Genomic DNA, 559,603 nt, shown 5'->3' with positions numbered 1-559,603 from the left:
CGGACCCAGGCCACGATGACGGGGCTCCGACTGTGCAGGGCACACGTGTCCAAAACCTTTCTCCTCCAGCCATGTGCCCTCTCCTCCCAGGTTCCTTCATGCACCTGGGCTGCTAAAGTCACTGCACAGCTTGGGCTGACAAGCACACACCTTAACTGCAAGTTAAGCAAAACCCGCTGCTGGCAGGCTCTTCTGCAGCTCTTCTAACCGACACAGACAGGAGAGGAAGAGGAATGGGTCTCCTTCCCACTTTTCGGGGCGAGGGGGGCACCCCTCTGACTTCGCTGCCCAAAGAAATGTGCCTCCAACCCAGGTTTCTTTTTCCATGCGAGTCGCTCAGCGGATGGAAGTTTTTGGGGAGCCGTGCCTGGAGAGTCTCAGGTCAAGGACCTGGGAAGACCAGACGTGACTTGCTCAGTGTGGACCCATGTCTTGTAGACACACAGGATCTAAAACCACGGGGGCGTAAAGCTGCTTGTATTTAGATGCTGAGAAGTCAGTCTGGGCTCCTCGGAGTGGTCCTTCCATCCCAAGGGCCTTCTCTGGGCCAGCTCAGGTCAAGAGCAGCTTGTCGCATGGCCTCTCTGCTTTCTGAGGGGCACAGGCGAGGTCATTCTCAACGCAGCTGCTGTGGGCTCTGAGCGGGACCTCAGTGTCACTGGCGTGGGTGAGACCCCAAGATCTGAGGAGGAGGCAGGCCGGGCTTTTGCTCCAGGAAAACCGGGACAGGCCGGGACCTGCCGGCCGCCACTCGGCTCAGGGCGTGTCCAGAGGTTTGCACGTTAGCTGGAAGCCCTCACTTGCTCGAGACTCTTTAATTCGGGCACAAAGGCCACTGGTTTACGTCACTGTGTGAGAGCCAGGCACGCCCCCCTCGTTGCCTGCCTCAGGCTGGTCTCGTGCAAAAGTCCATCTTCTTTGTTTTGCATGTGTGTTTTGCGCCAGCAGTTGGTTTGACTCTGGGACTGTCCAGGGATGGCCCACACCCTCAGAAATGGAAGCTTTTAGTGATGGTTTAGGGGATATGGGATGGGGCCAGGCTTCACGACAGTAGTAAACGCACTTGGTTTTTCACTCCCCAAGTCCTCCCAGCAAATAACCTCGGGAGGTGCCCGGGGGGCCCACGAGAAAGGCGGCCCGGGGGCTCTGCTGTAGTCCAGCTCCATCAAGACCCCAGGGCGCTTCCCAACCAGGAGCCAGCTCTGTGGTCCCCACATGCGGCCTTTTCTGGTCTCTCTTGGGATTGGGATAATCACTGCATTTCCCAAATAAAAGTTATTCAGTGACACCTCTAGAGCAGAGGTGAGAAAGTTAACAGCTCCTCACCCTCCTACCTAATTCTCATGGGGGGGGGTCTTCTAGAAGGAAGGGGCAGGGGGAGAGCCACTTTTTTGTGCCCTTAGTTTCCAGAAACACATCCGTTTAAAGACTCAGTAGTTCTCTGACTGGGGTTTTTTTTTTTTCTTCAAACTGAAGTGGGAGAGACACTGAGAAAGTATTTATATAGTTGTAATTAAATGACATTATCTTGAGAAATATTTTCTTGTATTTAATAATCTTTCTATTCCTGTAAATCTCTACACAGACCAGTGCCCAGGACTGCATGAGCTGGCGTGTACCAATTAGTCAGGGTTTCTGGCCTCTCTGCAGGTGAGCTGACCTCTAACCCTACGATGAAGTCTTCATCCGTCAAAGCAATGCACGGGTCCAGGAAAGGGGCCTTGTACGTTCTGAGTCCTAACCTTTTTTTAAAATATAGACCCCGAAGTGCAGTGAGCAGGGCTGTATCGCTCGTGGACATTTGTAAGTGTGCAGACGCCTGTGTTGCACGAGCAGCCAGTCCCCTAAAAGCAGGCGCCTGCCCGCCTTCCGAGAAGACAGGCGCCCTCAGGCAGCGCCCTCACACTGCTCTTTCATAAAAAGCACTTGAACCTAGAAAAGCATGTTTTTCAGCAATGTGTTTGGTAAACATTCAGGATGCTCCTCTGTGTGGTTCCCTGGAGTCTCTATTTCTGTCCTTTGAAGCAGCAAAACATCACGTGATTCGACTGATCTAACCACACATAAGACAGGATGTAGAGAAAATCTGAAGATACACGGAAAGACCCTGTGGCCTTGCCCTTTTAAAGGCTGTATGTCTAAAATTACCCAAATGTGCACAATGAGGGATATGTTATTACATAAGCAAAATAGCCCAAACCCCACCCCAAAGTCAGAAAAGTACGTGTAACGAATTATAGCGTTTACCGAATTATAGCGTTTACCGTCTGATCTCAAAAGGGAAAACAATGAAGAGGAGATGGTGAGAGCTTAAGATTTCGCTTTCTCCGCCAGAGGGGAGGTTTAGAGCTATTAGCTACTGCACTCTGTGCAAAGAAGAGCACCAAAGATGGGCCTCCAAAGTCTTTTCTTAAATCATTCTTGCCAAGTCCAAGTGGTTCCAGAAGAATTTTTTTCTCTGCTTCATTTGCAATCAACCAGGGTCTCTGAAAGACTGTGTAAGATCCACGCGCTTTTATAGATTGCTGTCAGCGGCCCACGGCTTCAGCACACGTTTCTATATGGCACCCTTTTTTAAGTTAGATGTAACCCAAAGTGCACTTCACTAACAAGATTTGGCTTCTCCAATCCGCACATGCAAACAGAAGTGCACAAGAGCCAGGAAGCCGTTCTCTCTCCAGCAGTATACGTGGTCTCCTTAGGTTCAAGAAGTGGGGAGATGGGGCAGACCAGCTAAAGATGCTTGTACCATTCGTTCACCATCCAGCTGCGTGGGAATTCGGTGACGTACGGAGACGGGTCGTTACTATAAGATTTATGAGGCAGAGATGTTCTCCAGCCATGGACCGGGGACGAGAAACGGTGTCTTGGGGGTGGGAAACACTACGGCCAGATGGACTCTGGCTCCCTGAAGTGCGGGGCTGCAGACACGGGGGACCCACGGTTTGGATGAACCGGACACTGAAGGAGAAGTTCAAGCCACTCTGGTGGAACAAAGGCGGTACAGGGTTCACATGGCCACCAGCCACCCAGCGGCCGAAGCACGGAGCAGTCACTGGGAAGCAGGCCACGCCCTCAGGGGTACCACATTCGCGGGGCTTCTGGGCAAATACGCTGCTCCCTGGGTCCATGCTCTATTTGGTTTGCTTAGTGACATAGTGAGAGGGCAAATATCTAAAGCTCATAGAGCTCCAGGAGTCCTGACAGAGCCGCGAACGGGATTCTGTCCAGGCTGCTCACCTGAACAACGAGAAGCTCAGGCCGTTATTGCGAAGGCTCCTACCTGGTCTAACAGTCTATGCAGGATCTGGGCTTTAGGACATGGTGTGGGATCCTGCAACGGAAAAATAAAATTACCTCGTTCTCTGTTTCAGATCTGAATATTAGCAGTGATCCAAAATTTTTTTTTTTTAACAAAAGTAAATCTTCTGGGAGTCATTTTTTCTCTGTGTGGCTGTCAGCTTACAGGCTTTTCAGTTTTTCATCAAAACTGTGGGTTTAATTTAAACTGTCGAAACCAATCACATTAAAATATTTGTGGAGCCTTGATTAAAACTGACTGCAGAGGTCGGTATAAAATATATGTTGCATTTAAACCAGTGCTGTGGATGTATTAAATAGATGTAAGTTTTTGCACTGTTAAGAGCATTTATATGTGCTTTTCTTCTGCAGATTGTTTTTGGAGGGGAGGAAATTTGTGCTCATATATTGTCAAATAGCTTTCATTCTCTAATTTTAAGTAAAGCTGAAACGGTCAGCATACTGATTGAGATTGCTTTTAGTTTCTTGATTTTCATATTCTAACCATTAGTCTGTTTACACACCCCAAATTACGTGGTTACCTAATTCTGACTACACTTTCCCTTTTTTTGTCAAACGTACATGGATATTAAAATTTCGCCCTTTGCGCCTTGGTAAAGAGCTGAAACCTCTACCCACTGGGATATTTCCCCAAACTCTGTCTCTTACTTAAATATGACCTATTTCTTCAAATTTTATTCTGTACTAAAATGAATTTTTACTTCCCATAACTGCAATATTGAAAGTTCTCTGAGGCCCGGCTTCTCCCCCACCCCTTCTAGAATGGGGATACCAGATAGCCCGGCTTTAGGAAAGTGAGAGGAACAGAAGATGAAAACCCGTCCTGCCCACGTCTAAGGGACTCTTGCTCTTATCAGTCTTTATGTGAAAAGCATTTCTCTTTTTAAACCCTAACGTCTTAACCTCAGAGAATGATGGCTCTCATTTTTTTAACCTCCTATGTGTTTTATTACCTGCTTGTAATCAACAAGGATGTTAACATGCTACTGACTTGCTTGAGATTGCATATTTCCTTTACTGTTTCATGATGTTTTTGAGTTAAATCAAAGATCTCAGCACTACCTCTACCATGCTTCCCTATTACTGCCTCTAATATTACAGGTTTTTGAAGTCTAAGAGGTCATCGTTCTTTCCACCCACGGCACTTGGAATATGGCATATCTTCCTGCTTGGATGTGATGCCAGGATGTGGAGCTGTGCTGGCCCAAGCATTGTCAGTTTTCCCCATGGGGGGCAGTCCTACCACAAGGGGCAAACCTTCACCCCTCCCACACTTTCTCCTGATGTCCCAGATGAATCACATTATCATCCTCCCAAAAACCTACTCCACGACACCCCCATCCCCCGCCAGTGGGGGCCCCACTAACCCCAATCGACTTCCCTCCTAGTTTCTCGCACATTCCTCCCTCCCTCTGCATCTTAAGCCCCACTGGCTTAGCTCAGGGTCTCCTGGTCACCTAAGGCCCGGATGCTAAAGAAGCCTCCAAAACAGTTTCCTTCTCCAGGCTCGTGCATCCCCCTGGACAGCGATGCAAATGGCACCTCCTAGAGTTTTGCAGTGCACAACCTGCACAACCATTCCCAGCCGCCAGCCCACCTCACCCCCACCCTGTCTCCCATTGCAGAAGACCTTTAGTGTTCATACCTGTCTTCGTTTATGAGGGCTGAGGGCTTCCAATCAGGAGGATGTCAAAGTAACCGTCATGAGCCAGTTCTTGGTTTTGAGACACCTGCCTCTCCCCTCTTTACCTCTTTACCTATCTGTGAATTATCCCAAGCCACCACATCCACACCTGGATGTTTGGTAGCAAACTTCCAGAATGTCTCCCCTTATGATAACTAGTTTGGATACATTCACAGATACAATCTAACCAGTGTTTCGGTTAATATCAGGGAGCAAACTATGCCCTCTTCTAAGTTTTCCTTTTCAACACTGTTAAAGGCAATGCTGGGACAAAAGGTATCCTGGCATTGCTAATATTCTTCCTTGCTGCCCCCAACAAGCTCCAGGCTTCTTACTGGACAATGCGAGCCAGTACATACCGTGCTAATTTCACAGTTCAACACACTGGTCTTTGTGCAAAAGGAACAAAAGAAATCAGGAGCCGCGAGGCCTAATTCTATCTCTGTGGCTTATTAGCTGTGAGTCAGGCAAGTTATTGGATGCCTCTGGTTCCGCCTCCTCTGCTCCAGAACGAGGTCTTTTCTAGTCCTCATCCACTGCGACATCAGGATTTGCAGAGCCATCGATGGCAGTGCGTGAAGACGGGCGTGCATGTCTGCTAACCTTCCAAGTGGTTTGGAAGTGCCCCAGCCAACAAATCTATGCACATTACCGCCGGCCTGCTTTCAACAAAGAAAAACTACTAGAGCTGTTAACAGAACAAAACAAAGACTAATCGTATCTTAGGTTCAGAACCTTTGAATCCAAAGACCAAAACAGAATGAACAAATAGAATTATTATTATCAAACTTTACATGATGCTACACACCTAACATTCTTTCATCTGCTTCACGTATCAGGCTCTCTTGCTCTAATGGCAAGTGGCTGAGGAAAGCTGGCTGTGGTCGGCTCCAGTCTCCCCCAGCCCCGGGGCCCTGTTAGGACAGAGGCTCCCAAGTTCACACACGATGGAGTCAAAAAGCAATTCCTTCCCCGTGCCTGGCAACGCCACGTCCTATTTCAGCTCTGTTCTTCTGCCTTCCCCCTAAATGCTGCTGCTGCGCAGACTTCAGCAGCCTTCCTCACCCTCCAACTGTGTTTCTCAATGCTATTTAATTCCACTCTCTTTAAGAAAGACTCAAAGCGGGCCCCTACACCCCAGGCCCCAGGCCTGCTCCCACCTCAGCTGGGAATCCAGCTCTACACGCTCCTGGGGGACCTAACCTGGGCCTGTTTCCAGTCCCAAAGACACGCTGGGGACCCCCAGGGCTGTTTTTCCAGCCCTGACCTGTTCAAGAGCTGCGGTCCAGTCACCACCCAACATCTCCTCAGAGGGTCCCAGAGGGGCCTTAGCACCCTTCCCGCCCCGACCCCCCATGCCGTCTCCTGACTAGATGAATCACGTGAGCACCCACCCAGAAACCAACCCACACCGTGTCCCACCTCTCCCTCAGTCGAGTCACTAACCCTGTCGGTTCTCTCCCACTATCTCTCACTTCTGTCCCTTCCTCTGCATTGTCTTAAGTCCCACTGCTTAGTTCAGGGGCTCCGGGTCACCTAAGGCCTGGATGCTAAAAGCCTCCAAGCTGGTTCTTATTTCTCCAAGCTCACATGTCCTCCTGGACCATCATGTGAATGACTAGATATCTAGAGTTTTGCAGTGCACAACCTGCACAACCACTCCCAGCAGCCTGCCCACCTCACCCTGCTCCTCCAGGCTGGCCCTTCCTGTCTCGCTAGGCACGGGGGTGCTGACAGGAGGGCCCTGTGCTCACATGAGTGGGCGCCAGGCTGAGTCTGGGCTACATGCAGTAAGCAAGGGCTCGGCCAGAAAGGAGGATGCTAACACCCAAAGAGAAGCAGCAGTACAAAACGGGGACTCCTGATGGCGCCCCAGCCTCCTGCTCCAAGCTTCTTAACGTCACACCCCCTTCCAGAACCTGTTTCCGCTTTCATCCCTCACTCACCATGAGGGCATTCAAGGACCAAGAAGAGGTATCTTAAAAAGCGAATCTGGAGAGATGGTCTTCTCGAGGCGCTACGCTGAGCCCCGCCCCTCCTCAGGGGTGTGTGTGCACGCGCGTGTGGCGGGGTAGGGGGCAGGGGGTCCCTTGACACTTTGACCCAGGAGACACTCAGAGACCTTGAGATGGGCCCCTACCGTGGTGGGCGCTCGGTGGACGGGTGTCCCACTCGCCCATCCGATCTGACGGTAGAGTGAGCCGCAGGAGAGGGGGCAGGGGGGGTGGTGGCACGTGCCACGTTCACCAGGGCAGAAGGTGCCGAGGTCTTCCCCGTGAAGCAGGCCTGGGCGACACAGATCAACCAGCTGACCTGCGGGTCATCTCAGGTCCTGAGGGGGTGAACGGGGCTCAGAAGAAGGAAGCTAGGGGTAACGCTGGCCCCTTGGCACTGCAAGGGTGGGCCAGGGGAGGGACCACCAGCCTCCTCAGGAGGGGCAGGGGGGTCTCCAAAGGCCCCTGGCAGCACCCCGTGTGAGGACGAGAGGACGAGAGCGCAGCCCCGGGCGGGCTGGCCTGAGACAGCGACTGCCGAGAGTAAAGCCTCTCACCCTGCGCCCTTCCTCCTTCCTCCTGCTCCAACTCCAGACCGGGCGGCAAGTGATCAGCGATTCTACCCCGGGTCCAGCCCATCGGTTGCAAATGCACGGGGAGGGGCGAGGGGCCTCAGAGGGGCCGGGAGGGGCCAGCTCTCCTCGCATCCCACTTTGCCATGTGCCTGCCCAGAGCAGACCTTCTTCGGTGAATGAATGAAGTCATCCACACGTGCCTCCCCTGAACACACTGATTCTAGGCCACCTGCGTAACAGCCCTCTTCCTTGCAGCCTTCTCATCTCCAACCCCCTCTTCTTGCCGCTAAGGTCAAGCTCTCCAGGAACTCGGACAACTTGAGCCAGTTCCCCCAAGAGGGCTCGACACGGATCCCCGACAGCCCCTCTGCTGGCCTTCCCTTCTGGAAGCTCCCAGTCCGACGGGAAAACCCAAAGTATTCTCACGTACAACTGCCTAGTTAGGGACGGTTACCAGCCGGGCAAAGGGAAAGATCAGACGGCCCCAGAAACTGACCCGCGAGTGGCTTCTACGAAGGCAAACAGGCTCAGCCTCGCTCGAGGAAAGGAACGCAGACCGGAAGTCCAACTATCAACTCAGCAAAGAGCGAAGTCTGACAGAGCTCGGCGCTGGCAAGGGCCGAAGGGAACTGGCCCTCCTGCTCTGCAGAGGAGTGTCAATCAGTGGTACCTCTTCAGAGGACAATTCGGTGACATGTTTGAAGCTCACGCCCAACTAGGGAAAGAGGTTAATGTCATGGGCAAAGGACATAAAAAAGCAACGCAGGGAAGAAATACCACTGACCCATAAATATCTAGCAAAAATGTTCACCATTACGAGAATCGAAAGCCATTTAAAGCTGAACGCCTTCCTCTCTCTTTTCATTTTTTTTTTTTTTTTTCCTGCCAGGTGGTCAAAGTTTAAAATTAAATCGCCCCTAGTGTCACCCAGGGGACAATGAAGCAGGCTCCGCAGTACCTGCCGGTGAGGGTGAAATTCCTGCAACTCTTTTAAGGGAAGGTTGGAAATACGTTCCGAGAGCCTTAAACAGGGTCAATTTAAGGATGCATAAAAAGATCGATGAAAGAGAAGGCTCATTATAGCACTACTTATAATTGAGAACACTGGAAATAGTCAATGATGTTCATTATATAATTGTTCTAAAGACTTTTTTTTAAACCTTAGTGTATCACAGTTCCTCACCATCTAGCACAATTAGGATGTGATCTCCAAGAACGTAAAAGACAACTTCCATGGCATGTTTGCTCTTTATGTTCTCAACATTCTCTCCGACATGCTGAGGAGTGGGTCTCCTAAGGGACAGCATAGCATGGCGGTGTTTTTATCTGCCATAAACTGCATCCCAGTTCTTGATTTCGGGAGACGGCACTAGGCGGGTATTTGGAAGACAGTGTCCTTAGCTTAAATGAATATTCCAAATTGTAACAGAGAACGAAAACCCACCATCACCAGACCTCTCAGCCATCTTGCTAGGGTCTTGCAAGGGTGCGTGCAGGGCTGGGCTGCAGGGTCGTGGAAAAATCCGCACTCAGCCCTAGGGAGCTGACTGGGAGAGTGTCACCCTGGGCTTTTCCGCCCCAGGGCCAAACCGGTTTTGCCTCTGGAGCTGTGCTGGGGGCTGGAACTCTGGAATGAACCCTCGAGACCAAGCAAGTCAGAAGGTCATTACCAGGCCACTCACGCGGAGCCCAGACAAGAGGCAGGGGCCGGAGGAGTGGGAAGGGAAGACAATTTAGAGAACCTGCAGAAAGAATGCCCAGATTTCGAGAAAGGGAGACATGGTAAGTGGGAATGTACTCTATATACACATAAGTACTCTCGTTTTACACACGTATGACAGTTGGTATTTTCTTGATCATTTGATGGTCATAATTCCTAAGGGCCTCCCTAGGAGCCATAGCCCGGATCCCTGTTTTTCTCCACACTTCCTCCCGTGGGGGGAGGCGATGGAGGAGAAATGCCAGAAACACTGCCCTCGTAATTGAGGACAGCACCGCAACTCAGACAAGAGGAGGGGGCAAGGGGAGAGTGTGTTTACAGCATTTAGTTTCTTAACCCAGCCGAATGGGGCAGTGAAGGAAGAAGAGCTTGCTGTTGCTGTTTAGCACAGGAGATCTTTTTGCTGCCATCAGCAACCTGCCCCTGCTGCTCTCTGGACGCCAGACCCCAAAGCAGTGGGTTCTTCAGAAGGCCAGCACCATTTTGCAAAGACTCAGTTCTTTGATTCACAGGAAGGTAGGGCACCGGTGGCCGAAACTTCATTCTCTAACCCCAAGAATACCTTTGAAAGCCCGCTGTCTTCCCCCTTCTTCAGATGATTAACCTCTTTCGGTGGCGGTCCGACGCCTACGCAGCGCACACAAGTTCCTGCCGTCACACTTCTGGGTGCGTTCCCATCCGTCCGGATGGTTCTTGAACACCTTAGGATGCTGCACCTGCTGAGGGCCTCTCCTCGGCAAACACACGGCCAGGCTGGCTCTGGACGGTGACTGCAGCCCCGCTTTGCAGGCCTAGGGGATCTTCCTGGAAGCCTCTGTTGAGTGCTTGCACCTTGCTTCCCCCCACCCGCAGGGGAGACAAACCGTGGTGGAGGTGAGGACTGAGGCCACAGAGGCGGGGTAACTGGGCCCAGCTCCCCCGAGAGTGGGTGATGGGACTGGTCTTGAATCCAGACTCAAGAAGCCCAGAAGTGTGCATCTAATTTGGGGGGGATCACTTCCTACAGGTTCAGCACTGTAAAGGCATCAGGCATAACAGGCCCGTCTTGGAGGTGCTGGAGAGTTTAAAGCACTGAACCCAAATCTCCCAGGTCCTCAAAGTCACGCATTTAACCAGAGCAACACAGCCAGGCTTCTGAGTTTTTATTTTCTAAGTTTGTTTTTTATTTTTACAATCCTTAGTGGCCAGGTTTGCTACGGGGGATCAGCAGCAAAACCTGAGCAGGCTCTGCCTCTGACAGTGAAGACGAAGACTCAGCACGTCACGGAGGAGGAAACTCCTGCCACGGATGCAGGTAGGACCACGGCCCCAAGCTGACAGGAGCCTCGAGGGCACAGTTTTCTGAGCAGGCGCGGTTTCTGACAGGTGTTGACACTTTACAGGGTAAACAGGACACTCTGCTAAACAAGCCAAGACGAACGGGGCCAGGTTCACGCCACGTGCCCGGCAGCCCTCCCTCTGCAGCCTGCAGCCCGGCTGACAGGGAAGGAAAACCACCGCCAGAGACAGAAGCTGGGTCGTTACCCTCTCCGAATTCACAACACAGAGTCGGAAGCGGCTAAAATGCGAGTAACAATACCAAAACGTTTTTATAAAGACAATGGAAACGAGAAGGGAGCTCATTAAATACATTCACTTTGGCTTTCTTCCCACAACGAAATACTCAAGGTGACCAACGTCACTGTGGATTGGTCTGGTTCCTGTAGGAGCAGCACATTTTAGCACCATTTATGAGAATACAGATCGAGGCACTTTTCACTTTACAAAAGGTCTTGAGTACAAAAAAATTATTGTAAAGTTCAGAATTAAGCTCAACCACCCCAAAAGACTGCCGAGACTGTGGTTATCTCCAGCCCCGTATCCTTTCCTTGGATTACCCATGTTTTGGCGATTTCACCCCTGACCCACAACTACACCCAAGAAATCAACAAGAATGCGATAAAGCTCTGGTCAGTGTTCTCCCTATTAATGAGCATTCAAAATATGGAAATATACAGATGGCCATAAAGGCCTGGGAACAGAGATATACATAATAAATGGCTTGTTGATATGACTTCCCACTACAATTATCTATTATCTCCAGACTTAACGACCACTCTGTATAGTTCAGTTATGCCTACTAAACCATTATACCATTCCCAACAATAAATATCAATTTACCATTAAAAAAAAAATGCAAACAGGACAGCTCACCTTCACCCTCCCAAATGTGGCCGGGTCTCAGGCCGTGGGCCTCGCATACTAAGAACGTCCCAATGCGACTGCAGCCCAGCAAGCAGGTGCATCCATACACGCGCACGCGTCCATACAGGCGCACGCGTCCATACACGCGCACGCATCCATACACACGCGCACGCATCCATACACACGCGCACGCGTCCATACACACGCGCACGCGTCCATACAGGCGCACACGTCCATACACGCGCACGCGTCCATACAGGCGCACGCGTCCATACACGCGCACGCGTCCATACACGCGCACGCGTCCCTTCTGGCCACGGACGAGCCTGCCTCGCTCCTACTGCCACTGCTACCGAGGGTGGGAGCGGCCAAACCAGTTTAGTTTTGTGCTTCTCATGGCTCCAAGTTATTAACTGGATCACACCGGTATTAATCATCAGCTGCCCATGTCTTAATTCACTGCATAACTCAGCAACGGCTCCCTGATCTCTCCAGCCGCTCAGAAGACATCACCAAGAAGTTTTTCCGAAAGAGTTAAGCATTACATAGTCTCCTTCTGTTAAGTGGGGGACTTAAACTTTAGAAAAAGGGATTTGCAGAATCCACGCACAGAAGTCTTCCACTGGTTCAAATTTTTATCCTTGTATAACATAAGCCATGGAGGTCTGTCAGGCGTCTGTTGTTTTGTTTTCAAAAGGCATTTTTAATCTAAAATCAGTTCCTCCTTCTTCAGTTCACTTCTTACAGTTCCTTGGGCCATTTTAAAATTACTTGACACTGTGCCCTGCCTTTGCTCAACTATTTGGGGATTCTATACCTTTCACACACATTTCGGATTCAGATTCACTCCACACACATTCAGGGCTTCCTTTTTATTGTTTTTTAGTAGATACAGATCTTTTTAAAAAGGCACCTATATATTTTCGTGTATGCCTACAAGTAACATTCCCCGGAGGTTTACACTTCTGAAAACACCTTCTGGCTTTCAAAGGGGGAGTACCTGCAAAGTCTTGCTTTAGAAAGAGAGAGGAAAACAATCAAACTTTAACACCAAAAAGGAGAAAAAGCCAGGAAGTCTACTTGAGTCCTACTTCTGCGCTGTGATGTAAGAATGCTAGATTGTTAAAGAGGAGACAGCACCTAACAGTCACCATCTGGAAGCTCTTCAAAAAGCAGACTACAGGGCTTCCCTGGTGGCGCAGTGGTTGAGAGTCCGCCTGCCGATGCAGGGGACACGGGTTCGAGCCCCGGTCCGGGAAGATCCCACATGCCGTGGAGGGGCTGGGCCGGTGAGCCATGGCCGCTGAGCCTGCGCGTCCGGAGCCTGTGCTCCGCAACGGGAGAGGCCACAATAGTGAGAGGCCCGCCTAGCACAGAAAAAAAAAAAAGCAGACTACAAACTCTTAAGTGAAAGAGCACCTTGGAGTGAAGACGGCAGGAGGAATAACACAGCCTGTTAAAAAACAAAGGAAAACACAAGCACACAAACCAACAAGGGTGCTTCTTCCGACAGAGGTGTGAGATTCACGTGGCCTGAGATTTTACTTGATAAGCTCTAGAATTGCAGGAAAAAAAGAATAATAAAAGAAAACAAAGGCAATGTCTGTTTTCCACAATCAAAGAAAAACATCAGTATTTATCAGATATTAACCGAATGTATAGCAGAATAACAAAAGTGTAAATGGCTCTACCTAGACAGCAGGGTCAATTCTGTTCTGTGCCTTTAAAGCATTTTTGGATATGCTGGATTCTAAGGAAGAGGAACTGATCATTTCAGATCAAATCCCCCCCAACGCTGAGATCAAAAGTGAAAGATTTGAGGGCACACTGGCAGCTTGTTCTCAACTGCCACCATCACTGTTCCGTGTGTTATGAGTGAAATCAATGGATGCTGTAAATGCAGGAGCTCAGCAGGTGAGGAGGGGAAGCAGGAAAAGTTCTGAGGGAGCAGCGTTAATTCCATGGATCTTGTTACAGGGAAATTCTTTTAGGTTTAATGCACCTTAAATGAGCTCAAAGGTATAAGTCACGCCTGTTTAAGGTAGACATTATCCTTCTGACAAGACCATAGGGTCCAAAACCACTGAACTCTTGCAATAAACTCTGGTATAGAAAGTAAGCACAGTATCGTTCCTACTACCTTCCTTTTTCTGGAACACTATCATTTTAGAAGTTCCCTCTAAGTAGATTATCCTCCCGAATCCATTTTGGTCTCAGTTCAATTTCAATTCTGCTGATGTCACCCGACCAGGCCAAGACAAGAAATGAAAAATGGAATTAAAACTTGGGGCAACCGTAGTTGCATGTTGCAACAAAAAAAAACATTTTTAAAGTTGGCCAATTATCTATATTTCCTGAAGTACTGTTTCTCTGAAAGCTCTACTTCTCTTATGCTGTGATCCCTCTAAGCCTGGAGGGCAGTCTGAGAGCAGAGTGTAATAGGCCTTGGGACAGAGAGCAACTTAAATGCACCCTTTTGAATTTTTATCAGTGGGGTGGTTAAGACCACAATTTCTGCACACACTCTAACAATATCACACACAGGAACAAGAAAAAAGTATGAAACGTAAACAAGCTGCCCAGAAGCCCAGCTCAACTCAAGTTAACTAAGATTAGAACATTCTCAAAATGCAAAGACAGGTGATCACGAGTATTATTAAATTCAGCAGCGCCTATGAAGCAACGGTTAGATGGACACAGACCCCTACTGCCTTATACAACCTAAGTGTTTGAAGTTGTGCTTTTAAAAATGTTCAAGAACGGGGCTTCCCTGGTGGCGCAGCGGTTGAGAGTCCGCCTGCCGATGCAGGGGACACGGGTTCGCGCCCCGGTCCGGGAAGATCCCACGTGCCACGGAGCGGCTGGGCCCGTGAGCCATGGCCGCTGAGCCTGCGCGTCCGGAGCCTGTGCTCCGCAACGGGAGAGGCCACAACAGTGAGAGGCCCGCGTAATGCAAATAAAATAAAATAAAATAAAAATGTTCAAGAACGAACGGTAAGCATTTCCTGTTGTAAGTTACATGAAAATTAAGTTACATAAAATGAAGCATCAAAACCAACAAGAATTCATCATTTTTACTTTCATTTGGCTTCTAGGTACCTCCTTATTTGAGGCACCATTGCATTTCACAGTGAAAAACAAAGCCTCTCCAACATATTCACACACATTTAGAGCAGAATTTAATTCAAACACTCCAATGAATAAGTAGCTACCAAAACGTGGTGAATATTATTGATGAGGTAATGGGAAAAATATCAATATTAATGTAACAGTCTGCATAGTTTTATGTGTCCTCTGAGTTTTCTCAACCAAGAATTTTAATTTTTAAGTGAAAGCAAAACTAATACTATCACAAAAGGTTTGCCCCTCTGAGGAAAAAAAAAAAAACACAACAGATTAGATAGCTTATAAACTATAAGCTTAAACTGGACCAAATAAAGATCTTACTTGCTATAAAATTAAGCTCAGTGCTTCAGGGTAATACCACGTCCACAAATACGGAGCCAATTCAGATGCCGCTGACACAGTCCTAAAGAGTGACACGTCCCATCCCTTGCGCCGTGGCCACAGTACACGCCCCACGTGGATGATTCGGGCCCTAATGCAGACCAGGCTCAGCTGGGCTGCCCCGTCCAGCCCCCAGGCACCACCCTAGCCTGTGACATGCAATCACTCGTGGCCAGAACGCTGCCTCCCCCAGGCATAGGCAAATCAAGGGCAGATGCAGCTCGGCCAAGCTTCTGCAGTCAGTTTTAAGCACATGCTCCGTTTAAACTTACCCATGAAAAACCTGAGACACTTTGCTGTTATTCATCCAACAGAGGAGCCACATGGATTTGGCAACAGAAGCATTCTCCAAAAAAATAATCATTTGGCCTTGGTCTCCTCTAAAAAAGCAGGTGGATCTAAGCCTTGTTCTGACTGCAACGTGGTAGATCCACGGAAGTGGAGACTAAGGAGGAGCCTCAATCCTAGAGAGCGACAAGCCACGCGCACCCGCCAACTACCCAGCGCCTGCACCCAGCACCAGAGCCGCTGTGGTCCCAACCGCAGGCGCCCGGCACGTTCTCCAGAGCCAGGACGTCCTGCTGCCTCTTCCTGCAGCGCCTTCTCCAGCCCGTAAATAACTCACTATTGGGGACCCAGTTCTTAACCTTCCATTAGACAATCCGCTTAGAACAGCTTTAATTAACATGTAAATCCAAACCAGTGCTTGATGAGACTATCAGAGGATGTTACGGCTGGGCCACTGCCAGGCTCTGTCCCGGAACTCTACCACGTAAGCAGACTGCATAGGTGCACAGGAAGGGCCCTGCAGAGACCCATCACCACCAAAACAAAACAATTACCATCTTTAAAAAAAACGGAAAGCCAGTTTACTATTAGAGAGAGCTTTGAACATATTCCTCTCCAAAATAAGTCTCCTCTGATACAAACGTGTTTGTTTTACGGAGATGTAGTTTGCACCTTTCAACAGGTGTGCTCTGAAGGCCCCGAGTGAAACATAATGCATCATAGGTGAGGGAAAAAACTTGATTAATTCTGATTATCAAAAGCTGGTCCTCAGAACATTCCAGTCCAGCTTGGCTCACAGGGGCCAAGAGTCGTCAGCGGTCACTCCAAGGGACCCGCAGGCCCGAGGACGGAGCCGAGGCGCCAGGCTGTCCGCGTGTCTCGCGCGCCCGCCCCCCGCGCGCCCGCCCCCCCGCGCGCCCGCCCCCTCACACGCTCGTCTCCTCACACACTCTGACGGGGACGTTGTAGTGCCGATCGTCCTCGGCGATCAGGGTCACCACTGGCCAGTCCCTGGGGGGGTCGGTGGGATAGACGGTGAGGAACTCTTCAGTGCTGTACTTGGAGAGCCGGTACACCTGAATGGTGTGGCGCACGGCGTAGGCGAGGAGGAACATTTCAACCTGGGGGAAGAGCAAACACTGAAGGATGTGGCGGGAAGCCACGGTGAAGGACAGGCCTCACCACCCGCTCCCGCCCTGGTGTCCCCGAGGTGCACGGCATGGCTCAGCCACGACCTTCCTTCCTCCCGGTGGGCCCAGCCCCAGTCCTTTTGTACATATGGGTCGTTATAAACAAGCACATCATCGAGAAGAGATCCTATGTCTGATCAGGGACTCGTGTACAGAATATGCAAAGGACACCCTACAACTCGACAATAAAAAAGCAAATAACCAGTTTAAAAACTGGGCAAAAGACTTGAATAGAACAGCTGTTTCTCCAAAGAAGATATGCAAATACCAGTAAGTACATGAAAAGTCATCAGGGAAATGCAAACCGAACCCACAGTGAGGTACCACTTCCCACCCACTTGAATGGCTACAATCACACAGGTAATCACTGGGAGCGACCGCTTAACAGGCACCAGGTTTTCTCTCAGGGGAAGGAAACAGTTTTGGAACTTGACACAGGTGACGGTCACACAACACCGCAGATGTACCGAAAGTGACCGAGTTGTACACTTTAACGTGGTTAATTTTCTGTTATATGAACTTCACCTCAATTAAAAAAAGAAGTGTGGTAAGGATATAAAGAAATGGGACTCTGAAACATTGCTGGAGGGGATGTAAAACAGTGTAGCTGCTTTTGAAAAGTTTGGCAGTTCCTCAAAATTTTAAACACAGAATTACCATGTGTCCCAGCAATTCCACTCCTGGGTAAATACCCAAGAGAACTGAAAGCATAGCTCCACACAAAAAACTTGTGAAAAATGTTCACAGCAGGATTATTTATAATTGCTAAAAGTGGAAACAACCCAAATGGATGAACAAAATGTGATATATCCACACAATGGAATATTATTTGTCAATAAAAAGGAATGAAGTACTGATACATGCTGCAATATGGGTGAAACTGGAAGACATCAGGCTCAGTGAAAGAAGCCGGTCATAAAAGACCACATATTATAAGATTCCATTTATATGAAATGCCCAGAATAGGCACATCTATAACAACAGAAAGTAAATTAGCGGCTGCCTAGGGCTGGAGAAAAGGGAATGAGGGCGTGGGGTTTCCTGCAGGGGTGAGAAAATGGTCTAAAATTAGGCTGCTGTGATAGCTGCAGAACTCTATAAACATACTAAAAACCACTGACTTACACACGTCAAAGGGGTAAACTTTATGATATGTAAATCATATTTCAGTAAAACCATTATTTAAAAAATGTTACAGCAGACCCTGTAGGGACTCAGAAAGGACTAACTTCAGTCTAATATGCAAACCATGCTCTACCAGGCTTGTTACTACAAGGTATCTGTAATGGTTCAGGAGACCTAAGTAACGTACATTCGGAGTATGGATAATTTTTAAAAATAGTTTTATCGGGCTTCCCTGGTGGCGCAGTGGTTGAGCGTCCGCCTGCCGATGCAGAGGACACGGGTTCGTGCCCCGGTCCGGGAAGATCCCACGTGCCGCGGAGCGGCTGGGCCCGTGAGCCGTGGCCGCTGAGCCTGCGCGTCCGGAGCCTATGCTCTGCAACGGGAGAGGCCACAACAGTGAGAGGCCCGCGTACCGCAAAAAAAAAAAAAAAAAAAAAGTTTTATCTTCAATCCTGCCTGACCCAGCAGTGACCACCGTCTCTGCTCTTTCCTCTCTACCAGGAAAAGGAAAGCACCAGAGTCAGCCGTGCAAGCAGGAAAGCAGCACTCTGGAGAGAGACTTAATGCTATTCTAGTGGTTGGCTACTCCACTAAAACAACACTTCAGCTGTTCAGGGCAACGTAATGAACACAGCAAAAGTAGGCAGTGCAGGGTGCGGTGAGTCAACTGTTGACCCACAGGACAGTACTGGGTCTCTGTGTGAAACTGCAAACTTAGCAGATCTGTGAAAGCTCTAAGAGCAGGCTGGGCTCTACTGGCTAAAGTGACTCCATTTCTATTTCTAAAGGACGTTACCTAATACAGCTACAGCTTCCAAGATTAAACAACGCCCCTCAGGGACTTCCCTGGCAGTCCAGTGGTTATGACTCTGCACTTGCACTGCAAGGGGCACGGGTTCAACCCCTGGTCAGTGAACTAAGATTCCCACACGCCATGCAACGCAGCAAAAAAACAAAAAAACAAACAAACAAAAAAAACAAGACCCTTCAGAGGCCTCTTCCAAGAGCTTGGTTTATTTGTTTCCTGGAGCCGAGGGTACTGATCCCATCCACCCCGCTACAGAAGCAAGCCCAGCCTGAGATAAGCATGGCGGTTATAAAATAGGTTCACCATTCTCCGGCACTCCTCACTTGAACGTGGGAAGGATTAATTGACTTGCTTCTAACCAACAGAATATAGTGTAACTGACCGTGCGTGAGTCACAAGACTAGATCACAGAAGGCGCTGGAGCTTCCTCCTTGCTCTCTTCTTGGATCACTTTCTGAGAGAAGCCAGCGCCACGTCGCAAGGACACCCAAGCAGCCCTACGCAAAGTCCCACAGGGTGAGGACCAGAACCCTCCCACTGACTACCGGTGAGGGACTGAGGCCTCCTGCCAACAGCCAGGTGAGTGTGCCACGCTGGAAGTGGGCCCTCCCGCCCCAGTCTCGCCCTCAGATGCTCGCAGCCTCCTGAGACCCTGAGCCAGAGCCATACGGCCAAGCCGCTCCTCAACTCCTGACCCACAAAAACCGAGATGAGGTTTGGCGGCTGAAGCTGCTGTTTGGGCTAACATCCTCCCAGAGGTACAGCTCACCTGTTCAAGGCCACCGGCGTGCCCCACCTGGTTCAGATGGTTCCTCAGCAGCTGCCCGGGGTCACCTGACGTGTCCCGAGCAAACAGAAGCACAGAGAAGAACGGCACTTCCCTTCCCTTCTCTTTATCATCATACAGTTCGATGGCTCTGCTTAGCATGAGAAATTTCACAGCTTCATAGAGGCTGTACTCCTCTTCTTCATTCGTGAACAGTTCATCACAAGCTATCTGCCTCGCTTCAGCAGTTCTCAGTTCAGCCAAGCCTGTCCACTGTAATAAGAAAGTTACATAACAATTAAATTATTGCTCTAAAAGTCCCTGGTAAAATTCCATATGATGAGCACAAAATTATTTTCAAAATAGGCAGGCAACCATGGGTCACGTACCAACGCTCAACGCTCAAGCTTCCGGCTCAAACAATGGCACTCTTTAGACCTCGAAAATTCCTTATTCAGTTCTTCCCTCACTAACTTGAAACACAAGTCAAATGCACTAAGGAGAACTCTAGCGCCACGGAATGGGAATTTCAACTCCCCTATCTTCCCAGGCAGAGAGGTCAAACCGGTCAATCAGAAACACTTACAGGAGCGCTAACACGCATGTGTGAGGCCTGTGTGAGCCGCTGTGAAGGGAAGCTGAAACTGCTCCTCCCCTTAAGGGGTTTACGGCAGCCGTTACCACCCAGAAACACCGAGCCAACCCTCAAACGTGGAGATGTGCCAGGAAGACTGTGGAGTATCCAGAATATCTGTTTACTAAACTTACCCTTCTACCCTCTTAAATATACACCTGAGTTTCAAATGAATAAATCCACTCCAGAAACTCGTACCGACTTCTGATTAAGAGTAAAGCAGAGCACCAGGTATTCAGCTAACATAAGCAAACTCTTTAAGAGAAAAAGAAAACCCTATAAACATATGTGCTTTTAAGTTAAACTGAATGAGGATAGAAGATGCCAACATAAAACTAATCCTTATGAATAACCAGTAACTACGGCTCCTCCCCAAAACCATTAAAATTTTAAATACAAGAGTAAGTGTTAATAGTAATGACTGTGCCACCGGACTCGTTCCAATATTTGGGCTGCAAGCTGGAACACCTCATATTTTCCAGAAGGGGACCAAGCGGGCAAGCAAGAATGCAGCTCTGGAGTCAGACAGTCGGGGTGGAATACAGGCCTTGCCACCGAGCAGGTGGTGGCTCCTGCAGGGCCTCCGTCTCCTCATCTGCAAAGTGAGGATAACCACAGCAACGATACCCAGGTAGTCGTGAGAATTAAACAATATATCAAACTTTTAGCGTGCAGCCTGGCACATACAAAGTGCTAGCGATGCCGGCTCAGAGGCTTTTTTTTTTTTTTGGCTCAGAGTATTAATGTATAATTTTAATGTCATTATAAATTGGAATCACTTAAACATTCCCCCAAATGAGGATCTAGTTACAGTAGGCACAGCTAATAAAGCAACCTCACAAGAACTTAAAAGAGTTAAAAAGGAAACTGTCACCAGTGGCTGAGCTGAAGAGCCTTCCTGTTCACTCCCACAGGGCTAGAGCCCTAGGCTCAACCCCCCGTTAACCCAGGGCCTGGGCCGGCGCAGGTCCCCCCGCCCCCTTGAAGCCTGTGCTCTGCTCCAACAGGCAACAAGAACAGGCCCCCTCGCCCCTTCTTGCTCCCATTTCTTCATCACTAGTCTTCCTTCGACAGTGTAGTTTCCAGTACACATTTCTCATATTTGTACATAAAAACTAGGCTCCAGGAACTCAGGGCCCTGCACTCATTCAACAAAATAGTTACCAAACGCCTATTATGTGTCAGGCTCAGTGCCCGGCACTGGCTGTAAAGGAATCGACAGGACAGTCTCTGGTGAAGCTGGAAGCCTCACGGGGGCAGAGCACAGTCAAGTGAACAGATCAACAAACGGGGTATGTGCTGGGGGGATCTTGAAAGCCGATGCCTGACACCTCCTTACCGGCCTCCCTCCTCCACCTACAAAGCCTGGAGCCATCAACAGGCCCTCAATCCAGGGTCCCTGGTGAGGAGAGCTTTCAGGCTGTTCAAAGGCCAGCGACCTGGAGGTCTGTGTGGGCCAGTGTGTAAGCAGGGTGTCGACCCACACGAGGCAGCGGAAAGCCACAGAAGAGGGAGCGTTTAACAACCAAATCACTGGGAACCAGCAGACCAAGTTCCTCCTCACGACTCTGTCGCGGAAAAACCTGCACGACAGTTGTCAAAAGACACGTTACTAAACCTGCTCCACTGGAAAATCATCGTGAAAGAAAACAAGTCCAATAAATATGGACAGAGTCTTAAAACATGAACATAACTGGGAAGAATTTAATAAGCGTGACTTCGCTATCACTGATAATCCCGCGAGAGATGTGGACTAAATGACATCCCTGAAACCTGTCAGAACTTAGAAGAAAAGACGACATTTGTGCGGTCTCCTTGAAACAGAGTTAAGCGTTTCGTTAAACACATCATCTCCTCCGAGAATACACGACGTTGATATTTCTTCATTTTACCGAACACGCCACAGGAAGTGTTTGTGTTCGTTGAGAATTATTTTGCCTAAAAACCGGCCAGGAGCGCGTGGTAATCCACGCAGTGAAGACTAAGAAGCGGTGCGCTGGGGGGCTCGGGAGTGAGAGCTCGGCGCTTATCACAGACAGGAGGCTACGCGTTCCAAACCTTCTTCCTCAGTAAAGCGAGGGACTCCTTCATTTTATCAACCAGGTCCTCCTCGCTCTTCCCCTCCAACTTCAGCCCAAGCTTCCACTGCTTGATCCAGCTGTATCTGCTTATGAGTTTCTCTGGTAACTAGAGTATCAAGAAACAGAGAGAGAGAGAATGTTAACATTCCAGAAAGGCCATCACACGATCCAAGCTATAAGACACAATGAAGCCTACAAGACCTACCTTCGTTTCCAGAATTAATTCCTGCACATCTGTCTGGGTTTAGGATGGCGGACCTAAATCTGGAAGTCAGGAACTCGGAAAGACCCACCCTGAGGAGGGCTTCTACAGTGAAATGGCAGTTTTGGTTGAGACCCAAAGGCACAATGTACCTGGCTGGGTTCCAGCCCCGGGCAGGAACGTTCCACAGCACTTCGTAAGGGTACGTGAAGGCAGGGTCCACACCAGGTCTTTGCATAAACCACCCAAGGAGCTGCTGGGCTCACTGGTGCCTCCCTACCACACCCTAATGCCTGACTCAGGAAGGCACTTTGGGCCTGTGAGATGGTCCAGGACGGGGTAAAAACCTGCTCCTTTCCTGACTAGGAAAATAAAACCTAACTTCTGATACTTACACTATCATGCAAGTTTTAATACTAGAAAGAAACAATATGGTATCTCGTTTAACTAATCAGTGTAGTAAGATAAAAAATACAACCGAGAATAAGCAGCAGGGGTTAAGGGAGTGGTGATGGGCTAGCTCGTTAAAGAACTGACAGCCGAACTATTATTTTGCCTGTTTCCTTTTCTTTCCTGGAGCGTTTGCTATTTTGTTTTCCCCTCATCATCAATAGAATTTGGAGTCTGAGAAGCAAGCTGGGACATAACTGGATCGATGTCAGCACGGGGACTCAGACTTTCCCAACAGTCTTGGAGAAACCTACAAAATTAGGCCGGGCACTGGCATGTCCCTTCAGTGCTATAAAATGCAGAAAGGGAAAAAAGAGTTCACCTCCACGTCAAAAGATCATTAGAGAATAATTAATTCCTCCCTAGAACCTGAGTCTGTTTAACAGTTATAATAGTTTTAAACGAGGCCATGTGTTCAGTTCTCCTGGAATCTGAGGCTCTGAAGACCCTTTCATGAATGGGAACTCCAGTTTTACCTTCTCTTTACAGCAGTCATGTGAAACTAAGGTGGTTTCATCTCTACAGAAAAACAAAACCACGATAGGGACGTAAATTCCTCTTCAGGTGGTTACCACAGTGATGGCGTTAATGGGGGAGGGGTTGTGTTCTCATCTTATTGTGATGACAAACGACCACCCGCCCAAGAGCAGCCCACACGGCCCTACACTTCAGCAACACGTGGGCAGTTCTGCTGCAAACTCTCTACCAGGTTCTCTGGTTTTTCAGCAGACTCTAAAACGCCCTCAAGTGGCAGTAAGCTGAAATCACAGCTGGGCGCAGAGACGTGCAATGAGCAGAAAACACTGGCTACGCAGATGTGAGCTGGGAAACGGGGTGGAAGGAAGCCCAGAAACATGAGCATCACGTGACACTGTGCATGTACCTAAAAAGCGGGCACGATACTCAATGACCCAAGAGATCCCAAAGATCTAACTACACAGAGCAAAACCCAAATACAAGTCCGTTTCCTCATTCCTTCCATGCATGGCCAAAGTATTGCTGGAATAATTATCAAGGGCTGTATATGCTGGGAGCTGTGGAGATCCTGGAGAAAGCCCAAAACTGAGGTGTGAAAAGAAACTATGAGCAAAGAATAATGGAGCTGAAATTCTTTACTCAGATGAAAAAAATGAGTATAGCTTTCAATGCTTTGGGGGGTCATGACACATGCAACACACACACAGAGACATTCTTTTACACTACACACACACAGACTGGACTTCTGTCAGGGTAAAGGAGACACAAAGAAGAAACAAAATTAGAAACAAGAAACAATGATGGGAAACACTTAATAAAGCAGGCAGTTAACTTAGGTATAATTTCATTTGTGACTGAAATATAAAAACAGCCTGTTTTCTCTAGCAAATGTCCACAATTCTCGAAATCAGCACCATGGTTAAAGGGATAGCAAGTAACAAAAGCGTGTCATCCCCAAACTGTCTCCTGAGCTCTGACATACAGTCTCTCCCACCCTATGCAAGCACACACTGTCACAGGTCCCACCCACTCAGAGACATTCTAAAACTATGGAACCAAAGGACCCCTGCCCCGAAGGATACCACCTCTTGGGGACCCGGCTGCTGCCCAAGTTTAAGAACAGCCAGACCAAGCCATGTCCAAGGTCTGGGTCACAGTCAGATCATCCGACTACAGTCACACACAGAGACTAGGATCTGGAAGCAGGAACGACAGACAGGGAGCCAAGACATGATGACAGGGGGTGAGGGGCGGCCGGTCTGTCAGAAGGACCATGAACGAGCAAGGCCATGAACGAGGGGCTGAGCAGCACGGGACGGTCAGCCTGGGCTCTCCCCCACTGAGCTCACATTAAGGGGAGGGTCTCGGTCTAGCGCTATTTCCCATGAATCTCCTGAAACCAAGCGTGTTCTAGGAGAGAGGGAAAATGGCAAAACGCTACAGAGAACATCTCTCCAAATGTAAATGGAAGCAGATACAGCCAGCTACAGGGCGTGTAGCTTCTCTGCGCTCACCGAATTCTTGACGAAATGCAAGCTGAGGTCAAGGGATGTTTAGCACAGCATGCAGCCTGCAGGCTGGGCCGGGGCTGGTTCTGAGTCTACAGACTCACACACAAACTCAGGTGTCCCGGGACCTGCCTGATGCCCGGTGCTGAAGAGGCGGGCTACTACAGAGCCTGGGCAGTTCAGGAGACCCTAATAACGCTGAAACTAGGTTCCCTGCAACCTGCCTGCTGAGAGCAGCCTTTTTATGTCCCCAGAAGTGGTCAGTGCTCCAGGCCTTCTAAAAGCCCCGTGGACACCAGGACATATGACCGTCAGTGGATGCAGGGTAGTGGTCAGAAGAGGCCCTTGGCAATTCAGAAAGATCAAGGATCAGGGTAAACTAAGACAGACTTCGTCAGATAGTTATTGTGTTTATAACAGCGAGCCTACCCCATTTTAAACCCCATAATTTATACCAAGTTGTAACAGCAAGCATGGCTTCATTAACGTGACGGGATACAAGTTATTCTGATTTAGTAGGAAGATGGGTAGGAAATGGGCACAGAGACTTTCATGAAACTCCTGTAGGACCTTCCTGTTTTGTAGAATGAAGTATCACCTGATCTGCCTGTCTTAATCACGAGCGTTAACAAATATTAAGACGCTTCCTTATTACAGTGACACAGTGGTCTCCGGTCACGGAGAGGCCCCACTTGCGGGGCGAGGCGGTCCGGGTACCCCCCCACCACGGCGTGCCGCCGGCTCCTGCAGGCCTCGCCACCCGGCGGTACCCGTACTTGCTTCCACGCCGACCTCCTCCAGTCACGCTGCACCGCCCTCTCGCCCTCTCGCCGAGACCCCTGTCGGTGTGCACCTTCCGACAGGAGACCAGGCGGAAGGGCCAGCGTGGGAACAGGGATGGAATGCCATCCACAGGAGGCCGCCTGAGACACCCGGGAGGTGCTTAAAAACTAGTCTGGTCAAGCGTGACAACCGCGTCTGTGGAGCCCTTCCTGCACCGGCACTTCAAACGAGAAGCGTGTGCTCCATCTGTCACCCGCCCAAGACACACAGCAAAAAACAGACCCTGTCAGGAAAAGTGCTCAAATCGAGGGAATCTGCTGGGCGCTAAAAAGTCAGCACGGGGACAAGTCTTCTAGCTGGATGAGAGCAAGAAAAGTTTCATAAACTTTCATACTAAGCTCACGGACAGGTGTGATGTGCTTTTTCTCTCTGACGTGGGCCTCCTGGCATTCGAGAAAGGTTAGATGACAAAAATAATACCACCGTGACCAACTAATTATGCTCCCAAGAGAAAAACTCTACTTGTTGACTGATACATACAGAAAAGGGAAGAAATCAGAAAGAGTCCTTGAGAGTTTCCGCAGGACTCAAACGAAGTCAGGAAAAGCACCGTAAAGGCCTGACTGCTCATACGCGCAACGTGCTCTCACACCGATCGGAAACCAAGCACGACCTACGTAGACTGTTCTTAATTTGGCAGATAACCTTACTCAAATGTATCCTGTTAGTAAAATAAAAATTATGCCTTACTTTCGTAGAGCGTATTTTGTATGTTTAATTATGTAGAACACTACTTGCACCAGAGTTCCTTGGAAAAGTTAAAAACTCAAATTCATTACATCAATTAAGTCCATACATCTAAGCAGTCCCTCACAGTAAAAGGCTCAAAGGAAAACAGCCTAACATTGAGGAGGATTGTGTCACAATCAATAAATAAAGCTATGGTTGGCAAACAAAAGTTAAAGCGAAATACAGTGAGATCACCCATGTCTGCTTCCCAAGCAGTGTCTCATGTCCACAAGCATGCTTTTGACTGACCAACGATTCTGAAATATTTCAGTCCTAATATATGTCTAATTTGCAAAGCTAAAAATAGCCTAGTGTATCAATTTCTTTTGCTCCTTTCTCAAAAAAAAAAAAAAAAAAAAAAAAACAAGCTAATACTGAGAAAATCTGCTTAAGGTGACATATCTTTGGGACTTCCCTGGTGGTGCAGTGGTTAAGAATCTGCCTGCCAATGCAGGGGACACGGGTTTGAGCCCTGGTCTGGGAAGATCCCACGTGCTGCAGAGCAACTAAGCCCGTGCGCCACACCTACTGAGCCTGTGAGCCACAACTACTGAAGCCAGTGCGCCTAGAGCCCATGCTCAACAAGAGAAGCCACCGCAACAAGAAGCCCGCGCACCACAGCGAAGAGTAGCCCCCGCTCGCCACGACTAGAGAAAAGCCCACGCGTAGCAACGAAGACCCGATGCCACCAAAAATAGATAAGTAAAATAAATATAAATTTATATTTTAAAAGATGGTGTATCTTTGATTAGAAGAAAGTACCCTTCACAGATATCATTTAAATAGTTTATGCACACGTGATTTTATACGTTTATAAAGTAGATAATCACCTGAGAGACAGGTGGTACCCTCCACCCACTGAACCTGGTTTTGCTCTTTGAGGGTATGTGATACCCCATCCACCTAACAGGCCTCTAAGTAGCTTAACTGCCAACCAGTATCCTCTAAAAGTCTTTATTCTAAGCAAATACCCCAGCTCCTTCAACTGTTCCCCAAAGCAGACGAACCCTGTCAGGCACACTCCCACCTGCACTGAGGGTACAGGCACAGAGCTGCACTCGGTCCCCAAGATGGGATCTGACCAGCCCCGTTCAAGACAGGCCTGTCACTGCCTGTGTCTTAGAAGCATTCCTTTTAAGACAGGGCTTCCTTATCACTGCAGGCGTCACACGTCAGTGGGCTCGTACTGGGCCTGCAATCCATTAAAATCCTGACTCTTTCTTCCCCCCTCATAAGTTGCTGGTAAGGCAGATCTCCCACAGCGGGCACTTTGAGTTCTCGTTTGGGGTTTTGTTTTAATACAGGCACAAGATTTCCCATTTTCTTCCAAGTAATGTCATATTGTGAGTTCTGCTCAATCGTGCCTGCCCACCAAACTCTTTTGGGATACTCTATCATCCAACCTATCATGACCTCAAGCTGATGTGTGTCGTGGATACACGACACACTGATAACGTGACTTCTTGGGGTGTCACGGCCAGGCTGCAGATTTAAACCCTTAAAGAGGGCCAGGCGTGGGACGCAGCCCCTGACCCTCACCTCCCCAGGGAGCCTCTCCCAGGCTGACAGCAAGCATCTCTCTTCTACTGTTGCTGCTCTGCCGCCTGCCAAGCCAGTTCTCCTAACACTCTGCAGAGGATGCGGATTCCTTGAATTGGAGCTAGAATCACAGAAATCTGCCTCCTAAAACTCCAGCAGGTTCTCAGATAGTAAAATATACAGCCCGCTTGGTAGAGACTCTTAACACTGAAGTCAAACTGCCTTAAGCGCTTTGAACAAACCCTAAACACCTGCTCTCTAATTCAGCTGAAGCACTGAAGAAATTTTATCATCTTCCTCTTCTGGGGAAGTATCAATCATTTTTGGTCGCTTTGCTATGCAAAATCATCTCAGCCACACAAAACTGAATAAACTCACACACTGACATCACACTGCAGACAGTACTAGCACACAGCACAGGGCACAGAAGGGGAAGTCTTTCTCACAAAAGCGACTGGAAACATTGCAGACTCAAACCTGCAGCAGCAGCCTACCAGCGTGAGCTCCGGGTCCTGCAGCCAGGAGGGCAGCGCGGCCGGCTGGCTCATGGCCTGGAAGAGCGTGGCCCGCAGCGCACAGTAATTATCTCCACGGACTCTCCTGATGGAGGTGAATTTCTGAGACACCTCCTCGTAGCCCTGGACAAAAGCATCAGAGAATTCAAAATGGTCATTACTGACTTCAGAGAGTGGGGAGAATTGTATTCCTGTGGAAAAAATGTGCCCCCAGTCACTAGAAGAACGGAAACAAGACTGGCTGAGTCTTTCATGTAAGATATTTGAATTCTTTTTTTAATTAATCAAAGGAAATGAATAAATGTTAGTACTGTACATAGTATCAGCATATGTAGCAGATGCAACATACTAGAACATATAAAATAATACACCAAGAATTATTAAAACACTAGTCACTCCCAAAGTTGGAGTTATATGCCCCTTAGCAACCGTTGTAACATTCACTTATTAACAACCAACATTCTGAAGGCTTTAATCTGTGTTTAGATTGACCCTAAACTCTTTAATGAAGAGACAGGAAAGAAAAGAGAGATGTACCCAGCTCGCATCTCCATATTAAAAATAATACCCCCCAATCCCAAATTTCCGTGAAATACATAAAAAAACTACGTGCTAGGAGATGCCTGGATAAATTATGTTAGACTTTTTCAAAAAGTGGATTTAAGTGTCATTCTTGTTCAGCCTGGAAGTGAAACAGGGAAATGAAAATGCTCAGTGACACGCTCAGTCAACTCAAATACAGCCGTCCAAGTGGACCATTTTGAGCGCGCCCCCCAAAAAGGACACCGTAAAATCCCAGCGACCTGGCCCAGGGACCCAGATGACTGAGCTCTCCACGGGACCCTGCTCAGGCGTCGGCACCGACTTTGCGGCCTCCCCAGCTCACCCGCCCCCGACCTGGAGGACCTTTGCGCTAGCCCCGCCCTTCCGCAACACTCACTCGGAACCCCGCTTCCTACCCACACTTACACAAAAGGAGAAGGGTCGCCCTCATGGGGTGGGCACCGTGTAGACAGTCATCCTGTGTCCAGGCACTGGACCGTGTTATTAGTTGTTTTCAAGGTTCAAGTCACAGGATGATGTTCTAAGTGGATATGGAAGTACGTCCTTCCAATAATAAAATTTTAAGAGTTGCATTTTTTTTCAGTGGCCCAACCGCTGCAATGTGGGGGCCCGTCAAGCAGATTCATGCCTGCTAATATGCACCTCTTCCCTATGGTGAACCCCTAGTTACCCCGAATACTCACGATGGCTAGTTCAACAGCAACTGTATCTTTCCAAGTGCGTAAATGAATATCCAAAACAAAACAATTAGACAAATAAGGACTAAAAGATAAGTGAGAACCAAGCTGTTATCAGGCCCAGAAATGCTCTGATGACTGCCACGGGTCCCGATGGGATGCTTTTCTAACTGCTGTGCCTTTGATTATTTGGTCACCGGAGGGTCCAACTACAGGGTCATATCTTTACCTCAAACTGAAATCATAGAGGAATGACTTCAGCGTGAGTTCCAAAATATGGAACACTTGGATAACTTAGTAAACAGCTTCAATTACAGGCTTTAAGGTGCCAACTGTTAGAAGAGATCCTTTAAAGAGACTGAGGTCAAAAAATAAGGTTGCAAGTCAGTGTAAGCATTTCTGGGGAAGATGAGAAAATACAGTTTAGATACCTGGCCTCTGGTTATCTACTTTGATACAGAGCTGGAGGTTTTTAGAAAATCTACGAGTAGCCAACATGCACATTCAGCAGACGGCCACACGAATCTAAACGTTCTAAAGCTCCGGCAGGAACGGAGAGTCCCAGGTATGTCGTGATTGAGCTCCCTGACGAGGGCCTGAGACACAAGAAGTCTACAGTCCAGACTTGCGGGAAACGGGGTTGACACCGGCTCTCAGAGCTTCAAAAGTGGCAGTGACATTCGAGTATGGCCAGCCCATTTCAGGGCAGGCATGGGCAGCTGAGGTGCCTGACGAAAGGGGCACAACATTCTCTACAAAATGAAGCTCTGAGGACAAGAACAAATATATTCAAATACTTAACAATTTTAAATCCTAAACAGCACAGTTCTAAACAAACAAACAAAAATTTTAAAGGTATTTCTATCAAACATGACAGGTCAATATCTCTAACGTGCCAGAAATGCATTCAAACTTCTAACGTAAACAATCCCAAGAGAAAAATAAGTAAAGGGTATAATCCATAAGTTACAAGAGGTGGTAGAAGCTTTAGGGTGAAACTGCCATTTCCTTAGCTCGAAGTCAGACGTGGCCACGCCTCGAACAGCCCGTGGTGCTGGGGTACGTGTGTGGGGCGCAGTTGGACCGCCGGCCCCCAACTCTGTCAAAAACCCGCATGTAACGTTACAGGCAGCCCTCTGCATCCATGCGGCATGCAGTGCTGCAGTCCATATTTAGTGGAAAAATCTGCATAGAAGTGGGCCCAAGCAGCTCAAACCTTTGTTTCTCAAGCGTCAACTGGAGTAGCACCTTCAATCTACGAAGGAATGCTGGATTCAGGATGCATTTGAGGGGGAACCAGTAGGGTGCGCTGCTCGACCTGCTGTGCAGTGGGAGTGGGTCAAGGGGCCTGGCTCGAGCAATGACCCAACCCAGTCAGAGCCACAGCGGGACCGTGTCATGGGCATCCCTGATGTCCCACAGCCTGGGAAGGACTGCCTTAGGGTCACCAATCTACGCAATGGGACTGAGACGGGGACAGCTCCTGGGATGCCCTAAATCAGGGGTCCTCAACCCCTGGGCCACGGACCGGGCCGCACAGCAGGAGGTGAGCGCCGGGCGAGCGAGCGAAGCTGCATCTGTATTTCCAGCCGCTCCCCGTTGCTCGCGTTACCGCCTGAGCTCCGCCTCCCGTCAGCGTGAGGGTGAGTTGTATGATCATGTCGTTATGTGTCACGATGTAATAATCATAGAAATAAAGTGCACAATAAATGGAACACGCTTGAACCATCCCGAAAGCATCCCCCGCCCGAGTCTGTGGAAATATCGTCTCCCACGAAACCTGTCCCTGGTGCCAAAAAGGTTGGGGGCCGCTGCCCTAAACAAAGGAAGTAGTTCCAGGTCCCTCTGCTTAGAAGGTACCGGAGAGTCCAGGCCCTTAGAACTGGAGGACATGGAAGGAAACCTGAGTGGGGATAGCAGACGTACGACGTCTGTGCCTTTTACCTCACCAGGCCAGAAGGGCAGTGTTCCCAGACGACCCCAAGAGGACAACCAAAGGCTGGCCCAACCGTGAACAGCACAGAGCCGTTGATGTGTTTTCCAAAGAAATCAAGTCACTGAATATCTGATTATGATTCTATGTTAATACTGTGACTCCAGACAAGTCCCTTATCTTTGGAGCCTGTTTCCTCATCTCTAACATTAGAACACCAATAACTACATAGTCTAGTGGCAGTTGTCATAACATCTAAAAACACAAAAGGACATGTTAAATAATAACTTAGGAGAGACCATTGGAAAGACTCAAAATGCATGCATCCAGGCATCATACCTTTTTCATACATGTTGCTTTTTGCGTATTTCCCCTCCATTCTTTTTTGCAATAGTCCATGATATCCATTTCAGGAGCTACACTTAATCTGGGTTCTGTTAAAGAATTAAAAAACAAGGGGGGTGGGGTGGGGAGGGGCAACAATGAAACAGAGCATCATCAGGATAATGGCAGTGCTTTCCCTGAGATTTCCCTTCCCGCTCACTGCCGTCCCCCCAAATCCAGAATCCCACCACTGCCTACCACCTCGTCCAGACCTCCAGCACCTCGGTCCTCGATGACCACCGAGGTCTCCCAGGGGGCCTCCCTGTCACCATACCCTACCAACCATTCTCCACACGGCAGCCAGAGGGGTGCATTTAAAACGTAAGTCAGACGCTACCCACCACTGCTGGGCTCCAAGGCCTCCAGTCACACTCGATTCTACTCCCTTACTACCTACGAGGGCCTCCTGCCCTGGCCGCCACTGCCTTTCTGGCCTCAGCTCCCACCACTCCCCACACGGACGGTTGCTGCCCCACCTGCGTGGTACCCGCTCCTCACTGCCTGAAGGTCTCTGCTCACCTCTTGACACTGATGCCTGATATCAAAATGCCACACACGTCCCTTCACTCTATTCCCCTTACATGGTTTTGTTTTGCTTATTGGCACTGATCAACACCTGACCTATTTCTTTTTCTGCACTCCGTCTTCCCCACCCCTACACAGACACACAGACACACCACACACACACAACGGCAAAACATGGGCTCCCCGAGGGCAGGAGCTTTGTTTTGTTTCTCAGCTGTGCCCTCAGCACCTGTAACCACACGGACCCAGGTGCCCACGAATAATGTTCAAATACGCAGCAGTCTAAGCTCTGAGAAAATACATCTAATGATTTGTAATTTGTTTTTTACATCCATTATACAAAGAGATAACACCTTGATCACAAAAGTATATTTAATTATCTTTATTTAGTTATATCCTGCCTTGATCCCCAAAGGCTATAAACTGTTGATAATCAGCCAAAAATTAACGGAGCTCTCGACATTAGTTGAACCACAGACCTTGTCTGACTCTAAGAACACATCCCCTCAAATTAAAAAATACAACTTATGATCAAATGATATAGTAAAAAAATTGCCTTTAAACTTTCCTTGTTTAACATATGAGGTTTGATATTTGATTTTGTGGCATACGCATGTGCCCGCACATGTGTATGTCTGTGTGGATGCTCTAGGAAGAAAGAGAGGTAAATTCCCAGGCATCTCTTAACTTCCTTTTGAAAATACTGAAGAAGTAAATGTTAGCAAAGAAATCAGGATATAAACACAGAAGTACCTTCCAACATATCTACTCAGGAGGAAGCTGAACACAAAATAAAGATGTTATATTCAGCTCAATTCAATAAACACTAACTGCGTGTCTAGTATGTGCCAAGCTTTGAGCTAGGAACTGGGGCTATGAAGACGTTAAAGCCCCAGATTCTGTCCTGAATGTGTTTAGAGACAACTGAAGGAGAAAGGACCACAGGTGCTCACCACGCAGGGTGTGACAGACGAGGGACGGCTGATGCAGGAGTCCAGGGGGAGCCCCTAATCCCCGTGTGCAGTTCAAGTAAACCAATTTTTTTTTTTAAACACAAAATGTAAGAACCGCCTGTTTTAAAAATCTCATGGTAAATCCTTTCACAAGGAAAACAAACCTTTGATACAAAAGGGAAAATAACACATATACAGATAACAGATACGTTTATCTGTGGCATAAGTCAGGACTGGCTTAAAGGTGAAACAGACCCATGGAGCATAATACACGGAGACCACAAATACCACCACTGCAGAGGCAACCCTCAAACACAAACCAGTCACTGTTTGGTGTCAATAAACACCGTTGGAATGCCTATTTAGTGGAGGGAAGATTTCCCTTTTATCGCCTTCCTACTCACCTCCCCACAAAGCTTGAGGAACTACAAATGTCCAGAGCTGAGGACACGTATCAGGGCACGTTCTGCCACGAGGCAGACATGCTTCCAGCTCAGGAAGGGCCTCGTGGGAGGAAGGTCCAGCCTTGCCACTCTCCTCACTTGCAGTCCTCTTCCTGTGCGCACCAACACAGGACCCGGGCCCCGGGCAGGGAGGCAGGCCCCACCTCAGGACTGAGGGGAGAAGGCAGGAGGCTCAGCAGGCTCAAAGGCCAAGCCGCAAGCCACAGCCCTGTGCTGGATCAGAGGACCGCGTGACACAGCTGAGGGTGGAAAATGGGTGCTCGCAAAGCGCGAGCATCAAAATTATAGTTTCAGTCCCATCCTGCCGCCATTCTTTGGGAGGGGGACTCCAACAGCCACTGCATGCCATCCTCCAGGCTAGACGCTGGAGACACAGGACAGGCAGTGCCTGACCTTAAGCGGTTTAAGTATACAACGGTTCCTTGCTTTGTTTAACTGCATCCAACACAGACTGATTACTGTTCCCAGGAAAGAACATTTCCAGTGGCAAGAAAACCCCACAAAGACAAACACAAAAATGACACCAAGGGGGAAGATGAAAATCAGAGCGGCGACCAGAATCCAAAATAACCAAGAAGTGTGCTCCTTAACCACAATATGGTGACAAAGACAAGGATTCAGACTCTCAGAGGATGGGACGTTATAACTGAACCCCTCCAGAACGCTGGGACTCTCAATTGAGAGGCCAGGGCAAGAATCGCAAACTTTTTCTCTGGTGGGCCAGAGAGTAAGTAACGTAAGCTTTGAGGGTATAAGGTTTTCTCTCACAACTACTCAACTTTACTATGCATGAAAATCACCGTGGGTGATATGTAAACCAAGAAGTTCCAATAAAACTTTATTTACAAAACCAGGTGCCATGTCAAATTTGGCCAGAGAGCTATAGTTTGCTGACCCCTGGACTAGGTGAAAAAAACCTTTTCACTAACAAAGAGAGAGCACAAAAAAAACTCTCTGCCTTGGCCTGGGTTCTGACTCGGGGAGAGAGGAAGCCTCCCCTGAGAATTCATAACCATGGGCCGGCTCTCACACAGGGACAGGGTGTGACTTCACACTAGCTGCAAGACCCTGCCTGGTAGCTCAAACCCAGAAATTAACCTAATGTGGCCCAAGGCAGGTGACTCCCTGGGTGCCTGGCAGAAACAAGGCCAAATCCTCTCACACTCAAGACAGGCTGCATAAACTCTACACAGATACACAAAAGCTGACCTTAGAATTCAACTCTGAAGAAACAAGAAATAAGGAAAAATAGCAACTGGCATAATTAGGTCTGCCAGGATTTTCAGATAATGGGATTATCAGGACTGAAAGAGTATGTTCAAAATGCTTCAAGGAATAAAAGAAGGAATAAAAACATGAGCAAAGAGCAATATACTATCAAAAAAAGACCAAGCAGGGCTTCCCTGGTGGCGCAGTGGTTGAGAATCCGCCTGCCGATGCAGGGGACACAGGTTCGTGCCCCGGTCCGGGAAGATCCCACATGCCGCGGAGCGGTTGGGCCCGTGAGCCATGGCCGCTGAGCCTGCGCGTCCGGAGCCTGTGCTTCGCAACGGGATAGGCCACAACAGTGAGAGGCCCGCATATCACAAAAAAAAAAAAAAAAAAAAAAAAAAAAAAAAAAAGACCAAGCAAATTCAGAGGGAAAATAAAACTTTTCCAAAAAAGAAAGAAAAAGAAAATATTTCTGAAGGAACTGTCCTGAATGCAACAGAGGCTGAAAGTCAGAAAAAATTTGAAAGCGTGTGTAACAGAGGGAACTGGATGACTGAATGAAAGCTAGCAAACATCTCATTAGAGCTATGAAAGGAGTAAGTAGAGAGAATAGGAAAAAGGCAATATTCAGAAAGATAGTGGCTGAGAATTCTCCTGAACTGATGAAAGCCAGCCGTCCTCAGATTCAAAAAGTAAAAAAAAAAAAAAAAAAAAAATCCCAAGCAAAATGTTTAAAAGAAAAAAAAAAAATCCATACTTAAGAAACCTCAAGGAGAAACTGTAGGACACCGAAGACAAAGAGAAGACAGAGAAAGACAGATTTCCAAGGATCGGACTGACTGCGGTACTTTCAACTACAACAGAAACCAGAAGACAATGCAATAAAATCATCAAGAAAATTAGAAAAAAACATATATTCATCTGGGGTTATTCAAGAAAGAAAGTAAAATAAAGAAATTTTTATACGGACAGAGCTTCCCACCAGAGGCACTTCCATAGGATGTTACTGCGGGAAGGGCCATGAACCCAGGAGGACTGAGATTCAGGGTATAAAGGGATCCATTCTGACCTCAGACTAAAGCTGGACAAGGCCTCAGACAAGGCCCCCTGAAAAGCTAGAGCACCTGCACAGGCCTTCCCTGGGGGGCAGAGGAGAATTCCAACGGAGAGCCTGCAGAGTGAGCGAGAAAGCAAGTGGGCCCCGCACACACAGCAGGAATAAACCATGGCTGAAGAAGCGCTTTCTCCTCCGGAATATGCCTGCTAAGGACTGAATCTGAGGTGAAGTGTGTGCAACTGCAGCAGAAGATATGCGCATCCTCTGAAGGTTATGGGGGACCAGACCCTGACAAATAACACCTCCCCTGGCTACCACAGTGAAGAGTTCCACCAACTCCTTGTGAGGAAGACTCAAAAATTATCATCAAAGACCCCACTTTGTATCTTTTGTTCCTAATTACACATATAACGCTTTGCTAACCATACGACAAACAGGAGCTAGTTCTTAGACCAGAACACACACATCACACAAGTGGTGCACGAGACAACGCCACCTGCGAATCGTCTGTGGCGTACCCCCAAATCGGAGCTTCTTCACTGGGCTCCCGCACGAGGCTAGCAGGGAAGGAAGGAGGCACCTCTCCACACACAGCCCTGCGGCCGTGCCCCCAGCAGAGGCCCACCCTAGCAGCCGTGGGCCCGTGGGTCCTGGGGGGTGAGCAGAGCAGGCACAACTGAGCAGAAACATAGACACACAATCGTGAAATGACGGGAGACTCAGTGCTCTCAGTCCCATGACCGTCCTTCCGTATCAGTTCATCAGATTCGCATGGCCTTCTGCACGCAAAGACCCGGAGGGCCGGCTTCTCAATAAGTCCTTCCACTTGAAACAAAAATATGCCCTTCAAACCCAAACTCTCGCTCTAAGAATATCAGGAAGTCAAGAACTGAAAGAGAGTGGTGTCGAGAGATTAAACAAAGCCTCACGGGTGCAAAAACCATATGACTGTAAAGAACGCAGGGGAAGTATTTGTATTAAAACTGTAAAACCTCAGGAAACAGTATTCCCCAAACATACCTCAGCAAAATGAATAATCCAATACAGATAAGCCCACACGCGTACGCATGTTTCCTAGGAAGCACATCTCAATATTTCATGGAAATGGATATACCGATGTAACTGCATTTTCTACTATAAACAGTAGGAACTCTATAAAGTAAACATTCCAAACATACCTGATGACCCTCTTTCATGTATAAGTAATTCTTTCTCCTTTTCTATTTCATCCGCCGCACGATACATGTCCTCCTCGCTGAAATCATACCAAGTTAGACATTTCAAAAACTTGTTGCACTGACATGTTCCCTCTTATCACAACATTCAACTGCTGAAAATGTTTATAAGACACGCAAAGTTTAACTTTTTCACATTACATGATGACAGTCTGATAAAATATGGGTCTTTTATCTTAGACTCGATGTTTCTAGCGTTCCAATTCAGTTTTTTACTTTAAATGAGCCCTTTTACACCACTCCACTGGCTGCACGGCTCTGAGGCCATTTTAAATGTAACGTCTTTAATGCCTCACGTACGTAAGCATCTTAGCATGCATCTTATCAGTGAAGCCATGCCATGCTGGAGACGGTGCTAATAAAAGTATACAGGAGTGCAGGCCAAGTGCCAACTCTAGTATGTCACAAGCACATTTTACAAGAGCTACCCTAAAAACAAGGATAGGAGATTTACAAGCCCCCAAAGCTACAAAACCTCCCTCAGGTCCCTCCTGATCCCCGAGGCCCACACACAAGCAGTCACCCGCCTTCCGCACAGCACATCCCTGGCACCCCGCATACTTTCACTGGGACTCAGCACAACAGCTCCGAAAAGAGTCTCTAGGCTCGTTCGGTGAGCTAACAAGAACCTACTAACTCCGGGAAAGGGAGAAGACCCCCCGGGTGCCAGACAAGGATGAAAAACAGGACTTCTGAGTTTTAAGATGCCTCCTTTTCCCCTCAAGATACACCACAACGTGACAGGGATGGGAAAGAGAACTGCCAACTCTATCTTTGCTGAAACCACAAGACATGTGAAAGCCCAAACCGTCCAAAAGTGGAAGAAGGGGTTGGAAGGGACGGAGGACAGGGGAAGCCTCAAGGCCAGTGGAGGGGCATCTGCTGGAAGGGAGACAAGTACACCCCGCAGGGCCCCAGTAAGGCTCAGGAACTGGAGGTGCCAAGTGCTTCAGAGGGTATAGGAGACACAAGGAAACTGGCAGCACACCCCAACGCCCCACACAAGACGGGAGGCTCCAGGCACACTGGACATTGGACACAGAAAGGAGGAGTTAAGAAGGAACTGAGCGAATGACTCGAGAGACGGACTCACATCCTGGACTCCCTCAGCTCCCCAGCTCCGCGTGCATGAGCCCAGCCAGAGGAAAGAGGACCAAGTGAGAGGGAACGAGAGACAGAAGAAGGGCCGCTGAGACAGACAGACCGAGCTGGGCACTAACATACCCTCCACCCCTCTGAAAGCCTTCAAAGGCTCCCATATAAGCAAGGAGGTCTAAATCTGGACCCAGCCCACCACTCTAGCTTGTACTCTGTGATTGCCCTACACACACCCACGCTTCTGTGCAAACACCTGACCGGCCCTGGCCTGTGACTGGTCCATCCATGCCCCGGCACGAATGGCTTAGCACCTACCACCTCAGGGCACATGCCGTGCGGGTGGCCTCGCTGGGGGTGCCGTGGCTGGAGTCACCCAGGGTTCAACCCCTCCTCACTAGCCATACGTATAACCGTGCAACTCAAGTGACCACACTTCTCACCACCTAAATGTATCCACCTGTAAAAAGGCCAGTAAAAGCGCTCACCTCAAGAGACTGCTGTGAAAACAGACGCATAAATACTCAGCACTCAAAAACGTTAGCTAGCCTTCTTAATTTTCATGCTACATCCATGAGTGTAGAGTAGTGGTAAGATCATTTCTTACTCCTTTCCTCCTTTTCTTCTCTCCACGTGAAGGTGATGGGGAGTGTGTGCCTGTCTTTTTTAACGTTGTGAGGTTGAGGGGACATACTAGGGAAAAGGTACTTTCCATGTGCTCTACCCCAGTGAGATTTCAAGTAACAGGTGTGATGTCAGCCATGGAGCCCGTGCCAGTGTTAAAAGCAAACAGAAACCAGACTCGCAGGGACTATACATCAAATGCTTAAAATAAAAAGTGACTAAATGTGTTAAGGTCTTTTTTCAATAGTTGAATGTTATCTTTTGGCCTCCTTCCTAGCTTTATCAAATAGAAGAGAAATTCTGATCCTATAAAACAGGCATTTAAGTGAATCATTTTCGCAGTATCATTATCAGAAGCATGTCTGTGGGGAAGCGACTTCCCTAATCTTGGCCTCAGTTTTCTCATCTTCAAAACAAGAAGACTAGACAAGACCTAAACGATCTTCATGGTTCCTCTTCCCGTTCTTAGTTCTAACAGACTATGAATCTGTTCGCACTTCAAGTGAATTCTGTGGCTACGGGCAGGCATATTCACCTGCACTCTTGTCTCCTTCCTTTCTAATCTACAAAATAACCAAAGTGCAATGGCAACACCAGCGCCCGGAGGAGGTTCTCTAAACAAGCATCCCTCTGCACAGCCGCAGATACAAATTCCGCCAAAGACCAACAGGAAAGGGATGCAAAGAGGTCAACAGGAGAACTAAATGCAAAAGGAAGACAGAGCAAAAAGGGAGATTACTGGTAATAGAAATGCGGTGACTCAAGAGATACAAAAGAAGTAAAGCAGAAATTGAGGAATGGGAGGCCCGGAGTATATTCAAATTACTTTAGCCACACTAGATTTCATTCAGATTCCCTGCACAAATGTTTGCCAACTTCCATGGCCACCAAGGACATGTGGCCAAGGACATTTGCTAACTTGCCAAGGCCACCAGGGAAACTATAATATGGCTTTTAAAAGCCACTGTATCTCCTTGGAGAGAAGATAAGTTAGAAGTTCAAGCGATAAAGCTCAATCAATATGATCAGAAAATAAGACATTTAACAGCCAAAATGAAATATTCATCCAACATAAGGACCATCAACTGGAAAGTGAGAGAGATGTGTGAAAGCAAGAAAAATTAAAATAATTTTATTTAAGAAAACACTTCACTCAATAAACTTCTGCTTTAACTTTTTTAAGTATCAAAATATTAAAGCTGAAAATAACAACAAAAAGAAATTATATTTAAAGTTGGGAATCTGAACTAGCTAGAAGTTTAACGTTTTGTCATGGGAAGGGAAGACAGTCAAACAATGCAAGGAAAGGGGATATTATATAAGAGAAAATCCTTGATGCTGACCAGTTTCAGAAATCGGGCAATATTTTGTGTACGTCCAGTCGGGGTGGGGATGAGGAGTGCCCGCCATTTAGCACAAAGAGGCCACTGAAGTCCACAGGCTCAAATGATCAATACAGCAAAAAGTTTCCTTCTAGAAAACATACCAATCACTAGAAAAGTAGTAAAGAAAAGTAAAAGTCTTAAATCTGACTTGATTTCTTGGGGACCCTGGCATGTGAGTCATACTCAAGTACACAGTCGAGTTCAATTTTAAAACCAAAATGCTAATAATTCCTACTTAGAAAATTATTAGTTTAGTACCATAATGTTAAAGTATTTTCAAGCTCCCATGGTCTCTCAGAGATGAATTCTTTTACTCTCAATATTAAGGCAATATACACCATTGAGTAGGTTACATGACATTGTCTACTAAATTATAACCTTCCTCTTGCTCTTTTCAAAGACCTGGATAACAATAAATGTTTGAAAACTTAATTTTAAAATGCTTACTACATGTAGACAAAATTACACTACTCCCCAAAGCAAAAGCTATAAGCTAAAAACACAGGGCTCAGTGAAGCAGAAGACATTTCTGTGAAGCCAATTTTTCAATTTCTGATACAAGTAAACACATGATATGAAAAAGTGAATTCTAACATATGCAAAGCTAACAAGACAGCACTTTAATCACTCACCATTATGAACATCTGCACCAAGCTTCCCTTAGTTATCTAGAAAAGCTAAACTGAGTATGACTGCTCAGCTCTCTGGACTTTAACGCGGCAGTTCATGCTTAACTTGGTCTGTCCTAGAAGACTAATGGCCCAGGCAGTGTTGCTGAAAGTGTCAACCACTGTGACACCACGCGCCATCCCACACAGGCACAGGAAAAGCAAAGACCACTCAACCCAGCCTTTCTCCACCTCTTAGCAGTTGTAGAGATGCACGCACAGCCCATCAAATGCAGGGAAGTACCGGCACCCAGGCTGAAATCCCACCTGCAATCTGCAAGCGGACTTGCCATGGCTGCCTCGGGCTACTCCACGTGACTTCCAGAGGTGTCTGGGGACGACCCAGACACCCTCAACAAGGAGGTTTCTCAGAGGCATCCCAGCTCTGAAGCAGGTTCTACACCCAGGAGGGGGAAGGGGCAGGAGGGAGTCGCTGTTACCCCATTAAAGACAGCCACCCCCCTCCCCGGGGCTGCTAAGGTGGGTGGGAAAACACATGCGCACAATAGCACATTTAGCAACGCCCGAGGACAATGGCTTCACAGTTTGTTGTTCACAGCCCTTCTGAGAATCCACAGCTTTCCTCAGAACCTCAGTCCAGAAAAACATAAACACACGCATAATTCGGCCTTCCACTTCAGAGGGGTACACAGACACATCATGCTCCCCCTACACACAGCCAGCCTGTGGACCCCAGATTCAAACCTTGTCCCACCGTCAGGCAGACAGAGAAGGACCATGGAGTAGTCTCACTTCTCAATTCCCTAAGCATGTCTAGCCTGGACACCAACCATGTCCCAGAGCCATCCTGGTCCTCAAGGACTGTAGTATTAGCTTAGCTAAGAGGAAGAGTGACACAGCATAAGTTTCAACCGTATGGGTCAGGTGAGCGGGGGATGGAGTACAGGAGACCTGCTGATAGGAGGAGTGAGGAAATTTCCAAAAAAGCCAACTGAATCTGGTCTGACCTAATACTTCCTCAAAAGGGACCCTGAATCATCTTGTGAGCCATCCTTAGGGCTTGTCCAAGGGGTGTCAGCCAACCACAGCTCTCAAGTGAACTAAGAAAAAAAGAAAGGAAAGGAAGGAAAAAGATTTAGGAAGCAGCTTATCCATATGATTTTTATGTGTTTCTTCCCCACTATTTCTCTCCCTTGCAAAACACAGTGAGCTTAGTCACAAGGAACTTGTGTCCTACAGTACAGCCTGTAGGAAATGAGCCATCCCTTCCCTTACCCTTCACTGCACCTCTCAGAGTCACAGCCCGAATGTACAATATAATGGCTACAAAAGTTGGGCTGTGATTTGTATTCATAATTTCTACCTACTGAATGAATTAAAATGACTCTGCCGGGTATCACAAAACATCTGCATTTTATGGTGTTTCATATTTCCAGATGCAAATATTTTACTCAATTCCTGTGCAGGTCAAACCTAACTCTCTGGGTGGGAAGAAGGGATTTGGCTCCAATGACAGAAGAGCACAAGATTCAAGAACTATTTTAGGACCTAGTTCAGGCATTACACTATTTATTTATATCTACACTCAACTATTAGGCTGCATATATCATGTAGGAACTGCTGTGCACACATTATACGGCAAACTATACAATGGCAATGTTTATATGCTGCAGTACATTTTCTCTAGCCCTTAAGAAAATATCAGAGTGCAATGAGAAGTAACCGCACTGCCCATATAATAAACAAGGAAGCCCAGAACGTAAGATATGATGTTCATAAGCTGATATTTGAAGTCATCTTCACCTCCTTTCCCAAGGTTCCCCCTTGCTCTCTTATAAGTTAAAAGAGAATGAGATCATCAAAGACAACAAAAATAGGAAGAAAAAGAAATTAAGCTAGTAAATAAGCAGCAAATTGGAATATCTATTCCAGAAAAAAAAAAGTGAAGTCTGCATGATTATATGTCATGTCCTTCTACCTAGTTTTGCTGAGAAAGCCAGAAAGACATGGGGGGAGGCCCTCCACCAGGCATCAGGGAACCTGGCCCTGAAACCTACCTACTCCCTGTGCCTCCCTGGCCAAGCTGCACCTATCAAATCTGCAACTCAGTTTCCTAACAGATAAAACGACAAACCTAGGCTGGGTTGTCTACATTCCCTTCAGCTCCACGCCCATAATTCTACTGACAGTAGAGAGGAGAGGCACCTGCGCCACAAATCCTTTCCGTCAGGGAAGGGTGTTCCTTTTGCACCATGACCCATTTCCCCAGGTGCTCAGACTCTGGGAACCACGTCCAGCAGAAAAGCTTGCCAAATAACTCTGTGTATTTGGGGGACCGTGATTTGGACTTCAAAGTTTCTGCATCTCCCAGGAGGGCACGACACAGCTGAGGATGAGAAGCAGCATCTGAGGGCCAGGGCCGCTAGGTGGGGAGCACAGCTGAGACCACCGGGGCCTAAGTGCGGCAGCAGCAGTCAGCCTGGAAGCCGCAGGCAGGAACCAGCGCGGTCTGGGAAGGGGCAGAGACAAAGACCACCCCCATGTGCACCCCAGCTTCCCCCGCTGCACAGTCTTAGGTAGGGCTCAAAGCCAGGGAGCAAAACGGCAGCCACATCTGCACACACATGGGCCTGCACAGTGGTTTCGATTTAAAAAATAAAATAAAAGGCTACTATTTAAAAATCAGGGGAATTCCCTCCAAGTCCAGTGGGCCGATCTCTGGCGGGGGGAACTAAGATCCCGCAAGCCGTGTGGCACGGACAAAAAATTTAAAAAAATAAAAGTGAAACACCTGGATGTAATTTAAAAATAAAATAAAAATTAGGACATTTCAAACAAAAGTCAGAATACCTGGAATCTTCTACAGGCTGGAACTTGGTGGACCCTGTCCCCATAGGACTCAGCTCTCCAGGAACCCATGGGACACCTGCCTAGCTCCTGGGGGCAGGAGTTTGAGACCTCCTGCTCTAAATCTTTTAAATCTGTTGATAATACCATCCCAAGGGGCTTGGGTGCTCAAGGAGAAAGTCAAAGCCCACAATAAAGAGCCATGCAAGCGAGAATTATTGTAATACATTATCTGTAATAACAGCTCCCCCAGAACCCCTTTTTAGGAAATGGGGGGCGGCACACTTTCCGGCCTATTAAGATCTCTGTCAAACTGGTTACCCGAGTGCTTTTGTCAATTTTGGAATTCCAAAGGCATTTATATGTGACTAGAACTTGAAAATGCATTAAAGTTTCAGCCTTCAAGTTTATATTCTGCTTCCACCCTTGCCCCCAAATCCCTGCAGAAACTATAAACTCTTCCAATGTACGCAGCCGCCTTTACAGTTCAATAAAGAACTGATCTAAGCAGCACTGCCTTTCGCATTTAAAAATCAAGCCGGTTGAGGACATCTAGTTAAGCAGCTAACGGGCAAAAGAACTGGGGCAGACTCCGTCCAAAGTCTGTCCAACAGGTGGGACGCTCATCAAGCGCAGACTTGCCTTCCAAGAACAAACAGGTCGCGTGGCTCAGCTTTCCTGGGGTTGTGACAACGACAACCTTAGTCCCTTGCCACAACAGGTTGGGGGGAACCGCTAATGGAGTGGGTTATAAGATAGTATGCTTCTGGAGTCTGTTTCCCAAGTTGCTGGAGCTTTCTTTAGCTTTAGAGCTATGGAAATGTAAAAAAGCGGGGACGGGTACTGGATAACCAGAATTTTAAAACGCGCCTTCCGGAAAAACTTTTCTCATCGGACACACTGGATACAAAAGTGTCTTCACCGACGACCTTACTTAAATGCAAGGGGGCGAAGGGCCCTCCGCCGGCTCCTCCCCCGCCCCCTCACTCCACTCCACGCCCGCCCGTGGGTGCCGAGCCCGGGGCCCCACGCCGCCCCCGTCGTCCCCGCCCCGCGCCCCGCACTCACTGCTCGGCCGGGCACCGCACCGCGGCTCGCGCCTGGCCCCCGGCCACCACTTTCTCGCCCTCCAGCGCCGCGGCCCCCGCCTCCCGCGCCGGCTTCTCTGCACAGCTCTCCCCCGGCCACGCTCCGGGCTGAAGCATCGTCCCCCGACTCATGGGGCCTCCGCCGGCGGCGGCGCCGCAGGGGTTCGGCCGCCTCCCAGCGATCCGGAGCCCCTCCCGTCGGGGGGCCCGGCCGTGGCCGCCGCTGCAGCTCTGCTGCCCGCCGGCTACCGACGGTTCACAGGACACTTCCGCGCGCGTCACCACCGCCCGCCCCGTGGCCTCTGACCCGCGGCGAGGGGGCGCGGCCCGCGGCTGCCCAGAGTCCTGTGACGCGGAGCCTGCGCATGCGCCTGCGCGGGCCGAGCCGCCCGAGAAGACCGCCCACGCGAAGCGCAACTGCGCGTGCTCCACCCAGGTGCGCCGCCGGCCAGCCCCAGAGTTCCCCGCGCGCGGTCGTTGACCTAGGAGTCGCGGTGGCTCCTGGTCCTCGTGTCCCCAGGCGTGAAGGAGAGAAATCGCTGGACGACCGGTGGGACTCGGCCTCGGTGAGGAGGAGGAGGGCCGGCCTGGGGCGTGAAGGGTGCTAATATGTTTGGGAGCCTTACAGTGTCGCTCTGGGCTTCGGAGCCTCGCCCTCCGCCGGAGGAGTTTCCTCGGCCGTAGAGCGAGGGATGTGGTCCTTGTGGGTGATGTGCTGCTTCCCCGGCCTCCCAGGGGCGATGCCGTCACCACCAGCCCCGAGCCTGGAGCCCGGCGGGCTCTGGCCTTCGGCGTGGTGCTGGGCTTGTCGCTCCAGAGCTGAGTTAACAGCCATTCCCTCCTTGAGAAGGGGGACTCGGTCCTACCCAACCGGTGAGCCAGCGCAGCAGCGCGCGCGCGTGTGTGTGTGTGTGTGTGTGTGTGTGTGTGTGTGTGTTGTTGGACTACGTTCTTTCAAATAGGAAATTGGGGGGAGGGGCTTCCCTGGTGGTGCAGTGGTTAGGAATCCGCCTGCCAATGCAAGAGACACAGGTTAGAGCCCTGGTCTGGGAAGATCCCACATGCTGCTGAGCAACTAAGCCCGTGCGCCACAACTACTGAGCCGCGTGCCACAACTGCTGAGCCTGCACTCTAGAGCCCACGAGCCACAACTGCTGAGCCTGCACTCTAGAGCCCACGAGCCACAACTGCTGAGCCTGCACTCTAGAGCCCATGAGCCACAACTACTGAGCCTGCACTCAAGAGGCTGCAAGCCACAACTACTGAGCCCATGTGCCACAACTGCTGAGCCTGTGCTCTAGAGCCCACGAGCCACAACTACTGAGCCGCATGCCACAACTGCTGAGACTGCGCTCTACAGCCCACAAGCCACAACTACTGAGCCCACGTGCCACAACTGCTGAGGCTGCACTCTAGAGCCTGCGAGCCACAACTACTGAGCCCTCGTGCCATAACTACTGAAGCCCAGAGCCCATGCTGCGCAACAACAGAGGCTGCTGCAGTGAGAAGTCCATGCACCACAATGAAGAGTGGCCCCGTTCACCGCAACTAGGGAAAGCCTGCAGCAGCGAAGACCCAATGCAGCCAAAAATAAATAAATAAATAAAATTTGTTTTTTAAAAAAACAATAGGAAATTTGATTTAGGAGGAGCAAGAGCAAAGGGAAAATATTAACAGACTTCAAAGATGAGAAGACAAAAATGCTTCCTGTCCAGGGAGGGAATAGCGGAGTAGCTGCTAAAGATGAGCAGCAGTCATGGGTACAACGGGCAAAGAGCGCAGGGCCAAAGTATGGAGGAAGGGAATGGCTTGGGCCGTTCGGAAACCTACAAGGGGTTCTGGGGTAAAATGGGTTCATAATGGGGTTTTATTGAAAGTTGAACCTGGAAGAAGGGTACTGGAGACCAGATCTTGAAAAGCCTCCTTCAGCTGATGAGGAACCTTGTGTTTGATCCTCCTTGAAAGATCAGAAGGAGATTATTTTAAAAGGTCATTTTGTCTTCAGTTAGAGAAAAGGTTGGAGAAGGGCAAGACAGGGAAGCCAGTATAGGGAGACTATGTAGTAATGGGCATCAAAGGGAGAAACTGGCTGAAAAGAATACTTGCATTTTATGGCAAAGAACTGTGGCGGGTTTTCTGCTTTAATTTTATTTGAAAAAGTAAAATACACATGCTAAAAAATGTCAGAGCATACAAAAGAATATGCAGTCAAATTTTGTATGGATGTTAAGGGTGTGGGATTATAGTGGGATGACTAGTGTCCCCTAAAATTCATTCTCCAACTGGAAATGCAATGTGACCTTGTTTGGAAATAGGTTCTTTGAAGATGTAATCAGGTAAAATGAGGTCCTGCTGGATTAGAGTGGGTCTTAAATCTAATGTGTGGTATCCTTGTATAAAGAGGATGCAGACATATATAGACACAGAAGGAATTAGGACATGCGAAGATGGAGGCAGAGATTGGGGTAATGTAGCTAGAAGCCAAGAAATGCCAGGAGCTGCTGGTAGCTAGGGAAAGACAAAGGTTATTCCAAAGACCCTGCAGGAGAACCACGGCCCTGCTGACAACTTGAGTTCAGATATCTACTCTCAAGAACTGTGAGAATAAATTGCTGTTGTTTTAAGCCTCTTGGTTTGTGGTAATTTGCAGTAACAGCCCTAGGAAACGAATACAGGGATAAAGATGAAGGCTTGTAAAATACTATCAGGCTGAATTTATTGATAAGAGCCTACAAAGCAGATACATTTTACCTCAAAGGGTTAGAAAAAGATTGATTGTTTGCTGAGTATGTCTCTTCCATTTGTACCCGTGGAACTAAGAAAATAACAACAAGATGGCTTTCAGAGCCCAATGGACCCATTATGAGAAGAAACTGAGCAAAAACACCATTGATCACTTGACTTCCTTCCACCCAAAAGTGCCTACACTAAATGACGTTGAAGTGCCAGAACTGCCTAGGATACTGTAGAGGAAGATCTGCAAGGTCTTGGGAAGATGGGAATCTTACAGTTGATTTATCATGTAAGACTTTCTCACCCACCTTGGAGAGTCCAGAGGACAGTACCCTTCAACATGACTATGAGAAGTAATTTGTGAAGTGAGACCCAGCACCCTTGAAGAGATCTGCAATTGTTCCTCTCTGTATTCAGATGTATCTTACAATGGAACCTATTATCATCAAACTGAGATTCTTAAATCCAGTGGTGATGATGGGATCTCAGGGTGGCAGGTAGGTACCAGTGTGGTTGCTGTAATGGACAGCTGAGCCAAAGCAGTAATCAGAATTGTCTGACTCACAGAGACCTGTGGTATTGGCTAGTTGATCATGGTGTCCCTAGAAAAGAAATAGATGGATAATTACTAAATTCTTACCTGGTCTTTATAAGCAGAAGAGTTCTGGGAACTCCCTGGTGGTACAGTGGTTAGGACTCAGTGCTCTCACTGCTGAGGGACCAGGTTTAATCCTTAGGGAACTAAAATCCCACAAGCAGCACAGCGCAGCCAAAAAATAGATAAGCAGAAGAGTTCTGGGTCTATGAACAGAAACCCTAACTTGTGTCACCAAAACAGAAAGTCACAGCCCCTCAATCAGTTCCCAGGCTTGACCCAGTTTACATACCCAGAACTCTGAATGAAGGGGAGGCCAGGTCTTTTTAAGGAAGGACCCTACGTCAGTGCCAAAAATGTATAGTTAATTTTTTCCCCAGCCTTCCCCATAGGGTCCTATAGCCATCAACAAGAGTGACTGTTCATTGGGGGAAATGAAATAACCAGACTTTGGGGGCTTATTAGACAGTGGCTTTGACCTAATTCATGGGAACACAAAATATCACTGTAGTATCTACCTATCAGAGTAGGGGCTGTGAAGATCAAATTATCAGTGGAATTTTAGCTCAGGTTCATCGTACATTAGGCCCAGTTGGTCTCTGAACACATCCTGTGGTTATTTCCCCAGTTCTGGAATGCATAAAAAATGAACATGCTCAGCAGCTGGCAGGATCCCCACAATGGTCCCCTGACCTGTAGAGTGAAGGCTGTTACTGTAGGAAAGGACAAATGGAAGCCACTGGAACTGTTGCTACCTATAAAAATGTAAACCAAAACAATACCACATTTTTAGAGGGATTGCAAAGGTTAGTACCACTATCAAGAACTTGAAAGTTGGAAAGGTTGTGATACGCATCACATCCTTTTTCAGCTCACCTATTTGGCATGTGCAGAAGACAGATGGATCTTGGAGCATGACTGGATTTTTGTAAATCCGATTATGTGATGATCCCTGTTGCTCTGCTATTCCAGATGTGGTTTCATTGTTGAGCAAATCAGCACATTTCCCAGTACCTGGTGTGCAGCTATTGATCTGGCAAATGCTTTTTCCTTTATATGTGTTGAAAAAGACCACTGGAAGGAATCAACTGGCAAGGTCAGCAGCACACCTTCACTGTCCCACCACAGGTTATATCAAGCCTTCAGCCCTATGTCATGATTTAGTCTGCAGGGACTAAATCCCCTTCCCCTTCCACAGAACATCACACTGGTCTATTACGTTGATGATGATATGCTGATTAGTCCTGGTAGACAGGAAGTACCAATTACTGTACACATATTGGTAAGATATTTGCATGTCAGAGGATGGGAAATAAATCCACCCCAATTCAGAGGCCTTCTACCTCAGTGAAATTTCTGGGGGTCCAGTGGAGTTGAGTATATCAAGATATCACTTCTAAGTGAAAGATAAGTTGTTACATCTGGCCTTTCCTACTGTTAAAAAAAAGAGGCATAACACCAAGTGAGAGAAGAGAAGTCTCTGCAACGGTCCAGGCTGCTGTGCAACTTACTTTGCCACTTGGGTCATATGATTCAGTTGATCCAATGATGCTTGAAACGGCAGATAGAGATGATATTTGGAGTCTTTGGCAAGTACATATAAGTGAATCACAATGCAAACCTTTAGGATTTTGTAGCAAAGCCCTGCCATCCTATGAAGATAGTTACTCTCCTTGTGAGAAACAAGTTTTGGCTTGCTGATGGACCTTAGCAGAAATGAATACTTACCCATGGGCCAAGTTACAATGCGACCTGAGCTCAGTGATAAATCATATTGATGGTATGTAACCTTGATATGATTGGATGCAAAGGGCACCGCACCTCTGTGATCTTCCAAACCCATAACCCCAGTCTAATGAGAGGAACCGGACAAATTACAAACTCCATTAGAGGGGCATCCTAAAAATTACTTCACCGGTTCATTTCAAAACTGTCAAGGCCACCAAAAACAAGAAAAGTCTGAGAAACTATCACTCAAGAGGAGCCTAAGGAGACATGACAACTAAATGTGGTATTCTGGATGGGGTCCTGGAACAGAAAAAGACATTAGGTTAAACAAAAGAAGTATATGAATAATATTATATGTGAATATATAATATTATATATTATATATATTATATATAATAATATTTTATATGAATAAATTATGAATAAACTATGGACTTCAGTTAACGATAATGGATCAAAATTGGCTCATTAAGTAATAAATATACCATACTAATGTAAGATGTTAGTAATAGGAGAAATTGGGTAAAGGGTATATAGGAGCTCTGTACTATCATATCCATTTTTCTATACATATAAAACTATTCCCTCCCAAAGTCTATTAGAAAAAAATCAAACTCAAATCACCATATCACAAAATGATAAACCAAGACTTTCCAAAGTAAGGAAGAATGTCAAATCATGTTCTTATTTTGTACTTCCATAGAGGGATTTAAAATTTAAAATTTAATTATTTCATCTTTAATCCTTTAAAATTGCTATTGTGTATGTGTTTTATAGTATACATAATACATAAACACAGAGGTACACGTGTATTTTTAATGTATATGTGCATATTGGGAATGTCCAAAATTTTTTTAACCAGCATTACAGAACTAAATTATTAGAGAGCAAGTGTGTAAACTAATTAAGTCAAAAACTAAATCAGAGTTTCTAAGGAGAAGTTGTGAAATGTAAGCCCATGAACTGTGATATAATTACAATTAGCCTATTGTTATGTCAAGATGAATAAAAAATAGCAGAAAAATCTATAAGCCTAAGTAAAAGCCTGTATAATAACATTGCTAGAGACAATTCCAGTTAGTTTCCAGCTTCCTCTTAAAATCAAACATTCCTAAATTAGATAACTAAAAGGAAAATGGTGACATAATAATGTGTAAGTCCTTAGACTTGGTAACATATTTTGAACCATCTCAAACTGATATTACTTCTTCATTGGCCTTGCCTAGAATAGTTAATGCATGAAAGATTCTGAGCTTTTCTTTGAATACTTCAGCCCTTATTTACAGTAACTGTTCATGAAGAATACTACTGAGCCATTACAGTTTTTGTTTGTTTGTTGGAATGATTGATTTTTTAAGTTCTCTATAAGGAACTTAGTACAAGTTGGATGCATATCTCCCTCTTCAATACCAAAATAACACCCTATATTTTTACTCTATGGAATTTCCCAATGTCACAGCTATTAAAAAATAGACTACAAGTGTATTCCGTACATCAGTTTCTAAAGTAGTCACAGGTACTTTTTAGTTTATTCTAGTTTCACAGGTTCATGTACTATACTCAAGCTTGGCAGGAAGTATCACTAGTTTCACTTAAAAATTAACTACTCTAGGAATACCTGTGTATTTATTTGAAAGACCCCCCCCCCCTTTTCATCATGTCTCTTAATTGTAGAATGCTCATTGTTTTTAAATAGGACTTTGTGGGTGGGAGCTACTATGTCTTTGCAATTCTGAGACTAGAAGAAATAACTTTATAGGGAAAAAATTAGGAGAAATAGTTCATTAAATTATATCTTGCACTAGTAATAGTTTACTTGAAAACCCCCAAAATTGTCCAGAAGAGTTTTTCTTGGGAGAAGTGTGTCATAATGAAATTTTATCATGAAATTCAAACCATTTCATACATAAGGAGATAACAGAGGATGATGTTATAAAAAGACTTGGAATTCTGGAAAATATTAAATGAGTCTTTTGCCTCCAGCTAAACAGAATTTCATCCTAAACAAATAATTCAGGCAGCTGATTATCTTAAATTATTTGAAGAGCTTCTAAAATGGAATTCCATACCCTTAGTACCTTAATATCTGCTATGGACTGAATCATGGCCCCTCCAAATTCATATGTTGAAACCCTAACCGCCAATGTAACTATATTTGGTGATATGAGCTGAATATTTGTGTCCTCCCAAAATTCATGTGTTGAAACCCTATACTCAGATGCGATGGTATTAGGAGGTGGGACCATTTGGGAGGTAATTAGGATCAAATGAGGTCAAGAGGGTAAAGTCGTCATGAATGATATTAGTGCCTTATAAGAGTCACAAGAGTATCTGGTCTTGCATTTAGGCCTTTAATCTATTTTGAGTTATTTTTGTACATGGTGTTAGAGAATGTTTTGATTTCATTCTTTTACATGTAGCTGTCCAGTTTTCCCAGCACCACTTATTGAACAGACTGTCTTTCCTCCATTGTATATTCTTGCCTCTATTGTCATAGATTGACCATAAGTATATGGGTTTATTTCTGGGCTTTCTATCCTGTTCCATTGATCTATGTGTCTGGTGGGTTTTTTTGTACCATACTGTTTTGATTACTGTAGCTTTGTAGTATAGTCTGAAGTCAGGGCATGTGATTCCTCCAGCTCTGTTCTTCTTTCTCAAGATTGTTTTGGCTATTTAGTTTCTTTTCTGTTTCCACACACAATTAAAAATTTTTTGTTCCAGTCCTGTGAAAAACACCATTGGTAATTTGATAGGGTTTGCTTTGAATCTGTAGATTCCTTTGGGTAGTATGGTCATCTCAACAATATTGGTTCTTCCAATCCAAGAACACGGTATATCTTTCCATCTGTTTGTGTCCTCTTCATCATATAGTTTTTGGAGTACAGGAACTGCTAGAGGAAAATATAAGCATAACACTCTTTGACATAAATCGCAGCAATATATTTTTGGGTCTGTCTCCTAGAATAATGGAAACAAAACCAAAAATAAACAAATGGGTCCTAATTAAACTTAAAAGCTTTTTCACAGCAAAGGAAATCATAAACAAAATGAAAAGACAACCTACAGACTGGGAGAAAACATTTGCAAACAATGCAACCAACAAGTGATTGATCTCCAAAATATACAAACAGCTCATACAGCTCAATATCAAAAAACAAACAACCCAATCAAAAAATGGGAAGAACGGACTTCCCTTGTGAAGCAGTGGTTAAGAATCTGCCTGCCAGTGCAGGGGACATGGGTTTAAGCCCTGGTCCAGGAAGAGCCCACATGCTGTGGAGCAACTAAGCCCATGTACCACAACTACTGAACCTGCGCTCTAGAGCCTGTGAGCCACAACTACTGAGCCTGAATGCCACAAATACTGAAGCCTGCACACCTAGAGCCTGTGCTCTGCAACAAGAGAAGCCACCACAATGAGAAGCACATTCACTGCAACGAAGAGTAGCCCCGACTCACCTCAACTAGAGAAAGCCCACACATGGCAACGAAGACCCAACACAGCCAAAACTAAATAAATAAAAATAAATAAATCTATTTTTAAAAATGGGCAGAAGACCTAAACAGACATTTCTCCAAAGAAGACATACAGATGGCCAACAGGCACATGAAAAGATGCTCAACATTGCTAATAATTAGAGGAATGCAAATCAAAACTGCAGTGAGGTATTACCTCACACCAGTCAGAATGGCCATCATCAAAAAGTCTACAAATAATAAATGCTGGAGAGGGTGTGGACAAAAGGGAACCCTCGTGCACTGTTGGTAGGAATGTAAATTGCTGCAGCCACTGTGGAGAAGAGTATGAAAGTTTCTTAACTAAAAATAGAGTTACCATGTGATCCAGCAATCCCACTCCTGGGCATATACCTGGAAAAGATGAAAACTCTAAATCAAAAAAATACATTCACTCCAATGTTTGTAGCAGCACTATTTACAATAGCCAAGACATGGAAGCAACCTAAATGTCCAATGACAGATGAATGGATGAAGAAGAGGTAGTATATTTATACAGTGGAATACTACTCAGCCATAAAAAAGAATGAAATAATGCCATTTGTAGCAACACAGATCGACCTACAGATTATCATACTAGGTGAAGTAAGTCAGAGAGAGAAAGACAAATATCATATGATATCATTTATATATGGAATCTAAAAAATGATACAGATGAACTTATTTACAAAACAGAAATGGATTCACAGACACAGAGAACAGACTTACACTTACCAAAGGGGAAAGGAGGAGGGATGGATAAATTAAGAATTTGGGATAAAAAGATACACACTACTATATAGAGAATACATAAACAACAAGGACCTACTGTATAGCACAGGGAACTATATTCAATATCTTGTAGTAACCTATAATGGAAAAGAATCTGAAAAAGAATATGTGTATATATATATATATATATAACTTAATCACTGCTGTATACCTGAAACATTGTAAGTTGATTATATTTCAGTAAAAAATTATAAGTACCAAAAATAAATTACATTTATTAATTTTTTTAAAAACAGTCACAAGAAAGTTTGCTCTTCCTCTCTGCTCTCTGCCAGGTGCAGATACAAGGAGAAGTCAGCAGTCTACAAATCAGAAAACTTTCCTTACCAGAACTCAGCCGTACTGGCACCCTGCTGTTGAACTTCCAGTCTCCAGAACTGTAAGAAATAAATTTCTGTTGTTTAAGCTATCCAGTGTATGGTAATTTGTTACAGCAGCTTGAATTCACTAAGACATTTAGAGATAGGACCTGTGAGGAGGTGATGAAGGTGAAATGAGGTCATAAGGGTGGGGCCCTAACCTGACAGGGTTGGTGTCCTTATAAGAAAAGGAAGAGACACCAGACTGCTCTCTCTACCATGGAGGACACAGAAGGCAGCCATCTGAAAGCCAGGAAGAAAGCTCTCACCAGAAACCAAATCAGCTAGCACCTTGATCTTATACTTCCCAACCTCTGGAAATGTGAGAAAATAAATTTCTGTTGTTTAAGCCACCCAGTCTATGGCATTTTGTCATGGCAGCCCAAGCCAACTAAGAGTATCATAGAGTACTTCTTTATACTTACCTTTTAGGACAAGCATCTGGGTTCCTTTGGAAAGGAAGCCCAACATTCATACTGTACACTGGAATTTAGAAAGAGCTAGAGGGACAAATTGTAGAAGTTTCCTAAGAAACTAAAGGTAAGGAAGAGATTCCTAGTCATTTCTGTGTCCTAACATAGGAAATCTTCACCTCCTAGAGTGTGGCGAGCATTGCCCTCTGAGGAAGGTGCCACTAAGACCCTCATAAGCCTCAGGGCCCGATTGTACTCTCCTTGGTCTGCATCCTGGACTTTATGGTATGAACGTAAAAAAGGAGATGGCCTTTGGCCAAATCGCTCCAGGGACCTGCTCAGTTACTGGGAGTCCCTGGTTGTTCCCTAAAGCTAGGAAAAGCAACCCTGGAGGGGAAATTGGTGCCTTTGAGGGAGAAACCGAGAAGCCAATCAACCAGCTGATGCCGATAAGAGGATGACTAAGCAAATTCCCTGCTTTAGGGGTATATATACGGCTATGCTTTGTTATTAAACTTGCCTTGCAACCATCAGTTGCTTGTGCCCTTCTGATCCCATACCTTGGTGCTTTCCGTTCCCTACCCCCTCTCGTCAATTGTTGCTGCACTTTGAGGACCCGCTGCGGCTGGCGGCAAGTGGCACCCGAACAGGGACTTGACAAGAGGGACATCTGAATCTCAGTAGGTGAATCCCCAGAGTGAAGAGTGAAAGTGTGGCCACATAGTAAAGTTGATAGTAACTCGGGGCAATAGTCAGAAGTAAAAAAATATGGGACAGAAAGTATCCAAGAACCGACCTGAGATCACTGATCAAGAGAAGGAGTTGTCCACCAGTGCTTTCCAGGCTTTCACAGCTGGAAATTATGATGTCTGTCTGCAACATCTTGCCTGCCTACAAGATATAAACAAAGACGATTATAAAATAATTTTGAATACGGCAGTAGCTGAGTTTTTCAAAAGTAACCAGACAACAACAGATAGTTTAAGACAGACACTTAACCAGTTGAAGAATCAGGTGCACTCGGCTGTTGAAGAAATGGATGGACTAGATGATGTTGAAAACAGTATGTTGTATTACAATCAAGCAGTCATCCTGTATCATGTCCGACAGTATACAGAAGCCATATCCGTTGGTGAAAAACTTTATCAGTTCATAGAACCTTTTGAAGAAAAATTTGCCCAGGCAGTGTGTTTTCTGCTCGTAGACCTGTATATATTAACCTACCAAGCTGAGAAAGCTTTACATCTTCTTGCTGTTCTAGAAAAAATGATTTCACAGGGCAACAATAACAAAAATGGAAAGAATGAGACTGGTAATTACAGCAACAAAGATGGGTCTAATCATAAGGCTGAAAGTGGAGCTCTAATAGAAGCTGCAAAGTCAAAGATACTATGTTTGTGTTGAAGTATATGTAGGAGGACAAGGGACTTTACTGGCCGGCCATAGTTTAAAGGCAGTTAAAGCTGTTATAAGTTTGAAGTTTCCCTCCTTTTTTCCTTCTGATTTTCCCCAATCTGATTTTGAATTCTCAAATCTGGTGCACCTTAAATTATAATAATGGTACCATTTTAATTTCTTCAGTTTCTGTTACTAATAATAGTTTGGTTTTTTATAAGCATTGGAATTTTGGGAAGTTTGCATTGTCTTATTCTTATCAACCGGTTATTACTTGTGTTACACCCTCATATGCCTTGCTAATAGGAGATTTACAGATTGAGTTTATTTCTGGTTCCTTAGGATAGAATATAACTTGTCAGAATTGTATTCTTAGTACTTGCATTCTGCCTATGAAAGGAACTTTTTCGGTTATGATGTTAAAACAACCTTCCTATGTAATGCTGCCTGTAAATATTTCTGAACCATGGTATCATAGTACTAGCATGCAAGCTAGGCTAGAATTATCTGAAGCTTTAAAAAGACCTAAACGATTCATTGGAATATTAATATGTAGCATATTAGCCTTAGCCGCTTTAACAGCCACAGCTGCTACCGCCGGTTTAGCATTAAGTAAAACTGTACAACAAGCATGTTATGTTAATCAGTTGTCTAAAAATACCAGTATTGCATTATCATTACAAAGTCATATTGATACTCAACTAAAAACTGAGGTTGATGAGTTAAATGCTCTCATAGGTTTAGGAGACCAAATTATGGCTTTGAAATTGAAAATGGGTTTGATTTGCCATGCTAAATATACTTGGATTTGTGTGACTCAACACGCTTATAATGAAACTGACTGGGATTGGAACCAAGTAAAAATGCACTTTTTAAGTGTATGGACTGATGGACACATTAGTTTGGACATACAAAAACTTAATGCAGAAATACAAGCAATTCAAGAAGCTCATCTACAAGAAGACGGGCCCCAACAATTAATTCAAGGACTCTTGGATCAGCTTCAATGGTTAAACCCAATGCATTGGTTTCAAAATGGACTCACAGGATTGATTACCGTGGGGTCATGTGTATTGTTGATGTTAATTGCCTTACCTTGTTTATTACGCTTTGTTGTTGGCCGTCTCGCTGCTCTTCGTCAGGAGGTGTATGGGTTGAAATTGCATTATCAAGCTTTAAAAAATAAAAGAGGGGGAAATGTGGCGAGCATTGCCCTCTGAGGAAGGCGCCATTAAGACCCTCATAAGCCTCAGGGCCCGATTGTACTCTCCTTGGTCTGCATCCTGGACTTTATGGTATGAACGTAAAAGAGGAGATGGCCTTTGGCCAAATCGCTCCAGGGACCTGCTCAGTTACTGGGAGTCCCTGGTTGTTCCCTAAAGCTAGGAAAAGCAACCCTGGAGGGGAAATTGGTGCCTTTGAGGGAGAAGCCGAGAAGCCAATCAACCAGCTGATGCCGATAAGGCGTGACTAAGCCGAGAAGCCAATTAACCAGCTGATGCCGATAAGAGGATGACTAAGCAAATTCCCTGCTTTAGGGGTGTATAGACGGCTATGCTTTGTTATTAAACTTGCCTTGCAACCATCAGTTGCTTGTGCCCTTCTGATCCCATACCTTGGTGCGTTCAGTTCCCTACCCCCTCTCGTCGATTGTTGCTGCACTTTGAGGACCCGCCGCGGCTGGCGGCACTAGAGTAATCTGATGTTAGGTTGATGATTTTCACATAACCTCATCTTACCTTCATCGAAGTCAGAGGGGAAAACATCACCCTACTATTACCAAAAACTCTCTACTTGCAATAAGGTAGGTTGTCAACCATACCTTTAAAAAGTCATACCAGGATATTGCTGACGAAGTAACAAGGGCTTTCTGGATCTTTTGCTAATCATTTTATCATGAATTTTTTATTTTTACTGCAGAATTTTAGAGGATAGTTGACTAGGTCTTCTCCAGAAGATAACACTGCATAAATTCATTATCATTGCATTATTTTCCAAAGACCCTGGCAGCTAGAATTCACCTTAAAATAATGATCTTCAAAGTGGGGTATCTCTATCTCTTGAGGTACACCAGGGCCACTTCATACAGCTGTGCAGCATAGGCCCTGGGGTGAAAGATACCTTTCACAGCTGTACGAAGGCATGGATAGGACTATTTTCCTTTCTGACCACTTCTCTTATGTTCACCATATTCTTTACAAAAACAAAAGACTGCTCTCATCCATCCCAGATCTTTACTACAGTGTGTCACTCAAGGGCTGTGTTGTCCAATACAATACTCACTAGTCACATGTGGATATTGAGCACCTGAAATGTAGCTGGTATGAATTAAGATTTGCTGCTTGTATAAAATACTACAAGGAATAGTACCAAAAAAACAAAAAGTAAAACTACCTCATTTTTAACTTTTTATATTGACTAAATGTTGAAATTATTATATTTTGGAAATATTGCATTACGTATAACAGTAATTTCACCTGCTTTTTGCTTTTTAAACAATTTTTTTTTAAAATGTTTATTTATTTGGTTGAGCCAGGTCTTAGTTGCGGCAGGCAGGCTCCTCTTAATTGTGGCATGCGAAGTCTTAGTTGCTGCACGCATGTGGGATCTAGTTCCCTGGCCAGGGATCGAACCCAGGCCCCCTGAATTGGGAGCACGGAGTTTTAACCACTGCGCCACCAGGGAAGTCCCTAAACAAATTTTAAATTACATATGTGGCTCACATTATATTTCTATTGGATGGCACTTCTGCTTTCGGAGAAGTCTCCAATATAAGGCATCAAAAATTTGCATTCAGGCTTTGTGTCTTTCCTTTTCTTCTCTTTAAGAGTGGGTATTTTGGTATTCAGTGGAGCAGTTTGGCCAATATGTTCATTCAGATATAATGTAGAGTGTGGTTATAAGGGTGATGATAATTTTACTCAAAGAAAGCATTGCTCGTGAGTGAGAGTGTTGAGAGAACCAAGCAGAGTATAGGTAAGAAACATTGGTAGCATCTTAGGTCATCCAGGTGACATGCTTATTGCAAGGCTCTCTTCCTTACTTAGCACTGTTCCTTAGAATTAGTGTTTATAAGTGAGATGATTGTCCTCTAGTAGTCCCAGATTGACTGTAAAGACTGGATAATCAGTCCTTTTGTAATTCAGGGGGTTTCTGATTCTTTGCTTTCAACAAATTTGATGGAGAACCTAAAGTTGATGATTTAAAATAACATTTAAATGAGAGATTACTGTGATACTTTTGGCATGCAATTCAGAAGTTGAATAATTGAATGACTTTACTATAATAAAATTATTTTCATCTATTTTGAGAACTGTCTCTGAGTGCTTATATCTGTAATACCCCAAAATAGAAATTGAATCTAGATTAAATTCTATCTCTTTCTAATAATAAATAACATTCATTAATAGATTTTGAGAGATGTATCCAATAAAATTTTACCAATTATGTGTAATTATTATCAAAATTTATAATATATTGTTTCAAATTTTAACTACTGATAATTATAATAATAAAACTTTCAGGTAATTTTAATTTTAAAAGACTTTGAACCATAAAAATATACTGCATTACATAAAATTCTGGGAATGGAGAATGGAGTGAAAATATTTCATTGAGAAAAAGGAATGATGTGAAATGCAGTCTTTTTTATGAATGATAGTGAATTTGTAATAAATATGTTATTTTGATGGTATTGGAAACATAAGAGTCATGTGATGATTTTATTTTAAAATGTCAATATTTATAGTATAATGGAAATTACATTCTTTAAAACTACATTTCTAATGGAAAATTTTAGATGTCAACTTGCAAAATTTATAATATTTTGAAACAGTTTCACAGTTTTTCAAAACTCTTTTAGGGACAGAGTGAGCAAAAATATTCAGATGACTGCCTCAGATGGCAGCTAGTCAAAACCGTCTCATTTTATAGATGTAGCAGCTGAGGACCACAAGTTCTGTTTTTGAATCAGAACCCAAAGCCACATTCAGTCACTGGCTCTGCAACTCCATTCCATCTCCTACGCAAAGAGGGCACACGGGGTTCTGAGAGAAAGTCCATGTTTATTAATGACAGGTACCTCTAAGTAAGAGATCATCTCTTAAATATATTTGAGTTTAGAGCTGTCTGACATCTGTGGTAGCTGTCACTACCAGTCTCATCAGGATTCTTTCTAAGGCAATCATTTAGAAATATGAGGTGTCCATACATCTATCTCAGCAAGTTGGGTTGTGATTTATCTAACAGCTGACTTCCCTAACAAAGCTGGAAGCAGCTTAGGGGGAGTAGATATTCATTGTTTTAGTTGGCTTGGTCTGGGCTGCCATAACAAAATACCATACACTGGGTGGTTTAAACAACAGAAATTAATTTTCTCCCATTTGTGGAGCTGAAAGTGAGATCAAGGTGCCTGCATGGTTGGGTTCTGTTGAGAGTTCTGTTCCTGGCTTGCAGACAGCTGCCTTCTTGCTGCATTTGCCTGCTGAGAGAAAGCAAGATCCGGATCTGGTCTCTCTTCCTATCCTTAAGTACATAATCCTATTGGATCAAGACCCTACCCTTATGACCTCATTTAACTTTACTTCCACAAAGTCCCTACCTCCAAATATGTCACATTAGGGGCTAGGGCTTCAACATACGAATTTTAGTTGGACACAAACATTCAGTTCCCAACACTCATAAATCTTTATATACCTTGTTCCTAACCCAACAGATGGCACTAGTGAGCATTAATAAATTTCTGCCGAATAAACTCATATTAATTCCTTATATCAGTGTCATAGTGGCAATGTAGTATAACAAAGAGAAAACTAGCTCTATGGCCTTGGGCAAGTCATATAACATCTCTGAGCCTCAGCTTCTTCAGATGTAAAGTCTAGATAGCAACTCTTACCTTATAAATATGTTATGAGGCTTAGAAGGGAGGTGTGTCAAGGGTATGGAATCGTATGTGTGAAATAATAGCTCTGTATAATACTTTTGCTTAACATTTTATAGTTTATGAAGCACTGCTGTATACATCATTCTACTGAATGAAGACCTGAATGCCTCAGACACTTCTAGCACCAAGCCTCATGATCTTTAAGGTCTTGGATCAACTGGTATAGTGAAAAGAAAATAAGGTAACCTTGGACTTCACTAGGTCATAATTTCTGTGTTATGCAATGAAGTAATTCACTGCATTGGTCTATCTCTCGGGGTGATCAAGAGGCCAGGTTAATAAATCTTCCCGGCAGGGAGAGGAAAATATTAGGTGGGTTTTTGTTGTTGTTGTTGTTGTTTTAACATCTTTATTGGAGTACAATTGCTTTACAATGGTGTGTGTGTTTCTGCTTTACAACAAAGTGAATCAGTTATACATATACATATGTCCCCATATCTCTTCCCTCTTGCGTCTCCCTCCCTCCCTCCAACCCTCCCTATGTTAGGTGTTTTAATGTCTATTCTTTTGCAAAATTAATCAGTTACTTGCTATTTCCTTAAATAAATTATTTTTCAGAATACTTATAGCCAAAGTTTTGTAAGTCCAATCACGGACACTAGATGGCACCATAAGAACCTCACCTGCACCAATTCCTGACAGTCCAACAGCTCTTTCTCACAATTTACAGCCTGAAGATTTGTTAACATAGAGTTTCTTCACATAGGGTGAAGAAAACTTAGAGAAAAGTTCTCTCATTTCTGTGTAGAGTCTATCAGTTTTCTTTCTAAGAGGCTGGTCTCCCGTGAACAGTGCGCAGAGGATCAAGACTCTCATGGGAGCCTGCAGACAGCGTGGGTCAAGTCAGGAGGCTTGGTCTGGGTCCCAGTGCGGATGCTTAGCAGCTGCTTTTTGCGGAGAAAGTCTATTTCCTGCCCTGTATGCATCTCGTAGAATTGCTGGGAGGACCATACAGAGTCATGTATGAGAACTGCCGCACGCTACAATTAAAAACAAGGTTCTTGCCACCTCTGCAGCCCCTCTTCCTGGGAGGCTCCTGCCTCGTACCAGCTCGGGCCTCGGCTACTCTGGCCCCTGCCTACGCTGTTTTCAACCACAAGCTCACTCCTCAGACATTTGTAAAAGACTCTGACATCAGATCCGTTTCTCCACGTTCACTCCAACAGCTGAAACTCATGCTTCTTCGTGTCCTCCACACCGGTGCTCAGCTCTTCTTCAGTAATCCTGTGGCTGCTCGCCGCCATCCGGAAGCGAACCCCTCCAGATCGTCAGCTTCACGTCCCACCGTTCCAGAAGTCACCCTCCTTCCCTCCCCGTTTGCCATCCCTTTCTCTGGGACTCCAGCTCCTCCACGCCCTCCTTTTCTCATCAGCCCCCGCTTCTCTGCGCACAGAGCCCCTCTTTCTCTTCCTGCCTAGGCTCTGTTCTCTCTCCCCAGCACCTGCGACTCCCTCGCCCCAGTCCTGCGATGCCTCCAGCCCTCAGGCCCCCGCGGGGCCAGTGCAGCCCTTTGTGTGAGGCAGTGCAGAGCACCGGCTGGAAGAACACAGGCGTGGGATTCTTTCACTACGCTGACAATACACAGCGGAGTACGTAGCCCTGCCCGCATCATTGAGTGCTCTGAGCATCAGCATCGGGTGTGTTAGGGGGACGAAAACACCCGCCCCCAGGAGGATTAAGAGAGTCAGGAGGGGGCTTCCCTGGTGACGCAGTGGTTGAGAGTCCGCCTGCCGATGCAGGGGACACGGGTTCGTGCCCTGGTCCGGGAAGATCCCACGTGCCGCGGAGCGGCTGGGCCCGTGAGCCATGGCCGCTGGGCCTGCGCGTCCGGAGCCTGCGCCCCGCAGCGGGAGAGGCCACAGCAGTGAGAGGCCCGCGTACCGCAAAAAAAAAAAAAAAAAAAAAGAGAGTCAGGAGGCATGAAGAGGTTTTCTAAAACATATTTTTATGCTTTTATCTTTTGCCTCTTCCACACGTGTGACCTCTCCCTGCGATCTGGAGGTACTTCTCTGGAGGGCAAGTGGGTGAATAGGTAGACTACGATTATTAGAGTAACACGCAAATAAGAGGCAGGGTGTAGTTTACTTCTAGAACCGGTAATTGAGATATGAAACTAAAGGCCTGAAGAAGGTAGGGCCTAGAGGTTATGCCAAAATACACTTTGGACACAAAACCGGGGAGAACCAGGTATACCTGCCTCGTGTTCCCCACCGCAACCAGAAAGGGTCATGCGGACCGCGGAGGAGAAGCCTCAAAGGAAACAGGCAGGGAGGGCAGAGGCGCGGGGCCGTCCCAGTCAGGTCAGGCCCCCCACGATGGCTGTTCCCCTGCTCTCTATGCGTCCCCTGACCGACCAGTCCCTGCCTCACCTACACCTACTCACCTGACTGACCTTCCCTCCTCAGAAAATGGCTACATACCCGCCCCGGGCCCCAACTAGTGATTGCTCATTAGATCAGAACATCCGCACCTTGCTGGCTCATCAAAGGGGCGGTGAGGGGCATGCTGGGATCCTCGGCTGGTTTCCCTGGTAACCGAGGAGCCAATCGGACATCAATTCCCCCCGTAACTGGTAACCTCCCTCTGCCCGTGGCAGTGAAGACGGCCGCTGCCTGCTCCACAGGCTGGGGAGTCACGCCGGACCTCGCTTCACCCAGGTAAGAGCCTCCTATCCGTTAACACCATGGATGTTTCCGTCACTGATTCTGGGGTCCTTCTGCGGCCTTCAAGCTGGGCAAATACTGGGCTTCCAGGCCTGCGGGGTGCCGCCCAACAGTCCCTTTTCAAGAGTCCTACATTCACCTCATGGTGAAACCATGAAACCTAGGTGGGTCCCTGAACCCCCAGAAGCAGGGATGTGGAAAGAAAATCCACAGCATATATTTAGTCACTTAGCCCTCAAAACAACTCCGCAAAACCACTGTTACCCACATAAAACACCACAAGACCATTAACGGCCCCATTTTACTGAATAGGAAAGTGGCAGGATTTTAACTCAGGCCAGCTGACCTCAAAGGCCGCGCTGTGAACCATCACCCTGCACAGCCTTTATCACTTCCCTGCACTCACCCCGACCCCACCTCTATTCAGTGCCAGCGTGAAGAAGCCGAGTTAGGGAAGGTGGGCTACCGCGTGCCTCGTGCTGTTACTATTAAGGTCTAAGCTCAGCTGGGCCTTTGGTTCTGCTCAATCTCTTGTTGTTTGTGCTCCGTCGGGCCCCTTCAGCAGTCCCTGCAGTGGGCCTAGACCTTCACCATTCCCTGCCCTGCTCTCCCTCAGCCATAAACTTGCCTGTGATTCATAGAGAAAATCAGTGCCATTAGGGGTGGGCTCTCAGCTTCTCTCCTTCCCTCAACTCACTCATCTTCAAGAGCACCCCCTCCTCCTAGCCAACCAATGTTCCAAGGAGAGGTTTCTCTCTGTATCCTCCCGTTTCACACCTTTCCCTCCTTTGCTCTTTCACCTCCTCCAGGGGTTCTCTCAGGTGTCTCTTTTTCCAGCATTTTCAATCTTCCGCCTCTCTGCTGGGTCCTTTCAGCATATAAACAAGGTAAGCTCTTTCCTCTCCTTCATGTCATTTCCATCCATAATGGTCCCAGGTGTCAGAACTTTCCAAGCACCAGTCCCTGAATTCTTCCTAAGTAGTGATGAAATCTCACTAATTCATGACAAAGAATTGAGCAAATAAGGATAATATAGGGAGTTTCTCATTAAGCTAAAGTAATTCAATTTTCATGATTTTCTTTTGTTCTGAAATTATGACTTTTTTTTTTTTTTTTTTTTTTTTTTTTTGCGGTACGCGGGCCTCTCACTGTTGTGGCCTCTCCCGTTGCGGAGCACAGGCTCCGGACGCGCAGGTTCAGCGGCCATGGCTCACGGGCCCAGCCGCTCCGCGGCATGTGGGATCTTCCCAGACCGGGGCACGAACCCATGTCCCCTGCATCGGCAGGCGGACTCTCAACCACTGCGCCAGCAGGGAAGCCCCATGAAATTATGACTTTTTAAAACATGTTCTGATATTCTTTGTATAGGAGGCCCTCTGTATCTGTGGGTTCCACATCCTCGGATACAGAAGGCCGACTGTACCACACCATTTAATACAAGGGACTTGAGCACCCGTAGAGTTTGATATCCTTTGGGGGTCCCGGAACAAATCCCCCAAGGATCCCCAGGGGTGACTGTATGCACCTATCAGAAGTGTGAAGACTTCACTTGAGCAACGAACAACCCTCTTTGCTGTAAGACGTTGAGATTTGGGGCATCTTTTTTACTGTGCATAACCTAGCCAAGAAGTCCTCAAACTCTTTGGTCTCTGAACATGTCTACACACTTTACACTCTTAAAACCTATCAAGGACCTGTATTGACTATGTTTCCTTACTTTCTGTCTTCTTAATGCTCTGGCACCTGGGACCTTGCTAGCGCAGGGGAGACTTCTCCTTTGAGGACTAGCTAATTCCTAGAGGTAACAAACTCCCCCCTTGCGAGTATACCTTCCATGTGCAAGCTAACCAATCCAAAACCATACCCCCTCCGCCCCCATAAGCACCCCCTTTTCTCAGCTCTCACAGGGCTCTGATACTTTGGACCAATACAGCGATACGTCATTTTACTGCACTTCACAGATACTGTATTTTTTACAAATTGAAGGCTTATGACAAACCTGCATTGAGCAAGTCTATTGGTGCCATTTTTCCAGTAGCATTCGTTTTTAATTAAGGTATGTACATTGATAATGCTATTGCACACTTAATAGACTACAGCATAGTGTAAACATAATGTTTACATGTACTGGAAACCAAAAAATTCGTGTGACTTGCCTTATTGCCCCATTTGCTTTATTGCAATAGTCTGGAACCAAACCAGCAGTATCTCCGAGGTATGCCTGTATTCACCTGTCCTAGGCACCTCAGGGCCAGATCCAGGAAACCCTAGGACATCCCCTACACCTAAGAGCCTGCTGAAATTATTCAAACTAGCCAATCCTAAACCTGCTTGCCCTGCCTTGCCTGTTCCTTTCTGCAAAAACCACAATAAGGCTCTCACCCATGCTTTCCCCTCACTCCTTCAACCTTCTGACTGACTAGTGCTTCCCAGGTGGCCCTGTGTGACATGGCAGGCCTCCTGCTCTTGGGAACAGACTTCCCTTTCAGTGACAGTCATCTCCTGGTCTATTGACCTAACCATACCGGAGTAATAATAAAGCCTACATTTTAAAATAGGACCTCAGTGGGCTTTTGTTTATGTGGGTTCTATATATGGATATTTACTGTTTTAGATATTAAAACTGAGAAATTTTAAAAATATGTAAATGAATCCATTATACATTAGCATAGTAATATCTTAATGAAAAATATATTTTCTAAAACAAAAAAATAACTGTGAGAAGAGTAGCACTGTTTCGATTTTTGCAAATCTCTTTAATGTCTGGCTAAGCAGAATAAAGCTGGATTTTGGGGTCTGCTTCTGCATTCAAAGAGTTGCAGTATCACATTCTGGAAAACTCCACAATACACTCAGGAGAGATTGAGAATGAAAAAGGCAAATAACATTTTAGCATTTAATCACTGATTTTGAAATTGACCTCATAGACCCATGGAAAATGTCCCCCGACCACACTTGGAGAATGCTAACCTACACAATATTGACTAATACAAACAAGTGTTTTAGAATTTAATTTTTTTCCAGTTGTATTGAGGTATAAATGACATACAGTACTGTATAAACTTAGGTGTCCAGCATAGTGATTTGACTTATATACATCATGAAATGATTATCATGCTAAGTTTAGTGAGCATCCATCATCTCATATCAACACAAAATTAAAGAAATAGGGAAAAAAAACACCTTTTTTCCTTATGATGAGAACTCTTAGGATTACTCTCTTAACAACTTTCATATTTATAGTACAGCAGTGTTAATTATCTTTATCAAGTTGTACATTACATCTCTAGTACTTATTTATTATGACTGGAAGTTTTGTACCTTTTGACTGCCTTCACCCAATATCCCACCCACACCCGTGCCTCTAGTAACCACAAATCTGATCTCTTTTTCCATGAGTCTTGTTTGTTTGCTTTTGACGTATAATTGACCTACAACACTATGTTAATTCCTGACATATAACACAGTGAATCAATATTTCTATACATTTCAAATTGATCACCATGATAAGTCTAGTTACCATCTGTCACCATACAAAGATATTACCTAATTGTTTATTATTTTCCCCACACTGTACATTTCATACCCATGACTCATTTATTTTTTAACTAGAAATGTGTGCCTCAGTCTCCCTCACCTATGTCTTATCTCCCCCTCAACTCCTAACCTTGGCAACATGTTTGTTCTCTGTATCTGTGACTCTGTTATGTTTGTTCATTTGTTTTGTTTTTTAGATTCCACATGTAAGTGATATCATAATTTGTCTTTCTCTGACTTATTTCACTTAGAGTAATACCCTCTAGGCCATCCATGTTGTCACAAATGGCAAAGTTTCATTCTTTTTATGGCTGAGTAATATTCCACTCTGTGTGTGTGTGTGTGTGTGTGTGTGTGTGTGTGTGTGTGTGTGTGTGTATCAATTCATCTGTTGATGGGCACTTAGGTTGCTTCCATATCTTAGCTATTGTAAATGATGCTGCTATGAACATAGGGTTGCATATATCTTTTCTAATTACTGGTTTTATTTTCTTTGGATAAATATCCAGAAGTGGAATTACTGGATCATATGGTAGTTCTATTTTTAATTTTTTGAGCAATTTCCATAATGTTTTCCATAGTGGCTACACCAATTTACATTCCTACCAACAGTGCACAAGGGTTTTTTTTCCAATCCTTGCCAATACTTGTTACTTGTTGTCTTTTTGATAATAGTCATTCTGACAGATATAAAGGGGATATTTCATTGCGATTTTGGTTTCCATTTCCCTGATGATTAGTGCTGTTGAGCATCTTTTCATGTGTCTGTTGGCCATCTGCATATTTTCTTTGGAAAAATGTCTACTCAGATCCTCTGTCCATTTTTTAATTGCGTTTTTTTGATGTTGAGTTGTATGAATTCTTTGTATATTTTGGATATCAACCCCTTATCAGCTACAGTAAGTCCCCTTCTTACAAACAAGTTCCTTTCTGAGAGTGCATTCGTAAGCCCAATTTGTTCGTAAGTCCAGCAAAATTAGCCTAGGTACCCAACTAATACAATCGGCTATATAGTACTGTACTATAATAGGTTTATAGTACCTTTCACACAAATAATACATAAAAAAACGAACACAAAAAATAAAACTTTTAAAATCTTACAGTATGGTTCCTTGAAAAGTACAGTAGTACAGTACAACAGCTGGCATCGAGGGAACAGACAAGAAGAGTTACTGACTGGAGGAGGGAGGGCAGGTGGGAGAGGGTAGAGCTGAAGGATCGTCAGTAGTAGAAGACTGAGGGCAAGCTGCGATTTCACTCATGCCTGACGTTGATGGAACGTACATTCACACCTTTGAAAGTTCAAAACTTGAAGGTCTGTATGTAGGGGACTTACTGTATGTCATTTACAAATATCTTCTTCCATTTAGTAGGCGGCCTTTTTCATTTAGTTGATAGTTTCCGTATGTGCAAATTTTTAAATTTGATGTCCCATTTGTTTATTTTTGCTTTTGTTTCCCTTGCCTGTGGAGACATATTCAAAAAAAATATTACTAAGACCAATGTCAAAAAGTATACTTCTTATGTTTTCTTTTAGAAGTTTTATGCTTACAGGTCTTACATTTATATCTTTAAGGCATTTGAGTTTATTTTTGTGCATGGTGTGAGTTGTCCAGTTTGCTTCTTTTGCATGTAACTGACTAGTTTTCCCAACACCATTTACTGAAGAGACTGTCTTTTCCCCATTGTATATTCATTACTCCTTTGTTGTAGGTTAATTGCCCATATAACTGTGGGTTCATTTCTGGGCTGTCTTTTCCACTAATCTATATGTCTGTTTTGGGGCCAGTACCATGCTGTTTGGATTACTGTAGCTTTGTAGTATAGTTTGAAATCAGGGCTTGTGATCTCTCCAGCTTTGTTCTTTCTCAATATTGTTTTGGCTATTTGGAGTCTTTTGTGTTTCCAGACAAATTTTAAAATTATTTGTTCTAGTTCTGTGAAAAATGCCATTAGTATTTTGATAGGGATTGCATTGAATCTGTAGATTGCCTTGGGTAGTATGATCATTTTTAACAATATTAATTCTCCCAATCCATGAGCATGATATATCTTTCCATCATTTTGTGTCATCTTCACTTTCTTCAGTGACAAGTTGGTTGTTTAGTAGCGTATTATTTAGCCTCCGCATGTTCATGTCTTTTACAGTCTTTTTGTGTGTGTGTGTGTGTGTGGTATGCGGGCCTCTCACTGTTGTGGCCTCTCCTGTTGTGGAGCACAGGCTCCGGACGCACAGGCTCAGCGGCCATGGCTCACGGGCCCAGCCACTCCGCGGCATGTGGGATCTTCCCGGACCGGGGCACAAACCCGTGTCCCCTGTATTGGCAGGCAGACTCTCAACCACTGCACCACCAGGGAAGCCCACAGTCTTTTTTCTTGTAGTTGATTTCTAGTCTTACAGTGTTGTGGTCAGAAAAGTTGCTTGATAGGATGTCAGTCTTTTTAAACTTAACTGAGACTTGTTCTGTGGCCTACAATATGACCTATCCTGGAGAACATTACATGGACACTTGAAAAGAATGTGTATTCTGCTGCTTTTGGATGGAATGTTCTATGTATACTTGTTAAGTTCACTTTGTCTAATGTGCTGTTTTAGGTCAGTGTTTCCTTATTGATTTTCTATCTAGGTGATATGTCCATTGATGTAAGCAGGGTTTTAAATTCCCCCACTATTACTGTGTTATTGTCAATTTCTCTTTTTATGTCTGTTAATATTTGGTTTATGTATTTAGGTACTCTTATGTTGGGTGCATATATATTTTAAATTATCATATTTTCTTCTTGGATTGATCCCTTTATCATTCTGTAATGCCCTTCTTTGTCTCTTGTTACAATCTATTTTGTCTGATATAAGTATTACTACACCCCAGCTTCCTTTTTTTTCCCATTTGCATGAAATAGCTTTTTTCATTCCTTCACTTTCAGTTCGTGTGTGTCTTTAGATCTCTTGTAGAGAGCATATATTTGCGTCTTGTTTTGTATCTATTCAGCCACTCTGTCTTTTGATTGGAGCATTTAGTTCATTTACATACAAAGTGATTATTGATAGGTATGTACTTACTGCAATTTTGTTAATTGTATGAGGGTTATTTTTGTAGTTCTTTTTTGTTCCTTTCTTCTTCTTTTGCTCTCTTTCCTTGTGATTTGATGACTATCTTTAGAGTTATGTTTGGATTTCTTTCCTGTTTTTTGGTGTGTGTATTATTATAGATTTTTGATTTGTGGTTACCATGAGGTTTATATATAGCAATCTATCTATCTATCTATGTGTATATATATATATATATATATAAATATATATATATATATATTTTTTTTTTTTGCGTTACACGGGCCTCTCATTGTTGTGGCCTCTCCCATTGCAGAGCACAGGCTCCAGATGCGCAGGGTCAGTGGCCATGGTTTACGGGCCCAGCCGCTCCGCGGCATGTGGGATCTTCCCAGACTGGGGCACGAACCCGTGTCCCCTGCATCAGCAGGCAGACTCTCAACCACTGTGCCACCAGGGAAGCCCAGCAATCTATATATTTACCTGATCGTTTTAAGTTGCCAATCTCTCAAGTTCAAACACATTTTAAAACCTGGGATTTTTACTCCCAGTCCTCATGTTTACTGTTTTTGACATCATGTTTTACATCCTTTTGTTTTGTGTATTCCTTAACTACTTATTGTGGATATAGATAATTTTACTACTTTTGTCTTTTAACATTCCTACTAGCTTTTTAAGTAATTGATTTACTACCACTACTGTATATTTGCCATTACCAATGAGATTTTTCCTTTCATAATTTTCATGTTTCTAGTTGTGGCCTTTTCTTTCCTGCTTAGAGAAGTCCCTTTAACATTTCTTGTAAGGCTGTTTCAAGGTGATGGACTCTTTTAGCTTTTGCTTGTCTGTAAAACTTTTGATCTCTCTTTTAAATCTGAATGATAGCCTTGAGGGGTAGAGTATTCTTGGTCATAGGTTTTTTGTTTCATCACTTTAAACATATCATATCGCTCTCTTCTGGCCTGCAGAGTTTCTGCTGAAAAGTCAGTTGATAGTCTTAGGGGAATTCCCTTGTATGTAATTTGTTGTTTTTCTCTTGCTATTTTTAATATTCTCTCTTTAATTTATGCCATTTTAATTACAATGTATCTTAGTATGGTCCTCTTTCAGTTGATCCTGTGTGGGACTCTGTGATTTCTGGACCTGAACGTCTGTTTCCTTTCCCAGGTTAGGGAAGTTTTCAGCTGTTATGTCTTCAAATATGTTATCTGCCCATTTCTCTCTCTTCTCCTTCTGGGACCCCTATAATGTGAATGTTAGTATGCCTGATGTTGTACCAGAGGTCTCTTAAGCTGTCCTCATCTCTTTTTATTCATTTTTCTTTTTTTCTGTTCAGTTTGAGTGATTTCAACTACTCTCTCTTTTAGTTGGTTGATCCATTCCTCTGTGTCATTTAATCTACTGTTTATTCTTTCTAGTGTATTTTTTATTTCACTTATTGTATTCTTAAGCTCCATTTCATCTTTCTTTATTTTTCCTTTTTGTTAAACTTCTCACTGTATTTGTTTATTCTTCTCCCAAGTTCTTTGAGCATCTTTTTTTTTTTTTTTTTTTTTTTGCCTATGCCATGCAGCATGTGGGATCTTAGGACCTTAGTTCCCCGACTAGGGATCAAACCTGCGCACTCTGCAGTGGAAGTGTGGAGTTTTAACCACTGGACCACCAGGGAAGTCCTTCAAACATCTTTATGATCAGTACTTTTGAACTTTTTATTGTGTTGATTACCTAGCTCCATTTCTCTCAGTTCTTCTTCTGGGGTTTTATCTTACTCCTTTATTTGGAACATATTTCTCTGTTGCCTCATTTTGCCTAATTCTCTGTTTTTATTTCTGGTAGGTTGGTTACTTTTCCCAATCTTTGATGAGTGGCCATTTGTAGGAGATGTCCCATGCATTTCAGCAGTTCACTCCCCTCTGGTCACCAGAGCTATATGCTCTAGGAGTGCTCCCTATGTAGGCTCTGTGGGCCCCTTACTCTGAACTCTTTCTTGGGTAGATTGCCTGTCTCCACTTCACTTGGTTCTTCTTCTGAGGTTTTATCTTATTCCTTTGTCTGCAACATATTCCTCTGTCACCTCATTTTTTCTAAGTTGCTATTTGTATTTTATATATGTGGTAGGTTAGTCACGTTTCTCAACCTTGGAGAAGTGGCCTTTTATAGGAGATGTCCTATGCATCCCAGCAGTGCACTCCCATCTCATTACCCAAGCTATATGCTTGGTGGTTCCCCCTAAGAGGGCTGCATGGGTCCTTCTGTTGTGTTAGGCTTGACTATGTGGGCAGTCTGGTAGGTTTGGTTGGCCCCTAGTCCAGTTGGTTGCCAGGCCCTGCCTTCTGTAGATGCTGTTGGCTGCTATTTAGTGGTGCCTGGTTACAAGGCAGCTGGTTGAAGAACCCTAGGGGGTCCCAGGGCTAGTGTTTGCTCAGTGGTGGGCAGAGTCAGGGTCCAAAAGACTGTGGTGGTTGCTCACCCACTTTCAGGTGAAGCCAGACCCTGCAGTTAGTGCCAAACGACTTGCAGGCCTATCTGGTTCCTGGAGTCTGGCTGCAGGCCTAGGGATCCCAGAGCTTCTTTCAGATTGTTGGGAGGGGGAAGGTTCCTGACACAGTTGTGTATGGGATCCAGGATGTTCCAAAGATTGCACTGACCTGCTGATGGGCAGGGCCGGGGTTCAGCTAGTTCCAGGGTAGCCTCTGGCTTGCTGCTGATAGGCTCAGTCTGCAGGCTGCAGGATCATAGTTTTCTGCTTCTGGTGTCTGCCCTCTGAGTGAAGCTGGTCTAGAGGCTAGTGCAGGCTTGCTGGTAGGAAGGCTGGTGCCTGCCCACTGGTGGGTGGAGTTGGATCTTGGCCTACTGGTCGGCAGGGTCTAGGAAGGGTATTTCTAGAGATGGCTGTGGGCTGAGGAAGTCTTTAGGCAACCTATCTGCTGATGGTTAGTGCCGTGTCCCCACCCAGTTATTTATTTGGCCTGAGGTGTCCCAGCACTTGTGCCTGTAGGCTGTTGGGTGGGGCCAGGTCTTGGCATTAATGAACTAAGATGGTAGCCACCAACAGCAGTGTTCAGATGTTTGACTGTCCCCCAGTATGTCTGCCACCAGTGTCTATGTCCCCAGGGTGAGCCATAGCTGCTCCCTGCCTCTCTAGAAAACTCTCCAAGACCAGCAGGTAGGTCTGGCCCAGGCTTCTATCAAATTACCTAGCCCTGGGTCCCAGTGCATATGGGATTTTGCATGCCCCCTTTAAGAGTGAAGTCTCTATTTCCCCCAGTCCTGTGGGGCTCCTGCAGTTAAGCCCCCCTGGCCTTCAAAGCCAAATGCTCTGGGGGCTCCTCTTCCTGGTGCTGGACCTGACATGGGGAGCTTGACATGAGGCTCAGAACTCTCACTCCCATTGAAGAACCCCTGCAATATTATTATTCTCCAGTTTGTGAGTTGCCCACACAGGGGGAATGAGATTTAATTATATCCTGAGTCCACCCCTCCTACCTGTGTCGTTGTGGTTCCTTCATTTTTAAAAAAAATTTATTTGTTTTATTTATGTATTTTTGGCTGTGTTGGGTCTTCGTTGCTGTGCGTGGGCTTTCTCTAGTCACAGCAAGCAGGGGCTACTCTTCATTGCAGCACGCAGGCTTCTCATTGCAGTGGCTTCTCTTGTTGTGAAGCACAGGCTCTAGGTGTGCAGGCTTCAGTAGTTGTGGCTCGTGGGCTCTAGAGCGCAGGCTCAGTAGTTGTGTTGCACGGGCTTTGTTTCTCCATGGCACGTGGGATCTTCCTGGACCAGGGCTTGGACCTGTGTCCCCTGCATTGGCAGGTGGATTCTTAACCACTGCACCACCAGGGAAGTCCCATGGTTCCTTCTTTATGTCTTTAATTGTAGAAGATCTTTTCTGGTGGGCTTTTGCATCGATGATTGTTCTGCAGATAGTTGTGATTTTTGTGTGCTTGTGAGAGGAAGTAAGCTCAGGGTCTTTCTATTTTGCCATCTTGGCTGCTCTGTTCTTCCTCATCATAAAAGGCCTCCAACCATATTGGATTAGGGACCCACCCTTATAACCTCATTTAACCTTACTTACCTTCCTAAAGGCTCTGTTTCTAAATACAGTCACATTGGTCATAGGGCTTCAACCTATGAATTTTGGACTGGGGCAGGGGACACAATTCAGTGCATAACAGGTGGTGAAAATTAAAAACAGTGAGTGTGAGGGGAAAAATAACCAAGGCAAAGTGATATAATGTGTTACCACGCTGGCTACACTTCATACAAGACTTCAAAAAAAGAAAAAAAAAAAAGGCTGGTCATTGCTTGGCACATTGGACTCTTCCAGAAGGGCTGCAAGAAAGAATTCCATCTCAGACTATTCCATGATAGGAAGATGCTACCTGCCTGACTTCCCACCCCCCACCCCCATCTCCTATTTCCTATAAGTCAAGGTTCACCTCCACAGAAAGCTAACTCACCACGTTACTGTGTGGTGTCATCAAGCCTTTCAGTGGCCGCTCAGGAGGCTAGATTCCATTCTGCATGATGTAGCATTTCATCCAAACCCAGAAGTTAGGGAGGGAAACAGCATGTGAGACTCCAAGCCTGGACCTTTAACTCAGACTTCAGCCAGTCTGACAGATGCAGCAAAAGTGGTGCTGGAGGGGGCACAGTCTAGGAGTTAAGCCATGTCTTTTGAGGGAAGAAGTCAGTCAGAGATGTCTGATTCAGAACAACTACTGTTCTGTCTAAGTACGGAGGTGGCTATCCTAACGTCGCAACATTCCCTGAAAGGAGCACAACCCTGCATGACGGTCATTGGGGAAAGTATATTTTGATGGTCATAGAAACAGTAATTACATTTTCAATGAGGTGTAATGAAAGTATTTAATAACTGGATAATACAACTCATCCAACTTGAACCTTGACAGATGAGTCTTAGCCTATAACAAATATTATGTTTGATACGCTCTGTATCCAACTGTTAATGCTGGTTACTACACTGTATCCTTCAGACTTGCTTAAAAACCAATGGAGTAAGTTATACTATAGTTTATTTTGCTCATGAAACATGTGAAACATCAAATTTCTGTGAACAGTGTGAGGACTCAAGATACATGCAGAGGGCTTCCCTGGTGGCGCAGTGGTTGAGAATCCGCCTGCCGATGCAGGGGACGCGGGTTCGTGCCCCGGTCCGGGAAGATCCCACGTGCCGCGGAGCGGCTGGGCCCGTGAGCCGTGGCCGCTGAGCCTGCGCGTCCGGAGCCTGTGCTCCGCAACGGGAGAGGCCACAACAGTGAGAGGCCCGCGTACCACAAAAAAACAAAACAAACAAACAAAAGATACATGCAGAATGGCAGTCCAATTGAGAGCTGTCTTATCGCATCCAGGTAATTTTTCATTAAAGTGACATTGGGAAATGAGAAGGGAGATGACATGGGTTATACTTATTACAGGCCATTATGCCCTTGCTATTTTAAGGAACAAAAATACATGACGTCTAATAGTTGACACTCAATAATAAGGAATGTCATGACTGCCTGGCAAATAGTCTTAAATACTGAGCTGTAGAATATCCTCATTGCCATTACATCTTTTATGAGTTTTCAAATTACTTATTCCTGTTGTATCCATTGTTAGTTTCTAGGTTTATCACATGTGTGTTTAGGGAGTGGAGCGGTTATTTCAAGTGGCTTATGGGAAGAGAGCAGACATGCTCAACCAACAATATGAAAACTGTCCAAAGAATTGAAAATGTATATATAAGTTGTCACCTCCAAAGTAAACTGGAGTCAATGACAGAGTAGACAGGGATAGCCAGGCAGGTATGTGTTAGGTGTGGCCACAGGGACAGCATTCCCAATGGCTTTAACATCTGTAAAGCATACCTACAAATTCTGTGAACCAGAGGCAGATAATTAAGGTGATAGTTCTGATGGCCAGAAGTCACACAAAACTCTGAGATCCACACACAGTAAGTCACGTCTCCTCAGTTAGAAATGTGTTCTTTTACTGATATCCGAGCACCCATGACCTCCCAATGTCAATCTGTAGCCCCATCTTCTCTGTCAGGTTCCAGACCGTATATTCCACCTCGAAGTTCCACCTCGAAATCATCATGCCTCAAACTCAATCTGTCACAAGGCTCACAAACCTGCCATTCCTTCTATATTTGCTATCCTAGTTGATGATATTGCAAGTCACTTATTCTCTTAAGTTAGCCATTTAATTCATCCTTTCATAAGTAGTTTTTGGTGGTTGGCACTGGGGATATAACAGTAAACACAGCAAAATCCCTTTCCTTATGAATCTTATATTGTACTGGTGAAATGGGCAGTAGCTAAAACACAGGGGTGTGTGTGTGTGTGCGTGCTTGTGCGTGTGTGTGTTAGTGTCAAGCTCTACGGGGAAAAAATAAAGCAGAGTAAAGGGATAGTGAATGGCAAAATATGCTATTTTATATAAGTTATCAGAAAAGTCCCAGTTTTATTAAATTTCTCTCTCTTCTTCGCCTCCTGTATCCAATTGGTCATTAAGCCCTGTCACTGATCTCCCTGCCTGGGGTGTCTCTCCTCCATCTCACTCTATTTTTCATGCTTCCATCCAAGTCATTCTTTTAAAATTCAAATGACTGTTCCTATTGACTATTATTGATGTGACATTCCACTTTCTTCACAATTTGGTCCATCCTACCTTCTAAACTACAACATCTACACTCTTCAGTTGCCTGTGAGAATTAATTTCTCCACGTATATTGTTTCCAAATATAGATAGGAATAAAACAGCTTTATCAATATTTGTTTTCCATTAGTCTCAATTATAATGTGATCTCCTTTGGGTAAAGACTATACCATCATTCTTTATGTCCCCACACCTGGCCCAGTTCCTGGCACAGAGTTAGTAATAAGTAAATATTTGCTTGGTTCGTTTGAAGTACAAAAAAAAAATTTCTATTGAAATTAAATTTTCTTCTTCTTCCAGTAGAAGCTAGCTCTGGCAGAATTTCAGTGTCTAATTGTTACCTGATTATCCAAAGCTTTATAACTGTTGTCCTTGGAGACATCCCAGCAGAGTGATATTACCTAGACCGCCAGGTGATAGGAAATTTTGTTCCCCAGGTGTCATAATAATTCCTAGTGAGTCCTTCCCAGAATTTAGCTTTGTGAACTCCAGGTGAGCTTTGTCAGTTCTGCACCCGCTCTGAAATTTTTGACAAAGGAGAGGGTGGAGGTTGACAGAGCCCATGTTTCTGTAAAGCTCTCATCTTTCTGACATTATGTAGGGCAGGGTAATGACTGAAGTGGTGACTTGACTGAGAAGACTCTTACATGAGGATTTTTGTTGTAGACTGTGTCTTCTCCATAACCCAGTAGTGAACAGTGGTTAAAGACAAAAACCAAAATCAAAAAAACCCAAAGCAAAATAAAACAAAAAAATTCTTGCTTTACTGTAATTCTGGTGACACCAGCAGAGAAAAGTTCAAAGCCAATTTTAATCATTCATATAGCATCCTCAAAAGATGGAAAATTAAACCTGCAGTTTACTATCTTCTGGAGATCACAGTGACATCAAAAATAGAGCTCAGGTCTTCTGACTTCCACTATATATTTTTTAAAGTAAATGTACAGAGGAATTATTTGGATAAAATATAAAAAGTATTTCAGATGGCCCTGTAATGACTTTAAGATACTAGGGGAAAACACTTTGAAAGCTAAATAAATTAATAGTGAATTTCAGATGTTTGTAAATTAAACTATTAGATAACTCTCATTTTCTGTCCAACAAAATAAGCATTTAAAAATAAATATTAGGGCTTCCCTGGTGGCCCAGTGGTTGAGAGTCCGCCTGCCAATTCAGAGGACACGGGTTCGTGCCCCGGTTCGGGAAGATCCCACATGCCGTGGAGCAGCTAGGCCCGTAAGCCATGGCCGCTGAGCCTGCGCGTCCGGAGCCTGTGCTCCGCAACGGGAGAGGCCACAGCAGTGAGAGGCCCGCGTACCGCAAAAATAAATAAATATTAATAAATATCATTTACCCTTATGAACAAATTAAACTTTGAATGATTCTTCAATTATATTGATAGCAATTAATGATTTTTAGCAGGAGGAAGAACATTCCCTTAACTGAAACAAATAATGGAAACTGCCCATGTAGGGAAAATACATTTTTAGCTCAGGGATATGAGAGTTAGGAGATATTTTTCAACTCAGTGAAGGTTTTGGATAAATGCTATATTTGAAAGTCTTTTAAATTTAATTAATTTTATTTTTAATGATGTATAGTTGATTTACAATGTTGCATTAGTTTCTGGTGTGTAACAAAGTGATTCAGTTATATATATATGTATATATATATCTGAATATATATTCTTTGTCATATTCTTTTCCATTATAGGTGATTACAAGATATAGATTATAGTTCCCTGTGCTATACAATAAATCCTTGTTTATCTGTTTTATATATAGTAGTTTGTATCTGCTAATCTCAAATCCTACTTTATCCCTCTTCCACCCCCTTTCCCCTTTGTAACCATACGTTTGTTTTCTATGTCAGTGAGTCCATTTCTGTTTTGAAAATAAGTTCATCTGTATCATATTTTAGAGTCCACATATAAGTGATATCATATGATATTTGTATTTCTCTGTTGGGCTTACTTCACTTAGTATGATCATTTCTAGGTCCATCCATGTTGCTACAAATGGCATTATTTCATTCCTTTTAATGGCTGAGTAATATTCCATTGTTTGTGTATGTGTATGTATGTATATATATATATATATATACCACATCTTCTTTATCCATTCATCCATCAATGGACACTTCGGTTTCCTCCATTTCTTGGCTGTTGTAAATAGTGCTTCTATGATCATTGGGGTGAATGTATCTTTCTGCATTAGTGTTTTCATCTTTTCTGGATATATACCTAGTAGTGGGATTGCTGGATCATATGGTAAATCTATTTTTAGTTTTTTGAGGAACCTCCATACTGTTCTCCATAGTGGCTGCATCAATTTACATTCCCACCAAAAGTGTAGGAAGGTTCCCTTTTCTCCACACCCTCTCCAGCATTTGTTATTTTTAGACTTTTAAGATGATGGCCATTCTGACTGGTGTGAGGAAAGATCTCATTGTAATTTTGATTTGCATTTCTCTAATAATTAGTGATGTTGAGCAGCTTTTCATGTGCTGTTGGCCATCTATATGTCTTCTTTGGAGAAATGTCTGTTTAGGTCTTCTGTCCATTTTTTGATTGCATTGTTTGTTTTTTTGTTGAGTTGTATGATCTGTTTGTATAGTTTGGAAATTAATCCCTTGTCAGTCACATCATTTGCATATATTTTCTGCCAGTGTGTAGGTCGTCTTTTCATTTTGTTTATGGTTCCCTTCGCTGTGCAAAGCTTATAAGTTTGATTAGGTCCCATTTGTTTAATTTTGCTTTTACTTCTATTGCCTTGGGAGACTGACCAAAGAAAACATTGCTATGATTTATGTCAGAGAATGTTTTGCCTATGTTCTCTTCTAGGAGTTTTATAGTGCCGTGTCTTATATTTAAGTCTTTAAGTCATTTTGAGTTTATTTTTGTTATGGTGTGAGGATGTGTTCTAACTTCATTGATTTACATGCTGCTGTCCAGCTTTCCCAGCATGACTTACTGAAGAGACTCTTTTCTCCACTGTATATTCTTGCCTTCTTTATTGAAGATTAACTGACCATAGGTGTGTGGGTTTATTTCTGGGCTCTCTATTCTGTTCCATTGACCCATATGTCTGTTTTTGTGCCAGTAACATGGTGTTTTGATTACTGTAGCTTTGTAGTATTGTCTGAAGTCTGGGAGGGTTATGCCTCCTACTTCATTCTTTTTCCTCAGGACTGCTTTGGCAATTCTGGGTCTTTTATGATTCCATATAAATTTTAGGATTATTTGTTCTAGTTCTGTGAAAAATGTCATGGGTAATTTGATAGGGATTGCATTAAATCTGTAGATTGCTTTGGGTAGTATGGTCATTTTAACTATTTTAATTCTTCCAGTCCAAGAGCATGGGATGTCTTTCCATTTCTTTAAATCATCTGCAGTTTCCTCTATTAATGTTTTATAGTTCTCAGCATATAAATTTTCACCTCCTCCATCAGGCTTATTCATAAGTATTTTATTTTTTTGGATGCGAATTTTAAAGGGATTGTTTTTTTACATTCCCCTTCTTTTAGTTTTTGCTTGTCTGAGAAATTCTTTATCTCTCCTTCTATTCTAAATGATAATCTTGCTGGGCAGAGTATCCTATGTTGCAGGTTTTTCCCTTTCAGGACTTTGAATATATCTTGCCACTTATCTCTTGCAATGGTTCTGTAGAGAAATCAGCTTATAGCCTTATGGGGATTCCCTTGTGACTAACTCTTTGTTTTTCTCTTGCTACCTTTAGAATCTTCTCTTTATCTTCAACTTTTGCCATTTTAATTATAATATGTCTTGGTGTAGGTTTGTTTGGATTCATCTTGTTTTGGACCCTCTGTGCTTCCTGTACCTAGATATCTGTTCCCTTCTTTAGGTTTGGGAAGTTTTCAGCCATAATTTTTTCAAATACATTTTTGATCCCCTTTTCTCTTTCTTCTCCTTCTGGGATCCCTATTATACGTAGATTGGCTTGCTTTATATTGTCCCATAGGTCTCACAATGCTTTCATTTTTTTTTTTCATTTGTCTTTTGTCTGCTGTTCTCATTGGGTGATTTCCATTATTTAATCTTCCAGATCACGTATTCATTGTTCTTTATTATCTAGTTTGCTATTTATTGCATTTAGCTTGGCTTTTGTCTCAGCAGATGAATTTTCTAATTTTTCTTGACTCCTCTTTATAGTTTCTAGCTCCTTGTTACAGTGATCTGCATTTCTATCGCTAGCCTTTCTTAATTCCTTCAGTATTTTTATTACCTCCATTTTGAACTTGTGATCTAGTAGGCTGGAGAGGTCTGTTTCATTGTTTGTTTTTTCAGGAGATTTCTCTTGTTCTTTTAATTGAGACTGGTTCCTCTGCTTCTTTATTTTTCTTATATTTCTCTGACTCTATGAATTTACCTACTGTGTTCTTAAGGGTGTGAGAGCATCCCTGTGTAACCTGCATGAGTCTTATATTTTTGGTGTGAAGACTGTTTTTAGTATGGATGCCTTCCACATCTTTCCTCAGTGTGTGCTGAGTGTTGTCTCCTTATAGGGGGCTTGATTCCTGTTGTGGTGACCACAGCCTGTACTGGATGTTGAGTGGGACCTCCTCTTTGCTCTGTGGTTGTCACAGCCCTATTGGGGGCAGGGTCTGCTCCTTATTTGTTGAAATATTAGCTCCCAGACCTGTTTCTGAGCTGCAGTTTGAGGCCGATGGTACTGGAGTACTTCCACTGCAAGAGGAGCCACTGAGTATTCCTTCATAAGAGCTTTCCACATGGAAGTGTGCTCTCTGGGGTTGCCTGTCACCCATGCATGCTCACAAAGTATACTGCTCTTGGTCCCACCTCAGCTGTGGGAATTCTGGCAACCAGCCTGGATGTCCCTTAGGCTCCGTGCTCACAAAGCCACCAGCACAGATATGTTGGTCAGGCACTGTGACCCACCATAGTTCTACCCCTGGGTGCTATGCAATCAGCCCAGACCCCAGCTGCACCTCTGCATGCTTACACTTGCAAAGCCTGCAGCTGCTAACATCTGACCCACCCTAGCCATGGGAGCACCAGTAATCCACTTGGATGTCCCATAGATGCTAAGTTTACAAAGGCCCTGGTGGTGTAAATCACCAATGTCATACAGCTGTAGGCATATGGCTCTGCAGATTTTAGCCCTGCTTCAAAGTCACATGGACCCAGGGATCAGCTCAGAGTTCAGCCCTGCCTCTGCATGTCAGCAACCCACTGGCACTTGCATGCTCCCAGAGCTTGTAGAGGCAGAGCCATGCCTGCTGAAGGCACACATAAAGTGAGGCTGCTCTGTCAGGGCCCTACCCCTCACTTCCTGCACATGTTAACAATGGGGCTGCTATGGCAGATCTGGGCTCTGTCCTGAGCACACCTCCAGTTGCGACCTGGACCACACTCCAGCTCCTTCGGGCTGTCTCCCTGCAGCCAACCCCAGTCCTCTCCCCAGGTCTGTCCACTGAAGCCTGAGTTTCAGCACCAAGACCCTGCACACACCAGCATATGCACATCTTGGGCTGGGGAGTGCAGTGAGGTGTCCAGGACTGTCTGTCCTGGTCTGTCTCTGTTCTGCCTGCCATAAGTCAGTTGCTACACTCTCCTGTGAGCCTCTGAAGCTCCCTATTTGTCCCAAATGATCTCCCAACTGGTGAAGGGAGTTCCCAGGGTGAGGAAAGCCTTCTTTCACAGCTCCCTCCCAGGGGCGCAGGTCCCATCCTGATTCCTTTTTTTTTTTTCTTTCTTTCACCCTATCTGGTTAAATAGTTATCTTTCTTGTAGTTTTATGCGATCTTCTGCCAGCATTCAGTAGGTACTCTGTGAGAACTGTTCCACATGCAGATGTATTTTTGATGTGTCTATGGGAGGAGGTGTGCTCTACATCCTTCTATTACACCGTCTTGATCTCTCAACCTTGCAACTTTTTAAAGGAATAAAATTGATCTCAGTTAACTCACTAGACTCTTTTTAAAATTCTGCTTTCCAATAAGGGGGAAAAGCTCTTGCCGATGTAAATATTTTCCAATTAAAAAATAGTTTAATCTTTCTCTGATTGTGTGAGAGGAATATATTTTATTGCCAAACAATAAAATTTGAAAACAGGACTTTAATACTTATTAGTATATAAAAACAGTTCTATGCTTCCATTACTTTTTCCTTGGCTATCATTTTCAAGCAGAGTTTGTTTTATTGAGAGGAGAGTAGGTTCCACACAATGAGAAAAGTACAGTGTTATAGTGAGGCATACCTCTTCTCCTGCAGGGGACAGATGCCACACATTGTGCATTGTCCAGTTTTATAAGCAAGCCTTTTACCAGAGAACCACTAAAATTTTTCTTTCATGTAATATTTGCCAACAATTATGTTGTAAATGAGTTCCTTCCTTCATAATGAGCTACTTGAAGCATAGACACTGGAATTCTTTTTTTTTCTTTTTTATTTCTGTTGTTCTTTTTCTACAATTTTTAAATTGAAGTATAGTTGATTTATAATATTGTATTAGTTTCAGGTGTACCTCAAAGTGATTTGATTATACATATGTGTGTATATATATATCCTTTTTAAAAAATTCTCTTCCATTATAGGTTATTACAAGATATTGTATACAGTTCCCTGTCCTGTATATAGTAAATCCTTGTTGTTTACCAATTTTATATGTGGTAGTGTGCATCTGTAAATCCCATACTTGCAATTTATCCCTCTCCCCTTCCCCTTTGGTAACCATAGGTTTGTTTTCTATGTCAGTGAGTCCATTTCTGTTTTGTAAATAAGTTTGTTTGCACTATTTTTTAGATTCCACATATAAGTGACATCATATGATATTTGTCTTTCTCTGACTTGTTTCACTTAGTATGATAATCTCTAGGTCCATCTATATTGCTACAAATGGCATTATTTTATTCTTTTTTATGGCTGACTAATATTCCATCAGAGAAGGATCACTGTGTTGAAAACAGTCATTTACACTATCAAGAAAGTGAAAAGACAACCCACAGTGTGAGAGAAAATATTTCTAAATGATATATTTGATAAAGGATTTGTATCCAGAATATATAAAAAACTCTTTCACCTTAACGATAAAAGGAAAAACCACCCAAATTTTTAAAAATGTGCAAAAGATTTGAATGGCCATTTCTCCAAAGAAGATGACAGGTGTCCAATAAGTACATGAAAAGATGCTCAACGTCATTAGTCATTACAGAAATGCAAGTCAACCACAATGAGATACAATTTCACACCCACTAGGATGACTAATATTTTTAAAAAGACAATAACAATTGTTGATAAGGATGTGGAAAAATTGGAATACTCATACATTGCTGGTGGCAACTGCTTTGGGGAAAGTGTTTCACAGATCCTCAAAATATTAAAAAGAGCATATAACCCAGCAATTCCATCCCTGGGTATACACACAAGAGAACTGAAAACATATATCGACACAAAAAAACTTGTACATAGATGTTCACAGCAGCATAGCCCAAAAGGAGAAGCAATTTAAATGTTCATTAACTGATGAATAGAATGTGGTATATTCATACAATGGATTGTTGTTTGTCAACAAACTTAATGAAGTATTGATACATATCAAAACATGGATAGTCCTCAAAAACAGTATGCTATGTGAAAGAAGTAAGTTACAAATGGCCACATATTGTATGATTCCATTTATATGAAATGTCCAGAATAGGCAAATCTATAGAGACAGGAAGTAGATTCCTGGTTCCAGAGGCTGAGAGGGGTTTCTGTGGGTTTGTGGTTTTTTTTGGCAGTAATAAAAATATTCTAAAATTACATAGTGGTGATAATTCCATAACTTTGTGACTATACTAAAATCTAGTGAATTATAGCATTAAATTTACCTTTTAAAATAAAAAGGTATAATTAAAAATATTATAAAGTCCTTAAAATATTTAGAAAGGAAAACTTTTTATAAATTTACTTTTTATTGATAGTATTGTCATTGGTAATAGAAGCCCAGAAGAAAATATGTAGGAAAACTGGTTAAGGCCATCCTCTGACCTGTTCGCCTCATGGAAGGTTCAGCACCGAGGACAGCTCCCCTGCCTGCCATCTTTTCGAAACTAGCTTACAAAAGGCTACCAAAGACCTGCAAAAGTTTTCTAAAAGTGACATTTCTATTATGCTTTTCTTCTTTTCAACACTGCTGTATATTATGGCAGCTATGCTTGCCTCCATTTGTACATTTTGTAAGCAGTTGACCAGAAGACAAAGGATCTGCTACAACATTAATCCACTTAGCAAAAAAATATATCGTGTGCCAGGCACTCAGCATGAGTTCTTAGACAAGTCACTTGCCTCTATTAGCTTCATTTTCTTATCTAAACCTTGTGAATAATTATACATGTATGATAAACTAAGACAATATTTGTGAAATAAGTCATATGACTTGTATTCATGAAAGGTATTTTTATTACTGAATTGTTGAGCAAATCATCCCATTGCATTATTAAGCAATTTATTTTATTCTGGGCACACGTACTATCCTGTGACACTAGAAGCCCAGACTAGTGTCTGGGTCATACTCAGGCTGCCTTCATGGTAAGAATCATCTTCTTAAGCATGCTTCACATGGGCGCAAATTTCTAAGACATAATCCTGGCCCTGGCCTGGAAATGGGCCCATTTTCTAAAGATGAGGAAAGGATTAAAAGCTATGTATCCAATCCTTCACCTTTCTAAATTTAGTCCAAAGATGAACTTCAGCACATAATTGCAGCTACATGTCCTACACATATTTCCATGTGATCAGTCCTGTCATAACAGACTTTATGTGTATGGTAGATGTTAATTCTAACCTCATACAACACTGTTATAAAAGAATTGTGTAAAAAATAGCACTTCAAAATAAGAAATTATATAGAAAGTTCCCACAAATGTTTGAACAGAAAAATTGTGTCAAGTCACGTGACGTCATGTTTTCATCTGTGTTACTGTGGATGGGAGAGGAAAAAGATGACCTACAAAGACCTAACTAAAAATGTATGGTTCAGTCTCACTGGCTTTCATTATCCTCATTCTTACTCAGATGGTTCAACTTTTGTTGCCATTTACCAATCTTATTTGTATTTAAAAATCAACATAACTAGAACAGAATGCTTAACTCTGCCAAATTCCATGAAGCCAGATGCTGCTTCCTTAAGAGGAAAAAGAAGTACATAAAAATTATTGATTTTTAAAGGGAACAGAGTGGAAGGCAGCCATTTGATCTCTCAACGTCCATTATTTCCTCTGCTCTGGCTTAAGTAAAAATGTTGTGTAAGGGGTCAGAGTACATTTCCGTAGGAACCCTGGAGTTTCTTAACACAAACGTCGTAAATAGTACTTCTCCTTCTGAGGAAAGGAAAAGTGCATCACTGAGCAGGCACACACAGCAGCCCCATCATTCTGAGAAGCTGGGAATGGACCATGAGGCCAAAGGTTTTCAGAAGCAAACGCTTCCCATTTCCATTTCATTTATTCTTTCTTTAACCCTTACTTTCTCCTTCAGTGATTATTTATTGCTTTCTTCAACTATAAGCCCATCTGCAAGATGGCTGTTCTTTTGTGGGGCACAGAATTTCAACAGTTTGCTTCGTTTCCTTAATGATTTTCCTGACTTGCCCACCTGCCTATACTCTTCTTCAAGGTTTAATTTAAACGTGCCATATCACTTCATATCACCCAGAAGCATTTATTATATTTAGAATATCTGTTTCCCAAATGTATTAATGTGGTTTCTTTCTGGTCAGTTTTAGAGCCCCATCAGAAAAAAAAACCCCAACCCATAATAATTAATACATACTTAAGGGAGCACTTGAGATGAGACACTGAAACTGAAATTTGTATTGAAAAAATTCATATAATATTTATAAATAAGCGACCAACACAAACCACTATATCAAATTCCTTCAGGCTAAAGGCAAGCCTTATCATGTCTATTATATTGGGCTTTGGACCATAAATTCAATTCCCACAGATTCATAGCACAAAAGCATTTGCAAACCTTGCCCTCCTCAGTTTGGACCCCAGACTCGGGAATGCAGTGGGATCTTGTGTTGCAGGTAGACTCCACATTCTTGGTATGACGCTCAACCCTGTGAAAATTTCCCCATGATTCCTCTTCCTTTTTCCAGTACCAAGAAAGGTATGTTTTGGTCACCCAGTGTCCATGAGCCCTTCCTTAGAACACCCTGAATTCTTTTGGGGAAACAGCCTTCCCTCTCTATGTGCATGTGATTTTGGTAGAACTGTGATTACAGGAAGCAGCCCACCTGCTGCCAAGACCCTAAGGGGTCCTGAGCACCTCCTAGTAGGTCCTAGTGTATCTAGAGAGTGAGCACATGATGAGCCCAGTGGTTTTTTCTGGGACTTTGACACTTGAGCCAGTGATGTAAGTTTGAAGTGAGACTGGAATTCACTGGTTCCAGTGGAAGCAACCCAACCAGACTGCTGCTGCTATGGACCATCCCTAGAATTCCTGCTTCCTCCTGGAGCTGCCTCAATTCCAAGACTAATTTTCTGGTCTTCCCAATGATTTTCTTTCTTTTAAGTCAGCCAAAGTCAGTTCCTGCTACCTGCAACCAAAGAACTCTGACTGACTCTCACTTCAGGTGGAGTTTCTTGCCATGTTTAATGACTACCGACAACAACAGCCAGTGCCCTGTGCTAATACCAGATGAGATGCTAAAGCATTTACAGGGCTGGAACTGTCTTGGGAGAATTATTGCACAAAAGGTCTCCATTTTCCTTCCACGAAACTAGAGAGTCAAAGAACCACTCAATATAAAAGGAATTTGGGTCATCATTTTCTGTATCTTCAAACCTCATACATTTATTTTTAAATTTTAATATTTTGTTGTAAAAGCTATACGCAAGGTCAAGAATCTAAGAATAAAATTAACCACAATCACATCCTAGGTCAATTCAATGTTTTCACATGTTCATGTCATCTTCTAATCCTGGTCTATGTTCAGAACACATTTTTATTATCAACAACACTGTCATAGATTATATTTAACACTTCTCGTTATTTTATCATGCATATGTTTCCATTTTGTCAGTCTCCTTTTGTTTTTCCCTCACCTCTCCCTCCTACTACCCATAGATAAACAAATACTAACAGCAACTCTGTATGTTGCTTTTTCCACTTCACAGGGCATCAGGAATTCCCTCCAGTCGGCTGGATCTAATTCATTCTTTTTATTTCGAGTGTTTGTAACCATTTACATGTAATGGTTGTGATTAAATCTACCATCTGGATGTTTGTTCCCTATTTATCCCATCTGTTCTCTGTTCATTTTTTACCCTTATTTCCTGCTATTGGTTTCTTAGCTATACCTCTACCTTTTAGCTTTTCGTGGTTGTGCTAATGTTTATAATATATATCCTCAACTTACCAAATCTACTTTAATTAATAATATTTGAATATTGTGTAATAACCTTATAACAATATACTTCCATTTTCCCCTTCCATCCTTTGTGCTATTGTTGTCGTACATTTTATTTCTGCATAAGTTATGAACACATGTTTATTTTTGCTTTATATAGTAAATTAGTCATCGAAGAAATTTTAAAATGAAAAAGTACTTTCATATTTACCCACATATTTACCATTTCTTGTACTCCTCATTCCTTTGTTAGATCCAAGTTTCCATCAGGTTTTATTTTTCTTCTATCTAAAGAACTTCCTCTAATAATACTTATAGTGATGTTAAATGGCAAAGCCTCTCAGCTTTTGTTTGTCTTAATAAGTCTTTATTTCACCTTAAAATTTTTAAAGAAGATTTTTGCTGCATATAGAATTCTATGTTGACATTATTATTTTTTTTTCATTCTACAATTTAAAGATGTCCATTGTCTTCTGACTTGCATCATTTCTGAAATCTGCTCTCATCCTTATTCCTCTGTACACCATGTGCCTTTTTCCTCTGGCTGATTTTAAGATTTTCTCTTTATTACTACTGTCAGAAATTTGATTTTGATGTGCTTTGATGTTGTTGTGTGTGTGTGTGTGTGTGTGTGTGTGTGTGTGTGTGTGTTTATGCTACTTCAGGTTCCTTAAGGTTCTTAGATCTGTGGGTTCATAGTTTTTATTAAATGTGGAAGTTTTTCAGCCATTATTTCTTCAAATATCTTTCTCTCTCCCTCTCCTCTCCTCCTGCCAACACACACTTTTCTGGGACTCCAATCAAACATATAATGAACCATTCTATATTATCCCCAGGTCATTGAGGCCTGATTTAGTTATTTTATTAGTTAGTTAATGTTTCCGATTGAATAGTTTGTACTGCTACATCTTCAGGTTCACTGGTCTTTTTCCATGTCTAAGCTGCAGTTAGTCCCACCCAGTGTATTTTTTCACTTCAGATATCTTAATTTTCATCTCTAGAAGTTCCAATTGGTTCTTTATGTCTTCAGTGTCTCTCCTGATTATATTCATATTATTTAAAGATCCTTAAACATGTCGAGCATGTTTGTAATAGCTATTTCATTGTCTTTGAATACTAATTCCACTATCTCTGTCATTGGTGGGTCTTTTTCTATTGACTCTTTTTCTCCTCCTGGTTATGGGTCATATTTCCTGATTCTTGGCATGTCTAGTAATTTTTTTTGGATCCTGAACATTGAGTTGTTAGGTCATTGAGTATCTGAACTTAGCTATCCTCCTTTAAAGAATGTTGGTTTTGTTCTGGAAGCTAGTTAAAGTCCTGGAAGATCAGATTGGTTTGATCCTGTCATGGCTTCTTTTTAAGTGTTTAAGGGTATATCTGGAGTAGTCTCTATTCTGGGCTAGCTCTACTACTAAGGTGTGACCCTCTGGGTCTCTTGCACAGTCACTTTGGATGCTGGTCTCTTGAAGGCATAATGTGAAAGATCCATGGCTTGACCTTGACCTGAAAGATCCTTGGCAAGAGATTCATAAAATCCTCTCTCCGCATGGTACAGCGTGAGACCAAAGAGTTGCTGTGAGGGAACATGGAACTGAGGTTGCCTGCAGTTGCATAGAGGGACCAAACATATGGTTGGTTGCTGAGAAACAGTTAGAATGCTCCTGTGAAGAAAAGTGGCTGGCGGATAGTGGATCATTAATTACCAGGTCAGTAATTCAGTGTGATACTTGATTCTCTCTGTATACAAGGACTTGGCAGCTTTTTGGCCTGCTACATAGATAATGCTAAACTTCCTGGCCCCTGTTAGGATTAAATGGCACTGAAGATTGCATTAATCTACGAGGTCCTAATGCATCTCCTTAGGACCATCAGCCTACAAATAGGAACTTTGAGGCATTGCTACAATTTTGAAGCAGTTGTCCTTTACCACATGTCTTTGCTTCATTCCTTAACTTCATAAAAGTTGTTAAGTCATTTTATGTTGAGAGATTTCTTCATATTTGAAGAAGCATATCTTGTTTCACTCATTTGAAAATGCCTTTGGTTACTATTTTTCATCACTGTCCTTTGTTCAACACAATAACTGACTTTGAAAATCTCATTATCTGGGGGTGGCTTAAGAGTAAAGTAAGGGAGATGGCTTGGAACCATTTGAAATCATTTCACCATATCTATTTACTTCTTTTTCCCTGAGCTGGGATAAGTATAGGTTTAGCACCAACAATATCTGTTTTATAAGGTGTTTGCTTCTTCCCACATGGATATTCAACTTGGTGTCTGAGGGTATTAAAATGAAGCTTTAAGTCTGACTGCTTTTGTTATTGTGATTTTTACAGCATTGTTCAACACATTTACTCATTCCATTAGGTCTTGCGGACCATTAGCTTGTGGGAAGTAGTTCCTCTTCTCTGTATGTTTAAGCCTCAACTGACATTGGCTTAGTTTAGTTGCATTGTTAACCTTTGAAATTTAGGTAATTTTAATGTCCCCAACACAGGTGGGCCCAGAAATAGATTTAGTGAATATTCATTTACAACACCAAACTATCTTTTCTGATATCCACCATGAGGCTCTCCAAAGATTTCCTGTTGTTTTTATGTACTTAGTGTCTAGAAAGCCACAAATGTAATCTGACGGACGAGAGCAACCGGCAGGTTTACCCTTCTAAGGGTCTGGGTCCTCCGCTGTGTTCCCTGGCTCCAGGCTGTATCTTAACAAATGTAATATGCTGTAGAAGGAATAGAGGCATAGGGAAAACAATACCTCATTGCAGTAAACATTAAACTAACCTGTGATAGAGCTGTTGGGAATTCTGTGCATAAGGTTCCAGACAACCTTGGTGCTTAGGCTTAAGAGTGCAGGAGCTAATCTCCACTGTAGGTAAGAATTTACTACCCAGGGCACGAAGAGAACAACAAACTAAGGAAGTCGTCATGGAACTTGGAGGAGGCAGACGATGCCAAATTTACCCTTTGCAACATGAAGCTCAAATACTGGAGCCAGAGCACTTTGCAGAGCTAACCAACCGCAGGCCAAAAATGGGGCTGAAAACACACGTGGTTGAGGTTTAGAGGACAGAACTGTAAATCCGCTTTCCATCAGAAAGCTGCAGGAAAGCTCGCAGGACTTCGGTCTGCATTTTAGAAACAGAACGTCTGTCTTTTAGGCTATTTAAGCAGATCAACAGCAACAAACCTGCGCACGAAGGGAATTACTCCGGACACCTGTAACTCTTTTTTCTTCCTATCTTCCCTCCGACCACTAAGAAAACTGCCTCATGAGGGCAACCTTGTGTGACTCTTACCCTAAAGCTTTGATGTCACCTGCATTTGTCTTTGTTCTTCTCTGATGAACTCGTTAACATTTCTGTCGGTGAGGATGCTAATTGCATGATTACCAACCTTAATTACGAGGTGCTCTGAACTACGCTGATTCTTCTTCCTTCGCTGAAGGTCACTCATGTGTGCACCTGAGCTGTGAAAACTCCACGTGTATTTGATATGGTTTGAGGCACGCCCTGAACACACCTGCTTCCCAGAAACTTTGAATCTGTGCTGCAGGCGCCCGGGCCCCATGCCCTGGCCACAGATGATTGGATAGAGTTGTGCACGTGGTTTAAGGACCGTAGGTCGGCTGAGCCAATCAGATTCTACTTCTCAGGATTTTGGACCGGTGAACTAAGATGCAGCTTCCTTCAGTGGCAGGAGCCCCCTTGTGTGCCCAGAGGATGAAGAGTGGGAGATGGAAGTAGAGAGAGACAAAGAGAGGAAAGGAAAGAGAGAGAGATCATGTGCAGAGTGAGGCGGGGAGATCTTGAGCGATGAGACCATCTCTCCGTGGATTGTGAGCGATGCTGCTGGAAGCTTTACTTCTTGGCTCTCTAGGTCCCAGGTGCCTTCCAGGAGGACTGGCTGTACTTCCTGCACTGTCGGTCTGTGGGATTCTCCTTATGGAACTGACTTAAGTGGTTTTCTATCCTCACAACCTAACTGCTTGCACAGAACCCAAAATATGTTAGAAACATACTTCTTGCGTTTCTGGCAAGACTGGCTTTTAGGCTCCAGCAGTATTTCATATTAATCATAAAACAGCAACTTAGGCTCATAAACATTTGTCATTCAGACTAAAATCCCACACAGGATTGGAATTCATGGATTTGCTCAAAGCCCTTCCTTATTACAGACACTGAGCCCGCGCCCCCTCTTCAGGCCACCGTCGACGAGGCCTGTGGGGGTCAAACACAGTGTGTCCTTCAGACGCGTGAAGACCCTCAGGAACCAAGGCGTGATGGGTGTGTCTGGTGGAGAAGAGACCATTACAAGCCACCTGTTGTTTAAGAACTCTCTCCTGTCCCATTTGCCACCAAAAGTTACTTCCTCTGCGTTGGTGGTAAGCTTCCAGGCCTTCATTTTTCCTCATGTCAGTAGCGCACGCCAAGGGGTGTGTCCTGCTTCTGACTTGGATGCATACCTGAGGGGGCCTCAGGCCGCTGCGCCCGTGCTTCCCTGTCTGCCCCACCGGCCTCCCCCTACACCGCTGCCCCCCACCTGCGACCGGCCAGGAGGCTCCGCGGAGTCCAGGCTGGGTTCAGGCCTCTGCCACCAGCAGTGCAACATGGCACGTGTGTTCCCCAGACATTTTAAGGTTCTGTTCATTCTTAGGAGTCCGTGACCCCAATTAGCAATGTTTTTGCATGAGCTATATTTGTTTAAGAACCTGTTTCTCGGTGAACTCAATGTCCTTGGTTAATTTTAACCTCACTAAAGATAAAATGTTAACAATACTTGGTTTGACCTCTTATGTCTCTTGCGGCCTCCTCAGGTCTCTCTGACTGGATGATGAGTATGTCGGGGTATCATTAACTTCAGGAAGCTTCTCTCCCCAGGACTACACCTAAAAGCTTGGTCTCTTCAAGTCCTGGATCAATAAAAAAGGAAGGAAAAAAAATCATCACACTGTGATATTCTTTGCTTCTTCAGGACGGTTAACAGCTGAGTGTGGCTTTCACTATGAACCTGCGACTCGGAATTCACTCGATGTTAGGGTGAGCAGTGCTCTAGCCACAACAGTATAAGACCCACTCTCCTTCCCACAGGAGCTTGAAATCCAGTAAAGAAAGAAATGTGATGAAGATTTTTCTTAACCATAACAAACTGAAATCAAAAGGAGGTTCTTGCTGATTTCCGCTAAGAGAATGTAGAAACCTATGGAAGGCTTCTCCAAAAAGTAGCAGATGTAACTGGGACTATCTGAAGGCTGATCCAAGGACCTCCGCCAAGCAGAGGAGAGATCCCAGCCCCCATGCACCCACCTCCTCAGTCAGGGGCCCTGAGCAAGGCGCGCACTGGACAACTCTACACAAAAGTTGGACCAACAGCAAAGCAACAAAACAAAAGCACTGCCCTCCCGTTCTGGGCAAAATCCCGAACTCCCAGATAAATAACATCAGAAGCTATTGATCCTTGCCGGAAACTCATGTTTCACTGCTACTAAAGGGTGCTCTGCAGACCAGTGCCACATAGCAGACTTTCTGCCCATCTGCAAGAACGTGTACAGAAACTGAGAGCCAAGTGTTTAGAAACTTTTATAGCAATTTGATCTCAGTGCAACACTTTAATTTAATTTTACAAAAGTGCCAGTCTGCAAAGAATTGGAAATTTTAAGAACGGGTCCATCACCACAGATTCATCACGGATAGTTTTTGTTGGTTTTTTTTTTTTTTTTCGGTACATGGGTCTCTCACTATCGCGGCCTCTCCCGTTGCGGAGCACAGGCTCCGGACGCGCAGGCTCAGCGGCCACGGCTCACGGGCCCAGCCGCTCCGCAGCACGTGGGATCTTCCCGGACCGGGGCACGAACCCGTGTCCCCTGCATCGGCAGGCGGACTCTCACCCACTGCGCCACCAGGGAAGCCCACCACGGATAGTTTTAGAAGCAGTGTTCTGTCACAATTTTCAAAGGGAAAAAGCCACTTTACTTCCTGCTTTAAAAAGAGAATCGTGATATTTCCTTTTCCTGTACAGTACATGGAGTGTCTTCCAGTCTGCTAGCACCTAGGAAGACACACACGAGGGTCAGCTGAAAATGCAACCAGTAATACAACTGGCCTCACAAGCAGACTGAAGTGTCCACTCTTATCTTGTGAAATATAAACCAAGTGGAAAAATTAATTTCTCATTTACCACTTTCTGTTTTTGTTTTTTTGCGGTACGTGGGCCTCTCACTGTCGTGGCCTCTCCCTTTGCAGAGCACAGGCTCCGGACGCGCAGGCTCAGCGGCCACGGCTCACGGGCCCAGCCGCTCCGCGGCACGTGGGATCTTCCCGGACCGGGGCACGAACCCGTGTCCCCTGCATCAGCAGGCGGACTCTCAACCACTGTGCCACCAGGGAAGCCCTCACGTACCACTTTCTGACTAATGAATTTAAACATAGATCAAATATACACCAGTGTGGAGTTTTTCTTTTAATCTATCCAGCATGCTTAATTACAGCTAAGGGTAGCTTCTGATAAGAGAGATATAAACATATATTTATCTTTCCTATTTAGCTATAATGATACGAATATTTTATAATAAACATCATTTTCACCACGTATCACCTCATCGCTGCTCCTTTTTTATTTAAGGGAGTCATAAATGTGTCTACTTGGAATCACGGAAAGTTCCAGAACATTCACGCAGCTTTTCAGGTCTTCACCCCCACTGTCAGCTTGCACCAGCTGCTTCTCATCACCTGGCCCTGGGGTCCTTCTCATGAAGCTCAGTCCAGCTGAGAAGGCAGCACCCAAAGGAAGTCGGTGCAGACACTGAGCAGTGACAAAAGCCGAGACTTGAAGGTACATGAAGTAGATCCCCAGTTGTCTCCCAGATTCTGTCTTTGGGGATGGCAGTGATAAAAAGACATGGGGCCAGGAAAGTCTCAGGCCTTCATGTGTGTCCCTGTGAAGGGGCTGATGTACGGTAAGGAGCAATGGAGTAAAGTTATACGTTGTCCATGAAGCCTTCTAGCGTTACTGATTTGACCTTCACCCCACCTTTTCAAACTCGAGGATGAGTAAAACAGAATAGTAAAATGTAGTAAAATGCTATGCTGATAGTTTTAACTATCATCCTCTATATGGTTCTGTCCAGATGTTCCGTCTGAGGTTTTATAGGTTAGAAATAAGAAAACAAAGAATATTCGTAATATCCTTAAAAACATTCGTAAACAGGGAATATTATTTCAATGGAAAAGCTATTTCTGTACCTCAGGAATGCGCTCTTCTTAGAGCGCGTTCCTTGTTGAAATAAACTGCTGGTACCGAAATGGGGTGTACAGCCCTCCTAGACTAAGTTGGAAATACTTGAAGCGAGCATTTAAAAATAATTGTAGGCAATTGTCTTGACTAAACTTTCCAAGTGACTGAGTGACACTGGTGGCAGCACAGTGACTTAAATAATCTGAGAGCTGATGACGCTGACTCTGAGGACCAGTGGATCAATTATATTCAGAACTTCGGTGTTTCTTTTTTTCAGCAGAGGGTGGTATTTTCTCCAGAGACACCGGATAGGAATAAACTTGAACGCCCCACATGTGCTCCACCCCTCCACGCTGAGCTCGTTTCCTAAAGCGCATTCTGCGGTCTTCCAGCGCAGACAGACGGCCTGCACTTCTGGCTGTTCTACAAGCCTTCTGGCCCAGGGCTGGACTGACTATGTGAGTAGCGTTTCTATCCCTTATAAACCATGTTGCTGTTCAGCATAAATGCAGTCCAGATAAGCTTTCATTCTCTTAGCCTAGAGGAGTATGACAGGATTAAAACCAAAGTGAACTGAGGGACGACGCGACTGTTTTCAGCAAATAATATAGAAGTGACCGTACCATTTGGACCCACGTAATTTTGTGTCTGACTGTAAAACGAACATTGTGACAAACAGGATTTGAAGGAAACTGAGTGACTATAGACAAGAGTGTAGTCTATGTACTTTTATACTATATACTTTATACTATACTGTGTAGTATAAAAGTATAGAAACCTAAGTATAGTCAATACTAAGGTAATGAAACAGTATTCAACGTATGACAAGCAACCCAATAGACCGTTAGTTTTAGATCTATAAAAATATATATATTTTTAAATTTACACAGTAACAATTTACACAGTCTTAACCAGTGTGAAACACATTCTTATAAAAAGAATCACACAGCTTTAGAAACGTGCTATTTAAGAGAACTACTTCTGAATTAGTCATTCCTTTATTCCTATTTGTATAGGTTTTCACCTATCAAGTCAGTTCTCAGTTACAAAACATACACCTTCTTTAATGTGGATTCCCCGCGTTTCCAGCGTACTCATGAATTCGATCTTTCTTTCTCCTCCCCAAGGCCTGCTTGGACAGAGTTAAAATGGTCTTTCTTAGATCTCATTAAAATATGAGAAAATCATCTGATATATAACAAAAACAAATATTTCCATCCAAAATTCATTTGCAGAAAGTCCCTGGAAAATTAACAGGAACGTCCCTGATCCGGGCTGCTCTTCTCTCCTGGAGGCCGGGCTGAACCTATGCTAGCTCTGTCTTGGGCTCTCCCGTACACCAGAGAAGGCCCTGGGGCTTTCCCCTGGCTCCCCCGTGCGTGGAAATGACTTTGGTTCAGGGCTGTGAAGGCCCACATCCAAGAAATTCAAGTCACTAAGGTGGCCCTGAACTAATAGTTTCTTGGGTACCTTTCAAATGATAGTGTTCCTAGGATGAAACCAGAAGCCATCTGTAGTTATTTCTTTACTTTGGAGACAAAGCAAAACATAATTGGCATGACTCATTGGGTCACCCAGACCTCCCTCACATTGGACTTTACACTGAGGGTCTTTTAAGGCTGGAGGAAATACTGAGATTCGAAGGGCACGATAGAAAGATAATGTGAAAAGGAAAAGAAATCCAGGTACCAGGCAGGGGAATCAAACTTCCTTACCAAAAAAGTCAGTCTTGAAGATAAAAGTTCTAAGGCTGGATGGTGATAATAGTTGCACAATGTGAATGTACTTAATGCCATTGAACTAAACATTTAAAAATGGTTAAAAGGGTAAATTTTATATTATGTATATTTTACCACAATAAACAAGTCAGTCTTGTACTAATATTCCTACAACCCCTCAGTGTGGACACACATGGCCAAAATTTAAGAGAGAAACTTATTCTAAAATCAAGAAAGGACAAGGGCATACGTTTTCATTTTTGCTAAAATTCCTCTCATCATTTGAACCCTATAATGTTAGAGAGACATTGAATGTTGGCATCACACAGGAAATTCACTTCCAATTTATTGTTGGCATTTAAAAGTGGTGCTAATTTATATGCAGTTCCTTTTAATTGGTTTGTTACATTCAATTATACAACTGAATTAAAAATATAAAAACACCCAGTACCTCTTCCCTTAAAATCTTCTGTTTTGATGCTTTCCCAAAACACAGCAACTACCGAGAAGTCGTCTTTATTTCTTACTTTCATTGTATCGAAATGTTTTCCACAATCTGGTCTTGCCCCTCTCTTTTTAAAGAATTCTTTTCCCACCCTGCCCCATCCCCCCAACACAGTTAAGGAGAAGCATCATGAGTTGACGTGTCACGGAGTTATAGGCTGCCCGTCCCTGTGAAAAAGTTCTTCCTTTCAGTCCCGGATTGATGTGGAAATCATTGCACTGGATAAGGAGATGCAAGGCCAGTGGGAACACACACGTGCCAGGTACATAACTGGACAGACGCAGGTGGAGCCGGGAGTCCGGAGCAGCAATTCTACGCGTATCAGTCTCAGCAGAACTGCCGCAGGCTCTCATCCTATCCGCTTGTGAACACAGCGGGGAGAGTTCATTTTTTCTTGGTCACAGTAACACGTCAAGGGGATCACTTGCAACGGTGCCAATTAAATGACAGGGGTGATGCAAAACCATAGATGCCTCCAAGCAGGAAAGGGCCGTAGGGACCTCGTGAGAACTCCTGCTTCGCGTGCCTGTCAAGGTAACGCACAGCCCCTGCATCTAACTAAGCTCATTACTCTCCAACCCTTCACCCAGAAAACAAAATGACGGCAGGCACAGCACTGGCTTTTGTGGTACGTACAGGTGATCGTTCCCCATTACAGAAGAACCTGAATGCTGCTTTCATACACCACAGCATTTAACATACCTCTTTTTTATTTACAGTAAAATACAGAAATGTGAGAAAACGTAAGCGTCAAACACGTTAAGACGTTCTTAGAAGGGATGTGTAACTTTGAAGTGGTAGATCATGAGCCAAGATTTTAAAGGTTATTTTGTGTTCAATATTCGTTGAAATTCAAAACAGACGAGCAAAGTACCTCCAAAATAAAGCTTGCCAAAATAAACGGAAAAAGTATTTCCAAAATAAAGATGACCAAAAGCTAGTTAGCCTGAGTATATCAGTTGTCTACTGCTGCTGTAACACATTGCCAGAAACTCAGCGACTTAAACAGCATATCTATTGTCTTACAGGTCTGACACGGGCTCCACTGGGCTAAAATCAAAGTGTCGGCAGGGCCGCGTTCCCCTCTGGAGGCTCTAGGGGAGAATCTGTTCCCCCGCCTTTCTAGCTTCCAGAGGCTGCCCACGTTCTTTGGCTTGTGGCTCCTTCCGAACCTGCAGGAGCTCTCTTCCCGTCTCTGCTGTGAGTAACCAACGCCAGCAATGTCGCATCTGTCACGGGTTGTCCTTCCGTACCCCACATTTCCCTCTGACGCCCTCCCAGTGCCTCCTCCACTTTAGGACCCTTGTGCTTATGCTGGGCCTGCCTGCAGAACCCAGACGACTCTCCCTATTTCAAGGTCAGTGGATTAGTCCCTTAAGTCCACCTGCAACCTTATTCTCCTTTGCCATTTAACCCAACATAGATACAGGTTCTGGGGATCAGGATGCAGAATTCTCCCTACACACATTAGATACACATGTAAATACACATTAAATACACCGTTTAATATTTCTGGGACAGTACAATAATTGTCATTCAGTTGCCTTAATCTACAGAATTTATCTTTTTGATCTATATAAAACATATTAAACTGGCCAGATGCAACAGTAAAAAAAAAAAAAGAGATATAAAACAAATTGTACAACATTACAAAGTAGTGGCTATGTGTACGTATGTGTTTAGATATGTATATATAAAATTATACATGTTTATGTGTGTGAGAGTGTAAATACACACACACACACACACACACACACACAGCTTTAAAGTTAATCGAATGGTTCTGGAAGATCAATGTACCATAGAGATTCCTGGGAAGTTAATGCTTATAAAATAAGGCCACGTTTATGAAGATCCAAAATCAGTCAAAGACAAGACTCTTAACAAAGAACAGAAAGATTATAGACAAATTCTTTCCCTTTAGTCCTTTTCCCTACTTGTTTTCTTCTCGCTTTCTTCCTGTTGCTGTTCTTCCCAATCTAAATGTCCCTGTGCTCTGTTGGGTGTGAAATGACCTTTACAAACAAGGTCAGACCACCAACCCACAAATACATTCGTGCAGGGGATCTGGAGGAAATCACTGGAAACAGAGGGAAGGCATGTGCGTCTCCGTCCAGCGTACCTGTAATCCTGGAGAGGGAGGTCCCGATTCCTCCAATGGCAGCAATACTAGCTTTGCTTCTATAGAAACATTACTTGCAAGTGTGACCACTGTCACCGGCGAGAGCCGGTGCCCAGTCCAGGCCGACTTAAAAGACAGGAATGTGATAGTGGCGGTCATTCTCGGTCAGCAGGGAGACCTCCGGCCACTCCCTGAGCGACTCCTCTGGGTAGCAGACTTCAAAGTCTCTGGAGTTAAACCTGAGCAGTCTGAACACTTGTATCTTTACCTCCAGGGAGTATCCAAGTACACGCATGTCAACCTGGGGAAGAGACGAAAGAGAGGTCACCGATACTTATTTCCAAGTTCCCGCCGCTCGCCAGCGGAGCGCGCATATCCTTCCGCAGCTCGTGAGATGAGGGTGTACTTGCTGACCCACTCATGAACCAGGGAGCGGGCACGGAGCTGGGAACGAACGTCCGCTGCGCGGAGGGCAGGGGACAAGCGGAGAAACGTCTCCGGGGAGTGGCGTGAAGAAACCACAGGGAAAGCTGCCTGGAAAAAAAACTAACAAAGGAACGCTTACAGTAAAAAAAAGGTACACTGTTTTTCCAACGGTTTTTTTTTTCATCATTTTAAATCAATTTTTATTACAATGTCAGATGATTTTGAGTACCTCCTAGGAAAGGAAAGCAAAGCAAAGCAAAACGAAAGCCCTTTTCTATGGGGAGAGAAAAGCATTGTCTGGACTTCTTTTAAAATGTCAATAACTTCTATTTGTCTGCACTAAGTAGCCAAATGCTCTCCCAGATGTTGCCTCAGTTTGCAGCTGGGCTTCCTCCTGGGCAGCCTCTGCTGTGGGAAAGCCTGTTACTGCCTGAGAGGCAGCGAGGAGGTCAGGAACGCTGCCAGGACCGCCTCTCGCCAGCCCCAGGGCTGCAAGGAGGCAGCGGCCAGCACCGGGCAGGAAGCTTTATCGCCCTTCTTTTCCTCATGTGAGGGCAGTCATACCCACCCACCACCTCCTTGCAGCTGGATTTATCATGGCTGAAAGCAAACTACAAACAGACACACACCTATGTGCTCAAGTGCTGCCAGCACCGTCCTTCATCATATATATACACACACGAGTCTCCTGCCCCATTTACCTGCTCTAGTCCACACGTGTCACCTACAGGATTCAGGTGATTCATCATGAAGCTCAACGGGTCGGAAGAGGTTTCCCGGGTAAACAGGAGTCGAAAAAGACTGGGAATGACCTTTTCGGTCTTCATTTGTTCATAAGCCTCAGTGACTTGATAGAGCATGATGAACTTCAGAGCTTCGTACAGTTTATATTCCAGGGTAGCATCAGAGAAAAGGGTGTTGCACAGACTCCCTCTCTTGTGATCATCTTTAATCCCACTAAATTCAGTCCACTAAAAACACAGGAGTAAAGTGAAACTTAAACGGGAAAGGTGACTACATACGCCGTTGCATAATTTTTGAAGTACTTATAAAACAAACCAGAGATTAACAGAGGGGAGTCGAACTTTAACTTTTCATTTTATATCACTTGACACTGATTTTCTTAACCCTAAGTACTTATTACTTTTACAATAACAAAATATTTCACTTAAACTAGTTTTTCAAAAAAGCACCGCCTACTAGGTAAAATACTAACAAACAAGTCAGTTTCCTGAAGCTGCCTGTAAGGGCGCTGGGTCGCACAAAGGACGTTCCAGTGAGCAGCACAGCACTCACTGTGCGCCAGGGCGGAGGACAAAGCAATCTCCGTGCGTTCTCTCATTCAGTCCTCACAATAACCAACTGTACAGCGTTGAGACTATTCATATTTTAGTTTTACAGATCAGAAAACCACGGCCCAGAAATGGTATTTCCCAAGGAGGATTCATTTCAACCATCTAAGATCTGTGTTTATTAAGAGCAGGAAAAAAAATCTTAGTCAAATTATACCATCTGTCCTGTCCTGTCCTGTCCCCAAGATACTAATAGGCACATTTCAGAAGGGCATTTCCCAGAGCCTTGTCCGGACCTTGCGGCACATTTTTCTGGGGAAACAACAAAGGTACGTGATTGTTAAGGTGTCCTGGCCAGTCCACAAAAGCCCTCTTAGCCCATAATAGGTGTAATCATCACGTAGAACAACATTGCTCTCATTCATTACTTGGAAGGAGAAAGAAGAGCAGGAAAGGAAACGGTCAGTTACTAGGAGACTATTTCTGCCCGCACTTCCTACTTGCGGGACAAAAAGTGACACGCCTGACATGAGAGAAAAGGGGCTGCGTGTGGGGTGCATGCTTTCATTCCTAGTTTTCCCCCCTAAAGACTCACCTGTGTTTTCAATAATTCCACACATTTACGTAGTTTTCCAAACACATTCGAACCTGTGTACTTCTCAGGACCAAAGCTGTATTGCTGGACCCAATTGCAACCTTGTGAAAAGAGCAGTTTTTCAGGAAGCTTGAAAAGGAAGTAGATGCCAACAGTAATCAGTATCTCAACACGTCTGACACACGATTGGGAACATGTCACAGGAGATAATCTCATCTCATTCAGAAATCTTCATTTTAAAAGACTATAACGACAGTTAAGTAAAAACATACAGTCTTGTTTTAGATTTGTGGACTAAGTGATTTGGATCATCTTCTTTTTTTTTTTTTTTTTTTTTTTAAATTTTTGTGTGGTACGCGGGCCTCACTGTCGTGGCCTCTCCCGTTGCAGAGCACAGGCTCTGGACGCGCAGGCTCAGAGGCCATGGCTCACGGGCCCAGCCGCTCCGCGGCGTGTGGGATCTTCCCGGACCGGGGCACGAACCCGTGTCCCCTGCATCGGCAGGCGGACTCTCAACCACTCCGCCACCAGGGAAGCCCGGATCATCTTCTTAATTCACAGTTTCACAACTGATGGGAACCTAAAAGAAGATTACGTCTACAGAAAAAATCTTTTTGGATAAAACGTTTCCCGAACTTCCTAGGTATCCCCCTTTAGAAATTATTTTTAACCAAGCACCGTCAGAGTAACATAGTAAGTACATCAGGGGAACGTAGACTGTACAGGGATGCACTTTGGGGTTCAAACCTAGCTCTGTCACTCGCCTGCTGAGAGGTTACCCAGCACTGTTTATGTAACCTCTTATGTACCCTCATCCTCCACTGTAATGGAGACAATGACAATTGTCAAAAATCAGTGGCAGTACTATCCATTTTGCAGGACTCTCGTTGGGACTAAATAAGATCACAGAATACGTAAGAATCTGATCCACTGTGGGTATCTGATACGTTTTCCCACCCAGCCGAGCTTGTGGAGCCCAGGGCCTCAGCCAAGTTCTCTGTCCTCAGCCACTAGCAGCAGGGCTGGCACACAGCATACACTTAACCGCTAGATGCAATTAAACTACCAATAAAAACAGCTCTAAACAAAAGATGTTAAGGAAATAGACCATGTGTAGTTATATATATGCAAATACTTTATATTTCTTTGCTCCTCCATCCTTAAATGTACATCTGTGGTTAGGCGTACTACATTCAAATAAAAATTAAGGTTATTCATAAGACTGCGCTGCTTTACACTGCTAAGAAAATGAAGAAAAACAAGGTACTGACTGGGAGAAAATATTTGCAAATGACATAGCGGATGAAGCACTCGTATTCAGAATATATAAAGAATTCTCAAAACTCAATATTGAAAAAAAACCAAACAACCCAATGAAGAATGGGCAGAAGACCTGAACAGAGACTTCTCCAAGGAGGTAATGTGGATGGCAAATAAGCACGTGCAAAGATGCTCAATATCGTTACCCATTAGGGGAATGCAAACAAAAAGCAGTGACACAAAGGCACCCCTATCAGAATGGCTAAAAAACAAAACAATAAACCTGAGAATGTGCAGCAACTGGAACTCATACGTTATTGGTGGCAAAATGGCAGAGCCAGTTTGGAAAAGGGTCGGCAGGTTCTTTTAAAGTTAAACATAAACCTATCCTGCGACCCAGCTGTCTCACTCCTAGGTATTTACCGAACAGGAATGAAAACTCAGGTTCATACAAAATCCTGCGTGGGAATATTTGTAGCAGCCTTACTCACAACTGTGAGTAAGTCAACGACTGGAAGCAATGGGGACTCGCCGGCGGCGCAGTGGCTCGGACTCCGCGCTCCCGGTGCAGGGCGCCCGGGTTCGATCCCTGCTCCGGGAACTAGATGCCACATGCGTGCCGCAACTCAGAGTTCACATGCCACAACTGAGGAGCCTGCGAGCTGCAACTACGGAGCCTGCCTGCCGCAGCTAAGACCCAGGGCAACCAAATGAATAAATAAATAAAACTGGAAGCAATCCAGACGTCCTTCAACTCGTGAATGGATAAACAAAATATGTGATATTCATATCAAGGAACACCATTCAACAATAAAAGGAGTGAACTACAAATCCATGGAACAATGTGGGTGGACTGCAAATGCCTTACGCTAAGTGAAAGAGGCAGATTCAAAAGGCTACGCACCGAATAATTCCATTTACGTGACATTCTGGAAAAGGCAAAACTAAAGGGACAGAAGACATATCAGTGGTTGCCCGGGGTTGGGGGTGAGAGAAGGATTGACAAAAAGGGATACGAGGGATTCCCTGGGGTGGAGGTTGCACACTGTGCTTGTCAACACTCAAATAACCACCGAGTAGAAAAGTGAATTGCAGCAGACCACCTAACTTAGAAAGGACAGATGCCCTGCTCAAGAAAAGATGCCGGCATTAGAAACACACAAAATTGAGTGTGACTGTCCTTCTGAGATGATTTGTTTGCAAACTGACACGAGAGACAGAGGACTGGGCTAAAGGACCTTGAGTCCCCTGACGCCCTGCGTACAAAGGCGCCCACAGAAGACCCCGAGCATCTGTGTCGCAGCCGCCATCAGGGCGACCTTTCCTGAACTTCCGGTGTGAGAACGTACCTTCGCGATATCTTTTTCTTTCATCCAGGACGGGAAGGAGAGGCCCCGGCTGAAGACTTGGAAGAGCACCGACCTCAGTGCGTCGTAGTTGTCTCTCCTCACTTGTCGGACACACTTAATGTGCCGCCGCCAGAACAGCTCCTCGTAAGCCTGTGAGCGCGAGAGGAGAGGCTCTCTTTAATTCCACTGGATGAGAGAATAAAGAAAGCAAACCCACTGTATCTTCAGCGAGGTGTTACTCCCAAATAAAGTGGACAACAGAAACAGAACAATTATACGTTATGAATGCGAACACGTGTAATTTTCAAGTGACTTTTGTGTGTACGGAGTCCACGTCACGCTATTTTAGTTGGTAACTTCCTGGAAGCCCAGAGCCGGGAAATGTCATTCTGGGGAGATGATGTCTACAACTTGAACACGGTGAAAAATACTATATATACTTTTAAGCCCATGCTAAGGTGTCATTTAAATGTACTTCTCTTTTTCTTTCTCTCTCTCACTCTTTTTTTTTTTTTTTGGCTTTAACTAGTGACAAGGTTGGACAGCACTGCTGGGAAAATTTACCAAGATTGAGCTGATGGAAAGTTCTAAAAGTCCTCAAAATGTTTTATGTCAAGGTGCCTGAATCCCTTCAAGGACAGAAGTCTCCACTGCACGTGCAGATGTGTTCATAGGCCTGGCCAGGAGGGAGTTGAAAAGGGTACCATGCTCAAGTGTCCTGAAATTACGGGCCTAATTTACCTAAGTCCTCAAAGGCACTAGCTCTAGGTGAAAGGCCCGAAGGCAATGTCTAGCAGCTGTTTGGCTTTTAATTAGAGCCACAGTTGTTCGTGGCGCCACATTTGGTAAAGCAGAATGGAAGGCGTGTTTCCCGATTTTTACACACAAATTCTCCACCCACCATGAGCTGTATAAACAGACACACCTTCCTCATCAGCTTGGCATGGGGTGTCTCTCCTTTCCATTCTCTTGCACAGTAACTGAGTAAATCAACTTCTGCCTCCACACTGAGGTTCCCTGGACCAAATCAAAGATACAAGGCGGTGAATTTTCCCTTTCCTTTCCCTTCTTGAACTCTCTCTGCACTTTAAAAATAAGGAAACATATGCATGAAAATATTTACTTTTGAATCTCCTCTGCAGATATCCAATCCACCTAAAAGATAAGGGAACGATAATATCAAAACTCTATTTTAAACAGCACGGGCATTTTTGAAAATTAAAGACGACATAGCCACATACCTTTCCAGCCGGTGCCCTAAATATAAATGCAGCCTTCTGAAGTAGCAGAGGGTGCCCACCAGAAATGAAACTGCCAACGTCACTGACCCCTTGGCTACTCTCCACGCAGTGTCTAAGGCCTGGCTGGTGACAAGTGTCCAGGAGTGAACTTGGCCAATTCCTACAAAAATTTAATAATAATAATACTGTATAGCATGGGGAACTATATTTAATATACTCGATAAACCATAATGGAAAAGAATATAAAAAGGAATGCATATATGTGTCTGAGTCACTTTGCTGTACAGCAGAAATTAACATTGTAAATCAACTATACTTCAATAAAAAATAAATATACATCACAATTACACAAGCCTGCTTTGTTTAAGGGGAAAAGAAAGATACACTGGATAATTTTACCTGTAAAGAGTCTATCATTGATTTATATAAACATTTTTTAAAGCACTTGAAAACTCAGTCTAAAAATTAAAGAAACACCTAGTTCTCCTACAATCAGTGTCATATATAAAGACATCCTTGTTGTACAGAATTCAAGAGGAATAGGGAACATCAAGAGCACGGGTTTCGGAATCCCTCCGACCTGAATTCAAAACCCGTTTCTCCTACGTATTCATCGTCTGACTGTGCGACACCTCATTGCTCTTACCCTGAATTTTCTTGACTGTAAAATGGGAGTAAAAATACCTCATTGGAGAAAGATGGAATGAAATCATTTAAGAGCTAGCACAGTGCGCCTTGCACTGTGTAGAATATCCGTAAATCCAAGAATGATCAAGGGAGTCTGCTCAGCACCGAGCCCACAGGAGTCACTCACACCAGGGGGGTCTCCTGCCGTGTGGCCACCACCCACTTTTGCCCACGGCGATACTCCTAGGTCATTATGGGCCATAACACATGCCATCATCTGAACGCACAGAACGAGACTCAGACAGCAGGCACAGAGACATCGTTTCCAGAAAGTGGGCCACTTAGAATAGTCGCGGATGGAGCTAGGTGTGCAGCTTACAGGGTACACTACGATTCCTGATGTGACAGGAGAGAAAATTCACAGGCCTGGAGAGCCCAAACTACGTACTTGCAATATTTTACTATGTGCAGCAGATTCCTAATTATATTATGTTTGAACATGTAAAATGCTGAAGTACAAATGAGGAAGAGAACTTTTGAATGGTGGCCAAACCTCCTGGGGTTCATTGTGAAACAGTACCCTCCCTGGCACACTGGTTTAGTAAAATTCCAATGATTAACTGCAGTAAAAGCCTCCTGGATTTGGAATCTACAATTTTAGCATTTTTGATCATATGGATATTTGATATGCATATCTCAGTAAAGATGCTATACATTCTCAATAAAGAAATATATATACTCTCAATAAAGAAAGAATTTACCAGCAAATAAAGAAATAAAGTTACCAGCAAATAAAAATATGCATGTTTATAATTATTTTAAAGTACATTTTAAAATTATTCAATTAAACTATTTATTTTTAGATCGTTGTACATTCATACGCAGCTCTAAGAAATAAGCTTACAAGAGACAGAGAGACATCATGTACCCTTTACTGGAAAAGTACATTTTCAAAAGCAGGTACTTACCTGTTTAGAACAATTGATTAGCTGTTAATTATGTATTTACTTCTACCTAGATATTTAGTACAAAGTTTTTAATGAATTGTTTAAAAATGTAAGCTATAATGCCTTTGCATCTATAATTCAGACTTTTATTTAAAAGTCTACATTATTCTTCTTAAAGAATGTATAATATTTTAGTATAAAGAGAGAGCATCATATGTATGCATAATCACTGCCTTGTTGACGAGCATTTGGATTGTTTCCCAGTGTTTCACTTTTACAAACGTTTTCCCCCAACAGTCCTCGCGGACTCACGGTATCTTTTAGGATAATTTCTAGAAGAGGAAACTCTGGGTCAAAGGGGGTGCACATTTCCAGATGTTACAGATGTTGCCGAAGTGCCCCCTCAAACAGTTGACACTCCACTCGCGCCACATGTACGAGCCTCCATTTCCCTAAACCCCAGGACCGCTTATGATTTCTCACTGCAGTGACACGTTCATAGTTCTTCCTCTGTGAAGGGCCTTTAAGAGCACCTGCCTGCTTCCCACCGGTCGTCCTGGTTTTTGTGTGGACTTGGAGGGCTTGCAGTCGGTGGACTGGGGGCTGGCTGCCGCCCTCTCCACGGGGCGCTGCTCTCATCTGGCACACACAGACTCCAGTCCACGTGCTGCATCCTTAAAAGATACTGCCTGGCCCCGCGGGGCATTTGACTTGAGACCCCTGAAATGGGGGCTTCTCCTGAGCGTGAGGCCTCTCGACAGCTGCCAGGGCCTCCGTGGGGACCCACCGCGGATTACGGTCTCCTCACACCTACACACACGCGCGTGCGCATACAAACACACACACACACACACACACACGCACGCACTTCCCTAGCCTACTGCCCTAATCCTTGAAATTAAACCCACCTCCAACCCAAGAGAGGGCGATACGATCAACTCAGCATAGCACAGGGAGATCACCTCTGTGCTCTGTGACCACCTAGAGGGGTGGGACAGGGAGCGTGGGAGGAAGGGAGACGCAAGAGGGAAGAGATATGGGAACCTATGTATATGTATAACTGATTCACTTTGTTGTAAAGCAGAAACTAACACACCATTGTAAAACAGTTATACTCCAATAACGATGTTTAAAAATAAATAAATAAATTTTTTAAAAAAGAAAAAAACATGTGAGGGCTCAACACCCCCTTCACACGCAAACCAAGAATACGAGCCTAAACTCCTTGTATCCACTCTACCCAGTGCAGCCACAGGTACTGGTCAAGTGACTCAAGCCAAGCAGGGCCAAGGAGTGTATCATGGGGGCTGGTGTGGGTACCAGGGAGCGGCCTGCAGGCAGGACTCAGGTCACAAGAGAGTGGGCTGCAGCTCAGAGAGAAACCCGACGTGTTCACATAACTTCATATGAAAATATTATCAGCAGTGGGGCTTTGGCAGTTTAAAAGAGCTACCGTTTGAGCCTTTGCTATGTGCCAGACCCTGTGGCAAGAGTTGTACAGGAATTGTCTCATTTGCTCCTAGTAGCACAGCGGCTGGCGTAAGGAGGCCCTGGTCCTGCAGTCACGGCGTGGGTGACTGCATGCCCCCAAGTGCCTGTTCCTTAACCCCGGGAGGGAGGGCAGCAGGACAGCCCTGCACCGGGGACGCAGACGCTCGGGCGCTCCTCTGCTCCCGTTACCCTGGTAACACGGAGGCCCCCTTGGAGCTGCGGGACGGACGCTCCAAGGACATGCTGGGAAAAGCACCGAGCTCATGGCCGGGCACACGGCAAGTACCCAAAACATGTTCGTTATTATTTTATCACCTGAGGACACTGCGAGGGAGAGAAAGATGAAACAAGCCGCAGAGCTAGAATTCAAACGCACGGGGCATTGCGATGCAGAAGCTGGACGCTGTCCCGCTTGCCTAACCTGCCTCTGAATGATGGAGCTGAGTGAATCCCGACCCAGCTCTGCTACAGCAAGTGGAATCCAGACTCTTTAAAAAGAGGGTTTAAAACATTTCTCCTGGGCTTCCCTGGTAGCGCAGTGGTTGAGAGTCCGCCTGCCGATGCGGGGGACGCGCGGGTTCGTGCCCCGGTCCGGGAGGATCCCACGTGCCGCGGAGCGGCTGAGCCCATGAGCCATGGCCACTGAGCCTGCGCGTCCGGAGCCTGTGCTCCGCAACGGGAGAGGCCGCAACAGTGAGAGGCCCGTGTACCGCAACAACAACAACAACAAAAAACCAACCCACCAAACAAAAAACATTTCTCCTGCATGTGTCAATAACTGGGTTACAACTCAAAACAACAGACACGGAGGGGAACACCATAAATGAGGTACCCAGCAAAATACTACCAGGATCACAGCTTTGATGATCTCCTGAGTCAAATCTCATTTCCCCCAAAGCAGTCAGAATCTTCCCGGGGTCCCCCCTCGGCCAACCGGCCAGGGAGAAGTCAGCACCCGCCCGCCCCACTTCCCCTCCCCTGCCCGGTGCCCTGCCTAACAGGGAGCTGGCCGTGGGGGCCGCCCCTGGACTGACGGAAAAGAGAGAAGTTCCACCACCATGGAGCCAGTCTTTCAACATAATAAACAGAGCGAGAACAAGGGCCAGAAACGGGGGGAGGAGGGGACGAGGGGTGGCTTTGGCAACGAAGAGGCGGAAAACAAGCGTTGCCAGGAATTCTGCATTTGATCCTTTTTAATGCTCATCAAGAGATAAAAATGACATTTCTTTTTCACCCTTTTGGGCTGGACCGCTTGGGTGGTGGCTGAGATGAGGTGATACATGAGGCACCAGGCATTCCTCTGACAGCGGCAAGTGGATGAGCTAGGTCTCACACGTCCCCGGTCACCAGCATTACCACCTGCTGAGACCTCAACCCACACAATCCGAGGTAACAGTGAGGTGGTTGCGACGTCCTTTGGGTAATGCCGCCAGAGGCTCCTGGAGCCGGCAGTGCGGCCATGACGCCAGACTCCGATCTGTGATCACTCAGACTACATGTGGCACGTGAGACCACTGACTAGAACTGAAAAAATAAAAAGCCACTGTTCTTTTGTGGTAAAATTCGCCTTAGCCATTTTTTTTCCCCTTCTCTAAACTGTACCAAAACTGAAATAATTCAAACACTCAAACAGGAAACCAAAAAGAAAAAAAACAAACCTGAAAACAAAACTTAAAAGAGCCAGAGGAGCCGGAAAGCGAGGGGTCGCCCTGAGAGCGCTGGGCCCAGCGTCAGGCGCGCTCTCAGCGAGCGGCCCAGGGCCTGGCTCCCCTCCCCACGTGCGGCGGTGCCCGGCCCGGAGCCCGGCCCCTGCCCCGTCCGCCTCCCCGCCGCCGCCCCTGCGGCTGCAGCAGCACAGGGAGCTCGCTCGGCCCTCGGCTCCTCGGCCCCGGTCCGGCCCACCGACCCACGGACGTCTCCCGAAGCAGAGGAGGGGACCCGGGCTCCGGGGCAGAGGCAGGCCTGCGCTAAAGGGCGGAAAAAGAGATCGAATTTCGACGGTGGAGACAGCAGGGCCGCGAGACATACCACATGGGAAAACCACCTTGTTGAAAACTTTAAGGTGAAAAATACTAAATTTAAGATAATAAACACAACAGATATTTCTATCAGCTTCAATGCCATGTTCTGGCTGATTAACAGGAGGTGGTAGGAAGAGAGGCCAAGAGAGATGGACGGCAGGAAGGGAACAGGGCCCGGGACGGCCGTGGCCCTTCTTGTGGCAGGAGTGGTGAAGGGATGGCGGTGCCCCGGAGAGGAGTACACACGGGCCACGTGGTCCAGTGGACCGGGAGCGGCCGGGAAGCCCCCTCCCTCCTGCCCCTCGCCCTTTGGCTATGCTACTTCCTCCTACCCTGGGCTGGGCGCCAGGCTGGCAGGCAGTGAACTGAAGAGACACATGCTCTGGGCCCAGGGAGCTCCTGGTGTGGTGGCGCGATGCCCTGCTGTCAGGAAAGGCTACTGGTCCGCTTGCCCAGGCCCACAGCTTAGCACGTCCTGCTGTCAGCGTCCTGCGGTCGGGGTCCAGCCGGGACACAGAAGAACACGGGGCCCTCGTGCTGGATGCCCAGGTGCACCGTCTCTCTCCGAGGGGAGCTCTGAGAACCTCAGAGGCTCGAGAATAAAGCAAACTATGGTACATTCGTCCACACATGTAAACTAAGCAATATGCAAACAGAGCGATGAACGTACAGAACAAATCCTGTTAGGTCGTCAAGGCTTCTGGATAACTTAGAGCAAATGGGAGACTCCTAGAGGAAAGTCAGCACAGTGGAGTGAAAGGCTGCATTTAAATACTCTTGGCTCACGCAAAACCATAGGTTAGTTGGGGGTTTTTTGTACCAGCTATGTGGGAAAGAGAACAAATATCCTCTTAATAAATCGTTGAAACGGTGAGGTCAAAAGACTTTCTACACTTTTGAATTTCAGGTATGAATCCTGCTCGGTTAAGAAACAATGGTCTCCCACTTCGTAGAGTTCTATTACCAACAACTACAAGATCAGTATCACCAAAGAAGAGAACCAACAACATGGAAGTTTTAACTCGAAAGTCATGACCAGCAAGACACACAGGGGTGGCCCTGTCATGCAAGCACCTTAACAAGGCTATGCGTGCACTCCCACACCCCATAGGACTGGGCGTGCTTCACCCGAGGCTCCTGCCCGCCAAGTCATCAAACACAACAGGAAACGCTCCTGGCCAAACACGGAGGGGACTGTGTGCGCGTTTTCAGTGACATCATAGCTCTGAGTATTTTCATGTACTGGGCACGGCGTTAGGTGTGTTAAATTCCACCCGTCACTTTAATTTTCTCACCATGTGGCAGAGGTTTAAAACCCACCCAACTACAAAAGCACAAAAGCAGTAGGTGGGATAGGCTCCGGGGACCCCAGAACTCCAGGCCACTGTACGCAGCCAGACAGACTCCCTGTCCCTGGTCTGGTGGAGACAACAAGGCTGGCAGAACAGTCTTTATTCTGCCTTTTTCTAGCTGCAGGACCTCAGATGAGTCACTGTGTCTCAGCAAAGAGGCAGGAGATTGGTGTGACCAGATCTGTCACCACAACTTGAATCGTTACTGCTTGGGGTCGCGAGGAATGGGTCTGATTCTTCCTCCACACGACAGCCTTTTAGATCTTTGACAGAAACACGGGATGCTTGGGCCGAAGGGGCCGGAATCCCACTGGTTCTCCAAGGCCTGAGTCACACCAGGCCCTCAAGCAGAATGAATCTCTCCCCCGGTTCCCCCTACACACACACACACACACACACACACACACACACACACACGCACACGCTGTCCACACTGCAGGTGGGTTCCAGTTCAGTAGATTCATGACTGTGTCCCCCACTGGCTGGAAAGCACTTCTGAGGTGAAAGCTGCAGCTTAATGCACTGTGGACCTGGCCACCTGATGAGCTGTCACACGCACACTTCATCTTTGAAGCCCAGAGAAGGCAAGCAGAAGCCTGAACTTGAACCCACATGTTCTGACCCAAGATCAGTGCCCTTTGAATTAACCACACAACTGCCCTTCCTGAGTAATTCTCTCCCAAGAATTCAAAACAATGAACAAGCATGAGCTCAGAAGGCCCCTGTCATTCCCACTGTGCCTTTTCTCTTCTAGATCAGACACTCCCCCTTCTCTCCACCAGGCCTCACTTGACATGATTTGGTGGCGAGGGGCGGGGGGGAGTCTCTTCATCAACCCCGTCACTCTTCTCGGGACCCACACCACACCCAGAGTGAGACCGCAGGTCAGAACACACTGTCCTGAGCGTGACCCAAGCGGGAGAGAATTCAACCACGTGACCGCTTCCTCATGCTCCATCGGGAGTCGGCAAGTTTTCTGTGTAGGGTCAGAGAGTAGTTTAGCCCTGCCAGCCATCTGGTCTCCGTCCCATCCACTCAGACCGTCCCCGACAGAGGGGAAGCAGCCACCAGACAGTACACAGCAGGCTGGTGTGCCAAGAAGACTTTTTTACAGATGCTGAAATTTGAATTTCATATAAGTTTCACATGTCAGGAAATGGTATTCTTCTTTTGATCTTTTTTCCAACCATTAAAAAATGTAACAACCATTCATAGGTCACAGGCCATATAAAAACTGAGCGGGACAGATCTGGCCCATGGGCCGTGGTTGGCCAGACTCCGTCTAGATGATACATTCACACTAATGCAGCCGGAGACTTACTAGTATTCAGCCTGCCATCAACCTAAAGCCGTTTAGACCTGTTGCTGGCACACATCTCCCCATCTGCTGAAGGGAGAGAGAGAAAAGGTGCTTTCATCCCACTGTCCTCAAACCTCCAGGTGGAAGGGCTGTCCTGGAGATCCGGTGCTGGCCTCCACCCCCTACCCTCTCCTCTTCCTCTTTCTTGAGGGAGGGAGACTTACCTGAAGGCAGGGCTCAGCTCAGCCCCCTCCTCTCCACTGGGATCTGCCTGCCTGCCTGCCTGCCGAGAGGTGCCCTTGGGGCTGCTGTCTCTCTGGGAGAGAGGCCTGACCTTTGAGGGGAGAGTAAAGCTCAGGCACTGCCTGCAAGCCCATGTGGCCATACGACTAAGACACAGGGATTTTATCACCGAGCCGATACTTTAAACATCCCTGACTTCCGTGTCCACCTTTTAACTAGTTCAGAACCTGGGAAGGGAAGCACGGGGTTAGCCAGATCGCGTGCGCAAGCTCTGTGCTTTTCGGACCCCGGAGCTGACACACCCCTGCTAAACTTCACGTTACTGGGCTTGGCGCACCGCTCTGACCTGTCATGGCTTCCGCGGGGCTCCGTCCCTCTCTCAACTCTTAGACCTTTGAAAATTAAGCTTGTCTTCCACATCCCAAAATAGATCATTTATGAACATGTGACCAAGAGAGAAATAAAGTACACCCTGAGACAAGCCGCTTCCGCAGCACGGTGATTCTTCCATTAATCAGAACCATTTGGCCTCTGTCGCTAGTGGTTACTCATCCTTCTAACTGGCTTCCCTGCTCCAACGCCATTTTCCACTCCGAAGCCAATGGTGTGTGTGTTTTGTTGGCTTGTTTTTCTATCTTTTTTTACATTCAATGGATGTGTCATCTCCTATTCAAAAATTTTTCTGGGGCTTCCCTGGTGGCGCAGTGGTTGGGAGTCCGCCTGCCGATGCAGGGGACGCGGGTTCGTGCCCCGGTCCGGGAAGATCCCACGTGCCGCGGAGTGGCTGGGCCCGTGAGCCATGGCCGCTGGGCCTGTGCGTCCGGAGCCTGTGCTCCACAACGGAAGAGGCCACAACAGTGAGAGGCCCGCGTACCGCAAAAAAAAAAAAAAAAAAAATCTTTCTGGCTTTTCTTACTTATAGGAAAGACCCACATCCTGGCAGCCAGTGGAGTCATCTGGAAAGGCCTCTAAACAAGTGAGAGTGATGGGGCATCGCCTATTGCACCATCTCAGCCACAGGCCTCGGAGAGCTGATTTTCCCGTAACCAGGAACCGGCCTCACCACGTAACCCCAGCCACTGGTGGAACCAACCGAGAAGTCGGGCTGGGCCCACCACTGATGGGAGCCCAGGGCGGAGGCCCCCTTGTCCTCCTCCCCTAGTCTCTACCCCTGGTGGACCCGTCTACCTTTACGTGGTCCTTCGGATCTGCTCTCCTGAAAAGAAACCAGAGGCTTCAAAGCAAACTCGCCAAACATCATAGAGCACTGTACTCCAAAAGTCTGTGGGTCAGCAACATCCTTACCAGCTGGGCGCTTAGAAAGACAATCCTCGGGCCCCATGGAAGCAGAATCTGTGTTCTACAAGATCCCCCGAGATTCAAGCGTAACCAAAGCCTGGGAGGCGCTGCCGCCGAGAGGGAGCCATCCTTGCCTTGGCTCCACCTGCGGAGAATCTATTTATTGGCCGGGCGCCGGTCTTTTCTTTAGTTCCCAGGTGATTCCAATGCATCGCTGGTGATGAGACACACTGCTCTGGCTTCAGGGCCTCCTCCATCCTCCGCTGTTTCTGTTAGCTCAAAGATACTATCACAGGCCAACTGATTTCCAAAATTACCCTCAGGGGAAATCGTGCCAGATAAAGAAAAGTCTCACTGGTCATGTAATCCAACTATAAGTAAGTGCTGCCTGTGTTTTGTGTCTCTTTCCCTTTGGCCAAGGTGGGGCTACTTTTTCTAGTCAGTTGCTATTTTTCCAAGGCTGGGAGCTATGCCTACCTAAGAAAGAGCTTTGCTGAAATTAATAATAAAGGAACCCAACTGCTAATGTGACCTCCGGGGAGGCTGACCAACTCCTCCTGGCTTGCCTGGGACTCGCCCAGTTTGAGTGCTGACAAGCTCCTCGTCCGTCCGTCCAAGGGCATCCTTGGTCTCCGGCAAACCAGGACGGGTGCTCACCCTGCCTCCAGGGCCCCCCTGGGTCTGACCCGACCCTGACTCTTCCCTATTCTCTCACCTCTTCCTCTTGCCCCAGGGCGACTGGCGGCCCTCAGTTCCTTCATCAGGGCTCACTCTTGCCTCCAGTCTGCCTCTGCCCACGCCCTTCCCTCACCTAGAATACGCTTCACTTTACTCATTCTCCAGCTCTCAGCGCCAGTGTCACTTCCTGGGGCCAAGCTTCTCTGCCCCGATCCCAACCCCCAGGCTTGGTCCAGTCCCCGCTGCGCGCTCTCACAGCACACGGCGTCCTTTCCCTTCACAGCGCTCATCACAGTTTATACAACTGTGTTTGTGTTTCATTAGTGTCTATCTCCCTGTGTAGGTAAATGTCTTAAGGACTGCGACTGTGTCTGTTTTCTCTCTGCTTTCTTGGGCCCTAGAAACATCGTAGATAGTTAATAAATATTTGTTGAATAAATAAAATGAATCGATGTAGTCAGAATCCAGTCCACATGTCTCCACGACAGAGACTGCCGGCCAACCCCAGTATCTGTTCTCTCTTCTCCCACAGGAGTAGAATCCTGACTTTGGCTGGATACCTAGCTACTCAGAATAAAGGCTACATTCCGCCTTCCCTACGTGCTGGGTATAGCCATGTAAGTGAATTCTGGCCAAGAAGCGTTATGTGCGGTTTTCAAAAGGTTCTGTTGAGAGGGGTGTGTGCTCCTTGCCCTCCCTCCTCCCTACCGGCTGGAATGTAGGTGTGATAACTGACATTCAGTAGCCATCTTGGATCAGGAAGTCGCTGTGGGCGTGACTCCCATGCAGGGTGGAAAACAAAGTGGCAGGAGCCTGGGCCTCTGACACTATGGAGCCCATTCCAGCCCTAGGGAGCCATGTCCGAGCTTTGCCATAAAAGAAATAAACTTAATTCACTTATTTGGGGTTGTTCTGTTATTCCACCATACCTAATCCTGCCTAGCAGCCTCTCTCTTGCTGGTCCTTTCTGACTTCTAACACGCATGTCAGAAACGGTGTGGGAATTTGCTGGCGGTCCAGTGGTTAGGACTCCGCACTCCCACTGCAGGGGGCACGGGTTCAATCCCTGGTTGGGGAACTAAGATCCCACGAGCCGTGCGGCATAGCCAAAAAACAAAAAAGAAAAGAAAAAAGAAAAAAAAGAAATGGTGAGCCATCACTCTGTTTTCCCTTCCCTTAAATACTCATGTAAACATAAAGCAGGAAGTGAGGCTGTGAAGCGGTCACCTAGTGGGACGGCTTCAGGGTAGTGGGGTGAGCGGGCCCCAGGGAGTCAGGAGCTCAACTCCAGCTCTGGTCCGAGACAGTCGAGCAACCTGGACCTCAGCTTCCTCCCCTATAAACAAACACAAGGAGGCCAGGCCACTCACCGCCACTCTCCTCCAAATGCCTCTTTATGTTAACATGTTTCAGAGTTATGTTAGTGGAATAGTCACGCTGTGGTACAGGCACAGGATTTTAAGAAGTTGTGAAACAACTGAGGTTCAACTAAGCTCAAAACATTACTCAAAACTTGCACTACAGGAAAGTTGCCTGAGCATGTACAGAAGACATGAGACCTTGACAAATGCCAGCAAATGCTCCACCCCTGAGACATGCGCGCTTAGGTCTGCAGGTCTATTACACCGGCTGCCCTGAAAGCAGAATTTTGATAAAGAGCCTCTTCCGCAGGGGCTTGCGTGGAACCCCAGTTTCCAAATGACAGCAAGAAATAAAAGAGGAAGGTTGAGGCGCCTGGGGAGGCGGCGAGGGAAAGGAGAATTGTACCTTCACATGTTAGAGGCTCCCAACTTTGAATGAATCAATGAGGTAGATGTGGGAGAAGATGCTGGAACATCCAAGCATGAGGAACAGCGCAGTACAAGGTAGGTCTCTAAGCAGCGGCCGTACCAGTCCTCTGTCATGACAGTCAGCTGAGTACCCCAAACTGAGTTTAACAAATGTTTAAGAAACAGAAGAGAGGGATACACCGTGGATAAAACTGATCTAATAAACTCTCAGTTTGAGTGATTTTTCTCTTTATTTCCGTTTTCAGAGGAAGGAATCGACGCACCCGAGTCTTGCACTGCTTCAGGTTCAAAACTGAGGGACCCAACATTTATATTAATAATTCCGTTGGCTACGTTTGCATTTCACGGTGCGAGGCCAGCCTTAGCTACGAACTGAACTCCCAGTTCACTTGTTAAATACCAAGTAAAAAGACACAGAGCTGATCGGGTCTGCTGACTTCAGTGCCACCCAGCCCTTCACATCTGGACGGTGACTGCTGTCCTTGCCCACGCCGGCCTGGCTGGCCATCTCTTCCACTTCCCCTGTCCTCTCAGCCATTCTGCTTCTTCCACAGCATTTCGACCTATCCTGGCAGGCGATTTGGAAGACACAGAGCACTCAGTTCTCCTGTCACCTCAGAGATCTCACAGCAAAGTCGAGGCCTTCTTGTTGCAGATCAACAAATATACCCACGATGTGCCTGATGTCACTCTAAGACCCAGGGAAAGGTTCTCTCTTTACAGGGAAGAAGTTCAGTCCACTTCTCTTCAACTTGGGAGACAAGACGCTCTGGGGAACCCTCTCTGCCCCGGCTTAGGGGAGAGACACACAAGGTTCAAAGCCCACGCCCCTGCCCACCTCCGCTCCTGAGCCGCTTGGGAACTGGCCTGTACCCACGAGGTCCTCCAAGCCTGGGGGGGGGCAGGAGCTCAGGTCCACTGTAAGGGGCACACGAGAAGGCAGGATACTTTTTTTTTTTTTTTTCCAGTGAAAAAGACAGCTGTATTTGATTTACATTTAACAGGATTTACAGAAAAGGGTAGGGGCGGTCCTGGGCTCCTGGCCCCCCCAGATGTGGGCAGTGCCTCCAGGACAGCCTGTCTGACAGGCCAAGACCGGGACCCCAAGGCCTTCTGGGTCCCTTCTGGCCGCCTGGGCCTCAGCGTCTGATGTCCAGCTTGACCTCTGAGGTGGGCCCACAGCATGGAGCCCCCCCCCCCGGAGTGGGGCACCCCCCATGTCAGGCCAGGTTGGAAAGGCATCCTGTGGCCCCGGAGGCCGCCGGCACTCAGACCCCACCCAAGAGGCCACACCCAGGTATCTGCGCAGCTGCTGGCGCTCAGGGAAGCGGGCTGGGATTCTGCTTCTGAGTTGGGAGAGGGCTCCTGAGAAGCTAACTTCCGTTATCGATACGCTATTACTCTCTCTGCCAGAAGACTAACCCTAACTAATAGTCAATAAAAATCAGTAACACTGGCAAGCAGAGAAAGAGCTAATAAGGTGTTTTAAATTACTATGTATCCGGGTTTCCCTGGTGGCGCAGTGGCTGAGAGTCCGCCTGCCGATGCAGGGGACACGGGTTCGTGCCTCAGTCCGGGAAGATCCCACATGCCGTGGAGCGGCTGGGCCCGTGAGCCATGACCGCTGAGCCTGTGCGTCCGGAGCCTGTGCTCCGCAACGGGAGAGGCCACAACAGTGAGAGGCCCGCGTACCGCAAAAATAAATAAATAAATAAATAAATAAATTACTATGTATCTAACATCCAACAGTTCCACAAAAACTCAAGGTCAGAGTCACCTGGTTAAATCAACAATAAAAGACTTACTATTAAATTCTTAATTCAGAGGTTTATTGAGCATAGCATCTTACGTGCTACAGTTTCTGGGATTGTTGTTCATTACCTGGGAATCCCAGCAACACTACTAACAGACAAGGGTCCTTAGTCTCCTAGAAATGAACATAAACATTTTATTATCCTCTTATTTTAAACATGATGGCACCTGTCTATTCTGGCTCAATTAAATGAAAAAGTAGAAAAATAGAGTACGACTAGAACAAAAGATCACTGGAAAAATGAGTGTATAAACAAAAACTTTTCCCTGTTGACTTATTGTAAAGTGACATTTAAGTGTTCTTCCATTCAATTAATTACAAATCAATAAATGTGTATCTAACCTCCATCTTGAGAACAGATTGTCCTAAGTAACTGAACATGGACCAGAGGATTCAAGTGGGCAGGAGAGAAATGTCAGATACACTAGTCCATTAACTCCTTTAAATGGTACACAGACTTCAGAGTCACGTATAAAGAAACACACGTGTAGGAAGTTTCAGCTCGATAATGATGACCTTTTCTCCCACACTCAGACCTGTGAGTTCCCTTGAGCAACAACAATGGTATTAAGTTGATAAGCCAACTTTACGTTAGAACAGGGTAACTGTGATGAGGTACCCTGGGAACCTAGAGTGCTCCCAGGTATAAGCCTGACTGTTTTAGGAGACAGAAGCGGGCGATGGTTAAGAACATGCTGCGGGAGGAGCCAGGCTGCCAGGGCTTGAGCCCCGGCACCACTTACTAGCTGGAAACTCTGAGGAAATTCTGTGACCATTCCAAGCATCACGGGACGGTGGTTGTAGAGATCACATAAGACTATGTATGGGCAGTGCCTCCGCGTCCAGCACCGTGAAGAAAATTCCAATACCCACTGTTACTGTGGCAGGGACAAGGCTGGCGGCTGCAGACACATAGGACACCACCCACCCGCTCCCGGGAGCCAGGTGAAAGGTCACTTTCAAATTCAGTCATTGTGCCAATCAAAAATTCTACTTAGCTAAAACACACAGTGCCAAAACTTCCATTTTATTTGCTATTTAATCCGTCTCACAGAAACGTAAGAGTAGAAGTATAAAAGTGACAAACAGGCTGGCAAAAAAATAGCAACGGTGGACCACTTGCTTGTAAGCATTCTCTTGCAGGCTCTGTTGCCGGCATGTGTTTTCAATTGCAGTGTTGGTTTTCCCTTTCCTAAGCCCTCAAACTATTTTTTAAGGAAGGAAATGTTTCCCTTTAGGCTGGAGCTGAGGAAAGAATCCTCTCTGCGCTCACAGAGCCAGCACACCTTGAACTTGGTGCACTGGAAGGGAAAATTCCTGACAATTACATTAAGCCCAGAGTAGATACCCTTCCGCGCCCCCCAGCCAGCTTTTCCCAGCTGTGCCCCACCTCCACTTCCAGCTTTGCTCGGCCGAAACAACACAGGGAGAAGGGAAGAAAATCACATATGAAAAAGTTCAGATGGATACACCCCCAGGAAATATTTGGCTAATTCTGTAAGAATCCAAGGTGCAGAAAGGTTGAAAATGAGTTCATTCTCCAACCTTTTGAGAGTGCGAGATACGTCAATCACAGAATTTCAGACTGGGAGGGGCTTTATGGATCAGCTAGCCCAGTGCCCTCATTTTATGCACCAGGACCCAGAAGCTTCGAGGCCCGCAGTCCTGGGCAAAAGGATGTCTAGAACTCATGTCTTGTCTCCTAGAACCGGGCTGTTTTCACCACACCCGACACTTGGCTGTGTGAATCAAAAGCTCCCGCTGGGACCAAGAATCCGGACTCAGAAGCAGTCCCAGTAACTTCCTATTGATACTGCGGCACCTGGAACAGGCGCGCTCCCCACATTCACCAGTGGGCTCTCACCCCTGGGGTGGCCTCCAGGGAAATACACAATCGGGAATGTGCTCCAAGCTGAGAAGCAGCTCATCTTCCTCAGACCTGGGGCTGAAAGCATGGGAAGGAAAGCACCCTTCGCTCGTCCGGTGAGGGCCCAGCTACGCACGCAGAGGGCAGAGACGCCGCGACACAGGTGGCGCGCGGCGACCTCGGCCACCTGTGCCATACTGTGCTGCCGCTCCTGTCCCTGGTGACATGTTTGTTTCAAAAGCTAGAGTTTTCTCTGCTGCTCATCGAGTCTCGACTGCTGCGAAGGTGTGGGCCACATCCTCTGCCAGCAAAGCGCGAAACCCGTCAACTTCCCTCTGACAACAATCAAGGGCTCGGAGGGGACACCGGCGCTCGTGGGCGCCAGGGCCCGACCCCAGCCGCTGCCGGGGCACCTCACCCCGCCGCAACGCATCCTAGCCCGCAGGACCCGCTTTCTCTTTCCAGGAACCCGCCTGCTCTGCCTCGGAGGGTCGCTCGCTGCCTCGGCCCGAGGGCGCAGTTCCTCACTGAGGGGCGACCCCCGTCCCCGACGGCCCCCCCAAACCCTGCAGCCCGTCCCCCTCCCCGCCCCGGGCAGAGGCGCCCCGGACCTCCCACTCCTGGGATGGCGGGCCCCGAACCTTCCAACCCAGGGCTACGCCGACGGCCGGCGGGGGAGAGTGCGTCCCGGGCGCCCGCCCCGTCCCGCCCCACCGGGCCCCGGGCCCACCTGCGGCGGGGTCGCGAGGTCGTTGCCGCTCCCGCTCCTGCGGGGGGCTCCTCCGCGCCGCCATGGCGGCCGCGTGCTGCTGGTGGGCGCGGAGCCTCGACCGGTGGGTCTGTCAGACGCGGCGGCAGCCGGCCGGCGTCCGGTCTCGCTTCCCGGCGGCTGGCGTGCGATAGAGTCGCCGGGTGGGGACCGCAGCCTGCGCTCCCGCCCCGGGAGCCCGCTGGCGACTGACACACCGGGCCACCAATGGGAGGCCGCGGAGGGGGGCGGGGCCTGGCAGGCGTGGCCTGGAGGGGTGGGCGGGGTCTCTGCGCCTTCTGGGTCGCCAACCGGGGCTGCGCAGAGCCGCTGGTGCTCCGCGGGGCGGGGGTGGGAAAGCTACTGCTGGGATGCAAACGCCGCTTCTCGGGAAACGTCCTGGGAATTCCACATGGACGGGTCCTACGACCTCCCTGGCACTTTATATCGAAGGCCCATTGAGTGGGAAGGAAGGAAGACTGGTGGGTGGGATGGTGTGGGAGAGGGACTGGTCCCATTTTCCTCTCACGGCAAGGTTACAGCATTCCCTTCCCTGGCCCATACGTTAAACCGCTGGTCGGTCAAGGTTATGGGTGGGCGAGACTGGAATCCAGCTGTTGACCCAGGGCCTGTTCCACTAGACTTGGCAGATTTCCTGATCTTGATTTCCCTCCGGCTCAGCAGAACGGGGTTGTGCTTACTTAGAACTCAGTTTACATTAGGAGCGGTTATTGACAAAGCTGATCATCTGTTAAAGTGGTTTATCAAAAGGAAAAAACAAGGCAGTAGCGAATAGTAAAAATAATCAGTCCAGCAATAAAAAGGCACTCATAACAAGGTTCTTTCACCCCTGATTTCCTTGTCAGATGACCTTTTTTTTTTCACGAGAAAAAAGAAGAAACTTAAAATCTTGGTGAACACTTCCTCCTTCTCCAATATACACAACTCCAGAGACAAACAGACTTGCATGTGACATGGTTTGGTACCTTCTGAAAAATTCCATAACTAAAGAAAGATGTGGGAAACACCCTGGAATTTTAGGTGGCTCCAGTATACTTAGGGCAACGTCTGCAAGTAACCACTTCCCCTCTCAGAGTCTCAGAGCAAATTATTAGAGGATCCCACAGGTCTTTGGCAACTTCAGGAAAATTCTGAATCAGAGCAACAGCAATTAATATAATGCTGGACATTTACTGAGAGCTGACATCAGGCCAGGCACTTTGGTCCTTTTATGTATTATTTTACGTATTATTTCACCTAATCTTCACACTGGCCCAGGAGGTAGGTACTATTGGTTGTTTTGTTGTTGCACTGGGTTCTCACTGCAGCACGTGGGCGCTTCATTGCAGGCTTCTCTCTAGTTGCGGCCGGGGTTAGTTGCCCGGGGCATGTGGGATCTTAGTTCCCACACCAGGGATCGAATCCACATCCCCTGCATTAAGGGCGGATTCTCAACCACTGGACCACCAGGGAAGTCCCAAGGTAGGTACTATTGTTATCTCCAGTTTACAGATGAGGAAACTGAGGCTCAGTAAATGCTGGTGCAGAGTTTGAACCTAGGACTGATCTCTCAACCACCCCACCATTCTGCAACCCATGATTCACAAAAGATAATAAGAAACGTTCCCGAACTCTGCTGCATGTTTAGAAAAAAAAAAAATCCCTTCTATCCAAGTCAGATTTTAACCTAGAGGGGTAGTTTTCCACAGCCATAAACCATGATTTGAGTGTATAGAGCCATGTTATACAAAATAAATGACTTAAAATTGCTGTGTATAATTAAACCTAAACAAAGTTATGAGCTGTGATGAGTATAAATTGTCTATTTTAGAAGCTGAAAGTACCAGGACTAATTTCTTGTGATATAATAAAATAAAATTTTCTTGAGTCCTTTAACCACAAAACAAATGAGCCAGTAAATTTCCCCTCCTCCCACAAGAGAAAATTTATGAACACAGCTGTTTGGACTCAGCCTAAAATCCTTTCAATTAATTCACAGTCAGGGTTCCGTGGTTGGCTGTAACATTCACTGTTATTCTGAAAGCTGAGTGGAAGGCCTCTTTGTGTGGTACTTACAGACCTAGACCTTGGAACCACACTGCCTGGCCGGGCTGCATACTAGCCATATGGACTTGCTCAATTATTTAAACTTTTTGTGCCTCAGTTTCCTCATCTGTAAAATGGAGCTCAAATGAGTATCTTCCTCATGGGATTGTTATGGGGATGAAGTAATTAAATATATCCCAAACCCTTAGAGTAATGCTTGGCACATAATAAACACCACATAACTATTCGTCAAGTAGAGGATCTGACTACACCTAGAGATTTCTGATTGGCTTTCTGGTCTACCCAAGTGTGACTTACTACCTGACTTAACAGTTACGAGGCTATCGATCTTTTTTTATCAACATGGATTGCGAGCTTTTTAAGGATAAGAATTCTGATCTAGAATCCTTAGTGTCTAGCTCAGTGATTGAATTTTTTTTTTTGTATATAGACTGTGACAACCCTTTATTGCCTTTACTAACACACATTCTTGCCTTCTACATTATATCACATCTTGAAAACATAGGCTTAAAAAAAAAAAACTATCTGGCTGGTGCTGCACTAGAAAAATAACTATCATTGAGCCCAGTATAGTAAAATCGTATTTCATGGACCTATTATGTAGAGCTTGAATTTTTTTGAATGGGTGACGCCATACTTGCATAAAGGTTGCACTGAGCAAAGATGCCTGTAGCAATTGTCTCAGCTGAAATGTTGACACATATTATTATACTCCCAGAAATATTGACCTTAGAACAACTGAAGACAAAGTCAGCGCCTAGCACTGTACCTAGAAGCACATCACTTGATTGTGATGCTGGAGAGTTTGGACTGAGTGGCCAGGGGCAACAGCTACTCCAGTTAATCGCATGGACGATCCTGATATGGTCCACATCAGAAGAAAGAAAGGGGGGGAAGAGGGGGGAGGCTCACTGGTTAATAAAGCATAGCAAATATTTTCTGAGAATTTTTGTTTTCATAAAGTTTTCTTGACATTTTGAACTCTGAGAATGGAATGTGAATATCCAGAACCACTGAAGACATTGCAAAAACGTATTCTCCATTGCTATGCCAAACTTTTCATGTTACTCAAGGGTCACTCATTCATATCTGGATCAGCCTCAGGCTAGGACAAGTTGACGTTTGATCTGAGAACAGTGGGACTCGTTACACCTTTGGGCAATAATTGCAATCTTCATTTCTATTGAGAGTTTGCTTCGTTGAGGGGCTTCTAGTTAAATATCCTCCTCTACCTGGGAGGTCGCAAAGCGAGTTGCTGGTCGGTTGCTGTAATTCCTGCCCCAAGAATTGTGCCTGGCACATGGAAGGTACTTATTCAGTATTCATTGAATGAGAACCAGTGAATGTGTGAGTGAAGGCAATGATTGGACTTACTACTAAGAATCAGTGGAATTTTCCCAACTGTACTCACTTCCAACTGTCCTTATCCAAATTCATGGTCTTTCTTTTTGGTGGTAAAATATACATAACATAAAATTTACCCTTTAACTCTTTTTAAGTGTATAGTTGAGTGGCATTAAGTGCATTCACATTGTTGTGCAAATATCACCAACCGCCCATCTCCAACATTTTTTCATCTTCCCAAACTGAAACTCTGTACCCATTAAACTGTTACTCCCCATTCCTCCCCCTCCCCTAACCCCTGCCCCTAGCAATCATCATTCTACTTCCTGCCTTTGACTACTTTCTCAACGTGACTACTCTAACAGCCTCTAAGTGGAATCATACGGCATTTGTCCTTTGGTGACGGGCTCATGTTACTTAGTATAATAATGTCTTCAAGATGCATTGCTATTGTAACACACGTCAGAATGGCCTTCCTTTCCAAGGCTGAAAAATATTCCACTGTATGTGTATATCACATATTGCTGCTTCTCCAGTCATCTGTCAATGGACACTTAGGCTGTTTCCACTTTTTGGCTATTGTAAATAATGCTGCCATGAACCTAAGTGTACAAATAACTGTTTGAGTCTCTGCTTTCAATTCTTTTGAATATAAAGCCAGAAGCGGAATTGTTGGATCATGTGGTAATTCTGTGTTTAACTTTTTGAGGAGTAGCCATACTTTTTTCCACAGCAGAAAACACTCCCACCAATAATGCATAAAGATTATATTTTCTCCACATCCTCACCAGCACATTTTCAATTTTTGGAGTAGCCATACTTTTTTCCATAGCAGAAAACACTCCCACCAATAATGCATAAAGATTATATTTTCTCCACATCCTCACCAGCACATTTTCAATTTTTAAAATAATATCCATCCTAATGGGTGTGAAGTGATATCTTACTGTGGTTTTGACTTGCATTCTCCTAATGATTAGGGATGCTGAGCATCTTTTTAGGTGCTTATTAGACATTTGTACATCTTCTTTGGAGAAATGTCATTTAAGTCCCTTGACTATTTATTGTCTTTGAAAACATTATGCCATCACTGTTGATATCTGTAAAAATTAAAATTTGAGAGACCCTTATCTTTACTTCGGTTCTGCATTGTATCAGGTAGGGTCAGTTTTTCTAACAGAGGGCAGTGCGTAGAGGTTAACAGGTACTGGTGACGATGATGATGGTAGAGCTTAATCGAGCACTCATGAAGTACTACATGTATTAATTAATTCAACCCCCCACTTGAGATATGTACTATTATTATTCCCAATATACAGACAAAGAAACTGAGGAACTAGGTCATTCCGCTAGTAAATGGTAGCTGAGAGTTGAAACCAGCTTCTGGGGCCTTATGGAAAGTATCTCCTAAAAAAAAAAAAAAAAAAATCACTTCTCGGGAAGATTCCCTGAAAGCCACGTCTGTTCTTTGTCCTGAATGAGCTGAGGCTCAGAGAACCCTGGTCCACCTGCAACATGTCAGTCCAGGGCCTGGCTGAGATGCACATGTCCACCATCACAGCATGAGGCAGAGCAAAGGTGTGAGGCCAAGATCCAAGCTGGCAAAGCTGAGAAACGCAGAGGGTCAAAGCAGGAATGGGGAAGCCAAGGTGTGAAGCCTAAACCGGCAGGGAAACCAGGAGAGTCCTCGAGAGAGGGGCCAACATGGCAGGAGTAGAAGCAGGTCTAAAGAGCCCTGAAGCTGTCCAGAGGGCACTGACAGACGCTTCTGTGACTCCCGACACTGAGGCCTTAAGCTGTCCCAGCTGGGGCCTCATGCGATGGTTTAAACTGTGTTCCTTGGTCTGGGATTTTGTCTACTGTAAAAATAGTATCAGTCAACTCAATTACAGCACTATCCTATCAGTCATTCACACCTTAGTGTCAACAAGCCTTGGTTCCCACTAAGAGCAGAGGTTGGTAAGGAGAGTGCAAAGAGAGCCTAAGAGCTGGCGAGAGGGATAAAGGAGATCAGCTGAGAGCCATAAAGGGAACTGAAGGATGTGAGGGTGGTGTGTGTGGAGAAGAACTTCACAATTTTGTGTACGTCCAGACCAGAACTTACCAGAACTTAGTGTTTCCTTTCTTTTTTCCAGCAAATTAGATGGCTTCGCTTGTTTCCCAAATTGCTGCCATCTGCCCTGCCTGCACTTTGCATAGAGCGGGCCTTGCTCACCGTCTCCGGCCTTAGACCCTGGTGCTTGCACCCCCTGGCTGTGCTTTCACCGGTCTCATTGCAGTGGTCCTTGCAGATTCGGCTCAAGCCTGCTGCAACCCCCAGGATGAGTTCGCAGTCTGGCCCAACCGCCCTCTCACATGTTCCCGCTGCACCCAGTCCTCATCTCCCCACACGTGACCATGAGTTCCCCAGGCCAGGGACAAGATCTCAGTCTCCCCTGGGTCTCCTGCTCAACGTCTGGTGGACACCGCATGGGCCCTTGCAGAATGCAGAATGTAGGAATCAGGCCTCTCGTCGGGGGCTTGCCACCCACTTGCCTCCTCTTGGCTGGGCTCAGCGAGTCTGCAAATCGATTCCTTCTCTTTCTCTGCAAATGGGCTCTGAGTACGCAGATGTCCTTGTCAACGAATTCGTCTCCTGAAGGTTGGCACTTCCTCTTTCATGCCTGGTAAGCTCTTTGAGATTACAGAGACAGCAGGAGCCTCACCACATGAAATATACAAATGAAAAAACAATTTTGCTGGGCTTCCCTGGTGGCACAGTGGTTGAGAGTCCGCCTGCCGATGCAGGGGACGAGGGTTCGTGCCCCGGTCGGGGAGGATCCCACATGCCGTGGAGCGGCTGGGCCCGTGAGCCATGGCCGCTGCGCCTGCGCGTCCGGAGCCTGTGCTCCTCAACGGGAGAGGCCACAGCAGTGAGAGGCCCGCGTACCGCAAAAAAACCCCAAAATGAACAAACAAAAAAAACCAATTTTGCTGTTTAATTTGACGATTGATTAAGTGAAAATACATGAAGAGGCACGATCTCTAAAACTTTTAGATGTGTTACTGGGCTTTCAGCTCTGACTAGCCAACAAAGCATATTTTTATATTTAGTTAAAGAGGAACAGACAAACAGCAGCCTTGTGGCTTTGTCTACCCCCATGCCACCCTCACTTTTATAAGTAAATCCAGGAGCAGGGAAGAAAACTATATTTCTCTTTTTCTCTGAATCATTTATTTTTCAGGCTCCCTGGGCACGCACACTCCGTTAGTTGACTGCTTTTCCAGCCTGACATTTTGCTTCAGGGTTGACATTTAAGAGAAAGCCGCTGGGGCTTCCCTGGTGGCGCAGTGGTTGAGAGTCCGCCTGCCGATGCAGGGGACGAGGGTTCGTGCCCCGGTCCGGGAGGATCCCACGTGCCACGGAGCGGCTGGGCCCGTGAGCCATGGCCGCTGAGCCTGCGCGTCCGGAGCCTGTGCTCCGCAACGGGAGAGGCCACAACAGTGAGAGGCCTGCGTACCGCAAAAAAAAAAAAAAAAAAGAGAGAGAGAAAGCCGCTGGAAAAGAGTGAACCTTGGAAACGTTTAGATCTGGCTCTCCATCATCAGTTACTTGAAAGATAATGGGAAATCGCTTACCCATTCTAGGTCTCAATTTCCTTTACTGTAAAAGGAATAGAATGTGCTGGATATGATTTCTCAGATCCCATCTAATCCTATAATCATGATTCTCAGATGAAGATTTCCTCCAACAGATTGTTTTCACAACTTGTGGTACATTTTGGGACTTCCCTGGTGGTCCATTGGTTAAGAATCTGCCTTCCAATGCAGGAGACACGGGTTCGATCCCTGGTCGGGGAATTAAGATCCCACATGCTGTGGGGCAACTAAGCCCGTACGCCTACTGAGCCTGCGCGTTCTAGGGCCCCCGAGCCACAACTGGAGAGCTTGCACCGCAACTACTGAGCCCACGCACTCTGGAGCCTGTGCAGCACAGCTGGAGAGAAGCCCTCGCGCTGCAACTAGAGAAGCCCGCGCACCGCAACAAAGAGCCCGAGCACCTATCCCGCGTGCCGCCAAATTAAAAAAAAAAAAAAAAAAGTTAAAAACTTGTGGTGCATCTAAATGATTACATATCAGAAAGCAAATAAAACTCATGGTGTCGAAGATATTGATTGACACTGGAAAGACATATTTGTTTCTTTTGGGGGAAGAAACGCTCTTTCTTCCCTTCTGGAAGGATTGTTACTATGTGGGTTAAAGGTGCAATGGGGACTTTTTCAGCCCTTTGTCACTATAAGGAAAAACCCTGCAGGATATTAACATGTATATGGAGGAAGTGGAACCAAGAGGTGGAGAAAGAACCCTAGTGCCTTGTTTGAGCTACTCAATTCAGCCATACCCGTAACAGTAATACTCCTGTGTCTTGCAGTTACATGAGCCAAAAAACTCCCCTTACTCCCAATTTTTTTTTAATAGCTCCAGCCTATTTAAGATAGGTTTCCTATCGGTCACGACTGAAATAATACTAAGACAGTGTATGCAGCCAAATTTTGTAGAAAAAAATATTTACGCACAGAATAATATTGGAAGAGTAAACACCAAAATATTAACAGTTGTTACCATGGATGATAAGATTAAAGGCTATTTTTTATTTTTTTCTGCTTACTTCTCAGTATTTTTCAAATGTTCCAAAATTATACATTACTGGTATAATTTTTAGTGTTATTTTAACACATGATCCCCTAAGAAACTGGGGGGACTTTTTTGTGTTACAGAGAATCTTGCCTCCTTGTTTTGGCCCTTTTATCTGAGGTTGGTTCCATACACTATTGATGCTTCTTGTGGAACAGTCACTGCTCAGGCCCTAGGTGGGCAAACTTCCTGTAAAGGGCCAGATAGCAAATAGTTAAGGCTTTGTAAGCCACCAACTCTTCATGGTAACCACTCACCTCTGCCATTATGTCATGAAAGCAGGCCTAGATAATTTATAAATGAATGAGCATGGCTGTGTTCCAATAAAGCTTTATTTAGGAACACTGAAACTCAGGTTTTATGTAATGCTCACATGTCACAAGATATTCTTCTTTTTTAAATTCCTTTCGACCATTTAGAAATGTAAAAACCAATCTCAGCTCATAAAAATTACAAGGCATGTGCTGGGCCCTAGTAGGCCTGCAGGATGTGTTTTGCTGACCCCCTGCTCTGTAATAGGATTTCTGTCATCACACTAGCTTTTGCTTCAACTTGAATGTCTGTGGCATTCTGGGTTGAGTTTCCATTAGGAACGATAGTCCTACCACGTCTGGTATAGTTTTTTAGCAAATCTCAGGGGCTTGGGAGTCGTCGAGGATGTTTGTGTCTCTGCAGGCATTAGTGTTCTTTCCCTTTGTTGAGATGCACGTAGGAATCTTCCTGCTTTTCCACCCTTTATGTTAGAGTCAGAATGCTCACGCCTCTGCTCGAGAGAGCAGCCATGTGGCACTTCTCGGGGTGGTCAAGCCCCACTTTGGAATCTGAGCTTGAAGCTGATGGAACTTTGAAGGATTTTTTGTTCATGGATGCCAGACTGACTTTCTACTCTGTGATGATCCCTAAGTGGAAGAAGTTTATTGCTCAGTCAAAAATATTAGGTAAAGGGGCTTCCCTGGTGGCGCAGTGGTTGAGAGTCCGCCTGCCGATGCAGGGGACACAGGTTCACGCCCCGGTCCGGGAAGATCCCACGTGCCGCGGAGCGGCTGGGCCCGTGAGCCGTGGCCGCTGAGCCTGCGCGTCCGGAGCCTGTGCTCCACAACGGGAGAGGCCACAACAGTGAGAGGCCCGCGTACCGCAACAACAACAAAAAATTAAATGATCGGCCAATGGCAATTTAAATTTTTAAAAGAATATTCGAGTTGGGAACATTTTTGAAGTTTCATTTTAAGAAGGAAAAGACAAGTAAAGGGGTTTACATTGATTGCCGTCTTGGTGTGTTGAGAATGTTTCCAGCTATAACTAACAACAAATCTAAATTATGGTGAATAAAATGAGTAAGAGTCCCAGGTCACGGGAAGTCCAGAGGCAGGCATTGTTGGTGTTGAAGCCACTGCTCAATCCTGTGACTCTCTTGGTCCTTCTAACAGGAAGGCTGTCGATGCTTTAAGCATCGTGTTCAAATTCAGGGAAGCGAGAAGGGGAAGAGACAGCACCAGCTATAGGTATCCTTCCCAGAAGCCGCCAGCAGACAACCACTTAAGTGACATTCTACAGAATGGTGTCATGTGACTGCCCTGACTTCAGTGGAAGCTGGGAGAGAAAGCGTTAGCTTTTTCAGCCTCTAAGGTGGAGGTAGCAATAGAGACAGGAATTAGGAGGAGCTGGTGGTTGGCATACATTTATGTGGTACTGAATAAAATTCCTGAGAGCAAGCAAAGCTATTTCACCCTACACCGTGGATCAGACCAGTCAAGGAAGCACAGACTTCATCTGTCCGTGCATTGGGTATCCCCAGCTCCTAGCACACCGAAATCACTTAAGTATTTGCAGAATGAAAGGATAAATGAGCCAATGACAAGACCTCCTGGAAACTCACTGCCGGCATGATCTAGCCTTTTCTGGATAACACACCAACAAAGAACCCTTTGGTTCACTCGTGCCCGTCCAATCTTCAAGCACGGTTGAAAGCTGCACTTTGTGACAGAAAGCCCTTACACACAGCTCGCCAGCTGTGTCTGCTCATCATTTAAACCCTGCTGAAATCCTACCTGTTCACGGACATCTTCCTTGACTGAGGAGAGGAGAGGCACTGCTTCCACCAGCTTGCCCAGTTCAGAATGAAGCTTGTTGAGGGGCTCCCTAGAGCTGGAAATCAGGAGACGTATTACCACAAGGAGGACAGAGACGGGGCTTGCGGAGGGCATCACAAATCTTCATTCAGCCCTTCCAGATACTACAGGGGGTTACATACGATTATTCACACTCCGTCACTGAGGAAGAGAAAGCTCACATAATTAGGTGTGAGCCTTTGAGAAGTGCCACGGGTTAAATAAAACAAGATAAAAAAAGAAAAAATTTAAATTACCAAAAGTTGAAAATTGGTAGACGGTGGTTAACAGTGGCAGGTTCCCTGAAGGCACTGTCTCTTCTAACCTAACATGACCAGAGGAAAAGAAAACAAGGAAATGGAAAATTAAAGAAGAAACACCAGTAGGTTAAAAAAAAAAATTGCATCACATTTTTAGATGAGGGAAGGTAGATAGAGCAGGGATAACTGAACAGAGAGAGAAAGCTTCCCCCTTCAATGCCCACTATGAAGAAACCAAGAAGAAGAATAGCTAAAAATAATCTTGATAATATATACTGAATGATTATTATATGCCTGGTACTTCCAGGTGTTTTACATGCATCATCTCATTTAATCCTTAACAAGTAGGTAAGATTATTGTCCCTATTTTACAGTTGAGGAAACAGAGGCACAGAGATGTAACAAGATGCTTAGAAGCTGGATTAATCAGAGAACAAGAAAGAATTTTTGGAAGTTAAAAATGTGATAATCCAAATAAAACATTCAACACTGCCTGGCCCGGAGTATAAGTTTAATCAAGGAACACTTAGTTTCCCGTTTCACTTTTCTTTTCCATTATTGTTTTATGATCTACACCTGCATCCAAGACCAAGCACCCTTTATATTATTACAAGCTCTTATTGGACAGAGGATAAGATTTTAGTATCTTGGATAATAGCACAAACTCAACTCTAGATCCCTCCTTGGAAAGGAACTGACTGAGATGAAAAGAAGCCCATCAATTTTCCTAAGGTCGTGCAACTACTTAGTAGGTACAACCAAGAATACAGCCCTGGTTCCCGGGCTCCCAACTGAATGCCCCTCCATCGGTCTTTTCTTGGTTCAGCACTGCAGTGGACATGCGGGGTGGGTCAGCTAGGCCCCTTCTTTCAGGGCCTGCCCACCCTCCCTGGTTCTATGATGTCTTAAAGGGAATGCAAATCACAGGGGCCATTAGATCACCTCATTGTTCTGGTCAAGAAGGGGTCGAGGACCCACCGAAGAGCCAACTGGAGCCTTCCCTGGGTTTGGAATATGGAATATTAGAATAAAGAAGTCACTTTTCACTAGTGTTGCTAGTAGCGGGGAAGGAAAAAAGATCTTTTTCCTATACTCATCTTAGGTACCCCGGCGGGGATCCTATAAATTAGGCAGGCAAAAGACAGATTAAAAGAGAAAAACAAACAGAAGTTTTTTCTCATGTGCATGGCACATTATATGGGGCACCCAGTGATGGGTAGCCCAAAGAGGAGGCTAGAATTTGGGCTTATATGCCATCTGAGGCTAAACAAAGAAGAGGGCTTTGGGGCTTTTGGACAAGCGAGGTACTATGAGAAGGTGACCAGGAAAGCTGTGCTAAACCAGGGGTGTTTAGTAAGGTTTGTTATGCAGATTTAAATCGGTGCCTTCTCCACTGAGAAGAGTCAAAAGTCCTTCTCTTCCTACTACAGGAGAGGGAGACCTCTTGACAAATGGAAATTTACTTCAAAAATATAAATTTCCTTTACCAAAAAAGCCAACTTGTACCCTGTTTTTGGCGTTTTTCCTGTGTCTGCTGATTCTCAAAAGTCTTTATTATTTTTTTTCAATTCTTATTGGAGTATGGTTGATTTACAATGTTGTGTTAGTTTCTTCTGTATGGCGAAGTGAATCAGTTAACATATACATATATCCACTCTTTTTTAGATTCTTTTCCCATATAGGACATTACAGAGTATTGAGTAGAGTTCCCTGTGCTCTACGGTAGGTCCTTATTAGTTATCTGTTTTATATATATTAGTGTGTACATGTCAATCCCAGTCTCCCAGTTTATCCCTCCCATCCCCTACCCTTCCCCCTTGGTACCTATAAATGTGTTTTCTACATCTGTAACTCTATTTCTGTTTTGTAGATAAGTTCATTTGTACCTCAAAAGTCTTTAGCTCAAAATAATTTGGGTGTGGCATGTTCTGGTACCCTTTCTTTGCTGGGGAGGATCTGCAGCCAGAGATGGCCACAGCCATCTTACTGTATCAAGTGTGATGGCAGGCCATCCCCGGAGATGGAGACAGAGATAGACGGCCTTGGTAATGCCCCTGAGTGTGGCCAAGGGAAGTACCTAGATGACAGCTGTGTGTGGCAGCTGGTCTAGAGATCAATCAGTCCGGTTGAGACAGGAAGCTGGAGGATTCCAGAAGGGAGGCCTCCAGGGAGAAAAGTGGAATTGGTTTTGTATTAATGCATTTGAGCTTTTGAAAAGTAATATGGTAGGTACCTGGTGGAGCTGATGGCACACTTGGAAAAAAATAAAATATGAGTACATAGGAAACCAAGCAAGCGGACAAAGTGAGGCAATGAACTCCAGGAAGGACAAACAGTTGTACAAGAAGGGAAACATATATTACATCATAATTCTTGGCTCATCGATGGGCAATATTGACATCGTTATAATAAGGTTAGAAAATTGTGACATACCGCGCTAGTGGGACGGGAGGAGGTTAAAAATGTGGGAAAGAGTAACAGAAATGTTCATCTCTTGTAGCAGGAAGTCAAAAGATAATGTCTAAAATGATAAACAGTACAAAGGGTATATTATTTAGAAATAGGAAAAGAAATACCAGAAGAACTAGGAAAAGAGTTGAAGTTATAGAGCACAAAGTTTGGGAGTTTTGCTGTTGTTACAAGCTTTTAAAAGCTATGTGGTTTTTAAATTCATGGTTACTGGGGGGAAGGGTGGGGGAAGGATAAATTGGGAGATCGGGTGTGACATATATACACTATTATATATAAAACAGATAACTAATAAGGACCTGCTGTAGAGCACAGCGAACTCTGCTCAATGCTCTGTAATGACCTATATGGGAAAAGAATCTAAAAAAGAGTGGATAGGGGAATTCCCTGGCGGTCCAGTGGTTAGGAGTCTGCACTTCCATTGCCGAGGGCATGAGTTCGACCCCTGGTTGGGGAACTAAGATCCCACAAGCCGCATGGCCACACAGCACAGCCAAAAAAAAAAAAAGAAAAGAAAAAGAAAAAAAAAGAAATGGAAAATTTAAAAAAATTAAAAAGAGTGGATATATGTATAACTGATTCACTTTGCTCTACACCTGAAAATAACACATTGTAAATCAGCTATACTCCAATAAAAGTTATTTTTAAAAAGCTACGTGTGGGGCTTCCCTGGTGGTGCAGTGGTTGAGAATCTGCCTGCCGATGCAGGGGACACGGGTTCGTGCCCCGGTCCGGGAAGATCCCACGTGCCGCGGAGCAGCTGGGCCCGTGAGCCGTGGCCGCTGAGCCTGTGTGTCCGGAGCCTGTGCTCCGCAACGGGAGAGGCCACAACAGCGAGAGGCCCGCATACCACACACACAAAAATATAATAAATAAATAAATAAATAAATAAAAAGCTATGTGGTTTTTAAAGTTATACATACTATTTATACATATTATGAATAGAAAATAGAAAATACTTGTACAGTAAATATGTGTATTTATATATAACCGTATATACGACTATGTTTTATATATAGTAAATGTATATATTCTTACTAAATACATATAAATTTCCAAAAAGTATTCATTTTGGAAAAATATAACATAATCAGTAGTCCCTCAGAAGCCATAAATGCGAGTGGGGTCACTATCTTCCTCTATTATATGTCGGCAAATAAGCACAAGAAATAAAGTCCTATGCCTCCCTCGAACACAAGTCTCTGTGAATACAGTAAAACGTAATGATATAGAGGGAAGAAAAGGAAAGGAAAACAAGTTTTCATTAAAATCAACATCTTGGCAACAAAACAATGCAAAAAGAGGTCTTTATCTCCATGATGGCTCTGGAGCTCCACCTAATAGAGAGGTGGCCAGGAGCTGGCCCCGTACCCATTAGCACACCACGGTCAAGGGCAGGGCTGAGATCTCAGTCCATAAAAATGTCAACGTCTTAAAAATAACAGCTATGAAGTGTGTGCATGTATCTGCGCCAGAGAAAAATGAAGCAAGTTTCCATTTTCGAGGCGCTCGGTGTTCTCAAGACTCTTTTCTTGCTGCAGTTCTTGGGACTAACTCCCTGCAACCCTTTCCCTTTGATCCCAGCCCTCCAGCGTCCTGCCAGCGATGCACGGGACGTTTGTGATGCTCTCAGTTCTGCCCTGAAGGCCAAGAGAATATTCCGGAGTTGTGTGAACCACGAGAGAGGTTGCTAGTTGCCTTTCTGCCCCGGCTGAGCTCCAGAATCACGCGGGGTAGGATTTGGGAGCTCCTGGTCTGAAGCACCATCTCTAACTACACCAGGAGGGGCTTCCCTGGTGGCGCAGTGGTTGAGAATCCGCCTGCCGATGCAGGAGACACGGGTTCGTGCCCTGGTCCGGGAAGATCCCACATGCCGCGGAGCGCCTGGGCCCGTGAGCCATGGCCGCTGAGCCTGCGCGTCCGGAGCCTGTGCTCCGCAACGGGAGAGGCCACAACAGTGAGAGGCCCGCATACCGCAAAATAAATAAATAAATAAAATAAAAATAACTACACCAGGAGGACCTCTTCCATGCACGGGATCACAGGAGAGCAAAAGATCTGAATAAGAAGTGGGATCCGCCCTGTGGAGTGTCCCTTATATGATGTATAAGGGAGGACCTCGTGGTTTTGAGTGACTGAATCCTAATTGGAGTTATCACTCAATGAATGTTACCTAGTTTTAGTATAAACAAATCCAGTGTTTTATATTTGGAAGCCTTTCTTGACTCACAACAGCTCGGATATTGCTGCTAGGTCTAAAGGAACTGGCTTAAATTTAAGGCCAAAGAGGACGGCAGTGAGGGTATGAGGACACGAGGCTCCAGAAATACTTAATCTCCTCCCAGATACGGTCTCTCGAATCTGCATGTCACTGGTCTCATGCTTGGCCCCTCTGGGAGCATTGTCAGTGACTCAGTAATTACACATACTATCTTGAAATTATTATCTTGAAAAATAAAAACAGTTACGCATAAATAATCACAATATTTAAATTGGTTCAACGTACTACAAAGCAAGGCTCAAAGACACCCAGATCCCTGATCCTTCAGGGAGGCGAAGTCTCCCACTCGGCCATCTCCCTGCCCCCATAACCCTCTTCCTGTCTCCCCCTTTTTTTTCAGCATTATTGAGATATAATTGACACATACCATTGTGTAAGTGTAAGGTGTACAGCATGTTGATCTGATACATTTATACATTGCAGTGGATCACCACCATAGCATCAGCTAACACGTCGATCCACTCACATAATCGCCACTTCTTTTTCGTGGTGGAGAACGCCATCTGCCCGCTTTGCTCACTTAATTGAATCTCTCATCCTACTTCCTTCCCACCTTCCGCATGTCCTCTTCATCCCTGTGAAGAACTAAAGAGAAATTTTAAACTAGGTCATTGCTTTCCTGCCCATTTACAGGTCAGGGTACTTCTCAGCAGCTCACATTTCAGACACGTTTAGGATGCAAGCGACTATGGTCCCGGGCAGAGACCGAGAATGGTCGGCAGCTGTCTCCTGAATGCATTCCGAATGAAGACGGTGTAGAACCCAAGTTTCATGTGGTTTTTACTCTATGGCTGGCAGCTTGAACTTCTGGTAAGCACGTCCGTGCCCATTCCGGCTCCGACACGGCAGCAAGTTCACTTTCACCTGCTCTGCAGCCACGATGCTCCTGGTTCCACCCTGACCATTTGCTGCTTGCCCCGGGTGCAGCTTGGGCAAACAGAGGAGATGGGTAGGTGGGGCAGGAAAGGGCACTAATCACCCCCGACTAAAAACACAGGGTAAAGATGGTTTTATAGCAGGTAGCGGTGCCAGCGACAGTCTCACCCTGCAGGGCCCACAGGAAACCAGAGATGAACTGAGTTCACCACACTGGGTAGTCACTGCCTCTAACTGGTTTGCTTTGAAGCAAAGTCTCATAAAACACTTCAGCAGCCACTCGGACAGAAGCAACAGAAATCATGGACTAAGCGTCATCCTGTCCTGTTGCTCGGTACCCTTGGAGTCAAGCATGGAAAAATTTTTATTTTCTTCTTTCTTTGCTTCCTTAAAAAAAAAAAAAATAAATAACAGACAGCTGTCAGTGACCATGGAAATTCAGCTTTGCTTTTCTGGGTTGATTTGAGGCTTGTTATTGCAAACTGGGCTCGTTCCCTGGAGGCATTCTTCTGCCCCCAGTTCCTAAGGCTGCCCTCTGTGTATACAAAGGCAAAACTCGGGCTTCCCTGGTGGCGCAGTGGTTGAGAGTCCGCCTGGGTCACGGGTTCGTGCCCCGGTCCGGGAAGATCCCACGTGCCGCGGAGCGGCTGGGCCCGTGAGCCGTGGCCGCTGAGCCTGCGCGTCCGGAGCCTGTGCTCCGCAACAGGAGAGGCCGCGACAGTGAGAGGCCCGCGTACCGCAAAAAAAAAAAAAAAAAAAAGAGTGGATATGTATCACTGGTTCACTTTGCCCTACACCTGAAAATAACACAACATTGTAAATGTTGGTCCTCTCCAGACCACCAGCCCCAGAGAGTCTAAGATGGAGGTTGGAATATGGGCAAATTCTCTGTTTAGAAAGTGGGCTAAAGCTTGGATATAGTTTATTTTCCTATGGGTTATTTTTCAGGCATTACTAGGTTAGTAGCCAGAAGTGGGTAACTTCTATTAAGCTGGCCAATATTTATGAGATGATCGGATAAACTGATTAACAAAGATGAGCGCACACACTTGGAGTGTAAAGGAGGGTGAACAGACCAGGGAAATCCAGTCTCACTGCATCGCTTGGCTGTCATTCCCTCCAGGGGTTAGAATCTACTCTTCAGTACAACAGTGAACATCACAAATAAAAATCATAGATTTTGTTGGTGGTGGTTAGACGTTACAGGCATAACATACAATAAATAAGAGTATCTTCAAAAAGATGTTATTAAGATTTATAAGTTGGGGTATGGCATTTGGATGTAAGTTTGTTCTCATAAATAAAAAGCATTTTTGTGTAGAAGATTTAAAATGAATGTTTCAGGGACTGATGGTACCCCTAGGAAGGTGAGAATGCTTGGACGGATGTGTGTTGAGTTTGTCATACAAGCCTGGATGATAACACTTGTTTTTAATAAGCAAAACCCTCCGAGTAAAAAACCATGCTGTGTACCTAACACTAGCTAGTCGTACCTAAAGCTAGGTGTCAGCTTTCCAAAAATTAGAGCTCACCTCAAAAAAAAAAAAAAAAAAAAAAAAGATTTACCATATGATCCCAAAATAGAATTACGATATGATCCAGCCATTTCATTTCTGAGTATATACCCGAAAGAATTGTAAGTGGGGTCTCAAATAGATATTTGTACACTCATGTTCATAGAAGCATTATTCACAATAGCCAAAAGGAAGAAAGAGCCCAAGTGTCCGTCAACAGATGAATGGATAACCAAAATTGTGATATATACACACGACAGAATATTATTCAGTCTGAAAATGCAAGGACATTCTGACACATGCTACAACAGGGTTGAACCTCGAAGACATTACGCTAAGCGAAAGAAGCCGGTCACAAGAGCACACGTGCTGTGGGATTCCACTTCCATGAGGTACCAAGAGCGGTCAAATTCACAGAGATAGAAAATAGTCTGCAGGGACTGGGGAGAGGGAAGAATGGGGGTTGTCTAATGGGTACAGAATTTCAGTTTTGCAAGATGAAAAGGATTCAGGAAATGGATAATGGTGACGGTTGCACAACAAGATGAATGTATTTAGTACCACCGAATGGTATACTCAAAAATGGTTAAAATGGTCAATTTGATGTTACGTACATTTTACCACAATTTTAAAAAATTAGAACAAAATCAATATAATTTTATTAGTTATGCTTGGGGGGGGGTGTTAAAGAAAAGAGACCCAGTCTCCTTCCCTACTGTGCAGAGAAGCGTGGACCACCACAGTGGCCAATTTTAAGACAAGGATGAATTAGGACAAGCGAGTTCCTTTCTAACGGAAGCTTATGTTTGATTGTTTGTTTAGGAATGTCTCTCGCCTGAATATTCACATTATCTAAGCGAGTTTTCAAAAAACGTACCTACAAATGTAAATATTCCAGTGTGCCCCCAACCCAGGCAGGTATTGCCCCTTCCAAGCCCACTCTAACAGCGTGTGTCTTTTTCGACTTCACAGGGGCCGCTTCCTGGCGGCAGCATCGCAGGAGGGTGGGGCTGGGAGACCAGGCTGGGGCGATACCGCCCTCCTTCTCCGGCTTCTCTCAGTCGCCACCTCCAGCCAGCGCAGCAGAAGCCCTTGTCCGTGACTCGCGAGCGGGGTAAGCAGCTGCTCCGGGGGCTCTGCGCCCGCGCCGGGCCCTCCACCCCGGAGAACAGCCCCCAGCACTTCTGCCCCCATCGGCTGAGTCGAGCTACACGTTTCCCAAGAGTCAGTGTTGTCTGTTTCCCACGAATCGCAACTGATGATCACAAATGTATAATGAGAAATGTACATAGCCCTCCGAAGATGTGATTACGAGAAGAGAGTTGCTTCTGTGAAGGCTAAGTTGAAGGCTATTGGCTAAAAAAAACCTAATTAATCAAAAGGCTGGTAATTAGGGATGAACAAGATAATGATGGAAGAAGATGGGGGTGGGGAGGGAGAGTCCAACACATCTATTCAGATACCACTTAAAGGAGAAAGAGCCTGAAAAATCACAGCCTGAAAAAGCTGTGCATTTCAGGTGTGGTTATTTAAGAATAGTGACGTAGGGCTTCCCTGGTGGCGCAGTGGTTGAGAATCCGCCTGCCGATGCAGGGGACACGGGTTCGTGCCCCGGTCCGGGAAGATCCCACGTGCCGCGGAGCGGCTGGGCCCGTGAGCCGTGGCCGCTGAGCCTGCGCATCCGGAGCCTGTGCTCCGCAACGGGAGAGGCCACAGCAGTGAGAGGCCCGCGTACCGCAAAAAAAAAAAAAAAAAAAAAAAAAAAAAAAAATAAGAATAGTGACGTAACAGTCCCACAGGCAGACCCCGTGGGCAGAGCAAAGGCCTTGGTCGCACAGCGAGAGACGGGGAATGAATGGACGCGTACATCCTTTAGTGAAGGTAAGACGTGGAAGCCACGCGTGTATCATTTTTTCAGTTCCCTGCACTAACCAGCTTTCCCAATAGCTGGCTACTCTTGTGGCTCTGGGACACTTGTCCTGCCTTGTTCTCTCCAGACCTATAGTTTGGTTTTTCTCACGACTAACTGTTGGGTTAACAAAGCCAACCAGCTATTGGGTTGAAGGGGGGCAGATGGTAGGAGTAGCTGCCCTTCCACAGCCAGACGGAGGGGCATCCGTCCAGGTGCGGCTCCTCCCAGCAGCCGGGCTGTGGGCAGTTCTCTCCCCCACGTCTCGGTTTCCTCATCGGTGGAATGGGGCAGTAGCGGCCCTCACTTCACAGTGTCCTTGGGAAAATAAATGAGAGGGTGTAAGTGAGGTGTTTCGTGGTGTCTGGCACGCAGTGACGGAACCGACAGCGATGTATTTTCCACAGCTCTGGAGGCCAGAAGTTCAAGATCAGGGGTCGGCAGCCTTGGTTTCTGCTGAGGCTTCTGTCCCTAGTTTGCAGGCGCCGCCTTCTTGCTGTGTCCTTACACGGTCTTTCCTCCGGTGCCCACCCCTGGTGTCTCTCTGTGGGTCCAAATTTCCTCTTCTTATAAGGTTACTGACTGGTAGCCTTGGATTAGGGCTCGCCCCATGGCCTCATTTTCACTTAACCACCTCTTTAAGTGCTCTGTCTCCAAATACAGTCAAATACTCCAAATACTTGGGGTTAGAACATCAACAGTGAATTTGGGGGGTGGGGGTGGAACCCAATTCGGCCCATAGCACTCTTCTCTCACCCTCCCAAATATATTTCCATCTCTCCCACAAGGATGTGAGTCCCGCAGGGGCGGGGACTTGGTCTCTCCTTGCTGAACCTCAAGTGCCTGGGATAGGGCTTGGCACCCACACGGTAGGCGTGCAGTACGTATCTGTTGAGCGGCTAAATTTAGGATTAATAAAAGGGACCCGGGGTCTTCTCATAAGAAGTCCTCTCTTTGAGGTTAACTCACTCCCCTTAGAGGTAAAGTACTAAGTTGAAGTCCTAGTTTCTACCGGGGCTGTTTCTCCCTCCTTGAGGGCATGCTCTCTCTCTTCTCCCTTTCAGGATGGCGGGTTCGGGGATGCTCCAGGAGCCCAGGGGTGTCTGTGCCCTTTTGCTCCATGTTCTCACGGTCTCCTCGGCAGGCAGACGGGTTGGTGTCCTGATGCCAGAGCCCCCCAGCCCCTCACGTCCAGCCCTGCCTGGAGCTGGGGAGCGGGGCCGGTGTCTATCACCCCCGGGCCTGGTCCCCGCCTCTTCGCTCTCCTGTCCTGCTCGTCCGCTGACCCACTGCCCCAGTGCTCCCGTGCCCTCCCACCATGGGTACGTCTCAGGGTTTGGGGCACTGTTACCCCTCCATCTGGATGCTTCCTTCACCCTCCCGCTGGGAAGTGGGGTCCTCGGGGCGCACGAGTGCCTCAGGCCCAGAGAGGCAGCACGCTCAGCCATTTCTACTTCGGCCGATGGAGGGTGGCTGTGGCCTGATGCCCACGTGAGGCCTCCTCTGAGCAGCATTCGTCTTTGTCCCCAGGCTGTCCCCCGGGGCAGCCAGGAACCAGCTTCCTGCTCGGGGACTTCCTGCCCCACTTCTCTCCCCTAACTTGCTGTTTCTAACTCGTCCACATCCACATGGGATTCTGATCCCAAGAAGCAGAAAAGTCTCTCTCCTTCCTCTTCTGGTCTGTTGGGACTTCTCTTACCTACCATCTGCCTTCTTCCCTATTGTGGCCTCAGGGCTACTCTTTTTTTTTTCTCCTGGAGGCAAGGCTGCCAGGGGAAGGAGAAGGAAAAGGAGAAAATTCGTCAGTCGGTATTTCAAAAACAGCTTCCTCATTACACCATAATGATAGAAAATTTTCCTCTCCTAGCTGCTGAAGGAGAAGTCAGCAAGCCAGGGGGGACGGGAGCCCTGCCTCTGTCTGGAATGCCCTGGGTCTTTCTCTTTGCACCCTGGAAAGCGCTGTGGGCAGCTGGGCCAGGAGACCAGGCACCGACAGCCATTCTGACTACCCGAGTGTAACTATGGGGGAACCATGGACACCCCCCTACTCCCCACACCTGGAAGGGTCGGCCACTGACCACCCTGACCCTCAGTAACAGAAGCCCAGGATGAGGAGTGGAATTCCAACACGGACCATCGTGCGCTTAACCGAGGAGGGGGACGTCATCTGACCCAGGTCTTGCCCTTTCAGCCAACGATCGAAAGTAGATTCTGTGTGAAGCTTCAAAAACTGTGGACAGTAAAGCGCCGTCACGGACCCCATCCTGCTCTAGACTCCTCTCCCCACCGCCATCCCCGTTAGAAGCTGCTGGTTTATTCCTGTGGTCAGGACAAGCTGCCTCTCCAGATTTTCTAGGGCATTCCCCGCCCCCAGCCTTCTGGCAAGTGTCCCACTGAAAGAAAACTGAGAAGTGATTCTCTAAGGTCGTCTGTAGAATTTCCTCTTTGAGGGCTGACTGCTGGTAAAAAGCAGTTACAATGCCAGGAGGGGCTCTGGGCACTGTTCGGAGCTTCTCAAGTGTTCCAACCTAACTTCTGGAGCCTGGAAAGGCTGGTGGGAGTTGTGTTGGCTGGCATTTCCGGATGGGCATTGCCATTATGCCATAAGATGTCTGCAAAACAGGGCAGGACATACAGTAACCAGCTATGAGAAAGCACCCCTAGGGGCATCAGCTATAGTTTAAGTATGGCTTAATGGTTCTCTTGTGATGGCAGAATGCATTTGTAAATTTCGGTAGTACTGCAGCCCACAAAATACTGGGCATGTGGCAATGAAAGCTGATGTCCTTGGCCACACCTCGTGCCCTCGCTGTTGAGAGGATGCTTATTGGTGTTACCCGGGGTGTGACACAGAATTTCCAAACAAGTGTTAAGAGAGAAGAGGTCCTGCCAACCCAGGTGGTCTGGAGCATAGAGAAGAAAGTACAGACGAGACCGAAATAGAGTCTGTCTTCTTCTGGGCACGCTGGTTGCCATCAGACCTTCAGTTTGATTTATAACAGAACCCCACTGAATAACCTGTGCAAATTATTGTTTATTTAAGTATGCAAACTGTTCAGGACTCTTGCAGCTGGGAGTGAAGGAGTCATAACTAAAACTGCCATTAACAAAAAAGGGAATTCATGGCTTACGTTACGAACACATCTGGGTTGTTTCTGGTTTTAGACATGGCTGAGTCTGGTGTTTAAATCATGTCATCACCATCCTTTCTTTTTTATCTAATGATTTTTTTCTGTTCTCAATGTTACAGATTTCGTCTCTTATCTTTATTATATCCTATACTACAAATTTGGAAAACGATCAGTGTCACCTGGTTTGGAGGACCTCTTTCATTAGATAAAAGTCAATGAAGCCAGCACCCAGATCTTTGTTTCTTTTTTTTTCCTTTTTTTTTTTTTTTTCAGATCTTTGTTTCTAAATAAACCTTCTCCAGTAAAAGGAACCAGGATGCCTTAGAGGAATGGCAGGGGTGGGGAAAATACAAGATGAATCTGAAGCATCTTTAGTACCAGAAAGTAAGGAAGTACCAAAAAAAAGATAGGGGTATGTCAAAGGGACACAGGAGCCAACCAGAAAGAGCTCTCAAGGACCAGACTGGGACAATCTGGACCACAGATTAGGGCATGTTACGCAGGCAATACAATAAGCAGTCACTATAATTATAAATATTAACATTTTAAAGCACATGGAAGCAACTTAGACTTTAGAAAACAAGACATCAAACTGTAAATCCATCTATATAAAATTTGCATAGGATAAATAGTGAAAGGTCATAAAACATCCAAAATGTCAAGAGGGGTGATGTTGGTGATGGAATCCCTTCTTAGTTTCCACAACACTGTATTACTTTTACGTAATTCTCAGGAAGATTAAATTCATAATGCAAATAATCACTCTGTAATTGCTTTTAAGACTACAGATGTTCTTGCCTGAGATTTGCTTCAATACCTGCTTATCTATAATCAGTCTGTGCTGTGGACTTTGAAATATACATTTATGTTGTGTCTGATGACATGTCAAGAAACTCCAGAAAGAAAAGGGAACCCTTCTACACTGTTGGTGGGAATATGAGATGGTGCAGCCACTACAGAAAACAGTACGGAGGTTCCTCAAAAAACCAATAATAGAGTTGCCATGTGATATAGCAATCCCACTCCTGGGCATATATCTGGACAAAACTGTAATTCGAAAAGATACATGTACCCAAATGTTCATTGCAGCACTATTCACAATAGCCAAGACATGGAAACAACCTAAATGTCCATCAACAGATGAATGGGGATAGAGAAGATGTGGTACATGCACACAATGGAATATTACCCAGCTATAAAAAAGAATGAAACAACGCCATTAGCAGCAACATGGATGGACCTAGAGATTATTATACTAAGTGAAGTAAGTCAGAAAGAGAAAGACAAATACCATATGATATCACTTATATGTGGAATCTGAAATACGACACAAGGGAATTCCCTGGCCGTCCAATGGTTAAGACTGTGCTTCCACTGTAGGGGGCGTGGGTTTGATCCCTGGTCGGGGAACTAAGATCCTGCATGTCACATGGTGTGGCCAAAAAAATATATACATGACACAAATGAACTTATCTACGAAACAGACTCACAGACATAGAGAAGAGACTTGTGGTTGCCAGTGGGGAGGGGGGTTCGGGGGGTGTGGACTGAGAGTTTGGGATTAGCAGGTGCAAACTATTATATATAAAATGGATAAACAACAAGGTCCTACTGTATAGCACAGGGAGTTACATTCAATATCCTATAATAAACCATAATGGAAAAGAATATGAAAAAGAATACACACACACACACTCACACACACATATGTATAACTGAATCACTGCTGTATACCAGAAACTAACACCGCATTGTAAATTGACTCTACCTTAATGAAATGAATTAAAAAAAGAAAATTCCAGAAGGATTTAGTATCGCCTCTGCAACCCGACGGCCATCTTTGTCGTTGGACAGATGGACACTCCTTGACTTTGAGGGTGTAGTTTCTCATCATAAGTCATCTTTGGGACTGAAGGCAAACATGCGACAGCAGTAAGGAGGGCGGCTGAACTGAACCAGGCTCCAGAAGCGTCGGGTCGCGGTAGGGGATGTGAGCTGAGACCGTCTCCCACGTGAGACAAGCACGGTTAGGGCTTGCCAGGCACGGGAGGGAGCGTTCCTTCCACATTCCCCAGGGAGAAGCATGACGCAGAGGGCTTCCCTTTTCTGTCAAATGCCAACAAATAAATCCCACATGAAGTATCTTGTTGACGTCAGTACCTGAGGGGAAATCGAGTTCAGCCCACGATGTGAACGGGAACGCACCATAAATAACACACAACTTAGGGACTTCGGGGCGTGGCCAGCCGGAGTTTTCCCCTGCGTTGTAACTGTGAGAGAGCCTGGCTTCAGCACACCACAGGACGTGCAGACAGACACTGAGAAAATCTACTGGGACGAAGGAGATCCCTAACCTATGCACTGCCCAAGGCTGGAAATCTGGTATTCCAGGCACATCTTACCAGAGAAATCACGTGAGCGGCCATCGGGCCCTGGGCTGCCCACAGGAGGCTACTTGACCTGCCGGAAGCTGAGCCCAGGGCAGGGGGGTCCTTGTCGTAGAGCAGAACGAACCCGGGGTGATCTTGGTTTCTCCCTCTAGAACCCACGTGTTTGAAGAACAGTGCCTTGAATTGATAGAGAATGAGGAAGCAGATGGTGAAACGGCTTCTTTCTTATACAACTTGCAAGGGAACTGTGTGCCCTTGCAAAGACTTTAGTAACCAAAACACTGATTCTTTGCAAGGTCTACTCTGCCTTGAAGGTGTGCGTGTGTGTCTCCCTGTATGGATACGCATGTAGACACAGGGCATATACCCGGCTGTCCCATCACACCCAGCTGCAGTAAATGCCACCTTCATTTTTTAAATCACATAACTAACTTGGTCCACTCCTACCAGAGAAATGACCAGAAAATCTATCTCCCATATGTGGGCGGGGGAAGCCCCTCTCTGCTCCCACCGTGTTCTGTTGAAATTCCTTGAACGAGTGCCTTCTAAGAATGAGGGGGCAGGGCTTCTGCTGTCCCCTGCAAGTAATAATAGTAGAGCTACTGTGTGCCGGGCAGCGTCCTAGAGACTTTCTCTGTGACGATTCCTTTCATTCCCACAATAGCCCTGTGAGGTAAGCACTAGCATTACCCCAGTTTTACAGATGGGGGACCGGGTGGAGCTTGGGCTCTTACCCACCACGTGGGACTGCCTCCCGGCCCGTGGCCACCAATGTGGCTGAAGCTTGGGACTCCCCTGTGGCCTGGGGTCGCGCACGGCCAGGACAGGTGAGGAGCCTGAAGAGGCAGCTTTCTGAAACTGCCTTGTGGGGGACGGAAGAGCCACCACCTGTAGGGACGTCAGGACCTGTGCGTGGGCGTGAGGGGCGATGGATGCAAAGCCGGCTCCCCGGCAAACACCCCGTGTGTGCAGGATCCCTGTGCGCAGGATCGGGCCCAGGACGGAGGAGAAAGGGGATCCCCTGGATGGGCGCTGAGCCGGGCCTGGCTCTGCTCTCCACCCCGGGGACTCAGCTATGTGTGAAGGGTAAGGTGGACAAGCTGGGATGAGGGCCAGAGCGGAGTGACAGCTGGCCCCTGGCTGTGAGCGAGACCCGGTCACTAGAATATAGGAATATGGTGATCGTCAGCTGCATTTATTTCATCTACCTTTAGGAGCCGAGAATGAACAATAGCTTCATTGAACTAATGCAGAAATGGCACTAGATGAAGGAACAGAAGTCATACGATGAAACTCGAATGAAAGAGTTGAAATTTACAAACAAACTAAGAGAAAAACATTCTAGGTTAGTAATATTCAGTTCCACAAATGGTAACATATTTAGCGCTAGAGCCTATTAACTAAGCAGTTATTTAGAAGAAATAAACTTGAGTTTCTTCATTTAAAAAAAAAAAGTCACTCACTGGCTGGAGTAGTTACTTTGGCCAGAATGACCACATTTAAAAGCATGAAGTTTTAAAATGGATTTCAATATTATAAAAGCCAAGACACACGTAAAGAACACAGAGCTGAGAGTCCTCCCCCCGCCCTGTCACTCAGCCACTGTGTTCCTTCCCCAACGTTTTGCATAACGTTTTGTGACGTTATATATTCCACCAGAGAGGCTTCACATACATAAATGTGTATAGTCTCCCTTTTCCTTCTCTTTTTCATACAAACAGGAGCTCTTTATACCCCATTCTACATCTTGCTTTAAAAAACTACCTATCTATCTACCTATCTATCTATCTAATCTATCTACCTATCTATCTTATATATCATTCCATATCATTTATAACACATTTCCTGGGGGAACGAGATTGCTATAACAGATGCAAACTCTGGGGAGAACATGTCAAGAGATACTTTATTTTCAAAGGCCATACGTATATAAGTCAATGTATTTATTGTGTATGAAAAACCCAGGACGGCACAGCAACTCCTCCCAGACTCAGTGCTGTTAAACTGGACAGAATAAAACGTGTTGGGATAATTATTTATCAATTTATAAACAGTGACTTCATAAATCCATGGGGGAATGTGTGGCTAGAGAGCCAAGCTTTAAGATGGAAGATGTTCAAAAGTCTTGACACGTGAAACCCAGAGCCAGCCTGACCCTAGTGGAAGGCAAATAGTGTCAGAATTGAATTGAATCGTAGCTGGTGTCTGAGAACTGCTTGGTGCTGTAGGAGAAACCCCACACCTTGGAACTGGGTGCAGAATCTTAGTGTCACCGAAAGTGGGGTCTGGCTGTTCACCGCTCAAAAGCCAGTAAAGAGGCCGAGTTGGTGGAAAGGAAAGTTTGCTTTAGTTTGGATGCTGGCAACAGGGGGGGAGGGCAGACGCCTGTCCAAAGGCCACCTCCCCGCTAACCGCCACCCCCCGACAATCAGGGGGCAAGAACTTTTATAGACAGAGGGAGGGGGCTCCATGCAGAAACAGCACAGTCAGCTCTGACAGTCACCTTGAAATTGGTCATCGGAGGTCTGGCCAGAGACATCTTGATTGTTTTAGGTACAGTTAATCTTCAGCTCCACCGTCAGTTTGTTTCTGTTTCTTTGAGGCCGGTTCTCGGAACTGTGGCAGCTTATGTCATGGCTACCCCTGGTCATCATGTAGTTAACTTCTTCCACCTGGTGGAGGTCTCAGTATCTATAAGACAGCTCACCGGAGATGGCTTGGAATATCATCTGTAGCCCTTAAGGAGGAACTAAAGTCCTTGACTCTGCTTAATGACTAAACTATTATTATTTGGTCTCCTTTGACTGTTCCTCTGTTTCTGCATTTTCTCACTTCTCTGATTAAACTTATTCTTTGGCCAAAGTTCTTCCACAGACAAAAGGCAGGCTGAGGACATGGTGGGGGGCAAGGACCATAGGGTCCTGCTACCATTTCATTAGGTCACGTCCACGGCTGCCGTTTCATTAGGTCACGTCCACGGCTGCCGTTTCATTAGGTCACCTCCATGGCTGCCGTTTCATTAGGTCACCTCCACGGCTGCCGTTTCATTAGGTCACCTCCACGGCTGCCGTTTCATTAGGTCACCTCCACGGCTGCCGAGGCGCCGGAGGCTGGGTGGTTCAGACTCCCAGGCATGTGCTCCCTTTGCCTAAGGCCCCCGTGGCTTGAGGACACTTGAGGAAGCCCTGCGTCCTCAAGAGCCCATGTGGTGCCTTTGCTGAGGCTAGGAGGGACCCGGGTCATGCCGTTCTGCCAGCGAGCCTGCAGCTTAGGAAACAGGCTGACCTCATCCTACCCTTCGGGGAAGGGCCTCAAACTGAACTCGTGGATACCCCCTGTGCAGGGGTTGAGGTTTTGGTTTTGAGTTAAGTTCTGATGTGGTGTGAGGAGAAAGAATAAAATCTCAATGAAAAGGGCACTAGGAAAGCCCATGGAAATGTTCCAGACTTCCCTGGTGGCGCAGTGGTTAAGAATCCGCCTGCCGATGCAGGGGACATGGGTCCGAGCCCTGGTCCGGAAAGATCCCACACGCCGCGGAGCCACTAAGCCCGTGCACCACAACTACCGAGCCTGCGCTCTAGAGCCCACGAGCCACAAGTACCGAGCCCGCGCGCCATGACTCCTGAAGCCCGCGCGCCTACAGCCCGTGCTCCGCAACAAGAGAAGCCACCACAATGAGAACCCCGCTCGCCGCAACTAGAGAAAGCCCACACGCAGCAACAAAGACCCAATGCAGCCAAAAAAAATAAATAAATATATATTTAAAAAAAAAACAGGAAGCATTTTCAAGGAGACTTCTCCAAATAAAAGCGGAGTTTTACAAACAACACCCTGCTTGGAAGAGTTTCCATTGGGGATGAGTGGGCCTATGTTTGGGAAATGACCCCCACCCCTTCCCCCTCCCCTTTTCTCTTCCAAAGCATGTGCTGCAGACAGCGGAGGGCCCAGCACTGCTGACTCACAGACTTAGACCCAACTGGTGCTTGGACAGGGCCACTGGATGCCAGGACGCCTGCCGGCGCTCCACTCCCAGATCGATTGTTCCCACTTTCGAGGTTACGAGGGTGACCAGTTGTCCTGGTTCACCCTGGACTGAGGGGGTTCCCGGGGTGCTAAACCCAGCAACAACCCAGGCAAGCCGGTCCTACCCTAATATGAAACCAAGACAGAAAATATGGCCCCGTTTCCCAGGTCCAGCGGTTAAGACTCTGTGCTTCCACTGCAGGGGGCACGGGTTTGATCTCTAGTTGGGAAACTAAGATCCCGCACGCCATGCAGCGTGACCAAAAAAAGAAAAAAAAGAAAAAGGAAATGTCCCGGATCCCTCTGTACGACTTCACCAAAACCACTGATGCCTCTTTTGACACACTGGTCTCTCCATTCTCTGGTTGTCTTAACTAACAAACTTCCTTCGCCAGATTACACCTTGCTGCTAATAGGACTTCCGGCCAAAAGAAGAACATAAAACTCAAATTCTAATTTTGTTCTTAAAACATTTTCTTGTACAACTCAAACTGATGCGTGGGATATTCAAACCTTAAGTGTTTTAAGTTACTGGGCACTGGGCTTTCATTATTAAACATTTAATTACAATTTTATCACCAATTCAGCAAAGAAGGGATACAGAAAGAGATGATGTGAAAGCACCTTGTTTCTTACTCCCAAGGCCCTGGCTGTCTGTATATTCTGGAAACATACTTCTTAAGAGTCTCGTGCCTGGCCAAGGACCTCGATTTCCTTCCAAGTTGTTGCTGTAATTGATGGATTAAAAACTTTCCTCTTGGGCTTCCCTGGTGGCCTAGTGGTTGAGAGTCCGCCTGCCGATGCAGGGGACACGGGTCCGTGCCCTGGTCGGGGAAGATTCCACGTGCCGGGCCCGTGAGCCATGGCCGCTGAGCCTGCGCGTCCGGAGCCTGCGCAACTTTCCTTTTGCAGGACGTTGTTCGATGCTCCTTGTACAAGGGCGATGCTCTGTCTTGTTTATCATGCAAGACTAATAGAGCCCGGCATGTTTACTCACTGGGAGAAACGGGGCTGGACCGTGAAGGGACAAAGGCAGCGAGACGCAGAGGCCCGTCTGACTCACCGCTGCCACCGCTCTCTGACTTTGTTCTCTTCCTCACCCCTGCTCCAAAATAACCCCAACTCTTTATATCAGGATATAGAGGCTGGAGATGCATCGTGTCATTCCCAGGTAACTTTCCACCCTTATCTTCGTCATTTTTAAAACTCTGCATTGACGGGTGAAAAGATTTCATCTCTGTGTCTGTGGTTTTGATGCTGAGGAACTGACCCTCAGAGGCTTATACAATAAGAGCGGAGCAAAGCTTTTCATCCCCACGTATGCCGCACAGACTTTAACGAGTGTCCACAGCACTAGGGATCTTGCTAAAATGCCGATTCTGATTCAGTGGGACTGAGATGGGGCCTGACATTCTGCATTTTTTTAGGCTGAAATAGATTTAATTCTTTTCAGTTTAATTTATTGATTTTTTTGGGCTGTGTTGGGTCTTCATTGCTGCACGCAGGCTTTCTCTAGTTGTGGCGAGCGGGGGGGGGGGTTACTCTTCATTGCGGTGTGCAGGCTTCTCATTGTGGTGGTTTCTCTTGTTGTGCAGCACAGGCTCTAGGCGCACGGGCTTCAGTAGTTGTGGCTTGTGGGCTCAGAAGTTGTGGCTCGCGGGCTCAGTAGTTGTGGCTCGCGGGCTCTAGAGCGCAGGCTCAGTAGTTGTGGCGCAGGGACTTAGTTGCTCCGCGACATGTGGGATCTTCCCGGACCAGGGCTCGAACCCGTGTCCCCTGCATCGGCAGGAGGATTCTTAACCACTGCGCCACCAGGGAAGTCCCAGATTTAATTCTTTATTCCTCATAGATATGCATGGACAGAAATACTAGGTCATGAATGAAGTAATGAGAAGTCATGAGGTAATGAGAAGGCTTAAGATCAGTCCTCTCTTTGTCTATGGATTTCTCTCATTACTTTTGTTACCATAGGTTTACATGCTTTCATGCAGCAGCGAATTGCAGGTCTTGAGCAGGATGCAATCGTAAGTTCGTTTCCACCACGTGGAGTTTTACATTGGCCACTAGGCTTATACATGCATTCCACAAGTTAAAACCAGCATGGCACTCTTTACTTTTGGCTGAAAGCAGGGAAGAACGGCTGGGGTTAATAATCCAAGCAGGAAGCGATATTCTGCCTCTCTAAGCAGCTCTTGGGTGCACTGACGCGGCCGGCCCCGGAACCCCATTTGAGTAGTGACGGAGTTGAGCGTGACACATGCCCAGGATGTAGGGGGCCAGGATGAAGTTAACAATCAACTTCTTCATGAGACTCCAGTAGAATTAAACACATATAATTGTTCTGTAGACCACAGATTCTGTACCTTGTGAGCTTCTGTTTCTTCACCAGTTAATAGGATTAATTACACGTGGCGATGAGGATTAAATAAAAACAACATTCCCACACTCAGGACTCCACACACACTGTCTCGCACTGTGCTTTCTTTTTCTAAAATTTATCCCTGTGATTTTTCCAGATCCACAGAGAAATGACCTTATTGACTGAATAAATAGTATAGTATTCCCTTGTATGAAGGTACCTTATTCAATTGATCCAATAAGAGTGATCCTTTAGTTCGGGTTTAGATCTATCTTTGGAGGTTTTCAGAATACCCTGAACATTAGCATTTTCAATGCCCCCCAAATGACCAGTGGAGACCTCGTGTTCATGCTCGCCTGGCAGCCTGTGGAACTCTTGAGTGTTGGCCCGGGGTGAGGGGTCACACAAATTGATGATAATCTAGTCAGTTGGCCTAAACCACACATCTCCCAAGGGGAAGTCAATGAAAGGGAAATTTAGAAAAATATGTTCTTAAAGTAACAGTGATATCACTTTCTGAATGACAGGCCTAATGGCTCCAGCCTCTGTCCCCTCCTTCACTTACCACTTTCTCTGCCTTCTGTTCTTAACAGGAAAGTTTTAATACCTCTGACGTCAACATTCTGATGATTCTCTGACCTGTGGGTCCAGCTCAGGGCTTTCTCATAAGTACCAGCCATTTACTAGGTGGTGTGAATTCCAGGATCTTCTCCCAAGCAATCATGGTCTCTGAACGCTGGCATAGCCTAGAACAACCAAAGAATAAACTGGGCTGTCCCACTTGGTTGTCTGTCCCTGTGTCAATCCCAGTGTCCTGATTACTGGAGTTTCATCCCTCCCCCTCCCCTCCCCCTCCCCTCCCTCTCCCCTCCCTCGCCCTCTCCCCTCCCTCTCCCCTCCTCTCCTCCCTCCCCCCCCCTCCTCCTCCCCCCTCCTGCAAATGGGTTATCACTGGTGTGGAACTGGAAATTCTTGCCTAGAGTGAGGGTTTCAATACCACTTTGCTCAATGTCAAGTCCAGAATCTGTCAATTTTGATTATGGGCCAAAGTTGACAGTTACTATTCCTTGGTGAAGCGAGCAAAGACGTCCCCCTGCAGTGAGACCAGACTAAGCAAAGAGCAGGTGCAGCCAAACTTCCAACAGATGGAAACCTATTTCCAGGTCTCTAATTGAGAGAGCAAAGCTATCTGCTTAAGGCTTTTTTTTTTTTTTTTTTTTTTAATAATTACTTTGCTTATCTTCCAGGCATTGTTTTCCTTTCCGGCTTAGGGAGCAATTTACCCTAAAAGAAACGACTGCCAAGCTCCCTGGCAAAAGACCAAATGCCACCTAAAGTCAATACTAGGACAGATTAGTTCTCCTTAGTGTCATTTAAAAGTGAAGGACAGTGTTATGTATTTAAATGGTATGTGGAACCCAATGAAAGGAAATGGTCTTTTCCATTTAGTGTCACAGATCTTTTTTTTTTTTTTTTAACTAATAAACCGATGTTCTCTTTTTACTGGCATCTGCAAAATGATAAATAGCCTCATGAAAAGATTTTTTTCAAACACAGCAATTTTTTAAGCAAACAGTTAAGAATTTTAGATTAATCGTAGAAGCAAGCAGTCCTATAAACACAAATATAAAAATTTGAAGCTGGCGCCCTCATTAAAAACAACCTGCACTGTGTCCACAGAGCCAACGTATAATATGAGGTAGAAGTCGCCCGGGCTTTTGGCAGATAGTTTAAGGACGTTTACTCACGGGGTTTATGTTAGGATAAGGGTGGCCCCTCACTTCCCACCTTAGCAGATCAGGTCCCAGCTTCTAAGCTGGGCTGTGCTCCAATAGGAAACAGGGGTTATGGATAAAATTTCCTACGCAAGTTACAGCGTATAGGTAGTGGTTAGCTTTCCAGGGCAGCTGGCGGTCTGCCGAAGCCAGAAAGTACCCAGGACCCCCTTCCCAACTAGCCAGAGGGACGCAGATGCCCTCGGGGACCAGCCCATGGAATTTGGCTTCCCCGTCCAGTGAGAAAGTTTTCCTGACTGTGTAGTAATGCGGTTGGGCCGGACTCTGGGGTGTGGAGCCCAAGGGGATTAGGAGCAACGGGGTGCAGCCTGGGGCTGAGACTGGCGTGCGCTGGCTGAGGGAGAAGCCCCTGAGGATGGGCTCCCTCCTTGGCACCCCCATCCTGGCCTTGCACTGGCCTAGCAGGGGAAGAGGTAAGAGGTAGGCAGAAGCCGGCTGGGAGAGGAGGCTGGCGTGGGCTTTGCAGAGAGCCTCCAGGGGACAAGGGGAGGGACTTCCGGCTCCTGAATCGGAGGGAGGGGTATCCTTGGGGTAATCCCTGGTCCCGGCAACTTTGTCTGTGGGATGTTCATGGTTCCAGGAAAGTCTGTCCTAGTGGTCTGGGGAGGAAGTGGGCTGGACTCATGCTAGAACATGAGTCCCGGGCCAGCTCTGCCCCTGCCTGGCTATGAGAAGGACAAGACTTTTCAAGGACTTTTAATTTTGACATAATTATAAGCTCACAGAAAGTTGCAAAAATAGAACAGGGAGGTCCTTTAAACCCTTCAGCCAGTTGGGTTACATTTTAGGTAACTACAGTGCAACGTCACAACCAGCAAACTGACACTGGTACAATGGATGTGCTCAGTTCTATGCCGTTTTGTCACACGTGGAGATCTGTGGAGCAACTACTGCCATCGAGATACAGAACGGTTCCCTCATAAGAGTTCTCTCGCCACCACCCTCAGCCCCTGGTAACCACTAAGCTGTGTTCCCCTCCATCACTTTGTCATTTTGAATGTGTGATGTATATATGGAATCACACAGTATGTACCTTTGAGTTCGGCTTTTTTCACCCAGTGTACTTCCCTTGAGATCCATCCAAGTCATTGTGTGTGCCAGTAGTTTGTTACTTTTCACTGCTAAGTAGTATTCCAGGATGTGGATGGACCACAGTTTGTTTAGCTGTTCACCTACTGTAAGCTAGATACCGTAGGTGTTCCCAGTTTGGGGTTATTAGAAATAAACGCACTGTGAGCCGTCGGGTGCAGCTCTGTGTGTGCACGTCCATTTTCACTGCATCCCTGGGTAAATGCCCAGCAGTGCGATTGCTGAGTTGTATGGTAAGTGTATGTTTAGTTTGTAAAGATACTGCCAAACTGCTTTCCAGAGTGATCATATCATTTTAGGTTCCCACCAGCCATGTGGGAACCAGTGATCCAGTTTCTCCATCTTCGCCAGCACTTGGTGTCATCACTATTTTTAGTTTTTGCTGTTGCAATGGGGGTCCTCGTAGTGATAACTCACCAGTGCCCTAATTTGCTTTTCCCCAATGGCTGGTGACGTTGACTTACCTCTCCAGTGCTACTTGTCATCTGTGTATCCTCTTTGACTTTGGATTGCAGTCCTCTGTCTGCCAATTCTGGGAGCCAATGCCCTTTAAAAAACAGACTGACTTTTCAGAGCGGTTTTAGGTTCACAGCAAAACTGAACAGAACATAGAGATTTCTCATGCGCCCCCTTCTCCAAACACACACAGCCACCCTGGCTAGTGACATCCCGCACCAGAGAGGCGTGTTCGCTGTAACCGAGGAACCTACATCGACACGCCGTCACCACCCCCAAGTCCACAGTTTCATTTCACCCTTGGTGTTGTGTGTCCTGCCGGCTTGCACAAGAGCATGGTGACATATATCCACCGTTATAGGACGAGGCGGAGTAGTTTCACTGCCCTGAAAGTCCTCTGTGCTCTACCTGCTCATGCTTCCCTTACCCCGAACCCCTGGCCACCACTGATCTTTCTACTGTCTCCCGGGTCTTGCTTTTCCAGAATGTTACATAGCTGGAATCATACCACATAGAGCCTCTTCATACTGCCTTCTTTCACTGGGCGTCACGCAGTTAGTGTTCCTCCATTTCATGGCTCGATGGCTCATTTCTTTTCAGCGCTGAAAACTATTCCACCGTATGGATGGACCACAGTTTATTTATTCAGTCACCTACTGAGGGACATCTTGGTGGCTTCCAAGCTTTAGAAATTATGAATAAAGCTGCTCTAAACATCTGTGTGCAGGTTTTTGGGTGGACATGTTCTCAACTCCTTTGGGTAAATATTAAGGAGCAGGATTGCTGGGTTGTATAGTAAAGTGTGTTTAGTTTTGTAAGACACTGCCAAACCGGAGACATAAAGGTAGGAGTTGTTGGCACAGAGGTGGCGTGGTATGCTGAAACATGACGCTTCATTAGTCATCTATGTCCTAATCCCTGGAACATATGAACGTTACCTTTTACGGCAAAGATATGATTCGGTTAAGGGCCTTGAGCTAGGGTGACTCTCCTGGATTATCCCTGTGGGCCTAAGACGCCATCACAAATGTCCTTATAAAACAGAGGCAGAGAAGGTTTTTATATGCACAGAAGAGAAGGCAACGTGAGGATGGGGCAGAGAGAGAGATTTGATGATGCCGGCCTTGAAGACTGGACTGACGTGGCCACAAGCCAAGGAATGCTGGAAACTACCAGATACTGCTTGGACGTGCTGGAAAGGAATAGATCCTTCTGTAGAGCCTCTGGAGAGAGTACAGCCCTGCCTACACCTTGATTTCAGCTCAGTAAGACTGATATTGGCTTCCAGAACTGTGAGATGATGGTCGTTATTTATTTTTTAAATGTTTTATTTATTTTATTTATTTATTTTGGCTGTGCTGGGTCTTGGTTGCTGGGCGTGGGCTTCTCCCAGTTGTGGTGAGTGGGGGCTACTCTTCGTTGCAGTGCATGGGCTTCTCATCGCAGTGGCTTCTCTTGCTGCAGAGCACGGGCTCTAGGCATGTGGGCTTCAGTAGCTGTGGCACGTGGGCTTCAGTAGCTCTGGCACGCGGGCTCAGTAGTTGTGGCCCGTGGGCTTAGTTGCCCTGCGGCATGTGTGATCTTCCTGGACCAGGGCTCGAACCCGTGTCCCCGGCATCGGCAGGTGGATTCTTAACCACTGTGCCACCAGGGAAGTCCCGAGAGGATGAACTTCAGTGTTAAGTCACCGAGCCTGTGGTAATTTGTTAAATGCCACAGGCAACTAACACAGTGTTATACAAAAGGATGAAATCAATTGAGGTCAAAAGAGCCCATGGCATCAGAGAAGGTGGCTCCCAGCTGACGCCTGTTAAGTCCCACAGAGGGGAGATAGCATCAAAGAAAAAAGGAATGGTCCAGGAGAGCGGAGGCAAGTGATTTTAACATCTGCACAGCTGCAACGCCTGCTCTCATTTAAATTCCCGATTTTGCCCACTTGGCCATGAAATTCAAAGAGAAAATAAAGGAACACTGACTTCTTCCCACCTTTGGGGAACATTATAACTCCTGGCGTGGTAGAGCTTAGTGCCATGAGGTAATTTTCATGTTTGCCAAAAAGTGATGCTTTGCATCTTTTCTCTTTTGCTGTGAGCATTTTAAAATAAATAGGGAAACCAGGTCATTTCCATATCTTAACCACCCAGCAGTGTAGGCAGTTCTCAAATTATCGTAGGTGTGTCTCAAAAATCTGTTTAATGTCACCTGTTCTGACCTCTTCTTTCCTGTATAAGCACATTCACATGAGGTAAACTTAGTTATAAAGAAACTGATGGATAGGGTAATATCGAGTGAAAGGTTTTTTAGTCTTCAAAAATGGAGCAGAGATGCATGTTTTCTATAAGTAGTAATTATAAAGGAGGCAATTAGTTTTAAAGGCTCTACTTTTCTTGGCCTTTCACAGGAGGCGTTGCCTTGCAAGCCCTTTACCTTTTATATTCTATGGAAGGAAAATGCTCTGGTAAACTCATCAGTCCTGAGAAGAGGTCTCTGCACTGGGGCTTCAATAGAATGAGAGCCACAGAGTCAAAGACAAACCCCTATAAAAGTTTTGACTTGTAAATGAGAAACAGCCAGTGGAAGCAAGGGATGTCTAAGGAAGCGAATGTTCTGCTGCCGTAAATTACAGCAGAATCATATGCTTCTCTCCCAACCTTGCCATTGCCGGAGCAACCTGATGCCTGGACCCAACCCTAGGCCAGTCTGGAAACCCTGCTCTTTTCTGCTCCTTCAGAACTTCTGTTGGACAATTCATCGAATGCCCCCTTCTGGAAGATACTTGAGGCAATGCTCTTCCCTTCTCCCCCTCCAGATGTTTCTAGACACCAGGGCTGGCCACGCATTCTCTGCAGGCCCTCCGGTCCTGTCCCGGGCCCACCTCTTCCTGTCCAGGCCACTGGCTCTCAGAAGCCTGGCCATTACTTACCATCCTCGTCAGTTATCCTTGCCTAGGTATTCTGTCTGGTTATTGTGGCATAGGAGTAGAATAGCAGTGTTGGTAGTTAAATAAGGCTTCAACAAGAAATGAGTTAAGAAAAGGCACAGACAGTAAAATGTTCAATGAACTTAAATTCTGACCATTACTGGTTGTGTAGTTCCTCCCTTTTATAATTGATAAAATTGGTCGCTTTTGAAAAGAAGATTATGTAGTTGTTTTTGTACCTCTCAGGAGACCAATGTCACATAATCTTAAAATTAACAAATAAAAAGAGAAGCACTGATTCTGGACTTCTGTTTCTGGGAAGCTGGGCTCGATATACTTTTCCTATTCTCACCAACTAAGTACAATGAAAACCCTGGACATTTTACATAAAACAAACTTAAGAAGACTCTGCAGGGTGAAGGGAAGAAAGCAGAGCACTGAGGGAGCTTAAAGCTGAGGACCCAGCTGAGATATCCCAGTCTGAGAGCTGAAGAAGTCTGCAATTTAGAAATGCCAATAGATGCAGTCAGCGAAGGTCCAAACACAGCCCTGCTCTCTCTAGACAAAGGACCAGGGAAGGGGCAGCCTTGCAAGACAAACACTTGCAGGCAATAACTTTTTCACTCAGCCAGACACTACAGAAGACACTGGCCATCACCCCCACCCAGCAGCAAAGACTGAGAGGGGGGAGCCTAGATCCCCACCCTTGTCAGGTTACAAGGGGCACCCCCTGAGCCCAGTCAAGGTGGTGTTAGAGGAGGCCAAATAGGGAGCTGGGACCTACATCCCCTAAGGGCAGTAACGAGATTCCCCCAACCCCTTTTAGCAGTGGGGATTCTGTGGGGAGCCTACCCTTCCACTCCCATCCCACCAAGCAATCACAAGGTCCCTTCCCTTCCCCACTGGGGTGGTGTCAGAGGAGGCCTAGTGCAGGGTCAGGACTTGTATCTTCCCCATGGTGTCTGGGGAGGCCTCATGGAACCCAGAACCCTGTTCACCATTAATGAGGCAGCACCCAGCCTCCTCCTCCTGCTGGAAAGGTGTCAGAGGAAGCCAGCTAAATTAGAAGGTTTAACTGAGATTCAGAGTCTCACAACCTCATAATACCTAAAATGTCTCCATTTCAAGTGCAGATCATTCATGGTACCAACCAGGAAAATCTCAACTTGCATGAAAAAAGATAAGCAATAGACACCAATCATGAGATGCCAGGGATGTTAGAATTATCTGACAAAAGTTTGGAAGCAGCCATGATAAAAACACTTCAGGGAACAATTACGAACGTGCTTGAAATAAATGAAAAGATCAAAAGTCTCAGTGAACAAATAGAAGATATAAAGAAAAACCAAATGAAATTTTAGAACATAGAAATACAACAGCCAAAATAAACTCAGTGTATGGGTTCAACATAGGAGTGTATGGGTGGAGAGAGGAAAGACCCAGTGTACTGGCCGATAGAAAAACAGAAGTTACCCCATTTGAACAACAAAGAGAAAACAGCTTGGGGAGGTGGGGAGGGGAAGAACACTGCCTCAGAGACCTGTGGGACCAAGTCAAAAATGTCTACATATTCATGTCACTGAAGTCTTTGAAGGAGAGATGAAAGAAGGCAGGGCTCTAAAAGTACTGGAAAAAAATGACTGAAATTTGTCAAAAGATATAAACCTACAGATTCCAGAACCTGAATGAATCTCAGACAGAATAAACACAAATAAATCCACACTAAGACACATCATGGGCAAACCTGTGAAAACTAAAAACAAAGAAATCTTGAAAGTGAGAGAAAAACATCTTACTTATAAGAGAAAAAATTTGGATGACAGCAGATTTCTCATCAGAAGTCATGAAGGCCCAAAGGAAGTGGCACATTTTCTAAGTGCTGAAAGAAAAGAACTGTCAGCCCAGAATTCCATGTCCAGGAAAAATATCAGAAACGAAAGTGTAAATCCAGGCATTTTCAGATGAAGGAAAGTTAAGGGAATATGTTGCCAGCATATTTTATGTTACCCTAAAAGAATGGTTTAAGTTAGTTCTCTAAGTAGAAAGGGAAGGATAAAGGAAGCAACCCTGGAATATCTGGTAGGAAGAAAGAACGATGGAAAGAGCAAAAATAGAGTAAATAGAGTACACTTTAGTCCATTTAATTATGTTTGGTGGTTGAAGTAAAGTTCTAACATTGTGTGATGTGTTCTGAATGGAGGAGATTTTATGACAGTTATAAACTGGAGAGGGTAATGTGACAAAAAGAGAGGGAAGTGTCACAAAAGGTGGTAAAATGGTGACACCGGTAGGCTGTGATGAGTTATGGATATATAATACCTAGAGAAACCACTAAAGTGATACAAAGAAATCAGTAGAGATGAATCAAAATGGAATTCTAAAAGTGCTCAAGCAACCCACAGGAAGGCAGGCAAAAGAAAACAGAAATGGAAACCAGAGAAAAGAACAATAAACCAAAAAATAAAAGTGCAGGCATAAGACTTACTTTTACCAATAATTACATTAAATGCAAATAATCTAAATACACCAACTAAAAGAAATGGGCACTGTGGATTAAAAAGCATTATCCAATTGTATGCTGTAAGAAATCTACTCATATATAATGACATAGGTATGTTAACAGTTAAAGGATGGAAAAGATATATGATGCAAACATTAGTTTAAAAAAAGTAGGAGTGACTACATTAATATCAGATGAAGTGGGTATCAGAGCAAAGGAAATTACTAGAGAGAAGAATGGAATATATTACATAGTGATACAAGGGTTAACCTACCAAGGAGACATAGTTATCCCAAGTATGGGTGTGTCAAAGAACAGAGCTGCAAAATATGTATGAGGCAAAACCAGACAGACATGAAACAGAAAAATCCATAATTATAGTTGGAGACTTCAACATTCTTCTATCAATAATTGAATAATTAGACATGACATAGATCAATTTGAAACCACAAACTATCACAATTCACTCAATATGAAATAGATCATTTGAATAACTATAACAATTAAGGAAAGTGAATTCATAAAGCAAAAATTTCACATAAAGAAATCTCTAGGCCGCATGGTTCCACTAGAGAAGTCTCCCAAACATTTAAAGAATTAACACCAATTTTATACAATCTCTTCCAGAAAACAGAAGAGGAGATAACACTTCTCAATTCATTTTATGAAGCTAGTAGTACCTAATACCAAAACCAGACAAAGAAAGTAAAAAAAAAAAAAAAAAAAAAAAAAGAAAATTATGGACCACTATTCCTTATGAATATAGACATAAAAATCCTTAACAAAATATTAGTAAATACAATTCAGAAACATAGAAAGAATGATACACCATGACTTAGTTGGGTTCATTCCAAGGATGCAAGGTCGGCTCAATATTCAAAAATCAATCAGTATAATGCACCATATTAATAGGCTGAAGAAGACAAATTACATTCACATATCTATGATATAGAAAAAATCTGGCAATATTCAACACCCATTCATGACAAAAACTCTCAGAAAAACAGGGATAGAGAAGAACACCCTCAACTTGGTAAAGAGTATATATAAAAATCTATAGCTTACATTGTATTTCATGGTGAAGGATGAAATGCTTTTCCACTTAAGATGAGGAACAAGACAAGGATGTCTGCTCTCACCACTTGTCTTCAACATAATATTAGAAGTTGCAGCTAGTGAAATAAGGAAAGAAAAGGAAATAAAAGGCATATAAATTGGAACAGAAGAAATAAAACTGTTCTCTGTTTGCAGATGACATAATTATGTAGAAAATCCTAAGAAATCTATAAAAACACCTAGAACCAGTAAGTTTAGCAAATATGTAGAATAAAAGATAAACATTAAAAAATTAATTGTATTTCTGAATAGTAGCAATGAATTCATGGACACCAAAAGAAAAAAATACAATATTTATAATTGCTTAAAAAAAGAGAAATATTTTAGGTATAATTCTAACAAAACATATACAAGAAATTTTAAAACTAAAAATGCTGATGACAGAAATCAAAGAAAATCTAAATAAACGGAGAGCTACAGTGTATTCACGGATTGGAAGACTCAACATAGTAAAGATGTCAATTCTTCCCAAATTGATATACAGGTTTAACGCAATTTCTATAAAACCTCCAGCAAGATATTTTGTAGATAAAAACAAGAGTATCCTAAAATTTATATGGAAAGGCAAAGGAACTAGAATAGTTAAAACAATTTTTAAAGAGAAGAATAAAGTGGGGGGAAGAGCAGTACAGTCTACCTGATTTCAAGACTTACTGAATAGCAACAGTCATCAAAACTGTGTGGTTTCAGTGGAGGGACAGGTAATTAGATCAGTGGAACAGAACAGAGAACCCAGAGATAGACCTACATAAATGGGCCCAACTGATTTTTTTTTTTTTTTTTTTTGCGGTACGCGGGCCTCTCACTGTTGTGGCCTCTCCCGTTGCAGAGCACAGGCTCCAGACGTGCAGGCTCAGCGGCCATGGCTCACGGGCCTAGCCGCTCTGTGGCATGTGGGATCTTCCCAGACCGGGGCACGAACCCGCGTCCCCTGCATCGGCAGGTGGACTCTCAACCACTGCGCCACCAGGGAAGCCCCCCAACCGATTTTTAACTAAATCAAAGAAGGGCAGCCTTTTCAACAAAGAGTGCTAGAACAACTCAACATCCATCTGCAAAACAAAAGCAAGAAAACAAACAAAAAACAACAACAAAAATCCCTCAACTTATATTTCATACCTTATATAAAGATTAACTCAAAATGAATCATGGACTTAAATGTAAAACTTAAAAATGTTTAGAAAAAACAAAAAACTTGGGAGAAAAAGCTTCAGTGTAGGGCTAGGTAAAGAGTTCTTAAGACTCAATACCAAGAAGCTTGATCCAGAAAAGAAAGAACTGATGAGTAGGACTTCATCAAATTAAAATCTTTTTCTCTATGAAAGATCCTGTTTGGAAAATTGAAAGACACACTACAGAGTGGGAGAAAATATTTGTGAATCACATCTCTGACAAAGGACTAGTATCTAGAATATATGAAGAACTCTCAAAACTCAACAATAAAAAGCCAAAGACTCCAGTGAGAAAATGGGCAAAGGACACAAAGAGACATTTCACAGAAGAGGATAAACAGATGTCAATTCGGCACATGGAAAATGTTTAACATCACTAGCCATTAGGGAAACGTAAATTAAAACCACAATAACATGTCACTATGCACTTGTCAGAATGCCCCCTCTATCCCTGGCCAAAACAGTGACAACACCAAATGCTGGAAAAGATCTGAAGACACTGGATTACTCATGCATTGCTGGTGAGAATGTAAAATGGTAAAGTCTGGAAAACATTTTAGCCAACCGTCAAAAATGAAACATGCAACTACCATACGATCTGCCAATTGTCTGACATTTATGCCAGAGAAATGATGACATACGTTCACATGAAAATCTGTACACATATGTTCACAGAAGCTTTACTTGTGACAGCCAAAAGCTGGAAAAAATTCAGACGTCCTTCAATGGGTGAATGGTTAAACAAACTATGGTACATCCACACTGTGGAATACCACTTGGTAATAAAAAGGAAAACTCGAAACCCACAACAACCTGGGTGAATTTCCAGAGAATTACGCTCAGTGAGAAAATCCATCTCAGGTTATATAGTATATGACGCCATTTATGTAAGATTATGGAAATGACAAAATTTGGAAATGGAGAATGGATCAGCGGTTGGCAGGGGTTAAAGGAAGAAGGGAGGTGGGTGTGGCTAGAAAAGGGCAACAGGTGGGATCCTGATGGCGATGGGATGCCCTGCGCCTTGATTGTACTGACGTCAAAATCCCGGTTGTGACGTAGTGTTAAGAGTTTTCAAGATGTTATCACTGGGGAAATCTCGGTGAAGGGTACGTTTCATACAACTGCATTGTGACTACAGTGATCTCACAACAAAAAGTTTAGCTTAATTTTGAAAAGCACATACTAGACGATCCTACTTATGTGAAGTTCAAAGGCAAACTAATTCATGGGTGATAGAAATCAGAATAGCCATCAGCTCTGGCAGGTAGGGACCTATTGGGAAGGGGCTGGAGGAATCTTCTGGGGAACGGTGGAAATACTGGACTATTTTGCTTTGGGTGATGATCACAGGTACAAACACATGTATAGAAATGTATTGAGCTATTTACTTATGGTTTGTGTACTTTAATTTTGTAAGTTAAATTACGCACGCACACTCACACACAGAGCAACCTATCAATCCCACGGATTCTTTGTCTCTACAGTTATGTCCCAAAGATGTACAGTTGAAAGGCCTTTCCTTCCAATGGTCTAATATTTGGATATGACTTGCTATAAGATGATACTCATAATTTATTGCACAAAAATACTGGTAATCCTTTTTCCTTTACAGCTAAAGAGAATGCCTCCATTAAAATAAATAAATAAATAAATAAATAAACATATATATATATAGAGAGAGAGAGAGAAAGAGAGTAACATGCAGAATAGTATTTTGCTATTTGAGAAATCTAGGTAGTGATCATGATAGGACACTTTTCACTCGTGGGATGCTTTGCTAATCCACAGGCATAACTACTTCATTCAACAAGTGTCCGATTAAAAAACAGCAGACCCTTGCCTCCCTCCTGCTGCTGAGGAGTGCCACGTGGTGGCCACGAGACTCCCTCTGGGGCCTGACGCCGAGCTGCTGTGGCGTATTAGGACTGACCCTGCATTTCCGTCCCTCCAGGGCCCGCCGAGCATCGCTGTCCTGGCACCCGGGAGCAAGCACACACCTCAGGAGGAGCGAGCTTCCCACGCCCGGACTTGGGGTCTTAGCACAAATGTCATCCTCTCACACTTGTCTTAACTTCAGGATCAAAGAGATGAAAAACATAGCCTTTATAGTGTGCTGAGCAAAGAGTCATGATCCCAGAGGGAACAAGTCAAAAAAGAAAGCAAAAAGGAATCAAAACAAGAGAGATGGGCTTCCGCGGTGGCGCAGTGGTTGAGAATCCGCCTGCCGACGCAGGGGACAAGGGTTCGTGCCCCGATCCGGGAAGATCCCACGTGCCGCGGAGCGGCTGGGCCCGTGAGCCATGGCCGCTGAGCCTGCGCGTCCAGAGCCTGTGCTCCGCAATGGGAGAGGCCGCAATAGTGAGAGGCCCGCGTACCGCAAAAAAAAAAAAAAAACAAGAGAGATGATAGCGTTCCTCAGGAAAGGTGACCTACTGTCAGAAGCAAGCAGGTCTGGGTTCTTGGGAGCGTTCCTAACGCAGGTGCTGGAACCTAGTGTTTCATGTGCTTTAATCCATCTGAACATTAATTTTGCTTTTCTGTGGTCAAGTTGCAACAGCTTTTCCCCTTGCTCTGATTATGTGTTCATCAAGAGCTGGGGGTACCTTAGTTACTCTAACCAGGACCGGTGCAGCCTCTCTGTAAACAGTCAGCTGACGTTCTGGTTTACATGCCAGTGTCTCCTGAGTCTGGGTTGTGCACCAGTCTGCAGGGGTATGACCGACTCCCGTTTCTGGTGGCCTAACAGTGGATTCCCAATCCAGAATATTCTCCTCCCCACGCCCCTCCCCTGACCCGCCGGAGGCCTCTCCTTCAGTCTCTCCCTCATTGATTTCACTTTTTGATTCAAGAGTGACCAACTTGAATAAAAGGCCTAACACAAGAATCAGGCAAATATGTTTAATTTTTTAAAATAACTGATGGCAAAATAAAATATTTACATCACATCATACTGTGTAAACATGTAAGGTCTCTGTACAAAGAAATATACATGCAAAATAATGTAAAAATTTAACTGAAATAATAAAAGAAACAATACACAAATAAAAGTTGTGAGGTTACGAATTCACATCCAGTTTTGAATCCAATTTCTTTTAAAAAGTTTCTGTACAATTTTACAAGAAACAAACAAAAACCCAACAAAAGAATAAATAAAATACATTGGAAGCTGCAAAGCTCAACTATGCCAGTTTATGGCTGAAGACCCAGGTGTCTGGCTGGCTTGGGAAGCGGGCTGGTCTTTTTTTTTTTTTTTTTTTTTTTTTAAGTGTATTTCACACAACGAGGATAAAAAGACATCCAGAAAAATTCAAGCGTGCCCAGAAACGCAGCGTCTTTTATTGAGGGCCTCCCACACCAGCGTGAATTCTGCCACAGTGCCACAGACGTCAATGCCAGCCTCAAGGCGGCTAGTGCTTAATTGGCTTTTATTTCTTACCAAAAGCTCAAAATCCAGCCAATTTTTGTACAGAAAGTTGAATGTCAAAAAGTCTAAAAAGTAGGAAATGTCCAGACTGATTTTGGGAAAAAAAAAATAATACTTTGGCATTCTGAATAATAGCATAATAAAATTTAAAACATTACCCTATTATCCAGTTTTATATTCAGAGTATGAAATCACTTTTTACAGTCCTCAAAACTGACAAATTTCACGAAGAGTTAAGTCTCTCTGAACCGATGGCACAGGGCAAAGACCCCCCCTCCCACCCCCCCGACACACGCACAAAACCATAAAGCTCACCGTACGAAGTATGTGCTTTTTCTATATATTTATTACAGGTACAACAGAGGTCTTCATAAATAGTTGCATAAAATGTTAAAGCCACAACATTGCACATGATATGAAATAAAACCAAAAAAACCCCAATGAGTGCATTTACAGTATTTTCATCTGACTGTATACTGCTCAACAATCTGATTGACGGCTTGGGGGTGGGACATGTGGGGAGGGGCAGAGGGGGCAGGAGCCAACCCGATGTCCCCGGTGGGTGGGCGGACCCCTTGGACCCCCAAAGGAAGCCCCAGGCGGGAGGCGGGGAGCAGGGTGGGGGGGGAAGGTGGCGGGGTGGGGGGTGGGGGGAGGACAGACCGAAGGCAGGACCAGTCTTATATACAAGTAAGGCCTACATTTCATCAGAGCAAAACGATTCATTCTATTTTTATGCAAAAGTTTGAGGTTGAATGCACGTTTCAGAAGCCTAGTCTGGCGTCGGGGCCAGAGGCACACAGACCAGGCAGCTGGAAAAGCTCAGAGCCAGGGGGACCCCGAGCCGCACGAGGCCACGGAGACGGCCGCCGCTGGGGCGGGGGTCTTCCCCAGAGGTGTCCAGTAATCTCTGTTTTGTTCGTTAACACCAGTGGTTGAACATAGGCATTTCGCTTCCTTGAAGAAATCCTGGAAAATGTTAAATTTGCAAAATTCTACTCATGTTCGTTTAAAAAATTTTCTTTTTATTTTTATTTTTTGCAGAAACCTGAATAAAAGACTGTGACACGGCAATGCTGTCTCCGCCCTCGCAGAGTGTTCGAGAAGGTCCTCCACCCCAGCACAGCGTGCAGCCCGAGTCCCAGGCACTGCCGAGCACAGCTCACTCGGAATGCAATTTCACACGATGAACGTACGGCAGCTGATCGGTTATGTCGGTTTGCGTTTCTCTCCAAAATCCAGGTGAACAGCTGATTGGCAGGTGAAAGAGAATGAGAAAGGACTTCAGGACAGGTCAGACTCTAGGCAGAAGCCTGCTCTGTAAGAAGGTTTTAATGCTCCGAATCGGTCGAACGTCGTTCTGGTGTTTCCGCCGCTCAATGAAGGAGGTCAGTCTGGACGTGTCGAGGACGCCCGCGCCTTTGCCGTGGCCATGGCCGTGGCCCGCCTGCAGCCACTGCTCCTGGAGGGCCAGCGCAGCCGAGGGACGCTTGGCAGGGTCCTCGTGCAGGAGGAAACACACGAAGTCCTTGGCCCTCTGGCTCACTCCTTGGAAGTAGTCATCTGGGAAACTGAAGTCCAGCCGGCAAATGTTCAGGCAGGTCTCTTCCACGCTGTCGTCCAGGAAGGGGGACACGCCGCTGAGAAGCACATAGGCCAGCACTCCAACACTCCACGTGTCCGAGGTCAGGGAGACCGGGTTCCCCAGGATGATTTCGGGGGCTGCGAATTCGGGGTTCCCCAGTAACTGGTGGATGTGGTAGGTCGTGTTGAGTTGGACAGCATCTCCAAAGTCAGCTAGTTTGATGGTTGGCTTGGCTAAACTCTGATCCACTAGGATGTTTTCGGGCTAGGAGACAGGACAAGACAACCGTCATCCACTCCAGCAACCCCAATCTCAAGCTGAGGTGCGAGGCTCACCGGGAACCTACGAGGTCGACTGGCACCGACCGTCCACGTGCGAAACAGGACAGAGCCCTCGGGAGGAGGACAGAGAGCCAACACAGAGGAGAAGCCGCCCTGACTTCTCCGGAACTTTCGCGCGCAGCTGCCGTGGTAAACAGTGCCGGTGAGCGAAGCCGGGAATCACCTCCCGCCCGGCGGTGGCAGCAGCGACCCTCCACCTCCCGCCTCCGCCTCCGCCACCCTGGCTCCAGCCCCACCCCGACCCAGCAACACCCACAGGAACCCCGTGGAATCGCAAGAAATGTCTGAAGACCTCATACGTTTACCTGGTACTTTATTGCTTGTGTATATCCAACATTTAAATACCAGAGATTAGAAGTCACTGCCCCCACCTCCCGCCCCTGTGTCGGTCCCCAGTCCCCGCGGGCTCATGGCCTGGCTTCAGAGGACAGGCCAAGCGTGGGCTCTGCATCCCGCGTGGCCGCGCTGGGGTCCCTTGGCTTTCCCGGCCCCGGGTCCCCACTAACCTTTAGGTCCAGGTGTGCTATCCTGCAGTTGTGAAGGTAACGGACGGCTTCCAGAACCTCCCCCAGATACGCCCTGATCTTCCCCTCCGTGAGGTGTCCCCATCGCACCACACATTCCAGGAGCCGTCCCTGGTCAGCCCTGCAGAGGGAGGAATGCGCGTTACGGTGCGGGTCGGTCGCTTGAGACCCGGCTCCTGCCGTATACGCGTCACCTCCGTGCCCCGTTGTCACCGTCCTGTCAGCTTTTGGGGATCATACCTCTACCTGAAGGCAGGATGGGATCAAGAGGGCGGTTTCTTTTTAAGCTCACTGTGGAGGCACAAGGGGGGAACAAGGCATCTGGACCCACAGAGGGAACTGGGAGGTGATGATGGGTGCACCCAGCCTCCCCAACCCCACCCCCAGCAGGCTTGAGTCAAAGCCTGCCCCTTGGATGTGAGCACCAGACCTGGGCGAGCTGCCTGGCAGTGCCTGGCACACAGCAGGTGCTCTGCAGGTAGCTGCCGGAGGAGGCGATAATGTGAGACCACCTCCCCAAGCCTTAGTCTCGTCATCTGGAAAATGGGTCATGTGATGGCTGAACGAGAGAACGTTAAGACAGACACAATACAGTGAGGGCTTCACGTTGGACTCAAAGTCTTCCTACTGTGAAATGACTTTTAACGTTTAAAAAACACCTATACAGAGCTGCCCTGTGCCAGGGACTAAGTGCTTTCTATCAATTCACTTAATCCTCACAACTCTCTGGGAAGAGTCCCATTTTACAGATGAGGAAACGGAGGCACAGAGAAGGTATGTAACTTTCCCAAGGTCACACAGCTCATAAGGGAGGGCTAGACTTGCAGTGAGGTGGTCTGGCCCCGGCCTCCCTGAACCCTGGGCTAGGCTGCCCTCTTTGCAGAACAGATCTTTACGGAAAGATCAGCCACTTGTTTGGTAATGTCGAGTAAGCAAGGGAACTTTGGTAGTAAGTAGCTTGTTATGAAAATTAACCCTATTAACAGCAATGATGAGGCCAAACCATTTAGTTTCCAGTGAAAAGAAATGACAGCTGAATGCACTGAAAATGTAAACCAGAAACCGAGGTCTTGCAGGAGATTTTTGACAAGGACTCTGGGACTCGCTCTCTTGTTGAAACTCCCTGGGGAAGATGAGCAGAGGCTTTTAGTCACCAAGCTTCTAGAGCCAGAAAGCACCTTCCCCGGTGCTGAGGGCCCACAGGGGCCAGGCCTCTGCCTGGACATGGTTTTAGCCCCGTAACGATCCTTCAAGTAGCTGAGAGTCCACGGGAGCTGAGGTCGAGACATGAGCCCCAGGTCCACTGAGCTGTCCTTCGCACACGATGGCCAGCCTTGGGGGCGGCTGGGGAGGGCGGAGCCCCTTCCTGCTCCCTCCACCATCTGGGAGGTTTGCCAGTCCGGAGAGAGGGCTGAACAGGCCCACAGAGATGTTCCGGCGGGAGCCCTGGGCGGGGACACCCTGGAAACATCCCCTCCCCGGGCTCGGCGGGGAGCGAGGCTGAGGCTCGACCTGGCGCCGAGGGCCCTGCAGCAGCTGCACCTGCGGAGGCTGTGACGCGGAGGCACTTCCAGACTCTTTACGGATGTGACCAGTGGGATGGCGGGTGCGGGGCCTCAAGGGAGTCCCCGCGAGCGGGGAGCTCAGGTCCCTGTGACGGCGCCCCGCGCGGCTCCACGGCTGGTCCTCCTGCCAGGCCTGCTCTTCCCAACAACGTGTCAAGCACTAGGAAATGGCACAGAAGACGGTGCTCTGGCCGATGGAAACGAACTCACGAATCCAAGTAAATGTATGAAATGACTCCCCCTGAAAAGGAGGACTAGGAATTTCAACAAAGCTGCATGACGAGGTGTCTCAGAGAGACCAGAATGTTCTAAGGGCAGGGCTTCTCAACCCGGTGTTACTGATACTTTGGGACAACGGTCCTCTGTTGCAGGGCCGCCCTGTGCCCTGCGGGACGGCGAGCTGTGACCAGCAAAACGTCTGCAGACTTTGCCAAATGTCCCCTAGGGGGCAACACGTCCCCAGGCTGAGGCCCCCTGCTCTTGGGTCAGAGGTCTCACACTTTATCTTTAAACGACACAAATGTCCCCTGAGATGGCACACGGGCCCCAGTAAGTACCACGGGGACCACCCCACTCCAGAGGGTGCACCTACGCTCCCACTCTAATCACCCTTGGAGGGGCAGGACGGGCCCCAGGGCAGAGCTGGATGCTGAAGCGCCAGACACAAGCAGGTCTCGGCCGGCCCACTGCAGGCGCCCACCAGCCGGGCTGGCCCCGCTGGGCAGACACATGGGACCAGGTCAGCCTGAGAGCACCAGCAGGGGTGTGGCCTGCAGGGGCCTGGCCTCTCGGGACCTTTGGGAACCAGGGGGCATCTCCAGGTTGGCTCAGACCCCCGAGGGAGCCTGGGTGGGGAGCATTTTAATGCTAGGTTTGTGCTTCCTTGTCAGGCAGCTAATACTTCCCTCTAGCATTGCTGGAAGGCTCTAGAACTGTGCTCTCTGAGAGCAGACGTGTTGTTTTAGAAATTCTGTGAATCCTAAAATCCTGATTTCTATACTTCTTAGAGAATAAGCAGCAAGACCACTTGGAGTTGAGGCCGAGCGCTAGAAAGAGGAGAGGCAGCTGGCGTGTACGCACATTTCCAGAACCAGGACGTAGCTGGTGGAGGTCTCGAAGGTGTCGAGGAGGCCAACGAGCAGCGGGTGCTGGAGGTTCTGCAGGATTCCAAGCTCGTGGGTGACCTGGTCGCGCTTCATCAACTTCTTGTTCACAAACTTAGTGGCCACTGCTCGTTTGGTGCCTTTCTGATCGCATTTCTTAACGACAGAGAATCTGCCCCTGGAAGATAGGTGGAGAAGATCATTTTCAGAGGACTCTGAGCGTGTCATGGAGAAAATACTCTTTTTTGTTGTTGTTGTTGTACGCCGGCCTCTCACCGCTGTGGCCTCTCCCGTTGCGGAGTACGGGCTTCGGACGCGCAGGCCGAGCGGCCACGGCTCACGGGCCCAGCCGCTCCGCGGCACGTGGGATCCTCCCGGACTGGGGCACGAACCCGTGTCCCCTGCATCGGCAGGCGGACTCGCAACCACTGCGCCACCAGGGAAGCCCAGAAAAGACTCTTTTAACCAGGCAGCCTCCCCAGCTGGTGGTCCTGCTCTCCCCGGCCACCAGCGAGGGGGCTGCAGCCACGCGATGGCCCCAAGGAAGCCTGCCTGTGCCTGTGCCTGTCCTGTCTGCTCCCCTCCCCGCGGGGGGCTCCGTCTGGCTAAGGACAGCCACGTGACTGCCTCCTGCCGCTGAATGGGGCAGCAGTGACATCGCGAGATTTCCCAGGTGGCCTCCACCCTGCTCTCATGGAAACCTGGTCACGTGAAGAAGCTTAGAACGGACTACTAGGTGGCTCCTGTGCACCCCATGCTCCCCACCTCGGACGGGAGCGTCTACTGTCATCACCGCGTCTGCCTTGCCGCTGCAGGATGTGAGTCGGGGGGCTGCTAACTCATCTCTAGTTTGTGGTCTCCGGAGCTGCACCCAGCGAACCACATCCAGGAAGCCTCGGCTGCACCTCGACTGGATCCGGATAACAAGATCCTGGACCTCAAGCCTGAGCCGGCTGCCGCGGTGGGATGAGGTTCGGGGGCTGGGGGGTGCAGACCGCGGGGAGGAAGGTGGGCATGCTGCTTTGCCCCTCCTCCCACGGGCGGGCAGAGTGCCTTCCTCCTCCCTCGAATCTGGGCTGGCGGGTGGCTGTTTGCGTCCGTAGAGGTAGAGCGTGGACAAGGTGTGGTTGTTAATTTCTGAAGCTGGGCCCTGAGCGGCTGCAGCCTCCGGTTCTCCTCTCCCGGGCGGCGACTGCCATCACACGAGGAGGCCCAGGGTGAACGTCCATGCGGGGAGAGGCCACAGACACGCGGGTGAGGCACGGGGTGCCAGCTGGCCGAGCCCAGGAGGGACCGAGAGAAAAACTGTCCGGTCAGTGGCACGTTGCACAAAGTGATACATCTCTGCTGCTCCGGACAGCAGGGCTGAGCCTCGTGCAGCGACAGATGACTGACGGGCGCGTCGGGCTGATCCGCACAGGCGTGTGCACGGATCCCTGGAGCCAGCGGACCCAGGAATGGCCACCGGAGTGTACGAGGCTGCTGCTGGGGGTGGGGGGTGGGGGGGCGTCTTGGAAAGCTTTCTAACGGGGACAAGCTCAGCTGTCACGCTTCTGACCTTCTTCCTGCCCTGCGGGACGCGACATGAGGCGTGGCTGAGTGCCATGCCACCTCAGAAGGAGCAGGGCGACCGAGGGCGCCGCCGAGCCACCGCCTGAGCCCTGGCTGCCGTCCGGAGAGGAGCAGCCCCTCTCTGTCGAAGCCCCCCTCCTGGTCTACGCAGGGGGACCCTAAATCTCCAGGCACAGCCGAGACCTGAAGGGCACGCGCAGCCCCTCTCAACTGGGTTCCAGAGGAGAATAATGTCCCAGGAGAAGGGGTGTGAGTGGCTCTCCCCTGGATTCTCCCAAGAATGGGGTGCAGCTAGTGCCGCCCCGGACACAGAGCAGGAGTGAAGTCATCGCATCGCCGGACGGCTCACGGTATTAAGCCTTAATTCTCTCTTGGAACCTGCGCTGGAAATCTCCTCCTCACTTCCTCAGTGTTTAACACCAACAGGCGATTACAGGTTCCGTTTCAGACGTAACACATCTAACTTCCAAGTGCTGGCAGAATCCGCCATTGAACTTTCTCTGTGGGCTCCTACAGGGTTCTGTCTCTCGCTCTGCGACCTCGGGAGGGGCTCCGGGTTTTCCACCGTACCTGCCAAGCTCAGCCACTTCGCTGTAGAAGCAGTCAAAATTGTCTTTCCAGGTCACCATGACGCCGTCACTCCCTGGACCTGCAAGACAGGCGGCATCTCCCTGAGCCTGGTGCACGGGGCGCCTCTCGGGGAAGGAGACCAGAGCCCTGCCCCGTCCAACGCGGCAGCTGCCCGGGCTGCTGAGCGTCTGAACGGAGGCTCGCGGAAGTGGAGACGCGCCAGAAGTATAACATCCAGACTGCGCTGGCACTTAGTGTGAGACAAAGGTGGATTTATGTGACAGAAATAAACACACACTTGCTTTTCCGTTATTTTCCCATTTGCATTGCCGTGAGACCATTCCTACGAACAGCCTTCTGTCTCCCTAAGGTCCCTGGCTTTCACCAGTGATTTGTTAAAAAAAAAAAAAAAAAAAATCACCTCTATACTTTTTGTGACATCTTTTAAAAATTAGAACATTGGTGATTCTCTACTGTCAAATTCAAAATTATCTTCCCTTCCTGAGCTGTGATCCAAAAACCAGAACCCTTTCCTTCTTTGACTTATGAGGTTAAAATATATGGGATTAAGATATACAGCATAAAAACTTCTAAAGACAATTCTGTTTACTGTCTACACACAGGGCACTCCTGGACTCAATTCATCTTTTAGTCCTTTTATTTGTTTACTTACCATAGTTTTAAAACATTGGTTTTATTTAATTTATTTAACTTATTTTAGTTCTCTAACTGTCATTCTAGGAGACCGCATCCTATACCTGGTGCAGCCGGAGGACCCAGGAGAAGTCTCGGCGGCCCTGGACCGCACAGCTGGCACAGCTGGCCTCCTGTGAAATGGTAGCTGGAAATCAGCCAGCATGTGCTGCTCACTAAGCATCTACATACGTCAAGCGCATCTACAGTAAATTCTAAAAGGCCTAAGATATGAGTTCTGCGGGCAGCAGCTCAGGGTTTAGCTGAGGAGAGAGACCAGACCTTGCTGGGCACGGAGAGAGCAAGGGCTTTTGTCCCACCGGGGCTGCCCTGCGCTCACGGAAGGGCTGGGAGGACACGCCCTCTGGAAGGGCTGTTACGGTCTAGGACGGGTACAGGGCCTGCTCGGGGCTCACCCACACTCCCATCTTTCCTTTCTTTTCATTCTATTCTACACGAGACTGACTGAGAATAGCTTCTCTTAGAGCTAAAGCATCAACTGAACAATCGGACAAGTGAGAAGTTGGAGACGAGAATGTGTTTTGTCCCACCTGGAGGTTGGACCAGAGGCTCACATGCTCAGTGGCCGTGGGCAGAAGCCCTCGCCTTGCGCCTCCCCTGCCCGAGGGCACCCACTCGGGTGTCCCAGAGGCTGGCCCGTTCCTTGCAGCCCCCGAGTGACAAGTCACATACCTCAGGCCTCGTCGAGAGTGTGCGGGGCTCGGGGTGCAGCTTACCTAGAACCCTCAGACTGGCTGAAGACGAGGCTGACCCCAGGTCGTTCACGGCGATGCATGTGTAGATGCCGTCGTCCTCGGTGGTCACGCCGACGATCTTCAGAGCGGCCTCTCCCAAGTCACTGCCACAGAGGAGGGCACACGGCGTTCAGAAAGGCTCAGCCCTCCCCGCCGCCAGCCCCCCGACCTCTCTCCTTCGGGGTCGCAGGAAATGAGGAGCTCAAATGCTGATGGGCAATTTCAAGCCTAGCCGCGCACCACGTATGACACCTTCCCTCACGGGAGCCGCCCCGGGGCCAGAGGTCACCCAGGGAATCGGCCGCGTCAGTCCCAGTGGAACGAGGTCGTGCTCACTGCCTGTGAAACTGACCCCCGAGGGGGGCTTCCCTCACCTGTAGGAGATGCTGTAGTGACCATCGCTGTTCAAGGTGTTGTGTTCAGGGCCCTTCCAGGTGACCGAGGCCTTGGGGCGGCCACAGACCCGACATCTAAGAACAACGGTCTCCCCTGTCTCACACGTGACCTCGCTCAAGGGAATGACGAATTCTGGGGGAACTGTGCGAGAAAGGAGTCAGTAATGCTGGTCACCCGGCCCCGCTTCTTGTGCCCACCGACCTCCCCCAACGAATGAACGAGATGCTGGCCAGGCCCAGAGCTCCACAGAAAACCCACGTCCACAGGCTACACCCGGGTGTCCTGAAATGCCCCGCAGACCTACCCTCTGAAGTCTACAAGAAAAAGAACAGAACTCACCGTCATAGATGTAGTTGGGATTGAGAAGCTGAAATGGAAAAAGCACACAGCTATTAACCAGATACGTGGGCTACTCTGCAATATACTGCTTCTATTCTAGGGCTACAGTTGTTGTTAAAAGACGAGAGGAAACAAGGCTTGGTTTGCCTGCGTATCAGTCAAAACTGACCACGTTCCGACTGCCTTTGAGTGCACTGGAAGGCTTCGTGTCACACAGATGTAGGAGAGGTTTTTCTTCCTACCCACAAGTGCACAAACGCTGCTCACACTCAGAGAGGTCCCTTTGACTCGTCCTACGGGCTGAGTCCAGCAGACCCCGAACCAACCCCTTCTGCAGAGTGGCCAGGGCCCTCACTCAGGGGCCTCGACTTCCCCTCAGGAGACGTTTCCTTTCTCCCCAGGCAAAACCTGCACAGGTTTAAGGCAATCTGATTACAGGAGTAAACTGGACTGAAGCACCCGCCGAGGGAATCTGCTGCAGCAGTGAACCTGCGTCTCGGTGTCTGGTCACTTCCCCTGCGGTCCGAGCCATAGCTGCTCTGTGCTCTGTCTGCTTCTGAGGTCCTAGTGTCTGCTCCCTCTGGGAATCCAGCAGCCTTCCTTGTAAGCTACACATGCGCCCGCTCAGGGGTTTACCCTATACCTGGTTCCTCGGAATACATATGCGTACCCGCGCCACACTGCCCATGAGAGCCCCCTGCAGAGCCCCGCGGCTCTGCTCACAGGGCAGACACAGATGGGCTGCTGCCAGGCAAGGCTGGGCGCCAGGTCCGCGACGGCTCCTCTGGGCCGGCACCAGCCCTGCGTGCTCCCCAAGGAGCACAGGTTCCTGGAGACACCCTTGCTCACCTTCACAGATACCTTGTTGCCGAGTCCTTCCCGAGATTTCCGATAACCGTTCTCTAACTTGCCTTCCCGTTTGCCGTCTTTATCTTTTTTCTCAGATTTTTTCCTTAAACGGAGTGCTGTGTGCCAAGATGTTGACTTCCTAGGGGGACCACAACACATTGTTAGTATTACGCCTTCCTGGTGTTCAGCAGACAATTCCTGAAAGCAAAAGAGAAAAGCGGACTGTCCGATTTACACAGATATAGGGTGACTGAGATTCCTTTAGAAACAGTGATCTCTGCGAAGGAAAACTTTTCTGCAATTCTCAATGACCAGAGATAAAAGCCAAGTTTCTTAAATCAAATTTTAAGGATTAAATATCAAGGTGTCTGTGATGGTTAATTTTACGTATAACTTGACTGGACCTAAATATTTGGTCAAACATCATTCTGGGTGTTTCCGGATGAGATGAACATTTTACTTTATTTTATTTTATTTTTTTTTTGCGGTACGCGGGCCTCTCACTGTTGTGGCCTCTCCCGTTGCAGAGCACAGGCTCCGGACGCGCAGGCTCAGCGGCCATGGCTCACGGGCCCAGCCGCTGCACGGCATGTGGGATCCTCCCGGACCGGGGCACAAACCCGCGTCCCCTGCATTGGCAGGCGGATTCTCAACCACTGCGCCACCAGGGAAGCCCGAGATGAACATTTTAATTGGTAGAGTGAGGCAGACTGCCCTCCATAGCGTGGGGGGCCTCATCCAATCAGTTGAAGGCCTGAGTCGAACAAAAAAAGACCAGCCTCCCTGAGCATGAGGGAATTCTCCAGCAGAATACCTTCAGACTTTTCCTGCACCCCTGGCTCTCCCGGGCCCCCAGTGCAGGTCTGGACTCACCAGTCTCCACAACTGTATGGTTACAATAACCACCCCCTGTTTCTCTGCTGAACTCTAATACAGGGCCTAAGAATATTTTTGAGGAAACAAAGTATAAAATGGGATTCTTGAACAATGTACTAGAATAAAATATCTCTGTGTATCAAGGAGAAACAGGACAAGGGGCCGTCATGGAAGATGGGCTCTTTGTAGCCTGAACTCAAGCCTGGACTCCCCATGGGGTGTAGGCGCTTAGCCCAGAGGTTTGGGGCAGTGCTGGAAGGCTCGCCAGTCTGGGCTGCAAACCAGCCAGGGGTGCTGCCATGCTTGGAGAGGAACGTGACCACCACCTGTGCCTTTGAGTCTGGTCTTTTGGGTTGAAGCCTCTGGAGGCTTAAAAATCACAGTTTTGCAGGCTTCCCTGGTGGCCCAGTGGTTGAGAGTCTGCCTGCCAATGCAGGGGACGCGGGTTCGTGCCCCGGTCCGGGAAGATCCCACATGCCGCGCAGGGGCTGGGCCCGTGAGCCGTGGCCGCTGAGCCTGCGTGTCCCGAGCCTGTGCTCCGCAACGGGAGAGGCCACAACAGTGAGAGGCCCGAGTACGGCAAAAAAAAAAACCCCAAAAAACAGTTTTGCAATGCTTCCACTGCCAGAAGCCATCCGGCTGGCGTCTCCTACAGCCAGAGAGATTCAGGGAAGGGCAGAGTTTGAATCCAGCCCCTGAATTCAGTTTTCTTTAAAGTAATGTTTAACGTGGCAAAATTGGTTTCACGTTACTTGACTAAAGTAACCTAGGATACGGAAGGCACGTTGGAGGTGGCACCACACGGATCTGTAACTGAAGCTCACGGAACGAGGATCTTCCAACGACGCGCCCTCAGCACGCCCGATACGAGTCAGGGGCCCTTGGAAAGTCCTCGCCCCTCACCCAAGACCTCTGGGAACTAAAGTATCGCGATGGTCCGTCTAGCGGCTTAAAAAAGCTATGTGTGTGCCAATGCAGGTTAGTAAAAGAACCCATCAGAACAGGTCTGAGAGATGGAACCCGCCCCACGTTCACTGTGGGGTTGGACATTGTGTACAGAGATGAGCTGGTTCAACAGACCGCAGCGCTGCTTTCTCTCAACGGGCTTCACCCTCCCAGGGCCTCTACGCCTCGTCTGTGCTCAGCACCGCCTGCCCCCGCCCCGCCACGGCTGCCCCGCCAGGCACTCACTTGAGAGTCCCGTCGGGGTTCTCCATGATGACTGCGCTGGTATGCCCCAGGACGAAGCCCGGAATCCAGCCCTCGGCTGCGGGGCACTGGTCAGTGGCGGCTCGGAACACCAGAAACATGTTCTGTTGATTGCTGGCCAGAATTTGAACGACCTCTCCTTGATAGACGTTTATCTCATCCTCCTTCACTGCCGTGTAATCGTGTGTCACCAACATGGTGGAGATGTTGCTACTGCTGCTACTTTCACTCTGTAGAGGGAAAGATGGACAGAAAGGCAGAGGAGAACTGAAATGGGATCTGAGGACACGAAGTCGCTTGTCAGCGTGCGCCACGGCGTGACGGCCCAGAGCAGGGCCCCCTGGACGGACGCCTCCACACTCTTTAGCTAACTTGGTGCCTCTTTTTCAGTAACTGACCACCATCAGGATTTCTCTAGAAAGCAATTTAGGAACGATCTTAAAAAAAAAAAAAAAAAAATCACAGTGATGATGACACTTGACTTTGGAAACTTGATCATTTCAGTCCCATCTTCCTTGCACCCTCAGAGGAATGGCTCCTCCTCCTGTTGATACCGTGCTGGGTTCCATGCGTGTCACAGTCCCGTCACTGTGACTGTCACGCTGCCGGCATCCCTAATCATTTCCACCTTTTTTCCCTTCTAAAGGAAGAATGCGGGACACCTGAAAAGCAGACCAACTACTGTCCTACTCTCACGGAGAGAGTTGCTCTGCCTCCTGTGTGTATCCCTGGGTGGGTGGTCCTCCTGTGAGCGTGATGATTCAACTGTCCTGAAGGTGTGGCCGTCACGGGGACGGCATAGCATCGCAGAGCAGCTGTGGACACCACTGGCCTCACAACTCAAGTTTCGGGGACAGCCCCTGGCGTGGGAAAGCCTATCTTCCCCTTATCTTGGAGTCCCAGTGGTACCCAGTGTCTTCAGGTCACTATTGTGTCTTCAGTGTCCATCACAGTGACTGACACGTAGCAGGCGCTCCATACACGTCCAGTAACGCACCCAGTGGGGCAAGATCGCAAAAGTTAAACACAGGTCATTTCTCAAGACCATCTACTCAGGCTCACAAGCTGCGTGGTGTCAGCTGCTGAGTAGAAGAAACACAAATGGTGTTTGTCCCACGCTGTCATTTACCAAGTGACCCCTTTGGTCCAGGGGAGGAGGAGGAAGCTGAGACCTCCAAATCCTGAGCTACATCTTGTTCAATCCCCTCCGTCAACAGCTGGGATGTGGCAATGGTGTCAGGCGCCCCACTAGCTTGTTCCCAGGGGCTCCCGCCGAAGATGCTGTCTGGCTGCTCACGGCTTCCCAGGACTCCGCCGCTTCCCTCGGCTGGTCTCTCGGATGTCTGGGGCAGGTCCTGGGTTGGTGTAGACGCGACTGTCAGAAACCTTGCCATACGCCTGACAGCTCTGGGCTACTGAGACACACCGGAGTAGACGGCTGACCACTGTCGAGGAGCCTGTGTGCTGGGAATTCCGGGGGCCAGGACTCTAGGCCCACAGTGGCTGGTGAAGTTAAATACACCGGAGTGCCAGGTTCTCGGTCCTGTCGCGGCTGAGGAGCCGGGTACGTGTTCCCGTCCCTCGTGGATGTCCACGTCGGGCTTTGGCCTGTGCACACCCCTTCGTGCAATTTTATCCTTTTAGCGTGACTTATATAGCAACACCCAATCGTGCTGAGACTACAAAGCCACATTTGCTAGAAAACGTAAACAAAACCAACTCGTGTGGCACGGCTCTTTTTTTATCGTAGAGCGTACCACCCTCTGTCTCACAATGCGAGTACTTTGCCACGATAATAATAGCTATTAGTAGTTTCTGAAAGCCTCCTATGTACCAATCTAAGTATGAGGCATTTAAACATTGATCTCAATTAATGCCAGCGACCACGCTCACCACCCCCTTACGGAGCAGAGGTCAGGAATTCGCACGGGTCACCCGGCCTCTGAGAGAAAGGCAGGGCTGTACTTCTACTGCTTCCTGGGTGGGCGGATGCAGGGAGGTTGTGCGTCCACGTTTGGGGCCTGGTGCAGTCACTGCCTGGGTTGATCCACATCCACTCCACTCTTGCTCTCAGCCGAACTCTCCAGAAGGTGTGCGTTAAAGGAGGAAGAAGGACCTGGGCCGTGGGTTAGGCACGGCTGCTGGGCTGTGACCGCAGACAGCTTCACGGAAGCAGACAAGGAGGGAGGAGACCGCTGCCGACCTCCAGGGGGATAAGACAGTCTGAATGGATGGGAGCAGGCGGGGCGGTAGTTCTTCTTAACCGAAAAACTTACGAGTCCTAGAGGACACTTCCATGCCCACTCTAAGCCTCTCGTGGTCTTCCCAAGCCTCCAAGGCGCTTCTGTAAGGCACTCGGACTCCCTGGCAGTCTCCCTTTCCAGGTTACCAACCACGTAAGAAACAGTGAGAGGCAGAAATAAAAGGCACCTGTTGTGACCTAAAACCTGCCAGAACGTGTGCCGCATGCGACGGTGCTGGCCTCAGAGTAAGCATCCCGGGGGCAGCCAGGCAGGGCCGGGAACCGAGCACGCTCACAGGGGGCGCAGACACCAGCCCGGGCTCCCACGCTGGGGCGGGTGGCGCTTAGGGGAAAGCGTCCGGGTTAGGATGGGCTGAAGAGCTGCTCCCTTGGCCGATTTTGGAGGGGGTCTCGGCTGCGAGGCCACGCCTGCACCCTGAACCTTCAACCAGGTGCTGGCAGGTGCAGCATCGCTGGGCCTCTGCATCTTCCTCTGGCTGAAAACGTGCTGACGCTCACCTGCACACCTAGCATTTCAGAACTAACTGGAGGTGGGGGTCCAGGCTCCTCTGCAGGACACGGTCAGGCACCACGACCCGGATGCTGGAGACGGCCACTGCAGAGGAGGCCCGCCCTGACCGCTTATTTCTGAGAATAAGACTACAGCGTACATGTACCAAGACCCGTTTTTCAATTTCTCCCTCAATTAAAGACCGAGGTTAACAAAATAGATAACAAAAAAGAGGAGAAACGCATAAGGCCATGTCCACCCAAACAAGGCATTAACGGAAGTCCAGAGGAAAGAGAGAGACGTGCAAAAGCCGGATTGCTTCCTTTCTTATTTTATAAAGAGAGACACAGACCCTTTTAGGGAAATGTATTTAAAAATTTATAAAGCGATCAAACATACACACATTAGAACAGTTCTATTCCCTCACGCGTGCCTTTAGGAAGGTGTTACGGGTCAGACCCCCTGCCGTGTGGGAAGCAGTCCGGTAGGACAGGGAGGAAGCCAGAGGATGGGGGTCAAGTCCCCCAGTAACCCTTCTGCTGAGAACGCGGAGCGACCGGCGACGCCCCGCGGCGCCCGCAGCCCGCACTGCGCCCCCTGCCCGACACAGCACGGGCGCTGGGAATCCAGCCGGCCTGCGCCTCCGCTCCCAGCCGCCGGCCAGAGCCCAACAACCAGGGGCCCTAAAGCAGTCTCTCTCTCTTCCACAGTGAAACTTTTTCTTTCTTTTCTTGGGGGGGGGGCGAGGGGGGGGGAAATATTTCCACTGGAGAGATTCCTTCCCCCCACTGTGTCAGCTTAGCTTGCTTTGAGTTGCTGTTGGACATTTCTTGAGGGATTTTTTTTCCTTTTTTCAGCAGAGGAGTCAAAAACGCTGCAAAGATTAATTTAAGGCATAAAAGGGCACAACCAAGCGACGAGCAGAAAGCTTAAGAGTGTACAGGTTTCAGTTGACGCAGGAGGTAGACAGCAGGGGTACGGACCCCCCTAAAAAAAGTATGCGAGGAAGGCAGGGGCGAGAGAGGAAGTTCCCAGATACGCTGATGCTCGGACAACGTGAGAGGCTTAGAGATGCTGCGTTCGGAAGGTTAATGATCTGCTTTCCCGGATTAAGAAGACACAAACAAAGCAAGGAGCGAGTTAGTAGAGACGAGAGCGCGCCGTCCGCCGGCGGGAGCAGGAGGTTAGAAGGCGTCCCCGCGTGTCCGCGCGGCCAGGACACAGGGCGGACGGAGCTGGTGACCGCAGCGCAGCGGCCGGGAGCCCGGAGTTAGTACGAGGACAGCGGCGGCCACGCGGGAGGTTTAGCAGAAGAGCCGCGGGACAGAGGCAGCGGGGCGGGCGGGCGGAGGCGGCCGGGCGCTCTTACCCCATTGCTCTGGGTGGACTGCACGGACTGCTCGCTGGCCGAGGAGCACGTGCTCATGCGGTCCGTGTCCTTGCTGGGGGCCGCGTGGCGCTGCGCCTGCCGCTGGAGGGAGTCACTGTCCCCCGGGAAGGTGAAGGAGCCGGGCCGACTGGCGGGGGAGGCGGGGATGGAGCTCCAGAAGGAGCCCCCCTTCTGCAGGGGGCTGCTGGGGGGCAAGGGCTCCTTGCCGAACGGAGAGGGGAACGCAGCGGAGAGCGGAGAGTTCAGAGGCGAGATGGCCCCGGGCCTGGGCTTGCCCGGCGGCAGGGAGCCCGGGCCGCCCCGCGCCTCCTTGGCGGATCCGTCCTGATGCACGCCCGCGGCGTTCCCGGCCGCCTTCCGGGGGCTCTCCAGCACCTTCATCTTGGGGATCGGCTCCGCTTCTCGCTCGGGACCTTCGGGCTCTCCGCTGGGGGGCGCCCTGGCGGGCTGGCCGGCCTCCGGGGCGGGGCTGCTGCTGGGAGGAGGCAGTGACGGGCCGGGAGTGGACATACCTGACATCTTGTCTGCCTCTGCCTGGTTCGAGGCTGCAGAGGAGACCAGCACGGGGGAGTGGTGTCTGACAGGCTGGGGGATCCGGGAGGGCCTGCTTCTGCTGGCGCTGGGGAGGCCGCCGCCGCCGCCGGGACCGCCGCTGTGGTTGCTGCCTGCGCCGCCGCCGCCGCCGCCGCCGCCGCCGCCACCGCCGCCACCGCCGCCGGGGGCCCCGCCGCCGCCGCCGCCACCGCTGTGGTTCCGCTGATACTCGATGGGTGATGTCAAGGCTGCAAGACACAGAAGAGACTCAGTCAGGGCACCGAGGAAAGGACGGTCACCGGGGCGGAGGGAAAGGGGGCACGATGCACGGAAAGGGAGCGCCGGCTTAACGGCCCAGGGTCAAGTCACAGGGCGGCCACCGACGGCCAGTCACCGTCATCCGGCACCACCCAGCCACCCTGCGGGCAGCAGGCCGACACCCCCCCATCGGGGAAGGCAAAAGAAAAGCGCTTAAGTTTAACTACTCTGCTGTTCGAGCTAAACTGGCCCCGTCGTCGAAGGGCGTCTGCGTGTGCGAGGCGAAGCACAGGGTGACGGAGGAGGTGCGCTGCCGCGGGGAGAAGTTCACCGCCCAGGCGCAGCCAGCGCAGCCCAAGCATCTCCGCCAAGTGAAAAGGAGTGGAATCGGCCTGGCACATCCCAGGCAGATGGCCAGGGTCAACGGTGAGGCCAGGCCCAGGGCAGCCAGGGGAGATTCAACTGGGACTCCACTGGTACCAGCTGGCTCCCGCGCTGGGAAAGCTTAGCCCAGCTGCCGCAAAGGTCTTCGTTAAACCAGGGAGCAGTTAGGCAAAAAAGAACCTGGCTGGGGGTTACCCCACGCAGAGGTGGTGTTAGAGACCACCCCGGGAAGGGAGGGAGCTCCACAAACCCTTGTGGGTCGTGAAGCTGTCCCATCTCCGGGCTTTAGTGATTCAGTGACAGCATCATCTGCAGGAAAATGCAGGAAACACGCCAAATAAGATATATATGGAAACACTAACACAAATTCTTCAAGAGCTAAAACCTTTGAGACGTACAACGGTCAGATGTAGCCCCTTCCTGCCTGGGAGGCATCAGGCAGATGTGAAGGAGCATTCTGGAGCCATACGATATTTGACAAGCTCTGTGTTGGCTGTGGTCCCTGCTCACAGGACGAACGGGAGAGCAAAGTGGGGAAGGAGGCCTGGAGCCCACTCCATTTCTGACCTCCTTCAACCCTCGGGAACAGTACCATCATCAGCCTCTAGACTGAGTGAGTGCCCAGGAAACGTGAACAGCACGGCCCACTCATGCCTGCACTTCGGGAGGCAGTTCATTTTATTTTAAAGAAGATGGTAAAAGTTCAGAGATTTCCCAGTCGTTACCTGCTATGGACTGGCATTCGGTGCAGCACTTAAGAACTACACTATTTTTTTTAAAGATGTTGGGGGTAGGAGTTTATTAATTTTATTTATTTATTTTTGCTGTGTTGGGTCTTTGTTTCTGTGCGAGGGCTTTCTCTAGTTGTGGCAAGGGGGGGCCACTCTTCATTGTGGTACACGGGCCTCTCACTGTTGCGGGCTCTCTTGTTGGGGAGCACAGGCTCCAGACGCGCAGGCTCAGTAGTTGTGGCTCACGCGCCCAGATGCTCCGCGGCACGTGGGATCTTCCCAGACCTGGGCTCAAACCCATGTCCCCTGCATTGGCAGGCAGATTCTCAACCACTGCGCCACCAGGGAAGCCCAGAACTACACATTTAAAGAGACCTGCATTCGCTCACAGTCATGAGAGCAAAACTATTTTCTCCATACACAGGAGCTGTCCCCGCCGCCGGCCAGCCCCAGCCATCCAGTTCTAACTGCACATGAAGAAATGCTCAGTCTACAGTCTGGACGGGAGCCTGGAGTTAATACCCCGGGCAGCTGATTACCCTTTGGCCAAAAATGCCACGTGGCCTTGACTTTTCACTGACTGCCTGTGTGTTCCTGAATGTCACTCGAGGTATGGGGGTGGTTTTATGCGAGAGAGATTACAGCATCCTACTGGACCAGGGTGTAGGCACAGAACACGGACAGGGAGAAAAGGACAAAGACATGACATTGAGTGAGTATCTAGCTTCTCACTGAATTTGACGCTCTTCACTAATCACCAAATTAAAACCAGAGTCCAGCTCAGTGGCCGCCAAGAGAAGCCAGCAGTTTCAGGTCAGGAATATAAAGAGTCGAACTGTCGGCAACGTAAGGTCAGTGTGGTCACTCTCCCTGTGGAGGAGGCCTTTCCCCTGAGGTGGCTGGCACCTTACTGCTGTCCTGGGTTCTGCTGTATTGCTCCTCTAAAATCACTCATGTCATGCAAGTGGGAAGGAGAAAAGATGTCTTGTTTTTATAATGAGGAGGGTGGCGTAGATGTACAAGGTGGTCAAACACAAATTTTAAAGTTGCATGCGAGAATGCCTCCAACATCTTTGGCCAATTACATCTGCTGCCTTAGTTTTTCTCACGCACTTCTTTCCTAGGACAGGGCTCTGGGCGCATGTGGTACGAGAGCCTGCGGGACAGCGTGAATAGTACGGTGGTGAGGGGCACACAGCTGCTCTGAATCTCGACTTTGCCACCAGCAACTCGTGGGACTTGGAGCGAATTACGAATCCACGTTGTGCCTCAGCTTTGCCATCTATAAAATGGGAATAATATCACTACTTGCCACTTTGGGTCGTTCTGAAGATGAAATGAAGCACTAGAGATGGACAATGCTTAGAACACAGCCTGGTCCACAGTAAGTGCTCAGGAAGTCCTGTCATTCCCAGCCGTGTGTAATAGGGGAGAGACGAGAAATAGGAATGTGTACATTAGGGAAAGAAAACACGTGCCCAGTGACCACACACATTACCATTTAAAAAATTGCGCTGGTTTTCTAAAATTTGGTTGATCTCATGGATCCACGCTTGCCGAACACTTGGACTGGATGAATGCAAGATGAAGGTCTCCACCACGTCACCCGTCCTTGACGTCAGAGCAAATTTGCAGGGATCGTTTTCCACGTTTTCCTCCAGGCAAAGGCAACTCACCTTAAAAAAAATTAAAGCATTAGTCACAATGGCCAAAAGGTAGAAGCAACCCGAGTGTCCATCGCCAGGTGAATGTTTAATCAAAACGCAGTCTGGGGACTTCCCTGGTGGCGCAGTGGTTAGGAATCCACCTGCCAACGCAGGGGACACGGGTTCAAGCCCTGGTCCGGGAAGATCCCACATGCCGCGGAGCAACTAAGCCTCTGCACGACAACTACTGAGCCTGCGCTCAAGAGCCTGCAAGCCACAACTAGTGAGCCCGCGTGCCACAACTACTGAAGCCTGCGTGCCTAGAGCCCGTGCTCCGCAACAAGAGAGGCCACTGCAGTGAGAAGCCCGCGCGCCGCAACGAAGATTGGCCCCCGCTCGCCGCAACTAGAGAAAGCCCGCGCACAGCAACGAAGACCCAAGGCAGCCAAAAATAAAATTACATAAATTTAGAAAATAAAAAAACAAAACAAAACAAAAACAACAAAAAAAACAAAAACGCAGTCTGTATATACAGAGGACTATTATTCAGCCTTAAAAAGGAAAGACACTCTGTCACAGGCTACAGCATGGGTGGGCCTGGAGGACACGAGGCTACGGGAAGTGGGCCAGCCGTAGGCAACACTGTTATGATTCCACTGAGATGAGGCACCTAAGGTAGTCAGATTCCTCGAGGCGGTAAGTAGAAGGGTGGCTGCGGGGCTGGGGCGTGGAATGGGAGCTAGTGTTCAACGAGGATGTTTTACTTTTACAAGACGGAAAGAGTCCTGGAGATGGATGGTGGTGACGGCTGCACGACAGTGTGAATATACTTAATGCCAGTGGGCTGTGCACTGAAAAATGGTTAAGATGGTAAATTTTATGTTACGAGGTACCACGATAAAAAAACTAAAGCACATTTATTTCCACTGGTCAAGTGCAAAGTGAAGTTCATCCTAGGTCAGAACGGAAACCACCCCTTTTTGGTTGAGCTGCCATTTTTACCGCCTCAGAAATCACTGTCTTGCTTTCTAATGACTCCTTTAACTCAGGTACATGCGGACGGCCAGGATTTCCACTGGTCAAGTGCAAAGTGAAGTTCATCCTAGGTCAGAACGGAAACCACCCCTTTTTGGTTGAGCTGCCATTTTTACTGCCTCAGAAATCACTGTCTTGCTTTCTAATGACTCCTTTCACTCAGGTACATGCGGACGGCCAGGGGTTTACCTAGTAGCTTTAACAGTTAACTAGAAAGGTTAACCTGCTGGGACCTCAGGCCTCCTCCGTCTCACCCTCGGTTTGTCCCCTTTACAAGACTCAGGGCCATTTGCAGTCATTTTATTTGTCGTTTTCTTCTATCAGAGAGCAAGCCAACCTACCTTGTCCACCCCTACAGCCCTGCCCAGCTCTGAGGGCAGAGTAGGTCCTTGCTGAATGGGGCAGAGAAGGAGACCCTGGGTAAGCTACCCTCTGAACTGAAATAATTTTACGTGGTCCTAGAGAAGATGGAGCACAAAAACTAACCAAGGTGAGGTCTTCTCATTACGGTAAAAATGGATGCTGCAGCCACATGTTAAGACATCAGCCACTGGGGGATACAGACAGTAGACAGATGGAGTGAATTTAAAGGTTCTGAAACGTATTAGAACATTCTCTAAATATTTAATAAACTAAAGATCAGGACATGTCATAACTGAGAAGGAAACAGTTCATCAGCATGACGGGTACATGCGTTAACACACGAGAAAACAGGCAAACAGACGTTACCTTGATACTGTTCTTGAACAGGAATCCTGGCACGGAGAAGCCCTTTTTTTTATCGAGCGGCTCACTGAAAATGACGATCTGCTCAAAGAGGAACACCCGCCTCTCTTTGCATCGAGGCAGAAGCCCCGTGTCTTGGTCCGTGACCAAGAACGTGTCCTGCAAGAGCAGCTTGCCCTGGGCAACAATTTTCCCCTAGAACACGGAGAAGGGGGCAAAGAAATAGGAGAAGAAAACATTGCATTCGAAGTTAAGACATAGGAAGTTCTGTTTTTTGTTTTTTAGCTTTCCTCCCACAGAATGCTACATTTAAAATATATTTTTCTTGTCTTAATTTATACAGCATAAACATTTCTTTCACTAAAATGAGGTCTTAGCTCCAAACAGAAAAATCGTCTAAATAAAATTCTTGCCAACCTCTGTGTAAATCACTGGCCTCAGCTACAGTCAAAGACTGAAAGTGGATCTAAGGATCTAGTTCACAGTGGAAGAATGCTTCTCAAGGTGCGGTCCGCAGTCCGGTGGCACCAGCACCCCGGCGGCACCCGCTCACAAAAGCACAGGAGCCTGGGTTTTCAGAAGCTCTCCAGGAGAGCCCGTGTGCTTTTTGGAGAACCACGGCACCAGCACGTTAAACCCAAATCTCTAGCAAAACAGTAGGCAAGAAAAGTAAACCCTTCCCATCTTCTTACTCAACAGTCAAATTGAAAAAAAAAAAGAAACGCTTCTGGTTCTGAATATCTTTAGGATACTAATAGGTAAAATGTAATCCGAGTAGACTGTCAACTCATAGAAAAGTCTGTAGACTAACGCTGAGCACAGTGACCCCGGGGTCAAACCCCCAGGGCTGACAGAAGGACAGGCCCCCTGCTTTCCACTACGCCTCATGCCAGGGAGGGAAACTCCGCTCCTGCAGCAGCAGAGGGCCCAAGAGACAAAGCGGAGTCCTGCCTGTTCCCGCCACAAGGCGCTGGGCTTTGAGCAGAGGAAGGTCCCCCCCAAAGCAAATCAAATGCACCAAAGGAAGTTGAAAGAAAATATCAATCAGGTTGAAGGACGGTGAGAGAAGCCAGAAAACCAAGCAAAAAGGATCAGCTTTCTCCAGGTGGAGACAAAGAATCCGAGACCAAAGAAAGCGATGGCAGCCAGAGGCCGAGTTTAAAGAAGAACAGCCGCATTACGTCAAATCCTTGCAGCCGCCCGACGTTCATCATGTCGTTGCAGCGCTTGGGGACGATGCACATGACCTCCACGGCTCTCTGGGGGGGTGGGGTGGGGGGAAAGCAGAGTGAGAGTTCAGTTCCAGAGGGCAAGGCTGGTGCGCTAACCCTCAAATGCCTCTCCTCGATCAGTTCCTCCCCGTCCCCGCCCGCTGGCGTGCAGAGGGGCACATCCGGGGCTGGGTAGGCCCGCCGTCACCCACTGCCCCCACCCCTCCCAGAGACAGGCTGCTTCGGGGACGGGGACGCGCGGGGATTGAGAGGGGAGCCCAGGGCCCGGGGGCGTAAGTACCTCTAGTTCCGACGTATCCAGGCTGGCTTTTTTGGAATACTTGAGGAAGTCCTGCAAGGGAAATGGAGAGAAGGGCATGACAAGGGTGACGGTCGCATAGCGGGTGAGACGCCAGGCGCTGGGCTAATCCTCGTTTTTTCCTCCCAGTAACACAGAGAAAAGGTATCCTTTTGTGGATTTCAAGGCACAGTAGAGCGAAGTCAGACCAGATCTGTCTAAGCAGGTCATGATTCCTGTTTCACTCCAAGACACGCGCTCATCTCTCTTTACATCCAGGTTCTAAGTTTTATACACGAAGGAATCTCAACACCTTTAACAGTCACTTTTATGGTGGAAAATGGTGTGACTCTGCCTTCAGTGGTGCTTAGGAATTTGAATCAATCAAGGGCTACTGCTGAGCCCACAGAGAGGAACAGGCAGGGATTAAATATTTAATTTCATCTGGAGCCCCAAGAAAATTAGAAAATATGTCAGGTGGATAGAGCCCAAGAAAGCTCAATAGTATTCAAGCTCTGTGGTGGGGAAAAAGCTCACTTTCACGGACCTTTTGGTTCAGAACCCGATGTAAATGATAGTGTGTCTTATTAAATTAAAAAAAATTTACTCAAATATTTCAAATCAGAAATGACAAGACTGCTTCATATTTTTTATAGAAAAGATTCCCGTCTCCTGCCAAACCCTTCCATCCCCTCACGAGTCTTGTCCTCCCGCCAAACGGGCTCCTGCCCCCAGCACGGGCACCAGCAAAGCCTCACCTTCAGCAGCAGCTGGTACTTCATGATTCTCTGCACTGGTTTGATCAGCAAATCTGTGAGCTGCAGCCTGTGGCCAAGGCGCTGCTTTAAGTCCTGTGGTTTCAAAGTAGAAAGAAGGATCTTAAGTTTTGTCTTTTAAAGCCCCTGTAACTGTCAGAAATGCTAACCAACTACACTGCAGTAGAAGTAACTGCTTCTAGAAAAGAGTAAAGAAGAGAAAAGATGCCACGCTGCACACCACCACCAAGTGCTGTGCCTTTGCTCAGAATGACCAAGTTTGACACTGGAAGCTTTCTGAGCTGTTTTGCAAAACAGTCTTTAATGCTTGCCTAAAAATGGCCTTCTCTCAATTGCTTTCTTTTATTCATACAAACATCATACAAACAAATATTTTATTTCTAGGCTAAAAGTCTAGATCATGAATTATTCTGAATTTGAAATGAGCCTTACGTTTGAAATTGATTTCAATTGATTTCAAAACCCCTTATTTTAACCATGACCCCAGTCCTCTGAATACTAAGGGCTATGATCACAGCTTGAATTTACACTCATTTCTCTGATATACAGGCAGGAAATACAGGTTCAGAACTCTCATAACTGAGGCTCAATTTCCTGAGGGTTGCTTAACGTCCTGGGAAACAAATGATATTTCAAGTTTTTGAAATCAACTGTAACAAAGGATTCAGAAATACTTTGTTTGTAACTTAGGTCTTACCTCAAAAAAGGTATCGATGTATTCTGAGACAATGTGCTCAGACTTTGGTTTATTTTGACAATAAACTATGTACATGTGCAACCTTCTCTCCTAGGAATGAAAGGCAAGCAGATGGGTTAGAACACAGGCGCACAGGCTAGTGTCAGCTCATTCATAGAGGAACGTTTCTGAAAACCCCATGCTTCACCCGGCAAATACGAGAGGCAGTGAAAGGACACAGTTCTTAATATTAAACGAAGACTCATTCTCCCCCCTTCAAACCTTGCCAGTGGTCCCAGGAAGCCTGGCTCTTTTCAGGAGCTTAGAAAAACCTCTTTAGTCTCAAACACTGAAGACAGCGAGCCCCCGCTTAATGCCCTGGTCCTCAAGTGTGGCGTGCACACCCCTGGGGTTCCTGAGGCCTTTCGGGGACCCATTAGATCAAAACTGTTTTCCAAACAATACTAAGCTGTCATCTGCCCTTTCCGTTGGGCTACCGTTTGCAGTGATGTGCAAAACCAGTGGGGGGAGAAACTGCTGGCATCTTAGCAAATATCTTTCACTGCTACACATGCCAGTTTCACCGAAGGATGTCCTCGATGAAGTGATAAAAATTCGTTGTACTAAAACTCAGGCGTGGGGACTTCACTGGTGGTGCAGTGGTTAAGAATCCGCCTGCCGATGCAGGGGACACGGGTTCGTGCCCCGGTCCGGGAAGATCCCACATGCCGCGGAGCAACTAAACCCGTGTGCCACAACTACTGAGCCTGTGCTCTAGCCCGCGAGCCACAGCTACTGAGCCCACATGCCACAACTACTGAAGCCTGAGCACCTAGAGCCTGTGCTCCACAACAAGAGAAGCCACCGCAATGAGAAACCCGCGCGCAGCAACGAAGAGCAGCCCCGCTCGCCACAACTAGAGAAAGCCCGCGCGCAGCAACGGAGACCCGACGCAGCCATACATACATACACACACATACACACATAAATAAATAAATACCCAAAGAAACCACCATCAACCGTGGACTATACATCTTTTTAACATCCCTGTGACAAAATGGAGATCCGTGGGACACTCGGGCCGTGGGCTAGAGTAGTCAAGGCAAAGCCCTCGTGCGGCTGAGCCGTGAGCTGAACCGACGGCTTGTTTGCATGCACCATTTTTACTTGAAAGAATGAGGGACACAAACTATAATTATTTACACGTGGGTAGCTGGTAGACACTTTCCTGAATAGGAATAAAATAAGCCTGTCGTTTCAAGGCAAACAACCCGCAATGCCTATTAATAATGAAAACGTAAGCTTTCAAGAAAAAAATTATACTTTTGGAAAACATGGATCTGCTACCTGGAACTTGACAATACTTAAAGACTTTTCTGCAAAGATGGGTGGTGATAATGAACAAATCTGATTTTTTGCTATACTGTTTATTGAAATGTTTCAACATCTGGAAGATCTGTCTGAATCAGTGAACCAGAATTTACAATGCAGGATGTCACGAGCCGGTGCAGGGGTAAGAGAGCCTTTAAGTGGGAGACAGTTCAGTGGCTTCTAGTGCAACAGCAAGAGAGAAGTTCACCAACGGGTTTTCAGATTCCGTGTAGCGACTAACCTTTAAGAAAGTCTCACTTGTTGAGTTTTGATGTAGTATCTAAGAAAATTACCTATAATTATCAGAAAAGGCTATTAAAACACTCATCCCTTTCCATCCAAATATCTGTGAGGATGGATTTTCTTCATAAATTTTAACTAAAAAACATACTACAATAGGTTCAATACAGAAATTGGTATAAAAATGCATCTGTCTATTAAGCCAGACATTAAGGAGATTTGCAAAAATACAAAAATCCTGGTCACTAATTTTTTGAAAATATAGTATTTTTCCTAGAAAACCCCCCACATCACCACCTGCACCAGACACCCGTTTGCCTACAGACATCGCCAAATGTTCCTCCCCCTGGCCTGGCTCTGGTCCCCCTCTGACCATCCTGGACTGTTTGTGAACTCAACAGCCAACTGGGGCCAGGGGCCTGGGAAAGCTGATCATCGACATGGAAAATAGCAACGGGAGACTTGGAGTCCAACGCGCTGACCTTGTACAGTTTGATTTTATTCTTTTTTTTTTTTTTTTTTTTTTTTGCGGTACGCGGGCCTCTCACCGCTGTGGCCTCTCCCATTGCGGAGCACAGGCTCCGGACACGCAGGCTCAGCGGCCGTGGCTCACGGGCCCAGCCGCTCCGCGGCACGTGGGATCCTCCCGGACCGGGGCACGAACCCGTGTCTCCTGCATCGGCAGGCGGACTCTCAACCACTGCGCCACCAGGGAAGCCCTGATTTTATTCTTAATGTAAGTACTTTTGTAACCTACACATGTGTTCTCCTTTCATCTGACAAGCCAATTACTAAATATGACAATACAGAACAGAGTATAAATAATGCTACTGTACTTACATGTTTAACAAAAAGGGATCCTAGTTTTTCCGGATCTTCAAGGCACTTCTCCAACTCTCCTAAAAAAAAGCTGAAATGAAAGGAGAAATATTAGAACCACTTCCAATTTGGCCTTGTAATTTTAGATTGAGATTTATATTTTCACAATATTCCGTTTTGACAGAAACAACTGGGAAGTGTAAAGTGTATGCTTAACAAATATAATGCACACTGAAAACATTCTGTTAGGACGGAAAGCAAAAAGAGACACGGTTTTACAAGGCAAGGCAGAGTGAGACACCCCTTGACTGGCAAACTTCCCTTCCTCTGGGAAGGGTAATCAACCTTTTTGTCTCATTTTGTTTTTAAATGACACAAACAATAATATCCCATCTGAGTACGGGGTAAAAAACAAATGTTTCAAAGCAATTGGTCATTTATCTTTTCTAAAAACTTGGTCCTCGTACCTGTGAGTTTCGTATTCTTTCCATCGTAATTTCTAGGAGGCTCAAATTGGATAATAACAGATACAAAATACTGAATGTTACCTGGGCCAGCTTCACAAAGTTTTCTCAGATATTATCAAAATCGACTTCTAGGTTGCAAATATTAGCTTCCATTAAGATCAGAATTAGGTATCCACAGAAACAAAACGGCTGTGGACACTTCTTCTGGGCCACAGTGGTTGGGAAGATGTATGCCCACCTTAATTATCACTTACATATGTTGACATGTATATCTGGTGCAAAGCAGGACACCAATAAATGCTACGCTGAACTGTGCTGCACTCGAGGATTCAACATCCCCTAGCTCCGCGCGGACACCGCGGCAGACAGCACGTCGCCGGGAGCAATTTCTCTGTCTGGTCGTCCCAGGAGCCTTGTGCTGTTTCCCCTGCCCTGTCACAGCTTAAAACCAGCCTTGGGAGCAGATGACTAGATAACAGCACCAAATATCCTTTTTTAAAATAGGTTTCACTGTAGATTGACAGGTGCGGCAAGGCACTGGGATCAAATTTGATTTTCATGGGCAGTCGTGTCTACTTCCCCCGTTAAAGCTGACTTGAAAAAAACCCTCTAACAGTAATTTGCATTAATTAAAGAGGTGGCTGCAATTCTAATTAGAAACACTCATCGAGTCTCACTCCACGCAGATGTTACTCTAAGTGCTTTACGTGTATTAACTCAGTCACTCTCCACAAAAGTCCCACGAGGAGGGTCACAGCGTGACCCACGTTGTGCAGAGGGAAGGATGGAGGCGAAAAGAGGGGACGCAAAGGGCTCGGGGTCAGGACCACGCTGTGAACACAGGCGGTCAGGCTCGGTGCCTGGGCCTCCAGCCTTCCCAGCACGGGCACCTGGATGGATCAGCACAGAGAAGGCAAGAGACTTCCTCGTGCTGCGAAACGCAACCAGAAAAGGCCTCGGAACACCAACATTTCCATTACACCAGCTACCTCCACGGGCCCACATAGGAAAGGAAATGAAATGAATCAACAAATATCCTTTCTCGCTCGCTTGGCCCGATTCAGTTCAGCGGGTGACGATAAGACTGCCCACCAATAAGCATGGGGTGTGTTTTACGTACTCTCTGTGCCAGTCGTAAATCTGATGTATGTTGCCAAACACAATCTTGTCTTTGCCTTTCATGTCATCGGGAACGCCGTCTTCTTTCATAAGTGCCATGTAGCCCTAAAATTAAATATTTAAAGAAAAGATTATTTCATTGAACATGTTTGAATCAAGTAATGGTTTACTGATGGAGAGCCACAAAGGATAAAAGAGACCTACGCACTGTCTTGTAAACTAATTCTTTATTTAAGAACAAAAACCCTTTGTGAAATGTGTCCTTAACTGGCCCCTGAAATACAGTTACATGCATTGACGTGATTTTCTCTCCCTGAACTATTTAGCATTCATAGATCAAAACTCTTCTGAGGAACTGGAAAGTTTAAATAAATGTAGGGCTTCCCTGGTGGCGCAGTGATTGAGAATCCGCCTGCCGATGCAGGGGACGCGGGTTCGTGCCCTGGTCCGGGAAGATCCCACATGCCGCAGAGCGGCTGGGCCCGTGAGCCATGACCGCAGAGCCTGTGCGTCCGGAGCCTGTGCTCCGCAACGGGAGAGGCCGCAACAGTGAGAGGCCCGCGTACAGCAAAAAAAAAAAAAAAAAAAAAAAATGAAGGAAAAAACAAAAAACAAAAAAACAAAAAAAACAATTGAAGCTTAAATAAATGTAAATGGTTTCATAAAACAAATCATCTTGTCAGCTTATAAAGATTAAATATTTGGCCAGAAGCATATTTCCTCTGTTCTCAGTACTGATCTGATATAAACAGATTTTCTTTTCTTTTTGGATTATTTACATAATTTGTTAAATAAGGATTTAACAACATACTTTTCACAAATTGATTTTTAACAACAGTTGATTAACTATGTTGCTAAAATGTGGTTTAAAACTTCTATATAACTTGAATGTGATTCAGCCTATACAAGAAGCTCTGAAGTTTTCAAGTTATTGTTAGTAATGATTACAGACATGTCAAGCATGTTTAATCCTTTATGTTACTTGAAAGAATAAGTGATAAAGTTTTATATTATAAAAATAGCTTTTTGATAAGTTGAGTTTATTAATATGATTATGCCCTAAAGTTAATGGCAGGGACAAGCCTACAGAGAGCCCTTGATTTAGTATGAAAGGCAGTGGTTTTGCTATGGGTACAAAGTATGTATCAACTTCTGGTCAGCGACAGTGGTGACATATTTGTTCTGTGAAAACTACAAGCAAATGGCCTAGGGTGGTAGCCACAGACCAAGCTCTGAACCCAGGTGGATTCAGGATGTAACTGAATCCATAGCTGGTCACACTGACTTTTCAACCAATGATGTCCTCATTTCTGTGGTGATACCCACTCTTGTAAAATAATTAAAGGCCAGATTTCCATATAAGAAATTCAATGGTTGGCGATAATATTTACAAACCTAATTATAAAAAGAAGAGACTATGTCAAGATGCACCATGCAAAAAAGAAGCCTTTAAAAAGTGAATACCGATTGTTGAGACAATTGGCTAAATTTTATTTTTCAGAAATATTTTGTTGGTTGTTGTTACTGTGTTTTGTTTTAGTCAAAAATATTTTTAAAGCTTTTGAGAAGGTATCGGCTTTAAATTGTCCAGTACACCCCCACCCCCACCCCGTGGCAACCCTCAGGGCGGATGGATACAGGTTATTACATCTCTGAAACACACACCTCCACCACACAGCCGAGGTCCCGCACATAGTCACGTTCCGTCTCCACTAATTCTTGCAAAACGTAGCTGAAAAAGAGAGAAAAAAAACAGTGTTTACCACCCACAATCCAAGGAATTTTCTGAATGAATTCATCCGCCCTTTTGCTTTTGTCAGGTCAGATTCTGCAGGGGCGGCTATGAAGTGACCTCTCAAACTTGCACAACTGGATCTCCAATTCTTGTGTGTCCCCAGTCACTTACGGGTTCATGTGGGTGACCCACGGGTGCTGCAGAGGTCACAAGACACCTCGCATTCCGGGTGAATTCACACCACCGGACTCTGATCACACGTACGAGGACCAAAAGCAGCACAGACATAACTTTGTTATAAAGGCATGATGTTAAAGGAAGCAGGGTTTCTGCTTGTTTGTGTTTTCATGATAAAGGCATTTTAAGCTTCGTTGGACATACAAAAGAAATTTAACTCAGGTGTTTAAAGCCTTGGGTCTGATCACATCGTTCAGAAGTATTTCTTTTCGTAAGGTTCAGTAACCGTTTAAGGCCACTCAGATAACAGAAGACAATTCCTTGATCGGTTACAGCAAACAACCTCAGTTGACCTAAAAAGGGTGGCTGGCTGGTTGGTTGGTTGGTTCATTCATTCACTCAGCCAACACTGTCCAGGCACCTCCTATGCCCCTGACACCGCTCTAGGTGCTGGCATACAGCACTCAATAAAACCAAGTCTCTGTACGCATGCAGCTGCTAAGTTTTTTCCTCTTCTCCAAATGCAATTTTAAACCTTTTGTAATATTCTTCAAGACTTTTTAACTGAAACTGAAAAGCTCTACCACTAAGGTATGTTTCAAGTTTGGGGGACTGCATTTAATTTTATGTTACCTTCTTTTTTCTTCACAACTATGTATATAACAGAAAGTACGGCAGTTTCTCACCAGAAGTGACAAAAAATATTCTTGTATCATTCTTATTTATAAATGAAGTGTAACATACAAATAAAACAATAAAAGCTGCAGCTATGGCTTACTGCGCCCTCTGGAGGTTCTGAGTACTTTGCAAACGTACAATCGCTCGGCAAGAGACCCTGGGTCTCCTGCTCGTGTGACTCAGAGATGAATCCCGTCATAGCTTTGTAGGTGACAAAGCCAGGAGGGAGGCCACCAAACAATGACAATGAGAACATTTCTTACTGCCGTCTCTTTAAAGAGCTGGATTTCCTCTCTTCCATCTCATCAATGGGCGAGGAGGAGGACAGAAGGGAGTTGTCTGAAGGGTTGAAGGAGGGGCTGCTACTGTCTCCCTGGTCGACAAGGAGTGAGCTAGGACGATCCTCCAGCGCCTAGAAGAAACCAGATCGCCAGTCAGGCCTCCTGCCTACACCGTGCGTGAGGCTGAAATCAGGACCGGAAAATCTCATACGTCAGAAAATACAGAAGGCCCGATGACGACACTGTAGCGTCTATGTGTGTGAAGTCACATCGTATTTAACAACAAAAACCCCCAGCATTAATTCTGAAACTGAGTAACAGGAGTCGCACAAAAGAGGAAAGTTAGAATGAAAAGAACGGCGAATTTATATCCGTTAATACAGTCTGTTCCTGGTTACCAAACAATTAGAAACAATACCACAGACTGTACCCATTTCAAATCTAGCCATTTTCTTTCCAGTTATATTCCTGTCGCGTGAAAGCACGACCATTTCAGAAGTGTGTGCAGTTGCCTTGTTCAGGCCGGTGCGCCCAGACACGCTGCCCACATTCCCGGCCGGGGGGCCACGCAGCAGCATTAGCAAACCTCTGTTTCAATTAAACAGACGCATACTTCAATGCACAGAGATCATGCAGCTAAAATTAACCTCTATCTCTGTGACACTCGCAACACTTTCTTCTTCCTTAGGAAGTGGTTGCCATGCCAATCTGGAACACAGCTTTTCTGGTGACCAATAAATCTGTGAGCTGAATATTGATGACTTTTCTCCCTGGGTTAGTGTGGCAATGATCAGCAACTGATTACTTTCTAATTGGTACACATTAATTTTCTCTCTTAACCTGAATTCACAAAACTACTAGGGGTATAGGTGATAGCGCCTTTTTAAAAAAATGAAACATAGTTGATTTACGATGCCGTGTTAGTTTCAGGTATCCAGCCAGGTGATTCAGCTATATGTTTTTTTTCAGACTCTTTTCCATTATAGGTTATTACAAGATATTGAATAACTCCCTGTGCGCTACACTAAATCCTTGTTGCTTATCTATTTCATGTATGATAGTGTGCATCTGTTAATCCCAAACTCCTAATTTATCCCTCCCCGCTACCTTTCCCCTTTGGTAACCCTAAGTTTGTTTTCTATGTCTCTGAGTCTATTTGTTTTGTAAATAAGTTCATTTGTATAATTTTTTAAGATTCCATATATAAGTGATATCACATTTGTCTTTCTCTCTCTGACTTACTTCACTTAGTATGATAATCTCTAGTTGCATCCATGTTGCTGCAAATGGCATTATTTCATTCTTTTTTTTTTTAATGTCTCAGTAATACTCCATTGTGTATATGTACCACATCTTCTTTATCCATTCCTCTGCCGATGGATATTTAGGTTGCTTCCGTGTCTTGGCTATTGTAAATAGAGCTGCAGTGAATGTTGTGATGCGTGTATCTTTTCGAATTATGGTTTTCATCTTTTCTGGGTATATGCCTGGGAGTGGGATTGCTGGATCATACGGTAGCTCCATTTTTAGGTTTGGAACCTCCATACTGTTCTCCATACTGGCTGTACCAGTTTACATTCCCACCAACAGTGTAGGAGGGTTCCCTTTTCTCCACACCCTTTGATGACGGCCACTCTGACCAGTGTGAGGTGATACCTCATTGTAGTTTTGATTTGCATTCTCCGATAATAAGCGATGTTGAGCAGCTTCTCACATGCCTGTTGGCCACCTGTATGCTTTCTTTGGAGAAATCTTAGGTCTTCTGCCCATTTTTTTTTTGATATTGAGCTGCATGAGCTGTTTGTATATTTTGGAGATTAATCCTTTGTCAGTCACATCATTTGCAAATAGGTGATAGTTCTTTTAAATTTTTCAAAGCACCCTGGCTGGACAGAGATGATCAAAAGGTATTTCAGCAACTTAACTGGGAAAATGTGATTTACTTCTCTTCAGACAAAAGCCCAATACAAACTACAAGAACACTTAACATTTCCTATGGTATTAAAACCTCTAATGCTTGTCCTATTTCCCCCCTAAGAGTAACCGGCTGAAGCTGATGTCATCACGGAGCACAGCTTTGAGAACACCAAGTCTGTTTCTGCCATCTCGTTCACCAAACCCATGGAGCTGTGCAAACACACCAACTGCTGCTCTTAGTTATGAAAAACAGTTAAGGATGGGGCTTGATGGGAAAGTAGCATTCTTATTTTTAAATAAATAGCTCTTGACCTCTAGTGGAAGCACACGTTTCGTGGTAGCAGCAGGGCCTGGTCCATGCGCGTGGGTCCTGGAGGCCTTGGACAGGAGACTCAGGAGACTGGAGGCTGGAGGAGGGGAGGGAGCAGCCCAGATGTGCAAGGAAACAGCTGAAGCTCGTTAGCTTTAATTACTTGAACCGTGAGCAGACAGAGACAAGAAAGGTTCCAGGTGGCGGCTCATGCGGGTGGGGAGGCCCCGTCTGGACCTGCCCCAGGGGCATCCAGGCTCCTTCCACCGCCTCTCCTGGACGTGCTGGTGTGGACCCCGGTGGGTGGCCAGGGAGGGTGCAGGCGTGCCCCCAGGCTGCAGCCACGCTTGTGCTCTACTCCTGGCCACCCAGCGGCTCTCCCCCTCTCCCCCCAACTATGTGTGAGTGAAAAGGCTCTAAGCTGCCCCAGAGCTGGAATCACTGGGACTTTACAGGCTCCGATGAATTATCTGTGAAACCTTCTGCGTTGGGTGGGTTTTTGTGGGTAGGTTCTTGTCAACTCTCCCTGTTTCTTAAATGAAGAGAGACTATCTGTGCAGACCTGGCCCTTCTGAGGTTAGTTTTGGTAAACTGTATTTTCTTAAGAAACTGCCCATTTCATCCAGGTTTTCAAATTTGCTTTCAAAGAGCTGAACAAAGTAACGTGTCATGATTGTTTCAATTCCCTCAGTTTATCTTTCCTTGGTAATTTCTTATTTTGTGAATTTGGGCTATTTTCTCCCGAAGGTTACCTGAAGTCCACATGTTTTGAAAGAACAGATTTTGGGTTTTATTTCTTATTCCATTTTTCTGTTTTCCAACTCATTCATTTCTGCTTTTATCTCTGTGAATTCATTCCTTCTGCTTTTTTATAAAAAACATTTGTTGTTCTTCTAATATCTTGAGCTACGTGTTTATTTCATTTATTTTCATTCTTTCTTGTATCTCCCTTCATCTTCAGATCAACAGAGAGAAGAAAACTGCAAAGTCAAAGTCAGTCCCTGCAGCTGCCATTGGCCCACCTTCCAACACTGATCAGGAACGTGCAGGCGGAGAGGGAGGCGAATTGCAAGGAAAGGTGCGCAGGGTGGGTTTTTCCTTTTCAGACGGAATCGTCAGGTTCAGGGCGAGGAGAGTCAGTTCCCTGAACACACACTGCACGACAGCAGGACACCTTCTCCCCTCGCCTTCCCGGTCCACTGCACACACAGCTTTGCAGGGATTAACAATTCAGCGTTCAAGTCCGATCACAAAGTCACGAGAGCCTAGGAGACGGCCCTCAGGAAAACGAACAGGAAGACCAAGGAGCCACAGCACACGGTGAGATATGCAGGCGTAACTCAGAGTCGTGGGGAGCATGACAGGGTGAAGGATATTTAAATGGTTCACTACAGGTTTTAGTGACAAAAAGTACTTCCTGTTTGAGGATTAGTGACCAGAAACCAAGGGAGAGTTACGTTTCCCCTGAACCAGAAAAAGAGGGCAGAATTTAGATTACATTCCCTGTAGAATGAAGAAGAGGTGAGCTCACCATAAAAAGCCTAACTGTGGTTCTCCAACGGGGAGGGAAGGCACGAGTGAGCGCACAGGTGGAGGGAACCCGGCTGGGAGCTTAACAAACAGCGGTGGGTTTACTACCATCCATCCCCTGTTTCCAGCGGAGAGACGGGCTCAGAGAGGCGGAAGCAGTCAGTAGGAGAGTCTGAACCCACATCTATCTGATTCCCAAACCTAGGCCCTTTCCACTCTACCAACAGCTGTATGCCCATTAACTTCAGAAGAGACATAAGTGAGTAGAAATAAGTCAGTTTCAATGGATAAAGTTTAATTATTCAGAACTTAAAAGGGGGAGTAAACCAGTAAGAGCTGAGAGACCAGCCATAGAACTCCTTTCCATCTGAAGTCCATCTGAATTAATTACACATGAATCTCAGCCCACTTCCAACGTAATCCATTCAAATACCTGCACAATAATGACCAGCAGGTTGACAAGTTGTTGTCTCACAACATCCCTCGGGAAAAGTACTTAAATTACTAGACAAAAATGATTTTAATGATCATATAACTGATGTGTATGAACGGCTGTTTTTAAAATGTTGAAGGATGTTTAAGAATGCTTGAAAACTCATTAGATATAATTTAAGCATCTTTTTAGACCGTTAATCAACTTGTCTCTCAAAAAGATAGCCAGGATATGGTTTAGCTCAGTTCCTACTGACGTGGTCCCCAATTTTTGGCCCATGGAGTCAAGTTCTTGACTTATTTACCAAGTCCTAGCAGCCCTCCTGCCTAATGTGTTGTCTAAGCTCGAAGCCCACTGCGTCCTTCTCAGATCACAGCACAGAACACCAAGCAGGGGGAATTCCAGCTACGGCAGGGCAATACCTGTCAGTCTGAATTCTGGATACAATTCCCCATTTGACCTAGTCAACCAGCCTCATTAGAAGCTGCTTAGGGGTGGGTGGGAGAAGAAACTGGAGTTATATACATGGTACCTAGTTAATACCGACTTTGGAAGATAAATTCCTAACTTTAAAGAAGTACAGTTAACTCTTGAACAATGCAGGGGTCGGGACGCTGACTCTCTGTATACGTGGTTCCTCGGTATCTGTGGTTCTGATTCTGTGGATTCATCCCAGGGCAGACTGTGTTGTACTAGAATCTAGAATACTAGGGTATTCACTATTGAAAAAAATCTGCATATAAGTGGACCCATGAAATTCAAACCCACGTTGTTTAAGGCTCAACTGTATACCCTTTGATCTAGCAATTCCAGTGCTGGAAATTTACCCTACAGGTTTAATCACATATATAAATGAACAATGGATGTTTTTACAATAGTGAAAATTGAAAACAACTGATAGATATTATTATGAATTTATTTAAATAAATTATAGTAGATTTCTATCTCTGCCCCTTACCAGCTGGTCAACACTTTAAGCATTCTGTGTGCCTCAGTTTTCTCATCTGTAAAATGAGAATATGATGGTACATGCCTACCTCGTAGGGCTGCTGTGGGGAGTATATACAAAGACACGGTCTGGAGGGAAACACATCAAACTCTTACGGAGAATGGAATGTGGGAGAGGCCGAGGGCTTTTACTTTAGGAGGTGTGACTTTTAAAAGATGTTGTAGGGTAGCAGGATATACTACTCTAAAATGTTGTTACCATGACTGGTGTTTCTATTTCACAGGAAAACTAAAGAAACACAGAAATTTACTGATTTGAATCAGTTAGAGACAATGCAAAGCTGTCTAACTTCAATAAATCAACATGTGATTTGGGGCTTTTATTAAATGAATCCATGCTGACCAGCTGGCAACAGAGAGGTCACAAAAAGAATAAAGCCCTTATACAGCAACGCAAACCCTTCTCTCTCATACACTGCAAGCCCAAGTGAAAGATCTCAGAGACAGAAAGAGAGACTCCCAGTGGTACCTGTGAGTCCAGTGACCCTGTGCACAGCTTCGGACAAGACTGGAGTTGACCACATTGGCTATGACGGTGCCAGCACTTCAGACAATGTGGGTGCAGGAAAGGACTGACCTTGGCTCCTGGGAGGTCCCTCTAAGCCCGTCGAATGTCCTGCCTGACGAAGTCTCTGTTTACCTGGGGTTTTTGGGCTAAGACAGTCTATGCTAACAGTGTGACTCTGGGTGAGGGCTTTGGCCCACGTCCTATCTCAATCCCCGGAGAGGCAGGGGACAAGGCCGGGCCGTGTGAGCTCGCCCTCGTGTACGTGACTGAGCCCAAATGAAAACTCTGAGCGCCAGGGCTCGGCGGGGCGGGGGGCGTCCTGGCTGGCGACGCCCTGCACGTGTCACCACACACTGTGCGAGGCGGGGAGAGTCAGTGCCGTGCGCGTGACTCCACTGGCAGGGAACAATGGCGGCTTGAACCTGACCCTCCTGGACCTGCTCCTGCACCCCTTCCCTGGCTGACCTTCACCTGTGCCTTTTCACGGCAACGAAGCGCAGCTGCGGCTTCCCTAACTTCTGTAAGTCCTTCGAGCCAACTACCGAACCTGAGGGTGGTCCTGGGCTTCCCGAACTCCGTCCTGCAGACCAGAGCCACACCTGGACCAGGGCCCGCCCGCCTACAAGCAGCACCCTGGAGCAGCTTCCAGCCCTCAGCCTGAGTCTCTGGGAAGCCTTACCATCTTGCTTTTCACGAGTTCCTCGATCGCACTGACAAGCTCGGCTGCGCTCGGCGTTTCGGAGCTGGTGGGGCGGACTAATAACCGAGAAGAGGCCTATGGAGGAAGTCGAGAAAAAGAGAGGGGGAGGGAAATGCCTCGTGTTAGTCACTGGGCAGACGGAATTCTCCTGCAAGCTCAATCTCCTTCTAAAAGTAATTCCAGACAAAAAGACCACAAGTTTGTCTTTGTTTGCATTTATTTAAAGCCATCTTTTAAAATTTACAATATTCTGACATGAAATACTAAATAAGACCTGTCTGGGATACATGTGGAAAGCAGACAAAGTCTGTTTTTAATCCGCAGTCATGTACCATCAGAATGTTTCTCAAAGAGGTGACTGGGCACGGGAAAATTCTAACTTTTGCAACTGCCGCCTAGGCTACTGGCTAAGGAGGAAAAGGCAGAGAATCTGCTCAAGGGAAGAGTGAGAGGCTTAAGCGCTAATGAGTGAACCCTTTAAAAAATCAGGAAACAAAACTGGATACTAAAAATGGCTTTACTGTGTGGATGGGGTTAAAAAGAAAGAAACGAGAAAAGGAAAGGAACCGGGACACTGGCCAGACAGGGAAGAGGGGGACAAGCTCACCATTTTCTGTGCCATCCACTTCCCCAGTGATTAGTGCAGAGGACAGGAGATCTGTGGCCTCACAAGCTATCAGATGCCATTTACGGCTAGAGTCGGGGTGTACAGGGGTGTACAGGTAAGGAATCTGGGGGAGGGGCTACTGAGTTCGCGTTTCAGTAATTAGCAAACACGCTGTGTTTGCGGATTACTTGCACCGTTAATTTACTGGAAACTAGAAGAGGGGTGTAATATGAACCTTGCTTCATATTAAGGACAGCAGAGATGCATGTGACACACGGCTAGCTGTCCTAACGATGCATGTCTCACAGCAGACAGATACGGATTCATACATTTACAACGAGGCTGTTACAATGCGGATCCAGATATGCACTTGGCAAAACAAATGTTGGCTTGGTCTAATGAAATCTGGAAGATGAGGTGAAGAAAACAAGGAAAAAATTCAAATGGAGAGGTAAGGAAACTGAGCCAACACAGACACAGAACACAAATCAACATAATGCTGCAGTGAAAGTTTACAAAAAGAGAAAACAGAACAAAACAAAACATTAGTCACAAGGTAATATACTCTCTGGGAACATCACTACAGACTTTTGTAAAAAGAAGAATTTCTATGGGTAATACCCAGTGAGGTAACACAGTAACCAATAAATGATTTTGGCAAACAGAAGAATATAGTGCAATCCACTCTTTCAATGGAGAAAAATACCCTCTTATTCGGTGAATAAGTCAACCAGGCCTGGCACCTCACTTTCGGCTAACCATCCAGATTTACACAATTCCAGTTTTCTGCTTTTAAAAAGCTATGGCTTAGAACGCTACAAAATACCCGAGGAGCTGTCAGAGCCTGGCTTCCTGGCGGGTCTGCTCTGGGCAGTGGGGTGCGAGCTTCTCTCCCATCTCAGGCCACCCTGCTCCCCCCACCCCATGGCACGGGGTCTGCACCTCCAATGCCCTCCAAACCCCAGACTCGAACCCAAGCTCCCTCCTTCTGCCAAGCCCACTGCACCCCTGCTGTGCACCGAAGGCCCCGGAGGAGGAGTGCTACAGAGAAGGCGCCTTAGGTTAAGACTAACGCGTGATGGGCCTTGGCCTCGTGGCCGTCGATCACTGACCCAGGGCGACCCCAGGTCATCACGCACGGGCCCGTCCAGTGAGTGACTGTGTCAGCACTGAGGGAAGTCAGGGAAAGAAAAAGGGGAAGAAGGGGGAAAACTGACGAAAACATCTGTTTTATTCAGAAACCTTAGTTTCTGCCAAAAAAAAAAAAAAAAAAATCACCAGTAATGACTCCATAGGATGGTTTTCAACACCTGCCAATTTGGAGAAGCAGGATGGGCCAGAATGCGAGAGGACGTGTAAGCCACAGTTACCAGCTTTCCTTCTTGATATTGTAGGGTCGTACAGAGTAATTTTAGATTATGTAAGAACGCAAAAAAACCCAGAAAACAAAAAATAAGATTTACTTGGCTTGAAGCCTCTGCATACATCCAAAGAGGAAATTCATGGCTTTGAACTGATTCCTGCACTTTGACAAACTCCAGTTTGACCCAGATGTTTGCCATGTTGGAAAAAGGAACTGGACAGCAGTACCATCCCGTCTGAAAAACCACGCCTGTGTGCAGACACCTAACAGAGAGAACCAGACGGGCTCGTGTGCGTTTAGGACGCAATGACGCAGGTGGCGGGCGACTCCTCTGCCCTCTCAGGGACCCTGGTTAGTACAGTGAGAAAAATTAAAATGACCTGAAAAGTAGCCATGAGGAGAGCATCCGTTAAAAACGCACTGAACGTATTTATACAAGCACACGTGTACGAGAGACCGCACGTGTTCCTACAGCTTAGTCTAAATGGCCTTTGCTATCTACACTTTTGGGGTGAAAGGCATCTTTCAGGTGCCTTTTCACAGCCCGGGTCGCTCTCTGTGTCCTGCAAGGAGGCCGGGGCACAGTTGCCTGGCGAGGCTTGGTGTGGGCGCGGGCCCCCCCTTACCTTGTCGTCCTGCGAATCCGGCTGGAGCAGGCTGTGCTGCTGGATGGCCATGGGCGGGGGCAGGGGCACGGCGTCAGCCCCCTCCTCCCCTTCCTCCTCTCCGCAGCTCTGCATGCCCGAGGACGAGGACTTGGAGAGCGTGCCGCTGCTAAGGCCCTCGTTCCGGCCTCTCTGAAACCAGACAGACATTCGCCCGTTGGAACCCGGCCCTGACTGTCAGCGTCAGTTCACAGAAACTGAGCCCTCAGGGGTTAACTGGAAAAGCAGAAATCCAGCACAAGCTCCTTCCAACCCCGACGGGAGCTTCCACGCCCTCCAGCGACCCAGCTGCCTCGCTTTTGCCAACTTGGACGAGGGAAGGGCCCCTGAGAGCGTCTTTGGAAGGCACGGCCAACGTTAACCGTTAGGCTCTGAACACATCTGATCTTCAAGAAGCCAACTTAAAAAGGAGGTTCAAAACTCTGAACCGTAACCCTTAGTTTCTCTAGTCTCGTATTTCACTTTTTGTTACTTTGCTCAAATAAAACTCACTGACATCAGGAGGGTATAAAGAAAAATACAATTCAGGGTGTATTTTAAGAATCTGAATTACGTACCCCATTCATTTCCCCCTATTCTTACTTTTAGAAAAGAATTTCAGTTTTTCATTCCTATCACGAGGAAACAGTATATAAAACAGAGAGATGAGGATATAAATGAACCATATGCTCCAGTGAAAACCCACGGCAAAAACAGGCCCGGGAAAAAGGCAGCAGAAACCCCACATCTGCAAAATAAATCGAACGATACAAATCCTGTCTCCTCTCTCTCCGTCTGCCTTTTTTTGAGCCTGTGAGGGAACTGGGGGGTAGGGGTCCAAGTTAAAAGCTCTGAGGGCCCCTCACTGACACCACACTGCTGCAGGCCCATCTTGGGGGTCATGAAGGAATTCGGTTCCTTGCAGTATAATTTTAAGCTCCCACCTCCTCCAAAAAGGGGGAAATTAAAAACAATTCCTCGCTGACCTACATACACTTATCTGCGATGACATGGGAATAACCCAGTGTTTACTGCTGGGTTAGCAAAGTATATTAACTGTGCGCTTTCTACTCAGGACAAGACCCGAGCACGAATATGTATGGCTACGGGGGCAGGGGTGGCGGTGGAGAGGACTGGAGGATGCAAACATTCCCTTAGTGCTTCCAAGTCTAAAACCTGAGCGTTCCTTGCCAAATGCCGCCCCCGTGGTGGAGTGCTAACGTCAGGGGCCACTTAAACCTTCCGCCTCCCGGGAGGCGCCCCTGGCTTTGCCTGGGATGGAGGTGAGAGGGGGCTAAGGTGGCCGGGCACCACGCTCCCCTGCAGCAGGCGGGGTTGCCCACGGTCCTCTGACTTCTTGACCCCCTGACTCTAGACGCCGCTAGAGGAGCTGAGCGGGGCTCCGACCCTGGTCCTTTCCCGAACTTAGGGAAAGCCGCCAAACGAGCGCATTCGCCGTTCCCACAACCCGGAGGAGGACGCCGGCGGCCCTGACCTCTTCCACCGTCTCGTCCTGCGGGGTGGCCGCGCTGTCGTCCGAGTCCTTCTGCGAGCCGGCGTCGGCGCTCTTGCGCGCCTCGCGGCCCTTCTTGTGCTTGTGGGCGAGCTTCTTCACGTGCCCGTCAGCCTTGCCGCTGCTCAGCCGCCGCACCGGGCTCGTCAGCCACTTGCGCAGCGTGTTGCCCGGGCGCTTGGGGCCCGGGGAGCTCTGCGCCCCCATCACGTGCGGCTGCAGGGAGGCCACGGAGGCAGGCGGGCTGGCGTCGTTGCTGGAGACGGACAGCGAGTCTGCGGGGCGAGAGAGAGCAACAAGCGTGACTGGCGGCCCCCAGAGCCCTGGCTGGTGCCGCTGTGCCGATGGGCGCGTCACCACCCAGGTGAACACCGAGTTCAGGGGCCGCCGGCAGCCGCGTCTGGTGGCTCCGCCCTGCGGGGAACGTCCCGGAGATCCGACCCACATGCTCACCCATCAAACGGCTCCGCAACCGGAGCGCTGCTAGACGTGATTTTTCTCCAGCTGTACTGCCCCCTCCGAAAACCCCCAAGGCACCCACCCCGGAGACCAGCATCGTTACCGCACAGGCTCAAAACGTCACTGTCGCTTAAAATATCACAGACATTGGAGGACGCGCTGTTTGAATTATTTTCACCCATTTCCTTGATAGACAAGAACCAAGAAAGAATGGCCTAAAGAGGAATTTAAAGGAAATTAAAAACTAATCCTCGTGGATAAATGTGCAGTGTCACTCACTCCCAGTGAATAAAAGTACCACTCAATAAATAAACACGGGCTTCCCTGGTGGCACAGTGGTTAAGAATCCGCCTGCCAATGCAGGGGACATGGGTTTGAGACCCGGTCCGGGAAGATCCCACGTGCCGCGGAGCAGCTAAGCCCGTGCGCCACAACTACTGAGCCTGCGCTCTAGAGCCTACGAGCCACAACTACTGAGCCCACAAGCCCCAACTACTGAGCCTGTGCTCTAGAGCCCATGAGCCACAGCTACCGAAGCCCGCGTGCCTAGAGCCCGCGCACCGCAACGAAGAGTAGCCCCCGCTCGCCGCAACCAGAGAAAACCCACGCGCAGCAACGAAGACCCAATGCAGCCAAAAAAAAATAAATAAAAAATAAAATAAAATGTTTTTAAAAATAAATAAACAAACACAAGTACAGGCACACCTTGGGGATGTTGTGGATTCGGTTCCAGACCACTGCCATAGAGCCAATATCGCCATAAAGTGAGTCACAAAGTTTTTGGTTTCCCAGGGCATATAAAGTTACCTTTCCACTTACTGTAGTCTATTCAGTGCCCGATAGCATTGTCTAAAAAAACGTACATAACTTTAATTTAAAAATACTTTATTGTTAAAAAATGCTAACCATCACCTGCACCTTCAGCGAGCTGTAATCTTTTTGCTGGTGGAGGGTTTGAAAAATTGCAAGACTCAACAAAATGTGACAGAGACATGAAGCGAGCAAACGCCATTGGAAAAATGGCTCCAATAGACTTGCTCGATGCAGCGATGCCACAAACCTTCAATTAGCTAAAAATGCAGCATCTGTGAAGCACAGAAAAACAAAGTGCAATAAAACGAGGTATACCTGTATGTACATGTGCGTGCGTGGGTGTATAAATCGGTATAGACGTGAGCTGGTCAGGCACTGTGACAAACGGCACCCTTCCAGAAAGTTCAGCGTGGAAGGGTAAAGCTGGCTGGTTCACTGGGAAATCCAGCTCATGGCCCCTTGTTTCCCAGCTGTTCTCTGGAACCACACAGGCATCTGCAGCCTCTGCTCTCAGCCTCAGCAAAGTTACTTCATGTGTTGGAGAAAATACCAGTAACACTTAACAAAACAACAACACATTTTAAAAAGGAATGTGAGTAGGAGAAACCTTCCTCAAGTAACCAAAATGTTACTTGAAAATATATCCAAATGAATCTTCTCACTGGATTTGAAAAATTAAATATAGTCGACCCTGAGTTGTTAGTTTTTCAGGAGGAAAAAGGAGATATAAACACTTCGGTAACAGCTGACACTCCACAGATCTGTGGAATTACGCGAGACGTTACTTTACAAACAGAAGACCACTGACCCGGGACACTTCTTGGCCCCTCCCCGAGCACTGGACTCTGGAGGACTCCTCCCACAGAAAAATGGAATAAACCGCTTCCCTTCAGGAAAGGGAAGGAGCAAGAGCATTCACTATGCTCGTTATTTTCTTAAATCTTGTGAAGTCTTGAAAATTAAAATTAATCGTTAAAAAGATGATTTTATACAGCTACCTGTATTAGCTGTATTTACCTCGGCGGCACTGGAGACCCTTACGTGCTGCAGTTAAAAAGCAAGACAGTTAATTCCTCCCAGTCCTGTGATTACACGTCCCAGAGAGCTGACAGCAGTTTCCCACTCATGCCCAGATGCCCGGGCGAGACAGCGGAGCGCCGTCTGACCGCCGCCTGTTCCCTCCTCGGCTGAGCCTCGCAGGGGAGAGGGTATGATCTTCCATAAACAGATGACGCGTTTCAAGCTGGATCACTCCTTCTTAAAAGTCCAGATTTTCTCAGAGGCAGGCTCAGGCTCAATACAGCATTTCCCCCCTCCTTGTGTATATGTGTGTGTGTGTGAGCATATATTCTTATTTTATTTCTTTTCATTGAAGAGTGACTAAGATGTGCCCACGCCAGCCTCGTTTTCCTCAGGTACCATGGGGAAGAGGTAGTAGAACGAAGCCATGAAGTTAACAGCATGCCTGCTCTAAAGAGCTTGCTGGGGACTTTCTCAGGTGCTGACTTAGGGTAAAGGGCAAACGAGGCAGGCGCGGCCGCTACCCTCGGGCACTCCTGCTGCAGGGACAACAGAAAGGACGGAGGAAGAGGAGGGGCTGGATAATCCACATGGAGATGATACTTTACTCAGCTGCAGTTTTTCTAAGTACCAACTACCAGTGTCAGCAAGGCACTGTGCTGGCCCCAGCAGGGGACATATTTCATAGTCGTTTACTGTGCTGGGATGCAGAGCCAAGCCCTGTACTTGCCACCGGACAGAGATGAATAAACCTACATCCTTTACGCAGGGGACGCACCTGCAGGGCTTTCGGTGATCACATACCCACCATTCAGGCAGGACTGTGACACCTCACGCTGTAAGCGAGTACAAACCCTGGGAGAGGTTGAGAAGGAGGGGAATCGGGCGGAGGCATCACGGAGGCCTTCCCAAAGGGGGTGACGCTGAAGCTGGCCTTGGAAGGAGCTGGGCCTGAATAACCCATTAGGAGGAGCTCACAAGGACATAAGCTCCAGGAGGGCGGGGGCCCCGTCCGACGTGTCTCCGGAGGTGTGCCCAGGGCCTGGCGCGGTGCCTGGCGTACAGCAGGCACCTATGAAGTATCGACTGGAAAGAGCAGAAATCCCAGCCCAGAGAAACAGAGCAAGCTGGTCCACAGCCCCGTTCTCGGGACGGGCGTTTCTTCGAGGGTTGGTCACTCAGACGAGCAACCACACAAGACAGAGAACCACGAAGGTGGCGCCTGGGTGGAGGAGGGAGGGCATCCCCGACAGGTGACGAGCGTCCGCGACGGAGCTCCGTGGTAGGAAAACGACAGGGGCAGACTCGCTTTCAGGAAACCAAATCAACGGCAGGCCTTAACGTCACCAGCAGAACCCTCGCACGTCACAAGTGACGGGGACTCCGCCTAAGCCAACAAACGAACCTGCCACGTGTCTGGGTGCCGAAAAGCGAGCATCTGGGGGGACGCAGCACGGGAGCCCCGCGGCACGTGATATGAACCTTCAGTGAAGAGGCCGCCCCCCGGGAGGCCTGACACGGTCTCTGTGTCCCCCAAACGTGCGGGGTTACGGAGAAGCGAGAGCTCTGGGCCGGGTGGCCAGCTGCAGGCCGTCGCCCGGACATGCAGACCTCGCGCCCGGTCAGCAGCCCCAGCGGCCTCAGGCGGCGCGAGGTGATGAACTGCGGTCCATCGCCAAGGCCTCACGGGACCCGGCTGGCTTCGCAAGTGTGATTCTCAGGGCATCCCTGCCTTGCTTAGGAAAGGAGATGGTAATGGTCAAAATGGTTCAAAAAGAAAAAGAAATTAGAGATGACATTCATTGCCTAGCTTCTCTCTGTGTGCTCAGCTGCATAGGAGTTGGTTCTCCGCACTTTGAGAAGTAGGTTCAAAAGAGATTTTTTCGCTCAGTTGGCAGGTTGAGCATTATAAACATGGCCGTGGTCTGACCGGTCCGGCCTAGACCCAGAAGGGAGGCAAAGCTGTCCAAGGTCAGGGCTCACCAGGGCTGCAGACGAATCGCTGTTCTCAGGGAATAGCGGTTCTCTTCTTGAGCTGCTATTTATCGTCACTTAAGTGACAGTATTTCACTTTACTGGAATATTCATGACTTAGAAATATGCTAGCAGCGATTACAATATGCTAGCAGCAATTACAAACTGAGAAGAAAATTCTGTCGTTTCTTAAATTTTACCTTGAAAAACTATTTCGTTTCAGAAGTCTGAAAATGCAGAGGGAAAATTTCTTCACCTGTCTCTAAGATTAACGGATATTTCTGATTGTGCGGATCTGATACATTAGTCAGAATCCGGGGAATTCGCAATGAAAACAATAACCACAAACTAAGGCAAACAGATACATTCCTTCCCTCTCCAGTTTGTTTTTAACAATAATACTTAATTCTTCATGCTGTTTGACACTTTCCAAAAAAAAAAAACTTATTCTTTTCTTTTCAACATAGAAACTCATTTTGCCCAAATCAATAGATTTTTAACAGTCCATTTACATGCTCTGTGACATAATGCATAAATCAGATTTTAAAACACTTAAAAATTACTTAAAGTTAAGTCAATTATTAATAGAATGAAATAAAGGACCCGCTATAATTTTTCATTATCTTAAGAACAGACTGACCACTAGACCCACGGCTCTGATGAAAATTTTAGATTAAACAACATGTCCTAATGACATCCAGCAGAACCAAGGTCTCCAGCGTTACCGGGCAAAAGGTAAGCGTGACTCGCACGATAAACGAGCTTTCGGGGGTCTCCTTGGGAAGATCCTACGTTACCGGCCTGCGCTCGGTGCACACAGGTGCCTCGCGCAGCTGAGCTCCCGGTGGCCATGACACGCTGCGTCTGAAGGGTCACAGTCGGGCACAGACGCTGCTGGGAAGGTCCCCTTCCTCCCTCTAAGACACCCTCCTCTCCATTCAGGTGGATTGTGGGCGGCTCAGGCCAATGACAACAGTAGTCCTATGGCGGAGGCCCATAGCCAGGCTCTGCATCTCCCTTTCATGACTGCAGTTCCAGCTGGGTAACTGTCAGCACAGGAAGCCACCATGACGCAGACTCAAGGCGACACGTGGGCAGGCGCTGGGTCTGGTTTGTTTACAGCTACGTGCTCGGCTGGCCCATCCTTGGAGCTTAAAAAGTTTATGTTGAATATGTAACGAATGGATCGGGACTTCCCTGGCGGTCCAGTGGCTGAGTCTCTGAGCTTCCACTGCAGGAGGCACAGGTTCGATCACTGCTTGGGGAACTAAGATCCTGCATGCAGCCAAAAAAAAAAAAAAAAACCCAACAACCGAATGGGTGAGTCAGTGAATCGACTGCCAGCTACAGGCTATTTTCCAGCCTGAGCTCACGAGCCTGATAGCTTACGTTGACCCTGTGAACGGTGACGTCCTGACTTGGTGCTATACCCCACCAGTTTGGAGACGAGCTACAGGTCACATCTGATTTCAGTCCGGTTTGTGAGTCTGTGAACCACGTACTCACAAGATGCTAACTCAGAGTAGATGAGAGCCGTCCCTGTACCGGCCTGCAGCATGCGATGCCTTCTCGCAGGCGAGAGCCGGGCCCAGGAGCCCTTGCTGAGGGTGGGGAGCACGTGAACACCCCCCAGCACGTGTGGTATGGGCAAGGCGGCAAAAAGAGGGGTCGGGACCGAACTCACCTGAGAAAGATGATGGAAAACTCATTTGCCTCTCAAGGCACTTGTACTGTCCCTGTTCCCATCTCCAGTTACCATCTCTTGCCTTCCCCTCAACTCCTACTTTCTTGGAAGACAAGAGAGACTCATCACTCAGTACATTCAGTACTGCTGCCTTTGCACCCTGTCACCAACCGTCCACGTCTATGAGGGTGCCGGCACCCACAACACGCCTTGCTGGGAGGTGTCTTCCTCTTTCCAGCCTGGGCAAACTCCGCTGATGCGAGGTCCAGGTGGGAGATCAGCTGAGGACGTCGGAAGGACTCTGGACTTGTCACAGGGTCTGAGTTTGAGACTGGCTCTTCCACTCCACAGCCCTGACCCAGGCCAACATCCTGGCACCTGAATTCCCTCATCTCCCAGGGCTGCGGTAGGATTACATGAAGTCACGAGAAGGAACGAGCTTTGCCAATTGTAAACTGCTATTTGCAAACGTACGATGGCTGCCGCAAGCTTCCCCCGGACTCCCTGGTAACACAGAGCTTGCTACACTGCATATGCATGCAGACCGTGAGTACCCGGACAACGGCGATTTGGATGAATGCTTTTCTAATCACAGGCCTGGCGTGGTAATCAGCTACATACTCAAAATCATTTTTAGACGTATGAAAGATGAGTGAGGCACCTTAGATGAATTACTTCATTCTCTTTCCATTAAAAAAAAAAATAACTTGTCCCTTATTAAGAGGACAGGGTAAACTGTAGCATAAAGATACTGTCAGCACGCCCCCCACTCATTTCAAAAGACGCCCATGTGTGTCTCAGAGAAAGTCAGTTGTGAGCTGCCTGAAGCCCTAAGAGGGGAAATCAAAGTTTCTCTTATTTTGAAGGGAAAAACAACTCCACAAAGATGGTTCTTTGCTGAAGTCAGAGTTCATGCAAAGTCCATGCTGGATTTCTTCTTAAAATTAAGAACTAAAAAAAAAAAAAAAAAAGGAGGGGGAAGCAGGAGCCCTGCCCCTGCGGCCTCCACAGGAGAGTTCCACCATGGGAACACACACAGCCCCAAACTGCTGGGAGAAGGGAAACTGCCCTCTAGTCCCAGTCTCGACAGTTGAGACATCTGTGATTAATAAAGCCTTTTTTTTAAAAATGCAAGAAAAAAAGGAAAAGGGACCTTTATCCTGCTAGCTGCGCACTGAGAAAAGGATCACGTTTCATTTTAACCCTCTCCTGGTTTTCACGATGGTAAGAAGGCGTGAAGATGTCCCTAAGGGTCCCCGGGTACAGACCGGATTGCGGAGGATGCCGTCCCTGAATTCCAAACGCCAGCCCCCGAGTTTGAACACGCTTCACCAACACGCCCTCTTGCTTGCCTTCATTTCATCCCTAGCAGCACACGGGCTCCGGGAGGACAGAGATCGCTGATGCTTTGTTCAGACTGTATCTCTAGGGTATAAGGTTTGCCTTTCCCTTCAAGCGAGCGCCTCAAAGATTAATGGCCATTCAAAGCAATGGGGCAGCGGTTCCAGCCTCTCCCTGGCAGGTACTGGGCGTGGGTATCTGACAAGTCCTCCAGTTAACTAACGGTGAACAGGTGAAATGACTGCGATTCTTTACCAGGCTGCTGCAGGGAAAAGGAACAGAAGTGGTCTTTGTAAACATATAGCCTAATACAAACACGAGGCAGTACTCACATTTTTACACAGAAAAAGGAACTGCGAAAGACAAGCCATAAAACAGGATGCAGTGGGGTGGTGAGATGTGTAAGGATCCGTCTGAAAGACAGGCACCCCGGGCTGAGAGGAGGAAGAAAGAGCAGTTGGAGAGCAGAGCCTGATCTCTCTGACGGCTGGGGCTGCCGTCTTCGCTGTGTCACCGAGCGTCTGCTGTGACAGGCACCCTGCGCTCTGCAGCTTCAGCCAAACGTGTACACATGGGACCAAGGCCAATGGCCTGTCGTGTCTGAGGCGCGACCACCACGCAGAGGCGGACGCTCAACACCGGGACGCTTTCCAACCAACAGCTGACTCACATTTCAATTGCTCCTCCACGGAGGCTCCCAGGACAGTTTTGGCTGATTAGTTTTAAAAAAAGGTATTCCCATCTTTCTGTCCATTGTAGGTGTTCAAAAATATCTGTCAAATGAACCTTGCAGGACTGTCTTGATGCAAACTCTAAACAGGGTAAGCTGAACTCAGAGCCTGGCACCCTCCCAAAGCAAAGTGCTAATTTACAGTTCTGGTTGTAAGGACTTAAAGAAATGCTTATTTAGCCGTTATTGCTATGGGCTAGAAAAAGATAATTCAAGGACACTTTGGGGCTGTAAACAATTCCATCAGACCATTTTAGAACAGACTGGCAGGGTTTAATCACGTATGCCCGGCCTCTGGCAGTTTCTCAAACCACCGTTTTGTCACCAATTCAGTGCAGCAGATCACCTTTTATTTAGGGAACTCTTCCACTGTATCAGGAAGGTGGTAATGTACATGTGGAAGTCGTGTCTACAGATTACTCATAAATCAAAGAGAGAGTAAGTTGTTAGCTTACGATTGCTGACTAGGTTGGTTAACGTATTTTAGAGCAAAATTTTCTAAGTAAACGATGGTCATTGGTCTCTACATTTTTCAAACTGGATTTTAATTCCCTGATTTTATTTATTTATTTATTTATTTTGCGGTACGCGGGCCTCTCACTGTTGTGGCCTCTCCCGCTGCGGAGCACAGGCTCTGGACGCGCAGGCTCAGCGGCCACGGCTCACGGGCCCAGCCGCTCCGCGGCACGTGGGATCTTCCCGGACCTGGGCACGAACCCGCGTCCCCTGCCTCGGCAGGCGGACGCTCAACCACTGCGCCACCAGGGAAGCCCTAATTCCCTGCTTTTAGAATCAAGGTAACTTTTTTGGGGGGAGTAATAATTGAAAACGATCACACGCTAGAAATTCTCCTGAAGATCACATTAAAAAGTGAGGTCATCCTAAATCATTCCTCCGGATGCATTTCTCGGGATCACATCTTCTCTTTGATTTACAGAGTGATTACAATTGCCTGGGCAGGCTAGGTGTCTTAATTCACAACAATGAGGAGGGAGACGAAGCTGGGGTATTACCTGGAGAACTTTAAGTAACTAAGAAGAAGTAACTGACTGCCTGGTGATACGGTTACACTTTTGGTGGGTCAGAATATAAGAGCAAGTATTTTATAATACTTCCCCCAATTTAAATCCTTTTTCTATTTGTGAATAGGTATCTGAAAACTTTTCTTGCTAGACTCCTAATTTTCCATTCTGGTCACCTCACTCATCTTCCGTCTACGAGAGTCCTTGGTTCTTAATTTGTTCCTCAGCACAATAAAGATGCACCAGGGGCTGAGACACAGGCTTGGAGAGGACACTGCATCCTCAGTGGGTTATCTGCTCCTCTGCACACCCCTAGGTTCAGGTGGTCCAGGGCTTCACTCCGGGCTGCCACTGTCATGGCAAATGCATGTTCACATGGTGTTTCCTTTTTTAAAAAGTTAGAAGCTGTACAGAGGCACCGAGCACGGATGTGGGATGCTAAGGACTGAAAATGTGGCATAAGAGTATTAAAAACCAGTTTTACATACTTTGCAATTTGGTGCAGTGGGTCCTCAATGCAAAAATGGGAACTCTGTCTTTGCTTCAAATATGCAGTGAACACAGAAAACATGAAGGAGCAAGATAAATTCCCCAGCTTTTTTTTTTTTTTTTTTTTAATAATCCCTAGATTTAACCAGAGGTCCAGCATAGCACGGCCATGGATCACGCAGTAATGGAGAACACATGGTCTCTGCTGCCTGAGAAAACGCCCATGAATGACCAACACATTCACTGTTCCCTGTGCGGCCCCGTCCCACGAACTCACACCGCGGGAGCACCCACTCTCAGGCCACCTCCCAGGAGCCCTGAATGGAAGAACACAACGTAGCTACTGGCATTAATTAAAACACTCAACCAGAAACAACTGGACTCAACTGGAAGCAACTGCTCCACCTTTTTCTTTGTGAAGGCTGAAAAGCAAGGGCGTGTGTGCACACAGAGCAGCTGACCCCTTTAGTGCGCGAGTCTTCGGGGGTCGTGTCATAAAAAGAGAGCGTCCTCTCACCAACGTAAGGAGGAGCAGGGATACGAGGCTTGCAGCCTCCACCCGAACGGAGCAGGCCAACAGAAGCTGCACGTGCAATTCACTCTGTGAATCTTCGGGAACCTCCAAAGGCTACTGATTCTTAGTGTGGTTTCTGAAAACACCTAAAACATTACATAGTCTTTGGAAAACGTGGCTATGTCACCAACACACAACTTCAAGCGTTGTTCTTCCTCCTCAAATTCATTCTTGTGAGAAATGCTAACCTGTCAGGATGTCTAGTCAAAACCCATCTCATTTTAAAAGTTTCTCCTCCATCCGAATTTCAATGCTTGAACCTCCAAAAACGAAACGTGAAGAAATTAAATAAAGATAAAAGCAGATGGCATAAACCTTTGCTTGGCTAATCCGATGAACAGGGTATCACATACTGCCAAAGTGGAAAGCTGAAACACCCCAGAAATGAAATGATGAGGAAGGAGTCATTATTGACAGTGGATAATGGAAAGGACGGGTTAGTCTGCATCAATGTAAGGAATTTAATACAAATCTAATGAACTGAGTTATGAAGCCCTCAACAAAGCTGGACCTGGCTCATGTGTGGGATCAGGAACATTCCAGGTATCGGTGGGTCTGCGGCTGGTGACTGTTTATCACCAGGCTGTTGGCTTCCAGGAGAAGATGAGATTGGGAGCTGCCATGCCCGGTGACCAGGACGCTGGGAGAGGGCAGCCGCGTGCCAAGGGGCAAAAGGGGCCGCGGCAGAGACAGAGGGCCTGACGAAGTCCCCTGGCACGGCTGTGCTGTGACCTGCCTGCCGGACCGCCTCCCAGGGCTGGGACGGGGAGGGGCAGGGGCACCTGTGTCACCTGCCGGCCCCGAGCAGACGTCGCACGGTTAAAACCACACCGTCGTAAAACGACGACGCTGTCAGAAAGCTCTCTTCCTCTGAAGGCCGGTGCTATGCCGGGGCTGACTTCTGAGGGGCTCTTTCTCTGCTCTGCACAAACACTGGCTTTGTCTGAGGAGCGTTTCTAGCCCATCCTCCTGTCTCCTTGGAATGACAGGGCCACTTTCTGTTTTTTGGTTTTCTTTTGTTTTGGTTTCTAATGTGGACTAGCCCTTGAAATACATATTTTTGGGGAGATGGACAGCAGGCTTTTCCTGCAACCCGAACTCTATGCTGCCACAAAAGGGAAACGAAATTCCTCAAGGGCTATCTTGCCAGGGACGGCTGGGAGGGGGTTGGGGCTCATTCCTGACTTATACGAGGACAAAAGCAGATGTTTCAAGATATCCTTGCTGGATGAAAGAAAGACACTTTTCCAGAAAAAAATTACATAAAAGTGAGACCAGAAACACACACACACACCACACACACACATACATACACACACCACACACACAGATACACACACACACACACACCCCACACACAGATACACACACAGACACACACACACCACACACACACACACCACACACACACACAGACACCACACACACAGATACACACACACCACACACACACACAGACACACACACAGACACACCACACACACACACCACACACACAGATATACACACACACACCACACACACACAGACACAGACACACCACACACACACACCACACACAGACACACACACACAGACACACACACACACACCACACACACACACAGATACACACACACAGAGACACACACAGACACACACACCACACACACAGATACACACACACACACACACACCACACACACCACACAGATACACACACACACACACACCCCACCCCACCCCCCCCCCACACACAGATACACACACACACCACACACACCTTGCAAGCTGCAGACGTTTCCATCCCCATCCCCATCCTGACGCTCTCCCAACCCAGCCCCCGTACTCCGAATGAGTGGGTCCCCCCACCCCCCACCCCCGGGGATGTCTGAAGGGTGAAAGGCCGGTTAGCAGCAGCAGCCCCACATGGAAAGCTCTCCAGCCAGCGAGCGGCCCTGTTGCCACCCCGCGCCCCACGCGGCGCTGGCTGCAGGTGAAGTCCTGGGCCTTGGAAGTGACTGATGACACCAGCCCTGACACCCAGTGAGGGCAGAGGTGGGCCAAGGGGGCCCTGGGACACCTCACCCGGCTCCACGGCCCCCTCCTACGTGATTAAACGAAAGGTGTCAGCCCGAGACCAGGCTGCTTCTGTGGAGGTTCTGCAGGAGAGGGTGCTGCCCCTGACTGCCGTGACCACACCGCCACACTGGCCATGAATGCCATCCTGCGGCCTGCTGCTCCCGTCCAGGGCTGCTTCAACGCTTAGAAACCAGAAAAGCTCCGAAAGGGCCTCTGTTTGTTCGGCTTTTTCAGAGGCTGAGATCCTCTGTGTTCCCCCCCAAAAGTCAAGTGGCTGTTCTTTTCTTTATGCAAAGAAAACATAATTAAAAAAAAAATTTCTGCATCTTTCTCAGATTGCTTAGTAATTGGTATACTGCTGACTTAGGGATGATGAGGTTTTCTCTGTGATAAAATGGTGGGCTGTTGATTCTTCACTTGATCTTAGCCAAAAGGCCGAGGAGCGATGGGTTGTTGATTCTTAATTTCTTGATTTGGGAAGCTATCTCCAAGGCAATACAGTATTTATCATTGCCCTGAATGGATAATCATCTTTTAAGGGAACAGAAAGTTAATTTGCTGGGGAAAAAGGAATCACATGGTGCTCAAATATTCCCTCCATCTCATCCTGGCTTTCAGAGGTTCTTACACTGCTAATTAGAAACATGCATGTTTAACCCATGGGCAAAATTGTCCCTGCCGTCAAACACAAAGTGTTAGTCGGTGGAAGATCTAATCTTATTTGAAGGAGGCTGACATTTGGATGATGGATGCTTTTGATTAATGTCTTCATATTGTTGAAAAAGATAAAATAACTTGGGCTACCTTCTTAAAGAGGAAACCGAAGAATTTTCTTAGGGGGCAATTTGTAGATTTTTTTAAGTTGGACGTGGCTCTAGGTGAAGCCAGGGACATGCAAAGACACTCCCCTGCAAAATGGTTGAAGAGAACATTATGCAGTTAGTGATTTAAACTACGTGACTGATTTATTTCAGGTGCTGACAGATTTCTCTTCATTCGTATATAAATTTATTATTATTTTAAATTTAGACCAGATTCAGAATGCCAACATGTGAGTCTCTTTCCTACATTCCAGAAAATGCATGAATGACATAAGAACACTTCTAACCAAAATATGCTATAAACTACACAAACTCATAAATGTTTTTTTTAGAGCCACGTAACTCATTCATAGAGCCCTATACTCATTTTTATGGAGCACCAGGAAACAAACACTGGCCTTGGAATGTTCTGCAATCAGCTTGCCAAAAGCACTATCACTCTTCACGTCATCCACCCAGCAGGTTAGCTGAAGTTTCGGTCTCAAGGGACGGAATATTAGTTTAGAAAGAGTTACAGCTGTGGAGAATGAGGAAATGGACGATTCCATCCCCCCACCCCCCAAAACCACAAAGCAAGCAAGTATCTAGTACATTATATCCTAGGGTCCCTGGTTGTTTGGTTCAAAATCAGAGAACCAAAAAGCCCTAACCAATTAGGAATTCCTTTTACAATTGTATTTTAGGAACACCTTTACCAAAAGCAAAATGCTGCTCTAATTACAACTAAGCACTTGAAAACGGGATTAAAACGTTAACCACACAATTGTGGCTTTTTGCCCAACTGCGTGTGTGCATCCTGCATCCGCAGCCCGCTTCCAAGCACACAGAGGGTTAAGGGTTGCGACCCCATAACCTTATCTCGTTTGATTTTATGACGTCTTGCCCCCTCACTCCCCTGTAAGAACTGAAGGGCACTGAACTTTATTTTTCAAATTATTATTTCATACTTTCTTGAGGACTGCCCACGCCCTCTCCAGGATATCACAAACTAACACAACAACAACAAATGCCAAAATACAAAAGGCAAAGACGATTGGGGCAACCACTTCTAGAGTTCTTCACATCTGCAGCACCGGAGGTGAAATCTCCATCTACGAGGTGTCTCAGGAGGAGTGCGCAAGGCCAGGGCGGCCTTCTAGCATCGCCCGCACTCCTTACGCACGTACAGGCTGTCCCGTCAGCATCTTCCCCACGTCGGTGTTACTCAAGCAGCTGAGCAACTACAGTGGGAAGGAAGGAAGGGAGGCCTGGAGTTATTCCAGGAAGGAACAAAGCTGCCTCAGAGACAAAGGGAATGAAAAGAACGCCTCTGCTCTGGACACCAATTAACGGCACAAATCCTGTTCTTGGCTTTAATGAGTGCCCCGTGTGATAGAACGGCACGGCTGCGGACCGGGGCCGGCGGGGGGAGCAACGGCAGGAAACAACCGAACAGCCTCCGCACAGGGCAGGGGCGGGCAGGGCTGGGTAAGCGCCGTGTGCCCCAGAGAGACAAAGGGAAAACCCTTCAATTTCCAGTTCTACGTCATAATGAGCACGGTCCCTTCTTGCTACTAAAGACCACTCTTCTTCTTCAACCTCACAGGTGCTTCTGGCCACTGGGCCATTTCTTAAAATAATCCATCAGCTTATTTAAGAGAGAAAAGAGGAAGGGGGGGGTTGCCTGGAGGCGATGTCCTTTGTCTCAGATGTTTCTCAGTGGCTCCATCCTTAGAAGGAAGAAAAACTCTAGACTTTTTGCAAAAGGTCCATTTTCATGACGGTGTGAACTGTTACTACTATTAACAAGATGAGACAGTAGAAACTTGCTTTAACCGTGCATTTGAGAAAATGGACGGTGGAAAGCACTGAGAGATGATGTCTTCCAGTCAAATTTTAAAAGTATAAATAAAAGAGACATCATTTTTTCACATAAAAGCCTAAAAATCTGTCTGAACATTGTCACTGGTTGTCCATGGGCGTTCTCGCCTCCCCTCTGTGCTCCATATGTCTGTGAATTTTCCTTTTTGTTTCCCTTAAACCCCTGGCATACCGTTTCAGAGAGACACCAACTATGCGTCGGGCTGGTACACTGCGTGCACGTTTGTGTGGTTTTATGTGAGAACTGTCACAACTGACGAGGAGCATCTGGGCCGCGGCCCCGCAGCCCAGCCTCTCCCGCCCGTCCTCAGAGGCAGGAAGGGGAAGCAGGCGCCTTGGACCACGAACTCCCGGGCGTGGGCGCTTCACCCGCTCCCAGGCAGACTGCGCTGAGTCCTGGGACTTACCACCCCGAGGCCAACTGGAGCACCTGGAGGAAATGCTTCAGAATAAAACGCCATAACCTGGGGTCCCCACCAAGCCTAGCCGAAGGGATATAAAGAGCACACACCGAAGGGGGCTGACAGCTGAGGAGGAGGGGGCCTGGTCCTTGTCCGCGGAGAGGAAAGGATTCCAGAACAAGGCAAGGTCGCTTGGTCTGGAGGCTCCTAACCTGGGACCTTCGGGGGCACTTGGAGGGAACTTCTCAGCCTGTTTTCCACATGAACTTCAAAAAGCTTTACTATTTCAAAATCTGTGTATTCACCTTCAATAAGGCCCAATCACTTAACGTTTCTTTGCATTTTGGCTGGAAATATACACGGATACACATTCGGCACATAACATTTCCTTCCCCCACCGAACCTGTCATCAGAAGCTCCGAGGGACAAATACATCTTTGATTAGTGAAAAGTGAGAAAACTAATTAAAATGATTTTATAATTGTGGTTTGCCTAAAATAAAAAAAAATAACCTTTAATGTAGTTTTTGAAGAGCGTAATAACCATAACAGCAGCAAGCTTCCTTTTTAAAAAAATTGTCCAGGCGAGGAAACTGCAGTTGAGCAAGACTGGCAAGGATCTGGCTCTCACTCTGGCAGGGGGGAGCCCAGACACGAGCACCGGTGGTCTCTGCTATGCACAGTCACACACTACTCCCATTGTCTTACCATGCACACCATGCCTTAAACTGAGACTCATTTAAAAATACTTAAAGAGCAAGAAAGATTTCAGACAGAAGTTAGTGTGCACAGAACTTGCACGCAACAGTCAGTCTTCATCGTGGGAACAAGACAATACTGTGCCGAGTGCTTCTGTGGTTTCGCTAATTCATAGGAGACTGATGGCCTGTGCACTGGCTCCTTGATGTGAAGTGGGCACTGCAGCTAACCACCTGCACACTTGTAGAACTAGTTTCACATTCCTATATTTAGTCTTCGAAAGGTTTGTCCTTTGATTTACAAAAACAAAAACTGCACTGGTGAGAATCCACACCCCTCATGGAAAAAGAACAGAGACGACTTGAAGAGAGTTCTAGAAGAATGTTGAGGCACACAGCTCCCTGTGTACAGGGGTCTGTTTAACGTTACGGAGGATCACTACTCTATGTTTTTCCAGCGCTGGAATAGATTCCACGTGTCCTATAAACGGGAATGCTGACTTCAGAATGAGAACCAACTCTGCAGTCCCACTGTCTTATCAGTATAAACGGGCTCTCCCACTGGAACCCTCTTACAAGATAATTTATCGTTCTTCCCGACCTCACCTTCTCTTAAGTCCTTTTCCTAACAACAGCTTGGCAGTAAAACTCTCAGGGCTTATGGCTGTGTGAGTGACTGGAAATGGCAACATCTGCAAATAAAATTCCCAGCAAGACTGATTCATACTGGACAAGGAGAATGCCCCACTGCATATGTCAGAAAGCAGAAAAACTGCCTTTTCCCAACGTACTCCAACAAATGAACTCCCAGATTGCTGGTGGGTATAAAGGAAGGCTTTGCAATCACTCTCGGCGATTTGCTGGGTATTTTAAAGCTACCTTGGGATTCATTTCTTGCATATTACTCAGAATCATCATTTTTCATTTCCCAATCGGATGCATATATATGTCCCCATAATCAACTGAATGAGAATGTGTTAAAATATCACTCTGATATAACATGGCATTCAGGAAATTGTCTAGGAATTACTATGAAGGTTTAGAAAGAGATGGACAGTCATATTTCTCTAGGGGAAAAAAAAAATCAAAGTGGAGTTTTGCTTTCCTTTTCTAGTCTTTACTGTGAAGGGATTAGTTTTTTTTTCCCCCATGAAAATTCTAGTGGACATCTGTTTCTTTCCAAATTTGTGTCAGCTTAAAAATTTTGTGTGACAGCTTGGATAACATCACCTGGAGTTTCCATTATAGTCTGAGAACTACCAGGACAGAAATATATCCAGGGGAAACCCAAACTGCAACAGCATAACGATCCTCCTGTATGTAAAAAGTTAGTTTAATAATGGCTCTTCGGAAGAATTCCTAAGGACCTAAAATGCTGCTAGGATTCAAAATCCCCTCTATAAGAATGTCATGTCTTCTTAAAATCTTAGCAAAATTGCTTATTAAAATATTTTGGTCTATACTTTGGGGATGCTTATGATCTACTGAGAGGGGTGCTCTATTGCTTTTCCCATTTTGCACACAAAGAAGTGAAGTTCAGAGAGAGAAGGTCATTCACTCGAGTCCCAGAGTTACTGGGTGACTGAGGCTTTAAATCTGACTTTTGACATTATCGGTTGTTCTTTTCACTGCACAGACGTTATTATTTTCAATAAAGAGATCTTACAGATCATCTACTTCCACCCCCAGTGCAGATTCCCAGTGCACAGCATCACCAATGGACCTGCCCAGCTTGGACCCCTCCAGAAAGGGAGGCCATTCTTGAAAAATTTAATTAACATAAATATGACAAAAGTTATGGTCAGCGACTTAAAAATGCTCTGACAGCTTTGTGAACAAAAAAAATACGAGAAATATTGTCCAAACCCACGTTCACACCAACAAAATCAATATTCACACAGCCTACACCTCCTCCGGGGCCCGTTCATCAAAGAAATTTGGTTGTTTTCCTCTGGCATTTCATGCACAAACATGTAACCAGTGCCATGTGCCCTTCAGATGCTCAAAGCCCACTTCTGCGCCTCCCTCTTCCTCGGATCCCCCCTTCTCGGCTGGGTCCCTCCGCCGCCACCCTGTCCATTGAGCTCACAGTAGACTGAGGTGCCCCCAAAGGCCTTGCCAGGTCCCCTGGGCCCTCCCCTGTTTGCTGCCCGCTTCTAAGTGCACATGTGAATAACAGCGGGTGGGAGAGAGAAGGCAAGCATTAAAGGCACACCAGGCCAGCACCTTCTGGCAGAAGCCGTCCCAGCTGGTATGCAGGAGACAGCCTGTGAGAAATGCCTTTCCATGGCTGTACAGTCTGGACAGATGTCAAAGGCTACGGCTGGAAAGTTAGTCTCCTCTGGAGCGTTGCAGGGCAGGGGTTCTCTGCGACCCACAGACCTAACTTCTTCCCTAGCTTCATTCTTTTGAACCCTCTGCCTTTTCCTCAAAGTGGAATTTATCTACTTCTCAAATGACCTTTGCAGGAATCATGTTTTGTTGTCTCGACCCCAGTTCTGTGTATAAACCGCAGCCTGGCCCACACACTCCCCTGAAATAGACTGGTGGTTATTGGGAGACCCGCTCCCCTCATATAACTTTATATTATCTTATTATATGGCTGCAGTTCTCGAGAGAAGGGAACAGAGAATCTAAATATACGTGCACGACACCTGAACAGTTTGAAAAACCCTCAACAAAATTAAACCTGAAACAGACATACGACCACAAGAAGGCAATTTGTAGCATAGGTTACTTTAGACTGTCTTATGCCATTTACAAGAAAAAAGGGATAATCAAAGCAATCCCCAGATATGAAGAATAACTTACAACAAAGCAACCAATCAACACGTCACTGCCCAGAGCCCAGTCCCCGTTTCTCATGCCCTTGCCAGAGGTCCCCAGCAAAACCTCCCCGCGCAGCTCCTCTTACAAGGGGGGTGGGCAGATAACGCAGCCCAGCGGTCAAGCACAGACCCTTGCTGTTTGCAAGCCCACCACCACCGCTGCGGCAGCTGCCTGGAAGAACACAGCCCGGGGGGAGCAGCTGGGGCTGCAGGGAGGTGTGTACCTAGGTCCAGGATCCAGTACTTGCAGGTGCCGGGCTGCCCGCCGCTGCGGTAGGCTGTGCTGACGGCCGAAAGCGAGTCCAGAGGATCAACTGGCTTAATTCCGTTTGGCATGGTGCGGCCGGGCTGACCCGAGCCTAAAGGCTCAGCACCCTGACCCTCCCTATGCCTCCAGGCAGCCAGAGCGAGCCTGGGGGCAGCGAACCAGGCGCCCGTGCCCCGGGCGCAGGCGGGAGGGACCACAGCACCGCCTTGCAGTGGGCTTCACATGTGGGAAGAGCCAGACGCCGCCCGGGGATTGCTCTCTACCACAGTCACTCTAATTGGAGCTCAAGGAAATTCTGCAGGCGCGCTGGGAGCCAGATGTTTCTCCTCTCCTACACGAGCCAGAGCTGCGACTTCCTGACTCAGGGAGATGTCAAGTGCCAGCTGCCCTCCCCTCACTGGGCTCTCTGACTTGGGCTTTGTGTGCCTTTGGATGGAGGGCTTCTCTGAGACACACAACAAACAGTGCCTCCTGATGTGACTTGATATCAAAAAGAAACGTAATTCGGTCTATAGCCAACTGGTTACATCACTGAGCTGCAATGCCGCTCCTTGCTTATTAAAAACATATCTTCATCCTTCCTCACAAAGAGCAGCCGTACGAGTGAAAATAAATAGCCTTACTTGTGATCTGTAAAGGCGTTTTTAGTAGAGCATCTTAAAAGCTTATTTTTGTCCTTTTCAGAAACTGGGTATTTAGCCTACAGAAATCCTCTCTCTGTCTATGAAAGTTTACATGTGTTTTCTCCCCGTCTCACCCAGCACAATGGCTTCTTAGGGGAATAGCCATTGTTTAACAATCACCAAGTCTGACTTTTCAGCTTCTATGCTAAGTGGACGCACTCCCTCTCCTGTTTCTCATTAATTCGAGAAGCACTCACAGCGCTCTCCAACCTCTGCTTTTCACGGCCCAGCTCCTGCTGTGAGGCAGTCACCTGGAATATTCTTTACATATCTGAAACTGTAATATGGTCCTCAGTTACCTAAACATTTTCCGAGGGGGGATCACTGAATAGTTTCCTTCTCATTTTAGGACAATTAAGAACTATTTAGAATAGGTAAAGAAGAGAATAAATCCAGGGCGCCCAAAGAAACCTGTCCCCGGCACTGTAATACCTCCCTAAAACAAACTGCTACAAAGCGGGGTCTGTCATTTATAGGCCCACACTGGGGCTCATATTCTTCTTAAAAGACCAGAAACAAAGCATAAGGTTGTTTTTCCTTATAAATGGTCCCCTGATAGATCCAGATGGCATACTTATGCCAGGACCACGCAAGAGGCGGAATTCTGCACAGAGCACTTTTTATGCAAGAAAAGAAAACTTTATTACCGAATAAATAACCCTCTCTCTTGTTGGCAAAAAAAGCAGTAAAAATTATGTCCTAAAGGAAATCAAGTTAACTGACATTCTAGGGTTTCATTTGCTACAACCTTTATTAAATATTTTACTTTGTCCCTTTCCAAAAATACAGACTGCCAAGCGAGGGCCGTTAATTAAAAAACAAACAAAAAAGAGCTGTCAGGGAAATTAATTACTTTATGTGTAATATATGTTCTCTACTCAAGAGGCAGGGAATGATGCTTAAAAATGAATAAAATAATTTTGGCTAAGATATATGAGAAATTTCCTCAGTGACTGCTCTCTTCAAATTTCAAGTTCGCATCTGTCAGAGAAATGCAGCACAGCAGGAAGGAAGGAAGGAAGGAAGAAAGGAAGGAAGGAAGGAAGGAAGGAAGGAAGGAAGGAAGGAAGCTTTTTCCATCTCCTCCTTCCTTGTATTCATGGAAGTGTGAGATTACAGAGTGTTTACTATGTAATTTTGAACAAAAGTAGTAAAGATAAATTATGTCAACTAACGGTACACCATGGCCCTCACCTGGAAGTGGTGATAATCTAACCGCTGCACAGACAGACATGGAACCAACACAAGTGCCGATGTGAATAAGTGAAAGGGATGGGAGAGGAGTGAGGAAAAGGAAGAAAGTCCAAACAATCGGCAAATGCTTCCTGGAAATAAGTTCTGCCTCTAAGGCGCGTTTCTACCTCGGTGGTAGGACCGGGACTCTAAGAGTCTGAACCCAGTTCAGGTGCGAAAGACCCATGGGTGACCTCAGCTGACCTGGAGGGCAAAGCCTGCGGGACCCGTGGCCCTGAGGGTGGGAAGGAGCAGGCGGTGGGAGGAGAGGCTGGGGACCAGGCGAGTGGCTGTAGAAGAGGCGACGCTGTGCCGCGACCAGAAAGGAAGGCACTGGGAAGCTCCAGGATGGGTGGAGGGAGGCTAAGACCCCAGCACAAGATGAGCCCGTCTGCAGTGTAAGTGTGAGCCAGCAGGTAGCAAAGGGGGTCAGGAAACCATGACAGCACGGGACAGTGAGCTCAGTGTAGGACACAGGGAGGTGTGAGCTTTGCAAAGAAGGCAGACAGACATGAAAACTGACTAAATGAGGTGGGTTAAAAAAGAACATTCTAGGCATGTGGCAAAAGAGGAGGTACGCAACGTAGAAATTAAAAAGTGGACTTTGTGAAGGAAAACAAGAAATTCTGGGTTTTTTTTTTTGGTATTTTTGCTGCTTTCATTTGATGGCTAGACACATAATTAACAGCGTCACAAAGGAAATAGAAGATGCACTGCCGAAGTCAGTGCTTTTAAACGCATTAACCCAGTGTTTCTCTGTAAGGCTCGACAGCAAGGGGTGCTGGGAAGAAAAAATAAGACGTATCTGTATGTCAGAAAACCGGGGATCTTTTTTTTGTTTGTTTGTTTGTTTTTCTAACAAAGTATCCCATATAATTTCTTTTTTTTAAAACATCTTTATTGGAGTATAATTGCTTTACAATGGTGTGTTAGTTTCTGCTTTACAACAAAGTGAATCAGTTATACATATACATATGTCCCCATATCTCCTCCCTCTTGCATCTCCCTCCCTCCCACCCTCCCTATCCTACCCCTCTAGGTGGTCACACAGCACCGAGCTGATCTCCCTGTGCCATGCGGCTGCTTCCCACTAGCTATCCACCCTACGTTTGCTAGTGTCTATACGTCCATGCCACTCTCTCACTTTGTCTCTTGGAACCATGGTTATGTTTCACACACCCCCAAAGAAGTAATCAAGGTCAATGAGGACTGGGGTGTGTCCTCCAAATGCAAGGTAAACACAGTAGCAAATAAACCTAGTTGTATTGCCAGGGAAAAACATAACCACACTGCAGAGGGTGGGGAAGAAAAGAGCTTACTAAGCGACTTTGAAAAACAGTATTTTGATTGTATACTGTAAAACCAAAGACAACAAGAATCGTAAGTTCCTGTCATGGGTTGGCAGTGAGAAAAGGTAGAGTTGAGTCTTTCAAAGCCAAGTCATTTCAGGTAAAGAAAATATTTAATTTCCAAAGAGGAAAAAAAATGGGCTTCTGGACTAGGATTGAAGAAATAAGTAAACATATTTTGGATAATGAGATGCAGGTCTCTCACTGTCAGAGAAAATGGTTCCAAGTAAGGAAAGGCGGAGGAGAGGCAGAATGAATGCTGTGTTGTTCGACAGAGGTCAGAGGTTTCAGCGTGATGTGAAGGTATGTTTCTTTATGTCCACACACACACACACACACACACACACACACATATGGAGAGAGAGGGAGACAGAACATGGCTGTAGACATGGGTGCACACATGGGTAGGTGCACATACATGTCTGCTGAGAAGACCTACAAGAAACAGTGGATCCAGCACTGCAGCAAGGAAAACACAAGATGATCCAGGAGCAACGTGCACTTGCCAGAAAGCAAGGAAGTGCTCCAAAAATGATGCGATGTGTCCAGGGTACACAGAAACCAACCTGAAGGAGCTCCTAACGGCCAAAGCTGGAATAATGTGAGCAACAAAATAAATAATGACAGTATTGGATAATGACTCATAGAATAAAATAAGTATCCATGACTCTGTACCAATATAAATAATTGGATACATAAATGAGGCAGGAGGAGCACTCTTCCGGACAGAATTCTAATGAACAAAGTAAACAGGAATGAGGAAAACAGAAAATCACCAGTAGGCAAACTCCACAGTAATTACTGTTGTAGGCAAGACCCACTGATGGATGGAAACACGTGGGTAAAGGCAAGAGGAGAAACAGAACATTCTCAGTTTCAAAACACCTCCCACAAGGTATCTGTTAACTACAAAGAGAAAGACTGTGACCTCATAGTGGAGAAATGTGCAGATATCACTTTATCCAGGTGACCGAGGTCGCTGCCACCAGCAAGGAGACACGTCGGGGTCCCCCTGCCCCCTCAGTATGACGCACCGAGTGGGGCACAGCATCATTTTTGTGGTGTTCTTGCCAAAAATGCGTAAGCTCCATTTAATCATGAGAAAACATCCGATAAACCCTAACTGGGGGACATCTTACAAAATAAGGGACGTCTAATACCTCAAAAGTGTCAAGTTCATGGAAAACCAAAGAAGGTGGAGGAACTACCACAGACTGGAGAAAACTAAATACGACATGGGTCCTGGATCCTGAGCCAAAGAGAGACATTAAAGCAAAATCCAAAATCAGCTCTGTGGCCCGCTTAACTAGGCTGGATTCCTAGTTTTGGTCATTGAACCAGGGTCATGTGACATGTCACAGCAGGGGAGCCAGGTAAAGGGGTACAGGAACTCTCAATACTAGTTCTGCAACTTTTCCCCAAGTCTAAAATGACCTCAGGACTTCCCTGGTGGTCCAGTGGTTCAGAATCCGCCTTCCAATGCAGGGGACGCGGGTTCGATCCCTGGTGGGGGAACTAAGATCCCACAGGCAGCGGGGCAACTGAGCCCACTGGCCACAATTACCGAGGTCGCGCGCCTCAACTAGAGAGCCCACACGCTGCACACTACAGAGCCCATGCGCCCTGGAGCCGGCACATCACAAATAGAGAGAGAAAACCCGCATGCCACCACTAGAAAGAAGCCCACGCACCACAATGAAACATCCTGCACGCCTCCACGAAGACCCTGCGTGCCGCAACTAAGATGGGCCGCAGCCAAAAAATAAATAAATAAATAAAAACTAAGGGGAAAAAAATCTCAAAATGAAAAGTTTTTAAAAATAAAAAAATGAATGTTGTTATAGATACGTAAACAGCTAAAGAAATTGAGAGTGTGAAGAAAGTTACCAGAGAAATAGGCGAAATCAGAGAACTTCTGTAGGGGGAAAAATCCCCTATTAGGCGGCCTTCCCTGGTGGCGCAGTGGTTAAGAATCCACCTGCCAATGAAGGGGACACGGGTTCGAGCCCTGGTCAGGGAAGATCCCACATGCGGAGCAACTAAGCCCGTGTGCCACGACTACCGAGCCTGCGCTGTAGAGCCCGCGAGCCACAACTCCTGAAGCCCACGTGACACGACTACTGAAGCCCACGCGCCTAGAGCCCGTGCTCCACAACAAGAGAAGCCACCGCAAAAAGAAGCCCGCGCACCACAAGGAAGACCCAGCACAGCCAAAAATAAATGAATATAAATAAATAAATAAATATATATATATTTTTTTAAAAAACCCTGTTAGGCAAATTGATCACCTGTGAACAAAGGGATCTCTGATTTATTGAAAAAAATCTACTGAAGAAATATAAAATCATCCTTTGCACAACTGTGCATAAAATTAGAATAGCCAATCTCATTCTCATGAAAATAAAGGTATTTTTATTTAAGTTGGTTGACAAGAAATTCTTTTGGTCAAAATCAATGCCCCCACCACCCAAATCACTTTTCATGTCGGCTCCTCTTGTGATAATTAATCCTCAAATATTTAAAACGAGAACTTCAAATTTCAAGTGCCTATTATTAATGTGTTCAGAAAAAACTGAGACAAGGTCATTTTTGTCAAAGGTCATCTCAACAAAACAAAACAAAACTCACACCAATAAAATAGGTCCATATATAAACGGTGCTTTATTAAATCAGAAGTAAAAATATACTTAAAGCTTTTTTTTTTTTTTTTTGGTGGTATGCGGGCCTCTCACTGTCGTGGCCTCTCCCGTTGCGGAGCACAGGCTCCGGACGCGCAGGCTCAGCGGCCATGGCTCACGGGCCCAGCCGCTCCGCGGCACGTGGGATCCTCCCGGACCGGGGCACGAACCCGCGTCCCCTGCGTCGGCAGGCGGACTCTCAACCACTGCGCCACCAGGGAAGCCCTACTTAAAGCTATTTGTAAAACTAAAATTCAGATGAACCAAAGGACCTAAAGTCTTTCTATTAAGATTATAGCACTTTTTGAAGAGGGAACAAACATTAATAATTAGGCAGTTAATGTAGGATGAAAAGGTCCTCGAAATCTTAAAAGCCAAAGATGGGATCCTTAAAACAACAGCAGCTACATTTTGATGTAGATGGAAACTCAAATAATGAAACTATGAGGAATATTACTTATAACTTCCTCTAAAAATTAAGAGCGTTTTCTTGAGACCTGAAACAGTGTCGACAATTCTGCTAAGCTTTCAGTAGTCTCATCTCCTATCCAGCCCTGAAACTGCAACTATTAGTAGAAGCAGCGCTGCAGCTGGGGCGTCCGAGCGTCGCACTGCTTCATGCGGCTGCTTCCCGTCCCGCCTCCCCGGCCCTGGTTTCCTCCCTTCCCGGCATTTCCTTTCTGTCCAGCGAGTCCACAGCGCTGGCCTCTGCACAGCTGCACGGCCGGGATCGAGTTTCTCAGGTTCCACGCACAAAGATATTCCTGTTCAGAGGACGTTTTGTCCCGTTTCTCACCCCGCAGATAACACCTCCCGCTCTGGAGGGAGGGGACAGGACGACTGAATCCTGCATCTGAGCGCCCCATTCAGCACATTATTTCCTGCCGCTTTCCAGCGCAGTTGCCAATCCACAAAAGCACCTTTATTGAGGCATTCAGACTCTTCATCTGGGTGCCAAAAATCCGATAGGCTCCTTTTCACTGCTTTACTTACTATCTTTTCACAAACGGTGGGAGTTTTTCTCTTGCTTGAACAAAACCAACATTCAAGGACGCCTCTTTCCCACTTTAACTCACTATGTGACCTTCTCTGTTTGCATCAGCATGTGGATTATTTGCAGAATGGCAATATGAGATGGTAACCCCACAAGAACGTTCCCTAAAAAACTAACAAAAACAATAGTGTTCAAAAAATTAGAGCAATGTCGCCAACTCCTGGCAGCCAATACGCGCCTTTCATGTCCCAACTCTGGGAAGCATCAGAGAGCGAGGACACAGGCCACAGAAGCACCCAGGGAGGGGTCAGGGTGAATGGGAAGCCCCGACAGGAAGCTTATCTCTCCAGCTCTTCCAAGGAAGGCCAAGTGGCAGACTTTTAGTTTTTTAGGCAGGGAGGGAGCAGAAAAATTTTACTCCTGGATGCGAATGGATAAAAAAAGAAAAATTCATTTTCACTCTTGATGCTGGTTCTTCCATTCACTGACTCACAACAAGTCCCCTGAGCCCTGAGGGTCAAGTTCTGTGCTTGACTCACAGAGGAGGGAGAGGAGGGAAGGGACCTAAAGAGAAGAAAAAGGGACAGATTTCCATCAAGGTGGCTTCTTTGGGTGGTGGCAAGCAATTAGAATTATCGTATCGTAAGTGAAACCAGAAGGTTGAACGTGGATCCTTCTCAGAGAAAATCGACTGCTGGGGGGGGCGGTGGGGTAGTCTTGGGAATGCCCACAGCCCCCGGAAGGCAAATGGCCTCGAGTGCAGCGGGCCTGGGAGACCCGCTTCCGGAATCAGCTCTTCCACAATTACTGCCTGGCCTTGGGCAACTGAGTTTGTCTCTGGAGGCTGCAGCTTCCCTCCGGGACCAAAGGCTCCTTCCAGCTTGTACGGAGAGCAGGACGCACAGGGGTTAAGAACTTGAGCCCTGAAGGGTGACTGCTGCTTTTAAAACCCCATTTTCCATCACCTACTAAGCTTGGCCAAATTAATTTCTCTGTGCCTCCATTTCCCTATCATAACACAGGGATGATAATAGTATACACACTGCCATCGAGGTATCCTGAGGATTAAATGTACAGAAAGGCAGCACAGTGCCTGGCACAGGGCAAGAAGCCCTCAACATATCCCACCTGTTATTACTGTTACTCTACTGATGCTCCAACAGTCCCTCTGCTGTAGGCTGATTACGACCCCCCAAAATTCCTAAGTTCAAGTCCTAACCCCCAGTACCTCAGAATGTAACCAAATTTGGAGACAGGGTTTTTAAAAAGGTGACCAGGTTAAAATGAAGCTGTAAGGGTGGGTCTTAATCTAATATGACTGGTGTCCTCATAAGGACAGGAAATCTGGACACCCAGAGACACCAGGGGTGTACACACAGGGAGGATCATGTGAGGACAAGCAAGAAGGTGGCCGTCTGCAAGCCAACGAGAGAGGCCTCCGAAGAAACCAACCTTGTCCACACCTTCACCCTGGTCCTCGAGCATCCACGACTATGAAAAAGTAAGTGTCTGCTGTTTAAGCCACGCACTCTGTGGTTTTTGTTATGGCACCCCGGGATGACTAATGCAGCCTCTGCCCCCCTCTGATAAAAATCTGCTCCATAATCTGGGACTGACATGGTCCCATTATTTTTGAGATGGAAGCTAATCTATCTCTAAGAACAGAACGTAATAATATTCTTTCCTTCGAGTAAATTCAAAGTTCTACAGACTCAGGAGAAGGGGTGGGGGAGGAAAAGGATACAACTGAATACACAGGGAAAAGAATACAGAATTCCAGAGCCGCCTTGCAACGCAGCCAAGGTGAATGAGCCTCTTTACTGTCTTCTCGAATGTCTGAAAGGGCCCTCAGGCAACAAACACGCTGGGTCCCCTGTCCCGAGCTTGGTCGGAAGGCTTTTGGGAAAATGACAACCCCGACCAAGCTGTCCAAAGCAGCCCAGCCACCGCTGGCCAGAGACGCTACAATGCGCCTTGAAGGCCCAAGCACCAAAGCATGTCAGAAGATTCCAGGGCAGCCCCGCTCTGTCCAGAGAGCACCAGGAGGGGGGCTGGACCCTTCTTCTAGACAGAGCTGGCTTGGGGGTGAGAGTTCAAAGGTCAACCTCTTGAACCCTCTGACTGACCCCCAGCCTCCCGCACTCTTCTCTTCCCTCCAAAATCTTTTCAGAGTGTCAGTAGAGAAAGAAAAAGTTACACCGGGGAGGGTTTTAAAAACAGCATGTCTCAAAATTCACGGTGAAATGTTCGTGATTGGAAAGTGAAGCCTTCAGAGAGTAGAGACTACATGGAGACCTCCAAGCGCATGACGACCGCGGACAGCACCGTCTCCTGAATGTGCTTCTCACAGGTGACGCGCGGCCTGGATTCGGAGGCAGCCTGGCACGGGTGGAGAGCAAAACAGGAGCGCCAGAAAAAGCTACTTTCAGACACACACTACGGGAGGTTACCCACTCTTTGGAAACTATGACCAATCTACATTTAGTGTCAAACTCCTAATTTGCACCTCTTTGACTGAATCTGCAGTTAAATGCAGACACTGGTGAAATATGATTTGCATTAATATTGCACGCTCCTGTGCAGAGTTCTGTGGGAAAACGTCCACCAAAATCTCATCTCGCAGGAGTCACACGGAAAACTTTTGACGTCATTTACATGAATGATTTTAAAGAGTACTCTTAATCAAAGGGGATCATTTTGTTTTCTTTTTTTTCCTAGGTGGGTAAGATGAAATTAGAGAGCTCAAGGGGTTCAGGGTACAGTGCAAATATCACGACTCTGATCAAGAATAAAAAATACGTAAAAGCAAATGTCATTAAATAGCATGTTTACTGTGATTTTTTTTTCTGATGGGATTAATTTATGATTCAGGTGACTCTTCTTCAAAAGTTTGTTTTCCATGAATGCATTTACCCTTCAACCCACCAATCCCACTTGTAGAATTCTGTTGTATAGACAAGCTTGCATATGAAGGAAAAGACACATATGCACAGTGATCCTCTGTGACCCTCTTTACAACAGCAGCAGACCAGAAGCGACCTGGGGTGCTCAGCCTTGTACTAGTTACTAACCTAAGCCACGTGCACATGGCAAGCTCTCCTGTCCATGAGAAAGGATGAGGCATGCACCTCTTCATGCACTAAAGTCATTCCTAAAAGGTATGGCTGAGTGACAAAGCCAGGGGCAAAATACGCTACCTTTTACGTAGGAAAACGGAAGGAGGAATGAACACCCGCTTATCTGTGCCTAACCCAGTACCAGATGTAGAAGTTGGGAATGAATAAAAACGGTGATCTATCCATGGCCAGTGGGACTGTGGGAACCAGACTTCTCAGTTTATACCTTTTTCATTTTATTTTTTTTTGTGGTACGCGGGCCTCTCACTGCTGTGGCCTCTCCCATTGCGGAGCACAGGCTCCGGACGCACAGGCCCAGCGGCCACGGCTCACGGGCCCAGCCGCTCCGCGGCACGCGGGATCCTCCCGGACTGGGGCACGAACCCGTGTCCCCCGCATCGGCAGGCGGGCCCCCAACCACTGCGCCACCAGGGAAGCCCTCATTTTATTTTTGAACCACGCGAAACATCTAAAAATAAGTTTTAAAATTTGGTATTTCTTCCCTTCTTTAGAAAAGAAGTTCTGAATGTGGTGTCGCTGAAGTTGTATGTAAAAGTTTTGTACCGATGTTCGTTTTTCTGGGACTAGGTACCACAGCTTCCATCAGATTCGATCAGGGACACATGATTCTAAAGCTTTCCGGGTGTGCTGCTTCAGAATCAGCCAGGATCTCTGAAGGTATTTTCCCTTCTCCTTGCCGTTTGCAGCTCAGCTATTAGGATCTACAGTCAAATCTTTCAAAATTCTGACTGCTGATGGGAAAGTAAGCTCTAGGCACACAAAATAATCACAAAATCATCTCACGTTTCTCAGAACAGAGACAGGAACGCAGAAGCCAAAGCCAAGCACACTTCAGTTTTTCTGGCACACACTTGCCCATGGGTGCTTAGGTGCTGTTTTATCAGGTGTCCTCAGAACCATGATCCAGTAAATACTATCAGGAAACAGGTGCCAGCTGACTCTGACTGAAACCTACATGAACATCCCCTCCAGGTACAGCAGTTATTCATTTTCAAAATACTTAAGAAAACCAGTGCACTGTACTCCTGAACAACCTCTTACCAAACACATCATCTCCCTGTAATTTTTCACAGCTTCTGCAGGCGCTAATTAGAGTAAATTTAAAAGAGAAACCCCAGTTTGTCTAATAAATAGTGAAGCCTGGTATGCGTACGTGTCAGAAAGGAGACAGTGAAAACCGTCGAGCCCACAGAGAGGCAGGAAGCAGACACCCTGCCCGGCCCCAAATTACCCCGAACAAGACATGTTTCAATTCTCCGTGGGGATCACCTCTCCCCCGATTACGTACCTTTCCCTGAACACTGTGTCATGACCGGCCGTGGGAAGACGGTGTTCGCCTTCATTGTTTATGGCTTTGCTATATATATAATTTTTTGTGATCAGCTAATATGGATGGCGTCAATACCTGCTCATGGCTTTTTCCTGTTTTAATAAACACTTTCGCGTAAAGTTGGAGCATGAAAATACCTGCAACGTGAAGCACTCAAGAGAGTCACGGCCCACTTGTGAGGCTCCGTAATTACACGCTGCACGGAAAATGCTCCTTAATCATAGGTCTCAGGCTGATCCCAGAGCCCGGGATCCACAGGGCTCAGGGGAGAGACCAAGCCTTTCTTCTTGGTGCAACCGCCTGTTCTTTGGTTTTTCTTCCCACAGGGATTTACACTAGCAGCTGTTCAAACAGATGAAAAAGTGCTCTTTTCCAAGCTAATTAAAAAAATAAAAATACAGACCTTCCATGATATATATTCTTAAAGAACGTGTGGGCAGACACAGGTTCGAACGTCCGTGCTTGGTGTGTCTGGGGTGGATGTGTTTTCGGATTAACGGGGACAAGCTGGCACTAAGCAGTTGTCTAAATACAGCAGAAGCACAAAATATTCAACTAAAAATTTTAACATTATTAAAAGCCTTCTTAATGCCTTACGTTGTCCAAAAACATACATGCCATTTAAAAAGTCACAAGCAGTCATCAGTGGTAGAAGACTTCGATTCATCCCCGGCGAGGAGGGTTTCATGGCTTGGGAAAGTGCAAGAGGCCTGGGACCGGGAGCTCCATTTCTGGTTGCACAGATCTCTCTCGAAGGTAGAGAAGCACCAGAGCATCTGCAGAGCTGCCGCTTTTCCGGGTGGCAGGGGGCTGGGGGAGCACAGGATGAGGCCTTGGCCCCGTGCCCAGAGGCCAGGCTTCCTCTCCCAGGATGGGGAGTTCTTCTGCCTGCACTGCATGGAGCGGACGCTGCCCCAGGAGCGGGGAAGGTGGTCTGGATGGGGGTGAGGCATCTTAGTAACTGCTTGTATTCCGAGCAGGGAAACCGCTTTAAAGTGCCCCTGAGCTGGGGGTCAGCCAAAACCAGATGTCGGGCACAGGCTGGGGACGCAGGTGGTGGTGAGGCCAGGGCCTGGGACTCCTGCGGGGCGACGCACCAGTGGCCATCTGAGTCCTACTTTTCCACGATCTGCAAACCTCTGCTAAGTCCTGTCACCTGGTCTCACCCGTACGGCACGGGACCGAGGGGCACGGGAGCTGAGGGGCGGGCAGTGGGGGGCGCCACCCAGCAAGCAGGCAGGGCCACGACCGCACAGGGCCCCGACGTGGACAGGGAGCTGAAGGCGCTAGGCGAGGAGGACGGCCCTGGAGGGGGGGCAACGGGGCTCCGACGCACCGCAACTTGGTGCCTGTATTTCTCCCTCACCTAGTGGCCGTGCCAGCGGTGCCAGTGAGAATCAGATGTGGAGTTTATAACCTCCAGATCTGGAACCGGGGCACTTCATCCATTCTTTCATTCTAAGAAACTGCATGTGGTATAAATGGTATGTCCATTTTTCACAACTTTGAGCAGTGGCCCCACGGATTCATCTATGTAAGGTGTGTACCTTTTAAGTAAAAAACACAGAACAGAACTGGACAGAGCGGATTACGATGAACCGTACTCATTTGCCTGTGAGCACTGCTGAGACCCCTTTCCCCCCAAGTTACAGGCCTCGGTTTTTCCTTTTTGGCTGTGCTGGGGCTCAGTTGTGGCACTCGGGATCTTTAGTTGCGCCCCGCGGACTTTTCTTAGTTGCGGCAGGCGGACTCTTAGTTGCGGCATGCGTGCGGGCTCTAGTTCCCCGACCAGGGATCGAACCCGGGCCCCCTGTGTTGGGAGTGCCGAGTCTTACCCACTGGACTGCCAGGGAAGTCCCGGTCCCCAGGCCTCCATTTAAAGCCCTCACGCCCGCCGTTCAGGGTCCCTTCTCTCCACGACGGCTGTGGGTGGAGGCTCTCTGCTCCTCATCGACCCTGCTGTTTAAAGCCTGCGTTGCTTGTACTTCCTCCGTCACATTTGTAAGTTCAGCACTATTACTGCACCCGTCGCTCCTACTAAAACGTTTTAAAGTTCCTTCAGTGAGTTCCTGTGAGGTTCCTTGCATGTCTTTAGTGGTCCCTGGAGTTCATCACCTCATGGGGCCTTTCTCAGGTTACCCTGATGTTAGCCTTTGTGTTGACATACTTGTTAACTGCACCCTCACCCCCCCGAGACTCACTGGATACATTCATTTTCTTCCTGTAGGGTTTTTTGTTTGCTGAGAAGGGACACGAGTGTCTGGCAGGGGCAAGGGAGTAAAAGCCCCCGCTCCCCGTTACTTTATGACCACACCAGGGGGAGAAAGAGGGGATGTGGGCACTCATCGTGTGTGTACCTGTGCACACGAGCGTGAGGGACGACGCCTTGTGGCACATGTTAGGAAACTGGATTTTATCCTGTGACCAACAGCAAGACACTGAAGAAATTTAAGCAGGAGTACAGTATGACCTGATTCATGTTTTAGCTGCAAGAAGAGGGTGAGAAGTGAGGCTGGAGACTTAGCAGGAAGGAGGCAACGGTGGCGACGGAGAGAAGAGAACATGCCTGAAATATACTCTTTAGATGAAGGTAACAAAATGTGGTAGGCATGCTCAAAAATTGAAAACAACAGTGTCACGATCCAGCAACTCCATGTCTGGGTGTCCCCCCCCGTGCACGGAAAGCAGAGACTTGAAGACAGCACTACTCACAGCAGGCCCCCGTGTCCATCAACAGACGAATGGAGAGCAAACGGTCCTCCATCCACACAATGGAGTAAGAGCCAGCCTTAAATGCAAGGACATTGTGACACGGGCTACAACACGGATGAACCCTGAAGACATTACGCCAAGTGAAACACACCAGTCACAAAAACTTGGGAGGACAGCCTAGTGACTGAATATTTGAGAGTCAAATATTCAGGCAGAGAGAAGGACGGATAGGAAAGCCCTGGCAGAGAGTCCTGAGGGCCGAGGAGGCAGCCCAAGGTGGAACCCAGAGAAAAACCTACATTTCAGGTCGTTTCTCATGAAAAATCTCACTTTCCTAGTTTTCACTTGGATTAAAGAAACTGTCCCATTTCATTGATATCAATCATGTATCACTGCATTTATGAAAGATAATTCCTGGGTCTTCTCTTTCGCCTGATTTTGATGGCACCCACTTTTCTGTAGGTGACGTGGTAAACCGGAAACCACAGGAGATTATTTCCGGAACGTCGTTTTCAGTAAGTGTGGGTGCTGAGTCAAAGCCCCAGGGTGTAGAGGCCCAAGTGGTTAGCAAGCAACACATTTTATTTCTCATGTTTTTGTTCCTCTGTTTTCCTAATGAAGAATGCAGAGCGAAAAAAAATCATGTTTTTAACTTCTTCAAAGTGAAATGCAAGTACTGACCTATACACTATCCCAGAGAGAAAAACTTTATAAACAACTTTAAGAGAGGTTAAGGCTAAGGTTCCTAAGTGGGTATTTTCTCCTAAATATATCAACAGACTAGCAAAAACACCACCCGGCCACCTCATTAGGGGTCAGCATAAGGAAAAGGGGGAGGTTTGGAATCGGCCTTCACTCAGAAAGGCCTCATGAGAAATACAACCTGAGGACGTCAGAGCTGGGGAGGGCCTCAGGGACCACCCATTTCCACCCACCTCAGGCCCCGGGTTGCAACGGCACCAAAGACAGAGACGGAATCGGAACTCGGGTCCTCCTGACACAAAGCACAGACCTTGCGAGTTCAACACATCACCTCTTCTAAAGGCTCCACCATAGACGTCACTCTCACCCCTGAAATGTCTTCCCTTAAAGCTGAATTTTAGCGAGAAACAATTCGGTGGTGGCTAAAAGCGCAACTCCAACTGGGCCGGGCCAGCCAGTGGAAGACCTCAGTTGACAAGCGGCGCCATGACAGTCACATGGGCAGTCCTTCAGATGCAATAATCTGGGTGTGGGGACAGTGGAAGGACCACCTTAAGACTGATGACAGATCACTGCGGTCCAAGGGCTGCCACGACGCAGGTCAGGCACGCGTCCCGCAGCAAGCTCGGGGCGCGACTCTGCCCGGTGACTGACCCGAGACCACCCTACTTGTACGGAGTATCTTCCACCCTCTCACCAGCAGCTCTGGGCACTGCCGCCCATCCAGGGCCCCTGCGCTGCTCCAGGGGTGCTTGCCGGCCTACCCCCGACCCCTGGGGCTAAGCTCTCGAACGCTATCACGTATGCTGGTTCTGGCTGTGAAGAAAGAGAACAGCTGACCTACTCAGTCTAGGGCAGCGCCCAGAAGGGGGTGCGGAGAATGGGCCTCGGCGGGAATATAAACGCTTCTCATATTCCTGTTTACTTTCTGGGACCAAGACTACGTAAATAAACAGAGAACAGTGACAGCTTTCCACGCTGAGACAGCAGGACAGAAAAATCCCTTGGATTTTCTAAGAGACTAGAGATAATTCCGTGACCCTGCAGCAGCGGCCAGTCAAGGAGCACACACGGGAGTGTGGGGGCCGCTGCTTCGCAACCTGGCTGCTCGGCGGACTCGCCGCGCCCCAGGCCGGGAGACGGCCCGCGGCGGGAGGCGGTGTGAAGCACACACTCGCGCTGCAGGGAAGCGGGCACTGGCTGGGCCCCGTTCTGCTGACTGTGGCTGCCGCCTGGCTGCCGCCTGTGACTGAGGGGCTGCGACAGGGGAGAAGGGCGGCCAGGGCAGGCCGAGAGCCAGATGCCGGGCGCCAAGGCCGCCCGTCGACAGACACCGCTCCACGGCAGCCCTCCCGTACGGACCTTTCCCCTGAATCACAGCCACACCGGAGTCTAGCCTCAGACCCCAAGATATCTTCCTGAAGGACAAACTGTCCAATTATACTTCTTGTTCACTTAAGTCAGTGATGTCCTGCCCTCCGCCGACACCCCCCAGGGAGACGCGGCAGGATCCAAGGAGCCGGGGCTCGTCGGTCCTGAGCCCGCGCGTTGTCCGGCACACTCCCAGCTCCAGCCACGCCTGAGCGCGCCCGCGTGGGCCCCTCTGCGCTGACCTGAGTATTTATCCTCACAGCCACGCTGCAATCCTTAAATACCACACACGACCGAACACACAGGCATGTGTTTCACACTGGAAGCTTAAGGTGTTTGGGCTGGGGAGTTGTGAACTAATTGAGGCGCTAAAGGCGGAGAAAACTGTGCGACTAGAGATTAGCGAACGTGCTTGTTCCTCCACCTGGAAGGTCAGAGCAGCAAGAATCACAGACGTTTAAGGGACCAGAGGTCAACAGCCGGTGACCAGGGCCGAGACATCACGACAACCCCCCCCCCCCCCCCGGGCGCTCCGGAGCTCTGAAGCGTGTGAAAGGCAGGACGGCCTGCGCGTGCAACTCTGCGAAGCAGGCCCAGGGGGCGCGGGGCTCCCAGCTCTGCGGGAGGAGGGGCCGCGCTGGACGCCCCCCCTCCCCGCGGTGGCCCTGCGGCCCAGCCCGGCTCTCAGCACGGAGAGGACTCAGGATGAGCCGCAGACGCCGGTCGCGCAGCAGCCCTGCCGGCCCAGCGCACGTGCTTCGTGAACGGCCCGCAGTCCTCTGCGCCCGAGAGCCAGCAGGGGAGCTGTGGCGCCGAGCAGAGGCCTTGGGGACCTCCCGCTCCCCGGGGGGGCGGCGGCCTCTTTCCCGCAGTCCCCGGGGCTCCTTCCGGACCCTCACCCCTTGCCGCCCCGGCTACCCGATGAAGACTCCTCCCTCCTAGACGGAGCCGCTGGTCACTGCCCGATTCCCTGGGCTTGACCGCGCACACGAGGCTCTGGCAGAGGCTTGTCCAAGAGCCCAAGGAGGATCCTTCCTCCCCCATCTGCCGCCCAAGCCCCAACACCGCCGGGAACAGACCGCCTCCAGGGCTTCCCTGCACCACAGGGAAAACAAACGTTCGGAAAAGCAGGAAGACGATGCGTGAGGCTCCGAGCCCCAACCTGTGAGCTGACTGTTACTTCACAACAGGTCGCACTCAACGAAGAGACACCTTCTCAGTACGGAAGGGGGTTTGGGAGGCGCGGGAGTGACGTCTCAGGTGCCGGAAAGTCACAGGATGCCAGAGAGCAAAGGCTCAGGGGACAGAATGGTAGCTAAGCCAAAAGACAAGCACAAACCCAACCCCTGTAGGAAGTTTTCAGGACAAAGCAAGTGTGATAAACCCACGGTTCTTTCTGCTTGGCTGGCCTGCAACTGCGAACACCAGGAAGTAGAGAACACACCACAGGAAAGGCACATGTGAAAAGAAATCTTTCAGAACAAACGTTATTTGTAGCTTAAGTTCACCGGCGCTCCTCTGCATATGATAGACGAACTTGAAAAAAACGCTGTAGTTCATTTCCAACTCAGACTCAAGGACTTGAATACATTATGCAACTCTGGGAAGACCCAGGTGATGGGCCAGCGGGCAGCCCAGCACAAGCCGCTATGTGAGCTCAGAACTCGGCACCCCAGCAGGGCAGGTCCAGGGCCGCCGGCGCCAAGGGGCAGCTTCCCCGGACACGCGAGCGGATGCCTCAGCTTCGGGGCAAAATCGGGAAATTCCCGGCCTCTCTCTTTGGATCCCTGGAGACACCATAGCCTCATCCTTCCAGCTGCTTACTGAGGTGACGATACAGTCACCTTTAGGCCCCGAGGGATCCGGAACATGGTTGGGCCTGTAATTCCGGAGGGGGTTAGTCACCGGCTGTTTCCTGTGCAGCTTCACTTAGCTCAGCGCCATGACTAACCCCCCAGCAGCCAGAGTTTGGGCCGCAGGACGCGTCAGGACGAATGTAAAGAGGGCACGGCCGACCAACTGTGAGTGGAGCAACTGGAATTTTCCAAAATTAAAAGAACTGGAATATGCAGAATATAGCGGAGTTCTCTCAGGAAATGTAAACCAACCGCAGACCCCCAGGTCTGGAAGAATCGGCCATCTGCCAGCAATGGCAGAAAAACGAAGACTGACCCAATGCGGTCTGAAGCCTATAAACTCTACCCACTCTGCATTCTTCTAGAAGCTATAGCTCAGTGTTTCTGAAAAGGTCTTAAAGGCTCAAATTAGCTCCTCACTAAGATGAGAGATTAAACCAGCACTGTCCAACAGACACAGTGCCAGCTGCGTACGTAATTTAAAATTTTCTAGCAGCCATCATTTAAGTAGTAAAAAGAAACAGGTGAAATTAATTTTAATCATACATTTTATTTAACCCGCCCTATAAAGTATGTTATCATACCAGTGTGCAATGACTATAAAATAATTACACATTCTTCTTTCACGGTAAGTCTTGCAATCCAGTGTGTATTTTGCACCTGCAGAGCAGCTCAATTCAGACAGGTCCCGTTTCAAGCCACATCAGTCCAGCAGCAACCATGCTGGACGTTCAGGATACACAGACTCTCATACTCTTGCGGGGAGCCCGTTACTGACCCACCCAGACACATGTGGAAAAGCGGCCTTGCTACAGTTGCCTGCCTCTAAAGGAGTCTCCGGTGCCAAAGCCGTTTTGTTCAAATACCCTGTTATTTCAGTTGAAAAGCATTTTTTTCAAAAGCCACCTCTCTTGTCGCAGCTGCAGACCCCTGACACTGAGCCCTACCTGACTCGGCCAGCCTCCCCACCGGGGTTGGGGGAGGGGTCCAGCTGCGTTCCCTCCCCAGGCAGGGAACCCGGGGGGTTTGGGAAGCCCCGAGACACTTTACCGAGCTATAAAGACAAACTCTCAGGACGTGCACGCTTGACTGTCTAGCACTGAACACTAACAGAATAAAGAATCCACAGTGTGAAAACCTGGTGAGGAAGACGCTGAGTCTGGTTCCGCCTCCCTTACCTGTTTTCAACATCACCTGGAGGAGGACGGTGTCTTCTCCGTCTTCTCCGTTTATGAATGACACTGGCCCCCAAAACAACAGCCCCCTTGTCCTTCGCTAACCCGCTATCTTATTACACGGCCTTGGGGAATGGGGCGATGCTTCGTCATTTCTGAGTGACAGGTGACATCCTTACTCCATCTCAGCGCCAGATGGATTAAGAAGGCCCGCAGACACAGGGATAACGGACTGGGGCACACGTGACCCGGAGGGCTCGTACCTATTATGAGGCTGCAGGAAGCGGGGACAGAAGCACCGGTGTCATTTCCAGGAGGACCGTCATTGCCAGCCACGCCCGCGAACTCCTACCTTTGTGGTTGAAGATGCCCTCCATCTCCATGCTACTTCTGGAGTGGGCGATGCACAGGGAGCCGCAGGGGACCAGGCCTTCCGCCGCGGGGGACCGGTCGGTGGTCCGCACCAGACACCAGTCGGGCTTGTCATGGGGCCGCTCCAAGACTTCCACGGTCTGGCCACGGCGGATGGTCAGCTCGGTGCTGTTACAGGCCGTGAAGTCGTGGATCACCACTGTCAGCTCACAGCCGCCGGACAGCTGCGGAGGGAGGGGACAGGTCAGCGAGCCCAAGCCACCGGCCCTCAGCAGGCGAGGCTGGCGCCTGGGCCGGGAGCCCAGCTCCCATTCCACGGCCGGGTCAGAGCACCGGGCGCCAGCCGAACGAGGGCTCTCCCGTTCCCCCGTCCCTTAGTTTACGTCCCTTTCGAAACACTCGAATATTTACCTTCTCACATTCTAATGTATACTAATGATTTTCTGTGTGTTACACTGTCAGAGTCTGATGGTTTTCCATGAGAGTGTCCAACTACTTTTGTGCCTGAGACACATGTCCCTTCTCAAGGAGCGCCACATACCGGTGACCCTTGAACAACGTCGGGGGTGAGGGGCGCCGACCCCCCTGCACGGTCAAAAATCTGCGTCTAACTTTCGACTCCCCCCAAACATAACGACTGGTAGCCTGCCGTCGACCAGAAGCCTTACCAATGACATGAACCGCTGACTAACACGTATTTTGTATGTCACATGTTTTACACACTGTATTCTGACAATAAAGTATGCTAGAAAAAAACGTTACTAAGAAAATCACGAGGAAGGGAAAATACATTTACAGCACATATATGTGCTTACTGAAAAACAACGCACGTATGAGCGGACCAGGGCACTGCGTCTGTTTAAAGGTCAACTGTACTCATTTTTAAACCTGGGGCAAACTAGTAAGAGCTCTGCTTGTAGGCCTTTGGGGGGGGGGGACTGTCGCGAAACACGGTGATAAGATCAGACGGAAGTCGGTTCCGGCCTGGCGAGAGCGGTGCGGCCGGGGCAGTGCAGGGTCCTCAGCGCCGGTGCCCCCCGGATCGGGAGGAGGGCCGCAGAGCAGGGAGTGCAGCACCCGAAAGCACGGGCGGAGCACGCCCTTCTCTCTCCAAAACCCTCCGAGAGCCCTCGCCAGCCCCCAGGATACTCCCTAGCGCGAGCTGCCCGCCCCTCTGCCACCCACCCCAGCCCCGCCGGGCTCCCTCCCCGCCCCAAGCCTCAACACTTCCCTCCACATGCTGCGTGGACACCAGCTGACCCCTCACGGGCCACGTGGCTTCTGGCCTGAAGGGCCTTTCCCTCCTTCCCTCCTCTCAGCTCACTCCCATGTTCTGTCCGAGCTCTTCTAAGTCTTGGGCCCTTTGAAGCACACCCAGGAGAGCTCTGTAAAGAGCATCAACTCCATGATCTCTGCTTGGAAAACAGGTGCAGGGCCTTCTCACGACCGCCCGCTGTCCATCTTCCCTGAGACCGCACACTCCTTGGGGACAGCTCACAGGCATGCTCATGATTGCCCCTCTGTGGGAGAATCTTGTGACCAACTCCCCGTCCCCGGCGGCCCACCCCTCTGGCCCTCCCCTCCGGGCAGCCCCAGGCTCAGGCTGCACACCGGACCCTCCGTGCTGGGCACTTCCGAGCAGGCACCCGGGCCTGCTGCTTCCCCATCCTTTCAAAGCAGGGAGTCTGGGACGGGACTCGTTACTCGCCCTTACGTCTGCTTCTCTTGCAGCGCTGCCTTTTGGGGAGCGGTATCACAGTCACCTGCACTCCTTCGCACCCCTGAAACGTGGTCAAACGGACTCTAGAATGTGTTTCTGACTCCTCCCTCCCTCAGCACGCCCACACCAATCACTTCCTTTGGATTTCTGCACCACCGGTCTCCCGAGTGCCCTGCCCAATCCAGGCTTTCCTTCCAAACCACGTGAACACTGCCGCCAGAGTTACCTTCTTAAAATGTTCACACACGCCATCCTCCTATTCAAGAACCTTAGACGCACGTTCCTCCGTGTAAGACGCGAAGTTCCCGTAAGCGGGTCCTAGCCCGCCTCCGCGGGCAGAGGCTCGGCCGCTTCTCCCGTGCTGCACAGCGCGGAGTGGCCACGCCCTCCTCCTGAGGTGGGCCCCGCGTGCCCCGTGCCCATGAGCCCTTCTGCTCGGAGCCCCCCCCCCCCCGCCAGCTGGCCTCGTCTCAGCCCCTGTCAAATCCCTCTGAGAAGCTGCTCCTGTCTACCGTCCTCAGCACTCTGTCCTTAAACAAATTACGTCACAAGTCTGACACGAGCCAGGCTTTGGGTTGTGTGTGTGTGTGCGTCTGTCCTCGGCACCAGAAAGCAGGTTTGTGTCATTCTCCTGCGACCCTTCCATGCCCAGTGCGTGAGCCCCCAGGTGCCAAGGGCCGGCGCACGGCTTTGTAAGAGGAAGCTAGCAGCAGGCTTCTCCCAAAGCCGCCTCGGGCGGTGCTTTGTACCCAGCAAGTGGTCACACGTTTGCTGAAGTGAAAAAGGTAAGATAGGTCTGCTGTAAAAATGAGCTGTCTGAAAACCAGAACAAAACACGGGCTCTTCCTCTGTGACTTCGGAAGTGAACTCTGCCTGTGTGTTTCCTGTCCCCGCTTTGGGCATCAGCACGGAGACCACAGAGGAAGAGAAGACCGTCTCTGGGCTGAGCTGCGATGTGCAGGAGGAAGGGGCGGCCGGCCAGGCCTGCTGCCGGGAAACGTCCTGTTCCAGAGAGGCCGCCCAGCCCCACCCCCAGCAGAGCACCGACTCCTACCCGGGCTCGCAGCCCTGCAGTGCCCTCGGCTGCCTGCCGGCCCTCTGTCACGCTCCATGCTCTCCACTGCCCTCCTGTCTTTCCAGAGAAAGTTCAGATATTTAGAATAAGAAACACATGTCCACTTGACAACCACAGAAAGCAAAACAAAACAAAACGCTTCCAAAATACAGCATAAATATCGAGGAAAGGCATTGTCTTTGCTGGGCCGCAAAGGACATTTTCCCCAAGTGACTAACCCCCTTGTAAATTTTACAAACTCCTCTTTGGAAAAACTACGCTGAATCTCACACACTTCTCTGTGAACCACCGAAGATGCTAATGTTAAAAGGTTAACGGCAGAGGCCCAGCCCGGAGAAGAATTTTCCTCGTAAAACCCCACGTTATGGAAGTGGTTAATCCCTGTAACGAAAAGCAGGAATGTTTCCCATCCCAGGGAAAACGTGACCCGTGACCCGTGACCCGTGACCGAGTCCCACGGGGAGCCCAGCCTGCCGAGGCCCCTCAGGCCTGCGCTCCCCACGGAGCCTTCCCTCGGCCAGAGCCGCCCGTCTGCTGGGCCTGCTGGTGCACGTGGTCCCCGCGCGTCACCACCCCCGGCCCTGGGAAGCTCCACTTCAGACGCGCTCCCTCATCACCAGCCTGCGCTGGCCTCCCTCTCCAGAGTTGAAGGAACCTTTCAGACTGCTCAAAGCCACGTGGTGTGTTCTGTGGGTGGGGGAAGGGTGGGAAGGGAGAAGGCGGCTGCCAAGAGGAATGAAGCTAGACTTTCTTTCTGGCGCTGAGTTTTCAGCCCCTCACAGAGTAATTAGAACTATTGGAAACATCTGTGCACTTGACAGAGCCTGAGAAATGAAAATCAAGCCTGTTCTGACAAAGAATCACATACTGAGTCAAAATTCTTTTTCAAAGCCTTTAGAGAGTTAGTAACAAAATCTAGTACCAGAAGAATGTCTTCAAACAGTGCTAGAATTATCATTAAAAAAACCATATCTTCTTGGCTCTACCCCTAAGAATAAACTGACTTTTCCCATAAGAATCTCCTGCACAAATCTATAAGGGGAGGATTAAATGGGCGTTTTCTAGTCCAGAGAGGAGACACCCCACGGATTTCTGCCTCAGTGTTCGCATTTGAATATTTTACACTTATTCCAAAGCTTGTCTTTAAAACCAGCCTTGTTAATTAAAAAGACTTTTTTTTTTTTGTATAAAAGACTTAAAATAACTATTCTGGAGTATCAGTGCAAGTCATTACAGCCTTTTACGTAGAATTAAACTCCTAATTAGAAAAAGTTTGGGTTACCCTTATTTATTGTCAGTGAAATTTCTAGCCCTAGTGACGCAATTTCATCATCACTATGTTGAAAGTGTTACCATTCCGTTTATCTAGTTTAAAAATTCACTTTTCTGGGCTTCCCTGGTGGCGCAGTGGTTGAGAGTCCGCCTGCCGATGCAGGGGACACGGGTTCGTGCCCCAGTCCGGGAAGATCCCACATGCCGCGGAGCGGCTGGGCCCGTGGGCCATGGCCACTGAGCCTGCGCGTCCGGAGCCTGTGCTCCGCAACAGGAGAGGCCACGACCGTGAGAGAGGCCCGCGTACCGCAAAAAAAAAAAAAAAAAAAATTCATTTTTCCTTTCCAACCATACTTTGTGAAAGTTTTCACATTATCTTTTTCATATCTATATATTTTATGGACTTGTATCACAGCCTCCTTACCACAAGCATTTGGTTTAGCTTCGCAATTTATGAAAATCTCAATTTCCATGACTCACATGAACTCTTGTGACATTCTCATCAGAAGATATTTTTTTCCCAATCTTTCTGCTTTTCACCTTAAAAAAAATTAAATGTGGTGACTAAAAAGCATGACAGTAAAATGGCCTTAATTGGAGCAAGGACCATGGATGCTAGGATGAAATGCCTCCTCCAGGACCAGCCATGTCCCTCGGAAAGGGCTGCCGGGGGAACTCCAGTGATGCCTGATGCACGGACGATTAGCAGAACCAGACCCGGGTCCCCCTGCCTGAGTTCTCTCAATGACTGAAAATGAACAAGTTGCTGTGTTTCACCCAAAAGAATGAAATACTCACCTGGTCGCAGGCACGTGAACCTTCAAAAACCATCACACAGAACAGAACCTTACTTTTTACATTTTCTGGAGAAACCACGGTATATTGTTTTGCTTTGCCTGAACCCAGTTAAAGACAGTAACTGAAGCAGAGCCGTGGCTGGGCGCTTCTCACCCACCGCTCGGGCTCTGGCATGCCCCCACCCCCCCTTCTCCGGAGCTCTGCAGTGAGGCATGTCTACTTTACAAGAACGTACAGCTCTTGAGAGACAGCAGCAAACACCTGATTTGAATGACTGGCTCGCTGGTGAGTTCTGGGCCGGGTTCCGCCAGAGGAACAGGGGCTCTTTACGACTGACACGTGGATGGTGTGGTGTAGTCCTCCCTGTAAATGAATCTGCTTCGAGAAGCTAAGATCAGCTAAGATCAGCAGGTGGGGGTCTGGCCAACTTTCCGAGAGCGCTTCAAAAGGAGAGGGGGAAGCGGTCTGCTAAAAGCCACCTTCCCCAATGGAATGGAGTGTACCAGCCGACAGTCACATGCTACAGCCCAGCACGGCGCAGGCACTAGAAACCTCACAAAAGGGCCTTGCGGTTTTGGGCAGGCTTCACACAGAGCAGACTCAAGAGTGGTTCCTCGGTTAAAGGGGACTAGAAAGTACAGCTCCGTTAATTACCAGCTCCGTGGTTACAAGAGAAAGGCCACCACCGGCAGCCAGAACAATTCCCCAGGGAAACGCATTACCCCAGCTTCTAGAACCTGGGCAACTTCGCGGAGGCCGGAGGCTCGGGCTTCTCAGCGGCTCTCCTAACCACGGGACCATCAGGCCCCTTGCTTACCCCAAACCCAAGGCCAAGTTCACTGGAGAAGCTGTCACAGAGTCTTGCTGCTGGGTTTTCAAGAGGACCACTGTGACTCTCTCACAGATTGGGGTGCAAAAAGAAATCTGTCAGAACTGAAAAATGGTTAAGATGGCAAAAATGTTGTTTCTTACCACCCTTCCCCCGAGAAAAAGAAGAAAAGAACGAAACAAAAGGAAACAGAAAAAGAAAAGAAAAGAAAAAGAAAATCTGTGAGAAAAAACTTTTTCCAAAGCAGCAGCTTACCCTACCCAACATTTTTACCCAGAAAAGAAATACTGAGTATAATATTCAGGGAGGTTAATCCTTTTACTCTTTGCTAATATGACCACACGCTGGTTTTGACATGCAAATATCCCTTGGAAGCCTTCCTTGACTGTGATACACATGAGGTGCAACGGAGAGTTAGATGTCAAGAAGCTAAATTTAAAAGATATATTTGAAAAGGCAAACTTTGAAGTGTAAAAAGCCCGGCAGGTCAGAGAGAGGACAGCTCCCAGGTGCCAGGCCTCCAGGCGCAGCAGCAGCTGGCCTGGGCCAATGCCACACTTGCCCTCACTCTGAACGTTTTCGAACGAGACGCGCGCGCGCGCGGGGCATGAATGAAAAGCTTCGCGGGCTGAAAAGCGGAAAAACCAACGAGGCTTGGGAGGCAGTCAGCTGGACCCCACCTGTACTACTTTCAATCACAGGCCCTGGAAAGCAAGACCCCTCTTGGGACAACTGAGCCCAAAGGAGCCTGTTTGCTGTGTTTCCTGAGTAAGCAGCACTTATCCAGAAAAGTTCATTTGAAAGGCCTCTTTTTTTTTCCCCCTGAAAATCTAAGGTGTGACAGCCAGGTAACCAGCCGACTGGGTCCCTCCCCCATAGGAAGAACAACCAGAGTAAACCACCAGCCTCGAGTCTGAATCAAAGATGGGCCGTCACTGTCAACAGTGACTGTAAAATTTACACTGAAAAGTACTTCTCGATGCACCACTCTTTTTAGAAACACTTTTGTTACAGTTATACCTAAAGTTGCAGAAAAATCTGCCTTTTCTTAGAACTGAGGCTCTCCTCTGCTCTGGGGGCTTTTGTTTTTCCGATTGAGTAACGAAAGTTAGCAAAGACTGAATTCATTCTGGGGCTCTATGAGAGCACTGAAGAAACTTGCTAAAAACTACAAAAAGCCACAGTCACTTAGAAAGATAGAGGGAACCAATGCCAGGGGCCACCCTCGCCAGGCTGCCAGCGGGGAGGGCTTTCTCTGCTTGTCCCTGTGGCCCCCGTCCCGGGCTGCACAGGGGTCGACGCCCTGGCCCCTGGGAAGGCACGAACCGACCCGGTGGAGGGCACGGACTCGTCCTACGGCTGATGAGGTAGGGTTACAGGGCAGTGGCTGGGGAAGCGTTTCAAGCAAGAGTCTCCCGCTTCCTCAGAGGCCGCCCAGCCAACACGTGATCAGTATCCTGCTGTTGAGCCACCAAGACGTGCAAGTTCAGGAACCGAGTCTGAGCAATCCACCCTTGGCACAGCTTCTAGCTCCTAACGAACACACTTAGCTACTAAACCCACTGCAGTCAAGAGTGCTCACCAAGGGGCTGAGGTGCAGCGGTCTGCGACAGCCAGTAATGAGCGAGGGAGAAGGAGGCAATTTTTGAAATGAAGACACAGTGACCGTCGACATCCAGGCCGTGCTCAGGGCACGTAAGGCCCTGTTCCAAACGCACATTTTTAATGCTCACAGCCCTGGAGTGGGGAGTCGCACTGTCCCCTGTTACAGATGAGGAAACTGAGGCACAGAGAGGCTGCTGAGAAGCAGAGCTCAGAGGCCTGGCTGGGGAGCACCTCCTTGTTCTCAAGCATCTGCTGTTGGATGCCGAATACTTTGCTTGCTCCACTCTGTTACGCTCCGGGCAGAGTCAGGACCCTTAACTCACGTCCGGGGATTAAAACTATGTGCTGTGTCCCCCAGAAGGGCTTCTGGACGAAGCGACTCAACTTCACGCCCACGCGGGCAAACCTACGCGAGGCCCTGGGACAGCCCGGCAAGGGCGGCAGGCCGGGCAGCTCCTTGAGCCGAGGCAGGTGGCTCGCAGCGCCAGGTACGTGAGGAACGGGGCTGAATGCAGGCTTCCTTTCTCCAAAACTTGAATCCGGCCTCATTTTAAAACGTACTGGCATTAATTACTTTATACGCTACCTCAGTGCTGCAATTCATGTAAATCCACCCAAGTTCCTACGGTGCCAGACTGTCGCTTCACAGAGGTTTATTGACTTTTTCAACTACATAAATTTCATATCCCCAACACAGTGCTATATATACTTCATGAAAAGAAACTGAAACCATTTATTTTTTTAAAATGTGTGAATTCATATACTCACATCACAAGCTTAGGGGCAATTCGTGCCAAGTATCAGTCTCAGCTGAGTTTCTCGTTCATCGCAAATAAGCACGGCGCGGCTTCAGACCTGAAGAAGGCTCACACCTGGCCCCCTGCTGCCTTGGGCCGCTTTTCCACAGCCTGCCCTGTCTGGCCTTGGTTACTTTTTTCATCCTGACCTCCGGATGGTTTGTTCTATAGCAGTAGCCTATATCTGATTCGCGTATTTTCTATTTTCCTTATAATATAAGTTTTTGTTATATGAAGCAAACCACAGACTAATAATGCATACAGAAAGAAAAAATATTAAAAACGTTTCTTTAACATGCCAAAGTATTTAGCTCCTCCTCAGCGCTAGTGTGAAATAACAGGGTCTAGACCCCGCCAGGTAATTGGATCCACATTCCGTCTCTGGCTTCCGCTCTCTATTCTGGGTGGCCCTGCGAGGGTCACCTGGCCTCCCTCGTCCCCGCAGTGACCTGCAGCCGTCCCCTCCCAACATCAGGGAGACAAGCTCAGGACAAATGAGACAAGAATCTGGCAAGCATTTGATTTCTTTGGAACCCAAATAATATTTTCATGAGATCGCTTTATCAGCACAAGCACCATTAATAGGGGCAAGAATCAGTGCTACACTCACATCTGGAACAAAGAGATGGCAGATTTTAAAACCGACGTTTTCGAAGAAGGAAAGGTGCTCGGGGGGGCCTGTGGTCTGTATCTGCTAACAGTGTCCCTGGAGAGAGGGTGTCTCCAGGCCCCCCCCTTAACTGACTCTTCTAAAACCCTGTGCCTCATCTGAGAGTTACTACAGCACTGGGCAGACCACTTTTCCTCAAGAGTTCTCCAAGAGGCCAAGCCGAAAACATCCCCCCGCCCAGTTTCTGAAATGGAACCAAACTCCATGATAACAGCTAACTCATAACAGACATCATAAATTAAGTCAAACAGGCAGAATATGGTTAAGTAATTTCCCTTGCCAGATCTATCTGCCCATGTCATCAGAGGCTATTTAAACTTGAAATATGTAGGGTGGAAAGAACCTTGGGACATATGAAAAGTTACTGCCATCAGAGATAACAGGGTTTTCTGGTTAAGCCTAGTTCACAGTAACAGTACATTTTACAAACTGACTCCATAAAGGATGCAGTTTCTTAAATGTATTCTCCTGAATCATCTACTGACCCTGAAATGTTCTACCAGAGAAGCACATAAAAGGAGATGGCTACAGGAAAACCTCCCCAAAGCAGAGGACAGACATGTGTAGGCATATGTGTGGCCGCAAACACGGGCCTTCTTTCGTATAAGGCCTCATGGGGTACGGCCCCTCCAAACTCCACATTCTGACTCATCCATATTAAGTCTCACACGCTGCTTATTTTCCTCCCAAATACAGAACACAAGAACGGAAGAAGTCAACCCGTTGCAATTCTACGGTCTCGGGAAGACATTTCATCCTTTTTGTGTACTTCCTATTAAGGACCTATGGCCTCCATGAGGGGTATTAAATACATGCCACGTCCACTTAAGAAAACAGTTTTGGCACGTCACTGCGCGAGATGGTTAAGAGTCATGAGAACATCGGGTAGGCTGAGAGCGTTCACCCGGGAGCACAGGCAAGGCGGCGTCTGCAGGAGGGGCCCTGGCGGGATTTCCGAGCTACGGAGTGAAGTTCGGTGGTGAGGTATGAGATGAGGTACACAGAAACTGGTGAGTTACCTTCACAGATAAAATATTTAAGAGGCAGTTCTTTAATAATTCTAATACCCCAGTCGATGCCCAGTGTAAAATGATTAATGTCCACAAACCTATACTGTCGTTAGCGATGTATCCCTTCTCTCTCACTGGGTACACGATGTGTTGTCTTAACAGCAACAGTTCCTAGGATAATGCCTTACTTTTCTACAGGAGTTGCACAGACTCAAATCCAAGTTCACATAAGCCTATTTTGCTATACTAGATTCGAAGTAGAACCGGTTGCCTCTTCCTAACTCCAGGGCAGAGCCCTATCTCGGGGGCAAACCTCCTGTGAACCCCGGTGGGCGCCCCACAGCTGCCAGCCTCCGGTGTCAGGGGACAGGGAGCCCAGGGGACACAGCCTGGCACCAGGCAGCTCCACCTCAGAGCCGGGGGCTGGGGAGCCAGGAGCCCCTTCCCAGGTGCAGGGGGCGTTTGCAGACTCCCAACAGCACCCATTTATACACGAACCACCCGAGAAGCAAAGCTACCCCTTCTTCTTGGGCCGACTACCAGAAAAATCTTAACACCCCTTCCAAAAGACAGAACTGTTTACATTTATTTTTCTCTGGCAATTTCATTCAAATAACCTGCTTTTTAAATAAACTTTTAAACTCAGGCAAACCCGGACCAGATCCAGGAGAGGACCTCGGGTAAGACTGTGCGTTGGGGGCTTGGTGGGCCTCCAGCTGGGCGGCGAGTCTGTGAACCGGTCCCCTCCGCAGGAGCCACAATTACTTTGGATTTTCCCTTCAGGTGGAAGCCTTGTGTAACTATTCAGATAACCCGGTCACCTCAATTACTACTGTTTCAAAAGAAAATACCTGGGATTACTCTAATGAAATGTTTCCAAGTTCAAACTTTATTTTCTTCACTGAATGACTACGGGGCGGGGGGGGGCGGGCTTGGGGAAAGCGGCTATTAGGGACCGAATGACCGAACATGTCATTTCTCTTATTCCTCATCATTGCTACTGGAGAGAAATATCTGCTGAACGTAATACACTGAGCTCCGAACCAAATCAAATGAGACATCGTTTTTGTTCTCCCAGTCCTGTCACTCTAAGCATTGTAAGTTCTAGGACTTATTATTTAGTGAAGTCAAAAAGGAGGTTGAGAAAGAGCTAATTACTCAAACTAGAAGGATTCTGAAAATGAAATCAATGTAGGAAACCAATATTTTTAAACCTACTTACTTCTGTCCTGGAAACAACATTCAACACCATGAATTCTGCAAAAGCAAGTGAGAAAAGACCGAAGCCTGGGACTCAGACTTGCCCTCTGAAGCAAACCCCGACACCGGGCTCTCTCCTCTGACAGCGGCCGTCTCCAAATGACGGGAGGTCGGGAGAGCAAGTGGGCTGTGGAGACATCGTGCAAAGGCAGACTCCTCCGTCCCCCTCGGCACGAGGTCTCTCGTGGGAAAGTCCAGCCCGTGTCAGGCACTGAGAAACCCAGGAATTCTGAACCAACGGCAAGCTCAATGAAACCCCTACTTGCTGTCAAAAACTTGTTTTAAGAACTTGGTCTAGCCTTCTAGAAAAAGAACAGAATAGGTGCTTATCTCAGTAGGAACTGAGGACTCTGTGGACATCGGTGCCTCCACCGGCTTTTACAGGGGACTCTGGTCACCTGTGCGTCACGTAAGCCCAGGGTTCCAACTTCTCCCACCAGTTTATTTCACAGGTTTGTTGATTCTGTCAAGACAGAATCACAGGACACTCTAGGCCACTGCTGCAGAAGGTAAACCTACAGACTTCTTGGCTGCAGGTCAGACCCTCCTTCCCGGTGGTTACTCGACGGGCACCTCAGGGCCCACCGGCAGATGCCGCTGCCCCCCGCTTCCGTCAGAGCACCCCGCTTTTACACACCAGGGCTCTGCGTAAGATGTCATTTAAAATAATAGGGTCTTCTGCTTAACATAAAGTAAAAAAGCTTAAACACACCGCCTTAGAACACTCGGATAGAAAACCACGTAACGGCTCTGGGAAGGGCGAGTGATTTTTTTCCTGAATCTTCAGGGTTCAAGTCTGCTAGCCCTGACACTGCAAATCTTTGCTCCTGGTACCATGTCCGGGAACCTCTTTTAACTCACGGCAGCTGTTTGAAATGCTGACGACAAACTGTCATTTGTCGACCGACCGGAGACTGGCCGCATGCGCCTCCCCAAAGAAAGGGCTAGTTCTGGCTCACCTTATCACTGTCCAGCGTGTTCTGAGACGTCCGGGATGCGATTGAAATCGTATCAGGCTGGCTGCTGCCATCTCCTTGGCTATCCAGATCCTCTCCATCCCTGGAGACACAGAGGAATTCCTGACATTGCTGGATTTGCTTTTCAAGAATGGTAAAGATGGGCTATCAGCCATTGGAGGAAGAACAGATTTGTTTAAAGAGGTGCAAATCGGTCTCTGATTACGGCTGCCACCACGGTATTAAGGACGACAGACGACTCTTCACCGAGAACAGACTTTTTGCTGGGCCCTGGGCTGAGAGTCTAACATCTACCACTGCACTCAGTTCTCACAGTAATAAAATCCAGTTGATAGGGTCACCGCCATTTTAGAAATGAGAAGCAAAAACGTCTAGACGCTACATAACTTGCCCACGGTCACATGTACAACTTACACACGAGCACAGATGAACACTTGGGGTGGAAAAGGAAAAGAACTAGGGATTTGTGTATAGACTTTCATTTAGTTTAAGCTGAAGGAGGTAGTTGTCTTGACAAAGGAATTTCATTACTAAGAATGATGTTATATATAAATTGTATTCTTTAAAAAATTACCCAATATTTCTCAAAAATATTTGAGAAAAATGATTTTTGAAAAACAGTAAGTTAACACTGCCTTGTTCCTTTCCTTCAATAAAAGCAAACTTACAAAAGAACCCCCAGGCACTGACCTCCTTCCCTTCTGTCTCGTTGCCGGAGCTGTTTTGGGGATGTGAATGGGCTCCTTCAGGGCGCCTTTCAGGTGAATGGTCCTTTCTTGGATCACTTCCCGGATGTGCTTGATCCAGTCCTGCTTGTTTTCTATACTGGAGGCCTTGACAAAGTGTTAGAATCAATCAGGATACAGAAGGGGCCTTTTCCAGAACCTGCACTAACCACACGCAGGTCCCCGCATTCCTGAAATAACTGCCCATTTAAAAAAATAACTTTTCAGCAGAAAAGCAACCATCTCCTGTGTTTAATTTCCCACCAAATAAATGACCCTAATTTTGAAGATTTTGTCATCAAGACCGTTTTTATTCTTCAGCGTTCATGTTATTCCAGGTCTCTGAATATTCTAGTAATCAATCATTCTCCAGCCCTAAGACCTGTTAAGCAGCCCTGGGTAAATATGAAAACACAACCAGCCCCAAACCCAAGTGCCCCGAGGCCCTTCAGGCAGACAAGCGGGCACCAGCAGGAACCTGAACCAGTGCCCCAGAGCTGGCCGCCGCGCCCCCTTGGACTCACGATCAACAGGTGCGGCTGCACCGTTTCCCCACCTGCGCCCGCTCCCCATTCCCACTTGCACTCTACGGGGTTGGGGCCTCCCTAATCCTCCTGTTATAAACGAGGACCTGCAGTGTGGACACGCTGGAAATGTGTCTAAGGCCACACTGCCAGCAGGTGAAGAAGCTGGGATTCCCGGGGGGTGGGCACCCCAGCCCATCCCCCCAATCTCCGACTGTCTCCACCTCCGTTAGACCACTGGGATAAACCAGGGTAACCTACTGCCAGTTACATATGACGGATTTCCCTCAACTCCACTGCAACACTGGAGAAAGGCCCTCTGGAAACGACACATCGTAGATACTCAACAAGCATCGGTTGAATGAACACATATGGCATCACTTTTTCCAGATTTTTTTCTTTCACTGTGCCTCAAAGGAGGTGGGTTTTTTTTTTTTTTTTTTTTTCCTTTTTACATGTTCTGGGCCTTAGTAACAGTTTTTAATTTCCTTACGGAAAACATCAACCTCCTATGATATAAGCATAATTCCCTGTGAATGATTAAAACAATCATCAGTGGGGTTATGGATGAGATCACGCAGGGAGGGGAACCCAGCATTTTTTCATGGTGGACCTTGTTTTTGAAAATACAAAGTCAAAGCCCCTGCTGGGAAAGGAAATTAAAATTGAGAACTCTCTTTCTAAATAAAATGTTTTCACTGGAGGATGTGTCTTCAAAGTTAATGAGAGGTAGTAACAGAGAAATAAGTGAAGGATAAAAGGAGCCTCTGCTCCTCTCCCCAGATCTGATGCCAGGAGAGCAGTAAAACCGATTTCTCCTGGGGTAGGAGGCAGGGTGACTAGGGAACAGGGGAGTCTGTGCGTGAAATAAGCGTCTCAGGATGGAAAACTGTGAACAACACAGAACTACTGGAATTTAAATGCCTGATACAAATGAGAAAGGACATTTGGCAAAGTTTGGAGATCTGTACCATGTTCAGAAATAAAAGTCTCATAAGTTAAGTAGAGCAAACTGACCATTACATTTATGGAAAGCAATTCTCCTAACCTTAAATAAATTAAACAAGGAAAAAAGGCACCAATTTTTCAGAGACAGTAAAAGAAAGGTAACCCAGCTAGAGTACTAAGCAAAGGTCCCACTTGGCTAAGAGAAGGGAATAATTTGTTTCATACTCTCAGTAGTCTCAATCTGTTCAAGAAAGGATTTAGAAATAAAATTTTCCTTTCCAGACTATAAAAGTAAAAAAAGTCACAATTTTGTTCTACAAGTACTAGGCCACCACCATCACTGTCATTACCACCATTACTGTCACCACCTCCACCACCACCACTGTCTACACCATCTACACCATCACCACTGCTAAAATATCCACCACCTCCACCTCCATCTACACCCTCACCATCTCTACCCTCACCATCTCTACCGCCAACTACACCTTCACCATCTCTACCGCCAACTACACCCTCACCATCTCTACCGCCATCTACACCCTCACCATCTCTACCACCATCTCCACCCTCACCATCTCTACCACCAACGACACCCTCACCACCATCTATACCATAACCACCATCACCACTGCTAAAATATCCACCACCTCCACCTCCACCACCATCTATGCCATCAACACCACCACCACCACCCCACTAAGCAGTCTCTGAAATTAATAAGGACATCATTTCCTTTAGCCTCTCATTAGAAGTCAGAAAAATATTATCACAAATTCCCTAGAAAACTTTCATTTGGTAAAGCCTGCAAGGAAATCTGATTCTTCAATTGCATCATGAGCATTTTATTATGTCCTAAATGAAAGTAGTCCATATCTGGCTAAAATATCTGGCACTATTTCTCAGATGTACCCTTTGGCATGTGTCACTGCAGCTAATCTGGATAAATACTCATAAGTTGGAAGTTTTAAGGTCTTGAGTATACTTTAAAACTTTATCCCTTAGAAAAGTTCAGCTATCTAATATCGAGCTATTAGTGCAATTTATATTTTACAGGGCTTTACGCCAGTACTAACGAGAATACACTGGGTTGGTAGTCATATATTCATTGCAAAACAATCCATCATTTCCATGTGAATAAAGACCTTAGGAACACAATGGCTTCCAGAGTCAGCAGTCAGTAAAGTACAGGCTCTACAAGAGCGCCGTACTGTTAAATAACTCACAGTTGCTGGAAATACCGTAGGGAGATTCAAAAGGAATGTAAGGGACAAAATTGCTGACATGCAAGTCCACACACCAGAGGCCCATTAAGCTTTTGGCTGGTCTCCCAATATCCTACAAATCTTCAGCTACATCTGAAGTCGCTTATGGTCTTTCCAGATAGCTCAGAAAGACAGTTCCATCTGCATTTTCTCAAACACAGGAGGAGGGAAGTCCACAAGACACCCTTAGAGTCCTCCAACCTTCCTAGGAGAGGTTAGTATACTCAAAACAGCACTCAAATTAAATATTCAAAGATATATTCCTCCCTCAAAGACTACATACTCCAAAGCACCCTTAGTGTTTTTGAACACTTTAAATGATAACATTACCAAACCCTATACCTGATCATAACCGCCCCCCCCCCATTTTTCTCTGCCTCCAAACTGGACAGCCAAAGAGTCTAGGACCCCACGAAGATTCCTGGCACGTTCAGCCTTGAAACTGTCAAAGGCCCTCACAGATTCATCAGGTGCCTATTTTCCTTTGGAAACCAGAGGTCAAGTGTACAATGGGAGCTACTGGTCCACATCTCCCTCCCTCCTGTGCCTCAACTTCTTGCATCTCTTATGGAATCACCCAATTCTCTGCAAGACTGGAAGAATGGAGAAGTTTAGAAAGACCCTTCTCCAAGTGACCTTTTGTAGGCAAGCAAAAATTTAGCTCAAGTGATTTCACCACTAGAACACCAAACTGAATTTATTCTACTGTTCTCTTTGTGGTAATCACCAATCTCTAGAGAGCACAAAGGGAACAGTACAAGGACATGAAAACCAATGTGGTTCAACAACAGGAAAAAGCACTCACAGACACGGTAATCTTGTCACAAAGCACATTCTCAAGCTTCGGATGGACGTACCTTAAGGACGATTTTATTATCTGAAGTTGGCGTCCTCCCCACCCACAGTGCAAATTTGCAAGGATCTCCTTCAACGTGTTCTGTGACACCCAACTCTGAGGTCTGGATAAAAAGACAATTACATAATTAGGCAACGGTAAAATTCTGGCAGGATATAGAACAGAGACAAAGGAAACCGTTTCTGGTGACTCGTGCTCAGGCCAGGTTGTAATGACACAGTTTTGTTTACACTGATACATACTCCTTAGACCTCACTTTACTTAAAATGAGGAAATTTTGTTCTGAGGCTACACAATTGGCTTCTTCTCTTTCGCCTCCTCTGATCACCTCCACTGGAAATCCTGATGCAGGTCAACAAGCAAATCCAGAAGAAGAAAACCAAGATATCTGGAAAGTCCTATTTCCTATTATCTGGAAAATCAAGAGTTGACTATTTTCAACCTTATAAACAATAAAATGAGTCTGTCCTAGTTGCAAAGGATCTGCTACCATGAACCTTCATTAACGAACTAGCTCCACAGGAGAAGCTAAGTGATATTTTAAAGCGCAGTTCGTTTCCAATGTGTTTATCAATAGCATTAATGTTTACTATTTCGCCAATGATGTTAAGGGTTAAGAGACAAACTTTCTCTCTATAATACATGCATTTGCAGGAGATGCAGAACAAGGAGGAGTGTAGATGAAGGTCAACATCTTCATCCTCCCCCGCAATCAGGTTCACCCCAATGCATTCTCTCCTTTCCAGCAAAGGAAGTGATTCATAATTGTGGCCTCTGAGGGAACCTTAACTTTTAAAAGATAAATTAAGCGAAGATGTATCAGCTTCTAAAACAGACTAGCTTGGTCCCTAGGGACTGATTAAGGCCAGCTAGCGAAATTATTAGCCAGCAATGCTTCATGTGTTCTTCCCAGTTATAATATGATCTAAAATGATGTAAGGGGGGCTGTGATCCAAAAGACAATCTCAAACAGGAAACAAGCCGAAGAAAATGGTATGCCTATCATTAGCTTGAACTTGCAAACTCCAGATTATTATTAAGATGATTTCTACACTTGGTAGTATTCTATTACTTTGGGAATTTGACTAATACGTGGATATCGTAAAAACGTATAACGTGTAAGTTGTCCAAAGTCCAAACATCTACCACTATTTATAAGTGATCTGCCGTATCTTGTGAAGAAACCAAATTCTACCGCATTTTCTATTCTCTGATTGTGATTTCTTCCCTCTCCCTGCCCGGCAATTTTGTGTTGAAAGCCCTCTGAGACATCGCCCACAAAGGGAAGGCGAGGATGACAGCTGCCCGAGACTTTTCGGAGCGTCGACCTGTGGTTTATAGATACTTGTGTGGGGCTGCCACCCGTGGAAAAGAGCACCAGGTGTGTTTCTCTCGCCCGGAAGTATGCCGACAAGTTAAAGAAGAATTCAGATGCATCACTCTATCTACCAAGCGCTCAAGGGAGGCTCTCTCTAGGCAGGAGGGGCTGTGTATCTTTAAAACGATTTCTGCTTATAACATACATTTTCTCTAATAATGGTATTCTGCTGCTGTTTTTCATAAATGTATTTTTAATGAAGAAATCAAACTTCATCATTAAGAGCCCACAGTGAGCCACCCAGTAGGCTGCTTCAATAAATTCCAATGTTGGTGAATGAAATATTAATGATAATGATATGAGAACTTACTTAATCCTAGTCTAACATGATTGATGTATTTATAAAGCTAGTTAAGGCACACAGGAGATAAATAATTTAAGTTCACTTACAAAGTGTCTTCTTATCCTGCAGTTGGATTCTACGGAATTTAGAAAAAGCAAGTTTCCTAAGTCTAGGGACACTCAAACTCACAAGCGCCCTCTAGTGGACTCAAGGCTGTCAGAATTTCACTGAAGAAGCTGCTTCAGAGTCAACAATGTAGGAGTTTGGGAGGTTAAAGTGAAGGCCACAAACAGTCATTTTTCTCTGACCACAAGAAGCTGCAACTGTGTCACCTTTAAACTTACAATTCTGAAGGCCTATACTTACAAACAATTTGCTTTTATAAAGGTACTTGCTTCTGCCACTGGAATCTTTCACTTCTTTACTAAACACTAAGGACATTTCAAAAAGGAAGAGGTGCCGTTCTCGACCCTTTCGAATTAAGGTTTTGGGGTCCCACACTTGGAAGGATTCCTGCAGGATGAGTTCTCCCTGAGACTCAATGTTTTCATCAAACCCTAGAACATGAAAAAAAGAAGGCACGGTCAATTTGAAAGAAAATGAAAAATGATGCAGTAGTAAACATCATGGCTACTTAAACATCTGCAAAACGCCCATCCATTAAATCTCCGATTAAAGTTTCCCATCTGGGCCTCTGGCTACCCTTCCTTGGGGGGTTTTCTCTCCTCTGGACACGAAGCTCTTCAAGCCAGTTGGTCGGGCTCTGGTCTCTGGCTGCTGTTTACTGTGGCTGTCTCTTCCTGAAGTGGCCGACGCCCGGGCAGAGGCTGCTAGTTATGTGCCAGCCTCCAGGGGCCCCCTCGTCTACAAGGAGAAGCCCCGCCCGTGGCCACTCAAGCCAGCACTACATTTCCCAGCCCCCCCCCCGCGGCCAGGAGCAGCCACACGCCGCACGCTCCCCTACACCCGGGCCGCACAGGGAGACTCGGGCACAACTTCTGGTTTCTGCCCTTCGAGCTGTCCCCTCCCCGCTCTTCCCCCACATCCTGCTAGAGGGAGAGCCAGCGTGGCCTTGACACACCCTGCAGCTGGCCAGCCAGCAAAACGTCCAAGGAGCGGAGCGAGACCAGCTGGACAGAGCCCGAGTCCCTGGTGACGCCCTGAGGGCTACCCACCAGCTCGGGATTTTACATCAGAGGGGGAAACGGTGCTCTGGCTTGGCCTCTGATTTGGAGGGGGGGTGTCTCTGTAACTAACAAATAGCGGTACCTCTGCCCTAACCAGGAAACTGTTCAACGTGACCAATGGTGACCACACAGGCTGGCTAAAGCGTTTGGGGCAGGATGACTCCTTAAAATAACTCTGATAATGAGAGTTGAGCTGTAACACACAAACAGCTTTCTTAAACCGAAGCATTCAAGGAAATTATACTGGCGATGATCATTTTTAGGCGTATTTATCTGATTCTCTTTTTACCACGTTCCACACGCTGTTTGGCTGCACGGGCAGGGATGTGGAACCTGCTTGGTTCAAGGCTCTGGCAAGTGATGCAGTGGGTGCGGAGACGGGGAAGATTCGAGCGCTGTTAGGGATTTTACCAACCTGGGGGGATGGATCTACCTATCCTTCCACCTGTCCTTCTAACACAGAGAGACCAGGTAGCCGAAGGCAAGCGACACAAGGTGCTCCCGGGGTTCAGAGTGTGGAGCGGCTGCTCCCCAGTGAGGGGACAAGGACAGGCTTGTGATGAGGTCGAAGCATGTCATGTACTCCTTAAGGGAAGCCATGAGACCAATTATTGAAAAAGGAAGGCACCTGCACCTGCACTGATGACTCCTAACTAAACACAGAGGCACAAGGACGTGGGGGGGGGGGTGGACAGGTGGCGTCCGCGGGAGACGGGAGGACGTACCTTCCAGCATGCTCAGGTGCATGGCGTCGTTGGCCCGCTTTGGCACGCTGAGCATAACCTCCAGGCCGTCCTTAATCTCCCCCTTCCCCTCCTCGCAGCACGTGAGCAGCTCCTGTGGGAAACCGACACCGTGAACGAGCCCGAGAGAGCAAAATGCTCCGCTACGGAGGTCTTTGCAGAAATGAAAGAGTTTGTGAAAATCCATGACGTTCGAGATAAAAGCAAACCGTGGTCAACTGGGCAGAGATTCGCATAAAGAACGAATGATAAACCTGAACTGCCTCTTAACCCAGTCGACGCGAGGGTTCGTCCTGCTCAAATCAGGACGTTTCTTCGGTTCGGAGGAAACCAAATGCAGTCAGAGATGAACATGAAGTTAGTGTACACGCCAACTACTGAGCCTCAAAAATGACAAATACGATATGTAATCAGTGTAGCAAAGCACAGTCAGCTAGCGGTTACATCCGAAGGTCAAGCCAGAGTCCAACTAGCACTGCTCTGCTCGCACGGGATCCCAGGACGATTCCGAGCCCTCCGGTGCCGTGAACACGACGTCCCCCCTGCCCTGGAGCTGCCCTGTCTCACAGCGGGAACAGCATCGCTGCGCGGTTACCTACAGGGAAGCGCTTCTTCCCTGTGCTGGGACATTCAGAAAGCTCTAATGATTGCAGCACACCTCCCCGGGCATAATTACATTTCAGATCCACGTAGGGGTACACCTGTCACGAGATGAGTGACAGCAGGACAACAGATTCACATTCTGGTGGGCTGCAAGATATTTTCGCACCAGCGCATATGTGATTTTTATTCGGGCAGTAACAGTAACAACAGCTTTCTGTGTCCTGGTACTCAACAAGAGGGACGCGGCCCTGCAGTCAGCTCTGGCCACACCCTGGATGGTTTCGGGCAATGCAGCTGCCTGACAGGCCCCTCTTCTCATGGCCAGATGGTGTGCACCTATTATTCTGAGCAGCTTGGCAAAAAGTGCTTTAAAACGGCAATGCTCTGAGACTAACGTCACTGTCAGAAAACCCTCCTCCCTGGGGAGCTCAGCATAGCTCGTGACTGCTCTCTTGAAGAACCCCTGGGCAGAATAAAGTCAGGTTTATAAATTAAAGCAGAGGTTTGACAGTGAATGACTAGATGGGAGGTCACCGAGGAAGAGATCTTTACTAGAACCACGTGCTAAAAACAAAACCCATCAATCCCGAGGACACTAAGAGGTAAATTGCCTTTGCAGAATTAGAAAGCAAAGGGCAAACGTGAATATAAACGACTTAGCCTCCTGACTTTTATTTCATGGTTTATAGCAACCACGTATTTCTGCCGTGGTGGTCATAAAATCACTTCATGGGGTTCTGATAGGGAAGTGCAGGAGAGCTTTTCCAATGTAAGAATGCCATGATGGCATCCCTTCACAAAAGAATGTAGCCACTTTTTACTGTTTCTAGACTTTTTTGTATTAACACAAAGGGTAAAAATAAGGGTTTCAGGCATTCATAACTCCATCTTCTGTATTTCTTTTATATCTAGAAAAATTACATGATCGTCTCCTATTGCTGTGTCAGGACCGAACTGGGGACTTAGCTGGGTTCATGCAACGTTCTTACTGGGATGAATGGATGTGGGTACGTTCTAATGTTTAATAACACTCACCAGCCAAGGAGACGGTGGGGTAAACACCATGAAATAGCGTTTGTAAATTATTTTTCTTGTAGTCAAGAAAATGTGAGTCAATTATATATAATGAATTCTCTAACAACTCTTATCACAAATTCTACGTTTTCTTCACCATTCTACTGTCAGAACTAATCATCATTTGATTTTTACAAGTGTGATTTTCACTATAATCATTCATAATCAAGAAACAGCAGAGGTCAGTCTGATACAAGTCATGCTGGGAACAGTGGCAATAAATCATGCAGGACTGACAATTTTTCCTTCCTTTCTCATTTTATGTCAGGGACTAGGGTCAGTCAACAGAGTTCAGGTGCGTAATCGAGAAATATACTATGATTTACCAGATGCACTGACAAATCGGTCAGGGCAATAAATGGCAATGAGTTATAAAATCACATTAATTGGCTAAGGTGTTATTTCAAAATCTCAGGGTACTTTACATACAGAAAACAAACAATGTCAAAATGATAATGCACAGTGCATAAAATTTTTCAGGCTGAAGAGGCTTCATACATACTTTTAAAAGGAGCTGATACTTCGTTATTCGCTGAACAGGTTTAATAAGGTAGGAAGAGATGGAATTGGCTAATCCGTGCCGCTGTTGTATCTCCTGAATTTAAAAAGAGCATACACACACACACACACCACTGTGTAAGTCAGATAACAGGCACTAAAAATTTGCATGCATTTACCCCCATGACGAATACACACAAACCACGTTTTCTGAAGTAGAAATCACTATTGCTTCTTTTAATAAGCTCAGTATAAAAATAACAAATCTCGGTCATCACTTTGAATACTGAAGACACAGTGTTTCCCCTGTATTACAGGCCTCCTCGTGCAGAGGTCAAGCAGGGGAGCCAACCACTCCCGGCGCCGTCATCACTTGCGCCTGCCCGGCAGTCACACCCCCCCAGTGCGGCTCCTGAAGCTGCGGCCACATGCACACCCTTGTCACAGACCACGTCGCAACCCTCCCTACTGGAGGCTTCCTTCGTCCTCGCTATCAGGAAGTCCTCTCTCCTGCTTGCTCTCATGTTCACACCAACCTACTGTATTTGCAGTATCTTAGCTCTTGGCATCCTCCTTAGGGCATGGGGTTTTTTTAGATGGCACATGTGCCATATGCTCAATAAGGCCTTCAATAATCCTAACTGCACGGAGTCACAGCGTTGGGCTCCACATAATGGCAAAGACCCAGGGTCGTGTGAAATATCGGAAACAAAAGGCCTCACTGGGCTGGGAGCGGGCTGGCTTCATATTCACCCAGGCAGCGATGTGTAAGTACTGGTCATGAGAATGGCGACTAAAACAGGGGCATCTACAGGCAGGGCTCCACCTCAGAAGACAGGAGCTAAGATGTATCCTAATTTCCCAGACTTTCGGAAAAGAGCAGATGATCGCACTCGGCCATGTACAAACAGAAAGACGCGAGTCTAATACCCTCGTGGCCTCATGCACCAAATTATACATAAAATCTGAAAGTACCTTATCTTTTAATCAAAATTTATTTGGCACACATTTGACTGTGTTCTGGAAACCCCAAATCACTCGATATATTATATCACGAGGCTCCATCACCTTTCATACTAAATAACCTCCCCGCAACACAGTCCCCAAAAAGATAACTATGTTTACACCAGTGAGGATATGGCGAATGAACCTCCCAATGGCTGAGCTGGTAGAGTGCCATTTGTAAAATTTCACTGGTAGGCCACTTTTGGAAGTTAATAACATCGTGAAATTGAAATGGGAAAAATAAATGATCGAAAAAGATTCAAAGTTATTTTCTTATAGAGGGGAAAAGAAGCTCAATTTAATAGTTAATACTCATACTTTTTACATGATATTATATGTAAAAAATTAATGACTATATATAAATTGTAAGTAATGACATATATACACACGTATATATTAAAATCTGAATTTTTTACAGATATACAGCTTGCAGTATTTGAGAAGCATCTTTTAAAAACAGAATATATTGGGCTTCCCTGGTGGCGCAGTGGTTGAGAGTCCGCCTGCCGATGCAGGGGACGCGGGTTCGTGCCCCGGTCGGGGAAGATCCCACGTGCCGCGGAGCGGCTGGGCCCGTGAGCCGTGGCCGCTGGGCCTGCGTGTCCGGAGCCTGTGCTCCGCAATGGGAGAGGCCACAACAGTGAGAGGCCCGCGTACCACAAAAAAAATAAAAATATAAAAACAGAATATAAGAATATCCCATTATAAATGTGATAGATAAAAATGGTATCATGCCATCCATTAGGTGAAAGTTATGAGTCATGCTGCATTTTCTGTACACGAAATGCAACTTAGAAAATATCACAGCTTCTTTAGTAATCTATTACTTACATCAAAGTAGGATCCTGCATGCTCTAGTATCAGCTGAGTAGAATCAGGCTTATTTTTGCAATATGTGACATACATCTGAAACTTGTCTGCCTATATAAACAAAAAGAAAATTAGACTATCTCTTTCAAATGGCAATAAATCAAATTATAAGAAACTTTTATGTAGAAAAGAAGCCGTGTGTATAAATGAAATTCAAGCCCGCAACTTAAGAAACTCTACTTTATAAGGAAAGCTATTAAAATAAGAAACACATCCTGCTAATAGGACACACGTCCTCCCCTGGCCTGGAGAGCGGGGGCTGGATGCCGGCCCCTCTTCCCATGGTGCTATATGCAAACGTGAGTGTCACACTTGGACAGCAGGGCCTGATCACCAGGTCACTTGCCTCCTTCCCTCCCTCCTGACCGGACAATCCTCCCAGGCAGGGCTGGGCGCTCACGATTACCTGTGAATCCCCAGGGCCTGGCACCCTAACTGACATTCTATTTCAAACCATCACTGCTATCAATAAAAAGCTTATTCCACATTAATAACTAGCCGGAGAACGTCATTCTTTGAGGTAGTCTATTTCTCTCTCTGTAGACACCAGGAGAAAATGGCGACACTTGAGAAATGAACAGTGTTCCTTCCCACTTCCCTCAAAGCAACTGTGACAGAACAAGCAGCTGAGGTTTCATTACCCAAGTTACAAAGCAATGTCCAACGTCCTCTGGCAACTGTTCGTATTTTTCCAGCTCTTTTAGGAATATGCTGCAGAGAGAGAAAACGGTACTAAATGATTACGGTGTTCTAAAACATTTTACTAGTGAGATATGCCGGGAATTAGACCAAGCATACCGTGAATTCAGACAATGTCTGAACTTCATCATTTTAATCAAATGCAGTGAAAACTGTAACTTCTAGATTTTAATTTAACAAAAGGTAGAGCAAGTGCTCTGAACCAGGGTAAGTTATTGCGACTTTCAAAGAGTTAACCAGTTTAGCCTTTGAACACATTCAACAGTAGCTTACTTCTGGGAAAGTGGTATGTTTAGTAGCCAAGGACATCATTTAGGGAGGTGAACACTCAACCTAGAGAACCCACTTAGATTCTAGCATCTTTGCTGGGGTGGGGGCAAGGGAAGAGAGGAAGACACCGCCAGCTCTGGCCCAGTATCATCTTTCCACAGGCTATCTGGGCTGCACAGACGCCACCTGGAGGAGCTTCTGCTGCCTTTTTTTGGATCTTGAAAAAATAAAAAACCATGTGTGCCTCCTATGGCCCGTGGAAAGTACACTTTATTTTGGTCACACTACACATCTGTTCAGCCCTCAGTTCCTTCCTCCTTCTTGTTAGAAAAGCCCAAACACCAGCCAGCAGCCCACAGAGGGCAATTCTTTCTTTTAACCCTAACAAGTAACTGAGGTAGCAGCTGATGACAAAGGCTTGAGAGAAGTTAGGGTTCCTACAAAAACAGCTTTCAGTTTTCCTAATCTCATTTCTATAAAAAGTAAATACAAAGTTGAGTCTCTGCTAAAATAGTCTCTAGAATGTCTGTCCTTGTGAAGCAAGTCTGGAAGGCTTCCTTCAAATGTCAACAAAATCACTGGAATCTATGCTTATTTATTGGAAACTTTCATCTGTCATGAAACCTCAGCACAGATTTCCAGAGTAGCTAATGAGGTCCCCAAAGATAAAGCCACTCACTTATTGTGAAACTCATAGATCTCCTGCATGTTCCCGAAGATAATGAGCTCTTTGTTCACAATGCCAGGCGGGATCTCCTCCACACCACTGGTCATTTCCCACAGGTAGGTCTGGCCGGGAGGGAAACAGAGAGGGTCAGACGAAAACCCACACCTCATCTTCAAGAAACAGGTACTCCTGACCTCTGTAAATACGTACCCAGAGTTCCTGTATAATTGAAAATATATCTTAACAATACAACCTTTTGCAAAAAAACCATGAGGGACTATTTTTGAAAAATCTCAGTTGTTATCAATACTCGAGAATAGTTTCCATACTTTTCAGCTCTAAATGTATTCCCAGCTTCAAACTTTGGGATAAACCTACTCCACAAGGTACAGCAAATATTCGTTCAACTACTGAGCATCAGCTGCCAATCATAATCGGTTGGCACATTTCTCTGAAGCTGCTGTAAAATTCTACACAGAGAGAACGTCAGCCAGGCCATCATGTGGTAAATGGAATGAGAGGATTAGTGCTGTATCATCTCTGTAATGAGCAAAAACACGCCTAGAACCTCACAGAAGTGCAGAAACATGCAGAGAAGGCTGCTCGTGCACACGTCAAATCTCAAAAATAACAACAAACCATGTGATTATGTTAAGAACTGCCAACAGGTAAGAAGAAACAGCAGCACTACACTCCATCTAAATAAATAAGCAGAAAAACTTACTTACATCCATACACTCCCGGAGGTCTCTTACGTAAGCCTTTTCAGTTTGAATTAGCTCAGCCATTATGAACCTTAAAGCAGAGGAAAAGACAGCAACTCGTTTAGTTCACAGTCAGGATACATGCTTATTATTTTAACTATTTACTTTTAGGGTCTATGATATAATAAGGTGGTTGAAGAAGCATTAGTCAGTGATATGTTCTGGAGAATTAAAGCAAGAACAGATAGAAGAATTAACAGTATTCAGTCACCAATTCAAAGGAAAAAAACGTTCTGGAAAAAAGTTTTGTTAAGGTACCTACTGGTCATGGTTTCTCAACTCGGCAGTATTGACGTTTGGGGCTGGAGGATGCTCTGCTGTAGGACTGTCCTGTGCATTATAAAACGTTTCGCAGCATCCCTGGTTCCGCCCACTAGATGCCAGTAGCCCTCCCCCCTCCCCACTGGGTGACAACCAAAAGTGTCTCCACATATTGCCAGATGCCCCTCCGGGGGGACAAAGCTGGCCCCGACTGAGAACCACTGGTTTAGGGCAACCTTCTGTCTTCGTTAGTATCTAGTACAGTTTACTACTTAGCAACTTCCAAGCAGCTGCACCTGTGTTATTAATTTCTTCTCCTGAGTATCATTACTCATGACCTACTGATGACAAAGGCACTAAAACAACCTGTCGACCACATATGAAACGGGGGCGCACGGACAAAAACAACAGGACACGGTTTCTGCATCAGGTGATAAGGGGACAGTGGACACAGCGGCATTTCTGCTGTAAAAACTAAGCACATTCAGAGCAATGAAAAGCATTAACACTGCTTGACTTCAAAGCACACACAGAAGTAAGCATCTTTGTCCAAGTGACAGTTTCTTCACTTTTTCAATGAATCCTGGCAAGTTCTCAAAGACAAGCTTACTCTTTCCTGCGGGCAGATTTCCGTTTTTCTTCGTTCAGTTCATGAGCGGCATCGCGGAGTTTCACCTCTGACCCGGGGATACTGGCCGGAATGATATCTAGCTGAAGACTTTTACTCTGTGGAATAAGGGAGGCAATGAACTTCGGTTAATTAAATCGACAAACAGTACACGAAGAAGAAAACAGTCATTTACTCAGTTTGCACAAAGCAATTTACCGATTTGTTGGAATCTGAAGAAATCCCCAGGGCTTTCTCCAAAGAGGTCCTGTACTTCTCCATCCGCAGAGAGAAATCTCTGTACCTCTTATCCACTGCGGTGACACATTTTTTTATCTCTGCCGCATGGGCATGCCCCTTTTCACAAAAGCCATCAGCCAGCTGTATCAATAGCTTCACTCTCTCTTTGGTTTGCTGCAAAAAAACAACAGGAAAGTATTGTGAAGCAAATGAACCCAACTGCCAGAAACCAGAAACACAGTGGCAACCTGCCTACAACTCTGAGCTCTGGACAGGAAAATAATTGCTGGTGACAGAAACTCAGACTGAAACCCTAAGTCCACCCAATTCATCTCCTCGATCCTAGCCTGGCTCCGTTTCCTCAGCTCTTCTGCAATGAATGGCATTTTTATGACCTCGAGGAAAAAGTCTGGACTGTCTTTGGACGGTGTCTTCACCTGGTAGATGCTGATACTTAACCAAATCCCTGATGCCGCGGCATCACAGCACGCGCTCGTTCCTTCTTTAATTCTCAGTAGACCCGGAGGAAAAGTCACGACTAGGGAAGCTGCCTTCATAGAGGTATTTTAAACTTAGTCCCTGTTTTAAAACTCTCTCTCAGATATACACTTATTTCATTTTATATGCACATAGAAAGATCTTTAAGTATGACTTTCCTACTTTTATAGCTAAGGATAACCATAAAACACTGGTGCGGCAGATAGATGGATAGATACGTACATACGGCAGTGACTGCACTCAAATCTGATTCCTCGACAGATTTTTCGTCACATCCATTTCATTTATTATTTCACTCATTATGACTTATGGCTTATATCATTCGTTGTTACCATTTCATTTAGTCCTTAGGCTCCCTTCAGCATTCCCATTGGCACTTCGTATGAGTACAGTTACTCTTCTGCTATGGAACCTGCTTTTCTCACTTAGGCTTTAACTAGAAAATCTTTATGACCAACACTCAGGAAATTGACTTTAAAAATCCCCCAAAGGAAGGAGGTCAGGGTTCAAAACCTGGATAAACTATCTTACTTTGAACAATAAACGCTGTGAGCAGAGTTCGCTAGGCAGCCTGCAGGGCCAGTCGTGAACATCCCCAGACTCTACACGAACGGCCCCCGGGCTCCTCCACGGGGTCCAGCTTGCCGACCACCCCTCCGGGCTTGATGGCCTCCGCCTCTGTGCACGGTGCCCCTTCCGCCCGGAATGCCGGGACGTCTCCATGGCTCCTTGACGCTTCGCTCGAACAAAGGCCACTCCTCAGCGGCCTCCCCCACCCTCACGACCGCCACGCGCCCCCCCTCCCCCCGTCTGCTCCGCTCTGCCCCGCAGCACGCCTCGCCCTCCAAAGAGGTGTAACTCACTTGCTAAGATCACTGCCTGCCTCGCACCTGGTTAGAGCGTCCCTGCCAGCAGCCAGGGACACTTGCTTGCTCTGCTTGCTAGCATCTCACACACCTTCTACGGGTCTGGCACATGGTGGCCATCTACCAGATATTTGTTGAGACAATAAATTAACATTAGGTCCTTTATGCAAGTGTGAATGCACCTGCAACTTTAATGGCAGTGGTAGTTACTTTTTTTTTTTTTTTTTTTTTTTCGGTATGCGGGCCTCTCACCGTTGTGGCCTCTCCCATTGCGGAGCGCAGGCTCCGGACGCGCAGGCGCAGCGGCCACGGCTCACGGGCCCAGCCGCTCCGCGGCACGTGGGATCTTCCCGGACCGGGGCGCGAATCCGCGTCCCCTGCATCGGCAGGCGGACTCTCAACCACTGCGCCACCAGGGAAGCCCGGCAGTTACTTTTAACTGGCATGAGTACATACTTACCAAAAAACTCCAGGAGGCATTAACACCTCCGTGAAAAAAACTGCTACGGCAAATTGTATAAAAGCTGTTTATTGGAGAAAGTCAGCCAAACAAAACACTCTGAAAGTTTTTAGGGCCTTCATCTTGTGTGGAAATGAACTCAAGTCGAGTGAACTAAAAGGAAAATATCTGTCAAACAAATGTTCTGACTTGTGATCAACACGATACCTTCCTGGTTAAGACAAGCCTAATTATATATCAGTCAAGGAAGTAAGAAATCAAAGCTTCAGACTTGGAAGCATAAATTCCAAAAGGGATGTAAGTTAGAAACATTATTAAATTTTAGTATCAAAGAGAATTAACATGGCTGATACAGGATGTTTAAAAAATCAGGTCGCCTAAAGAAGGTTTTGCTGTTTACCAAGATATTAATCTTCTGAAAAGCACAGGGAAGTTGTGTTTTACCACCATTTAGGCATTTCTTTTCCACTGTCATGAATGACATCAGTGGAGGGCACTGCAAACAGCTGACCCTTGAACAACTCAGGGGTTGGGGTGCTGAGCCCTGCACCGCACATCTCACCCCGCCCCCATGCGGTCCACATCCGAGGATCAGGCGGTGCTATAGTACGTACTTGTGGACAGAAATCTGAGTATAAGTGGACCCACACAGTTCAACCCCGTGTTGACCAAGGGCCCCTTAATCTTTAACGGGTTAAGAAAGTTATTTCATGCTTTAAGCAGTGGGAACACAGAAGTGCAGATAAAAAAGATAATGCATCTTACCTACATTAAAACAGAAAACAAAAGCCGCCAAGGAACTAAAGGAAGATTTTCATATATGTCAAAAACACATCACAAAACAGACTAGTTGCAAGCATGTGAAACCAATAGGCTGATTCTACAAAATCAGATACAGAACAGAAGGTTTCCTATAGGCAAAGCCTGGTAGATCTATCAATCTTCCATTTGTAAACTTCATTTAAACAAAAATGCTCATCAGACAGTCAAAGGCTTCCTGAGGAGACCTGCCGTAGCCTCTCTATCAAAGATGGCGACCCTCCCATCCCCCGTGGCTTTTTCCCTTATTATTTAACATATATGTATATATATTTACCCATTTATCATGTTATTGCTCGTTTCTCTAACTAGAATGTGCAGTCCATGAGCTCTGCACCCATGAGTGGTTCCTGGGACACTGTGGAGGCCAATAAATAATTGTTGCGTGAATGAATGGTGTGATCAAAATTACGTAGGACGAACCCGCTAATCCATGAACCCTGTATAACGGTGTATTTTAATCTTAACTGGTATTTTAAAAATGCATTCACAGAATTCAAAATTCAAAAGGTACAAAAGGACACAAAGTGAAAAGCTTTCTCACTCCACATTCACCTGTTACCTGTATCAGCTTCTTGTGTATCACCCCCGAGATGTTTTATTATATACAAGCAAGTGCGTGTACGGATAATATACGTGTATTTTTCTCCCTTTCCTTTTTTGCATCAATGCCTATGATAAGCACTGCTTGGCACCTAGTATTTTCATTTAACAACTCTTGCTCATCCTTCACTATCAGGACACAGTTGCCTCCTTGTTTGTATAAGAGACTGTTATGAAAGCAGATTTTTTTTTTTTTTTTTTTTGTGGTACGCGGGCCTCTCACTGCTGTGGTCTCTCCCGTTGCGGAGCACAGGCTCCGGACGCGCAGGCTCAGCGGCCATGGCTCACGGGCCCAGCCGCTCCGCGGCACGTGGGATCTTCCCGGACCGGGGCACGAACCCGCGTCCCCTGCATCGGCAGGCGGACTCTCAACCACTGCGCCACCAGGGAAGCCCCAGATTTTTATTTTTGAAGAGTACAAATATAATTTGAACAACCTCATCTTTAGGCATGGCCAAGGGACTGGAGAAAAATAAAGGCAGACCGAACGTTTAAGTCCACAAGCCCACAAGAGCTTTACTCATCGTGTTCTCAGGTAATCAGAAACCCAGAAAGGATGCACAGTCAATGGTCTCAGACACTTTTTAGCAAAGTAAGGCATTTGACATGGGGGACAAAGTTGTGAAGGTCTTAGTAAGGCAGTGGGTTTCAAACTTGAGTGTGCATAAAAACCACCTGGTGAGCGTGTTAGAAATGCTCCTTTTCAAGCCTTGCTCCCAGAGAGTCCAAGTCAGTACGGGCCTGGTGAGGACAGAAATCTGCTTTTTTTTTTTTTTTTTTTTTTTTTGCGGTATTCGGGCCTCTCACTGTTGTGGCCTCTCCCATTGCGGAGCACAGGCTCCGGATGCGCAGGCGCAGCGGCCATGGCTCACGAGCTTAGTTGCTCCGCGGCATGTGGGATCTTCCCGGACCGGGGCACGAACCCGTGTCTCCTGCATCGGCAGGCGGATTCTCAACCACTGCGCCACCAGGGAAGCCCAGAAATCTGCTTTTAAGTAAACACCCACCGCCTGGATGCGGGTGGTGCTTCAAAGCATTTTGAGAAATTACTGCCTTGAGTTGCAAAGGAATCAAGCTGAGTCTTAATCAGATAGTGAGGACAGGTTTCATTTCCATTAACCCTAAAAATGTTACAATACTAATTATGTAACTACTGAATCGGAAGATGTCATGTCAGAACTCTAAGCGTAACAAGAGAAAAATGACTTCTTAGAAGACACTAAGACAGAAGGAAAGCAAAGCATAATTTCAACACGAAAAAAGAAACGATGTCTCCAAGCACCAAAGCAGGTGCTTTCTGATTAAAAGGAGCCAGAAACCAAAGAAAAGATGCTAAGAAAAAAACCCGAGAGGTGCTCTTTTCAAAACCTATCAGTTCCTCTTAGCAAAACTAATTCAATATACCCAACAAAAGAAACAGCTCTTTTTGGGAAATAGAAAGATCAGATGTCACCTATGATTTTAGATGCTTATTTTTTTAATAAGATACAGGCAAAAATATATGCCTGTTACTGCTCATTCTTCCAAAAACCACAACCCAAGTCTGAGGAAAAGGGAAAACTAGAAATAATGGAAAAATCCCTTTGCACGTGCTCCACTGGTGGCACAAAGCTGCCACGCTACTCAGCTCTGGATGACGACCTTCCCACCACAACCTGTGTGCATGGCATGGCGTCCCCTGCAGTTGGGCAGTGAATAGCTGTCTGGCTGTGCACATGGCTTGCAGAGTGGAGCATCCATGCACATTGAAGTCAGTGCAAAGGAGCAGAGCTTAAATCTACCTGAGTGGTATCTTAGGCATTTTCTTACTATCTATAACCAAAGGACATTCAATGAAACAAATATAAATCATATAAGGCACATAATAACTGTATTTATTATCCAATTATTAACAAAAAATAAGAATTATACGGCCAAACATGTGCTGCAGCTAGAGGAAGGAAGAGATATGATCCTTACCTGCGGAGCTACGACAGGTCAGCTCCCCTCAACCCAGCGGGCAGGGGCCCCTCGGAGCGTTCATGGCCCCTCTGGGTGTGGCTCGCCCTCTACCCAAATGCTCCTGCTACCAGGCCTCCCCACTGAGCCCTGCCAGACTGTGTGTCCTCCAGAACAGAGACCAGGGGTTCTCACGGCCTGGCACTGAGAGCCCGAATGGAGAAAGTACACTTACAGCTTGGGGTGGAGGGGAGCTGAGAAGAGAGCCCCAGGAAGACAGAACAGCAGGAGTCAGAAGTTGTTACAGAATGTATCAAAAAGTAAAAATAAACATAATACAAAGTAGCTGTTGTCATTCTAAACGATTTAAAAATTCCCCATGGATATGTTTTCAAAGCCAAGTTAAGGGCCACACGAGAAATTCAATCTTTTTACTTTATAGGAACACTTTTTTTTAAGTTTTAATTTTATATTGGAGTATAGCCAATTAACAATGTTGTGACAGTTTCAGGTGCACAGCAAAGCGACTCAGCCATACGTATACATGAGCCCATTTGCCCCAGACTCCCCTCCCATCCAGGCTGCCACATAACACTGAGCAGAGTTCCCTGTGCTGTGCAGTAGGTCCTTGCTGGTTATCCTTTTTAAATATAGTAGTACATATACACCACTTCTTTTTTTGTTGTTTTTTTCAATATAACCTTTTATTTTATTTTATTTTTTTAACATCTTTATTGGAGGATAATTGCTTTACATTGTTGTGTTAGTTTCTGCTGTATAACAAAGTGAATCAGCTGTACATATACATATATCCCCATATCTCCTCCCTCTTGCGTCTCCCTATCCCGCCCCTCGAGGTGCTCAGACAGCACCGAGCTGATCTCCCTGTGCTATGCGGCTGCTTCCCTCTAGCTATTTTACATTTGGTAGTGTACATATGTCAATGCCGCTCTCTCACTTGGTCCCAGCTTACCCTTCCCCCTCCCCGTATCCTCAAGTCCATTCTCTACGTCTGCGCCTTTATTCCTGTCCTGCCCTGCCCCTAGGTTCTTCAGAACCTTTTTTTGGTTTTTCTTAGATTCCATATATATGTGTTAGCATACAGTGTTTGTTTTTCTCTTTCTCACTTCATTCTGTATGACAGACTCTAGGTCCATCCACCTCACTACAAATAACTCAATTTCGTTTCTTTTTATGGCAGAATAATATTCCATTGTATATATGTGCCACATCTTCTTTATCTATTCATCTGTTGATGGACACTTAGGTTGCTTCCATGTCCTGGCTATTGTAAATAGAGCTGCAATGAACACTGTGGTACATGACTCTTTCTGAATTATGGTTTTCTCAGGGTATATGCCCAGTAGTGAGATTCCTGGGTCATATGGTAGGTCTGTTCTTAGTTTTTTAAGGACCCTCCATACTGTTCTCCATAGTGGCCGTATCAATTTACATTCCCACCAATGGTGCAAGACGGTTCCCTTTTCTCCAAACCCTCTCCAGCATTTATTGTTTGTAGATTTTTTGATGATGGCCATTCTGACCAATGTGAGGTGACACCTCATGGCAGATTTAATTTGCATTTCTCTCATGATTAGTGACGTTGAGCATCCTTTCACACGTTTGTTGGCAGTCTGTATATCTACTTTGGAGAAATGTCTATTTAGGTCTTCTGCCCATTTTTTTTTTTTTTTTTTGTGGTATACGGGCCTCTCACCATTGCGGCCTCTCCCGTTGCGGAGCACAGGCTCCGGACGCGCAGGCTCAGCGGCCACGGCTCACGGGCCCAGCCGCTCCGCGGCATGTGGGATCTTCCCGGACCAGGGCATGAACCCGTGTCCCCTGCATCGGCAGGCGGACTCAACCACTGCGCCACCAGGGAAGCCCTTCTGCCCAGTTTTGGATTGGGATGTTTGTTTTTTTGAAATTGAGCTATATGTGCTGTTTGTGTATTCTGCAGATTAATCCTTTGTCCATTGCTTCGTTCTCAAATACTTTCTCCCATTCTGAGGGTTGTCTTTTCGTCTTGTGGTTTTCTTTGCTATGCAAAAGCTTTTAAGTTTCATTAGGTCCCATTTGTTTATTTTTGTTTTCATATCCATTTCTCCAAGAGGTGGGTCAAAAAGGATCTTGCTGTGATTTATGTCATAGAGTGTTCTGCCTATGTTTTCCCCCAATAGTTTTATAGTGTCTGGCCTTAAATTTAGGTCTTTAATCCATTTGGAGTTTATTTTTGTGTATGGTGTTAGTGAGTGTTCTAATTTCATTCTTTTACATGTAGCTGTCCAGTTTGCCCAGTACCACTTACTGAAGAGGCTGTCTTTTCTCCATTGTATATTCTTGCCTCATTTATCAAAGATAAGGTGACCATATATGAACATATATCTCTGGGCTTTCTACCCTGTAACACTGATCAGTATTTCTGTTTCTGTGCCAGTACCACACTGTCTTGATTACTGTAGCTTTGTAGTATAGTCTGAAGTCAGAGAATCTGACTGCCCCAGCTCCATTTTTCTTTCTCAAGATTGTTTTGGCTATTTGGGGGTCTTCTGTGTTTCCACACAAACTATGATATCTTTTGTTCGAGTTCTGTGAAAAATGCCATTGGTAGTTTGATAGGGATTGCACTGAATCTGTAGATTGCTTTGGGTAGTATAGTCATTTTCACAATGTTGATTCTTCCAATCCAAGAACATGGTGTATCTCTCCATGTGTTTATATCATGTTTAATTTCTTTCATCAGTGTCTTATAATTTTCTGCATACAGGTCTTTTGTCTCCTTAGGTAAGTTTATTCCTAGGTATTTTATTCTTTTTGTTGCAATGGTAAATGGAAGCGTTTCCTTAATTTCTCTTTCCGATTTTTCATCATTAGTGTATAGAAATGCAAGAGATTTCTGTGCATTAATTTTGTATCCTGCAACCTTACCAAATTCATTGATTAGTTCTAGTAGTTTTCTGGTGGCATCTTTAGGATTCTCTATGTATAGTATCATGTCTTCGGCAAACAGTGACAGTTTTACTGCTTCTTTTCCAATTTGTATTCCTTTTATTTATTTTTCTTCTCTGACTGCTGTGGCTAAAACTTCCAAAACTATGTTGAATAATAGTGGTGAAAGTGGGCAACCTTGTCTTGTCCCTCATCTTACTGGAAATGGTTTCAGTTTTTCACCATTGAGAACGATGCTGGCTGTGGGTTTGTCACATATGGCCTTTATTATGTTGAGGTAAGTTCCCGTTATGCCTACTTTCTGGAGAGTTTTTTTTAATCATAAATGGGTGTTGAATTTTGTTGAAAGCTTTCTCTGCATCTATTGAGATTATCATATGGTTTTTCTCCTTCAATTTGTTAATATGGTGTATCATATTGATTTGCATATACTGAAGAATCCTTGCATTCCTAGGATAAAGCCCACTTGATCATGGTGTATGATTATTTTAATGTGCTGTTGGATTCTGTTTGCTAGTATTTTGTTGAGGATTTTTGCATCTATGTTCATCAGTGATATTGGCCTGCAGTTTTCTTTTTTTGTAACATCTTTGTCTGGTTTTGGTATCAGGGTGATGGTGGTCATGGTGGTAGAATGAGTTTGGGAGTGTTCCTCCCTCTGCTATATTTTGGAAGAGTTTGAGAAGGATAGGTGTTAGCTCTTCACTAAATGTTTGACAGAATTCGCCTGTGAAGCCATCTGGTCCTGGAGTTTTGTTTGTTGGAAGATTTTTTTTTTTTTTTTTTTTTTTTTGCGGTATGCGGGCCTCTCACTGTTGTGGCTTCTCCCGTTGCAGAGCACAGGCTCCGGACGCGCAGGCCTGGCGGCCATGGCTCACGGGCCTAGCTGCTCCGCGGCATGTGGGATCTTCCCGGACCAGGGCACGAACCCGTTTCTCCTGCATCAGCAGGCGGACTCTCAACCACTGCGCCACCAGGGAAGCCCCATGATGGAAGATTTTTAATCACAGTTTCAATTTCAGTGCTTGAGAGTGGTCTGTTTATATTTTCTATTTCTTCCTGGTTCAGTCTCAGAAGGTTGTGCTTTTCTAAGGATTTGTCCATTTCTTCTCGGCTGTCCATTTTATTGGCATATAGTTGCTTGTAGTAATCTCTCATGATCCTCTGTATTTCTGCAGTGTCATTTGTTACTTCTCCTTTTTCATTTCTAATCTGTTGATTTGAGTCTTCTTCCTTTTTTTCCTGATGAGTCTGGCTAATGGTTTATCAATTTTGTGTATCTTCTCAAAGAATCAGCTTTTAGATTTATTGATCCTTGCTACTGTTTCCTTCATTTCTTTTTCATTTATTTCTGATTTGATCTTTATGATTTCTTTCCTTCTGCTAACTTTGGGGGTTTTTTTGTTCTTCTCTCTTAATTGCTTTAGGTGTGAGGTTAGGTTGTTTATTTGAGATATTTCTTGTTTCTTGAGGTAGGACTGTATTGGTATAGACTTCCCTCTTAAAACTGCTTTTGCTGCATCCCATAGGTTTGGGGTCGTTGTGTTTTCATTGTCATTTATTTCCCGGTATTTTTTGATTGCCTCACTGATTTCTTCCGTGATCTCTTAGTTATTTAGTAGCATATTGTTTAGTCTCCATGTGTTTGTATTTTTTACAGTTTTCTTCCTGTAATTGATATCTAGTCTCATAGTGTTGTGGTCAGAAAAGATAATTGATATGATTTCAATTTTCTTAAAATTACCAAGGTGTGATTTGTGACCCAAGATATGATCTATCCTGGAGAATGTTCCATAAGCACTTGTGAAGAAAGTGTATTTTGTTGTTTTGGGATGGAATGTCCTATAAATATCAATTAAGTCCATCTTGTTTAATGTATCACTTAAAGCTTGTGTTTCCTTATTTATTTTCATTTTGGTTGATCTCTCCATTAGTGAAAAGTGGGGTGTTAAAGTCCACTACTATTACTGTGTTACTGTCGATTTTCCCTTGTATGTCTGTTAGCATTTGCCTTAGCATTTGCCTTATGTATTGAGGTGCTCCTATGTTGGGTGCACAAATATTTACAATTGTTATATCATCTTCTTGGGTTGATCCCTTGATCATTATGTACTGTCCTTCTTTGTCTCTTGTAATAGTCTTTTAAAGTCTATTTTGTCTGATATGAGAATTGCTACTCCAGCTTTCTTTTGATTCCCGTTTGCATGGAATATCTTTTTCCATCCCCTCACTTTCAGTCTGTATGTGTTGCTAGGTCTGAAGTGGGTCTCTTGTAGACATGATATATACAGGTGTTGTTTCTGTATCCATTCAGGCAGTCTGTGTCTTTTAGTTGGAGCATTTAATCCATTTACATTTAAGGTAATTATTGATATGTATGTTCTTATTACCATTTTCTTAATTGTCTTGGGTTTGTTATTGTAGGTCTTTTCCTTCTCGTGTTTCCTGCCTAGAGAAGTTCCTTTAGCATTTGTTGTAAAGCTGGTTTGGGGGTGATAAATTCTATTAGCTTTTGCTTGTCTGTAAAGGTTTTAATTTCTCTGTCAAATCTGAATGAGATCCTTGCTGGGTAGAGTAATCCTGGTTGTAGTTTTTTCCCTTTCATCACTTTAAATATGTCCTGCCACTCCCTTCTGGCTTGCAGTTTCTGCTGAAAAATCAGCTCTTAACCTTATGGGGATTCCCTTGTATGTTATTTGTTGCTTTTCCTATGCTGCTTTTAAATATTTTTTCTTTGTATTTAATTTTTGATAATTTGATTAATATGTGTCTTGGCATGTTTCTCCTTGGATTTATCCTGTATGGGACTCTGTGCTTCCTGGACTATTTCCTTTCCCGTATTATGGAAGTTTTCAACTGTAATCTCTTCAAATATTTTCTCACACTATTTTCTTTTTCTCTTCTTCTTCTGGTACCCCTATAATTCGAACGCTGGTGCATTTAATGTTGTCCCAGAAGTGTCTGAGACTGTCCTCAATTCTTTTCATTCTTTTTTCTTTAGTCTGCTCTGTGGTAGTTATTTCAACTATTTTATCTTCCAGGTCACTTATCTATTCTTTTGCCTCAGTTATTCTGCTACTGATTCCTTCTAGAGAATTTTTAATTTCATTTATTGTGTTGTTCATCATTGTTTGTTTGCTCTTTTGTTCTTTTAGGTCCTTGTTAAACATTTCTTGTATTTTATCCACTCTATTTTCCTGATTTTGGATCATCTTTACTGTCATTACTCTGGATTCTTTTTCAGGTAGACTGCCTATTTCCTCTTCATTTGTTTGGTCTGGTGGGTTTTTACCTTGCTCCTTCATCTGCTGCTTATTTCTCTGTCTTCTCATTTTGCTTAACTTACTGTGTTTGGGGTCTCCTTTTCACCGGCTGCAGGTTCGTAGTTCCCATTGTTTTCGGAGTCTGCCCCCAGTGGCTAAGGTTGGTTCAGTGGGCTGTGTAGGCTTCCTGGTGGAGGGGACTGGTGCCTGTGTTCTGGTAGATGAGGCTGGATCTTGTCTTTCTGGTGGGCAGGACCACGTCCAGGGGTGTGTTTTGGGGTGTCTGTGACCTTATTATGATTTTAGGCAGCCTTCTCTGTTAGTGGGTGGGGTTGTGTTCCTGTCTTGCTAGTTGTTTGGCATGGGGTGTCCAGCACTGGAGCTTGCTGGTTGTTGAGTGGAGCTGGGTCTTAGTGTTGAGACGGAGATCTCTGGGAGAGCTCTTGCCGAATGATGTTATGTGGGTCTGGGAGGTCTGTGGTGGTCCAATGTCCTGAACTCAGCTCTCCCACCTCAGAGGCTCAGGCCTGACACCCAGCTGGAGCACCAAGACCCTGTCAGACACACGGCCAGGTACATGGGGAGTTTCTTGCCTTTTGGGAAGTCTGAGGTCTTCTGCCAGCATTCAGTAGGTGTTCTGTTGGAGTTGTTCCACATGTAGATGTACTTCTGATGTATCTGTGGGGAGGACGGTGATCTCCACATCTTAGTCCTTCACTATCTTGAAGGTGTCTCCTCAGGAACACTTCTTTTTACCCAAAAATTATTATGCAGCTTCACCAGTTATTTTCTACTCTTAAATGTGAATTAATTTCCAGTTTTTTCTAAAACCTTAACTCTATCATCAAAACCAGAGGTGCTCCTGAAAACAGTACATAGAATGTATATTCAAAACTTTGAAAAACAGAAACACCACAGTTTGAGAAGGGAAGCCTAGAAGCCTCAAAATTGTTTTGAGGTAAAAGAAGGAATTAGCCCCTGCAAATATTTTAATTGAGAAAACATTCGTATCAGTGTGTGAATTCTTACGCACACTGTGTAAGAATTAAATGTGAATCTGCTTAAAAATTCACTGTCACATGTACTGCATATGCCATAAAGATGTATTTAATTCAGCAGAAAAGTGAAAATGCCTCCAGTTTTATAAGCCTATGAACAGCCACTGACATAAGCTCTGCCAACTATAAAACCCAGACAGCTCCGTGACCGGACAACTGGGCATGATTCTACTGCAGCAGTGTTCACTGTTCCAGACGAGGAAAGGAAACGCGCACGGGATCCGTCTAAGTCAGGCTGGGAACACCAGCATTCCATAAAAATAGCAAGTACTCAGGAAATACTTGGAAAGTAGAATGAAAGCAAGAGAAGAATGAAAAGGACAAAGAAGAAAGAAAAAATAAAGGAAGGAGGTGGGAGGCATTTCCAGAAATCAGAGGAGCAAAAGGAAACAGATAAACGAAGGGACAAGTGAGGACCGTGTGAAAGGCCTTAGAATTACCAGTAAATTAGGGTCTAACGGTCCATCTGGTTCACCCCGTTCGTCCAATTGCATAAGGTATTTCTTCAATGATATTTTTAAGAAAGACCTCTTTCACACAAAGTATCCCGTTCGAGGTTATGTTGGAAACGCCCAGGCAGGCACACAGGCACTGACCCGGTGCAAGCTCACCTTTGCCGTGATCTGGAACTCCTCGTGCTCCTTCAGCAGCTCCTGGGTGTGCTGGATGCTCGAGCCCGTGGAGGTGTGTGTGGACAGGTAGAATTCCCCGCTGTCGTGGATCCACTCCAACGCCTAGAGACGGAAGCAATGGAAACATGTTCACGGCTGAACGTCGGTGAAGTGAGTCCCAGCGCCTCAGTATCTCATTTAAACGCAAAGTCACAAGCCCAGGCGCATCAAGAAACACTCCCTCAAAGAGAGATGAGCTTCTGAAACATGTATCTTAATTCCAAAATTAGAAGCTGGCATTCTAGAAAACTGTAATCATGTCACTTAGGCATCAACGATAACACGCTCAAGAGTTTCTTACAAGCATGAACCTGAAGGACAGTAAGAGTCCAGTGAATAGCCTCCCTCAAGAATACTGAGAAAGTGTGGGGAAGGGGAAGTCTGAGACCCTCGCATTGCTGAACACGGAGACAGTCACGTCACAGGGACTTGACGCCCTTCCTGGGGTGTCTAACTTAAAAAAGGAAAAGAGAGCAGATGCACGTTCCCAGCTTTCAAATGTACAACGTTGGCAGTTTCCTCCTATTCCTGCCTCCAGTGAGTACTCAGGTGTGCACCCACTTCACTTGCCTTCTGGGGGCTCCTACAGAGCATCACTATGCATAAAGATGCTCTGGGGAGACGCTGGCAGAAGTGGCTTAACCTCCCAGATGTAGGAGAGAGATGACCCCACCTGGGAAGAAGGGGGCCGGCAAGGTCCAGATTACAACAGAAGGACACATTCCGACTCCTATTCTTTCATGTGTTTAGATGGAAGCCATTTTTTCCCTTCTATGTGCATATATCTGAAGTGAAATCTTTCTTAAACATACACATCTGAAAAAGCAACACTATGGAAAAGAAACATAAAAACATGGAAGCTTTCCTATCTGCCTTTCACAGTATCTCAGTCGCCCGCTGTGATCTGCTGGTCTTGGAACAGAGACATCACCGTCTCTATTAGATACTTCACAGCATTTATGGCATTTTAGAAGAAAAAAATGAAAAGGAAACCACGACCCAGATTACTTACCATGGAGCTTCCTGGCTGGGAATTTACTTTCGTTTTGCCCAAGCATGGCTATCCCATCTCTGAAACAATGCTGACACTGACAGTGCATCGGGGCAGAAAGCCATTTTGATCAATTTATTCAAAGGTCCCTACCGCCTCCGTTCACACAGCGAATCGTGCCCAAGCGCCCTCTATGCAGGCAGGTGCTGAGGGGGGCGCTGTGGTGGGAGAGGCTTGGCCCCCGCCCTTGTGACCATGAGGGACCCGCAGGCTGAGAAGGGATGGGCTCGGGAGGAAAAGGGCCCTGCACAGGGGGAGGCTGGAGGCGAGGCTGGAGGGTGACAGGGGGTCCTTGGAGGCCGCAGGCCTTTGGACTTTGGTCTGGAAGTGAATGGGGCTGCCACGTGGAATAGGGACTGGAGTGGAGAGTGAGCGAGAGAAGCAACACCGGTTAGCGAACAGGTCCAGGGGCTCAGGTGAGACACGGCTAGGCTGGTACCCGTGATGGCTCTGGGGGGCGGAGGAGAGGGCAGATGGGCTGCATCAGGCCCCGATGAAGGGGTGAAGCTGGGAAGATGAGGGCAAAGGCAGGAATCAGGGAAGATGAGGGCGGGGACACGGCGGACGGGGAGTCCCGGGTCCACTTCTGCTTTGGTTAAGGCCAAAGTGGAGAGACGCAAGGAGGGAGCTGGGGTTTCTACATCTGGAGACCAGAAATGGAGGTCAGGGCTGGGAGACACCAACAGTGAGAGCTAAGGAGAGAGGAAAGAGAAACAAGAACAAGCCCTGAACTGAAAGCCAACTTTCAGAGGCAGAGGTAAGGGAGAGGGGGCACAGACAGCCCGGGGGGAGCAGCCCAGAGGCAGGAGGTGCCCACAGCAGAGCAGGGGCTGGAAGCCACCTGCCACATCCCACCTATAACTCGGTATTTACTGTGGGATCGTTGTTACTGTACAGCACAGAAGCCAACCCTACAGGTCCGTGGGGCTGACGGGCCATCATCTGTAATGGCAGAAACTGAATGATTGTATTTCTGGCATGTGAACTGACTTCAGGAAAAAGCAACAACATATTCCATTATTTCTCTCTGTCCAGGGAATTATCTACAATTTTCTTCTCTGTAGCTGAATGACTCCTTGTCTTTCAACAGAGAGATAAACAAAGACGTGAGAAAAGATTATGAAATAGTCTCTAATTAGAAATAAAATCAGGCCCCCATAAAGCTGAAATATGGTTAGATTATCCTTAAATGTTAAGAAAATGGAATTGAAACATTAAAAAATACTACTGCTTGCCACCCCTGCTGGGAATATGATAACAGCATCTGGGAAAGCCAGTCAAGACAAGGGAGAGGCCGGGTCGGGGCGCCAGGTCCGGGGACCATGAACTCCTGCTCGGGCCCTGCGACCCCGAGCTGCTCTGGGCAGCAGGCTGCCCAGTGAGAGACTGACATTTACCAAATTAAACAAAATACGTTCCCCAGGTGAGAAACCCGGGCCGAGGAGAATGTAATCTTTCTTGAGCCCAAAGGATTTTATCAAATGCCTATGCTGCGTCAGGCACGTGTCAGGTTTCCAGGTGGATGCAGAAGACAGAGCAGGTCACACGTGGTCACCAGGTGGCGGCAGCGCTGGGGAGGCCCCGGGGATGCGGAGGATGTGAGGTGACTCGCGGGGGCTTCTGAGAACAAGACCTTCTCCCCCCGACTCCCTCCTGGCCCTGCGAATTCTGGACTAACGGGCACAGATTCTCAGGCTACCGTTAAGGCCAGAGAGAAGAGACGGCTATGTTCCTGTTTGAGTTACAGTCAGACAGACTTTACCCTAAAATGATCTCCACGACTGGCCGTCGATCCCAAAATGACTTCTGGGGGGGGGGGGACGCTGCCAACGTACCCTCTTGAGGTCTCTGCCTTAGCCAAATGCGTGACCTTTTTTTTTTGAGTATACTGAATTCTGAGAAACTCTGCCACATTTCTTACTTAATTGTAGCTCAGTTTATCCGAAGAACAAAATTTTGTCCTGAAAACATAAGTACGCCCACATGGAAGCCTGCCCACCATATTATCTTACAGTGACTTAAATCACCGTGACCACGACCGCTCGCTCTTTGCTGTCTTAACCGTGGGGTGACGGCAGCTCGGCAGAGCTGAATGGCACACCTGTCGAGGCCCAAACCACCGAGGAGCACACTTTTACGAGGCTGGGGGGTTTTCTCGCAACAAACTGTTCAGTAAAAGGCAAGGTGGTTTCGATCATCAGGGGGTGGTCTTCCACCTGCTGCCATGTCAGAAGCTGCCCATCTGACGCTGGAGGCCTGAGCGCGGGGAGGGCTGTGTGATGGCTGACCTGCTTGGCGCTTCGCTCGAAGACCACGTACTGCTGGCACTGGTCCAGCCGCCGCTTCCTCATGGTCCAGTAATGCAACACCCTGTTCTCCCGCTGGAAGAGTTCATTCAAGATATCTGAGGGGATGAAGAGAAAGCCCCAGGTTGGCGGGTCGCCATCAAGCCAAACACCCACGGAATCCCATTCGTTTTTATCTGGAGACATTTTAATGCAAACGCCACCGGGAGCCAGAGTATCAGTCACCGAGCCACACGGCCTGCCTGCCTGGCCTTCCTGACACGCCTGTCCAGACCCCTCGCCGTCCTCTCACTCCAGTTTACTCGCAGGAGCGGCGTCACTGGACATCGAGCTGGCCCCTAATCTCCCAGGTCGGCTGGGTCAGTGGGATACGCTACCGAGCCCCCCTGCTGGGCCAATGTGACAATGGCTGGAAAAACACCCGTATTACATGTTTGGTGCCAGACCATGAGAACCTTCCTGCGGAAGGAACCGAGTACACATCAAAAGACGTCGGATGAAACAGAGGAGTACTAGAAGAAAACGACAGGCTCTAAAAACAAAACCAAAAACATGAACCCTCAGGAGAGGGAAGGAAATGAAGTTGAGAAGCATGAAGCTAGAAAGGAAAAGTTAAAACAGCAATCTGATTACATGAGAATTAAAAATCTCATAACCAAATAATAACTGCCATAAAGATATTACCCAAATAAAAAGCCAGGAAAAACCACTGGCAACATAGAAGATGGATCTAACTTACTTAAGAGTCAACAGGAAAATAGGAAGAATCTGTTAGCAAAGCGAGCAAAGCATATAAACGTGGAGGTCATGACTGTATGAAATGAAATACGGCCACTACAAATGCAGAAACGTTTCGTCTCACTCGAACAATGAGACCAGTTTACGCCACGTCCTGGCGGGGACGATGCTGCCCGGGGCTAGACGGGACAGAGGAGACCTGTGTGCCTGTATTATCGAGGGAGGAAAACGGAGCACAACCCCTGCAGAGGTCATGTGGTGACAGGTAACGACACTGAGTGGTGCGCACCCTTGAACCAGGAATTTACCTTTCAGATATGGTGCTGACACAAGCTCTCAACACAATTTGTACACAGATGTACACACGCTGAGGTACTGTTCGGGAAAACTGGCAGCAACGTATGAGCCCGTCGATTAGGGGCCAGATTAAATCAATTACAAAGTCACCATACTGGACGTTAAAAGTAACAGAGCAGATCTCCAAACTCTGACATAGAATAAGATTATTACTAAGTGTAAGAAGAAAATTGCAGGGGAATATAGTCCCACTTCAAAAAAAATAATTAAAAAGCCAGATGGGTGAGTCGAAGCTACACGTTTGTATCTCTCTGCATATTTCCATTTATGTGCATAGAAGGATGCATAAAAAGGTCTTCACAGTGGTTAGCACTGGCAAAGGGATTTAGGTAATTTATATACATTTGTACACTTTAAACATTCTTTACAGTGAGTCTGTTTTACTCTAGAAGTTTACAAAGTAAACAGATAGAAAAACTTCAGAAAAAGATTCCCTGACTGAAATTGCAAATCAAATAAGTGGTACCTGGAATATAACTTTATGGGAAAACTTTAAAAGTAATAACCTCTCCACAAATATTTACCGAGTTCCTCATAGGCTGAGTACTTCGTGAGAGAAACAGGAGCCTGTGAGCAGCATGTACCCGCTAGATTGAAAAGTGAACTAGTTTAGTGAAGCAAATTAGCACTGAAATTTGAAGCCTGTCCAAAAATCAGCTACCACATAAATGAAATGAAAATGAGCTTAAGTCTTTTCTAGTCTCTTATTTCTGTAGCCTCTGCCTGGGGCAGGACTGAAGCTCAGGTAAGGATTAAAGCTGACAGAATAGGGCCTGAATATTGAGACTGTTTTAAACAACTCTCATCATTTTCTGAGGACCCACTTCCATGTCAATTCAATTAAACTTGTAAAAAAACTTATGATTAAGTTTAAAATGATATATCACCTGGATGCATTTTTACTGCAAAATATTCAAATCAGAATTCTACAGCATAAAAATCATCAGTACCCTTAACTTCCACCCATAACAACCCTACTTACAGTTTAGTATAATTGTTCCCAGGTCTTTTTCTATGCATTTATGTGTGTGTGTGTGTGTGTGTGTGTGTGTGTGTACAGTTTTGTACATTTTTAAACTCAAATGATACCCATCTATCTATGTAACATTCTTTGGCAATTTGCTTTTATTAATAATGCTTTAAGTATATAAAACTGCTACATTATAGCAATGAAATGGGTATAAAGTTTTTGTGATTTAAACTTTTAAAAGTATTTTGCCTGTAGATAATTCTGGCTTTCATTTTTTCCCAATTTATCTTTTCACTTACTTTCAACAAAACAGTCGATGCCAATAAACATCCTGAACGTGCTGCATTTTCTCCCTGTTTATATTCTTCAACTTTATTCAATAAATTATCAACCTATATATTCGTTTAATATTGTATTATTAAAATAAGATAACGTAGGAGAACTTGAATGATATGAGAAGGACATTGCAAATGGAGCCCTGGACCAAGATTTTAGAACATGTCTTGTCAAGCTCAGCAGTCAGCTGACTCCTAGGTGTACTCACTTTTCACTTGCTGTTCCGGGGCTTTGATATGTGTCACCATTCCAGGCATGTTCACGCTGTTCCTGTGCAGGTATTTCAGGAAGACATCTGCATTCCTCCTGGCAAGCGTGCAAGCCTAAGAAATAATGCAGAGCAACGTGTTAATGTGACTCACACAGACATGCATCTTCAGTGCATATGGATGACATCACGTGGCTCTAACATAGGTCTTAATCCAAAGCGTTCATCTGGCCGATCTGTGTCTGGAGAATACACAGGCTGAATCCTATTTCAACTTAAAACAAACATCTCTGTCTTGGAGCCTTTGCTCTGCTGAACCCCGCGGCTATGTTGAGAGCTGCCCCATGGTAAGGTCCAGGTGGCCAGGGACTGAGGGTGACCCGTGGCCTGCAGCCCGGGGGGAAGTAAAGCCCTTCCCCGGTCGAGCCTTGAGGTGACCACATCCCTGACCAACGACTTGATCACAGTCTTGGGAGAAACCCTGAGTCAGAGGACCTGGCTAAGCTGCACCGGGATGTCTATAAATTAGGGCAGACGGTAAATAGTTTCAGCTCTCCGAGTCACGTGGTCTCCATCTCTCTGTTGCAACTACTCAACCTTCCCATTGTAGATGAAAGCGGCCTCGACGGATACTTAAGTGAATGGGAGTGGCCAGATTCAGCCCTCAGGGCTCAGCTTGCTAACCCTTGGTTTAAGCCATTGAGTTGTGGGGTGGTTTGTTATTGTGGTAATAGAGAACTGATATTCCATGTTTGTAAATCGAGTAAGTAATTTCATTCATGTATTTAAAAAAGAGTTTTATTTAAGAAAAAAGAGATATAAACATAAAATCAAAATGGTTTGGGAGAAAAATCCCTTAACTATAATAGAATTGGAAATATCTTCCACATTTCCTAGCCCAGATCTGGAATCAATCTTTTTTTCAAGGAGCTCCGTCTCCTTCTTGTGGTAAATGGTACTGAAAGCCCACAATGTGGGCACTAGGGATGCTCGTTACCATTGGGCTGGTCATTGTTCCTAGGCCTTTTCAGTAGATGGAGCTGCAATACCTTTTTTTTTTTTAATTAAGAGAAAAATACATCGTGAATCTCTACTGATAAGACTGAAGTAAGTTGTCATACCAAACAGCAAGGAAGCCGTAAAGACTGCTAGGGTTACATCAAAAGGACATCTGAGCCAACCTGACCTGAAGGGGCTCCCACTAGTGGGACAAGCTGAATATAGAAAGATAAATGACTGTGACTGATTGAAACACACCAAATGTTAAAATCCATGACGATGCTAAAAGAACAAATTAATCATACGCAGAGGTTGCGCTAGGGCAACAGATCATTATTCTGAAAATCATAAACAAAGGGAAGGAATCAAGCATCCACCTCCCCCTCCCACCGTTTTCTTGGACAAACTCTATTTTAGCATAACCAAATAGCTGAGGAGGGAATAACTGCAGCTAATCAAGGCAGAGAGAATGATAGAATGCCACCATTTTGCAACTCCTAAGGAAACAATATCACCGCTGGCTACTAAACCCAGTGGGTGAAAGGCTGGTGGGAAGTACACGATGGATGACGTGGACTTACGACGCGTCTGAGGCACTGAAAAGCCCTCATGTCACAGAGACAGCAGGAGAAGCAGACCTGTGTGTGTCCTGGAGCAACGCCCGTTGGAAGTACCCAACACCACCCATCAGGTACCCTAAGTGCACCCCACACACTCACTTAAACCTGAACCGGATCCAGGCTCAACACAACTAACAGAAATGGAGAGGATCCGGGATGGTGCTAAATGACTCCACAGGATGCAATTACCAAATCCAGAATGAGGGGAATTCCACAGTGTGAATAACTTATTTCTTCAATTAACAAATGCTAATAAAAGGGAGGGTGGGATTTACACTAAAAGAGACTCAAGAGACATACCAATCAGATCAATGCATGGTCTTGTTTGGGTTTTGATTAAGACCACGTATAAAAACACATTTAAGGGACAGTCAGAGAAATGTGAACACCATTGGATTTTATATAAAATAAGAGTTACTGTTCATTTTTCAGGTCCAATAATGGTATTGTGGTTGTAGAATGGTTTTAGAAAGGTAGAATTTAATGCCTAGATACACACAGAGGTATTTATAAATAAAATGGTGTAATATCTAGAATTTAAAATAATCCAGTAAAGGTGGGCGTATGCCCATATGTTGGTAATGACTGAAGCTGGGTGAGAAGTACATGGGGGTTCATTATCCATTCTCTTAATTTCCATTTGCATTTTTAAACTTCCGTAATAAGAAGTTTAAAGATATCTAACACACCAAAGACATGATCCTAGTTGAATGAAAGAATCTGACCAGGTCTGTGATTATTTTTGTTTTGTAATTATACCTAAATATCTTTCTTAACTATATTAACTAAGTAGTATGTAATTTTGTTTTATACTAAATGGATTCCAGAGAAAGAGAAGCGATTGTAACGATTCCGCCTCAAAACATCCCAGTGGTGGTGGACTTTTCAGTAAACTTAAACGCATGGACAAGCAGGGTTGGGGCTTTCAGGTCCTGTTTAGAATAGTTACAACTAAGGACCCTGGGAAGCTCCAACTGTTTTCCCACCTTGACTGGCTTAAAAAGAAAATCTCTGTGGTGGAAGCTCATAATAAATTACCAGGTAAGAATTTTCAAAGAGTTACAATTTGTTCTCCCAGACTAAACAATAACTCTCTGTCAGCTCAGAGGATCACCTTCAGAAACGAAACAGAAACAGAAATGATTAAATGTGACGGGAAATGGTGTCAGAGAGGTCAGGATGCTAGAGCGATGAGGAAAACTAAACCAAGCCACATGGAAAGTAAACACCACACCTATTTTTCATAGGTCTGAGTGGCCACCAGCAGAACCTCGGAGATCTTTTTCACAAGTGAAAGAATGCAACACGGAAACATTCAAAGTCAATGCATCTAAACATTTTGACCACTTTTTAAAATTTAATTGTTGCAAAGCACACCAGTAACTCAGGTTATGACTATATATACAAATGACAAAGCAGGCTTGATAAGTGCCTCATTTAAAGCTTCTCAGAGTTAAAACCTCCAGCCAGGCCTTGAATGGGACTAAATTTCTCTTGCAGGAAACATTTCCTGAATAAGTACAGTATTAGTAACTGGTCCTGTGAACCACAAGGGGTGTTCCCGCTTTGTGTCCACTCTACACCAGGCTCACACGTGTTCTCAGACAGTCTTTATTCCTAAAAAGGCTGAATTTCCAAAGGTAGATTATTTTAAGCTCTAGGGATTTTTGTCCCCCCAAATCCATCTCTCTGCGTGTTGTCTGTTCAGGCTCACTTGGTATTGTGACTTCTACCCATTCTTTATCCACACAGGTTTCTATCTAGCTCTTTCTCTGTGAAAACTAGACGGAGAGTACAAATCACAACTGAAAAAAGATTCTAAGAACTTCTCCGATCAGCTGACTTCTGGCTGAGGCAGGGTCACCCCGATCTCTCTCCAGGGCAGGGGCGCCGCGAGGACGCCCCACCGGCTCAGGTGGGTGCCGTCACTGAGGCACCAGACCCGAAGGCCGGCTCCGTACCTTCAGGAACGCCTCCTTCTGTTCAAGGTGCTTGCTGATCATTGGGGTGACGTGGTCCGTCTCGGAATTGGGGCCCAGCTTGTCGGCGCCCCCACACCAGTCCTCTTCTCGCTTGTACTCCTGCTCCAGGCTCTCGAGGACACTGCAGACCTGCGGCAGGAGACAATCCCGGGCTCAGAGGGACCGCTCGGCACCGGTGGGATGGCCAGTGCTGGCCCCGAGGACCGAGACCATCGCCTGCCGTGCGGCCGTGCGGGCCTTTCAGCACAAGGACAAGGGAAAAGGTGAGCGTCCCGCCTCCCTCTGCCCTGTGTCAGGCCACACATTTAAATGAGAGGGAAAGGGACGTCTCCTCAGATCCTTTCCAACCTGTTATCCTTTGATACGTAAGGGAAGCAAGCATCATCTTGATTCTACCACGCCCGCTCTCCTCCGCTCGGCTGGCCCAGGAATGAGGGGTGCGGGGTAAGGGCCGAGCGGCCCCGCGCAGCCAGGCCCAGCGGGCGGCACCGGCGGGGAGCCCCACCTGCTCCGACGTCTTGTAGAAGGCCACGGACGCGTTCACCAGCTTCAGCCGGTCCTCCATCTTGAGCATGAGCTGCTGCCAGTGCGAGGCCACCTTCTCGGCACAGTCCCGGATCATGTCCATGTCGTAGTGGTTGGCCTGCAGCATGGCTTCCGCCTTCTGCTGCACCTGCAGCGCGCTCTGGTGGGTCTTCTAAGGGGTAGGGGGGAGAAAGCAGAAACCTCTTCAACGGGGGGCTCGCGCACTCACCGGGAAGGAGCGGGAAGGCCGCAGCCCTTTCGTCTGCTGGCTTTTACGGGAACGACTTCGGTTAATACTCACTAGGATGCTTTGAAAACCACAGTTGACAGGTTACTTAAAAAAAAAAAAAAAAAAAAGAAGGTTTTATGCCTAACAACAACTATTTATATTTACCCAGGGAGGGATGAAATGCCTTAGGACCTTCCAGAATGGCTCTTGGTTGTGGCATTTCCAGCTTTTGAGAAATAGCAGGAAAAACCCTTAGCAGCCAATATTCTAAAAAAGCTGTTGAAATGTTCCAAGTTTATTATTCCTATTGATTCTTCTTATAATAGCGGCCAGGGGCTAATGAACAAGTGGAGAAAAAGGTGGCCTAAGTGAATGCTCTTTATTTCACTTTTACTTTAAACTCTGGACTCGAGTAAAAGGTTTTCAAAAACTACTGATTTAAAAAAAGAGAAAGAGAGAAACATAGTTAAAAGCTGAAAATGAACCAGCTGTGTTCCCTGGAGGTCCATGCCAGACGATGAATCTATGAAAACAAACTGGCAAATCCGGTAACAACTCCTGCTCTCGTATCCTCACGAGAAGCTTCTGTGAGGGGCTGAGGTCAGGTTCCTCGGGGAAAGCAGAGGGCCCGGCAGGGCAGCCGTCAGGGGGAAGCACACGGGTCTCTGTGGACACAGAGTTTCCTCTTTTTTTAAACAATGGCAAAATTTTGCGTTTCACCTGAAGTGGTACTAACGACCCCATAAACCACTGCACCCAGCGTAATCCTGTCCGTTGCCCGGACGGCGAGGTGCGTCAGGGATTTAATTACTAGAAGGCACTTGGCACAGGGTACGGTTTTCAAAGGATTCACCCAGAGTCTGGGCTTCAGGGAGAAGTGTTAGTGTCTGTCCACTGGCGCTGAACAGCTGAGAGTAAATTAACCTAGGGAAGAAGTTAATGGTAATTTCTTTGGTTTTCATCTCTGGCTGAGAATATGTATATAACTAGAGCAGGAAACAAGTTTTCTATAATGAAATGCTCTTTTTCCCTTGACTGCACCTTGCGACCACCCATCACAATCATTCACTCCCCCACCCTCCAAAAGTACTCTAAAATGAATTAATCCGTATGCTGGGAGAGTGACTGGCCGAGCCGTTCTGCTCAAGTCCCGACACAGTACCGACCCCGTCGAGGCGCAAAACCCTCTGGTGAGGGACGCTGCTTATTCCCAGGCTCACAGGAGCTCTGTGCACAGCACCGTCTATGGGGGACAGGGAACTGGTGATTGGCACCCGGTCCTGAAGAGCCACCCCGAGTGCCCTGATTTTTCAAGACCGGTCACACAGCAGCAACTGTGCCTATTAGATCAGCAAAATGTAAAAAAACCTCAGCCGAGACCCCAGCTTGGGCTCCCTGGCGCCGAGATGTCCCTGACAGGTGACGGGCATCCTGCCAGGGCCCCGACTGCAAGGGCACAGCAAGAGCCACCCCGGCCTCTGGAGCCCCTGCGGTGAGGTCGCCCTGGTGGCTGCGGACAGCCTCCCATCACTGCGGTCGCCAGACGGCTTCTCCCTCTTGTAACAGACTGCAGGTGCGTAAGCGCAGCCGTTTGGGGTCCCGCTGAAGCCCCTTCGGCTCCCAGGGTCAGCGCCGTGTGAGGGGACTGAGCAGGTCGGTCCCGAGGCCGGGGAGGCCGGGCGCCCCCACCTCGATGGCGTGCTGGAACTGTTCGTGTTCCCTCTGCAGCTGTTCCGCCTCCTGCAACGAGCTGGCCGTGATGAGACCGGCGTTCAGCATCGACTCTCCGTTGCGGATCCAGCCCAGCACCTGAAACACGACATAGGCAACGCCATGCAGCAGCCCCTCGGGGGCACCCGGGCCGTGGACCGGCAGTGACACGGGCCGGGTGCGCAGCGGTCGAGCTGCTCACTTAGCTACGAAGCAGTGAGCCCACTGGCAACAGCCTGCTACCCTTCCATGGTATCTGATCGTAAGTGCTGCACTTTAAAATTAATTGTGCCCTGTTTAGTTTCAAGTGGGAGCTGGAAAAGGTGGAGGGTCCGGAGGATTGATCACTGGTCCACAGGTCAAAAGAGACTGAGGATCACGTACTAGAAAACCTACAATTGCAAAGAATTCCCTGACACTCAAAAATATACACCTTTTGCTCCTCTGAGGCCTCACGAACATGCAGAATTAGCAAACTGCTTGATAAGGGAACTGCTTTATCTCACTACCGTATTTTCCACTTTCGAGTCGGTGTTGAGACAGCACACTACTCCAAGGATGAACCGAGCTGTCCGCTAATGCTCAGGGCCACACCACCGGATTGTTAGCATCACAGAATGAGAAGTCGGCTCTGACCATGGAAGCCACGGGGGTGTGTGGAAGGTCCTTCTGGGTAATCATTTGTGGCAGAAACTGCTGGTTATCTAACCAGCACCTAGTCTCCTCATGTCCTTTACTCGGAGAATTCCAGCTTGGGAAAGAGCTTAAACTAAAGCCAGTTCTCAGCTCCTGTGACAGCTTGGTTGCAGATATGACACTATTCTAGCCACTGAGATCAAAGCAGGGGCTTCTGGGCCACTTGGGGAACACATTTCTTTTCCGATCCAGGTGCTGCCTCTTTCCTGATATGCCTTCCCCTGCCTGATACCTGGAATGTGGAGGTGATAGTTGGGGCTACAACAGCCATTTGGCAACCATTAAGTCCCCTCCAATCAAACAAACATGCTTTTCTACACATCTACAAGAATCCCAGAAAGCCATACTTCCACGGTTTCCCTGCTCACGTGATGAAATGTCATGGACTTGCTAAACACACATATGCATGGAATCCCATTGGCACTGAACCAAAAGCAATCTCTTCCAAATGTCCCATTTTTATTTTGCCATGCTATCTGGCAGATGGCAGTATCGTATGCTGATGCCACAAGAAGACCCCAGCCGTACACAGCCTGTGATCCCGGCCAGACTGCTAACAGTCTATTTGGGGGAAAAAAATAAATCATACAGCTATTCAGCCCGGGAAGCAACGTGCTCAGGGTTTCAGGCAAGAGACGACCAATAACGAAACAGGCTAAGGAGGTGAGTCTCAAGCGACCCGCTGCTGGGTGACGAAGGCTTTTCCACCACAGAGCAAACACAGAGCTGCCCGGGCGCGGGCTCAATTCTACACACGAGCTGTGGTGTGCCGGGGGGGTGTTGTGTTCTACAGCAGGACAGCGGTGTTCTGATGAGGACAACGTGCCCCAAGGCTTACACGTCCGAGGTGCCGGGAGAGCGCCCATCGAGCACTTGCTCGTGGGCCGGGCCCCCTTCACTCCGGCCACCTGTCTACCTGCTTCACCTCCGCCTGCAGGTGGCGGAGCTGCACGCACTGCTCCAGGCGCTTCCGGTGTTGCTCGGCCGCTGAATCCAGCTCCTGCTGCTTCTCGTGCAGGAACTCCAGCAAGTCCTGGACCCGGGTGGCCATGTCTACGTCTCTGTCGCAAAGCAGCTCCACGCCTGCGGACATTGAAGGGAGGCCGGAGTCCAAATAGCACTTCAACCTGTTCTTTGCTTTTTTTTTTTTTTTTTTTTAAAAAACATCTTTATTGGAGTATAAAGTGGTGTGTTAGTGTGTTAGTTTTTACAGTGGTGTGTTAGTTTCTGCTTTACAACAAAGTGAATCAGCCGTACATATACATATGTTCCCATATCTCTTCCCTCTTGCGTCTCCCTCCCTATCCCAGCCCTCCAGGTGGTCACAAAGCACCGAGCTGATCTCCCTGTGCTATGCGGCTGCTTCCCACTAGCTATCCATTTTACGTTTGGTAGTGTCTATATGTCCCTGCCACTCTCTCACTTTGTCCCAGCTTACCCTTCCCCCACCCTGTGTCCTCAAGTCCATTCTCTAGTAGGTCTGCGTCTTTATTCCTGTTTTGCCCCTAGGTTCTTCATGACCTTTTTTTTTTCAAGATTCCACATATATGTGTTAGCACACAGTATTTGTTTTTCTCTTTCTGACTTGCTTCACTCGGTATGACAGACTCTAGGTCCATCCACCTCACTACAAATAACTCAATTTCGTTTCTTTTTATGGCTGAGTAATATTCCATTGTATGTATGTGCCACATCTTCTTTATCCATTCATGGACACTTAGGTTGCTTCCACGTCTTGGCTATTGTAAATAGGGCTGCAATGAACACTGTGGTACATGTCTCTTTTTGAATTATGCTTTTCTCCAAAGAAGATATACAGATTGCCAACAAACACATGAAAGGATGCTCAACATCACTAATCATTAGAGAAATGCAAATCAAAACTACAATGAGGTATCACCTCACACCAGTCAGAATGGCCATCGTCAAAAAATCTACAAACAATAAATGCTGGAGAAGGTGTGGAGAAAAGGGAACCCTCTTGCACTGCTGGTGGGAATGTAAACTGATACAGCCGCTACGGAGAACAGTATGGAGGTTCCTTAAAACACTACAAACAGAATTACTGTACAACCCAGCAATCCCACTACCGGGCATATACCCTGAGAAAACCGTAACTCAACCTGTTCTTAAGGGGGCATGACGTACATGCTGCATCTGTGAACTACCTGCCCGGCGCCGGGCCAAGCCATTTTACTGTGAAGGTCAAGTCTAAGGAGAGCAGAGGCAGCAGAGGAGGTTTATGCCTGCCTCCGAGCATGTCTCAGAGGAAAAGTTCGATGTGGTCCAAAGCCAGATATAACGTACAGCTAATCAAAGCAAACCCATTTCCTATCAATCTACTTCTGCTGCCACACTGATATCTGGTGAGAGTGAGTCCTTTTTAAATGCACAAACTTCGGTTTGTTTCCCTTGTTATCCACTGTATACCCGTTCACTCTTGAGGAAGCATTTAATTTGACTTGTGGAAAATGAGTAACGTAGGATACAGGTTGTGGCTAAGTTTCTAACACTACAGTTCTCTCTACGTTTTTGAGCCTATAGTGACATCTGCTGGTAAAATATAAACTAAGAAAAAAAATAAAGGACATGAAAGTATTTTCTTGGGGTTTACATTTCATTCATGGAGATCCAACAATATATAATTTGTAAAACTAAAGTTCGTGCCCCTTGAAGTAACATGCAGGAATATTACGGGTAAGTACACTAGCCAATGTTCAATGGGATCATATCATGTGGGTGAAAGAAAGCAAAACGTTTCCTTTCAGAGAGCAGGTATTTATAACCTCAATCACAGGGGTAAGTGACCGGTGCAGCCATCACCCTGAAAGGAACCGGATGCGTTCCTGCGGGGGGTGGGGGGGGAGGGGCACGAAACCCGCCCCAGGGCAGAACGCGCTGCTCACCGGAGGCCTGCACCTCGTTGACATACTGCAGGAGGTCCTGCCCTTGGTGGATGACGTCGAAGGTCAGGTTATTCATGGTCAGAGCCTTGTCCGCGTGGTGCTGCAGGCGCTGCTCTGCTATTGTGAGGTCCTCCGTGTCAAAGTCGTTCATTTGCTGAGAAAGCTCGTCGTTCCAAGACTCAAGGTCTGAGATGATCTGACAGAGGAAAGTATCTGCTTTTAGGACCAAGACTTAAAAAATAAATGTCTGCCGTCACATCTCACTGTGCCAGGTAGGGAAGGAAGAGAATAAGGCGACTGTGTCAAAAGGACACGGGAGTCAGGCGACCGGGACCATTAGACCCTAAAAAAATGTACCACAATTGAATAAAATACACTGAATATACAAAAGTCCATTAATTCCTAATGATGTTAAAAAAAGAAGAGCTAAAAAGCCAAAAATTCAATGAAAAGCTCTTTGGTTTTGATGAAAGGGAACCAACCTTTATCCACAAAATTGGTTCTTAAAGGAGAAAATTAATTATTTAAGCACACAACGATGAAAGAAAGTTCCTCTTTACGGTTAAATCTAGCCATTAAATGTAGAAATAATAAAATTAGAAAACTTCTTTGTAACCAAAAAAAAAAAAAACCAACAAACTACTACTACAACACCTGTTCAGGTAAAAGTCATCAGCGCCCAGTCAACTATCACGAGAGGCTGACGGGGACCAGGCTGCACCTCCTGCCCCAAAGACCGCCCGCCCGCAGAATCCCTGAAGATGCGGGACCAGACAGCACACGCCTCCTAACAGGAGGAACCAGGCTGAGCCACCGGCGCAGCTTCTGGTACCAAAATGAACCCGAACCTAACTGGGTCTTCCCATCTGCCTTCTCAGGTTACAGGAAATGCCCAGGAAAGAAAAGCAGTTCAACAGCCTACCAGAGATCAAGTGAGAAAATGCAAAATGTGGGACCTGGTTCCTTTGACGACTGAACTTTATTTCAACAAGTCACAACATGGGAAAAAGAGAAGGGCGGATGGGGGGAGGGTTCTAGATGAAAAGACGAACCACCAAACGCAGGAGCAGACCCCACGTGCCTCTCCTCTGCAGAAATCTTGCAGAAATCTGAACAGAGGCTGGGTATTAGCAGACAACAAAGCATCACTCTTACCCGCAAGGTGCTTAGGATGTGGTTACGCAAGAAAATGGCCTATTTTTTAGAGATATTTACAAAGCCTTTAGGACTGAAACATGATCAGCTGGCAAAGATTTCCTCTGAAACACTACAGCACAGCAACAGCAAGAGGATACTTGACGTAAGAGGGGAAAACTCATGTTGAATTTACAGGACAGGCATCTGGAAGGTCACTGTACTATTCTCGCTACATCTGTGTAGTTTGAAAAAACTTTCACACTATACTTTTTAAAAACTAAGACCAAAAATTATGAAATCCAGAAAGGAGAAAAACTTTTTGTGAAAGAATATTATACTCTACACTTCAATGAAATAGCATTTCCCATGGATCCTAATTTACTTTGTCCACAGGAGCTGTAAGGAAATTAGTTTGAGAATTTGAGAATGTGAGAGAGTTTACACAGAATCCAGCTGGGAGATGGGAAGTAATAAACATCTTAAGGCTTCTCCAAATTCCTATGGCCCAAATTTTCCTGATTTCTTCCTTTTATTACTTGGTCTCCATAATATATGTGCACATTGTATTAAATTACATCAATTTATAAAGTAATCATTTTAAACGCCAAATTAGACACAAACCAAGAGGCTACAAGAAAAATATTTTTTAAAAGGAAGAAAATTACCATAACTTTAATTTTTATTTCTATTCTAAGGGGAATTTTTATGTTTTTGTTTTGTTTTTTTGTGTGTGCGTTACGTGGGCCTCTCACTGTCGTGGCCTCTCCCGCTGCGGAGCACAGGCTCCGGACGCTCAGGCTCAGCGGCCATGGCTCACGGGCCCAGCCGCTCCGCGGCATGTGGGATCATCCCGGACCGGGGCACGAACCCGTGTCCCCTGCATCGGCAGGCGGACTCTCAACCACTGCGCCACCAGGGAAGCCCTAAGGGGAATTTTTAAAATTAATTAATTAATTTTATTTATTTTTGGCTGCATTGGGTCTTTTGTTGCTGTGCGTGGGATTTCTCTAGTTGTGGTGAGTGGGGGCTACTTTTCATTGGGGTGCGCGGGCTTCTCTTGTTGCAGAGCACGGGCTCTACGTGCACGGGCTTCAGTAGTTGTGGCTCGTGGGCACAGTAGTTGTGGGTCACGGGCTCTAGAGCACAGGCTCAGTAGCTGTGGCACACGGGCTTAGTTGCTCCACGGCATGTAGGATCTTCCTGGTCCAGGGCTTGAACCCGTGTCCCCTGCATTGGCAGGCGGATTCTTAACCACTGTGCCACCAGGGAAGTCTGGGAATTTTCTTTCTTTTTTTTTTTTTCTGATTTATTTATTTATTTTTAATTTTGGCTGTTGGGTCTTCGTTGCTGTGTGCAGGCTTTCTCTAGTTGCAGCGAGTGGGGGCTACTCTTCGTTGCGGAGCACAGGCTCTAGGTGCATGGGCTGTTTTAGTTGTGGCACGTGGGCTCAGTAGCTGTGGCTCATGGGCTCTGGAGTGTAGGCTCCATAGCTGTGGCGCCTGGGCTTAGTTGCTCCGCAGCATGTGAGATCTTCCCGGACCAGGGCTCGAACCCGCGTCCCTGCATTGGCAGGCGGATTCTTAACCACTGTGCCACCAGGGAAGTCCGGGAATTTTCTTTCTTAATGTTTGTTTGTTTTCTGACACTGAGGGAGAAGAGAGTTAGGTGTGGTGGTGAGTTACAGACTCAGTGACAGTGCCTCACGGAGACAACGTTAGGCTCAAAAGACACTCAAGAAATGGACAATAAATAAAGGTCAATGTGCTAAAAGCAGCAGGATTCAAAAACACTCACTGAGCACAAAGAAACGCTGGGACGGTCAGGATCCAGGATCATCAGGAAAAATCCTGCCCTCACATTCAGCATTGTTAATAACCACACAAGCCAAGAAAAGAAATCTGTGGCACAAACAAAGCTCCAGAAAGTGGAAGGCTTTTTTGAACAGGGATTCTTTGAAGAAATAACTTTGACACAATTTTTTTTAATGTAGCACCGAATTTTCAGGAAGTCTGTTTTTCTTTCTAAATGCACAGTTATGACTGTTCTCCATAACTAAACTGTCACAAGATGCTAGTGTAAGGCTTTTGTTGTTCTTTTTAGACCAACACAGCAGATTTTATATGGAATATTTGGAGACTCAAATAGCAATACTCTAAGCCATAGGAAACCCTGCTCCACTTCTGAGAGATGGAAATGCTATTTCAATTGAAATGCAAGTGATGAGGGGGATTTTTCGAACTGACCAGGTAACAGATGAATTTCTACCCCAAAGATACCTCCACGCCTCCTATGGGCAGTCAGAGGGGGCATCTTCCCAGACAGGAGAGGAAACCCCTGCAGAGCCTAAACTGCTCAGGTTTCCACATTTTCAGGATTACTCCAGAGGACAGGGGCTCTCAGGCGGTGACATTTAAAAGTGTTTAAACTACATTTTAGCTGGCCTGTGACCAAACTGCAGGGTTATGTTCCCAGCTTAGGAAAGCGCTTATCCCTGGCTGAGAGCGGTGGCTTTATTGAGGCCATGTGGAACTCTGGGGCTATCATGTGGGGAAAATGTATGCTTTTGGTTCCTCATCTACGTTTTAAAACAGTAGTTTTATGAAAGTAGAAATACAATAAAAAAATTTTTTTCCCCTTTGCGATAACATTAATACAAGTAAAGCCAATATTTTATTTCAAATATCAAAATGTCCTGGAAGGAAAAATTCCAATAATACTTCTGATTGCTCTGTGTTTCTTGACCGAAACTATTCAGTAAGCAGCTAAGTCACCAGGAGCAATTCCTATGAAGTGGAGGTCAGAGAGGAGGGCAGCCACGCTGGCTCTTCTGTTCCTGCAGCACTGCACCCTGACCCTTGCTGACCACCAATAATGCACTCTGACCCTGGTTGCCCCCCGATGATGCGCCCTGACCCTGGTCACCCCCCGATGATGCGCCCTGACCCTGGTCGCCCCCCTGATGATGAGCCCTGACCCTGGTCGCCCCCGGACGATGCCCCCTGACCCTGGTCGCCCCCCGACGATGCGCCCTGACCCTGGTCGCCCCCCGACGATGCGCCCTGACCCTGGTCGCCCCCCGACGATGCGCCCTGACCCTGGTCGCCCCCCGACGATGCGCCCTGACCCTGGTCGCCCCCCGATGATGAGCCCTGACCCTGGTCGCCCCCCGATGATGCTCCCTGACCCTGGCTGCCCCCCGATGATGCTCCCTGACCCTGGCTGCCCCCCGACGATGCGCCCTGACCCTGGTCGCCCCCCGACGATGCGCCTTGACCCTGGTCGCCCCCCGACGATGAGCCCTGACCCTGGCTACCCCCCGATGATGCGCCCTGACCCTGGCTACCCCCCGATGATGAACCCTGACTCTGGTCACCCCCAACCGCTGCAACCTGGCAGCTGCAGCGCGGCACCGTGAGTTGAGACCAGTGCATCTCTTCTTCATGTGTCTCCACGTGGATGGGAAGGTTAAGACCAGAACCCTTGAGTAGCTGTTACCAGGCAACATGTGCAGGGTTTAACTCCTTTCTTGTCATCAACCAGTGACGACAATGAAACAGCCAAGACAGCCTTTCTTTAATGAAAACATTGATGGAAGTTTAGACCAGCAGGCAACCAAAGGCCCCTGTGAGAGGCGCACACACCAGACCACCACTCGGGGCGGGGCCGAGGGTCTAGCACCAAGGCCCACTTCGGGAAGATGGTCCCCTCGGCCGGGGCAGCCCCGCCCTCCCTCTGCCTTCGGTGGCACCTCAGTCTGGACCCCACTGCCCTCACGGCCCTGTTCCAAACACAGGACAAGTGATAGATATGGAGACAGCAGGCTCTACAGGTTCTGGCCGCCGGGCACGGGCCACCCGTGATGCCTGGAGGTACCTGCACAGGCAGCAGGTCCCTGCCAGCCGCGGTATGAAGCCCACCGGCTCCAGGAAGCCAGGCTCACCCAGGGGGTTTGGGTTCCTTTGACCATATTTCACACACAGATGCAGCATCATCCAATTATACTTACTTCTGCTTGTACTTCACCAAGTTCAAAAATAAAAGATCTTGCCTGGCAGAGAATTAAGAACCGCTCTCTTAAGAAACCTGTCCTCCTTTCTCCCAGTCACATATAAGGTGCAAAAGTCAATTTTTTAGGTAGGAATTACAGATCGCCTGAGAACATTTCTGTGGGGAAAAAATGGGGTTTCCTGGGACGTAAAACCTTATGACCACAGGCTCGGGGAACACTCACTCTTGAAGGGAGAGGAAGGGCGGTGCGGGGGGCCGGGGGGGGGGGGCGGGGAGGAGGAAGGAGAGCATCACTGCCTTGAGCTTGTGCTTCTGCTTCCAGAACAAAGGGGACTGCCGTGAAAGGTCCAATCAAGGATGAACAAGCCAAGGTGACAAGGTGGCCCCGTTTGTAGAAGCCCTGCCTGGATCCACGCTCGAAGCTTGCTCGCTTTGCTGTCCTGCTGTGTGGTGTCTGTCCTGCTGTCCACCTGCCTGCCCCAGAGCCAGGCCCCGTCTCCCAGGGCCGAGCTGGGAGGAGCTGCTCTTTCCCTCCCCCTCCCCCACCCCTCCCAGCGTGGAGGCGAGGGGCAGAGGAGGGGCGCCGGAGCTCTGGGAGCAGGCCCGGGTGGAGGGGCGGGGGGGACACTCACGTCGATGGCGTCCCTCTCAAAGATGCGCAGCTGCAGGAAGAGCTCAAGCTTGATCTTGCGCTCCTGGAACAGCTCCTCCATCTGGGCCTGGGCCTCGTCCAGCTGCTGCAGCACCGTCTCGATGTGGCTGATGGAGCTGTTGTGTGGGGTCTTGTTGCTGGAGATGGCGGAGTCCCTGAGAAGGGGCGGAGAGGGACAAACCGGAGCTGGACGGGAGAGCCTCACCCTGCCGGGGGCCAGAACCGGGGCGGCGGGAAGCAGGACTGCCGCGCTCGGGACACGGAATGAGCCGCCCCTCCCGCCAGACAAGCCGGGCCTTCCCCCCTGGATCTCAGGATACGCTGAGGCACTGCTTCCGCACTCTTTCACAGCCCCTCTCTTAGAAGAAAGCTAACGGTCACGTGACTCCTGTCGCAGAGCTTCACCTTCAGCCACTTTTCTCCATAAGTAGAGAACAGATGGCACCCGTTCGCTACAAATGGCGGGGCCACGTCCGCTGTGGGGTTAATAAGCTGCAATGCGGCCAACTGAGCCTTCATCGAGGAAGTCTGCCGGACCCTCAGAAAAGTGAGCATCACGGGAAGTTGTCAGGGGCGATGAGATAAGCTACCCCGAGGGATCCAGCAGGGGCACTGCACTGACGTGACCGTTCCCTGTGACCCAAGTGCAGGGGTATGCTCTCTGCCCCAGCCTGCCTCCCCGCTTCCTGCCACTAGGAGCACCTGAGCGTCACCTGGTGCTACTACCCGAGGCCAGGCCTGCCGAGCCTGGACTCTGAGAGGAGGGGCGCCCCCCACACCGGAGAAAAGCAGATCGCTCAGGGCCTGAAGGATGCGGCCCTGGGAGGTGTACATCCATCTGGTTTGTAAAGAAATTTCAGTAATTTCTAGGTAGGTGTGAAAAGGAAATATTAATAAGACCTGAATCCTGGGGAGGCGTATTAGTCGACGCCATAATGAGAAAAATCATAAGAGTGAAAAAAACTGTGAGAGAGGAAAAGAGAAAAAAGAAAAGAGAGAGAGTGATGTTAGTCTCCTTTGCATGCATGGATGTTATTCGTTCTCTGCCTGGTTGGACAGAGAATTATAGCTAATTGTTCCCAAAAGTGAGGGGGAGGGGAAGCCCCCCGCAGATCTCAGAGCGTCCGCGTGGGGACGGGGGGTGGGGCGGGGAGGGGCCAGGGACGGGGCGTGGCCCACCTCAGCTGCTGGATGAGGTCCTCCCCTTCCTTGATCACGTTCACGGTCACCTGCAGGGTGGTCTGCTGCTGCTGCCCGAAGCGCTTGATGAGGTCCTGCACGGCCTCCACAGACTCGGCGTACACGTCGTCCAGCAGCTCCTTCTGCAGCTCCTCCAGCCATGTCCACAGCTGCGGGGACAGCGCTGTGAGCCCGGCCCTTCCCGCTTCCCCGGGGCTGGGGGGGTCCGGGCCGGGAGGGGCTCGGCGGCCAGCGGGGCACAGAGCAGGACGCGAGGTGAAAGAACAACCAGGCAGAGAGCCCAAGGGGACTGTCACAAAGGAGAGAAAGGAAAGGGGAGGGCAGTGACTCTTCCCAGTGCTTCCCAGACCCAACCCAAGTGCGACAGGAAACAGAAAAAACCCTCCAACGGCTGGAACGTCTGCAGACGTAACGGGCATTCTTCTGCGCTTCTTTCGACTCTTACTCAGCAGATGGATAGTTTTATTGTTAGCAAGAGCATGACAGTCCATTATTAATTATTAAACTGCTGCTCAGACAGGGGGGCTTTACATCCCTCACAAAGAAGGAAACATATCACGTGGTAAAATCAACCCGTCACCACGCCCGGCAGGAGATTCGGACGCGGCTCTCTACCAGGTCCCCACTCCCGACACAGGCCACGGTCAGCCCGGACACAGGTCAGTCCTTCGACGGCAGGAGAACATACTGGAAACACGTGATCACCTGCACTGCCGTGAGCATTAACAAGGTGTTCGCACACACGGTTAGGCAAAGACAACTTGGGGCGGGGACTGCTTCCAGCCTGGCGGCTGGACGGGGCACCTCGCCCGCTTCTGGGAAGCCCACCGCCTCTTCCAGGTCCCCGGGGAGCCAATCAGCGAACTGAAAGGACAATTAATTAAACTGAAAGGGCCCTGGTGGCTTGGGAGCGGTTTGTGCGTGGAGAAAAGGCTTCCTGCTTCCCCGGGGCCGTAACGTATGTGTACATTACAGACGGCTGCCCCAGCTGCCGGGAGAGAGGGGGCCCCGACATGGCCGGCCACGCGGCCTTGTGGCTGACACAGCACCACTGCTTTACTGAGGCCTGACGGACGCAGAAGAAACGGCACAAGTTTAAAATACACAATTTGATAAGTTTGGACACATGTAAACCCATGAGAAGATCAACGCTATCCAGACAGTGACTGGCTCCGTCACCCCAAGAGTCTTCCCGTGCCCCTGGTAACCCCTCCCTGTCTTCCTTCCAGGTGGTCACCAGCCTGCTTTCTGCCACTACAGATTAGCTTGCATTTTCTAAAAAAAAAAGAATTACATTCACCGAATCATACAGTAGGTCCTCTTTTTTTCTTTTTTTTTTTTTTTTTGGTCTGGCTTCTTTCCGCATAATTATTTTGAGATTTCACCCATACTACTGTGTATCAACAGTTCTTTCCTCTTTGTTACTGAGTAATATTCCATTCTGTGTCGATGCCACAATTTATCCACTCAGATGTTGACGACATCTGGGTTGTTTTCAGTTTGGGGCCATTACAAACACAGCCACTATGCACACTGGTGTATAGTCTCCGTACGCACCTGTGCTTTCCTTTCTTGTAGGTACACATCTAGGTTCAGAGCGGTTGGATCATATGGTAGGTGTATGTTTAACTTTTTTTTTTTTTTTTTTGCGGTACGCGGGCCTCTCACTGTTGTGGCCTCTCCCGTTGCGGAGCACAGGCTCCGGACGCGCAGGCCTAGCGGCCATGGCTCATGGACTTAGTTGCTCCGCGACATGTGGGATCTTCCCGGACCGGGGCACGAACCCGTGTCTCCTGCATCGGCAGGCGGATTCTCAACCACTGCGCCACCAGGGAAGCCCTGTTTAACTTTTTAACAAAATGCCAAACTGTTTTCCAAAGTGGCTCGTTTCACATTCCCTGCCCCCGCTGCCCCGGGCAGTGTCTGACAGCTCCAATCCGTCAGCACCGTTATGGATACCAACCTGGTCGGTCTTTTAAATTGTAGCCATTCAAAATGAGGGGTATCTCATTATGCTTTTAATTAGCAATTCCCTAATGACTAATGATGGCAAATCCAAGCTAACTTTTGGAGAGTTCTTTTGTTGTTAAACATGTATTCAGTTGAAAACAAAGTATTGCCAGCTGGCTCTTGTCAGGTCAATAAGTATTTTAAATAGGGCAGGTAAATTTAAAAATAAGGGAAGTGCTGGCAAAGAACTTACTTTTAGTCAAGTACTTGGGGTCCTAAGAGTTAATTTTACTAAAAATGTTAAAATGTCAACTTGTATCATATTATTTACCCATCTCTGTAAGATATCAAATTTCATACAATCCAAGGATTTTAATTATAGGCATTTTAGACAGAGGCTGGTTCACCTCTGTGATCTTACAGATTAAGGAAGAGAGGCCATAGGTGATGAAGTGACCTCAACGACATGGGCAAACCTATTAGCAGCGCCAACCTATGAGCAAAACCAGTACAGTATCAGAAAGGAGGCCTCCAGGCCTGGTCACACTTCACATTGATGCTGCATTTCAACATGATAAAACGCCATTCAGCGACAGACCAAATATGGACTGATACTTTGCACGTCTATTAAGGGTCCAATCAATAACATACTCTTGTTTTTCATTTTGTTTTGTTTTGTTCTCTAAATTCCCATGAAGCTGGTTGCTGCAGTTATAAATAACAGGAAGGATGAAAGCATTATGACCATAAAGAATCTCCCAATTTGCTCTAATATTTCCCATGAAAAACCTTCCATGGGAAGGTGAGCATTTCACAATATATAGGAGTACTGAATCACTATGCTGTAAACCTGAAACTAATAATATGCCAATTATATCTCAATTAAAAGGTGTTTTATCCACAAATAATTAAAAAACACTTTTCTCGTAATATGGAATAACGATTACGAGGCATGGGTTCTGAAGCCAGGCTGCCCGAGTTGAAATCCTGAATTATCATTTCCTAGGGTGTGACCTAGAGCAACTTACCTGGATCCATGTCTCGGCGTTCTCACCTATAAAGTGGACATGGTAATAATGCATACTCCAGGGAGTTCCTGAGAAGATTCAACAAGACGATACACATTTCTTCAAAATAACATATGTTAGCCACTACTATAGTTTTGTTCTTGTAAGAGAAATTTTGATAATAAGAATCACAAAGTTTTTAGAAGTGTTCTTTCTCTGGGTATTTTTCAAAACACATCCAAGTTCCAACCAATTGTTCAAAAATATGTCACTTAGTCTGGTAAACTTAATACCGTGCCGCATTTAAATCGTTTTACACCTAAAAACAGTGCAGTACAAGGGAAAAAGTGCTGGAATTAGTCCAGATGCTACAGAACTCTCTTCCCATTGGTTCTGGGGAAAGTGCCACGAGTATGTGTGGGTCAAACCCTTTGCTTTCTTGCTGGTAAGTTCTGAAAGAACTAGCTAATTCCTTCAAGAGCCTGGACGTCTCGACACGCATCCACAGTGGAGGGTGCACACCGCCCAGCCGGCTGCGGAGCCAGGGAAGGGCCCAGCTATGGAGGCGTTCACGCAGTTGAAAAGGGAAAAATCACTGAGGAAGAAGGAGCGAGACTACATTGAAATCCATGATTAAAACGCCCAAGATTCCTCTGCCCCTTTAGAGTTTCTCTGTCGGGTCCTACAGGAAATATTCTCATTCATTTTGGAGGAAAAAGTCTCAGAGAAAGGTCATTTCCAATGCCAACCGATGATGAACTGATGGATATCATAATACAATATGAGTCAGACAAAGTCTATTTTTAAGCTTTCGAAGTGGTACCTGTGACGCCCAAAATAACGTCTGAATAAAGGAATGAGAGAAATAGTCTCTAGGATGCCTGTGAAATTTTTACCAGAGACTTCCTGAGGGTGAACAAAATTGCACTTCTGTGCATGCTGTTAATTTACAATGAAAAGATAAATCTTTGCCCGACAATGAGAGAGGAGTGTATTTTATCCAAGTTCTCAGCAGCATGGAATCCACTTCTAAGAGAACCGTGCCCACAGCCAGGTGAGGGCCAGGCAGCTGGAGTTAGGCAATGCTGTCCCCTAGAGGCCATCCGAGCTGTGGCCAGGAGCGTTCCATGTAGGAGAACTTGAACCCAGCCCAGAATGGGGTGCAGGTGCGTACAGACTTGGGTCACAGTCCAGGATCCAGAGAGAAGGCTGGTTTAGAAAGACCCACGGAGTTCCTGGAAGAAAACTCCTGTGATAAGCTGTGGGAGAGCCTGGTCCTGGATCGAGCATCTGCTGGGTCTGACCCCTGTGCGTCCCCTATCCCAGTCCCTTCCCCCACACCGCCTGTGCTGGGTGGAGCCTAAAGAAGGAGCCAAAGCTCTGCTGGGATAAAGCCCCTGAAAAAGCCCCTTCCTTGCTAGAGAGGGCTCCGAAAGGAACCCACTGGGGTGGGAGATCGCAGGAAAGCACTAAGTCTCCAGCTGGTTCGGTGGGTGGTCAGATGGGAGCCCCGAGATTTGGGGACTGCTCTAGCTGCAACCACTCCCAAGTTGCACAGTCTGAATGCAGGCTACCAGCCTGGTCTGTCTGGAGGTAGGAGAGCAACACACCAGCTGGGGGTCCTTTTCCCCCATGTGACCTTGGGAAAGGTCCTTGGAGTTCTCTGCCTTCAGTTTTCTCATCTGTGAAATGGGATCATTTTACCATGAGTTTGAGAATCAAGTGAGATGACCACAAACGTGTGCCAGTGCTCAGTTACCACAAGCACTTTGTAAACAGAAGCTACCGCCATCGGTATCCATTTCCCCACTCTTGTCTTTGACAGTCATTCAGGTTCCAGTGGGGATGGGTGAGCCGCAGGACCAGCGTGGGAAGTGTAAAAGCCGGGAGCAGGGCCTTCCCTGGTGGTCCAGTGGTAAAGAATCCGCCTTACAACGCAGGGGACGCGGGTTAGATCCCTGGCCAGGTGAACTAAGATCCCACATGCCGTGCGGCAACTAAGCCCGTGTGCTGCAAACCACAGAGCCCACGTGCTCTGAAGCCTGCACGCCACAGCTACAGAGCCCACGAGCCCCGGAGCCTGTGCGACACGCTAGAGAGAGGAAAACCCGCAGGCCACAACTAGAGAGAAGCCCGAGCACCGCAGCGAAAGATCCCGCCTGCCGCAACTAAGACCTGACGCAGCCCCCCAGATAAAAAGCAGGCGGCAACTTGCAGGGGGCATATTTCAGAGGGCACGTGCTATGAGCGCAGAACGTGATTCCGTTTCAGGCAGAGGAAGCAGGGATCAAAGGGGAACTGCTCCAGCCACAGACAGCATGTTCTTTAGCCTGAAATGACCGACTGTGATTTTGGGGCACACGCCTGTCACCTGACTGGGGAGTAAGGGTTTCAGGAGTACCGGTTATTCTTGGGTGGGTGATAAAAGATCCCTTAGCATGATGAAATGAAATGTACGAAGGATGTATGGAGGGAGGGGCAAAGGGCAAATCAAGTCGGTATCATGAAGTAATACCAAGGCAAATATGTGTAAGGGGGGACGGAAAAGGAGGAAACCCCAGGAGCGTGGCAAGGGCAGCCCACACATCAAGCAGGGACACCACCACGGGGGGCAGCGGGCTCTCTGGTGGAAGCGAGGACAAGGCGAGGTGCAGGCGACACGGCTGGGCCCGTGGCCGACTCGGAGGTCGGGGCAGCGCCAGAACCCCAACCTCCCAGATAGTTACAGGAAGTCTAATTTGCTAAAAACAGGTTTTGAGACTTCGAATTTTAAATTTTCGTTTGACTCCACCCCACCCCCAGCGGGTACGACACTCCCTCCAGCAGCTGTCGCTCCCCGAGGCGTCAAGTCGGGGGAACGTGGCTGTGGCCACCCGGGGTCGTTCTGAGCGCGGCCCTGTCTCCCCGAAACAGTGCGCAGCTGGTCCAGGAGCACTTCCTCTTGAGCTCTCCAAACCTCTGGAGACGGCGCCTGTTCCTGCAGCCTGGCTTCCCTCTCCGGAGACTAACACGTGATCCCCTGGACTCGGTCAGCTCTGGCAGCACCAGCTCTCTCTCCTCTGAACCCCCCGCCCCCCAGTTTAGGGACTGAAGGCAGCACCGGACGTGACCCAAGCAGCAGCGAGCCGGCGGGCGGGCGGGAGGGATGACGGGCCCCCCCATCGCGACTCTGCCTTCCCTCGTTACAGCCAAACACGTCACCCTGGGGGAGGAATTATCGTGGACACTGTCCATCAACACAGGTAGGAACAGTCCTTGTTGAACACATACCGCTGCCACCCATGTGGCTTATGCTACCTCTGTAGCCCGCCTACTTCTGATTCAAAACAGACTCATGAGTTAAAACCCATGAATGAATGGAATTTCTGTCATAGATTTGGACTTATTCTTGCCGGGACCTCTTCTGATTCTATTTTATTATCGGATATATCTGGCAGCCCCTGTCCTAGACTTTGATCAACTTGCCCTCCGCGCCGATCCACGCACTCACTGGCCTCGTGCTTAGAGACAGAGGTTTGCAGTGCAAACAAGCTCCAGCCCCGCTGAGGTCATCCGCCAACCAACAAGCACACTACCAGCCTCAGCTGCAAGGTTTTGAACGCAGCCATGATTATCTCTGCTTCAGCACCGAGTCTGTCCTGGCCGTGTGGCCACGTGACCACTTTCCAGATAAAACGCTCTCAACACAACAAAGGCAAGTTTACAGGGTGCCTGGACTAGATGTACAATCTCTCCAGATGTCCCAGACGGACGCAAGAGTTCTGAGTAGGTGGGTGGAGGCAGTTCAGAGACATGGCGAGTGCACAGGCTGCTCCCCTACAGCAGGTGACACCAGGGACTAAAACCATCTGTCTGTGGGGCCTCAGGTCCACCTGGGACGACTGGTCTACCACCTCCCATCACCCCCTTCATCAGAAAGCTGATCCAACTGTGGGTCTGGGCCGGAAATGACTTCCGCATCCACAGGCGGGGTATGAGCAATGCCTTCCCATCACAAACACTTTCTTCCTGGCATGCTCTACTCAGAGATCAGATGGGAGGATAAGGACAGTCTTGGTCTTGTGTTAACTGACACCCTCAACTGATTCTTTTTCACAGTGACTCAGCCCATATTTTTCTGTCTGTGTACAAATTAAATGTCAAATGCTTGGTTAAATGCTCACTAATTCCACTGCATACTCTTCATCAAATCAGAAACCTAGTAAAGAATGAAATAAAGTTCACATGGCATAACTTGTTCATTCGCTTCTTCCCTTTTAAAAGGCAGTTTATAAACTGTCTTTCCTAGAACTCTGCTTAGGAGTGACCTCAACCTGAGTAATATGTGAAATCTACCTTCTTAAGAATGCACAAGTGCACTTTTGGCCTTCTGGCATCTCTTCCTTTTCTCACAGTTCCTTAGAGAGCAATACACCAAATTTGGTGAACTAACTATCAAGTTCTTTCACGACCCCGGGATCTAATTTGTCTTGGAATACAGACTTGAAATCATTTAGGAGAAATAAGTTCGTTCTTATAAAAATCTTCACCCATTTTGGTCATCAACTTGTATCTATCAACATCCTGGGCCCCAGGCAGAAAGCCCAACCCTTCCTTGATCTCGTGGTTCTGCATTTTGTGCTTTATAAAAAGGAAGAGAAAACAAACAACAACAAAACCAAAAAAGCCTTTTCAGTCTCTATAGGCCCAGCTTACCCAGAACTTTTAAGCTTTCTGACAAAACATTGCTGGTGATCAATCTTTCTACCACTTATTCAATAAGAACAATAAACGGTAACAAACAGTACATGACAGAAATACACATGGATAGTTTACTTCTCTCAATTAACCGAAGCCCTATCACATTTAGTTTATGAAGCTGAGTATCGAAATATTAAAATGTCCTCTAAAGAGAAGTCTAACAAGTAAACAAGATTACACGTACATCCATTTTCAGCGGAGCATTTTGAAACTTAATGTTGTATTCCCTGAACTTCTGTACAAGTGCCTCACCTCCTCGTTACGCTAACTGAGGCCAATCTACAAACAACTAATTAAAGCAGACGTTTGCAACTCTCCGTTTAGAAGCAGACATTTAGACTCTCCCTTCAAAAAGAAATGATAAAATCTGGAGTTAGTGCACAGGGATATATGTTTAGTCCCCACTGTAACAGTGAGTTACAAATAAAGGTAAGATAGTATATCATTCATTCATTCATTTAATAATCATCTACTAAGTGACTATTCTCTGTCAGGTATATCAGAGTTCCTTACAGTTTTACACACGAACTTCTAATTTCTCTCCTGATCTAAAAATTTTCTCTGCCTCAAAATATTGGGTCGATAAGAAGAAACAGAAACTTCATGAATTTAAACCAGTTTTAAATCATTCTCTAGGGGAAAAAAAAAAAGCTTTACATGAATTAAACTAAACTGACAAAATGATTTTCCTTTTAGATAATAACATCCCTCTTTCCCACTGGCCAACCCAAATGTTTGACACATATTTACTTGGTGGAAAAATTCATTTATTTTGCAGCTTTGGCTGGGAACAAAAGTAGTTAGTGATATGAACAAAGCAATGTATGCCCCTGGGACGGAACCAGGAGCAAAGATTCTCTGTAACAGCCTCCTCTGCCCTGAGCTGGATGCAGCGCTGGAGCTGTGCCCCCAGCAAGGCTCTGACTGCTGATCTGAAGGGTCAGAGTGAGGCGCTCACCCTGAGAAAAGGCAACAGAAGCAGTTCCTGTTGCTCAAAGGTGAGTAAGGGAGGTATCAGGATTATACCCAAGTATTCATACCCAGGTATTTATACCTCTGTGTCTTATATTTAAATCATTTGTCGAGTAACAAGGCAGGTGAGGAGGAAAAACAAAGACATTTATTGGCAGCTAGGATGGTGAGTGTGTACTTGCATCCAATTGGTCCACAGCCCTCAGAGACGCTGTTATTCCCAATTCTGCAGAGAGAAAGCTGAGGCACCACAGAGCAGCCTGTCCCAGATCACTCAGCCAGTTAAGTAAGGGCATGTGCTACACTATAGTATACTTTCTTAATTATTTTAATAAAGTTTATATTTTTATAGAAAGAAAACATAAATGATTAGATCTATTTTGGGGATATTCTCACCAATGGGAAGACCACCTATTTTTTTTTTAATACCAGATACCACAATCTATGTGAAGGCATAGTTGCCAAAGCAGTAGGTAGCAACTGAATGTTGACTTTGAAACCAAAGTCAAATCCAATGCTCAGTCTTGCAAGGAGCGATGATGTAGTGGATGGTTCTAGGCCCTGAGTTTCCTCTTGCTTTCTCTGGCTTGTGGCCAGTTCATTGCTCGTTTCTGTCTACATCAGATAAACAAGCTAAAGAAATCAAACATTTAAGAGTGTCTTTAGAGAGTTCATCTAAGGAATTGAATATTAACATAAAAATTATCGAGATTTGATCATAGAAGGTAAACTTTACTTCCTAAAATATTATGCATTTGATCTTAACCTTGCCCACTGGATTTCTGAGATGTTAAAGAGCTAGAGGTCACTCATACATTGCTACGGGGAGTGTAAAATGGTACAGGCATTCTGGAAAAGTACGGCAGTTTCTTTTAAAACAATGCATTTACCAAAGGACCTGGCAGTTGTACTCTTGGGCATTTATTTATCCCAGAGACATGAAAACTTAAGTTCATGCAAAAACCTGTACATGAAGGTCCACAGCTTCTCTTTTTGGAAAAACCAAAACTTGACAATATCCCAACTGTCTTTTAAAGGATAAACAGTTAAGAAACTGTGATACATCCAAACCATGAAATGCTACTCAGCAATAAAGTACTGACACACGCAGCAACAGGCATGGGTCTCAGGGGAATTCTGCTGAGTAGAAAAAGCCAATCTCAACAAGGTACATGTGGTATGACTCCATTCATGGAACATTTCTGAAGTACAATTATAGAGATGGAGAACAACAGGCTAGCGGTTGCCAGGGGTTGGAGGTCAGGGGGCAGGGGTCAGGCATGGGTATAAGGAGGCGGCAGAAGGGAGCCCGCTGGTGATGCGGTCATCCTGCATGAGTCTGTACGTTCAAAGTGGGGGTGGTTACACGAATCTACACACGATAAAATCTCACGAAGCTAAGCGTGCATGCGCACGCGAACACACACGCACACACGTGAGTGCATGCGCCGCACACGTGGGGAAAGTAGAATCTACGAATAAGCTCTGGGGAGTGTGGCAAAGCCACTTTCCTGCTTTGACAGTGCACGTGGTTATGTGAGACGTGACCCCTGGGGGGAGGCTGGGAGAAGGGTGCAGGGACCTCCTTGTCTGTTTCTGTTTTTTCCCAACTTTCAGGGATTATAAATATTTCAAAATAAAAAGTTTTTCTAAAAAAGGCTGGGAAGTATGTTTAAAGGTATCACCCATACACAGGAACGCGTGAAAAAAAACAAATCATTTTACAGAATATAGAGAGATGAGTCATCGGTAAAATCCAGCTGAGAAGGTCAAAATAAAAGGCTTGAAAGTTGGAAACCAAATTTTAGAGATCTTTGCACAGGAGACAGAAGGGACCTGGAAGAAGCCGATGCCGAGAGGCTGGGCTCTCCCCGAGGAGGACTATGACCCCTCCCCTGCCGAGAGCGGTGCTGTGCAGAGCAGCAACAGGGCTTCCCTGGAAAGCTAGGGGTCCTGGACAGGAGGCACCACGACTGCCAATGATCGCGAGATCCGTCGGGGGCAGCTGGTCTACACAAGGAGCGCCAGCTACCCGCAGTCAAGTTTCCTGAATGCGTTTACCCGGCAGATGTCTGACTGGTTGGATCCCCAGCTCTACAGGGGAAGACGAGAAAAGGAATCCGGGCCCTCTGAGTGGTGGCTGGTTGAAAAGGCACGGGGTCTGTTTTGCGACTCAGTGAGGGTGGCAGGAGACGCCGCTGGGAAGCTCCACCGCCGGAGGGGAGGGGCGCTGAGCTCGCGCTCCTCGTAACCGTCCAGCCACTAGAGGGCAACATCCGGATGGCGCTCCCCCCTGCTCCCCGGGTAGAGCTGGGCGCTGGCCCGAGGGCAAAGGAGGAGGTCTGCCTGCCTAACCGTCAGGCGTAAGAGTGAAGCCAGGCTGGTATGCTGTGACCAAAAAATCTCCAGGTGGTTGGGACGCCTTTATTTTTGACTTCTGAATAAGATGAAAGGTTCCTCTTTTCCCAGGCATTACCCCAAACAAAAATTTGTCCCAGTTCAGTGCGTAAGTTTGCAGAAGCAGAACCAAAAGGCTTCTTTACTTAACCCAGCAAGAATCACAGCCCCATTCAAATGGGAATGATCTTCCCTGGGAAACCATGGTTTCTGGGAATCAAGTGAAGAAAAACCAGCTCAAGGCCACTGAATCGATTCCAGAAATAAACTCTGGCTGAGAACGCAATGTCACCACCTGGTTGCCTCAAATAACCCACACATGTCAAAGGTAATTGTCAATTAACTCGGGACCTAATTTTGAGAATGAAGTTGAAGAGAACGAATGGATGAAAATAATTATGCCTTTGCTATATTTGAAAATGGAACTATGTCCCTCTGTCATTACGTCTCAGAATGATGGGCTAGAAATAGACATCATTTGTTCCACAAGCTGACTGAGTCTTCGCTAAGTCTGGGAGGCAGGCTACAAAGACAAGTGAGACAGGGTTCCAGCCTTCAAGGAGCTTAACCTCTATCAAGAGAAACCAACAGATGTCTAAAATACGTGATGCGCACAGAAGCAGAGGTATGTTCTTCCACTGGTCATTCATTTTTATACCCCTTCCCCCCCCACCCCCGTATGTTACAGGTGGCTTTGGGAGACACTTTGAAAGGAGTAAGTGAAAGAGTAAATGAACGAATTAACAAACAGTGCAAAGAGCATTCAAAAGGAAAAGAGGACAGGTAACAAAGGCCTAATAATGGGAGAATTATAATCAGAATGGAGGTGAATAAAATGCTAGAAACACTGAAGGGAAGAGAGGGATACAGGAGGACAAAAACTACAGGAGGACAAAAACTCTCCTAAAATAAAATCAACATTCCTTCTAAATACTACAATACTGCTTCAAAGACATTAAAAAAAAAAAAAAGAGGACAGATTATCGGTCTTCAGGTCTTCTGAGAGGAGATTAAACATCTCATGGATTCTTTCAGAGAAAAAGAAAAAAGAGGAAAGGGTCCCAGGATGCTTCCAAATCTGGGCTTAAGGGTGAAATTGGGCTGACACCTCTATCAACGACCTTCTGTATTCAACCTCAAGGTATAAGATATTTGCCACCCATGTGAAAATTCAGATGACCCTTGAACAAAGTGGGGGTTAGGGGCGCCGACTCTCCGCACAGTCAAAAATCCATGTAGGATTTACGGTCAGACCTCCATGTCCGAGGTTCCTCCACACCTGCGATTCTATACCCGCAGATCGTGTAGCACTGCAGAGTTTACTACTGAAAAGCATCCACGTGTATGTGGACCTGTGCAGATCAAACCCATGTTGTTCAAGAGTCAGCTGGGGGTTCCTCTTTTCTCTCTTCCCGGGAACAAGCATCTGTGTTCTGTCCTCTGGGGTAAGAGAGTAGAGCCCAAGGTCTCCACGCTGAACCTAAGTGCTTGGTCTGCAACGAGACTTAAAACCACCAACCTTCTCCCTGGTGTGATTCTTAAAAACAATTTCTGAGTCAACACTGAGCAGATATCACCTTGACCTGGCACCTTTTCAAAGTTGGTTGGTAATGAGATCACCTTTGTATTACTTGCTCATCAGAGAGCCAGAAATTTACTGCAAAAAAGAGAGGGCTAGAGGGCTACTCTCCGGATAAAGTGAGACTTAAAGCCACTGCCGAACATCTGGGAGTGAGAAAGGTTAACCTCCTCTCAGGAGAGCCTTTGACAGTTAACTTCTAAAAAGCTTCACGTATTTGCCTGAATGAAAAAGGCCACTTGCTTTTTTTTTCTCCCTCCAAGTAATTTGAAATTGTATGATCTGCTTGAGAAAATCAATTCTGATAACTTAAATCTTCTAGCACTTTTTCATTCATCTGATATGCTAACATACTTAGTGACTTGATGCAAACACGCATTTAATTAGCATGATTTCCTCCTCCTGGCCCTTCTCTCACATTTAATTTTGTTTAGGAACTCCCTGGCAGTCCAGTGGTTAGGACTCCGCACTTCCACTCCAAGGGGCTCGGGTCCGATCCCTGGCTGGGGAGCGAAGATCCCGCAGCCTGCACAGTCCAGCCCAAAAATAAAGAAATAATAATAATAAAATACTTTTTTTTAAAAAAAGGAGTTAATTTGGTTTCAAAACACATAATGAAATTTGTTCTAAATGAAGTTTTCTTTCAATAACAAGCTTCAAAACACAGCAACTGGGGCTTCCCTGGTGGCGCAGTGGTTGAGAGTCCGCCTGCCGATGCAGGAGACACGGGTTCGTGCCCTGGTCCGGGAGGATCCCACATGCCGCGGAGCAACTAAGCCCGTGAGCCATGGCCGCTAGGCCTGCGCGTCCAGAGCCTGCGCTCCGCAACGGGAGAGGCCACAACAGTGAGAGGCCCGCATACCGCAAAAAAAAAAAAACAAAAAAAAAAACACAGCAACTGAAGAAGCCATCGCTTCCTGCATAAAACCTACCGAGTATCCTGGGGGGTCTGAGGGCATCTGTGCAGCCCAGAGAAAGGAGAGCGAAGAAGATGCTGGGGCTGGTCGGGAAAAAATAAACCTACCGAGAAAATGGCTGAGGCTAAAAGTGGAGTCCAAGCACGTCGAGGGGAAGAATCAGACAACACCCCAGGCCCGTGCGTGGCCAGCTCCCCTCGAGTTCTGCCCTCCCAGTCGCCTGGGCGTGCTTGTGTTCGTGTCCCGCTAGGTACCCCGCCTCCGACTGTCACCGAATCCTTCCCTGACCCGGGTCACTTCGGGGTCACATGAGATTACGAGGAACCAAATCACAGCAAAATACCAGTTTCTCTGCTACTGTGATGGTCTTTTATATAAAACGGAAAGAATGAATGGACTCACAATTCTCCAACTGTGAAGGTGAACCACTTAACCTTTAAAGCAGCTTTACGTTCTCCTCAGTCTACAAACTTCTTATGTACTAGAAGTTCCTACGGCGTAAGTCGAGAAAACGAAATGTATTTTCACTTTTCAATAAATTTCCAAGCCCTAGTGACAAAACAGACTCCACAGTTTACTAACTGGGATGCTTCTACCGTAAGATTTTTCCTTAAAAATGCTGCTGCTGTTACAAAAACCAGTGAACCCAAACGTAGTCTCCGGAGAGCAGCTTTCGTAAAAGGCTTTCCTTCTAGTTTCCTTTAACGCCTGCTTTTTGAGAACCATAACAAAGTTGAGAAGTCATAAATAATGCTTCATGGAAAGAGCCTCTCTTTGTCCTAACTGCGAGTTGAATCTTCGTGAATCCTGCTAAAGAATATTCCCAAGGCCTGTGACGCAGACCAGCATCCGGATACGAGCACTGGCTCTGGACCTCCAGACCCCAGGCCTGCGGCCACCGCCGCTCTTCCCCTCTGCTCAGTCTGCGAACGCTGCCCAGCGGCCTGTCCTTCCTCTCGGGCCCGTGCGGGCCCGCGGCGCTCCCTGCGGCCCCAATAAGGAACGCCAGCCCCCGCACCCGCCCACCGCGCCTCCCCCGGGAGGGTCTGGGCTGCCTAGAGCCGCGCGCCTGCTTTCCGTCTGTCAGAGCTCAATGAACAAAGGTACGGCCTGCTTCCTCACAGGCATCATCTTCTCTCCCTCTCGGCTAGGGTGTAAAAGTGCGTAAGAGAAAGAGGAGGTGGCGTACGAGTGCTGGTGGGAAAGAGAGGGAAACACACAGCTATACCAGACAGGTGCTGTAACGGGTGTGTGTAAAGAAAGTTCTAGAGTGCAGGGGGGACAGCTGACCCCGCCTGGGGAAGTGAAGGGAAGCAGTACATAACTGCAGGGGCCAGATCATGAGGATGAGGAGATTCAGGCTGGTGCTCTAGATACACACAGAATCTCTGATGGTTCAAAAGCAAGGCTACGACCTACTCAAATTCATATGCCTTGGTGGCAGGGCTGCAGAGCCAGGGAGACTAGTTAGTGGTTGCGGCTCGATTCGAGCTGAGTGGGGAACTGGTGACACGTGCACCCGTAATCAGAAACTGCCACGGACCGAGGTCCACTTAACACGTCTCCTTGGAGAAAACAGTCTCTTTGTAAACACCGTGAAGTCTTTTTCAGTGGTGGCATTATTAAACCAGGAAAAGAAGCCACTCCTGTCAGTTTTCTATTCTGACAACTGTCCAGGGTCCACAAAGCGCCAGCCCCTTTGCAGAAAGGGCTGCTCAGGGTCCCGGCCATACGCCAAATATGCCCCCTACACTATCTTCCTGGGCTCACGAACTTTGAGCTGGAAGTGAGGATGGCTGTCCTGAAGTCAAACATTCAATCAAACAAACGGCCTGGTGGAGGACTGCCTGCCCGAGAGCCCGGACCCGGCAGTGGAGTTCTTTTCCTTTAAAAGTTTCATTGATTCCTGACCTTGGATGCCTTGAACCAAGGCAAGCCGGGCCTAGCCCCTTCCAAGTGTCTCTCACCAGCTTACTCCTTCCAGATCCTTCTTCCTAGCCTGTTACTACAGCCTTCACGTACTCAATCTCAAATTACCTAAAAGGGCCCCTCATTTCCAACTTATAAAGAGCTGTGAAGTGGAGAATTTTTTTCACCTTAGAAAGAAGATGTAGTAAGTTGACATCTTAATTTGTAGTCCTACTGAAAACTTTAGTTTTTATTACAAATCCTTCTATCTCAAAAGCTATGTAATAGTTTCTTCAATTGTAACTTTATATGATTTTCTTTTTTTTAATTTTTATTTTATATTGGACCATTTTCACAAGAATAACATACATGCAAGGTATAATTAACACCAACGTGTTTTCCGTTTACCAAATAACACATTACCTCTTATCCTGAGACAAGTTTATCAGAACAGCGTACCTATGACAGTAACGTGAATATTATTAAGGCCATGCTGGCTTTGCTATGTTTAAATTCAACATTATGTAAAATGCACTTCCGCAAGTATCTGAGAGCAGCCACACAGCCTGATAAAATCAGAAGGCATTCGGACTTCAGCCACATGACAGGCTAACAGGCAGAAAGGAGGTCCCACAGCTCTGAGCCCAAAAGGCAGGTCGTCTATTTCTGCTACAATGGCAGTGCCCTGCCTCTCGCCAAGGACCCCCTTCAGCTCCTGTCTTCCCCGCTCCCCTCCTGGTCCTCAGCTCCCAGCCACGCCCTGCCTCACAGGTCTGCTCCTGGCAGATGCCACCCCCTGCAGTGGCACGCGTGTGCCCGTGTGGCGAGGACGGCCAGCAAGGAGGCCAGCCCCGTCCCCACCGGTGCAAACGGCCACCCCTGGTCCACGTTCTCACGTCACTCCCATCCGCGTTCCTCCCCCGGAGGCCAAAGGCCCTTCCAGACGGGGCTCTGTCTCTGCCTCCGGACGCCTCACCTCTTTCACGTGGGTGTGAAAGGACACCGACATGTCCAGGAGGACCTTCCGCTGCTCGACTCGCCGAACAAAATCCTGTATCCGGTCCTCGAGCTGATGGGCGGCCTGGTAGATCTCTTCCGGGTCACATTCCCCGGTCTGAGCCAGCTGCTCTGCTGCTTCCAGTAATTTATCCGCATTGGTGTACGTGTTCTGAGCGAGAGAACATTCAGAGACACAGAAGGTGAATAAAAGACAAACTGGCCAGGCTGGGAGCCACAATACACTGGAACAGAGTCAGCGTGTGATGTTCCTTTCTGTAAATCAAACAGAAAGAAGAGGAGGGGAAGAGATGATCTTAGGAGTTCAGAACATCTCCATGAGCAGCCTTTTCCATTCTCGTGTGAGGCTGCTAAACTCTGAACCCCACGGCAAAGCCCTTCCGTCTGAGGCGGTGATGGGGTGTCTGTAGGCAGCTGCTGGCCGTCTCGTGACTCATAAAGGGCTTTGGGCCTTTTGCTGCCATGCGGCCAGAAGACGGCGCGTAGCCACAAATGCCTACTTCACTTTTTCTCCTGGTTTTATGACAGAGTGCAGAGTTCCAGTCTTGTGTCTTTCAGTATGATATATCGCTTTAGCATAATTCCCCAAGATCAAGTGAAAAAGTTACGGTGCAAACAAACATAAGCTGCTGCCTCTTTTCACATGTTTCTACTTATCAGTAATTCTGCGTTTATCTTTTCTCTACTTCGGGGGATATGGGTTTTTTTTACAGAAAAAGGAAATAATAACTACAACGGCTATAAAGTAGCCAGAGTTTTAAAGGGCTGAGAGTTGAGTGTCAATGGGTGTCTAAAATACTCTGAAAATTACTCTGTTTTAATTCTTGAAAAACGAGGCTGCAGATGGCTTCCTCAAATCAACAGGTCCGTTAGAGACCCGACAGTGTCCGAGGGACCTGCTAGGGAGAGGGCTGCCCAGGGGGGTGGGGAGCAGTCCCGCCAGGTGGGGGCCCTGAGTGCGGGAAAGAACAGAACCCGGGGCCCCCGAGAAGCCCGGAAGAGGCGTGCGGCTCCCCGTGAGACACTGGCTGAGCCCTTCGCCCCTCCCCTTCCCCAGCATTCGGTCCCACAGCCGAGCAGGGTCGGCACCTCGTGGGTGAGACGGGGGGCGGAGGGGGCGCAGGTGTGCAGAGGGCGCCCCCTGTGGGGTGTCCAAGCCTGATGGGGCACGGGGTGCCCCTGCAGCGGGAAGCCTCCCACTGGTGGAAACTGGTGACCTCCAGGGGTATTAACCTACTAAGCCAATGCACCACGGATGATGAGAGGCGGGTTCCTCATTTTGGAGAAGGGAGTGACAAATATGAAGAAGGAGAATACCTGAGTCAACCCTGCAGCACTGGACGGGAACTGGAGGATCCACGCAAGTTCACGGTTTTCTAGAGACGCGTGTGTAAACGTGCACGTACCCTCCTGTCCCTCTCCCGCCCCCCCATCCGCCCAGAGGGCCTGGGAACAGTGACGGCCCAGCGGCACTGAGCACGGTAGTACCCAGATCTCCACTCGTAAGCACCATTCTGCTCTGGAGGGAACCAGGGCTCCGTGGAGCAATGGCGGACTCCAGGGTTGGGGTGAGACAGAGTACGAGACGAGCCTGCGACATCCTACCGTGCCCCAGAGCGAGGAGAAGCCCAAGAAGGACGTGGACAGGAGAGAGAAGCCCGCTTGAGGAGACGTGTGCCAGCCAAACGAGGGACAACCTGAGCGTCAGAGGAAACGGCGACAGCGACGGAGGGTAACCCACCCGCTCAAGAGGAGACCGGGGTCCCGACTGACACAAAAAGTAAAACTGGGTGGTGGACAGCACAGTTACAGAATCCCGAAGTAGCTCCCCACAGAGTACTTGATAATTACAAAGGGGGAACGACTCACTCTACAATGGGGGCACCTGGCAGACAGCACCTTATCCCAGGGATCACAGTGGACGCCGCAGGTAACGGGACAGATTAAACTGTGCACCCCTCGAGGGGACGGAGCTAGAAGGACACGGCGGCGCTCCCGGATACGCCTGCCGAAGACGTATAACCACAGTACGGCCACGAGGAAGCATCGGACAAGCCCAAAGTGAGGGGAAGTCTGCAAAATAAGGGGCCTCAGATTTTCCAAAACGTCACGTCACAGAAGCTAAGGAAGGACCACGGAGCGACTCTAGAGGCTGAAGGGCGCTAAGAGATGTGACGACCGGACGTCACAGGTGGATCTACACTGGATCCGTTATCTACAAAGGACATCGTGGTCTGAGGCTTAGAAGGCAGTCATGTGTCAGCGTTCACTTCCTGATCTTGACGCCGGTGTTACGGCTGTTAGCAGAATGTCCTCTTTGGCAGGAGACACACACTCAAGTCAACGGTTTAGCGTGGGGGGTAGGTTTCTGTGCTGTATTTCCAACTTTTCTGCAAGTTTAGAAAAATTTTACAACAGAGTAACATTCAGCGGGACAAGTAGGCGGTGATGTCCAAAACGATGTGGACGCACGCTGACAGCGCACGCGAGGCCCGAGCGCCGGGGCGGGGGTGGGGGCGGTGGAGCGGGCCATCCCGGGCAGGCTCTAAGGGGGTGCAGCGTCGGCAGGGGATCTAAACGTGTCGATAAGGACCGGCTGGAGGGCGGTCTGCTCTTCGGCACCAGCACGGGCTGACGGCTCCCTGCCCCAAGCGTGCCCCTGGCGTGAGCACTTACTGGGCGTGGGTCTCAGGGCCTCCCCCGCGCTGAGCTGTCTGATCCTAAGCGCAGCCCCTTTTACAGGTCAGAGACTGGGGCCAGGAGGGCACTCTCAGGACTCAGAGGCCAAGGCTGGCGGGTGGTGAAGCGGGACGCATCCACGTCTGACTCAGGGGCCCGGGCTTTCAACAGCCCGGTGTATTGTTCAGCTCGCCCCTCACAACGGTGGTTCACGCGGCCCCGCTTCACACACCGCAGGGCCGACCGTCACCCCCGTCTCCCTGTCCCTCTGCAAAACCATCTTCAGGGGACTTTTCTTTCTTGGTGCTATCCAAGTCTCACGAGAATGTCCTGCACTATTAACAAAGGATCCTTCAGAGCTCCTAGAAATGATGGGAGGGACGTCAGGGAACCCCGTAAGATTGACCGACACGGCCCGACTCGGAAAACGTCTATGTGCACTCTTTACATCGTCTTTGAGATCAATTATGTGGCATCATCGGAAAAGCACGGTCACTCCCAATCTGACTGCAGAGCTTCAAAGCACAGTTCAAGGGTTTTGTGTATATTCACCGCGACCCACCGGGAAGCTAAGCTGTCCTGATTCCTGCGCAGAGCAGACAGTGAACCTGCCCATTTCCAAAGAGCTCTGGAACAACAAAAGCACTTTTCAGGAAAGTCCACTCTCCGTCCTGTGCGACTCTGGGCCTCCGCATCCCCTGCGGGGCGGTCTGGCGACCTGCCAGCGGTAACTCTGTGACGAGAAGCCCTTCTCGCAGATTAGCAAACCACCTGGGAGACTCCGAGGGACGGGACGGAGAGAGTGTCACGTCAGTACCCGGGTGTCGCTGACGCGGTGACCCGCAGCCTCAGGCTGGAGAGGGTCACCCCCCCCTCGGGGCTGGACGGACGAGGGAGGAGTTAAACTACGAACGAGCGTCACAGCGAAGCAGTAAGGGCGAGGGAGGGATGCGGAAGCCATCGACGACGACCCAAAAAAGGGCAACGGAAAATGTCGGGGCCGAGAGGAGCCTCGGGAGGCCTCACAGCCACATGCAGCGCGGATCCTGGACGGGGCTCCGCACAGGGAGAGACGAAGGAAACCTGAACAGAGTACGGACTTCAGTTCATCAGTGTTAGTTATTAATCCTAACAGTATCGGTTCAATATTACATTCGTATAATATTATACATTATTAGTATGATATTAGACGAACCTTAGCTTATTAATAACCAATGTACCACACTAATGAACAGTGTGAGTTTTGGTAACAGGGGAAACTGGGCGCAGGGTACGAGAATTCTCTGTACCATCTTCACCATTTTTCTGTACATCTAAAAGTTGTCTAAGAAAGTCTATTAAAACGATATATGTGTATATATGTACACAGAGAGAGAGCAGATTTTTAAAACACAGCCTTCCCCTAGGGAACAGGTCCTGAGCACTGTCCACAGATCCTGTCACCTAGGCCAGCGGTCTCCAACCTTTGTGGCACCAGGGACCGGTTTCGTGGAAGACACGTCTTCCGCGGACGGACGGGGAGGGGGGATGGAGGGAGGGCGGTCGGGTGGTCGTGCGAGTGATGGGGGCGGCCGAGAAAGCTTCGCTCGCCCGCCTGCCGCCCACCTCCCGTTCCTAACAGGCCGCAGACCAGTACCGCTTGCGGACCCCTGACCTAGTCCTTCCCTCCGGGGAGGCTGGCCTCTGGCCCCTCAGCGCAGCCCCTGGGCACAGAGAAAGGTCTCCTCGCGACGCGCAGCTACCAGCCTCGAGGTTCCCGCTGGGCAGGCTCTGCGTACACGCTGCCCCCAGAGGCCTTGCTCATCAGAGGCCGCACAGTGAGGTGCCACTCCCGGGGATGGTGGCTTCCTGGGGATCCACGCTTCCCTGCGGGCCTCCCAGGACCGTGCTCTGCAGCTCTGAGCAGAGGTGCGAGGGAGCCTCGGGGCTGGACGGCGCAGGCAGCGCAGCACGCTGGACGCTGCACGCACACGTCGGTTAAGAGCAGAGCCCTGTTTTCGCATCTGTTGTCACTACAGCCGTGAACCGCTTCCCTCTGGAGTTTAGTAAGTGGATCTGCAGGTGACAGAGCCTCCCAACGCCTGCCAATTCTGAAGGCGTTCCGCCTCTTCGCCAGCAGCTAAAGACAGTTACTACCATCAACGTCCCAAAGGAAGAGGCGCATTTCTGAATGATCTGGGACACGAAACAGCACTCATTTCGTCTCAGCTCCCATTTTACGCTTGAAGACCCTGAGCCAGTAGGAAGGTCTCCGTGGCTCTCCCTCGGCACAGCAGTAGGTGTTGGTGGAGCTAGGGTCAGCCCACGGCCTCTCTGAAACCCAAGGCCAAGGCCTTGCTGTGCACAGAACCTACCCTGGATCCTCTGGCCATGGAAAAAACGGGTCTCCGTGCGTTCGTAAACATACAGATGAGAAACGCTAGCTTTGGAGCACTTGCTCTGTGCCCCGAAGCAGCCCTGTGACAAGGACATGATTTCACTTCTACTCCATAAGCCAGAACACGGACACAAAGAGGTGCAAAAACTCAGCCAGCAGTCAGGAGAGCTGGGACTGTCCCCAAAACAACGGCCTCGGCCAGGGGTCCTCTCGGAAGGGACCGTTGAGGCACTCGATCTTAGACTCACAGCAGGGAGGGGGTGTCAGGTAAAGGAGGCTGTTTTTGAGTCTGAAGAGACTGGACTCCCCTCTTCCGCCTACTGCCCTGTCCCCAGGGCATCTCCCCCGGGGCCCAGTTCCTGGTCCATGGGGTGGGGTACCAATCCCTGCAGCCGAGGACTGAAGGAGATATTGTAGGGCCAGGCCGGGGTGCACCCAAAGAGTTTCCTTTTTTCTTGAGAAATAAATTAAAATTGCATAATGTCCTAGGTCTCAAGAAACTCAAGAGCCTTTCAAAGGCGGATCAGACTTTCTCCTCCCTACAATCCATAGCAGCTACAGCCTGGGTCTTAGGCAAGATGACCAGAGTCTATATTTAGAAACTAAAAAAAAAAAAAAAAAAAGATGGGTTTTCTTGATCTTAGGAAAGATAGGAAAGGAGGAAAACACAAGCATGTCACGCCTGAATTTCAGGTGGGCCGAAAGTGCCCACGTGCTGTGCTCAGAGCATCCTCCCTGCAAAAGATGAATGAGTTCAGGAGAGACCCCGGGGGTTAGAGAATTGGCCCGATTAGTTTCTGAAAATCCAGAATGAATGTTCAAGGTCTCCTGCTTTCCTGAATGCCACACTTCTTTACCCTGGAAGACAAGTTAATTATATCGCACACGAAAAAAGTTACTGAAATGACTTCCTGGAGAACAACTTCAAGATGTTTATGTCTTTGGAAGGTGATTTGAATCCCAGGGGACAAGCAGACATGAGAGAAGGCACCTACGGGAAGATGCTATGCCAGAGATGTATTGACTCCTATTAGAGAAATCTTCTGTGCTCTCCAAACCAGCTTCTTCCTTGAACCAGAATTTTCTCAGCTTTCCTGGCTGCTGTACTCATAGCTTTTTAAATCTAAAAAGGGACATTAAACTTGGACAATTATTTAGAAGGTAGAAGAGCAGGTGACTGTCAAAGAGCACCTTCCTTTCCCAGAGTCATTTGCAAAAATCTTCCCGTAGAAAGCATTGTTAATTTCTTTTTTAAAGCTCCTGTGTGAACATGCAACGTGGCTGCGTCTGTCACGCTCTAGAAATTCATTAGCATGGAGTCACTGGGTAGGATCTATCTACTCAACAATCACCGTACAACATAAAGAAGGAATGGATCTTCAGATTAGTCACAAGGAGGTTCTCGGGGCTGCCGAACTGTGTGCAAAAATGGCCCAACGCTTCCTGATGTGGCTCTAGCAGTGTCTGAAAACAGCCTGAGACCAGGGGCCTCGCAGCGAAGTCGAGGGCCTGCAGAAGTCACACCGGCTGCACAGCTCGCTGCCACCAAGGACACAAGAGGCTCTTTTCGGGTTCCCCCTTCTCAGAACACTAGAACTGCTCTACAGAATAATCTGTATTTAGTAGGTCTTAAATGAATTCAACCATAAGACTTTTGACACTTCCTTTCTGAATCTCTGTCATGTTACTTTATCATGTCATGTTTTCGAGAAGTTGACTTGAAGAAAAATTCATTAAATAAACTGCTAATTCAATATCGTGAAACTAAAGATTGTCTAGAGACAATTTAGAATTCATTTTACAAAGGACTCTTCAAAACACAACCCCAAGACACACACTAATTCACCTTAAACTTAAGTATGAAAAAGAAATTTCTTTTCCCTGAACCCAAAATGTGTTTTACCTTTGTATGTTTCAGAAAATGAGAAATGGCTCTTTATTAAGCACTAACGATGCCTCTGTTCCTATTTTTAAGGTGCCTCCAAAGGCCATTCTGTCCAAAAAATACATACATCTAAAGCATGACCGTAGATCTCCCTCTACCTTAGGACTTGTATTATACTTTGTTTGACAGAAAGCAATTGAAGACAGGAGGGTGGAGAAGGAAAGGTAGGGAAGGCATTCCCTCCAGCGGCCTCGCCCCCTGCACCAGAGCAAGACTGATGTCATCTTCTTCTCTGGGAAGAGGCAGACAGCTTTCCACGAATGAAGCTACAAACACAGAGCGTAATCTGGCTCGATACCCAGGCCACTGTCTGTCTAGCCCAAATCTGCTGCACGTGGTCTTAATACAGCCCAGCTCCTTGTGGAGCGGCTGCACAGGACAGACCTCTCCTCCTGGCTTAAAATGCTCCCCTCCTCCCTCTTACCCCCCTCGGAGAATCTTCATTAAACCAGCTGGCGGGGCTAGAGAGAGAAGCCCACTCTATTTCTTCAGGTCTACAGCCCCCTCCCAGCTTACTACGTTTAATCTGTTCTTATCGTAGAGGGGTCCAGGGCGGCCCCCCGGTGTACTCTGAGGCAGGGTACGTTCCTTTCAGAACCAGCCTGAAGTGGGTCTGTGATGTGCGGTATCTGCAGGTATGCGGGCGGCGGGCACCGGATTCCAGAGCCCCATCAGGGGCCACTCGGGACCTGTCACTGACACACACTGAGCCGGACGCGTGTCTGTGGACAGAAAGGATCAGAGACTTTCACCCTGAGGCAAGTGGAGGGGATTGATCGTACACGAGCGACAGACTGCTGAATATGCCCGCTCTGGGCCACGGCACGGCCCTGTGTGCCTCCGGGCTCCAGTTTCATCAGCCAGAGACGCAGAAACCGGACGGCCGGCACCAGGGGATACGCGGAGGTAAAGCGCTCCACACTCCCTCTGAACCAACAGTCTCTAAAACGTGCAGCAGCATCAAGCGACATTCTCCAAGAGACGGGAGGGCCTATAAACATTTCATGCCAGAAGGAAAGGAACTAAGAGGAGAAGCTGGAGATGCTGGGCCAAGAGGCCAGAAGTGAGGGGCCAGGTCCCGGCCGGGGGTGGAAATGAGCGCACGGCCAGGTCCAGGGCGGAGCGCTCAGAGCCTTCGCCCCGGCGGGTTTGCAAAGGACGGAGGCCCACAGACAGGGGAGGCTGGGCTCCCGTGGCTCCCCAGGCCCTGGCAGAATGAACCCCTGGCACACGGCTGGTGATTATATGAAAACCAGGGGGAGGGAAAGTGGGTGCAGATGTTTGCAAAGTGAGCAAAAGGTGTTTACGGGTAAGGTTTTTGTTTTTTCATGCACAGTTCAGACTTGGGCGTAAGGACTTTCAATTTAAGGAAAAGAGGGTCGGGTACCCCTTAGAGTCCCAGGGTCAGTGTGCCAAAGATGATAAGAAAGCAGTGAGACTCGGCCGGGGCGCAGCGGGGGCTGACAGGCCCCTGCCTTTCTCTGAACCGGGGTAAAGGCAGTCTCCCCTCTGCTCTGGGGCTCGCCCTAGAAACCTCAAGACGCAAACGTGTCCTACAAAGAAAGTGCCTCCCTCTTGCTGCCCCCTGAGCCCCTGTGTTGACGGCTTTGAGTGTCATCTTAGATCTGAAGAAGTAAGAGCCCCACGAAAAGACAGGGCGAGGGTCGCCACAGAAGGCACCCCAGGAATTAGAGGGAGGGGTCAACGGGTGCTGGACGCACACGAGGACATTCGGCGGCCCAGCGCCTTCACGCTGGAACCGAGCCCACGGCCACGGATGAACTTGTACCTGGGGCAGGAGCCTCCTCTGGGTTCGGCTGTTGGCAGTCCCCCCTCTTAGGTTCTCTGGTGCCTGAAGTCTTTGCTCAGAGGATCCAAATCTCACATCCATCCTCAAACCTACATGGCTACAGCAGTAGCTTATCTTAGGGAAAAATCAAGGGGAGATGGAACACATGTTCCACATTTCTTCTGCTACGAGAGGAAGGCAAAATATTTTCCAGAAACCGTAAGTAGGGACGTCACACAGACGTCTAACGTAGAAAAGGAAAATCCAGAGACCCATCCCGGTACGCCAAGGCTGCTGAACACAGAGCCTCTTCCATCCCGCTTCTAAGATCAAGAATGCAGAAGGCTGGGTTGTCACTTTAGCTTTACATACAGAGACTTTTACAGTGTAAAGGAGGTAACTTTTTTAAAGGCATTTTCCCTGAACAGGACTGAAGCGCAGTTTGCTTTCTTATCTCACGACTCTATCTCACATCAGTTTCCTGACAAACCCAGGGTACAACTGAACCCTCTGTCGTGTAAAACCCATGGACGCACCCGCTCCTGCTGATTTTGGTGTTACAGATTTTGAGACTAAATCATTAGATGTATATTGATACTCTTCCTTTTTAAATTGAAGGCTCTCTTTACTTCTAATAATGTTTTTATGCTTTCAAGTCTATTTGCTTAATACCAGTATTCCTATACCAGTTTTTATTTGCTTAATATTTGCCTGGTGGATCTTCTAACACTTTACATACTTTCAAAATTCCTAGGTATTTATGTTTTAGGTTTGCCCTTTGAAAACAATACACAGTATGATTTTTTAAAAACAATTCAATCAGAGAATCTTTCTTTTAACAAGTATAATCTATTTTGCATTTATTGTAATTGCTACTATTGGGGGACAAATTGCTACACCTTATTTTCTGATTTCCGACATGATTTTTGTTGTTCTCCTTTTGCTTCCACTAGACCCATTTTCCTGAGTTTTTACTCATCTGGTTCTCTGTATTTCTTTTCTCTTTTTACTTATGGGAAGCGGTGCTTTCTATCCCTGCATTCATTAGTCGTTCAAAAACGCTCACACGCACCCGTCTTTACAAATCTAAGATAAACAACACCTCCTTCCATCCTCCTCAGGACACCTCTCCACTTTCTGTGTTCAAGTGCTCCAGGGCTTTGCTCCGTCTTGTCTTGAACTACTGCCCAACTCTACTGTCTAAATGGTCAATCCTTTGATTTACAAACATATTTACCAATTTCTGTGCTCATTACTGACCTCAAGCCTTTCTTCTCATATTTCCTTTTCATTCATTAAATGAACTCATTCAACAAACACTGCTGGATGCTTAGCTGCACCACGCCAGCCTTGTTCTAGGCGCTAGTGCCAGAGAAGTGAACAACACAAAAACCCTGCACTTGTGGAGTTTAAATTACAGTGGGTGCTTCCATTATTCTGACTAAACTACGCACTTCAGTTCTCCTGTAAGTAAGTGATTGGGAAACTTTCTTGGTCTTGGTCTATATTTTATTCTCACTGCTGAATGATTCCACTGGGTGTGGAATTCCGGGTTCAGAGTTCCTTTCCCTCAGGACTCCATCCGACTGTCTTCCAGAATCTGCAGTTACTGGTGAGAAGTCAGCTAAGAGTCATTCTCACAGTTGTGATTTTGTTACTTCTCTCTTCTTGTTGTTGAGACTCTGCCTTTGGTGTTCCTCCGTTTTACCATAATGTGTCTCAGTTTGGATTCATCCTACAATTTCTTTTTAAAACAACTTTTACCCTCGCTCCTATAGCTTCCACATACATATCATGGCAGGGTAATCTCTCCCTCCTTCACTCCTCTTTCTTTCAAAACACAAAACAAAATGAAAGGTACATTTACCAATGTGGGAAAGACCTGGGCGAGATGCCATACGTGACACTATCACACACACCTTACTTCCTCTCCAGCAGCCCTCACTGTGCCTACTTTTCAGGTAAAAAGGTGAACCTCAGAAAGGTTAAGAGACTTTTCCAAAGCCACACAGCTGGTGAGCATTACAGCCAACATTCCAACACCACAGATCTCATGCTCTTAACATACCACACCCCTGCCTCCTGTTTCTGAAGCACATGACTTTAAAAGAAATAGAAAAGGGAAAAGAAATGCTGGCCCGTCATTACAGAAATTCAAGGACGGTTACTCCCTGATTATGACCTGGAATTTTACAAACTAGTCAACAGACACTTGTACAATAAATATGGCAAGAATATCCAAGACATTTTTCTGTTTCAAGAACTTTGCATTTACAAAAGGGTCAACTGTCTAAATCATCCTTCTGCCCAGGCAAGGACAGCTTCATCTGAAATCTGAGCATTATCTCTGAATCACCTTCAAACATACATCATTAAAGCTAACTCAACAGAGATGGGGTTAAAACTGTAATTCAAAACCAACCACATAGGTATTTATGGCAGAAAATAGTAAAAACCATTGTTTTACCTGTGCTACTTCTTCAAAATCTTCATGACGTTTCTGCAAAGCTCTGGCCCGATGGAGAGATTTCCCCACACCTGTATGTTTGCTCAGAAATGCTTCTCCATGGTTCTCAATCCAGTCCAGCACCTACAATGAAATACAGATATATATGCCATAAAAACCATGCCTGCCTCCATCAGTTTTAGGGCTATCCATTAACGATACAGTCTCTTATCTAAACTCTATAAGAAACAAGAAACAAAGGAGAAAAAAAATTGGGAGCAACCAGACAGTAATCTAACACGTTGAGAAGTACATCTTCTGTCAGTTTTCCCACCACGATTTTAATCAGCTCTTACTTTAATAGTGCAAGTCTGTCTATGTATAAATATTACATGCAATAATGATTAAATTAAATCTCACCTCAGTTTATGAATGACTGAGCCAACAAAACTGCCTGGGTTTTGTGGAGATAGTGGTCATCGAGTCACAGAGGAGTAATTTTTTTTTTTTTTTTTTTTTTTTCCCGGTACGCAGGCCTCTTACTGTTGCGGCCTCTCCCGTTGCGGAGCACAGGCTCCGGACGCGCAGGCTCAGCGGCCATGGCTCACGGGCCCAGCCGCTCCACGGCATGTGGGATCCTCCCGGACCGGGGCACGAACCCATGTCCCCTGCATCAGCAGGCGGACTCCCAACCACTGCGCCACCAGGGAAGCCCTCAGAGGAGCAATTTAACTTAACATTTTTATAAGGCTCAAAGCTTCACAACCTACAACAACTGAAGTTTAACTACAGAGTTCACGTTTTTCTGTCTCTTATGAAAGACTTGAAACATGAATGTAAAACCCAAGAAAACAAAACAGTTAAATGCCTCTGTCCTGGTCTTTGAGGATGAGGATAATTTATTCTATAAACTAAGCTGTTGTGAAAGCTAAACATTCCATGAATTTAAATACATAAGAGTTCTTGCTAGTTGAAATCCACCACACTAAAGAAAAAGAGTAAAAGTAAAGCAGGGCAACCTAATGTTTCTAAGTCACAGCAGGGACTGAGTAGTTCAATGGCTACTGCACTTGAGAAGCTGCAAAATGCCGACCTCATCATCAAACAACATATTTAAGACTACATCAAATACACATTCGTCTCTTTCTGATGGAGAGGGAATAACCAGCAAAAAACTAAGTCAGTGACGGCTTTAGCCAGAAACTTTCGTTAAAAGATATTTAAATATTTGAAGACATTTGTTCATGTGTTACAAAGTACTGAAGGCCACCTCGGATTCTGCAATTAGTAACCGTGGTAACTAGGGATGCAGATCAAAGCGATCTTGGACTAAAGATCTGCCTGGAGCCGCACAGCCAGGACAGTGGTCTAGAGGGCAACCTGGGAGGGGACCAGTCACAGACCTCCACTAACTGCAAAACCGAGGGGGCCTTAGGGCGGGGAATGCAATGCACAGCTTGGGGGAGACAGCGGGTAAGACTGCAGTAACTTTATGCGGACAGGGGGACACTAAATGTATCCGGTGACTGTTTCACAGTGTATGCAAATGCCAAGTCACTACAGAGTACACCTGTAGTGTACTAACCTAACCTAACGCTGCACGTCAACTATATTTCAGTTAAAATAAATAAATAAAAGGGGCGTTAATTTGAGGTTCATTGCTACAAAGGGGATCCCTTGCCCTTTGTTACCTCCGCCACTGAGAGATCAGTTGTGCTGACAGACTTCTAGATAAAAAGAGGCAGCTGCTAAGGTCTGTCCAGGGACAAGCGGACTTGTCCTCTTCTCCTCCACACCAGTGACCTCTGGTCTCACTGAGGGTCCTTTCTGCACAGGGCTTAGCAAAGTTAGTAGTGCGTGTAAATAAAATGGCTCACGAACCTGAATAAATCAATCCCTGGTGGTCCTCTGTAAAGAGCCTTGCAGAATGGGCAGGGGTGTCTGTGTGTGTGTGTGTGTGTGTGTGTGTGTGTGTGTGTGTGTGTGTGTGTGTGTGTGTGTGTGTGTGTGTGTGTGTGTGTGTGTGTGTGTGTGTGTGTGTGCGCGCGCGCGCACGCGCGCGCACGCGTACAGGGTGGGGCACGGAGGTCAGGCCTCGCAGCGGCTGCTCAGGCTAAAGGTACCCATAGTTCATTTCTGAACCTCTCTGTCAACACCACGCTCTGACAGTCACCCGGGGTCACACTATCGAAGTGATTCCTACTGGATCCATTTGCATTCTGTCTGTCCACCTCCCAGTCCTTCTGAAAGCTCCCTCTTTACCTTTCATTTCTAGCCCCCTGCCCCACAGACACGGGGTAGCCTTTCTGAGCCGCAGCTTCCCGCCCGCTCAGTGGGGATAATAATGGGGGCCTGTGGGTTGTCAAGCACCTTAATATCCTGGTTGGCAGGTACACAGCACACAAGCCATCCCCACCCACAAACTGTCACCAGAAACAGCTTCCATCTAATGTCAAGCTCTTTGGTAGCACAGGCTATGAATACTCCATTGCTTTTTAACCAGTGCGCTCAGTACATTATTTTTCTTTCTTCAGATTAAAAAGAGAGAGAGAGACCTTTGGTATCACCATTAGTAGGTAATACCACATTCACCACCTGATATCAAGCTGCTGTTTATATGACAGTCTCTTAGTACATATTACAGAACACAGGTCCTGTCTCACTCCTAAAGAAACACCCAATGATAATTTCAAGATGTCTCAACTTCAAAGAATGAATACAGTTAATGGATTGCGCCTTTGGGTATGAGGCCAGCACCAGGCAGAAGACCAGGATCAACTATATTAAGCTTGAAAAGAGCTGAGAGATATGTAAGTAACACCTATGCCACTGTCCACTTGCCTATCAGATCTGCATGAAAGACCAGGAGTCTCTTTTTTTAAACTACAGCTATAGCATCTGCTGTATCTTCCTCACCACAGCGTAAAAAGAAAAATCGAGGTTTCGTAAACAGCAAACCTGATGAGTACTGATGACTCAATACAGACTTGAAGTAAGGGCACAATTTCAAAAAGTAAAAGACAAACACTATTTGGTAGAAAGAGCTGGAGGGAGCAAAACACAGCCTTTTTTAAAAAATAAGAATTTGTTTTTTTCAAGCCCAAGAAAAGTTGCTTCAGAAAGCGTAAGTTGGAAATAAAAGCTATTATGAACCAACCACTCAGGGTTACAAATGGGTTACAATTTTTCTTTTATTAGTGTTTCCTTTTCACAGAATTGTGAATACCAAGTGAAATTATATTTCCAACGAACATGAAAGTAATTCAAAGAAGACTGTATAAATTCCAAGCACTTTTTAAAAACAGTCGCAGACAATTATGAAATCTAGCTCATATTCAAAACCAAACTTCCCCACGAGGCTTTTTGCTTCTCATTAAGTCTGAGAATGCTTCCCAGATTGCCAAGGAATCCTGAATGAATGTACCTGCCCAAGGAGCATGTGAAAGACAAGCTTGTGGAACCTTTCCATTTAAAACATAAAACTATTTGCAAGTCAGGGGCTCCATCAAGCTAGTCCAGCCGGCCCCCCTGCCTGACTCAGCCGTGGTGGCAGCTGCCCTCTCCCTGCCTTGTGACCTTCACCTGAAGAACAACTTGCTTTCTGCAGCCGGCTCGAGGAAAAGGGGCAAAAGCCGGTCCTTCCCACGGGCACCTGGTTCACAGGCAGCAGCAGAAGGCTGCGAGGCCGACACCGGCCCCTCCTGTTCAGGGAATGTGGGCCAAGCTCGTCCCTCTGTTCACCAGTGTCCTCCAACAGGCACCAGGATAGCCCCAAGGCCAAGGTCGCTCCAAAGTGAGCCACCAAGACTTAAAACACAGATAACTCTTAGCATCGAAGTCAAATTGTCAGCTGTGCAGAAAATCTCACAGATTGTTCAGCACCCCGTCGGTAATGTCGTTATAAGACTGAGCGTGACGACGGCAGCCTGACGATGCTCATCTCTTAACGAATAATTGCACTGCTGGCTGAGCACCTGCTGCTGAAGCCGGCCCTGACGTCACTGCACCACCAGTCCTCACGGAGAGCTGGATGGGGGCACCCCGCGACTCTGTGTCACACATGAAGGCACAGGACCCACGGCTGCCACGTGGAAGAGCCAGTCTGTGGACCTGGACCCAGGAAGCAGGGTCCATTCGCTTTTTCTTTTCTGCGGTCTGCGGGCCTCTCACTGCCGTGGCCTCTCCCGTTGCGGAGCACAGGCTCCGGACGCGCAGGCGCAGCGCCCACGGCTCACGGGCCCAGCCGCTCCGCGGCACGTGGGACCCTCCCGCACCGGGGCACGAACCCGCGTCCCCTGCATCGGCAGGCGGATTCTCAGCCACTGCGCCACCAGGGAAGCCCAGGGTGCATTCTCTTAACCTCTAGTCTCCACTGCCTCTTCAAGTCGGCACAGCGGGCACACAGGTGGCAAACTGAGGAAGGAAAGAGCTGCTTTGCTTCAGAACAGTTCAGGCTGTTGGGTAAATGACCTCTGATGAAGTGACACTATTATAATAGACAGCAAAATGGGGGGAGGTGAACCAGCAAACACCACCACGCCTGGATCACACACCTCGGGAACTGGGCACTGTTGTCTTTTGTACCCTCACTCATGTGGTCGGGTCTGGCCATCCTGTACAATCTATCTCTAAAGTAATTTTCCGCCATAAGCCCCTACACTACCTAATATTCACTATGTTTTGTGGATTGATATTTCTAAGTAATTACTATTTAAGAACTTACAACTAAATACTAAACCCTTGTCAGAGAGGAGACATTCTCAAGGGCCTATGTGTCAACAACATGCAATATAAAGACCAATGTAATGACATTTCCCCTTGAAAATGCAGAGGTGTTTATTTCAAATACTTACTAGAACAGCCTTCTATCATCACCATGCACCACGCCATTGTCTCTGGCATCATTTATTGAGAGATTATTCTGTGCTGTGCTTGGGAAGGCATTATAGGTCCATAACCCCTTATCCACAAAAAGCTAAAAACAGCTCTGAAATTCCAAATATTTTTTCAAGACTTGGTCACAAAAAGTAATTGGCGATAAGACCTGACCAGAGGCTACTAATAGTCTTTATTGATCCCTTTGGTGTGAGTCCTTGAACGTTTGGCTGAAGAAATCTCCACGTGTTTGATTACGGGGGGCTGCCCAGACCTCACCAGAGTGTGTATCACAGTGGATACACACTGTTCTCTTTTTCAACTCTGAGAGATTCTTAATTCCAAAACGTATCTGTCCCAAGGGCTACAAATAAGACAGTAGACTTTTATTATTATCTCTATTTTTTTTTTTTTTGCAGTACGCGGGCCTCTCACTGTTGTGGCCTCTCCCGTTGCGGAGCACAGGCTCCGGACGCGCAGGCCCAGTGGCCATGGCTCACGGGCCCAGCTGCTCCGCGGCATGTGGGATTTTCCGGGACCGGGGCACGAACCCGCGTCCCCTGCATAGGCAGGCGGACTCCCAACCACTGCGCCACCAGGGAAGCCCTATTATCTCTATTAGGCAAGAACTGGATGCTCAGGAAAGTTAAGAGCCCGGGAAAGAACACCTAATAAAAAAGAGAAACAAACCCAGGACTTCAAGACTCCAAACATAGGCTCCTACCCCTTATTATATCGTGTTACTTTATGAAATGTAAATACTATATGAAAACCTTTAAAATATTTCTAACATTAGAGTTCCAGCACTAAGATTTACTGTTTGTAAAAACAGTAAACCTCTGTTTACTGTAAACCAGACCTCTGACATAAAATCACCAAGAGCACATTACGCTTATCTATTTTTACTGGGAACTTGGGATGCAAACAGTATTCAGGGAAAGCATACAAACATCTGTCAATTTCAGCTACTGTTTTAAAGAGACAAGGCCTAATGAATCAGTGTTTTCTGTCACAATAATGAGAGTTCCCTCTAAGTCAGGGGTCCTGAACCCTGTCAAGACCCAGGCTGCACAGCAGGAGGTGAGCCGCGGGCAAGCGAGCGCAGCTTCATCCGCTGCCCCCACGGCTCGCATTGCCGCCTGACCATCCCCCCCCACTCCAGTCTGTGGAAGAAAACTGTCTTCCACGAAACCGGTCCCTGGTACCCAAAAGGTTGGGGACTCCTGCTCTAAGTCACATGTTAAGCACACAAAAATGAAGCCATTAACTCTGCCGATTCTATATTCAGTTTTAAAAACTACGGTTACATGAAACAAATGAGAAACAATGGTAATTCTAGAATATAAAATCAGATTTTCTAGCGGCAAAATATGAATCTCCTCCCAGCCCTACCCTAGATTCCCTATAAAACCAAAACTAACCCAGTTTCACTTACTTTAGTTACTTCCTTGTTCAACAGGCTGGCTGTTATTTAAATCATCAGCGTACCAATCTAGAAATGGATATACTATGTTTCTAGTTCTGCTTTTAAATAAGTGCTCCTGACAGAAGCATTTAGATAAGAGCTTTCTTGATGATCAAATCAATGCTATTTTAGTGATTATAACAAAGGATGACCCAACAACTAAGCCACATCATTTGAAATTTGCTAAACTCAAATGGGGGACCCAAAAGGAGGCCTGCTCTTCGATAACATAACTTTTATTCAAGGCCAGTGTTTCAGCCGCTGCCGCAAGGAGGACGGACATCCAGTATTACGCTGTTAATGACACTTAATCACCAAGTTAAAAATCGTAAGTGAGGGAACCCACACGGCCCTGCCATCTTAGCCTGCCTGACACCGTCTTCGCTAACGCTCACAGCGCGCTCTACTCCTGAAGCCGGCCTCCCAGCCACGCGCCTCCGACTCCCCTCATCCGCTCCTCAGGTGAATGCAAACAGCGAGTGAGAAAGTAAAATGTGAAGAAATGTAAACTGTCTCCTGCAGTAGCGATTATCATTTGCAGTGACGGGCAAGTGCAGCTTCTATGAAAGCCCCTTCCCGGAGCCTGAGAAGCTCCACTTAAATATTCCTTCTTAAGTAAGATGTCAATGTGACTCTTTGATTAGCTCAGAGTGACGCATTCTCCCCAGGTCAAGAGCAGTGAAGCAGTTAAAAACGCACTAGGCTTCCTGCAGCTTCGGCCAAGACGCTCCACTTTTCTGAGTCTGGGGTTTTTTTAACCTGGAAACTGAGGGGCTTGGCCTGACGTGATCACAAGGGCCTCTGGCTCTAAATTCTGTAAAGTGCGTGGCGTAACGTTTACGGTGAAATGAAACAGACACAAAATCCCACATGCCCCTGTGGGCCCTCGGGGACTGAGTGAAGAAAGAGTAACGTTCTAGGTCCAGCATTCACCGCTGCCGTAACGACTATCTCCAGCCACACATTTCTTTACTTCTCTCCAGTGGAGCCAAGAACTCTCCATTTCTTCAATCATTGTATTTCAAAATTAGAATTAAGTTTGTTCTAAAAATATAATCACTCTTTTTAAAAAATTTATTTTACTTGTTTTTGGCTGCGTTGGGTCTTCGTTGCTGTGCGCGGGCTTTCTCTAGTTGCGGCGAGCAGAGAAAGAAAGAGAAAGAAAGAAATTCTTCTCTTGTTGCGGAGCACGGGCTCTAGGCGCGCGGGCTTCAGGAGTTGTGGCGCACGGGCTTAGTTGCTCCGCGGCATGTGAGAATCTTCCCAGACCAGGGCTCAAACCCTGTCCCCTGCATTGGCAGGAGGATTCTTAACTACTGCGCCACCAGGGAAGCCCCTACTCTTTTTTTAACTTTTATTTTATAGTGGACTATAGTTGATTAACGACGTTGTGACAGTTTCAGGTGTCCAGCAAAGTGATTCAGTTATACATATACATGTCTCTATTCTTTTTCAAATTCTTTTCCCATTTAGGTTGGTACATAATATTGAGCAGAGTTCCCTATGCTATATGGCAGGTCCTTGTCGGTTATCCATTTTAAATGTAGTAGTGTGTACATGTCAATCCCAAGGTCCCTATCTCCTCTCCCACCCCCATAACCAGAAGTTCTTTCTCTAAGTCTGAGTCTGTTTCTGTTTTGTAAGTAAGTTCATTTGTATCATTTCTTTTCAGATTCCACATAGAAGCAATAGATATTCTTTCTCTGTCTAGCTTCCTTCACTCAGTATGATAGTCTGTAGGTCCATCCCCATGTTACTGCAAATGGCATTATTTCATTCTTTTTAATGGCTGAGTAATATTCCATTGTATTATGTACCACATTTTCTAACTACTCATAATATGAAATTTTAAAAAATGGTTTCTAGAACATTTCAAAGTACACTAAGCCTAATGCTCACTTGGAAAAAGATGCTATTTAAAAAACCTCAGTCAAGTTACACACAGAAAACATGATACAGAACACCAAATGCCCTGCGTTGCAAGAGCTACTTCTGCTTAACTCCCATGAGAGCACAGGAAAGGCCAGAAGTGCGTGCTCCACACGCACTTTCTTGTGTGGAAGGGAGCCTGGGCGAAATCAGGGAAGAAGGGCTCAGAAAGAGGCTGGCAGGCTTCTAAACTTTTACATCATCCATCCATCCATCCATCCATCTTCTAAAAAAATTTAAATCACTTCTCCTGGTATTAACCGTAGTTTTAATTACATAAGTACATTAAATTTCTTAAGGAAAACAAAGGACCTTAGGATGGGAGGGAGGGAGGGAGGAAAGAAGGTAAGTAGGTTACTATTCATATAGCCTCACCTTGGATACTCCCATCACACCCCAACCAAACCATCACTCTACCAACACGGGTTAATACCTTTAGCAATTTTCTAAACTTTTAAAAATTATTTTTCTCATTCTGAATTTGGAAATAAGTATAAAATAGTCCAAAGCTGTCCAAGAAAAATCTTAATACGGCTAGATGTTATCTAAGAAACGCGTCCAGATGTTATGTATACCTTAAGTCTAGTTACTGAACTACAGAAATACACACACACACGCATGCACGCGGGCTTCCCTGTCAGCGAATCCCCGGGCACTTTCCTCTCAGGGGACCCTGGCAATCCGGCTGACGCTCAACAGTGGGGAGACCAAGCCGCCTTGGCTCTGGCCGCCCCTGGTCATCCTGACCCCTGAGTGCATGTGTCCTCGACTCCGCGTCCCACCGGCTCGCAGCGCCAGCCCCCGCACCCTGCATTCCTGGATCGTGTCCACGGTGGGGAAGAGGCTCGTCCCTTCTCCCGCCCTTTTAACCCCACCTTTGAACTGTCGGCTCCTTCCCAGCTGCGGTTACCAAGATTACGCTGACGGTCAAGTCTCTTCTCTGTTTCTATGGCAAGAGGTAATGAAAGCTGGCTCCAGATCCACCAGAGAGATCAGCAGTTAGCCTCTACCTGCTCCCGGCAGGTTCCCAATCCCTAATCAAACACTCGCCCTCCAGGACTCCCTAATCCGAACTGAGAAACTCTCAGAAAAGATGGCCATTTTCGAACCATTCTCATCAGGAGGCACAGTTCAGCACTGTGAACCTGGGAATGTAAACAGAAGCGAGTGTTAAATCATTACACAGCGAGGGTTGGATAAGGACCCTGATGAGAAAACCCCATCCTTCTGACTTAAATTCATGAGCAAAGGACAAATGAGGCTCTGGAACCTTCCCTCAAGAGCTGGGTCCAGTGTAGGTGGAACCTCTGGGTCGGGCATCACCGAGGGATGACTTCTACTGGCAAATGGCTAGCAGCCTAGGACCCAAGGCAGAACTGTGAAATAGCTTCTCCGTGGACCTGAAGCCCATTTCTTTACGTTCAAGTGGCCAAAATCTTGAATATTTTAAAGATCTCACACACTGGCAAAATCCCCAGGCAATGAAATTACCCCTTCCTTCCTCAGCCACCTCTAACTCCCCAACCTTAATCAAACCTCCTGGTCCCTTCACGAAGATCTCCCAGTTAGATGGCTTGATTCCAACGTAGGGCCAACCCTCCCCAATTCCAGAATAAACAAAGAGACTAATTCCAAATAATCTTTAACGAGCAAAATTGGGGGATTCCTTAAACTTCTTCATCTACTCATTTATTCATTCATTCACTCAGCAACTACTGAGCATCTACTATCCCAGACGCTTGGGAAACACCAGAGAATGAAACACAGACCACTGCCCCGTGGACCTTAAGTTCCGCACTCCAGGACTCCCCCACCTGACTTGCACGTTGGTCCTCGGTGGGGCCCGAGCCCGTCTCCTTGCCCAGGATCTCGCCCTCATGCCCCACTTGTCACCCTGCAACCAGAGCAATCTTTCCAACACGAGCGCACCCTGTCACCCACTGCCGCAGCATCAAGTCAAATCACACGGCCTACGGGTTTGAACTCAATGTGGTGAAACGGGGAAAACACTAAGCCCTCCACCACGGGCTGGCTGAGGGCACTAAGAGGAAGGAAAGAGCCCAGGTCTGCTCTGTCCCCTCGATGTGTCCCAAAGGTCCCAGAAACAACTCCCAGGCCTTCATCGCGGAGGCCCTCCTTCCAGACCTGCACCAGCTCAGGCTCTACACTCCCAGCTGTCCACTCCGGGCACCTGCTGCTCCGGACGGGCCCCGCCCCTTGTGTCTCCACCGTCCCCGCAAAAGCCCTGTTGCACAATCCTCAGCCTCCTGACCTTCCAGCCACCCGTCGGAGACCAGCGGAAACCTGCATGTCTTGGGAAGGCTTTCCTGGCACCCCGGCAATTGTGACTTGCACCTCTGTTACAGGAGTCTTCATCTGCCTCATAAGCTGCAGCCTTGATGTTTGAGGAGACGGACGAGGCTCCCTGGAACCCCCAACTCTGCACAAGTCATTACAGCACAGACATGTCGCCTTAGATGGCATGTGCAAGGCAGACAGGAAACACCGATGAGGGCGGCTAGTTTTATTCACTCCCTCGTGTGGGCAGCACCTCAAGAGGCATGACTCAGACTCACGCCCGGGCAAAGCCACACCTCACAGCAACCAAGACACACACGCCAACTCCGAGCATGTCACGGGCTAACGTCTGAGGCCGTTAAACCATCCACTCTCACTAGGCTGTGATTCCTTGAGGAAAGGGAGGCTGAGCTAGTCAACATATTTACCTCTGCACCTCTCAGAATACCACACATTCAATTTTAGATATTTTGAAAAAAAAAAAAGAAAAGAATGAAGTGTGGACAAGAAGCATCTAGAGTGGACTAGATTTGCTTGACCATTTTTTTCAGCATATTAGCTAATGGCCCAGCACCAACCTGGAAGGAGTTTTTCCGAGAGATAAAGTCTTAAAGTCTGCAAGGGTGAAGGGCTGTGGGGGGAGCCAGAGGCTTTTTTAGGAGAAGGTCTCCTTGTCTGAGGGGCTTCTTTGGGGGGAGTCAGCCTGCTTCAGGAAAGCAGAATTTCCGGGGCCCGTTCACCTCACACAACATGTTGCAGCAGCTAAATCCCAGCGGCCCGAGAGGCAGGCGGATTGCACCCGTGGGCGGAACGGGTTTGCGGCACCCTGCTGCGGACCGCTTGCAGCACTGTCATCTCATCCGAACGAGGGCAGCACGGAAAAATTACGCCGTTAGAGCAAACTGAAGCATACCCTCAGCTGGAAAACTCTGCTCGCTTAGCAGTAAGACAACTCTTCATTCACTAATTCAACCAAGCATCCACTGGGGGTTGCTCTAACAGTACACCAAAGGCAACGGGAATAGGTATAGTATTTGACCCCCAAGAAATATGACAAATGGTATTCATTTTATTTCTAAGCTAACGGTGACCAAGCTTGAGGCTGTCCAGCGGGCAGGACATGTATTTGGGCAAGTCTTCCTACCGCCCGCAACCCCACCTTTGACTTGGACCCGTGCCCAGTGCTCTGGGACGGTAGCTTCACACCCCCCACCCCACAGCGCCTGACTCCTACCCAAAACACAGTCCATCCAGAAATTACGAAATTGCCTTTGCTTGTTATGAAAAAAACCCACTAACCACTAAACCAAAACTATGTGTTTTAAAAAATGAAGTCCCCCGTGCCATCCCCCGAGCCCTCCCTTCCTCAAGGGCACGCGCTATCAATGGTCTCACATCTTTTCTTTCAAGTATTTTTCCACAGACAAGCATATACTCTTCTTGGAGGGCTGTCTTCACGAGAATGTCATCATCCTTACCTCTTTTGTGGTAAGCTGCTTTTCTTTTTCCTCAGTATTTACAGATGCCTTTTCATGACCCAAAGCAACCAAACAAAAGCCACTTGTGGTATCTCTAATTGGCTTATTATGTTTCTGTGGAGTTTGATTGTTTTTGTCTTTACAAATTTATCTTCTGCTGGCATTTTTCTAAAGTACTATTTTCTTTTCCTCCCCTATCCTCAGCTTACCTTTCCTCCTTTATGCTCAAGATGGCAAAATTCTTCCCTGTGTGTGATTAATTTCTTGAGTTTCAGCAACACCTTTTCAGTTCTGACATCCTAAGGACTGCTCCTAAGCAAAGTGTTTGCTTTGCTTATCTTATCAACTTCGCTCCTGGCTGCACAAGCTGACAGAGCAATTTCCCGTTTGCAGAATGAGTCCAAACCATTCCCGATCATTCAGTCGACAAAATGTTTCCCTTAAACAGCAATGATTATTTCTTCAGAATGCTAATAGGGCCATGGGCTGCAAAACACTCTCTCCTGCCGACATCCAACCCTATTCTAGCTCTTGGGAAAAAAAATTAACAGCTTAAAGAACTGGCCTCGTAATTATCAAAATTACCTTTCTACCCATAAAAATTAATGTTTGCTGTTTGCAAATTCAAGCACAGTAAGTACCTGGCACCGAACTAGATGGTTTTCTCATCGGCTTGTTCCCAGAGGCCTCCTCTTCTGATGTGAGCAGCCCAGTGGCTTATTCTTATGTGACTGGGTGCCCCAAGGAGCCATGAGAGCTGGGGGAGAAAAGGGGGGGCCCAGCTGCTGCTCCAGACACAAGTCCAGAAAAGTGTGCTGGCCCATGGACACGTCATGAACAGCTGATCCAAGACATATGGAGGTGGGGGAGGGAAATCCTTTAATAATTACACTTAAGCTATTAACATTCCACACTTTGTGACAGTTTTTGGACAATTAAGCAAAACTGATATTGGTGCTTTCAACCGCACAATTTCAGTTCTCACAGTAACTTCTAGACCTTGACTCCTCCATCTTCTTTCCCTGGCAATTACCTTCTTCGACGAAAACAACATCGTAAAGACGCATGCACAGTAGCAAAATGATTATCCCTGCGGCGCTTTGTACATGCAACCTTCAGAGAACTCAAAAACCATCAGTAAAATCAAAGCATACTAGGCGAAAATTAAAAATTACACAGCAATTAAAAGGATCTGGAAGTCACCAGATTCCCATTACTAGAAGAATGATGGTCAGTGCATATGGAGGACCTACGTGTCGTCGGGACACGGCGCGACGTCCGCGCCCCCGTCCACGCGGCAGACAACCCCCTCGGCGGCAGGTGAGACTCAGCAGAGCGCAGTCTTAGCCTCTACCCGTCTAAGCAACGCTCCCGGACTCTGGGACACCCAGGGAGGGGACACAGGCTCTGTTCCCGACCCATCACTGTGGCTTCACGCCAACTCCCCCGGACGCCACGGGCTCCCCTGCACCCCCCAGAATTCCTCATCCAGACTGACACCTCATCCACACCCTTGCTTTCTCCTCTGTTTTAGGGCAAAGACACAACTTTTATCTTATTTATTACTAAAGCGATATCATACTTCATAAGCTCCCACAGCGTTAATCCTCCAAACCCTGGTGGCAGGCCAATCTTCCGTATCTCTTAACGAGGAAATAAACGGTATCGGGACTGGGCTTACTCTTATTTTTGTAACAACAACAAAGATGTCAACTGCTTAGAAATGAATGACTGTAAAAGCCCATTTTTCATTAATCAGACGACTATTCATTAAGCCCCCCTGGGCCCCCTCGGACTGCACTATCCACCAAGTGGGCAGAGAAGCATGATTAGCTTATCATTAAATAACTGGAGAGCAGACAAATCTTAAACTGTACCAGCACCTCGGTATAAGCACCAGAGGCATTATTCTCACAAATAAACATAACTAAGGATGACCCGTTTCAAGAACAAAACAGAGGGGCTCCGGGTCAGGCGCTGCACCATCTCCTGTGTTCCAGGCCTATCGGCTCGTGGCAGACAGCAGCCTGAACACACGTCCTCAAAGCGCCGCTTTCACTCATGGTAAGAAAGAAGATGTGCACGTGTGTGTGTGTGTGGGGGGGGTGCGTGCGTGTCTGTGTGTGTTTCTCTCTCCCATCCGGCCTAGCTTATTTTCATCAGCACAGACAGGCCCCCTATGACGATACGTTCACCTACACTGTCAGCTCAGCACACGTCACCCCCACAAGGACAGGGGCTCCGCGAAACTCACCTGCTGAACATCCTGCTGGAAAACGCACAGCTGCAGCCTCTGGTGGAGCCGGACCTTGCGGTGCTGCCAGATGTTTTCGAGCTGCCGCTGGTGATGCAGCACCTCGTGGATGACGTCGAGAACGTGGTGCACGGCCTTGGAGTAGTTGGCGGAGGCCGTGAGGGAGTCGGAGCTGCCGGGAGTCAGGGGCCGCTGGAGCTTGTCAAGGAGTGACTTCCCGTCTTGGCTCACCTGCCGGCAGGACAGACGAGCGACTGTAAACCAGCAACTATTCCAGAGCCGAGGCTTTGCCCAGGCCATGCTGCAGAACCTGTCCTCCAGCGTGTGTGCACGCTTGCACAGACACATGCTTACACACACACACACACACACACACACACACACACACACAGACATAAACCACGGTTTCATTCAAAGGCACGTTATATAAAGAACAAAATAAAACTGAAAACAAATCCATCAGTTATTCAATCACATCACAAAACCAAATATGGTAAAACACGGACTTAAAATAAAAGAACATTCATCATCACGAAACACTGTAGTAGATGCTACTCTTAATAAATAAACATGGTATTTTGCCTTAAATGACACATGGGCTGACATAAAATTTCATTGCTGGGATATCTGCAAATTAAAATTTAAAAGTAATACTTTTCTTGAGTTATGTTAGTGAGAATACAGCAATCACAATGGAGCAAACTTCTAATGCTGAATCTGCAACCTCACTTCAAAAGAAATCAAACATCCAGCACCAGGCAAAGAATATGTACTTTCACTTTCTGACACAGTGGGATAGCAATTTTACCTCACAAAATAAAAAAGAAAATGAAAAAGTGCCATTTTATTTGGTTCATTAACTTAGAAGTAGCAATTTTAATTAAAATGCCATCATTTCTTAAAGGAGATTTCAGTGCTGTATTACAGCAGTTAGCTATCAAAGTACAATTAAATGAAAGCAATCAGACTAACCAAAAAGAGTAAGAAAAGGTGAGGGCAGAATATGGAAAGAAAAGCATTATATATTTTTTACATTTAAACTTATGAATGATTATGCCAGATGTGGTAGGAACTATGTGATCAGATGGGACAGAAAGAAGGATGCGAGCACGTAATGGAGCTGGGCTGTGCGTGTGACTCGGGCGCTTCCTAAGCCAGCCCTCATCACCATGATCCTGCTCAGATCCTTCCGAATCTGAGGGCCTCCTTGGGTTTCTATGGAAAGGAGGAGCAAAACGGAGCCTGGTTTTTTAAAAAATAAATTTATTTATTTATTTTTGGCTGCCTTGGGCCTTCGTTGCTGCGCACGGGCTTTCTCTAGTTGCGGCGAGCGGGGGCTACTCTTCATTGCGGTGAGCAGGCTTCTCATTGCGGCGGCTTCTCTTGTTGCAGAGCACGGGCTCTAGGCGCATGGGCTCGGCAGTTGTGGCTCGCGGGCTCTAGAGCACAGGCTCAGTAGTTGTGGCGCACAGGCTTAGCTGCTCCGCGGCATGTGGGAACTTCCCAGACCAGGGCTCGAACCCGTGTCCCCTGCATTGGCAGGCGGATTCTTAACCACTGTGCCGCCAGGGAAGTCCCAAAAGGGAGGCTTGTTAACAGATGCAGACAGGGTTCAGGGGCAAACCCTTAGGACAGAGGAAAGGGGGGGGGGCACTGGATGACTGGGACAGGCCAAAGGAAGCCTTTAGCAACCAAAAACTGGTGGCAAATGAGAGGTCTGTGGAATTTTCTAATCCCTTCCTTTAATCCTCTTACAACTTTGAATCTTGCTGGAAAGCAACGTGTTTGTTTCCTAATACCTGATTTGGAGACCTTTGTTGGAAGCTGTTGGAAGTGCTGGCTATTCCTTACGAAGGCTGGCTACCAGCCTTTGTAGATTAAAATTGATCTAATACATCAAGTTAGAAAAACTGAAGCAGAAAGAAACCGAGCTGACATAACCAAAGAGAACAGGGGAAAAAGAGGAAACAACTGAAGGGCAACAGTTGTGTCAGGCACGTGTACAAAGAGAAACAGAGGAAATGCGAGTCTTCCAAAGCAGGGAGTTGCCCCCAGGAGTCACTGAAACTTGTGTGGGCACTTTGGTACAATGATTTGGGGGAGGGGAGACAGTGACTGACCCGGGGGGAAGGGATTTATTGTGACAGATTCACAGAGGCAGGAGATTACCCCAAAATCATCCTGCTGTGTGTAATAATCTGAGTTAAGCTCTATGTGACATATAAACATGGAGTTTTTTTTTTTTTTCTTTTTCTCTTTTTCACTCTAATATACACTGATTTTTCCAGGAATGCAGTTAACCACGGTAATCAAAGGAAGGCAGTGCTTGGTCTTCTTTGAAACTTTACAAGAGTTGCTTACCGTTTTAAAATACCAGCACAATGATACCATTCTCAGTATCTGAGTCACAAGTATTAATATAAGACATGTCCAGTCTGCATTTGTAGTTGCCATGTTCACAATGCTTTTGTATGTACGGCAAGCACCTGGAAATCTAATTTTTTTCTCCTCCATTTTGCATGTACTTAGGCATTTATAGACTGAAACACATTTGATCATAAATCACCTTTCTTTTGTCTCTTGTTCACATTGTAGCATGTAAGTAATTTATATGTACAAACATACATTTTTTTCTGAAAATAATTACCCATACATTTTATTTGAGCAGGTACCCTAAAATTTCAGTTAAACAACGGGGGTGCAGCATTTCTTAGGACTGAGGACCAATACTCCAAGCTACACATTTCACATTTGTACAGAGCCTAGAAGGAATTCCTTATAAATATTTCCTCTTGAGTTTTACACCTTATAATATGTGTAAGTCAGGAAACATACACCAGAGCATATGACTTGGTGAACACGTGCCAGAAGGATACAGATCAGAAGGTGTGGCAGAAACTGAGAGCTGCTCCCCCAAAGTCCACTTGCCCCTCCTTGACCCCACAGTCAGGAACAGCAATACTCCAGCTATAAACCTGCATTTCCTAGACTCGCTTCCAAGTAGGAGTGGCTAACGTAACAGAGGTAAAAAATGCTGAATGGGGCTTCCAGGAAAGCTGCCTAGGAGGCTGAGTATGCTCGTTCCCCCCTTGCCTCTTTCTCCTCCCTGCTGCCAATAACTTGGTGAAGATGGCTGGAGCTTCAGCAGCTACTGATGACCTTGAGGCAATCTTAAGGATGGTAGCCCACCTGCTAAAAGAGGCAAAGCAAAAAGACAAAAGGATTCAGAGACCCTCTTACTAACAGAGCTACCATACCAGCCCTGGGACACAAGCCCTGGGACTTTCCCACTGGTAAAAAGTAAACCTCTATCTTAAGCCGTTGTTTTGGATCTTAAACCGCAATACAAAATGACAAATGGGTTCCCAGCCCTTACTAAGTTTCCAAAGGCATCCATGTGACACCATTAATATTCTACTACTGAGAATAAATAAATACTCTGAGAGAGAATATTCCAAGTAATCTTTCTTGGGTGTCTTTACAACTGTCTGACAGAGCTCGAGAGCAGATATTATTACTGGGTTTAGAACAACATGCCTACTCATGGTGGAGGGGCGGGAGGGAATGACTGAGTACGTAAACACACAATCACCTTAATATAAGGGAACACATTAAGCAAAGCTCTGCCTTCTGGGTACCCCTAAGCAGGGATTAAACTGTCTCTGTTGGTGCCCTTGCTGGTACTGTTACTTGTGGGTAGAGAATGTGCCAGCAGAAGTGGCTAGAAAAAAATCCCAGTCAAGAGGACATCTGTTGCACCAAAACTAGACCCCATGGAACTCCAAATGTGTGTTCATACGTAGCAATTCTCCAATAAAGCTTTCGAAATAGTTCTACTCTATTTCAGTGTAGCATTCACAAATTCGTCAATTTAAAAGGAATTATTTAAGCACATGAAGAATACCATATATAAATTTTAGTAAATTTTAGCAAAATGTCTTTGTCTTTATAAGTACAGTAGTACTATATTGGGGAAAATATGCTAGCATTTTATAAAGAGGACTGTTCTATTGTATAAAAATAAGGATTTTTAAATGGCTATTCATATATAATTTAAGTACTAAAACAATTAATATATATATATAAGCTTATGGTATGTGATACAGTTCAGAATTTCTTAACTAAAGAACCAGGTGAATTAATTTACTTAAGTTATATGTTTTGTCTAAAAACATGTTTTTAGCTTCCAGGCAGTCAAACCCTGTCCCACAAAGAGACCACAGCTGTTAAAAAAGGAAATCAACCTTTACTATCAAAAAGCAGGACTTATCTGCTTTAATTTTTGAAAACATCAAATTGGGCCATTTTTTCACATTCTGCTCTTTGCTCCTCTTGGAATACAGCGCTCAGGGACTTGAAAGGCAGTGGAAGTAACATTTTATAAATATATGAACTAATACACTCTAATACCTAAATGAGTTAAGAGAAATGCAAGAAAGGAAAAAAAGGGGTTGAAGTTTAAAACTTTACCATATCATAGGTATGTTCGTTCCTAGTATTTAAGAGGAAACTTAACTGTTTAAAAGCAAGAACAGTGGTCTGGTTCTTGATTATTTACTTGTAATCAAAACGTCACATAAGATCTGTAGTAACTTGGATTCCTGTGCACCACCCTACAAAACGTTGCGCCAAACCTCACAGAGGCTTGCCCGTTCTTATTTCCGGTACTTGGGTGTCTACCTTTCCCACCAGATCAGATGAGAGCTCAGAGCCTCCAGCAGGAATACTCTTCGCTCACACACAGAATGCTGCTCTGACCTACAGAAAGAGACCAGTACCTGGAGACTATCGCTCAAGGTGGCAAAAACCACCACCCTAGGACCACGTATGACCTGTGAAAGGTCAGTTAGATGCAAAGGTGGTGCTGTATCAGATCTAACAGTGCGCGAACAGTACTCCCGAGATATGACCAAGGTGGGCAAGACACACGAACGGCGTAAAGGCGCGGCTAGAAAGGACTACACTCAGCGTGCCGTACAGAAGCGGTGGTCCCTCTTCAAATCTGTCAGGCATTGACTCGGACCAGCATCACCCGCTCCGCTTCCTTCGCAGCCTCATCACGGCCTGCAGGGCACAGCCCTCCACCCGGAGCCTGAGAACGTTTCACAGCCCCACCCCCCTCTCGCCAAGTTATTCTCAAGTCCAGGTTCTAGGGAGGCAGGGGAGAGTGACGCGTGGTAGCGTGTGCGCTTCCAGCTTATTTTGCGGCTGTGATCGACACTCCCCAGGCGAAGAGATGAACGCTTTGTGTTGGAGTCGGGAGCGTGAACCCGTCTTAAGACGGCTTCGCAAAGAGCTGCTGCCACTAACACTGGCTGATGACCGGCTGAAAGGCTGCATGCCGGCTTCCCACCCGAGGGAGGCCACCCAATATCCTTGCCTTTAGAGGCTGGGACTCCCCGCTGAGACGGTTTTCCTCAGGCAAAGCTCTTAGGGTGGAATTCTGAAAGCCTATTTCCATTTCTTTCGGCGATGAGATTCCTTACTCAAAACCAGATCAACCTGATCACGTTTGGCTCGCTGACAGCTCTACCTGGGATCTTCGGAAAGGGAAAACCTAAACAGGACCCAGACAAGGACCTGGCTGGCACAGCCCAGCCGGTTAAGTCAACTGTATGCAGAGAACATGCATGTTCTACGGATTCCACGTGGGCTTGACCTCTGTTGCTTCTACATTTCAAGCCCTTGCAAGGCCTGCAATTTGGGGGTGCAGAGAGAGACCCCCGGATGGTCTGTTGGCTCTGATGCTGTGCCCAACATTGACTGTGGCACCTGCACATGTTCAGAGATGCTGCGATACTTAATGAGGCTTTGAAACAACCGCTCTATAGAAGCTGTTCTATAGCCAGGCAGGCAGGAGAGCTGTCACACATCACAGGCAGGATTTTAGGATGTTTACTACCGAGGTGACTCATTTTTCTGTCTGCTTTTCTTTTAAGCTAATAACCCTCATCGTGCCATCACCCACTCGTACAGCTCTTTAAAAAAGGAGCTCTACCAGCTCTTCAGGCAGCCTACCAGTCACTTCCACGAGGTGCTATGGAAGTGTGCAGTAAGTCAGATTGAGAAACGTGTTGAATTGTTAAACTGACATTTTAGTATTTGTCAAATTGAGAGACTGATGCAGGAACTAAACCCTGAAGTCACACGGGATCAGGGCGGGCCCCGGTGGACGTGGCATTTCGCCTCCTCTGCTGCAAGAATCCCCGCCTGCGGCGGCTGTGGTGAAGAGCACAGGCAGGCGGGCACACAGTCTCACGTCACAGCTCAGAGGGCGGGGCTCAGGGTTACAGACGGCACGGGCACGCTGTACCGAGATCAAAATCACCTCTATGAGTTTAGCTTGTGGAGAAAGTGGTTGGTTAAGTCTGCTGAAGATAAAATGTTGAAAACGACTACTCCCTGTGCTGTTTCTACAACTACAGCTTATCCCAGATGTCTGTGTTGCTTCACTCTCCTGCGATCAACTACATCAGACAGCATTGGCCCCAAACCTGGCAAACTGAAGCAAGCGCGTGTTGACAAGGCACGGGCAGGCTCCTGTTGCTACAACACCAACGGGGACATGGGACAGGTCTAATTAAAGCACAGAAAAGCAGGTGTTTGTGTCCTGGGGGATAAACAAGTGCTGGGAAAGTTTCCACCGCCAACTTTTGTCATCGGAGACTAGAAGCCGTAGGTAACTATTTAAAGAAAAAAACTGCGGAAGGAAGGGAGGAGGAGGGAAGGAAAGGAAAGGAAAAGCAGGTGAAAGAAAAAGGAAGCACAAGCCCTGCTTACCAGTATTCCTCCTCCTAGGCGACCCGTGCCCGTGGCAGGGGCGCCATAAATTTCTGTGGGCTGAGTGCCTCCTGGGCAGGCCGGCAGCTCTTCAGAGCCAGGCAGGGAATATCTCTCAGTGTGTGGGCTGTAAAGCATCTGCATCAGAGTCCCCGGATCACTTGGGAAACCCACTAAAAAGATGGAGACGCACTATCTCTGGGGGTGGAGCAGAAGAAGCCACACATGCTCAGGTTAGAAAACCAGTGATTGAGGAAAAGAAGAAATCACTGACGAGACAAGCGCGATCCTTGCTTTCGCCTCCCCCGCCCCTCCTAGCATGGAGGAACCAGTGCCCAGGGTCTGCGGCAGTGAGGGGCAGGGGTGCCACGGTGACCCCGTGCCGGGCTTCCTAAGGGCGCTGGGGGCGATCGGAGGCCGGGGGAACGGGGGAGACTGGGAAGACGGAGCAAATGCACTTACCGAACAAATAACTTAATACGCCGAGGACAAAGGGAATCAGATTTCTCGCCGTCTGAAAGGGGATTTATAAAACAGAAAGGGAAAGGCTGGTACTGGATTGGAGACGGAAGTGTCAGTAGGAACACGTGCGGTTTTAAAACAGAGACAGACACAGACACAGCAACAGCTGTAGATGTATGTGCATGGATGGATGGGTGGATGGGTGGGTGGACGGGTATCTACATTCACATGCTTCCTGACTCTGCTCAGATGGCCTAGAAGCACTGACACCCCACAAGCAAGGGAGCACTTTTTTTGTGGGGGGGGGGGTACGTGGGCCTCTCACTGTCGTGGCCTCTCCCGTCGCGGAGCACAGGCTCCGGACGCGCAGGCTCAGCGGCCACGGCTCACGGGCCCAGCTGCTCCGCGGCATGTGGGATCTTCCTGGACCAGGGCACGAACCCGCGTCCCCTGCATCGGCAGGCGGACTCCCAACCGCTGCGCCACCAGGGGAGCCCAAGTGAGCACTCTTGAGCAGCCAGATCTTTGTTTCTAAATACCATGCAACACTACAAGGAACCAGAACCTCTTGGTGAGACGCCTGATGTCAGGGATGAGGCGGGAAAAGAACAAGATGAGCCTGGGAACATCCTGTTACGCTAGACAGTGATGCTCAAAGAACGGTAAGGACAGATCAGAAAAACACGGAAACGTGAGGCCTAGGTTGTCCCACTGTCCCAACGTGGACAATTTAGGCATCAAAATAGAGTACTGGGTTTTAACCCGTGGAATATAATAAGATTTCATAGATTCATACTGAAATAATCAATAAATTTAAAAATGGGAAGAAAGGAAATAAAGTCCTTCCTACGGCAGCAGGTCACCTAATGAAAACAGAAGGAACGACGGAAATAGGTCCCCAGCGTCTGACAGCATCACAGTGGCGCTGTCGTGGGCAGGAGTCGGCGGGGACGCTAAGGCCGTGAGAAGTCTGAGGAAGCACAGACAGCGTGTCACGTCACTGCGTCTCTCCACAACACGCTCAGCCAAGACGCCTTTTTACATGGCGATTTTACGTTGGAGAAACCTTAGAGAGGCCACCCACCTCACCAGGTGGTCAAGGCTAACACCGGCGGTCGTGGGAAGAGGGGTCAGCCTCCTGTGCCCCTGCTGTGACACTCGGCCCAGTCAGCTCCCCAAGAAAACTGCGTGGGTGGGAGGCTGAGGGTCTCCTACAGAAGGAAAGGCCTGAACTCTGAGACTGTCAAAGACACAGGCAGAGAAAGACTAATGAATGTCCCAGTGTGAAGGAGGCCGGTGAGACGCGTGCTGCCGGGCCAGAAAAGAGAAAGACACGGAGTGGGGACGGCGGGAAACACGGATGGCCCGTGGGCAGGATGAGTGTCGATGTGAGGGCTGGAGAGAGGACAGCGCAAGCCACCGGGCAGTCCGGTCAAGGCGACGCGGGAGCTCCCTGTTCTAACACTTTTCTGCGGCCTGAAACTACCTCCAAATTTAAATAATTTGCAAGGGAAAAAAAATTTCTCTTCTACTGAATTTCTCTTCAATTCATTCTCTTTTACTGAAAGTCTTTTCTGTTCATCTAGTTCCAACCACTGTCTCCTTGAGTCTACAGCTCAGTTGCAAACATGTTCTTAGGCTAAAAATTGTGGTTTAAGCCTGGGAAGCTGTCTGCTTGCCATCCAATCATTTTAAATTATTAGCACCAGTTTAAAATCTAATGAAACCACACCAGAGGTAAACCTAAGTTCCCATGTTAAGATGCCCCCATTTTAATAGAAGGCGGTGGAAACGGTGAGAGAGTTCTGTTCTTTGATAAAAGCACCGAGGGGCAGCGGGCAGGCTGACCGGCCACCAGGCCAGAGGATGGCACCGGTCAGGTCAGGTTGAGTCCGAGGTAAGTCCTGTGGGTGAAGACTGTATCCCAGTCCTGCCAGTCACCTTGTGTGTGAGCTCTTCAGTCCCATAGCAATCTGGAACCTACCAATGCAATTGAAGAGCTGCTCCCAAGAAAATCATGAATAAGAAGATGGGTGAAGGCCTAGTTATACCAGGGATAACAGGGTCACTCACCCACTTTCTATATTACAGGTCAAAATTAGACGATGCATGGAGATGGTACACTAGGGGGAAGAACTTAATGCTCTTTGCAAGTCACACATTCCTCATGAATCAGCGCGATTAAAAACCTACAGATCTGTTCAACCTTCACTTTCACTATTAAAAAAGCTACCACTTATTTATACAGTTTCTAATAAACTAGATAACCAAATTAGCTTATAAACACCTGATGCAAAATTAAGAAACATAATACAGAGTTAACTATTTTTTAATTACATGACAACATAAAATAGTGTTAAAGAGGGATCATGTTAAGTAAAGAGGTGTCCAGAGAAACAAACACGTAGACATCAACTTTCACAGGCAGGAGACTGGACCACACTGTGAAGCAAATATTGTAGGGCATCACACGTTCATTTAATTCACGCGCGGACATGGTGGGGTCAGGAGACCTGGGCCCAAAGACATGAGAATGACAGCTGTTTGGTGAAGCAGGACCTGTCAGACTGAAAATCAAATGGCCGAACAACTTTGACAGGTGTGGATGTGGCTCAAATCAAGGAAGATCTGGATTTAAATAGTCATCCCTTGGTAACAAGGGGGAATGGTTCTAGGACCCCCCCATGGATACCAAAATCAGTGGATGCTCAAGTCTCTTTTCTACAACCGCGTAGAACAGGTGACCCCGCACATCCAGAATGCAGACCTGCGGCTACAGAGGGCTGACTGTATTTCCTAAACATCTACTCCATGGCTCAGCCCTCTGCCAGGTGGTTTGAAACATTTTCTTACTGGAGTCTCACAGTAATCTTTCCTATGAGCATACAGTATTACAGATGCTGAAAGAAAGCACGCACAGAACTCCTACCCACTCCCCACTCACCTCCAGGAACTTAACCGGTATCATAAAGGCAGACTGGTCGGAAGGGCCAGAGATCACGACGTGGACAAGAGTGACCTGCCCGGACCTACGTGTATCTGTCGTTGTCACTGCATCTAGCACAGTGGTGGCTGGGAACACACAGGCGGCCTGGCTGGGTTCAGTGCCCGCTCCACCTCCTATAAGCTGTTAACCAGGCACAAGTCACCTGACCTCTGTACGGCGCCTTCCTCACTTGTAACAGTGGGTTAGTACGAGTCCCTGCCCCAGAGCTGCAGGCATTAGACGAGTGATTACATAACGTCCTTACAACAAAGGCTGCCACAGAAGGTGGCAGAAAATGAAGCAGGGATATGTTAAATAATTAATTTAAACGAATAAAGAAAACACTCCACTTAAGATTCCTAGAACAGCAAGTGGCTTCACACACTTCAAAAAACTGCGTATGCTTTGAAATCCAGAACATGAGGTACACATCAGGTTTCCCTCTTTCCTAGAAAGTTTCATTCAAGAATAGTAGATTGAGTTTGACTGACTGAATAGCACACAAAATACTATTTCCTAAATACATGCAGTCAAGAAGATTACGATTTATTTTAGCAGATGACAATCTAAGCACTCTAAAGAAAACCCACAAACGTCACAGGGCCATGAAGAGCTTGTCTCTGCTCCGTCCTGTTTTACGCACTAGCCCTCACCCCCAACTCCAGTTCAAAAGTTACAGTGAAACTGCAGTTCAACTCGACACCTGTAAGTCTCTTCTAGACTAGCCCAAAATTTGATTTCTTCAACTTTCAGTGCTCTGACACAAAAACAGTGTTGCTTTACAGCTGGGGTAGATCTGACCACTCACCTCAGAGTAGGCAAGGGTGATGTGCTCATATATCCCCTGGTGGTGGTGAATGGCGTCCTCCAGGTCCTGCAGCTCGGACGGCAGGTCCACCTCGCCGCAGGCTTTGCACCACGAGTCCACGTTGCTCATATACTGGGATGGTATTAAAAAAACAAAAGGATTATGTCTATCAATAGCAAACGATATTGAGAAGCAGCTATTTTTTAATGTGGTTTGGAAATCAGCGTGGTTGAGAGAGTGTCTAAGGACAGAGCACGGTTGAGCCTCCATCTCAAATGGCACTGACACGGGTTCTCAAACCCGATTCCTGGACTCTGCGTCCCCCTCCCCCACCCCACCCCCAGCTTAGGTTCTGGCAGAACCGGAGCTGGGGCAAGGAAGCTGCATTTGAAGTGACAGCCTCGGGTGGCTCTGCGGTCACCCCTGGGAGCACCTCTGCCCTGCATTAGCGGTTTGGGGCATCCTGGTTCATTCTCCCGTCGGACATTTGAATCCACATTCCCAACTGCCCTGCGCTGCTAGCCGTGGAAAGCATAGATGCCTCATCCACCACTCCCCGCAGCCTGCTGCTACTCCTGGAGCTGTAGTCCAGCCTTCCTGCTTTCCTCTTGCATTAAAACGGCAATGGAAGATTCCTGAAATCATCTACCTGTCGTTAGGAAGAGCAGGGGGTCCACTCGTCTACCTTTCCAAAAGCAAATACACAAAGCAATCAAAGGAGACCAAAGGCGAACGGGGCCGAAACTCCTCAGCTGTGCCCACCGAATGGAAGGGAGGCTGCGGAATCACTGGGCTCTTCCCACTTGGCACGTAAACGAGGAGAGTCTGGGCTGCGGGCTGCGGGCTGCAGGCTGCCGTCCTGGGTCGCTGCTGCTACCTACCCTGTCTTCTTCACCGCCACCACCACATCCCAGGACTCATCCATAGCTGAGAAATCACTGCCAAATTTCCCAGGGAGACCCTATCAGCATCCATCGCGGTTAAGCATCACAGGCAAAGCAGCAGGAGGCCCAATTAAAGGCGCTACTTCAATTAAGCCAGACGGACATCGACGTATTTCCCTGGGTTTCACCTCCTCACCGTCTTTCTACTTATCAAGGAATGCAGAGGGTGGCTATTTCAAACAGGGTGACTGACCTGCCAGATAAGAAACGTGCTATAATTCTCTTAAAATATGTATGAGAATAACCTCCCGGGTACTTGTGACATTTTTAGGAGCTTAAAATAGACAAGTCACCTGAATAATAATTGTTTATAAAAATCCCTTTATTATTAATGTATTGGCTCAAAAATACACCTGTATGCAAATCCTAGGGCTCGAAACTAATTCCCAGGGCATTAAGTGTCATCTGATAGCGTGCGGTTTCTGATGGCTTCAGACATGACTAAACTGACGCAGGCCCAGGGGACGGTCCTCAGTGCCCTCCTCTACAGTTCCTCCTCACACCACCAGGGCAATGGAAGTAGTAATAAAATTCTTTATGCCTCTCCCCCTCTGCATGAATACACTTATGACTACGTAGGCATATTTCTAAGTATTTCTTGGATGGAATGTTCTACAATTAGGTCAAGTTGATGATTATAGGCATTCTTGATCTCTATTTCACTCCATCTTCTTCCATTACTGCATTTGACGCCGACTCTGAAATTAATGTAAACCTTTTTCAAATACGAAATTGACTGAGGTTAACCATCAACATTAATAAATCACCAGGTCAAGTCAGCAATTAATTGCTCCTGCACCACTGGCCATTACAAAACACCCAAAACAACGCAGAGGTGGACATATTCTTAAGGAGAGGATAAAATGCTTCTGATGTAACAAGGTGAAAACAAGTTTTGGTTACACAACACTTCACGATAAGCAGAAGGGTCAGACTAATATGTTATTACTGTATCAAAAAGACCACTGAAATATATCCAGCCCCAGTTTTTGAAGCTATCAGTGAAGAGAAACATTTGAGCAGTTTTATGTAGGCCTGTAGTTACTTAACTTCCTTATAATTTCTTGAAGTATCCAGAGAAGTACTGATTATGTTTACCTGCAGAAACATAGCCCAGTTCTAAAAACATAGGGCAGAATAGCTTGTAACACAGAAATCTTGTGGAACAAGGACTCTGCACATCTAAATTCACTCGATTAAAATACCCCAATGACAGAAATAAACCTGGCCATGGTTTTTACAGGGACTTTTGCACAAGCACAATTTTTGTCTTTTATTTATGAGATGGCAACCTTAGACTCCAAAGGGCAAGCTCCAGTCCCTGAATGCTTTCTGAAAGGCTCAACACCCGAAAGAGATTGGAGCCAGAGCAGCAATCCCCATCTGGAGAGCCAAGGAAGAGGATGTTAACAGGCACTCCACAAAGAAAAAGCACCCCAGCATCAAGTTTGGTGTCAAAGGTCAACGGGTACCTATAGAATAGAACCTCCTAGAGCCTATTAATATAATGTGCCCTGTGAATATGGGAGTGGGAGGGGACGCTGGTGTGTTTGCTTAGAAACCTCTCTGACCACTTTACCACATACCCCCTACACACACACGCACACACCTCTCTTACCATCCTGACAAATATGTTTTGGGCTTGGAACACCAGGGGAATGTCCAGCACAGAGCCTGACACCTCCTGAAGGACAAGAGAAAGTGGCTGCTGTACTCTAGTGAGATCAGAGCACCAGTTGAGTCTCTGATGCTTTAAATGCGCAAATGTGGACCAAAATGTGTCTGGCCAGCCTGGGGGTAGAGGCAGGAGAGTGCAAGGAAATTCAATGCTCTTCTGGATTCAAACCAGCAACCAGCTTCAGAGCTGGGGATTCTTTTTTTTTGGGGGGGGGGGGGGGCGGTGCGTGGGCCTCTCACTGTTGTGGCCCAGGGGCTTAGTTGCTCCGCGGCACGTGGGATCCTCCCGGACCGGGGCACGAACCCGTGTCCCCTGCGTCGGCAGGCGGACTCCCAGCCACTGCGCCACCGGGGAAGGCCTGCAGCTGGGGATTCTGATGCTCAGCAGAGGGTCACTTCAGGGCTGCTGAGTAGAAGGTGAGCGGTTTGCAAAAGTGAGGCAGGCAGACAAGGGAAGGGGGATGAATACAAAAGCGTTAAGAGGAGAGCCTGAATAATTAATTAGCAAACTTATTTTCAGAAGCATTTATTCCACTGCTCTCCATCTGCTGAGAGCAGATCCACTTTGCCGGGATCACCCAACCTAGTGAATTTCACGCCCACCAGGATCTCCTGACAGAGCACCCGCTGAGCACAGGTGGTTACACCGATTCGGGAGACAAAGGGACAGAAACTTCCTAGAAGGTAAATGTTTAAAATACTTATTTAGGGGGATTTTCTCCTCTTTGGAAAAATTAAGACTGGTTGAATTTTATACATATAATACATATATGAATTCAAACTTCAGAGTTTCCTTTCTTGTTTCTAATTTCCTCATTTTCTGCTTTCATTTCTAGGAGATATTACCCTACTTTTTCTTTTTCTTTCATCATTTCTACTCCCTGAGTATTAATAAACACACTCAGTCTCCTGGGTCCTTTAAGGGAGATGGGCGCCCTTCTCGCCCCAGCAAAGTCACAGGAGGGATCATGCATTTTCTGCTTGTGAATCCAGGTCTGACAGCTCCAACAGAGTAACGTGGAGAAGACAGGTTCAATCTGAACCAAAATATGCCAATGATCACTCTAAGTACCTTCCACCTGTTTTCATTAGTATCTTTTTCTTTCATATATACAGATATATATTCTAAGCCCTTTCTATTACATGAGGATCTTGTTTTTGTTTTACTACAAGCCAAGAATTAGACCTATGCTTTTAATAAAGTGAAATGACATTAAAATGGGAACAATTACATGTGTACTATTTGCCTTAAAAACTCAAAAGGGAATACTGACGCAGTATTTGTAATATTTTCCTCTAAATTTCAACCCAGACATATGATAAAATTATCCAGATGATAACTATGATACATTCAAAGTAAATGTTACTTCTAAAATTTTTTATGGAACATGAAATTTTATAACAAAATAAATCTAAGTGCTTTGTTTGTGAAACAGTGTGCTGTCATGTCAGGAGCAAAAGACTCTCCTAGACCATGAAGAAAGTCCCAGCTTGGGTAAATCACTCCCCAGACGGAATATAAGGACATTAACACCATCAGTCCCATGTCCTTCACTGGCCTGATTTAGGATGAAATGAGATTTTGTATTAAAGGGCTTTGTAAATTTCAAAGAGCTATACAAGTCCTGGTTACTTTGTTTTTGGCTATTATCTGATTATAGAGGCCCTCAGAGTCATGGATAAAACGAGGTGATCAGATTTATGGCTCACTCTGAAGGTAAACCATTAGCAGCACTAACAGAATTTCTGCAGTGATGGAAAGGCCCATCTGTGCTGCTGAGGCCACCAACCACCAGCCACAAGCTGCTACTGAGCATGTGAAATGTGGATACTGTGACTAAGGAGGTGAAGTTTAATTCTTTTTCTTAAAATAAATTTATTTATTTATGTATTTATTTTTGGCTGTGTTGGGTCTTCGTTACGGTGCATGGGCTTCTCATTGCGGTGGCTTATATTTGTGATGGAGCACGGGCTCTGGGCACGTGGGCTTCAGTAGTTGTAGAATGTGGGCTCAGTAGTTGTGGCTCGCAGGCTCAGTAGTTGCGGTGCACGGGCTTAGTTGCTCTGAGGCATGTGGGATCTTCCTGGACCAGGGCTCAAACCTGTGTCCCCTGCATTGGCAGGCGGATTCTTAACCACTGCACCACCAAGGAAGTCCCTAATTCTATTTTTAAATTATTTTATTAATAAATTTTATTTAACTTTAAGTAATTTCAATAGCTGCATATGGTGACTGGCTAACATACTGGATGGTGCAGCTCTAATAATTTTTTCAAATAGTGAAAACTGGAGATTTTCAGGTGTAGTAAAATCAAATCACTTTAATTCTTTGATTTATAAAAAGGTAATTCTAACAAGTTTGCTATGAAGCTTCTTAATATAAAGGGATATAACACATGACCAAACAAAGTGGAGGCTGGAGCCGTAGACACTGTCTACTGCTGAAACCAGTAACCTTGTGGTCGTGTCTCCATTTCTGCAAACTGACATTCTGATCCTGTGCACACCCTCACTGGTAATGAGGCTGGGAGAGAATGAATCGCCAAGACATCTCTGGAAGCATAGTCTACGAAACAACATTCTCATCTAGTTTTAACCCCAAGATTTATGTTTATAAAACCACAAACGAACATGAGTAAGATGTGAACAGAACACAACTGCTGAAATTGTCCTCTCACTCAAAGCAAATATCTGGAAAGGAAGAAAAAGGAGAAAACACCTCCAAAGGATGAAGAAATTGTAAGGGAATGACTGGATTCTAAAAGGACTGAGCTAATACAAGACTGGGTTTCAGTCTTTATAAGGGCCCTGAACCAAGATGGCAGAGTAGAAGGACGTGCTCTCACTCCCTCTTATAAGAAGACCAGAATCACAACTAGCTGCTGGACAATCATCCAGAGGAAGACACTGGAACTCACCAAAAAAGACACCCCACATCCAAAGACAAAGGAGAAGCCGCAATGAGACGGCAGGAGGGGCACAATGACAGTAAAATCAAATCCCATAACTGCTGGATGCGTGACTCACAGGCTGGAGAACACTTACACCACAGAAGTCCACCCACTGGAGTGAAGGTTCTGAGCCCCACATCAGGCTTCCCAACCTGGGGGTCTGGCAACAGGAGGAGGAATTCCTAGAAAATCAGACTTTGAACGCTAGTGGGATTCGACTGCAGGATTTCGACAGGACTGGGGGAAACAGAGACTCCACTCTTGGAGGATACACACAAAGTAGTGCGTGCATTGGGACCCAGGGGAAGGAGCAGTGACTACAGGAGAGACTGAACCAGACCTACCTGCTGGTGTTGGAGGGTCTCCTGCAGAGGCGGGGGGTGGCTGTGGCTCAACATGGGGACAAGGACACTGGCAGCAGAAGTTCTGGGAAGTACTCCTTGGCGTGAGCTCTCCCAGAGTCCGCCATTAGCCCCACCAAAGAGCCCAGGTAGTCTCCAGTGTTGGGTCACATCAGGCCAAACAACCAACAGCGAGTGAACCCAGCACCACCCATCAGCAGTCAAGCAGATTAAAGTTTTACTGAGCTCTGCCCGCCAGAGCAACAGTCAGCTCTACCCACCACCAGTCCCTCCCATCAGGAAACTTCCACAAGCCTCTTAGATAGCCTCATCCACCAGAAGGCAGACAGCAGAAGCAAGAAGAAATATAATCCTGCAGCCTGTGGAACAAAAACCACATTCACAGAAAGAGACAAGATGAAAAGGCAGAGGGCTATGCACCAGATGAAGGAACAAGATAAAACCCCAGAAAAATAGCTAAATGAGGTGGAGATAGGCAACCTTCCAGAAAAAGAATTCAGAATAATGATAGTGAAGATGATCCAGGACCTCAGAAAAAGAATGGAGGCAAAGGTTGAGAAGATGCAAGAAATGTTTAACAAAGACCTAGAAGAATTAAAGAACAAACAAACAGAGATGAACAATACAATAACTGAAATGAAAACTACACTAGAAAGAATCAATAGCAGAATAAGTGAGGAAGAAGAACAGATAAGTGATGTGGAAGACAGAATGGTGGAATTCACTGCCGCGGAACAGAATAAAGAAAAAAGAATGAAAAGAAATGAAGACAGCCTAAGAGACCTCTGGGACAACATTAAACGCACCAACATTCGCATTATAGGGGTCCCAGAAGGGGAAGAGAGAGAGAAAGGACCCAAGAAAATATTTGAAGAGATTATAGTCGAAAACTTCCCTAACATGGGAAAGGAAATAGCCACCCAAGTCCAGGAAGCGCAGCGAGTCCCAAAGAGGATAAACCCAAGGAGAAACACGCCAAGACACACAGTAATCAAACTGGCAAAAACTAAAGACAAAGAAAAATTACTGAAAGCAGCAAGGGAAAAATGACAAATAACATACAAGGGAACTCCCATAAGGTTAAAAGCTGATTTCTCAGCAGAAACTCTACAACCCAGAAGGCAGTGGCATGATATACTCAAAGTGATGAAAGGGAAGAACCTACAACCAAGATTACTCTACCCGACAAGGATCGCATTCAGATATGATGTAGAAATCAAAAGCTTTACAGACAAGCAAAAGCTAAGAGAATTCAGCACCACCAAACCAGCTCTACAACAAATGCTAAAGGCACTTCTCTAAGTGGGAAACACAAGAGAAGGAAAAGGACCTACAAAAACAAACCCAAAACAATTAAGAAAATGGTCATAGGAACATACATATCAATAATGACCTTAAACGTGAATGGATTAAATGCTCCAATCAAAAGACACAGGCTTGCTGAATGGACGCAAAAACAAGACCAATATATATGCTGTCTTCAAGAGACCCACTTCAGATCCAGGGACACATACAGACTGAAAGTGAGGGGATGGAAAAAGATATTCCGTGCAAATGTAAATCAAAAGAAAGCTGGAGTAGCAATACTCATATCAGATAAAATAGACTTCAAAATAAAGCATGTTACAAGAGACAAGGAAGGACAATACATAATGATCAAGGGAATCAATCTAAGAAGATATAACAATTATAAATATATATGCACCCAACATAGGAGCACCTCAATACATGAGGCAACTGCTAACAGCTATAAAAGAGGTAATCGACAGTAACACAATAATAGTGGGGGACTTTAACACCTCACTTACACCAATGGACAGATCATCCAAAATGAAAATAAATAAGGACACACAAGCTTTAAATGACACAACAGACCAGACAGATTTAGTTGATATTTATAGGACATTGCATCCAAAAACAGCAGATTACACTTTCTTCTCAAGTGCCCACAGAACATTCTCCAGGATAGATCACATCTTGGGTCACAAATTAAGCCTCAGTAAATTTAAGAAAACTGAAATCATATCAAGCATCTTTTCTGACCACAACGCTGTGAGATTAGAATTCAATTACAGGGAAAAAAAAAACCATAAAAAACACAAACACATGGAGGCTATACAATATGTTACTAAATAACCAAGAGATCACTGAAGAAGAGGAAACCAAAAAATACCCAGAGACAAATGACAATGAAAACACGGCTATCCAAAACCTACAGGATGCAGCAAAAGCAGTTCTAAGAGGGAAGTTTATAGCTATACAAGCCTACCTCAAGAAACAAGAAAAATCTCATATAAACAATCTAACCTTAAACCTAAAGGAATTAGAGAAAGAAGAACAAACAAAACCCAAAGGTAGCAGAAGGAAAGAAATCATAAAGATCAGAACAGAAATAAATGAAATAGAAACAAAGAAAACAATAGCAAAGATCAATAAAACTAAAAGCTGCTTCTTTGAGAAGATAAACAAAATTGATAAACCCTTAGCCAGACACATCAAGAAAAAGAGGGAAAGAACTCAAATCAATCGAAGTAGAAATGAAAAGGGAGAAGTTACAATAGACAGCGCAGAAATACACAGCATCCTAAGAGACGACTACAAGCAACTCTATGCCAACAAAATGGACAACCTGGAAGAAACGGACAAATTCTTAGAAAGCTATAACCTTCCAAGACTGAACCAGGAAGAAACAGAAAATATGAACAAACCAATCACAAGCAATGAAATTGAAACTGTGATTAAAAATCTTCCAACAAACAAAAGTACAGAACCAGGTGGCTTTACAGGTGAATTCTATCAAACATTTAGAGAAGAGCTAACATTCATGCTTCTCAAACTCTTCCAAAAAATTGCAGAGGAAGGAACACTCCCAAACTCATTCTACAAGGCCACCATCACCCCAATACCAAAACCAGACAAAGATACTACAAAAAACGAAAATTACAGACCAATATCATTGATGAATATAGATGCAAAAATCCTCAACAAAATACTAGCAAACCGAATCCAACAACACATTAAAAGGATCACACACCATGATCAAGTGGGATTTATCCCAGGGATGCGAGAATTCTTCAGTATTTGAAAATCAATCAATGTGATACACCATATTAACAAACTGAAGAATAAAAACCATACGATCATCTCAACAGATGCAGAAAAAGCTTTTGACAAAATTCAACGCCCATTTAGGATAGAAACTCTCCAGAAAGTGGGCATAGAGGGAACCTACCTCAACATAATAAGGCTATATATGACTAACCCACAGCAAACATCATTCTCAACAGTGAAAAACTGAAAGCATTTTCTCTAAGATCAGGAACAAGACAGGGGTGTCCACTCTCACCACTATCATTCAACAGAGTTTTGGAAGTCCTAGCCACGGCAATCAGAGAACAAAAAGAAATAAAAGGAATACAAATTGGAAAAGAAGAAGTACAACTGTCACTGTGTGCAGATGACATGACACTATACATAGAGAATCCTAAAGATGCCACCAGAAAACTGTTAGAACTAATCAATGAATTTGGAAAAGTTGCAGAATACAAAATTAATGCACAGAAATCTCTTGCATGCCTATATACTAATGATGAAAAATCAGAAAGAGAAATTAAGGAAATACTCCCATTTGCCATTAAAACAGAAAGAATAAAATATCTAGGAATAAACCTACCTAGGGAGACAAAAGATCTGTGTGCAGAAAACTGTAAGACACTGATGAAGGAAATTAAAGATGATACCAACAGATGGAGAGATATACCATGTTCTTGGACTGGAAGAATCACTATTATGAAAATGACTATACTACCCAAAGCAATCTACAGATTCAATGCAATCCTTATCAAATTACCAATGGCATTTTTTACAGAATTAGAACGAAATATCTTAAAATTTGTTTGGAGACACGAAAGACCCCGAATAGCCAAAGCAGTCTTGAGGGAAAAAAACGGAGCTGGAGGACTCAGACTCCCTGACTTCAGAGTATACTACAAAGCTACAGTAAACAAGACAATATGGTACTGGCACAAAAACAGAAATACAGATCAATGGAACAAGATAGAAAGCCCAGAGATAAACCCACACACCTATGGTCAACCAATCTATGACAAAGGAGGTAAGGATACACAATGGAGAATAGACAGTCTCTTCAATAAGTGGTGCTGGGAAAACTGAACAGCTACCCCCAAGCAGCCTATCCCTGTTCAACTTCATTCACATCATCTTAAAGGACCTTTCTAGGGGCTCACAAGCAACTCACACACCTCCACGCCCAGGGGGTGGCTGCAGCCCACACTGTATGTTACCACTGCAGATGGCACACGAGTGGGGGCCACAAAGCTCTCCTCCCACCCACAATAATGTCCAACGAACACCACACCACGATCTGATAATGACAGGCCACAGAGAAGTGTAAACAGCACTGCTTTTGGCTGAAGGGGGCTCCTCTTACTTTAATTCAAACTGTTTCTGGGTGGGGGGCTTTGTTTCTCCTTTATCATCAAACTACCGAAATGCATACAGTTAGCAGAAAAATCTGACCGCTGAAACCTCAAGTCCCTACTCACAGCTTTCACGTGAGACTACGAAGATTTTTTCCTCTTTCTAGCCCACTCTGCTTCCTCAATTGCTTCACACTTTAAAGGTTTCTAGAGTTGAGATCACTCATAATTAGCACCTTGTGCAACATTCCAGCTGTGCTGCCAAGATGCCAGGCAAGCTGGGGCCTCTACCTTCCCCTGTTGCCTTCACTCCTCCACAGAGACTGTTTCTAGATTAAAGGGATACTATTTCCTTCTTAGAAGTGTCCGTGCAAACCCCTAGGAATGTAGGTTTCCTCCCATCACTACGCCTGAGGAAGCTCTAGTAGTGGTCTTCCTTCCAATTCAGGCGACCACTTGTGTCTCCCTAGTGGCCCGAAGTTCCTGAGCTTTCTTCCTCTACATCGTGAAAAGGTGCTTCACCGCCCAGGCTCCCACCGCTAGCACCTGAGTCACGGCAATCCACTTTCCTTTCGCTGTTTCCCGGGCGTGGTCACTGAAGCAGGTTTGCCTGTCGGTGGGCGCGTGGGGAACGTTAAGGGCACACGTCACACGTGACTTCTGAGACAAGGTCCTGTGATCAGCAGATGAAGCTGATGCGCAGCCGAATCCATACACATGACTTAGTAACTGTGGGGGACACTGGAAACCATATCCCAAAGCCACCTTCCCGCCACAGCCCTGGCGGGCAGAGCCTTGCCCCTGCCGGGGAGGCTGAGAACCCAGAACTGCCCTTCCCCGGCCCCCTGAAGCCAGGGTGTGGGCAGGCACCCCCCTCCCGGCCGAGGGGACCGCAGGGAAGCGGGCTGGGCTGGAGGGACCCTCTGAAAACGCTGCCGCCCCGAGAAAGTGAGAGGACACGACACCGCTATCCGGCACGCGTGGGGCACCACAGGAGAGGGGCCGGCATACCTGGCACCCCGAGGGGACGGCCAGGCCCAGCCAGGAGCCCATCCAGCCCTGATACCACCGTGCGGCTGGGACTCCCTATACTTTGCAGTTCCCTGTGCCGTGAGAAAAGAACGCAACAACGGCTGCTGTCTAAGCCTGAGAGTCAGGCTTTCTGTTACTTGCTGCCAAAGCATCCTAAGCGGAACTCTCAAGTGGTGAGGAGGAGGGACAGGAGGGGATAAAGAACAGCAGTTGTCACTTACGAGTCCCGACGGTGTACCAGGCCCTGTGCAAGGCAGCTAACGTGAGTGATCTCATTACACCATGCAACGGTCCCTCAAGTCCGTACTTTTATCTCCACTTCACAAATGAGGAAAGTACGGGACGAGGAGGGGGGACGGCGCGCCCGAGGTCGCACGGCGGGCTGAGGCGCTGGGTGCTGAGCGCAGCCGTGGACTTCGGGGCCCCGGCGTCCTCCCGGGCTCTGCCGTGTGAACACGGGGCTCCGGGGCAGGGGGGCCCCAGGCACTGACCTTCTCGGCCTTCTGGTGGAAGACGGACGACATGTCCAGCAAGGTGCTGCGCTCATCCAGGGCGGCCGCGAACGCCTTCCACTCCTGCTCCAGCTGACTGGCGATCTGCTTGATCTGCTGGGAGGCGTAGTGGCCCGACTCCACCAGGCGGCTGGCCACCGACATGATGCGGTTTATGTTCACGTACACGTTCTGCGAAGGGGGCAGAGAGCGGGGCTGGTCAGGGGAAGGCGCGCGGGCCGCCTTTCCAAGAAATGAGGAGAGCGCTTGCTGAAAAGTTACATTTTAACAGCAGAATCGGCTGGGGGGTAAGAGGACATGTGCTTTGCCATTTGGATCTCCATCAACCATAGGTAGTGGTTTCAGTTTCTCTTTGTAAAACTGCAGAATCACAGATAAACTAGTTGGGCGCAGAGCAGTCACACACACAAGGGGGTGCACACAAACGCACTGTGACGCGCCTCTCTCTCGGCCTCAAATCCTGAAAAGGGTCCAGACGGCTAGCAGTCACCCAGAACTGCAGGACCCCACCGCTGCAGTTTGTAACTAGAAGCCAGAAACGACCAACTATGTACTTAGCAACCAGAGGCTATTTTGCGTGACAACAAGCTCTCCTTTCTACATAAGCCCAAGTCATCTTTCTGGTGCCAGGAGAAAAATCTGTAAATGGATTCACATTCACCAAGGAATATGAACTGGGGTACAAACAGAACAGCGCTGTGTTCAAACTTTAAATCACACTTTTCTACTGTGTTGCAATCTCTGTCTTCAAGTCCACTAGCCTGCCGCAAAATAAGGGTGCAAGGTTTTTTTTTTTTTTTAAAAAAAGCATTTTTCTTGCCAAAGGAGTTCTCACTATGGTACTTCCCTTCCCACCTTCAATCTTCTTTACGGGTCACACTGCAGCAAAGGCCGAGGGAGGAATGCACACCTTCCACAAATTCCAGGCTGCTGCCCTTCACGTACGTATTATTTATTGTTTTCCGTGACACGTCACAATACTGCACCTTGCAATGGGTCTCCCCAAACCGTAGACTGACCTCTGGCTCCTCCGATTCCTGCCCCTAAATCAAATCTAATTATCCAACCTGCCCAAACTCCTGCCATGGTCCTCCAGGCCAATCTCCCATCGGCTCGCACCTGGACCCCTCCACGAGCCCTGGCATCATCACCTAGTCTCCAGCCCACCCAAGTAAGCGTCCTAGAGAGTGCACTTGTCGTTCTGTCTCTGTACCTTCATTTACTCCTTCCTTTCCTCCACTTCTGACCTAAACCTAAACGAGGTGGAGTCGCCTTTATCTGGGTTTAGCAAGCCAGACGCCAGTCTCGGAGGCACTTCTCTGGGCTGCAGGCTCAAATCAGCTACCACACATCCGGGTGTCTGCAGCGGCAGGGAGGGGGTACTTTGCGAGGCTGTGACAGTCAGTCAAGGCCACGGTCCCTGGGGAACTCGCCTCACTGCCTCATGTGACAGTAACGCTCCACCTAGCGTCCTCTAGGTCAAGAGCAGCGCCTGCCCTTCTCACAGGCATTCTCCCTCTCCGGTGACAGGTGGCCACATTCACTAAGTTTTGCCTTCTCGGTATGCTCAAAGAGGAAAATCTACCTCAAAGGTCTGTTGGGAAGTGCATCAGCAGACAGGCCCTCTGTTAGCATCCGGAGAAGAGCTGTCCATTTGGATGGCTCCATCGTGGGTCCCACAGAGGGGAGTCCTTCCCACCTGGACGCCGTTTCAGGGCCCTGGACTACTTTCATCCCCTCAAACAGACTGTGCTCCACACATAGAGTACTGCTCTGTGCTTTATGCCTCGTGCATACCTCTGTCACTTACTGCAGGAGGAAGGAACCACGTGGCACACAGCCCAAATGAGCGTGTACACAAGCACAGCAACGTACAAACGTACAATTCCCTACCTTAGAAGTACCTCCACCTAGACTCTTATAATCATAGCCTTTAAAAATACCTGTGAGAGGAGAATGAGCACGATTGTGGCTGGCCCTTAAAATGCTTTCTTGAAAGATTATCAACTTTGCTTACTGATATCTAGTACTTTCATTTTCTTTGTCAAAACATGTTGAAAACACTGTAGATAGCACAAGAAAGGGCTGAAGGTTAACAGGCCCCGGTTCTGCATAAATAAATGTCCTAGACAGGTACTGAGGACTCAGGGAGGTGTTCGGAACCAGGGGCTGGTAGGCTGGGAAAGCACCTCCAACAGCTGTCACCACGCAGCACACGGGGTTACCACATCCTTTCTGAATTAAAATTTTTACTTAGAGAAGTGATAAAAGTGTATCATAGAAAAACAGAAAATATACTTAAACCTAAAAAAAATCACCCATACTTTTAAGAGTTTCTTACTTACTATAATATACTAAAAATACTAACAGTATTTTTAATTAGATGATAACATCACAGATAATAACTACCATTTATCAAGCACTTACTTTGTGTTCAGCACTCTGCTTAGTGTCTGACACATACAGAGTAAGTAAAATAATGTAACACCGTGTTAGGCAGAGATTATCCCCACTTTAGAGATGAGGAAACTGAGGCTCAAAGGGATTCAACAGACTGCCCGAGGTCATGCGGTAAACAAGAGTCAGAATTAAAAACCTCTACATTCATAACACATGCGCCTCCTCTTCTGCTGATTCCTAAATGTGTCCTAGTAATGCCGGGGGAGGGAGAGGACCCTTTCTGGTCATTTCTAGTTTTTACAAAATATATTTTAACATTTCTAGTTTTTAAAGTATGTGATATGGTGGGCTGAACGTGCCTTTCACCATTAGCAGAAGTTTCAGAATATTTTGAAAAATTGATAGGAATTTTTTTAGGAACAAGTTCTTCCAAGATGCTTCCCCCAAAGGCCCACATTTGCGTTCTCCTCACTTCTCCCCGGGCTGAATCGTTTAACCCCCAAATTCTCTTACCTCAAACTCAAGAACAGTATCAAACTTCTGGGACAGTGTCTATTACAAACATTTTATCGCTGAATCTTATCTTTGAAAATACCTAAAGCGGAGCACTTTGTGGACCGAACTTTAATTAAATGGCCTCTTACTGAACCAATTTAAACGAAGACCCCGTCTGCATATCGTTTCAATGCTCTTTAATGCACGTTACAGGGCTAAGAGGGGGAATTCTCCTAATTCTGGCTCAAAGTCTGCACCAAAACTCTGTCTCTAAGGTGAAAATTTCTAGAATAACTCTCTAGAGAAGTAACCATATACCCTAAAGAACAGCATACAGCTTTACTGCAGTTATATTAACTCCAAAAATGTAATCAGACTGTTATTTAAGACTCATTGTTGGGTTCTTTTGGGGTGTTTGTTTGCACTGTAGCCTCGCATCAGCCCCCGTCGAATCACAACAGGCCCAGGGCATCAAAGGATTCCAGGCACGGCTGACGTCCAGACTCGACTCCTTGCGTTCTTCTTGGGAGGAGCGCTCACGTTTGAGGAGAGCTGAAGGGGGCCCTTCAGGTGAACAGCAGGCTGGCTTATTTCTCCATCGTGAAGGGCAGGCGGCCAGCAAACTGACGCTGAGCCGGTCCGGGAGGCTCACTCGGCCTCTGAAAAGCTCTTCTGGGCCCCGCGGGCTCCCAGGACGTACAGCGCAGGAGCCAGACTCAACACCGTGCACGTGGCACTGGCCAAGTAATTGGTTCGAGTTTCACTGGTTTGTCTGTTCGCTTGTTTTCGCTTTTGTTTGCTTAAAACTTAAAACGGGCTACGTAAACACTGCTCCCACAGAGAACTTCCCGCCCCTGGAGGTCAGCTGCTACCACTGAACTGTCAGCAGCCCCTGCATGGGCTCCCGGCAGTGTGCTGGGAATGATCTGTGTAAATACCTCCCGCTTTATACTTTCACAGGCAGGATACGTCTGTTCCCACAGGACCTTACCATGCAGTTCATGGCAAAGTGGTTGTGCTGTGTCTGGAGCTCCATTGCATGAGGATGGCTGGTCCCAATCTCAGTGTAGCTGTTCAGAAACAGGCCCTTGTTGTGCGTGATCCAGTCAAACATCTACCGGAATGAAGAAAGACAACCTGGAATCACTCCAGAAAAAGAAATGACTGACGCGGCTCGCAGCATGGGACCGAACCTAGAAAGAGTGGCGTCTTTCCTCTGACAACCTCTCAGGCACCAGGGCCCAGAAGATTCTCAACTTCTAACCAGTCAGAAGCTCTGAACTTGCAGGAGTTACAAGAAAATCTTTTCTAGTGTGTTCCTTTAACAGATGAGGGGCTAAGGAGCAGATAAGTAAAGAGAGGTATTCAAATCCCCCAGGCTAATTAAAACTCTAATCTTCTGACTCTCAACCCAGTCTCTCTGCTATACTGAACTATATAATTAGGCACACTGCTCTGCAAAAAAAAACACCCGTCAGGTGAAGTTACAAACTTACAGGTTTCTGAATGAGCTGTGCTTTGACCACAGATTACTGACAGCAATTCCAATGACTGAAAGATTATGCTCTTTAGTGCAAGAATTAAAAAAAAAAAAAAAATCCCTGTGCAAATGCAAACAATAAAATTTACCGTAAAAATAAAAAGAAATGGGGAAAACTTTAACAATGACGTCTCTCTTAAGATTCAATACAGATGCTACGTGGAAAAGCATGTTAATTTCACTGTTCCAAGGAAAAAGAAATGATTGTCAATTAGCACTGCTCCTGTGATGTGAATGTGACTTCCAGGGACAGTCGCCTGTTTGTCTAGTAACTGAAAGTAAGACTTTCTAGTGTCTTTGACAAGGCACTACAGTCGAACCTTGAACAACACGGGTTTACTCATATGCAGATATCTTTCAACAAATGAGAACCTATATATTCATTTTACACATCTTTAAATTAACTAAGTGTGGGGAAGAGCTGTGCTCAACTAGAGATCACAAGACATGGAATCAAAAGAACCAGAGCTGGAGTCCCGCTTCTACCCAAACTGTTTCAGCGTGCTGCCCTCGGGTGAGTCATTTATCAATTCCTTTCTCTTGGAGGCAGAGAGAGAGCAGTCTGGATTTTCAACTGCACAGAGTCAGCATCGCTACCCCCATGTTGTTCAGGGGTCCGCTGTACTTTAAACGTAAAGAGAGGTTAAAAGCTTACCAAATAATATTACTGGAAAATAGTGGTGGATTGTCACCTTTCAAAAGGTCCTTTTATATCAAAGATTTTTAATGTTTTCTCACTTTACAAAAAGTTTTCCTGTCCATGAAAAAAATCCAGTGAGCTCAGATTAAGAGGGATCAATTTACTCAAGTTCGCAGCTTGCAACCTATTCCTCTAAGTAAGTGTCCTGCCTTCACGTTGCTGAGACAGACAAGAGCTCACTTTGGCCTGTTGGTTTGACTGCAGCACAGTAAGGAAACAAGAAACCATAAGTAATTATTGCCTCTATTTCCCAGAAGCTATTATTTTTAATTCATTACTCGCCTTTTATTGTAAAAACATACTCAACAGTAGATCTGAAGGGTGTTTTCTCACTGGCTTTTATGAGTGGAAGAGCAGTTATTAGAAAAATACTCACATGAACAACTACTGCTTTCAATAATATACCCTACAAAGTTTTCACTCTTTTAATGGAAAATATTCTCGTCTATCTTACAGGCATTCTAAGCCAAGCTATTAGTAATGAGCAACTCCAAGTTTCTAGAAGAGCTCCACATTGCACCGTGAGCAGCAGTGGAAAGCAGGGGAGACCTCTGGACCGACACGGCCGGTCTCCCAGCGACGCCAGGCGAGTAGCTTACCCTTCCCCAACCCCTCCATTCTGCCCTTTCTCCTGACCAAACCAGCCCCGGCTGCTGAGACCCAAGGATCCAGGAAGCCTCCCTCCGTGGCGCATGTTAGCGTTCCTCCCCCGTCTTTTACCTTCTCAGCATCCTGTTCAAACAGCCTCAGCTGAAAGCACTGGTCCAGCTTGAGCTTCCTCACGTGCCACATCTGATGCAGGTGCTGGCGCGTTGAGTGCAGCCTGTCCAGCGTGGCGGACACCTTGGGTAAGAGGCTCTGCAGGTCTGCGTTGCCTGACCCCGAGTTCTTCTTGGGAAAGCTGTCACTGCTCTGGATCCTCTGAAGCAGCTTCTGTCCCTCTAAATCCAAGTCCTCTATGGGGGCCTTAATCACCTTCTTCTTCAGCTGGGAATGTTCCTCGATCATATTCCGAGCCCCCTCCAAATCCTGAGGCAACTCCTTCTTAGCTAGGATGTCCTGCAGTTCCTCCAGCCGAGACAGCATGTGGGTGGCATTGCTAATGTAGTCTTCAAAAGCAACTCGGATTTCAATCCATTCTTCATGGTTGTACTCCAGGCAGCCGTCAAATTCGGGCGTTAGCTGAGAAGGGTCAACTACTTTGGTAAGGCCTTCTAAAGAGACCATATTTGTCTTAAGGGGAAAAAAAAATCATGTATGAGAAGATGAACCAATCTTATACGGTCTTATCATAATGCAGTTTGCAATGCTTAGTCACAGATTTTCAAACTTAAAGCAAGTAATCCATGTATAGAAAACGTAACATACCTTGTTCTGGCCCCATAAAAACAAACGTAAATGAAAGAGGCATTAGTACAGTCAGTGAACGACAAATCCATTAGAGCAACACATATATGTTAGTTGCAATACCCAAAATTATAGAATCATATGAATTTCAGGACAGCTAAAGATATTAGATTTCTTTCCAAGAATGCGGAAATTTACCCACTATCTTAGGCACATTAGAATATGAATGGCTTTTTTAAAATGTAGAAAATACACAAGGGTTAGCAAGAAAGCTGGCAGAAGCTCTTCTCTCAAAGTTGGAGAGAGAGGGAATGCTTCATTCACTGCAATAATCAGCAGTGATTCTGAGCAGTACAAGTGTTGTATTCAATACATCATGGACTACATTCCAATCTAACAGAGACAAAGTTTTAGTCAATTACAACCTGAGCAAGAAATCTTCATCTCATCCTATCAGAAGATGAGGCAGACTTAATGTTACTATTATGCCTCAAGGAAAACATAACTGGGGGTGAGGCGGGCAGTGGCGGGGGGTGGGGTGGTGTTAAATATGAAGACAAAGGAAAGGGGAAAAGATGTGCGGCCTAGAACCAAAAGATAAAACAGAGAAAGGCTCGTTTAGCCTCACCTCTGTCACCTCCAGTCTTAGAGAAACCTAGAACTGTATCTCTATGCTGCTTGGCATAAGACATGGCAAAAGGCAGCAGAGCGAGAAAGAGGGGCAGCTCCTCGTCCAGCACTTTTGCCTGAAGTGTGACTGTTGGTTCATCCCTGTCTCGTCTGCCCAGACTTTAATAATGTCCATGGAGACAATCACTTCACAGACAGAAGCTCGTGATAATGTACAGACAAGTTCAATAGAAAAGCCAGTGCAGGAAACTTTTAAAGGCCCAGAGGGAAAGATCACAATTAGACAAGCAAAAACCTGCATACATGACACCACCACATCGTTATTTCTGCTTAAAACGTGTATCATTAAATACAACACACTTCACACTCTGCGTCAAGAGAATAACTAATATAATATCCAACAGACTGTCCTCCAAAATCACTTCTTCTTGTGTGTGAAGATAAAGGCTTACTGGTTTCACCTTTCATCTAAACCTCTTGGGTGTAGTTTCAAATTCAAATTCAAACTAAATTCAGATTTCAGGTTGAAAATCAATACCATGGATTGAGAGATTTTAAAATGCAAGTAATGTACCCATGAAAAGACATTGAAAAGTGTAACATGTAACATAAAGCTTAAGAATTAATACTGTGTGGTACGCTTAATACTATTATTGTTGTTAACCTCGAAATACGTGAATACATTCACTGAAACCTAATGTTTGGGCAAAGTGGCTAGAAGAAGCGATCTATTCAACTAAAAATTATTATAATTTATTGTTAGAAAATACTTAAATTTTGTTACAGAATATGGCATGAACCCAGTTTCCAGCGGCCAGAATACTTTCTCCCCATAATCACCCGACTGCATCAAAGCCTTGTCAGAACCCTGGTAGCTTAAGGAGAGCAGTTTCCCGGGGAAAGGAGAGTAAGTCAGCGGGTTGAGGTCTGTTTTACACACTATCTGAAAGACAAGGACCTTGTGTGCTAATTGAATCCAGAGCCCCACATAGGTTTTCAAGGAACCTCTCCCTTTTCAAAAACGAGAGACCTGATGGGTGAAATATACAAGGCACACCGTCCTCTCCAGGATCCCACACATTTTCCACAGGAAATGTGAAGGTGGGCATTTCTCCCTAACATTCCCTTACTTCCAAGGCTGAGGTAACGATGATGACTCTGAAGCCACCTAAAGCCACTTGCACTGAACAGTAAAGCTATTCTATCCCGTGAAGCAAAAGGAAACAGGCTTCTCTCTCTCTAAGACACACGACTTACACCCCAGCAGCCCCATTACCCAGAAACAAGAGGCCTGGAACCTAAACCCTCCATGGGCAAAACACCCACCGGGAAAAGGCAAGAAACAAGCCCGATTGTGTTATTTTGTACAATGACTAATTCTGCGTGTCATATGTACGTCAGATATGCAGTTCTTGTTGGATACGTGGTTTTTAAAAATCTATAACCAGCCTAAAATGATGACGGAAAAGCTTTTAATAAACCACACCTACTGGTTTAGTTGGTCTGGCTACGCGGGGAAGTTACCTCAAATTCAAATTTAGAACTGCCAAAATTAGTCCTCTGTTTCTGCCAAAAGTTGTCTGGCTTGATTATCAGTGCAACGTGAATGCAGCAGGGGAAGGACTCCTGTAGTATCTTCAGCAGAGGCTTGATGGAGTCCCACTTGGACCCACGCATGTCCACGATCACCGTGAATCCTCGCTTGCAGACTTCTTCACTACAGAGGAAGGAGAGACAGGCTGAAACCACGCAATTCCCACCACGTTTTCTGGTCAGAGTCCCGCTGGGCAAGGCCGACGCCGCTTCCGTCATCCTGCTGCCTGCGGGGCTCCTCCCTCCACCCGCCGCCGGGCTGGCCAGGACCTGCGCCCAGGGAGCTGGCGGACGAGAGGGATCATTACAGAAAGAGCTTAGCTCTCACCCGTGGTCCTCACCCTCCCCGGGACCTTAACAGAGTAGACTGACTATTCACGCACGGGGTTCAACCTCAAAGACCTTCAAACTTTTTCTTTGGTGTCCACGGTTTTGCATCTTGCCTTCTCTTTAGGAGAAGAGCAATGACCGTCCTGCCCATTTCTCTGGTCTTTTGTGCGTTAACTGATCACACATGCTGCCTAGTAACTGCTCGGGCCACTAAACAGCAGGGACAGAACCCCAGCAGCACACGCAGAGCAGTGAAGAGCGGTCACGCGGGACTCCGGGGTCACAGGAGCTGAAACCACCCGCACTGGCGCGCTGGCGATAGCAGGAGCTTTTGAATGTCCCAGTTTATTCCCTTTAACTTGCCCCAGGCCCCTGAGCTACCTCAGAAGTTCTCAGGGGAGGTCCACCCGCCCCCGGGGATCCCTGGCACCCTTCTGGCGGGGTCTGTGGGATAAAAATCTAGTAATACTGAGACTTGTCCATCTTTTTCAGCTGGCTGCGCCGATGGCGCACGGGCCACGGTGGACACTGCTGGCTCTCAGCACAAGTCAAGGCAGTGCTAGGAGTCACGCATTCTTCCTCTCCACGTTCTAGCTGTTAAAACAAAAGAGCCAGTTTCTCTTAAGAATGTCCCTGATGAAGAAATAAAAATTATTAACTTTATTCAATCTCAACCCCTGAGTACACGGGAAATATACAGAGAGCACATCTGCAATAAAGAAGAAAACAAAAGTCAGAGTGCCCATAAACTTGGGTTAAAAATCCATCATCTCCCTTCACACTACATACAAAAATAAACTCAAAATGGTTTAAAGACTTAAATGGAAAACCCGACACCATAAAACTCCTAGAAGAGAACACAGGCAAAACATTCTCTGACACAAGTTGCAGCAATGCTTTCTTAGATCAGCCTCCCAGGCAGAAGAAACAAAAGCAGAGCGGTGGTGGCATGAACCGGGAGGCTGGGATTGACATACATACACTACTATGTATCAAACAGATACCTAGTGAGGATCTACTGTACAGCACAGGAAACTCGGTGCTCCGTGGTGATCTAAATGGGAAGGAAATCTGGGAGGGAGGAGATATGTGTATATTATACATATGGCTGATTCACTTTGCTGTACAGCAGAAACTAACACAACATTGTAAAGTAAGTATACTCCAGTAAAAAAATTTTTAAAAACCCTAAACAAATGGGACCTAATCCAACTGAAAAGCTTTTGCACAGCAAAGAAAACCATCAAGCAACCGAAAAGACAACCTACAGAATGGGAGAAAATATTTGCAAATGATGTGACTGACAGGGGTTAATATCCAAAATATACAAACAGCTCATACCACTCAATATCAAAAAAAACCAAACAACCGAATCAAAAAAAAAAAAAAAAAAAAAAAAAAAAGGACAGAAGACCTAAATAGACATCTCTCCAAAGAAGACATACAGCTGGCAACAAGCAGATGAAAAGATGTTCAACATCACTAATTATTAGAGAAATGCAAATCAAAAGTACAACGAGGTATCACCTCACGCCTGTCAGAATGGTCATCGTCAAAAACTCTACAAATAATAAATGCCTGAGAGGGTGTGGAGAAAAGGGAACCCTCCTACACTGCTGGTGGGAATGTAAACTGGCGCAGCCTCTATGGAGAACGGTATGGAGGTTCCTCTAAAAACTAAAAGTAGAACTACCCTACGACCCAGCAACCCCACTACTGGGCATATATCCAGTAAAATGAAAAAATGAAAACTTTAATTAAAAACTATACATCTCCCCCAATGTTCGTAACAGCACCATTAACAATAGCCAAGACACGGAAACAACTTGCGTGAGCATCAACAGACAAACTGGGTTAGGAAGATGTGGTACACACACGGGGGAGTGTTACTCAGCCATCAACATGAAGGCATGTTGCCCTTTGCAGCAACACTGAGGGACCTAGAGATCATCCTACTGAGTGACGTAAGTCAGATAAAGACAAACGTTACATGATGTCACTTATATGTGGAACCTAAAAAGAATACAAATGAATCTATATACAAAACAGAAACAGACTCACAGACATAGAAAACAAATTTATGGTGACCAAAGGGAAGGGGGCTGGGGGGAGGGATAAATGAGGAGTTTGGGATTAGCAGATACAAACCACTATACAAAAAACAGAACAGCGACAAAGAGTTACTAGCACAAGGAACTACATTCAATATCTTGTAATCATCAACAATGGAAAGTAATCTGAAAAAAATACATAACTGAATCTTGCTGTACACCTGAAACTAACACAATATTGTAAAGCGACTGACTACACTTCAAAATTTTTTAATACAAAATTTCTAAAAATAAAGTGAGACCATTATAGACAGGAAAAAAAAATCCATAGTCTCACCTAAATTTAAGTCGAAATTAAAACCACTTCCTCTCTCGCTCTCGCCCTCTCCCTCTCCCTCCCTCCTTCCCTCCCTCCCTCTCTCCCTCTCTCTCCCTCTCTCTCTCTCTCTTTCTCTTCCCCCCTCCCCCGCCTCCCTGCCCTCCCCGCTCCCTCACACGCCATTCTTCTCCTTATCCTTCGATTCGGACACTCCAAGTTCCTACGACAACTTCAGCAGTGTAAGAGGCATACTCTCAAAAACAGTCCAAACAAGCCCGTGGGGACAGAACCTGAGTGGATGGCGGCCCACAGTCCTAAGAGCCCTAAGGAGCAAACAGACGGATCCAACACACCGGCTTATCGCTCCCGTGTGGAAAGCTGCGAGGAGTGACTTGAATAACTTCTGAATGAATCTGAACCGGAAAACAGTTAACACTTGGCTCAATACTCCTCCGGTCTCAAGTAGGTCCTGGGCCGCGATCCAGGGAGCGTCTCGGGTCACCTTCAGAAATCCCTAGAGGTAGCTGGGCACGCCCAGAAATGTTTCCTAAAATCCCTCAAGTCGCTGACGTTAAGCATTGTGAACTTCCTCGGGTTCTAAAGGAGCTTGCCATCCTGCAGGAGTCCATTCGGTAGAAATTTCTGGGCTCCACGGCTCCTTGGGGCCAGACCTGCCTGAGCGGGGAGGACGTCACACGTCTGCTGCCCAGCTGGGACCTTCTGCTTCAGACTCTTGTGCTCCGCTGCCGTACACCCAAGACAGGGGGCTGTCGAGCAATAGGCTCTGCTGTTGTCTGGGCTGCTGTTGGGTGCCTGCACTTCAAGCATCGGTCTTCCCCTATCGAGGTAAATTCTCTGGCAGCCTTTCTCCTCACATAGCTCTACACAGGGTGTACATAAAACTACAAAGCCCCTCCACTTGGCGGGGCTTAGAAGGAATCCTGAATAACTCCAGGCTTAACAAGAGGAACAAGCTGGAGAGAGACACAAGCAAAAGGTGCCCTGAGCTTACACCGTTTACAGAAGGATTAGCCAGTCACCTGCCCCCGCCATCCAACTGTTCCCACGGGTGACTTCCAAGGAAAGCAAGCAGCACACCAACTGGGCTGGGAGAGCACATCCTTCGCACCCATCTGTCTTTATCAAGTTAAAAGCCACGCATTATTAAGAAAGCAGTGACTTGCAAACATTACCAAAGCCAGCTCTATTTCTGAGCATCTAATGAACAAGCACAGCTGCTACAGAAGGGCTCCGTGCCATGCTTTTCCTTCAAGACACTGCTCGCTGGAAAGCGTGACTCATTAACCAGGTATTTTAGCAGTTTTACCTAAGAGCCTCATTTTAGCTGTGAGATTTTTTTAAATGTAGATAAAACTAAGGTCCCTTTTCAATTCAGGTCTCTAAAAAAGAGCACTCTCTTTCTTCAGTTCCTAGATGAAGAAGGTACCTTTTTATATGAATGTTCATGAATGAATCAACTCAAAAGTTTCACATTATTTCATTGGTGACAAAAGAGAGTCAGAGTGGTTTATCCATTTAGTTGCTATAAATCATTCTAAGGAAGCCAAAACGTTCCAGAACATAATGAGTATAATTCAAAAAGCAATAAACACCTAGAGATGCAGCCAGACTAACGTGATTATCATTTCTGTGCAGGAGTCCCAATTACACCATGAAGAAGTTCTGCTGTGACTTTTCTCCTATACATTTAAGGAAAAGCTCCGGACACACAGGCTCAGCGGCCATGGCTCACGGGCCCAGCCGCTCCGTGGCACGTGGGATCTTCCCGGACCGGGGCACGAACCCGCGTCCCCTGCATCGGCAGGCGGACTCGCAACCACTGCGCCACCAGGGAAGCCCTGTGTTTGTTTTTTTTAAGGAAGGGAGAGGGGAGGGAAGGTGGCCCAAACAACAGTACTCAAAACTAGTCACCACTCTCACATCACATTATGTTTTAGCTCTGGGGGCCACATTTTAAGAGGCAAAGACAATCAGGAGGCCACGCAGAAAAAAACAGACAAGATGATCTGGTTCTAGAACACATGGCAAAAAGGAAAACAACTGAAGGAAAGTCGAAGAGCAAATACAAAAGATGGACATTACTGTACGACTTCTGAGACAGCTACCGTGACTCAGACACCGTGCTGGGCGTGTACATAAATAATCTTACTTAACATAGTGATCCGAGAAGTACAGATAGATCAGAAAACCCATAAAATTAAGTAACCAGGGCAGTCCATCTGACTCTGACCCCCAAGCTTTCCCGGCTGGCACACTTCTCCAAATCCGGGAATGTGTAGCCCTGTAACTGTCTGGCTGAGGGGCAGCCAGAGGCTACCGTCACATCGCAGAAAACACTGACGTGGTGGACAGAGAAAGGAGTCCCACAGGACACCCTCCCCCGCCCCCTCACTGCCCAGGACTGTGTATTTCACTCTGAAACTGTAAAAGCAAATTATAGACTCAGAAATAAAGAACAAGCGAACCCACAAGTCCCCCCAAGTTCACACACCATTAGTCTCCTGAGGATGAACACTGACCCCATTGTTTGGCTAAAACCAGAGAGCTTCCCACCTCTGCAGGCTCCCTGGAGGCCCTGAGGCTCTCTGTCAGCCGCTGTAGGACCTGCGGTGGACCTGGAGAGGCTCTTTCCGTGGCCGCTTCTACTGGGACCACCGTGAAACCTTCCTCCACTATCACTTGGCAAACGCATCATTTACGTACAAATTAATCCCATCTCTCTCATTTGCTCATTAACCAAGAACAAGAAGCTGGCATTGCCTGTCACTTGAAATTGGAAATACAAAAGCAAATCCAGGCAATGAGACCAACTGACTGTGCTCAGCGCTTGGAGGGTCACTCTACACACTGAAGAACTTATGAGAGAAATGAGACAATGTTTGGGATTTGCTACATTTTCTTGGGAAAGTAGACAAGATTGGCAGAATCCAATAATCACTGGAGCTGGATGATGGGCCCATGGGCGTTTGCTTCTCTCTAGTTTTGTTTACACTCACGATGCCCAGGACAAAGTTTTGTGGTTTTTTTTTTAAGTGGGTCATCCAGATGATTCAAAATATACCTGAATCTATTTTTTTATGATATCAATGAAAGGAAAAGTAATTTTTTTATATTTATAATCAATATGGATTTCAAAACCAGAAAGCAAGTTGCCAAAGTTATATACAGAATTCCAACGATGTAAATGTTTTCTAAAAGATCACCTGGGTGAAATTCAACTTGTGTTTCATTAAACTATACACCAAGCATCATTTTGGATGGCAGGGATTTGTTTTTTCGCATCATCGTCTGTATCTATTTCTTTTTCATCATTAGCACAGCACATGGCACATAGTAAGAGCTCAGTAAGCAGTGGCTATAAACTATGTTGTTATTTATAAGTGACAGTGAGTAGTAAATAGCTTCTAAAATTCTTTCCAACTCTGTGATTTCAACAGTTCAACAGGCCAAGAAAATATCAGAGTAAGAGGAAAGGGAAAACTTTTCCACATATTTAAGCAGGGGCCCAATAATATGTTACTGATGATTTGATGCAATAGCTTTCGCACAAAGGACACCCTACAGAAAAACCCAAGAACTCCCTCTGAAGCTCAGACCATCAACACCAAGGCTGACCTTCCTCAGGCACAGTCAGGATGGGTTGCCAGAGGACAGTGCTGTTTCCCTGGCTGATGTCAACCCAAAGAGGTCGGGGGCGGGGGGAGTCACAAGCCCTGCACCGTGGGCGATCTGTTACACTTACCTCAAACTTCAGAATCCATTACGCTGCTGTTGACCATCTTTTATTATTTTCTTGCGTAACATGTTCCTACGGTTGCTCTTTAGTCTATATCATGACCGAGTGTCCTTTTTCATGCGCTCGTTTAGTCTCCTAGGGAATCCCTCTCCACTGTCACACATCAGCCATGCCCTGCTTTTAGCACACACCCCCCTTCTGGGGTGAGAGTACCTCTTCTTCACAGGGGGTCCCGCCCCGACCCCCGGCACACAGCCACCTCTCATGCCAGGCCTCGCTGTATGCTTGGACTATATCAGAGCAGTATCTTGTTTTCCAAAAATTAATCTCAACCATCAAATGGAGATGTTAATGTGGGAGGCGGGGGAGGGTTTCCTCTCCCAGCTGTCAGCTCGCTCTGTAGGTAAAAACCTCAGTAATATGTTTCTAGAGCAGAAGCGAAGATGCTAGACTCCTCAAGTATACACACTGGCCAACTGCTGTTAACTGTCCCTCACTTCAGGGCTCTCCAGAAAGTAAAGCCTGGCCTATGCCTTGTGTTCCCCGGCGTGTACGCTAAAATCCCCCTGCCTGTCACCAGCGGGTCGCAGACGGGACGAGAGCTCCCAAACTCCGTGTCCTGGCACATTAGCTGGCAGGGATTCTGAATGCCCTGCAAAGTTCACGCTACAAATCAACCGAATTCTTCCCAAGAACTGAAGCGCAGCACGGAGCCGCCAGAAAGGCCCTCTCGGAAGCCGCACTCCACTGGTGAGCCTCCGGCCCGCTGGGTCTCGGTTATCAGGGTCCTCTCTGCTTTAACTCCGCCTCGGGCACCACAACCTAAGGTCCGGCCCAGTGGCCAAGCCAGCCCCACCGTCACCACACAAGGCTTCTCACTCAGAACCCTGCCCTCCTCAGCCCCGCCCCCAGGAGGGTCACAAAAGGAAAAGAAGGAGAAAGATCATGATTTTAACTTGACAGCACTTTGCTTAGAATCCAGGCTCCTGTGGGCTGTTTTCTGGGGAGTGTGTGCAGCGTTGCACCTCTGGGACGGGGACCAGCCACGACGACGCGGGACTCACCTGGGGATACAGGCCAGGTAGGAAATGAGCCTCCGGAGGTCCTCCTGCCGTATCCTGTCATGATTGCTGCGGGCCGGGAAGGTTAGGATGGGACCCCCGCGCTTATCTCTGCCACCTGGAAACAAACATGTGGAAGAGGCTCAGACAGAAACAAGAGGAAACCGGGCTCTTTGGGCCACTGGGCGCCCAGCATCGCAGCCCACCCGCCCACTCTCGCGAAGCTGTGCCCCCAGCCCTCCTGGCCCGGCAGGACCCCATGAAAGGCCGGCGCCCCTGGCTCCCCTGAGACAGGCGGCAATGCCATCCCTCCCAGGACGCCAGCGACGAAGTCTGAGTTTGGCACACCACATATGGAAGGTATCACAGATGGCCTTGGCTCTTTCTTCCAGTGTTTGTTCCCTCCTGTATTCAGTTTCACGTTTGGAGAGAAAAAAAGGTTTCATGTATACATGCTTCCATCGCCTTAAACCCCCACCTCCGGGGACTTCCGTGGTGGCGCAGTGGATAAGACTCTGCGCTCCCAATGCAAGGGACCCAGGTTCGATCCCTGGTCAGGGAACTAAATCTCACATACATGCCACAACTAAGGAGCTTGCCAGCCACAACTAAGGTGTCCGCCGGCCACAACTAAGGAGCCCAAGTGCTGCAACTATGAGCCGGCACAAACAAATAAATAAATAAATATTTTTAAAAAACAAAAAAACAAAAAACACCTCCTCACGCCCTCTCTCTCTCCCTTTCTCTGGTCCTCTCTCTCTCTCCTCCACACTGTCCCCTCTCCTTCCCTCCCCAGCACTCTCAGCTCTCTCTCTGCTACCAACCAAATTGGGCTTTAACTCATGAAAGGGAAAAGACAGGAATGTTCTTCAAACTCTGCGCTGATGGCTACTCTATATAATCCAGGATCCAGGGCACCTTCCCCTCTGAAGGGCAGTACCTGACCCCTGTGCTCAAGCTCCCCCACTCTCTCACACAAAGCCACACACACACACACAAAAGAAAAACAGAGAGAGAGGGGGAGAGATTGGCCCACAAGAATTTTCAAATAGAACTAAATTAGCTTAAGAACTTTAGAAATATTACATTACGCACTAAGCACAAATCTCACGTGACTGGCCTTTGACAGGAAGGCAGAAACGCTTCTCATGAACACATATACAATCCTAAGGAAGTCTACTGGGTATCACTGAACATTTCTGGTGAAACTACTGTATTTATTTTATTACTTCTATTAGGGTTTTCAGAAATGAACACAGAGAAAGAAAATTTTGTTTTCCCAAGTGTATGCTTCATTTAGTTTTACAGCTCTGGTCATCTCTTTCTAGAAGTACAGCAATAAGATCTCAAAATTCAAGCCACAACATGAAGCAGTTATTTTCTCATCTTAATTATTTACCTTGTCAGCAGAGGTAAATGAAAAAAGCAAAAAAAAAAAAAAAAAAAGGCAAGCAAGCAAACAACAGAAAACCAAATTCTTTACTTTTAGAACACCAAAAACATATTCAGCAGAAGATGTTGGCATTTTAAAAACACATTTTTACCAACATGGGTCTTTACCATGTCCTAGAATGATTAACAATTCCTCTGAACAGTAATGAAGCTAAATGCTGATTCTGAACACTTAAACTGACCCATAGGTACTGTTAAGTTACAAAGCCCAGGAAGATGTTAAATTATTTATAAATCCAATAAGCCAGGTATTAAATAGGAACAACACTACATCACAGCTGACACATGCTAGGTGTGGCATCGAGTGCCTGACACACGCATTCTGATCTGATCATCACAATGATCCTGTTAGGAGATTTCCTCAAGCAGCCTTTATCATGAAAGATACTGAGGCTCAAAGATCTTACATAAAGACAAAGGGACCATGCCAGCATGTCACAATTGGGCCCTTCGCCCTGATAAGAACTTGCATAATTTTTCAAACTAGTGGCTTTACTTCTTTCTAAATAATAAAAATATCAGAAGGAATGAAAGATACTGTTAAAAGTGAGAAGCAGGGCTTCCCTGGTGGTGCAGTGGTTGAGAGTCCGCCTGCCGATGCAGGGGACACGGGTTCGTGCCCCGGTCCAGGAGGATCCCACATGCCGCGGAGCGGCTGGGCCCGTGAGCCACGGCCGCTGAGCCTGCGCGTCTGGAGCCTGTGCTCCGCAACGGGAGAGGCCACAACAGTGAGAGGCCCACGTACCGCGCCCCCCCCCCCAAAAAAAAAAAAAAAAAGTGAGAAGCAGTAAATTGTTTTTTATTTAGATTTCAAACAGTAATAGATTTGCCATTTTAATATACATCATTGGAGATCTGCTTATTTGTAAATAGCCTATTACTCATTTGTAAAAATAAACCAGTGGACAATATTTTTCTATTGTACTTTTCAGAATCATTTTGTCTCATTACTCCTGTTTTAGCTGAAGAACTGTATTACGTGTGGAGAGTAAAAAAACTTAAACACTGAAAAAACAAAAAGAGTGAGAGCAGTATTGTTGTAAATGGTAGAATGACATTATCAAGTAATCTTCTAAAATACCAAACAGTAATTTTAGGGAAAAATCTTTGGCTCTAGTTTCTTTGGAATACCTCTTGTCCCCCAGATAAGACCAGTAACAACTGCAGTATTTTTTATTTCCCAACATCTTTCATTCCTTTCAAAACAGAATCAATCTCCTTGATCAAAAATATAAGAGAGACCTTCAGGGTGGCAGAGGAGTAAGACATGGAGATCACCGTCCTCCCCACAAATACATCAGAAATATATCTACATGTGGAACATCTCCTACAGAACACCTACTGAATGCTGGCAGAAGACTTCAGACTTACCAAAAGATATATACATTCTTTTCCTTTTTCTCTTTTTGTGAGGGTGTATGTGTATGCTTCTTTGTGTGATTCTGTCTGTATAGCTTTCCTTTTACAATTTGTCAAGGGTTCTGTCTGTCTGGTTTTTTTTTTCTTCTTTCTTTTTACTTGTTTTATTATTTATTTATTTATTTATTTATTTTGCTGTGTGCGGGCCTCTCACTGTTGTGGCCTCTCCCGTTGCAGAGCACAGGCTCCGGACGCTCAGGCTCAGGGGCCCAGCCGCTCCGCGACATGTGGGATCTTCCCGGACCGGGGCACGAACCCATGTCCCCTGCATCGGCACGCAGACTCTCAACCACTGCGCCACAAGGGAAGCCCTTTTTCTTTTTTTTTTTTTTAACGTGTTTTATTTTTAATAATTTTTTTAATTTTTTATCTTAAAAACTTTATTTTATTTTTTTCTTTCTTTCTTTTTTTCTCCCTTTTCTTCTGAGCCATGTGGCTGACAGGGTCTTGGTGCTCCTGCCGGGTGTCAAGCCTAAGCCTCTGAGGTGGGAGAGCTGAGTTCAGGACACTGGTCCACCAGAGACCTCCCTGCTCCACGTAATATCAAACGGCAAAAACTCTCCCAGAGATCTCCATCTCAATGCTAAGATCCAGCTCCACTCAATGACCAGCAAGCTACAGTGCTGGACACCCTATGCCAAACAACTAGCAAGACAGGAACACAACCCCATCCATTAGCAGAGAGGCTGCCTAAAATCATAATAAGGCCACAGACACCCCAAAACACACCACCAGACACGGTCCTGCCCACCAGAAAGACAAGATCCAGCCTCATCCACCAGAACACGGGCACTAGTCCCCTCCACCAGGAAGCCTACACAGCCCACTGAACCAACCTCAGCCACTGGGGACAGACACCAAAAACAACGGGAACTATGAACCTGCAGCCAGTGAAAAGCAGACCCCAAACACACTAAGTTAAGCAACATGAGAAGACAAGGAACTACACAGCAGATGAAGGAGCAAGGTAAAAACCCACCAGACCAAATGAATGAAGAGGAAATAGGCAGTCTACCTGAAAAAGAATCCAGAGTAATGATAGGAAAGATGATCCAAATCTTGGAAATAGAATGGAGATAATACAAGAAACGTTTAACAAGGACCTAGAAGAAGTAAAGAGCAAACAAACAATGATGAACAACACAATAAATGAAATTTAAAATTCTCTAGAAGGAATCAATAGCAGAATAACTGAGACAAAACGGATAAGTGACCTGGAAGATAAAATAGTGGAAATAACTACCACAGAGCAGAATACAGAAAAAAGAATGAGAAGAATTGAGGACAGTCTCAGAGACCTCTGTGACAACACTAAATGCACCAACATTTGAATTATAGGGGTTCCAGAAGAAGAAGAGAAAAAGAAAGGGTCTGAGCAAGTATTTGAAGAGATTATAGTTGAAAACTACCCTAACATGGGAAAGGTAACAGTCACCCAAGTCCAGGAAGCACAGAGAATCCCAAACAGGATAAGCCCTAGGAAAAACACACCAAGACACGTATTAATCAAACTAACAAAAATCAAATACAAAGAAAAAATATTAAAAGCAGCAAGGGAAAAACAAAAAATAACACACAAAGGAATCCCCATAAGGTTATCACCTGATTTTTCAGCAGAAATTCTGCAGGCCAGAAGGGAGTGGCAGGATAAAGTGATGAAAGAGAAAAACCTACAACCAAGATTACTCTGCCCAGCAAGGATCTCATTCAGATTTGATGGAGAAGTCAAAAGCTTTTCATAAAAGCAAAAGCTAAGAGAACTCAGCACCACCAAACCAGCTTTACAACAAATGCTAAAGGAACTTCTCTAGGTGGGAAACACAAGAGAAGGAAAACACCCACAATAACAAACTGAAATCAATTAAGAAAATGTTAATAGGAACACATATTGATAATTACCTTAAATGTAAATAGATTAAATGCTCCAACCAAAAGACATAACCGGCTGAATGGATACAAAAACAAGATGCATATGAATGCTGTCTACAAGAGAGGCAATTCAGTCCTAGGGACACATACAGACTGAAAGTAAGGGGATGAGAAAAGATATTCCATCAAATGGAAATCAAAAGAAAGCAGGAGTGGCAATTCTCATATCAGAAGAAATAGATTTTAAAATAAAGACTATTAAAAGAGACAAAGAAGCACACTACATAATGCTCAAGGGCTCAATCCAAGAAGAAGATATAACAATTGTGAATATTTATGCACCCAACATAGGAGCACCTCAATACATAAGGCAAATGCTAACAGCCATAAAAGGGGAAATCGACAGTAACACAATCATAGTAGGGGACTTCAAGAGCACACTTTCAACAATGGACAGATCATCCAAAATGAAAATAAATAATGAAACACAAGCTTTAAATGCTACATTAAACATGATGGACTTAATTTATATTTATAGGACATTCCATCAGAAAACAACAGAATACACTTTCTTCTCAAGTGCTCATGGAACAATCTCCAGGATAGATCATATCTTGGGTCACAAATCAAGCTTTGGTAAATCTAAGAAAATTTTAATCGTATCAAGTATCTTTTCTGACCACAATGCTATGAGACTAGATATCAATTACAGGAACAAAATCTGTAAAAAATACGAGCACATGGAGGCTAAACAATACACTACTAAATAACCAAGAGATCACTGAAGAAATAAAAAAATACCTAGAAATAAATGACAATGAAAACACGATGACCCAAAACCTATAGGATGGAGCAAAAGCAGTTCTAAGAGGAAAGTTTATAGCAATACAAGCCTACCTCAAGAAACAAGTCAAATAAACAACCTAACCTTACACCTAAAGCAATCAGAGAAAGAAGAAAAAACAAAACCCAAAGTTACCAAGGGAGGAAATCATAAAGATCAGATCAGAAATAAATGAAAAAGAAATAAAGGAAACAATAGCAAAGATCAATAAAACTAAAAGCTGGTTCTTTGAGAAGATAAATAAAATTGATAAACCATTAGCCAGACTCATCAAGAATAAAAGGGAGAAGACTCAAATCGATAGAATTAGAAATGAAAAAGGAGATGTAACAACTGACACTGCAGAAATACAAAAGATTATTAGAGATTACTACAAGCAGCTCTATGCCAATAAAATGGACAACCTGGAAGAAATGGACAAATTCTTAGAAATGCACAAGCTGCCGAGACTGAACCAGGAAGAAATAGAAAATATGAACAGACCAATCACAAGCACTGAAATTGAAACTGTGATTAAAAATCTTCCAACAAACAAAAGCCCAAGACCAGATGGCTTCACAGGAAAATTCTATGAAACATTTAGAGAAGAGCTAACACCTATCCTTCTCAAACTCTTCCAAAAGATAGCAGAGGGAGGAACACTCCCAAACTCATTCTATGAGGCCACCATCACCCTGATACCAAAACCAGACAAAGACGTCACAAAGAAAGAAAACTACAGGCCAATATCACTGATGAACATAGATGCAAAAATCCTCAACAAAATACTAGCAAACAGAATCCAACAGCACATTAAAAGGATCATACATCATGATCAAGTGGGGTTTATTCCAGGAATGCAAGGATTCTTCAATATACACAAATCAATCAACGTGATACACCATATCAACAAACTGAAGGAGAAAAACCATATGATCATCTCAATAGATGCAGAGAAAGCTTTTGACAAAATTCAACACCCATTTATGATAAAAACCCTGCAGAAAGTAGGCACAGAGGGAACAACATAATAAAGGCCATATATGACAAACCCACAGCCAGCATCGTTCTCAATGGTGAAAAACTGAAACCATTTCCACTAAGATCAGGAACAAGACAAGGTTGCCCACTCTCACCACTATTATTCAACATAGTTTTGGAAGTTTTAGCCACAGATATCAGAGAAGAAAAAGAAATAACAGGAATCCCAACTGGCAAAGAAGAAGTAAAACTGTAACTGTTTACAGATGACATGATACTATACAAAGAGGATCCGAAAGATGCTACCAGAAAACTACTAGAGCTAATCAATGAATTTGGTAAAGTAGCAGGATACAAAATTAATGCACAGCATCTCTTGCATTCCTATACACTAATGATGAAAAATCGGAAAGAGAAATTAAGGAAACATTCCCATTTACCACTGCAACAAAAAGAAAAAAAATACCTAAGAATAAACCTACCTAAAGAGACAATAGACCTATATACAGAAAACTATAAGACACTGATGAAAGAAATTAAAGATGATACAAACAGATGGAGAGATATACCATGTTCCTGGATTGGAAAAATCAACATTGTGAAAATGAGTATACTACCCAAAGCAATCTACAGATTCAGTGCGATCTCTATCAAACTACCAATGGCATTTTTCACAGAACGAAAACAACAAATTTCACAATTTGTATGGAAACACAAAAGACCCTGAATAGCCAAAGCAATCTTGAGAAAGAAAAATGGAGCTGGAGCAATCAGATTCTCCGACTTCAGAGCTGGAGGTATCAGGCTCCTGGGCTTTAGACTATACTACAAAGCTACAGTAATCAAGACAGTATGGTACTGGCACAAAAACAGAAATATCAATCAAGGGAACAGGATAGAAAGCCCAGAGATAAACCCACACACATATGGTCAGCTTATCTTTGATAAAGGAGGCAAGAATATACAATGGAAAAAAGACAGCCTCTTTAATAAGTGGTGCTGGGAAAACTGGACAGCTACATGAAAAACAACGAAATTAGAACACTCCCTAACACCATATGCAAAAAAACTCAAAATGGATTAAAGGCCTAAATGTAAGGCCAGACACTATCAAACTCTTAGAGGAAAACATAGGCAGAACACTCTATGACATAAATCACAGCAAGATCCTTTTTGACCCACCTCTTAGAGAGATGGAAATAAAAACAAAAATAAACAAATGGGACCTAATGAAACTTAAAAGCTTTTGCACAGCAAAGGAAACCATAAACAAGACCAAAAGACAACCCTCAGAATGGGAGAAAATATTTGGAAATGAAGCAACTGACAAAGGATTAATCTCCAAAATTTACAAGCAGCTCATGCAGCTGAATAACAAAAAAACAACGAACTCAATCCAAAAATGGGCAGAAGACCTAAACAGACCTTTATCCAAAGGAGATATACAGATTGCCATGAAAGGATGCTCAACATCACCAATCATTAAAGAAATGCAAATCAAAACTACAATGAGGTATCACCTCACACCAGTCAGAATGGCCATAATCAAAAATCTACAAACAATAAATGCTGAAGAGGGTGTGGAGAAAAGGGAACCCTCCTGCACTGTTGGTGGGAATGTAAATTGATACAGCCACTATGGAGAACAGTATGGAGGTTCCTTAACAAACTAAAAACAGAATTATCATATGACCCAGCAATCCCACTACTCGGCATATACCCTGAGAAAACCATAATTCAAAAAGAGTCATGTACCACAATGTTCACTGCAGCTCTATTTACAATAGCCAGGACACGGAAGTAACCTAAGTGTCCATCAACAAATGAATGGATAAAGAAGATGTGGCACATATATACAATGGAATATTACTCAGCTATAAAAAGAAACGAAATTGAGTCATTTGTAGTGAGGTGGATGGACCTAGAGTCTGTCATACAGAGTGAAGTAAGTCAGAAAGAGAAAAGTAAATACCGTATGCTAAAACATATATATGGAATCTAAAAAAAAAAAAAAAAGGTTCTGAGGAACCCACGGGCAGGACAGGAATAAAGATGCAGATGTAGAGAATGGACTTGAGGACATGGGGAGGGGGAAGGGTAAGCTGGGACAAAGTGAGAGAGCGGCATGGACATATATACACTACCAAATGTAAAACAGATAGCTAGTGGGAAGCAGCCGCATAGCACAGGGAGATCTGCTCAGTGCTTTGTGACCACCTAGAGGGGTGGGATAGGGAGGCTGGGAGGGAGACGCCAGAGGGAGGAGAAATGGAGATATATGTAAATGTATAGCTGATTCACTTTGTTATAAAGCAGAAACTAACACACCATTGTAAAGCAATTATACTCAAAGATTAAAAAAATATTAGACATCAACATATTACAGAAAGGTGAGTTTTAAAAAATACAGTATGATATTTATATTAAAACATTCACCTCATTTTGGTAAAAAGAACAGCATCTCACATTTTTCTGGACCACCATTCTGAATATTTTAAATGCAACATAATGTGTGGTTCATTAGGGAGACTAAATGCCCATGACCCCTGCTCGACTGTCCTCCCTCTGGGGTCATCGTATCTCACAACGTAAGCAAGGTGGGCTCCAGCAGGGCTGTGAAAAGTAGAATCCAAAATCCGCCCGCCTCAGACAGTCACGAGGGAGTCGACAGGGGCGCACGCGGCCATTCTGTTCACTCCAGGAGTGAGGACAAGCTGCAGGTGCGTGCCGAAGCGCCGGCTGCCTCTGTGGCTGCTCCCCTGGCAATGAGAGACGCCCCCGAGCTGGTGGTGCTGATGAGGAGCCCCCGGGGAACTGCCGGCAAGCTCGTCCACCAAACCGGCCGTCGTTCATGACCTAAAAAAAGCTGACCTAAACCTGAACTTGAATTTTAAGACAGAGGGGCAAAAAATCATTTTGTCTTTTTCCCATTCCCAGAAGAGTTTCAGAAAACTCACCATGATAATTTTAGAACTTCATCAAAAATCACCTATGAGGGACTTGCCTGGTGGCACAGTGGTTGAGAATCCGCCTGCCAATGCAGGGGACACGGGTTCAACCCCTGGCCGGGGAAGATCCCACATGCCACAGAGCAACTAAGCCCATGTGCCACAACTACTGAGCCTGCGCTCTAGAGCCCGCGAGCCACAACTAATGAGCCTGCGCTCTAGAGCCCGCGAGCCACAACTACCGAAGCCCGTGCGCCTACAGCCCACGTTCCGCAACAAGACAAGGCACTGCAATGAGAAGCCTGCGCACCACAACGAGTGGCCCCCGCTCGCCACGACTAGAGAAAACCCGCGCACAGCAGCGAAGACCCAAAGCAGCCAAATAAATAAATAAATTAGATAATTTTATGAAAAAATCACTTACGAAGTAAAGATGGCCTACTCTCCATTAAATAATTTAATGATTTCTTTTCACTCGCAAACCTCCCTGCATGGGGGTGCATCTTCCAATCTGTGGTGTGTCACAGTCAGCGACAGGCAGGTGCCAACCATCCATATGAGGACCCCTCCCAGTGAGGTTTAAAAAAAAAAAAAAATCTTAGCACCATTAGTATTAGTTCAGAAGAATATAGTCTCTGATCCTTAAGGAGCTTAAATATCAACTCCACGGGCTTCCCTGGTGGCGCAGTGGTTGAGAGTCTGCCTGCCGATGCAGGGGACGCGGGTTCGTGCCCCGGTCCGGGAGGATCCCACGTGCCGCGGAGCGGCTGGGCCCGTGAGCCGTGGCCGCTGCGCTTGCGCGTCCGGAGCCTGTGCCCCGCAACGGGAGAGGCCACAACAGTGAGAGGCCCGCGCACCACAAAAAAAAAAAAAAAAAAAAAATCAACTCCACAGATGTTTGTTTATATTATATTCCCCAAGACTTAACTGGGTTGCCAATGTCACAGAAGGTACACAAATGAAAACACTGACCTAGTTAGGAAGCAGAAAAGCCACAAGGTTCACAGTTTCAGTTCCTGAACTAATAAAAACTGTGATGCTGCAGCTCATAAAAGCTTCGTCTACCAGATGCACACTCCTATGTGTCTGATGTCCACCCCCAGCCTCACGGTGAGACGGGAGCGACAGATGTCAGTCCCACTTTATAGACGGGAAACTCAGCGCCTCAGTTCCTACGATGAAAAGAAAAGGGCAGGAAATCCATTTCCTGCACCTACCAACGTCACAGGATAACTGCGTACGAGAGCTTTACAGCCTCAGGACCTGTATGTGTCTGGAACGAGAAACCAACAGCCCGTTAAGGATTACCTGCCTATCCAAATGGTGGGTTAGTCGAAAAACAAGGCAAAAAACGTGAAGTTTTTGTTCATAACGACACTATTCTCAATTCTTATGAAAACGGCATCCTCTCTGCCATTCCTCCCCACCCCACTACATTTTACCTCTGTGAGGCACCTATCACCTTCTAGTAAACTATACACATCACACATTCTTTCTGTTTCTCTGTCTCCCCACTAGAACGGAAGCCCCCAGAGGCAGGCATCTCTGTTCACTCACTGACATCTTACACGCTCTCAGGCTGGCACACAGGAGGTACTCAGTAAATATTCACTGAATGAACGGATTCTTCTTTTATATTCCAAACAGAGTTAATTAAAAATACCTACTGTCAGGTATCAGGAAGTTAAAAACGGAAATGCCTGATGAACACTCCTATAGAAACGCAGATGCCAAATGAACTGAGGTTTATTTTAATATCAGAAGGAGGCTGGAAAAGGTCTGCGTAATAGCTTCTATGTCTGTGTGACACTTCTTTTCCTAATAAACCCAGTGATCCTCAATTCCCTCTTATGAAAGGTGACTTCAGGGGACTTCGTCTCTTGAGCAGCGTGGCCCAGGATGACCACAGAAGCAGCCAGTTTCAGAGTCACCCTTTTTTCTTTAAATGAACTGATAAAAACTCACCTCTTACCCAAGTAAAAGAAACTTATTTTTCTTTCTTTTTTTTAAATTGAACCATAGTGATTGACAATATTGAGAATAAACTTCTTTTGTAAGAAAGGCATTCTTACTCTGCGAAGTATAATGTAAATTTCAGTGAGCCAACTGTATTGTTCTCTGCATGGTCCCCACCTGAATTTCCGGTTTTGAAAACACCATTGAAAACGGTTCTTCACTCCCCCTGAGGAACAGCAACTCACTAACCATGAAAAGCAAACTTTTCCAAAGCAAAGCTCCGAGAAAGTGCAGTTCGTGAAAGAGAAATTACGGCTACTATCTATGAAGTCTGCTGCGGACCAACAAAACTCTGGTAAGAGGGCGCCCACTGGGTCCCTGCTCGAGGCCAACAGAAGGCCAGCCCTGACGGTCACACGCTCACCTCCCGTACCTTGTCGCTGCCTAATCCTGGGAATCAGAAACTCGCTTACACACCATCCCAGATGAACACTCTAAGGAGACTCTGCACTCTGTGAGGAAGGAAGGTCTCTAGGGCACCCGGCCTTCCAGTCAGTCACTGCAGCCCCGGACTGCGCCAGATGCTAACGGGAATACACAAAATGAACGCGAGGCCCCCGTCCCTTCTCAAGAAACGTGGACTTTTCCGCAAAACTGAAACAAAAGCTAGAGTCAGTGGTCTCAACACTAACAGCAAACCTCTGGGCAATGAGATCCTATATTCCTGTCAATTCCCCCATTTACAAAGGTCAGTGTTCACCTTGCCCCAGAAAAGCTATTCTCGAAGAGTAACCCCAGTGCTTGTCAACGGACAGCTGGCCGAGTAAGCTATGGTGCATATGCAGCACAGTTACACACAACTGTAAAAGGGACGGCGAATCTCCGTTTGACCTGCTATACACCGCTCTCTCTAGAATACTGTTGAAGGGGGAAAGCAGAAAGGCAGAGAAAATGGTGCAGAGTACATCACCGTCTGGTCTGGGGGCGGCGGCGGGGAGGTGAGAATAGGTGGACGGACAGAGACAGAGAGTGCTTGCGTTTTAAAGGTATAAGAAATAAACCAAGACTAAAGACAACCAAAGCAAAAAAGTTTACCTACTGGGGAGGGAAGGTACAGAGCGGATAAGGCAAGGAGAGAAACTAGGTTTCTTTGAGTACACCTTATCTTTTAACTTCTTTTTAGTTTTTAAACCTCAAATGATGTACACATCTTACTTAATATTGAAGCAAGATTAAGTGGTTGTTTTTTGAAGCCTTAAAAATGTAAAGGAAAATAAGACACATGATCCTGAGTTTCAGGTTGGGAAGAACTTGATCTACGTGGAGAGGAACTATTTTTTGTGACTTTCAAACACAGTAATAGGGCTGTACGTCCTTAGTGGCGTGTACGCTAAGGACAACAAAACAACAGAGTATTAAGTTACATTTGGTAGTCATACTGTGGTGATAACATCAGTACAACAATGTAAATAAGTAATTAGGTTGATGAGGGTAGGCACTTAGATTTTTAGCATACGGAAAAGAAAAGGAGATGCAAATACATAATCAAAGAAAAATAAAATATCTGTAATTCTATGTTTGAATCGGAAATCTTAGTATGAAGCCATGATATCTTTTCTCACTTAGAAAATGTATATATACAGATTTCCTAAACGTGTCCACTGAAGAGGCACAGAAGCGGTGACCCACCCAGAACAGCAAGCTTCCCCAGTACCCTGAACCACTCCCCACGCAAAAGAACCAGGGCGCTTTACAGAAATGGCTGATTGCAGACATGCAGCAGGAAACAGACAAGATGGGCCTGAAATATCTTGTAACATCAGCAGAGAGAGAGAAGCTGTAATACTGTGGTACTTGGATTCAGGAGCCCATCTGAAGAGGCTCCCACTGGCCAAAGCTTGGGAACATTTTAACTTCGCAAGAGAAAAAGAAATGTACAGAGGGGGAATTCCCTGGCGGTCCAGTGGTTAGGACTCAGCACTTTTACTGCCTGGGTTCAATCCCTGGTCGGGGAACTAAGATCCCACAAGCCGTGCGGTGTGGCTGAAAAAAAAAAAAAAAAATGTACAATTGAAACACATCAAATATATTTAAAATCATGAGCTCAAAATGACACTTAAAAAAAACTCAGTGGTTTTTTTATTAGTCTGAAAACTAATAAAGGACAAGGATCAATCATTTTTCCTCCTTTCCCATATGAACTGTGTTCTCAGGAAAACCAAGAAGCTGACTGGGACGTTTCTCTTCATGGAATACCCAAGTTGACAGATGAAGAAAAAAAGGATATAATTAGAATATCACTATTTTGTAACCTTAAGAAAATATTACATCGAAGCAATAATTATCATGACATCATAAAAGAGAGACAACCAGACTCTCCCAATAAAACTCCCAGTAGAACTACCCAACGCTACCCATTAACATTTCCTGCCTATTTCCCTGCAAAATCAGGCGTCAAGATCCAGCTCCTAGTTCGCGGGGAACATGTAACATGGCCCCCGAGGGACGCAAGCAGCAAAATGTATGGAAATCTACAGGAAAACACCGTGTCCTCATTTAATAAACATACAGGAGTAACAAAAAGAATGAGGAGGAGGAGGAGGAAGCTGAAGATTAAAAGATACACCAGACACATCAACCAACTGTACTGTATACATCCTGTAAAAACAAACTACGAGACAAACAAATATGAATACTGGTTAGCATTTTATATATCAAAGTTATTATTCATTTTTATGTCTATTAATAGTATTTTGAGGTTTTTTTTTAAAGCTTTTCAAGGAATATAGATGAAACAAGATTATTGAGGTCACCCATGGATTCACAGCAGTTTTCTATACTATTCTCTCTCCTTTTGGATGTTGAAATGTTCCATGATAAAAAGTTAAGGGAAAAAAGGTGTTCTTAATTCTGGTGGCTGTCTGTGAGTTCTTTCATGGCCCAGACCAAACCCTAGTGGCACAGGAGCCACATGAAGTGGTTGACATTATATACATACACATACATACATACATATATATATATATATATAAAATGTGCACACACGTACAATATTAAATATGTAATACACTGACTATGCATATCATAAATATACCTACTTTTACAGATACAACAGTACACATAAACTACAGGACACTTCTTTTACTGCCCCTCCTCTGACATCATGCATGAAGTTAGATACGTCACTCACCTCATTCAAAAGGACTACTTTTTAGGGTCCCCGGAGAGACTGAGGACCAGGAATAAAGTTCAAAGAGTCCACACTGTTCCTTAGAGATCTTGAGCTAATAGGTATCCCACAGAATCGCCGATCCTTTGGCCTGCTTTTTCAAAGCCCTGGCTATTCCACTTAGACTTAATTTACTAAAAGCCACTCACATGGAGAGCTTTTAGAAAGTCACCATAATAAATACCCCTGATGTTTATTAAAATGGGGTCAGGGCAAAAAACTAGATTGGCCATTGCCAGAGCTGAGGAGCGGAGGGGATCAGGGACTGGGTATGGGGCTCTCTGGGGGCCGATCAAAGTGTTCTGGGATCAGGACAGTCAGTGGTGATGCTTCCACAACCTCGCGAATACACTAAAACCTACTAGGTTGTACACTTTTAAAAGGTGGATTTTAAAAATAAATAAATTTTAAAAATAAATAAAAGGTGGATTTATGGTATGTGAATTATATCTCAAGAAAAAACAGGATCAGAGGTAAAAATGTTTCAAAAGTTTACTCCTTCACTGAAATTTAAAAAAAAAATTTACCAAATAAGTAATCAATTTGTTTTTAAATTAATGATTTTTTTTTTTTTCCTTTTCCCTTCCTAAACAAGATAACAACAGCAAGCCTAAGGCAATCAGCAAGGACCTCGTGCTACTTTAACTGGCCAATTCTGGTCACAGATTAGGAAATACCATGAAACTGTGGTGGCCCCTACTAACTGCATTTTGCTAATAACACAGCTGGTAGAAGTCCTACCATCTCTAAAAATGGTTCTGGACTGATTTGTTGCAATGCAAAACTTCCCTCCCCACTAAAGACATCCAACTTTAATTAAACCTGCACAATTTAAGGTTTTAGCGAAGATTCATGATAAACTCTGAAAGATTGATTTTACTGGATTAGTTGAAAGAGAAATAGTTTAGTTTTGACAGTAACTTAGATAGAAACGCCATCTATTAATATATTCTGTATTAAATGCTTAAGAACAGAGTGAATATGTACATGTACACACTGCTATATTTAAAATAACCAACAAGGACCTACTGTAGCGCACAGGGAACGCTGCTCAATATTCTGTAACAACCTAAATAGGAAAAGAATTTGAAAAAGAAGAGATACATGTATATGTATAACTGAATGACTCTGCTGTATGCCTGAAACCAACTCAACACTGTTAATCAACTATGCTCCACTATTTTTTTTTAAAAAGAGTGAGTACATAGAACAATCATCACTCAATCTTCTACTGTTCTTCACCTACCCATCACCACAAGCATAAAAGGAGAAGAAAGTGCAGTGACGAGGTTTAGGAACAAAAGAAGGGACCGAGAAGGAGCAGGTGCCCTCATCACAGAGCCAAACTTTAAAACAGAACACTGATTAATGTGAGAAATCAGCTTTCTTTAAGCCTTTCTTACGAAAGAAAGCCTGTAATATTTTAGAGTCTTTAAAATCCACCTGTAAACTAATCAGGAGGTCCACGAAACTGGCGTGAGTCCGTATTTTGCAGTTTGTCAGTAAATGACAAGAAAGGAGCAAATGCTAATTTGAAAACAGTGTATTAGAAGCCAGGAGGGCCTTTTTTCCCCTTTCATTTCTTTACCATGTTTTCCCAACAATCTAAAGCACCTTCTCTCCTTTTCATGAATTTAGTCTTCTATTAACCTCTCAAAGTCACTCTGAATTAGATTTACTTCAGCAAAATCATCTAACAGTGTTGAACAGGAACCAAGAAACACTATGGGACACAAAGCAAGATAAGACTAGTGAAAAGGCCACAGGAAGCTGCATCCTAAATATATACCCGTCCCACATGCTTAAAGGACACACAGAACACATAAAAGCAGCTAGCAGTGTCACAAATTTAAAATAAAATGTGTTCAAGAGGAGACATGAGATCAGCATAGCATGCCTGTTTGTGAAAGATAAAAATTTATCAAGGGAAACACATCCAGGAAGACTGTCTAAAAGCACGTGACAGTCTACAGATTTACTTCCTGCTATAACACAGCAGAAAACTCCTGCAAACCTTTGTTCTGTAACAAGTGAACTGGTGCTAAAAAGGTATGATACCCAATGGCCGTTCTGTTCACGTAGGAAGGAGCCCCCGAGGAGACAGCCAGAAAAGCTCCAAAGCTGACCCTCTGTGTGCAGAGGAGAGGGCAAGTGAGTGCCCCAGAGCCTGGGAGACAGGTCCAGTCTGTCCCCACGCCGCAGAAGGGCCAGGAGTTAAGTGCAGGACCAGCTGGCAGAGACCACCAGGGCTTTCCAGGTCCATGACATGGGTTCTAGGAATTCCAGGACCAGAGCACCAGAAAGAGAGGCAAGGAATTCAGGACACATCTACATATGGTCTCATTCCCACCACTTCTGCTGAGATGGTGGGCATATACCCTGAGAAAACCGCAATTCAAAAAGACACATGTACCCCAGTGTTCACTGCAGCACTATTTACAATAGCCAGGACAGGGAAGCAACCTAAATGTCCCTCGACAGATGAACAGATAACGAAGATGTGGTACATATATATAATGGAATATTACTCGGCCATAAAAAGAAACGAAATGGGGTCATTTGTAGAGATATGGATGGACCCAGAGTCTGTCATACAGAGTGAAGTAAGTCAGAAAGAGAAAAACAAATATCGTATATTAACACATATATGTGGAATCTAGAAAAATGGTACAGTTGAACCTATTTCCAGGGCAGGAATAGACCTACAGACGTAGAGAACAGATGTGTGGACACGGGGGAAAGGGGAGGGTGGGATGAACTGAGATTAGGTTTGACATAAATACACGGCCGTGTGCAAAACAGATGGCTAGTGGGAACCTGCGGCACAGCACAGGGAGCTCAGCTCGGTGCTCTGTGAGGACCTAGACGGGTGGGATGCGGGGGGGTGGGGGTGGGGGGATATATGTGTACATAGAGCTGATTCACTTCACTGTACAGCAGAAATTAGCACAACACCGTAAAGCAATTATATTCCAATTTAAAAAATCAGTTTTTTTACTTAACTGGGACAAAACAGCCAAATGTTTGCTGAATGACAGACACATTTTAATCACCGATGCTATCTGACCTATGATGTACCTGCCAGCTAGAAGAAAACTCTTTGGGCACTGATCTCTCAGGACAGCACTACAAGAATAAAGCAGTTAAAAATCCATCGAAATGCCAATGCTTTTATGTTGTGACAGGTGAGCTAGTTTATAGTTTAGTATTTCAGACTCTGACATTGTATCAAAGCACTCAGAAGGAACAATAGAGCAGATTAGAAAGTTAAACTTTACCTGAAAGGTACGCAACTTTTTCCTTTAAAATTGGCAAAACATCCATAGCTTTCATTTCATCGTTTTTTCGAAACCCTGAAATACATAAGGAGAAAATAAAATTACCGGGTTGCTTGAGTGTCATTTAATTTCCTAACCACCCTACCTCAATGCCAACACAGCTGCTTTCTTCACACCCATTCAATCAACTTGAGAGATATCATCATTTGAAAACATCTGAATTCTATGAAGGAAAGTCTCTCATCACAGGATTACCTTCTATTTCAATGTGGAAGAATGATTTGCAGACCCAGACCCAGAGGCTCCCATACCAAGCAGGCTCTCGATCATTTCTGGTTTTAAAGAAAGGTTTGGTCCCGAAAAGACGGGATATGAAATCAGTCCAGATTGTTTCAAAAATCATTTTAATTCCACAGATTTAACATAACCACTGGCAAATAAAGCGGCAACATGGTTGTTTAAAAACTGCGATTCGTGGCACAGTCAAACCTCTAGGGGGAGCTCAGAGCCTCATCCTACCTCCGAATCCAGTTAAACATAAACCGTGTCAGGGAGGAGAGCAGGATTATAAACAGCTGGGGACTGGCCACAGCTCCCACTTGGCGCTGTCCTTCCAGGCTTTCTGGGTCATGCGCCCCTGGAGGAATGTCACTGGCGGACGTGCTAAGATGGCCTGGTGTCACCCGCTTCACTGGGTGGCCCAGGTCCCCCTCCCCACATCAAACTAACTCTCCCCGCGCCCCAAACACCGTCGAAGGCCCGGTGGAAACAGTGTGGCAAGGAAGTACGCAGCGGGCACTCTAGGCCAGGCCAGTGCCCGTCTCCGCAGAGGGAGCTCTGGCAGCCCCAGCACGACCGGCCCAGCGCTCCGGGGCGAATGCCCACGTGGGACTTTGGGGTCAGAAATGTCCATACTGGTAATAATGCCTCGGCAGTTTTCTCTTGGAGGTCTCTACCAGGGGAAATCCAGGTTCAGGATGTTGGCCATACTCATCAGAACAAGTAACTATCATTCACGGCAGAGCAATCTCTAGAAAGAATTAAAGAGAGCTGCCCCATCCCTATTTTCCTGTTTGTTTTTGCCAAAATAGTACAAGGAAAGGATCCAAAGATGTGAGTTTGGTAATAAATAACCAATGCAAGGCACAGACCTGGAATTAGCAGCAAAAAAAAGTGCTCTAGGTACGTGATCCGAGATCCCACTTCTCCTGAGCCTGGGCAGTTCCTGCGGACCAGCCCTGCCACAGATTAAACCTACAAAACCCGACTGCCTCAAGGCACAGGAGAGGGACCAAAAGCAGGGAGAGACACCAGGAAAAAGGAAGTGACTTTATAACGGCTTTCAGCCTGAGGGCAGGGCCCAGCCTAAGCCACCTGGAGCTGCTAAAACAAGTCCGGACACAGCTCAGGGCAACCTCAGCAGCTGTAATCAAGAGAAGAAATCGTGCTAAAGAGAAGGGGAGCCCCAAATTCTGTACATAAACTTGGCCCAAACCTCTGGCTGTCCCCCGAGCTTGCACGTTCAGGGCAAACTCCAAGCAGCCCCGGCTCCCAGCTAAGGCTAGGAACCTGACCCGAGGCTGGAGTGGCTGCCCACTGCAGGGTCCAGCCTGCCGAAACAAGCACCCAAACAGCAACAAAACCAGCACATTTTGGAGGAATCCAACAGAATCTAGTCTCTGCAATGTATCATTCACAGAAACAAAGAATGAGTAGATTAATAACAATCCTGCCCACAGAATACCTACACACCTACGAAGAACCCCGTTTAATGGGATCCAACCCTGATACTGATGATCCCCCGAGGCTTCTGTGCAAAGACCTCAGCAAACACATCCTGACGAGGACGCTGAGGTGCAAGGGCTTAGCGGCACTACCCAGCTGCTTGTGAAATGGCTCAACACAGAACGCAGGCCTCCAGATCACCAGGCCATTTTGCTTTCCAATACAACATGCCTCGTGCGGGCAACCCACCAAGCTTTCAGAACAGTGGCTATTTATAAAAGGCAAAACAAGAGCCAAGCGTTCTGCAATTTCATCCTTAAGGTTCCTTCAAAACTCCTGAATGGATGCAATGTTGTCTTGGCAATTCATTGCCTGTCATTGGGTAATTCACTGCACGTGTCTGCAGAGATGGATGACATCCCAGTTCCAGCTGAGGCGGGCATGGCTAGCGGGGCCAATGCAAAGAGGAATCAGGCGCCACGGCGGCCTTTGCAGAGACAAGCTCATACACACCTAGAGAGCAAGGCACAGCATGGAAAGTTCTGTAAGCAGCACGAGCGGACCCAGGCAATGAGGAGGCAGATCAAATAACAGAACACTAGGAAGGAGGACGCCATAGCTGTGGACCCCCATCTACCGGGATCTGAAAAGAGGATCCCCTTCCACTGCCACCAGATAAGAAAACACACACTTCCTACCGTCGTCCCCCCCCCCGCCCCCATAGCCCGTGCGCACACGTGCCCCGGCCGGGACACAGCAGAGCCCTCAGAGAGCTGCCACTACCACCGCGGTCCTGGATTCCCACACTGCAGAAGCAGGAGCTGCCTCTCACACAACCCTCGACAAGGAGAATGTCCCCATTCCAGGTCGGGGACCTCAAGAGAGGCCTGTGTGACTTATGGAATTCCAAAGCGTTCTTGACAATTCCCACCGACTCTGAACTACATCTGTTTATTAATAACCTTGATGGAGTGAATGATGCTACTTAGAGCTGCCACGTTCCAGGTCACCCCACAGGAGAATATCATACTGATATGAAAACAAAGTAACTAACAATGACAATCTCCCCTAAATTAAGTAAGACTCAACAGTTTTTCCAGAAGAAAGGCACATGAATCAATGGCTAAATTCGTGTGAAAACGTGCTTAACTTCTATTATGATATATGTACATGTCTGAACATAGACTAGAATATAAATTCTAAATAGTTTTACGGTAATATTTTTGTTGAATATGGCACAGAAAAAAAGAGATGCTGATTTTATTAAAACTGACAATGAAAACGTCTAAAACATAAAAGAATACAGAGAAACAAATGAACAAAGAAAGAAACATAAAACTAACCACACAAAGAAACTGAGTTTGTGGCTATTATTAGGGGCTCACCTAAGTACTGTTTAACCTCGTTTCCATTTTTAAAAGACACACCCAAGAGGCAAAGGAGTGAGGAAGCCTGTACACATACTAAAGCTAGATTAAATATATCACGTAACTTTCAATAAAAAGCAAGAAGAACTCAGCCATGAAATGTCCTCAGATCAAAGGGCAGATTCTGTTCCATGCCCTGAAGAGCTATTTATGAAAACAGAGTGCATGACTACAAAAAAATTACAAATAAATGGCTTCTGTGCTATTCCAGTGATTCTAGATTACATGACAGATAGGACATCAACTACTGTGCTGCTTCCTCATACATTAAAGGATCTAGCTGTGGGTCCTACACTTTGGGAACAAAAGGATACACTCAGCAACTACCCTTGAAACATACACCGGTCCTCCCACACTCATGGAGAGGGGAAGGACTGTCAGAGGCAATCTCGGCGTGACACTTGTGAGACCCCCGACCTCACCAGTGCCACAGCCAGGAAGTCATCAGCACTTTACTTCTAAGTGCCACCAAACTTAATAGATGGCACAGAGAGAATTTCAGTGAAACTAGGAGAGAAGGGGCAAAAAAAGAAGAGCAATGTGAAAGGCAATAACTATATAACAGAGGTAAATGGCCAAAGTCAGAGGTCATGTATTTGTACCCATTTTGTCAATGATCTACTTTTTAAAAATACACAGGCCTATACTGAAGTGCGCAGAGGGACTGGATACTTGTTATGATTTAAAGTACATTTTGCTGAGACAAAGAAGCCACTGTGAATTTTAATGAAATGCTAGCTTCAGGGGACAGTGAACAGTGCATGGGACGCAGTCAGCCGAGGCTCACCCAGGGGAGTCCTAAAAGGAAGTCAACAACTGCTCTCTTAAACCAAATCTGAAAAAATGTTCACATAACATTTGCCATTACTCTAGATCTTGATGTTCATATTTGTTGAACGCTCCTGAGGGAAAAGGGTTTGGGTTAAAAATCTGATTTTATCATTGTTAACATAACCATGCAGTTAGTGGCTGATTTTCCTTCCTCCTTCCTGGTTTCAGTCAACACAAAGAACCCCTTTTCCTAAAGCAATCACATTTGAATATTTAGAGGTTTTAACATATTCATTTAAAAATATCTCAAACTCCCAGGTTCAGCATGATATGACTTGCCAAAATTGATTCTGTTACCACTTTTCAAATTGCTATTTGGTTCAGTAACCTGTCAAGCTGAGGTACATTTCAACCCCCTGCTCCCAAATCATTCACATTTCCTAAAGTGACTCACATTACGTTGCCCATTAAGAGGACAGTTTTTCTCTCTTCCTCTAAATCCACCTGCTAGCCAGAGGACGGGTCTGTTTTGTTCCCTGATGTGTCCCAGCTGCCTAGGACAGGGCTGGCACAGGGTGGTCAATAAACATGGGTTGGCTGAATGAATGAATGAATGAACGAACGAACAAAGCCATGCACATACTTCTCCAGCTTCTTGCCCGAAACCCCCATGCAAGCACCTCAACTTTCCTTAGCGCTTCCTGTTTCCTGTTTAACCTGTAAGCTCAGTATTGCTCAGATGGCCTACAGTATGACATATTTATAACGAGGAAAATTAACCTCTCTGCCCTAAGAGAAAACATTCCACTAGTTATTCAACAATGTAAAATCTTTTAGTTGAATCAATGGTCTGAAACTTCAACTATCTAATACCCCACTGGTCAGATCAATCTCTCGTTTTTCACCCCTCGACCCGACAAGGAGGTGCTGTATTGTTACTGCTGACAAATACCTTTTGAAGCAAGTCACTGCTGACCAGAACGCTCCCGCACTTGGTCATTTCCTTGGTATCAGATTTTTTAAAAACAACAAACAGATAAGGAACAACCACCCCCAAGTTTTTTTAATTAAGAAGTAAAAAAGCACCACAGAAATATTTTTACAATGAGCAAAAAGCTTTTATGCAGCACATTATCCCAGCAGTCATTTTTCCATAGCTGGTTTCAAAAGAAATTAAGATGAAACAAATCAAATGAGTTTTTAAATGAACCAAATTTTTAAAATTCTAAACCAAAACACAGGTTAATTTTTCCCCCATATTTCCCTCAGGACTACCTGCAGATACTAGCCATTTGAAACTTTACATAATCCTCAAATTAAACCAGTCAAATTTTTTTTAAGTATTGAATAAAAACAGTGTTTGTTAGAAGAAGAAAAAAGTCATTTCTTCACCATTTGAGCTGAACCAAATGAGCTGGCACCTTGTTCTGAGCAGTCCCCGCCTCACCTCCTGCACTGGGATTTGTCCTTAAAAGACAATCCACAAGGCAAACTGTGCAGCTCATCCGTTTTCAGAGGTCTCCTTTGCCGGTCAGCTATCTTACGTTAGTATTTACTAAATGGGAAGGCTGAACGTGAGAGAGACTCAAATTCCCATCCTTCTAAAGACACAGGTTGTAGCAGTAACAGACAAGGTGGTAATAAAGAAAGCAGCGTTCTGAAAGAACAAAGAAAAGCAACATTAAGTAGTAAGCTGGAGGGTCACTATTAGTACGGAGTCTTGGTGGTAATTACCGAATTTTGCTCATTAGTTTATTTAGGGGAAACGCGCGCGCGCGCACCCCACGGCACAAAGAGCAGGGGGTAAGCCTCCCCGTCACGGCAGCGCGCACGCGCAGATGGAGGTGACGTCACCCTTTCCAGGCAGGCCGTCCGCAGTGCCGACTCCCGGACCTTTCTCTGCAGTGCCTGCGGGATTAGTCACGGATCACTGGGAGCGGGGGCGCGCGCGCAGCACACTGTGTGCGCTATCAAGGCTTTCAGCTGGGCGAGCATTGAGACCAGCGCTGCGTAGGAAGGAAGCATTTTCTCTAGCCTGGATCCTCGCTGAAAATGCTTTTTTTGGGGGGGAGATAAGGTTATAAATCAAATGGTGTGCTGTCTTCTTTACTAATACATGAAAAAAATCAAAACAATGCAATGCTTATATTATTTTTACATAAATATGTAACTACAGTCCATACTTATAAAATGCATATAAAGTGAATTAAGTATTTATATCAAGAAGATAAACATGTTCACAGGCCACCACACAGGAATATGGATGGGGTTTCATAGCGCAGCAGTATAATTTCTACTTATTTCCTTTACGTTATAGTAACTGTCAGACTGGTTGATTTATCCCTTCACATAATTTTAGAAGCAATAGCCTGTAACATCATACCTTGCAGAAAGAAAAAGCAACAGAAGTTGACTGATTCAAGGCAGTTTAAGGGCATTTCAACTTGAAATAGCTCTGGTTTTTAATGTCTTGAGTGCAAAACACAGAAGACAAACCAAAATAACCAAAAACAAAACAAAAACAAAAACAAAACCATAGCAAGAATATTTTTAACTATTGCATATATTTTGCTGTAATGAAACAATCTGTAGAATTTTTAACATTTGATGATTTAATTACATAGTAACTGTGTTAGAGGTTAATTAAAAAGCATAAGGAATAGACCAATGAAAGGAAATATTCCAATAGTCAAAAAAGGAGCAATATTATAAAAGGGAGTTCTATAATCTCATAAATCTAAAAAGAACCATGTGCCCAGATGTGCGGTTCACCTTTGCATCCTCAGGGACCAGCGCAGGGCCAAGCATAGAGAAACCTTATCCTCGTGTTTGTCTAATGCCAAGAGAAAGAAGACATCTGTCTGTGCTTGTGTCTGTACTGCCTGTCAGGAGATGCCTCTCTGGGGAAAGCTCACCCAGGCTGTACCCTGAGACCTATCACTCACCCTAGACTACACACACACACACACACACACACACACACTTTGATACATATGGTTCTGTGTGCTGACAGACTCCAAATAAGGTTTGCTTTACATAAGGAAGTAGCCTCTCAGGAAATCTGTTTAAAAACTTAGTTTGTGGGACTTCCCTTGTGGCACAGTGGTTAAGAATCTGCCTGCCAAATGCAGGGGACACAGGTTCGATCCCTGGTCTGAGAAGATCCCACATGCCGCAGAGCAGCTAAGCCTGTGAACCACAACTACTGAGCCCACGTGCCCCAACTACTGAAGCCCACGCACCTAGAGCGCCCGTGCTCCGCAACAAGAGAAGCCACCGTGATGAGAAGCCCACGCACCGCAATGAAGAGTAGCCCCTGCTCGCTGCAACTAGAGAAAGCCCGCGCACAGCAATGAAGACCCAATGCAGCCAAAAACAAAACCAAAAAAAGCTTATTTGTAGCAAATGAATAACAGTGATACAACTGTACAGCAGTCCACCCAAATTGACGCTAAAAGAAAACTTGTTTAATCATTACACCAAACAGTCCATAAATGGTAGTACCCTTACCCTCTACGAAATAAGAAAAGAAAATATTCTAATACCCATGTCTATTTTTTTTAATGTACATTACAATCAAACTCTATAAAAGGCTTTGGAAGATAAAGCTATAATTATAACTCTACTCTTTCCCTTTATATAAATATCTTTTTGATTATTACACACAGAAAGGCTTTCAATTACAGAGAAGTGGTATAAATTGACGGTATTAAAACTTCTCTCAGTGCACACTGATTTGCTCTGATTTGGGGGTGATATGAACATCAAGTGCAACCTAGGGTCCTTGTTGAACCCCGTGTGTTTGGCAAAGCAGCAGGAGTGGTCAGTTCCGTACAGTGCAGACACACAGCATGGAAAAACCAGGGCCAGAGGGGTCAAAGTAAGAGGTGTCCTGTAAGACGTAGGATTCTTGCCGGGGGGCGGGGGGCGGTTGATATGGTTGGTCTTGGCTGCCGAGCGGGAGACTGACTGTGATCACTGGACCCATGAGGGGTCGCGAACTGGGCACCTGCGTGCCTACAGTACAGGCTTCTCTACCAAACGTCCAACCCTGAACTCACCGCATCCCCCCAGCCCTGCCCCCCACTGTGTGGGTCCCAGCGCAGCACCTGGTCCCACAAACCACCCACCCGCAGCCGAACCAGGAACCCAGGCTGCCCCCCCCGCCCCCCAGCGTCCTCCCTTGCGCTCCTGCAGATTCCAGGGGCACCGGGCCCACTGGCAGGCACTCCCTCAGTGCGTGACCCCACAGTCTCCGAACGGGCATTCGTGATTCCCTCTGACCCCCTCCGCCGCTCTCTCCTAAACATACATCTCACAGCTCCGCCCCCCTAAAATTCACCACTGCCTTCCCGGTGCCCTCCAATAAAGCCCGAACTCCCTGGCGTGGAACAAAGCCCCTCAAGACCTGACGCCCACTTACCCCGGTGGCCTCACTAGTTCCCCCCGACTCAGTAGCCTCTCCCCACACCCACTCCAGGAATTCTAATCACCTGCAAGGAACACACGTCCTCGCTCACGGCTGAACTTCCACATACACTGTTCCCTACCAGCCGGAAACAGCCCCCGCACCTCCCAACATGCACATACACGCGTGAACACGCATGCGCACGCGCTCTTCACCCTCCCAGCTCCTCCGGTAACACTCGGGCCACACCCAGCCCGTCTGTGAAGCCATGCGGAGCCCCCCAGTGCTGGATCAGATGCCCCATCCTGCACTCCCACAGCACCCTGAACCCTTATCACACCGCACGGTTACAGTTACCCAAACACCCACCAGTGCGCCCCACGATAAGGGAAGCCCCTCGAGGGATGGGACGGTCCTGCATCTCACTGCCTAGCAGAGTGCTATGGTCGCAGTAAGGGCTCCACCCCCAGCCAGGTAACCCCCCGAGGCTCAGAGCGCTCCAAGCAGTCGGAAATTTTAAGTGGCAGCTGACAACCTGCAGCTCTGAGCCGAGTATCCCTCTCGTCCCAGACAGTCAGCAACAGCTCCAAAGCGGTCAACTTCCTCCAAACACTCGTTCTGAGGAGGACGCGGTGACGAGTGAGTCCTTCACCTAGTACGTAAAATTACATTTACATCTTCTTCGTTCAGACTTTTCAGTAGGAAAAGTCAGACTTGGGGATTTTCGCAAATGTAATTAAAAAGTTATTTGCCGCCCGGCCACACACACACAAATTATTTATGAAAAGCTGCTGTGATGGGAAAACCAGTGAGCAGCTTTGAGTTCCACCAACCATACACGGGCCCCTAGATAGTTAAGAGGCGAACCTAAGGAAAATGTCAGCGAGCCCGGATTCCTGCATCTCCCCACACATAGAAAAACAGTGCAATCATTGACTTCAGATGTCCGTTCTTTGTAATTAGCAGTGATCTTTTTATGCTTGACCACATGTTTTTCCAGCAAAAAAGTTCAGCTGTATCCTGGCTCCCCCCTTATCTCTTCGGAGCAGATCCTCAGAGGCAGCTGAGGGGCTGTCTCCTGGGCTGCAGTCCTCAGCGAGGTCACCGAATAAAACAAACTCACTGCCCTCGCTCCGTGCTCTTTTTCAGTCAACACCACGTCCTCAACCACCGAGAGGAATGCAAGACCCGAGGGAAGTGGTTTCTAAGTAGGAAACACGGGTCTTGCGGCCCCGCCCCTTTGTACTCAGGAGCGTCTTCACCCAAGAATTCCGAGTTACACCAAAGTGCTTTAACTAGGAGATTCTGTAAACAGAGTAGATGTGAGGGAAACAGCAAGCCAAGTGAACCCCACGCAACTCAAAACAACCCGAAGGACTGAAAAGTTATTTCCATTTGGATTTAATTTCAACATAAACGCACTAGAAAGGTATGGAAGAACTTTCTACCAGCCAGTCCCTCTGATGAAGCTTAGAACTGTGTTTTTCATCACCTGGCATTCATAAAGGACGTATTTACACATGGTGTTCTCTTAAGCCCTAGAAATGTTCCCCCTGAATGACGTGTTCCTGATTTTAAGAAGCTTATAATCTAAAACAAAATAAAACAAACATTAGACCAAATAGTGGCCTTAACCATGTGCACGTAACAAGCAAAGTCTGATGGACAAATAAATATGCCTTACAAATACAGGTACTGTTATTTATAAAAAAAAGATGTAGATGCTATTGTGATTAATTACACAAAGCCATCTAAAAGTATTACTTTTGTCACTGAAGTTTCTTATCAATCACTGGCACTAAAACTAAGTCCTTGACGTAGAAAAGGATGCTCCAGACCATTCTGAAAAGGTTGGAAACCCTTGCTATTGGGATTAAAACCACAAAGCACAGAAGTGAATAATACTGTAACGTGTTCAAAGAGCAATACTGTGATTGCTTTAATCATGAGAAGGGGGGCGGAGTCAAGAGGAGGGTGTGGGAAGACTCAGAGTTGGTGTCTCCCACAACTAGGGTACCTGCCAGATGTGGGTGGGGGACCCTGACACCCAAGGAGATGGCAAGAACCCCCAAGAGAACCAGTAGGATGTGGGGGAACTGAGGAGGGAGGAGAAGTGGAGGCCGGACAGGACCAGCACCCCCGAGGGGTGGCTGAGAAGAGGGGAGGGATGCCTTCCCATGCCTGGAGGGACCCTTGGGGGCTGGGATCAGGGGGGAACGGGCCCAGCATTTCCCCTGCCCGATTGGCCGGGGAAGTCCGCCTTGCTCTCAGGTCGGATCCTATTCAGAGGTCCCCTCCAGACTGCGGTGGTCCTGGGGGAGATGAAGAGAGGCAGGTGGGAGGGGCCCTTGGGGACTGGAGGAGCAGGACGGGAACAAAGGACGTTTGCTCTGCCCACCCGGGTCTGGGGAGCCTGATGAGCTCCCAGGCCGATCCCACACCCTCCAAAGCCCCCTGCAGGGAGCATGGGCCCTGGGGAAGAAGCAGGGAGGCCAGCAAGATCAGGAGAGGCTGCTGGGAGGGGACTGGAGGAGCAGGAGAGGATCAGAGGGTGTTTGTCCCACCCGCCTGAGCCCAGGAAGCCTGCTGGGCTCCCAGGTGGGGAGGCACACCTGGACCCCTTCTATTCTGTACAGCCTAAGCCCCGCCAACCCCCACTGCCTTTCCCGGCCCTGTGGGTCCTAAGCATAGGCCCCGCCCACCAGCCAAACCTCACCCCTGCTTAGATGCCACCCTCCAGGGTCAAGACCTTTTCTACCTTTCTTTTTTTTTCCTCCTCCTCTTTGTTACTACTGTAGGTCTGTTCTACCTTCTGGCTGTTGTTTCATCTACATTTGTTTTTTTCTAACATAGCTGTTACTTTCCTAGTCTAATTTTATTGTTTACTTTGTTACTGTTCTCCCCCCCCACCCCCCCCGCTCCCCAGGTGGCTTCCGGGATCTTGGTTCACGAACCTGGGGTCGGGCTGAAGCTCCTGCGGTGGGAGCTCCGAGTCCGAACCACTGGACTAACAGAGAACCTCAGACCCCAGGGAATATTCATCGGAGTGAAGTCTCCCGGAGTTCCTCATCTCAGCACCAAGACCCAGCTCTACCCAAAAGCCCACAAACTCCAGTGTTGGAAGCCTCAGGCCAAACAACCAGTAAGACAGGAACACAATTCCACTCGTAAAAAAAAGGAAAAAAAAAATGAGACGGCAACAAAGTATGTCACAGATGAAGGAGCAAGGTAAAAACTTACAAGACCAAATAAATGAAGAGGAAATAGGCAGTCTACCTGTAAAAGAATTCAGAGTAATGATAGTAAAGATGATCCAGAATCTCGAAAACAGAATGGAGGCACGGGCTGAGAAAATACAAGAAAGGTTTAACAAACACCTAGAAGAATTAAAGAACAAACAAACAGAGATGAACAACACGACAACTAAAATGAAAAACACACTAGAAGGAATCAATAACAGAATAACTGAGGCAAAAGAATGAATAAGTGAGCTGGAAAACAAAATAGTGAAAATAACTGCCAAGGAGCAGAATAAAGAAAATAGAATGAAAAGAATTGAAGACAATCTCAGAGACCTCTGGGACTACACTAAACACACCAACAATCGAATTATAGGGGTCCCAGAAGAAGAAGAGAAAAAGAAAGGGTCTGAGAAAATATTTGAAGGATTATAGTTGAAAACTTCCCTCATATGGGAAAGGAAATAGTCACCCAAGTCCAGGAGGCACAGAGAGTCCCATACTGGATAAACCCTAGGAGAACACACCAAGACACCTATTAATCAAACTAACAAAAATTACATTCTAAGAAACAATATTAAAAGCAGCGAAGTAAAAACAAAAAATAACACACAAAGGAATCTCCATAAGGTTATCAGCTGATCTTTCAGCACAAACTCTGCAAGCCAGAAGAGAGTGGCAGGATATACTTAAAGTGATGAAAGAGAAAAACCTACAACCAAGATTACTCTACCTGGCAAGGATCTCACTCAGATTCAATGGAGAAATCAAAAGGTTTTCATACAAGCAAAAGCTAAGAGAATTCAGCACCACCAAACTAGCTTTACAACAAATGCTAAAGAAACTTCTCTAGGTGGGAAACACAAGGGAAGAAAAAGACCCAGAAAAACAACCCCAAAACAATTAAGAAAATGGTAAGAGGAACATACATATCAATAATAACTTTGAATGTAAATGGATTAAATGCCCCAACCAAAAGACACAGACTGGCTGAATGGATACAAAAACAAGACACATATATATGCTGTCTACAAGAGACCCACATACAGACTGAAAGTGAGGGGATGAAAGAAGATATTCCATGCAAATGGAAATCAAAAGACAATTGGAGTAGCAATACTGACACTGGAGTAGCAATACTCCAGTATCAGAAAAAATAGACTTTAAAATAAAGACTATTATAAGAGATGAGGAGAGACACTACATAACGGTCAAGGGATGAATCCAAGAAGAAGATATAACAATTACAAATGTTTATGCAGCCAACATAGGAGCACCTCATTACTTCAGGCAAATGCTAACAACCATGAAAGGGAAAATCGACAGTAACACAATAATAGTGGGGGGCTTTAATACCCCACTGACACCAATGGACAGATCATCCAAAATGAAAATAAATAAGGAAACACAAGCTTTAAATGACACAACAGCCCAGTTAAGATTTAACTGATATTTATAGAACACTCCACCCAAAAGTGGCAGAATACACTTTCTTCTCAAGTGCGCACGGAACATTCTCCAGGATAGATCACATCTTGCGTCACAAATCAAGACTTGGAAAATTTAAGAAAACTGAAATCATATCAAGCATCTTTTCTGACCACAACATTATGAGACTGGAAATCAATTACAGGAAAAAAACTGTAAAAACCACAAATATGTGGAGGCTAAACAGTGCACTACTAAATAACCAAGAGATCACTGAAGAAATCAAAGGGAAGTAAAAAAATACATAGAAACAAATGATAACGAAAATCCAAAGAGCCAAAACCTATGGGATGCAGCAAAAGCAGTTCTAACAAGGAAGTTTACAGCAATTCAATCTCAACTCAAGAACCAAGAAAAACCTCAAATAAACAACCTAACACTACACGTAAAACAACAAGAGAAAGAAGAACAAAGAAAACCCAAAGTCAGTAGAAGGAAAGAAATCATAAAGATCAGAGCAGAAATAAATGAAATAGAAACGAAGAAAACAATGGCAAAGATCAATAAAACTAAAAGCTGGTTCTTAGAGAAGATTAAAAAAAAACTGACAAACCCTTAGCCAGACTCATCAAGTAAAAAAGGGAGAGGACCCAAATCAATAAAATTAGAAATGAAAAAGGAGAAATCACAACTGAAACCGCAGAAATACAAAGAGTTATAAGAGACTACTACAAACAACTATATGCCAATAAAATGGACAACCACAAAGAAATGGACAAATTCTTGAAAAGGTGAAATTTTCCAAGACTGAACCAGGAAGAATTAGAAAATATAAACAGACCTATCACAAGTAATGAAATTGAGGGCTTCCCTGGTGGCGCAGTGGTTGAGAGTCCGCCTGCCGATGCAGGGGACACGGGTTCGTGCCCCGGTCCAGGAAGATCCCACATGCTGCGGAGCAGCTGGGCCCGTGAGCCATGGCCGCTGAGCCTGCGCGTCTGGAGCCTGTGCTACGCAACGGGAGAGGCCACGGCAGTGAGAGGCCCGCGTACCACAAAAAAAAAAAAAATCTAATGAAATTGAAACCGTAATTAAAATCTTCCAACAAACAGAAGTCCAGGACCAGTTGGCTTCACAAGCGAATCTGATCAAACATTTAGAAAAAAGAGCTAACACCCATCCTTCTCAAACTCCTGCAAAAAACTGCAGAGGGAGGAACACTACCAAACTCATTCTACAAAGCCACCATCACCCTGATACCAAAACCAGAAAAAGATAACACACACAAATAAAAATTATAGACCAGTATCACTGATGAACATAGATGCAAAAATCCTGAACAAATACTAGCAAACAGAATCCAACAACATATTAAGAGGATCATACACCATGATCAAGTGGGATTTATCCCAGGGATGCAAGGATTATTTAATATACACAAATCAATCAATGTGATACACCATATTAACAAATTAAGGAATAAAAACCATATGATCATCTCAATAGATGCAAAAAAAGCTTTTGACAAAATTGAACACCAATTTATGATTAAAAAAACTCCCCAGAAAATGAACATAGAGGGAACCTACCCCAACATAATAAGGCCATATATGACAAACCCACAGCAAACATCATACTAAATCATAAAAAACTGAAAGCATTTCCACTAAGATCAGGAACAAGATAAGGATGTCCACTCTCGCCACCCTTCTTCAACATAGTTTTGGAAGTCCTAGTCACGGCAATCAGAAAAGAAAAAGAAATAAAAGGAATACAAATTGGAAAAGAATAAGTAAAACTGTCACTGTTTGCAGATGACGTGATACTATACATAGAAAATCCTAATGATGCCACCAGAAAACTACTAGAAGTAATCAGTGAATTTGGTAAGGCTGCAGGATAGAAAATTAATGCACAGAAATCTCTGGCATTCCTATACACCAACAATGAAAAATCAGAAAGAGAAATTAAGGAAACACTCCCATTTACCACTGCAACAGAAAGAATAAAATACCTAGGAATAAACCTGCCTAAGGAGGTGAAAGACTTGTACTCAGAAAACTATAAAACACTGACGACAGAAGTCAAAGATGACATAATCAGATGGAGAGATATACCATGTTCTTGGATTGGAAGAATCAATATTGTGCAAATGACTATACTACCCACAGCAAACTACAGATTCGATGCAATCCCTATCAAATTACCAAAGGCATTCTTCACAGAATTAGAACAAAAAATTTTACAATTCGTATGGAAACACAAAAGACCCCGAAGAGAAGCAATCTTAAGAAAGAAAAACGGAGCTGGAGGAATCAGGCTCCCTGACTTCAAACTATACTACAAATCTATAGTAATCAACCCAGTATGGTACTGGTACAAAAACAGAAATATAGATCAATGGTACAGGACAGAAAGCCCAGAGATAAACCCATGCACATATGGTCACCTAATTTATGACAAAGGAGGCAAGAACATACACTGGTGAAAAGACAGCCTCTTCAATAAGTGGTGCTGGGAAAATTGGACAGCTACATGTAAAAGAATGAAATTAGAACACTACCTAACACCATACAAAAAAATTAACTCAAAATGGATGAAAGACCTAAATGCAGGCCAAGACACTATAAAACTCTTAGAGGAAAACATAGGAAAAACACTCTTTGACATAAACCACAGCAAGATCTTTTTGACCCACCTACTTAGAGAAATGGAAATAAAAACAAAAATAAACAAACAGGACCTAATTAAACTTCAAAGCTTTTGCACAGCAAAGGAAACCATAAATAAGATGAAAAGACAACCCTCAGAATGGGAGAAAATATTTGCAAATGAAACAACAAAGGATTAATCTCCAAAATATACAAACAGCTCATGGAGCTCATTATCAAGAAAACAAACAATTCAATTAAAAAGTGGGTGGAAGACCTAAATGAACATTTCACCAAAGAAGACATACAGATGGCCAAGAAGCACATGAAAAGATGCTCAACATCACTAATTGTTAGAGAAATGCAAATCAAAACTACAATGAGGTATCACCTCACATTGGTCAGAATGGCCATTATCAAAAAATCTAGAAACAATAAATGCTGGAGAAGGTATGGAGAAAAGGGAACCCTCTTGCACTGTTGGTGGGAATGTAAATTGATACAGCCACTATGGAGAACAGTATGGAGGTTCCTTAAAACACTAAAAATAGAACTACCATATGACCCAGCAATACCACTACTGGGCACGTACCCTGAGAAAACCATAATTCAAAAGGAGTCCATGTACCACAATGTTCATTGCAGCACTATTTACAATAGCCAGGAGATGGAAGCAACCTAAGTGTCCATCATCGGATGAATGGATAAAGAAGATGTGGCCCATATATATAGTGGAATATTACTCAGCCATACAAAAAAATGAAATTGAGTTATTTGTAGTGAGGTGGATGGACCTAGATACAGAGTGAAGTAAGTCAGAAAGAGAAAAACAAATACCGTATGCTAGCACATATATATGGAATCTTTAAAAAAAATGATACTGATGAACCTAGTGGCAGGGCAGGAATAAAGACGCAGACGTAGAGAATGGACTTGAGGACACAGTGGGAAGGAGGGGGAAGCTGGGGCAAAGTGAGAGTAGCATTGACATATATACAGTACTGAATATAAAATAGATTGCTAGTGGGAAGGAGCTGCATAGCACAGGGAGGTCAGCTCGGTGCTCTGTGACCACCTAGTGGGGTGGGACAGGGAGGGTGGGAGGGAGACCCAAGAGGGAGGAGATATGGGGACATGTGTATATGTATAGCTGATTCACTTTGTTATACAGCAGAAAGTAACACAGTATTGTGGCGCAATTATACTCCAACAAAGATCTATGAAAAGAAAATCATTAGAAGCCCACTTGATAGGTTACATATAGCTGCTGTGCCTCAGTTATTCAACTAACCTACTCTGCTTTGACAACTTTTTTCATTTGTTTCTGAATGTTATCAGAAATACATCTGAAACACATGGTGACACATCTGATGTTTGAGGACACAAACAGGAGCAAGCTAGGTCCTGTCCTTTAGATGTTTACTGACCAGACCAGTGGAGGACAGAGAGCCTGGAACAGGATTAGAAACCCAGGAGGAGCAATTCCCTCCCGCTAAGTAAGGACATCTCAAAAATAAATAAATAAATCGATTTTTTAAAGTGGTGTTTGTAACTTGTTTGTTTTAAGGCTGAATTCCAAATGCAACCTATGGTTAAGTTGGAAGTTTTCTTCCTGACTCTTCTATTTAGCATAACAAGATTTGGTGGCTCAACAGGTGTGCTACAGCCCCGCAGGAGAAAGGCCTGTCTGACTCTGGTCACAGATAATGGGACCTGTATCGAGATTACACCAGGAGGGCAGCCAAAGCCTTTAGGACTCACTGGCTTTTAAGGTTAAAGGAACTTTTTCATTCATGTTCACTCAGGTACTGCTGTCCTGCCTTACCCTCATTTCCAAGCAGGGAAAAGAAATTCTAATAAATAGGTCCCTATTATCAGCCTTCCTACTGAATTCCTAATAAGAAATTTAAGAAACTACAAAGGAAGCTGAGAAAACTAATGCATCTGCTAATGTAAAAAAAAAAAAAAGAGAGATTCATTTCAATTCTCTAACCACCTCTCCTGCTACCTCTTCACATCAAATTCCCTTTGGCATACCTACAAAAGTATGTTTTTAAAATTCTTGTTAAAATATGTTTATTAAGCCAAATAATTTCAGAGATACTGATGGGAAAACAAATTTTGACATAAAATGGATTTAATGTGGATCGACTCTCTCACTTGGGATTCTTTTTTATTTTTTTATTTTATTTTATTTTTTTATTTTTTTTTGTGTGTGTGGTACGCGGGCCTCTCACTGTCGTGGCCTCTCCCGTTGCGGAGCACAGGCTCCGGACGCGCAGCCTCAGCGGCCATGGCTCACGGGCCCAGCCGCTCCGCGGCATGTGGGATCCTCCCGGACCGGGGCACGAACCGGTGTCCCCTGCATCAGCAGGCGGATTCTCAACCACTGCGCCACCAGGGAAGCCCTCACTTGGGATTCTTATGCATATCCATTGATGATGAGAAAAAGATGCAATTCCCAAGGTACAGAGGACCGAAGTGCCAGCAAGGGGCTAAGCCCTCTGGAAGGGAGCGCAGGGAAGCTTGCTCAGAGGGAATCACGGCTGGAGACCCCGTGAACTTGAGGAGGTAGCAGCCCACGTGTAGCGGCATCTCCCCTTTGACTCACTCTGAGCTCAGTGAGTGGGTGCCAGCGCTGGCTCAGAAGTGCTCCGGCAGGGCTGAGACCCTCACAAAAAGGGAAGAAGTTCAAACTGCGTGACCATAAACCTCATCATCCCACCTGGGAAACTGCTGCCACGTAAGGGCCTGAGAAGACAGGTACCCTGGGCCGGGGCCGCGCAACCTGGAGCCACGGGGCCTCTTCCTGCTTGCTGGGGGGTCCGCGATAAATAACTGCGGGAGGGGTGGGGGGAGGCAAGCTCTCCGGAAAGATGACTTCCTTAGTCGTGCCCGGCAGTACCCCATCCAAGCGGGCTGAGACTCAAAAGCTGTAGGCCATGCGGGCTGGGCAATCTGTTTTCCTTTCTCCAAGCCTCTAACGGCTAAGTCCCTGACAGCGGGGAAACAAGTCGGTGTCTCTCTACTGGGAAGCCCAGAGAACAATTTTTCACATTTAGTTAAAAAATGCAAATGGATGTATAGAAATGCACAGAGCAATGCAGCAAGGACAGTTGAATGAAGGGGTGCAGTACTCACTCGCTCCCCAACCCGCACCTGCAGGACCTGCCCAGGACGGCACCAGGCCCTCAGCGCACCTGCTGCCCAGGTGCTCCGGACCAGCACAGGGTTCCACGGTAGAGACGGCGCAGACCCGACAGGTGCGGAGGAGAGTTCAGGAGCCTCGAGGGTGTGAAAGCTACCCTTCACCACCCCTCGCCCCCGCGTCACGCTGATGGATGTCAGCTGAAAGCCGCGGTGCCACGGCTCAACACGGAACCTTCTGTCGAGGGACTAATGTGTTTAGTGAGGGGTCGGGGCTGGAACCTGGCTGCCCGGTCTGCACTTCCCAGCAGCGAGAGCACGGAGGCCACCGAGTCCTTCTGCACCCGTGACTCCGCATCTGTGAAATGGGTCAGATGAGGGTCCCAACGATACCACTCTCAGAACGAACAGCACCTAGAACGCTAACTACTATTACCACTGACCTCTGAGAAAGCAGCTTATTCTCAGACATACACATTTGCAAAGTGCTTTTAGGTAAATGGGGAAATTTTGCTCATTTACCTGAAATTACTGCATTCGATAAGGAGATGCATCACATGCAGTTATTGTCAAAAGCCACACACACACACAAAAACTTATTTTTTAAAATCAACAATTAACTTTGGCAATCTCCTTCCCCTGGGACGGACTACAAATAATTTAAGGAATTATAAGGCAGTTCAGAAGTCAGAACATTCTTCTGCCTAAGAGGCTGCAGCTTATCCTGACCCCTTGGTCACACCCTCCCAACCCAGGGGCACCCCGCTTGCCCCCGGGCCTCCTCAGGGTCCTGCTCAGCCTGTCCTACTGTAGAAAGGGGCAAATCAGAATATAATAAGAAATAAAAACAGATGAGCCCGCACAAAAATAAACTCAAAATGGGTTAAAGACCTAAATGTAAGGCCAGACACTATCAAACTCTTAGAGGAAAACACAGGCAGAACACTCTATGACATCAATCACAGCAAGATCCTTTTTGACCCATCTCCTAGAGAAATGGAAATAAAAACAAAAATAAACAAATGGGATCTAATGAAACTTAAAAGCTTTTGCACAGCAAAGGATACCATAAACAAGACCAAAAGACAACCCTCAGAATGGGAGAAAATATTTGCAAATGAAGCAACTGACAAAGGATTAATATCCAAAATTTATAAGCAACTCATGCAGCTCAATAACAAAAAAACAAACAGCCCAATCCAAAAATGGGCAGAAGAACTAGATAGACATTTCTCCAAAGAAGATATACAGATAGACAACAAACACATGAAAGAATGCTCAACATCATTAATCATTAGAGAAATGCAAATCAAAACTACAATGAGATACCATCTCACACCGGCCAGATTGGCCATCATCAAAAACTCTAGAAACAATAAATGCTGGAGAGGGTGTGGAGAAAAGGGAACACTCTTGCACTGCTGGTGGGAATGTAAAATGATACAGCCACTATGGAGAACAGTATGGAGGTTCCTTAAAAAACTACAAATAGAACTACCATATGACCCAGCAATCCCACTACTGGGCATATACCCTGAGAAAACCATAATTCAAAAAGAGTCATGTACCAAAATGTTTATTGCAGCTCTATTTACGATAGCCAGGACATGGAAGCAACCTAAGTGTCCATCAACAGATGAATGGATAAGGAAGATGTGGCACATATATACAATGGAATATTACTCAGCCATAAAAAGAAATGAAACTGAGTTATTTGTAATGAGGTGGATAGACCTGGAATCTGTCATACAGAGTGAAGTAAGTCAGAAGGACAAAAACAAATACCGTATGCTAACACATATATATGGAATCTAAAAAAAAAAAATGTCATGAAGAGATTAGTGGTAGGAGGGAATAAAACACAGACCTACTAGAGCATGGACTTGAGGATATGGGGAGGGGGAAGGGTAAGCTGTGACGATGTGAGAGAGTGGCAGGGACATATACACACTACCAAATGTAAATTAGATAGCTAGTGGGTAGCTACAGCATAGCACAGGGAGTTCACCTCTGTACTTAGTGACCACCTAGAGGGGTGGGATAGGGAGGGTGGGAGGGAGGGTGACAAAAGAGGGAAGAGTTATGGGAACATATGTATATGTATAACTGATTCACTTTGTTGTAAAGGAGAAACTAACCCACTATTGTAAAACAGTTATACTCAAATAAAGATGTTAAAAAAAAAAAAAAAAAAAAAAAACAGATGAGCCCGAAAGTCACATGAAATGAACAAATTTGGGGGGGGAGCTATCACCTCCTCTGACCAAAATGGTGACAATAAACACTTCAATAACTAAAAAAGCGCTCCCTTTCCAACATCTTTCCACTTCACATCCCTCTACTGTCAGAAGCCTGTCCCCTGGAGTTAAGAATCCAGTCGCTTTCTACCCCTGCGAAGCGCTCGCAGCCAGAAGACACAGACCACACTCCAACCTCACCTTCCACCTCCGGTCTCTCTTCTTAATACACAATCATCTCTCGTTTTAATAGACGGTCAAGAAAAAACAGGATTTTCCCACTCTGCCCAGACACATGATAAGCACCGCAATGAACAGCTAACTGTGCCCCCCAAAGATGCTGGCCTTCACGTGTCCACTGTCCGAGGCTGCCACCCCCTCGGCCCATTCTGGTGAAGGCAAACTCATTCGAAAATAAGTTTTTATTTATTTATGTGTTTTTTTTTTTTGCGGTACGCGGGCCTCTCACTGCTGTGGCCTCTCCCGTTGCGGAGCACAGGCTCCGGACGCACGGGCTCAGCGGCCACGGCTCACGGGCCCAGCCGCTCCGCAGCACGTGGGATCCTCCCGGACCGGGGCACGAACCCGCGTGCCCCGCAGCGGCAGGCGGACTCTCAACCACTGCGCCACCAGGGAAGCCCGAAAATAAGTTTTGAAAGTGATGAAAACCCACACTAAGTTTCCCTTCTTCATTCTTTGCAAAAGCAAGCCCAGATGGCTCTATGGAAGCTCACAGCAGGACATCAGTCAACTCCTCAATGGTACCACCTCGACACCTCCAAGAGCCCTGATGGCTTTAAATATTCAATTATTCACTGCAAGGTAAAACAAAAAAGGGTTTCTAATCAATTTTTCTAATTCTTTCAGCTACTGAAATGAAAAGCCCAGGCAAAAATAGGCCCCAGACTTAGACGAGGATGTCAGGCTGGTCTGTATGAGGGTGTGTATGTGTGTTACACGTATATATTTGAAACCACCATCCCGTTTAGGAACCAGAACCCCGGCAATTCCTTAGAAGCCTCCCCCACGCCCTGGCCTGATGGTACCACCTCCTGACTCCAGACATACCACTATGCTGGCTTTTAGGAAAAACATCCCCTTGCTTTCCTTCAGAGATTTGCCATTTATGGATCTACTGCTACATGATATATCGCTTCTTTTACTTGTCTCTGGACTTCATATGAAAGTGATAACACCACACGTATTCTCTCGTGACTTGATCCAGTTTGGATGGTTCATCTGCATTCATCTGCACACTGGGCTCTGTTTACTGCTCCATTCTGTGACTATACCATGAACTTACTCCTGCGCTCTCACTCATGGACGTTTGCTCTGTCTCCCATTTTTGCTATTATAAATGACGCTGCCTGAACTGCCGTGTTCACGTATCCCAGAACACACTTTCAGAGCCTCTCCGGGCAGAGGGGAGAAACTGCTGGGTCAGAGTTTATGAGGTGATGCCGAATGCTTTCCCAAATGGCTGGACTCCACATCATCTCTAAAGCGTGTACTGTCTGTCAGATGAGGCTGAGTATTTTTTTAAGGATGCAACCATTCGGTACCTCTTACCAAAACGAGTTGAACAAGGAAACAAAAACAAGCATGTTACTGGACAAAAGATTAGTTTGAAATTATTTTTAGGTTCTAACCTCTCTGAGCTAACAGAGCAGTAAACTAGATTTTTACATTTTGTCCTGAAAGTTTGAGGCCGAAAGAACAGGATACCCCAGATGTTTCCCTTTCTACCTCTATCTCAACTGAATTCCCCTAATAGTTCCTCCTATTTAAGATTCCTTAAAAGTAACTGCCAAAAAGGAACTGCTGCGGAGACCTGCACAGAAACTCGGTCTCTAACCGCCAAACAGCCTGTGTTCCAAAACTCAGTTAGCAAGTCCGCCGTTACTGGATTTCAGGAATGGATTTTCCCACAGCAGTAATGCCACAGGTTGCTCTTAGGGTCTCAGGAGTTCCAACAGAAGCCTATTTAATACACACAATAACCCATCTGTGCTACTGGCGCAGGCTGGAGCAGAACTGGGGAGGAGGAGTGGAGGCCAAAAGCACAGACCTTCCTGCCTCTCCCAGGGAGGATGGGGCCAGGCAAAGGCACAAAGGGGTCCTCGCCCTCCTGCCCTCCCACCTGCCAGGTCCTCCTCCCCAGGCTCCTCTTGTGGGCGTTCGGCTGGACTGCACGGCCCAGACCGGCCTACCAAACCTCTAACACAGCAAGCACGTCTCAAAGGCTTGGTCGCAAGAGCCCTCTGCACGCTTAAAAACCACTGAGGATCTCAAAGAGCTTTGCTTTACGCGGGCTCTGCCTTTCACAGTCCAGCCACATAGTACCTAGATGTCTAATACCTATGTTAAAACCTAAAACTGAGGGCTGCCCTGGTGGCGCAGTGGTTGAGGGTCCGCCTGCCGATGCAGGGGACGCGGGTTCGTGCCCCGGTCCGAGAGGATCCCACGTGCCGCGGAGCGGCTGGGCTCGTGAGCCATGGCCGCTGAGCCTGCGCGTCCAGAGCCTGTGCTCCGCAACGGGAGAGGCCACAGCAGCGAGAGGCCCGCGTACCGCAAAAAAAAAAAAAAAAACCTAAAACAGAAAAAATTTTAAAGATTAATTTCTTGAAAAGTAATGATAGGGACTTCCCTGGTGGTCCAGCGGTTAAGACTCTACACTCCCACTGCAGGGGGCGTGGGGTTCAATCTCTAGTCGTCGGGATAAGATCCCACATGCCACACAGCACAGCCAAAACATATATATATTTTTTTTAAAAAAGGAAAATGATATATATATGGAATCAAAGGAATAAAATGTCATGAAGAGATTAGTGGTAGGATGGAAATAAAGACACAGACCTACTAGAGCATGGACTTGAGGATATGGGGAAGGGGAAGGGTAAGCTGGGACAAAGCGCGAGAGAGGCATGGACATATACACACCACCAAACGTAAAACAGGTAGCTAGTGGGAAGCAGCCGCATAGCACAGGGAGATCAGCTCAGTGCTCTGTGACCACCTAGAGGGGTGGGATAGGGAGGGTGGGAGGGAGACGCAAGAGGGAAGAGATATGGGAACATATGTATATGTATAACTGATTCTCTTTGTTGTAAAGCAGAAACTAACACACCATTGTAAAGCAATTATACTCCAATAAAGATGTTTAAAAAAAGGAAAATGATAATAAATCTATTGCATGTTAAAATAAGTAAGACTTTCTATTTAAAAATCTGTATTTCCAAAAAATACCAGAAAGAAGGCTGGCAGTGTTTTACACTTTTGAGACTGGCTTTACTGTATGCTTGGTAGAACATCTAGATTCTCACATCTGCTTCCGCCTTTAATCTGCTGTGATGTTAGGTGCCAGGCAGCCACTGGGAAACATCACTACACGCTTTGGAAAGAATGAGTGAGGAAAAGCTCAGACTCTATTTGCCTATTGTGGAAGCGGCTTTAACTCACAGATCCCCTGAAAAGCCCTTGCGGAGCCCATGGGATCCTGGAAGAGCACTGTGAGGGCCACTGCCCTAAAGCAATGTTCTTCAAAAGCTTTTGCTCGAGAATTCCATCACCAAAGCAATTTACTACATGTCCCCAATTACGTTTAAGTGTCCTATTGTACTGGTCTATTGTATACCCCCAAATAGACTTTTGAAAATAATAAGCTATACGTAAATATCTTTCAAAAGCTTTTGCTCTTCTTCCCGCACTCCGGAGATCCCGATGCACACACACCCTGTGGTGAACAAAGAGCTCCCGTCCGCCCTGGAATCAGCATTTCCTTTTTTTCAGCCAAGTTCCTCTTAACTACGCTAGACAGTGATCTGACAGGGATAATCGGCATCAGGGACTAAGAATCATGCTGATACAGAGGGTGCTTCCTTGAGCAAACTTCCCTGAAGTTACATGGCTCCTCCAGTGGGTGAAACGGTGGCGGCGTGCACAGCTGGACCCTGAATCCAGGAGCCCCGAGGGTGCAGGCCAGTCCCGCCCGGAGTCTGCCTGGGGCCGGCCGCCCTCCGCTGGGCCTCCTCCCCTCCCCACGAGCTTGGCAGAAGTGGGGAAGGCTGCACAACCTGCCCAGAGGCAGGACGAGGTCCCTCCGCTCTCCTGGCAGGACGGCAAGGACCGCGCCTCCTGGTTCACAAACAAAATAAAATAAAACCTATGCTGGGTTCACACACAGGCAGCCCAGTCTAAGGGGCGAGCTTCAGATCTGGAAAGGTCAGTTTTAAGGAACGTTCAAGCAATGGCTTAATCATTTCCTGGGGGGTACTTCCCTGGTGGTCCAGCGGCTTAAGACTCCGCGCTCCCACTGCAGGAGGCCCGGGTTTGATCCCTGGTCGGGGAACAAGATCCCACATGCCGCAACTAGGAGTTCGCATGCCGCAACTAAAGATCCCACATGCCGCAACTATAAGACCCAGAGCAGCCAAATAAAAGAATAAATATTTTTAAAAAATCGTTTCCTGGGCTCTTCTGTCATCTTTTGTCCCTTCTTCCGGAGGTGGCAACAGAGAGCACAGATGCCCCTTGGACCAGGCCCCGCATCAAGAACAGACGTGAGTCCCTCAGTGACGCAGGTGAGGCCGCCTGAGGAAGCGAGGTCAGCCTCTCGGCGCTCGCCTGCCACTCTGGCATCCTGTGCAGGACAATGACAGGCCGGCCCTCAGCGGGTGCAGAGCAGCACATATGCTTAAGTCAAGGAGGGGAAGCGGGGCCTGGGGGCGGGTGGTGTGGAGAGAGGCCAGGCTCTGGGTCAGGCCCATGGGACAGACAGTGAGGAAGGGCTGGAGGAAGAGAGATCGTGAAGGAAAAGCGGTTGGATCTGTCGCCAGACAAGGAGGAGGAGCCACGGCCCACTGAGCCTCGCACAAAAGATGCTTAATGTTTAATGAGACGAAATCTTGAACAAGACACGAAACTACCACGACTGAGTATACGGTGAGAAAGAAAGTGACCTTTTCCTTTGTAAATAAGTACGAACGACGCCAAACTGGTATTTTTTATTTCAACGTCTTATCTTGCAGGATCTGGTTAAGGCTAAAATCACAAGAGCTTGGGAAGAACATCTCTTAAAGGCTGGTTCCTTCAGAATCTCGCGCTTATTAGGCTTTACTGTCATCTCACAGGCTGGTCACCCCCATGAATGAAACCGTTTACTAGGTGACCAGACAGTGGTGATGAGCTGCCAGCCGCTGGGGCACCTGAGCTGCCATGACTGTTGTCCCCCAACCCCTACCCCTGGTCTCCTCAAATCCTAGACCTCGGCTCACCCTTTCGCCAGGCCGTCACCTCTTATTTCACCAAGATGAGCAAGGCTTTAAGATACAAGCTCACGTTTCTTCCCTTCCACATCCAAATGCCTCTACTGCTAACTTCTCTCCCTTCTGATTTTAGAGAAGAAACAGGTAGTCTTTTCTCGAATAATCTCTCCCTGATCCCAGGGCTTCTGTCGGCACCTGCTTCATCCATTAATTAGCCACCCCCCACACCCCTCTGCTTCTCTCTGCAGATGGATTCCAGGCCCCAGCCATCCACCGCGGGGACGGTCCCCACCCCCCAGGGACACTGCGGGGATTCGGTGAGCTGAGGCAGCACGTCAAGCACCAAACACTGCCCGGCAATGGTGCTCTGCAAACGTCAGCTCGGTAACTAAAAAGACAGGGCACCCCAGCTCCCCACACCCCAGTCCTGAGCCGCACCACCAGGGCGAGAAAGCCAGGCCATCCCAGCCTGTGGCACAGCAAGGCCACACGGTGGCCAGTGGCCGTGCAGAGCGGGAAACGGTGTGCGTGGCGGGCGGGCAGGCATGCGCTCCTCTCCAGCTCCCATCTACTCAGGCTCCGAATTCTCCAAATAAGGCACTTGCGGAACCTGAGATTAAGGTGCTCTGTTACCTTATGTGCAGCCCATAAACGCGGATCAACATCAGTACTGAGACAGCTTTAACAATAAGGTCCCCAGAGGCGTGAGGGCCCCCAAATCAAGGACATCTTACAGCTGCTGAAGTATTTCAGGCAGCTGCACCTAACCACCAAAATCACATCACGCAGAACGCCAGGCCCAAAGAAGCAAAGCTGTCCTGGGGTCACTAAGCCCCAGTGGCCAGGAGCTCACACTCCCACGGACTCTTCACCACTGGCAAGAGAACCACCAGGGTGGCGTGAGGAGAAGGAAAGCTCTGAACCTAATCTTTCCTTCAGGGAAAAAATAAGCAGAGATGAAATGCAAGGTGCCCCCCAGCCCGTCTCTGTCTTCTGGGCAGCAAAGCCCCCCACCCCTGCCGCCCGCTGCAGTTTCCTCTGTAATTGTGTTTCCGAAGTTGTTAGCAGAACCTAATGAGCACATGCAGGGAAAGTGCTTAACCCAGAGCTGAACAAACAAGGGCGCAGTCCACGGCAGCGGTCACTGCCCTAAATCAACAGGATGGAGTGACGCCCGCGGAGGAAGGGCAACCAAAAGGCAGCACACGTGGTAGGACGCGTTCAGTTGGAAAGGATGCACTTCCGCGTACATGGGGCTGCTTGCAGCACGGCCTCAGGGCTGTACAGGCTCAGGTGAGCTGCTGTCAGAGCTCAGGAGGAAGCAGTGGAAGCCCGAGCTTTGTGCATTTCACCCTCCTAATAAACAGGCAAGTGGTTGCTAATGGCAACAGAGGCCCCTCCACCAACCTTAAATGCATGCACACTGCCGGCTCCGCTCTCTACAACGTGCTACTCTGGTCATTTTTCTGCAATAAAATCACCCACGCTATCCAGGTGCGCGAAGGCACACGCATGTATACACAGGTGAAGGCCAGCCTCGGCGAGAGAAGCAAGACACTGCGAGAGGAATGCAATTTGATTTCGAATGCACAGGCGTCTGGGCAGCGCAGAGGTATCCGCGTGAAGACAGTGACGGCATGCTGGCCACGTGGCCGGCACTGAAAAAGATTACATCATCCCCTTTGTGCAAAGATGAACTGCGGGAGAAGCACCGCTCGCTAGTTTAAGCAGCACACAGAGCTGGGCTAGAGGAGGCTACAGTTTCCGTTGGCAACAATCTCCCTTCTTTCTCCTTTGTGTCAAAAATAAAACATGCCCCCAAGATGATAAAAATCAAGCAGCTTAGTTTCACCAACAAATTCATATTTATCACTTCTCTGTGCCTTCTGGAGCACACTGTGTCTTAACAGGGTAATTCTTAAAATTGGAGAGGGAAAAAATAGGTTTTTTTAAAAAATAAACCAGGTAAGAAATCGGCGAAACATCTGTTCTTATTCCACACTGGCTTCAGCTCCCCATCCCCGGCAAAGTGGCGTATTTGCCGATTTATACCCGGTCTCCGCGTTCTCGCCGTAAGATGGAGCTGCTCTGGGTGTCATACAGCCAAGCCCGTCCATGCACGTCCCCCAACAAGCCCCCAGGCAGGTTGCCACCAGGTCCAGAGCTGCTCTGCTCATTTTAAAACGATTCTGTTAAACGGACAGGCTAGGAGCCAGCTCAGAATGACGTTACCGAGAACCCTGGTCACAAAATGCGTCCTGGGAGCAAACACGCCCGCCCTTTATGGTCGCGCTATCCTCACCCTCCGGCCGTGGCGACAAAGTATCTGTGCCGAGAGGTCTGTCCAGCTGCTTGACCTCGACACATGCAAATTAAACACACAAAGGGCCAAGTGAAGCCTGAACCACAGGACACGTTTTCATCAGTAATCTCCTGGTCTAAAGCCCAGCAAGTTCAGCTGTTTTTCAAGCCGAAGTAATGAGGAGGGTGCCCACCTGACCCCCTCTCCCTTTGTAAGCTGGCCTCAGCTGGAGGTGATGGGCGCAGGAAACAGGAAAGTCTGACCAATGTCTGACCGCCATGAGCTTCAGAACGACACCGTCTTTCACCTAGCATTTAGGGTGGCTCCAGAGCCCAGATATCAATAAATCACAAACAACGGCCATTCTCTCCACTTCCGATCTGCCTCACCATCAAGGCTCCCTTGCACATTCCCACGGCTTTCTTCAATGGGGAAGCCACGTGTCTGCCTCTGAGAAACAACACACAGGTCAACGAGCTACAGCAAGCCTGCCCCTCTGTGGACCTCAAGGTTATTAGCAGGTCCAGGCCGCCCTGTCCAGCCCCCACCTGGGGACTGTGTCTTGCTCACCTGTGTGGCGCCTAGCACCTGTGCCACGCACTTGGCAGAGTTTTCAGGGGGCTCAGAGTAGCAGGAGAGACCATCACCTTCGGGGGTGATGATCACCCAGGCTTGGAATCAAACCCCCGAAGTACCGTCTGCAAGTTAATGAACTCCTCAGGGCACCAGGGTTACCGTCTGTCAAACGGGGATAAGAATTTCTCATGTGCAGACGGGCGCAGAGCATTGAAGGAAAGCTCAGCACGGTATTGAGCACCAGTAGTGTCCAGCCAGTGTCAGCTCTGGCAACGCTCACCTGTTCCAAATCAGAGCCTAAAACGGCAGTTCCTGACCGCAAAGAAGACTGGAGGAGAGGTGCCCAGTGGTCCGGGCGGCCGTCCATCCTGGGCAGCGCTACTGAGGGGCTCACCCTCAAGGGACGGAGGGAGCTTGCGCTCAGGCAGGACCTGGGGCTCCTCTGTCGGCCCCCGACAGCACAGCACGGGGTGCAAGGACACTGCCTGGGGCCCTGGCTCCAACACCTCCCCTATAGTCAACCTACCCATTAACATAAAATTAACTATCAAAGTAATGAATGGTTCAAATCCATGTATTTTACTTTCCTAATCTACTCAATGTCACTTACAAGTGGCTGTCAATGCTACTAAAATACATTCAACACACTTCAGCAGCAGCTGTCTTAACAAAAGGGTATGACACAGGATTTCAGTTACCTAAAGCTCAGGGAAGGACATTCTATTTCTCTCTAATTAAGGGGGTGGTGGGGAGGCTCTAACATAAATGCATGACTCCTTCCAAATCTCCTTTATCATCTTAACTTGGTGTATTTATTACCGACTTCTAACCCTATGATTTCCTAATACACTACAAAGTAGAAGATGCATTTAAATTTCCCACACTCAAAAGTTAAAACCAAGCAAGACAAAAAGGCAGCAGGTAAGTAGTCCATCTTTTTTACTAAGACGTCTAAGTCTACAGAGTCTAACTCGTGCACTTTCGTATGCCCTCTCAGCACGGACTGTCAGGTGTTCAAACAAAATCAAGATTCATTTTAATTAATACAATGAAAACTCCTACATTACAAATCTGCACTGCATATGTGTGTGTGTGTGTGTGCAAGTGTGTCCTATAAGAAACCTACCACAAAATTCAATGCACTTTCCAAAACAAGGTTCACATGATTAAGAATTTCTTCAATGTAACTTCAATTTCTCAGATAAACTATAAGAACGAATTCCTTTAAAGACTTATTTTTTTTTTACCGTAACGGGATACACAAATCAGCAAAACTGTTCATGTAAAGCCGTGTATTAACATTTGTAAAAAAAAATCACACACTATTAAATTTTTTCGTAATTCAGACTGATCTTCCCTATAATTCTGAGGTTTATACCCATACATCACAACTAGGGATTACAGCAGCAAAGTCCAAATCCCCAACGGTGACAGTAACAGGACGTTCCCGTTGTCGTGAACTTGGCTCAGGCCTGAAGCCGAGGGCAGAGGGGGACGTGCCCACGCATTCCGATGCCAGGCCGAGGGCGCGTGTCTGTGGGGTTTCCTGGCGCCAGCCCCCCGCTCGGCAGGCTGAGGTGGGGGAAGGAGAGAGGGCAGCAGACTCTACAGCCCGCTCCTCTCAGTTTGGGGGGACGCGCATGCTGCTGCTGTGCGCAGAGGGACCACGGAGAGGCCAGGAGTGGGGTGAGGGTCTCAGCGGAGGGGGACGGAGCAGGGCGCGCCTCCAGGGGAGACTCCGGAGGGGGGCTGTAACAGGTCACCTGGAGGGTGCCTCGCCCGCACTTAGGGACTTTCTCGGAGGCTGGGAGGGAAGGTCTCTGATGAAAAGAGAGACAGATGCAAAGACAAAATCAAGGTGATAGTAACAGCTAACAGATGTCACCCTTTTCCTTCCCCCGTCCCCGGCTGTCCCGTGGAGGGGAGCGTTGCGGATGAGGGGAGGGGGGCGGGAGAGAGGAGGGCTAAGAATACACCAGCAGCCCCTTCCCTTTGGCGGCTCTGCAGAACCGGGAGGCGAGGGGCTGAACTGCGGAAGATGAGAGTTTGGAGTTGGATGAAAGAGTGATGTTTTGGGTTAAACTGGTCTGGGCCCTTAATACCCAGAGCATCACTGTCCTAAAACCCAGAAGAGAACTGACAGCGACGGGCCTACCTGAGAAGCTAGCATGAGGTGGAGGCACGTGAGACGAAGCCAGCCCATCCCTGTTTGTTCCATCCCATGTCCCGACAGTTCAGTTAAAGTGGCAATGAGATTTTATGGACAGACTTGTTATTTTAAAATACTGACAAAGGACTTCCCTGGTGGCGCAGTGCTTAAGAATCCGCCTGCCAGTGCAGGGGACACAGGTTAGATCCCTGATCTGGGAAGATCCCACATGCCGCGGAGCAACTAAGCCCACGCGCCGCAACTACTGAGCCTGCGCTCTAGAGCCCGCGAGTCACAACTATTGAGCCCGCGAGCCACAACGACTGAGCCGGCGCGCCTAGAGCCCGTGCCCCGCAACAAGAGAAGCCACCGCAAAGAGAAGCCCGCACGCCCACCACAATGGGGAAAAAAAAAAAAAAAAAAGAGCTGATTCCATAGGCTGTATCATTTAATTAGAATGGGAATCATCTGGCAAGTTGGGCTTCGGGAGGTCAAAGCCCTGGCTGGCAGTGGTGACAAGGAAAGCACAGGCTGGCAGTCATCCTGGATCCTGGAGCACCAGGCAACCCCCAGCCCCACACACCCTCTGCCCACGTGTTCTTCTCAATGGCCTCTGTGTGCACAGGCGGAGACGGCCTTACAATCAGCTCCGGGCGCAGAAACGGTCTGTTGCAAAGGCCGCAGATCCACACAGGGAAGCTCTTCTACTCCGAGGCGTCGCCCATTCATTCCAGTAGAACTGCTCCCAGCCTGGGCCAACATACACCATCATTACACAACGACAAGCACAGCTCTTAAGAAAACATGATTTTTGTTAGCAGCTGCCTCAAAAATAATCTCAGCCCTTCTTTTCTTAATTCAAAAGGGGCAGGCGGGGTGTAGGGGCTGCAAGCACGCCCCCGAATCAGAAGCTTCGCTGTTGCAGAGAAAGACTGAACCATTTGAAACTGTGCACTGTTCTGGCTGAAATCAGAAGCATCAGCGAAAGAAGGGCTCAGATTTCTGGGGTTTACTAATGTACAAATTATGCCAGCATTTTCAACAGGTGCAAACGAGCTTTCACAATAACCAAATTTAAACACCGAGGACAAGTGGATCTACCACAGGATGGCACGTGGATGTTAAAAGTTGAGAAGGGTGAACGTTGAGAACAGTTACACAGGAACAATATTAGAGACACCGTGTCACAGCAAATGCTCTCTCGTCACTGACCCAAAAGATGCACTCGCTTTTACAAACTTTATGTCAGTAACAGTTTAGGGTCTGCTGCAGGGCATCTTGAACATGCAGCACTCAACGTTAAAATACTCAACTTCAAGCTGGCAGCGCATGCCCCGAACCTCTTTCTCTCTGCGCTCCCAGCTCTGGGGGCTGCAACGCGCTATAAGAGCCAGACCCATTCCTGACTGGCCTGCCAGGGTGCACCAGGAATCCCTACTCCCTAAGCCGACAAGGAACAGAGCACAGAGCTCCCGGGCCATGGCCAAACGTGCTGCTTCTCGCTGGGCTTCGGCGAGGAGCAAAGGTGGTTAGGGTCCCACTGGCCCATCAGAACTTCAAATGTATTTTAATGGTCCCTGCTTATTGTTCTAATATTCTTCAAACGATAGTTCAGCGATATCACAGGGCAGGTTGATTTCTAGGATCTGACCTGAAAGCCTAGTCACTAAGTATCAATTCTATAGGAAAGCATATTCTAGAATACAAACAACCAATTCAGAAAAGTTGGCCATAAGTTGCTTGTGAGTATTCTACATACTACTGTGAAAACTCAAACACCTCTCAGAGCCGTGAAAGAAAGCATCAACTCCCATGTCCTCTCCAACGTCAGAGACGAAACTCAGCCTTTTCTACTGCACTGGCCCCACTTACAGCAGACACAGCTGAACCAAAGACAGAAATCCTACGCACTTCTACACCCAATGCTGTCAATTAAAAAGGCAATCACAACTTCAGGATGCATTCCCCAAACTGGCAACTTCAAACGCAAAATAATCATCCTTATGAAAAATAGGTAATATTTTTTAAGGTATCAGGATCTACTTACATGAAAGAAACATCCAGCCCTGTGTTAAAAGTGCTCAATCCAAAGGCCTCAAAATTTTTCCACGATGTTTTAGTTTATTTTAACTAATGGACCCAAAGCATAAAATGCTAAGTGAACTCCCCTCCGACCAGCAGTGAGTGAGCAGTGCAGGATCTGAGTCGCTCCTCCCTGGAGCTGCCCTGCTGCATAGGTGGTGATGGGGTACTAGCCAGTTTGTGGAACAGCAATGGGAAGCTCAGACAAAGCCTTTGCTAATTGTTTTTTAGAAATAGCCTCTGTTTGATGAATTAGGAGACTCTAGGCTACTGGCATGCTTATACCAAAAACTAATCATACAAGGCAAAAACTAACGAACAATGTACACAAATAAGGGAAAAAACCTGCCAGCACACAAAAGACCGTCAATACCGTCTTTTAATGCATGTAATTATTTTCATGACATATGTTTTCCTTCTAAATGTATGAGAGAAGTAAATGCTGGGGGAAAAAACTAGTTTGGCTTACAGCCAAATAGTTTGAATAGTTTTTTTTAAACCCAGAAATTACATTTATTATAAGACACTGTTTTGTCATTATCCTCTCTATCTGAAGTGCTATATCATTCCCCAAATTTTCTAATTCAAGAGATTCCCATAATGAAACTGGCCATTATAGTAGGTACATGGAAACTCTTTTCAATCAAGTGCTACAAACATAAAGGAAAACCAACCAAGGCCTCTGGAAGCTAAGAACAACTCAATGGGGGTGGGAGGAAGTTTACCAGCATGGAGGAATATAGCTTCGAATCAAAGTTAAACTTTTTTGGGGGGCCACACAGCGCGGCTTTCAGGATGTTAGTTCCCCGGCCAGGGCTCGAACCCGGGCCCCCAGTGGTGTAAGCCCTGGACCGCGAGGGAATTCCCAAAGTTAAACTTTAAAAAAAAAAAAAACACTCTCTTTCTAAGGTATGGGCTGCACGTTGAGTAAGGAGAGCGACGGCCGAGGCAGGGACAGGGGCGCAAACACCCAAACTCCACAGGAAGCCGAGAGGCCGGAGAGTTGGAGCCACAGTGCAGAGGTCGGAGCGTCGGGCCCGCCCGCCCGCCCGGGGCTCTTCACTGGCGCACCGGCCCCATGCTCCTCCCCCCGAGGAGGGGAGCCGCTGTGCACTCGCGGGTGCGCCCGGGGGCGGGGGGTGGGGGGGACCTGCCTCTGCTCATCCCTGAGTGTCGGTCCTCAAAGTCCCCGCGGCTGGAACGCACGGACGAGGTGACTCTAGGCGCACCTGTAATTTACCTTCCCAAGCGGAGAGGGAGTTCACAGAGGGGGGCGCTGAGTTTGCCATCTCTGGTTTATTCTCCCACAGGTCAGGGGGCGGTGAGAACTTAAGGGTTTGCTGACCAGCAATCAAGGAGCAGATGAAAAGGTCCCACGTTATTAGGTTTTCCTCCTAATATTCATTTGTGAGAGAGTGTGGATATAGAATCAGAAACTCCTCTATGCCTGGCAGACAACACTTTATTTTCCTCTTGTGAGGATTCCCCAAAGGAAAAACCGTACCAATTTTAATCCTATCTTTAATCATAAAAATTGACCAGACTTCAGATTTACAAAGGATTGGTCTCCTATGTGTTCTTTGTTAACCACATAGTCTATGTAAGACACACAGGTTGAGAAAAGATAGTGATTTAGTGTATCTTTACTGCATACACAGATACATACACTCAAGTTGTAAGGCCATGTTAACCTAATGGAGAGAAGAACTTTCCATCCGGCAGCTGAAAACATGGAGTAGAACAATAAACAGGTGGTTAAGAGCACGATTTGGATTTCAAGCCTGGCTTTGCCACTGAGGAGCTGTGTGGCCTTGGATAAGTCACTTAACTTCTCTGTACCTCAGTTTCCACATCTGTAAAACAGTACGTCCCCTTGTAGTGCAGTAGTGTGGGTCAGAGTTAATACAAGTCAGGAGTTCAGGCCAACGCCTGGCACATGCTAAGCACCGTAAGGCCTGTGGTTGGTTGCTGTTATTAGGAAGGCTGATATAGTTTACTTTTAATTATATAATTTTAATGTAATTTTTCAGTGAAAATTATAGTGCTCAAATATACTGCACTGCTACAAAAAAATATTCCAAGCTTGCATGGAATATAATTTGTCCCACATGTGTCACCAAGAGGCTTCACTACTCGTATAACTAGCACACCCTAATGTGCTAATGTAGAAGCAAATAAAATTACAGTGTCTGGGCTAAGAGAAGAAACAAGAACTACAATGATCAAATACACGTCTTAGTTGTTACTGCTTTGCCCTCTTCAAATTGTGTTATTTAAAATGATAAAACAGGGCTTCCCTGGTGGCGCAGTGGTTGAGAGTCCGCCTGCGGATGCAGGGCACACGGGATCGAGCCCCGGTCCGGGAAGATCCCACATGCCGCGGAGCGGCTGGGCCCGTGAGCCATGGCCGCTGAGCCTGCGCGTCCGGAGCCTGTGCTCCGCAGCGGGAGAGGCCACAGCGGTAAGAGACCCGCGTACCACAAAAAAAAATAAATAAATAAAATGATAAAACAGAACGCAAAGAATGCTAAAATATCCGTTTTAGATCTGAAAAGTTCCCTATATCCAACAATATAAAAATCAACCTATAATAGGAATCGAGTTTCAATTCAGTAAAAGTTTCCAAAAACTTTTTTTTAAAGCACATAGTCTAAAGTCAGGACCAACAGCTGGTTCTGTCTACTCCCTCTCAGACGGCTCCCAAGACATCTGATAAAGAACATCCTAGCCGAGTACTTGTGTTACTACGTACAGATTTTATAATCATACTGAATGATTAGTAAAACATCCCAAAATCTGCCTACTTCATAATTTCTACCTGGTTTCCCTAAATCGGTATCATTTAATTCCCTATTATGATATAAGGCAAATTTATGATGTTCAAAGGATAATTATACCTTAACTATAAATTAAATGTATATGAGACAGGCCCAAAACAAGGCCTATATTTGTAAGTTAATATGAAAGAGAGGTCTTTGGAAAATATTCTTCTTTGAATGAAGCCCGCAAACTGTTGTAGCAGTCTTCACCAAAAATAAGCTAAGAAAAAAAAAAAAAAAAAAAAAGCCTCAATTTAACAATGATAAACAATAAAAAAGAGAGAAAGTGACGTTTTTGTTTCTTTCAATGTACTGAAATGAAATGCACTGCTATTTCCCTAAAAAACTATCACAAGTACTTTAATCACTCAAGCTCTAGGGACCCCAGAACTACTCTTACAAACTTCTGTTTCACAGTTTAGGAGAAAATAATGTAAATTTCAAGTTTTTATCATATTATATCCAAAATAGATTTTGCCAACAGCTTTAATGAAGAAATCCCATCTTGACTATATAAAAGGGGAGGGAGGTGGAGTAGGGGAAAAAGTCCAAGTTTAAGATCCTCTAAAATTCAAACCAATTCGTAGACTTGCAGAATTTTATCAGATATTGATAACTGGGGTCTTGTCTTCTATGACTTAGAACTTTTCACCTTCAGTGAAACACAAGTGGTCTTCCTCTCTCCCCCTCTCCTGAAAGCCTACAGAAGCCCACACACCCCTCCCCAAAGGAGGCCCGCAGCCTGCCTTGCCTCCTGTGTCGAAGGACGGACATGGTACACACGCCCACTGCTTGCAGCTGAAAGGGTTTTGAAAAATGTCTGGCTGCTTCACAGATGCTTGGCTTGGCTTTCCTCCCAAATATGTTTTTTAATGCTGATAATGCTTAAATGCAACTGTTCACAGCAAGGGAAAGAGTGAAGGGGAATGAAAATCTGCTGTTATATAAAAAGGGGAGGGGGGACGGACTCAGGCTAACAGCTTAGCTAAAATTTTACAGTGATTTTCACATACATAAATACATCAGTCCTTCCTGATCTTGCTGCCACCAAGAACCCCTTCTTCTTCATTTATCCCCACTGTGAAGCTCATGATTTGAAAGCATCTCCCTACCGAATTGCATTTAGTAGATAAAAGCTGACCCCATTTTTAGAAATCATTTATGTTAGAATAAACCAATGGAACCACGTTGCATTCATAAAAGCAAATAAATTTCAAGCTTCATTTAGTTTCTAAAGCCTTATTCCAGAAACCTGTTTGATTCCTATTAACTTTTATTATTACTATTTGAAAACCTGCTACTCACAGACTAAAGATAAAATCCTGAAAAATAGCAAAACTCAGGTTTCAAAGGAAGAAAAGCCAGGCAAAGAGTTTAGGAAGGAACAGTTAAGGAGACAGGGAAACCTAGGGAACATTCTAGAAGACGGAACTCTAGGGATTGGTGGGGAGGACTGCTCCCCTTTTAGACCCCACGCAGCTCTCTATCCACCCCTCTGCGTTTGCCGAACTGAAATCTGTACTTCCATTGGGAATTTCGCAGTCATGTATGTCCCTGTATCTTCCCCCTCCACGAAACGTGAAGGCAGACAATGGCGGAAACAACGTGGGTTTATAGAGACGGCTCGACCAGATCAGAATTCAGCTCTGCAGCTGGGAGGCCTTGGGCCTCAGAGTCGCCATCTGTGAAATGGGTGGCACCTCATGGGGTCAGGGAGAATGAAACAGGGAAATCAATTCCCGGTCGAGCGCCCGGCGAATACGAGTCAGTTACGTGCTGATTCAGTGCTCGACATCTCCATGTCTCCAGGTATTTGGGGGGACCAGGAAGCGGGGTAGGGGGAATGAATGCTATTTCTTCCACACTGCTGTGCTTGTGCCTTCCTCTTCAGCAAAGAGAACAGGGATCCAAACTTTGAGACCATGAAGGTCGCCCCTGCAGATTGAGTCACTGCATATAATGCTTATACTGTACATTTCAACCAGGTATAGGAGGAGAGATACTAGCTTTATTTTGAAGAACACTCACACAAGCGCTGAGAAGGGCAGGGGGCACACGGGGCAAGGAGGTCTGTACTGCTAATCAGAATAGAGAGTTATAAAACAATCGTTAGGTTTTCCATCAAAAACAAGTGGACAGGCATAATTTGTTAGAATACCATTTACACATTATGGAATTATTCCTGTCAGTTGAACAGTTGAATTATCAATATATTTTTTTTTTTTTTTACTTTATTGACTATTCAAAACACCCTGGGCATTCTGCTGTGTATCTCAAGTCTATGGCCCACAATTCCAGGTTCTGTGTAACCTCCTCCCACCCTTATGAAGATCAGGCGAACAACAAAGCATCTTTATCAACATCTTCGGCACCACCACTCACTGAATTGATACCACCAGCTGGCAGATCTCCTAATCTGACAAGGGCCTCTTTTTCTACCTGTCTTCCAAGAGAAAACTGAGGTTTACAGGGGCTAATTAACTTCACAGGTTAAACCAGAGACTTGAAACCCAGGACCCCGCAGCTCTAAGCAACACCACTCAGGACCAAGCAGAAAACACTGCAGTTGTGCTCCCAAGCTCTTTACCAAACTGCGTTGCAAGACTTCAACTTTTAAAGGACCATTTCATGAATTCTTCATTTAAATGAAGAAAGAGTGTAAGAAGTTACATTAAAAGGATGAACACTGAACTGTCTCTTTACTAGGGTCCTGAATGATATGCACATGGAGATCCTCATCTAGAAACTGAACAGGAGACAGGGTGCCCACAGGCCCTGCCTCCACCCCCCCACCCCCCCGCAGGCTGCAGGAGTCACGGGACGCGGTGCACACGAGTCCACGTGTGGTGACAGAGCGCTGACCCGGGGAACCGGAGTCACAACATGCAGAGGTTCCCGCCTACCGAGCCACGCCATAGGGAAACACCCTGCTGCTGACGTTATGATTTAAAGTAATGAGCGAATTAATCGAAGGGTTCAAATGGGCATCAAAGAAAACACTGAAGTGCTTTTCTTCACGACACCTAAACTCCTGGCTCACAGAAAACCATTCCCAGCATGCAGGGGGTCAGTGCACCTCCAACACCTGCCACACCCCGTCCAAAAACAAACTTGCTGAGCGTTTTTCTAATTTTCCTCCTGCTAAAATCTGTGACATGCCCATTATTTCAAGAAATCTGACCCAAACTCCACTTTCTCGCTGTAAATATCACTCTGTATCTGACTTCATCTGAATGTTACAATCACTTTAAAAGCCACGGAAGGGGCTTCCCTGGTGGTGCAGTGGTTAAGAATCCGCCTGCCAGTGCAGAGGACCCGGGTTTGGGCCCTGGTCCGAGGAGATCCCACATGCCGCAGAGCCACTAAGGCCGTGCGCCACAACTACTGAGCCTGCGCTCTAGAGCCCACGTGCCACAACTACTGAGCCCACAAGCCACAACTACTGAAGCCCACGCACCTAGAGCCCGTGCTCCGCAGCAAGAGAAGCCACCGCAGTGAGAAGCCCACACACCGCAACGAAGAGTAGCCCCCGCTCACCGCAACTAGAGAAAAACCCGCACGCAGCAGCAAAGACCCAACGCAGCCAAAAATAAACAAATAAAATAGATACAACATTAAAGAAATTTAAAATGTTAAAAAAAAAAAAGAAAGCCATGGAAAATAAAAAGGGAAATGTATCTTATATGGCTCCTCCTACATGTTCAATTAAGGATAGGCAGGATAGGGGCAGTGGCTAAAATAAAATAAAATAACTATCCAAGGTGCTATTTTAAGGTAATTTTGCCCAACAAGTAATAATAGCATTAATGCTAAGAAAGAAGAGAAATAGTTGGGCCATGAATTCTACTTCAAATCATAGCAACCTCTAAATTAAACCCAGGCAAGCAGGTGTGGGCTCAGCTTTGAAACAGTCTCCCTCTTCAATACCTAGCTGTCAAGTCCTGACCAGTATTATTGGCCAACTAATTATCTATCAATCAAAGGGTCCACCGGGACCGAGATGAAGCTGCTAAGTTCAGGCACCAGTCAGACATTTTAAGCCCCAAGCTGGTCAATGAGCTCAGTGACCGCGCAGAGGGTTTTATGTCTTCAACTGTGCTGTGTTCACTTCCATGTGCGTCAAGGCTACAACTGTCGATTTCCACCCGACAACTGCTGGAAACAGCAGGTGTGTGCGCCATGTGTGCCCACCCATCTCCAGCGTGCCACGCCGGCCCGTCTGCACTAATGCTGATGCTCTGAGGTTCGAAGCGACAAGCAAGCTGTCTCCTCCCAGCCCACCTACAGCAACACGACAACACCGCTGCACCTCGCACTCCTCAGTCACTGTGGCCACAGCCACCTTAGGACGGAAGGCAAACACCTCTGGGATGCGGTCAGAGGGAAAAATCACTCCGTGATGCTGACAAGCAGACAGGCAGGGGTTCCAGCCCTCTCTCAGCAGCTTCTCACACCAAGTTATCCCATGGTGCCATCGGAGAGAGGCCTAGAAACTTCCCTCTGAATACCTGTCTCAAGTTATGAAACAGGTTGTTTTATAGGCAAATCCATAAAGAAACAAAGTAGCTCAGCAAGTGTTAAGGTTGTGGGATTTCCTCCTGGTGTTGAAGACGCTCTAAAATTGACCATAATGACGGCTGTACAACTTGGTAAATACGCTCAAGAGCCACAGAATCATACGTTTTAAGTGGGTGATTTTTACACTATGTCAGTTACATCCCAATAAAGTGACATAAAAAAAGAAAGGTTGTTTAGAAATGTTACAAAGACATTCTTCATAAAACATTATTCTGCAACTGATTGTTAAAAACATATCTATGGAATGAAGGAGAGGTCACTTTGAACAGATACGGTATGATTACTTCTTCTCTCCTAAAAGCACACAAAGTTTGGGGATATACAAGAGTAACTAAAATAGTAATAATGTTTACCACCTTGGCCAAATATTACTCAGGAGAAATAAGTGCATATATTCAAGTTAAGGATTCCTGAACACAGCAGTTCTGTTTGATGCACTGAATAGAAAGATGGCTACTTACGAATTCATTACTTTTGCTTTGGCGAGTGGTTTATTACAAGACGAAGGCCTGAAGAATAAACACATAGCTTTTACATTAAGACTAACTTTTTTACGTAAAATGTTTTTTGTCACTGTGCTTAAAAAGCACAAACATTTTAAGATTTTGAACACATTTAAAGAAAATACCTTAAATCACCATTAAATTTTTAGTTTCTGGGGACGTTTCATGCTCTGGCAAAAAGCTTTATTTAAACTGCCTCGCCAAAGGCACTACAAACATCCACAATTCCATATCGTTTGGACTTTAACTCTGAGAAGTTAACAGTTCGATACAATTAGCTTGGTTCCTACCATAAATAAATAATTTGTTAAACAGGTGATCTTCCGAACAGACCAGGTCAGTCAGTTCAACCTTCAGTTACAATTTTCATGTTTCCTCAAAAATGCTTAGCTTCATCAGTGAAACCACAAAAAGCTTACGTCCCCCCGCTATCCAAAGGCTTTGGACAACTTCCCTGTGAACTCATCCCACAAACACATGCTTGTAGACTAGAATGGGTACACGTACGCGCTAAAAGTTCATTCGTGGTTTTCACAGTTTGGCTTTGGAAGGAAAAATACTTTTCCTTTTTTTAGAAGATCTCCAGTTTCCATAAATTAAAGCACCTTTGGACTTAGCAGAATGATCACTGGCCAACATCTCACCTCTGAATCGCTAAAACTACTACATTTTATACAGTTCTTTACAGTTTTCAAAGCATGTAACCAAACCAAATTAGCTTACCTAATGACTAACCCAGCCTTTAAGATAAATACATTTATGGTCTATACTTTAGAAAGCAGGGACTAGAGGGTCAAAGATGAGACATCACCGTTTACTGGAGATAAGACAGCCCCAAGCCTTAATCAAATACAGGTCTTCCAGCAGCTTTTAAAAAAAGATCTGATCTATTTTATTTCTAGAATGTATTGGTTTGTATGAATGAATTAGATTGTATTATAAGATGCTTAAAATATACTTTTAAAGTATCAAAAAATTATCTGAAAAGAAATGTTTTACAAGTAGCAAAATACACTTCCTAGGTTTCCAGTATATTCCGAATATGCCATGTGAGAATGGGTAATATTTGGTCTTGGCTTTGCTTTGTTTTACAGAGATACCATTTTCCCCTTAATTTCTTAATATATCAGAGTTTCCTCAAAAAGAACAAATATTCTTAAAAGCGGTCTTCATTAATACTTTACTTAGATTAAGTTTTCCAAATTATTGGAATATATAATTTAGGGCAAAGTAAAATTTCTGTCTTTTATAGAGTTTTTATGAATTATCATTTAAAAAGAAAACTAATGCATTATAACCTATAACAAACAATATTTTCTTATCAATATTCTGCATTATAGACATTCCTTGAAAATAATCTAGCTTTGGAGATGTGCAGACTTTTTTTTTTAAATAGCCATTTCAGATCTTTTAATAAATAACGCACTTTTAAATGCCCCACAGCTCTGTTAAATGATCTGATATGACAATTCATACATTCCTCTTAACAGGCTGGCATATCTGCTTCCATGAAAGGGACTAAATACATTTTGCATTGCAATCTGCAGTCACTAGAGTGCCTCCCTTTATTTGTAGATGCAATATTACAGTTAGAACAGAAATAATTTTCACTACTTATTTCACTCCCTCCACTACACCAAATGTGATTTTTCAATATTGATTCTCTAAATACAGATCTCAGTATATGTCCCCCTAACTCAGTCGTGGGGTAAATCTTCCCCCAAACAGATGCTGAGATTACGAGCTGGCTCACAGGAGCGATCCGCCTCTGACCAGCATCAGGCTTTTTACCAGCATCCCTGGCAGTCTGACAATACGGAAGGTTAAAGGTGCCAAGGCGGGTGCCACCCTACCCACAGATAAGCCAAAGAAGCAGCATTTCACCCATTCACTGGTCTGGCCACCAGCTTCTGAGGTCACAACTGTCCGGCCCCAACCTCCACTGCCCAGCTCGTCCCAATGCCAGCACCGAACTGTACTTTTTTATCCTCTGCTGTTCATTCGGCCTCTGACACTACCCGTATTGCTCTGTGGGCTTGAAGTAGTCAGTCCATGGCATCCTGCTGTCACTAGATCCTTTGTAGACTAAGTAACCTCATCAGCATTTTCGGTGATAATGACAGAGTAAATCTTTTAGGTTTATCTGGTAGAGAGGGAAAAAATGTTAACCAAGATCTTATAAAGTGATAGAACGAATTGTACTTTATTTCTACTCTACCCAGAGATAAGAGAGGGAAGGGAAAATATTTACTAAAGGATAAGGGAGGGGTGCAGTTATCTGCTTCCTCAAGAACGTAACAAGCTGTCATTTCAGGATGGTGAAGTCTTGCACACCTTGAACTGGTCTCGGACCTCAGTCACAGCCAAGTACCAGACTTTCTGAGGAATCTCACTCCCCACCCCTCCGCCCGTGAACTAGATGCCTCGCCATCCCGTCCAATCACTCACCCCTCCCCGCGGAAGCCTGGTACTTCCCACTCAAGATCAAGCTCTGCTCTGTCCCAAGATCCCATCCGATCCCAGTCCCAAATCCCACCAGGTGCTGAAGCTGGATTAGTTACTTCCTTTTCCCACAGAGCCTGCCCGAGCTCCCCAGCTGCAAGTACGGCAGGTCCTTACACCAGTTGATCCTACGACATATAGAAAAATATTTTGGAGCCTCCATGTTTTAAGATTTTCTTCATCCTTTTTAAAGTTTCCATTTGGTGAACTTTTGCAGTATACAGCATAGATGAAGTAAACAAAAACACAGATGTTGAAAATACTCATTTTTTTAAACTGATTTAGTGTGCAATTTTTTTTATAAGTGTGTTACTCATGGTTCGAAGGATGAACACGTCTCTCTCTTTCTACTCTGTGTGTGCTGCCTAGCACGTGGGGACAAAAGTATGGACGTCCATTCACTCATCTAATAAATATGTCTTGCACACCCACCAGGTGCCACGTGCCAAGTTAGGTAACCACATCAGACCGTTCCTGTCCTCACGGAGCTAAGAGTCAAGGAAAGCGGGCACGCGTGAAACAATGAATACCATCGATGCAATCAAGTAGAAAAGCTGGAGATTACAGGAAATAAAGGGGACACACTGGGGGCAGGGGGGCGTTGACGTAGAGGTTAAGATAGCCTATCTGCTAACATCTGAGAGAAAACTTAAATGATGGTTACAACTTAACCAAGGGGGAGGGGTGTAGGGAGGGCATGTTCACTGAAGCCAGAAGGAACAGAGGCCAGAGGCAGGTGGGAATGTCGGTCTTATTCAAGGACCTAAGACAAGGCCAGTATGACAGAAACATGCAATCCAGAAGGACAGTGACAAAAACACAAACTTGGCCCCCACCAGCCACGTGACCTCGACAACCATTTCGCATCTCTCGTCTTTAGTGTCTCGCACTATAAAATGAGAAGAGCAAGACCTACCCTCGCACGACCGCCCTAAGGATTAGATAACTTATGTGCCTCTGACCGTGGGGACTGCTAGATGCTGCTGCCAGTGCTGTTATAACTAAGTCCTTATGTTCTCGACTAAACCTTTGCCTGAATGATCTTGCACATGCAGATTTCTTAACAAGTATGTGCTTCCCCTGCCCCCGAAATTATCTACGATAGTATGAGTAGATAGTCAGAAAAATTAATTCAGTCACAGGTTTAGGCCTATATGAGACTCTCCAAAGTAATACAAGTCCCCACGATCAGAAAGGATCCTCGAGTCTACAATAAAATATATTACTTTCTCTATCTCTGCATAATAGAAGCTTTAAATAAGTGTGTTGTAATGGCATTTTGTTCTTGCATACTTTATGTTCTAATTCTTTGGGGTGGTGGGGGGCAGTACGCGGGCCTCTCACCGTCGTGGCCTCTCCCGTTGCGGAGCACAGGCTCCGGACGCGCAGGCTCGGCGGCCATGGCTCACGGGCCCAGTCGCTCTGTGGCCTGTGGGATCTTCCCGGACCGGGACACGAACCCGCGACCCCTGCATCGGCGGGCGGACTCTCAACCACTGCGCCACCAGGGAAGCCCCTAACCGTATTATTATATTAAACTCTGAAGGGTAGAGAAGGAAGCTGCGGAACAGCTCTGTGCCTCTACTGCACAAAGGACAGGCAGAAGAGGCTCCCAAAGAGAGATCTGCTCAGGAGAGCAAGACAGGCCCAGGAGCAGGTGTTAGCGACAGACTTTCAACTTAACCCCAAGGAAAGGTTTCCTCCCCTTCACTGACAGCCGGGAGAGTTCGAGAACAAAATGCGTCTACCCTCTAGTTTGAGAAAATTAAGTAGTACTGATTATGACTCATTACCGCTCAACTGTGAAATCCATAAAAATCAACTGATAATAGACAAAGTTGCTTCATAAAATATAATCTTAACTCTTGTTTCAGACACAACAGCAGTAACACCTCCCCCTTCCAACATACACTTTTTCATACTCAGATTCACAGGTCATCAAAGGGTCTGGCCTGCAGTGGGGAAAAGGGAAGGTGAGGTGCTACTGTTGGAAAATGGACTTGTTCATCAGTACTGAGCATCGCAGGGTTACATTACAAAGTGAGAGAGAAGTTGCAGAAGCAAAGTGCATTTCTAAACCTTTGGGTTGTTAAAATATTAAACAATAGGAAACATGGAAGACCATTCTTTGTTTTTCCCTCCTTTGTAACATCTACCACTACATGCATGGAGCAGGCATTGTCAAGTAATTCGAAAGCACTATCTTGCAAGTTGAATCCCCAAGCAACTTCCCGTGAAAGGTGCTAATGTAGCCCACCTGTAGAACCTTGACATGCAGGAGCCTGTACTCCACCACTTTCTCTCTAGCTCAAAAAAAATTTTTTAATCAATAGGGGGTCTTCCCTGGTGGCACAGCAGTTAAGGATCCACCTGCCCATGTAGGGAACATGGGTTTGATCCCTGGTCCGGGAAGATCCCATGTGCCACATAGCAACTAAGCCCGTGCGCCACAACTACTGAGCCTGTGCCCTAGAGCCCGCGAGCCACAACTACTGAGGCTGCATGCCACAACTACTGAAGCCTGCGTGCCTAGAGCCCATGTTCCACAACAAGAGAAGCCACCGCAGTGAGAAGCCCGCACACCGCAATGAAAGAGTAGCCCCCGCTCAACGCAGCTAGAGAAAGCCTGTGTGCAGCAATGAAGACCCAACGCAGCAAAAAATAAATAAATTTAAAAAAATTTTTAAAGGCAATGTAAAAAAAAAATCAATAGGGAAGTAAGCGATACTGGAAAAAGTAAATTGCAAATTTCAGTGCTTTGATTACCACGGGCAATAAATTATTTTCAACACTTCTTACAAACGATAAGACTCACCACTACGTTGGAACATGAAGGCAAGAAAGTTTACCCTGGAGAATGATACAAAAAAGAGAGGACCGGGTAAAATGGGGCGATACGAGGGGAGGCAGGGAGGCAGAAGGGAAAAGGCTGAGAAGGAGACCGTGAGAAGGGGAGAGAAGAATCTCAGAAGTTCTGAGGAGGCTTGGGCAGAGGGTGAGCTGCTCTCCCCGCAGCCCACCCGCCCTCTGAGAGCACAGCAAGATACCGATCCACCCATCTACCTTTGCTCTGTCCTGTATTCAGAAATTTGTGGGGGCATCTGTGGTTCTCTCAAGGTTGGGGGGCGGGGAACGCTACTAGTATTTATAGGATAAAGGCCAGGAATGCTGGACAGGAACTGCACGTGACACAGCCCTCCAACACACACGCACGCACACACACCCATGACTAAGCATCTTGCCTGACTTTCCGACGTCTTGCCAGATGTTTAAGGAAGCGAAAATCCTGGGCTTACAACCTAACTCCATTTCATGCATAAACAGAAACAGCATTGGGGGCATGGTTCTTAATGCACTACATTTTTTTTAGGAGAACAGCTACCTTGTAGATGGAGGAGATCTCTACTTTGGTCTGGAAATGCACCAAGAGCTGTTCACTTCGGAAATCATGCCCCCAGCAGCAGTGTGACTCGGGGTTTCTGAGTCACCAACACAGCACATCAGGGGGTGCACTGCATGGACCTCCTGCTCATGGAGACTCCACACATGGGTGCAAGCAGCTGCAAACATCATCACATCTTCTGGAACAGTGCTACCACAGCGTGATCTGAAGACTGGCTGCAAGCCCACAAGTTCCTCAGCACTTCCCTGCACTCAGATAAGGAGTTTGTTCGGCTGACTTTTTTTTCCACAGCAAAACTCAGTGAAGCAAGTTACTGGGGGACTTACAGACACCACATTCACGTCGTCCCAGGAGACCAGCACTGCCAGTACCACTGTTCTAGTCTACGGTCACATCTCAGCGTCTACGTACTTAAATACATGTTTGTAAGTTACATTTATTTCATTTCTTTTTTGTTAGTTAAAGCATTGGTTTGATTTTTAAATTATATATTCATTAATTACATTTCAGGATAGGACATGGAGCATTACACGGTATGTTAGAAACAGGGAACCTGGGTCTGCAGGAGTTAGGAACCCCCCACTGCTGTAAAGAAAGAGAAGAATCATCTGGATCCAGCCTTGAACACTGTCTTCCCAAAAGTACAGGAAACCCATCAAAGTGGGGTGTGATTACCTGGACCTTTCCAAGGTGGTGAAAATTACAGCAACCCAAACCTAAATGAAACTCCTGGGATAGGTTCTAGAGATTGTCCGCTGAGGTTTGACAGTTTCACTTCATTTAAAAGTAGTAGAGAAAAAAAGAGAGAGACCGCTTCTCCTCCCAAGTCTTAAGACAACACTGGAAGGGACGGGCGAACAAGAACCCAGGGGACGAGCCCGTTCTCCCTGAATGCTGCTTCTAAGCCACAAGCACCAGGCAGAGTAGCTGTGACAGACACCGTCTGGGTCCACAAAGCCTAGGATACTCACGATCTGGCACTGACCGAAAGGAGTACCCACTCCTGTTCTAGAGCAAACGTACCTTGATACGTTTGATTTCTATCTTAAATCTGTTTTAGACATATAAAATCTATGTACCATAATCAATACTGCAAATTTAAACATCATGAGGGACGTCTCAGATAAGCAGGATGGTTTGAACCTCCTTATGAAATACGTCTTAGTTTTAGTCTCCTTGATTTCATGAATAGATATCTAAAATTTCCTGTCCAGATTTTCGTTCGCCACAGCCTACAGTTAGAATGGTTTGACCCCATCCGTTATGATTTGATACATGCAAACAATATGAAGAAGAGAGAAAACTTTTCTACTAGGTAAATTCCTCTAAAGCCAAAAGAGTTCCCCAAGAACAAGTGGTGATACAGCAGCTGTCAATTTCGTTCTAAAGAGCTGATGGGATTTGTGCCCATGTAAATTACCTGCAGTTAAATCCACGCGCAACCTCGGGAAGGCTCACGTGACCGCGAGAAACAAGACCGGAACAGTGAGGCTCTCCCCGCCCTCTCCAGCTTCGAGCCCTGAATGCAAGGCTGCGTGCTGCCGCCCTTCCACTGGGCACCCCCTCTCCAGCACCCCCAGCCACTTGTCCTCTGGGTCCCAGTACACGCTCTGTCAGTCACAGGCTCACATACTCACAGCTGCAGACGGATCATGTGTCCACTTCAAAAATAGCTTCTGCGCCCAGCTCAGTGTGGACCTCGGGGAGGCTGAGCAGGAAACAGTCTCCAGCTCTGGACAGTCTCCGCACGGCCACAGCTGTCCAGAAGGGATTTGCCCCTGACACCCCCCCCCCCCACACACACACACACACAGCAGAATTAAAACTCCGGGTGTGAGAAATTACATTAAAACACACAGACACAGTTTCTTCCCAAACCTAACCAGGTAGTAATGAAAACAAACCCTTTTCTCCTTTTTCCTTTTTGGGGGTGGAGGCAGGGGGTGGTGTTTCATCCGTTCGGAAATCGGCCATCAGAAACCCAGACGGGGCCCAGCTCTCACTAACCTCCTCTCACGTGGGCCCCCGCCCTCCCTCTGAATTTGGGGGAGCTCAGATAGCAGCTCTCAGGGGCTTCTATTACGGAATACTTTATTAAATATTAACATGAGCTGTACTCATTGTGAGTTTCAAATACAACAAACATGATATTAGCAAAACTGGATTTTAACTGTACTCTTAGGAGATTTTTCCATCACACTGAACAACTAACTTTATTCTTATACTGTGACTTCTTAATGGAGGTCGAAGAACAAAGCTAAAATTATTTCCCTAAATTTCATATCTAAACTCAACAGTTTAGGTGTTAGGATCATCACTGTATGACGTAAACCCTCCCGATACGATTTCATCACATTCCATATAAGGTGGAAACCACGCAGGGCTCTGGGTATCTTACACACAACACAGGTCTTCCTCCCAAGCCAAGTCCCTCAGACGGAACTGTCTCACACTGTCTTACACAGCTTAGAGGGACACAGTCCTGAGCACACAACAGACACAAGAACATCCTCCCTGAATGACTGCATTACACACAGAGACCGGAGTATGCTCCGTAGTAAAATAAACCTGTAATCAAAACCCACTGGTGAGGAGGTGGGGCAGGCGTGGGGTCGCGCTGGAACCAAGTGAGGGTCCAGGTGAGGATTCCACTTCACACAGCACCAAGGATGCCCTGTCCTTTACCACCAAGGTCAAGAGGGTGTTGTTTCTAGGCTTCCTCCTCGAGCTGTGATTTATAGAAAACATCCTCCTTTTAACTTTCCAAGTGGTGGTCTGAGAGTCAGCTCCCTTCCCTTTCTGACACAGTAGGAGCTGAAGGCTTTAGAGGCCCAATGGCCAGGATGCCTGAAATTCCTCGAGGACTGAGGGGTGTGAACAAAAACCTGGCCTGGGGACTTCCCTAATGGCGCAGTGGTTAGGAATCCGCCTGCCAGTGCAGGGGACACGGGTTCGATCCCTGGTCCGGGAAGACCCCACATACCGTGGAGCAACTGAGCCCGTATGCCACAACTACTGAGCCTGCGCTCTAGAGCCCATGAGCCACAACTACTGAAGCCTGTGCGCCTAGAGCCCGTGCTCCGCAACAAGAGAAGCCGCCACAATGAGAAGCCCGCGCACCGCAACGAAGAGTAGCCCCCGCTCGCCGCAACTAGAGAAAGCCCGCGCACAGCAATGAGGAAGGAAGGAAGGAAGGAAAGTAAATAAATAAATAAATAAGTGGCCTGAACACTGAGCGCTTAAAATGACCCAGTATCCCCTATTTCTGTCCGTTTTCCCCAAAGCCGTCTCGCGCCTCACTTCTTTTTTTTTTAACATCTTTATTGGAGTATAACTGTTTTACAATAGTGTGTTAGTTTCTCCTTTACAACAAAGTGAATCAGTTATACATATACATAGGTTCCCATATCTCTTCCCTCTTGCGTCTCCCTCCCCCCCTCCCTGTCCCACCCCTCTAGGTGGTCACACAGCACCGAGCTGACCTCCCTGTGCCATGCGGCTGCTTCCCACTAGCTCACGCCTCACTTGGCCTCACAGAAGCCACGAGTTTATGAAAGTTCCCCCATCCTGAGGACACTTCCCCGGCTGCCGCCCTCCCTCCTTCGGACTCCCACCCCTGGGCCCCGGGGATGTGGAGGCCAGGGAGCAGGACGGCTAGGAGCCAGCTGTGCCCTCACTGCGCCCTCCCCGGGCAGCTCTGCAAACACCCCCATAGTGCGTCCACCGTGCGTGTCAGCCCATCAGAGCACTGGATGCCCAAAGGCAACGGACCGAACAGATTGGTTGTTTCAACGAAGACCTCTCGATTCACCAGCTCCAGACTTCATATTCGTGTTATCAGAAATCCTGTGTGTTATAGACGCAGGCTCCATAAATATATAATTTGGAATAAAATAATACTGTGCAAAAGAAAACTATTTCTGTAGACCCTTCCGTCTGGATACACTCAGCCTGGAAAATAACGCTGCAATTTCCGGTTTCCTAACTTGAGGCTGCCTCAGTAAAATACCCTGCTCAGCCCCCAGCCACCCCGGTGAGTCTGCTCGGGACCAGACAGCTGCAGGCAGCTGGCACCGCCGAGCTAACCTTCACAGGGTCGCCTTAAAATCCACCTGTACTAGCAGCTGGCGAGGTAGCGTTTTACAGGAGAAAGGGCCAGAAGCCGCCTTCCCCCTAGACCACTGACACCAGTCAGAGAATATCCCCACCCTCATCAAATAACCTGAGAGACCAGAGGGACCGGAACCTTCCCTGCAGGTGCCGTGCAGACCCGCCCACCGGGAGCAGTCGCCAGTCTGTGCGGTCCCGCCTGAGGCCCAGCCCCGACCCCTCTGCAGGCCTCCGGGCTCGCCCAGCGGTAATCAAAGGCCTCCTCACCTTCCCTGACCCCAGCCCCCATTCAGTCACACACATCGCAGAGCTCGGACTCTTAAAGGGGGAACTCAAAGTTGACTTTTAATTTATATTCCCTCTTTTTCTTTTGATCTTTATTTCCTTCCTGCCATTTGTTAGTTCAGCCGTTATGCACCGAGCACCGAGGCGGGCAGAACTCTAAGATGCCCCGTGACGTCCACGCCCAGCTGCGCCCCAAGTATAATCAATCCCCTTCCCTGGAGCTGGGTGAGGCCAGCGAATAAGACCGATGATAGCCTTTAATTTTTACACACTTGACTTGTAACCCACGTTATATATTTAACATAATGTTACAGAACGTAACCTATACACACGGTTAACACTGGGGTAGTCTATGCTCTTCTTTAATTTGAAAATGGGTGGTATGTCCTACCTCTCAGTTCTTTATCACTGTTCCAAACCTATAATTTCTACTTCCAGGCCAATATCCACTTAGAGTCAAGCCTCCAGAAAACAACTCAAAGACAATCGTTTTTTGTCAGCTGAAATTTTTTCAGCTCTGAGTCCCTTCCACTCTTTTTCTATAAAACTCGTTTATTTGTTTTGTATTGCTAGCTAGCAACTTATAACTCATCCATGAAAGCAAGCAGCCTTCCAGCCTTCCAGAGTTGCTCTCCATCCTTTAAAAACTGTGTAAAGTCAAAAGGTTTCAGGTGATGCTAACATTCTAGACCAGGTCACCCTCAGCATCAACTTTTAGCATATTCGTCACTTCACTGTCCTCCTCAAAAGACCAGAGGTTAACTTAGCTATGTCTCCTCTTAGAGTAACCCAGTGTTGTAAAGTAACTGATAACTCATCAGCCTGCTCCATTTAAAAAATTATTTTAAAAGACAGATGCTAGAAATTCTGCTTAAAACAAACAATACGTATAAGGTTAACCTGAACATGATGTGGGGTTTTGCCTTCATATCCTTTCTGAAAACCAAAATATAACAAGTTTCTTCTTCCCTAAAAAAGTTAAGAAGTGGAAAATGGACAAACATATTAAGATTAAACATGTAAATTCTCAAAATAAAGATATGATTTAGTAGAATATCAAAGAAACACGGCCGCAACCTATGCCTGAAAAACATTTACCTCGGACTTCCCTGGCGGTGCAGTGGTTAAGAATCCGCCTGCCAGTGCAGGGGACACGGGTTCAAGCCCTGGCCCAGGAAGATCCCACATGCCGCGGAGCAACTAAGCCCATGCACCACAACTACTGAGCCTGCGCTCTAGAGCCCACGAGCCACAAGTACTGAGCCTGTGTGCCGCAACTACTGAGGCTGCGCTCTAGAGCCCATGAGCCATAACTACTGAGCCCACGTGCCGCAACTACTGAAGCCTGTGCACCTAGAGCCCTTGCTCTGCAACAAGAAAGGCCACCACAACGAGAAGCCCGCAAACTGCAACGAAGAATAGTCCCTGCTCGCCGCAACTAGAGAATAAAGCCCGCGCGCAGCAATGAAGACTCAATAGAGCCAAAAATTTTTTAAGTAAATAAATAAATAATGTTTAAAAAAACTGTACCTCCAACTACTTTTAGGCCCAATGTGGATGCTGCCTTCATCCAGGTACTCTGAAGGACATCAGGCAGCAGGAACAGCAAATTTAATCAGCTGCGGATCCAAGTCAAGGGTTTGGGTATAGTAAGCACTGAATGCTTATAAAATAGCATTTTTAAGAGAGTGGCTTCCTCTATAATCCAACTTACATTAAGACCAAAATTAGATGGGAATTTGAGCATAAAATGTCACGCATTTTAAAAAAGAAGGCAGTTAGTGGGAAGCTGCCGCATAGCACAGGGAGTTCACCTCTGTGCTTTGTGACCACCTAGAGGGGTGGGATAGGGAGGGTGGGAGGGAGGGTGACACAAGAGAGAAGAGATATGGGAACATATGTATATGTATAACTGATTCACTTTGTTGTAAAGGAGAAAGTCACACACTATTGTAAAACAGTTATACTCAAAAAAAGATGTTAAAATAAATAAATAAATAAATAAAAATTAAAAAGAAGGCAGTACATGTGCCCAAGAGAGACAGGGAGGGAAACAATAACCTTCAAATTAAAAATAAAGTACCTTTTTAGGGCCACAAAAATGTACAACTACCCAGCACCAGCCCAGCTTCCCAGAAACATGACCATTTCCTCCGGTTCTCACAAGTCCCCTTGGATATAACTTCCTGCCTACACACTATCGGCTCCAAGGAGCTGCCTAGTTTTGAAAGAAAATCATTCTCCCTTTCTTTACATAAAGAAAATATGCAGTCTCAGGCTCGGCTAGCAGCTAGCCTCCACCTAGGCTCCGGAACCTAGTTCCAGAGTCTCTGCCTGATGGGTGGGAGACCAAGGAAATGCTGGAATGCAACTGACATCCCTCTCCTGCTGGAAAGCAGGGCTCGTTTCCCAGGAGCAGCTCTGAGAGTATGCAGCTGAGACCTGTGCGTCAATGGAGAGCGTGAAGCGAGCTGCCAGCACCCCGTATATGACTCTGCTTACAGCACTCTCCCTGGGGGGCTCAAAACACTTGTATGCATTTTGTTTAGCCATTCCGTATCTCCTTCAAGGTGAGGGAAGGAAACACTACTTTTTCAGAGATGAAATCACAGGTTTTGAAGTCTGGAAGCACTCGCAGGGCTGGACGCTGTCCGCTAACGCTCTTGTTTTACAGAGGAAGCAGCTGGGCCCAACAGGTGAAGCTGTCACCTCGGATCCCAAGACTGGAGGTAGGGCTGGACTGGAAAGTCCACCGTCTGCGCTCTCCCTTCTCCGATCTCCAGCTCTGCTCACGCAGGGCACGTGTCTAAAAGGCCGCCCTAGAAGCAGCAATAAGTGTTCGCCTCCAAGACAAAACGCTTCTCTCTAAAACTGTCATTTTTTTTAACAATCCTATTTTTTTTCCCCATGAGGGCAGCTCCCTCAACCAGGAGCTTTCCCATTTCGTGCCACCTGATTCCCACCCAAGAGGGAGGGCCCACCTAGGCGTGAGTCAAGGCCCTGATCTTAGCAACTCTGAGACACCATGGAGTCACCAAACCGAATCAATGTGGGCTGCAGTGTCCTTATCTGTGAAATGGGCGGAGGAGTCACCTCACAGAACTGTTAACAAGGTTTAACATATAACAGGTAAAGCGCCTGCACAGGCAGGTCGAATTTCCTAAAGGCGCCCACAAACCCCTGCCTCGGAATCACATAAGACACTTGGTTAAAATGCGGGATCCCACGCCTGCCTCATAGATTCTGAGACAGAAGGTCTGGAGTGGGGCTGTGTTTTACTCGGTTTCCTGGGGGATTCAGATGCTTGCCCAAGTCTGAGACCCACTGCAAGGACAGGTTAAAGGCTCTCCAGTATCTTTCATTTTTGATGTTCACCACAAAGTAGATGATTTACTTACTGGCTGGGGCACAGTCTAGATTGCAAACAATACAAAAGGACGCTGTGATGAGACAGAACGCAGGGACACCGTCTAGTCTACTGGCTTTCAAACTTTATTGACCTCGACCCACGGTAAGAAACACAGTTTACAATGCAACCAAATAAGAACACATATGTCATAAACACAGACTTCACAGTCTCACAAAACAACCCTTGGTATGTGCAGTGAACTCTGATACTTACCATACTATTCTAACTTTTAATTTTTAAAACACGCTGGGGCTTCCCTGGTGGCGCAGTGGTTAAGAATCCGCCTGCCAATTCAGGGGACACGAGTTCGAGCCCTGGTCCGGGAAGATCCCACATGCCGCAGAGCAGCTAAGCCCGTGCACCACAGCTACTGAGTCCGCCCACCACAACTACTGAAGCCCGCGCGCCTAGAGCCCGTGCTCCGCAACAAGAGAAGCCACCGCAGTGAGAAGCCCGCGCACTGCAACAAAGAGTGGCCCCCTCTCGCCGCAACTAGAGAAAGTCCGCAACGCAGCAACAAAGACCCAACGCAGCCAAAAATAAATAAATTAAAATAAAATAAAAAATTTAAATAAGATGCGTAGGTAACAACCTACTGCTTGGAAAATAACCATTTATTTTATTTTTTTTAATATCACACATTCATTATCTTAATAGTTCTTGAGGTCAGAAGTCTGAAATGGATCTCAATGGGCTGAAATTAAGATACCAGCAGGGCTGTGATCCCTTCCGGAGTCTCTTTGGGGAATCTATTTCCTTGCTTTCTCCAGCTTCTAGAGGCCAATACCAATCGATTTTATTTCCTCCAGTAGTGGTTGTTCAACTTTAGTCTGCTTCTCACGTAGAGATCCTGGTATTACACCGAGCCCTGAGCCCCATCCCAAAGGCTCTGGCGCCTCACCCTGTGGGGCTCCGGGTGCTGCATTTTCCAGGTCCTCCGGGTGACGCTGCTGTAAGGTCACCCCAGGATGAGGAGGCCTGGCCCACGTCGAGCGCACGCTTTGAAGGATGACGACACAGCCCAAGGAGGCAGCTCAGCATCACAGCTGAGGGACGGTGAAGTGAGGAGACCTACTGAAACTGTCAAGCCCCAAACCCGGGGGGGGGGGGGGTTCTCCAACGACTACGGCCTGAAGAGCCACCAGCTCTGACAGAAGAACCCAAACACAAGGGGACTCCATCCCTGCGGGGGCTGGGGGAACGCTTAGGGACGCTGCGGAAGGAAGCACATCTTTCCCCAGCGCCCAAATGGGGGGCTGAGTGTTCTAAATGACAAAGCCCCGCCCAGAGAGGCTGAAGAGGGCTCTAGAAGGAGCTTTTCTGCTCTGCGGGGGAGAGGAGGGGGAGGAGGAGGAAAGCAATTGCTGGGCCGGCTTCTCACAGAGCAAACCCCCCAAGAGTTACAGGAAAAGAAACAAATACTCTCCATCCCTCCCCGCCCCACACACCCACCCCAAAGCACCTGGCCCTAAACTTAGGCTTCACATGCTGCCGGCTCTGCTAAACTCCTGGCCGTGCTTCTCCACTTAACAAACATTCCGCAGTGTCACGTCACCGCGCTGGCCACGACCGATTTCGACAAACTCCGGGCCTCGGCCCAGGTCTCTCTCTTCATCCACCTCTGACTGCATCAGAAACGGAGGCACTTCCTCTTCAACCCTGGACGCTCGACACGGAAGCCCAAAGCCACAGCCTCCCTCGGTGAGGCGGCCCTACCCCCGACTGACAGGCTTTCAGCCCGCAACACCAAGAACAGACGCGCTGCTGCCAGAGCCGGCTGCGCGAGCATCCCAGTCCAATAGCTCCAGCCGTCTCTGCAGGGTTTTACTCATCTAGCAGAGTTCATCAGCCTTCGCAGTGGCCGTTTCCCACGTTTCTCCTGCAATCAGAGTTCTGCTGGATGCAGAAGGCTGGCGTGGGGTCCGGGGAACAGACGGGGCGTGGGGTGGGGTCCGGGCTCTGGGCCGCTGTGCCATCAATGTGCCTGCGACTCTCCCACGTGCTGGGGAGGGGCTGGGAGGGGGCAGGTCTGGTGGCTCAGCCACCACTGCTGTGAGCACCAGAGGCAGAGCCCTGCCCAGAGCGCCCTCCGCCTCCCCCTTCAAAGGAGACTGAGACTTTATTTTTCCTTGCGGACTGCAGTATCCCCGTATCCTCGGGGGTTTGGTCCCAGGAGCCTCTGGGGATGCCTGAGTCCCACAGTCAGCCCTCCATGACCATGGTTCCGGATCCACGGATCCAACCAACGCAGACCGTGCAGTACTGTATTTATTACTGAAAAACATCTGCGTAGACGTGGACCCGGGCAGTCCAAACTGTTGCTCGACAGTCAACTGGACCCTATTTTTTGTATTTTGATAGCCCTTTTGTGATACAGCTGACTCTCAGAGAGTCACTTAGCTCAGGTCCTTGGATGCTAATTGTTCGAAAGGTTAAGAATTGTTTCAAATTAAAACATGTCACAGCATTGAAACAATGTTTCTTTGGGGGCCTTAACACCAGCCTCTTACATGTGTCATTATGGTTTCAGAATTAAATAATGAAAAGTACTGTAACAATCATGAGAAGCTCCTTGGTCACAGGCACCGCACCATCCTAAGCGCTTTACGCAGACAACTTTGCTGAATCATCCACCAACCTTCCACTGTGGATCAGTCACCAGCTGAGGCGCAGGGAGGGCCAGAGCTTGCTGGAGATCACACAGCAGGAGGCTGGGAGCCCTGGCGCCCTGGCACACTGAGAGTCCCGCACTCCTTTGTCCATGCTTCTGCTTTGCTTTTTTTTAAAACCACATTTACATCTTTTCTTAAATTTATTTATTTTTGGCTGTGTTGGGTCTTTGTTGCTGGGCGTGGGCTTCCTCTAGTTGTGGCGAGCGGGGGCTACTCTGCATTGCGGTCACAGGCTTCTCATTGTGGTGGCTTCTCTTGTTGTGGAGCACGGGTTCTAGGCCCGTGGGCTTCAGTAGTTGTGGCACGTGGGCTCAGTAGTTGTGACTCACGGGCCCCTAGAGCGCAGGCTCAGTAGTTGTGGCGCATGGGCTTAGTTGCTCCGCGGCATGTGGGATCTTCCCGGACCAGGGCTTGAACCCGTGTCCCCTGCATTGGCAGGCAGATTCTTATCTACTGCGCCACCAGGGAAGCCCTATTGAATGTTTTTTAATGTTTGATTTCAAACTTGTAAAATGTTATTCATTTAATATTTTCCCAAACCTTTGACTCCCAACCTTAGACTAGCATCGCCAGCATCAGTAACATAAAAAAACAAGGTATTTTCAGACTTCTCAATGAGGAACTGAGCGGTGTCGTGGCCGTGTGTCCCACAGAAAGGGCCCATGACCCTGACCGGTGCCGTGGCCACCACAGGCGCCCGCACTTCTGGAATGTGACCTGAGTTTGAAATAGCTGCTCATGGTTCTCCTTTACCATTTTCTCATTAACTAGGTCAAGAGCGCCCTTGTCATCTTTGAGAAAAGGCAATTTTCCTGTAAATGAGAAATCTGACTTCAGCAACTAAGCGTGTCTTAGTTGACACGACTGAGCAAACTGCACTGGAGCATCTGGACCCCTAATCCCACCTGCGAACACTTTCTACTTGGGGTGCGGGGAGGGGAGGAAGAAACACTGATGACATGGGGACACTTAAATGACCACTCTCACCCGTCCTGAGAAGAAGGGGAGGCGGAGGAGTGCCCGGAAGGGCCACGGCCAACGGTAAGAAAGGGACCCCAAAAGGGTGCATCTTCACATGCAGAGATGTGTTTCCTGACTGTGCTCCCCTGGAGACCATGACAGGACAGAGTCACACACCTGAGACAGTGGACCCTGAGGGGCCGGGGGGCAGTGCTCACACTCTCTATGGGGGCTAGCATTTGGAGTTGTGCTTTTTTTCAATTCCTGGCTCTAGGTGATCTTAATAACAAACATCCACTTGAAAATGAGAGGAGTGGAGGTTGTAGGACACAGCAAAACGGACGCGCCATCGGAGAACCTAAGGTGTTTCCCCACCACCTCGCACTCGCACCTCCTCCTCAGTCCACACGTCCAGGCCACTGCGCCCATGCCCTGAAGCTGGGGGTCTCCGAGGCCTCTTCATCCCACAGGGGGGTTCTGGGGGCATCCGAGGGTCTTGAGAGGTGTGGCCAAGCAGGTAGGAGCCTGGCTCTGGGGCCGGACTGCTTGATTCGAATGCTTGCTTCTCCTGCCCAGCCTTGGGGCCCCAGGCTGCTGCTACCCACTCCACAAGGTTATTATAAGGATTTGGCTAAGCAAGACAAATGGGCCAGTGATAAGAAAAGAGGGAAAACAAATGCACTGACCTGGTTCAGGACACACTCAGGTAGCTTCCCCCAAATTATGGAATGATGTTAAAAGATAAACATGCCAATTTACACCGCGGCTTCCACACTAGCAGGTGCCAAAAGGGATTACACAGGCAACAGACAGTGTGCCACATGATGCACGTGGTCTTTAAAATCCAAGAGGTGTGGCTCAAATCCACCATACGGAAGTTTACGCGCTGGAAGAAAAGTCTCTTCATCATCAAGATACCTCAGTGTCGGTAACAGGAGAATTCAGAACCAGAGGTTATTTCTAAGAAGTAATCAATACTCCAACAACCACTCAGCTCCCTCTGAATAGGTGGGGTATACAACACAAACCCCAGCCATCCGCGAAAGGTGAAGCAAATACAGGAACGAAGATAAAAATCACCTTGTCTGAAACACCACTTCTTCTTTTCAAACAATCGTATAAATACATGGGCACACAAGACGAACCCCAACGTTTGGACAAGTGGGACCCTACGGCCAGCACTGGACAAACGCTAAGGCAGGCGGGACCAAGCCCATTCATAAATTCTAGAAGGGAAAACAGTGCCTGAAGTGTTTCCATAGTCAAACCAGATCACGGGGCAGATTCAGAGAACCCTGACAAACGTATGGAAGGAAAGACTTTTCTACAGGCTAGCTAAGACAATGAAAAGTCGTGATCACAATCTGAACAGCCAACCAAGCTCTTGCTATGTGCCAAGCTCTGCATGGATTATCTCACTGAGCCATCAATATAACACTAAGAAGCAGATACCAGTTATCACTCCTGATTCACAGAGAAGGTAAACTACATGCCCAAGACCAAACAGCTATCGAGTGAGGGGTGGGTTCAAAGCTGACTCCAGAACACAAGTTCTTAATCACTAAAGTGTAAATAAATAAAAAATAATCAAATCAGCATAAATCAATAACCAGTTCTTAACACTTCTAGTCTGAAACCCAGTTGTCTATTTAGAAAGAACAAGACCAGTGATTTGTTTTCTCAATTTCTACATATAAAACTTCGGAGGAGTAGAATTTATTAACTCATGTCATCGGTGAAATCGCAAATAAAGACTTGTGCACACAAATGAGATCACACACTTCCTGAGATCACTGCATCAGAACTAGAGAGACCTTAGGGGCCTTTTAGCAGAGTCTTCATTTTATGGATGAAAAATCAAGGTTCAGAGAAGGCGAATAAAGTTCCCAAGGTCACATATAAGGAATCCAGGTCAAAACAAAGCTGAAGGGAAAAAGAAAATGAAATTTTTATCACTAGCACATTCACTAGTAAAATATAAAAGCATAATAAAGTGCAGTACACTTCTAGGCTATTTTACTTATGTAAATTCATTTCTCTGTTCTTACTACCGAACTAAGCAGTCTACTACTTTAATGTAAAAGAAAAGAAGGAAAAAAAAAAACAACAACCCACTATACTGCTGATTTGAAATCAATGAGTGAGGCAAAATGACCTAAGATAGGATGTGTTTCATTACCTAAGGGGTTTCCTTCACGCAGGTCAGAAGCAAACAGAACGTACCCTAGTCTATACACATACATCGACTGATACCAATTGACAAATCAATGAGGTCCTATATCATCATCAAACCAAAATATAACACTCAGTTTAATCCATCCATTAAAAGATCATTACGTGAAATAAAGTGACAATAGAATTGATTTCTGTTTTGTATTATAATAGGTTTTCATTCCTTCTGCTGTATTCTTTCTAGCTTTCTAGCGAGCTATGGGAGATGTAGACTTAAAACAACAGATTATTCGTAACCTTTTCAAAAGGCTGTGTGTAGGTCAGGTTAACCTGTATTTCCAAATCACCCTGAGATCACGCTATGGGCTTGCAGAAAGCAGCAGGGGAGGAGACGCCTGCTGAGCTGGCCAGCAGTTTCAGCGTGGCCAGACACCTGTGAGACTTGAACCAAGAGCCTCAGTTTCCCTGTCTGTGAAATGAGGCAGGAGAGACGCATCTTCCAGTGGACCTGCGCAGGTGACCTACGGCCTCTCCTTCCTTAAGACCTGGAGGTTCGTCCAATTGTAAACACCAAGGCTTAGTGGTCTGCCAGGTTAGCCAGAAGATACCAGCGCCAACAAATCATTGCCAGCCTTCGCGATGGCACCCAGTCCTTCTCTAGCTTTCCATACATGTGTGACGGAAAGAAAAAGGAAACGGACCACTTTCGTAGGAGCACACACTGTAGGTTACAACCATGCCGAGATCGTCTGGGGCTCCTGGGTCTGTGCCTTCCTTCTCAATGTGACCACTAGTCGTTTGGTCAGTTAATTTTTAACTAAGTCAGTTAAAGCAGGAAGCCATTATAAAGACACCCATTAAAGAGCCTGTCTCTTTCCTCCTCCTGCTCAGTATGACACAATGCCAAGTCCACTTTAAGAGCCTGGCCCCTTATTTCTGGACCTGGGCTAAGGTCTTGTCTTTGAGTATGAAGCCCTGGATGGGACGTCTTCACTGGCTTACTTGCATAAACCCGAATATGCCAATTCTAGTACTGGTCCTCAAACGGAGCTGGCATATAGAGTCACTCCATTAGAAAGCTAAGGGCAAAATGCTTACAGATACTTACAAAAATTTCCCTTTTTACATTGGTCTCTCCCACACTTGATATGACAGTTTATTTTAAATGCATTACCTTTATCAAGTCTTCCCATATCATTCACTTTAGCTTTTACAGAAATGTATTCTTTTCTCACTCACGTCTTAAACACTTAGATAACTTTTTTTGGGGTGGGTGGGGGGTACGCGGGCCTCTCACTGTTGTGGCCTCTCCCGCTGCGGAGCACAGGCTCTGGACGTGCAGGCTCAGCGGCCACGGCTCACGGGCCCAGCCGCTCTGCGGCACGTGGGATCCTCCCGGACCGGGGCACGAACCCGCGTCCCCAGCATCGGCAGGCGGACTCTCAACCACTGCGCCACCAGGGAAGTCCTAGATAACATTTAATTAAATAATATACTGATAGTGAAAGTACACCTGAAATAAACGAGTTTGGAAACAAACATGGCTTAAGCGCACCTACTCAACGGGTGGGCACCAAGTGGCCTAGCTTGCTAAGCTATACGCTCTCCTCTCCCAACAGCTAGTTAATTACAGGTTAATATTCCTTTTTAAGAAGGAGAAGAGGAGGAGGGGGAGGGGCGGAGAGGAGGGGAGGGGGAAATGTATCTTCCTTCCCCTTCATTGTACTCACAAGCATCCTCTGACTCATTTAAATTACTGATGTTTTTCAGTACAAAGCAGACTTGTTTCACTCCGTCCTTGTCAGTGTTTGTAAGGTTATTTGCACAAAACAAACACCTAGGAGGAGGAAGAACCTCTCACCTGTTCTGAATGCCTCTAACATATACCACTGGTGTTCTCATGGGACTCAAACCTTTCTTAGAGGCAACACATTTTACATCAGGAGATCAGACCACTAGTCTCAACTCCGTCACTGACCTGCATAGTGCTTTCATCAAAGCTGGCCCTGTTGGGTTTCTCTGATTGCTAGAAAATAAGTGAACTGGTAGGAGTCCTGCACGAATATAAGACATGAGAATCACTTTCTCAAAATTCCTGACCCAAATCAAACACAATAGGTAAACTAAAAACTAAAGCAGTGGGGTACCAAACCCTCTTCCTGGCCACAATCAAAAGACTTTACATACCCCAGTCAGAATGGGACCATTTGCTTTGTTCTCCCAATCTTTCAGGAAAAGTAAAAATTTTCCTGAAAACTAAAAAAAAATCTTTCTCGTCTCTTCAATAATGCCAACAATTCTTACCTACCTGTTCCAGCCCTTCCTTGGGCACTTCTGCTATTTGTAATTGGCCCAGGCTAGCATTGAAACCTTGAACAGGCTTTGTGAAACACCCTGCGTGCCTGCAACGTGATTCAATGACAGCAGAGCATGTGCGTGTATGAGCGTCTACGCAACTGGACTCGTCTTTAGACTCTCACAACTGTGCAAAGCTCTGATAACGAGTAGTCAGTCGCGCCTTTCGAGATGAAGGTAAGAGAAGGCCAAACCAAGGGACCCGGTCAAGAATTTTTTTTAACAATTTTAAGAACAGATGTCACCTCTTATTTATATGTAAAGTGGTATCACAAGCACACAAAAATAAGAGAGCATGTAGCAAGCAAAGCCTCATTTAAAACAAGCAATTCAAAATTGCTTTATTTTTTTCAAATATTTAAATTTTTAATATTCTATTTTAATATCAATTTTTTATTCAGAAAGGTCAGTTTGTTCCTCTTCTATAAGTATCAATTACTTCTGGAAGTAATTGATACCCGTGCATTCCACATTCAAATGCTGGATTATGTCAGAGAGAGTGCTCTTAAAGGAATAAAGCTTGTAGCCAAGTAGAAGGAAAAGGGTTCCCCCCCTTTTTCCTGATCACAGATTGGGCACTATACTGGTCATATCAAGCTGCTTCTCGCAGAAATAATGCTGCATTCTTAATCTGACAGTAGAGAAAAAGGTATCAAAAGCACCTTCTTGTGTTTCGTGATAATTCTATTTTATTTCCAGGAATCGTGTACCAGTCTTCTCTATGCACACGCACACCCCATACCTAGCATCCAACAAATAATGTACTGACTGAGAGCTTTATTTAAGCAAAAAGATGTCCAAGGATGAAGCCAGTACAACCCTGACCCTCTTAGAATTTAGTCAAATCAGATAACCAGCAGTTTCCAGCCTGGCCTGGAGAAGCTGGCCGGGCGCTCTGAAGGTTCAGCAGAAGCCAGCCCACTGTGCTGGGTCGGGTGAGACTCTTCTGAGGAACCACAAGCCCACATGCCAATCAGCGTAGGCCCTGGGCCAACCTGGGCGAACAGGAGTCTTCCAGGCCCTCAGAAACCTGCCCGTTGGTCCTTGAAAGGATGGAGCTCATCCACACCTATTTCTAATTCTTTCCATCTGAGATCTCTACAATAAGCATAACTAATACAGTTTAGCCACTACTTTATTTTTGTCTATTATATTTCTCTTTATACTTTTAATTCCATTTAGAAGTTTTTTCCCTCATCGTACTGATTTGATCAGAACACTAAAAAAATTTCCATATTCTGTTTCTTAAACACATATCTATTTGAAAAACCTGTTTAAAATCATATCTGTATTCAGTTCTAACCCAGAGAGGACATCTGTGACAAAAAAGACCTAATTTCTAAAGAAAAGATTTTAAATTTACAAACAAAAAGGAACGTAACAGAGTTTGCAAAGGAAAGTCCTACATACACTTCAGCTGGTACATGCTTGTTTTAATAGTTTAATCTTTCAGTCACATGACAAAATATTCCACTGTTTCACATCTTACATTATTGTGTGACTATGTTATATTATAGATTAATTCACAGCAGGGGCAAGTTTACAGTAATAATGACTGCTTATGTTGTTAGTACACTTAAAGTTAGTGACAGTAAACCATTTCAGAATATGGGCTTTATACCAGGTATGTTTATAAATAGGTTTATATTACTCACTATTCATGGTAAGCATTTTGCAGGCCCTAAGTATTACATGTTAACAATCTGAACTTTCTGTAGCAAAGCTTTGAGATGATACTTCTTTCTGAGATAATAAACATCCATTTCTTTGATTCTTACCCTTTTGAGGAACTGATTTTGGTAGTTGTTATAAACATGAATCACTGGTCTAATTATAACCTATAGTTCTCATTGGAAAGTTCGAAAACCAAGTCAAAAGGTCACAAAATAACGTTAATATGACTTTCTATTTTTTGCATTATAGTTGACCCTTAAACAAAGCAGCTGTTAGGGGTGCCAACCCCTGTGCCGTTGGAAATCCAGGTACTGCTATCTCTGCCTCAAAAACAAAGAAACTGATAAAGGACTCACCCGGAGGCCAGAAGCGGAGATAGTCTGGACAGAATCAGGGCTCAAACCCTAGTTCTTTGGATTCCACATTCTGTGATCTCTAATCAAACACACACTTATCCCCACACTTAAAGATCTGTAAAATGAAAATACAGGTACTATATTTATAAAAAAAAATCTGTGCATAAGTGGACCTGCACAGCTCAAACCTGTGTTGTTCAAAGTTCAAGTGTATGAAGAATCCTCAAAAGCTCTGCCTACTCCCTTACTGGCATGGCTACAGGTGGCCACCAGTACACTTGAGCAATTCCTAAAAGTATCAAGGGAACAGATCCAAGATTTTGCCTGAGGGCTCATGACGAACTGAGGAGGGCAGGAGTGGGGAGGTTGGAAAGAAGGGAGAGGAAAAGGGGACAATGGGATGCAGGAAACTGCCGAGGACGGAAGGGCACTAACAGATGGGCTGGGTGAGAACAGGACGCCTCCTGCGTGGGCCTCGCTCTTGCCCGAGCATCAGTCTTTGATACCATCTCACTTACGCTGACTTCAGATTTTAATTTTAATCTAATTTAGAACTCCGGGACAATAAATAAGGCTAAACAGAATAAGTTGACACTTTAAAATCATATATAATAACTGATGAAAAAGTGAGGGTGATAATATCTATGGTTCATATTGAAATAAAAATTTGACTTTTTCCTTTTTCTTCCATGGTTTTCCTTCCAAACAATTGTGAAACAAGAAAACATTGTCTCAAAAAGTATTGGGGGGCTGGGGGGCTTCCCTGGTGGCGCAGTGGTTGAGAGTCCGCCTGCCGATGCAGGGGACACGGGTTCGTGCCCCGGTTCGGGAAGATCCCACGTGCCGCGGAGCGGCTGGGCCCGTGAGCCGCGGCCGCTGAGCCTGCGCGTCCGGAGCCTGTGCTCCGCAACGGGAGAGGCCACGACAGTGAGAGGCCTGCGTACCGAGAAAAAAAAAAAAAAAAAATTTGATGAATTTTTGTATAGCCATTTTAATGTTGAAAATGGAAGAAAAAAGCAACATTTTTGGCATATTATGCTTCATTATTTCAAGAAAGGTAAAAATGCAACTGAAACGCACAAAAAGATTTGTGCAGTGTATAGAGAAGGTGCTGTGACTGATGGAAGTTGATAGCGATCAAACTGAAACAATAACTGAGAACAATCAACGTCATACCACGCTGTAGGTCGCCAACCTACTCAAAATATCCAAATCAAGCGTTCAAAATCATTTGCACCAGCTTAGTTATGTGAATCGCTTTGATGTTTGGGTTCCACATAAGTGAAAAAAACTTTCTTGACCGTATGTCCGCATGCGATTCTCTACTGAAACGTAACGAAAACGTTCCGTTTTTAAAACAAGTTGTGACGGGCGATGAAAAGTGGATACTGTACAATAATGTAGAACGGAAGAGATAGCGGGGCAAGTGAAATGAACCTCCACCACCACCCACACCAAAGGCAGGTCTTCATCCAAAGAAGGTGATGTTGTGTATATGGTGGGATTGGAAGGCAGTCCTCTATTACGAGCTCCTTCCGGAAAACCAAACGATTCGTTCCAACAAGTACTTGCTCCCAATTAGACCAACTGAAAGCGGCACTCAATGAAAAGCATCCAGAATTAGTCAACAGAAAATGCATAATCTTCCATCAGGATAATGCAAGACCGCATATTTCTTTGATGACCAGGCAAAACCTGTTATAGCTTGGCTGGGAAGTTCTGATTCATCCACCGTATTCACCAGGCATTGCACCTTCAGATTCCCATTTATTTCGGTCTTTACAAAATTCTCTTAATGGAAAAAAATTTCAATACCCTGGAAGACTGTTCACCTGGAACAGTTCTTTGCTCAAAAAGATAAAAAGTTTTGGGAAGATGGAATTATGAAGTTGCCTGGAAAATGGCAGAAGCTAGTGGAACAAAAGGATGAATACGTTGTTCAATAAAGTTCTTGGTGAAAATGAAAAATGTGTCTTGTATTTTTACTTTAAAAACCAAGGCCACTTTTTGGCCCACCCAATACTTGAAAGGAGATTTAGAAGAAACTAATATTCCTCTCAACTGTCTCCACGGGCCTGGAAAAGCGAGGCCTGACAGTGGCCCTGACGACAGGGGGCCAAAGTTAAAGGATGTCTGGACAGTGCCCGAGGCTAAATATACTCGGTCAACAAGGAGGCACCAGTAGGGGCGGGGACCGTGGGAAACCAGAGCGCCCCAATTCAGGTCAGGGTTCACTCAGCGATTACGTATACGGCTTCCGCAGGCCACAGCCTCCCTAGACTCAGCTTCTCCATCTGTGAGTGAGGAAGTGAGACAGCCTTGTACTCGGAAGTGATGTTTGGTTTCTTGGAATGATACGATGCCATCTCACGCTTCCGACCTCCAACACAGCAGCGGCCCCAGCATCTAACTTCTATCTCCCTTCAGAACTGAAGTAAAGGGTCCGCCAGCTCCTCCATTCGGACTTGACACCTCCTCCTCGGGTGCCCGCATCCCACACGCCCTGCAGCCTGTGAGCACCTGCTCCCTCGCCCGGCTAGCCTCCTCCACTGACGCAGGGTGCCCACCGATGGGAGGAGAGCTAAGCCAGCAGCATCGGGACCGTCCGCGGGGGCACAGCAACGCTCCTCCCCTCCCAGCTTCCTCTCTTCCTAAATCTGAGTCTGATACAATTTCCTGGCACCCTTAAAATACTGCTTGGAGGTATGATAGGTATTTTCTTAAAGACCTTTGCTATAAAACTTACAGCTCTGCTTATAAGACGATCACAAACACAAGCAAAAAGGGAGAGGGGGGCACAACGGGGTTTGGGTGGGGGGAGAACACGAATAACCATAATGTCTTTGTTTCCAAGGAACAAACTACAAACAAAAGAATGTGAGACAGTTGGGCTATTTCATTATGCACATGTTCTTAGACAAGCAAAACTACCTAAGGGCTATTTTTCCTGTGAATTTTGTTAAATCTTTTGAAAATACACTTTAAAGCATTGAGGAATAAACTGGTTCTTCCACACAATCCCTCAAACAACACAGAGTTCTTCTAAGCCGTGGAGTTCAACAGGCTGCACTGGAAAACAGGCACAAGGATTGTGGCAGCATCATCTACCAAGCAATATTATGTAAGTTTCACCCTAAATGACCAACAATCCGTGACTGGTTTAACACGTTACGGCACAAGCAACAGAACAGTAAGCGTTCATTTACTAACGATGATAATACACTGAAGTAACCACAGAATAAGCAACAGAATTAATGACAGAGACTTGCTTCAAAGTGATCCAGGCGGTAGGGAACAGAGACGAACCAAGACACACAGACCATGAAACGATCGCTGAAGCCAAGTGAAGAGTACATGGGTGGTACTCTTCCAACTCTAGGGTGGTCACGACCAACTCTATTTTTATGAATGTCTAAATGTTCCAACATAAATTTTAAGATGTGATGGCCAAGACAGTTCCTAACACAGAAAGCCCTTCATGATATATTCTTTAAATCATGTCATGAGGTGTTTTAATGAAGTGAAATTTATATACCATACAATTCACTCATTTTAGCAGTCAGGGTGCTGTGGTCAGAACCTCTGAAATGTGGTCATCTGGTCTGCCAAGTTACGGACTCTGAGAACCGAAAAGAATTTACCAACACTGGTCCTCAGTTTCCTCTTCTGGAAAATCAGTATGTCATCTACCTCTGAGAACTGCATGAAACAGCAAATGGCAAAGGGTTTTCTGCAAATTGCAATTTGTCAGATAAATTTTGATCACACCGTTTTTTAAAATATTTACTGTTCGATGAGTTTCTGTAAATTTATAGTCGTGCAACCAATGTCACTATTGATTTTAGCATACCTGCATCAATCCAAAGTTTCCCTTGTGCCTCTCTGCAGGCAATCCTCTCGCCTACCCCTAGGCCAAGGCAACCGCTGATCTGCTTCTGTCTTTATAGTCCTGCCTTTTCTAGAAATTTCATATAAATGGAATCATACAATATGCAGTATTTAGTGTCTGGCTGTTTTCTCTTGTTGATGAGGGTCATCTTTTTTTGTGGCCTGTGTCAGAAGTCTGTTCCTTATTGGGGAATTTCACTGTATGGATATGATATACCATATCTTGTTTATCCGTTCACCAGGTGGTGGACATTTAGACTATTTCATTTCTGCTACTAGGAGTAATGCTGCTGAGCATTTGTATGAAAATCCTTGCATGAGCACATGTTTTTATTTCTCTTGAGGCTGATACCTAGAAGTAGAATTGCTGGTTCATATGGAAAGCGTATGTTTAACTTTTTAAGAAACTGCAAACTGTTTTCCGAGGTGACTGTATAATTTTATATTCCCGCTGGCGATTTACAAGGGTTCTAGTTTCTCCACAGTCTCACCAACACTCGGTAGTGTCAATCTTTTCATTGCAGCCATTCCGGAAGGCGAGTAGTGGTATTACACTGTGGGTTAAACTTGCACTTTCCTAGTGACTAACGATATCGGACATTTTCCCATTTGTTTATTTGGCCTCCACATACCTTCTTTGCTGAAGGGTCTATTCAAATCTTCTGCTCATTTTTAAATTTAGTTATTTTCTTACTATTGAGTTGTAAAAGTTCTTCATATAATCAGATCCTTTATGGGATATGTGACCTACAAGTAGTTTCTCCTGATCTGCGGCTTGTATTTTCATTTTCTTAAGGGCACATTTTATAAAGTGAAATTTTTTAAATTTGATATTCAATTTATCAACTTTTTCTTTCTTTTTTTCTTTTTTATTTTTGTGGTACGCGGGCCTCTCACTGTTGTGGCCTCTCCCGTTGCGGAGCACAGGCTCCGGACGCACAGGCTCAGCGGCCATGGCTCACGGGCCCAGCCGCTCCACTGCATGTGGGATCCTCCCGGACCGGGGCACGAACCCGTGTCCCCTGCATCGGCAGGCGGACTCTCAACCACTGCGCCACCAGGGAAGCCCTACTTTTTCTTTTTTTGTTCATGCTTTTTGCATCGCTTCTAAGAAATCTCACTAAACCCCAAATCACAAAGATGTTCTCTATGCCGTCTTCTAGAAGTTTACAGTTTTACATTTAGTTTTCTGATACGTTTCCATAGCTTGTTCCTTGGTGGAGAAAAAACTAGTAACAAAACTGTATTGCAACATGACCCCTTTGAAAAATATGTAAAAAATATGATTACATATGCTTCTAAATAGTTAAAGGCATACAAACATACATACAAAGAAAAAAGCCTCAACGGATATACACCAAAACGGCAGATAGGTACCTATATTTTAGCGAGTTTTATTTTCTTCTTGTTTGGCAGTACTTAGGCATAACATATAATAAAGTGGTTTCAAAATGCTATACTCCAAACGGCAGGCTCCGTCTCACACAGACAGTGAATATGCACCTTAGTCATGCACAAGCTGCACAAAGGTATCATCCCAAGAGAATGACAAATTTCAGGAGCAGGCAGCCAACTGTCAGGCCGTATGTACGCCAGGACAGAGGCAGCAGCTGAAGACATCCTGGAGGTTAGGAGGACGTTAGGGAAAGGGGTTGCTGAGACCTCAGAGAGCCTCATGGTTAGAAAAAAGAGTTGAGTTAAACTTCTGGAGGTGAGAAACATCTGGAGAGTCTGGTCTCAAGTTCAGTGCAGAGAATGCAAAGTTCCCAAGACTATAGCCAAAAATCTGGATGAACCAAGCAACATGTTCAATTTTTTAAAAGAAGCTTCTTTTTCTAAAGAGTACCTTGTAAGAGGCAAAAATGGTATGTCCTAGAATGCTAGTAATTGTTATACGTTGAGTTTTTAACAACACAGTGGCCAGATAATAAAAATTCGTGAATTTTTAGAGTGTGGTATGCAATTCTTCGTGAATTAAGTTTAATTACAACAGAGAGACTCCTATTTTTGCCAGAAGCTTTCATCCTTCTATCCTTGGCCAATGAACTCCAGAAACAAGACAGATCTTCATTTTGAACCAAATGTAATGAACAGTATGTTTCATCGTACGCTAACTTCAGATGCGGAGGAACTACTACCGTTCACTGCTGCCAGGACTTCCGAATGAAACAGGAGCCCCTTCAACAGGCTGATGAAGTCTTAGTTCCCGCTTCTCTGGACCCCACGTCCCACTTTCCAATGCACCCCACAAAAGAGTAGGTGAGGGAGGGCTGTGCTCCGCCCACCCCAACTCCTCAGAGCTCAGGCCCCAGAGCAGACACTTCGCGCGGCTGCAGCTTACACAAACATGTTCTCTGGATCCTTCTGGCAATAGCTGATAATTCAGGACAGCAGAATCCTGTGTCCTCCTTAACCCGCGGGCCCTTCGCTTCGCACCACGAATACTGACGTCAGTCTCTACTACAGCCGGGGAAGAACACAGTAAGCAGGAAAAAAGCTGGGCCTGCACACGTTCGAGAGGGGCGACACCAGGCCCCCAGGCTTCCTTCCAGCAAGGCTGACAAATACCCTTAAGGTCGGTTATTAATGAAACACGGGCAGCGCGGATGTGGTGCCACGCGGCCTGCGGGAGGCCCCCGACGGTACCCAGTGATTTCCTCAGCGTGACCCCCGGCGGGCGCTGCCCCCGTCCCCGCTCCGCAGCAGGGACGCTGAGGCAAGCGAGGTGAATGACCTGCCCCGGTCGCAGCCCCTCCTCCCGACCAGCACCCTCAGGGTCACTGTCCAGGCTACGCTGTCTGAAACTCGGGAGGACGTCTGGACAGGAGACCAGGTGCCCACAGTGGCCTTGTTTCAGACAGCCCCTTCCCCAAATCTTCTGCTGGCAATGACACTCTCTCATTTGTTTCTCCAAATCGCTATTCAATTCGATGTGCTTCACTGAACTTGAGGGCACTTTTCCGGTATGCTGACCACGCGATGGCCGTCCACCTCCAGCTGCCCAGAGGGGCCAGGCCCCCGCTTCCGGCTCAGCGGACCACCCTAAGACGAGGACGACCTGGCAGAGGAAGGAGGGCAAGTCACACTCCTCTGTGCCCACGGCCCGAGGAGAAAGGGGCTCTCCTTCCCCTCCTGCACCCCACAGGGCAGGCAGCCCGGGGCCCCAGCCCCTCGCGCCCTCCACTCGGCTCCCAAACTACCTGTGCAGTAAACAGACGGGCCGGTGCCTTCCTAGTCAAGATTTTATTGGGAGAGGTCAAGGCGAAGTCTAGTAGTAGCACAACCACCGATACGGCGTTTTTGGCTTCAAACAAAACATACAATTCCAAGGAAGCGTTTCCCAAAATATGAAAAGCATAAACAGCTTTTAGAAGTCTATAGCTAGCGGCAGGTCCTAATCCTTCTATCAAAGTCTAGAAAAACTCACAGCCTCCACTGACAGCTTTTCGTACCAGAATCACTCAAGACATCCCTCAAGATCCCAGAGAGAGAGAGAGCTGCAGCATCGGCAGCAGATGGCTTCTGAGGGGCGATGTAACAAAGACAACACGACAAAAAGGGAAAAACCCACCAGTTTTACTATACAGTCAGCCAGAGCTCACTTCCTCCCCGGATTTTGTCCACGCCTTCTAGTGCTTCCCAGCCCGCACCCCGCCCCCTCTTAGCACCCAACCCAGAGCAGGGCCCGAGCCTGTGCCTGGAGGCACTGGGCTCCCTGGACTGAAGCCCCTCCCACACCGGGACAGGGACCCTCCGATGCTCCTAGAGGGGGTGGTTCAGCGTCCCTCCACCATTCGCTCCCACTCTTGAGGACACTGGGGGGCACACTGGATGGATAACAAAATTGTAGAACAAGAAAAAAAAAAAAGACTAAGAATTTATTACTTTTTGTACTAAGACGATAAAAAGGTAGTTTGAATACAAGATGTCTGTCTTCACAATATTATCCCATTACTAAGTACCGAACCAGAAAGAGCTGACCAGCAAACACGCTCTGTCAAATATCACCTCCCTAACCTGGTTCTGAAGAAAACTGACAGAACTCTGACGCCTAAGATGATGTCTGCAGGGCGGTCCTCGGCAGGGGCAGGGGCAGGGGCCTGTTTCTGGAAACAAGGACTGAAGCTGTCTATTTTTCCTTTTATTATTCTTTATCCTTTAACAAAGATGCCGAAATGAATCCTCTAGCGTGGTTACCTTCAAAGGAATCACCCTGGGGTGCTCCAGCCCTACTCCAGCACATGCTCCAGAAAACCCGCCAGCGCTCAAAGGCATCCGGAAGCTCTCTTTTCACATTGCCCACGTACCCTGGAAACATTCTCTGGAAGATTCTTAATCCAGTAAACTGTTATTCTTTCAGAACAGGGTAGCATTTGGGAAATAAGTTAATCATTCAGTGCCATGCATAGGTGAGTGGAATAAAGAAACCTGGTTACTCCATTTTTTTTAAGTTAAGAATATACCTGGACTATCAGGTATCTACCGCCAAACAATCCACCCAGAACAACGACGTCTGGCTTCTCATGAGTCTGTGGGTTGACTGGGTGGTTCTTCAAGATTATAAATAAAATCATAAATAAAAATTACAGATGACTGGGACGGATATACTGGTATTCACGGCAGGGGACGCTGATACTGAAAATTACTTCAACTTGTGTACAGGGCCTAAGAATAGCCTAGAACTGTCGTCTGGGCTGGCCTTTTATGGGACTGTCACAAGGTGGTAACAGGACCTTCATTTTCATCTTTTTTCCTGAAAGTGTCAAAGCAAAGTAAGCACAATCGCCCCTTGGGCCCACCTATACCTCTGGGCCCAGATTTTTCAATCACTTCTGTGTTTCTGCTTTTATTTAATGTAGGTCGTGTGATCTGCAGACAATCAATACTTCAAGAAAAATGAACAATTTATTCAGAGTTAATTAGTGAGCAGAACTAATTCATTAATATTTTCAAAGTAAATCTGACTAAGCGAAGCAATAAAAAGAACCTCTCCCTTTATCCCAGTAAGGGATCATCTCAGACCACAGCTCCTGCTACCCTCCATGAAAAGGTTCTCTTTCCAGAGTAGTTACACATAACCCTCAAAGTTAAGAAATAATGCAGCCAAACATTCTTGAAAACTACAGGTCGTGACCTTAGCAAAGTGTTACAATCAAAATGCAATGCATTTACCTGTAACCAATTCAGTGTTAGAAGTCCTATTTACAAGCATGTTTTCATGTTTAAAAACTGCTATGGGGCTTCCCTGGTGGCGCAGTGGTTGAGAATCCGCCTGCCGATGCAGGAGACACGGGTTCGTGCCCTGGTCCGGGAAGATCCCACATGCCGCGGAGCAACTAAGCCCGTGAGCCATGGCCGCTAGGCCTGCGTGTCCGGAGCCTGTGCTCCGCAACGGGAGAGGCCACAACAGTGAGAGGCCCGCATACCGCAAAAAAAAAAAAAAAAAAAAAAAAAAAAAAAAAAAAAACTGCTATGGCTTAGGTACAATTTTAACTCTTAAACAGAAGCAGAATCTTAAGTTACTCCAAAACATAAATGCAGATCAGAAATGAGTTTTCCTTCTGGATACAATTATCTTTGAAAGAATAATGATTCTTTAAAACATCATTTAAACGTGGAAAGAGAATTTTTAGCTAACTCTGAAAAAACAAAACTCAGTCGTTTAATAAAAGAGGAAAAATCAACTCAATAAATGGGCAGTTTGTTCATACGCTGGAACTGAAAATATTATCTACCACCAGTAACCACACCAAAGCAGACACTGAGAGGAGGCACTCTTACTGGATGAATGGCTTTATTGTACACTATGAACCCATAAAACACAGCATCTTTCCTCCTACTGGAACTATACGCGCCTCCCCCAGCCACTCTACAGCTGGTAGGTCTTTCAATGTCTGCTTGCAGGTCCAGGCACCAATTTCGAGGTGGACCCAGGCCCAGTGAGGAAAATACTAAGCCTAAACTTAGTCAAGAGGTATTGGACAATCACAGTAATACCGGACATGCCCTGGGAGTCCAGATATGAAATACAGACGTTTACTCCCTGCCTCAAGAAGTATACCCATCCTACAGGGGAGACTGCAGTAAAACGTATAATCAACACAGTGGGACTCAATTTGACAAGTACAATTATAGACTTAGGACAGGATCCTGCGAAGCGTCTAAGAGGGACTCTCCTTATCTGAGGGGTCAGAGAAACCTTCTTGCAGCAAGTGACACTTAAGCTGTGACCTAAGGACGGGGGAAGGGTGAGGGAGGGAGGCGGCCCTGAGGAGGGCAGGAGCGTCCTTCACGATCAGAATGGAGGCAACCAACTGATCACAGTGAAGGGAGGGGCAAGGGCAGGGCCAACTGACTGCATGACACAATATGCAAAGCCCCTGGGACACCGTGTCTCCCTCCGGGGAGACACTGCTGCCAAGGCTGGTTCTCCCCTGCTATGGAGGGGAACCACTGGCTAGCGGCCCGGGCACTGTCATCACCACCCTGCTCCAGTGCCCTCCGCCCTGGATGATGCAATTTCAGGGGAGCCTCCTAATCGCAATCACTGACTTGGTCACCCCCAACGTTAGCCACATTCTCTCCCTCAAGTCTGTCCTGACCCATTCGAACAGGCTCCACCCCACACCTTCCCCCCCAACTCCCTTTCTGGGCAAGGGTACAGCACTACATCTAACTTCAGCAACCAAGATCCAGCAAGGGGAATGGTCAGACCAAAGGTAAAATACAGTTCAAGACAGCAACTGCACAAGGCTCTGTTCAAGGCCAGCAAAGCTCTGGAAGTGGTACAGCGTCCCTCCATAGATCTCCTCCTTGGGGATGACAGGGGAGAGCGAGAGCGAGGAGGAGGGAACAGAAAGGAGAGATGGTAATGAGAGTACATAACGCCACAGCCCCAGCAAGCTTCTTGAGCATCTGCTCCAGAAGGTCCTGTCAACAGAATGACATCAGGAGTAGGAATAATCCTAAGAACAACAGCCTCTTCTTAGCAAAAGAAGACAGAACTTGTTTTATTGTTTGAAGGCAGCATATCATTATAATTTTCCAAGAACTAATAGGCTTAACTCATTCAACAAAGAATAATATTTTCTTGAAAGCAGATAAGACAGCTTTGTATCTTTCCAAAGAAAGACGCCATTGAAAAGAATACTTAGCATTTCTGCCTTAATAATCCAAAATCTGAAAGTACTGAAATTTTTTTAAATCAAGGCAAACTTTATTTATATAAATACCTTGTAACTGTCTTTAACGGATCCTAGAACTCTGAATATTTAACACCTTGAGTTGCAGGTGTGGGGGAATACTTTTCAGGAAAACATTCTTCCATAGTCTTTAATACACTGAAAGAAGTATACGCTGGAAATGAACTAACTTACTACTGTTCACAAAGACGAGTTTGACTGGAAGAATAAGGTTTAAAACTAACTCTTGTTTGGGCAAGAAATTCCCAAGACTCTGAGCCACTTACTCCAAGACAACCAGTCTGATTCCTGAGGGGTTCTGAGGTTACAGGCATAAGCCAAGGTGGTCCTTTGCTTGGCTTTCTTTGACAGTAGTCAACAGTGGGCTCGACTCAGCAGGATCGGGGGGGTTAAAAGGGGTTCGAAGAGCTAGATCCCAGGTTTATACAACCTACTCAGAGCCTAATGCAAAGGCCCCCATACTCACGGTACAACATCAGGAGTAGAATCACCCAAGGCCATGTAGCTAAGGCACCAATTTCTCACAACACCCCAAACTCCCACCATTATAGTTCCACGTTAAGGTTGTATTGTTGCTTCCAGAAGGTCTCGATGAAATGTAATTATGTGAAATGAGAGCATTAACATCTTCAAGGAAAGGGCTGGACCAAATGATCTGAAACTTCTTGACTCTAAAATGACGATTCCATACTTAGCACAACTAAGTGCCAGGCAGAGAGTAGGGCCCAGAAGACTGGGCACAGATGCTTCACCACATCCAGTTATAAGTTACACAATACATGAAATACATGCCACATACAAGCATTTATATATTTATGGAGATAAAACAATAAAAGTATGTATTTCAAAACTTTAACAGTGATTATCTTAGGATGGCAGGATTCCAGTGACATTTTTTTCTTTTGTTTTCTAAATTTCCGCAATGCATATTGTTGACAGAGCCCCGGTAGGCACCAGGGGTCTCTCGAGAGTCTACACGTCACACAAGCAGAGGCACTATCTTGGTCCCAGATCATCATCACTAGGATGATTTTACCTGCAACAGACTGAGAAGACAGAGAGAGTGACTCTTCCCTCCAGAGCAAAGGGCAGGTTTGCTTACAGGCCTGGAAGGAAGAGAGACGGTCTCTCCTCAGAGCAAAGAGCAGCCACGCGTAGAGTCCAGGAAAAAAGTTCTGGTACCCTAAATTCAGGTTTCCTCTCCAGTGGTGCAACCCACTGTGTGCACAAGTGTTGACTGGCCTTCTGCACGTCACCCTGGAGAAACTGGGTTTTCTAGAACCGGTGTCAAAAAAAATACCGATACCATGACTACTGTTACTACTACCGTGAGTAATAAAAGTCCTTTGTCTCTGACCCAGGAGTTTTGTGTCTTCTGTCAGCATCTATCAAACTGTGGCAGGCTAATCTTTTAGCTTGCAAATGGGGAAAAAGCTCTCAGACCCTCCACAGTTCTTGACAAATATGTGCTATTGTTACCATCTGAGTTGCTTATAATTGGCTAAAGACGGCTTCTATTGCTTGCAACCAAAAGCCCTGACTAATGATAGAATTGCTTTAGGAATCAGGTCTTGAAATATCCTTTACAAAATAGAAAGGAAGGGATAAAGATCAAGGCGGGCCACCTCTCTACGACAGCACTCGTCTTGTGGCCTGGGCGCGGGCACGCTCGTTTTTACTGCGCCCCTGCTCTGCGAGGGGTGCTGTGCCGGGAGCCGAGGACACAGCAGACAGGAAGCACCTTGTACATACACCCCCGCAAGCGGCACCACAGGAAGCGAGCGCGCCAGGACCAGGTGTTCTCAGAGGACGGAGAGGGGACTCGGAGGAAGTCCGGGGGGATCAGGGAAGGCCTTCCTGACATTCTATAGATGTCACCTAACAGTGCACAAGTACGCTTTTTTTCTCCTGGCAGGCATGTCTTCATTCTAGAAAAAGCCTACAAATCTAAACAACTGGCACAAATTTACCAGCCCCCGTTCTATCAAACCAATTATGTTTTCAGAATTATAGAATAACAGCATAATTATAAGATGAATGCTAAGCAGTAGACTCGTCAGCATTTCACGACTACAGTCTACCAAGAAGCTGATTCAGAGTCACCTGAAGGTGTTAATCACCAACCACAGCCAACTGGTCTTTGATGACTTTTGCATACAAAGCTCTGGAATATTATCCAGTGAATGGCACTGCCAAGTTTAAGCTGAAGGCTCTTAAACACTTCATACGGTACCTTGTAGCTAGAAGGCGGTTAACAAAGAAACAAAAACAACATTAAGGGTTTTCTAAGGACACTGGACTCGGAGCCAGAGCGTTAAATTTACTCTTAATTTCCTCTCTCTGACTCTGGACGAGTCACTTAGCTTCCCAGGCAGACAGACGCCTCATCTGTCCTAAGAAAGGGGTAGAACATAGGTTATAAGGGCTTCATAACTTCTACATGTAGAATAATCACTTCAGCTCATCAGACTGGCATTTATTTAGTGGCAGTGCTCCATTTCGCATGCAACGTAACCTGAAGGATAACGGGGGTTCCCAAATGATAAGCATAAAAGGCAGGATAATTTCAGTTAGCCTTAGAGATAGGTGATTTCTAATCGCAACTAATGTCTGCTGCTTTTTTTTTTTTTTTTTTTTTTTGCGGTATGCGGGCCTCTCACTGTTGTGGCCTCTCCCGTTGCGGAGCACAGGCTCCGGACGCGCAGGCCCAGCGGCCATGGCTCACGGGCTTAGTTGCTCCGCGGCACGTGGGATCTTCCCGGACCAGGGCACGAACCCGTGACCCCTGCATCGGCAGGCGGATTCTCAACCACTGCGCCACCAGGGAAGCCCTGTCTGCTGCTTTTTAAAGGGGAAAAAAAAAAAAAGCATTTTTCCCCTGATAAAAGTAACATACATGTGATACAGCCAATTTTTTTTTTTTTTCAGAAAAAAATACAGATAACCAGTAATTCCACCACCCAAACGCAATCATCACTAACATTTAAATAAAGCTCGCTAAGAGTTTTTAAAATTTATATAGTCACAGATATGTACTTAAGTTTACACACAACCTAGTCAAATAGTGATTCCACGCACACACACTCCACCAACTAAACTACAAGAGAAAAAACAAAAGAGAAGTGCTCAGAGCAAACTACTAAGTGCTCCCCAAGTGCTCAGGACAAGCTGAAACGTGAACAGGCTCCCACGGCTCAACCTGTAACAACTGGAGCGAAAATAATGGTAATAATGGAGAATGATCAATAGAACAAAATGACAATCTATGATCCTATTCTGATATAAGTAAATAAGTAAATGAGAAGAGAAAGCTCTTTCTTACGGTAGGATTCCAACTAATAAAAGAATAAGTGAAGGAATTAGAAAATTACCGTTTGGCAAATAGCATACAGGCAAAAGTCATCAATGGGTAAACAATTAACGGGAAAGGATGATGAGAAAAGAGATATTTGCACAGTTTCAAAGAAAATCCCCACTAGATACTCATTAATTACAAAGAGGAAAGTTATTAATATTACAACGGAGATTGGTAGGAACCATCCTAAGTGATCACAGTTAATGTCACCAGTCATGGGACAGACATACCACCACTGTGTACCTCCTGGTAAAATGCACAGAGACGATCACAGCATCACTTCCACCGCCTTCCTACCAAAAATGCACACTCCGAATCGAATCATGAGGAAAAACCACACAGATCCAAACTGAGGACCATTCAACAATATATACCGCACAATAAACATAAATTCACAATTGTTACTAAGAGAAGCTGCGTGGAAATGCAGTTTTGCAGATAAAATTTCCAAACCTGAACTCCTATAATTAGAGCAATTATTGACAGATTTCTGAATTATTTCCCAGCAGGGCCAGGGCCTCCATTTCACCCCCACCACCAGCAGAAAGCTTTCTAAAATATCCAGTTCCTCCAAATCTCATAAGCTGTTAAAAACAATGCCATATATGGCACTTTCCCTTAACTATCATCGCACTTTTACGTAACTTCAAAGTAAACTATGCTTTGCAAAGTCACCATTTCTAACTTGTAAAGCACAGTCACAATTTTAAAACTTTGACTTAAAGGGAAGTCCAAACTCTGCTCTGAGGATAGGTAATGTCTACAGAAATTTTAGTTTAATCAGTGTAATAACAAACCAGATAAAGTCAGTGAGCTGATGGACTCCTCCTATTAAGCAGACCCTTCCCTCTTCTATTCTTGACCAGTAAATGTTCATGAAAAAGCCAAAGTTATGTTTAGTGAATAAGTAGGTCCTATTACATTCTTCTAATTAACTACCTTCCAGGTAGTTCTGATTGACACCTGTTGTCCCAGCACAGTTATTAACAGCGCTCCCTTTCATTCCTAAAAATATTCTGATTTGTACAACAAATTACTTGGTAACCTACTTTAGTCTTCCAAGAAGTTACTGGGGGCACTTCTTTTATATCTGAATGAGATAATATATGCATCACACTCAATAAATGAAAGCGTTCTTTATTCCTGTCGCTACTATTATTATTCATACTAAACATGTTCCTCTCCTTACAATACAACCACATTATCTCCAAAGATTAGATGCACCGTTCTTTCTGAATTCCTTTTTTTTCACATTAGGATGCATTAACACTAATTCTAGTCTTTCTAAATTCCTTCTACTTTTGTCAAAGCTTTGATATGCCAACATCTCCTAATATGTTTAGCGTAAAAAAAAAAGAGAGAGAATGTGTGTGTGTAAACATTTAACAATAAATGAGCTGTTTGGGGTTACTGAATACAGAGGTTAATCAACGCAATCAGGATTTCATGGTGAAGAAGCAGAGCTACTAGCTTCAGGAAGATATATTAAGAACCACAAGAATTCTCTACTAATAATTATCTTTTCCAGTCTGCAACTTTCCTGACTGTGGCCTAATTCTCTAAGTCCTGATTACTGTCTACTTTATCATCATAATGAACTTCCCTACTCATTCGACCTACAATTTATTCATTTTTCTAAATAATTATTATAAAGTATATTCTATGTGTTAATGATGAAAATAAGTGGACAGTATCTGTGGCCATTCTCGAATGAGGGCGAAAGAATGTTACATGTGCACTGCAGGGCTGGCAAGGGACTTGCGGTCAATAACTTACTTGTAGTTTCCAGAAAAATCGTGTCAATGTTTGCGGACACAGAGTGCAACATACGCCAAGTAAGTCTAATTGGCTTTTTTTTTTTTTTTTGGTGGTACGCGGGCCTCTCACTGTTGTGACCTCTCCCGTTGCGGAGCACAGGCTCCGGACGCGCAGGCTCAGTGGCCATGGCTCACGGGCCCAGCCGCTCTGCGGCATGTGGGATCTTCCCAGACCGGGGCACGAACCCGTGTCCCCTGCATCGGCAGGTGGACTCTCAACCACTGCGCCACCAGGGAAGCCCTAATTGGCTTTTTTGATGCACACCGTGAAAAGTTTAATATAGCAGCCCTGCCCCACGGGGTGGGCCCCAGAGTCAGACATACAGTGGACAGGCCTCTGGTCAACACCCTGCGGGTTCAGGGCCTCCCGTATCCCTCATCCCGCCCCTGGGGGACGGCAAAGGCAGGGGTGCTGTACTGCCATTCTCCCCTTTCCAGGAGGACCTGCTGAGCCACTTAATTAATTATATATGTATCAATCTCAGGGGAAGGCTATTGTTACCTAATTCTAGGAGGGAAATCCTAGAAGCACTTGTGTGGATACAACTGATTAAATTACTATGCAGCGTTATCTGGCTTCCTTTTCAAAAGCCACAGGTGTCAAATGCTGGGGTGTGTATGTAAATTTGTCCTAAGATAACTTCTGAACAGACTAAGTGGGCCATTCACTTCTTTTTGAGGAGGAATTAAAGAAAATTTAGTGAGTTCTTGGAAGACAGGGGAGCCAGGTATTTGCAGAGGGTTAGAAGTGCCCCCAGCATCTGAGTCTGGCTTCACATGAATAAGTGAGGGGGAGAGAAAGAAGGCAAATTAAATAAATATTTATACGGAAATTTCACGTGCCTGAGTCATTTAAACCAGCAGGAACCGAGTAAACGCAACGCCCAGCTGACCAGACCAAAGGACATATGTGTCTGCGGAAAGGCCGCCAGCAGGACGCTTCAAGGGAGCCCGGTGCAATCACTCCTCTGACTGGCTCAATTTCTTTAGGAACAGACTATTTTGCATACACACATTTTTAGAACGATCTCGTATGATCAAAGAGGGTCACCAATGTTGTTTTTTAAATATTTGCGTAAGTGGTTGATTTTATGGATGATGTTTCTTTTTCTTTTCAGATTGCCTAGATTTGGTGATATTGCCTTTGTCACAAAGGAGGCTTCCGTGCACACCTGAGGGGACGGGTCGGCCCTGTGCAGCACTGCCTCTCACTGGCCGCCCCATGGCAGGGCCATGGGTCAGCAGTGGCCGCTGGGGACACTAAGGAAGCAATCCCTTTCCATGGATGCCTTCCCTCCCTTCAAAATTAGGAGCCTCCGCTAGATTCAAGCCTGTAACGTTCTCTCTGCATAGATCCATCCACAAACTACTATGTAAACTAGCTCTGTTGACCAAAAAAGGCCAACTGTCTGTGCCAGATACAAACTCACTTCTGAAGACATTCAGAACTGCAGCACCTCGGCTCTCTGCAAATGAAATACAGACCTGTTTAAACCTAGGTGGGCAGACATAACACAAAATACATTCCCGAGAGCGTGAAAGTGAACTGCACTCACCCATGAATTTATACAGTGCCTTGGTCCCGTGTACAATCTATGATGGGCGTCATCCGACACAGTCTCCCAGGCCACACGCTTGCTATGATAAAGAGCAACAGCCATTTTTGTTTTTCAGGATTAACCCTTTCCTGGCCGCATTCTACAGAAATACTGGGTGTTTGGAAAGTGATAAAAATCTCAAAAACGTTCCACTTGTAGTTGGGCTAGTGATTTTCATCCACATTCGATAATAAATATGCCATTAAGGGTACTGGGTGCTTCATCAAACCACGGGAACAGACGCAGCAGACTTCTTTCCACGCGGTACTCGAAAGGTGACGAGTGCAACAGATCACGGGCCAAAATCCTCACTAAAGCCTGGGCTTCGTGCAGAGTAACTTTACATGTAGACACACGTCTTCAGTACAATATTAAAAAACAACGTAAAGACTAAAACTAGAAATAAATGTAAATCTAGAGTACTGTGACGCGGCAACTCTGACACCAAGCCGGCGATTCATGTGAGTTTTCAAAGGGGAATCAGAGCCAGACTCGCAACATCCGTAGTAAAAACCAAGACCGACATTAAAGAATTATTCATGGAAAAACTTCTTCACTACAATGAGCCAAAGCTCAACTGCTAAAAATACATTCACTGTGCACCCAGTGCACGGGCTCATTTCACAGTGTTTCCACTTAAACTACATCACCAGATTCTCCCCACCCAAACGTTCCCAGGCAACATGGGATTCAATTCACGGGACAAACCTGGACCCGTGAGGAATTAAAGCAGAAAAGCTGAAAAACATCAATGGGTTAAAGAGGAAAACCGTATGGAGTCAAAAGCTGTGACTGGCGGGCTTGCCTGCTTTTGCTCCCTTTAGAAGTTCCTTCCGACAGCTCATCAGCCGTGGTGCCGGGGAAAATGATGAGAAGGAGGGCACAAAACTCACTCAAGTACAGGAAAGAGCTTTCATAACATTAGATTCTGCAGAAGGCATGGAAAATAATGGGTCTGATTTGATAAGCCACGTAAAAAGTAAACTGTATTAACTTATACTCATGTCTACTGAATTATTTAGTTGAAAACAGTTAAAGCTAAGTGGCTATGAGGACGGATCCGGATCTAGGTTCAAACCAACCCATTCCTTAACTAACTGTGTACCTTGGGCTACTTAACGACTCTGCACCTCAGTTTCCCCATCTGTGGAGTGGGGATAATAGTATACTGGTTTAATAAGTAATTCAGGCGAGGAAGACTGCCCCGGGAGCAGCAGATGACACCGTGCTGGCACCCAAGAAGGGTGAGCTGGCATCATGACTGCTCCAAGATCACTTGAAACTGAATCACAAAACATTTACTCAGCTCCAACAAGTGCACAGTTTGTCCTTTCCACCAGAATGTTTTTGTTTTTGTTTTTTTTGCAGTACACGGGCCTCTCACTGTTGTGGCTTCTCCCGTTGCGGAGCACAGGCTCCGGACGCGCAGGCTCAGCGGCCGTGGCTCACGGGCCCAGCCGCTCCGCGGCACGTGGGATCTTCCCAGACCAGGGCACGAACCCGCGTCCCCTGCATCGGCAGGCGGACTCTCAACCACTGTGCCACCAGGGAAACCCACCACCAAAATGTTTTTGAACCCTTTATTTCGCATAACCTGGCAGATGCCAGGAATAAAACACTAGTGGTCTTATAAAATCTGTAATCACAAATCCGAAGTTACCGTCCCTCCTGCTGATGTTCCAGTCTAGCTTCTTGGCTGACAAGGAGAAAGGCGAGGTCGTGATCAAGAAAAACGCAGAGACAGACTCACACTTCTTATCAGCAAAGCTAACTGAGCAGAGTCGGCTCCCAGCTCCACCAGGACTGGTTCAGCCGCAGAATAAATGAAAACTTCCATGAGAAAAACACACATTTATCCTGTAAGACAGACAGAAGCCTTTCTTTCATTATTTTAATAACTCTTTCCCCCTCCTCTTCACCCATGCCTCATTGTTTTATAAGCAAAAACATCATTTTAATCAGGAAACCCCACAAAATGTAACGTCTAAGTAACAATAATCCCTTGAAGCACTCTGTATAAAACACTCACAGCACCTTTTACTCAATTGGGAGTTCTATGTGAGATCAATTTAAATAAAAATTCAAAAGTCAAGGCCCATTGTTCATTTTTGTTCATAAATTCAAAGTCCAACAGCAAAAGAAACATAATTTATTCAGATTACACAGGACTGAATGTGACTGCTATACACACGCCTTCTCACAATGATTTTCAAAAACTTAGATTCAAAGGTACATCCTGACTGACCGAGAGCCAATTATATGCCAGATATTATATTGATACTAAGGCTGTGGCCAATAAAACTGAATCAGACAAAGCCCATGACACCAATACTTACAATGTCACGGTAATACAGAGGGAAGGGCATCCTCTTTGTACCCTGGAGTCTTCACCATGAACAAAGCAAAACAATACAACAAACAACAAAAAACACCCGGTGACTTTTGCTTTTTCTTAAAAAACCTTATTGCCCCTATTAACTCCTGGCTGGGCATGAGCTTTGCAGCCCTTGTTCATACTATGTACTACATTTCAAAATGGTGGGAGAAATAGCATACAATACATTCCAGGACTTCAACTTAGTGTACGTGACACTGTAATTAGACACGTAAGAAAGACAGACCGAAACTGACATCCCGTAAAACACTATCAAGTTCCCATTCGTCACTTTTGGGTGCTCTGGCCAAGTAACTTTTCATCTCATGACTTTCTCATTGTTACACATCTTGGTATTAGCAAGCACTCACGCTCTAATTTGCCCAAATATTGCCAAACGCAAATATAAAACAGTAAATAAACTGAATTTATCCACCGCGTTTGGCTCACACTGACATGGCAAAATCTTGAGGCTTTTTGTCCAAAAGTCTCAAACATTAGAAACTGGTACTGTTACGGACATACGAAGGAAAGGCCACCGTTTCAGAGAAAGCACAAGCAAATCCAGTGCCTCTGTCCAGGTGAGGCTGCCCCTGCCCGCCTGAAAGGCAACTCAAAAGTAGCATCAACCAGAATGTTCTGTCAGGGCACCAACGATACAGACTTGAACTTCAATTTCAAATGATTCCAAATTTAGAGTGTGCTCTGGAACAACGTGAAAAACTTACTTGGAGCATGTTTTTATAGTTCTTTAATATCCATCCACTGGATGACTCACAGTTATGTATAATAGAGGCCAGGTACTTTTATTTCTAAAAAAGGAATATGTTGGAGGGCTGGAGGGGCTAGCCTGGAGCTCTAACGCTTGGTGACTAAGCAAGAAAAACAAGGGAGAAGCCAGTTCATCTCCAGCCTAGGAGAAGTGATTTTAAGGGCCTAAGTCTTGTTTAAAACGTCACATAACTCAAGTTTGCAATTTATTTTCCAGTATAGTCTCATGGATCTAGTCAACATTTAAACACTACTCAGTAGTGCTAACTGGGTCCACCTCTTAAAAGTCTGTTTACACAAGCTATTCAAAACACCCAGGTCGCAAAGTTGCCAAAAAAAATATTTTGAAAACATTTACTAGGGCTCAACTAGGAATCAGTCTTTCCAGCAGTTCTTCCCAGGCCGAGGTACTCAAAACAGTAAATTGGTCTTCTCTGATTCAAAGAAAAACCTTCCCACTCCCCATCTCCTAGCCCATGTCCACCTTCCACAAGGGGTCTGTTCACTGGAGAAGGTTCGAGAAGTTTCGCGGAATCATTAAGAAAGTTAACAGTTGTCTATTTCACTTTGCAAATAAGAGAAGTCAAACCATTTGTAAAAGGAGCTAGTGAGACAGATCTGCTTGTTGCCATGAGATTGTCTACAGATGCGTTCTCAGACCATGGGATGATTCCCAACTGTCTACAGCTTGGTTTATTCTGTCAATTCTGCATTCCAAATACGTCTTGTCAGATATAAACGCAACACCAATGCTCCCTCTGCTAAATCAAATCACCTGTAGGAAAAAGCAATTTAAAGACCACTATGAACAAGCCCTATAGAGCCATCAAACACACATCAGAGGGCTTCCCTGGTGGCGCAGTGGCTGAGAGTCCGCCTGCCGATGCAGGGGTCATGGGTTCGTGCCCCGGGGTCCGGGAAGATCCCACATGCTGCGGAGCGGCTGGGCCCGTGAGCCATGGCCGCTGAGCCTGAGCGTCCGGAGCCTGTACTCCGCAACGGGAGAGGCCACAGCAGTGAGAGGCCCGCGTACCGCAAAAAAAAAATAAAAATTAAAATAAATTTTAAAAACACACATCAGAGACAATTATATCCTCTGTTTAAAGTTGTATCACTGGGGCTTCCCTGGTGGCGCAGTGGTTAAGAATCCGCCTGCCAATGCAGGGGACTCGGGTTGGATCCCTAGTCCGGGAAGATCCCACATGCCGTGGAGCAGCTAAGCCCAAGCGCCACAACTACTGAGCCTGTGCTCTAGAGCCCGCGAGCCACAACTACTGAAGCCTGAGTGCCTAGAGCCCGTGCTCCACAAAAAGAAAAGCCACCGCAACGAAGAGTAGCCCCCGCTCGCCGCAACTAGAGAAAGCCCGCGTGCAGCAACAAGGACCCACTGCAGCCAAAAATAAATAAATTAAATAAATAAATTTTTAAACAAATTTTTTTAAGTTCTATCACTGGCCACAAACAGCTTAACATATATCATAACTTTAAGCAAGGCAACATAAAACATTAGTGATATTAAATGCAAGGCTTCAAAACTTACCTGGTAAAAGTGAAGACTAAATAAATAGGCAAATGCTTTTTTTCACTGGCAGTAAGAAAATGCTTCATTTAAGTTTCTTTTATGAAAATACACGCCATGAATTAGCCAAATCCATGGAAGCCTACTTCTCATCAATCAAATCAGCTTCAAAATATTTAAAGGATTTTTTTCCCTATGTGCCCCAGAAGTTACTCACCTACCACCTTCCCATCTATTTCATCTCGTTTCCCCCGCCTGTCTTCTCGCAGTCATTTCCACGTATCTTTTTGACCCCTTCTGCTGCTTTCCCAGGTGTCTGTCATGAGAACAGCAATGGCCTCAACTCCTCCCTGCACGTCCGCCGACAGGGAAGTCTTCTCTGCAGCCACACCCACAGGGCAGGTGTGCAGCACAGCAGGTACGCACGGGCGGCGGGTACACGTGGTACTCTGCCAGGCTGTGGAGGCTGACCTGGGCCCGGGAGCCCGCTCAGAGCCCAGGAGAGCTGCTCTCACTGCCGCGTTTAATACTTTTACACTGCTCACGTCTTTTAAATGTTCCTCAGAGCTGGCCCCCATGAGAAGAACGTCCACCCCAGTCAGGGCTGGGAAGGACAAGCGCTGTCAGTGTTTTTGTGTATTTCCTTTTCAGTTGATGTCAACAGTCTTCAGGATTCAACTTAGAAGAAACCATTAGGACCAAGCTCTCCTGTAATCCTCCGTAACTCTGTTTTGGCTTCAAGTCTGAGAACACTCACTATTCGCCTTTATGGGGGGGAGGGAAGGAAGGAAAGAAAGGAGAGGGCAAGCAGAGGATGGGGGAAGGAGCCAGCGAGAGAGGGAGAGGCCCTGATTTTATGGGAGAAAGTAGAAAGATCCAGGTGTTCTGGATCCAATCACTGAAAATGACTAAAATGCCTTTGGGATCTGGCAGGCCACCTACATTTTAGGGAAATCAGCCCCTTGGCTGTCACCCACACACACACATACAATCTCATTCATGCCTACCCTACCCCACCAAAGTCTATTGATCATTTGCCTGAGGGTCGATTCCATAAATTGCTCAGTTTTTCTCTAAAGCACATCAGCAAATCTTTATTTTTTTTAATTTCCTTGATCAGGATGTTACAGATTGTTAAGATCACACTGAAGGTTTAATAACAGGTTTTAATGGGGGGGTGAGAGGAGACAGTAACATTTTAAATAAACGTCTCTATTGGAAGATGCACAAAGGTTTCAGAAACTTACAATATCTATAGTTACTCATCACCTCGTGTACTGATACAGAGAGATACTGAGCTCATAAAAGCACTGATACATTTTCAGACTAAGTTTTACAATCACTGGAATTCACAGTAATGACTCAATGACTACAGTTGCGAAAGGCTAAACTACAGGAATCCTGGGTATAAAACTCCTATGTTCTGAACACGGGGCAAAAATATTTAAGTATATGGGGCAGAAGCAGCTCATACTTTTCAAATCATGACCAAAATCATGGCAAGTTCTACTACAAATAATTATCACTAATGGTTTTAAATAAATGGTCTTTCCCCCTCCCAAATATCGCTATTGGTCACTTCGCTACACTCACCAGTAGGACAAAATCTAATACATCATGACCCCTTAGGTGCTTTCTACCACCACGCTCACACACAAAAGCCAAGACCCAAAAGTTAACAAAAAATCTGCAATATTTTAAATTACAAACAAGCTTTATGAAGTAAAAATGTTGAACAGCCAAAGGTCATGGGTGCACTCACACAAACATGATAGTGTACATCACTCGCTACTGAGGTCCACTTACAACCAGCGCAGGCTGTGAGCCACTGGGGGCCAGGATGGACCCCGCACACCGCGGCACCTGGCCGGGCTGTGGCCCGTGGCACTGACTGCACTGCTCAGTGGACGCATGCTCTCCGGGAGGAGTCCGATCTCTGCTTAGGATTCAGACAGCAAAGGTGACCGAGTTTAGTAACGAACAGGAGGACGACAATTGATGTAGAAAAGCATGGGAACCACAGGGAAAGCACAGCAATGCTTGAGGGGTGTCAAAACGCTGGATGAGAACTGGACCCAGAAAGGGTCTGCTCTCGCTCTCAGTCATCTAACTTAAATTTTTTTCCTGAAACATCAAGAACTTTCTACATACGAGGTACCGAAAAGAAACACGATGGCACAAGTGTCTGGGGAGTTTGTTTCAGCAGCGTTTAACAGATGCTAAGGAGCAATGCCTCCTCTAAAGTCCACGTGTTAATCATACGAGGACAGAACAGTTTGCAAGGGAAACAAAACTCCAAACCAGTGAAGTCCTGCCTCATAACGCACAGCTAATATTAAGCAGATGCAAACACGTTCCAGCACGCTGACGCCCTATCATTTTCTCAATGTGACAAAATCACAAGTTCAAAGCCTCAACAATATCTATCGTCTGGTGCCTTCAGTGGACCAGAGGGCAGTGAGAGGCACCCCGCAGAAGCCAAGCCCTGTGATCCTATGACGGGACAGAAGCCATGAGCAGGGGACAGCCTCGCAGCCGTAGGACACGGCGTTTCCGGCAGCGGCCGGCTGTCCTTCTGCTGAGACGACATGAAAACGGTGTGCGGTATTCCCTTCAACACTGTCCCCAAACACAGCTGCTGCCGCTGCTAAGACAAGCGGCGCAGCTCTCCTGCCCACAACGTTCCGAAACGCCCACGGGATAAGGGCTGCGAGGCCTTCAGTTCGCAAGCGGCCGGGGTTTCCGCAGACATGGGAGCGGCCATGTGCACAGGCAGCAGGCTCGGGACGCCTGCTCGTGTGGTCGAGGGGCTCTGAAGTCAAGGTCAATGCGGAGCCCTCCCTGACCAACCACAGAGCACGCGGAGCGAGAACCGTGTATTGAACTGCGAGATCCACCTTCCCTCACCAGCCATGTTCTCTTGGGTAATATGTTTGGAAAACAAATGCTTGCCGTGAAAATAAAGTCTGAGTAAACAGGCACCGTCTGTCGAAGGTTAACCGTTGGCAGTGCCCCACGGAACCCCGCTCACAACACCGGAGACCCTGAACCGTGCAGCCCGGAGCGGGCGCAGCTCTAACCGCGCGTCCTTCCCCAGAAGACGGGGAGGGGAGGCTGCACGCGTTTCTTCAGCCCCAGTTTGAAACCGATCCCATTAAGGAGGGGGGAAAAAATGAGACTGATGGTTAAGGAGCAGCGCTGAATTGGTTTTGTTTTCCTCTTTTTAGAGTTTCTTTAGGTATTTTTTTTTTTTTTTTTTTTTTTGGTGGGGGGGAGTTGGTCAAAGAAAGAAATATTTAACAGGTAATACTCTGTTTAAACCAGTAATGTTTAAGGGATGCGTTAATTCTTTTGAAAGAGTGCACTACATTTTTTAGTAAATTGATGCCTTTTTATCAGCCTTTTAAAAAACAAGGTCTCCAAGGCACTTTTTTTTTTTACTCTTTATATTTACTGGACTCCTACTATTGAAGAAAGGAGAGAGAAAACAACCGTGTTTACGTCACAATCTGGTTGATGGAGAGATAAATCACAACAATTACTGCAGAGCCACAACCGAAGTATCAATACCACAGAAGCACAGGTGTTCCGGAGACCGAGCCGCGGCTTTCAGCTGAGAGAGAAGGAAAATTCCAGGAGGGCAGTAACACACCTGGACATGACAAGGGGTTGGCCACGGGAAAGCAGGAAGGCGCAGGGGTCCTTCTGAACCCTCCTGGAAGACGCCCCACCCCACACCCCCAGACAGCAGGGGACATCTGGGCTCCATCCTGAGACCCGCTGCCACCGGCCCCAGGGCTGCCTGCAGGCGGCGGGGAGCAGGGGCCCGTCCTGGCTCAGGGGAAAGTGCACAGAGGGCTGATGCCTGGCGGCCAGGGGTGGAGGAGGAGGAGTGCACATGCCTGTCTTGGCCACCCCTGCTCTTGAAGGAGGTAACGGCAAAGCAGAGGATCTCAGCAGTACTGAGTCCCATCTTCCTTATTAATCCTCTAGAAAATCAGGGAAGGATTAAAAAAATCATCAGAACTCCGAATTCATACCTAGGGAGCACCTCTGTCCGGAGAAGTTAAGTGAATTCTTAAATGCTAGTGAGCTTTCCAGTGGATAATTTCATAGGACAAAAACCAAAATCTAGAAAAATCATATGACTAACCACAGAAAAACAAAAAAGTATAACACTGTCCTTTTTAATAAATGACATTTTCTCACAGACCAAGTTTCTACATGTAAATTTCTCACTAATTTCTGTATTTCAATCCTTAGCAAAATTAAGGCAGAGAATTTATGCCATCATTTAATCATGGCTTCTGTTATTACAAGCGAGCTTTTTAGCCACATCTACAGGCAAGGAAGTAGAAACTACATTGTATTTGATAAGCCAATCCCTTCTAAAACAAAGCTTGTCTCCTTGCTTTGAAAATTTCACTATTCAGTCCACCCTGACAACAGTTTCTATCAGATCCAAGTGTGCCCCGACGTTGAAGCATCTCTGTTGCACAACTCCAGAACTGCCTAATATTAAGACCAAGGGATCAAGGTGCTGTTTCGGTTAAAGGCGGTACCAGCAGAAGTCAAAGGGGATCATGAGGTAGAACGTGTCCCCATCTCACACTGAACCTGACAAGGGCAATGAGACAGCAGACGGCTATGGGTGCCCACTTATTTCACAGATGGGCCCCTCTCCATGGAACTTTGCTAGCAATGACTTAGATAACAAGATAGAGAAGTCCAGGTTATCAAATCCTCAGACCACACAGCTGAGTGAAATCATTAGTGTGTCAGTGGGGGAAAAAAAAAAAAAAAGGAATACTATCCAAAGATCTGAACAGGAAGAACTGAAAGTAATAAGATGAAGTTCAACAATCTATATAGTCACATTTACGTTCAAAATGTTAATTTCTTAAGTACAAGTGAGGAAGGATCTGGGTGGTGAAAAGGAGATAAAGGAGCAAAAACCACAGGCTGTTCTGGAGAGTTCTATGAGCTGGATCTCTGACAGGAGCAGGGCAGGGCAGGGCAGTGCGTACCCTGCACAGGTCACAAAGATCAGACCTGGGATTCTGTGATCCACATCAGTGCAAAGTGTGGAAGCCACTGGGGGGAAGTGAGGAAAAATGTGGGTGTTTAAAGAAGAGCCTGAGGCCAGGAGGGACCTGGTCACTATCTTCAAATATTTCAAAGGTTCAGCAGAAAAGATCTTTTGCAGCCCTGGACACTTGGGCTCCAACAGCCAAAACTGGGATCAACTGAAGTTTCAGGGGAAGAGATTTCACCTTCGAAAGAGAGTCGAGGTGGAGGGACGAGGACAGAAGGCATGAGGTGATTAAAAATCAAAGGCTGTGCAGACAGCGAGGAGCTTCTTCGCTTCGAGCGAAGTCTGCGGTGTCTCTGTGGCCTGCGGCAGGCACCCTCCACACTGGGCTCTGAACCCAGAGGTGCCCGCTTCACTGATGTGCTCTCTGCCTAGCGCTGCGGCCGACAAAACCGAGCCCAACAATGCTTTCGGCTCCCCTTCTCCGCAGCCCCGCACTGTAAGAAACCTCCCGAGCCTTCGCTGAGGAAAATTAGGCTCATGCGTCCAAGCTGCCAAATCTCTAAGCCGTGTAACTGTCGTGAACCCTCGAAAATCGTTAAGGATGTGGCTAGAAGGAGGAAGCCCCACCATTTCTTGAAAATGAAGCCAAAACTGGCCAACTTTCCCAAACAAGGCTATCATCACAAAAAAATGTACGCACCGTCCAAAGTCTGTGGGCTCAAAGACTCTCGCGGCAAAACCGGGCACCACCAACAACTCAGGAATAAGGTAAATCCGCAGAGGATCTCACCTTCGGCGTTCTTCCTCTGGGCCTGGAGCTGGTCAGAGACCTGTAGCGCCGCGACCGGGGGCTCGCCCAGGCCGCCCTCCCGGTGGGCACCGCCCCGGGTGGCGGCCCTGAAGCCACTGACAAAGGAACCATGCCTCCACCTGGTGCCCCCTTCCCTCCCGACACACAGCAGCCGGCTCCTGCCAGGAAGGGCGCTCAGCCCCACGGCTGCAGGAGGGCCGTGCCCTCCGCACCAAAGTCACGCTGTGCTTACGCAGGGGACCCCTGGCCCCTGCTAGGCCCGGAGCCCCCGTTTCCAGCCCCGAACCGCTGTTCCCCTTCCCCCAACTGGCTCTATACTCAGAACGTCCTTTCTGTGCCCCCTTCACCAGGTTGCCGCCGCCTGGTTCACACACCCTGGTCAGGCCTCTCTACACACGCCCCACGACTGACAGCTTAACTGGAAGAGACGTTAAAACTTAAGGAAGGCAGGGCTTCCCTGGTGGCGCGGTGGTTGAGAGTCCGCCTGCCGATGCAGGGGACGCGGGTTCGTGCCCCGGTCTGGGAAGATCCCACGTGCCGCGGAGCGGCTGGGCCCGTGAGCCGTGGCCGCTGAGCCCGCGCGTCCGGAGCCTGTGCTCCACAACGGGAGAGGCCACAGCAGTGAGAGGCCCGCGTACCGCAAAAAACAAAAACAAAACAAAACTTGAGGAAGGCAACGCAGTACCAGACAAAGCGCGAGCCAGGTCCCGAGCCCAACACCTGCGCATGTTCAAGCCTCGTGACCTTCAGCAAATTAAGTGGGTTAGTGTCTCCGAGCTTCCCCTACCACACGGAGAGAATAATGGGATCCATGTGAGAGCCCATAAGATAACGTACAGGAAGGCCCAGCAGGGGCCCCTCGCAGATGTAAAACACAGAAGAGGGACCCTGGGCTCCTGTCCTACTCAGAGCACACGCTCAGTGAAGGGCAGTAACACTTCAAGCCTGAAGTGGAGAAACCAGAACATGAAACTCCTCGGACTTTCGGTCCTTTCCACTGTGCCCAGTTACCTCTCCAGCTATCCACTCAGATCCTAAACCTGGCTAAAATCCTCTCATTTGTCTATTTTAAATGCCCCTGACATTGGCCTAGATAACAAAGCGAGAGGAAGCCAGAGCATTCCAAGTGCACTGAAACGGCGCTCACAAAGGGATTTCTGCAATGCAGCTGCTCTGGGGCGGCTGTGGGTACATGTCCCATCTGGGTGTCCCGTGCCCCACCTCACAGGCCACCCGGCCCAGAAACACGCCCATCACAGGCCGGCCCACAGCCATTCGCAGGCTGGCACAGGGCTCAGCACAGATTCTCAGATGGGATGGATCACGGAAGGGCCGTGAGGTTTACGGGCCAGCGACGGGATCGGTGGGCGGCTAATGACAGCTGACAAGGGCGGCGACCAGCTCCCAGACTCATCTGCGCTAGAAGGAAGCGGCCACCGTCCTGCAGAGGCCCTAAAGCGGTGAGCGGGGCTCCAACTTCAGGTTCAACAGATGCCCGAACTTTTGGAGAGGTACTAACACAATTACGACCAGGCCAACGTCCGGAAGGCTTTCCCTTTTCAGTGTTCTCTTACGCACTTTGAGGCATCTAAGAACAATGTGGCACCTGTAGAAAATATCAACATTCATTCTATACCCCTTAAATAAGATGTCTTTTTCTATTACTTAGAAGGAGGCTGTAATGTCAGCTGCACATCCTGTGAAAAGTTAGGAGGCTGAGACATAGTGCTAATAGAAGAATCAAACCAAAAAATGCATTCTAATAGTCCAATGTTGGTTATTTTTTAATAATGCATACAACGGAGCCAAAAAAAATTCTAAAAGTGAACTGTACAAATGCCATTTTCTTTCATGATCTTTATACCTTAGCTCTTTTCTGAAGAATTTCACTGCATAAAATTAAATATTTTATCATATGTAGAAAAATAAGCCAACTCAAATAACTCCAGAAGAAAATTAAAACTATCTACCTGTATTCTCATATTCAGAGATGAGACAGTTCTAACACGTCCTACTTCTGTGATTTTTTTTTTTAAGCTAAAAATGAGATTTTACCAAAGTCCAATTTAGGTTAACACTTTTTTTTTAAGCAAGCAATAAGAATACTGACAGCTTCCATTTAACTCAATACTCGCAGCACAGTTAAAGAAACAGTGGTAAATTCAGTTAGCCTATTTTGCCCCTTTACCTTCAAAATAATCTTTTTTAATCCAATGAGAACAGGAAGCTCCAGGCAGTATATAATGATCAGTTTGGAAATTCAGGCCACACAGACTGAAAATATCAGCATGTAACCAACTTTTTATCTAGGTTATTTCAGAAGTATGTACCAGAAAACTAGGGAATAAAATGCACAGGCTTGACTGCGTCTGTACTACAGTTAAATGGTACTTTACCCAACATGCCTTCCAAAATCAGGTGAACTTAAAGGATACGTATACCATATGTAGAAAATTCCAGATTGTAAGAAAAAAATATGTTTTAACACACATGAATTCTGATTTGTTTACGTAAATGCTCATCCTTTTGAAGAATCCTGAGGGCAGAAAAGGTAAAAAAAAAAGAAAGAAATGTATTTTTATTTTTAGGTGGTTTTTAAATCACATTTAAATGTGCATTTATTTTTAAAAAATAATAAATAAGTAAATAAATAAAGGGTGCATTTAACCTAGCATTATGGAACAATTAAGAACAGATACGGAACACCTCCTCTAACAGGTGGTGAAGAAGTTGCCAGGGGTTCCAGTCAGGGAATCTAAGTGCTGGAGAGGATTTCTTCCTCGTTCTGGGACACCGGACCCACGCCTCGGGGTGGGGCGGTGGTTTGCGGGCCAGGCGTGGGCCAGGCTCTAACCAAAACACTCTTCACTCACCCAGAACAGGACGAAGTTAAAAAGCCTTCTTCTGTGATTTGGGGGGGGGGGGTGGGGCCGGGCACCAAGACCCCCTTCTGAGCTCCTGTGAAGAAGGGAAGGACGGGCCAGGTCCTGAGCGCTGACACATCCTGATTCACAGCCCCAGTCCCGCTTAGCTCACACATTAAAAGGGGCGATTCAGCCACTCAAGGAGCTGGGGCGGGGGGTGGACTCTGAATGTACTTTAGGTCTGTTTTTAAACAGACCACTATTGACAGGGGCTCTGACTCAGCATCGCCTCTCCCGACTACTCCTCTCGGCCAGCTGGCAATGCCTTTATGCGCCCGATACTGAGTCACACATCGCCGTGTCCACGTTAGGAGGAAGCCACAGGACACGCACCACTGGGAGTCCTGACTGTCTTAACGGGACTCTTGTCCTCTGCATATGGAAATTATAAAACTGTGGTCAGTAAGCCGAGTGGCCATACATCCTGGTTTGACGGGGACAGTCCCAGTTTACACCTACTGCTCCAGAATAATTATCAGTAATGTGCTCTTTCACACTCAGAAGCACCTCTGCTTAGATCATAAATTACATGGTCAGTCTATCAGTGAAGAATGTCACGCTGAGGAAGCATCAGCGTTTGACAGCAACACCCATCGTCTCTTCAACACCTAGCAGGGACACGGCTTTTTAAGCGCAACACAGCACAACATAGGAACCCAGGGCTTCTCAAGTTGAACCTGAGCAATAAGTGCCTCACTCGACTTGGAACGTGATCAGTTTCTCCACCTTTTAAGTGGCATCATTTCTGTGCCCACACCCATCACCTACAGTGACCTCTCTTTTGATCTCTGGCACCAAAAGAAAGCCTTTGCTGTGTGGTCCTAGCACCACACATACAACCTGGCTGCTCCTGCTTGGCAAATACAGAGCAATAAGGGCCAAACAAAATCTCTGCCCTAAAAGAGGTAGCTTTAGAGAAAAATGGTTAGAAGAAGTGAGAAAATGAAGAATTCCCTCACGAACTAGGAAAATCATTGGGTAGGAGTATTTGTAAAAAATAAAAACAAAACAAGGTACATATACAATAAACAAAATTAATGTAAAATAGTAGACAACATTGATAAAATCCTTGCAGTGAGTGAGCAACAAAGCCAAGCCATGGAATAAAGCCAGGGTTGATTTTTTTCTGTTTAATTTGCAACCATGGGCCTGTGGAAATTCCAGAGAAAGTCTCATATTTACATGCAGATGCAAAGCAGCCTCCTTCCCGCAGCCAAAATACTCACCAAGAACCCCTAGGTGCCTGACTCAGTGACAGGAGAAGAGCTCTCGAGCAATTCTTCCTCTCCCAGCGGTCCTGGGGCCCCAGTCCAGGGAGGGAAGCCACTTAGTCCAGCAGTATTTACCCTCTTTCTTTTTCTCCTTCTCCCTCTGTCAGCTATCTTTTCTATTTTTATTCTTTATAATTCCCTATTTGCCAGTAAACCAGAGGCAGCGTGCTTTAAAATGCTGGAACCCCTCCAAATCTCTAGGTCCTGGAATAGGAGCTCTGTCAAGGAAGGTACAATGCTAGTGCCCCAAGTTTCAGGGCAGCCAGATAACAAGACAACATGAAATTCACACAAAGTGCCAGAAATGCATGGCAGTAAAAAGATCTCTGTTTGAAATTTTCCATAATAAAAAAATTTTGTAATATTCATATTCCAGTTATTATATGAAAAAATGAGATCTTTAAAAATGGAAACCTTTAAATTTGTGAAATATAAGTCACTGAAAACAAACTGTAAATGTGGCAGTTTACTTATGAAAGTTTTAAATACATGAATATTAATTTGTTGTCAACACTTAAATGGATTCTAGAATAAATCCTCTGTCCCCTGGGACGTGCTTGTATGGCTACTACTGTCAAATTGTGAGCATCTTCCTCTCTCAAACCTCAGGGCAGAGTCCATGAGACAAATGTACTGCAGAGAAAGTGGGACACAGAAACAAAGTATCGGAAATGGGCTGTTCATGCTAATCTAAAAATACTCTTGTGAAAACTAAATTTAACGGTCAAGTGTTTCAGAAGACCGCTGCATTTATGAAACGCATATATCCAGTATCAACTCTGTAAATATGTGCATAAAATGTTCAATAGCCATAAAGATGAGGCTTAAAACCCAGTTCTCAAGTGACTATGATTTAAGGAAGAACTAAATGTTTTAGCCATCTCCGTTTATTTGACATTAAGTAAAAATGTTATTTTCGAAAGGTTCAATGTAAATTTTTAAAATCATCTTTGAAAGCATAAATAGGAATTTATAAGGCCTGTTTTATAAAGAAGTGGCATAAAATATATTTTTGAATAAGAACTATGCTAGATATTCATTATCCCAAAATGCACTGGCCTCCAAAAAATCATCACATATCAGTATTTCTGATGCAAAGATACACTTTTACTGTAACACGGTACTTTGTGAACTTTTCTTTCAGAAGCTTTGTCTCCCGCAACCCAGCACACAGGAGTCTACGTATCCTATATATTTTCATGACTCTCATAAATTATGCTGAGCTCATACTAAGTGGACTACGCGAGAGAGGCTAGCTACATTATCACATGGGGGAGTTCCCCAAATATTTGTGTAATTGTCAATGTGATAAAATGAGTTCTATTCAAAAGGCCCAGGCAGACTTAAGTGAACTGGGCCTCATCATATCTAATCTTGAAAAACGTAGGTTTGTAAAACACATCTTGTTTCCACATATTGAGGTTACACACCAAGATCTAGTTTTATGCCGATATATCTCTAAATTTTAATACTGTAATAATTTAGAATCTTCAGCTCCAAAGAATATACAATTTATGCAAAGGAAAAACAAGAATCGGAATCCATTACTAAACCTTAAAAGATTTTTTTTTTTTTTTTTTTTTTTTTTTTTTTTTTTTTTGCGGTACGCGGAACTCTCACCGCTGTGGCCTCTACCGTTGCGGAGCACAGGCTCCGGACGCGCAGGCGCAGCGGCCACGGCTCACGGGCCCAGCCGCTCCGCTGCACGTGGGATCTTCCCGGACCGGGGCACGAACCCGCGTCCCCCGCATCGGCAGGCGGACTCTCAACCACTGCACCACCAGGGAAGCCCAAAGATTTTTTTTAAAAAGTAAAAATTGTGGAAAGGGAGTTCTAAGTAGAGTGGAGAAAATTGGAAGGAAATTGGAAAACTCCTTGTAGAAAACATTTGAAATCTGAAATCTGACAGCCTTAAAAAGAAAACTGTGGTCCAATTCCAGATCGCGATTTTTTCCGAAGTAGTTTAGTTCTAACTAGTGGCAGCCTGGAGAAACTTCATGGACCTCTCCTCGGAATACTGTTTTCCAATACAGAAAATACAATACAGAAAACTACACAGAAAACCAATCACTTTTTTTTAAAGTTATCTGAAGATTTTAAAGTATTATGTGCTTCTTTACTACACGTGAAATAACAAGATCTAGCAATCAGTCTAGTAACCACTGTCCTTTTGAAGCAGTGCTGAGCATTAGTGAAATTCTGAGAGATCTTCAGTAACCACACATAACGGAGTTTGAAAATATCTGCAATGTCCACTGGTGACAAGTCACAGGTGCTGCCAGAACTACTGCATTACATTCACAATTGAAAGAAATATCATATTTGGTTGGAGAGCTGTGAAAAATAAAGATGTAATTAATTTCTTTCCCATCCAAGTTCATGGGTCTTCACTCCAGACCAAAATCTCTTATACCAGACACAGTGTTACTTACTTGGCCTTTCTGAGCTCTGCCTTTGGAGGGAATGTCTTAAGAAGGTCACTGAAGAACAAGTTCTTAACCAGGGGAACATAAACTCCAAGCAGAATCTTTCTCAGGCAAAGGTTCAGGTGGCAGCCCTGTGTGTGCCGTGTGTACCCCTGGCCGTAGCTGACCAACTTCTCAAGAGTTGCTAGTCAATCCCTTCTTAAGCTATGAAAGTGAGGTAACGTTGGCTGGACAGACAGACAGACAGACATAAGGAAGACCCGAGGGAGAAACAAGAAACAGAGACAGACTTAGAACAGCTATTTCAGAGTGCTAACTCCCAGCAGCTCCCCCGGGTGGGTGGGGTGGGGGGCATGCCACGTCACCTCCCTCCCCCGGGCCGACTAAGGGTCCCATACACTTAGGATAAATTCTCTTTGTTGCCCCAGCAGCCAAAAGAGGCTTAACTAAGTCAGGCCCTGAAAGTACAATATATGCCAAACTGTGATGCAACTCCTCAAGTGCAAACTACTAAAAACCACAGTCACGAGTATTAAACCAGGATGGATTGATGGAGACTAGAGCTAGTTTTCCCATGAACCAGCAGCATTGTAAAGTGGATCTTTCCCCAAAGGACATGAAGAATCTATACCTTGGTGATGCTGAAGTGTCAGCAGACATGCTCCTTCGTTTCACTTTCCTGCAGTAGCCTTAATTGTAGCCATTGGTGTTCACCGCTGGGGTTTTGTACCATCATGCTGTATTTTCGGAGGACAAGCAAGGCTCTAGACTTACGCTGACCACGACAGGAGGGCAAGAGTCACAGAGACAGACACTTCTCATTTATATGTGCAAAACAAAACAAAAATAACACAAACCCTCTGCGCTTTGATGCCAGCATTTTTGCTACTAATCAGCAACAGGCTAATTTCTTTTTTCTTTTCTAATCTTATCACCAGGAAAGACTGTTTTAGACTGAGAAAGACCCAGGAAGAGCAACGAAGTAATCCTTAAACCTCACCAGGTTTCAGATACACTCCTGGTCTACTAAACAATGATTCTGTAGCAACCTCTCCCTATCTGCCCTGGGCAGAGTCATGAAACAGACAAGACAGACAGAGGAACAGCTACTGGCTAAGCCCTGCCTTTGTCCTCCATTATCCCAAATAATTTAGATTGCCTAATTCTGACCTCGGGCTCTTTAGCTAATGGTCTACAACCAAATGTTACAAAGTTTAGCTAGCGGGCATTACCTTAAATGGTGCAATTTTAGAGTCCTTCAAAATGCTGAAAAATTTGGATTGGCATTCCTGTAGTTTTAGTCAAAAGTATCATTACTTACAGTGACCAATGAGAGACTTAGCAACGGGCTTTTCTTATAACGGGCACTATATTTTTGGCAAGCTATTACAAAATATTTTATTTCTTTTAAAAGGGTATAAATAATCTGCTGTGTGTACAGTTTTTCCTGAACATAAATCAGTTCTTTCTCTGTGGTTGTACAAACTGAAGTACAAACCAGATGTCAGACCTAACTTATTTTCTGGGGTAAATCAGGCTTGGTTGGGTCTTCTGGACGTTCTTTGTATCTTTACTGCTCCAGGACTGTGATGATTTCCAATCCTTCCCCCACATGTCTTCATGGTATTTGATTTTAGGGCAAGGCTAGGTACAATTTAATAATTAGAATGCTGAAAAAGGGTCACATTCCAACTAATTTCTCATTATTATAAATTGCTAATCCTGAAATTATATATCAAGTTAAAACAAGTGTTTATATTTTAATATTTTTAATGCAAATGGTTGAAAAGTGATAAAAACACATTTCTACATATATAATACTATCTCCCAAGAACTTCAAATCGACTCCAAGAAAGGTTTTACTCTTACTGACTGCTGAGCACATAGTAGGCACTCAATAAATGTGTGATGACGCATGAAGGAATAAGTGAGCATTAAAGATTGTTTTAAATAATGGTAAAACTGAGTGGTGAAGGGTTCAGTGACTAGCTAAAGATTACCAAAAGTATGTGTTGATATATCAAATTTTTAAATAAAGCCAAAGCTTTCTAATTCCAGGATATACAAATTACTACACTCTCTCCACGGAATGTGTTTAATTAAAAAAGAAAAAGCTAAATATTGTCTACATCATAAAACTACATCACAAAGAACTTTTATATATCTAACATGAAACTTAAAAAGAAATCCAAAACATGTCACAACAGGAACCTCTGGTTTGAGGGAACTACGGAAAACACATCCCAAGAATATAAATGAGTTCTATAAGGCATTTCCTTAAATCCCTAACACATGGCCTGATTTCCCACCTTCCTACCTCCTCCTCCTCTCCCTCTCCCCAGCTTCATCTGCTTTCCATTTAATCACTTGGAACCCTGCTTTTCTCAACCACTTTCTCTTTCACCTATAAAAACTGGTTACCACTTGCTCTTAATAATAAGCCCTTTCTAAAGTGCTCTGTCTAATTACCAAATCACTCCACAGCTGGTGACAACACAATCGTATGATCCAAGTATCAATACTATCAACTTACAGATATTTTCAAGCTAATCCTAAAATAATATTAAGTACTTATCACTTTTAGTTTCCCAATAGTAGATTTCAATCTACTAGTCTTTTTATAAAAACGCACTATGAATCCAATATGAGAAATCATAATTAAATGTAGAAGACAATTTTATTACCACCACTGCACAGAATAAATGCAAGTCACAGTGCATCTCATTGATATGCACTTTATGATAATAACTCAAGCACTCCAGTTGAATAAAACAAAGAACATCACAGACTTGATTATCACCCACAAGAGAAGCCAACTTATAAAGAATTTATGAAACAGGGCAAGCTATTTCCTGGGACTCAGTGGTAAAGTTAGAGCAATAATCCAAATTTTACACCTCTGAAACAAAATCTCTCTTTTCAAAATCACTATAAATAATACCTGGAATCAACAGAGAGAGATTCAGACGTACCAATTAGTAACCATCAGAAATGACATCATCCTACAAAAGTAAAAGACATGGCAATATGGGAATATTTTCTTAAAAATACAACTTTACACTGTCAAATAAAGATGTGTATGGAAGAATATGACATAAAAATAAAAATGGGGACCTTCCCATCTATAAAAGAAAAATGGAACGAGGCAGTCTTAATACCCATTAAGACTATAGCAGAAGTGATGAACAAAAGCAGACCAGATGTCTTAAATTTCCCTTTAATTCTGTCCTACACAAAGAACAAGAAACTGAATCCATGCATTCACCTCAAATAACCTAATTAAAAAGTAAAAATCAAACTGTAGGAGTCAGAACCCTAAACCTCTAAGTAGTAGCCCCAAGGATGATGGCTGCAGAGGTCACCTAGTGACCGCGAGCGTTGGCTATCAGATCTGGGTGAGAAACTGGCAAAAGCCTCCCTGGCTCTGAGGGTCTCTTGTCCCACCTTGGGGGCAAAGGCCATGGCCTGCCCCAGAAGAGGAATGCCAGGCAGACCTGGGTTTCCTGGTGACATTTCCAACAATAAATTTTCAACACAGGACCAGTAATTCAAATGAAAAATATAGACATACAGTAATTTACACATTTCTACTGCAAATGGTAGCATGAACTCATAAGCCCTGGCATCCACTATGTCAAAGAGGCCAAGTAAATCCAACGAACTTAAGGCCAGCTCAAAGGGCAGCATCCTGAATCAGGGGCAGGAGCAGATATGCACACACAAGCACTTTCCAGTGCTAAAAAGCAGGACCCCAAACAACACAAAAGCAAGTTATTCCACTACAGGGAAACAGTAAATTAGAAACCAACCTTCTTGAAAATCAAGTACAAGGGAAAAAGGAAGAGATTTATACCAGGCTGTATATGTCATATTCTGTGGCCAAATATTCAGATTCACTGGAGAATCTCCTATTTTTAAAACGTGATGAAAAACATATTTGTGGAGACCCTCTACTTAGTTCACCTATGTGGGACCTCCCTATCTGGGGAACGTAGGGTAAACTTAAAGTGCATCTCTTGCATGAGGCTATGTTAATAGCACAGAAAATTTATGAGGCATTGAACACATGGCACATACACTCTTCATGGATGATAAGGCCCGTGAAATGCGTGATAAAGCATTTCACGGACTTCAGGATAATATTCTTGGGTGTGATGCTGTGAATGTTTACACCTGTGAACACAGCCAGTTTTTACAGCTATTCAGACTTCTTTTCAATTTTACAAACATAAGACAAGAGTGCTAGAAACTTTTCCAAGGATCATGTCAGAAATTATTTCCATTCTTCAAGGGAATGTACTCTCAGATAAATGTGAAGAACCACCTTGCAAACCCCACCATAGTTTCTTCCCCTCCCTGACTTGCTACAGTTTGGAGGCCTTCCCAATATCACACTATTATCAGCTGATTGTGATATAGAGATTGAAAGCACAACTACCCATAAAAAGAACTTTGGGGAGAGATTTAAGTCGCTCTCTCCATGAGAAAGACATGAACGTTCAGCGGTTAAAGTAAAGCAAGAATACTTGTTCGACTGAAAAAACCCCGCCTCTGCTGCCCTCCTGGGCTGGAATGCAGCTGCCCGTTCCTCACGGCCCCTGTTCAGAACCAAGCTGCGTCTCCAGGACCCAGAGCTCCTTACAGGTCTGCAGCTGGCCTTCCCCTTTCACACCCGGCCTGGGCCTCACGCCACATCTGGCCCACAGCGGGCTCTCCCTCAGTAAGCAGTGCCTGTGGCACCTGGCAGTCCATCCAAGGCAGGCCCCAGAAATCAGCATCTTCTCGTGGCCAGGATTCTCAGGCCCTGCCAACAGCTGAGCTTTGAACGTCGGTCATCTTTCCTTAAAATACCTCTTTCTTTAAAGGATAGAGTGTTTTTGAAACCCTAATTTGTAGAAACATCTTGACCTATTTATGAAAAACTGGGTTGGCCTCATACTGATGTATATAATTTTAAAAGGCCCTGTGGCCTGTTTTCAGATTCATGTAACTAAAGCCTTAAAAGGGATGGGAGGGGAAGTTCCAGGAATGGTAGCAAAGTATGCACCTAAAACATTCTTAACCAGCTTACGGAAAGCTCTCCTATGAAAACATTCCCAAGATCTTAGAAAATCTTACCAGCACTATCATTCCCCAACGCAACCTTTCCAGTCTACTCACTGGGAAATCCACTCATTGAAATGAAAACATTCAGAGGCAACTAGATCTTTTTTTCCAGTACGCGGGCCTCTCACTGCTGTGGCCTCTCCCATCACGGAGCACAGGTTCCAGACGTGCAGGCTCAGCGGCCATGGCTCACGGGCCCAGCCGCTCTGCGGCATGTGGGATATTCCCGGACCGGGGCACGAACCCGCGTCTCCTGCATCGGCAGGCGGACTCTCAACCGCTGCGCCACCAGGGAAGCCCCAGCAGCTAGATCTTAAATCTGAAAGGAAACCTTGAGAAAAGATGCTCCTTCGCTCTCCTCTGCAGCTGATCAAACCTAGCAATCAATCGGCCAGCAAATAAAGATTGGAGTGAGCTTGGCCAGTCTAGGTAGAGATGGTGACTGCCCAGGAGACAAGTCCAAGCGCGAGAGGCGTGGGTCTTGAGAAGCAGCTAACTCTCAATAGTAACAACAGTAAGCAGATCAGTAGCAGCAACACGCACACAGGGAAAGGGGATGCTGCTTCTACCACCCCCGTCCTTCTCCGCGGCCGCCTAGCCCGCGTCCACTCGCACACGCACGCCCCGGCTTCAAGACCAGCTGGCTCTCTTCCTCTCGCAATCTTCTACATGGGAGGTCGTTATACTATAAACATGTCTGGGCCTCTAGCCCACATGTGCCTCCTGCCCTCAGACATGGGGATGTGCGTGCACTTGCTCTTTCCTCCAGCCGACATTTAGTAAGAACCGACTGTGTGCTGGGTACTGCGGATACAAACACGAGTGACGTTCAGCCTCGATGTGAAGGACAGCTTAGAAAATAAAACATCAGAAGGAAATTACATGATGCTGGGGTGACTGAGTCAAACGGAATTACGATGAATAATAATACCATAGAGTTTAGGGGAAGGAATCAAATTACCCCAAAATAAGAACCGTTGGGCTTATATGCTAAACCAAGTTTCGCAAAAATCATCATAAAATGCAAATTTTACATTACACAAAACTGTGGTTAAAGAGGCATCAAGTAGAAAGAGGTTCAGAGCCAAGGGCCCTGCCAAGTGAAGAGGCACAGAGGAGACAGGAGGGGACACACAGAAGGTGACGTGGACGTGAGGGGCCTGGGGGCAGGGCGGGGGGCTCCGTGGGCAGCGCTTCCCTCCCCATTTAAGACTGTACTTAGTGCCAATGTGTCATCTAGACTCTCCACAGGGAGCACCCCCTAAACTCCTGCCCCAGAAATCAAAGTCTCTGACTGCCTCCAGCCAAGTCCAGCAACGGCCGGGAGGGCACTGCCATTCTTAAGCAGTCAGAGGAGAGACAAAAGAGGAATGCAGGAAAAAGGAAGAAGTGAGAAAAACAGGGATTGGAAAAGAAAGATAAAAGAGTCCATTTAGTGAAGAAAAGCATTTGTTATTTCAATAGGTCTGGATTCAGGGCATGTGCCCCTGGTGGCCACCATCCATCCCATTCTAGCTGACCTGACCTCCTCTGGAAGCTATAAAACCCAGAATGGATGGATGAACCCAGGGTTCAGAATGATACATGGGTGGGAGTTCACATAGCTCTGAATGAGGGCACTGGTGACAGCTATTTATAGGGTTCAGGGACCTTTCTGAAAAGCTTACTTCTGAGCAGATGGGGCTCTGCTCTGGGAAGGGCTAAGGCTGTGAGAATGCCCTCTGGGTGAGTCACTCCCCTACAAAGAGGAAAGTCCCTCTGAAGGACACACAGAGACATAGAGCCTCGGAAAGAAAGACAGACGGCCACCAGGAAGAATAAAGCAACATACAGCTACTGGGAAGTTTAACGGTGGGAGTGACAGGGGTAAGGGCTGCTCGCATTCATTCATTTTCCTTGAGAGCATCCTTCCTTCACTGAGAGGCGGCGAGCTCCACGGCCACCCACACCCAGGGGCCAACTGGAAAGGGCCGACCTGTCCTGCTGCCCGTGGTTCCGGGGGCCACACATGCCCTTAGTGTTCCTAACAAGCAACTCAATAGGCAAAATGACAGCGACACTTCAGGACACTATGTGTAAATGGCTGAATCTGAGCTAAACATGCAGACGGTGCAGTGAGGAAACTCTTCCTCCAGACATTAACCAACAAACAAGGGAAAGAGTTTAGAGGCTTATAAGACGAAAAAGACAAGCACATCAACGCCAGTGGGTTTGCCGAAAGGAACAAAACGGGATTCGTTCCAACTCTGATGGAAGGGAAAAGATGAGCTTTCCCTACCAACGAGAATTAAGTGTACGGAGAGCTACCCGGTGACTCTCCAAATCCCACTGGCTGGGAGGTCATTGTCCAAATCTTCCTGAAGCAATCTCAGGAAAACAAGATCCTGGGCTTGGGCAGCAGGAGCCTTTCTGCCCTTGATGTAAATTGGATCCTGGGCGGAGTCTACCATTCGTTATGCCTCATTACCATGACAGGTGGGTTTACGAGCCAAATAACCTGCCCTCAAGCCATCCATTTCAATAATTGGGCAACTTCACGCCCATTCATTCAAGCCAGTGCCAACAGGCTGGCAGAGGGCGGTTCCCAGGACCTTGAGCCAGCCGTGCCCAGTGGTGTGCCATGCGCCTAATAAGAGACCAGGGCTAGGACAGTGATAGCTTCGGGGTGGCGGAGGGGTCAAGACGTGGACATCACCTTCCTCCCCACAAAGAAAGACATCAGAAAGACATCTACACGAGGAACAGCTCCTACAGAACACCCACCGAACGCTGGCAGAAGACCTCAGACCTCCCAAAAGGCAAGAAACTGCCCACGTACCTGGGTAGGGCAAAAGAAAAAGGAACAAACAGAGACAAAAGAACAGGGATGACCTGACCCTCTGGGAGGGAGCTGTGAAGGAGGAAAGGTTTCCACACACTGGAAGCCCCTTCACGGGCTGAGACGGCGGGTGGCGGAGCTTCGGCGCCACGGAGGAGAGCGCAGCCACAGGGGTGCGGAGGGCAAAGTGGAGAGATTCCCGCCAGGATGGGCAGAGGCTGGAGACTGGGGATGGCGGGGTGAACACAGCCTGAAGGGGTTAGTGCACCACGGCTGGCCAGGAGGGAGTCCGGGAGAAGTCTGGAGCTGCCGAAGAGGCAAGAGACTTTTTCTTCCCTCTTTGCTTCCTGGGGCGCGAGGAGAGGGGATTAAGCGCACCGCTTAAAGGAGCTCCAGAAACGGGCGCGAGCCGCGACTATCAGCGCGGACCCCAGAGACGGGTGTGGGACGCTAAGGCCGCTGCTGCCGCCACCAAGAAGCCTGTGTGCGAGCGCAGGTCACTCTCCACACCTCCCCTCCCGGGAGCCTGTGCAGCCCGCCACCGCCGCGGTCCCGGGATCCAGGGACACCTTCCCCGGGAGAACGCACGGCGCGCCTCAGGCTGTTGCAACGTCACGCCGGCCTCTGCCGCCGCGGACTCGCCCCCAATCCGTGCCCCTCCCTCCCTGCAGCCTGAGTGAGTCTGAGCCCCCGAATCAGCTGCTCCTTTAACCCAGTCCTGTCTGGGTGAAGAACAGACACCCTCAGGCGACCGACACGCAGAGGCGGGTCCAAATCCAAAGCTGAACCCCGGGAGCTGTGCGACCAAAGAAGAGAAAGGGAAATCTCTCCCAGCAGCCTCAGGAGCAGCGGATTAAATCTCCACAATCAACTTGATGTACCTGCATCTGTGGAACACCTGAATAGGCAACGAATCATCCCAAAATTGAGGAGGTGGACTTTGGGAGCAACTCTAAACTTGGGGTTCACTTTGTTTTGGGTTTTATGTTTATCTTATTTTAGTATTTAGAGCTTATTATCATTGGTAGATTTGTTTATTGATTTGGCTGTTCTCTTCCTTTTTTTATACATATATATTTTTCCTTTTTCTCCTTTTGGAGTGTGCACGTGCATGCTTCTTTGGGTGATTCTGTTTGTATGGCTTTGCTTTTACCATTTCCCTAGGGTTCTGTCTGTCCGTTTTTCTTTTGTTTTGTTTTTTTAGTATAGTTTTTAGCACTTGTTTTCATTGGCGGATTTGTTTTTTGGTTTGGTTGCTCTCTTCTTTCCTTCTTTTTTTTAAATGTTCTTTATTTTTAATAATATATTTTTTAGTTTAATGACTTTGTTTTATTTTATCCTATTTTATTTTATTTTACTTTTCCTTCTTTCTTTCTTTCTTTTTTTTTTCTCCCTTTTCTTCTGGGCCGTGTGGCTGACAGGGTCTTGGTGCTCCAGCCGGGTGTCAAGCCTAAGCCTCTGAGGTGGGAGAGCCAAGTTCAGGACATTTCGTCGACAAGAGACCTCCCAGCTCCACGTAATATCAAACAGCAAAAACTCTCCCAGAGATCTCCATCTCAATGCTAAGACCCACCTCCACTCAACGACCAGCAAGCTACAGTGCTGGACACCCTATGCCAAACAACTAGCAAGACAGGAACACAACCCCACCCATTAGCAGAGAGGCTGCCTAAAATCATAATAACGTCACAGACACCGCAAAACACACCACGGGACACGGTCCTCCCACCAGAAGGACAAGATCCAGCCTCATACATCAGAACACAGGCACCAATCCCCTACACCAGGAAGCCTACACAACCCACTGAACCAACCTTACCCACTGGGGGCAGACACCAAAAACAACGGCAACTATGAACCTGCAGCCTGTAAAAAGGGGACCCCAACCACAGCAAGTTAAGCAAAATGAGAAGACAGAGAATTACACAGCATATGAAGTAGCAAGGTTAAAAACCCACCAGACCGGGCTTCCCTGGTGGCGCAGTGGTTGAGAGTCCGCCTGCCGATGCAGGGAACACGGGTTCGTGCCCCGGTCCGGGAAGATCCCACATGCCACGGAGCAGCTGGGCCCGTGAGCCATGGCCGCTGAGCCTGCGCGTCTGGAGCCTGTGCTCCACAATGGGAGAGGCCACAACAGTGAGAGGCCTGTGTACCGAAAAAAAAAAAAAAAAAACCACCAGACCAAACAAATGAAGAGGAAATAGGCAGTCTACCTGAGAAAGAATTCAGAGTAATGATAGTAAAGATGATGCAAAATCTTGGAAATAGAATGGAGAAAATACAAGAAGCGTTTAACAAGGACTTAGAAGAACTAAAGAGCAAACAAACAATGATGTACAATGCAATAAATGAAATTTAAAATTCTCTAGAAAGAATCAATAGCAGAATAACTGAGGCAGAGGAACGGATAAGTGACCTGTTAGATAAAAGAGTGGAAATAACTATTGCAGAGCAGAATAAACAAAAAAGAATGAAAAGAATTGAGGACAGTCTCAGAGACCTCTGGGACAACATTAAACTCACCAACATTGGAATTATAGAGGTCTCAGAAGAAGAAGAGAAAAAGAAAGAGTCTGAGAAAGTATTTGAAGAGATTATACTTGAAAACTTCCCTAATATGGGAAAGGAAATACTCAATCAAGTCCAAGAAGCGCAGAGTCCCATACAGGATAAATCAAAGGAGAAACATCCCAAGATACCTATTAATCAAACTATCAAAAATTAAATATAAAGAAAAAATATTAAAAGCAGCAAGGGAAAAGCAACAAAAAACATACAAGGGAATCCCCATAAACTTAACAGTTGATCTTTCAGCAGAAACTCTACAAGCCAGAAGGGAGTGCCAGGACATATTTAAAGTGATGAAAGAGAAAAACCTACAACTAAGATTACTCTACCCAGCAAGGATCTCATTCAGATTCAACAGAGAAATTAAACCCTTTACAGACAAGCAAAAGCTAAGAGAATTCCGCACCACCAAACCAGCTTTACAACAAATGCTAAAGGAACTTCTATAGGCAGGAAACACAAGAGAAGGAAAACACCTACAATAATAAACCCAAAAAAATTAAGAAAATAGTAACAGGAACACACATACCAATAACTACCTTAAATGTTAATGGATTAAACACCCCAAACCAAAGACACAGACTGGCTGAATGGATACAAAAACAGGACCCACAGTATATATGCTGTCTACAAGAGAACCATTTCAGACCTAGGGACACATACAGACTGAAACTGAGGGGATGAAAAAAGATAATCCATGCAAAAGGAAATTTTTTAAAAAGCTGGAGTAGCAATTCTCATATCAGACAAAATAGGCTTTACAATAAAGACTATTACAAGAGACAAAGAAGGACACTACATAATGATCAAGGGATCAATCCAAAAAGAAAATATAACAATTGTAAATATTTATGCACCCAACATAGGAGCACCTCAATACATAAGGCAAATGCTAACAGCCATAAAAGGGGAAACCGACAGTAACACAATCATAGTAGGGGACTTAAACACCCCATTTTCACCAAAGGACAGATCATCCAAAGTGAAAGTAAATAAGGAAACACAAGCTTTATATGACACATTAAACAGGATGGACTTAATTAATATTTATAGGACTTTCCATCCAAAAACAACATAATACACTTTCTTCTCAAGTGCTCATGGAACATTCTCCAGGATATCTCCAGGATATCTTGGGTCACAAATCAAGCTACGGTAAATTTAAGAAAATTGAAATCGTATCAAGTATCTTTTCTGACAACAATGCTGTGAGACTAGATATCCATTACAGGAAAAAAATGTGTAAAAAATATGAACACATGGAGGCTAAACAATACACTACTAAATAACCAAGAGATCACTGAAGAAATCAAAGAGGAAATCAAAAAATACCTAGAGACAAATGACAATGAAAACACGATGATCCAAAACCTACAGGATGCAGCAAAAGCAGTTCTAAGAGGTAAGTTTATAGCTATACAATCCTACCTCAAGAAACAAGAAACATCTCAAATAAACAACCTAAACTTACACCTAAAGCAGTTAGAGAAAGAAGAACAAAAAACCCCCAAATTTAGCAGAAAGAAAGAAATGATACAGATCAGATCAGAAACAAATGAAAAAGAAATGAAGGAGGGCTTCCCTGGTGGCGCAGTGGTTGAGAGTCCGCCTGCCGATGCAGGGGATACGGGTTCGTGCCCTGGTCTGGGAAGATCCCACATGCCGCGGAGCGGCTGGGCCTGTGAGCCATGGCCCCTAAGCCTGCACGTCCGGAGTCTGTGCTCCGCAACGGGAGAGGCCACAACAGTGAGAGGCCCGCGTACAGCAAAAAAAAAAAAAAAAAAAAAAAAAGAAATGAAGGAAACAACAGCAAAGATCAATAAAACTAAAAGCTGGTTCATTGAGAAGATAAACGAAATTGATAAACTATTAGCCAGACTCATCAACAAAAAATGTGAGAAGACACATATCAATAGAATTAGAAATGAAAAAGGAGAAGTAACAACTGACACTGCAGAAATACAAAGGATCATGAGAGATTACGACAAGCAACTATATGCCAATAACATGGACAACCTGGAAGAAATGGACAAATTCTTAGAAAAGCACAACCATCTGAGACCGAACCAGGAAGAAATAGAAAGTATAAACAGACCAATCACAAGCACAGAAATTGAGACTGCGATTAAAAATCTTCCAGCAAACAAAAGCCCAGGACCAGGTGACTTCACAGCGAATTCTATCAAACATTTAGAGAAGAGCTAACACCTATCCTTCTCAAACTCTTCCAAAATACAGCAGAGGGAGGATCACTCCCAATCTCATTCTACGAGGCCACCATCACCCTGATGCCAAAACCAAAGATATCACAAAGAAAGAAAACTACAGGCCAATATCACTGATAAACACAGACACAAAAATCCTCAACAAAATACTAGCAAACAGAATCCAACAGCACATTAAAAGGATCATACACCATAATCAAGTGGGGTTTTTCCCAGCAATGAAAGAATTCTTCAATATACACAAATCAATCAATGAGATACACCATATTAACAAACTGAAGGATAGAAACCAAATGATCATCTCAGCAGATGCAGAAAAAGCTTTCAACAAAATTCCACACCCATTTATGATAAAAACCCTCCAGAAAGTGGGCACAGAGAGAACTTACCTCAACATAATAAAGGCCATATATGACAAACCCACAGCCAACATCGTTCTCAATGATGAAACACTGAAACCATTTCCTCTAAGATCAAGAACAAAACAAGGTTGCCCTCTCTCACCACTATTATTCAACATAGTCTTGGAAATTTTAGCCACAGCAATCAGAGAAGGAAAAGAAATAAAAGGAATCCAAACATGAAAAGAAGTAAAACTGTCACTGTTTGCAGATGACATGATCCTATACATAGAGAATCCTAAAGATGCTACCAGAAAACTACTAGAGCTAATCAATGAATTTGGTAAAGTAGCAGGATATAAAACCAACGCACAGAAATCTCTTGCATTTCTATACACTAATGATGAAAAATCTGAAAGAGAAATTAAGGAAACACTTCCATTTACCACTGCAACAAAAAGAAAAAAATATCTAGGAATAAACCTACCTAAGGAGAAAAAAGACCTGTATGCAGAAAACTACAGGACACTGATGAAAGAAATTAAAGATGATACAAACAGATGGAGAGATATGCCGTGTTCTTGGGTTGGAAGAATAAACGTTGCAAAAATGAGTATACTACCCAAAGCAATCTACAGATTCAATGCAATCCTTATCAAACTACCAATGGCATTTTTCACAAAACTAGAAAAAAAAATTTCACAGTTTGTATGGAAACACAAAAGACCCTGAATAGCCAAAGCAATCTTGAGAAAGAAAAATGCAGCTGAAGGAATCAGGCTCCCGACTTCAGACTCTACTACAAAACTACAGTAATCAAGACAGTATGGTACTGGCACAAAAACAGATATATCGATCAATGGAACAGGATAGAAAGCCCAGAGATAAACCCATGCACATACGGTCACCTTATATTTGATAAAGGAGGCAAGGACATACAATGATGAAAAGACAGCCTCTTCAATAAGTGGTGCTGGGAAAACTGAACAGCTATATGTAACAGAATGAAATTAGAACACTCCCTAACACCATACACAAAAATAAACTCCAAATGGATTAAAGACCTAAATATAAGGCCAGACACTATAAAGTCCTTAGAGGAAAACATAGGCAGAACACTCTATGACATACATCACAACAAGATCCTTTTTGACCCACCTCCTAGAGAAATGGGACTAAAAACAAAAATTAAAAAAATGGGACCTAATGAAACTTAACAGCTTTTGGACAGCAAATAAAACCATAAACAAAATGCAATGACAACCCTCAGAATGGGAGAAAATAGTTGCAAATGAAGCAACTGCCAAAGGATTAATCTCCAAAATATACAGGCAGCTCATGCAGCTCAATATCAAAACAACAAATAACCCAATCCAAAAATGGGCAGAAGACCTAAATAGATCTTTCTCCAAAGAAGATAAACAGATTGCCAACAAACACATGAAAGGATGCTCAACATCACTAATCATTAGAGAAATGCAAATCAAAACTACAATGAGATGTCACCTCATACCGGTCAGGATGGCCATCATCAAAAAATCTACAAACAGTAAATGCTTGAGAGGGTATGGAGAGAAGGGAACCCTCTTGCACTGTTGGTGGGAATGTAAATTAATACAGTCACTATGGAGAACAGTATGGAGGTTCCTTAAAAAACTAAAAATAGTACTACCATATGACCCAGCAATCCCGCTACTGGGCATATACCCTGAGAAAACCGCAATTCAAAAAAAGTCATGTACCACAATGTTCACTGCAGCTCTATTTACAGTAGCCAGGACATGGAAGCAACCTAAGTGTCCATCAACAGATGAATGGATAAAGAAGATATGGCACATATATACAACGGAATATTACTCAGCCATGAAAAGAAACGAAATTGAGTTATTTGCAGTGAGGTGGATGGACCTAGAGACTGTGATACAGAGTGAAGTAAGTCAGAAAGAGAAAAACAAATACCGTATTCTAACACATATATATGAAATCTAAAAAAATAAAAAATTTTAAAATGGTTCTGATGAACCTAGGGGCAGGACAGGAATAAAGACGCAGACATAGAGAATGGACTTGAGGACATGGGGAAGGGGAAGGGGAAGCTGGCTCGAAGTGAGAGAGTGGCATGGACATAGATACACTACCAAACGTAAAACAGATAGCTAGTGGGAAGCAGCCGCATAGCACAGGGAGATCAGCTCGGTGCTTTGTGACCACCTAGAGGGGTGGGATAGGGAGGGTGGGAGGGAGACGCAAGAGGGAGGGGAATATGGGGACATGTACATGTATAGCTGATTCACTTTGTTATACAGCAGAAACACAGACACCATTGTAAAGCAATTATACTGCAATAAAGATGTAAATAAATAAATAAATAAATATATATATATATATATATATATATATATATATATATATATATATATATTTTAGGGCATTTAAAAAAAAAGAAATTAGGGCTTAATCCCACATTTCCCACCTCACTCCTGTAACCGTTCTGAGGCCTCTGATAAGATTATTTTTCAGATGCTTTTCGATATAATTAACAAGTTTTTTTTTTTCCCTAGCACTGACACAGAGGTGTCAATACACTTAAGTCACCTGAATGATTCATCCTGAAGGAATTACTACAACCAACAGAGCTGGGTTCACAACTGACCTACCTGTCCCACTGCTGAGTAGCATCAGAAACCATCACTGGTACGAGCAGCACAGGCTCATAAAAAGTACTTACACAGGCAGAGAAAGATTCAAAGAGACGTGCCCCGTATTGTTAATGTCTGGACTCAGTTTAAAACACACATTGACATAGAAGCAAGTCAGGAATTGTCTGGGGACTAGAAAACGTACTTGTTAATTTTTTTTGCCAATCACTGTTAACATACAGCAAATGAGAAAGGAGACTCATGAAAACGTATATAGGCATAGCCTGTTAAGACTCCTGAATACTTTAGGAATGTGACAATTTTTTAAAAATATAAAAATTATGTTCTCGTGTAACTGCAAGTACCTAAAAATCAAAGTAAGCTTTACTGAATTTTTAAATTACACGAATAGGATTATCATTTCCTAATTTTTTTTTTTTTTTTGCAGTACTTAGGCCTCTCAGTGTTGTGGCCTCTCCCATTGCGGAGCACAGGCTAAATTACACTAATAGGATTATCATTTCCTAATTTTTTTTTTTTTTTTTTTTGCAGTACGCAGGGCTTTCACTGTTGTGGCCTCTCCCTTTGCGGAGCACAGGCTCCGGACGCGCAGGGTCAGCGGCCACGGCTCACGGGCCCAGCCGCTCCGCGGCATGTGGGATCCTCCCGGACCGGGGCACGAACCCGTGTCCCCTGCATCGGCAGGCGGACTCTCAACCACTGCGCCACCAGGGAAGCCCTATCATTTCCTAATTTGAAGTGGTTTAGACATGTATCCACTCTGATCATTTACACAATATAAATTATAAGCATGTGTGTGTGTGTGTGTGTGTGTGTGTGTGTACGCATACACATGTGCACACTCCAGAACTCCAGTCTAGCTGCAGTTCCCTGCAAGAGACAAAGAATAACTGCCCTTGATGAGGGATGCAGTCTTGAAGAGTTGCACATCAGGGCTTCCCTGGTGGCGCAGGAGTTGAGAGTCCGCCTGCCAATGCAGGGGACATGGGTTCGAGCCCTGGTCTGGGAAGATCCCACATGCCGCGAAGCAACTGGGCCCGTGAGCCACAATTACTGAGCCTGCGCGTCTGGAGCCTGTGCTCCCCAACAAGAGAGGCCGCGATAGTGAGAGGCCCGCGCACCGCGATGAAGAGTGGCCCCCACTTGCCACAACTAGAGAAAGCCCTCAGACAGAAAGGAAGACCCAACACCGTCATAAATAAATAAATAAATAAAATTTAAAAAAAAAAAAAAAAAGAGTTGCCCATCAGTCCATAGATTAGAACAGGAAAAGAGAAAGTTTCAAAGAGGTCCTCTTATGGAAAATACCCTTTACATTGTTGATCACATATAAAACACCTTGAAAGTGAGTATGTTGCCTGAATCTACACGATCTTGTAATATTCCTTTTACTGTCAAGCCAGGAGATAAAAATTAGCCCTGACTAGTGCTATCAAAATAATAAGGAAGAGTATGAAATCTCTAAGTGGACCAAAAAAAAAAAAAAAAAAACAAGAAGCTGCAAATCATGTGTGAGTTCTAAAAGTAGAGGTAAAGAGGCCACTCCCAAAATACTTTAAATATTCTCCCCACTTTACATCACTGCCACTGTACACTGTGTATGTGGCATACATTATCTCCATTTTAAATCATGGTATGAACTCTGCCATTTTTAAAGGTAAAAAACAAAGTAAGAACTGATATTTTAAAGTGTTCTCAAGTACCAGTACAAAGAATATGAGCTAGGAGAGTGTTAAATTACAAGCCATCTGTTCTGATAATTTACAATGTGATTTCTCTAATCTCCTTCAATACTGCATAACATCTCTGTGGCAACACGGTGACCACAAATGCAAGTTTGGGGGGCCAGTCGTGCACTCAGTCTGTCCACACAACAGAAAACCCGACTGGTCAGCGAGCTCCTCAGTGAGCCAGTCTTCTTCAGGAAGGATGTCCCGTCATAAACGGACCACATTCACCTTCTCCATTCCCCCCAGGCATGTAAGCGAAATGGTTCTGTACATCACACGTATCATACCTTACCCAAAACCGGCCGTGGCCCCATAACCCATAACCAATATGTGCACCCCGGCATAGCTCAGGGCTTCCCCTTCCTGGCTGTACATCTGAGTTACCAGTAAGGCTTTTTCAAAATACGGATTTAGGGCCCTATTCTAGAACTACTAAATGAGAATCACTGGAGATTTGAAAATTTTTTTAACTTTTTAGGTGATTCTGATACAGTCTGGGTTAAGCAACCACTGGTATAAATCACAACAGGCATTTACTTTGCCTCTCCTTGGAGTCTGCCCAGGGCCAGAGGCCCAGCAGCTCACACTCACGGGAAACAGTTAGCACCCAAAGACCCAGAACCTGAACACCGTCTACACAAGGTACTACGCCAACACTGATGGCCAGGGAGGCCAGAAGACAGACAGGTGGTTTCCTAAAGGAAGTGATACTTGAGCTCAGTCAGTTTTAGGAAAACCAGGAAGAGGAGGGAACACCAAACACACAGACAGCGGCAAGAACACAGACACAGCGTGGGGTGTGCGATGGGCCTTCGAGAGGCTGACAGGGCAAGCAGTCCAGAAGCTTCCCTTGAGTCCAGCCAGACCAGCTAGGGTGGATGCACTGACCCAGTCTGAATCTCAGAAAACTGCATTTGTGACTCACACGCAGCCTTGGTTGCAAAGCACATCCCTACACCAGGTAAAGAAAAACAGGATTTGGGGGTGGTATAAAGAGAATTAAAAATGATTCTGCCCTAGCTTTAGCAAAATCCTCATCTGTAAACAGGAAAAATACTATGTATGTCCAAAAATATGTGATCAGTGAGAGATAATAGACTAGGTCTTTTTAAGAGCATCTCAAATTTCATTTTCACCTTGAGAGCAATTCCAATTAGGTGGACTTGAGCTAGTTGATCACCTCTTATGATTTTAATTTCTACATTATTCCCCAGCACATTTTTAAAAAGAGGCCAGAAGAGAGAATCTGCCTAATCATCTTGCCTCTTTAGATACAAACTCCCACTGGCCAGAATATTATTTTTGTCTTCTCCAGCTGTATGGCACCTGGCATACTGACACTGCTCAAAGGATAAACAGCTCATTCATTACACAGTGCCATGTATATTAAATAATGCCCATAAAGTCCTCTGGAGATGAAAACCACTTCAAGTGCTAAGTAATCCTGAGCTAGGCATATGAAACTGGGAAACAAAGATGACAGACCACACCTCGTAAAAAGGTCACCACCCAGCAGGAAGGCTCTCGTTCCACCAGACCTCTGGTCCCCTTGCAGGCATGCTACACGGCAGACAAAACCCCAACCTGCTTTACATGTTTTTAATGTATATAATCAGGAGAAAAAGTTTCAAAAGGCTAAAAAGAACGGAAGTCTTCAGTGGTTCCTTTCTTTCAGGGACCATGCCCAAAAGTAATTTCAAAACCACACAAATTTTTCTTTCTGAGACGTCTCCTTTTAAGGGACGCTAACATACTCTCTATGAAGTATCAACTCAATTCTAAAACAGGCACAATGAAAATTCTTGAACAGAGCATATGCGATTTTATACAAATTAATACAGTTTCAGTCTTGGAGTCTAACATGTACTCCTGGTCGTGTATGCGAGTGAGCAGAGCTGACTCCAAGGTTCAAAAATACAGGGCTTCCCTGGTGGCGCAGCGGTTGAGAGCCCGCCTGCCGATGCAGGGGACACAGGTTCGTGCCCCGGTCCGGGAAGATCCCACGTGCCGCGCAGCGGCTGGGCCCGTGAGCCGTGGCCGCTGAGCCTGCGCGTCCGCAGCCTGTGCTCCGCAACGGGAGAGGCCGCGACAGTGAGAGGCCCGCGTACAGCAAAAAAAAAAAAAAAAAAAAAAAAAAATACAGAAGTCACACCAGCAGAAGAACGCTGGGTGCAACTGTTAATGTTCAGGCCATGTTCAGTAGGAGCAGAGCTCCAAGCTCCTCCCCCTTCAACTCCCCCAGGACCCTACAAGGGACACTAAGTATCACAGCTTGAACCATTTCAGGTGTGCCCTTCGCCGTCCTCAAATACACCACTTACTGGGAAGCAAAGTCCGTCCTTTTCTTTTTGACCGAGACTCCCTGAAATTTTCAACGGGACAGTTTATCCAACGTTTCCTAAGAAATTACCAAAGGTACCATCAAAGCACAACTGAAGCCCAACCAGAACTTCTCCGCAATGCCCTCCTTCAAAGAGGAGTAACTTATTTTTTCCTCTCCCTGACACCAAAAAAAAAGGGACACAGAAAGCTCCCTGAATGGTGTCACATACCTCAGTGCGATATGCATGGCGCAGCAGGAGAAACCATCCGCTGGCATCTGCTTCCCACCGGGGACACCCACCTGGGGGAGGACACCACTGCCCTCAGCATCCTCCTGGCCACCCCTAATAGCTACTAACCTACAGGAAGTTAAAAACCCTCTTACGTCCCCTCCCTCAGGGATAAAACTGGAGGTCACTGCCTACCTTGCAGAGGGCTATGAAAATTAGACAGCTGGTGGCTTAAGCACACAATAAAGGAAGCTGTTTAAGAATCTGAAATATTGCCAATTTAGCCATAACGTTTTTTTGTTGATATGTAACTCACATACTATAAAATTTTCCCTTTTAACGCGTATCATTCAGTGGGGTTAGTCGATTCACAATGTGTGCAACCGTCACCACTAGCTCATTCCAGAACGTCTTCAGCACCCAAAAGTCCTTCCCCAGAACGCTCGACCCATTAGCAGTCGTGACCTTTTCCTCTCCAAATTTTCTAAATCAAAAGGCTTTCACCCTTAAAACATTAATAAGCAAATTATGATTCTTCTCGCTAAAATGTCTAGCTGTAGGAAGGGCCTGTAGAGGGACAGAGGCTAACTATCCCACAGCACACTCGAACACGCATGAGGACAGCCACAGAAAATACAGAACACAATATATGAAATCGAGACTGTCTCCCCAAATCAAGGGCCCGTGTTCTATGTCATCATTTAATAGAGCAAAACACTGAACAGCCAATATTTACTTTGCCTGTAACATAAGAAAGATCTGCATCCAGTGGTCTACGGTTTCTAGAACTGAGTGCACACACACCGCGTCCCAGAAACGCCGCGCTAAAGCAGGCACTACGTAGCGGCATGAAATTTACTGCAGGTGGTTTCTGGGAAGAAGCATTTGGTCAATGAAGGGCAGCAAGCAGGTCGCCCGCGTCGTGACTTGTGACTTAACTCCAGAGGGACTCAGCTCCTTCCCCTCCTGCGGGAGGACCACCACTGCCCCACCCGCATCCTAACACACACCCGGTCCCAGGCCAACCCTCAGGTCTCAGCATTCATTCTTACTATCTCAACACTTTCCTTTTTCCTCCTCTCTTCCAGCAATTAGTCTATGGAAATGAAGATGATAAACTGTTTTTCCCACAACAGGTGTCAGCTTTATAAACCATACTTATTAGAAATCAATCTCCCTTTCTTTTTCGGCAACTCCTTATTTTTCAATTTTGCACTTCCACATCCCCGGAAAGTGAGCTGTTGATGGAGTCTGGCAGCTCTTTTCTTAAACATGCCTCAGGGGAGTTCCAGGCATGACTTCATCTGTTTTCTTTGGGTGACTAAGTGACAAGGCAAAGAGCTGAACAGAAGCTGACCGCTAACTGCCGATTTGAACAGTTTCAACATGAAGATGTAGGTTCCTTTTAATCACAGTGGTATGGCTTAGCATTCTGAGACTGCTTCCTGCATTTTCTAGGACTGAGTAAATCAGAAAAGACACTGAGGATAAAAGGAGCCTTCACCGTCAGAGAAAGGAATCACAAATTTGGGAAAGGCGAGACTGAAAGGCAGTTTGCAGTACTGGACTGGAATTGAAGGCATGAGTATCAACTCATGGTTTTTATTCTAGACAGGTGCACAAAAAGACAGCAGCACGTGTGCATGTGACACTGTGTGTGTGTGTGCATATACATGTTATGTGTGGACATACACACATACATACTCCCCACTTCCTAGCTCTGTGCACTGAGAGGTTCTAGAAGCAATGAAACCCCTGTAGCAATAAGTACACTTAGTGCCCAGACTGAGTTTCTTAATGCTGTTTTCTGCTAAAATGAACCAGGGCTCCTTGGAGAAACAGCTGATTTCAGGGCTGGAGTAAGGAAAGGACAACATAAGCCTGGAACATTTTACTGTGTCAAAAATAACAAAAATGCCCCAAAAATGATGGGAACATGTCACAAAAGATAAAGGAGCCAGGCTGAAAGGACATCATGGCCAGATCTTGGACAAGCTGAGCATCAAACTAAATAATGATAACAAAGGATTATAACCCACTGAATAAGACAGGAATTCATGAGGCCACGCTTAAATAGATAAATAAGTAAGGCAGAAGGAGAGGCTCTGCCTTACGGTCGAAAACCAACGAAATACAGAGGACATAATGAAGTTAGAAAAATCACCGTTTTGCAACCACCACAGTAATCACTGATTCAGGCAAAAGTCATCAATGGAGACAACCAGCAAATGAAAGTCGGGAAAGGAACAGGATTTGACATCGTCTCAAATTCTCTCCCCACAAGACACGAATTACACGGGAAAAATACAGTGGAGAAACCTGGTAGTCTCCACCTACATCGAATGACCAAACTGAACAAACGTCCCACAGTGGGGCAGCTGACAGCTGTGTCCCTGACCGGGCACTTGGGGAAGGACACAGCCCTTATGCAAGAAGTGCACGACCTGAACCTAGGAATCATACAACCCCAACCAAGGGACAGTCTTCCAAAGAAGTGACTAGAATCTTCAAAAATATCAAAGTAACAAAAGAGACAGGCTGGGGAGATGTTCCAAATTAAAACCAAAGAGACATGACAACTAAATGTAATATGTGGTCCTGGATAGAGTGCTGGGTCAGCAATATTTTTCTAATCGCCAACAGTTTCTGGAAGAACTGGTAAAATTTTAGTAAAGTCAGCAGATTTATATAATAATGTTACATCAAAGTTAACGATTTGGGTCACTATTGTAAGAGAATATCTTTGCTCTTAGACAATACTATCGAGCCACCTTTTACAGATAAGGGCACCATCACCTTGCAACTTCTCTCAAATGGTTCAGAAACAAAGTAATATGTAAATTTAATATATACAAAATATATATGTATGTGTATGTGTGTGTGTATCTACAGGGGCGTGGGGAGGGGAGGGGTAGGTGATGCACCTGAGGTGAAATAGTAACAACTGGGGAATCTGAGTTCTTTGAACATGAATGCTGGCTTCTCAAAACAAACTTACCTGCTCCCGCCCCCCAAAAAGAAAACCTCAACGAACGTTACACGTAATCAACAATGAAGACATGAACTAAAAAACCAAAAATGATACATACAGCGAAATCTCAATTTGACTAAGTTGATATGGATTTCAGCCTTGTACCTCCTTTGTTGGTCTAAAGTCAAAGATAAACTAAAATATCATGTCAAAAGCACACACTCTCCCATTAAACAGCAGGCCAATGCTACTTTTGTAAGTCTAGAGATTTTTTGAAAGCGAGAATTAAACAAAAATGAAAAAACCTGAAATTTAGAAACTCCTTGAGTAAACCAGGAGGAAATGAAAAGCAGATTTTAAGAGTACAATACACCTTCCGGTTATATAATGTCTACATCCAAGACACCAGCATTTCAATCATCCTCTGACTGAAATAGCAGAAGTCCATGGCAGATGTGGAGTTACTCAGAGACACATGAAAATAGATCATGTTCCCAGTGTGGAAATGCTGCTGGGACCTGCCCGTGCAGTAAACCTGAAGCATCGCATAAAATCAGGCTACAGTTTGGGGAGGGCGGGATGAGGTGTGACTGACGAAAATGCACCCCACATGGAGGAAAACCTACAACACATGCCCGAGAGTTCTCTCACTAAGAGAGGATGGTGGAAAATAAATCTATTCTCCATGACCACAACATTCATCATCTATGGGCACATTTCCATGAATAACAGCAAAGAAATGAGTGGCTGCAACAAAACAGCTACACAGAAAGAACCCAGGAGTGACCACACCCACCTTATAATAAAACTGTCCCCCGACAAAGCAGCTTAACAGCTTCTGGCCCCTCCCCACTCCCCCACCCGTGCTCCCTTCTTCAGTCAGAAAGGAAGCCCCAGTAATCTTTATAAGGTGTCACACACATCAACCCGCTGAAAAAACTTCCCTCCCCGGCCAGCCTCTCCCCGCCCTTCCCAAACTTCCCTCCGCTAACCTTGACAGCTGACCTTGACCGCCGCAGAGACTTCCTCCCCGGCCAAGTCCACAGCCAGGGAAACAGGGACCAGCACTTCCACAGGAGTCCTCCCCAGACAGAAACAGCTGGGAGCCAGGAAAACTCAATACACCTCAGTGGGAAAGCTGGGGTTACCAGGGTTATTTATGTAAAAAAGAACATTATTTGTAATTAGGTGACAAAAGGAAAGGCATAGAAGCTAAATTATAGGGCTCAGACCAACGTGAAAAAAATGCTTGCTCTACGGCTTCCCTGGTGGCGCAGTGGTTGAGAGTCCGCCTGCCAATGCAGGGGACACGGGTTCGTGCCCGGATCCGGGAAGATCCCACGTGCCGCGGAGCGGCTGGGCCCGTGAGCCATGGCCGCTGAGCCTGCGCGTCCGGAGCCTGTGCTCCGCAACGAGAGGCCGCGGCAGCGAGGGACCCGCGCACCGCGATGAAGAGTGGCCCCCGCTCGCCGCAACTAGAGAAAGCCCTCGCACAGAAACGAAAGGCCAACACAGCCAAAAATAAATAAATAAATAAAATTATTTTAAAAAAAAAAAATGCTTGCTCTATCCTGGAATCTTTCATCCCACTTCTGTCTGGTGTGAGACTTTTAAATTACAGCTTCCATCCTCAACACACAAGGACATACACATTCAGTTTCAAAGATCTGGAAGTTACAACACAGTACCTTGTGGGAGGCTGTACAGAGTTGAGTGTCATTTCTACTCTCTCCCTCCATCGGGGAAGGAAAGGGCATGTCGGAGCTTTGTGGTCTGGCAGCCACGGGTTTAAATTCCAGCTTCGGCCCCTACAAGCAGTGCAAACTGGGGCAGTCATTCAACCTCCCCAGAGGCCGAGATCCTCATCCTAACCCAGAAATAGCACCCACCTGCTGGAAGGGGGATTTGATTTTACATAAGAAAACGTATATAAAACACCTGCACAGCATCTCGAATCACAGGCACTCAGATGGTAGCAGCAGTAGAGATAATAGTTAAGAGAAAGACTTTACCAGGTTTTCTTGAAGGACAGCACTGGCATTAATAACACGTGGAGATAAGAAAATAAACCTATTTTAAATATCATCCTCTGACCTTACAAGCAGGTTACTGCTTTCCGGATGCACTTATTTTACCCGCTTACGGAGCCTAATTCCAAAGGTGTTACCTGACCCCTGACGGCTGGGGGGTCCTCCCTCCCATGCTGCTCTGGCGGCTGCTGCTAAAGATTTAGGTTACAGCAGAGACTGCCCGTCATCCTAGCTGTCCCCCAAACAGCTCCCGATCCACACTGCAAGCTGTCACGGGAAATCCACCATCGTCCCACCTGAATCCTGCATAGGGTCTACAGTCAAAGGTTTCCAGTAATTTGGTTCGGGGGGCAGGTCCCATCTCACCAACAGGCTGTCCCCTTCTGTGTGTTCAGCAACCAGCAGAGCTGAGACAGGACCTATAAACAATGCCATGGAGACGAGAGGTGCCCAACAACGAGCCCTGCAGATCCTGCATCTCTCAGACTGCGGTTAAATATCAGGAAAGAAACAGGTACACAGCCAGCTAACAAAATGCTGAAGCTCGCTAGTCCCGTGAGGAGCTGCTCTCCCAGAGGCTCCCGTCCAGGGACACGTGAACGGAACTGTCACGTGAAGGAAACAGATTGGCCTGGAAACCATCGAATTAGCACCAGTTCTCAACGCTCCTGAACCCAAGGTATACTAGGACAGTGCAACAACATTTCAATGGAGGTGAAATAACTCTGAAATAAGTGTGTGAAACATACTCTGCCTCTGTGCAATCTGGCTTTTTGGAGCTAGTAAGGGTCACTTGCATGCCAGCTCTCATCCCTCTGGTCCTGAAAAGGGCAGAGAGGGCTGGAAGGGATTTCTCATAATCATCAATTTAAATTTTTAAAAAAGCTACCTACAAGCAAGAAACATCTCTTTAGTATTAGACATGAGGAATCTGTTTGTTATTAGGATGCCAAAATATTAGACAATTTAAACTTTAGAGATTTCATTGTATGAGTGACTCTAGTTCAGTAGAAATACTTACAGCAACATTCCAATCAAAGTATTGCTTCCCAATACATTTGTGTGCACCTTCAGAATGAATTATAGAGGAATTGTACTTTTTGGTCCTTATCATTTAAAAGCTAAACTAATAAAGTTATCCAAAAAGCAACATGTATTTTGTTATTCCTGAAGATCCTAGCACATCTGCCATGAAGGACAACGATTAACTAAGAGTAAAAGCAAGTAAGAAAACATACAACTTTCAGAGTCCCAATGGCCCAGGAGTACCCTGCTTGGGTTTGAAGACATGGCATTCAACAGCAGCAGCAATGAAGGCAAAAGGAATCCCTGAAGATGTGCATCAGCCCGAGAAGAGGAAGTGAAGTTAAAGGAATCAACGATGGAAAACAATTGTAAATATATACTGTTTTGACCAAACTCTCACAGACTTTTCATAGGCACAAATTTCAAATTAAAATTAAAAAGCACGTCATTTATACATGTCTCTTCACATATACTAAGAAACATGGGTTCTTTTAAAATAGATTTCAAATATCAGTCTCTGTAGGACTTCCTTGGTGGTGCAGTGGTTAAGAACCGCCTGCCAATGCAGGGGACACAGGTTCGAGCCCAGGTCCGGGAAGATCCCACATGCTGCGGAGCAACTGAACCCGTGTGCCACAACTACTGAGACTGTGCTCTAGAGCCCGCGAGCCACAACTACTGAGCCCGCACACCTCAACTACTAAAGCCCGCGCACCTACAGCCCGTGCTCTGCAACAAGAGAAGCCACCACAATGAGAAGCCCACGCACCACAACGAAGAGTACCACCCGCTCGCCACAACTAGAGAAAGCCCGTGCACAGAAATGAAGACCCAACACAGCCAAAAGTAAATAAATAAATACATTTTTTAAAAAAAATCAGTCTCTGATATATTCATTTCTTCTTGCACTGAAACCACCCATTCCACAGAATTCCAAAGTAGGGTGTTTTATGACTTTTCCAAGATACACACACACACACACACACACACACACACAAACACACACACACAAAGAAAAACAAGACACCAACAAAACCTATCTAAAAATATTTGAGGATCATACTTTTAAATTTGAATTGTGTTTTTCTCAAGTTCAGCTTTATTTTATGGTTATGAGTCTTAAGTGGGGAAACTAACGCTTTATAAATTCATTCATTAACCGTCAACACTGTGAAACACAGAGCTTCAGAGTCAATTACATACAGGAAGGTCCATGAACAGAGGGTAAATGACCTCACATAGGTATTAATGCAGGAACAACGCCCCCTTCCCCGAATGAAACTTATTCCTATAAATTCCTTCTTTAACACCAGGAACGTCCAGGCACAGCGGACCACCCTGCATGTGCTACTCTTTTTCTATCTGGACAGCAGCAAAATTCACTGGAGTGGGAAAATTGGAAGCAGGTGACTGTGTATCTAAAGATAGTTTTTTTAAGTCAGCAGACTTGACTTATATGCCAAATGGACTCCCAAGTTACGCTTCTTACAGAATCCAAGAAAAGGATCTTTACTTCCCCATAACTATCTTCAAAGTCTCTCTAGGCGACCCCGAGACGTTTCAGGAAGTTTGGTCCCACCGAGGTCACTCTGACTCTTATTATCTTTAAAACCAACAAAAAAATCTTTCTAAAAATAACTCAGTTTTGTTCAGGTTTACCCAGATAAATGACTTCTATTAGATTTGACTTTTGTCGGTATCTCACAGTTTTTATTTGCATTTCCTTGAATATGTGTTGGCCATTTTGTACTTTGAATTGTCTATTTCCCTTTTGGATTGCCTTCCTTATTGATTTGAGGAAGCCTTTTTTTAATCCTGTATATATAATTCTTTGTCTGATTTGTAATGTAAATGTTTTCCCCCAGTTTCTGGTTAGCCTTTTTTTTAATGTTATGTTTTACATTATAATACAGTACAAGTGGATTCTTTTTTCCATGTACAGTTCTATGAATTTTAATATAGAGAATCACCACCACAGCCAGGATACAAAACAGTCCCAGCATCCCTCAAATGCCCCTTACACTGCCCCTCTGTAGTCACGCTCTCCCCACCCCTAATTCCTGGCAATCAACCAATATGTTCTCCGTCCCTGCAATTCTATTTTTTTGAGAATGTCATACAAGTGGAATCCTATGTAGCCTTTTGAAACCGGCTTCCTTCACTCAGCATCAACTGAATGGATGTACCGGTTTATCTGTTCACACCTACTCCTCTTAATGCTAACAACTACAGCAGACAGCAAAGGGCCTTAGCCCTTCCCAGCAGCCGGACAGGAACAGAGTGGCATACCAAGTACCTTCCTGAGACTGAAGGAAAAGAGGGGAGGGCCATGCAGCTGGCAGGACTTTGCAGAAACCCCTCCTGAAGAGAAACCAAGTGCAATTCATCGCTGGCCACAACAGGGCTACAAACTGTAAGAAAATAAGCCTGATGAACTCACGCGGACACTGCTAATGCAAAGTACCCTAGACCGAGAATCTATTCAGTGTTTTCACTAACGTTTTCATTAAAGCTTCCCCTGTCAGGGTAACTGTTAAAATGTACTAATTTATGACAGAGCCCAAACAGTGTGATGCTTCCAAAACACAAGATCTGCTCTATAGATTACTCCGTAATCCTCCCCAACCAGAGAAGAGTAGACGCGTGGCTGATCAAAAAAGTCAGTAATGGGCTTCCCTAGTGGCGCAGTGGTTGAGAGTCCGCCTGCCGATGCAGGGGACGCGGGTTCGTGCCCCGGTCCGGGAGGATCCCACGTGCCGCGGAGCGGCTGGGCCCGTGAGCCACAACTACTGAGCCTGCGCGTCCGGAGCCTGTGCTCCGCAACGGGAGAGGCCACAACAGTGAGAGGCCCGCGTACCACACACACACAAAAAGTCAGAATCTACAATTCAAGTATATTTATCACCAAAGGGAGGTTTCATATTGCCAGAGCACATCTGGCATTAGACCAAATAGTCCAGACTGACCAGGAGGTCTCACAAGGAAAAAATTCTAGACACCCCAGAGAAATGCCTCTCTCCAGCTCAAGCCCCTATTATACCTTGCGCTTGAAAGTCCACACACCCTACTCTCACTCTCGCCCCAGACTTACAACCTTTCCCAGAGGGCAGGTGGTTCAGAACTTGGGTTTCCAGGGGCTTCCTTATGTGGAGAGGGAACAAAAAAGAGGAAATTAAGGTAACAACTATTCCGTAAGCAAACTGAGTGCTTCCATTACCAAATGAGAAGTGAAGATGAGACTCAGGCACTCGCCAACCATTAACCACTGGGGCAAGAATTCCCATAAACAAGACGATCTGCGCGGAAGGCTCGAGGAGGTCACAATGCTGGGAGACGGCGTTGGAAACTCTAGCCAGGGTCTCCTCTTTATCAGGTGGCAGAGACAAAGTGACATCGCGGTCCGGTGGGGGCCAAGCGCTGTGGCAGGAGCAGGAACCAGAGGCTCGGGCAGGCGGCGCCGCCACAGCGGGCACAGGAGCCCAGGGCTACGGAGAGCGGGCAGAGGGCAAGGCACCCTGCGGGGTCCTGGTCCACACACCCTCGCTCCTCGCTGCTCCTCCGCCCTAATGCAGAGACATAGCGACACCCCGGATGGCTCCAGGTGAATAATAATAACAGTAACAGCACATCTGCCAGAATTCCCATTCGCAAGGCACACTGGGAAGGTTCCCGTGCATGCTCGCCCCCTTGCCCAGGGCCTGCTGGACAGCTCGGCAGCGGAATCTGGAGTAGAACAAAGGAGCGCTCTGTCTCTGTACCATCTCATCCGTCTTACCCCTCTGCACCCGTGGGCCCATCCTGTTCACTGCCCACGAGTGAGGCTTCAACGGGACTGAGAAGATACAAGAGACAGCATCTCTGTGCACAAGGCAAACAACACAGCCACCCTGGTCAGTTCACCCAAGCCCGCTCGGCCGAACACTCGCGAGAGGAAGAGATGAGCGGTGACGTCAGCGGCACCACTACCTCTCAGGGGCGCGCAGTAGGGTCCTCACCCGACACCATTTCTTCACCATCCGCGGGGTAGCTACTGTTCTGCCCGCGGCACTACCAAACATTTGTCAAGACAATGCACTTAGGGAAACAAAAACAAATTCATTATAGCACCGAGGAGGAAAGAAGGGGGTTGGTTGTTAAGACTGCTTTTTATAGTGAAACACAATTCACCCCTAGCAACATAAGTGACTTTACTAGGCAGTGAAGTGTGGCTACTGAGTAAGAATTAGACTTTTCTCTGGAATTCCACCAAGGATATGAGATAAAATTTTCTCAGTAGAGGAGTCAAGTAAATAAACTTAAATATCAGATAGAGCTGATTTAGATTATGACAGCTCCAAACACATCTTTCACTCAGAAACAAATCCCAAATCTATCATAACATTTAAGAGGTCTGAAAAGGCCACCCTAATCACGTATTTTTAACATACATTTGAAAAACATACTTAAACCCATGCCCCATCTCAAACAGAACCACTGGCTTCATTTAAATCTTGGTTAATCATTTAAATGGTTTAAATGGCTTCATCTAAATCTTCATTTGAATCTTGGATGGTTAAATCGCAAAGGAAAAAATATAATATTCCATGTCAATAAGTCAGTTTACAAGGTCTCAATGGAAAGTTTCCTTCAGTGATTGTTTTACTGCTCTTTGATTTCTTGAAAATCACTTACAGGATATTTTCAGCTATCTCTTTGCTCTCCTCTAAAACTGAGCCTCACTGTGCCACTGAGAAAGGGGAAACCAACATTCACTATCAAGTTTCATTTTCTTCAACTTTCCTTTTCAAAACATTGAGGGTAACAAGGACCAACTGATAATTATTATTGGCGCTAACAAAGACCAAAGCCGCCAGGCTTCTACATATACAAAGCAGCAGCAACACACGCTCAGAAGCCAGCTACTTAAGTGGTGTTAGAAGCATAAATACAAAGACAAGTTCCCTCGATACTCCATGAGGAAACCATTATACCAACATAGAAGGATATGTTGCTCCCTCACTAAGGAACAGATTCGACTGTCTTCACATATTCCATCGGAAAGAGAAGCGCTGCAGCCAGGAGTCCAGAATAAGATTTAGTAATGAAAGGAACACAGCACGATGAGCCGTGATGCTTCATAATAACCACAAACTTTTATCCTCTGCACATTCATTCAATGCCCACCTGAAACATGCCAAGTAGGTTAAAAATAATGCATTTATGTAAGTACCCCCCACACACTCTAGAAAGGTTAAAGGGAAAGCTCTGAAAGAATGACTTATTGCCACAAGAACAGAGCCCCAAGAGAGACTGGCGATGAAAGTGATTGGTCCCGGCGGGACTGAGAGCTAATGTAGGCAAAGTCCTGGCCATGACAGGCATCCGGGAAAGAAGCCCAGAGTCAGGGACATGCTTCCCGGCCCTGACCCCACCTCTACCGGAGCTCCACTCTGAGCAAGGCATTCAACCTCCCTAGAAGCCTGCTTCCTCTTCCATAAAATTAAAAAAAAAAAAAAAAAAAAAAAAAAAAAAAAAAAAAATTAATGGACCAGCTCACGTTTGTGATGCCTTTTTAAAAGAAAAGTGAAGAATAACCACTAGGTGCTGGGGGCTCACAGGGAACTACAGAATCCAAGGAGGCAACAGCCCCTAAGCCATCTCCCCAGACCCTCTCCAAGTGCAGGAGTCCTGCCCCCAGCACCCAGCTCCAAACCCTGGCAGGTGGCAGTGCCCCTGCTTGAGTGTGTCCAGTAATCATGACAGCCCATTCTATGCCTGAACTGCTCTACTTATTTAAAAGTTCTGTCAAGCTAAATTCTCCTTCTTTCACCCAACCGTGGGTACCAGTTTTCCATCGGTGACTACAAGGATAAAATTTAATGCAGGACAGACAGGGAACAAAAAGGAGGAAAGAAAATAAGGTGGTCAAGCAAACAGTTCCAGGGCCAAGAAACGAAAGGCAACCGGTAGAAACGCCTTGTCTAAGTCAGACTGGCAATCTTAAGTACCAGGCTCACAACACCCTGGAAAAATGTTCACACCCTGATCTGTCCACCCCAGTCAATGAGAACCTACATCTTAGGAAAAACTGTTCGATTTTACTAACGGACTTGACCTCTCTGTTCAGCCATCCACATTCAACCCAAACTGCCCAGGAGGACCCCTGCCTGAGCCATTCTACCAGGTGAGGTCCCCAGCCAGGGTCCTCCTGCTTCATCTGTCTAAACGTTCGTGCCATCCCACCCGACCAATCGAAACGAACGGTCCCACTCCACCCTCCCTCTGCTAGATATCACTGCCCTAGATGCTGCAGCCAAGATCTAGGTCAGGGATTCAGAGTTGCCCAAAGGAGGGAAAAGCACTTTTAAAAGATGTTCCAGGCTACCCCCGGGGATGGGACAGCGCAACTGCTGCCTACTTAAAATCTGCTCTGGTTCCTGATTCCAAGTCAGATAACTCAAAGGGCAGTTTGCCCAATCATTTTGGAAGGAGGAAGAAAGGAATAAACCCGCGGGCAGCACCGACTGGCTCTGCCCCAAACTGAACACGCACAGGAGACCAAGCAGAGAAGCAGAAGCACAGGCCTAGCTAGGCATGGCCGCCGACACAGTCACCTCGCCGGGTAAAGCCTGAGGACAACCACACCGACTGGGAGCGGCCAGTCCAACCTGATGTCTTTTGAGGCTCTTCTGAGCAAAAGAAGTGATTTCTCTACGATGCATAATAAAGATATAAGAAAGTCTGGTCTCAGAAAGCACCAAAAATTCCATCACCAGGGCACGGGCGCCTTTCTAAGAGAAAGGAGCTGAATTCTGCACAGAATCCATTATTCTGTGACAGGTGGTAAAGACAGAGAGAAGACATACTAGACTTAGCTGCAGGGCATGAAGGGAAGACGTCCCAGGTCTGCTATTAAGAGGTAAGACGGGGCTTCTCTATCGGGCTAGTTGCACCAAAAAAGGCTTTCATTTGAAGGAGTTCATGTTCCTAAACCTCTGCTTTCTGCGGGGACCTCGCGGGGAGAGGGAGCAGTGGGGAGTACATTAACCCCAAGCTGACAGTGTTGAGTCGGCGTATGTCACTCCCAGCCACAACCAATCTCTTATAATGACTCAAAAGTAACCCCACCTGACAAGGACCAAGAAAACGAGGGAAGACAGTACTAAACCAGGGATGCACCGGCACTGCTCACTTCTGCCTCCGACCATCGCCCTCCCGCTGCAAATTGCTCCCTGTGACCCGGATTACCGAACTGATCTCACCGAATCTGGCGACTTGATTTTGAAAGAGGCCACGAAGGAACGTGAGCCGCCGGCCTCCGGGGCGCGCCCCGTCGCAGGCCGCTCCCCCGACGTTCCCGGCCCAGCCGTCCTCCCGGGAGCCGCCGCCAGCACTCCGCACGCGCCCTGCGCCCGCCCGCCCGCCGCGGCCCCGACCTGGCCCGCCCTCCTCGGCTCTCCAGCGCCGAGTCTGCATCCTCCCTGCCCCGCACCTGGCCCGCTGGGCGCTCCGCTCCGGGCTGCGGGCCCCGAGGCTGCCGCCGCCCGGACGCGTCGGCCAACGGGACTGGGCTCGGGGACGCGGGGCGCGGGGCCAGCTCACGCGGGATCTGGGCTCAGGCGGGAGGAGGCGCCGCCGCCGGGGTCCCGGGGACGCCCTGTCACGCCTCCCGCGCCTCCTCCCCGCGGGCCGGCCGCAAACCTCGCCTCTCCCGCGGCCACCCCCCTCCTCGCCCGAGAGACACCGGGCCACCTGGCACTGCCTCCCAGGCACTGCCCCGCGAGTGCCGGCCCCGCGCCGCCCCCGGGAGTCACCACGTTCCCAGATGTCCCTCCCGGGCCACCCCCGGAGACAATGGCTCACCCATCGCCCGGCCGGCCGCGCTTCATGTCTGCCACCACCTCCCCTCCTCCCTGGGCGGCGGGTGCCATGGCTGCCCCGTTTCCCAGAAGTGTAGATCGAGTCTGGGGAGGTGACAAGGCTAGAGGACCGAGCGAAGAAACCAGGCGGCTTACGGGGTCGACGAGGGGCCAGGGAGAAATCAGATCCGGAGACAGGCCCAGATGAGAGCCCGCATTCCCGGGCCAGGCCCCGCCGCCCCCGTCCTCTCGGCCTCCGGGACAGGGGCCTCCGCCCTCGCCGTCCCCGCCGCCGCCTCCTCGGCCCTCCCTCGAAAGAGACAAAGAGCCGGCGCCCCAACCGGTGGAGCTGTAGCCTCCGGGGCGGGCGACGGGGAGATTTCACCCTGGAACGAGGGGCGGGCGCAGGGAAGGGCGAGCCGGCGGCGTCCGGGCCGAGCTGCGGCACGGGGGGCGGCGCAGGCAGCTGGACCCGCCGGTGTGGAGCCGGGAGCCCCGGAGCAGGGCAGCGGCCTGGGCGAGCGCGCTCCGGGCCCGACGGGCGGGCGAGCACCGGGCGCGCCAGGGCCCGCGGACCGCGCCTCCGCGGCGGGGTTGGCGGAGCGCGCGCGGGCAGCGGCGCAGTTGCACTCACCGGATCGGAAGAAGGCCGCGATGTCGGCCAGGTCCTTGGCCGCCTCCTCGGCCCCCTCGCCGGCGCCGCCCCCGCAGCCCGAGCTCACCGCGCTGGCCGTGGCGGCGGGGCCAGAGGACGCGGCGGGGGCGGCGGCGCCGCCGCTGCTGCCGCTCATGGCTGCGGCGGCGCCCGCGGCCGCGCCCGGCTCGGGCCCCGCGCCCCTAGCACCGCGCGCCGCCCGCTCCGCGCCTGGCCTGGCGGCGCCGAGCGCCCAGCTGCCCGCGCCCAGCGCGTGGACGCAGAGCCCCGGGGCGGCGGCGGGCGGCGGCGACGGCGGCGGCTCGGCCGGAGGAGCGCGCCCACATAGAAGAGGACTCCGCCCGAGAGCCGCGAGCCGGCCGCGGGGCGGGGGCGCGGAGCCACGGCCTCGGCGGCGCCGGCCGGAGCGCGGGCAGCAGCGCGCACCGTGCCGGACACGCAGTCGCGAGGGCGGGGGCCCGTGGCCGGCGGGAGCTCCGGGATCACGGGCGCCGGCGGCAGCCGCGAGCCTCCATCTTGATTTCAAATGGGGAAGGAAGGAGGGGGAGGGGGGAAATCACGGCAGAGGGAACCCGGGTGAAAGGAAAAGGGAGAGCAGGGAAAGGAGAGAGGAAGGAAAAAAAAAAAAAAAAAAAAGAGGGGCTTCGGCAATTTCCGGCGAATATCGTCAGGGGCCGGAGCGTGGGCTCGGCGGGTGGGCGGGGCCTATGGTGGGCGGGGCCTGGCGGGAGAGGCGGGGCGGCGCCGGGGTGCCGGTCGCCCACAGAGCCGGCGGATGGCTGCGGGAGCGTTTAGTCTTGCTCCTTCTCCCGGGTAGCTGCAACCCTTGGAAGGAGCAGGAGCGCTCTGACCAGAGAGGGCGGCCCTTTCCAGGCCCAGCACTGCGCCCCCCGCCGGGCTCTCGCTCGTGCTGCGCGAGGCCGTCCTCGGGGCGCCTGAGCTGTTTACTGCGGCCCTCGCCCGCGGGGCCGGCTGACTCCGGCACGGGACCGGTGTGTTTCTCGTTGGCGCAGCGCGGGCGCCGGCACGTAGACGGGGCTCCATAATAGTTGTTGAATAGAGAGATTGTGAAAATGGGTGTTGTGTACTCCAGTCCCAGAGGGAGTAGAGCAAGCCTCTGAACTCCTGGGGGACGTCTTCTCGTCTGTAAAATGGGATTGCGGACTCACAGCTATCCCACCAGAATGTAGAGAATGGGGAAGGTGATGGTGGCTGAAGAGACCAAAGGACATGAGGGGTAGGTGACATGCAGCTTTACGGAAGACCCGTGTCAAGCCAGCATTTGACATATATTCAAGTACAAACGCCTATGACGTGGCTGCAAGCAAAGGGAGCAGAAGCTTTGGGTGTCAGAGGTTAAAGGAGCCGATGCTGCCGAAAACAAGGAGAGAGAGAAACAAGATTGATTAAAAAAAAAAAAAACTGATGAATACTGATACTGCAAATGAACAATTGAGTAAATAAATGGTGGTGGATACCAGGTTTTTCACTGTTGGAGAGGGAGGCTAGAATGATCCCTGTGGTACAGGATTAGAGTTGGAGACATCAGTATGAATTCATGTTTAGCTTAATATAGATACAGATGGATATATAGAAAGATTTACAGATATGTATATTTACAGGGGCTAGTACATGTACATATATTTCCTTGCTCTGTCAGCTGAGTGGGCTTAGAAATAACACTCCTGTAGCAAGATGCACACCAGGCGCTCAGATCTTGTTATTAACACCATTCTTCAGTAAAAGGAACCTGGGCTCTTCAGGGGAATGGCTGACTCTAGGACTAGGGCGGGAAATATACAAGAGAGCCTGGAGCATCTTGTTGTGCCAGAAGGTAAGGAAGGGCTCAAAAAAAAATTTTTTTTTAATTAATCAACAACCAGAACAATGATGGGGAAACAGGAGCCAAATGAAAGAGCTCCCAGTGACCTAAGCTGTAACAATTTGAATAGCAAAATAAAGCAATATTTGATTATACCCAAAGTATAAAATAAATATCCATGAGTCCATATTGATATAATTCAATGATTGAATAAGTAACTAATTGAAAGAGAAAAGACAAATATCCCATGCAGAAGAATTCGAAATCATTACCTAGATACTCTGCCCTCAATGAGATGGAATAGAAATTCCCTCTCCTTAACTATGGGCTGGGCTTAGCGACTTCCAGAGTACAAAATGGAAAGGCGGAGGGGAGGGTAACTTTACAATGAAGAAAACTGATAAACACTACTTCAACCACATGAGCAAGGTTAACAGCAGTGATAAATCACATGGATGGTATATACCCTTGATATGATGTAAAGAAAATGACACTTTACCTCTGTGGTCTTCCTCCCAGAAACACAGTCTAATTATGAGAAAAACATCAGAAAAATCCCAGTTGAGAGACAGTCTACCAGTACTTCCCCAAACCACTACGGTCAACAAAAATAGAGTCTGGAAAATTGTCACAGCCAAGAGGAGCCCAAGGAAATATGACAACTAAATGTAATGGAGTATTCTTAAGGATCCTGGAACCAAAAAAGGACATTAGGTAAAAACTAAGAAAATATGAATAATATATGGACTTTAGTTAATAGTAATCTACCAATACTGATTCATTAATTGTGAGTGATATGGGAAAATTGGACATGGGGTATATGGGAACTCTGTACTATCTTCACAACTTTCCTGTAAATCTGAAACTATTCTAAAATAGAAGTTTGGTTTTTTTTAATTTTTAATTGTATGTAGAGTCTCAAAAAGAAAATATTCAGTAAGTCCAAGTTTCTCAGGTGTGCTGCCCATGTTCCTTTTTCTTATTTTTCTGTTGGGTAATTTCTATCTCCAGCTCTTATTCCTCCTCATGGCTTAATCCTAGTTCAAGGAAAACAATTTCCAGGAATTTTCTTTGTCAGTTGAGTACATTCCCCTTCCTGCCTTCTCCCCAAGGTTGCAGCCAGTCTCCCAGAGGTATTGGTGACATCACAGCATGGGGTGGGGAGGGGGAGATTGCACCCTGTCCTTGGTCATCATGGGTTCATGCTGGCACTGGTGCCGATGTGTGTCCCATGTGTGTCTGCCTCCGCAGTGCTCCTGCGACAGGCATTGCCACGACCTTCTTGTTTTCTGATGTTGCATCCTGCTCACCCAACCACGGGGCCTCTGTAGGTCTGCTGGCAGTCAGCGCCTCTCCCGAGCTACTCCCAAGCAGTACTCCCAAATTCTCTCTGCTCCCAGACCCCTCAAGTCTACCTGGGCACAGACTTCCTTTCTCAGAGATTCGCAGTGGGGTCTAATGCTATCCATTTCCACTCCCGCAAACTGCAGAATTATTATTTCCTCTGCAGGAAGAAAACTTCTCTCCAGGTTTGACATACTTTCTTCAAAATCTTTTATATGGGACATAACCTTTGTGTTCTTAGGAGACTCCGTTTTAAATTTATGAACGCTTTCCCTCCAATTCTTCCCTCTGCCATAGGTTCCAGAAGTGTCTCTTGAAATTCAGAAGCCAAGTGTCGACTTCTTTCTTCCCCTCTACACCCCCCACATAGTACCCTGCCCTGCAGGCAGTGAATACAGATTCCCCCCCTCTGTTGGGTAAATGGTGGAGAAAGGTCCAAAATTTGAAAACATCAAAACTGCTAGCGGGCAGGGGGCAAACTGGATGTCATGCAGTCACAGAAAGATCAGAAGTCCCTTAGTGGTGGTACTTGGGAAGTGTCAACCGGAATAAGCAAACTCCTGCGGGAGGGTTCTTGGGTGGAGGCAAGTTCTAGGTGTTGGGAGTTGGCCTGAAAGGGAATGGGGGTCAGAGTGGAATGACTGGTGTGTGTTTGGACAAAAAGAGCTCTCTAGTGTTGAGACCCAGATATTGACCAATTCTTCTGGCTCAGGTAGAGTCATTTCCAAGAAAGCTAAATAGAAGACTTTGTGTCTGAGTGTGGGACGTGCGGCAAGGCTCACTCAGACTGCAATAAGAGAAAGAGGCTGCACACAGGGTTTTTTTTTACCTTCTGCCATCTGAGCATGTATAGGAGGATCTAAACAGGGTTTCATGACAGCTGCTGTTGATCCTGCCCCACTTTCAAAATTCAGCTCGAATTTCTTCCCCTTTCGTGAAGCTGCTACAGTACATTAACTCGAATTGACCTCTCCCTTCTCTGTATTCTGGAGTACCACTCGTTCTGGCATTTGATCGTGTACTGCATTATATTATTTGCATCCTTTGCGTTTAATGTCTTGCCTACAAGATGGGGAGATCGCTTGCAGTCAGTACACAAGCATCAGCCTGTCTCCTGTGTGCCTAGATCTATACCAGTCCCCAAGCCATGGGGCAAAAGAAATGGAGAAAGCCAGGTGGAGGACACAGGGTAAGTTGTCTAGTCAATATCCTTTCTCTCCTTCTTAGCAGAACTCACGCCCGGCTAATATACTCCATTTCCCAGCTCTGAGGGCTATGTGACAGAGTGCTGGCCACTGAGTGGAAGGGACTGGGCAGGGCTCAGAAGAAAGAGTTCAGACACCGCAAGGGCATGCACTTAGCCCTTTGCCCTTTGTCCTCTTCAGAACACAGACAAAGTGCTGGAGGTGAAGAGACCATCGTGTGACTGCGAGAAGGTAAACATGAGAACAGAAGCACATGGTGCTTCTGCACCAGCAGAAGTGAGTGAGCTGCCCTTCTCTGGGCTTCTTAGTGCATAGAAACATACAAGAAAAAGAAGACCCTGGTTTAATTAGGTGGCTGTAAGTTGGGTGTTCAGTTTTGTTTTGTTTTGTTCTGTTTTAATTTATTATTTGCCTGTGCCGGGTCTTAGTCGAGGCTTGCGGGATCCTCTTTTTTTTAGTTGCAACATGCGGGATCTTTAGTTGTGGCATGCGAACTCTTAGTTTCGGCATGCGGGATCTAGTTCCCTGACCAGGGATCAAACCCGGGCCCCTGCATTGGGAGCGCAAACTCTTAGCCACTGGACCACCAGGGAAGTCCCGGGTGTTTAGTTTTGTGCAGCAAAACCAGCTCTGACAGACAGACCAGTTATGGTTCTTTATCAGCACTTCTCAAACTTTTCCACCAAAGAAACCCTAAAGATGGGGGGAGGGGGTGAAGAGGCGGGTGAAAGTTGTATCACTGGGGATCGTGGAGAGGAACCGAAGCAGCTACCATGAGATGAACTTCAAAAAGCTGCCAGCTTTTTCTTAGAAATGCATGTGAATTTTTCCTTCTCCTTACACATCTATATTTATTTTAATATATAAACAATGCCTTAACTCACTTACCAGTTGTTTTGGGTTGAATTGTGTCCTCCTCTAAAAAAAGATATGTTGAAGTCTTAACCCCCAAAACCTTCCATTGTGACCATGTTTAGAAGTAGGGTCATTGAAGATATAATTAAAATGAGGTCATACTAGAGTAGGATGGGCCCCTAATCCAATACAGCTGGTGTCCTCATAAGAAGATAGCCATATAAGAATAGAAGTGCACAGGGAGAATGCCTCATGGTGATGGAGAATTACAGATGCATCTACAAGCCAAGAAACACCAAAGGTTGCCAGCAAACTACCAGAAGCTAGCAGAGAAGCAAGGAAGGATTCCCCTACAGGTTTCAGAGGGAACACAGCCCTACTGGCACCTTGCTTTCAGACTTCTAACCTCCAGAACCAAGGCAATATATTCCTATTGTTTTAAGCCACCCAGTTTTTGGTTCTTACACTTATGGCAGCCCTAGGAAACTCACAAGCTAAACCCGTCCTCCAAACTTTTGAGCGAAACTGTCATTCTAGAGAGAAATGTATATGTTAATCTTATAGATAATATTCGATGAGTGCTTAAGATAAAGAAAAAGAAAGAATCTAGAGGAATGTGGAGAGTTCCAGGTTGAGAGGTTTTCAGGAGTGAATTGACGTGAATACAGACATACTATGGAAAGGTCCAGATGATCTCTTGAGCTATGGGGCTTTACCTCTGGCCAGAATTGGAACTCTAACTCTGAATTTGAGCTAAAGAGCATAAAAATGCCTAGAGATTTCACTTGACTAATCTGCTAAGGAAATGAGTGTGGAAAGTAAGTAGGGCATAGGGCAGAGGGCTGCCATATGCCATACAGTGGGTAGCACTGTGTGATGTGACTTGTGTCCTGAGAGTCCCCAGTTGGTTCTGGGACAGATTAAGGAGCAGGTGAAAGGAGAAAAACAGACCCATAGGGGCCAGGGCATCTAATACAGCCCAGGCCATGCTAAGTTGGCTCACAAGGCAGTACAAATAGACCCAGCTTCTTTCTTTGATTTGGGGTGACCCCCACTAAGCTACTAAAAGGTCCAAGCCAGAGCCCTACTTGTTCTCTGAACCTGTATTCACAGGGATGGGACCCCAGGAATGGCTGCCTGGCCTTGTGGGTTGATTGGTAAGAGTCTTTTGAGCTCCTTCACTCCAGTATTTTTTTAGCCATTGAGATAGCTCTGAATATACAAATTAAGCAAAGACACCCGGTGGGAGGTGGAAGAGAGAGTTAGGTGGAATAAGCCTGGGAGAGGAACAGGGGATGGAAACTGGGAGTATCTGAGGTGGACAGGGAACAACCAATATGTGTTTGTGTGTGTGTGTGTGCTTGTGTGTATGTACATGCACACGTGTGTGCACACATGCTTATGCTTGTTTGTAGGGTATGAGTTGATGAAGATCTGGAAGTTCTGGTAGCGGGGAAACCCAATTATACATGAAGAAAAGATAAAGATAGATTTGGCTTTAAAATGAGCTCAGATTTGGAAGTTGCAAGGTTTTATTATTACTGGTATGTTAATGAGAAGAGTGTACAGGAGAAGTGACAATATCTACATTTGCTGCCTTGGTTTCAAACTGATCAATGTTACAGCTCATTACTTAATAACTGCTGACTTTCTGTCCCTGTCCAGTAACTCAAAGAATTCCAAACTGAATACCCAGCCCCAAATATGCAGAATCTGAAATTCTACCAGGTGGGAAATTCAGTCATTCTGATCCTGGCCAACTTCTGGTCTTCAAGATTTCTGTAACGGATGAATACTCCTGGGAGTGCTAACACCTTAAACCTTTATCACTTAATGCCTTTTAGAGAGGATTAGTGGATTAACCCAGCATTGGCAAGAGTAATAAGAGGGATGAAAGAAGGAAAAGAGCGATGGAAGGCACCCATAAGAAAAGCACCTACTTTGCTTTTGACTGCTTTTGACTGGTCTTACTACCTCTGTTTAGTGTAGACCCTCAGAAAGTTCTAACCCTGGTTCCTTGGCAGAGGTAGTGAAGATGTTTATATTTGGGGGTCACTGATTACTCACTGAAGACCCCACAGGCAAAGGCCCTGAGGCAGCCTGTTCTGTTTGGCTATTTGCGGAAGGGAGGGGAGACCACAGTGGCTGAGTGTGGGGGTATAGGAGATGCAGTCCGTAGAGCAGAGCAGCCTCATCATGTAAAACCTCATGGGTTCTTGGTAAGGACCCCGCCTTACAATCAGAATGAGATCACAGGTGTGGTTCACTGTATAAGAAGATTCTAAGTGATTGAAGGTCAAAAGTTGGAGATTGTGTAGACTCCTCAGAATGTTAGAAAATAAAGCAGAAGTCTGTAAAAAGCTTGTAACAGACAGTCGTTGAGAGAGCTGCTAGAAACCAGCAGCTGTCACCCTCCAGGGTAAAGGCTCTGGAAGACGCTTGAGGACCGTCACACCAGCTAATGGGACCTGCGCCAGGCAGAGCTGACCAGGGGCACAAGGATACCCACATGCGGAGGGAAAGCTGGGGTGGCCCTGGGCGACGGGCCTGGTCCTTGCTGCCCAGTGCAACATGGAGCCGATGTGCTGTGCAGCTACACCTCAGAGGACTTCTTTCCTCACCAGCCTGGGGACGCCTGCCCGTGCACCTCCAGCTCCTTTTCCCACCCAGCTGTCTGCTCTTAGGGACCTAGAGACAAGAAGAGACACGACAAGAAAACCACTCTTTAGAGAGCATCTCAGGCATCTTTGGTTTTTTAAAAATTTTTATTGGAGTCTAGTTGATTTACAATGTTGTGTTAGTTTCAGGTGTACAGCAAAACGAGTCCGTTATACATATACTATAGCCACTCTTTTTTTTTTAGATTCTTTTCAACCTCCGGCCTCTTTTTACTTCTTGTTTCTTTATCTCTGGCCTCAGAGTAAAATCAGGGTCTACGCAAAGCAACAAGGAACTCCAACTAGTGGATTGGATTTATTTTCAAAACCAGTACAGTTGACTGTCTTCTTCCAGAGACGCCAGATACATAGCATCACGGAGAAAAAAGAAGTCCCAGTGAGAACTAGTTTTCGGTGCCACTTCTGACACTGACTAGCTGTGTGATCCTGGGTGAGTGAACTAGAGAATTGAACATTGCCTGCTTAGCCGTGGCCTTCAGGAACCGCCCTCCTCTCCCGGAAGACCTCATATGCAGTCACTGCTCGTACCCGCTAGCCCCCCATCTGCCCCTCCTCCATCCCTACCTCCCTGATTGGAGGGGAAAGAAAGTACCTGGAGACAAGCCAGACTGAGCTCATTCCTACGTGAATGGGGAAACTTGGAGAAAGAGGCAAGGGGGACAGGGCAACCGAGCAGCAGGAGAAGTAACTGCAGGAAGTGGATGGGAGGGAGGCCCCCCAGCGCTACCTCCCTGATGTCAGGCTGTTCACTGGTCCCTCGGTTTAGCCCCTACAGTAAACCCTTCTCCTGAGACCACCTGAGGGGGTCTCTGGCTAAGAGCATCCCACTGGAAAGGAATCAGTTGCAGGGGACAGTTCTAGGTCACAGAGCCTCATCGAGCTATGGCTTTAGAGCAGAACTGGGGACAGGGCATAGAGCCCCTCCTCCCCACATCCTGGGACAGGATGGGTAAAGCCCACAATCAGCAATTGGGGACAGCTGATGAGCTATCCCTGTGCTTTCTCAAGGATGGAGCCTGTGGGCCCACTGGAGCCAAGAGAAAGCCTCAGACAGAGAGCCATTTAAAGGAGGAAATGAAGGTGAGGAGGACCAAGCATTTGAATTCCACTCCTCCCAGCCTTGAGCCTGCAGTCTACTTCTGTGAAAACCCCAAAATGGTCATGCACACTGTTGATTCGCCCAGTTTCAGCATTGGCTGAATTCTCAACCTTTCTCTGTTTCTACAAATAGAGTTAAAGATTCCAGAAAGTACAGTGGAGATTGTACAATGGAGATTGCTGGGATTAACCCCCGGCCCTACCCTAGGCACCACAGCCCTCCCTCCACTTCTGACCTCTCTCTCCTGAAAGTACCACTGACCACACCTCTCTCTCTGGACAAGCACAGTAACCTCAACAGCCCTGAGGCGACTGTGGGGCTAGGTTGAGAATGCCACCCGGGTCTGAGGTGGGGCGACGTGCAAATCAGATCAGGGAGGAGAGGGGACGTGGTACCCAGTCTTTGCACTCTGCTCTGCAACTGGCGCCCGAGGAGCCACGCTACAGAGGACAACGTTTATGGGAGTCACAGAGGAGCAGGGGTGGCACCACAGGATCATTGCCCACAACACAGACTTGGATGGAACACAAAGGCATGTACAGGTGCTCAGTCCCTTCTCTGTGACTCCAAACGTTCTGAAAATCAATGTCTTTTGTAACTCTTTTGGTGGCAAAAACTGACTTCACATATGTGAGGTTATGGGTATACTTTATCTATCTCATTTAGGGTGAATCATATTTTTGCTGCAGAAATACTGCAGGATGTGATTTTGGGGATACAGCCCAAGAGCCTACTGGGGGTATTAAGCATTTTACACTATAGAAGCTGTGTTACCTTTCCATATCTGAAATTTTTTAAATGAACTTCAGAAAGGGTCAGAATTCTGAAATCCATCTGGTTCCTAAGGTTTTAGATAGGGAATTGTGGACATAGAGATGGTACACAAACGGCCAATAAGCACAGAAAAAGATGTTGAACATAATTAGTCATCAGGAAAGTGCATACCAAACCAGAGTGAGTTACCACTTCACACCCACTGGAATGGCTGTAATCAAAAAGGCATCCAGAAACAAGTTCTTACAAGGATGTAGGGAAACTAGAATCTCATTCCTTGTTGGTGGGAATGTAAAATGGTGCAGCCACTTTAGAAAACAGTTTGGCAGTTCTTCAAAAAGTTAAACATAGAGTTACCATATGACCCAGCTACTCTTGTCCTAGATATATAACCAAGAGAAATGAAAACTTGCGTCCACACAAAAATCTCTGTGTAAATGTTCATGGCAGCATTATTCATGATAGCAAAAGACTGGAAACAATCCAAATGCCATCAATTGATGAATGTATGAAGAAAACGTATATCCATGCAATGGAATATTATTCAGCCGTAAAAGGAATGAAGTACTGACACCTGCTACAACACAGATGAATCTTGAAAACATTATGCTAAGTGAAAGAAGCCAGTCACAAAAGGCCACATATTGTATAATTCTATTTATATAAAAATATCCAGAGTAGGCAAATCCATGGAGACAGAAAGTAGATTAGTGGTTGCCAGGGGCTGAGGGAGGGAGCATTGAGTTGTGTACTTAAAATGGGCAAATTGTATAGTATATGAATTATATCTCAAAAAAGCTGTTGAAACAGAAATAAATACAAATTGAATCTGGTAGATACAGCTGTGACTAATTCAAAACAAGGCAGTAGAATGTCAGGGCAGGTGCTATGGATTGAATGTATCCCTGCAAGATTCATATGTTGAAATCCTAACCCCCAAGGTGATGGTACCAGGAGGTGATTAGGTCATGAGGTGGAGTCCCCATGAATGGAATTAGTGCCCTCATAAAAGAGGCTCCACAGAACTCCCTTGCCCCTTCCACAGGGTTACAGTGAAAAGACAGCCATCCAGGAAGAAAAGCCTTGCTAGACACTGAATCTGCCGGCACCATGATTTTGGATTTCCCAACCTCCGGAAGTGTAACAAATCAATCCTTGTTGTTTCTAAGCCACCTAGTTTATGGTGTTTTGTTATAGCAGCTCAAACGCATTACAGCTGCATCTCGGGAAATTCTTAGGCCCTCACATAAAGGAAGAAAAGGTGAAATTGTCCAAAACAGGCTGCTGCAGTAGTAGAGACCTTTGAGGGGTTCCTCCCAGGGGGCAAAATATGCTAACAACCATGAGATTCAGGAATCTGACCATACACCACACCATCCTCAACTGACCACTCTCGCAGGGCCCGCTGGGAATCTCCCATGGCAGGTGCTGTCCCTGAGCAGCCACAATGGATGGTGCTCTCCCCCCACTAGCCAGAGGGGTTCAGGGATCTTTCCGAAAGCAGGTGGCTGTGGCAGTTGCTTCCCTTGAACTGCACAGTCTTATGAAGGGTGTGCAGCTAGTGGTTCATTCACTCTTTGGTCAAGTACCAAAGAAGTTGCAAAGTGCCAGGAGAGAATCATAGCAAAACCCGTGGAAGAGTGGACCTTCCTAGAGACTGTGGAATGAGAGGCATACAAGCGGCCCTTGGTACAATTTCCAGATACAGTGGTTTACTTGTGACCCCATTGTTCAACAGGAAGGAAGCCAGAGAAATAAACAGTCCAATATCTCTCTCCTCCCACCCTGTATCTGCCTGTGCCTCCCATTGGCTGCACCTGACTAGGAATGAGAACAAAGGAGGCTGTGGATGAGTCCATAGCCATCAGACTCCTGAGGACAGAGAGGAGTGAAGAAAGGTAGAGGACACATCTAGTGGGCAAAGGACGACACGATGAAGTGGCTCCAGCATTTGGAAGTCCTGAATCAGCCAACACTCAGCACCTGTCTGAGCATGGCCCTGTGCATGGAGCTCTAAGTGACAAGACATAGTTGGAAGGATAAGACCCAGTCACTTGACAAGACAATTGTGATTACAAAAGAGAATGTGTGGGCCTCTGGGGGGGACCCTGATGCCCAAAGAGACAGGAGGAACCCCAAAGTGAACTGGTAGGAAGTAGGGGCACTGAGGGGGGAAGAAAAGTGGAGGCCAGACAGGCTCAGTGCCCCTGAGGCCAGGGAGATCAGGAGAGGCAAGTGGAAGGAGCCATCCAGGAGGAACCATCCAGGAGGAACAGAAGAGGAGCGGAGTGCTATTGCCCTGCCCACTCGGGCCAGGGAGTCTGCTGAGCTCCCAGGCCAGTTCCCTGCCCTCCAAATCCCCCTCCAGGCTGCGTGGGTCCAGCGGGCATAGGAGGGAGGCCGGGGAGATCAGGAGAGGCAGGCGGAAGGGGCCCTCCCAGGCTGGAGGAGCAGGAGAGGAGAGGAGGGCGTTTTCTCTGCCCACTAGAGCCCAGGAAGGCTGCTGGGCTCCCAGGTGAGGTCCCCTGTCCTCTGAGACTAGGTGTTGGGGGCACACCTGGGGCCCTTCCGTTCCTTGACCCTAAGCCCCTCCCCCCACAGCCCCCAGGGCCTTTTCCAGCCCTGATGGTCCTGAGCATTGGCCCGTCCACCACCCAAATTCACCCTAGCTTAGTCCCCTACCCTCCACAGCCAAGGCCTTATCCCCCTCTTTTTTTCTTTTCCCTCCTCCTCTTTTTTACTATTGTGGTACTAATGTACCTTCCGGTTGTTGTCATCTATATTTTTATTTTTATATTCTTCCTAACATATCTTGTTAGTTACCTACTCTAATTTTATTTTTTACTTGTTATTGTTCTTTTTTTCTTTTCTTTCTGCCCCAAGCGGATTGTGGGATCTTGGTTCATGAACCTGGGGTCAGGCCAAAGCTCCTGCAGTGGGTGCTCCAAGTCCAAACCACTGGACTAACAGAGAACCTCAGACCACAGGGAATATTCATTGGAGTGAAGTCTCACAGAGTTCATCTCAGCACCAAGACCCAGCTCTACCCAAAAGCCTACAAACTCCAGTGTTGGAAGCCTCAGGCCAAACAACCAGTAAGACAGGAACACAATCCCACTCATAAAAAAAAAAAAAGGAAAAAAAAAAATGAGACAGCAAAAAAATATGACACAGATGAAGGAACAAGGCAAAAATATACAAGACCAAATAAATGAAGAGGAAATAGACAATCTACCTGAAAAAGAATTCAGAGTAATGATAGTAAAGATGATCCAGAATCTTGGAAATAGAATGGAGGCACAGATTGAGACAATACAAAAAGGTTTAACAAAGATCTAGAAGAACTAAAGAACAAACAGAGATGAACAGCACAATAACTAAAATGAAAAACACACTAGAAGGAATCAATAAAAGAATAACTGAGGCAGAAGAACGAATAAGTAAGCTGGAAGACAAAATGGTGGAAATAACTGCCAAGGAGCAGAATAAAGAAAAAAGAATGAAAAGAACTGA

General features: G+C 46.5%; 3 protein-coding genes and 2 long non-coding RNA genes across 11 annotated transcripts; 2 read left to right on the top strand and 3 right to left on the bottom strand.

The window, feature by feature from the left end:
- Nucleotides 1-10,481: 10,481 nt before the first annotated feature.
- On the top strand, nucleotides 10,482-11,343 carry LOC136793972 (uncharacterized). The gene is made up of 2 exons (XR_010840084.1): nucleotides 10,482-10,588; nucleotides 10,677-11,343. It is a non-coding gene; the product is annotated as an uncharacterized lncRNA (long non-coding RNA).
- A 4,488-nt stretch (nucleotides 11,344-15,831) lies between these two features.
- On the bottom strand, nucleotides 15,832-45,084 carry OTULIN (OTU deubiquitinase with linear linkage specificity). Of its 2 annotated transcripts, XM_059061150.2 has the most exons (7): nucleotides 44,793-45,084; nucleotides 37,088-37,164; nucleotides 31,654-31,748; nucleotides 28,120-28,263; nucleotides 21,855-21,983; nucleotides 19,166-19,435; nucleotides 15,832-16,394 (listed from the first exon to the last, which is right to left on the bottom strand). In XM_059061150.2, the coding sequence occupies exons 1-7, from the start codon at nucleotides 44,942-44,944 to the stop codon at nucleotides 16,200-16,202; spliced, it is 1,062 nt and encodes a 353-aa protein (XP_058917133.1). In that variant the 5' UTR covers nucleotides 44,945-45,084; the 3' UTR covers nucleotides 15,832-16,199. The 2 variants fall into 2 exon arrangements, with proteins under 2 accessions (XP_058917133.1, XP_066886908.1); XM_067030807.1 differs by lacking the exon at nucleotides 28,120-28,263 and having other exon boundaries at nucleotides 16,176-16,394; nucleotides 44,793-45,081.
- Nucleotides 45,085-45,200: 116 nt separating this feature from the next.
- On the top strand, nucleotides 45,201-101,227 carry LOC131756090 (uncharacterized). Of its 3 annotated transcripts, none has more exons than XR_010840083.1 (8): nucleotides 45,201-45,378; nucleotides 54,434-54,537; nucleotides 61,324-61,448; nucleotides 62,434-62,856; nucleotides 95,185-95,394; nucleotides 96,077-96,254; nucleotides 99,048-99,219; nucleotides 100,416-101,227. It is a non-coding gene; the product is annotated as an uncharacterized lncRNA (long non-coding RNA). The 3 variants fall into 3 exon arrangements; XR_010840081.1 differs by having other exon boundaries at nucleotides 96,074-96,254; XR_010840082.1 differs by lacking the exon at nucleotides 62,434-62,856 and having other exon boundaries at nucleotides 96,074-96,254.
- On the bottom strand, nucleotides 97,843-122,729 carry OTULINL (OTU deubiquitinase with linear linkage specificity like). The gene is made up of 8 exons (XM_059062886.2): nucleotides 122,463-122,729; nucleotides 106,305-106,464; nucleotides 106,187-106,218; nucleotides 105,989-106,080; nucleotides 105,064-105,213; nucleotides 102,455-102,583; nucleotides 101,269-101,538; nucleotides 97,843-100,442 (listed from the first exon to the last, which is right to left on the bottom strand). Exons 1-8 carry the CDS (start codon nucleotides 122,524-122,526, stop codon nucleotides 100,269-100,271), a joined length of 1,071 nt encoding a protein of 356 aa, XP_058918869.1. The 5' UTR covers nucleotides 122,527-122,729; the 3' UTR covers nucleotides 97,843-100,268.
- Nucleotides 122,730-168,689: 45,960 nt separating this feature from the next.
- TRIO (trio Rho guanine nucleotide exchange factor) lies at nucleotides 168,690-546,449 on the bottom strand. 4 transcript variants are annotated; one of them, XM_059062877.2, is made up of 57 exons: nucleotides 546,293-546,449; nucleotides 411,599-411,673; nucleotides 393,647-393,761; nucleotides 386,057-386,249; nucleotides 383,276-383,788; nucleotides 381,307-381,429; nucleotides 377,400-377,591; nucleotides 365,504-365,635; nucleotides 354,468-354,698; nucleotides 340,190-340,312; nucleotides 328,892-329,083; nucleotides 312,425-312,594; nucleotides 311,226-311,400; nucleotides 305,449-305,644; nucleotides 303,459-303,625; nucleotides 301,826-301,945; nucleotides 299,888-300,079; nucleotides 299,362-299,511; nucleotides 295,782-295,896; nucleotides 293,155-293,270; nucleotides 289,756-289,878; nucleotides 276,670-276,864; nucleotides 276,454-276,569; nucleotides 275,547-275,613; nucleotides 274,831-274,940; nucleotides 273,824-273,893; nucleotides 273,144-273,233; nucleotides 271,312-271,404; nucleotides 269,115-269,226; nucleotides 267,569-267,759; nucleotides 265,543-265,644; nucleotides 261,914-262,056; nucleotides 261,206-261,305; nucleotides 249,191-249,434; nucleotides 210,559-210,851; nucleotides 209,046-209,216; nucleotides 206,429-206,524; nucleotides 200,026-200,174; nucleotides 198,838-198,904; nucleotides 197,174-197,277; nucleotides 195,608-195,677; nucleotides 193,178-193,267; nucleotides 192,463-192,555; nucleotides 191,708-191,758; nucleotides 191,377-191,454; nucleotides 190,199-190,390; nucleotides 188,287-188,464; nucleotides 184,861-185,663; nucleotides 180,721-180,968; nucleotides 178,654-178,792; nucleotides 177,805-177,832; nucleotides 177,444-177,606; nucleotides 177,052-177,173; nucleotides 175,622-175,700; nucleotides 173,457-173,657; nucleotides 170,794-170,932; nucleotides 168,690-170,210 (listed from the first exon to the last, which is right to left on the bottom strand). In XM_059062877.2, the coding sequence occupies exons 1-57, from the start codon at nucleotides 546,447-546,449 to the stop codon at nucleotides 169,656-169,658; spliced, it is 9,312 nt and encodes a 3,103-aa protein (XP_058918860.1). In that variant the 3' UTR covers nucleotides 168,690-169,655. The 4 variants fall into 4 exon arrangements, with proteins under 4 accessions (XP_058918860.1, XP_058918865.1, XP_066886906.1 ...); XM_059062882.2 differs by lacking the exon at nucleotides 546,293-546,449 and adding an exon at nucleotides 545,062-545,137; XM_067030805.1 differs by lacking the exons at nucleotides 168,690-170,210; nucleotides 170,794-170,932; nucleotides 173,457-173,657; ... (16 more) ...; nucleotides 200,026-200,174; nucleotides 206,429-206,524 and adding an exon at nucleotides 206,662-207,555 and having other exon boundaries at nucleotides 546,293-546,375.
- Nucleotides 546,450-559,603: the final 13,154 nt, after the last annotated feature.

The sequence above is a fragment of the Kogia breviceps genome, chromosome 4 (genome assembly GCF_026419965.1).
Source record: "Kogia breviceps isolate mKogBre1 chromosome 4, mKogBre1 haplotype 1, whole genome shotgun sequence".
Classification (NCBI taxonomy): Eukaryota; Metazoa; Chordata; class Mammalia; order Artiodactyla; family Physeteridae; genus Kogia; species Kogia breviceps.
Note: the sequence above shows the minus strand (reverse complement) of the source record. Positions and strands in the feature narration are given on the sequence as shown.

Bases quoted from the DNA above. Each gene is read 5' to 3' on its own strand.
- OTULIN (XM_059061150.2), bottom strand. From the start codon at position 44,944: ATGAGTCGGGGGACGATGCTTCAGCCCGGAGCGTGGCCGGGGGAGAGC. The intron at 37,165-44,792 runs GTGAGTGCGGGG...GTATGATTTCAG, and splicing joins GTGCGGTGCCCGGCCGAGCA to CGAGGAGGACATGTATCGTG. The intron at 31,749-37,087 runs GTATGTTTGGAA...ATTCTTTAACAG, and splicing joins ACATGAAAGAGGGTCATCAG to AACCCAGATTAAGTGTAGCT.
- OTULINL (XM_059062886.2), bottom strand. From the start codon at position 122,526: ATGGCGGCGCGGAGGAGCCCCCCGCAGGAGCGGGAGCGGCAACGACCT. The intron at 106,465-122,462 runs GTGGGCCCGGGG...AAATTTTTGTAG, and splicing joins ACCTCGCGACCCCGCCGCAG to GAATTGGCCAAGTTCACTCC. The intron at 106,219-106,304 runs GTATGTGGCTAT...CTTATCTTTTAG, and splicing joins TTAGGGCACCGGCTGGAAAG to GTGGATTGGATATCTGCAGA.
- TRIO (XM_059062877.2), bottom strand. From the start codon at position 546,449: ATGAGCGGCAGCAGCGGCGGCGCCGCCGCCCCCGCCGCGTCCTCTGGC. The intron at 329,084-340,189 runs GTAAAACAATGG...TCTCTCGCTCAG, and splicing joins ATTTTGAAGAAGTAGCACAG to AACACGTACACCAATGCGGA. The intron at 170,933-173,456 runs GTGCGTACACGC...CTCCCTCTGCAG, and splicing joins TACGTCCTGGTTCTGGAAAT to GGCTGACCAGGGACGGCTCC.